Source organism: Canis lupus, chromosome 26 (assembly GCF_003254725.2).
Source record: "Canis lupus dingo isolate Sandy chromosome 26, ASM325472v2, whole genome shotgun sequence".
In the NCBI taxonomy this organism is placed as follows: domain Eukaryota; kingdom Metazoa; phylum Chordata; class Mammalia; order Carnivora; family Canidae; genus Canis; species Canis lupus.
This window is the reverse complement of record NC_064268.1, coordinates 10,295,267-10,797,870: the sequence shown is the minus strand read 5'-3', so window position 1 is coordinate 10,797,870 and position 502,604 is coordinate 10,295,267. Positions and strand designations below refer to the sequence as shown.

The 502,604-nt window shown below is 44.5% G+C and overlaps 6 protein-coding genes, 2 long non-coding RNA genes and 1 pseudogene across 21 annotated transcripts; 3 read left to right on the top strand and 6 right to left on the bottom strand.

The window, feature by feature from the left end:
• Positions 1-16,887: 16,887 nt before the first annotated feature.
• OAS2 (2'-5'-oligoadenylate synthetase 2) lies at positions 16,888-35,028 on the bottom strand. Of its 2 annotated transcripts, XM_049101690.1 has the most exons (12): positions 34,711-35,021; positions 32,824-33,094; positions 30,617-30,795; positions 29,010-29,245; positions 28,354-28,495; positions 25,108-25,281; positions 23,103-23,385; positions 21,733-21,920; positions 20,444-20,682; positions 19,221-19,367; positions 18,526-18,532; positions 17,956-18,045 (listed from the first exon to the last, which is right to left on the bottom strand). In XM_049101690.1, exons 1-12 carry the CDS (start codon positions 34,885-34,887, stop codon positions 17,956-17,958), a joined length of 2,133 nt encoding a protein of 710 aa, XP_048957647.1. In that variant the 5' UTR covers positions 34,888-35,021. The 2 variants fall into 2 exon arrangements, with proteins under 2 accessions (XP_048957646.1, XP_048957647.1); XM_049101689.1 differs by having other exon boundaries at positions 16,888-19,367; positions 34,711-35,028.
• A 5,067-nt stretch (positions 35,029-40,095) lies between these two features.
• On the bottom strand, positions 40,096-62,364 carry OAS3 (2'-5'-oligoadenylate synthetase 3). The gene is made up of 16 exons (XM_025474022.3): positions 61,988-62,364; positions 58,645-58,927; positions 56,637-56,812; positions 55,353-55,591; positions 53,782-53,935; positions 53,004-53,348; positions 51,654-51,936; positions 51,161-51,336; positions 50,165-50,415; positions 49,588-49,732; positions 48,691-48,864; positions 47,070-47,355; positions 45,627-45,802; positions 45,079-45,317; positions 44,177-44,324; positions 40,096-43,979 (listed from the first exon to the last, which is right to left on the bottom strand). The coding sequence occupies exons 1-16, from the start codon at positions 62,321-62,323 to the stop codon at positions 43,968-43,970; spliced, it is 3,423 nt and encodes a 1,140-aa protein (XP_025329807.2). The 5' UTR covers positions 62,324-62,364; the 3' UTR covers positions 40,096-43,967.
• A 7,638-nt stretch (positions 62,365-70,002) lies between these two features.
• OAS1 (2'-5'-oligoadenylate synthetase 1) lies at positions 70,003-81,334 on the bottom strand. The gene is made up of 6 exons (XM_025474021.3): positions 81,057-81,334; positions 78,744-79,032; positions 76,270-76,454; positions 72,604-72,836; positions 71,630-71,783; positions 70,003-70,512 (listed from the first exon to the last, which is right to left on the bottom strand). The coding sequence occupies exons 1-6, from the start codon at positions 81,234-81,236 to the stop codon at positions 70,354-70,356; spliced, it is 1,200 nt and encodes a 399-aa protein (XP_025329806.3). The 5' UTR covers positions 81,237-81,334; the 3' UTR covers positions 70,003-70,353.
• A 5,649-nt stretch (positions 81,335-86,983) lies between these two features.
• On the bottom strand, positions 86,984-351,923 carry RPH3A (rabphilin 3A). 7 transcript variants are annotated; one of them, XM_049101684.1, is made up of 21 exons: positions 351,900-351,923; positions 185,457-185,567; positions 151,978-152,066; positions 147,743-147,754; positions 138,938-139,084; positions 126,227-126,356; positions 124,888-124,974; positions 124,160-124,325; positions 120,774-120,926; positions 115,015-115,101; positions 113,284-113,346; positions 111,825-112,064; positions 109,886-109,965; positions 107,317-107,391; positions 105,748-105,857; positions 101,369-101,495; positions 98,273-98,329; positions 97,440-97,594; positions 93,717-93,798; positions 90,181-90,277; positions 86,984-89,157 (listed from the first exon to the last, which is right to left on the bottom strand). In XM_049101684.1, exons 3-21 carry the CDS (start codon positions 152,046-152,048, stop codon positions 89,027-89,029), a joined length of 2,070 nt encoding a protein of 689 aa, XP_048957641.1. In that variant the 5' UTR covers positions 152,049-152,066; positions 185,457-185,567; positions 351,900-351,923; the 3' UTR covers positions 86,984-89,026. The 7 variants fall into 7 exon arrangements, with proteins under 7 accessions (XP_048957641.1, XP_048957642.1, XP_025329798.3 ...); XM_049101685.1 differs by lacking the exon at positions 351,900-351,923 and adding an exon at positions 215,476-215,522; XM_025474013.3 differs by lacking the exon at positions 351,900-351,923 and adding an exon at positions 186,093-186,230.
• On the top strand, positions 337,546-338,534 carry LOC112676582 (heterogeneous nuclear ribonucleoprotein A1-like; annotated as a pseudogene).
• A 638-nt stretch (positions 351,924-352,561) lies between the features above and the next one.
• On the bottom strand, positions 352,562-364,245 carry LOC112676580 (uncharacterized). Of its 2 annotated transcripts, none has more exons than XR_003146598.3 (4): positions 362,918-364,245; positions 359,292-360,060; positions 357,634-357,768; positions 352,562-352,845 (listed from the first exon to the last, which is right to left on the bottom strand). It is a non-coding gene; the product is annotated as an uncharacterized LOC112676580 (long non-coding RNA). The 2 variants fall into 2 exon arrangements; XR_007406104.1 differs by having other exon boundaries at positions 359,292-359,443; positions 362,918-364,105.
• Positions 364,246-371,054: 6,809 nt separating this feature from the next.
• Positions 371,055-388,129, top strand: LOC118352412 (uncharacterized). The gene is made up of 3 exons (XR_004809502.2): positions 371,055-371,131; positions 373,060-373,173; positions 387,950-388,129. It is a non-coding gene; the product is annotated as an uncharacterized LOC118352412 (long non-coding RNA).
• Positions 388,130-393,904: 5,775 nt separating this feature from the next.
• PTPN11 (protein tyrosine phosphatase non-receptor type 11) lies at positions 393,905-476,920 on the bottom strand. Of its 3 annotated transcripts, none has more exons than XM_025474009.3 (16): positions 476,643-476,920; positions 458,497-458,619; positions 451,187-451,381; positions 448,623-448,815; positions 444,044-444,160; positions 442,905-443,018; positions 427,737-427,833; positions 424,506-424,585; positions 424,217-424,375; positions 419,525-419,656; positions 414,796-414,962; positions 413,778-413,845; positions 413,155-413,306; positions 400,854-400,966; positions 398,645-398,742; positions 393,905-397,941 (listed from the first exon to the last, which is right to left on the bottom strand). In XM_025474009.3, the coding sequence occupies exons 1-15, from the start codon at positions 476,654-476,656 to the stop codon at positions 398,673-398,675; spliced, it is 1,794 nt and encodes a 597-aa protein (XP_025329794.1). In that variant the 5' UTR covers positions 476,657-476,920; the 3' UTR covers positions 393,905-397,941; positions 398,645-398,672. The 3 variants fall into 3 exon arrangements, with proteins under 3 accessions (XP_025329794.1, XP_025329795.1, XP_048957637.1); XM_025474010.3 differs by having other exon boundaries at positions 414,796-414,950; positions 476,643-476,870; XM_049101680.1 differs by lacking the exon at positions 393,905-397,941 and having other exon boundaries at positions 398,642-398,742; positions 476,643-476,870.
• Positions 476,921-490,131: 13,211 nt separating this feature from the next.
• On the top strand, positions 490,132-495,651 carry RPL6 (ribosomal protein L6). 4 transcript variants are annotated; one of them, XM_025474007.3, is made up of 7 exons: positions 490,132-490,235; positions 491,260-491,496; positions 491,590-491,688; positions 492,934-493,077; positions 493,593-493,641; positions 494,239-494,423; positions 495,459-495,651. In XM_025474007.3, the coding sequence occupies exons 2-7, from the start codon at positions 491,260-491,262 to the stop codon at positions 495,609-495,611; spliced, it is 867 nt and encodes a 288-aa protein (XP_025329792.3). In that variant the 5' UTR covers positions 490,132-490,235; the 3' UTR covers positions 495,612-495,651. The 4 variants fall into 4 exon arrangements, with proteins under 4 accessions (XP_025329792.3, XP_025329793.3, XP_048957635.1 ...); XM_025474008.3 differs by having other exon boundaries at positions 490,204-490,416; XM_049101678.1 differs by having other exon boundaries at positions 490,222-490,411.
• Positions 495,652-502,604: the final 6,953 nt, after the last annotated feature.

Genomic DNA, 502,604 nt, shown 5'->3' with positions numbered 1-502,604 from the left:
GCTATGTGCTGAGACACAGGGATAAACTGAAACAGAATTGGTCCCTGCTGTCCTGCGTCCCAGAGTATGGTGTGAGAGTGAGACTTGAATCAAAGCATCACACCAAGTGTGATCACAGAATTTTAGAAGAGCCATGAAGGAGAAGTTCAGGGTATCGTGAGGGTCTCTAACAGGGTTCCTACCAGGTCTCAGGAGCCCAGGAGGGCTTCTTGGAGGGCGTGACATTTCAGTTACTCCCTGAAGGATTCATAGTTTTAACGTGGTTAAATGGGGTGGGAGGCAGAGCAGAGGGGACACAGAGGTGCAAAGGCCCAGAGGTGTGAAAGAGCTTAGTGTGGGTGGGTTGCAATGGTTTTATTAGAGCAGCAGGGGTGAGCAGGGGTTAAGATGAAGTGGTAGGGTTACTGCGGAAGGTGTTGTAAGTCCCAGCATGGTTTGGGGATTTTTATCTAAAGGCCCATAGGGAGTTACTGAAGGGGAAGCTCCATCCTCAGAAACTCTGATTTAGGTGGCCTGGGGGCCCAAGCATCAGTAGTTTTGGCCAATGGTCCTTTCTCTGGACTGGGGGGATTGAAACTGAGAGATGAATCAGCCTATCTCCAGGAAATTAGTACTAATAATCCAATAGTACCTAATATGAACCCTCAGGTCTTGTTTTGGCCATCCATTGGTCATTCAATCAGAAAATGTTTATTGATGGGGTACCTGGGTGGCTCAGTGGTTGAGTATCTGCCTCTGGCTCAGGGCATGATCCTAAGGTCCTGGGATTGAGTCCTTCATCAGGCTCCCCGCAGGGAACCTGCTTCTCCCTCTGCCTATGCCTCTGTATCTCTCTCTCTCTCTCTCTCTGCCATCATGAATAAATAAATAAAACTCTTTTTAAAAATGTTGTCTTGAGTACTTACTGTGTGCCAGACACTGTTTGAGGCACTGGGGATAGAATAGTGAGCAAAGAGACAAAAATCTCTGCCCTGCTGGCATGGGGGTAGAGGTGGAGATAGACAGTAAACCAATACACAAGTAAAATACATGGTGTATCATAAAATGTAAATGTGCTCTGGAGAAAAATAAAGCCCTCTCAACATTGCTGGTGGGGATGTGAAGGAGTGCAAGCATGTCGGGAAGCAGCCTGGTTTTATCTTTTAAAGCTGAGCATGTGCATACCATGATTATGACCCAGCATTCTACTCTGCAGTGTACACCCTGGGAAATTCTTGCCTGTCTACAAGAGGAGTCACATGGTAGGATGTTCATCAGGCCTCCGTTTCACAGTGGCCAAAATTGGAGAAACCGCCAAATGCCCATGTATGGGAGAGCAGATGAATAAATTCTCCCGGTGAAGTATTACATGGCAGTCAAAAAGAAAGGATGATAGCCACACATCACAATGTGGATGGATCTCTAAAACAGAATAGCCAATGAAAAATGTCCCATTGCAGAAATGTGGTTTCCTTTTTATTTTTATTTTTTTGTGGTTTCCTTTTTATAAAGTTAAAAGCAACCCAAATTGCATACACATAATACAGTAATAGATTATAAAAAAAAAAGAAACAAGGGAGGAATATATACAGGTGAGGATTATGATGGGGGGATGTGATGCCAGGATGGGGGAATGTATGGTTAGATGTAGGTTATTATCAAGTTCTAGTTTTTGGGTGGTGGTTTCCTGGGTGTTCGTTACATTGTTAAAAGGGATCATTAGGGATCCCTGGGTGGCGCAGCGGTTTAGCGCCTGCCTTTGGCCCAGGGCGCGATCCTGGAGACCCGGGATCGAGTCCCACATCGGGATCCCGGTGCATGGAGCCTGCTTCTCCCTCTGCCTGTGTCTCTGCCTCTCTCTCTCTCTCTCTCTCTCTCTCTCTCTGTGACTATCATAAATAAATAAAAATTAAAAAAAAGGGATCATTAAAAGCATATGAGAATGGGTTATGATGCAAAGATTATGATTAATTCATTTGTGTGTGTGTGTGTGTGTGTGTGTGTGTGAACCACGGTTAGAGGAAAAAGCAGGAAAAGCAGGCAAGCTGGGGAGGGAGCTAAAGCATGCTGTGGTGGGGGTGGGTGGCAATTTTCAATCTGTTGGTTAAGGAAGGAGCCACTGAAGTGATGTCTGAGCCAAGACTTGAAGGATCGAGGTACAGAACCATGGGAAAGATCGAGGGAAGATGGTCCCAGGCAGAGGGCATAGCAAGTGCAAAGGCCCTGAGGTGGGAGGGGACTTGGTATGCCCTAGGAATGGCAGTGGAGTCCGTGGGCTGGAGGGAGTTGAGTGCAGGCATATGTCTTGGGGATGACCTGAGTGCAAGGGATGAGGAGGGCTGGGGGAGGGAGGGAGTGAGCGATGGAAAACAGGGAGGACTTTCCAGGATTCTCCAATGAGTCCAGATCCTGAGTCTGCTCTGCTCAGCTATCTGCTGCTCAATGTTTTCTTGGATTCCATGAGATTCAGTTTTGAGGTGACTTCACTGGGTTTCTGTTACTTGCAACCCAATGAATCCTACCTGGTTAAATCACTGATTCAATGTCCAGAAAATCAGGGCTTGAGTGTTTCCAAGAGAAGTTTCTTAACTGGGCAATGTTTGCTGTGCAGCAGAAACCCCCCAGGAGGCCGGAGGAGACCTGGGCCAGCATCAAATACAGGGTGCGGGAAGGAAGTTTGCTCATTTATGGAGTGTTTTCTAGGCATCGGGGATGTTATTGAGTTTTTCAACCCTCCCAAGTGTCACTACAGATTGTACAGATAAAGACACTGGGGCCCAGAGCGGGAATGACAGACATGATGAACTGCTGAGCTGGAAAAACCCAGGGCTGGGTGACCTTGAGCCTCTTGCTCCCGGGGTAAGAGGTCTCTGACCCATTTCCATTGTGGTGTCCTCTCATCTTTGGGTACCGTGGGGCAGGTGACTCCTGGTCACCTTTCCCTCTTCCTCAGCCCCTGGGCAGTCCGGAGGCCTGGGGGCAGCCAGGCAGGGCCGGGGCACTTCATCCAGGAGTCTCTGTGTCTCCCACCCAGAGGGCAGGGACCCCGAGAAAGAACCGGGCCAGAGTCAAGGGTGAGGGGTTTGTGGCCGGAGCATGGTGCAGCTCCGAGGCTCGTCCAACCACGCGAGGGAGTGGGGAAGAAAGAGCTCTAAGTTTTCTGCAGGACGCTGGTGGTTTTTTGCCTCCTCTAGAAGCCGCCAGCTCCTTCCGTGGGGAGGAAGGGGAGGCGGTGAGTGAACCGGGCATGGGTACACAACGCCCTCTGGTGGCCCATCTTGGGGCCGTGGCTCTAACGCTGGAAGGGTTTCCAGGTAATTAATTTTTTAATCCATCTTTTATTTATTTATGTTTTTGGTGGTAAAAAATGCATACCATAAAATTTATGACCTTAAGTATTATTTTTAAAGACATTTATTTATTCATGAGAGACACACGGAGAGAGGCAGAGACGTAGGCAGGGGGAGAAGCAGGTTCCCTGTGGGGAGCCCAATGTGGGACTCGATCCCAAAACCCCGGGATCACGCCCTGGGACCACGTCCTGAGCCGAAGGCGGATGCTCGACTGGATCACCCAGTTGTCCCCAGACTCTTAGTTATTTCTAAGTGTACAGCTCAGTAGTGTTTTGGTATATTCACTTTGTTGTGTAGCCAACCTCCAGAACTTTTTCATCTTGCAAAAGTGAAACTGCACCCATTAAACACCACCCCCACCATTTACCCCTCTCCCCCTTCCCCGGCACACACACACACACACACACACACACACACACACACACGTCAACTCCCATTCTACTTCCTGTCTTTGTGATTTTTGACTACTCTAAATACTGCATATAAGTGGAATTACACAGTATTTGTCCTTTTGTGACTGGCTTTTTATCACTGAGCACAGTGTCCTCAAGGTTCATCCACGTGGCAGCAGGTGTCAGCGCTCCCTTCCTTAAGGCTGAAGAAGATCCGGGAAGATAACGTTGCCTGCGTGCACCACATTTTGTTTATCCATCTGTCGGTGGATGGGTGAACACCGGGGTCCCTTCTGCCTTTCAGCCGTTGTGAGAAACCCTGCTCTCAAGGTGGGTGTGCAAAAGGCTCTTTGAAACCCTGCTCTCAAGTCTTTCCAACATAGACCCAGAAGTGGAGCTGCTGGATCATTTATTTATGCTGTGACTGAAGTGTGCCCGCCCTCTCCAGCTCATGTGCTGAGGCTCTAAACCCAGTGAGAATGCATTTGGGGACATGGCGGACCTAAAAAAGGAGGGAATTAAGGTTATATGAGGTCGTAGGGGTGGGACCCTAATCAGATAGGACCAGTGGCCCTATGCAAAGAGGAAGACACAGAGCAAGAGCTCTGTGTCCCTGTTTTCATGTGAGGGAAAGAACATGCGAGCACACGGCGAGAAGGTGGCTGCCTGCAAAGCCAGGGAGAGACCCCTCAGCAGACCCTGACCACGCTGGCACGCTGATCTCAGACTTCTAGCCTCTAGCATGGTGAAAAAATAAATGTCTATTGTTTGAACCACCCAGTCGGTGGTATTTTGCTATGGAAACCCAAACTGACTAATAGAATATGGAGATTCTATCTTTAATTTTTTTCTGGGAATTGCCATGCTGTTTCCCATAGCAGCTGTACCATTTGACATTCACACCACTGGTGCACAAAGGTTCCTATTTCTCTGCATCCTCACCAATGATCCTTGGTATTTTGTTTTGTTGTAATGGTAGCCATCCTCTGGGGTGGTGCAGGTAATTTTGCAGGTGAACGTGTTAGCACTGACCACCTTTGCACATGAGGACACGGATGTTGGGAGGGACAAGTCACTAACTTAGTGTCATCAGCCAGCATATGCTAGGCACAGCAAAAGCTAAACTTGGGTCTGTGTGACTCCGTGGCTCAGGATCATGACTATCGGTGATGATGACAGCTTGTGGTTACAGAGCATCATCCCTGTGCCAGGCACTGCCTGTACCTTCACAAACACTCCTGTGAGAGGTGTGCAATTATTATCCTCATTTTTCAGGTAAGGAAACTGAGGCACAGAAAACTCAAGTGCCAACCCTAAGGTCACATGGCCACTAAACAGTATAGTCTGGATTTGAATGTAGCGTCCTATTCTGCTGTGATAGGAGCACACATAGCTTCAAGCAAATCTCGCCTACAAAAATCCAAATTCTCCCAAAGTAAACATGATGCTATAAAAGCATCACCATCATAACGCCACTGGTGTGTATGTGATGCTGTACAGTTTGGAAGAGACTTTCATGGCTCAGTGGAATCAACCATAGCTTCAAGGAGGTACTGGTTTTTTCAAAAAATATTTTATTTATTTATGAGAGAGAGTGTGGGAGCACATGAGCGGGGGTGGAGGGCAGAGGGAGAGGGAGAAGTAGGCTCCTCACTGAGCAGGGAGCCTGAGGCAGGGCTCCAACCCAGAGCCTCAGGATCATGACCTGAGCTGAAGGCAGATACTTAACTGACTGAGCCACCTGGGCGCCCCAGGAGGCACTGGTTTTGTATATGGGAGGGACTGTCACTGACCCGAGCTGGCTTCTGGGCATCTAGTTGCTGGTACTCTGACCCCAGGTTCCCAGGGAAAGCCCAGGCATTACTTACATGGAATAAACCAAGTTTGAACCTGGCTCCCTCCCCACCTTCTTTTTGGTTTAAATTTTTATTTTAAATTCAGCTTGGGGTGGCTCAGTGGCTTAGCGCCGCCTTCAGCCCAGGGCCTGATCCTGGAGACCCAGAATCGAGTCCCACGTTGGGCTCCCTGCATGGAGCCTGCTTCTCCCTCTGCCTGTGTCTCTGCCTCTCTCTCTCTCTCATGAATAAATGAATAAAATCTTTAAAAAAATAAATTTGAGACATATAGAGAAGTTGGAAAGAATGCAATAAATTCTTGTATACCCTTCACACAGATTCTGTAAATGTTAACAATTTTACCATATTTGCTTTCTCTCCCTCTCTCCCCTCCTCTCCCCTTTAACTGATTGGATGAGGCCCGCCCTCATTATGGAGGGTAATCTGCTTAATCAGTACCGATTTCAATGCTAATCACATCTAAAAACACCTTCGCAGCAACATCTAGACTGGTGGGTGACCAAACATCCTGGCATCATAGCCTAGCTAAACAAACACATAAAATTAACTACTCCAGCTAGGGAGGCTCTGTCATCCTTCAGCTTTTCCTTCCTAGACGTGTTGATACTTCAGCCTTAGCATAGTCACCTTAAGTCACAAGATGGCTGCTGAAGCTCCAGAAATCACAACCTCAGACAACAGTGTACAGAGCAAGAGGGGAGAAAGAAGATAAAAATAGTCTTTTCTTTGCTCATCTCTCTTACCAGGAAGACAGTCTTCCAGAATCCCTTGGCAGATTTCCCTTTATGTTTAATTGGCCAGACCTGGCTCACATGCCCACCTCTAGATCAATCACTTGCAAGAGGGCACAGGATGCCAGGATGGCTTAGACCAATCAAGGCTCATCCCTTGGGACTGGGTGGATGGTTTTAGGAGCAAGGAAGAAGGGTGGAGTGATCACTGATGGACAACCAATGGTGTTGGCATGTACTTGGGGGGTGGACACATGATGAATGAATTTTAGCAGAGACAAGAGTCCCACCAAGGAAGACAAGCATGTAGAGAGCAGACTGAGCTCCTCAGCGGGGTTAGTTTTCTTGGCTTGCCCAGTGTGCTTGGTAGTTAACAGGCTATCTGAGGGACTCTACTTGGTCGGGGAGACAGGGCAGCCCACCTGCAGAAAAGAAGGTGGCCACTGCCCACTGTTGTCCTCTCTGCTATGACAATCTGATTCTGTCCCATGTTCTTCCATCCTGGGCTCTGGCCAACCCACTGACCCCTGGCCAGCCACCAGCTATTCATCTAGAAGCTGAATCTGCAGGGCGAGAATATGGAAGACATATCCGGAGATTTCCCCAGCACGGAAGAGGGGGTGGAAGGAGAGAGGAGGAGGAGCTTTTGACCCAAAGCTAATAGCCAGAAAGAGAGGTGGTTAAGGATACAGTGAAATTGACTGAAAGATCCAATCTTTATTTATAGGACACTTTCCAAGCCTTTTAAAAAAATATATTTTATTTATTTATTCATGAGAGACACACAAGGAGAGGCAGAGACACAGGCAGAGGGAGAAGCAGGCTCCATGCAGGGAGCCCGATGTGGGACTCGATCCCAGGATCCCAGGATCACACCCTGAGCTGAAGGCAGATGCTCAACCACTGAGACACCCAGATGTCCCCCAGGCCTTTTTATATATATTATCTTGTTTAAATCTCCCCACAGGCGGGGGACACTGAGATCATTCTTATTGTACAGATGAGACACCAGAGGCCCACAGAGTCAAAAGGCCGTGGTCAAGGTCACTGTATGAGCTTCCTGTGGCTGCTGTAACAAATGACCATAAACTGAGTGGCTTCAAACAACATAGACTTATAATTTCACAGCTCTGGAGGTCAGACGTCCTAAAATCCAGGTCTGGCAGCCTTGCATTAATTCTGGAGGCTTCAAGGGACCATCTGTCTTCTAACCTTTCCAGCTTCAGAAAGCCACCTGCATTCTGTGGCTTGTGGCCCCTTGCTCCATCTTCAGAGCCAGCAAGCGGCAGGGCATCTTTCAATCTCCCTCTCTGTTTCTCTTGTCACATGGACTTTCTTCACTCCTATCTGACATCTTCCTCTTCTAAGGACCTTCATGGTGACATTGGGCCACCTGGATAGTCCAGCCTTACGTCTCCTCTCAGGAGCCCTAACCTTAGGGTCCTTTGTACTATGAGGTCACTGAGGGCGGGCAGCCCTCCTCTGTGTACAGCATGCATCCTCAGGCTGAGCATGGTGGGGATGAGACCAGGTGGCTCTCAACTCTGAAGTAACACATCAGGTTCTCTCCAGCTTGTTGGCTGGCATAGCCCAGGATGGGGTGGTCAGTGTTGGGTGGGGGGAGATGGTGCCTAGGGAGGGACAGGGGAGGTACTTGATGCAGCCAGAGGGGACGGGAGGCTTCTGGGAGGAGGTGACCACCAACCTGAGACTTGCACAAGAACTTGTCCATGCTGATCCTGGGTGTGGCCACCGGAAAACCATAGGGGGGCCTCAAGCTTCAACATCCGGTGGGGGGATTGGAATCTGGGGTTAGTCTGGAGAAAGAAGGATGGAGCAGAAGTGGGGTGATTCGGAGGATTTGGTGGACCTGGAGACCCTGCAAACTGGCCTCTGACCCCTTGAATTTGGATGGGGTCCAAGGAATTGGAGTACAATGTGGCATTTCCTTCTGCTACAAACACGGGCAACAAAGCACATTGGTGCAGGCAGCGGGTAAGTCTGTGGCATCAGCAGAGATCACAGATCCTCTAATATCACATTTCACTTGTTGGAGCTGTCTCCAAAGATACCGCTTTTATTCATCACTATTTTCAAATTGTAAGAGTAATTGGACTGGAATCTTCATTTTAACTAACCCCTGAGGCTGGGCTCATCGGTGGCGGTCCCTGGGAGCTGCAGCTGGGGCGTCTGCCAGGCTCTCGGTAGGGGCGGCCGGGGGGGGGACTGGTGACCCCCATGGGTGAGGGTCCGTCCCTGGGGCCTGGGTCATGACAGCCGAGAGGGGGTCACCTGGCCCACATTGAGTGGGGGCTGCAGCCTGACCTTGAAGCTTAGACGGGAAGTAGGCTTATTACTCAAGGAGAATCTTTTGTTTTTGATTACCTGTGGCCACTGGAACCTTTTCTCTGTGCAAGCTGAGATCCACGATGGTTCACTGGCCCCCAAAGCTGGCTTTTTAAGAGTTCATGGAGCTAAGGGTTTAAAAGCTTTAAATCTGGACACAGAGAAGTGCAGGGTAAAATCCCACCAGCCCACTCACTAGCTGCAGGCCGTTGGGCCAGGGAAGTGGCTTCACTGGGCCTCAGTTTCCTTATTTGTAAAATGGGAATCATAGTATACACTCTGGAAGGCAGTTTTGAGGATTTAGGGTGACGAGGCACTTATCTCATTTCTTGGCCCAAGGGAAGCAAGTGCTCAGGACATGGTGGCAGGTGCTTATCATGTTCTTCCTCCTGGGCCAGACAGAGCCAGCAGCAGGGTCCCTTCCTTTTCTGCCCTCTTGGCTCAGACTTTTTACTGCAGCAACAGAAGCATCCATTCTCCAAGGCTTCTAAATCAAGCTGAGCAGTGAAGCATGCTTTGCCCATTAGCAGGGACATTTTGACTCAGAGCGGCTTTGAAATAGCAGGGCCGGGCAGTGCCCCTAGAATAAGGCTTGCTAATGGAGTTTCTGCCTTGGCAGTGGGCCCGTCTGGGCTGTTTATTGCAGGAGACTTGGAAGTTGTGAGCAGGGAGGGGGAAGAAGGACACGGAGCCTCTGTTGCTTTCAGGAGCCCTACAAAGGCAGAAGGAAGATGCATGGCTTCTTGGCACCCAGCTGAGAATGAGTGCGGAGTCTCCTCCTGCGGGGTCCCAGGTGTGAACATGAGACCTGGCAGGGCCCTCTAGCAAGAGAGCTGTTCTGAGCCCCAGTTTCCCCCTCCATCAGATGGAATGAAAGTATCTATAACTCATAGGCAAAAATCAAATGAGATGAAGGAAGAGCCCCGTGCCAGGCACCATACAGAACACGATGATGTTCAGCAGCTTCTGTTCGTTCCTTCCTGGACTGGATGCACAGAGCTGAGCCCAGCTTGGCCAAGGCCAAGCGAAGAGTGGTCTGAAGGTGGGGTACAGTGTATTAAGCCTGTTCAGTCTGCCTTGGGACCACCCACCTCCCACTTCTCTCTTCTGTACTTTCATCCAGCACCCCTAGATTTCCAGCTACTCCTCAGCACCTGCTAGTTCTCAGCTACCGACAAGGCCAGCTGCATGGGCTCTTCACTCAGAAGCGTACTCGGTTTGATGCTCTGATGTGATAGTCTTGAAACTCTTAGTGTGTTTTGAACAAGGGGTCTTGCATTTTCATTTTGCGCTGGTCTCTGCAGATGATGGGTCCTGTCTGGTCCTGTCTGCCACTAACAATGCTAATAAGGTGACAATTCCTATGAGTCCAGGGTATCTGCAGCTTTCCATGTACTTATGATCTCATGGAAGCCAAGGCCTCAAGATGTGAGAGCACTCACCAGTGAACTGACTCTTATGAAATTTGTCTGTATTAATTTTTTCCAAGATTTTATTTATTTATTCATGAGAGACACACAGAGAAAGGCAGAGACATAGGCAGAGGGAGAAGCAGGCTCCCTGCAAGAAGCCCGATGTGGGACTTGATTCCAGGACCCCAGGATCATGACCTGAGCTGAGGGCAGATGCTCAACCACTGAGCCACCCAGTGTCCCAGAAATTCATCTGAATTCAAATAGTTTCCCAGCCCCAACACTTAGATGGACACTTGTGTTCAGTCTCACATGTCTCTAAGTGAGAAATATTCTTATTGGGGATAAAAGAGAAGAAGAGTCGATCTTACCTCTCTTTAAGAGTTAATAATGAATTGGAATACAGTGTGAGGTGTGTTAAATGTCATTTAAGCTTGTTTTAATCCTCATTTTTCAAGATCACTTTACAATCAAGCCTGTCCTCTTATCCCCACATTTATTACGACAGTTTGGGTTCTGGTTTTAAGAGGGTTCGTTGAAATGGTCTTCTCTCAGTTGTGTTTGCGTCTATTTATTATTTTCTTATTGTGGTAAAATATCCACGAACTGAGATTTGCCATTTCAGCCGCTGTCAGGTATATAATTACTCGTAATGATATAACCGATGCTCTGCGACCATCACCGCTATTTCCAAAACTTTTTCATCACCCCAGACATAAACCTTTTCCACATCAAGCAATAAGTCTCTGCTATTCTTTTCTCCTAGCTCCCGATAACCTCTTATCTACTTCTTGTCTCTGGGCCTACCTATTCTAGGTATTTCGTACACATGAAATCATTTAATAATTGGCGTTTTGTGTCTGGCCCCTTTGACTTTGCAGAATGTTTTCAAGGTCTATCTGTCGATGTAGCATGGGTCAGGGCTTCATTCCTTTTATGGCTGACGACGCTTCATCGTACGGATGGACCATGGTTTGCTCGTGCATCTGTCTGTTGCTGAGCAAATGGGTTGTTTCTACCTTTGGGCTGTTGAGAATCATCCTGCTGGGACTGTTTCTGTACAAGTCTGTTTGAGTTCCTGTGGTCCGTTCCTTCAGGTGTATACCTAGGGGTGGAATTGCTGGGTCTGTGAGTAACTTTTTGGAGAATTGCCAAGCTGTTTCCACAACAGCCGTACCCCAGTTATAGTGTGTGAAGGTTCCAGCTTCTTCACACCCTCTCCAATTCTTGGTCTTCTCCATCTTTTAATGATAGACAGCCTACTGGGTGCCAAGTGGTAGCCCGTTAGGATTCCGATTTGCATTTTCCCTAATGATGTGGAGCATCTTTTATGTATTTTTTAGCCATTTGTATATCTTCGAGTCCTTGGCCCATTTTAAAATCAGATTTTTGTCTTTTTTTTGTTGTGGAGTAGTTGTTTTTATATATTCTGGATATTAAAGCCTCATCAGACAGGATTTACAAATGTTTTCTCTCATTCTGTGGGTGGTCTTTTCACTCCCTCATTGTGTCCTTTGATGCACAGAAGTTTTTAATCTTAATCAAGTCTGATTTATGTATTTTTTCTTTGTTTGCCTATGTTTGGGTGTCACACTTAAAAAAAACATTGCTAAATATGAGATCATGCATGTTTTCTTCTGACAGCTTTATAGTTTTAGCTCCTAGATTTTGGGCCTTGGATCAAAGCTGAGTTAACTTTTGCATACGGTATATGGTATAAGGTAAGGGCCCCAGTTCATTCTTGACATGCATGCATCCGGTTTTCCCAGCACCGTGTGTCAGAGACCAAATTCTCCTCCATAGAATGACCTTGGCATCTCTGTTGAAACCCATGGATCTTTGACATGAGGGGTTCTTTCTGGGCTCTCAATTCTATTCTGTTGATCTATATGTCTATGCTTTTTTTTTTTTTTTTTAAGATTTTATTTACTTATTCATGAGAGACAGAGAGGCAGAGACACAGGCAGAGGGAGGAGAAGCAGGCCCCATGCAGGGAGCCCCAAGTGGGACTCCATCCAGGGAATCTGGGAATCCAGGATCACACCCTGAGCCAAAGGCAGACCCTCAATCACTGAGCCACCCAGGCATCTCTGTATGTCTATTCTTATGCAGATATCACACTGTTCTGGTTACTGTAACTTTGTGTCAAGTTTTGAAATCTGGAAATGTAAGTTCTCCAACTTTGTTCTTATTTTTAAAGATTACTTTGGCTAGTCTCAGTCCCTTGAAATTCCCTATGAAGATTAGGATGAGTTTTTCCCATTTCTGTAGAAAATACCATGAGAATTTTTAAGAGACATAGCTTTTTTTTTTTTTTTTTAAATTTTTATTTATTTATGATAGTCACACAGAGAGAGAGAGAGGCAGAGACATAGGCAGAGGGAGAAGCAGGCTCCATGCACCGGGAGCCTGACGTGGGATTCGATCCCAGGTCTCCAGGATCGCGCCCTGGGCCAAAGGCAGGCGCCAAACCGCTGCGCCACCCAGGGATCCCAAGAGACATAGCTTTAAATCTGTGTATTGCCTTGGGTAGTATTGTCATCTGAACAAGACTAAGCCTCCCAATCCATGAACACTGTTCCATTAATATTTTAGGATCTCCTGCATTAACCTTTTATTTTTAAAAATTTTTTAAAAAAACGTTATTTATTTATTCACGAGAGACACAGAGAGAGGCAGAGGGAGAATCAGGCTCCCTGCAGGGAGCCCAATGCAGGGACCCAATCCCAGGACCCTGAGATCATGACCTGAGCCAAAGGCAGATGCTCAACCCCTGAGCTACCCAGGCATCCTGCATTAACCCTTTATTTATTTATATTTTTTAAAGACTTTATTTATTTATTCATGAGAGACACACAGAGAGGCAGAGACACAGGCAGAGGGAGTAGCAGGCTCCATGCAGGGAGCCCAACCCAGGACCTGATCCCGGGTCTCCAGGATCATACCCCGGGCTGAAGGCAGCGCTACACCGCTGAGCCAGCCACCTGGGCTGCCCTGCATTAACCTTTTAATAGGGGCTTCTAAAAAGTAGGAAAGCCAGTCAAACTCAAAGAGTTGAACGTCTCTTGGTCACATTCCAGGTCAAGGGGAAAGACTTGCCAGTTTGTTTTAAGGTTTTATTTATTATTTAATTTATTTAGAGTGCAAGTGAGGGGAGGGGCAGAGGCCGACTCCAACCCAAGTGCTGACACTGGGCTCCATCCCACAACCCTGACATCACGTCTCAAGCCAAGATCAAGAGTCAGACGCCCAACCGCCCAACCGACTGAGCCACCCTGGCACCCTGAAGGACCCATTTCTGGCTTGAATATATTCAAGCATAGAATGATTTCGGAAATTCCTCAACAGATTTGAATTAATCTCAGTAGAGTCGATCCAGTCAGTGTTCCTAGGCCTGTTTTAAAAGCCATTGGTCACCTTCCCCTTCTCTGCTCCTAGTGAGTGGTTAGTGGACAGTTTGTGGAAATCACAGCTTGCTTAAAGAGGCCTTATTGTCTGGATCCTGGTTCCAAGTGAACCTCACTCCCCTAACTCTTTGCAGTGGCCTTAAGCCTAATGCCCTTCTGGGACTTTCCCCCCCCCGCTTCCTGCTCCCGTGGATGGAATTCTCGCGAAGACCACAAGATGACAGCAAAGAGCAAAGGCTGTGGGAGTGGACCGGGAGACCCCGGAGAAGGGGAAGGAAGGAGAAACAGCCGCGAGGGTGTGAGCCCAGGGCCACAGCGCTGCACGATGGCACCCCCGGAATCGCACACCTGGCAGGCCTGCGAACGGACCAGGAGTGTGAAACTGCCCGGTGCAAGGGAGTTGACACGCTCCAGGTGAGATCACGCGGACAATCGTTAGAAAATCAGTATTTTCCTTCCGAGGTGGGAATGGCCAGAGTGAGGAGAAATCAGGGGTAGCAAGGCACTCTCCCTCCCCCCTCTTCCCTCTCTCTCCCCACTCCCTGGTGTGGCCTTGAGGCCAGAGGAGGAAACCACTGGTGTCTCCCTGCAGACTGACTTCCTTGGCTCAGGCTGGGCAGCAGGGGTCCTGCAGCGGAGGAGGCTGACTCCCCAGGGGCCTGGGCCCCGCTGCCTGCTTACCTGCACCCCACCACACGCCCCTGGGAGGGCTGCTGCCAAAACAAATTCCTGCACATTCAGTGGCTGAAAACAATGCAAGTTCAGTATCTCACAGTTCTGGAGGTCAGAGGGCCACCAGCCTGCCGATGCTACACACTGGGCACCCTGAGGCCATATCAAGGGGTTGCCCACGCGGTGCTCCTAACGGCAGGACAGTCCTCTTCCAGGCTCTCTCGGGTTGTTGACGGAGCCCCTTTGCACGGGACTGTAGGCCTTCCTGCTCCATCAACTGGAGCCCGTCCCTCAGAACACAAGCGGTTCTCCCTTGCAAGTCCCAGGCTGGGCTGCCAGCGAAGAGGAAGAGAAGAGAACGGCCTCAGATTCAGCTCATCTCTGAGGAACTCCAGAGATGCGCGTGCCGGGCACGTGGGTGCTCAGATGGCACCCTCTCTGTTGGCTTGGGTTACTGAGTCCTCACGTTCGCTCCCTGTGCATCCCACTAGGCCTACACTCCACTCCGGGCAGCCCCAGGAAGGACAGAGTGAGTTTTCTTCATCTATTTCTTTGTGTGAGATTCATCCCAGGCACTAATGTCAAGAAACAGAACCAGGGTGGTAACATATTACGTGCTCTCACTTGAGCAAACTTAGCTGGAGAAGCCTCAGTTCAGAGCAGCTGGAAGGCTCCAGCAGACGGGCTCGGATAATCCTCTTATCCGCAAATCCTCCCCATTGGTGGCCTCGTTTATGGTCTGTCACTCAAGCTCCTCCCAAACTCTTTCTGGGCCGTTGGCCACTTGCCATGGGTAGCCCTGCTTCTAATCATTGCTTACTTCCTTTGGGCTGAGTGGGGGCCTTGCTGCCAGGGTAACAGAATGGACGATGGGCCTGGGACCTTGACCTTGAACTCTGCCTAACTGGATTCTTGCTACGTTCTTGGCTCATTTCCCTTTCACACACATTTCTCTCTTGCTTTTTTTACTCAGATGTTATTCCCCGTGAAGTGTATCCGGACACATTTTCTCTGGGGTTTGCTAACGCAATTCCTTTTGCTCTTATGGCCATTTTTTCCCCTTTTGACTTGACAAAAACTCTTAATGGATGGTGCTGGGTGCTCCCTACTGCCTCCCACCGGCAGGCACCCATGTCCCTCTCCTGATGCTTTGATGGACCATGGGGTTGGGAGGTGATGGTCTGCCACCTTCCATTCTAGAGCTCCCCCTCTATGTATCTTATACTGGTCCCATTCATCCGTGTCTCTGCCTTATCATTCATTTCAGTGAAGGTTGCAAAATGGTGACGTTTCTAATTTTCACCCTTTCAACAAATATTAAGTAGAATTCTTTTGTAAAAAACTGTTTTGGACGCACCTGGGTGGCTCAGTGGTCGAGCATCTGCCTTCGGCTCAGGTCGTGATCCTGGAGTCCCGGGATCGAGTCCCACATCGGGCTCTCTGAATGGAGCCTGCTTCTCTCTCTGCCTCTCTCTCTGCCTCTCTGTGTCTCTCATGAATAAATAAAATCTTTTTTTAAAAAACCCTTGTTTTTTCTTATTAGTTATAGCTGTCTGTTTATCCTGAAATATAGTTTGTACAAGAAATGCTAGGCTTAACTATATTCTATTCATCGCTGTTGTGTTGCCGATTTTCTGAAAAAAGGGTTGGTGCTCTCATTCCTTCCAGTGATGACCACTGACCACATGTTTCTTGATCACTATGAACGCTCTCTTGTCTTTGCTCTTAATGAACTTAAATGTCGGGATCCCTGGGTGGTGCAGCGGTTTAGCGCCTGCCTTTGGCCCAGGGCGCGATCCTGGAGACCTGGGATCGAATCCCGCGTTGGGCTCCCAGTGCATGGAGCCTGTTTCTCCCTCTGCCTATGTCTCTGCCTCTCTCTCTCTCTCTCTGTGTGTGTGACTATCATAAATAAATTTTAAAAAAATGAACTTAAATGTCTGCCAAATGCTGAAAAGACATTAGCAGGATGTTTCCCTCCTTCCTTTGGGATACTCTGAGTCACTTACTTTATTCATTGTTATAGGTCTTAATCCACTACATCTGTACCACTGACCATACAGTTGTACACAGTTCTTCATTTTTATTTAAGGGATTCAGATGGTGTACCTCTAGTGTATCATAAACCCCTGAGGATGAAGCAGTGTCTTATGGTCTCCTGTCTATGTCTCTAGTGCAAGCTGGGGCATCTAGAAGGGTCTGGTCACTAGTTGTCGACTGAGTGGATGTGAATGCAGAGCAGTCATTCTTCCTTCAAGGGCTCTTTCCTTTGCCCATGTTCTGGACAAGAGCTGTGGTACATACCAACACCAGCTCACTGGCACCACACCAGCTAGGGGTCCTACAGTTCAATTCTACTGACATTACCTGGAGCCAGTGCAGACCTCACATGTTAAAGGGTGAGCTCCCAGCAAGACTGTCTCCTCCTCAGATGCTAGCTGTGAGTGGGGTCCTCAGACTACTTGTACTGCCCCCTACCAATGTGGCTACAAATTCAGGGGTTTCCATGATCCCCCGTTTAGGTTCAATAACCTGCTAGAATAACTCACAGAACTCATGAAAATACCATACTTACAATCACCATCTTATTATAAAGGATACAGATGAACAGGCAGCTGAAGAGATACACAGAAGGGCTGAAAGAGTCCCGAGTGCAGAAGCGCCTCCTTCCCCATGGAGTTAGGATGCATCATCTTCACAATGCACTGCTATGTTCACCAACCAGGAAGCTTTCCAAGCTTTATTGTCCACAGAAATTTATTGGGGTTTCATTACAAAGGCATGATTAATTAAATCATTGGCCATGAGCTTGAACTCAATCTCCAGCCCTCTCTCCTCTTGGGAGGTTAGGGGGGATGGGGCTGAAAGTTTCAATCCTCTCATCACATGCCTGGCATTGCTGGCATGACCAATCTCTCCTTTGAAACGCTGCCCAAAACTCGTTAGCATAAACTCAGGGATGGTTGGAAGGGGCTCCCTATGAATGCAAAAGACTCTCCTATCGGGAAATTCCAAGTGGTTCTAAAGCTCTGTGCCAGGAGCTGGGGACAAATGACTAGATACATTATTATATGACAGTTGGTATAGTGGTATATGGGGTAGCATTAAAACTATAAGTGGATATTTGAGGTTAAAATGCTTAGACATTCAAGTATCTGTGAAACTAAAACCAGAGCATAAAGTCTTGAGATTTGGCAAGAAGACACTCATGGTTGGGGGCAGGGGGATCGGTAGACTCAGAAGGAAAGACAATAGGTTATTATGTATGTAAGGTGACAGTTATAATCCAAGCCTTTGGAGAGTTTAAAGGGCTAAGAAGACTGTTGGCTTGCCACTGGCTGGGAGACTTTCAATTCAGCAGGTGCAGACAGGGTTTTGTGTGCAGAGGGAAACAGACAGGAGGCAGGCAAGGTGGAGGAGCATAAGAGCAAGATCATGGAATTATAAGAACCAAGGAGCAGGTAAAGGGCATCCCTTTGGGAATACGGAGAGCTCCCTCTGCTAAGGCTTGAAGGAAAAGGAAGGAGCTAATTGGAAAACACACAGTAGTTGACAGCAATATGGTGCCCAAGAAGCTGGATGAAAGCAGATATTTTTGGTAAGGTGGGTCACTTGCAGGGTGAGTGTTCAGCAGGGTGACACGAGAAAGTACGTGATGGTCTTGACTTCAAGAGGGGTCGAAGAAGCGAGGGAAGGAGTAGTGGAGATTGTCAAGGGAAGAGTGGAACTGGTGGTGCTTCTTATACAGCGAATTGATTCTTTAAAAAGCAGCTGCCAGATGACCTCTAGAAGTCTCTTCTAACATGATCATTCCAGGATTCTATGACTGTTGAGTGAGAACATCTCATTGACAATAGGATACATCCCAATTCCACAACTTCCTGGTGTCTGCACTGTCTAGAGAGAAAGAAATAGATGTGCGAGAATAATAACTGCCTAAGCAGTTTAAAACACTGGTTAAAAGAGCCAGAAAAAAAAAGAAAGAAGTGTATCTGAGAGGGTTAGTGTTACCAGAGACAATTTTTGGGATACTGGTTATAGTGCAGATCTTGACAACTAAAGCCAACTCCAGAGTTGAGTGGTTCTTCTAAAGCTGGGTTCTCACCTGGGGGCAATTTTGCTCTCCATGGGACAAGAGGCAATGTCTTGAGACATTTTTAATCGTCACAACTGGGTGGCATCTAGAGGTTAGATTTGGGATGCTGTTCAACACCCTACAATGTACAGGTTAGCATCCCCCCCTCCCCGCCCCAACAGAATTATCTGGTCCAAATGTCAGTAGTTGCTGAGGCTGAGAAAACCTGCTTTGAAAGAACCCCGAGAAAGAGTCTGGTGGCAGGTGTCTTGGTAGGAGGTGGAGCTTTGGACCGGTGTGACGGACACTCTTGGTCAGCTGACCCAACCTCTATTCGCAATGAAGGACCACCCCCCTCCCCAGTTTTTGGAGTCACTGTTATGGGGAGCCACATGACCATTCTAGGCAATGAAATGCAAGAGAATTTGCTGGATGAGGCTTCTAATAAGATACCCCGGGTAAGTATCATCCCCTTTGCTGTTCTTCCTGCCTGGACCGAAGCCTGCCACCTGGAAGTGCAGAACCAACAAAACTAAAATCAACAAATGAAGAAGGTGGAGCCAGAAAGAGCTAGTGATGCCCCAGGGGACATTTGGCAATGTCTGCAGGCATTTTTGGTGGTCCCAATGGTGGATACTCTAGTGGATAGACACAAGGGATGCTGCTCAGCATCCTATACTGCCCAGGACAGCCCTCGGCCCAAAGAGCTCTCCAACCCCTAGATGCCAAGTGTGCCACAGTGGAAAAATCCTGCTTGTAGAGAAAGCACAGTGGAGCTGTTGCCTGAGTCCTAGATCACCTGCCTTAGGATTTCTTGCAATGGGAATTAAAAAAAAAAAAAAAAAACACCTGTTTTGTTTTATTCTCAGCTCCTGAGTTGGGCTGTTATTTGAGACTGAATGAATTCCAAGTTGCTACAGCAGGAGAAGCTCTTGATTTTAGCTTGTCACAGGGTAATCTCCAGGGGAAACTTTCTTTAGATTATTCTTACTGGCACTTCCAGGATTGCACGGGATATCCAGTTCCATCTTTGAAACAGAAGGAGGACAACCATTCGGTAGCGTCTTTTGCTAGGAGATGCCAACACCATCGGTCCCCTCCACCCACGTCACCAGTAGGTTCAGCTGGATCCAAGATCACGGGCCTAAAGGAGTCAGAAGCATTACATGCTTTTTAAAACCAGTGGCCTCAGAATCGGGGGCCCAGTCTACTCTTAGCCCTAAGACAATGTGTCCTATGTTTTAGATGCCGGTGATTCAAATGTACTGATACAGCTCAAAGTGATTTTCTCGAATTCAATTATATTTGTCAATAGTATTTCGAAAGCTGTTAATTATCATACACAGGACAGCATAATATAAAGCTCTCCTTCCTGTTAGGTCAGCTGAACGATGCTGCAGAATTTAATCAACTGTAAGGTCACGTGGGTCACGCCCATGGTAGCCAGCCCATGGTAGCTTGTTCTGGCTTTCTTCTCCCCTATTCTTTCTCAAATCTTTTTTTCTTTCCTCTCTTTCCTTTTGTTTCCTTTGGTTTTTGTGCTTTGCCGGGAGCACTGAATAGACATAGTAAGATTCCCTGCTGTTCTTGAAGGATAGCATTTTTGTGGGTGCGGGATGCAGGTCTGAAAGGGTAGATAAAATCTGATCTAATAAAACTCCCATAGGATGAATTAACCTTGAAGGAATGGTAGCATTATTTCTCAGGGACATACTTCTGACCCCTACACCTCTAAGATCTGCTAACCAATCTATGCTTTTCCCTCCAACCTAGGAAGATGGAAGCGACCACCCAGGGACCTGTACCTTGATCCTTCCTTCTCTCTTCCTCCTGGATTACATTCTCTCCCACCCTACCCCTGGCTCAGGATTTCCTCTTCAGAGACTATGGGAGGTTCTGGTGGTTGGCACCCTTCCATCCTTACCCACTGCCCTCCTCAGTTTCACGTGGGGAGTAAAGAATCACGACCCCATAGGGGAGAACCCAGGTCATTGGAATAGCGCTGGAGGGAATCAGGTTAAGAAAAGGAGGCAGGGGGCGCCTCGGTGGCTCAGGTGGCTTCCTTCAGCTCAGGTCATGATCTCAGGGTCCTGGAATCAAGTCCCACATCGGGCTCCCTACTTAGCAGGGAGTCTGCTTCTCCTTCCCCTCCACCTCTCTCAAATAATTAAATAAAATCTTAAAAAAAAAAAAAAAAGGAGAGGGCAGGGTTTAGGGCACCTGGTTTTCTGGATCTGGGTCAGTAGGAAGTTCCTCACAGTCTCATCCTCAAAGTTGTAATTGACTGTCCAGAAGACACAGAGCTGCTGATATTTTGTGACCAACTCAAGGACCGTCCGGAAACCTTCTGCAGTGTCGAAATTCTCTGCCCCACTCCCCTGCTCCCAGGCGTAGATGGTGAGCAGCTCCAAGGCGTACTTTGGGGGCAGAGACCCCTTTTTCTTCAGTTTCCTTTCACACTGAGGGAAGAAGGGAACGTCAGACAATACTAGTGAAAGCAGGGAGGTGCAGTGAGATTAAAGAGCCCTGCAGAGAGGCCATACATTCATGGCCTCTGGGGCCACAGCAGGGCAACTGAGTCACGGGACACAGTGCTGATGGGACTGGTCTGTGGGAAGTCTGAGCAGGGCAGCCTGATAGGTGCTCGCTTAGCAGCATGCAGATTTCTGGGTCGGGCTTCGGCCACATATGATTCCCTAGAGTTATAATATAATACAGTGACCACTTACAAAACACCTACTGTGTGTTGACTGTGGAGACAGACATTTTACGTGGCATTTATAATCCTAATTCTTAACCCCAGCAAGCAGGCATAAATCAACGTTTCTGACGAAGACAGGAGCCGTGGGGTGGGGAAGTGACTCGCTCAAGGTCACACTGTAGCCCCAAGCCCTCTGAGCACCCTGGGGCTGGGGGGTACCTACAGCCATCTCTCTGAGTTTCTGGGATGGAAACCACAGAGCTCAAGGAGCTGTACCCAAGAAGGAGACATCTCAGCAAAGAGCTGATGCTGTGCTAGACGTCGGCCGTCATGGAAATACTCAGAAGCTCCCCTGCATGCAAGAAAGTGATGGAAGCGAAGGGAGGCTAACCATTATAGAAAATGACCCTGCCTGTAGCTTCACCTTGTCTTCAAGGATGGCACCTGCATGTACTACATGTGGGGGCCGAGCAAGAGGTAAGCCATGCTGGTGACCTGTGGGCATGTGATCCTAATCTCCCCCACCCTTTGTAGGAAGAATAACTGGGATTCCTAGGTGTCAGAGCAAAGACAAAATAAACCATACATGGCAGCTTTGATGGTAGGGGGTGCTCTGTACACCACCCAGCTTAATGGGGTTGGTGATAACTCCACAGCGATGTGCAGGATTAGTGGACAGATTCATGAAAGTGGGTCAGCCCCCAGCATTTAAGAGTGTGGGTAAAGGAAGGACTTGGTGAGTCCCGGGTGAATGGTCACAGCACAGGATAAAAACAATTCTAGATACCTGCAACAAGAGCGATCATACCTGTTTGTACCAGTGCTTCACCAGACGAATTAAATCCTTCACTTTGGTGGGCCGGGAGGCCACAAAGCTGCATTGCAGCTCCGTGAAACAGGTGGAAAACTCTCCTCCCTCAGCATTTGAGGATTTATACAGATTGATGAGCTCAGTGTAGATCTTGGGGCTGGGTGGGGAGCCAGAATTCACCTGACCTAGTATGGGGGAGACATTTAGTTTATGCTTTAATTATGTATAAAAGTAACCATTTTCAAACATTTTTGACCACTAATTCTGGGAAATGACTTTGAATTCTATTAGTATATTTGGATTTTTGCTGTCTAAGATACTGGAAGCATCACCAGAGTGATGAGATATTTTTAAAAACTATGTGGTCTATAGGAATATTGGTGCTATTATTAAGGTTAATTATCTAGATTTGTACAGGCCGGTACTATAGCCACCAAACAATGTGGTTATTTGCATTCAAATTAACTGAGGGAAATTAAATTAAAAATTTAGTTCTGCAGTCCCACTAGCCACATTTCAAGCTCTCAGTAGATATAGAACATTTCCATTATCACAGAAAGACTTTTTAGACAGCACTGATTGGGAGTTTGCTAACTATGGCCAATAGGCCAAGGTGGCCCACTTCTTGTTTTTGTAAATAAAGTTTTATTGGAACACTGCCATGCTCCTTTGTTCATGTATTGTCTATGGCTGCTTTCAGGGTACAATGGCAGAGTTGAGTGGGTGTAACAGGTACTACACAGTCCTCAAAGCTGAAAATACTTGCTACTTTACCTTTAAAAAAAATAGCCAAAAAAAAAAAATAGCCAACTCCTAATCTATACTGTTATTTCCTCTCTAGAGACACTAATAACCATTCAGAGGGAAGGTATCACAGTCTTCTTGATTCTGATTTGAAAAATGCCTAAAATAGCCTTGGTTCCTTTTGCTACAACATTATGGATCTGTCATTCATGAACTGAATTTCCAAAGCAGATTGAAGGCCCCAGATTTCCTGTCTTTGCCCTAGAATTCTTCCCAGGCTGTTCTTTAATTTCACTAATACTTGTGGCATTTTATCTATAAATGTGTACAGAATTCCTGTGTACCCCATTCTTTAATAGGTATTGTGAGCGATATCACAGGAAGATAAGAATATAAGGAATATAAGGAATGTGGTCCTGGCCATCCTCTGGATACTTAGGTAAGAGAGGACATGTGAACACGTCTACAGGTCTAAAGGACTGCTGCCATTACTCGTGCCACCTGCTGGGGGCACTAGATCTACAAGCCATTACTAGGTCATGTGGCTTTCCTTCCACCTGCCTTGCCCCATCAAGGCAGAACCATGTCTTCCTCCTCCAGGAGCTAAGGTCTGGGGTTCTCACCGAGCACATTAAATGCAGGCAACACATCAAAGTTCACACTTTCGTTGAGCACTTTGGATTTCAAAGAGAAGCTCAGCACCCTGGGAGCCTTCCATTTTGAAATCTCAAACTTCACTGCAAACTCTTTCTCCTGCTGACAGGCTACTAGCTGTTTATGGATTTCCTTGATGATACGGCATCTCTCGTTTTTTTGGGAGGTGTAACTTTTAAGCGAGTCTGGGAACACGACGAGGTCGGCATCGGAGCCAGTCTTCAGAGCTGTGCCTTTGCCGGTCGACCCTCCCTGGTGAAGAAAGACAAGCTGAGATCCAGCATTTTCTAGATCCTGAGCCCCTTACCTCCAAGGGCTGGCAGAAGTGGGCTAATTAATGATGTTGCCAAGGGTCGTTCCAGGTTAGGGTCCAGTTAGGGCTGAATCCAAAGCAGAGCGTTCAACTTTTCAAACAAGTAGTTTGGTTTGAGAAAGGTTTTCTCATGCCCCTTGATGAGCTTATTGACATACAAACAACTGAGAGGGCTAGTTATAAATTACCCACATCTCCAGTCAACTTCCTAAAGATTCCTCCCTAACAGCATTTAGCTTTGTATGAATTCCTGTGACCTGAGAGAAATCAAACTGGATGCGATCATTGCATTAGAAGTTCCTCATCTGTTCCCTGATTTTTTAAAAAAGATTTTATTTATTTATTCATGAGAGACACAGAAAGAGAGAGAGGAGAGAGAGAGAAAAAGACAGAGAGAGAGAGAGGCAGAGACACAGGCAGAGGGAGAAGCAGGCTCCATGCAGGGAGCCCGATGTGGGACTCGATCCCGGGACTCCAGGATCATGCCCTGAGCCAAAGACAGACACTCAAGCCACTGAGCCACCCAGGTGCCCCTGTCCCCTGATTCATGTTTCCTCTTGCAAGCTGGGGGTCACGGGATGAATATTCATAATTTAGGTGGGGCTCTGCAAACTTTCTGTAAGGAGTCAGATAGTAAATGTGGGCTATATGTGTCCCTGCCACATAGGCTTCTTCACTTCCTCCTCCCTTCCTCATTCTCTTCCTCCTTACCTTTCTGCTCTAACAACTCTGTTAGGCACAACTCCTTAGCTGACAGGCTTCTTTGAGGGCAAACTGGGGAGAAGCCAGCTGCCCCACAGAGAACAATCCCAGTGCCTGATGCGGGGCACACCCCTTAGACTTGCTGCCCTCGTTCCTTCAAAAAGCTCACTCGATTTTTATAGAGAACACATCTGTTTTACCCATGGTCAGGAAATGCCTGGCAGCAGGTTAGAGGCGAGGGGAGGGTGTTATGTTCCCTGTATACAGATGCTCAAACCCGCTTCATTCATGCAGCTGCTTTGTGAGTGTTGACCTTTGCTGGCCAACAGATGTAGGAAGTGTGTCACCCCATGGATAAGAATCACCGTATCTGATGAATCTCTAGTTCAGTTGATGAGACTTATCATGCTGTGGTCATTAAAACATGAAAGAGGTCATTTTTTTGGCTCAGTACACACTGAGCTTGGAACTGGTAGTGGTTTGAATGGTAGCACCTCCAATAGATCTGCCGGGAACTCAAGAACCTAACTTAGCTCAACAAAGGGTCTTTGTAGATGTAATTGAGTGAGGGGTCTGGGGACCCTAAATCCAATGGCAAATGTCCTTAGAAGACAAAAGAAAGAAGAGGAGACCTGCAGGGGAGAGGTGATGGGGAGACAGAGGCAGAGACGGGAGAGCTGTAGGTCCAGGCCAAGGCCACTAAGGGCCACAGCAGCCCCAGGAAGCTCATACAGGGCCACAGGTATGTTGTCAATGAAGGAAGCAGTGAGCAAGCACCTCTCCCCGCCCCGTGGAGAGCTGGGGTTCTGGGTGCCCATCTCACCTGCTCCCCCCCCTCACTCCCTCATCCCTCGCCCTCTGCTCTACATCCGGGGGCAGAGCCAGGCACTGCAGAGGAGCTCCTGGGACCCCTTTGCTCCCTGCCCGTAAGACCCTGTAGGAGAAAGGCCAGTGCTCACCTTGACGGTCTTCTGAACCTTTGTAGCTGAATGTTGGAAGCAATTTTTTTGAAGGAATTTACAGATGAAGTCAACAGCTACCGCGATTTGGCCTAGGAAGTTTTTGTTGGGCTGTAGAAAGTCCTTGATAAACTTATCTAGAAGATGGCCCGGGGTTGCGTACAGCGGCGCTGGCTGGGAAGGCAGAAGAACACTCAGCACTGGCACCACACACCGTGAGAACATACCGGAGAGGTAGGGTAGTGCCCAAGACCCTCCCCCCCCAAAACGAATCTTGTGAACTGTTCCTTCCTCCCCCCAGGAGAGATCTGACCCCCCCACCACCACCCCCGACTGGAAGCTGTTCTGGGTGTGGCACTGCCTTCTGTGGCCCGTCCCTTTTAACCTCAGAGGCTCCCTTTGTCTCCCATTGGCGGCAGGGACTGCTGCAATGATCACACGCGCATGCCCTCTCAGGCTTTATCAGCTTCTGTTGCACACACATGCCTGAGGAGATTGTTTTCCTAGGGCTGCCCTAACAACACCCTTCCCCCACCCCGGGGTCGGGGGCTTCCAAGAGCAGAAATGTATTCTCTCACCGTTCTAGAGACTAGAGGTCTGTGCTCAAAGCGTCAGCAGGGCCAGGCGCTCTCTGGAGGCTCTAGGGGAGGAGCCTTCCTTGGCCCTTCCAGCCTCCGGAGGCTCCAGCAATTCCTAGTCCTCTTGGGCTTGGAGACACGTCACTCTGGTCACTGACTGTCGTTACACAGTCTATTCTCCCCACTGTGTGTGTCTGCGTGCTTTCTTATGAGGACACCAGCCACTGGAGTCAGCTCCTGCTAATCCAGGATGACCTCATCTTAACTAATGACACCTGCAAAGACCCGACTTCTAAAAGAGGTCACATTCTGAGGATCCAGGTGAACATGAGGGAGGCCGGAGCATCAGGGTTATGTAGAGAGATTGAGGGCTAGAAGCGTTAAAGCAAATTAGATTTGTGTTATTTTCAGCCTTGAAATTTGTGGTTTTCTTTCCTTTTCCTTTTCTTTCTTTCTTTCTTTCCCTCCTTCCCTTCCTCTTTTCCTCCTACTTTCCCCCCTTCCTTCCTTCCTTCTTTCCCTCCTTCCTTCCTCCCTTCCTTCCAGTGCTAAGAGGAAATAAACATGATGTTCTGTATAAACACTGTCCTTTTGCTGGTGAGGACAGACAAGATGAGCAGGGGCAGGGTGGTCAGCTTGAAAGTTGAGGTCAACCTTGGCTGCCTCCAGATATTCTTAGGGAAACTCACAGTTGCTTGAAGCAAATTCATGGCCAGTACTGTCCTTTGCACAGGGCTGAGTATGGGGGAGGGGGGCGCGTGTTCACGTATATGTGCCCTCCAGCGTCCAGATGCCCTGATGCAGCAGTTTATGGGCCTGAATCCCCTCTGATAGCTCTCTCTCTTGAGAGGAATGGCCTCCTAGTTCTGGAAACAGAGGCCGATTGGGTAGAAAACAAGAAGAGCAAAACCTAGCATCAAAAGTTGGCTTAGATGCATGAGAACTAAATGCAGTGTGGGCTCCTAGGCTGGGGAAAGCTGGCTATCGAAAACATTCTTTGGGGATGCCTGTGTGGCTCAATGGTTGAGCACCTGCCTTTGGCTCAGGTTGTGATCCCAGGGTCCCGGGATCGAGTCCCACATCGGGCTCCCTATAGGGAGTCTGCTTCTCCCTCTGCCTATGTCTCTGCCTATCTCTCATGAATAAATAAATACAATCCTAAAAAAATTATTCAGATAATTGGCAAGATCTGGAAATGGACTATAGCTGGGTGGTAATAATATATTCATCTTAATTTCTGGAATTCGATCATTACGTGTGGTTAGCTAAGAGAACGTCCTTATCTGGCAGCCGACTCCAAAGGCTCAGTATAAACAAGATACACAACATTGATGATGATGATGATAATGATAAGTGTGTGCGCTCACACACACATATAGAACACAGCTAAAGTGGTCAAAGGTTAAACATTTGGGCATCCAGGCAGATATAGGGGCTCACTGAACAAGTTTTACAATTTTTCTATATGTTTGAAAGGTTTCAGGATAAAGTTGGGGGGAGGGTAGAAATATTTTTTAAAAATCTGCTTTAGGAAACCTGGAAAATTGAGGTCAGGGAGCAAAGACCAGAGTCCAGTGAAAGTCAGGACAAGGAGTGTCCAGAAGGACACCACGTTCCTTCTGGATCCAGGCGGGAGCTCCCCATCCAAAAGGTCCTTCCCATCCACGGTCCCAGGCATTTGGGAAACTCATTTACATCTCCCGTCTTTGCTCAGTTGGCCCTCAATGTGCTATGCCCAACAGAATGTAGATCCAAGCCTACCACACCTTGGATGTAAATTAGTCCCATGTCTGTTAAAGGTGGAATTTGGTTGATCTATGTGGCCTCAAAAGACACCTTTGTCCTACTGCCACCTCATGACCCCCAGAAAATGGAACGGATTCAGTGGCCTAGACTGATAATGTCCTCGTTGGATCGTCCTTCTCCAATAAGCTCTGGGAGCGCAGGGGCATTCTGTGGGGGTAGATTTGCTTCCCCTGTTTGGGCAGAGGGCGGCTGCCCTGCACTCACTGGCACTCTGCTCAGTGTGTCCGTCACCGCCAATCCACCTGCTTTCTCTCCTGCAGCAGTTAATTGAAATCTGCTGGTGCCCTTCTCTCTTTGTTCAGTTTTGCTCTTTACCATCATTTAAACAGAAAAAGGTGGCCCATCATGGTGTGTTATCAATGGAATTATGTCCTGCTAAAAGATATGTTGAAGTCCCAACCTCTGATACCTGTGATTGTGACCTTATTTGGACTTAGGGTCTCATATGAGGTAATCGAAGTGAAGATGAGGTAAGCACTAGCTGGGTTAAGCACTAATCCAATAGGACTGGTGTCCTTATAGGAAGAGGAGGGAGACACAGACATGCAAGGAAGGCATTGCGAAGACACAGCACAGGAGTCCATGTGGCAACAGAGGCAGAGATGAGGGAGGGACGTGGCCACAAGCCAAGAGCACCAGCAAGCACCAGAAGCAAGGAAGGATTCTTCCTGGAGCCTCCAGAGGAGCACAGGCTTGCCTACACTTTGACCTTGGACTTCTGTCAGCCACCAGTGTATGACACTTTGTCACAGCAACCCTAGGAAATCTACACATGGTGCTCTTGGGTAAGACTGCAGTCTGGGTGTCAGGACACCCCCCTCCCCCCAGCATGACATGAGCTGTACTTGTAAAGCTCTCTTACCAGAACATTCCATGAGGGTCCAGGTGACTCATTCGGGCTGAGAGCAGACAACCAGCTCTGAGCTTCTTGCTTTAGCAGTTGCCAAGATGCGTTATCTTTGCTCACATTATTGGTTGGGTCAGTTGGATCCAAGATTACTGGCCTGCAAATTCCATTAGATTAAAAAATCAGTAGAGCTGCATGTGGAAGAAGAAATCCATGTTGGGGAAAGAGGACTGGAGGAGGAGGGTGTCTGGTAATCTGGACTCGAGAGCCCGCGTTTCCTTTCGGTTGCTCAGGTGCTTTGTCTGAGATGTCTAGACCCTCTGCTCCTGCCCTCTCTGCTTTGTCTGAGATGTCTAGACCCTCTGCTCCTGCCCTCTCTGCTTTGCAGTTATGTTAATAACATAATAAAATGGCTAGCCCCTTCCTTCTACAAGAGGAAGCACCTGGCCAGTGTTTTGGGGACAAAATATGGTGATGGTCTGAAATGTGAAAAGCATTGGTCAGGCTCTCCTCTTTCAGACACACCCCATTTTGCTTGCCTCGCCACCGCTGCTGGCATTTTTTTGGTGCATCCCTGGCTGGGGAGGATGGGACTGAGCCCTCATTCTAAGGGGTACAGCCTGGCTTGCAGACAAACAGATAAAGAGAGAGGGTGGAGAGAAGCTTGGTACCTCGACGACCGGAGCTGGCTCAGCAGAATATTCCGGACAGTCTCATTCTCAAAGTTGTAGTTGACTATCCAATAGACACACAGCTGCTCCTGCTGTCTGATTAGCCCCAGGACAGTTCTGATGCCTTCGGCGATGTCAAAGTTTTCTGCTCCGCACCCCTGTTCCCAGGCATAGACTGTCAGGAGCTCTAGGGCATACATGGTCAGCAGAGGTGAACCTTTCAGCTTTTCCTGGCACTGTGGGAGAAGAGACAGGCTGTGGCTGATCTGGGGACCCAGTTCCCCCTGTGCCAGGGGCCTGAAATCAAGGAATCAGAAGTCTATAGGAAGTCACCATCTCCCACCAGTGACTAAAATGAAGCCATGCCTAAAATTCGATGGATTTTAGTATCAAGTGTTGGCAAGGATGTGGAGCACCTGAAACTGTCTTATGTTGCTGATGGGAGGGTCATTAGGTACAACTATTTGAGAAAACTAATGTTGGCAGTACTTCCTAAAGTTAAATATATGTATTATTATATATATTTAATATACTATATATATTATGTGATGACATATAATGCTTTATGTACTATATAATATCGTATATAGTCTGCATATGAATTTATTATGTACACATTTTTGCATACATAATATCACAATATATGTAACTATATATACACACATATCCTATTCCTTATAACCCAGGACTCCCACTCCTGCATATTTACCCAAGAGAAGTGAGTGCTTAAATTCACAAAAAGACAAGTAGGGGAATATCCATAGTAACCTAATTTGTAATAGCCCCAGTTTGGAAATGATCCAAATGTCCATTAGCAGAATGGATAACTGTGTGGTATATCAAGACAACAGAATCCTACAGAACAACAAAACACCACAACTACGTTCAAAAAGAGAGATCTCTTAGATGTCACTTTGAGCAAAAGATGCAGCATACGTATGGTACCATTCCATTGATTTCAAGTTCAGAAACGAGCAGAACTGATTTGTGGTGACAGACATTAGGACATTGGTCATTTAGGGGGAGTATTAACAGGGAAGGGGCTTGAAGCAGCTGCCAGATGCAGGAAAGGTGCCCTATTTTGATCTGGATGTTGCTAAAAAGGATATAAAAGTGCATGGACCTGGGGGGACCTGGGTGGCTCAGTTGGTTAAGCATCTGATGCTCATTTTTAAAAATTTTTAAAAAAGATTTTATTTATTTATTCATGAGAGTCACACAGAGAGAGGCAGAGACACAGGCAGAGGGAGAAGCAGGCTCCCTGCAAGGAGTCCAATGTGGAACTGGATCCCAGGACCCCAGGATCACACCTGAACCAAAGGCAGACACTCAACCACTGAATCACCCAGGTGCCCCAGCATGTGACTCTTGATTTGAGCTCAAGTCATGATCTCAGGGTCCTGGGATGGAGCTCTGTGCTCAGTGGGGAGTCTGCTTGAGAGTCTCTCTCTCTCCCTCTACCCCTCTCCCCACCTTTCTCAATAAATAAAATCTTCACAAAAAATGCATTGATCTCTGTACTTAAGAGTGTTTTACTTTGCTGGATATGGATGATCTCGGTTAAAAGGAATTGGACGACAGCACTAGATCCGTCATTTGAAAATTACCTGTTGGTACCAATACTTCACCAAGAGGATCAAATCCTTCAGTTTCCTGGGATATTTGTGAAAAAACTTCTGCTGTAGTTCTGTGAAGCAGATGGAAAACTCGCCGGGGTGGGCTTTTGTCATGTCCAAGGCTCTTTTGAGCTCTCGATAGATCTGGGAGCTGGGCTTCTCGCTTAAGCCTGGTGCGAAAGAGAGATGTAGAATCTGTGGTGTGTGGGTGGCCTGCTCTCAGTGAGCCAACTGTGCTGTGGCCTGACAGCACACCTGGGCTACTTCATCTGCAAGAGAACCGGTGCGTTCACCTAAAAGGTGAGGGGTGGCTTGCCTCGCTTGATAATAAAATGACTATCGTGAAAATGGCACGGTGGTGGCCCACGACAAGATCAGCAGAAAGTGAAGGATGGAAAACACAATTATAAATGAGGAAGGGGCGGGGCGCCTGGGTGGCTCAGTGGTTGAGTGTCTACCTTTGGCTCAGGACATGATCCTGGGGTCCTGGGATCAAGTCCCACATCAGGCTCCCTGCAGGGGGCCTCCTCCCTCTGCGTGTGTCTCAGCCTCTCTCTCTCTGTGTCTTTCATGAATAAATAAGTAAAATCTTTAAAAAAATAAATAAATAAACAAATGAGGAAGGGGAAGTTCCAAATTAGTAGGGAAAGAGGGCTTCTTTAACAAAGGGTATTGGGACAGCTGGCATATACCTGGAAGGAAATAGGGTTTATACACTGCATAGAATATATTCTGCTATTGAGCCCAGCTGGTGAATGTTGTTCCAGAGAGTCAAGGGTACAGGGACTCTGAGGGGGCGGTAAGGTGAAGGTAAGGTAAAGGCAGGGTGCTGGAGGCCAGCAGGTGGTCACAGGCCCCCCCAGAACTGGACCCTGCAATGCCAGGTAGTGGTTTTCAAACTGGCGGGCCAGTCAGAATCCTGCTGCACTGCTAATGTGGAGCATGGGCTCAGGAGCCTCTCAAGGCCACCCTAGCTCTGCAGGAGGTCTGATACCCAAGTGGAGGGGGCTCAGGCCCCTCTTTTTTAGAGGTAATGCTGATACCCATATTAGTTTGAGAACCACTGGTGAGGGAGTGAAGAAGCAGATGCCAGGGAGGGGAGGGATGTCAATAGGTCACAGAATTTCACCAGGATTCCCACTCTTGCTAGCTGAGCTCCACTGTTTACAAGCACATTTTAAAAACACATAAACGACCACCGAAGCCAGTCGCCAGCTTGTTCCTTTCATTCACTCGGACAGATACTTAAGAATTCCCCCCAGTAGGTTGCTTTTCTCAGAAAGCAATCCTCATTGCGTCCTTGCCCAGGGGGCTCTCGGTTAGGAATGCGCGGTTCTCGCGCCATCTGGTGGCAACTTCTGGCTACCACGTGCGAGAAAGAGCGGGTTTCTCGTTTTCACACCATCCTTGCATGTTGGGGTGAACCCAGCAGAGGGCGCTCTGGCCCAGTCTCCAGCCACCATTCTCTCGAACAAGAGAGAAAATAGGATTTCCTAAGAATTCTGAGTCACATGGGATCTCTTCACTTTGACCCAGCCCTTGTTTGAGGTAGTTCTTATCATCCTTAAGGTCCTGTAAAGCAGCCATTTCGAGGCTGATCTTAGAGTTGGCCAAAGCGGCTAAGCGGTGGGACCAGGACAGGAACTGAGGGCTGCCCACCTTCCAAACTGGGGCACTTTTCTCTAAGTTGGTTGTCTGCCTGTGCATGTGAGTCACTGAGCTGTGTGTGTGTTATCTTAAAGGCGTCCTGCCTTGGGGTTTAGAAGATCTGGGCTTTTATTCTAGGTCTTTTATTTTATTTTTAAAGATTTTATTTATTTATTCATGAGACACAGGGAGAGAGGCAGAGACACAGGCAGAGGGAGAAGCAGGCTCCCTGCGGGAGCCCCATGCGGAACTCCATCCCGGGACCCTGGGATCACACCCTGAGCCGAAGGCAGATGCTCAACCAATGGCCTCCCAGGCATCCCTTATTCTAGGGCTTTTAGAACTGGGTGTGTGAAGAGAGTACGCCTAGCGCAGGAGGGACCTCCTCTCTTGAAGGTATGTGGTCCCTGGCTTTGGGCCATACCAGTGGTGTCTGAACCATCCCCGGCCTAGAGGGCCCACATAGCTGTCTGCTGCCCCTTTCTTTGGCTTTGCTGTCTCGACACACCTCTCCAGACCAGTGCCCTGCACACACCCAGGAGCAAACTCACCCAGAGCATTGTAGGCAGGCAGCACCTTAAAAGTGATGCTCTGCCATTTTGTGGACAGCTGGAAGATGAGCCCATCTCTGAACCTCTGGACCTCCATTTTGGCCGGCAGCTTCATGGCGAGCTGACAGGCTTTCAGAAGCTGCCAGATCTTGTTGAGGATTTTATCTTGGCTTCTTTTCTGATCTTGGAACTGCTCAAGGTCACTGACAAAGATGACAATCATCCCATCTGAGTTGCCCCTCAACACTGTTTTCCTGCCATAGGAGCCACCCTGCCAGTGACAGAGATGCAGATGTGAGACTCTGGAGCCTTTGGGGGTCCCCCAATGCCCCAGCAAGCAGTAGTATTTCTCAAATCAAGCAAAAGCCACAAATGTCACCATAGTCTTTAAAAACTGAGTGGCAGGAAGCCATTTGTCCATCCGAAGACCTGAATCAGGATGCCCACTGTAGCACTTTTCATACAAGCCTCTGACTGGAGGCAGCTCAAATGGCCCTCAGCAGTGGCATGGACAAACGCGGTGTACTCGCACACTGAATACTATCCAGCGTCGAAAGGATAAAGGAATGCTGGCACGCAACAACGTAAACTTCACAGACAGGATGGGGTCAAAGAAACCACACAATAAAGTCACCCCGTGCACGATTTCATTTATATCCGGTGATCAACCTGTCTGGTTTTCCCAGGACAGTCCCAGTTTTAGCACCGAAAGGCCCACGTCTGAGAAAAGCCCTCGGTCTCTGGCAGACCAGGATGGTTGGTCACCCTACAATGACGCAAAGTTAAAAAAAAAAAAGAGGCACAAGGAATCTATGGTGTCAGAGGTCAGGAGAGTTGTTAGGAGGGTTGGTGGGGAGGAACTGGATTGTGGATCGAGAGGCTCTTGGGCGCCAGGAGGCTTTGTTTCTCAATTTGGGCGTAGGTTACACAGGTAGGTTGTTTGCGGCAATCCATCGGGCTGTACATTTAGATCCGTGCCCCTTTCCTAGGTTATATTTTCATTAGGAAAAAGCGAACAGTATCGAGAGGCACGATGGCGTAGTGGTTAAGGGCACATCCTCCCAAGCAGACAATCTGGGCTGAAATTCGAGCTCTGCCTCCAGCTACTAAGTAACTTCCTCCTGCTTCAGGTCCCTCATCTGGGCCAAGGCCCAGGGACACCAAGTGTCCAGGTGTTTCTACTGCTAGGGCTGCTGGGCATGCAGGAGGCGGAGGCCAGGAGGCCTTGGGAGTGCAGGTAAGTAGGGCTCCAGGGCTAGCGAGTGAGTTGAGAGGGGCAGGGGTGCCTCTGACTGCTCCCACCCTAGGATCCTGGCATCTTCCCAGCACCATTTCTTCCCCGAAGGCCCGAAATCTTCAGCCCTGGGATTCCTGCTCCTAGCAGCAAACATTTCTACCTCACGAGAGCCACCCCCTCTTGCCATGGAGAAATCACAGAGCGACCTTTGGGTGGTTTTACTGGATCACCCAGCCTCGGTTTACTCCTCTATAATACGAGGCAGATGGAAACAATAACGGTGAAGAACCGCAGCTCGCTTATTGAGCGCTAACTATGTACCAGGCCCTGTACTAAGAACATTGTATGCTTAAGCCTCATTACAGTTCGAGAGGACTATTACTCCTCTCCCATTTTACAGATTCAGAGACTGAAGCACAGGGGGTTAAAGCAACCTGCCCGGGGGGGTGCACAGCAGTAAAGGCAGAGCTGCTCCTAAACCCCTCCATCGCTTCCGTCGAGGGGGGTTCAAGATGAAGTCTGGTGCACCCAAGGCCTGTCACCCGGAAGGTGCTAGGGACCCTGTCACTCCCCTTCTGGTGGCCATGGAAACTCCTGGCTCCTGGAAGCCCTGATCCCACCCCCCACCCCCACCCCAGCCTTCCACTCACTTGAACCACACTTAGTACGGTGGGGATCTGCTCCGTTTCCTGCAGAGCGGCACAGATGGTGTCCACGGCGTCATCTATCTGTTTCTGGCATTCTCCGTAGGGCCTCAGGGAGTTCTGGATCAATTCGTCCAGCCTCTCTGGCTGCACAGAGTACAGATGCGACCCCCAGATTCCCATTGCTCCTGCCAGAGGCTGTGGTGGCAGCTAACTGAAGAGAGGGAGAGGAGAGGGAGCCACTCCCTTGCCTGGAGCCAGGAAATCAAAACTCATTCAAGAGCCAGGAAACTGCAAATCACAGGGAGAGAGCCTAGAAACCGAAACCCAGAGTGCTCCCGGCTGACTTCCTCAATCTAGATTTCTGCCCACCCCCGCACGGTGGACAGCAGCCTGTCGGCTCCTCCCAGGGCGTCCTTGTGCTCAACCGGATCCTGCAGCTGCCTTAAGGATGCCTGGATAAATGCCAGTGTGTCCTTGAGCACATCGCCAGCTCTATTTGTGCCTCGACTTCCCCATCTGTGAAATGGCATAACAATGGTACTTCTCTCACAGAGTTCCTGTTCGAACGGGGAGGGGGGGAGGAGGATGCTCAGCAAATGCTACCTAAGAAGTTGTTAAGCAAATAATCTTTTTACAGGGGACAGGGGTCATCTTTGGAAGCTCTTTCCCTTTTCCCCCTTGTTAAAAAACAAAATTCAGTGGCGTACATCTGAAGATCTAATTGGCTTTTTTGAATGATTCATAAGTCCGGCAGCATCCCACCTAGCAAGTAGAAAGAGCTCCAAAAGTTGTACTCAGTGGAAGGTTTTTATAGGAAGGAGGGCGGGGCAAGAAGCTATGAAGGGGAAAAGAAAGGACGGGTTCAGGCCAGGACATCTTTTTTGGGCCAAAGGACTGGACAGGCAGGGTTTTTAACCTGCAGATGACATCACTAGTGCTGATGGGGAAATCTCAGGCTGACTCTTCAAAGGTCCCATTCCAGGCATAGGTTAAAATTGTAATTAAGTCTCGGTTTGCTGTCACTGGGTGGAGGTGAGGGGGCAAATGATTCCATGTGGGGCTTGGTTTTTCCTTTTTCACACCCTTGTCTCTGGGGCCAGGGAAGTCAGAGTCTATGGGGCAGTGAGGGGAAAGGGACCCAGAGAGGGGATTGATTTGCTTGGGGACACACGGAAAGGCAAAGATTAAGCCAGGTTCAGGTTTCAGTTCTGCTGCTGGGTGATGTGGGACACAAAGGCAGAGACGAAATTTAATTTAATTTAATTTTAATAAATTTGTTTTAAAAAAGGAAATAAAGTGAGATAACCTTAGAACCCACAGCCCATTGATAAATCCGTGAGGCAGGCTGAGTATAACATTCTCCAGGAAATCCCCAACTGTCTTAAAGTTAACGCTGCCTCTGGCTCCCTAGAAGGAAAAAAACGACCTCAGCCTGACAATAGCCAGGCCTCCAGGATCCTGGGAGTCTTCTTCAGCATACGGAATCCTTTTGGAACGTCCCTTCTCTTTACTTCCCCAACCCCAAAGTATATGGTCAGTTGCCCCTCACAACCCTGGGGCAGCAGCTCTTTCTGCCCAGGGGTCCTGTCCCTGTGCTTTAATAAGACCACCTTTCTGACCAAAGATATCTCAAGAATTCTTTCTTGGCCACCAGCTCTGGACCCCACCAAACACACTAACATTCCAAAACTATATCACTGGGCACGTATAGATCCTAGAGTGGTCCGCAGGAGGGACCTTCTTGCACCCAGTTCCTCAGCCTGCATGTGGATGCTTACGAAGCCCCAGCAGGCACCTACGTGGCCCAGCAAGGATGGGACACAAGCCTAGGAGTGCATAGGCCAGAGGGGAAACAGATGTGCAACTCCATTCAGAACTATATGAAAGTGAAACCCCCTCAGGGCTCCCATCAGCTGCCTCTAACTCTATCCAGCAATAATAAATAATACAGAAGGCAGAAAAAAATCCCTGAAATGTGGGAAGAACAGAGCTCTTCTCCACTGTGATGACTAATTTTGTATGTCAACTTGGCTGGGCCATGGTACCCAGATATTTGGTCGAACATTATTCTAGATCTTTTTGTGAAGGTTTTTTTTTTTTTTTTTCCAGTTGAGATTAACATTTCAATCAGTAGACTTTGAATAAAGCAGAATGCTCTTCATAACTTGGGTGGGCCTCGTAATCAGTTGAAGGCCTTAATAGAAAAAAGACCGACCTCTCCTGAGGAAGAAGAAAATCCACCAGCAGATGGCCTTCAGACTCAAGCTGCAACATCAACTTCTTTCTGCGTCTCCAGCCTCCCCCCTACAAAATTGGGACTTTCTAGCTTCCACAACAGTAAAAGCCAGTTCCTGAAGTGGATCTATACATCCCATTGCTTCTGTTTCTCTGGAGAATCTTAGCTACCACACCCACCTGATAAGGGTCTTTCCTTGTCCTTATGACTGTTCCTGCCACATCTAGAGGTAGGCTGGTCAGGGGGTCAGTAGGCTCCTTTTCTAGGTGAGAATATGAAGGCTCCAAGAGGTGGAAGGTCACACAGCTCATAGGTTGTCTGGCTAGCTTCTAACTCTGCATGACCTAATTCCAAAGTCCATGCTTTATTATTATTTTTAACACATTTTATTTTGAAATAATTTGAAACCCTGAGAAAATGTGGGAGATCAATACAAAGAAATCCCTTATGCCCTTCCCCTCAAATATTTTGCCACACTGGTTCCTCATTTATCTATATGGACATCTAATCGGTATTATTACGGTATTGCTGTTGTTTGAGCGCATGTTGCAGACATTATGCCCTTTTAGTTGAGTTTTTTTTTTTTTTTTAGTTGACTTTATAGGGACAACTGGGTGGCTCAGTGGTTTAGCGTCTGCCTTTGGCTCAAGTTGTAATCCTGGGGTCCTGGGATCAAGTCCCACATCAGGCTCCCTGCAGGGAGCCTGCTTCTCCCTCTGCCTATGTCTCTGCCTCTTTCTGTGTCTCTCATTAATAAATAAATAAAATCTTTTAAAAAATAGGCTTTATATTTTGAAGTAAAATTAAGCAGAAGGCCCAGAGATTTCCCAGAGATCCCCTGCCCTCCCATGCGCAGCCTCCCCCACTATCCACATCCCCCCGGCCCCAAGACTGGAACGTTTGTTAGAACTGATGAATCTTTGACATGTCAAAATCACCAGACCTCTTTCCTCTTAGATACTTCGATAGGTATCCCCTAAGCACATGGATAGCTTGTTGCATAAACACAGAACGGTGATGGTGATGTGGTTTAGGATTTTAACATTGATATAATGTTATCATTTCTTATAGCACATATAAGGAATAGATTCTTAAATTTTTAAAAAAGATTTTATTTATTCATTCATGAGAGACACACAGAGAGAGGCAGAGACATAGACAGAAGGAGAAACAGGCTCCCTGCAGGACTCGATCCCAGGACCCTGGGATCATGACCTGTGCCAAAGGCAGCTACTCAACCACTGAGCCACCCAGGCGTCCTTTATATTAAAATTTTAATAGTTCTCCTAAGTTGATCTTTATAGCCTCCCCCCCACACCCCCCACTCTAGGATCAGATGTTTTCTGGAGTTGTCATGGATCACAGATGGGCTCCCTGGGAAGCACTGAGGAAGGTATGATGTCAATTTGGAGGGAAGTTCCCTGAGTCCTAATTATTGGTCCTTGAAGTATATCTATGGTTCAGATTGAGCACTTCCCTGGTTCGTGGTCCATTTTCGTCTGCTCCTAGGGACACCCTATTTTATCACCAGCTCCTTAACTCTCTGGGGCTCAGAGCCTTCCAGCTACCCCTTGACCCTTCCCCTCACAGTAGAATTGTGTCCACCTAATGGGAGAACGTTGTCTTGTGGCTGCTGTTATTTCAAGGTCCACCATCCCCAGCGCTAGTAGGGGGACCATGATGATGTCTGCTATGGAGGAGGCACCTTGAACTTCTTAGAAATGCTGGGGCGCATACTGGCCTATTCCTCATGGCCTCCATAAAGTTGTCTTCTCTGCTCTTCCATGAGAGATCATTTGATGGGTCTTTTGGCCTTAGGTGGCCTATTACCCCCCCAGGTCCATCTCTCTGACCTTCGAGAAAGACCCCATCTTCCCCCATCCTTCAGACAGTATTGTCATTCGGATCTCACTCAGTGTGGCACTTAAACTTCTTCATTTTTCTAGAAGCTTTGCCAGCGTCAAGCTTGCATCTTCTACTGGGCTCCTGGCCAGCCTATGAAGTCCTGAATTCCAGGAGGGATTTCCAAATCAATAAACTCTTCTTCAACAGCCCCTTGGGATCCCTGTGTGGCTCAGCGGTTTGGCGCCTGCCTTTGGCCCAGGGCGCGATCCTGGAGACCCAGGATCGAATCCCACATCGGGCTCCCGGTGCATGGAGCCTGCTTCTCCCTCTGCCTATGTCTCTACCTCTCTCTCTCTCTCTCTGTGACTATCATAAATAAATTAAAAAAAAAATTAAAAAGAAAACAACAGCCCCTTGATCAAGTAACCTTGGGTCCATTCCCACTCATAGCCACCTGACTTGTTGCTACACATTGGCTGGCTCTTCCACTATTTGGGGGTACAGGTCCATCCCTCCCTCATTAGGCCTAGAATCCTCAGCTGGCTTATTTTGGGACTTAGCCCTCGTTCTAGGCCTACCATGCAGAAGGGGGAGTGGGTGCAGGCCATGGGAGCCAGGGGGTAATTTATGGAAGAGAGGCCACTGCAGCGTCTCCTTGTAAAGGGTAGGGGAGATGCAAGCTTTTAATAGGAAAGGTCTCTGGGCCATTTCTGCAGCTCTAATGGTTCAGAAGAATCTGAGGACTCAAGATCTTCAGGGGCTTCACCCTTACGTCTCCAGGCGGTATGTCAGAGTCCCATTCTTTCCCAAGTAGAGTCCTGATCTTAGTTAGCAGAACTGATTGAGAGTATGTAACTCTTTTACACCAACAAGGGTGGCTATCATCAAAATGATAGACAATAACAAGTGTTGGGCAGGATGCGGAGAACCCCCATTCACAGCTGGAGGGTGTGTCAATGGCACAGCTGCTGTGGAATATGGGGAGGTGGGCCCTCATGGTTAAACACACGTAAGCCAGTAATTTCATGATTCCAGCAATTCTCTTGGGCATATATATACACCCAAGAGAAATGAAAATCCATGTTTACATAAAATCATATACAAACATTCATAGCATTTTTCATAATGGCCAAAAAGTGGAGACAGTCCAAACATTCATCAAAGGATGAATGGACAAATGTGGTCTCTTCATACCATGGAATATTGTCCAGTAATAACAAGGAAAGAGCACTGACATATAAGTTACAACACGGATGGACTTCGAAAATGTGATGCTAAGTGAAAGAAGCCAGACACAGAAGGACAAATATTGTGTGATTCCATTTATATGAAGTGTTGATAATAGAGACAGAAACCAGATGAGTGATGGCCAGGGATTGGGGGCAAAGGGTGATGGCAATGCAGTGACTACTAATGGGTTTCAGGTTTCTCTTGGGGCTGATGAAAATGTTCTGGAAGTAGTATAATGGATCCCCCTTGTAACGTGGCTTGCCTTGTGAATATCCTAAATATAAACTTTGTGACTATCTCCAAACCAGCTGAATTGTACACTTTAAAAGTTGAAATTCACAGTATGTGAATTATATCTCAATGACAATTTTTTTAAAAATTAAAAGTTAAATTGAACAAAAAACAAAAAACACTTTCTTGGAGTTCTACATTGCACACTGTGCGTTTCTGGACTGGGTCCTCATTTCCTTCTGGCTTCTGGCTTCTGGCAATGGAGCCTCTGTGTGTGCTACCAAGGAGGCCTTCTGGCTCTCTGTTTAGCATTCAATTGCTGATTGATCACATTTACCTTTTCATATTTTTTTCCCCTAAGGCTGTGGCTTCCTACTAAGGTTTTTGTTGTTGTTTTTTAAATATTTTATTTATTTATTCTTGAGAGACAGAGAGAGAGAGAGAGAGAGGCAGAGACACAGACAGAGGGAGAAGCAGGCTCCATGCCGGGAGCCCGATGCGGAACTCGATCCGGGGACCCCAGGATCGGGCCCTGGGCCAAAGGCAGGTGTTAAACCGCTGAGACACCCAGGGATCCTCGTTTTTTATTATTTTATTTTTTATTTTTTTAAAGATTTTATTTATTTATTCACAAGAGACACACAGAGAGAGGTAGTGACATCGGCAGAGGGAGAAGCAGGCTCCATGCAGGGAGCCCGATGTAGGACTCGATCCCAGGACCTCGGGATCACGACCTGAGCCAAAGGCTGATGCTCAACCACTGAGGCACCCAGGTGCACCTCCCCACCCCCGTAAATTTTAATAGTGGCTAGGGCTACTCCCTTTTTTCCTGCATTTTTCTGAACTTTTCTTGCATGCATATGTTTCCATAAGAACTTCAGTATCAGTTTGTCTACTTCCAGAGAAAAGCGCACAAGGGCATTTTTGTGGATATCTTTAGGATCATTAAATGTGTAAATCAAGTTAAGATTGACGTTGAAGGGTGTGGCTATATCAGGAAGCCCTCAAAAGTTACAGTGGGGTTACCATGTCAATACCAGGGTGGCCAATTGTCAAAAATCAAGGAGCTAAGAGTAAAATAAATCCCTGCTCAGATCAGCCCAGCCCAAGTGACTGGTCCTCCTTACCTTCTACCTACCGGATCTACCCCATTTCCCACCATCTCGCAATTAGGGTAACCTAATTCAAGAATCATTTTGAGGGGGAAGCCTAGAGTCCCTGTCATGAAGTGGAAGTTACTCAGACCAGCCACCAGTTCCTCCCAGGAAGACAACCAGCAGCTTGTGAGGCCAAGGCCAGGTCCCCACCTGCTGCTGGACACTTGGTGGGGTAGGTCTCTGCTGCCTGCAAGTGTCTGCCCTGAGCTCTTGGAACTGGCCAACCCTAAAGGGCTAACTTGGGGTCCTGAGAATCCCATCCCCTGATATGCAGGCAGGCAGTGAGGTAGTCTAAGAAGACTCTATTAACACCATGTGTCCTCAGCATCAGTTCAGCTGCCAGAGCGGGCAGGATAGGGATGGAGGCACACAGGTGGTGCAGGTGGTAGGGGACCCTCCTAGCCCTAGTCCCAGGGGAAGCAGAGGAACTGCTCTCTAGCACTGTCTCTCTCCAAGCACAGAGCTAGTGGGGGGAAGGCCCTTCCTCGCCCCCACCCCCATCCTGCATCCCTGCAGTGGCTTGTGTACCCCAGTTCCTATGTGGAAACCCTAACCCTACTGTGATGGTATGAGGACCTGTGGTCTTTGGGAGGCGATTAGGTCTTGAGGGTGGAGCCCTCAGGAATGGGATTAGTGCCCTTACAAGAGGAGGAGGGAGGGGTGGCTAGCTCTCTGCCAAGTGAGGACACAAGGAATGTACAAGCTGGAAGGCTCTCAGCAGAACCTGACTGTGCTGACTTCCGGCCCCCAGAACTGCCAGGAATAATTTCTGTTGTTGATAAACTACCTGTTCTGACGTTCTTGTGATAGCAGCCCCAAGGGACTCAGCACCCGACAGGCAGTGCCCAGCAACAGGCCACGGAGCATCAGACTCTCTGAGACATGCAGGGGGCAGTAGGGGCAGGGGGTGGGGAGATGCATAATGGCTCCTGCTGGCCTGCCTCCTCCTGGTCCTCCCTCTGGGATGGGCCACCCCTTCACCCACCCAGATGACAGACGCTCACAGTGCAACTGCTACGGATGCTGTCCCAGACTCTGGTTGTCGGCGCTAGGCATCTGTTCCTCCCTGCGCTACGAAGGGTGGGAGACTCAACATTCGCTCCTGCGGGCCCTGCAACCAGAGTTCTGGCTGTAATTCAGATTGTGCTAAAGAAGGGGGACCGAGGCATCGTCCTGCTGAGCTGATGGCGAGCAAGCCCAGACAACCAACATTCTGGGTCTGGCCCCCGCTCTGTGGCTGTGAGGCTGTGGCACAGTGACAGTGCCATTGGCAGCAACAGCTTCCTGACCGGTGATTCAGCCATGGTACTCTAATCTGAAACCCACAGCCCGGTCACAGCCCCTGCCTTCAGCTCCTCCAGACCATCCAGGGATTTAGATCGAGTCCCTTTCTGCTTATGATTCTTGGACTATTCCATTTTCTGTGCTGAGCCCTGACTAAGAGGGACACTGGAGTGCCCCTCGCATGCACCTGGTGCATTTGCTCTGGAAGGCAGAGAGAAGCAGGTTGTGCACTGCTGTTTGGGCTTTGGCATCTTTAGGCTCTGGGGATGGAGAATCCCATTGGCAATGTTCTAGCAGGTCAAGAGAGAAGACAGGAGCCCAGGAAAAATTCAGGAAGGCAAATAGGGCATGGCCCTTAAGATACACATCTGGGGAAGAAAATAAGGCTCTAGCCATAAGGTGCTCAGTCAGGTGTCCCATGAGGAATTGCATAGTACACATGCCCCCACTCCCTGTCTGTGACAGACAAAACTAGCCAATCTGGGCATGCTCTCCTGCCAGTGGCTGAGCTCAGAGAGCTCCTCAGTAGTTTAGGCATACACTGTAGTCCTGCATCCAGGCCAGACACTGCTAATCAATCACAGCACTCATGCCATCCCTTTTCTTTACTGCATCCATGGCAGACATCACTAATTGATCGGATCACTCTTCCCAGGCATGGAGCCATTCTTCAGAATCCTCTGGAACACAGGACTCCAGGCAGCCACTATCAACTGACTGTGGCTGACAAATGGCATGAATACTGTTTTCTCTGTGAAAAGTTGTTGGATTGGAGAAGAAGGAGAGGCCACTGGGAGGACAAGGATGAGTTTCAACAGGAGATGTGAGCTGGTTTGGATGGGCAGAGAAGTCAGGAAGGTGGAGGACATTCTCAGCAGGGGTAGAACACAGTGTAGGATGCAACAGTAACTGAGAGCACTGTCATGGCAGGAGGCTGGCAACTCAGGCTGCGGCCAACCCACAGATCCTGGACTCTGATGCATGGCACAAGAGGCAGGGGAGTCTGTGAGGTGGCCAGTGCCCATCTGATGCAAGCGGGTGTTCAATGCGGCTCAGCCGGGCTGGGTATACAGAGCAGGAGAGTGCGGGGTGGGGAGGCAGGGATGTCAGATGGGAGGTTGGACAGAGGAGTGGAGTCACTGGATCAATCTCTCTCTCACATACACGTACACATGCGTGTGTGCGCAGACACACACACTAGTAGATAACCCTGAGTCTCCTCACACCAGGGCTGGTGTCCTTCTGCCCATCTGGTACAAACATAGACTCGCTGGCCTTCACACAGCAGCCTGGGGGAAGGTTATAGAAGAAGTTGGTTAGGCCTAACCTTCCTGGCGAAGCTGAGACCACAGGGACATCCAGGACATGGGGCATAGGCACACATATGGGGCCATGGCTGGGCCTGCCCCTCTGGCTGGAGTCACGCCCCTCTCCTGAGCACACTGTCCCCAACGAAGTGTGCCCCTGCTGCACATAGTTCTCTCACCTTCACTGGCCATGGTTGGATGGGGGTGCCATCCCTGTCTGTGCAGCACAGGGCAGACATGCAGGCTGTAGCTTCTGTGGCCAACAGGTCCCAGCGAGCATTATGGCCGAGGTTGCCTGTCGGGTCAGCTGGATCCAGGATGATGGGCCTGCAATTCCCATTAGGGTCAGTTTTATCCTAGTAACATCTGGGTATCCTCCTGAGGGACTGGTTGGACTGTTCTCCCTCACCCAATACTCTGCCCAGGCCACTTCTCCCTTCTGCATCCAGGGTAGACATTACTAATCAATCACCATGTTCATCTGGGCCACACCCCTTCAGCAGGTAGCAGGCGTTGGTAACCAGTCTGGGTACTGGTCCTACCATTCTCCCTTCCTAGACCTGTGGGAGATGTCACCATCTCAGAGTTTTTTTCAACATATCATGCTAAGTTGCCGTTTTCTGTGGGCTGGAGATGCACCATGAGTTTGTGAAAGCACCTCTGCTCTCTCTGCAGAGGCAGGCAAAATCCCAAAGAATAAGACATGCTTACATTACCTAGTGGGCTCAAAGGTAGGGTTGCCAGGTTTAACAAATAGAGAGGATGCCCAGTTAAATTTGAGCTTTGGATCAACATAAGTATATCCCTAATACCACGTGGGACACACTTATACTAAAAAGTCATTCACCGTTTGTCTGAATTTCAAACTTGAACGGAGTCTTGCATTTCATCTGGCAACCCTACTTCTAGAGCGGGGCCAGGAAACAGACTGCCTGTCCCTTATGTGCTAAGGATATCCCTGTTAGAAAGGAGCTCAGTTCTGGGAAGAGGATTTTGCTGTCTCCCCTGGAAGGCCCCCGGATGTGGGGAGAGCCAGTGACCCTGTATCTGAGACTCTGTGATGGGGAGGGTGGGCCAGAACCTGGGCTGGCGAAGCTGCCGGCTCAGGAAGTCTCTGACAGTCTGGTCCTCGTTATCGTAGTTGACAGTCCAGTAGACACGGAGCTGACGGTACTGGCTGACCAGCTCCAGGACGGTGCGGAAGCCCTGGGCCATGTTGAACTGGGCGCTCTGCCCACCCTGCTCCCAGGCGTACACCGTCAGGAGTTCCAGCCCATGCTGGGGGGGCAGGGAGCCTCTCCCCCTGGGCATCTTGTTGCACTGGGGAATAGGGGAAAGAGGATGCGTCCGTTCACACTGGCAGTGAAGCAGTACAGGAGGGACCCTTCCAGAGCTGGCAAGCACACCCCAAAATTTCACTGAGCACCTCCACATGTCAGATGCCTGGCCGGGCATTATCCCTTCAAAATCCTGTAACTTGGGATTTTGACGCCAGCCCAATTTTACAGAAAAGCAAACTCAGGTCCCAGAGCTACGAAATATCCCTCCTTCTGCTCCACCAGCCCCCCGCCCCCTCTCCCTCCCCCTCCTCAATGTTCCCCAGTAGGGTGGTCCGTCCTTGTGCCAAACCTGCCGGTACCAGTGCTTCACCAGTCGGATCAGACTCTTCAACTTGGTGGGGCGAGAGATGATGAAGTCTCGCTGCAGCTCAGTGAAGCAGGTGGAATACTCGCCCGCATTGTTGTAGCTGTAGATGAGGTCCACGTAGACTTGAGACGGGGGCCTGTAGCTGGAGACCACCTGGCCTGGAGATAGGGAGGAGGCCACCATAGGTTCATTTCCCAGAGTCCCGCTGGGGCCAACTGAGAAAGGACTTCCAGAATCTTCACTTTCCCCATGGGTGGGCTAGGGCCCACTTGGGCAAAGGTAAGTCACAGGGGATTTTAGTTGGAGCCCACACATGGCATGGCCCAACATTAAGTCCCTGGCAAGAATCTTCTTTTTCTTCCTGCCCCCTTTCAACCCTTCTGTCTATCTATCACGAAGAAAGTCTCAGCTGGGAGCTAACACATCTTTAATGGCTCTCAGCTCTTGAATGCTTGCTCATCCCTCTCTAACAAAGGGAGAGCCTCGGTCTCAGGGCCTCCGGTGGGTAAAAGGACTGTACGTGGTGAGCTGATGTCACCCTCTGGTTTCATTGCACTTAAAGGTATTCCTTGACATTCAAACTCTTGCTTTCTGAAGAACTGTGTAGATTCAGATACATTTCCGGGTGAGTCCCTTCCTTGTAACTTGTTTCCAAACCTTAGGAACCAAAAACATTCAGATACAGGGGATGTCCTTACTCTGCAAACTCTCCAGTGCAAACTCAGAACTGAATAGATACAAAGAGGTCTGTTTTGTCCAGGGATTCTTCCGTGGTGCCTGGAAGAATGCCAGGCACATACTCCGTGCATTTATTGAACTCTTGGATCCTACAGGTCTGTGGCAAGTGCAGAAGGCAGCAAGTAGCACACGAATACTTGAAGCTGGGGATATGCTGAGACACTCCAATACCCACATCATCAGGGGAAGACACTGGTGTTCAAGGTAGGGAAGTCCCTTACTCAAGGACGTTTGTCACGCTGGTGCAATTGCTGAGACAAGGACCCAGCCCAGAGCCACTGTTAGACCACATAACACTGTAGTATGAATTAGGAAAAAGGCATCTTGGGCAGCCCCAGTGGCGCAGCGGTTTAGCGCTGCCTGCAGCCTGGGGTGCGATCCTGGAGACTCGGGATCGAGTCCCATGTTAGGCTTCTTGTATGGAGCCTGCTTCTCTCTCTGCCTGTGTTTCTGCCTCTCTCTCTGTATGTGTCTCTATGAATAAATAAACAAAATCTTTAAAAAAAATAGAAAAAGGCATCCTTTTCTCCAGACACCTTGCAGGAAACTGGTGACAAGCGTACATGTGTACAATGCCTACACTGTGAACAGGTGTGGTCTGGTTGTGCACTGTGAGACCTCAAATACCGTCCCTGGCAGCCCTGCCTCTGCTTTTCCCCTTCTCAGGACTATGCCTGGGTACCTCACCTAAGGCGTTAAAGGCCGGCAGCACGTCAAAGTCCACACTCTGATCCAGCATCGTCTGGGACTTCAGGGAGAAGCTCAATACGCGGGAGTTCTCCCTCTTGGGGATCTCGAATTTCACCTCCAATTGCATCTTCTGCTGACATGCCTCCAGCTGGGCTCGGATCTCTGAGATGATCTCAGCCCGCCTGTTCCCTTGCTCAGCGAACTGGCTGAAGCAGCTGAGGAACACCACTAGATCTGCATCCGAGCGGCCTCGCAGAGCTGTGCCTTTGGCTAAAGAGCCACCCTGGAGAGGACACAGAGGTGGCTTGACCCCTGCAGGACTCCTGCTATAGCCTGTGGGTCGGGAACTTGCTGTGTAACCTTGGGCAAGTCACTTAACCTCTCTCCTTTACCTCTTTAATATGGGGTTAATATACAAGATGATTACGAGAAAAAGAAATGTTCAGGACAAAAGTTAAAACCCTTCAACAAAGGCAAACTTTCTCATTCCATCAGGTTTGGGGTCTAGGAGAGACTTGAGAGATTTTTTTTTTTTCTTTTTGGCCTGTAGTTCTCCAGCCCGTCTACACCAGGAGAGTTTTTTTTTTTTTTTTAAATGACTGATATCTGGCTCCTATGCCCCTGAGACTGATTTAATTGGCCTGGGAGGCAGACTCGGTATCAGTAAAATTTTAAAAATTCTCCTTGTGATTGATTCTAAGTGAAGTCACAGTTGATAACCAGTGAACCAGGTTATCATCTTTGTGTTATGAATGAGGAAGGTAAGAATCAGAGAGGGGAAGGTATTTGCCTGAGGTCACACAGCAAATCATCAGGCCTGGGACTTTTCATTGGCTGACTCTATGCTGATGATTTTCTAGAGCTGACCTGAGTCTCACTTGTGACTTCAGTTGTGGACTGAGGTTGTATCCAATGCAGCAGATAATGTGGCTTTTTATACACTTTCAGCATCTCTTCTCTACGTTCTGGGATCTGCATCCTGATTTTCTTTGGGGGAATCGCCCTCCCCCACACTCCTGTCCATGTGGAGCTGACTCCACCATAGGAGCCAGGCTTGGCCAGTCAGAGCATGATGTCTCTCTAGCCCCAGTAATTATTGGGATGGGTAGATAACCTGAGTCAGGACAATGAGACTCAATTCCAAGCCTTCCATTTGATCTTTAAGAAAACAGAATTCCCCTTTCTGGAAGCTTAGAGATGCTAAGGATCATCATATGGAAAGGGCCTACCCAAAACAAGATGGCAGAGCCAAGAGCTGAGATGAAAAGCTGAGTCCCGGTGACCTTGCATGGGCTCCTAGATCTAGCCGTACCTGATGGGAGATCAACTCCAGGGCTTTCCGTTTGCATCAGCCAATATATTTCTTTTGTTCCTCCTCTTGAATTGGTAGTCACAAGCAACCAAAACATTTGTTGAACACATCTGGGTCCTTTATCTGCCATCCACCCACAACCACATTCTGGTTTCTCTTCTATACTTGGCCTTGTGCTGATCGTTATAAGGACTACAGAAGTGGGTCAGGCCTGGCCCTGGTGATCAGCGGAGAAGCGGCCCTGGTGACCCCGGGAAAGATCAGCAGCCTGCCCTACCACTCGTCCACAGCTCTCTGGGGACTTACCTTGACCACTTTGAGCACTTTGATGGCAGAATTCTGGAAGCAGTTTTCCTTCAGGAATGAGCAGATGGTATCAACAGCCTTGTTCACTTGAGCCAAGAACTGACGGTTGGGCTGGAGAAAGTCACTGATGAACTTGTCAAGGTCCCCAGCTGGGGTTTGGTAAAGGAGAGCAGGCTACAGAAAGAATATAGGTATTGAGACAGGACTCCCAATGAATGCCCCGGCCCTGACTCTTGACATTCTATGTGGATGAGACCTTCACTATCTATCTCCCATATCCCTCTTCTTCCTCAGCTGGTTGGCAGGTCTTTGTGGTAGCATCAGAAGGACCTGAGTTCAAGTCCTGGTTCCACCACCGACACACAGCCTTGGTCGCCCCATATGGGCAAGAACTAGGCTCATGCCTCACTGGATTGTCTGGAGTATTAAGCACTGGTTATGAGCTCCTGCTGAAAAATAGTAAATGCGATAAAATCACGTCCCTTTGGGAACTGGCTATCATCGTCAGCGGGGTTCCCTGGAAGTAGAGCTTGTGATGGGGTTTCCTGTGCCTGGTTTAACTGGGGGCAGTGCTTGCAGGAGAAGGGGAGTGAGGGAAGTAGGAGAGGGCTGGAGAAGGAGCTAAGTAAGGTTCCAGCTAGAGGAAGCTTTTTCCTAATCCTGTGGGGACACTGGACTAAGAATTGCATCATAGAGCTGGTCTTGCCGTAGAACAGAGGAGGGCCTTTTGTACCCATGTTAATCAAGTCCTGGCTGGGACTGAACAATCTGCATGTTTCAGCTGTAAGCCGCCAGCAGCAAACACTCTGAGCAGCTGGGGATGTGTGCACCAGTGGGGAAAGGGGACCTGGGAGGGGGTGTCGACAGCATCCGCCACCCTAGGGATTCCTCTCTTACCATCACATCCCATGGCTGCACAGATGTGCCTTCCGTACTCCTCAAGCAGGCCTGAGTCTCCAGAACTGCTGCTTCTTGGGCCAACAGCTCCCAGCTGCCCTGGCCCACATTCCAGGTGGGGTCACCAGGATCCAGGATCAGGGGTCTGGGGGCAGAGTGGATGGGCAGGCACAGGGGGAAAGATGGGAATCAATGAAGGAGCAGGGAGTGGTGGTGAGAGGGACTAGGAAAGGGTGTGGGAGCTGGAGAGAAGGAAAAGAGTGTCAGGACCTTAGGTTTGGCCCAATCTCCCGCAAGCACAGGAGGGTTCCTGCCTGGCTGCTCCAGTCAGGAAGGTATTAGGCTCCTTAATCTAAGAAATGATATTTTATTGTGTTAATGAAACTGACCCTGGCTCCTTTTGGGGCTTCTGGTGTCCCTGCTTCCTCAGTAAAGAGTCCAGAAGGAAGCAGAGTGGGGAGTGGGCCTGGGGCACCCAGATCCCACCCTGGCCCCCTTTTGGATACAATGACTCCCCAGCAACAGCGAGAGAGGAGAAGGATGATGCAGGAAAGGCAATGGGGAAGTGGATCTGCACCTTGGTTTCTGAAGCTGGCCAAGAAGATGTGTTCTGATCGCTGGGTCCTCGAAGCTATAGTTGACTGTCCAGTAGACACAGAGCTGCTGGTGCTGCTGGACAAGCTCTAGAACAGTCTTTAAGCCTTGCGCCATTTTGAAAGAATCCTCCCCACAGCCTTGCTCCCAGGCGAAGATGGTCAGGAGCTCCAGGGCATAGACCGGAGGCAGAGAGGCACAGGCTGGCTGCTGTCCTTTGTTCTGAGCTGCGACCTATGTCACCCAAAAGCCAACCAAAGAGTAAGTGGATATGAGCACCTACTATGTGCTAAGCATGGCCCTATGTACTTGGAGAGGGAGGGGGAATATAAAAAAAATAAAAACACGGAAAAAATAGAACGCTTCTTATTTTACAGGTGGATAAACAGAGGCCTGGGGTGGGGATAGGGACTTGTTCAAGGTCACACAATGACCCGAGACCAGACTTGATCTTTGCATGGAGTCTCTCTTCCTAGGGTGTACAAGAATGGGGGCTCCAACATATTTAGCTTGGTATGCCAACATCTGTCACAATAGTGACGTTAGCAGCAGTGGTGCTCAGGAGATGTTTGTTGAATGAATACATGATTGTCAGCGCATTCAGAGAAGTGTTTAGCGGCGGATGCCCAGAGTTTATTCAGTACAATTTCCGCAGAGGACGGTAATGGTGGAACAGCATAAGCTAGGGCTTGGGGGTGGGCAAGAACAGGGAAAGCATCAGCAGTGTGAGGAAGGGGGAGAAACTGATGAGCTAGAGAAATGAGCACTTGGGGGCCTGATGGAGGAGAGACCCTCTCTCAGCAAGGGCTTCTGGCCAGGGGAAGAAGTGGAGGATGGAGGAGGTGGTCCTTCTACCTGGGATGGCCAATAAGAAGTGAAGGAAGGGAGCTGTCTGCCTAGGGGAGGAGCTGATTGGCTGAAGCAGTTGCCATGACAGCGGTTGCTTCTCGAGAGGAGCAAGGATACCTGGAGGCCTCACCTGGCGGTACCAGTGCTTCACCAGCAGGATCAGGCTCTTCAGTTTTGCCGGACGAACGTTCACGAAGTTCCTCCGCAGCTCTGCGAAGCAGGCTGCGTGCTCGCCCCCCTGGCAGCCGCTCTGGAGGAGGGTCGAGTAGACCTGGGGCGCAGGTTTGGCACCAGCACAGAGCTGCCCTGTGGACATTTGAAATGTGCTGAGGGCACGGCTCTAACGACAACAGCGGCATGTCCTAACCCGGCTACTCACCAGCCTTTATTAATATCTGAACGTTAATCACATAGCAGTGCAATCAGTGATGCACAATCTACAACATAGAATAGAACTTTTTTTTTTTTTTTTAGCACCAAATATGTGCTGGGTGCTTTTCAGTAATTTTCACTAATCCAGCCAATGACTCTGCAAGGTGAGTGATCCTGACCCCTAGACAAGCTACGTAGCATAGTGGGCAAGAGAATTCATCCCCAAGGCACAGGCTGGAGGCGCCCCTCACCCACGGCATCAAAGGCAGGCACCAGGCACACATCCATCCAGCTTTCTAGGGCCGTAGACACCAGCCGGAACTGCAAAGCCTCGGGCACGGTCTGCTCAGGAAACTCCAGGCTCAGGCCGGGGACTGGGTCCTGCCACCAGGATTCCAGCTGTGCCTGCATCTCCTGAAGGATCTCTGGGCGGCGGGCCCTTTGGTCCCTGTAGTCCTCGAAGCAGTTGAGGAAAATGACCAGTTCGGCATCACAGCCACCCCTCAGGTCTGTGCCCCGGCCAAAGGAGCCCCCCTGCAGAGGAAGGAACATCTCAGACCCATGACTGTCCCTGAGCTCAGGAGTCAGACTCTGACCCCAACTCTCCACCCCATCTGCAGCCCCGACAGTACTCTCACTGATGTGGGGCCCGGGGCCACCACAACAGAGGCAGGCTGCACAAGGGTTGTGACCTCTGATTCTTAGAAGCCTGGCAGGGTCTGACTATATTTGTCTGCCCCTGCCCTCTGACCCTCAGGAGTCAGACCAACTTGCAGCAACAGATAACGGGAATGCGGTGGCATGGGGTGCAAGGATGAAAGATTTTGGCCAATCACCTGCAGCATCTATTGACTGCACATCTGGACCACAGGTGGCAAATTGAGGTCCCAGGGTCAAATGAGGCCTGCAGATGTGCTTTGTTGGCCTATTTTAATCAACCAGCCAACCAATCCATTCATTCATCTGTTCAAGACATATTTATTGAGCACTCACATGTACCAAGATATGGGAGTACATCCAAGTTCCCTGTTCTCCTGGAACTTATATTCTAGCAGGGGGAGAGAAAGGAAGGACAGTCAGCAAACAAAAGCCTCCGGAAAGTGCTAAGTGCTGTGTGGAGACAAATAAAATAGTGAGGGGACTGGAGATGGAAGGGAGGTTGCAGCTGTAAATTGAGCAGTCAGACCTCAGTGGGAAGGGGACTGGGATCCCAGACTCGAAGGAGGGGGAGGGAGCCAAGTGCATGGAGGGAGGGGGAAAAGAACATTCCAGAAATAGAAACCAGGCAGTATGGACTGTGCCCAGTGAGTTCAAGAAGCAGCCAGGAGGCCAGTATGGGGTAAGCAAAGGTCAGAGACCAGGACCAGATCCTACCAGCCTTGAAGCCATTGTGCTCTGTGAAACCGCAGAGGATTTTGAACAGAGGAGGGACGTGGTCTGATTACGGTAATAGTGGTTTCAAAAACTATCATTAAAATTTTGTTTAAAAGCTAGCACTTGGATATATACCTGCCAGCCCTCAGCTGCGTCGCTCTGGCTCCTTCCCTTCCTTACTGTGGTACCCAGGACATTTCCATCGGTGTCCCCATCCACCAACTCACCTTGCTGACCCTCGAGGCCTTGTAGACACACTTCTCTCGGAGGCAACCCAAGATGACATTGATGGCCTTGCCGACCTGCTTCTGGAACTGGGGGTTTGGTTTCAAGTGGTCCTGGATGAAGCGGTCCAGGTCCTTGGTGGCGATCTGAGACAGATCCACAGCCCTCCCCAGCGTAGAAGGGGTGATGCTGTCTGGCCCTGGGGGTCGGGGAGCTGGCCATGAGGGCTGCCTGCTTCCTGCCCTTGGGGGCACAGCATTGAGACTGCTGCTGTTCCCAGGGGTCCTCTGGGCATCGTCTCGCTGGATGGGGTGGTCTAAACCTGAGCACCCAGCACGTGGAAGGCCCTGGAGGTGTGTTGAAAGAGTTGTCTTTGCAGGCATAGAAGTTTCTCCATCCATTCTCTTGCCAGCCCCCTCCCAACATAGTCAGGGTGACTGAGATTCAGAGGTGGGAGTGGGGGAGGGGGTGCACTGCTGGCCCATACGGTGCCTTTGTAAAGATTAGAAAAAAGTGCCCTTACAGACAGGATAAATTCTTAAAAGGAGCCCTGTGCTGGGCAGACACTGTGGTAGGCAGACACTGACCCCATGCATGCACTCAAAGATGTTCCTCCAAGCAGGCTCAGCTTGGTGATCAGATTGAGTGCCTGTGGCCTCCACTCTGAACTCTGTCCCACACCCCACGGCCCCAGCGCCCAGTAGATGCTCAGGGAACACTGAGCATGTGAATTAGGTGTGGCTTTACACCTGATGAGGATCCCAGGAGCCCCTCACTCACGGTCCCCTCCCAGGGCTGCACAGTGTCCCCTGCCGTCTGCAGAAAGCACGGGTGCTCATAGCAGGACTCTGCCTCTCTGGCCAGTATATCCCAGTGCCACGTGGCTCCATTCCCAACATCCCACGTGGGGTCAGCCGGGTCCAGGATCACAGGCCTGCAAATCCAGAGGGACAGGAAGATTCTGTTTAGTAAGATGGTCAAGATCAGGGGCTCTGAGGTCAAGCAGAACTGGTTCCAATCCCAGCTCTTCTACTTTCAGTGTGACCTGGGGTAGATGGCTTACCTCCTCTGAACCTGTTTCCTTATCTGCAAAATGGGGATAACCACAGTGCCTGCTCTGGTGGGTTGTTGTAGAGATTAAATTGGAGCAAAAGTCCTTCCTCAACTCTGGCAGCACATGAGAATCATAAAATACGAGGATCCATCCCCAGGGACTCAGAGTTACCACCATGATGTAGCCATTTTATTCCTACACGTGTATCCAATGGTGCCCATACACAGAAGTGCATGTACGAGGCCCTTCTAGACTGTTCCTAACAGTCTTCCTGTAATAGCCCCAGGGCAGAAACAACCAAATATCCATCATCAGCAGAATGGAAAGCATATTGTGATAAATTCACGTAATTGAATACTATTTGGCAACACAAAACAATCAACAATAATAAGCAAGTACACAAAACTATACGGAAGAATTTCAAAAGCATGATATTGAGAAAGAGATGCCAGACACAAAAGCATATGTCGTATGATTCCATTTCAAGATTTCAAAACAGATAGGACTGGAATGGTAAGAGTCAGAGTGGGGTCACCTCTGGGAAGTTACTGACCTGGAGAAATAAAAGGGAAGCTTGTTCTCCCTTGATCTGATGGTGGTTTCACGGGCTTGTTCACTTTATAGAAAGTCACCAAAATGTGCACCTAAGGAGCACCTGGGTGGCTTAGTGGTTGAGTGTCTGCCTTTGGCTCAGGTCGTGATCCTGGGGTCCTGGGATCGAGTCCCGCATCAGGCTCCCTGCATGGGGCCTGCTTCTTCCTTGCCTGTGTCTCTGCCTCTCTCTCTCTCTCTCTCATTCTGTATCTCTCACGAATAAGTAAATAAAATCTTTAAAAAAACAGAAACCAAAAAACAAAATGTGCACCTTGGATGTGTATACTATGTGTCGCTAAAATCCTCACGCATAAAATATGTTCACACAAGAAAAAGCTTTTTTAAAAACTGCCCTGGGCAGCCCGGGTGGCTCAGCGGTTTAGCGCCTGCCTTCAGCCCGGGGCGTGATCCTGGAGACCCGGGATCGAGTCCCACGTCAGGCTCCCTGCATGGAGCCTGCTTTTCCCTCTGCCTGTGTCTCTACCTCTCTGTGTGTCTGTCATGAATAAATAAATAAAGTCTTTAAAAAAACCCAAAATTGCCCCAAGTGATTTTAATTTCCCTCTGGGGCTAAATCCAGTTAGGGAGTGCATGTACAGTGCCTGGCTTTGGCCCTCAGGAAATGAGACCTATTTTATCACGTTAATTATCTCCCGTGGCCCTAGCCCAGGAAAGTGGGTCCGTGGGGCATATGGGGAGGTACCTGGGTTTTTTCAGCTGGGAACTCAAGAAGCTCCTGACTGTAGGGTTCTCGAAGCCATAGTTGAGCGTCCAGAAAACACACAGCTGCCGATACTCCTGGATCAGGCCTAGGACGGTCCGGAGGCCCTGGGCCAGGCTGAAGGCATCCTTCCCACAGCCCTGCTCCCAGGCGAAGATGGTCAGCAGCTCCAGGGCATAGGCTGGAGGCAGCATCTCCCTCTTCGCTTCCTCCTGGCATACCTGTAAGACGGTGAAGGGGAGGGGAAAAAAGAGCTCTCGGCAGAACTTTGCTGGATCTTTCAGGCTCTGGGGGGCAGACCCCACACGCTGAAGCCTGGGATGAGATGCTATGTTCTAGGAGCAACATGATATTTCCCATCTGCCTTCGACTTGGAGCTTCAGCAAAGTCATGGGCTCATGTGAGATTCAAGCCCTTAGGACTGGGGAGCAGTCAGAGAGAGGCCAGTGGCTAATGTGAGACTGTCACTGATCCCTCAAAAGAAACCATGGCAGACTTTGCCCAGGGTCACACAGCAAGTCAGTGGCTGAGCAAGAACTGGAATCCAGGACCTCCACAGACCAGACTTGCTTTATGATGAGTGGTCCAAGAAGAGGACTAAGCCATGTGCCCTAAGATTTTGTGGGCTTGTCCCCTCATCTCCAGGCACAGGCTGGGCACCCCTTCCTCAAAGCATAAGAGTCTATCAACAAACATGCATATTTTGGAGGGAGGTTGTTATTCCAGAGGCTGGAATGGGAGATGTACAAACTCCACATTACTTCACACCATACATAAAATATTCCAGATAGTTTCAAAGCCCTAAAACCACATAAGAAGAAAATCTTAATACCTTTTGAGAGGAACCACAGAAGAATAATTTTAGAAAGTCAGGATAGGCAAAGTCTTATTACACAAGACATATGAGGTACAAATCATGTTTTTCTTAAGGAAAACATGAACACACCTGATTACATTAAAATTCAAACATTTTTCTGTGGTGAGAGACCTATGAACAAAATGAAAGTACAAGCCATGGACAGGGATAGTAGATTTACATTATAGTAACTCAATAAGAATTAGCACCCAGAATATATAAAGAGCTCCAACAAACCAACAATAAGAAGACAGCTAAAGTGGTGGAAAATAATAAATGATATGAACAGGCAGTTCCCACAAAGAGAAACATGAATGGCTGCAAAACATAAGAAAATATTCTCACTGCCATGAAATCACAAATTTAAACAGTCATATGCCTGCATCAAGGACCCTCAGGGGAGGCCTCACCTGACGGTACCAGTGCTTCACCAGCAAGATCAGGCTCTTCAGTTTTGCCGGACGAACGTTCACAAAGTTCCTCCGCAGCTCTGCAAAGCAGGCTGCGTGCTCGCCCCCCTGGCAACCACTGTGGAGGAGAGTCGAGTAGACCTGGGGCGCAGGTTTGGCACCAGCACAGAGCTGCCCTGTGGGTGGGAAATGATGTGAATCAGAAAAGGTTCTGAGGCACAGGATGGAGAAACTGGGGGGAATTTGGTGGCAGGGGGTGGAAGGAGCAGAGATTCACTAGCATGGGGGTTGGAGGATAAAGAAGAGGGCCTGGAGCTTCTCATGTGGCAGAGAGGAAAGCTCCAGGCCAGAAGGAAGGGTCCCTTCCTTCCAAACCCAGGGCCAGGCTGAAGAAGATCAGCCATATCCCAAGGTGGTTAAATAGGAATGATGCTTCCAGCTGAGTCAGGAGTACTTATAACCTGGCAGTTCTTCCCACCCCGAGGCTCCCTCAGGCACTATTAAAACACCACCGTACATACCTTTAATTAATTGGTGCCAGAGGGAAATAGCTGGAGAAATAGAAGGCAAGAGGTTCTGATGCCTTAGCAGGGATTGCTAATTTTTTTTAGTGCTTTGGACATGCCAGGCAGGCGCTCTGCTGAAAGTTTCATGTGAGCCCCCCATATTTCCACCAAAACCCTATCGGGAAGTATTCTTCACCTCATTTTACAGCCCAGGACCCTGAAGCTCAGAGAAATTCAGTACTCTCCCCAAGGTTATATAGCTGGCAAGTGATGGAGACAGGATTGGCACTTAAAGCTGGCTGACTTTACAGTATGTGCCTTTTCTCCACCACTTCCTGTGGGCCTAGCCTGGGAAATGTGAACACTCTCCATAATTTCCCAGATTCCTATCATCGCTTCCATGCTGTGTGACTTTGGGTGAGTTACTGTCTGTCTCTGTGCCTCAGTGTCCTTATTAATAAAAAGGAAGATAAGACAGTACAGACCTCATAGGTTTATTTTGAGAATTAATGAGATAAGGTATGTCAGGGGTTTGGAATAGCTAAGCATTTAATAAGTAGTAGCTATTATGATTAATATATGTGTACCCAGAGGGTGGGTGTAGTAGGTGTGGGATTGTGTGGCTGTCTGCCAGGACATCATAATCTGGATAAATTCGACAGCTATCCCCCAGGGCATCATGGTCAATAAGAATAATAAGAATGGTGGAAAATAATAATGATAATAATAATAATAATAATAAGACCTCTGGGGGGCTCAGTGGTTGAGCATCTGCCTTCACTCAGGGCGTGATCCCGGGGTCCTGGGATCAAGTCCTGCATTGGGCTCCCTGCATGGAGCCTGCTTCTCCCTCTACCTGTGTCTCTGCCTCTCTCTCTGTGCCTCTCATGAATAAATAAATAAAATCTTAACAAAAAATAATAAGAAGAAAATAACAACAAGCACTCATATAGTCACAGCATGTGCCAGGCACTGTTCTAAGTTCATCACATGCATTGATGCATACAGTCTCTGTAAGATGCATTACTAGGGTTCCATTATTATTAACCTCATTTTACATATGTGGGCACAGGGGCACATTATTATATTAAATCAAGCATGGACATAATATGAAGGGGAATCACATTAATGCTTTTAAGATAAAAATATAAGATTTTGCAGAATTCTGGCCTTGTCCACAGTCCCCTGCTCCCAGGCACCTGCCCGTTTGCCTTCTCCTTTGGGGTATTTATAGAAGGGCTGAGCAGCATTGATCTAGGCAGTCGCTGAAGGAAAGTCTCCCCAGTTGCTTGAGCGAGGGCCAAGCACCTGGACACCAGGACTACGGATCCATGAGGAACTGGGCCTTCTTGGCCCATTCTCAGTATGTTTAGTGAGGAAACTGGAGCCCAGAGAGGGTCGCCCAGGCCACATAGAAGGTTGGGGCAGGGTCCGAACAGCAAGCCCTGTCTTACTCCTAATGATCTTGCCCCCAAGCCTGGAAGGGGCCAGGGACCCCTCACCCAGAGCGTCAAAGGCCGGCACCAAGCTAACATCCATCCAGTTTTCAAGGTCCGTGGATGCCAGGCGGAACTGTAGGACCCCGGGCCTGTCCTGCCAAAGAGTCTCAAAGTTCAGACCGGGGATGGGTTTCTGCCACCAAGATTGCAGCAGGTCCCACAGATCTTTGAGGATCTCTGCCCTATCGACGCTGTGGTCCTTGTAGCTCTTGAAGCAGTCGAGGAAGATGACAATTTCAGAATCACAGCCACCCCTCAGGGCTGTGCCCCGGCCGGCAGAGCCTCCCTACAAAGAAAAAAAAATAACTCAGAATTCTGCATTCTTCCATTCTAGGGACCACACGGGCCGGCAGGCAACCTAAGTGAAGCAAGGGGGTTGTGTGGGGAGACTGTGGGCACACAGCTCCTGGCATTTGAAGTCATGCAGAAATACAGGTCAAGGAGTGCCTGGGTGGCACAGTCGGTTAAGCATCTGCCTTCGGCTCAGGGTCCTGGGATTGAGTCCCACATCAAGCTCCCTGCTCAGTGGGGAGTCTGCTTGTTCCTCTCCCTCTGCCCCTGCTCATGCTCACTCTCTCTCGAATGAATGAATGAATGAATGAATGAATGAATTCAGGTCAAGCACAGCCAGCTCTGAGTTTTAAAGAAAAGCAATTTTCTTTTTTTAAAAGATTTTATTTATTTATTCACAAGAGACCCAGAGAGAGAGGCAGAGACACACACAGAGGGAAAAGCAGGTTCCAAGCAGGAAGCCCGATGTGGGACTCGATCCTGGGACTCCAGGATCACGCCTTGAGCCAAAGGCAGATAGATGCTCAACAGCTGAGCCACCCAGGTGTCCCGAAAAGCAATTTTCAATTGTAAACTCATGGTTTCTAAATGTTGGCAACCTACTTCAGAACATTTTTGTTAATTTAAAAATTTTCAATTTTTTAAAAATTAAAACTGTTGGTGAAACAAATTCTGGTCTGCAGAACACATGTTTGTGACCTTTGCCTATGATACGATCCACTGAATTTGCGGCACCTCTCTGAAGGGTATTTCTTTCTGCAAAGCCGTCAGCAGGGATTTGGGAAGGAAACTCACAGGCTCAGAGTCTCTCCTCTGTGTCTGCAGCTCTGTCAAATGCCTGACAACCTGTAATCTCACTTCCAGGCAATACCGCTGAAGTGGTTACTTGTGGTTGCATGAGACCGTGAGGCTCAGGGCGGAGAAGTGAGTAACACAGCCCGGAAAAGACAAGAAGCAAGATTAGCCCTCCAGGGGCATCTCCCCGACCAAGCTGGGATGGCTAATTATCCCAGTGGTATCCCAGTTTGCTTGCTGCCAGCTCCTCACATCGGGGGCTGCCAACCAAGGGGGAACAGGGCAGAGCACAGAAGATTGTAGACTGAGCACTTCCTGCATATTTTGCACATGATCATCTCAGTGAAGCTCCCTAACACGCCTGGGAGAAAGGTTGTGGTTTGCTCTCACTTTACAGAGGAGGAAATGGGGAAACGAAAGTGGGGAGGTTGCTTAGCAACACCCCACCTGGAGAGGCAGCAGGGTGCTTTGAAGGTCAGAAGGTCAACTCAGGAGATCCAGCTCCAAGCCCACCTTCTTCCGGCAACCCCTCCCCATAGATTAAAATACTTTTTATTATGAACATTTCTACACTTACATGGAAGAAGAAAGGGTTGGTTTTTTTTTTTTTTTTTTTTTTTAGATTTTATTTATTTATTCATGAGAGACAGAAAGAGAGAGAGGCAGATACACAGGCAGAGGGAGAAGCAGGCTCCATGTAGGGAGCCCGCAGCAGGACTCGATCCCGGGTCCCCAGGATCAGGCCCTGAGCTGAAGGCAGCTATAAACTGCTGAGCCACCCGGGCTGCCCGAAGAAAGGGTTTTAAAGAAGTCTTTGACATATTTGCTCCTTTTATTTGACCCCTGTTTCCTTTTTATGTGATTTTAAGAGAAATTCCAGCCCCTGTGTCATTTCATCCACATACACTTTCATGGGCATCTAGAAAGTGGTGATCCCCAATGGGGGGGGGGTGACATTTGTCCCAGGGGATGTTTTGCAATGCTGAGAGACGTTTTTGGTGGTCATATAGGGAGCAGGGGAGCTCCTTCATGTTGGCACCCCCCTGGGGGGGGCAGTTCTTCTGAGGTCTATCACCCCTTCTTTGCATTCTGGTCGACCCAGAAGTCCCAGGCTCATCTCACACATCGCACATCGTAGTCCAGCCCTGGAATCAGCCATTCTTCCACGGAGTCCTCTCTTCAGGGAGCAGCTTCTCAAGGCTGGAAAGGTAGCCCATAGCTGTACCCACTTCACCACTGCCTCCTTGAAAGCCTGGAGTGATCAGAAGGCTGGAAGCTAAATGCAACCACGAGAGCTGTTCCAGGTTTTCCAGGGAAGCCGAGGAAGCCAGAGGTTTAGAGATTCTTAAATTCTTGCTCCGAAGAAATTTTTCCTGTCTACCTCCAAGGCAGAAATGTACCTCCACACTGCATAGGCTGCGTGTCTCTTCTCCGTCCCTTTCCCCTTTCGTACCTCCCAAGCTACGACTCCACTGTCAGAAAGCACTAGCTGCTCTGGGGGCATCCCCTGCTCTGTATTCATCCCTCCCCTGACAAGCTCCAGGTCCCCTCTACCCCAGCCAGCTTCCCTCATGCACCCCTGGGGCCCCTGAATTTGCACTGAGGATATAGCAGCTGACGCCTCCCTCCCTGAGTCTGTGGGCATCCTGTGGTCCCCGCGGCAGTGTGGCATTTAAGTGACAAAAATTGGCCTTGGGTAGTGGCTCACCCACACCCAGTCCCGGTTTCCCAAGTCATGATACAGGGATAATAATCGTACCTCACTAAGTGTCAGCATTACGCCAGGTGACTCATTTAACGAGACTGTGTTTATTGTTATTGGGTAGTTTCTCAGTCAATAGGCTATTAGGGCTATTAAAGAATACTCATGTTTCTGCATCCTGAGGGTCAGCCGCGGTGTGAGGACTGGCGTCTGTTTGGACCGGGTAGATAGATGACAGAGCCAACGAGCGAACCCAAGAGAGGCAGCCCGGAGGAGCAAGGATGCAAGAGTCAGGCTACCTGGCTTTGAAACCTGGCTGGACCTCTTACGAGCTTGGACACCTGATTTTGTCTCTGTGCCTCAGTTTCCCCCGTGTTAGGTGGGGTTCATGTCCCCACCCGGCCGGGCTGGTGCTGTCTAAATATGCCAAAGACAGGAGTGGAAAGAGCTGATCGGAACCGTCGGGGTCCGCGTCGCCCACGGTCCCGCGCCAGCCTCATCTGAGGGTCGCTCCTGTTTATAGGCGACCCCCCCCCCCCCCGCCCCCAAGGCGCCTACCTTGGCGGTTTTCAGCACCCTCCAGGGCTGGGCGGCGGCGCGGTCGCCGCGCTCACGCAGGGTGGTGGCCAGGGCGCCCAGGGCGCGCCAGGCGGCCCGCTGGAACTCGGCAGACGGCTGCAGGCGGCGGGCCACCAGGCTGGCCAGCGCCGCGGCGGGGGTGCGGTACACGTCCATGGCCTGCTCCGCGCGCCGGGACGCTCCGCCCAGGCTGTGCGCCGAGGCCGGGAGCCCGCCGCGCTGCTGCCCAGCCTCCTCCGCTGCTGCCCAGCCTCCTCCGCTGCTCCTCCTCCCTCCTCCCCAGGCCTTCCGTTCCTCTCCCGCTTTCAGTTTCATTTCTTTCCAGCAGCTCTGGGCTCCGGCGCCGATTTCCCACTCTCGGTTTCCTTTTCTCCACCTCCCCGCTTCCAGCACTGGGTCCGCCTACCCTGCACCCACCCGCCCAGCCACCCCGGCCAGCTGCCGGGAACGGCAACACACCTGAACAAAACGCCCTAACAGTAGCAGAGTGCTAGCAGGGGCACCGAGTCGTGAACCCTGGGCATTGCAAGAGACGTGCAGGATTGACGGAGGACATGGTCACACCTGTAACCCAGCAGCCTGGAGGGGGTTCAACCCGAGGCTGGCTCTCTGGCTGAAGGAGGCATTGAAGAACCACCAGTGACAAAGAACATTTGCAGAACACTTGTACCTCATTGCTTTACATACATCCTCGCATCCAGTCCTCCCAACAACCAGGATGTAAGTGCTATTATTATCAAGCCCACTTGAGAGATGAGGAAGTTAAGGTACAGAGAATGGAGGCACCTTGACCAAGGTCACATGCGTAGACTGGATCCCAACCCAGTGCAAGTCTCAGTTCTCGTGCTCTGTTCTTACAGGAGCCAAGTCCTCCTAAATAATACAGGCATTCAATGCAATTCCAAAATGTTTAGAATTCCAGTTTTTAAAACGTCAAGATTATCCTTCTGAAATCTGTAAGAATTAAGAATTATGTTCAAGAGGAGAAATGAGGAAGGAAGGTCAGTGTAGGATGGCACCTCACATGATATTACATCTTAAGACATTGTGAAACTTCAAGAGTTAAGTCCCTTTGGGACTGGCACAAAACTAGGCGGATAGTCCACTGCGGGGTGGAGACTTGAATCCACCAGGTTGCTCACTGATGTTTCTATCTTCACGCCTGTCTTCTCCCTTTCTGATGGTTTCACTGTTGCTCCTGTACCCAGTGGACTAGAACCTGAGCTCTTTCCCAGACCTGGCCCATGCCACAATCCATCCACTCCTCCCTATGTCACTCAAAATTCATTAGTCTTCTGTCCCATCCACTCAGGGATGTACCCTGACTTGGAGTGTATCTCCAGTAGCAACGAATGTTAACAAGGAATTCCTAAAGTCTGCCTTAACCTACAGGAAATAGATGGGGGTGGAGGGTGAACTTCAGAGTTCAGAGTGAATCAGAGGAAGAGGTGCAGACTACCAATGTGTGCATCCTGTTTATATTTTAGGTAGTGAGTGCCACATTATTGGGAGGTATTCAAGTGTAGGAAAAGGATTGTTTTGTAGGTTCAATGTTGTGGAGGGAATTCAAGCCAGGTACCCTCAGCCATAAAGCCGTAGTTTCATCCTCTTCCATCAGTTGGTCATTTCCTGATTCACAGGTCATTTAAGAAATCCTCCATTGGAGGGGCACCCGGGTGGTTCAGTGGTCGAGTGTCTGTCTTTGGCTCAGGGCGTGATCCTGGGGTCCTGGGATCGAGTCTCGCATCACGCTCTCTTCAAGGGGCCTACTTTTCCCTCTGCCTATGTCTCTGCCTCTCTCTCTCTCTGTGTCAATCATGAATAAATAAATAAAATCTTAAAAAAAGGAAAAAAGAAATCCTCCATTGGAGATGGTATTCTGAACACACTCTCGAGATCCTACCAAAATGACAGCAAAGATGTGTTAAAAGTATCATGCGACTAACTCAACAGGTTGGAAATCAAGAAAATCGGCGTCAAGGGACCAGCACATTTGAGGAATGTTGAGAAGGGAGAAAGCAGAGAGTCAAGATTCCACGAAGATGTGGGGCTGATTATATACACAAGCCTTCAACTACTGCCCTAGACTCTAGAAATCATAGGGAAGAGATGAAAAAATCTACTAATGCTGCTGGATCCTAAGTCGAGGCACCACTGGTGAACTGGAGACAATGAGACCGTGACATAGGTGCAGGATGGGATGAAGGAGGACAATTTTTGGCCTGAAACACCATAATGAAGAAAGTACTTCTTCAGGGTGGGAAGGGCTCTGAGGATTTCGAGGGTGGGGCCCTGGCATTTCACAGACAAAGGGGTGTGCAGGGAGGGCATCTGGGAGCTCTCACTCAGGGCTTCAAAGGTGGCATTACTTTAAAATTCCCCTTTTCTTGGGGCACCTGGGTGGCTCAATTGGTTAAGTGTCCACCTTCGGCTCAGGTCATGATCCCAGAGTCCTGGGATGGAGCCACACATCGGGCTCCCTACTCAGAGAATCTGCTTCTTTCTCTACTTCTGCCCATCCCCTTGTTTGTGCACTCGTGCTTTCTCTCTCTCTCTCTCTCTCTCTCTCTCTCGATCACTCTCTCTAAAATAAGTGAATAAAATCTTAAAAAAAATTCTCCTTCTCTTGAGCTGGGAGGACCTCAGCATCAATCCTGGACCTCCAGGTTCTCATCACCCGTTTTCTCTCTTTGACGGCCTTCTAGCTGTGCCCTCATTTTTTTGGCTGAAAGCCCTTCTCAGTTTCATTTCTTCACCAGGAAGTTACCTAAAATGGGGCAAGACCTCTGAGGATGCAGAACGGGTGACTCAGGAGCCGTGGTTTTCATATGATCATTTCCGTCTTCCCTTACATATCTGCTCCTCTGTTTCCAAATCTATGAATCTGTGCCAGAACCAGCAATTCCACATTACCAGCACCTAGAGATTTCTATAAGCCCCCCGGGGCCTGCTGGCTTTGCATAAGGTACCAGAGTTTAGCAGGAGAGAAATCCTTATCCAAAACATTTTTTATTTTTTGCAAGAAAAATTGCTTCAATGTTTCTTGTGGTCATACAAGTAATACAAGTTTATTGCACAAAATTGATAAAGTCAGGGGCACCTGGGTGGCTCAGTCAGGTCCTCATCCAAAGGTCCTGGCCCCCCCCAACCCCCCCACCCCGGTCTTCCTGCTCAGCTGAGTGAGAGTCTGATTCTCTTTCTCTCTCTGCCCCTTCCCTGGTTGTGCTCTCTCTCTCTTTCTCGCTCTGCCCTTCCTCCTGCTTGTTCTCTCTCTCTCTCTCTCTCTCTGAAATAAAAAATAAAAATCTTTAAGAAGACATTTAGGTCTTCCATGAACCAAATGCTACAAAATACAATTAAAGAAAACATACTGAGTACAATAACATAGAAACAAATATGTAAGAATAACATGACCCAGGAAATAAGAGATCTATGCAGTGAAAAATTATAATAGTTACAGTGTCATTAAAAAAAATTAAAAGTAGTGAAAAGAAACTCCAAATTCACGGATGGAGGTTCTCACTAGAACATTGATGTTGTTCTTCCTAAACTAATTTATGTAATTCCAATCTAATGCCTCCCCATAATTTGGGTGGAACTTCATTCATTGAGTGTAAAATTAACATAAAAATAAAGAGGGCCTAGAGAAGCCAGGGCTTTTCCCCCCTCTAATGCAAGATTTATTTGTTATTATTTTTTAATAGACAATAATTTCCAGGAGGCTCTCAGGTAGATTTACACAAGTTAATTGCTTTCACTGTTGGAAGCAGAATAATTAGGATATATATATTTGGTTAGAAAAAGGGAAAAAAGGTATTGAACTTAGATTCCAACTACTGATTCCAATTTGGATTACTTTTTAATTACAGTGTATTTAACATACAGTGTTATATTAATTTCAGGGGTACCATATAGTGATTCAATAATACTGTATAATTATATTATAATATTAATTATAATATTATATATTATACTCAGCACTCATCCTGATAGGTGTACTCTTGATTCTCTTTGCCTATTTCACCCAACCCCCCACAGCCATCCTGTCTGGTGACCTCCTGTTTGTTCTTTTAAGAGTCTGTTTTTTGGTTTGTCTCTTTTTTCCTTTGTTTGTTTTGCTTCTTAATTTCCATATAGGAGTGAAATCATATGGTATTTCTCTTTCTCTGACTGACTTATTTCACTTAGCATTATATCCTCTAGATCCAACCATGTTGTGGCAAATGGCAAGATTTCATTTTTTTATGGCTGGGTAATATTCCATTGTATATATAGACCACACCTTCTTTATCCATTCATCAGTCAATGGACACTTGCACTGCTTCCATAATTTAGCTATTGTAAATAGTGCTGCAATACACACAGAGATGCATGTATCTTTCCGAATTTAGTGTTTTTGTATTCTTTGGGTAAATACCCAGTAGTGGAATTGCTGGAGTGGTAATTTTATCTTTAATTTTTTTGAGGAACATCCATACTATTTTCCACAGTGAGAAGCCAGGGGTTTTGATAAAAAGAGAACAGAGTTTTCTACAAGATACTAATAATTATAACAAGGCTATAATCATTAATACAAGGTAGCAGTATCTCAAGGATACAAAAATAGACCAATGGAACAGAATAGAGACTCACACATAGATGAGCTAGGGGTGTATATCGGAGGTGACCTCGTGGGGCTGTGGGGAAAGGGTTGTCTCTCCAATAAAAGGGATAATTGGGCATCCAGATGGAAGGACTAGAACTTAGTCCTATCTCATACCATTTAAAAATAAATGCCTTTTGTTGCTTGTGTTTTGGTATCATATCTATGAAACCATTGCCAAATCCAATGTCATGAAGACTTTCCCCTATGCTTTCTTCCAGGAGTTTTGCAGCCTGGGGTCTTTTAAGTCTTTAGTCCATTTTGAGTTGCTTTTTGTGTGTATGGTGTAAGATAAGAGTCTAATTTCATTCTTTTGCATGTGAGCATTCAAATTTTCCATTGCTATTTATTGAAAAGCTATCCCTTCCCCCCTGTGTACTCCTGGCAACTTGCTGAAGATCAGTTGACTGTGTATGTGAAGCACAGGCAACGCAAGCAAAAATAGGCAAGTGGGACTCCATCACACTGAAAAGCTTCCACAAAGAAAGTGAAGCAATCAGTGGAATAATAAGGCAACCTATGGAAAAGGAGAAAATATTTGCAAACCATAAATCATAAGGACGTAATTTGCAAAATAATGAGGTGCTTATTGCTTTTGTCAATAGCAAAAAGACTAATGTAACCTAATTTAAAACTGGCCTAGGGACTCCAACGACATTTCTCCAAAGAAGACACACAAATAGCCAACAAGAGTATGAAATGATGCTCACCCTCACTAACCATCAGGGAACCGCAAATCAAAACCATAAGCTATCACTTCACACCTATTAGAATGGCTATTACCAAGAAAACAAAAGACACAGGTGTTGGTGAGGATGTGGGGAAACTGGAACCCATGTGCACCGTTGGTGGGAATGCAAGATGGTACAGCCATTACAGAAAAGTATGGGAGGTTCCCCCCAAATAAAAACAGTACTATTGTATGATTGACGTGGCTTTTCAATTAAACTACTGATGACTGTAACATTGCTTATAATCATGAAACACTCTCAGAAGACAACACAAGTGGATTATCCTCTTTATTTATTATGGTGTAATGATGTAGCTGTTATATGTGATATCAAAATTTCCTAGTCAGCCTAGAGTGATAACTAGATAAAGGTGACAAAGCAGGTAACAAAACTCGTTCAACTGAGTTGAATCCCATTTTATTTATTTATTCATTCATTCACTCATTTTAAGATATTTTATTTATTTATTCATGAGAGACACACAGAGAGAGGCAGAGACAGAAGCAAGCTCCCTGAGGGAAGCTGGATGTGAGACTTGATCCCCCACCCCAGAATCACACCCTGAGCCTCCGAAGACAGACGCTTAACCACTGAGCCACCCAGGCGTCCCAAATCCCATTTTTATAAAAACACCATAAACACGAGGAGACAGGGAGAGTCTGAGAAAAGGCTGAAGAGAGGCCCCAAATTTTAACAGGTTGGAGGGAGGGACTGTGGAACGTTTATTTTTATTTATTTATTTTTTTAAATGATGTCTTATAACCAAGTAATGTCTAGAAGGAAGAAGTTCAAACTCCCAGATCCCCAGGCACAGTAAGCAGTGCCCACCACACGGGGAAGCACCAGGGTCGTTCATGAGGCAGAGAACGAAGGGAGAACATGGAAGAGCCTTTGTCATAGTTTCGGCAGGCAAGTCAAGGCAGACAGGCTTTGGATAGGCTGGTTTGAATGATTTTGGTGGCATCTGGAGGATAGGGGCCATCCCGAGTTGTCTGGTACCTGGCCTGGGGCAAGTTGACAGGTGGATGGTGGTCCAGGGTTTGAGTGTGGAAGCCCACAGAGGAGGTGGTTCAGAGTCTGGGCTCTGGGTTGGTTGGTTTGCATATGAAAGGTGAGCTCACCGCTGAGTTGTTGGCTATCTCTAGGGATTAGCTACCCTGGGAGGGGCAGTGTCTCCAGGATCTGCAAGACCCCAGAAGTCAAAATATCAGAAAATATAGAAAAAGAAAGGTTTGACTAGTTCAGAAGCACCAGTAGGAATGAGGTTGGAGCAGAGGGTGGCGAGGCGGAGTGGGGTGAGGGTAGCGGGGAGACATAGTGAGATGGTAGCTTCTTCTCGGTGCCCACCGTGTAGTCAAGGACACTGGCTGAGAAGAGCATGAGATTCAGAGCAAGGACTAGGGTTCAAGTTCAGACTCTGTCTCTCACTTGCCTGGTGACCCTGGGCAAGTTCCCTGACCTCAGTCTATTATTATGGCAACAGCAATAAAACCCATCTCACAGGGATGCTGCAGACTTAAAAGGAGGAAATTGGGACACAGACAAGATCAAGACTTGGTCAGCCACTCGAGGTGACCGGCAACTCAGGCAACAAAAGCACGCTTGTGACTTCTTCTGTGAGCACTTCTGCCCGGGATGGGGGTGGGGATTAATATTTCAGAGCCTTGTAAATGAAAAGCTGTTTCTTGGTACCAAGGATGAGACAGAGTGACAACATCTATGGGTCTAGCATATTCTTTAATCCAGTGATTCACCTTCTGGGGCAGAGCTGTGGAATGTATGGAAATAGAATGTGTATCACATGTGTAATTTTACATTTCTAGGAGCCGCATGAAAAAGTGAAAAGAAACAGAGAAGTCCTTTTGATATGACTCAGTATCTCAATGAATTTTGTCATTTCAACATGCAATCAATATAAAAAATTACCAGTTATCAAGAATGTGACATTCTTGGGGAACCTGGGTGGCTCAGTTGGTGAAGCCTCTGCCTTCAGCTCAGGTCATGATCCCAGGGTCCTGGGATTTAGCCCCTCATCAGACTTACTGATCAGCGAGAAGTCTGCTTCTCTCACTCCCTCTGCCACTGCCCCCTGCTTGTGTTTGCTCTCTCTCTCAAATAAATGAATAAATAATCTTTTTTTTTTTAAGTGACATTCTTCCTCTTTCTGGTGTGTGTGGTAAGTCTCTGAAACTTCATTTGTGTTTTACATCCCACCAGGCACATTTCAATTTGGACCAGCTGCATTTCCAATGCTCAGGAAACCACGTGTGACTCGAGGCTACGGCATCAGATGGGGCAGTTCTGAAAGTTTTCATATATATATAATCAGAAATGTAGACAGAGGAGGAATCAAAGATGCTGGTCTTAGGATTATTTGTAATTGAAATTTAGGAGGATCCAAAACGAGTCAATATTAAAAGTCAGTCCACACAAATGTCAATCCAGGAGGCAGGGATTTTTGTCTGTTTCCTTGGCTGCTGTGTTCCCAGCGCCCAGAACAATGCCTGGAACACAGTAGGTACTCAGTATATATTTCTAGTTGAATCTATTCGTGTACACACACGTAACACGTGGATATACTTCTTGGCTATGTGACTTGCAGGTAATAAACTCCCATCACATGGTATTTGCTATTCTTTTTATTGTTGTTGATGATTGTTGGGACTATAACCCTCCCATTAGGAACACAGAAGAAGGTTAAGGCTCTCTGATTGTGTCTCCGTGATTATTGTCAGAGAACAGGCTGGAGCAGGGTAGGGCTACAGGGAAACGTTATCTCTGAGAGGAGAAAGAGCATAGACTAGGGGAAGAGGGGGCAGGGGACCTGCATTCTGGCCTGAGGTCTGGCATCAGCTAGCCCTTGGGGTCAGAGCAGTCTTCTGCCCCTTGGATCAAGGGAACCCTCCCGAACACCAAACGAAGGGGCTGGCCTGGATGATTCCAGAGCTCTTTCCCCTAAAGGGCACAGGCATTCAGAGGATGGTACACATCCAGTTTTCTTCCTGCTGGGGAATGGACTGTGTCATGCCTGTGTTGGGGCTCCCAGAGGATACAGGGCGCCATCCATAATCATGGTATGAATATGTCCTGTGTTCACACGTTATCCAATTGTCCTCATAGTCTTCTTCGAGCTGAAAAGGTAAAGCACATGATCACATCAGAGAATCGATCCTTCCACCTTGGCACTGGGTCTCAGTGAGCATATATAGCAGATACCGTGTGGCATGCTACCTGGATCCCCCTTGAGGAAGGACGAATAAGTCTCAGCTGCTGGGGAGATGGTCAGCAGGTAGATGTCAGAGGTCAGCCTTTAGAGGCAGCTCGACTACAGAAAGCCTCACGTTCAAGACTATACCTTTTTCTGAGTTGCCCACATTTGGTGACTGATCCATGTGGCGAGTCTAAAGGCCTGACCACACCAGATTGCAGCAGGGCAACTCTGAAGGCCATTGGAGCTCCAGAGGGGTGGGCTAAGACTGTCACTGCTGCACCCCACTGCCCCAAGTGTGGCACAGGAAAAGTTGAGCGTTGTCATTAGAGTCCATCGACTTTGGATCCCAGCTCTACCACTACCTAGCTAAGTGTCATTGAGCAGGTGACTTCATCTCTCTGAGCCTCCTTTGCTCCTCTGTAAGATGGGAGTAGCTAACACACTTCAAAGGGTATGGTGATGATTTAATAAGATAATGTAGCATTTAGGACAGAACCTGAGTCCAAAGCAAATATTCAATACATGGTGGCTGTTATTGTTCATTATTATTATTCATAAAGGAATGAGCCCACCAGGCTGTGGAAACAACTGCCTCTGGCCAGGGTAATGTAAACTAAAGAATGAACTCCGGAGAAGGGGTATGCAAATCCTAGGAACTCTCTGAATGTGTCCCAGATGACTGAAATTATGAAACATATCCTGAAACTCAATGAATATGTAACTTCTGGCAAGGAGCAATTTTTTTTGGATAGAATGTTTCTTTGGAAAAACAGAGGTCACTTGACCTCTCTAAGCCTGTTTCCTCACCTGTGACACGGGGAGGGGAGAACGGGCCTGTCTCAAAGGACATGATGTGAGGATGGAGACAAGACAAAACATGCAAAATGCTCCACACAGGACTTAGAACATAATAGGAGGTCAGCACACCTTAGATAATGACCACAATTTTTGCTGTTATGTTAGAATGCATTAGTCTCACATGCCCCACGCTGTGTAGAGGGGTTAGGGGATTACATCAAGGAGGAAGCAGGTTTTACCAGCACGTCCCAGGAGCCCACTGGAGACCCATCCCGTTTCTTAAAGCATGGGTAACTCAGCCAGACTCTGGCCTCCTGTGCCAGCCGCTGCCAGCCATATGTGTCTCTACCAGCCACGTTTCCCGTCGGGTCAGCAGGGTCCAGAATCACAGGCCTGGAGAGTAACAGTCAGAAAGGGACAGGTGAGGAACTAGGGCTGTGTTGGGGAATCCACATGCTCCCAGCAGTGCCAAACAGGAGCCTGGCACAGGCTGGGACTTAGGACAGGAACAGGGTGCTGTTCCCTGGGGCGTGTCCTGAGTGCCCTGCCCCGTGGTGGGTGGTGGGTGGTGGGCACGAGGAGAAAAAGCCTTGCATTTGGGTCTGACAGAGCTGTGTTCAAATTTTACCTCTGCCCTTTATTAGTGGTTTGACCTTGGGCAGGTCACTTGACCTCACTAAGTCTGTTTCCTCACCTGTGATATGGGTAGAGTAAACAGGTCTGTCTCAAAGGACATGATGTAAGGATGGAGACAAGACAAAACATGCGAAATGCTTTACACAGAACTTGGAACATAATGAGAGGTCAGTACACGTCGGCTATAATGACCATAATTTTTGCTATTGTATTAGAATGCATCAGTCTTACAGCAAACTCTTAATTCCTGGGAGCAATTATGATTATTGCTCTAGCTGTTGTCATTTTAGTTCAAATTTTGGCTATTTCACTCATTTTCTGTTACTGTTAAGACAAGCTCCTTATCCCTCAGAACCTCAGTTTACCCATCTGTACGGTGGCTATGGCATGCCTACCTCACAGGGTTCGAGGTTATTGTTTAAATCAGATGGGAGTAGTAAAATGCTCAACACAATGGCTAACCATAGAAGGTGACCAGCAAATGAAGAGTCTTCCCACTTCCTTCATTTCCAAGGTACCATAGCTATATCCAGGGGCTCATTTACGTGGCGAGTTAACTCATGCGGAGATAGAGTACCTGGGTTTTGCAAGCTGCCTCATCAGGTATTGTTTGATAATCGGGGTTTCAAAGTTGTAATACTTTGTCCAGTGGATGCAAAGCTGCTGGTAGTTCAGGACTAATTTCAAGACGGTCTGAAATCCCTGAGCTGTGATGAATTCTGTTTGGTGGTTTCCACGCTCCCAGGCATAGACTGTCAGGAGCTCCAGGGCATACTGTGGTGGCAGGGGCTTCCCAAGCTTCTGCTTACACTGAGAGTAGGAAAAATAATCAGAAACATGCAATTGTCCAGCTAGGTTGTAAAGCACATTTCCTAAAGGCCAAATCCAGCCTGCCATCTGCTTTTGTAAATAAAATTTCCCTGGAGCAAAGCTACATCCATTCATTCACATGTAGTCTATGGCTGCTTTCATGCTATGGAGTTGTGTAGTTGTGACAGAGATCATGTGGCCCACAAGGTCTAAAGTATTTCCTACCTAGGACATTATGGAAACATTTTACTGACTCCTGGTTAAGAGCTTGGGCTCTAGATTCTGAGTGATGTGGGTTTGAGTCCTAACTCCACCAGTGTCCATTCTGGAAAGACAACTTAGACTCTTAGAGCCTCATTTTTACTTACCTGCCAGGTGAGTGGTCATAATAGCACCAAGCTCATAAGGATACTGTGAAAATTAATCAAGAGGAAGAACTCATAGTGTTCCTAAGAGCCAAACGAAATTCCCTTTGGAGTAAGATATAAAACCCAAAGCTTCAAATGATTTCACAAATAGTTTTCAAATACCATGACCAGGACATAAATAACTAGGCACACAAGGAAACAAGATACCAAGAGTAATAACCAGCAGAAAAAGTGAAAATAGTAATATCCACAAAAGTTTAAATATTGAAGGATCAGTAAGAGACTTCAAAATAACTGGAAACATTATGTTTACAGAAATAAAAGAAGAGCTTGACCTAGAGGAAATTAGAAGCCATGCAAAGTAATTTAGCATATTTGAAAAATAATAAAATAGAAATTGTAGAACAAAAAATTACAATAACTATAATTAATAACTGCAAATTAAACGCTGTTAAGGGAAAGCTAGTGAATTGGAAACTGTTAGAATAAACTATTCATAATAAAGCACGGAGAGACAGAAAGATGGAAAATATGGAAGAGAATGTAAAGATAATGGAAGATAGACTGAGGTCTAACATGCATTTAATTGGAGTTTCAGGAGGCAAGGAAAAGAGAGAGACAATGTTTTAGGAAAATGGCTGAGAGTTTCCCAAACTGATGAGAGACATCCATTCACAGATTCAGGAAGGACCCAGTGAACTTCAAGTAGGACAAGTTAAAAAAAGGAATCATCATTAAGAACCTCAGATTGAGGGGCACCTGGGTGGCTCAGTTGGTTGAGCATCAGCCTTCAGTTTGGGTCGTGGTCCCAGGGTCCTGGGATTGAACCCTGAGTTGGACTCCCTGCTCTATGGGGAGCCTGCTTCTCCCTCTCTGCCATTCCTCTCACTTGTGCTCTCTGGCTCTCTCTCTCCCTCTCTGTGTCAAATAAATAAAATCTTTTAAAAAAGACACCTCAGACTGAAATGAAACAAAATCAAAGAGAAAAATATAAATGCAGCCAGAGGAATAAGATTACCTACAAAGGAGCCACAGTTAGCCTGACAAATGACTTTTCACTAGTGACCCCAGAAGATGGAGTAATATATTCCATGTGCTGAAATGGCCGCCAATCGGGCAAAAATGCCTATTAACAATGAAGGTAAAATCAAGACATTTTCAGGCAAACAAAAACTAAGAGTTCATTATCAGAAGACTCTCACCAAAATAAATCTTCTGGGACATACTTCTCAAAGAAGGAATGTGATCTCAGGAGGAAGATTAGAGACGTAGGAAGGAGTGAATGGTGAAGAACATGGCAAATATGCAGATAGATAAAATGATTTCATTTTATCCCACTGGTATGGGAAATAATAGTAATGTTTTGTACACTTGAAAATATAGGGACTTGAAAGACACAGCAAAGTGGCATGTAAGTTGGACGTAGTGTTTGTTGGTGATGGTGAGTGGAGTTAAAGTATGGTGAGATTCCTGTATTGTTTTATGGGAAAGAAGAGAGAGGGAGAGGGGAAGGGGAGGAGGGGCGGGGGGGGGTTTGTTAGGAGGGCCAGAGACAATTCCTTGTCATGCTGGACTATCTTCCTCATTGTAAAACAACTAGTATTCCTGGCTTCTTTCCACTAATTGTCAGTAGCATCCTTGCCCTTGATCACCATGGTTACCAAAAATGTCCTCATGAATTTTCAATGTCCTTGGGAACAGTGTTCATTTGTCAAGGACCACTTTTTGTAAGTTCTAAAATGCTCAGGCTCCATGATCAAATTTCCTCAAACAGCAAACTAAGATGTCTAGCAAACAACGGATTGTCTTGCTTTGCCTTAAAGATTATTTTTAAAGCAGGAAGATTATTCTTAATTACTTTTTTCCATTCGTTAAGTCATCCAAAAACATACATGTATATTATAAAATGGATATTATATGTTAGGCAAACTCTTAAGTCAGAAAACCCAAAGTCAAGTTTTTGTTCTGCTGCTTATTAGCTGAAAGAGCCATCTCACTCTTACTCTCTTTCTGTAATATAGGTTTGATGATACCTCCCTTACTCAGCTCACAGAATCACCACAAATATTAAATAAGATATAGGATATTAGGAAGTAAGCAGAAATGCATATCAAGAACTGCAAAAGGTGAAATATTATGAGCCTGGCACAAGCTAAGCACATAACACATGTCTACTTTATTACATGTGCTCCAGGAGTAGTTCAAAGAAAGCACATTTATTAGGACCAGCTATGCTGGGCACCACATTTTGTGGTTTACTCCTGCTATGCCATGTTACTCTTTGCAAATGAGAAAACAGGGAGCAGAGGGAGGTTTGAGGTCAGACAGCCAGGAAGTGCACAGAAGTGTATGTGTGCACACTTAATGCGCATTTATGTGTGGCATTCATTAATTTACTCAGCGATTACTTATTGAGCATCTATTATGCGCCAGGCATTGTTCTAGGTTCTGGAGATACAGCAGTGAATAAAACATACAAGTCCCTTCCTTCATGCACATTTTTAGGGAGGAGATAGACAATCCCACAGGCTTGAGTAGAGCTTCCCTCTTGGAGGAACTTCAAGGAAGGCAGCATGGACTGAAGGGCTGAGAGAGGGTTTTCAGAGATGTCAAGGGCAGACCCTGGGAAACTTGTATGATGACTGGGTCCAGGGTGAGAGTGACGGAGGTGGTGACAATTGGATATATTTTAGATACGGGATCAACATCACTTGTCAAGTGGTTGAATAGAGCTGTGTGTGCAAAACAGGCCAGAGTAACTGGAAGCATGGAGTTGTCATTTCCGGAGATGAGAGGGACCAGGAGGAATGAGACACCTTGGGTCCACTGGCACCTGTCCCAGGCCCTTGGCCTCCCCTTCTTTTCCTCCTGCTCCTGCCCCTCCCGCTGCTCCTCCTTCTCTACTCCACACACAACCCTTCCCCTCCCTTTCCTCTCCCCCTCCCCATCTCCTCCTTCTCCCCTTTGCATACCTTGCTCTTCGACTTCCCGCCCTCCCACCCTCTATTCTCTACACTCCCTCCTCTCCCTCCTCCTTCTCTGCTCCCCAGGCGGGAAGAACGTACCTTTTGGTACCAGTGCTTGACGAGGCGAATGAGACTCTTCACCTTGGTTGGACGCTGCCTCAGGAAGTCTCGCTGCAGCTCCGTGAAGCAGGTGGAGAACTCGCCTTCTGTCCCCCGGTTCTCACACTCTTGGATTAGCTTGATGTAGACTTCAGGGTTGGGTCTGTGGTTATTGGTCCACTGACCTGTTAGGGACAAATCCGTAACTTTAAGATGTCGCCCTTCTCTGAGGTTCCTCCAGTGGTGCTGGGGAGACAAGCTTGCTGGCCGTGGGAGCTCAGCAGAAGGGGCCACAGGCCCAGAGCCAGGTGCCCCGAAGTCCATTGCAGCCTTTCCTTCTCCTAGCTTTCCTGCTGTCACCCCGTCCAGGTTGCCATCACTGCTCTCTCCCACCAGGCCTAGATAGCAGCCTCCTCAACGGTTGCCCCACAGCCCATTCTCGACCCAGCACCCAGAGAGGCCTTTCAAAACCTGATCACCCTGCTTCTGGCTTCCCACAACATCTGAAATAAAATCCAGAGTTCCCACAGTGGCCTGTGAAATTTGATGTGATCTGTCTCCTGCCGCCTCTCCCATCTCGCCTCCTACCTTGCTCCCTGGCCTTTTTTCTCTTCTTAAATATGTCAAGTTCATACCTGTCTCAGGGTCTTAGCACTTGCTATTTCCTCTTCCTGGAATACCCAGATCTTCCCATGGCTGGCTCCTTCTCTTCCTTTGGGCCTCTGCTCAGATGTCACCTGCTCAGGGGGCCCTGTCTCATCACTCTGTCTGAAGAAGCCCTCCATCCTCCATCACTCCCCATTGTATCACCCTGTTAGATTTTTGTCACATCAGGTAGCAATCCATTTATCTTGTTTCTGTACTCATTGTCAGGCTCCGGGGCAGAGGTGCCTTGCTTGGGTCATTCATGGCCATAGAGGAGTGCCTGGTACACAGTAGATGGCTCAGTGGATCACCTGTGCTTATTATTGTTGATTGAATGTCTCCATCCTCTGGTTTCACCTCTCTTCCTGTTTTTTTTTTTTTTAAGATTTTATTTATTTATTCATGAAAGACAGAGAGAGAGAGAGGCAGAGACACAGGCAGAGGGAGAAGCAGGCTCCATGCACCGGGAGCCCGATGTGGGATTCGATCCCGGGTCTCCAGGATCACGCCCTGGGCCAAAAGCAGGCGCCAAACCACTGCGCCACCCAGGGATCCCTTCACCTCTCTTCCTATCTATTTTCCCTACTATGCTTGGGCCATCTTCCTAAAACATAAATATGACCATGCTACTTCCTTGCTTAAAACCTTTCCACAGCCCTCCATTGTGTTCAGGAGAAGTCCATGACCAAGGTTACAGACTTCTGCAGAATCAGCTCTCCTGGCTCACTTTCTGCTTACTCCCTCTTCATCCCCCCTACCCTCTTCCTCTGGCTCCACCTTCATCCCCTCATCATCAGCCTCTTGCAGGTCCAGCACATCCTGATCTTTTCTTATCTCTGGCCTCTGCTTGTGCTGTTCCCTCTGCCTGGCATGTCCTTCCACCCCTTCTCTCTCCCCGTCTTATTTTTTTGTAGCCAATGAAAGTAATGCCAGCACCCAACACTGGACATGGCAACAAGAAAGGATTCCCAAACTTTCTCATTTCTTGGTGCTTTGGATTTTCGGTATTATCTTACAGGTCCCCTAGGCAATCCCCCCCCAACCCCCCCCCCCCACAAAACCTCAAAACAACATCAACAACAAACAACACCAAAAAACCAGTTCGGTATATGTAGTTCAGTTTGTACAACTGAATAGCAGTAGTTTGTGTGGTGTCCAACAGATGTCATGGTGTTTCCCTCAAAAATTTAATATCTAAACTATTTCATGTGCCCCTGTGAGTTATTTCACTGTGGCATCCTGGGGTGCCCCGGTGCATAGTTGGGGAACTCACATTTTTGAACACCTACTATGTGCCAGGCCCTGTACAAGAGCTTCATGTAGATGATCATTTAATACTTTGGAGAATGATCCAGGCATGGTTTAACCAGTTTTCCTAATGTGGACATCAAGCCTCTGAGAGGTGATGCTTCTCATCCAAATGTTTCTTCAGATTATCTATAGATTCCAACCCTCAGCATAAATTTAGTGAAGTCTCCTCATGTTTGGGGTGAAAGATGTAATTCACATATTGACTCTATGCCAGATCTCCACTGCTTCATTTTTGGAAAGATGAAATCCCCACCCTTTGCCACAGTAGAACCAGCAAACCCAACAGGTGTTGCATAAGAAATGTCTTGCCTCCAAATCGTGCCAATTTGCTGTTTCATGATGCTCCTGTGGCCAGTTGTGACCTCATTCATTCTAAGATCTCCTCCCCACTTTGAAGGCATGCTTCATCTTAGTTAAGACTCTCCAACTACGGGAAATTCATGCTCAGAAACATGAAAAAAGAAAGAAACCCCAACACAGGACAAGGCCTGAAAGCCCTTGTGTCTGTGAATGCTCACCCAGGACGTCAAAGGCAGGCAGCACATCAAACTCCACCCCCTCACCAAGCTGGGGGGACTTGAGGACAAAGCTGAGGGCGCGGGGCTTCTCCCACTGCAGACTCTGGACCTCAAAGTACACTTCAAATGTTTCTTCTCTTTGACAGGCTTCCAGCTGCCTCTTAATTTCCCAAATGAACTGTCCTCGTTTCTCGAGCTGCTCCTGAAAACTCTTGAGATTGTTAAGAAAGACCACAAGGTCGGCATCTGATCGGCCTCTGAGGGTCGTGCCTTTGCCTGAAGAGCCACCCTAAAACAGATGAGCAAAATGAGAACTGACAGTCATTGAGAAGAGCCTCCCTAAATAAAATGATGAGGATGATCACTAACATTCTTGAACCTTACTTGGCCTCTGTGCTGAGGGCATCACCGGTCTAACTTCCGTAATGCTCATAGGATCCTATGACCCCCATACTCTTGTTATCAGCTCCCACTTTACAGATGTTATCAGCCCTAAGTGCTCAGAGAGGTGATACAGCCGCCCTGCCACACAGTGGGAACTGCAGTTTGAACCCTGGCTGACTGGTTCTAGGCTCTGCGCTCTTTACTCTTATATATGATTATACACCATAGACTGGCCCATGCTGGGCGGTTTACATGCTGGTCATATAATCTGTACATCTCTATCAGGCACTGGGAATTATTGGGGAGGAAAAAGAAGCACAGAGAAGTGAAATGACTTGGTCAAAGTTTCACAGCCAGCTGGTGCTATTTGCTTTCCAAAGTAATACCATTAACCAGCCCATGATACCTTAGAAATGGTGAGTCCCCATTGTGGATGGGGGAAAAAGGGATCCCTCATGCACTGTTGATGGGAATGGAAATTGGTGCAGCCACTGTGAAAGACAGTATGGAGCATCCTCAAAAAATTAAAAATAGAGCTACTGTATGATCCAGTCATTCCACTATTGGGTATTTACCCAAAGAAAATGAAAACACTAATTTGAAAAGATACAGGCAATCCTGTGTTTATTACAGTATTATTTGCAATAGCCAAGATATGGAAGCAGCCCAAGTGTCCATCCACAGATGAATGGATAAAGATGTGCTGTGCACACACACACACACACACACACACACACCATATGATATTATTCAGCCATAAGAAAAATGAAATCTTGCCATTTGCAACAACATGGATGGATCCAGAAGATATAAAGCTAAGTGAAATAAGTCAGACAGAGACAAATACCGTATTATTTCACTCATACATGGAATCTAAAAAATAAAAAAAAACCCAAAACAACAGACTCAAATAGAGAGAAAAAACAACGGTTGCTAGAGGGGATTTGGGTACAGGGATGAGTTACATAAAAAAAGGGATTAAGAAGTTCAAATTTCCAGTTTTAAAATAAGTCACAGGGATGAAAAGTATAGCACAGGGAATATAGTCAATAATACTGTAATAACGCTGTGTGGGGACAGGTGATGATAATATTTATCATGAAGAGCACTGAGTAATGTGCAGAATTGTCGAATCGATACATTGTATACCTCAAACTAATATCACACTAAGAAAAAGGAATGCTAGTTTATCAAGGGAGTTGAAAAGCCCAGTAGCGGGCAGCCCGGGTGGCTCAGCGGTTTAGCGCCACCTTTGGCCCAGGGCATGATCCTGGAGACCTGGGATCGAGTCCCATGTCAGACTCCCTGCATGGAGCCTGCTTCTCTCTCTGTCTCATAAATAAACAAATAAAATCTTAAAAGAAAGAAAAGCCCAGCAGCATGGAGACAGCTGGCACCAGACGCCCTTTCAGCAATGTCTGGCTCTGTTTTTGTGGTGTATATATTTTATGGGAGGTGGCACAGACAGCTTTCCAGCTACACAAAATCATTGGAATGATGTTTAGCTGTTGTTGGCTGGAGAGTGGCTCTGGAAGCCTTTATGTCAGAAAAACACAAAAACATGCCCCCAGAACATAAAGTCTTAATGGCTCATAATTCTGCAGAAGCTGTTTGAGTCCCCAGCCTGGCCATTCATTGGCAAATTGTTTACTACGAGAGCCGGCCTCTGTTTTTCTACCTCTGAAATGGACGTGGCCGAGGATGGTGGCTCATAAACTTCAGCCAGGGCACTGATTTAAAAGTTGCAGATCGAGAGCCTCCCCTCAAAATCTTTTCTAACAAAGCTCTGGTTATATTTTCTTGGTATGGATGTGTCAGAAACCACCAGCCCCAAAAAGCTTACTTAACCTTTTGCTCCCTCTCTCTGTCTCTGTGGGAACTCTTGCCCATCCATCCACCCCCTCCCCCGCCAGGGAGGCTTGGGCTCACCTTGACAACTTTAGACACCCGCACAGGGTGGGCTGCACCTTGGAAACATCTCTCTTTCAGGAAAGTGGAGATGATGTGAATGGCTTCTTTGACCTGCCTGCGGAACTGTGTGTCTGGCAGGAGATAGTTTTCGATGAACCTGTCCAGATCCTTGGCGGGGGTGTCTTTGAGCTCGGGCATGCTTCTCAGGACAGGGGCAGGAGAGCCGGTGGCTGCAGAACTGGCAGCTTGGAACAGCTGTCTGGTCTGTCTTCCTGTCTTGAGTCAGTTAGTTTCGTTTCCCTGGAAGGGAGGAGCTTAGCATGGCTAACATTCCTCTGAGCCTGAAACTGCCTCTGCCCTGCCAGCTCTGTCCAGAACTTACTATCTATCCTCTTGCCCTTTATGTAGCAGCCTAGGACATCAGACTTGTTTCCACTGGACTCTGAAACTGTTGCTTTTTTTTTTTTTTTTAAGATTTTATTTATTTATTTGAGAGTGAGACCTAGTGGGTACAAACTGGGCTGGGAGAGGCAGAGAGAGAGAGAGAAGGAGAAGGAGAGGGAGAGGGAGAGAGAGACTCCCTGCTGAGCAGGGAGCCCAGGGGTGGATCCCAGGACCCAGTGATCAGGACCTGATCGGATGGCAGATGCTTAACCCCCCCGAGGCACCCAGGTGCCCCTGAAACTATTGATTTTTTAACCAGTGTTAGTATCTCACCCAGAAGAAATTGTCATTAAAAACTCATTTGGGGATCCCTGGGTGGCGCAGCGGTTTGGCGCCTGCCTTTGGCCCAGGGCGCGATCCTGGAGACCCGGGATCGGATCCCACGTCGGGCTCCCGGTGCATGGAGCCTGCTTCTCCCTCTGCCTGTGTCTCTGCCTCTCTCTCTCTCTCTCTCTCTGTGACTATCATGAATAAATAAATAAAATCTTTAAAAAAAAAAAATAAAAATAAAAAAAACTCATTTGAAATTTCCTGCTTTGTTTTTTTGTTGTTGTTGTTGTTCCTGACAAAATTGTTTTATAGTCTCCTATGATCTTATGCACACTGTAAAATGGAAAAGAAGTCAGAAAAATCAGGAAGCAGAAAGACAGCCTGAAAAAAAAAAAAAAAAGAAAGAAAGACAGCCTGTAATCCTAAAACCCAAAGATGCCCACTATAAACACTTTGGTATAGATCTTTTCAGATATTTTTCTAGGTTAATACACACACACGCACATGTGCAAAGTTCTGTCTTTTTTTAAAACGGAAGTAACATCATGCTATATAGATTTTTCCTTTTGACTAATAGGCTTTATTTCATACAGCAGTTTTAGGTTTACAGAAAAAGTGAACAGAAAGAACAGAGCTCCTGTAACAGCACCCCAACCGCTCTGACGGGCTAACTTGCTTCAAGCCTCTGCCCTCCTTGCTTGCGGACCTAAGTCCCTAGGTCTGTAGCAGAACCGACTTGCCCTGAGAGTTGCACACCACTGGTCTCCAGGAGTGAAAGAACAAACTTTCCCAGAAGATAAGGCTTGACCACATTCAAAAACAGCTGCTACGATGCCAGCAAGCCTGTTCAGGGTCCTGCCGACGGACGACTAACCACCTGCTTCTCCCACCCACAGCCCGTCTCCTGTTCCCTGCACGTATTCCCCTTTAAAGCCCTCCAGCTCCTCCTAGACAGAGAGGATGGTCTTTGGGACATCGGTCCACCATCTTCGCAGGTTGCCGGCTCCGAATAAAGCAACCCTTCCTTTTCCCACCATCTGGGTCTCTCGAGTATTGATTTTTTTTTTATTTATTTTTATTTTTTTATTTATTTATGATAGGCACACAGTGAGAGAGAGAGGCAGAGACACAGGCAGAGGGAGAAGCAGGCTCCATGCACTGGGAGCCCGACGTGGGACTCGATCCCGGGTCTCCAGGATCACGCCCCGGGCCAAAGCCAGGCGCTAAACCGCTGCGCCACCCAGGGATCCCTCGAGTATTGATTTTTGAGCAACGAGCAGAGGAACCTGAGTTTGGAACCAGGTCTCTGCCTGGTGACACTCCCAGCTGTACTTCCCACCTCTGCTTCCACACCTACCTTATTATTAATGGTGGTGTGATACATTTGTTACAATTGATGAATTGGTATTGATATGTTATTATTGACTCATGTCCACAGCCTACCTTATGGTTCTCTCTGTGTTTGTGCATTCTGCATAATGTCATACCTTCACCCTTATGAAATCATGCAGAACAGTTTCTCAAAAATACCATTCCCATATATTCATCCCTTCCTATCTAGATCTTCCTTCTTTTCTAACTAATGCACTCAATGCTGTACATTTCCTTCTGAGCGCAGCTTTCACTGCACTCCACACATCTTAACTGGTTGTTTTTTCATCTTCATTTAGCACAGAATATTTTGTGTCATTTTAAAAAAGATTTTATTTATTCACGAAAGATGCAGAGAGAGGCAGAGACATAGGCAGAGGGAGAAGCAGGCTCCCTGCAGGGAACCCGATGTGGAACTTGATCACAGCAGGACCCCAGAATCATGACCTGAACCTAAGGCAGGCGCTCAAACACTCTGCCACCCATGTGCCTCTATTTCATTTTTTAAAAAGATTTTATTTGTGTATTTATTGGGTTGGATGAGGAGCAGAGGAAGGGGGAGAGAATCTCAAGCAGACTCCTGACTCACCACAGAACCCGACAAAGGGCTTAAACCCAGGATCTTGATATCATGACCTGAGCAGAGACCAAGAGTTGGAGGCCCAACAGACTGAGTCACCCAGGCAACCCTGGCACAGACTAAAGTTTCTTTTGAGACTTCTTTGACCCGTGTGTCAGAAGTGTTGAGTCTCCAAACACTTTGGAAGTTTCCAGATATATTGCTTTTATTGATTTCTCATTTAACTCCACCATGGTAGAAAACATACTCTGTGTGACATTTGTTCTTTGGAATTTGCTGAGGGTGTTTAATGGCCTCAGATATGGTATATCTCGGTGAATGTTCCAGGGGAGCTTGAGAAGAGTTTGTGTTCTGTTTTTGTTGGACGGTGCAGTCTAGAAATGCCAATTAGCTGTCTTTCTTAATCATTCTTCTTTTAACCAGCTCAGCAATTCATTGCCACTCCCCACTCCTTCTGTGTAGCGTGTTGACCTATGCCGAAGGCAAAGGTAACCATGAAGGGGCTGGGCTTCCCTCTACATTGACACTCATTTTCGTTACCAGTCAGATTGTATTTCAGAGATTTTGTCTGCTTTCAAATGCTTTTTTGGCAATTGTGTTTGTTAACGAAGTATATACTATGTACCTGTATAAAACCTCCAAACACGAGAGACTCCCATTTCTGGGACTAACACTTCATCCTGGTTTTTGAAACAGGAGCTACTGAACTATTAAACAGAGACTGAACACAGAGCTGCTGTATCTGCATTCGGGATAAAAACTGGACACTCTGCAGGAGATATGTTCCTGGTAACTGACATAATGTACTCAGAAAACCAACGGATAGTACCGTGCAATTGCATCTTCCAATCAAAATTTCTGGAAAACTGCTCATGTACATTTCATTAATAGTTGCGCAATTTGCAAATAAAGACTCCTGGGTCTCAATCCTGAGTGGGAGGCGTCTGGGTTGCTACCCAAATCTGTGCTCCTCAGATTGCGATTTGAAGACCCCGAATAAATCCCTGTGTTCTCTTTTGTTGCTTACCCTTCTCTTGGGGACAACACTGTTGACTATATAGTAACAGATCCAACATGAGGACGAAAGAGATCTGTCCTTAGAAAACCTACACTGAATTCTTTGGAAAGATGAAGTCAAGTGTCATGACACATTGCATCGAATTGGGTAACAGTAACACAACCGTAAAAGATTGAGGAAGCAATTGGAAAAATCCAGAATTACGCCCAAGTGCATTTGCAGGTGGCTTTAAGTCATTGTGCCCTTTAAAGAAACAGGAACAAGAAAATTCTTGTGTTGTATGCAAAAGAGACAATGCAGGACTCTGAGGCAGGGGGCCTGCCCTCAGCAAAAAGGCCTAGGTCTTTGCCGAGCAACTGGGAAATTAAGGCACATTTGTGGGTCCCAGCAACCAAGTTAGAGAATCATGATACTCTGATGTCCTACCTACAGAGTTGCAGACATAGTGACTTGCTCAGGGTCACGGTCACACAGAAAGTTTGGGCCAGGGCCAAGCTAGCTGTAACTGTCCCACGCATGATGCATGTAACTGTCATGTTCCCATGGTGCTTCCGTGTATTAAGCCAATGCCCCTAACAAACCTGATTCAGCTGAGGGGGGGACATAGCTTTTTAATCCACTTGGCCACCTACCTAGCTTGCACTGATTTTACAAGGCACCACTGGCCCCTTGACACTCCCCTTTCCCAGGCCCACTTTCATCAGCCTGATGGGAGACCAGACGTTGGCAAATTGGTCTCACCTCTTTGATCGGGTTCTTGTTGATCCCATTTTCCAGATGAGGAAACTGAGTCTCAGAGAAGTTAGGTTGCACATCTAGAAAGTGCCGGTCAGGATCTGAATACTGGACTGAGCTGATTACAAAACTGGCGTGCTGTTTTATTATCAGGAGCTTTGGATCACACCATATTGCTGCTTGCATGGTGTTTGATTTCAATGAGCGAGGAAAAGATCATTTGCCAAGTCAGGTGTACCCATATTTATGAAAACTCTCCTCGTGTATATTCATCTTGGCTTCTTTGGCGTGTCTACATTTCTGGGGAAGGAGATCAACCATTTTAGAGATGGAAATTAGCTTTCTTTTCAACTGCCCATGACAGGCCAGTGGTGGCTGCCTACAATGCTGTGTAGAGAAGGGTTCAGAGGCTGCTAGCAGGCTTTTGGGGGAAGATGCCATGTTGATTAGCAATGTCTGCTATGAGTCCAGGGAGAGATTAGTGATGTCTGCCATGAGCACAGGGCCACCAGTGTCTCCTGCTACTCCTGGGGGGACTGCATTGCCGTTCTAACTGGTACCTCTTTCCACCTGCTGGCAGTTGGCTAAATTGTAGGAAAAACAGATAGACTTTAGGGCAGTGGTCAGCAAAGTCCTGGTGGAGGTGGGAAGCACAAGGTATTCACCTAGGACGTATGTTCAAATATATTTACCCTGTCCCCAGGGAACAGTAGAGTCTGGGGGCAGGGTGGCAGGGAGAGCATGGGTAGTTTGAAAAGAAAATCTCCCCAGGTGACTCTGATATGCTTATTTCTTTCCCAGGATTGAGAATCACCCTTTTGAGGATGAGGAAAAGATCCTGTCTCTAACTTGGCCTGGAAGAGAAGTTTCTGGTGGACAGAACTGATGGCTCCTTCTGGGAAGTAACCAGCATTTCTGACCAATTGCTTAAACTCTTTTAGGATAGATGTTGGTGAGATGAAGAGGACTTCTGGGAAGTTAGTTGCCTCCTCAGCTCACTTTCAGGACTGTTGAGGGGCATCTATGAAGGCTCCTTGCAGGATGAAAGGTGCTGGAACACAAGGGAGGCATTTGGTGATATCATTAATCAGTGCATTAAGGACATCATACCAGGAGTCCAGTGAAAGAGTTCTTTTCCTGGCATTGCTGCCATGAGCCATTGGCTATATCATTCCCTTCCCTGGGCTTTGGGTTATTCCTCTGTCAGATAAGTGAGTTGATTGAACTAGGTTCTGGCTCAACCCTGTCATCTCTTTGAGCCTTGACAGTGTCTAATTCCACACCACCTGGAACTTTCCACAAGGTTAGGGTAGAAAGGAGGAGAGGATGCTGGCCCACTGTTGGATGGGCACAAGCAAAAAGCATTCTTCTAAGAGGGTGTGGAGTCAGCCCACAGGGCCAGAGACCACATCTGCTATATCCCCAAGGGCTGGACCACAGCAGACACTGACTCTCCAAATAGCATCATGTATCCTGATGGGGCAAAAGCACTTCCAGAAACAAGAAAGGAAAAACTCAGGCCACCAGTTTTTCCTGGATATTCCTACTTTATTTTTTGGCTACATCATCACAAAGAAAGGCTGTGGGTGGTTCTGCATGCACTGGAGAGCATGTGTGGATTCTAGGCAGGGAAGTGGTTACATTTATCAGGGGACACTGTGAGCTTGCTGCATGCTGATTCCAGCGCCAATACCAGCGTCAGGCTTGAGCAACGCAGCCAGCATGCTTTCTCCTAGGGGCAAACCATGGGAAGGAGGTGGGCTGAGAGTGGGCACCACGGGGACTGATGGAGGGACATGGTCAGGGGGCAAGAGGGCAGTCAGGAAGCCACTGGCCATCTTGGGGAAGGAGAAGAGCTTGGTGTTTAGAAGGTGGTTATTCAAGGCAAGAAATCAGAGCCTTCTGATGAATTGTGCAGGGAGCTGAGGGTGGAGACATCAAATGGGAGAGGTTAAAAGGTGCATCTGGAGAAAGTGAAGAGCTTTAGTGTCCATCTGATGCCGTTTATAGACAAGGGTGGGTTGTCAAACGGAGGGAGGTGATTTTCACGAGGGAAGATGATGGAAACTGGGAAAAGACAAGCCTTTCTCATGGGACAGTGCAGATTACCTGACCCCAGCCTCACATTTATAACATTCGTGCTCAGCCTTTCCTCCTTTGTATTATTATTTTTTAATTTTTTAAGAAGAAAGGCTGAATGGTTCCTGATGGAACAGTGGCCTTTGGCATCAGGATCTGTCAGTTTCTGAAGCTTCAGATTTATGATGGTATTTTATTTTCCAGACAAACTTGGTGAAGAGGGTGCAAGAGATAAACTGGGCCAGAGCCACAGACAGAGAGATTCAAGGCGATTCTAAGTGAGAGACAGGTCTCCAGAGAGTCAGAGAAGCAGAGTTGAAGAGTGCCAGGGACGCGGATAGTGTGCTGCTCATTTAACTAAGAGCAGAGGGAGGGGAAAGGCTGGGGCATTGGAGAGAGCCCCCCGACCCCAACCGAGAGCTCTGGTTTCTAAATACTGTTTGCACCTACTCGGGGAGCCCAGGGGCTAAGGAAGTCATCTATGAGGTGTCTATGCAGCTCACAGGAGGCTGCCTTGAGCTGGGGCAGTGCCAGCAGCTGGCCCAGCCCCAGGACACCTGGCTCTGCCAACAAGAGAAGTGGGTGGTTCTAAGAAGTGCGGGCCTAACTGGAAGTCAGGGTCGTGCCAGTTCAAGTTTGCTGGCCAAGCTGGTGAGGGCGTGACGCTAGGTTAACGTATTTTTTGCTGTTGCTATTTTGCCCTCTTAGAAAGAGGGAAAGGAGAAAAGAGGGAATGGACAGGGAGAGAGGAGTGTGAGGAGCTGAGAAAGAGTGTTTGGCGGGGTGTAGGGTTAGGGAGGGGGAGGGAGGGACGAGGGACAAGGTGGGTGCTAGAGAAAGGGTGTTGGGTTTTGCTAGGAAGCAAATAGGTGGCATCCTGAATGCATTTGAAGCCAGGAGGGTGTGTTCCTAGTCACCAGGGAGTTTAAACATGGTGGTCTGTTTTCCTGGCAATCAGGGGGTTTGGTGTGGAGGGGCAGTGGGGGCCTGGATGCTCTATTTCTGCCCTGTTGCTGGCCCTCACAGCCTTGTTCCGGTCTGCTGACAGCTGAGGATATACACAGACATGACACAGGAAATGCAAATTGTGTGTGTGTGTGTGTGTGTGTGTGTGTGTGTGTGTTCAAGGCCAGGAGGGTCTAAAAACAGTCCTAAATGATGAAGAAAGAACCTTTGCAGTTTACCCAGACAGAGAGATTGTTAAATTCCAGCCTCTTGTGAAAATCTCTGCATCCCTCTCCCTACTGCTCCATCCTAGAGGGACCAGAGAGGGGCTGCATTCAGGGCCCGCGCCACAGCATCACAGACAGTGGAGAAAGGTCTTTGGCAGCAGTGCCCAAGGTCAGGGGGCACCTCAAAGGCAGGCACAGGGAGGGAGAGGGTGGGGGAGGCAAAGAGAAAAGAGACCAGAGTGTGAAGGGCAGGTGGGTCAGGCTGGCGGGTAACCTGGGACAAGGGTAGGGCATGGAGCTGGGGACCTGGGGGCCCATCCTAATCACTCGACACATGGTTCTCGTTCTGTAGCTGGTGCCAGCGCTCAATCTTCTTGTCCTTGTTTTTCAGACACTCGTACCAGTGTTTTAAGCGTTCTCCCTTGGCTGAGATCCCCAGCTGGCAGCCTCCTGGAGGACAAGATGGGGAGAGAGAAGAGGTGGTCAGAGTAGAGGGACACATGGCACTCTCATCCTGGACCCAAATGTCTAGTCGAGGAAAAACTGCCACCAAGCAGTGACCCCTCCAACAACCTGGCACCCTTCTTTATGGGGGGCTGTTGTTATGCTGTTGTTATTACCACTGGCCTTCTCTACCTGCACACTAGCCACTCAAGAACTGCCATGGCTCCCTACTGCAGCCTCAAGTTGTAGCTTCACTGTCTCATTTTTTAAAGACCTTCTGTAAGTCACCACCCCATTCTCCAAAACTTGTCTGCCACTACTTCTGGGTACTCAATATTTCCAAAGAGTCAGCTTTGCCACCCACCCTGTCCAGTCCTGTGTCCACACCTTTGATTATGCTGTGTCCCTTGCCTGGAGTACCCTCCCCACCCCATCTTTTTTTCTTAAAGATTTTATTTATCCATTCATGAGAGACAGAGAGAGAGAGAGAGAGAGAGGCAGAGACACAGGCAGAGGGAGAAGCAGGCTCCATGCAGGGAGCCCGATGCAGGACTCGATCCCAGGACCCGGGGATCACAGCCTGAGCCGAAGGCAAACACTCAACCACTGAGCCACCCAGGCCTCCCTCCCCCACCCCATCTTTAATGTCTATTCTTCCTCGTCATCTGAAGGCAAGCTGGGAAAATTAGAACCTTTTTCAGGACTTAACAAATCGATTAAGGAGACTTCCTTTTCACCCTGTTTTCTGAGGCCACAGACCCTTCTGTCCTCTGGGATTTGATTATCCACTGGATATGATTTGTTAGCAAATAATCAACCATGACCCAATCCCTCAGCTGTGTAAGCCCTTTCCTATAAAAGCATCCCCAAATTGGACCCAAATCACCCAAATTTGTCCCGATGTGGTATTTAGACGATGTGGCCACCAAAAGACAAGAAGTGCCTTGAACCCTCCAAGAGAAGCCTAGATTCTTAAGGCTCTTCTTTCCTGGGAGGATGGGCTTCTCTCTGGGAGCCAGCAGTACTCACCAATGTAATCATTGGATTTGCCGATGTCATAGTCCCAGACCGAGATGTCCAGGGACTTTTTCGCCAGGTCACTATGTTTGATGTCATAGAAAAACTCCTGAATGCAGCAGAGAAAGATAGGTGAGTGGGAGGGTCCTGAGACTTCAGCATCAGAAGCTAAGAGGCTGAGCCCTAGGGGTTCAGGGACCAAAGGGAGGTCCTTAGACTGGACATTTAGGAGCAGGGGAACCCTTCTGCCCTAGCCTGACAATCCCCTTTCAACAAACATTCTGTATAACAAAGTCTCTCAAGCTCCATAATTCACGTTTCAGTGATTTTCTGAAATTGGGAAGGCTGATGGGGTTTTTCTAAGAAAGCTGCTCCTGGTCAGGTTTCCTTGAAGGCAAATGGCTATGAACTCAGTCCTTCTATTCTGGTAGCTTCTGGAGTGGGTTCTCCTCTCTCCATTATTTACAGATGAAGGGTAGTCAAGGGCCCTGAGACTGACATGAGGGGTATAGGTGCTTAGGTTTCCAGACAATCTGACTTTTTATGTGACTTTTCTGCCTAACTAGAAAATTCATTCATGTTCATCATTAAAATAAACAAGGAAACTAAAATAAAATCAAATAAAACCCAACCCTCAAAATTTGTCACCTAACCATCCCGGAATAGCCACTGCCAACATTCCCTATGAGTGACCAAATTAATGTACATTTTCAAAAAGTTAATATGAATATTAATTAGACTATTATATGAAACATTTGAATATTATAAAAATATAATATGAATATACTGCACTGTGGCCTTCTTTTCCCATTTTATAACATATAGTAAGAACCAACTTAGCGTGTTAGCAAATATTTTTCTGGCTTCATTTAATGGTTGTGTCCCTTAATCTAATGCCCAACGGTTGAATATTTAGGTTGTTTCCAACTTTCCACTACCATTAATGATATGATAAAAGGCGCACACTTTTGCAATTCAGGTATTGTGTAAATCCATGATAATTTATTTAGGATAAATTTTTGAGTCATATATCTCTGAGTTTGTAAAATTTTAAGGTAGAGAGCAGTAGATGTATACCATGATGCCATTTGTCACCAGCAAGAAAGCCAGCTATATACTTTGTTTTGTATTCTTATAAATCCTGGAAGAGGATAATATACTTGCTTCAAAAGAAGAGAAGTGGTGATAGAGGCTGGGAAAGGAGGAGAATTTTTTTTTAATTTTTATTTATTTATGATAGTCACAGAGAGAGAGAGAGGCAGAGACACAGGCAGAGGGAGAAGCAGGCTCCATGCACCAGGAGCCTGATGTGGGATTCGATCCCGGGTCTCCAGGATCGCGCCCTGGGCCAAAGGCAGGCACCAAACCGCTGCGCCACCCAGGGATCCCGAAAGGAGGAGAATTTTAACTGGATACCCTTTGGTATTTTGGAATCTTCAGATATGTGACTATATTACCTATTCCTCAAATAAATGGCACTTAAATTTTAAAATGTTAAGGCTTTTGGGGCAATTTGACAAACATCCCTTAGGCAGTTGGACCAGTTCTCTCTCTTACCCATAGCGTGTATAATTCCCCACAGGCTCACCAACACTGGGTACCAACATTTTACAGTATTTTTGTGCCAGTTTGTGACAAAACCTGGTGTCTGGCCTTGTCTCTGTTGCTAATGGGGCTTATTGGCTATTTGGATTTCTTCTTCAGTGACTCATTCAGACTCCAGGAGAGGGTAGGGCTGGACAGCAGTCATTGGCTCCTTACTCAAAATTCAGGAGTCAGAGTCAGGAAATTAGGGGTCAACTGAAAGAGGGTCCTGAGAGGAGGATGTGCTGAACTACTGGCCCATGATACTCTGAGCTCTGTTTACACAGAACCTTCTCCATGCCTGCTCATATGGGCACATGCATTTCAAAAGCAAAACAACGAAAAGCACATTGTATTGTAGTTCTCTGCCCACTTTCCAATGTTTGGTAAAAACCAATGCTAGCTGACTCTAAGCTGACATCAGATCATTGCATTCAATAGATATTTCTGGACCCCTAGTATCTGACAGGCTTGTCAACAAATAACTGAAATCCAGGGTGACAGCATGAGATGCAGGGACACAGAAAGTCTGGAAGCCCAGAGGAAAGCATATTTGACTCTTAAGGTATGACTAGGAGTCTGCCGGAGAGGAAGAGAGATGGAAGTCCAGGAAAAGGGAGCAGCCAGTGCAAAGGCTAAGAGATGTGCCAAGGAACCACATGATGTTAGTGTGACTTGAGGAGGGGAGTATAAGATGTGGCAGGGGTGGGATGTGAGTTTGAAAGGGCTTGACTGTCACACTAAGAAGTTAAGGTATCACTGCTGGGCTAAGCAATGGGGATGAAAATTTCAGATTCATTCTTTAGAAAGCTCATGCTTATGTGAGGATGGGCCAAACACAAGGATGTGAGTCAGGAGTCTTCTGCAATAGTCCACACATGAGATGCCAGACAAGAAACAGTGAGACAATAGGAAGGGGCACATTCAATGGGTATGTAGATAGTGGCCTTAGCAGGACTTGATGCTCAAGATGGACATGGGGAGTGAGCGAGAGAGAAGGCAGTGCCAATTGGGTGGATGGTAAAAGGCATCACTACCCCTATTTATTCTTTAAATTTCAAGACCACAAACTATTAGTTGGAGATGGTTTCATTCAATTTGTCTCCAAATGCAGCTTCCTCCTATGACATTCCTAATCTATAGCCTTTGTGTTTGGCTTCATTCCCCCTGGATACAAGGAACTCATCATCTATCTTTAGATAATTTAAGTGGATCTATGAGACAAAGCTTTTTTTTTTTAATATTTTATTTATTCAAGAGACAGAGAGCACAAGTAAGGGCAGAGGGAGAGGGAGAAGTAGGCTTCCCACCAAGCAGGGAGGCCGATGTGGGGCTTGGTCCCAGGACCCTGGGATCATGACCCAAGATGAAGGCAGACACTGACTGAGCCACCCAGGCACCCTAGAAAGAGCTTTTTTTCTTTTTTTTTTAAAGATTTTATTTATTCATTTTAGAGAGACAGAGGGCATGAGCTGGGACAGGCAGAGCGGGGAGGGAAAGGGAGAAAGAACCCAAAGCAGACTCTGCACTTAGCAAGGAGCCGATATAGGACTCAGTCCCACAACCACAAGATCATGACCTGAGCTGAAACCTGTGTCACCTGGGTGCCCTGAGAAAAAGCTTTTTTTTTTTTTTTTTTTTTAAAAAAAAAAAACCATAGGTCAAATGTTGTGGGTTCTTTTTTTTTTTTTTTTTTTAAGATTTTATTTATTCATGAGAGACACAGAGAGAGGCAGAGACATAGGCAGAAGGAGAAACGGGCTCTCTGTGGGGAGCCTGATACAGGACTCTATCCCAGGACCCCAGGATCATGACCTGAGCCAAAGGCAGACGCTCAACCACTGAGCCATCCAGGTGCCTGAGAAAGCTTTTTTGATGTGCTTTATAACTTTCTAGTAGGGAGCTTGTTCCTTTCTCACACACAGGAAATATCTCAGAGCATGACAAAAATGGGGCAGCCTTACCTCATTAAATTCGGGATTCAAGGTTTTCTTCTTTATTTGGGTCTTATGTTTGGCTTTCTTTCCCATGTCTGGTTTCAGCCAGCTGAAAGGAGACAAGAGATGCTATTGTGGAGGAAGTGTAATAAATAAGAGCAGCCTCTTGAGCCCAAAGGCTCCTTCCCATGTCAGGAGAATAACTGAACAAATCAGAAACTGAATCAACATTAACAATGGCCAATGTGTATCTACCGGGCACTGCAATAAGCACCTTGGGGATATTTCTTTCTCAACAAACCCCAGTGGTAGAGCTACAACCACTCATTTTATGTGCAAGGAAATTGAGCATCCAGAGAAGTTGAGACATGTGCCTCAGGTCACACAGCTGGGGACTCAAACCAGTGGTTGCCTCGAGTTGGTGCTCTTAGCCAATACTTTGTCCCATTGGATCTGATTGAAAGCCTAGATGGTGGTGCCTAGAGTTGCACAATTACCCCTTAGGCTGCCCCAAGTCCTGATGAGACTGTGACTGTACAGACAGAAAGGAGAAGATGCAAAAAATCTGTTTACAATCAAGCCTCCTCAAACTATTCAGTGGCTTCCCTTTGATCTCAGGAAAAAGTTCAAAATCCTTGATGTGGCTTTTAAGGCTCTGCATATTGGGTCCTTGCTCCAGCCCAGCCTAGTCTTATGCTATGCTCTTCACCCCACTCCCATTCACTATCCTTTCCACCTCAGGGCCTTTGCACATACCATTTCCTCTGGCTGGAAGGCTCTTCCCCAGTGAAGGCACAGTGCCTGGCACATGGTAGGTGCTTGATCAATATTTTCTGAGCAAATAAATAAAATGGGCCCAAGCCTCCTAAGAGTTGAGACATAAGGATTCTGATTAAAGCTGCCACTAGCTGGGAAACTTTGAATGTAAATGTAGCTTCGGCATGCCTCAGTTTCCCAATCTGTAAAGAGGGCAAACATTTTTTTCCCCTCACTTACAGAACTGCTTTTGAGTATAACTTATTTTATTTACTTATTTTTATTGAAGCATAGTGGACACACAATACTACATTAGTTTCAGGTATACAACACAGTGATTTGACAACTCTGTTCTTATACTGTGCTCGCCACAAGGGTAGACACCATTATCATGCAGCACTATTGCAATACCATTGACTATATTCTCTATGCTGTGCCTTCATCCCTGTGATTCATTCATTCCATGGCTGGAAGCCTGTACCTCACAATGCCTTGAGGACAGTTTTATTATTTTATTTTAATTTATTTATTTGAGAGAGAGAGAGAGAGAGAAAGCACAAGCAGGGGGAGCAGCAGAGAAAGAGGGAGAAGCAGACACCCTGCTGAGCAAGGAGCCCTATGCAGGGCTCTATCCCAGAACCCTGGGATCATGACCTGAGCCCAAGGCAGACACTTAACCAACTGAGCCACCCAGGTGCCCCTTGAGGACAATTTTAAAGAAGAAACCAAAGGGGAGAATGAAAATTATGAAGTGCTCAGCAAAGATAAAGGGCAATTTTGATTTTAAAAATCTTTATTTGATCATAAACAGATTAACGGCCTTCTGTTAGCTTTTCCCACAATGACCACCAGGGCAGCTGTTTTCCTGGTGACCACAGGATTGCTACTTCCTCTGCAGGGACGGGTGGATGGGAGAAGGGGTGGTAGGGAGAATTATTTGAGAAAAACAGTCTGCATGTGGCTGGGATGAAATAGAGTGAGGACAGCCACCTATGAGCTAATTTTCTTTTTTGGATCACATGAGAAAACAAAGTGCAGTTACCCCTAGAAATCAAATTCATCCCTGACTCATGCATTCTTTTGTTCACTAAATCCTCATTCAAAGAAAATCGGAACCAAGTCCACCCTGGCCTGATCTTTAGCCATGACCTTAAGGGGAGCACTGCATTCTATTATGAGAGGTAGACAGTGGAAGGGAAGGTCTCCCAGGCTGGAAGGAACATCAATAAACACTCTTTGCCATGAGTAGGAATAGCAGTGGTAGTGATTTATAACCATAATGGCAGATACTTATTGAGCACTTACTATGTACCAGACCCAATGACAATGCTTCTCTCAGATCTCCAGCTCTAGGGGCAAAATGGACTGGGTACTGGGTTCCAAACTCATCACTATGTTCTCACTGTGGCTGCGCTGGCCCCTGGCTGCTCCCAGCCAGTACCTGGGCTGGCAGGGGCAGGAGGCAGCCCCGCTGCCAGAAGATGCAGGGCTCCTCCAATGAGTGACTTGGCACTCAAACATTCCCCATCACCTGAGCTGAAACTTCCCCAGAACCGTACTGCAATCTAAGACTTTTCCTGCTTAGCCATCCTCCCAGCCCTCTCCTCCCTATCTGCTTTCCCTCTGGTCCTCCTCTGGCTCCCTCTTAGCTTTTCTTCACAGGCATTTCCCCCAATAAATCTCTTGCACATCTCATTTAGCCTTGGTGTCCGCCTCTTAACCTAATGACCAAGATTATTCTTCCCATTTTACAAATGAGGCCATCAAGGCCCAGAGATATGAAGGCACCAGCCAAAGGTCACACAGGTAGAGAGTACTGAAGGCTGTTGGCTCTAAGATTCAAACCCAGGCAGTCTGGACCCAGAGCCCAGGCTTTCAACTATATCCACAGAAACACACAGATAGCTGCCACAGGCAATGGAGAATTCCATTGAGAGTAGCCAAATATTTCTGTACCAGGCACATTTCTAATTGCTTTCTATATGAGATCTTATTTGAGCCTTATGTCTCGTGCCCATTCTTGGAAATAATTAGAAACCGTCTCCATTATGCCAATGAAGAATCTGAGGTTTGGAGCGATTATGAAAACTTGCTTATAGTTATATGGCTAGCGGCTGGCAGCGATGGGAGTGGAACCCCACGTTTGATTCAGTGGTGGCCGTGAGAATGTGCTGGGCAGACCTCAAGCTAGAGCATACCTGGCTGAGGCTCTGGCAGCTGCACTTGGAAACCCAACCCTGTTCGTGCCAAGGCCCTGCTCCCTGCTGAGGAGTGAAGGTGGCAGGAATATTACAGTGGTCCCGCTCTTAGGAGACAGGGGACTTATCTGAGGGCTGGGTTTGGCCTTGAGGACTCTGATGGCCTTGCCGCACTTGCATCCGGGGTGCTTCCACTGGCCCTTGTCTCTCCCCTCTGCTCACGTGAGTCAGACTCACATGGCGGTGTAACAGCTCTCTCAGCTCCCTCACTCAGGCATTTCCACTAGTGAAGCCCTTGTCTGTTGAATCCCATTGTGGCATCATTCCAGAGGCTCTGGACTCACACAAATAACATGTCTCTCTGACTCCCCATGGTGGAGATTATGGGAATAGCCCAACGTCTAAGGCCTTTTTCTTTGAGCATTTCCAGACTGCATCTGGAAAAAGCTGGATTGCTTCTTTGGTGGTGGGGCTCTGGACTCCTGGAGAGACATGCTGCTGATTCTAGGGGGCTCCAAATGGGGTAACTGCAATCTCATCGACTGCCTCTCTCCCACCAGAGGAGACAGAGCCCACAAAACTCCTCCTATGGGTGAGTGACACACCAGTCTGACTATCTGAGACTCCAGACTCCTACTCTAGCCAGTTCTGGGCATCATCTCACTGTATGACCTTGGGCAGGCTCATTTCCCTCTCTGGGCCTCAATGTTCAATGATCTTGGGGAAGGGCTCTGGTTCTCCCTTTGCAAGGATCTAGGGCTCCCTCTGGGGTCCATTCACATTCCCAATGACTCACAGCTTGACGAACGGATCTGAGTAGCCATTGGCGTCCATGGCGGCCAGGTGCACACAGCGTATAATGCCCACGATGAGGCCTCCCTGCTGTGTGCTGTACATAAGGGACACCAGGATCTTGCCGCGTTCCTCTATGTCACCAATACGTTCCACCTGCTGCAGTAGGAGAAGAGGGCATGTGGGCCCAGGAAGGGGAGGAGGCCATGCAGCTGGATGGATGGCGAGCATTAGGGAGGAGCCTGTGGACAGTAGGAGGAGCTGGCCTGCCACAGAGTGCTCAGCACCACGAACAGCAGTCTCAGGGAGCCGCAAGTGGTGACAGCAACACTGGTGGAAGGCCAAGGCACATGAGGGTGGGGGGCTTTACTCCCACTTAGACATAGAGTCCTGAGTTCCAGTGTGACTCTGAGCTCATATTTGCCTGAGTCAACCAGTCTTCTCACAATTACAGTCCCTAGGGTTGCACGAGGGCCCTAGACAAACAGCACAAACAAGTAGCCCAACCCCAGCCTCTGGCAGCCTGCCCTATGTCACCCCAGAGGGAGGGAGGGTGGCATCGCTCTGGTCCTGACGAACTGCCAGCAGAGCTTCTGCCAACAAGATGCGGGAACTCAAGGGTGTGAGAGGGTGGCCTTTCCCCACTACGGGGGCTCCAGGTGGGAAGAGCATCCACTTGATCTCATGTTCTAATGCCTTGGGCAAGGGTACCTCTCTCATGGTAAACTGAGGACAGGCAACTGGTTTTAGGAGAAAGAATAAGAAAGGGGTCAGGAGGGGGAAAAAAGTGTGATGGTGGACCCCAACCGTAGCTTCAATACCCTACTCAGTGCTCACCTCCTCCTCATAAAGGGCCATGCCTCGGGCTGACCCGGTGGTTCCAGCACGCTTCATCTTAGAGGAAGGAAACAGAAAGGAAGGATAACATGAGTTTATGAGGCTCATCTCCCTACATAAGAAGGACCAGAAAACCCTCACCCTTCCATTAACATCCAGAGCCATGAGGGTGGATTCTCCAAGCTTCTCGGCCCTCCAGCTTTTCCCCTTTTAGGTAAAGTTTATATAACTTTGACCATTTGACAGACCATGTTAATGCACACCAGCCTATGACCTAGGATGTATTACTAACCCATTTTACAGATGAGGAGACTGAGGATCAGAGTGGGTAAGCCACTTGCCCAAGGTCACACAGCCAACAAGTGGCAGAGTGCCTTATACATAAAATGGATAAGATTTCATCTGTTTTGGTAGAAGTGGCCCAGGGATCTTGGGTCTGAGCCACAAGCTACTTCTTCCCCTATGGCTCCTAAGGTCCTTTTGGAGGATTCTAGGGCTCTGGGGGAAACACTATGTGAAAAGCAGTGACTAAATCCAACCTCCCCACTTTAGGGATGAGGACAACTGAGATCCAGAATAAGAGGACATAGCACTTATGAGACCCCTGCCCTTGGTGGGCAGAGTTGGTGATGGGAAGGTTAAGGGCAAAGAGCAAAAGAGATGAGCAGCAGGGTCTCATGGCTGCTCCGGGTCTCTGCCTGCCCTGCCACCTTCGTGCCTTTGGGGCTGGCTGCACCCCCATAGCAAGATGGGCAGACTCAGGAGCTGACAACCGAGATGGGGGCCCGGCCACTGTCCTGACCAACTTGACTCATGGACTGAGGGATGGAAGGGGGTGCTTGAAGAAACAACTGTTACAGGCAAAGGCCCAGAGGAAATGCTTCACTCTTGATGATTTATTTGGAGCCTGGGGTATGGTGTAAATAGCTCTTTGTAATTTGCTTTGTAGTGTCTTGTTCTTTTGCTTGTGCTACACAAATACGGTGTGGCATACAGATATTCTATCCCTGGGCTGGCCATCTGGTGGGAGGATGCTGCAGGATTTCCCCTCCTGCCCCCCCGACAGTGTCCCCATGGGGAGCTGGCCCGCTGCCCAGGGGGAGCAGGAGCCCTGGTGGTTGCAAGGGAGCTGGGCTCTGGCTGGTGCTGGAGAGCACAGCCACTGACTTGTGGTATGACCTTGCCAGCTTACTGGCCTCTCTGGGCCCAAGCTGGCCTGTATGTAAAAGGGGCAGATTGGATTATCCCTAAAAATACAGATTGGTGGGTCCCACCCTATCTCACTAAGTCAGGATCTCCAGGGAGATCCCCACAAATCTTAGTTTGTAAAGCTCTCGTTTAAAAATCTCCAGTTGAGAACTGTGTCGGCAGCCACCACGGCTCGCTGACACCAGCACCAGCACCGTCTCCAGCCACGGAGAAGGAGGGGAATTAAGGAGGTCTCTGGGCCGTGGCACGTACTGCCCACAAATCGGCCAGTGGTAAAGCACAGAGGAAGCAACTGGCTACAAAAGCCACTCACAAGACCTCACCCTCTACAGAAGGGATGAAGAAACCTCATGGTTACAGGCCTGGCACCGTGGCCCTCCGTGAAATTAGACATTATCAGAAATCCACTGAACTTCTGATTCACAAACTTCCTTTCCAGCGTCTGGTGTGGGAAATTGTGCAGGACCTCAAAAGAGATCTGTGCTTCCAGAGTGTGGCTATGGGTGCTTTGCAGGAAGCAAGGGAGCCTACCTGCTGGATCTTTCTAAAGACACCAGTCTGTGGGCTCTCCATGCCAAACGTGTAACCACTGTGCCAAAAGACATCCAGCTGGCACGCCACCACATGAAGAACACGCTTAAGATTCCACTATGATGGAAAACACCTCATTCTTTAAAAAAAATTTTTTTTCTTCCTGTTATCAGTAGTTCAGAACGTTAGATGTTTTTTCTTCCATGTGTGTGAATTTTTAACAAATGTGGGGACCTAAAGCATGAATGCAAGTCAGTTCCAGTAAATACCTTTTAGTAGGTTCAACTTTATAATGGTGATAAATAAATCTGTTATATTTTTCTAGACAATGCCAGCATTTGGAATTTTATTTTATTTTATTATTTTAAACAAGTAGATTTCTTATTGATGGCAGCTAATTGGTGTTTGTGATATTTATATCATACAGTAGATTCCAGCGACTAGACATTCACTGTACTTTTCTGAGTTGTCCTACATGCAAATACATGTTTTTAATGTTGTCTGTCTCTTGTGCTGTTCCTGCGAGTCTGCTATTAAAATACATTAAACTATAAAAAAATCAAAATACAAATCTCCAGTTGATTTTGAGGTACAGCCCAATTGGAGAGCTTTGGTTTGGTTCCTGTTCTTTCCCAAAAGGCGAGCACCCCACCTAGCAGTTACAGCTTCAGTGCTTTATCTGTACTCCCACATTAATCCTTAGAAGACTCTAAGAAGTTGGTGTCTACATTATTCCATCTGACAGGCGAGAGAACTAAGGCCTTGAGAGGTTAAATAATTTGGCTCAGATTATAAGTGGCAGGGCCTGAGACTCAGATCCAGGGAGTCTGGCTCCCTGTAGACCTGCATGGTGCTTTATGAATTCACGACGGACAAAAGTGAGCAAGGCAGAACTATTTTCTCTGATAACAACAGTTAATTTATGAGTCCTTATTATACACTAGGTTCTGTTCTGATTATATCTTTCATACGACCCTCCTCTGGCACAAATCCTGTTATAACACCCATTTTGTAGACAAGAAAAACCGAAGCTCAGAAGAGTTCAGACCCTTGGCCAAGACCAGGGAGCAGGAAAGTGGTAGAGCCAGGCTTTGAATCCAGGCAGGCCACACTGCCACACCACATGGCCATTCCCAGTTTCACCCAGGAGGACTCTGACGTCAGAGAAGTGATGCTGGCACAGGGTTAGTAAAAAGGCAGGGCTGGGATGCAACCCCCGTGTTCTGACCTGAACTCTCCCTCCCACCTCTACTGTCAGGCCCCCTGCCGATCTATCACCCCCTTCACAGGCCCAGAGGAAGGCCCCAGCCCCCCAACCCTTCTTCCCCATCACACCCTCTGGGTAAAGGCACTCACTGGGATCACTCGCTCCAGACAGATATTGAAGTTCTTTTTCTGGTTGGGCTTCAGTTTCTTGAGTGAAAATCTGGTCTCACCGATAAACTCGTTATGGCCAAATTTGTCCTCATCACAGACAGAGATCCTGCGATCAACATAAGGGGTGGGGAGAGAATGAAGAGCTTATATTGAGCAACTACTGTATACCAAGGGCTATGATTGATACTGGCAGGGCATGCTTAATGTGCATAGGAATATTTCAGTTTCAAGCACTACACTACTACTACAACAAACAAGTACTCTGTTTCTTCTTTATTACAGTGTAACTTATAAGCAGCAATGTGCCCAAATCTTAAATTTATAGCCTGCTGAGTTTTTGCATATCCATACACCGATGTAACCACCATCCAGATCAGGATGTAGAACATTCTGGCTCCTGGAAGACCCTCCTGGTCTAGTCATGACCTCCCTTAAAGATAACCACTATCTTGGCCTCTGGCAAGATTCATATTATCTTGTTTTGGACCCTCATATAAATAAAATGAGGTAGTATGTCTTCTTTTATGCTTGGTTTCTTCTGTTCAGCATTACGTCAGTGAGCTTCATCCATGTCTATAGTAATTTGTCCTTTTCACTGCTGTATAGTATTCCGTTGTGTAACTATACCATAATACTTCTGCTACTTATGGGCATTTAGTTTTGGCTTATTTCTAGCTTTGAACTATTAGAAATAAAGCTGCCACAGAACATCCACATCTGAATCTTTTTGTATGTACATGGATATATTTCTATGTGTATCTTCCTAGGGATGGAAATGCTGAGTCACAGCTACACAGAAGTTTAGCTTCAGTAGAAACTTCTAAACAGTTTTCCAGAGTGGTTCTACCAATTAGACCCCACCAACAGCTCAAGCATTTTTGCTAACTTTGACTTTGTCAGTCTTTAATTTTAGTCTTTCTGAGTGAGCAATAGTATCTCACTGTAGTTTTAATTTATAGTTCCCCGGTGATTAAGGAATACTTTATGGCCATTCGAGCATCCTCTTTTGCAAAGTTAGGCCAGGAGCTTAGTTAACCTCTCCTTCTTTAATTTGTCCTCCATGCAAACATCTGGGTTTCTTACTTTAAAGAGGAGACTGGAGCCCAGAGAGGCTGAATACTTTTTCCCTGGTAAGGAGCAGAATCAGGATTTGAATTCAGGTCTCTGTGAATCCTCAAACACTATATTGCCCTTTGTTATCTACTCTGCACAGCACTGAGTAGAAGAGAGGCACACAGAGAAAGGGCAGGTCATGGAAAGGTCCCTCAGGAAGCCAAAAGGACTAGTCACAACATAATTCAGTCTGACATACACCAAAGGGAAGGAAGGATGTGTCCTCCTGGCAGTCTAGAGGACAGGCAGGGACTTAATGTTATCTTCCCCCTTGACCATCAACATTTATTGAACAATGTTTGAAGTGTTGGAGGGCGAGAAAGTTGTCTCTACTTGGCTGGTGAGCACGTAGCCAATCCCCTCCCTCTGCAGGGCAATCAGTGTGCCTCCAAAGACTTCATAAACATCATTTTTGAACCAACAATGCCAGTTCTAGGAATTTATCTCAAAGACATAAGAAGTGTAAAAATATTTAACAAAGATGATTATCCTCTTTATGTTTCTAGTTGTGAAAAAGCAGAAATAATGTATGTATTCTATAAGGGGGAATTACTTAAGAAAATCATGAAATAACCATAAAAATGTAACTGTATATATGGAAAATAGTGTTGTGATTAGTCAACAGGGAAAGGCAGAACCAAAATGCAACACCACTATATACCTGCCAGAAAAGCCAAAATGAAAAAGTATTGATGAGGTTGTGGAGGAACTGGGACTCTTGTACATTGCTGGGAGGAGTGTCAAGTGCTATAATTGCTATGGAAAATTGTCAGTTTCTATTAAAGCTGAACATATATATATACACTATGATTCAACCTTTACACTCCTAGAAAGAAAATCATGCATAATACAATATCACTAGAATGTTCCTAGCAGTACTATTATAATAGCCTCCAAATGAAAACCAACCAAATGTCCATTAACAGTAGAATGAATAAATAAAAGTGTGGTATAATTGCACAATCGGATACTACAGAGTGATAAGATGGGGTGTCTCAATGGCTCAGTTTGTTGAATGTCCAATTCTTGATGGATCAGGTCATGATCTTGAGGTCATGGGATCAAGCCCCTCATTGGGTTCTGTGCTCAGCAAGGAGTTTGCTTGGGATTCTTTCCCTCCCTTATCCTTTGTCCCTCTCACCCCAGTGTGCTCTCTCTCTCTCTCTCTCTCAAATAAATGAATAAATCCTAAAAAAAATAGAGTGACAAGAATCAACAATCTACAGCTACACACAACTTGGGCAAGTATCAAATACAATATTAAGTGAAAGAAGACAGACACAAAAGAGTCATGCTCTACCATTCCATTTATGTAACGAACAAAACCAGACTGAGTTCATTTGTCCTTTAGAAGTTAGATAGTGAACACCCCGAGGGGAAGGTCCTCACTAGAGGGATGGCACCGGGGCAGGGTGTCTGTAGACTGGGAATGTTCTGTTCTCAGATCCCAGTATGTTCACTTTGCAAAAACTCATCAATCTGTAGAGTTTTTATGTGTGTATTTTTCTAAATGGATGTTACCCTGCAATAAAAATGTTTACTTAGAATTATGGTGTAGTGGGTGGGAATGTACATGGAGAAGCCAATTTAAAAAGCAGTTTGTATGACTTGTAAAAAAACAAACATGTACTATCATCCAACAAATGTTACCCTTTAGCTTCTATCCTAAGGAAACACTAGTATATACACATGGATGCTTGTTGCAACTTTGTAAAACAGAGAAGCTGGAAAAAAACTAAATGTCCTTCCACTGGGCACTGCCTGAATCAACTGATAAATATTTACATAAAGTTTAAAAACACGCCTGGGGTTCCCGGGTGGCTCAGTTCGTCAAGTGTCCCAACTCCTGATTTCAGCTCAGGTCCTGATCTCTGGGTTGTGAGATCAAGCCCTATGTCAGGCACCCTACTCAGAGAGGGGTCTGCTTGAGATTCTCCTTCTCCCTCTGTCCCTCCCCACCACTCTTTCTCTCTTTCAAATAAATGAATAATCCTTAAAAATTTTAAAACCATGCCAGACAATACCATCATTGTTTATTGATACATAATCATGTAGCTGAAACACCCTTGGGAATGACTCCCATAAGTTTCAGTATGGTGTTTAGCCCAGAAGAGGAAGGGAGAAAAGGGGGGAGGGGGCATTCAAGAGAGGCTTCAGTTCTGCATCTGAAATGCTTTCTTTCTTGAAAATAACAATTTAAAAAGCCAAAGTACATAGAGAAAAATATTAAGATTCTCTGAAAGACTGAGTATTGAGTTTGTGGATCTTTGTTTTATTATGTTTACACTTTTATATTTGTAATATTTCATTATAAAACATTTTTAAAATCTGGGATAAACCTTTCTGCGTGATACTCTGAAGCAGTCAAATATTAGGCAGATATAAATATCTTCCCATGGTTACAACTCCAAGAGATATCATTAAGAGAAAAGTTCCAAAAAAAAAAAAAAAAAGAGAAAAGTTCCAGATCTATACAGTGTGATACTTTTTGCATTGTAAACAGTAATAGGAATATGCACACACTCAAAGTAGTAGGAATATGCCTGTAGTCACTCGCTCACCCCAGACTGGTGGAGGAGACTAACGTTTATCTTTTTTAATTTTTTAAAAAATATTTTATTTATTTGGGAGGAGAGCAGAAGAGAGAGAGAGAGAGAGCTGGGGGAGGGGTGGAGGGAGAGAGAGAAGCAAACTCTGCATTGATCAGGGAGTCCGATGCTGGGCTGGATGCCAGGACCCTGAGATCATGACCTGGGCCAAAGGCAGACACTCCACAGCCTGAGCCACTCAGGCACCCCTGTGGAAAACATTTAAAAGAAGCTTTGCCTTTTCTATTATTTTTTACAAGAAAAATGTATTTACTTATTACATAATTAAAAATGAAGTTTAACAAAACACTATAGGAGAATATAAAATGGCATCAATATATTGTTAAGGGAGGCTGATTAATTATTAGAATGGTCCATTTTTAGAAATGCTTAATTTTATAAGAATCTTTTGCACACCTATGTAAATGCACACACACAAATACATACAGATGCAACCTGAACGTCCAGACACCAAGATGTTAAGATTTTTGTGTATCTGTATGTTCAAAAGTTTCTACTGGAAACATACACAATTTTTGTAGAAGAAAGAAAGAAAGAAAAAACTATGCAGGTATGTTTTAAAGAGCGGCCTCTGGCAGCTGCACATCTCAATCTGCCCAGCTTTGGCCTCCTCTCTGCCCCCCGCCCAGCAAGTACCTGAGGGTCTTCCTCTGCATGTCCTCATCTGTGATGCCATGATAGACAAGGGTCTCATTCCAGACAGGGTTCCGGGTGTTCCGCAGGGTTTTTGTACGAAGCTTGTTGGACTAGAGCCCAGAGAGATGCACAGACAGCTGCCTTGGTAGAGAGCCAGCCCTGCAGCCCCATCCATCCTTTGGGTTGACTTGGGGCGGTGGGTGGGTGATGTAATAGTCTACTCCTCTCACAAGTGTCCGGGGGCTCAGTTGCTCCCCAATGTATGCTTTCTGTTAGTGGAGGGTCCCCAATGCTGGCTATGACCATCATCATTGCTGGACACTGGGCCACCCCTCCCTCCATGTGCTGAGCCCTCTCTTTGAACTTTATATTAAAAAGCAGAGACATCCTCCTTTGATGAAAAAAAAAAGTACAATTTATAGGCTAGAAAGGCAGAAATAAAGAGTCACCCACTTATAGGCAGTGAAGAAACAGTTTCTGGGAGGTATTGAAATAGTTTCTTGTGTTACGAAATAGCATCCTTCATGCCTGAAAGTCCTCAGGGGACGAGGCTTTCATTTTACTCTAAGAAAGACAGCTAAAAATACACTATATCCAGAAGAAGTGGCCTGGTGACAAATCTAATTCGTACTAACATGTAAATGGCTCACTGGACACTTCGGCAAAGAAAGCTTGGATTCAGAAGTGAGCAAAGTAGAGAGTCTTGAGGAAAAGCAAAGTCAGTGGGGAGTTAGAATGAATAGTGGCCAAACACTTCACAGTTTGGCCATGGCCAGGTGAGGGACTCTCCTTTCTTGATCCAAACAAAGAGTGAGAGACTGTGTGTGTGAACGCACGCATGTGTGTACTCTTTGTGTTATGGGGCATTTCATACTTGCAGAGATTTTTAACAGCCATTTCTCCAAGATCATGCAACCAAGTGTACAGCTGCCCTTGTTTTTTAGGACATGTATGTCCAATGAACACAACAAAGCAGAAAATAAAATCCAGGAAAGTCCCCCTTCATCTCTAGCCCTGGGCTCTGAGTGGGTCAAACCAAAGAGAGGAGAATTAGTTCCATCGTCCTTCCCCAGAGCAAGGTAGTGACATGCAGGTGAGCGAGCTGGAAGGAGAGGGAATGGTGGGTGGGACAGTGGTGTATTTTCACTCGGTAACAGAACATTTTCTTAAGTGCTTAGCACTACAGCCTGGAGAGAGTTATTCATTTCTATTGAGAGATGAGAAAGATTTGGGACATAAAGTGAGTGGGGGAGGGGGGCCATGGTCAACACTGGGTAGCCCCTGCAGCTATCTGAGCAGACGGATGGCATAATAGGGGTTCCTGCCTCTCTCCTGGCCTTCAGCAGCTCCCTGAATCCCATATTTCTGGGTTGGAGAAATGGGCAGAGCTGCCCCTTGAGGGAGAGTGACTCTCCGCTACCCCTCACCCCTTGCAAGGATTTTGCCACTCAGGAAGGAGGGGAATTTGGGGCCAGATAAGGGGGCTATTTTAGGCTCTGAGCTGGGAACCTTGGGTGCCTGCCAGGGCCCATGTGTCCAGCCTGCCGAGAGGCCCAGGCCATATGGTACCTTGCTAGCTCCTGGCAGGAGATGCAGCTTAACGTAGGGATCAGCCAAGCCATTGGAGTCCATGGGCTTCAGTCCCTGCAAGAGAAAAGGCAACAGCCTGAGGGCCTTGGGAGGGCCTGGCGCTCAACTGTCAGAGGCAATAGGCACAGCCCCTGACATCTGTCCTGCCCGTCGGTCCACCCGTGTGCTTCCTCTTCTGAAGACAGAGAAGGGAAATGGAGTATTTTGGAAAAAATGCTGGAATCAGGCAGACAGGGTTTGGAGCCTGGCCATGTCACTTGCCAGCTGTGTGACTTTAGGCAAGTTCCTTAACCTCTCTGAGACTCATTTTCCTCATCTGTCAAACAGGATAATAGTATTTGCTTCATGGAGTGGTAAGACTAAACATGGTTATACCCATAAAGTGCTGGGTACAGAACCTGGCACACAGTGATTGCTGCGTCAAGGCTGGACTGTTATTCCAAGCATGGAAAGAGATGTTCCAGAACAAGAAGGATGAGAGAGAGAGAGAGAGAAGGAGAAGCTGGGGAAAGGGGAAAGTTCTGGCCCTGGCCCCTGCACTCATTTCTGAGACTTCAGTTTTTCCATCCATAAAATGGGGATCACAATGTCTACCCACTGCCACCTCTCCCAGAGCCTGAATGAAGCTCAAGTGAGACACTGTGGGGGGAAGGGAGTTTGTCTGGGATAGGAATTCAATTAATATGTTTATATGAGCAAATTCCTGGGGCCCAAACATACTCTGTCCCTCTACCTATCCCAGGGCTGGACAGGTGTCCTGCCTCTAGGCTCCCACTGTTCCTTCTCACAGCACTAATCCCACATTATGGGCAACAGGGAAAGGGTGCTGCAGAGTGGGGCCCAAGGGGGAAAGCTGGCAGAGTAGCCTCGTGGGTAAAAGCCCAGGCTCTTGAGCTGGGCTACTACACTGGTTCAAATCCCTAGCCCTGCCACTTCCTAGCTACTGTCATCTGGGCGAGTCACTTAACCTCTCTGTAAGATGGGAATGACGACAGAACCTGCGAAGATTAAGTAAATCATCCGTGGAAAGCCCCAGAAGGTGTATACCACCAGGGAACACGCAGCCACTGCTTCTGGGCCATGTCCCCGACGTGAGCCCAGGAGGGCAGGGCCAGTCCTCGCTCACTCCGGGCTCACCAGTGTTCAGGCAGTGCCCCGCACAAAGCAGATCTTCAGTGAACCTCTCTGGAATGACTATTGGGATTGCCAGGTTGTGAATGGGCAGACACTATTGCTTTTGAAATCTGAATGAGAACGTCTTTGTTTGGGGTCTGCTCATGCCAGCTAAACAAAGTTACTGCCACAGCCGAACATCTTACACACTCGTCTCATCTCCGTCACCTGCTCAGCCCAAGGGTGCATGCGAGTTTTCTGTAGTCCTGTCTCAAGGGGGTGTAATGGAGTGGCTCTCCCCCATTTCGGAGCTGAGGGAGGGGATGGATGGATGGGCACGGAGTGGGACCTTTCCATCTGGATGCAAATCCAGCGCTATCCCTACCAGCCGTGTGGCCTCTGGCTTTCCCCGAGACTCAGTTTCCCATTTTGTACAACAGGGCCGATAAATGATCCCTACCTACGAGGTTCCCAGGAAGATGGATGAAGGTCATGAATGTGCTCCCCTCACCGTGCTGCTGCAGCACGTAGGCCCTTGCTACAGTGACTAACACAAAACAGGTGCTCAGTAAAACCTGCCGAAGACGGGCCTGGGGTGTGTCTAATCTAGGAGTTGTGCTAAGCACTAGCCTCACTTATCATCCAAACTGGGAATTTTTAATTATTCCGGCCAGCTTATGGGCATGGCTAGGGACTGTCCTGGGCAAATGGGAATGTGTGGCTGCCTTACATGTCATACCCAGTCGTCCCTCTGGGAGAGGCACATTATCATCCTGGATTTACAAATGGCACATTGAGGCTTGGCGAGGTTAAGTAACTTTCCCCAAATCACACAGCTGGGGAGCAAGGGAGCTAGGATTTGAACCCAGGAAGCCCGCTTCCTGGGCCTTGCTCATGCTTCCACATGGGCTGGGTGTGTGGCGGGGGAATCTCCAGTTAGTTTCTGGGATCGCCCGGCATCATCCAGCTCTCCTCTGGCTCTGGAGCTGAGCTGGCTCCACCCGCCCCCCCAGCCCCACAGCAGGGAGATGTCCTTGTCTCTGTGGTAATGGGCTCCCCCCTTCCCACTGCCGCTCCAGCTTGACAGTCCCATGAGCAGAAGGAGCTATTCGGTGGGCATGTCAACCGTCAAGTCAGGCTGTCATCGCTGCCCGGACAGCACCCTCCAGGGGCTGTGGTTGGGGCTGGGCAGACTTCTGCTCTGCCCTTGGAGCGCGACTGCTTCCACTCCCAGGAGGCAGCTACAGCTCAGTGAAAATCCCTTGGGATCACCCCTCAAGGAAGTCCTCCAAAGGAAGGGTCCATGGCTAATTCCTGCCCCTTTCTCATTACCGTCACTGTCACAGATTGACAGGCCTGTAACCCACATCATCCCCAAGCAGCCTAGAAACGCCAGAGCATCCCAAGTGGTCCCCAGCCCTGGCTCCTGGCTTACCTTGGCTTTTATGATGGTGCAGTTCAGGGAGCTGTTGTCCTGGTCGTAGAGAAGACTGAACTCCAGGGCACCCAGGGTGGCTGGAGGGGGCAGAGGCAGGAACCAAGGGAACATTCGTGCAGTCATTCAACAAACATCTCCTGAGCACTTACCATGTGCCCAGTCTGGTCTGGGCATTGAGCCTACAGAGGGGAAGCCTCGGTCCCTGCTCTGGACACCCCATCCTGGTGGACCCTCCTCTACTTCGGAGCCCTCAGCACACCTGTGATCAGTCAATCATGTATGTAATTGCTTAGTTAATGACTTCTGACCGGCTAGACGGAGAGCCCCATGAGGGCAAGGGCTGTGACTATCTCATTCACTGTTGTGTCCTCACTGGGCATAGCGCTGGGCACATGGTGCTCACTTATTTGCTAAAGGAATAACAGCATTTGCTCTTGCCTCTGCCTGGCATTCTCTCCCCCTCTAGATCCTCACATGGCTGGTGGCTTCCCATTATTCACATCTCAGCTTAAATATCACCTCCTCAGAGAAGCCCTCCCTGCTCATCACTCCTAAAGCAGCCACGATCATGCTCATTGCCCAATTTTATTTCCTCCTTGTTGTGCTATCTCCATTTGAAGTGAACTCATTGGTAGATTAACTATTTCTATCCACTAGAGTGTTAGTTCCACTAGCTCACTCATTTTGGCTGTTTTTCTTTTTCTGCTTGTTTTGTTTTTTTTGCCATGGTGTCCCTAGTATCTGGGACTTTGGGGGGTACATAGTATGTGCTTAATAAAATACTTGTCAACTATAGAGTTGAGTGAATAGTACATAGTTGAATACAGTGATAGGTTTGTTATAAATCACCGGGGGCAGACGTAATAGGAACAGATACAAGCTGGGAGGGATCATCTAGGCTTGGCAGGTCAGTGAGGGGACATTTACACAGGAGGAAGGAGCAGTGGATGCTGCTCAGGAGTACCAGTGTGCAGAAGGGCAGAAAGGTGGGCACAAAGTAAGTACTCAGCAGGTATTGGTCATTAGTACCTCTGATGTGCATAGTACATCATCATAATCCCTCTTGTGGTGTTTAGCACCACATAATAATAACGATTGCAGGTTTATGAAGCACTTTCCCAGGAGGTATTCCGTGTACCCTCCCCTCAGCTGTGTGTGGGAGGCAGTATTCGCTTCCCATTTTACACCGAGGAGAGGTGACATGATGGGCCAAAGCCGGGCCACTGATTTTAACTATGGGTTCACTTCCCCTGTATGTGTCCCGTCTGTCCACCTGACCAGGAGCTCCTGGAATGCCCCCAGCCCCACAACACATATTGGATCCATCCGTGTCTCCCTCCAGTTCACAAAGGCGACCCCAGCTCTCCCCTACTGCTCAGACACACCCAGGATAAGTGTCAGTGGTGTGTGTGTGTGTGTGTGTGTGTGTGTGTGTTCTTAGGACTTTGGGTCTGAGTGGGCAAAGCCCAGAACAGGCACTTTACAAGTCACTGAAGGGATGGATGCAGGAGGAAATGTCTAGGAATTTTAAAATTATGGTTAAGAAATTATTTTTAGAAGAGTTTGGAGGCTATTAAAATACATATGTATATATACATAGAAGTGAAATGCTGGGTCATGTGGTACTCGTTTGCCTTGTTGAGGAACCACCAAACTGAACATCTGAACATTGCAAATGCAGTTGAATCGTACTCTTCAAAATGATTTAGATGGTAACTTTGACGTTACGTATTTTTTTTATCACCATAAAACACACAGCACCTATTCTTTAGAAAGCTGATGTTATTTTGTGAATTTAGTAACACAAATTGGTATCTTTATAACTTGCTAATACGTTTATTAGGCTTGGCATATTGGGGGGAGCTGTTCCTCTCTCCCCGGGGATGACACCCTGGAGTGATTCTCCCCAGACCCTCTTCCTGTCAGTGCCACCTACTTGCTTCATCCGAATCGTAGCTGTTGGCTTCGTCATCCTCCTCCTCTGGGGGTGGGGGCTGGCGGGCAGGGGCCACGGCAGGCTGGGGAGCAGCAGCAGACGCTTGGGAATAAGGGCCCGGTGGGGGACCTGCTCGGTCCTCCCTGGCTCCGGGTGCTGAGTAGCCCCCAACTCCCCCTGTTCTCTCCTCCCGGAGTGGGGCAGTGGCCCCGGCATAGCCAGGGTCTCCAGGAGCCACCTCTGTAGGGGAGAAGGGGAGAGGGCAGGAAAGAGGCAGCTGAATCTCTGTGTCATGACAGCAGTGACTGCTGCAGCATGACCATTAGTGATGACCACCTACTGTATACCCAGTGCTCAAAAAGCCTTGTACCACACCCACCCGAGCCCAGCCACGGAGGATCACCACAACCAGCTGATGGGGAGAAAGAGGCACACCATGTTATTCACTGGTTCTCAGAATGCTGCCTTTGTCAAAATCACCCTAGGGAAGCTTGCAAAAATGCAGGTTCTCAGGCCCCGCCCGGACTCAGCAGGCAGTGCCACGGTGCCTTGGAGTCCATGTCTTATAACAAGTCCCAGGAGCTGATTCAGATGCAGGTGAAACACACCTCATGGGGGTACTGATCAGTGGTGTGGGCTCTGCAGCCAGACAGCCTGGGTTTGAATCTCTGCTATGTGACCTGGGACAAGCTACTTAATGGCTTTAAGCCTCAGTTTCTTCATCTGTAAAATGGGAATTATAATACCTGAGGGCACTCAAAGGGCAGTAGCTATTATCTCTTTAAAATTATCTAATACGTGTATAGAAGTGAGCTAGAAAGTAATGAATAAGCTGTAGCTCTAGTAACTGATGACGATGCATGTACTTCATATGGAAGAATCACTGTCCCTTAATATGATCTTTTTTCTTTTAAAGATTTTATAATCTATTCATGAGAGACACAGAGACACAGGCAGAGGGAGAAGCAGGGACTCGATCCCAGGACCCTGGGATCACGCCCTGAGCCGAAGGCAGATGCTCAACTACTGAGCCACCCAGCTGTCCCCACTTAGTGTGATCTTAATCTATCCCAGGCCATGTGCTAAGGTTTTTTATGCCTTACTTTGTGTAATCCTCCCATCGATTCTTGAGGTTATTCCCATTTCAGAGATAAGGAAACAGAGGCTCAGGGAAGTTAAGTGACTTGATAGCTGGGAAGTGATCCAACAGCTGGGAAGTGAAAGAGCCAGGATTTGAATCCAGGCCATCTGTGTTCTTAACTACCATCTGTGTTGTCTGTTTCTATCTATCTAGTCTTAGGACTATCTAGAGTTTTGGAATTAGGGAGGCCCCTTTGGGCTCATCAGATGGGTCTCTGGGTACAGAAGGGGCAAAGCTCTGGCAGCCCCTTCTCTCTCCCACCCAGGAAGTGGGAAAGGGGTACTCACTGGACAGATACGGGAAGAAGGAAACACTTGCCTGGTCTCTGATCTGGAAAGCGTCCTGCTGGCCCTGGGCTGGGTTTGCTGCCTCCTGGAGACCCTGAATGGGGAAAAGAGAGACAGATGGAGCAGAGAAGGTGGCATCACTTGGGTGTTCTTCCCTAACCCCCCACCCCCGATTTCAGGGGTGTAGACACAGGCCTGGGGGCAGCAGGTGATGGGCAGAGCTAGCCAGGGCTGCAGGTATGGCCCCACTGCGGGCTTCTGGGGTCAGAAAGACCCAGGTTCAAACTTCTGTGCTTCCTTCCTGGGTCTCAGTTTCCTCCTCTCTGACAGGGGGATGCTGTACCTACCCCCTAGGCTGTTACGAAGTTGATGAACAAATGGAGTAAGAATTGTTTGTGAGGTGATAGGCAAGTTTATGCCTTGAGTCCACCATGGCTATGGGGTCATTACTGGTTCAGTGGATTCTTTACACTACATTTCCCAAAGCACAGGATGCAGGGGAGAGCCACAGGGAGGGAGCATGAAATAACATTCAACCACACAATGAGAAAGTGACTTCAGTTCCCACTGCCTGTCCTAGTGCCTGCTCCATCATGGGACCATCTCATTCAAGTGCTACTTCCCTCTAACTCCTCTCTAACTTTTGTAAATTTCCCTTTTGAGCAGAAAAGAACAAGCCGGGGGCTCAGCACCTTCAGCAGGCCAGTATACTGAGAATCTCACTGCACTGCTTTATTTCACTACAGTAATTTTTATAATTATCCACTGCAATGGGTTGAATTGTATTCTCCAGAGGATGCTGAAGTTCTAATCCCCTCCACCTGTGCCTATGAATATGGCCTTATTTGGAAAGAGCATTTTTGCAGATGATCAAGGAAAGATGAGATCATCAGAGTGGGCCCTAATGCCATACGACTATGTCCTTATAAAAAAGGAGGAATTTGGACCCGGAGAGAGACATACGTAGAAGGAAGACAATGTGAAGACACAGGGGGAATGTCACCGACCGGCCAAGGAAGGTGTGGGCCACGAGGAGCTGGGAGAGAGGCATGGAGCAGAGTCTCTCCCTGCCAGCACCTTGATTTTAGACATTTGGCCTCCAGAACTGTGAGACTATAAATATCCATTCTTTTAGGCCACTCGGTGTTTGGTACTTTGTTACGGCAGCCCTAGTAAACTCTTGGTGTCTTTAGGGTATGGAATACTGGTTTCTCATTTATGCCATTATTACAGGTTTCTCCCTCAAATAACAAAATTCTAACTTCCGAGTGGCATTATTTCTATTGTTTTGTGCAATCCATATTTGCACAGGTTTTTCCATATTACTCATCTCTTTGGTCACCATTTCTCCCTGGCTCTTGCACTGCTGCTCTGGAAGCATCTGTCCCCCACACTTCCTTGAGAGAGAGTCTGTGATAGCAAGTTTTCTTGGCTGCATTTTTTCAAGTGAATCCATTTGAAGAAACATGTTAAGGAGTAAGAGCGCAGGTGGCAGGTGCATGAGGTAAGGTCTGTGAGAGGGAGTGACAGTGCCTGAGGTGGGACAATGATGAACGAAGAAGCCCTGGCAATGAGGGTCAGCTGCTCCTGTCTCACCCTTGTCTGGCTTCCCCACCTGCCCAGAGGATGCTTCATTCTCAGATCTTTGAAGTGCCGAGAGTTTGGTGGTGGCTATGGCTTTGCAGAAAGCCCGGGTGGGCTCTGCAGACAAGGACAGGAGACATTGGGGCCACAGCTGAGTGACAGTCAGGGCTGCAGGTACCTGGCTGCCCGGGCTGAGGAGGTGCTGGGCTCTGCATGGAAGCAGGTGCAGGTCTGGAGGCCTGCACAGAGTTGGCCCGTCGCAAACCTGAAGGGGAAAGGAAAGGAGACAGTTGTCATGTTCCATGCTTGCACACATGTGCATGCATGCACACGCACATACACATGCACATGCACACGCAGAATGGAAGCAGGACGAAGCCTGCAGCTGCTCAGTGGGCACGAGGTAATGCCTTCTGGGTTTGAACTAAATGCAGGCCCCCGACACTCTCAGCTCCTCCAGAACCCCTCCTCTCCTTGGTGCCTTCTCTCTGTGCAACATTCAGATGCCCTGAGCAGGTCAGAGTGGCAACTCGTGGCAACACAGGTGTCGAAAAGTGAAGGTTTTGTGATGTTGCCTCCACCTGTGTGACCTTGCACAAGTCCTCTGTGAGCATCAATCTCCTCATCTGGGAAATGGGGATAAAAGTACCTACTTCCCAGGGTTGAGGTGGAGATGCTATTATACAATACAGGAAAAGGGCACAGAACAGTGCCTGGCATGGAGTAAATGCTAAATATTATTATTGAATCTGGTCTCTGTCTTCACATGGACCTAGCTCTGTGTTCGGCTTCTTGTATAAGCTGTGTGACTTTGGGCTAGTCATTCACCCTCTCTGAACCTCAGATGTCTCAAGGAGGCAACAACTCTCTCTACTGGGTAATAATGAGTTAACAGCTATTTAATGCTTACCATGTGCCACCTTTCAGGGACTCTACATATAAGAATTTATTTAATCTCTATACCTCATGAAATGGGTGCTGGATTATCTCCATTTTCCAAACGGGGAAGCTGAGCACAAAGGGCTAAGTAGCTCACTTAATATCTCCTGACTGGTTAGCGGCAGAGCCAGGGTTTGAATTCAGGGATTTGGTCTCCAGAGTCTGCCTGAGACCATTAGGTGCTACTGTCTCCTGCACAGCTTCTGGGGAATCAAATGGGATAATATACACAGCAATTCCTGGCATATAGATGGTATGGCATTCCTGGAAGAAAGCCCCATCCTCTCTCATGTCACTGGGCTGGATCCCACCTTTCCTGAATTTAGCTCTTTGTCACTGCAGAGATGCTTGAATGTTAATGACAGAAGGTGCTTTGCCATTTCTGGTTGGGGGTTTACCAAACCTTTGTCTTGTCCCAGGGTCCTGTGGTAGCACTGTGATTTGTTCATTTGGGTCATTGTTCATTCATTCATTCATTCGTTCACTCACTCATTCAACAAGTGTTCATTGAATAACTACCAAGTGCCAATCCCTAGGCAAAGATGGACAAAATCCATCTTAATTCCTCCAAGAGTTCATGGCCCCCACAGAGGAAGGAGACAAACACTGAAATAATGAGCTTATAAAATAGGAGTAATAGCCAAAATCCACTGAGTGCTTCAAATGTACCAGGCCGTGAGCATCACGTCATGGAACCTTTACAACGTGATGTCATGTGTGGTATTATGGTCCCCATTTTGCAGTTGAGAAAATGGAAGTTAAGTGTGCCCGAGGTCACATAGCTCAGAAGCAGCTAGGACCTCCGACCAAGTTTATGACTCCAGAATCCCTGTCCTTAGTTATTATGTTATACTTGGCCCAGGAGGTAAGAAGTGAACAATCGTGCACACTGGGCCCTCAAGGCATGCCAGGCTCTGTCCCAAGATCTTTACAAGTACCACTGTGAGGTTTCAGTTACTTAATCCTTAGAGCAACCCCATGAGATAAGACCAATTACTGTCATTCTTCCGATTTTATAATAAATGAAAGCCTGGTCTTGATCTGTAATGGGAATGCACAGTTGGTAGGTGGTAAAGCTGAGATCTGACCCCACACAGCCTATCCTGGCATTTGTGCCCTTGACACGGAACTGAAATGGCCATATAGGCAAATAAGTAACATCATGGGGGATGGAGGGAAGAGGGGGCCTTTGGCTGGGGGGGAGGGGACAGCTCCATGGCACAGGTGGCCTTTGGACTTGGTGTTTGGGCGTGTCAACATGAAAGGGATATTGATGCCCAGATGACCTCTGTACCCTAAAGAAAAGTTGGGATGATTTTGGCTTATTCCACAGTACTAACTCCAGGTCCCAGATCTGCAGAGAAGGAGGGCACAGGGAGGTACTGGGATTACTGAATGGGAAGTGCAGAGCTGACTTGATTCTTGTAAAAGATCTGGGGCCTGAGTTGCAAGTCATCCTCTGCGCTCCTGATGGAATTCCCTCTGGGGCTCAGTCTGGCTCATCACTGAGGGCTGCCAGCATGACTGAGCCTTTTATTACACTGCAAGGGCATCTGGGCTCCAGGAAGGGTTGCAATCATCCCTTCTGCAGATGTCACAGAAAAGGTGGCATGGACATGTCTGTGTTTTGGAGCACCAGACCCCTCTGAATAACCCCAGTGCCACCACATAGGATTTGAATTGCCATACCTGTGCGATGTGTGAATGATATAAAAATACAAGATGCGGGAGCTCCCTCTGCTCAATATCTTTCTGTGGCTCCCTAGCACCCTCAGGCAAACATTTAAACTCACTTATCTAACTTTTCAGGCTTTTGAGCAATGGTTCTCAAACTCTGGCATTCACTGAAATCACTTGAGGAATTTGCTTATAAGAAGTGCAGAGTCTGGGTCCTCCTGATCCCAGAAATTCTGGTTTAGGAGGTCTGGAACGGGCAGAGGAACCAATTATTTTTTAACATTTTATTTATTCATTCATGAGAGACACAGAAAGAGGGGTCAGAGACATAGGCAGAGGGAGAAGCAGGCTCCTTGTGGGGAGCCTGATGCAGGACTCAATCCCAGGACCCCGGGATCATGAACTGAGCGGAAGGCAGACGCCAACCACGGAGTTACCCAGGTGTCCCGGAAGCAGTGCTTTTAACAAGCACCTAAGGTACATGGATCTGCTGACTCCCTGCTTTCACTGCTCTCTCAGGGAAAGAGATTCTGGCTTTAATATGTTTTAGATGGTGACAAGCACTAATTAGAGCTGTGTATCAATACTCTGGGAACTCAGAGGAGCGGGCAATTAACTCAGCTCCAGGTGGAGCATGTGGATGCTAGAAGCTTCATAGGTGGTGGTAACATTTACACTGACTCTTGAGGGACAGGGGTCAAATCTGGCTCAAGAATGTTGCCTTTTCTCTCAAGAGGCAAAATAATACAGAGGCTTGGGACTCCTGGGTGGTTCAGTGATTGAGCATCTGCCTTTGGCTCAGGGCTTGATCCCAGATTCCCAAGATCGAGTCCCTCATCGGGCTCCTTGCCTGGAGCCTCCTTCTTCTCTCTCTGCCTGTGTCTCTGCCTCTTTCTGTGTTTCTCATGAGTAAATAAATAAAATCTTTGAAATAATAATAATATTCCAGAGGCTAAAAGCACAGGCTTCATATGCAAAAGCTAACTAAAAATGGATCAAAGTGGGGCACCTGGGTGGCTTAGATAGTTGAGAATCTGATCTTGGTTTCGGCTCAGGTCATGATTTCAGGGTCGTGAGACTGAGATTCTCTCTCTTCCTGTCCTTCTGCCCCTCCCCCACTGCTCTCGCGCTCTCTCTCTCTCTCTCTCTCTCTCTCTCTCAAATAAATAATTAAGTCTTTGGAGTGATTGCTTAGGACACCCAAAGCAAAGAAGACAGAAGAAAAGCAGAAAAATAGGACTTGTCAAAATCAAAAACTTTTGTGCATCAAAGGACACTATCAACAGAGTGAGATGACAGCCCACAGAATGGGAGAAAACATTGACAAATCATAGCTCTGACAAGGGATTAATATCCAGAATATCTAAAGAACTCCTGTAACTCAACAACAATAAAACAGACATCTCAATTAAAAAAAATGGGTGAAGGATGTGAACAGACATTTCTCCAAAGAAAATACACGAATAGCCAATGAGCACAGGAAAAGATGATCAACATTACTAACCATCAGGAAAATGAAAATAAAAAATATGAGATACCACTTTACATGCATTAGGATGGATGGACACACACACACTATACAAATGTTGGCGAACACGTGGGGAAACTGGAACCCTTGTGTATTTCTGGTGAGAATGTAAAATGATGAAGCTGCTATAGAACACAGTATGGTGGTTCCTAAAAAACTTAAGCACAGAATTACCATATGATCCAGCTAGTCCACTTATAGGTATATCCCCCCCAAAATGAAGAGCAGGGACTCAAATAGATATTTGCACACCAATGTTCATTATTCACAATAGCCAAAAGGTGGAAACAACCCAAGTGCGCGTCAACAGATGAATGGATAAACAAAATGTCTGTCCATGCAAGGGGATATTATCCAGCCTTTAAAAGGAATTCAGATTCTGATATAAGCCACAACATGAATGAACCTTGAACACAAAATGCTAAGTGGAAGAAGCCAGTTACAAAAGGCCACAAATTGTATAATTCCATTTATATGAGATGTCAGGAATAAGCAAATCAATGGTGGTTAATGGTTACCAGGGGCTACAGGGATGGGGGAAAGAGGGAATGTGGAATTATTGTTTAATGGGCACAAAGTTTCGGTTTGGGATGAAATGGTTCTGGAGATGGTTAGTGGCGATGATTGCATGACAGTGTGAATACACTTAATGCCACTGAACTGTATACCTAAAAATAGTTAAATTGGTAAATTTAATATTAAGTATATTTCGCCACCATTAAAAAAGATGTTTTAAAAAGCACTGTCAATAAAAACTTCACCTCTAGAAGAGAAACACAAGAAGAACAAGGTTTGATGCTAGACAGACTGGATTTTTTTTTTTTGACAGACTGTATTTAATTTGCATTTGAACCAGTTATCAGCTGTGTGACCTAGGGCAAGTGGCATCACTTTTCTGAGCTCAATTTCTCCATCTGTAAAATGGGAATAGTAAATTTTCGTAACAGGGGTTGGGGATGTGACAAGGATTAAATGAGACGATCTACGTGAAGAGCCTGGGTCAGTATCTGGCACATAGCAGGTACTTAACAAATGTTCCATGATGCTGTAGATTTGAGAAATTCTTCTTTATGAATCTGAATCATAGGTTCCTTAGAAGGTGTACAGGGTGGGTTGAGCACAGGGTATGTGTCCAGGTCTCTTGCCAAGGAAAAAAGGGACCGAGGGCCTAAGCTACAGATCCGCTATTGAGGAAGAGAAGCCAGAGGTCAACATGGGACCTGAATATCCAGCCCGTCTAACTTTGGACCTAGTCTTACCCCTTGCTACAAAGGAAATGAAGCAGCTGTGAGGGCTCACACATGGCACTTTGTGAGTTAGGAAGTTAGGGAGCTCAATCTCTTCCCATCCAGGAGACCTCTTTTCCGAAGTCCAGGAATCAAGGCTTCCCACCAGTGGGCACTCTTGGCAAATAAACCCCCTGCGAGGGCAGCCACGGGACCTGCAGTGAGCTGAGAGCACCTGTGAGGGACATTCTGGCCATGCTGACCCACCCCATCCTCACGGACAGCAGAGGCCACTGATCACAGCAACCAAGAACTTGGGTGGCTGTGTGAGAGGGAAGCATCCCTACTTTGTTCAAAGGCATGTTGCATTTTCCTCAGGGCCTAGAGTCAGAATTGCTTCTGATTTGTCTTTCCTGTACCATAGACTACAGCGTCTAGAACAGAGCGTGGCACATAGTGGATGCTCAATAAATACTGAATTAATACATGGATTAAGTCATTGTCGCCCCCATCCCTTTTGATTCTCCTCATCCGGGAAGCCTGCCTGGATCTGCCCATGTCTCCTACCTGCCAGGTTCCGGCTGGAGTCACCCGCAGCTCCACCGTGGCCATGGTCCCAGCTCTCTGAGTCCCGGCTGGCTGAGCTCATTCGTGCCTCGGAGGCCCTGCGCACAGGAGGCCCATAGCTTCCTCGCCCGGGAGCAGCGGCCAGTTCAGGACCTGGAGGTAAACGCACACGTTAAGTGAAGAAAGGGAAACAGGAGATGGGACAGAAGGGCTCCTGTCCCAAAGTAGAAGGCTGAGTGCACAGAACCCACCTGTCTTCTGATCCGGGCCCCTCCCGTCTTCAGCTCCCATTTATTATTTCCATTATTTCCTGTGCATGCACAAGCACATGTGAGCACACACAAACTTTAAGAAGTAAACTGGGATCATTAGCTAATGATCATGCAAACTGTCCTGGAATGTGCTCTGTTTACTTGATTTGATTTTCCCCAGGACTCACCAGGTATGCTCCAACCTCAGGTCCTTTTGCACAGGATGTTCCCAAATGTTCCATGAGCCTTCTCTACCCCTCACCCCAAACAACAGCTCCTCAGACTGTCCTTCTGTGGCCATTCCATCCAACATGGAGCCTCCTGCACATCTATCCCCTTCATTTTTCCTCCGGATGCCATCACTACCTGGTATTACATTGTATTTGTACAATACTGTTTGTTGAGTATCTGTCCCCCACCCCCCCAGGACAATTTTAGTTGCATGAGGGTAAGGATTTTGTCTGTTCCATTTAACACTGTATTCCTAGGGGCAGAGAACAGAGCTTGGAACTCACTGGGTGTCCGGTAAAGGTCAGTTAAAAAAATACTGAACGTTTCTATCATGGGCATAATTCCAAATCTATAATAGACATTTACATCATTCAATTTTAAAAGATGCCTAATATAGCATGGTATGGCTATATCAAAATCCCATAATCAATCCCATAATCGATCTTATAAACAACCCCATTAATGAACATTTAGAGTTTGGCTACCATAAATAGTGATACGATAAAAATACTTACACATGTATCTGTTTATATTGGTTCTTGTGTTGCTCTTAGATATATTCCCAGAGAGGGATTGCCAGATCAAATGGTATATACCCTTCAAATTTTAATAAATTGTGCTACAACCACTTCCAAAAGGCTAGAGATGATTAATAGTCCTACCAACAGTTTGTAAAGTATCCATTTCCCCCACATTCACCAGCACTGATGTTATTACCAGCTATATTTTAGGTGTCACTATGCAATGCTGGTGATGTTACTTCTTTCTAGTGATGCAAACAGGTGTTCATCAACCATAGTTTGGGAGTTATTTGCTTTGTCCAGAGTTTATCTGATAAGTGAATTCATACTATTTATGTGTATGTCTGTGTCTCTAATGTTATATAGTATTGGCCGATATTTACTAAGTGCTACATTCTGCAAAGCACCCCCCTATGTAGTATCTTCTTTAATCTTCAAAATAGCCCAGTGAGTTGCCAACCCCATTTCACAGATGAGGAAAGAGTCTCAGGGGGCTAGTCGACTTGACCAAGCTCATGAGGTTAGGAAGCAGCAGAATTGGAACTGAGATTCGGGTTCTCCTGGTCTCAGATGTCCCAGATCTTGACGATTAGCCTAGGCAGTCTTCTCAGCCTACAGGGAGTAATGCTTAGCCAGGAAGAAGGTTGCTCTGGGATTAAAACTGGGGGCTCCTCAGGGATGCAATGTAAATTAAGAATTTGGTAACTCTCTGCAAGGAATAGACATTGCTTGTGCCATGTCAGGAAGAAAGCACTTATTGGATGCCTTCTAAGTGCAGGCACCATAGTGCACTCCTTGAGAAGTCGTCCTACGGGAGACATAGTTGGACATTTCAACTTCTGAGACCGTCAACTATAACTTAGCTTCCAGAAGTACTGCCTGCACTCAACCCCAGAACTGTCAATTAGACCAGATTTTATCACTTAGTGTTAACTGAAATCATTATCAGGGCCTTGATGGTCAGTCCTATCTGTCTCGCTTAATTAAAGTATATTTGTATTGTAGTTGCTTTTTTCCTTCTTTTTACTTTTTTGCCTCTCCCTTTTATCATCATTTTACTAATTAATAATAATGCTTGGATAATAGTGATAATATCTATAGCCATGGTAATTTACTAATTTCCTTTCTACTCATCTTTCACTTTTAATTAGTGCAATTTCAGATACGCTGATGGTTGATAGAAGTATCAGGAACAAGGAAGGCCTTCCCAGCAAGTCCCCCTCGGGCTCCAGTGTGTATTTTGGTGATTGGAGTCTCTCAGTTTCCAATTTTAATCTCCATCTCTGTTGTACCTCTAAATACTCCCATCAGGGATGACAACAAAAGCTCATTTGGCAGCCTGGCATTGCTGGGGAGTTCCCTGTGCTACCCTCTCTTTTTAAAGAGGTTTTATTTTAATTCCACTATTATACAATAGTGTGACTGTATCACATGATATGACATATTAGTTCCAGGCATACAATGTAATGATTCAACACTTCCATACAACACCCAGTGCTCATCATGACAAGTGCTCTCCTTTATCCTCATCACCTAGTTCACGCATCTCCCCCGTCCCTTCCCCTCTGGTGACCGTCAGTTTGTTCTCTAGAGCTAAAAGACTGTATCTTGGTTTCTCTCTCTCTCTCCTTCTGCTTATTTGTTTTGCTTCTTAAATTCTACATATGAGCAAAATCATACGGTATTTGTCTTTCTCTGACTGACTTATTTCACTTAGCATTATATCCTCTAGCTCTATCCATGTCGTTGCAAATGGCAAGATTTCATTCTTTTTTATGGCTGAATAATATTCCATTATATCTATATCTATCATGTCTTCTTTATTCATTCATTAATTGGTGGACCCAGGCTGCTTCCATATCTTCGCTACTGTAAATAATGCTGCTATAAACATAGGGGTGCATGTATCCCTTTGTTTTTTTTTTTTTTTTAAATTTTTATTTATTTATGATAGTCACACAGAGAGAGAGAGAGGCAGAGACACAGGCAGAGGGAGAAGCAGGCTCCATGCACCGGGAGCCTGACGTGGGATTCGATCCCGGGTCTCCAGGATCGCGCCCTGGGCCAAAGGCAGGCGCTAAACCGCTGCGCCACCCAGGGTTCCCCGCATGTATCCCTTTGAATTAATGTTTTTGTAGTCTGGGTAAATGCCAGTAGTGTGATTGCTAGATTGTAGGGTAGCTCTATTTTTAACTTTTTGAGGAAGCCCCATACTGTTTTCCTGTGCTATAAGGGTTCACGGTGAGCCGTGCAGAGGATATAGGGGTTCTAAACCCAAGACCAGCTGGGTGGAAACACAGACATGATGTTAGGACATCCTCCAGGTAGACCAGTTAGCCAAGATCTATCCTTGGTCCTAAAAGGGGAAGCTGTTTTGTCCTACCTCGGGTTGGAGCCCGGGTGGCATGCTTGGGCTCAGGCGTGACCTGCTCAGGAGCAGCAGGCTCACTGGCGGGCTGCTGGGGCTTGGCCTTCCTTATAGGCATAGGCTGTGGGAGGACCTGTTTGGGGAAACCCTTGAAGAACCATGCTCCAGAACGCTTCCACACCTGGGGTAAGAGAGGGAAAGGATGAAGACATGGCAGCCAAGCACTGTTAGTCCTGCCTTCATGAGTGCCAGCTTTTAACTTTGCTCGCTGCCCTCAGCACACTGACATGGTACATAGCCTGTCACAAATCGTATTTGATTCACACAACATCCGCAAACACCCAGGAGAAAGGGCCTGAGTATACCCATTTTCTTGATGGACGAAGTTGAATATCAGAAAGGTGATGAACTGGTATAGGGTTACACAGTGAAGAGAGTGGAAGGATAATAACTGGACTCCATGTCTTCCACCTCTTAAATGTGGTGTGCTCTCTACTTTTAGGAAGAGAAAAGTCACAGAAGTGGGAGAAAAGAAAAGAAATTCATTCAAATGCTCATGGACTGTTCTGCCAGAGTTTACCACTGGGCTGGCTCCTTTTGACTAATCCCTTATGACATATACCTAAGTAGGTTTCCCAGCCCTGAAGTGCCACCCTGTTTCCCTGGTTACAGTGAGGAAGGGAGGATTGCACAAGCAAGGAAGGGAGCTCTAAAAGTCAGACAGGAAGGACCAACCCACTCACCTCTCTCTGCTCGATGCAGATTTTGCAGAGCCACACGGGATGCGGGCGGTTATTGGAGGTCTCCACGCCACACTTAGTGCAGACATTCTGGGGACAGAATATAGCCCAGGGCACACTCAGATATGCCAGGTTTTGAGCTGCTAGTGAGCGGGGCGAAGGGGCTGGGAAGTGTGGCAACTGAGCCCCATTCTCTCTTGGTGGATGTAAAGAGCTTGAACTCTCCTCTCTCCTCCCTCCCATGACTAAGGCCAGTTAGGATTAAAGTTCCAATCTGAGTCTTATTTCCAATAACAAGAACTGTGTCACTCCCTGGCCTTGGAGGAGTGAATTCTCTGGAGTTCTCCAAGAATCCCCGTGGGGTCTGAGTGTTCAGTATCCATACAGGGGAGATTGCTGACATTAATTTTCAAGAGGAAAGGCCATATGTTTATTTGTTTGTTAATTTATTTCTTCTTTCTTTTCTGCATGAATCATGACATAACCTAGACTATGGCTGCAGGTTCAACTTTCCAAAGAGATGGCAGTCACCCGTGTAAAAGCCATGACTGTGTGATGGAACGTTATTGGCTGAGTTTCCTGGCAGTCAGGACAAAAAGGAAAACCCAACAGGTCAGGAAATTGTTACTATCTGCTTTGACTGCAGCAGGTAAGTGTTTTGGCCTTGATAAACTTTCCCTGCTATTGCATTCTAAGTGCTAAGTGGGACCCCAGGCAGGAAGTGCCAAGTTACTTTATGGATGTCCCCGGCCCAGGGGTTCCCCTGACTTCCTTTCCTGGGAATCGGGCAGACCCAAGCATAGTTGCATCTGTGTCCTGGAATCATCAAGTGCTGACAGCTTGAGGGAAGGGTACAGGGTGGAGGGAGCACAGGGAGACTCCCCTTCAAGAATGAATGCTTTCAAGAAACCCAGCAGCTCTAACTAGACTGGAGAGGGGCTTCCTAAGCCAGGTAAAAGGACACTTGGCAAACTTGCCATGATGTAGACACCTGCCCAGCATGCTCTTTAGCCTGACACATAAACTTGCTAAGCCACAACCAGGATACTTGCAGGCTGGAACACAGCTCAAGTCCTACTTAGGCACCCAAGCTCACCCAGGATGGAGCTGCGCTCCAAGGGGACAGGAGGGGAAGAACTTCTTCCAGGAGAGGAACTAGAATCAGGGTTGCCTAGAAGATAGTTGGGCATGGGAGCACCCCCACAGGAATCATATGCTGGCAACTACCTTCAGGACCCAAGCTCCACCCCCAAGACCCAGGGCCCCCCGGAGTGGCTCGAACCCAGGCGTAGTTCTGTGCATGAGATGAGTGGGGAAGCAGGGAAGAGGAGGGTGATGGTACCTTCTTACAGTCCTCACACACCACACAGGCAGAGCCCAGCATCCCCAGCTGTTCTCCACATAGGATGCAGCGGTTCACCCCATCCCCGGCCACGTTCTTCCTCATGTTCTCCAGACGGTCCACCAGGCGCCTGGAAGCAGAGACAGGAATGAGGACCTGACAGGACCAGTGGCCATGAGCATCTCCCAGAGTATCAGGTTGATGGTCTTACTCTTCTCTGAGCTGTGGGCTCCTGAGTATCTGATGATGACTGTTGGACCCTTTCCCAGAAAAAGGTAGGTGCACATGAAATCCTGATAGATTTCCAGACCATGCCCCAAATCTCCCATATCTTCTATTGACTGCTGATTAAGCACCTCATCTAGACTTTCTACCTCATGTCATCTCCTCCAGGGAAACTGCCTTCTGAGCTCCAGATTTGTTGATCTAATTGTCTACAAGATGTCTTCACTTGGGTGTCTTCACTTGTCACTCAAGGTTTACTTGCAGCTGCTCTTTATCTTGGCCATTCTCCAGCCCTGTCCCTAGCACACCTGCTTCCATTCTCAGGATGGAGCTGGACGCTGCCTGCCCCTCCATGGGCTGGCTTCCATCAGCGGGCACCCTGGGCATGGGAACTGCTGGGATGTGATTTGGGCATCACAGGCTCTAGAAGGCCCCTGGCAGCCCTGCCTGGCAGCCACCTGATGCTGACTCTCCCCACAGGCCCTCCTCACTCCTGCCATCCCCTCAATGTGCTCTGACTCGCAATGTTATAAATAGCAGCTTCTCCCTTTGTGCTTCATTCAGCAGAGAGCCGCTCTGCCCCGGGAAGAGCCAAGAGCAGCCTGCAGGCTCCAGAGCCTCTGCTGTGACCCAGATCGGACAGAGCTGCTTTGGGAGGCAGGACGCACAGAGCCAGAGTGGTACTCTTTCTTTCCTCCTCCTCCTCCTCCTCCTCTTCCCTCCCCCGCTGTCTCTATGTTCTTCCTAGAAATTGTTCTTATAGGATGATGGGTGGGAGCGGGCACCGGGCACAAGCCCCACTCCATGGTCTCAGAACACAGCCTAGAGTAACAGTAGCTGGAGTTTACTGAGCACTTACTATGTGCCAGGTGGAGAGACAAGCACTCCACATGGATTTTCTTAATGAATGCTTCCAGCAGTACAATAAGCTGGGCACTATTCTTGTCCCCGTTTTCCAAGTGGGGAAACTGAGGCACAGACAGGTTAAGTGATTTACTCAAGTCACAAAGCTGGGAGGTGGAGAGAGCTGGGATCCAGACCCAGGCAGTCTGTCCTGAGTTCCTGTTCTTAACCACAACACAACCATGCTGCTTTGCGCCAAGCAGAGCCACAAGGATCTTCCTGAACTGTCTGATCTCCACTCTGCTCCATCCCCCTCCAGTTCCCAGACCAAGGGAGACCCTCAGTCATTGGTAAATACCAAGTTACACACACCCAGCTAACCCAGCTGCTTCTGTCTGCCTGCCCCTCGCTCCCCTGAGCATTTTGCCCCATCATTTTGTTTCCCTGAAAAGCTCTCAAAGCAAGTTTGAAAAATCTGCAGTTTGGCCCAGGATTTTGCCTCTCTGGGCTTCAATTTCCACATCTGTAAAACAGAAGGTGTTGGGCTGAATGAGTGGTTGTCAAACTGTGCTTTATGGCACCCCGGGGTTCCTTAGAGCCCGTTTAGGGGCCACGCCCTAACCCAGTGGGAGGCTGGGGTGATTCCACAGCATGTCTGCATTTATCTCTTTTGTTTGCTTAGGCTGTTCAATTAGATTTCCTTTGGAAAGCTATGGTTTAAGGAAACGGCCTGAAGCTGTCTAGAGCAGATAAACTTCAGGAGGACTTTCAATGCTGTAGAATTATAAAATATGATGAGACAATGAGGTGAGCCGATGGAGGTGGAGGATGGTAAATGCATGGTGATGTTTTTCTTGTACACACTTTTCTCTTTTACCATTTCTTCCCCCCTTCATCCACTGCCCTAGTCAGGATATGGTTAGATTTTGTTTTTCTCACTCTGTCAGTACAGGTCCGCAAGCACAGAGAGGGTAAGAGGCTTGCCTGGGGTTGCTCAGCGAGGGCGAGAATCTAGTTCTCTGTGTCAGTAAATCATCTTTGCTCTCCATGAAGCCCTCCTGGCTTCTCGCCTCAGGTCAAGCCTCAGGAAGACAGCACAAGACAGATGACCTAGTTCTCAACTGCGGTGTTGTTTGCTCTGGAAACTTAGAGGCTTTCCTGCCTCCTCTTGGAAAATCAGGGCCACAGATTCACTCACCGCTTGCAAAACCCACACTCGAGCCTCCACGCACATGCCAGTTCCTTCCACCACTCACTCCTAAATGCCTAAAGGCCCCATTAACAGGCCTTGTATGGAGAATGTCTCATTAGCTTCTATCTGTGCAGCAAATGGCATGAAAAACAGCAGATTTAAGATCATCATTCAGCTGTCCAAGCTCAGGGACCCTTGTTATGCATGAATTTGGTAGAGGCCAATAAGGAGAGAAGGATGTAGGGTGGCAGGAGCATACCTTCCTTTTCTGCTCCAAGATCGGATGAGCGGGCGGGGGTGGGGGTGTTCCTGCAGTCTGGTGTTTGGACAACCTCTCTGTGGCCCCAACACAGACACCTCCAACAGCCAAAGATCATACATTTAGAAATGAAACTTTGCAGGAAGCTAAGTCAAAATTATATCATGGAGGACCGTGGGTCACAGATGGGTCTTTACCTTAGTGATAAAACATTTCCATTTCTTTATCCCCAAAGGAAAGTTTATCCTTTCCAGTCTTGGCAGGAGGACCCTATATGCATCCTGAAGGATGCCTGCAACCCTCAATGAGTGTCAGTCACCCAGGGAGCATTCGAAAAGAATATGGGAATGCCTGGGTGGCTCAGTGGTCGAGCGTCTGCCTTCTGCTCAGGTTGTGATCCTGGGGTTCTGGGACTGAGTCTTGTATCAGGCTCCCCACAGGGAGCCTGCTTCTCCCTCTGCCTATGTCTCTGCCTCTCTCTGTGTGTCTCTCATGAATAAATAAATCGAATCTAAACCTCATCAGCTGTGGATCTGCTGAAGCCCCGTGAGCAGTACTGTGGCATGCAGCCCTGTGGAGAGCCGCCACATGGGGGGATGTCCTCAAAATTCAGGGTGTCTCTAGATCATCTGGGGAGAGTGTTCAGCATGCAGACAATGGTTCTGTGGGATTGCAGTGGGGCCTGGGAATCTGAATTTTGAAGCGGCTCCCTGTCTGCTCCTGATCCTGGAGAATTTCTGGCCATACTATGGGAAGCCCTGTAGAAAGGAAGGGAGCAGTAGGACAAACCACATGGGAAGATGCCCTCATTATGTGAAAGGGGGAAAGAGACCCCCCAGGACCCAGGATGTAGAGTTGTAGTTAGGGTATGAATCTGGGTTTGGAACACGCACATCCCAATCTCTTCGTGGTGTTCGCTGGACAAAAAAATAAATTAGAAAGGAAACGCACCCAAATATTCAGTGATAGTCACTGGGAGGTGAGGTTATGAGTAACTTTTATTTCCTTTTTTGTTTTTAATTTCCTTCTTTAAAACCTCTGCCTCCCTGCCTCAAGCACCCGATTAGCCAACCTCCACTATGTTTCCTTAACCTTCCATAATGAACACGTGGTGTCTTCATATTAAAAGAGAATGTGTGGAACCCCTGGGTGGTTCAATGGCTGAGCATGTGCCTTTGGCTCAAGTTGTGATCCTGGGATCCTGGGATAGAGTCCCACATCAGGCTCCCCGTAGGGAGCCTGCTTCTCATTGTGCCTATGTCTCTGCTTCTCTGTGTCTCTCATGAATAAATAAATAAATAAAATATTTTAAAAAGAGAAGAGAATGTGCATATTTGAAGATAGTGAACAGGTAAGGCAGGGTTAAAAGCCGTGTGTTCGAATCCTACCTTCTCCAGTCAATGACCTTGAAAAGCCTGTGTTCTCTGGGGGCCCTTTCCCAGATTTACTGTGGGGTTAGATGAGATGCAACTCAAGTTTCGTCCCCCGGGCAGATGGTCAGGGAGTATCAGAGCCTGAGGCTGAAACATCAAGACTTCCCCTGGTGTTTTGAAATAGAAGATCCTCGGTGCCTAAGAGAAGGACCTCTCTGTGTTGGCAGCCTGGTTTGTTTGCCTGTCTGATGCCTCCACATTAAGTGCCCAATTAGCTGGACACCATTTGTGCCTGTCATTTCTCTAGTTATGTCTTTACAGGCCCAATTAACTTTATGACTACCACTCGTGCCTTGCATCCAGGAAACACCATCCATCACCAGGCGCTTAAGGGAGCTGCTGTTTACTCTGTGATGTCTCCCACTTCCCAGGATGCTCCCAGAGGCACCAGAAAGGGTACATCTCCTTCTCTGGGCACCAGTGGACAACCCCTGGAGGCAGCGGGAAGTGGATTCCCAACTTAGTCTGACTTTGCTACCCAAATGGAGGCAGATGGGCTACTCATTCACTCAAATATTTACAGAGCACTTCCCTGTGCCAAGTAGACAACCAGGACACAACAGGGAGCAAAACAGGTGAGTCCCTGCCTGCGTGGAGCTGGCATTGTAGAGAGGGCTCAGGCATCGCTGACTTCATCACACAGATCATCATAATCGTGCTCATTGTAAGTTCTCTGAAGGACAAGCCAAACTTTGGTCTCAGCAGGATTCAAATCACCTTCTCTAGGTGCTCATGCTCAACCCCCGGAAAATGCATATTCCCTACACACAGGTACACACGCACACATGCATGCACATATGCACACACACATGAATGCACACACTTTCAGAATTTAGAAATAGGCAGTGATGCAAGGGGTGGAGTGCCAGTTCTGGGGTGAGCTTGCCTGGGTCCATATTTGGCTTTGCCATTTCCTAGTTCTGTGACCCCAGGAAAGTTACTTAACCTTTCTGAGCCTCTCTGTTTTTCATCTGTAAACTAGGGAAAACAAAGTCCTTACCTCCTAGGGTTGTTGCAAAAATAGGAGTGTTTGTAAAATGTCCAGAACATGATAACCACTCAGTAAATGGTTGTTGTTAATTATTTCTTCTGGAAATCTGTGGCTTTTATAACTCGCTCTACTCACTACTCTACTTTTTCTATGTAATCAGGATGCTATAATCTGCCCATGAAATCCATCTTTTGAAAAGCTTTTGAAGGAGCTGTGGTGGCTAGAAACGGACATGGCACATGTCCACACAGGTGAACGTGTATGTCCACAGGCATGCCTCTAGGGCCCCATGTCCGTGTGCACCCGAGAGCACACTCATGCACACTCACACACACTCCTGAACACTCACACACACTCATGCATGATCATACCTCCACGCAGAATGCGCCTTCACACGTACAGCTGTAACTCCACCACCCTCGCAGAAGCCCAGCCCCATTTGGCTGCCTTCTCCAGACAAGGACAGGAACCAAGTCGAGGACGGACACTGCCTGTTTGTAAAGCTCAGACTCCCTCAGAGAGCGCAAACTGGCCTCAGAAACATTCAGGCAACCACTTCGGAGCTTTCAACGGCGTACTGCTGCAGCGTCTCGATGCATGTTGCGGAGAAGGCTAATGGATGTACAATTACGCCAGGAAGGAGGCTTAATGTGGCATGCTGCAGAGCCAAGGCGCCCTGCCCGTGAGGCATGATGGCTTTGTGGGTGATTCCTTGATGGGCGAGGGGAAAGGCGAAAAGCCGGGGATGCATCACTGATGGGGATGTGGGGACGGGGCTGGAGCTGCTGCCTTTAGAGCAGCGGGGGCTTCTGAGGACACACAATTCATAAAAACAGCTTGAAGTGGGAGCATCCATGTCATGTTGTCTCTCTGACTCTCCCTCTGTTCTCTCTCTCTCTCTCTCTCACACACACACACCATCAATTCCAGAATTGTGCTGCTTTTCCCCCTCACCCCAATTGCCCAATGGGGAGATATTACCGTGAAGTTTATTAAACTTGGTGTTTTCTTAAGTCAAGATCAGATCACCTGCTGTGAACGGGGACGTGGCTGCTCTGACGGAGGCTGGCCTGAGCCTCCATGGCCAAGGTCTCTCAGCAGCCTGTCCTTAAATGACTGAGCTGCTCTATCACGAAGCCGTTCGGCTGGCATGCGGGGTGTGAGCATCTCAGACTCATTAATTCTCACTGTTGTTTATTGCTGTCGACACCTGGAGAGCCTTAGATCCTAATTTCTCTCCTTGATGGATTGGTGAATGGGATTCCCGCCCAGGCCTCAGCTTTTTGGCTGGGGTGGGAGGGTGGTGTGCTCACCTCGGCTCAGAGCTGGAGACAGGGAGCCTAGAGAGAAAGACTGCTGGAGGGCTTGGCTGAGTTAGGGTAGTCAATGCCAGGCAAGGTGCTGGGTCATTACAAACCCAGTAATAGTCACAGTTACCAGGTTCTGTGCTAAGTACTCCACATGTCCTATTTTCTTTTCTTTTTTAATAAAAGATTTATTTATTTGAGGGGGAGAGGGACGGTAGGACAGGGAGAGAAAGTCCCAAGCAAACTCCTCACCGAACCCAGAGGCCGATGTGGGGCTTGATCCCACGACCCCAAGATCATGACCCAAGCCAAAACCAAGAGTCAGACGCCCAACCAACTGTGCCACCCAGGCACCCCACATGCATTGTTTTCCTTAGGCCAGCTATAACCTGTGAGAGCAGCTCCTTGGTTTACCCCCATTTTACAGGTGGTGATTGTCAATAAATACTTGCTTTTCTATAGAACAACGGAGTAAGAGAGTAAGACTTTAGCCCTGGAGTGGGCCTGTCTGGGTTCATAAGCCCAGTTTTATCACTTATTAACTGTGTGACCCTGGGGAAGTTGCTCGACCTCTCTATGCCTCAGTTTCCTCATCTGTAAAATGGGAATGATAATGATGTGGCCTCATGCATGGGGCTGTTATGCAAATTACATAAAGGAATTTACATAAAGCTTTGAGCACAGTGCTGGCATGTGGTACTTTGTAGGAGTGAGCTATTATTTTGTTTCTCTAGAAGCTGAGCATGGTGGCAGGAAATTTCTCAAGTTTCTTTCTTCTTCCTTTTGTGAATCACCTGACAAAAGGGCTAGAGCAGCTGTTCTCAGAGGGAGCATGTGGCAATAGCTAGAGACATCTGGGGTTGTCCTAGCTGGGTGGGGAGTTACTACAGACCTCTAGTGGGTGGAGGTCAGGAATGTGGCTAAAATAATCTACAAAGCACAAGGCAGTACACAGCACAAAGAATTATCTGTCCCCAAATGTATGTAGTATGAAGGTTGAAAAACCCTGGGGTGGAGGGACTTGGAGACCCCAGGGTCCAAGTCCCCATTTTACAGATAAGGTCCAGGAGGCAGTGAGGTCAAATTGATTCAATGAGGGGCTTGGGGTTTAGGATTGTTCAGTATGAACTATTCATCTAACATGCATTCATCATTCTCTGTTTTATGCCAGACACTGGGCTTTTTAAGAAATTAGGACGACTTGCATATTCATCTTGTACAAACAGGTTGCATAATGTATTAATGTGATAGGACATTAGATATCATTGATCCAATACTTGGGGACACAGATACTACTACTCAGTGATTCTTAACATAGAAGGTTTCAGAGGCTCCCTCTGTCCAAAGTCTGATGAAATCCATTAATATTTCTTCTCAAAAAATACAAACACATGCGTATATGCCTCCAAACCCCTGAATTCTCTTTATAAAACATTTAGGACTCCAGGTTAAAAAAAAAAAAAAAAAAAAAGGAAATGGGGCATGGTCTTCCTTTTGAAAGAAGAGAATATGACCTGGCTTACTGTCAGCCTGTCAACCTAGGAAAAACGTCTACCTGATTCAGGGTAGAAGTTACGTGTATTATTACTCACTTCTCCCTCTGTCCACATTTTGGAAAAATTCTGTGCCAAAAATATAGGAGATCATGGTATTGAGATGGGAAGGTTATAGAATCCAGCAGATTCTGTCAACAACAGGTCTCCCTGTGTCTTTCTGCCTTCCCCCTCCATCACAGCGTCTGGACACCAAGGTTAAGGACAAATCCTAATTACTTTTTGGGGCCCATCTGTTTAGGGAAATTGACCTCAAATGGAAGCCACCCGACTGCCTGTCCCTTGGCAAGCAGGATATGTGAGCCAATGCCTTTGAGAGGCTCTGGACAGAAAGAAATACAATAATGATGCGGAGGGACCTACCCCTGGGTCAAAATAAAACAAAAACCACAAGCTGATTTTCCTAGGCAAATGTTTGACTCCAGCACCAATATGCTCAAAAGTCCGGTGGACACCTTATGAGTGTGTCCAACTCACAGAGGTCTGTCCTTGTCACACTCAGCAGCCATGTTGGTACAGCCTGGCACCCCTGGCCACAGCTGACTAGATGAGAGGTGGGTCCTCAGTGTGAGCTGGGCCAGTTGGAGTTCCTTCCCTAGGAATCTGAAATTAGGACTAAGAAGGAAACCAAGGAGGTACAACATGGATACAGTGTCTAACATGTTGGATGAGATGAAAAACTTTCATGAGGCCAGGCTGTGTTCTTGGCCTTGGACCCTGTGAGATATCTTTACACCCTTATACTAAACTCGCCTTTTTTGCATACAGTGGTAGAGTCTCCAAAGATGCCCAACATTAATGCCTTCCTTCTCTGGGGGCCTAGATCATTCTTCCATAAGGAAAAGGGACCTATTTTCCCTCTCAAATAGATGGTAGAGAGGTGATGCCCTACCAGTTCCAGACCCAGCTGCTAAGAATCCTGGCAACTTCCCATCCTTGTTCTCTTGGAACCTAGCTGCCATGTATAGTTTAGGCCAGATTATTGGAAAGGGCGAGATCCCACAGAGAAAATGGGCCACAAAGAAAGCACTAAAGTGCAGACGTGGGAGCAGAGCTTTCATGGCTCTTCCAGTGCAGTCCAGCCAGCTAAGTGACCCAAGTACAGGCCACAATGGAGCAGAAAACCCACCCAGCAGAGCCCTGCCCAAATTCTCCACCCACAGGATTGTGAAAAATCATAATGGTTGATGCTTTGAGTCACAACGTTTTGGGTGGTTGTTACACAGCAATCGATAACTCAAGCAATCTCCCTGGAGTTCATTTCCTTTCCTGCAAAGAGCAGTCAGGGCATATAAAACAAACTCTGCTATCCCACTTAGCACTTCAATAAGGAATGTGGGGGCAAAATGCAGCTGTTTCATGAGTTTCCCTTCTGGCTGTCATCTCTCCCTCCCTAGGGATGCTGAAGAGAGCAGAGTTGAGTTGTGGGATGAGTGGTGAGGCACCCCCAGGGCAGAAGCAAAGAAGCAGCAGAAAGAGAAGCAGCTGTACTCTGCTGCTTGCCTGGGGGGCTCCCTGAGGTGGCCAGCTCTGGCCAAACTGCCCCAGGGAGGCAGTGCCTCCTGGGAGGCCTGCAGGTGATTCTTCCCTGGATCTCTCAGAGCCACAGGAGTATGCACACCTGGACTGGCAGATTTGGAGGTACAAATAGGTGAACAAGAACTCACTAAGACATCACTAAGCCAGCACACAGAAGGTTCGAACTTCCCAACCCACAGTGTCTCCCTCCACACCCAAGCTTTTGAAATTTCCATGTTCTTCAGAGTCTGAGAATGTGGGGCCAGGCCTTCAGGAAAGACACCTAAGAATTAAAAGCAAAATTCTGAAAGTCAGCCAGACAGGAATGTATATCTTGGCTCCATATCACCTTGAGTAAGTGACCTTGGACAAATCACCTCTCTAAGCCTGTTTCCTCATCTGGGATAAAGGACAATAATAGCACATACTTGACAAGGTTGAGAGGAGCAGTTAGCGAGTTAATCCACAGGAAGTTTTAGATTCAGGGCTTGGCACATAGTAAATCCTCAGTAAACAGTACCTAGTATGATGATGATCTTTTATTATGTTTGTTAATGATGATTTCACACTGCTCCCAGATGGCTTTCACTTAGTTAATAGGAAAAAGATTCCATATCACAGAGCTGGTGTGAACCTGGAAGGGTTCTCACATACATCTTCAATTTTAACAGTTGGACGGAGCTCAGTAGGTCTGAGAGGGCCAGCCAACAGCATGGGATAGGGTCTTCCCTCCATGAGACACACTCAGCTATTACAGAGCCTAAGCAGGAAGGATCCTGAGAATCAGCCTGACCTGCCTCATTAAACGGATAGGGGAGCTGGGGTCCCAAAGGCTCATTAACTGAGAGCCCTAGGTTCTGAAGTGGGAGCCCCAATAACACCCCGTTTTCAGCCTTGACACGTGTCTGACGTGTCATTTTGCTTTCATCTGACTCCGCTCTGATCCTTTCCCAGGGAAGCATGGTTAGAACAGGAATGAGGGTAGGGTTGAGATAGTAAGACACCAATAACATCGGGTTTGCCACCAGCAAGCACCGGCTGCTGGAATAGTGCAGGGAAAGAACCACAGCCAGAACCCCATGGGACTGTCCTCCCCCACTCTGGCAGAAAGCATACCATCTCAGCAAAGGAACACTGTCATCAGGGCTTGGCCCAAGCCTCCCTGGAAGCCTCTCAAATCCCCTTTGGGGAAGCCAGGGCTGCTGGAATTCCAGGGCTTGCCCAACAGGAGTCTTGGGGCATTGTTCTAGAACAGAGGCCTTGGCCAGTGTCAAAAACTGAGCTTCTTTAGCAAATTTATCTTTAAATGATTGCCACCATTTATGGAGCGTGTGCTTTGTGCCAGGCACTACGATAATCCTTTGCACACTAATTAAACACTCATCAAGAATTATGTGCTAATGTTGTCCCCATTTTACAGATGAGGAAACTGAGGCACAGAGAGGTTCATGTGGTTTGTCTAAGGTCACACAGAGGGGAAGTAGTCGAGCTGGAATTTGAACCCAGGCATCTCTGACTCTGGGGTCCCAGTAACTAACCACTGTGCTATTCTTACCACATCATCAGGCTAGCTGGGGCCATATGATAAGACATGGAGGGCAAGGCAGGGAACCCAACTATTCTGTTCTAGAATGCTCAAGCTAGAATCAGCTCAGTCCACAGAGACCTCTGTAACTTTACCCCCAGAGGCAGCCCACCTGCCATGTACAGTCAGCAGCCTTGGCCATGGCTGATTGGATGAGAGACAGCCCCTGACATAAGCCATACTTATTGTGTACCAGGCTCTGAGAATTCACTAGTGAACAAAACAGGCAAAAAAAAATAATCTCTCTCAAAAAAAAATCTCGACTCTCAGTAATCTTACAATCTAACAGGGAGATATATAATAGCTAGACGAATTAGGTAAACTATAAAATGCTATCTGGTGGTAAATGCTATGACAGGAAAAGGGTGAGAGGAGTTTTGCTTTTAAGCATTTACCCTTCTTACCCATATTCCTCACTTCAAAAGGCTGAGGCCCATTGCTGGGTGAAGTGAACACACACATATACTCCTGCCTGGACAACCCCCCACCCTTGATATATCTTTTAAGAAGCAAAACAAGAATTCAGCCCTATAAGCAGGCCCCTTTAGCAATCTTGAGTAAGCAGAGTAAGCAGACAGAGGGTGGAGCATGAAGCTGACACCAGCGGTTTGTCATCTGTTAGCAGCACGCCCCATCCCACCCTGAGTAAAATTATCAGCGGAGGCCAACCAAAGCCACCAACTTCCCCTTACCATCCAAGAACCTTGAGAACACCTCACCGAGTATGTGGGTGGGGAGATAAATGGGCACCCGGGTACCTATATCAGTTGTAAGCAATTGGCAAAGGCTGCCACTGGCAGAAGGGCCTGGAGGTGGTGGCTGCAGAGGAGGAGGTCCATTTGAGGTCCTGGTCTTGGAGGACCCTCCAGTGGCCTGGCATCCTGACAGCCAGTTTTTCATCTATGCCAAGAGGCCCCAGATACACATACCCACGGCCACAGTCCCCCACACTTCCCCCACTCCTTTGCAGGACCCCCCCACATACAGCTCATTCCCTCTCTAGCTGGGACCCTCACTCATTGACTTTGTCACTCTCTGACACACATGTCACCCAGCCTCTCATACATGTGTAAAAAAATCTCTGCCCTCCAAACGCTATTTTTTCTCTTCTCTTTACCATTAATGAAACATGAAGTGTCACCGGGGTCTAGGCTGGGGAGTGTACATGCATCTTTTCACCTATTGCTTGCAACAGTCCTTTGAGATAAGACTGTCACGTCCTCTGCTCAACAAAGCGAGTGAACAGGGGGCTCAGAGAGACGAAGCATCATGCCCAGGACCCAGAGCAGGCAAGCAGGGAGCTGGGATGAAGCCCCAGTTCCTCGAGTCCAGACCCACCAGGTTAACCTCTGCTGCCTCCCTCTCATGCTGTCTCCCTCTTTCAGGATCCATTCCTGCCATTCTCTTATATAAACTCATTTCAAATGTGCTACTTGACATACTGTCCCTAGACACTCTCCTCCTTACCTTTTCCTCAGCTGTACATTCTGTTGTTCTGCAGTGCTTCTAGAACATATTTCTATGTTAGCCCAGATGCCCTGTGCTCACAACCATGGGCCCCCAGGCTCCAATGACAACCTCCCACCACTCTCTGTAAGGCACTCCCAACTCCCTGTGAAGCCCCCACCCTGGCCAGTCCCCAACCCATTCTCTCTCCTCCTCCCTGAGGTCTCCCACCTTGTGCCACAAGGACTCCAGTTCTGCCAGGTGAGTGGCAACCCCACCCCGAGGTAGTCCACTCCACCCCATTATAGCCTGCTGGCCCGCAGGCCTTGAGGGCTTTCCAGGTGGATGGGAAGCCTCACCCAATTCGCTCCTGCTCCATCTCTTCCATTTTCTCAGCTCGAGCAATCACTCGGTTGATGATTTCCTTCTCCTCATCTGTCAGCTCTTCCTGTTTCCTCTGTCTGTCGGGCTGACTGCTGGGATGGACAGACCAGCCTGCCTGGAGCCTGAAAGGTAATACAAGGAGGCGTGAGGCTGCTAAGAAGCCCAGAAGGAAGCAGAAAGTGGTGCTTAGGCTCTGGTCCTGGGGGCTGGTAAACCTCAGTTCAAATCCCTGCTGGGAAACTCACCAGCTGGGAGACGAGCCTCAGTTTGCTCATCTGTGCAATGGGACACACTTTCCTCCTTCGAAGGATTCTGATTAGTTTATTTCTACTAAGTGCTTAGCACAAGGTAGACACTCAGTGAGTAGCATTTGCAGGAAGCTTGTGAGAACCCAGAGAGTAAGGGTGTTCTCAGAAAAAGAATCTAGAACAGGAGACTCTACAGCCAGAGCGGAAACAATTCTGGGAGGGTGGTTGGAAGCCCTGGGTCCCAGACTGACCCAGCTCCTGCCTGGCACAGATGCTTTGTTTGGGCCATAAATGATTTCTTTCATAATTTGGAACTAATTGCCAACTGGGTTTACAAAAAGCTCTTAATTTCACCTAAACATCCAGATCTCCAGCCTCAAAAGCTCTCATAGCATTTTGTGTTCCACCCTGTGCTTTTCTTTTCTTTTCTTTTCTTTTCTTTTCTTTTCTTTTCTTTTCTTTTTTAAAGCAAACACTGACATAGCACCTACTGCTCCCATGACCTCATGTAATCCTCACATGGTGCCTACAAGACAGAGATTGTTATGGCCTGCTTAATGGTGAGGAGACTCAGATATGGAGAAAGGAGTCCACTTGCCCAAAGTGACATGTTTGGGAAGTGGCAGATGTGGAATTCAGAGCTGGGCAGGCTGCACACTTAATCTTCACAATATGGAGGGAACTAACGTCATCTCCCACTGCCCAGGGCATGCCCACAGAGCCCTGGTGGCGGCACAGCAGATCAAAGGCTTCCGGGTGGAGAGCCGACACTGGTCTATGGCAAATTATCATCATCTCTGCTAATAAGCTGCTCCATGCCCCTTGGCAGGGAGGTACCCCCCTGAGTGGAACACAAGGTTAAACACCACTAGAAATTCTTGTCCCTGTTGGGGAAAAAAATTCGTAAGTAGGAATCCTCCAGAGCCAGCACCCCATTAGCTGCCAGCCTCTATTATTTCCACTGCTCTAATCACATCAGCAGGCATGAAATTGCCTTTTGACACTAGAAGTTGGAAATTAAAAGCCTCATCTTCCTCCCTCCCCCTGCTTCTCTTGCATCCTCCCACCCTTAGCTGGTTTGCTCTGAAGAGCAGAGAAGAAAGAGTCCGAAAGCAAAGACAAGCAGATTCTGGGGACAAGCCTTGCTCTGACAAAGGGAAGGAAGGTGGGGCCTGGGGAAATTCTCATGGAAACACACCTTGTCTTGCAGTGGGGACCTCTGGGGATGAGCAACTGCTAAACTCGCTTGGATAACTCTGCTCAAAACCTTCTGATGGTTTCTCACTGATTTAGAACAACATCCAGAACTACATAGGGTAGTGGGTGCATGACACTGTGAATCTGATAAATGCCATTGAATTGTACACTTTAAAATGGTTAATGTTATGCTACTGTGTGGATTTTACCCTAACAAGATAAAACCTGATTTAAAAGATTTTGCCCATCTGAAAAATCCTACCCAATGTGTCCTTAACCTCTCCATACTTATGGCTCTCCCTTATCCCTACAATCAGCTGCACTGGCCTCTCTGCTCAGTCCAGAATGCTGAAACCTTGTTCTTGCCTCAGGGCCCTTGCACTTGCTGTTCCCCCCTACCAGGAACATTTATTTCCCCAGATCTTTCCATGGCCAGCTCCTTCTCATCTTTCAGGCCTTGGCTCAAACAGCGGCTCCTCAAAGAGGCCTTCCTCCATCTCCCACTGCCCAGACTGACTTTCCTCATGGCACCCATCACTAATTGAAATTACCTTTGGAAAAATGTCTGTTGTTTATCTGTTTATCGCATCTCCCCCCATTGACCACAATGTTGGTTCCAGGAGGGCAGGGGCCTTGTTGGGTCTAGGCCATGACAGTGTCAGTTGTATTTAGAATAGTGTCTGAGAGTAAGCAAACACAGAATGTTTTTGAATAAGACAGGGTCCCCTTTGGCCCAAAGGGACTGTTAAATGTCTCATTGTAAGTGTGACCCATAGGGAGAGAGACCCAAGCAACCTGGTCAGTCTAGGGGACCAAGGACAACCCCCCGGGGAAGCGACATCCATCTTAAAACCCTGACAAGGATCTTCTGTGATGCCGGCAATGCTTATATTTGAGACCATTTATTTGCACAGGCACCTTCTCAGACTGCAGGAAGGGTATTAGCCATGGTGGAGTGATTGAAAAATTTGCAAAAGCAAGGCATTTCTGTGTTATCTTAAAGAGGGCCCCCCAAAATTATATAACCTATGGGCCTGCAGCAGAGCTAGAGCCCCTGCAGAGATCCCAGAGGTAAGCTGAAATCCGTGAGGGGACAGCAGAGGAAGAGACCAGGTCTGGAGGAGGGAATAAATCGTCTTTCAGGAGGGACTAAAAGGCCTGGAGTTGCAAATGCAGGTAGAATGCTGGAGGAATGTGGAAGTCAATGTGGTAGCCAGCCTGCAAGACGGTTCCCCAGGACCCCTGCCTCCTGGTAGTCCCACTGACTAGCGGCTGGTCCTGTGTGACTAGTGAAATACAATGGAAGTGGCAGTGTGTGGCTTCCAAGGCTGGGTCATAAAAGACACTGCTGCTTCCGCCTTGTCTTGGGTCATTCGCCCTGGGGGAAGTCAGGTGCCGTGTCACGAGGACGTGCAAACATCCCCAGTGGAGAAGCCCACATGCAGGGGAATGGAGGCCCTGCAGTCACAGCCAGCACCAACTAGATTGCTACGTGGTGATCCTCCAGCCCCTGGCGAGTTCTGGGATGCTTGCAGCCCAGCTGGCACATGATTACAGCTGCATGAGCAACCCTGTGCCAGAAGCAGCTAGCTCTGACACCCTCAAATTCCCACCAACAGAAACTGTGAGATGTGATAAGTGATCTCTGTTGTCTTAAGCCACTCAGTTTGAGGTGATTTGCTCTGCAGCATAAGCTGTCTGGAAAAATGCAGCTGAAGGATAGAAATAGCAGCATGAAGGTCCATCTACAGCATCAGGATATGTTTTCTATTGCTGCATAATGAGTTTTTACAAATTCATGGACTTAAACAACACACATGTATTATCTCATGGTTTCCACATCTGTCCAGGCATGGCTGAACTGGGTCCTGTGCTTGGCGTCTCACAAGGCTGCAATCAGATGTTGGCTGGGCTGTGTTCTCATCTGGAGGCTTGACTGGGGAAAATTCTGCTTCTGGGCAAATTTGGGTTGTTGGCAGAATTCATTTCCTTGCATCTGCATAACCGAGGGCCTGGCCTTTTGTTAGCTGTTGTCAGAGGCCACCCCCAGGGTCCTGGAGGCAATCTGCAATTCCTAACTAGGTGGGCTTCTCCAATGTCATCCTGTGGGCTACTTGCTTCCTCAAGTATACCAGGTGACTTTAGCTCCTGTCAACTGTGAGAGTCTTATATAACATAATGTAATCATGAGAGTGATACCCTGTCCCTTTGCTGTGTTCTATAGGTTAGGAATAGGTCCCAGCTTTTCTAATACCAAGATGAGGGGACTATACAAAGTCATAGATACCAGGAAGTAGAGACCATTGTCTGTCTGCCTTGCTTGAATGCTCCCCACAGTGGAGACCTCACTCTCTTATATGGAGCCTGTGATGTTCTGTCAAAAAGATCTTCCTAAGATGTGCTAACATTACTTAGCCTGATATCTCTTCTCATTATTTTTAAAGGATACACTGGACTCCAGCATAATGAAGATGACCCATCCTTCCCAAAGAGCCTTAGTCACAACCTAATTCAGCCACTTCCCCAGGTCCCTCTGGCTTTCCATGGAAATGGATGTCTCAACTTCCCCCATTCTTACCTCCTTGGTCCCCACTTTTCTTCTTCTCTTCTGGTTCCTCTCTGCTTATTTCCTGCCTTTACAAAGCAACTCAGTGATCAAAGCAGAGCACAGGTGAGATACTGGGCTGTGTGCCCGGTAAGGACCCCTTCAAGGACATGTTCCTGCAGCTCACAATCTGGTCACAGACAGGGTCAGCCATGGGCTGGACATGAAACCAATAGCTCTTTCCCCAACACAAACTCGTTGGGATCCATGGGCATAGGAAACGGGTGCTGCTGAACATACATGGCTCCAGAAACATAAGTGGAGATGGAGGCCTCTGAGAGGGCCCACCTGAGATAATTGCCTCCATCTGCAGACAAGCAGAAGGTCTGCTGGAGGCTGCAAGCATCTCTCCAAGCCCTTCCCCCATTCTTAGCTCCAAAACATGCAGTTGACAAACAGCTCATCCAGTGTTTGAAAATGTCACCGATTGGTCTCAGTGGGGACTCGCAAGCCTCCTGTGGATTTTCATGCTTTAATTCCAAAAGCAAACAGAGGGAAATGAGGTGGTGTTTCAAACCAAAGCCTTTGCTCTCAAGGGAGAGATTGGGCCTGTCTGGGCCTCCTCATGATATGCTGGGGAATACTGTGAGCCTGGGACCCTCGAGAATGCTCCTGTGATAGGACAGTGGCTCCCTTGCCAAGGGCCTCTGAGTATAGGATTCCAGCTCTGCATCTTTAAGACCAGAGTCCAATGTTAGGAACTGATCAAAGACCAAAGCTGGAGAGCAAAGTACTGCTTCTTTGAAAAAACTACTCACAGCATTGTATCCAAGCCAGAAAAGATCCAGAGGGCCACTGCATGCCAATGGAAGCCCTCTTTGACCTAGCAGAGTTTAAGATCGAAATCCTGGGTCTGTTGCATATAAATAGGGTGCATACTAGGGCTCTGCACTGCTCTGAATATCAGCTTCTAGATCTATTAAATGGGAATGGTTTCATTTCTGTTTCCTGCTGGGACCCTCAGAGGCTACTCTGGACCTTCAAAGGCTGCATGAAGAGAGACCCTTGGTTTACTGGCTGAGATAAGAGTGAAGAACTTAGCCGGTCTCCACTTTTATCCACAGGCTTAAGACAACACTTCCTGGAGAAACATTGCAGGATGTCTGCCTTCTGTTACCCCAAAACTGTTCTTGGCAGTTCCCTGGAGGAGTCTTAAGGGCTGCAGGGGAGTGGGGGAAAGAGGGCCAGAGTAGGCAGTCAACCAGGCCTTCCATCCTCACTCAGCTGGGTTCTCAACACTAGCAAAACAGAAATATCAGTCAAAAAAACCAAAGAAAACTTTTTAAAGAATTTAATATTTCATAAAAGCACAAAATATGGTTTACTGCATTGATGACCTCCATACTTCACTCTCCCAAGTATCCATGCTCTTTGCCATGTGAATTTGGAATCCCCCTCACCAAAGAGTCAGTCTATTTCCCTAGCTGTGAATCCTTCCCAGACCTATGACTTGCTCCAGCCAATAAGATGCAGGGGAGTGATGATGTGCCACTCCTGAGGCTGAATTTGCAAAAAGACTTGTGTGTTTCTGCTTCCTCTCTTAGCCTTCCACCATAAGCATGACAACAAGCCCAGGACAGTGTGCTGAAGGATGAGAAGCATGTGGAGCAGAGCAGAGTCATTCCAGCCATGGCCATCCTAGATCAGCGAACCCTTTGATGCATAAGACCCATGCAAGACCAGCAGGGCCACCAGCCAAGCCCAGAATCCTGAGAACAAATAACTGTCATTCTATGTCACTGAGTTTTAAGATGGTTTGTCACACAGCAAAAGCTAACTGATACATTATCTGCTATGGCAACCACACAAAAAAGGTGAAACCTGTTAGAGTCTCTGCATTTATTTTACAGTTTGGTGTTATTTGAAATGACCAGTTGCATAAACTTCACTATAATATGTTGAATGCTTTCAGCCACTAACAGTCTTTATCCAGCTCTCCTCTTATCTGTCTTACATATTTAGCTTCTGAATTAAACTTACTCAAAGAAAGAATTTTGCCCCTAACAAAAAGTTTAAAGATCACTGCAGCAGACCTGCTCATTTTCTAGATGACGGATGCTCCGAAGAGAGAAGGGAATTGCTGAGAAACATGCGTGAGTCAGAGACTCAAGAAACTGGCATCCTGCCCATGCTTCATTGGCCACCTAAATATACCTGCTCAGGTGCGTCTGGAGAGGGTCAGAAGGATCCCTCCCACCACAGCCAGGATCCATGGCTCCGGTGCAGAAGGAGATCCGTCCTGACTCCTGGTGGAAGTCCCTCACAGGTGTCGCTCCCTAAAACACTGGAAAGGCCAGACTCCCACCTCCTTTTGGCCTCCCACCTTGATTCTTCATTTCATGCACACAATAGTCACATAATAAATACCCACCAGATGTCTCTATTAATAAATTATAATTCCCAAAAGGAGTGGGATGATGGAAGTGCTGTCGGGGCACGAAGGCTCTGAAGCATTAAATAGCAGCAGTGTGCAGAAAATTAATCCTTTTTCTTTCCTTTCTTCTTCTCCACCCCCCTTTTCCCCCAGGATGCCAACATAGGCAGGTGTCAGCAGGAAGTCTCTTTACAGCTCAGTGAATGAGGTTTTAATGAATCTGGGAGGGAAGGATGGGGAAGGAGGGGCTGCTACACCACACAATAGTTTGCATATGCTTTGCTGGCATAAAGGCTCTTTTGGATGAAATTTACCCCTACCCAACTAAAGGCGGTGCAAGAGGGATGCTGTGGCCCCTGTGCCCTCTTAGAACGCTAAGTGGATCTCAGGCTCTTGCTAATCATTTAAGTCAGGCTGAGTTCTTCTCAGGTCTCCTAAATTTGCACACTACCTCTCATATTTGGACTTTGCACATGCTGTTCCCTACTTGGAACTCCTGTCTCTTCTCCATCTTGCTACTCTGTCACCTGGTCCCAGTTTACATGTCACTTATTCCAGGAACTCTCCCATCATGACCGCCAAGTCTGGGCTAGGTGCTTCTCCTTGTGTTCCCATGGCCCACTGTGATTCTGCTATCACAGTGACTTGCACACTTGTGTATTTGTTGCTGGCCGGCTGTTTATTTGTTTTTAGACTCCACTAGATACATACACTCTGGCTATTCCTGTATTCCTGGTGCTTGGCACAGTGTTTGATATGTGGTTGGCCCTTGGTGAGTATGTGTCAATGAAGGAAAGAAGGGGGGGAGGGAAGGGGTGAAGGAAGAAGGGAAAGAGAATGAACATATACCCTACCTTTTGACTTCCAGCACTCAGGGAGCCTCCAAGAGCCTTGGTACCCTCTGGAGTCACAAACTTACCTTGTAATGTTCATATTTATGATCTGGCAATGTCTCAGCATCTCTCCCTGGATGTCTGACTAATATACTCATGATATTCATAAAAAGCTGATCTTGTCTGGCCAGAGTCTTACCAGCCAACAACAGAGATTGTAGAACATTCAAATGGTCTTTAGTCATCAGCTTGTTCAAAGCCTCCATTTGACAGATAGGGAGGGCAGGTCAGAGTCAGGGAAAGAATCACCCCAGATCACCTAGATAAGTGTTAATCAGTGTTAAGAAAACCTTTAAGGATTCTGGGCCTGATGATGTGGTCACCTGGGTTCAAAAAAGCTGAAATTATGCAAGTAATATATATATATATTAAAAATGTATATTATACACACATGTTACATATATAATATATGCAGGCATTAATATATATTACAATACAGGGTATATATAATGTATATATACAACATGTATGTGTGTGTATGCAAACACACAATGTATATATACACAAAGGTAAGGCAAGGTTGTAAGTCACATATGCCTCTGACTTTGCTTGGTGATTTACAGTTTACAAAGCTTTCCTGTGCATCTCATACGATCCTACCACCACCTGAAGAGGGAGGAAGGGCAGGGTAGTAATACCACTTTACAAAGGAAGGAGCCAGGATTCAAGGCAATGAAGGGCATGGCTCTGGGCCACACTGAAAGAGTACCAGCGCAGGACCCAGACCTGGGTTTTCTGATGCCAGACCTGGTGCTTTACTGCTGGCTCTGTGATAACTTCCCCATCTTAGGAAGGGTAAAAATGGCTTTCCAGAGCTTCTCAGTGTGCACACACAACCAAAGCCGGACCTGCTCTGCAGCTTGACTGTTCATTTATTGGTACAGCATCCAATCTGTCATGCATATTGAAGAAATGAATCCAATTTTTTTTTTATGAATCCAATTTAAAACACAAATGTTGTAAGCAGAGACAGGACCTCTGCGTCAAAGGCACTTCACTGGGAAACCAGAATGACCTCCCATAAGGTGACAGAGATCATATGTGTGGCACATAACTTCCCACAGACTCTGTTCCATTTCTTGTCACCTTTTATTAATGATAGCAGTTATGTGAGCTAACATTGTCTTTAGCTGAGAACATCGTTCCAAGGTAAATGCTGCAGAAGTGGGCACAGAGTGGTCAATAAATTTGCTGGGATCCCACAAATTACGAGGATGAAATTGAGGGCTCTCCTAAGTAATGCTTTTCCATCCTTTACCAAGATCATTCTTCGAAATATTATATATTTTCTTTTCTCAAGAAACTTTTCTTTTGGTTTTGGGCATTTTTTTTTTTTTTTTTTTTAGAAATGTAAAACTTGCTAGTTCCTTTGTTTAACCAGCTCTCTTTAGAGCCAAAGCTAATTTGATCAGAAAAGTGATAAAATTCAGTTTGTAAAAAAATCAAAGTATCAAAATACTCACTGTTCTTTATCACTGAAGGAAGGCAAAGAAAGGAGAGAGAGAGAAAAAAAATGAATAAAGTTAGGAAAGACATCTCTTAACAATGCCAACACTGTCTGGATGCAACAACCATAGAGTGTAAATTGCAATGACTTACTTCTGGTTTGGTTCCCCCAACACCTCCCCGCCCCCCGCCCCAGTCATTATTATCTTATTTCAGCACATCTGAAAAAGGCTGCTGCAATGTAGGGCTGTAAACTCCTCAGCTCTGATTAAAATGACCAGTCAGTTCAGCTGATTATTTAACTGAGCTGATCGTTTATATATCTGAATAATGGATTTTGGGTACTGAAGAGAAATCACCTAATGATAGCTTGACCAACATCATCCTGGGGAATAAGGAAGACATGGAGGGGAGGGCCATGAACCCCAAACAGTCAGCAGGTCATTCATTTGCAGCGCCCCAGTTTGGGAAAGCAAGTTCTCCAACTCTAGAAAGGAGACCAGCATCTCCATTTATTAGGTGAGCAATCATAGATGTGTCATGGCCTCCTTTTGTGCCTCAGTGTCTGCTCCCGACCCCTGGTACTCTGTGGCTTGCAGACTTGAAAGCTATAGAGAAATAGCAACTTTCAGGCAACAGCATTTCTCCCCACCTATTCCCAACACGGGGAGCTGAGCAACTGCCTTACCTAAGCAAGAAGCAGATGCGTTCCCATCTTTTAAACACAATCACAATTGTGTTTTCAAACACTGTCATTAGATTCAAGGAGGCTGAGAGAGGAAGGTATTTGAAAATCACAAAAGCATTTGAAAATCACAAAAATGGTAAATGTCTCTGGCTGGCCAGCAGTTAATTAAGACTAGATTTCTTAATTTACTGGAGAAAGACATTAGAAGCATCTGCATTAGCTGTAGCAGACTAGCTAGCATGTGTGATGACTATAATTCACCCATTAGCATTTATTTGAAAAATAATTTTAATATCTCAAGGAAACACAGGAGCAAACAAGGCAGCCGGATGCACGCAGAATACAAGATGTTTCATAGGAGCCCAGGAACACTTTAATGAAACCGCGTCCAGACTGTTTGAATAATTCTAATTTAATTGTAGGGCAAATTGTTTGGCTTCATATTGACTAAAGTAAACTCTGATGGATGGAATTTTTAATTAACTGACATTTCTTAAATAAAATAAATATTTTATCCCCATCCACCCTTCAGGCAACTGTTTATCTTACAGAGAAACAATTTTGGGTTGATGGAATACTCTCTGCAAAGTAAGTTTGGCTCCAAGAGTACACCATGGGAAGGGCTTGGCAGCCTAGAAGTTTCCTCCTGACAAGGAAGCCAACAGAGTTCCATGGTGCCTTCCAAACTGTAAAATCATAGAACTGGAGGTTTTCGATGGAAGTAAACAGACAGGGGCTTTTGCTTCAGAGAATATGGGTGGACTAAATATTCAGAAAGACCCTTTACCAGTATATAACTAAGTCCTAGGTAAATTAGAGCAGACCCTTAAGAAAAAAGATTTATTTAATTATTAGAGAGAGAGAGCATGAACAGGAGGGGCAGAGGGAGAAAGATTCCCAAGCAGACTCTGCACTGAGCATGGAGCCAGACTCGGGGTTGGATCTCAGGACCCTGAGTTCACAACATGAGTCGAAACCAAGAGACTGATGCCCAACTGACTGCACCACTCAGGCGCCCCAGGGCAAAACCTTTTTAAATGCAGTTCTGAGATTGCTAGAAAGTGAGGGAATTCTCCAACACTGCCTTTCCTTGCCAAACAACTGAATGAAACAGACTTTTTCAAAATAAAGACTTTTCCTCTTCAAAAGATTCTGTTAAGAAAAAGAAAAGGCGCATCATAGACCAAGAGAAAAGATGTGCAAAATGTGTATCCTAAAAAAGGATGTTCATCTATAACATATGAAAGAAAAACTTGTACAATTTAACAAGAAAGGAATGACCTGATTTTAAAATGGACAAAAGGTTTGAACAGATATTTCAACAAAGAGGTGACATGAATGGCAAATGTTATATAAGATGTTCAGCGTTATTAGTAGGCAAATGCAAATGAAAGCCACAGAGAAATGCCACTTGCCCACCCACCAGAATGGTTAATGCTGGAAAGACTGATCATATCAAGTGCTGGGGAGGAGGCAGAGAAGCTGGAACTTTCATATACCTTCTGGTGGGAATCTAAAATGGCACCACCAACTTGGAAAACAGTCTGGCTGCTTTGTGAGAAGTCCAGCATATACCTATCATGCAAGTATGACAGTCTGCTTCCAAGTAACTACCCAAGAGAGGGGTGCCTGGGTGGTTCAGTCAGCTGAGCACCTGCATTAAGCTCAGGTCATGATCCTAATAGGGTCCTGGGATCGAGTCCCATTGAGGGCTCCCTGCTCAGTGGGGAGTCTGCTTCTCACTCTCCCTCTGCTCCTCCCCACTGCTCATGCTCTCTCTCGTCTCTCAAATAAATCAATAAAATTCTTTTTCTAAAAAAATTAATTACTCAGGAGAAAGGAAAGCATCTCTATAGGAGGTTTTATTAGTACTGGCCCCAAACTGGAAACAGCCCAGAGTCCATCAGTAGACAAACAGATAAACGGACTGTAGTATATCCATGCAATGAAAGAGAATTCAGCAATACAAAGAAATTAACAATTGCTATGCAAAACAGTATGGATGTTTTGGAACAGTAAGGATGGGTCATGAAATAAACTATGCTGAGAAAAAGAAAAGAGACATCTCTTCCCCCAAAAAGAGCTTGCACTATAAGATTCCATTTGTATGAAATTCTGGAAAGTGCAAACTAATGTATAGTTACCAAAAGACCAGCAATTACCTAGATATGGGCGGGGGAGGAGGTGGAGGAAGAGGCACGAGGGAGCTTTTGGGATGGGTGGATTTGTTCTTCATCTTGACTGCTGAGACAGCTTCATGGGTATACACATGTGTTTTTACAATTATCAAATTGTACTTAAAGTTGTACTGTTCAAGGTACATATTTATGCCTTTGTAAGGCAATTTTTTGAAAAGGAAAAAGAAGACCCAGCAAACAGAATCCTGGACAGTGAACTGTGAGCAGTAAGTCCAAGGCAAATACCAGCACTGTGTTCCAGAGTCTGATCTGAAGCTCAATCTGAGACCCCAACATTGAGCCAGGACCCTCTGAAGGAGCTAATGTCACTCTGGGTGAGTGGCACTCCTGACTCCTGGCAGGAGCAAGAGTGCCAATCCCTCTGAAGAAAAATATCCCTGACATAGATTCCCAGGATTCTCACAGATGGAGTTCGCAATAAAATCATCAAGCGTTCGAAGAAACAAGCCATTTTGAGTGAAAATCTACAGGAATGATAAACAGCAGACTTAGATTGCCAGCACTACAGGCAATGGCGTCTGGTAAACTTTTAACAATTGATGATTTATCAATGGGAAAAAGCCCCACTGAATGTAAAAGTAGGAAGCAGCAGTGTATCATTATATACACAGTATAATATACATAACACGGAGAACACCAAAACGTTGTAAAATAATTAAGCGATTAATTTTGAGTACTTATATCCTTTATGTTTAATATAATTTAATGGCAGAATTACAAACTCAATTTTTCAGAATGGCTGTGTTTAATAACCGGCCTGCAAAATGCCTGAAAATGTATCAGCTCTCATGAGCTAGAATGGTACAGATCCAATGTGTCACTGATTCGGGTATGATAATCACTGGATTATTCTGTAATGTGAAGTTACGTTTATGTCACACTGCCCAATTGTTAAATAACCAGGCCGAAAACAAATAGTAAGAAAACACTTCTGCAAGTCAGAGTCAGCTGATGGCCTGCCAGTTTGTACCCTGTGACCTAGTCCAACTTTCCTTATTTGATTGATAAGAAAACTGAGGCCCAGAGAGGGGCAAAGACTCACCTGTGATCACACAGTAAATGAGCTCAGATCTAGAAGCAGAGCCAAGCCTGATTCTAACCAGCAGGTCAGTGCTCTTACCATTACACCATGACACCCCTCTAATATGGACATGCAGCTCAGAATTTCATCTTATTATTTCAACCTTCAGAGCAGCAAAGTCAGCAAAGTTTCTGTGACGATACCCCCACCAGGGCGGTTTTTTTCCCCACTCCCAGGAAGGAAATTCTATTTTTTTCTTGGCTACTCTTTTCTTCCTTCAAGTTTAGAACCATAGGGACTTTCTGACTCCACATAAGCCACTCCCAGGAAGATGCAGCTACTTACTTTGACTGAAGAGGTCGGTCACTGGGACACATCCAACGGTTAGAGTTGTTGCTAAATACAGTGTCAGTCATGGCTGAAATTCAGTGCTCCTGGAAAATAGGAACCCAGAGAGGACATCACTCAGTTAGTTACCCAGCTGCTCTTTATTTCTCAAGTCCCTACTCTATGCCAAGCACTCTAGGGGATGCAGAGAAGAAAGGGAACTACACCCAGCTTCTCTACTTCCTAGATGGGGAAAACTCAGGCCCCCAGATGGAAATTCCTACTGAACATCACAGCTTCCCTGGTGGCAGAAAGGGATCAGAATGGAGAGCCTTCTTCCTTAACTGCACATTCTTCTCATTTACTAACCCAAGGAGATGTGTCTAGCAAGGGAAGGGTCATCAGAGTTCTTAATTCCTGTCCAAGGTCTTCCTACTGGGGGATGTCATTGGATTTATTTCCTAGTCCACTTGGCTTGGTGAACTTTGGGATCCGAAACCCTGGAGTCAATCCTGGCCTTATTTTTTTTAATACTTTTTAACGCCCAAGTCATCAGAAAATCATGTTGGGTTGATCTTCATAAAAGACCCAGAATCTGTCTACTACTCTCTGCCTGGCTCACTGCGATGCTGATCCAAACCACTACTATCTGCTCCTGCTCCTCTTCACGGATCCTGCTGCTTCTACCCTTGGCCATCTTCAGTCCATGCTCCACACAGCAGCCAGGATCTTCACAAACATAACTCACAGCTTATAAAAACAGCACCTCAACAGTTAAACACAGAACTACCGGGTAACCCAGCAATTCCACACCTATCTACCCACCCAAGAGAAATGAAAGCATGTGTCCACACAAAAATTTGTATGCAAATGCTCATAGCATTTCATAATATTCATAATATCCAAAAGATAAAAACGACTCAATATTCACCAACTGATGAATGGACAAACAAGATGCAGTGTATCTATGCAATGGAAAGTCATATAGCCATAAAAAGGAAATGAAGCATTGACAGCTGCCACCCAGAGGAACCTCTGAAACATGATGCCAAGTGAAAGAAGCCAGTCACAAAAGGTCACATAGTACATGATTTCCTTTATAAGAAATGTCCAGAATAGGCAAGTCCATATTTTGATTGCCAGCGGCTGGGGGAGGGGAAGGGAGCTGGAGGTGATGGCTATGGGGTATGGGTTTCTTTTGGGGGGGAATGGGAATGTTCCAAAATTCATTGTGATGATGGTTGCACAATTGTATGAAGATACTTAAAAGCCACTAAACTGTCTGCTTTAAAAGGGTGAATTATAGGATATATGAACTCTATCTTAGTGAAGTTGGGGGAAGGGAGATGGTACCACCACTTTGGAAAACTGGCAGCCCATTAAAGCTATAAACATTCATCTACCCTACAGTTCACGAATTCTACTCTTAGGTATATACCCAAGAGGAGAATGACCACGTTCTAAAACACGTACAAAAATGTTCATAACTTTTTTATTCATAACAGCTAAAAACTAGAAACCATCCAAATGTCCATCAGTAGGAGAGAAGCTAGATAAATGTGGTCTGTACACACAGTGGAATACTGGTCCACGATAAAAGACAAACTTCTGGTGTATCTAACAGTGGGGATAAATCTCGCAGACATTATGCTTTATGAAAGAAGCCAGCAGCAAAAGAGGACACTCTATTTAATGGTGTTTACATGAAAATTAAGAACAGACAAAGCTATTTGAAGGTTGTAGAAATCGGAGCAAATCCACCGCTAACTTTGGGGAGGGTATTGTCTGGGAAGAGGCAGGAGGGGGCATCTGTAGGGTAATAATGTTCTGTATCTTGATCTGGGTGACACATACATCTGCAAAAGCCATGTGTACACTTTCTGTCCCTTCCCTCACCCCTAATAAGGTAAATCAGCCCCTGTCACTCTGATTTCCTTTTCTTCATAGCTCACATCCCTCCCCAAATGTATTATATGTCTTGTTTGTTTGCTTAGAGTCTGCGTCTCTCATCTCTAAACGTGAGCTCCTAGCAGAACGCATTCTGTTCTGTTCTCTCTTAATCTCCCACACCTCACACAGCACCTGGCACATAGAAGGCATTTCATAAATATTTGTTGAATGCATGCATGAGTCTCCCTCAGCACTAAGGCAGTCAGCTGAACTGAGCCCAGCTTCTGGCTCTGCGAAGCTCTCCGCCTTGCCCCTCCTGCAAAGAGTATAGGGGGAGAGACCAGGGAGACTACATTTAGTTAATTACAAAAACCCCAAAAGCTTCAGAAGGTGGATCACTGCATCCAGAGGGTCCTGACTTCCCTGAAGGTTTTAGTACAACCTGGCCTTGTTTTCTGGGATGCTGAATAGTTAGTTGGAGAAGCCGGGAGGTGAACAGGGACAGTACTCTCCCTCCTATCGTGCAGTTGGAGGGGCTTTGAGGGGCTGAGGGCTGCACACGTGGGAGGGGAATTTCTTATAGAAAAGCCATTTCACCTGCTCCCCTGTGGTTGATGTAATCTTCCCAGAGTCATACAATCATTTCACTGTTTCTGCTTGGAAAATAGAAAGAAAGGAGGGACTCCTATGGGCGCTGAGAGCCTCGGGCCCAGGTAGTCCCAGGTAATGGGCTTCCTCGGCTGCCCCTGGACTGGACTCAGAGCTTTCATTTGGATACCCTGCCTCCTGCTTTGCAGCAGAGATAAAGCTTCCCTCGGAGAGGGGGGGTGGTCCCAGGAAGCAAGGAGGGCTGGGGCAAGGGTTATACAGTCCCCTCCCATGAACTCTGATCTCCAAATTCTGCTGCCCTCAAGGTGGAAGCTGGCTGCCCACCCTCTCCAGCATCCAGTCGTGCACACCAGGAGTTCATTTCCTATTAAAATTCTGCCTGCAAAGAGCAAGAGCGCTGGCTGACAGCCTTGTGGAAAGCACCCAGCTCCACCCTCCAAGCCAGAAGCCACCCTGGACAGTACGGGTTATTTCAGCTTGGCCGTCCAGGGTTCTCAAGGCACTTCACATCTCAGGTGCCAGTCCAGTGGGTGCCCCGGTCAACTGGGCCTGGGCCAGAAGAGTGAATACCTGAGTCACTGAGGCATTGAACACCAGCGGAGTGAGCCCAGAGAAGGGAGGTCATGTGTCCACAGGCAGGCCCTCACTGAGGGGTAGGGAAGGGGGCAGGAAGAGGGGAGGGCTAGCAGGTACCACTGATGTCCTTTACAGGAGGGGCGCATGCTAGCATGCTCCAGAGCTCTCCATGGGATGGAGCTGAGGCCACATCCCCCACTGCCCTATACTGCTTCCCTGTCCTAGAAATCCCATCACAGGTTCTGCTTCTAGAGAACTTGACTTCATGTGAGAGAAGAAGGGAGACTTTTGGGACAGTGACGTTCTGATCCCTGAGTTCATCACCCTGGGCAAGCCACTTAATCACCTTCCTATCTGATAGGAGATGATCCTAAGAAGTTCTCCTACCTGCCCATAGATGATGCTCCATTAAGTCCAGCCAAGATGTCAGGTTTGAGTTAATAGAAGGGGAGAAAATCCAATGGTAAGCCTCTGACATTTTCAGATGCCCCCTGTGCCTCCTACTGTGTGCTACAGAGAAGCCATTGCCACAGTGGACAGGAGGCCTGCAGCCCCACACAGGAGCAGCAGAGGGAAACCCACCATTGATACCAGGAGCAAAGTAGAGATGCATGTGTCAGATAATTTATACAGGATTACGTCCTAGGACCCACAGAACCTTGGTGTCACCACGCTGGTGAGTTTAAGTACCTACCACGGTCCCTGACATGCTGTGAGCACTTGCAGAATGGGAACTGGGAACTCCTCTTTCCTACTTCCCCTAGACTATATAGTTTATCCAACAATGATGAGTAACATTTATTGAGTGTCAACTGTGTGCAAAATTCCATGCCTTCACCATTTGCTTTAATGGTAAGTGATAATATCCTCATTTTACAGGTAAGAAACTGAGGCTCAGACTGATGAAGCCACTTGCTTAATAAATTACACAGCTACCAACAAAGCAGAGCCAGGATTTGAACTCTCTCCAAAGCCCATGTGCTAATCACTACTCTGCTCATACCTACAGAACATTCCCCCTTGGTTTTAGATTGTTCAATCCTGATGAGTGTTTGGTAACCATCAGCCCCTGACTGTATTCCCACCTCTCAGCCTCAGAAACAAACAGAGACGTGCCCACCCAGCCCCCGGCCCTGGAGATGCTGAGAAAATCACACATTTCAGCTCAGTCAGGCCAAAGTCATGGCTCAGATCCAGGCCTTCAGCTTCAAGTTCAGAAAGGGTAAAATCACTGCCTCACCAGAAGCCAGAGGCTCCCGCTCTTTTTCCTGGACACAGATGGCCTCCCAGTCCTGGAGCAAGTTCCAAGGAACAATCTGCTTTCCATCACAAAAGCAACAACAGCAAAAAAAAAAAAAAAAAAAAAAAAAAGCAACAACAGCAATAATTGACAGTTCCCATGTCAAGGGCTTGCTACATGCTAAGTGCCTCTCAAGTTTTATCTTGTTCAGTTGTCATGACAGCCTTCGACATAGATGTTCTTATCCCCATTTTACAGATGAGAAACTGAATCATGGAGAGTTAAAGTGGGCTTCCCAAGGTCCTGCTTAAAGCATTTCTATTTAGTAATCTGAATGCCTGACACTAAGTGCTGGTTTGAGGGCGGTGCACCTATGGATGGGGGAGTACTACACAGCTGGAAAGAATAAAGAGATTATTTATGACAGATGCGGATGCATCACTAAGATGAACTGCCTGGTATGAAGACCAAGAGGCAGGATGACGTTCCAGAACAACACCACTTTTTGCACAAGGGAAGACAGGATACATGCACAAAGTATCTCTGTAGAGAACTAGCATGAAGCAGAGAACATTGCTTGCCTCTGGGGAGAGGAAGTGAGTAGATGAAGCTGAGCTGGGAAGGAGAATTTTCATAATATACCCCTTCAGACTTGCAACCATGTTAGCGATCTAAAAAGAAATGAACATTTAGATTTTTTTAAATGTAATTTTAAAATAATAAAGTGCTCCAGTGGCTGCCCATTATAAGACCTAATGCCTCCTCCATGACTTCAAAGAACTGGTAGGCCCCTCCGCCTGCTACCTTCCTTGTATCTCTGACCACACTCCCCTCACACTGGCTCTTCCAGCTACCAGGCCCTTGCCTCTGCTGTTCTCTCTGCCTTGGTGGCATCTTCCTCATACTCTCATGCAGCCGATTCTTTCTCATACTCTGCTGTCTCTGCTCACGTATCACGTCCTCCAGGAAGCCTTCCCTGACTCTGCTAAGTCACCTCCTCTTAGCCCATTGCTTACTCTCACTGAATATTTCCCTTAAAATACTTGTTGTGATTTGCAATTATTATTTTTCTTCTTTATTTACTGCGTATCTACCTATTCTGTAAGCTCCATGACAGCAGGGCTGGGTCCAGATTTGTTCAATAGCTGTACATCCAGTGCATGCAGGGCCAGCTTCATGTGTCTACAACCTAGGCAGTCGCCCAGGGCTCTGTGCACGGAAGGGCCCCGAACCTACCTTAAAGCTCTGCTGTTATCATCTTTAGATTTGTAATAAGATTTGAACAGAGGGCCTTGTGTTTTCACTCTGTAGCCAGTCCTGAGTACGGTATACAGTAGATGCTCAGTAAATCTTCACCGAAGCTCGGTGAGTGCAGTGGGCACTCAATAAATCTGCATGTAAGTGGCAGAGCCAGGCCCATTCCAGATCTGCCCCCCTGCACAGCATGGTGTTAGGCAACATGCCACGTCGCATCTAAAACTACCATGAACACTCCGTCCCAAGCCTGAAAAAGCCAGATTCCAGAACCTTGCCTTTCTCCCTCTTTGCATTTTGTTCTGCCTGCTTCTCCTTGGCACTGTTTGCTCAGGAACTTCAACCACCAGAACCTCCTGGTCTTCTGTCGCTTTCTGATGAGCTGAAAAACCAACCTTGAAAGCCCATTTAGCTTCAGAGCTGCAGCAGGTGTCTGTGACAGGCCGGCAGGAAGGGGCACGGGGCACCTGAGGGCATTGCAGGGAACTGGCGGAGCTGCCACTGCCTGCGCAGAATTGCAGAGTTCGACGCCATGCTCGGCCTCCCAGCCCCACAGTCTTGGAATTCACCCAGATGCTTCACAGCAGAACCTGCAGCCACCAGCTTGGATGGCGCCCAGTCACTTCCATCTCTCTGTGTCTTTTTCCTGTCCCTCTCCTCTTCCCCTGAGGAAGCATATCACTGCTCAATTAGAAATCTGGAAAAACTCACTCAGATTATCTGATGGTGTGGGAAATGCAACTTGTATCAAGGACCTCAAACAGGGAGAGTCTGGGGGTGGGTGGGACATTCCAGGACATTCCAGGTCCCAGCTGAAAAATATCTTTTGTTTGGCCCATGCAGTGTTTTGTTCTGTTTTGTTTTTTAAGTAAAATCATGCCAATATTCTAAAAGCACAGGATTTAATTAAAAGTACAGATTGCCAGCTTCTGTTGAGAAATAGGAAGAATAAAAAAATATTTATAGAACATCTATTACTATGTGTGAAACCCTGTTCTAGGCATTGGGGATCCAAAATCAAAGCAAACAAACAAGAAGGAGGAAAAATCACTGTCCTTGTGGAGCCTACGTTTTAGTGGGAAAGACAGATAATAACCAAACAGTAAGTCAAATGTAAAAGGCATCAGCTGGTGATGAGCATTTTGGAGACAAAATAAAGACCAAGAAGGGGGACTGATAATTGAGTGGGAAGTTTGGGTTTAAATAGGAATTCAGAGAGGACTCACTGAGAGATTATATTTGAGCAAAGATTTGAGCAAAGGGGGTAATGGACTTAGCCACGTGGATTATCTGAGGCAGAGCATTCCAAGCAGAAAAGAAAGTAAGTGCAAAAGCCCTGGGGTAGGCATGTGCTGCTAAGTTAAAGAAATGGCAAGGAGGACAGTGGTTGGATGAGAGTGAGCAAAAGGGAGATGGGTAGGAGCTGAGATCAGAGCAGTAGTGGGCGGAGGAAAAGGGGGCACATCAGATCATGAGGACCATTTGAGCTTCCACTCTGAATGATATGGAAGCCATGGAAAAGCTTTGAGAAGTGAGCTGAATACATTCTATTCCATCTCAACCACACATACAGCTTTGATTTGCTGAGTTCTTGGGGTTCCAACACACCCTAGCCAAGGCAAGGACAAGGGCCAGCAAAGGTAAAGATGACAGTCTCTTGCCTTGCCAACCACACACGATGGAGCTGAGTGCCGCTCCACTTGCCCACCTGCCTTGCCATTCCAGGCTCCTGTCTCAGAGCCACAGTGTCCCCTATATGGCCAACTACAGCCAGCTTCATCGAGAGGATGCAGGCTGCTGTTGGCTTCTCTTCGTTTCTGGAGCCAGCTGGGACATCTCCAGCCTTCCCAGAACCTGGCTAAGGCTGAAATGGCAAGGCCTTGGCTCCTTCCATGCTGAACTGCTTGGTGCCTGAGACAAGGAGAGAGACAGGCCTGGGAGACACTGGAGATAAAGGCTCCTCTATGCTCCTGGTCTTGAAACAAAGCAAACTCACTGTCACCTCCACATGGTTCTCCCACAGCCACACAGCAGTAACCAATGATCCCTGCCATGAGCCTTTAAAGAGTCCCACGGGACAGTCCTCATTTTATAGGGTTTTCAGGCAGGCACAGAGCCTACCCCCTGCTATTCTTTAAGTAACTTTGGCAGGTGGCAGAGACCACACTGTAAGGGTCACAGTCATCCTAACTGTTGCATTTGCCCCATCATAAACCACTCACTTTCAGCCAACATACAAGCTGGCCACAGATGTGAACAAACCCACATAAGATCAACCTAGACCAAAGAACCACCCAGCTGAACTCAACCCAATCACTGACCTAAACACTCGTGAAATAAATTAGTGGTTGTTGTTCTGAGGCCCTAATCTGTGGAGTGCTTTGTTATGCAGCAAAAGCTGACCGATAGAGCAGCCCATTGTGATAGAACAATAGCTGGCCCTGGATTCTGGGATGCTACCCTAGTTCCCCTGATCATTTTATTTTTCTGTGGGACTCTGGCAAGTTATTCTGGGCCTCAGTATTTGCATCTGTAAAATGAGGGCATAAAAATGTCCATCTCTGTTATATTTACCTTGCAGAGTTGTTAGGATGCGCCAATGAGTTAACACATGTGCAGGGACCTTGTAATTTAAACTCCTTTTCAAGTATTAGGCAAGGAGGTCATTGCTAATATTATTTGAGGGTGCAGCTGTGGAGGAGAACAAAGGTCTAAATTCCAGTGTTTGTTTAGGCTTGAGTGACACATTTCAGTGGATTATGTGAGGTAGAGATTTCTTGGTTTTGCCTGTTGGCATTTATCTCTCTTTCTAGGTGGGGAACAGCATCCCAATTTTCCCTCGGAAAACTTTCCCTCTTTCAGCATCAATCTGTACAGCTTAGAAGGAGCTCATTCATTCTGGTCCCTATAAGTGGACCAACTTTCCTTGTCCAGCCAATCAGTGCATTATAGCCCATGAGCTATATAGCAATTAGTCTGGGGATAGCCACATGATCCAATCTGGACAGATGAAGGCCTGTCCTAAAACTTTTGCTGGAACTCTATGGAAAGAAGGATTCTTGGGGCATCTGGGTGGCTCTGTGGTTGAGTGTCTGCCTTCAGCTCAGGTCATGATCCTGGGGTCCTGGGATCAAGTCCTACATCAGGCTCCCCCTGCAGGGAGCCTGCTTCTCCCTCTGCCTTTGTCTCTGCCTCTCTCTTTGTGTCTCTCATGAATGAATAAATAAAATCTTAGGAAAAAAAGAGAGAAGAAAGAAAGAGAGAGAGAAAGAAGGAAGGAAGGAAGGAAGGAAGGAAGGAAGGAAGGAAGGAAGAAAGAAAGAAAGAAAGAAAGAAAGAAAGAAAGAAAGAAAGAAAGAATTCTCTTTTCACTGGGATTGCTTAGCTGGTAGAACAGAATCCTGGAGTTATTAATCACTTTTGCCACCACATGAGAAAGGCCTGCCAAAGAATAAAAGTGGAGCTGAGAGATGGAAAGAGACTGAATCCTGATGATGCACTAGAATGCTGGATCCAGCCATGCCTGAATCTATCATGGACTTTTTGGCAACCATGAGCCAAAATGTTCCTCCTGTTTTTCTTCCTCAAGTCCATTTGAATTGAATTTTTGTCGTTGCAATCCTCCTGAGCTCTACATGTCTTAATAGACCAGCTACATTAGAGCAACCAGGGATCTCAAAGGCAGCCCGAATTGGCTGAGGCCTGGGGTGAAATATACCAGCTTTCAACAACCCCCTGGAACCCCCCCCACCACCACCACCCCGCATCAGAGGCACTGCCACCCAAGCTCAGGCTTTGCAGGAGGACGGGAAACATTTGCAAAGCTTCCTCACCAAGGCCTGCTGAGACCCTGCACTGACAATTAAAATTCAGTGACAATAAACAGCACTAATTAAAAGCAAAACTAAGTACTTAATAAGACAAATGAGGTGGCAGTATTAAAAGTCAGGATGAGAGAGCTGGCATTAATTAAAAACAAAGACTAATCTCTTCCCTCCTCTGAAAAAGCTGTGTCTGTGTGTGTCTAGAAAATGCTCAGATTTGTTAATGTAGTAAATGCCATGGGAAGAGGAAGATTCTGGTATTGGTTCTGCCTGGGGGTCAGGGTGGCAAGGGTCTTCCTAGCACAGGGGACATTTGGGCCAGGCCTTAGAGGATGAGCAGGAGCAGTAGGACAAAAGTGAAGGAAAGGATGGGGATGAGAGTGAGCAAAGACAGAGGCTTCAGTGGACACAGTATATTTCAGGAATGGAGAAATTCCTGGGAATGGAGCCTGGGGTGATTGGAGGGCCAGGGAGGAGGGGGAAATGGGACTTAAGAGAGAGAGCAGTCCGTGATTAACCCCATTACCTAAAGCAGTCTCCACCCAGACAGCCCTGCTTGTGTTTAGGGATCCAGAGGCTAAGACCACATCCTCTTCCAGACAGTTCAGCAGGGTGACCTAGGGTATGGGTGTGGGGACCAAGCCCATCCAGCCACTTACCAGCCTGACCAGCGTATTTGCCTCCCTGACCCTCAGTTTCCTTGTCTGTAGAATTAAATCTCAAATTATAATTATTGTGAGGATTAAATGAGATGGTGTATGGGAAGCCCCCAGTTCAAGTCTGGCACAAAACACCCACTCGTCAAGTAGGAGCTATCATGAATTTACATTATTAGTATTATTAATAATGACCTCAGCCACATTTTCCTAAAGAGACAGGAGCCAGCTCTAGCACTAGAAGGAAATGTCCCAGCCTTTTTGAAGCCAGAGTAAGTACATGAAGCATGACGATGATGACTAATGGAAATAACAGTGTGTGATATTATCATATGATGATAACAGTTTAACTGTACTAAGCAAGGGTTGTTTGTTGAGTCCAATGGTTGTTGCTAGTGCTGTTGACTAACCCTGTGACCGGATTACCCTTGCCTCTCCCTGGGAAGCTGGGAGTGGCCACATGACCTGCTTTGGCCAGTAACCATTCCCAGGTGGAAACGAAACCATTGCATTCTTCACCACATTCCCCTTTCTCTATCTTGACAATCAAGGATGTATGAGGATGGAGTCACCCTCAGCCGATGTTTCTGTGGGAGGACAAATGCAGAGAAGATACCCCCTACTAACCCACCACATCCGAGTGAGAAATAAATCTCTGTTGCTCCAGCCACTGAAACTTTGGCGCTTATTTGTTACTGCAGCAACAACCTAACCCACCCTGTCTGTGTGCCCTACAGGCCAGGACTACGCTAAGTATTTCATGTGCAGATCTCATCTGAGCCTCAGAACAATCCAGAAAACACTATCTTTTACTACCCAGTTTTACAGATCAGGAAACTGAAGCCCAGAGAAGTCAAGTCCTTTGCCCAAGGATACACAGTCAGGGAGTCACAGCAGGATGCACATCCACACACGGAAGGCAGGGGAGAGCATCCAGAATTGATCTTCCTGGGAGATGTCTCTTGCTGGACTGCGGCCCCCAAGCCTTTCCTTCCTCCCCTGGGTTATGAATATCTCCATGCCCTGAGTCTACAAATCCAAATACTGAACTGTAAAATGCAGACACTTACAGAATGCTCTCCAGGGCTCCCTGCACAGTCCAGCCAATTACCAGATTCCTTGATAAAGCAGAAACTTGCCTTTGTTGTGTTGTTAACCAAGCTTATCTCTGCTCCAGCTAGGCTGTGGTGTGCAAGGAAAAGAGGAAAAGCTCAGGACTGATTTTTGTGTTTGCGCATGCATGCCCAGACACACGGGACCCCAAACAGGAAAATGTGATGATGAGCCAGGTCTGTGTATTAAAACAAGTCATTTAGCTTAATGGCCCCTGGCTGCCACTCAGGCCCAAGATGCAATGAAACTCATTCTGATTAAAACCCAGCTGGAACGGACTTATCTGCAGCCCTAAATCTCATCATGCCACGGAGACCTGTGCCATCCTGACCCCTCCTCTACCTCCAGGACAAAATAGAGGAGAGAAGGGCATTTATCCCTTAAAAAAATGACAGCAGGCCTCATCCTCACAGCTGAAGAGCATTTTCACAACTCATGGACGAGAGACATAGCATTTCCATCTTACAGATGAGGAAATGGAGGCCCCAGTGTGTCAAGGTCACACTGGTAGCAAGTGGAATATCAAGGACACAGACCTGGGTCCTCTATAATTGAGCCTTCTAACCACCCTGCTCTATTGACTATTGATGCAAATAATATAATATTTGGCTAAGCATAATATTAATTTGCTGTTTTCAAATGGCAAATATGGTTGCATAGTGGCAGCACTGTACGGTCTAACCCAATAATAAAAATAGCTTTGCTGGATATTTTCTATTCACCCTCCACCCGGCTCTGTGCGCTGGGAGAATGTCCTGTGTGGTATTGGTGGCTCTCCTGCCCTCTGGCTCTTGGATTTTTCTAATGGGAGGCACCAGCAGATGACTGGAGGAAGGGAAGAGAGAGGCTGGGACATTTAATCCCCCTGGACCCCTCATTCTGGCCACCATGGCTGTTGGGGGTCACAGTACCTATCAGGAGAACCCCTCCATACAACTCTTTCGCTTCTGAGTCCATAGGTGTTCCCTTCCTGCCCCTCCAGGCCTAGAGATGGTGATGGCTCCCTCTGTTGGGTGCTGGGCCATTGAGCATCCAAGACCTGCTAGATTGACTATAAATGTCTCTTCAGTTAAACTCTCCTCATTTATTCCTCTGGGCGTGCATCCAGTTTCTGGGTGCCTGCCACATGCCAGGCACTGTTCGAGGTACTTAGCTCACCTAATCTTCACAATGACCTGATGAACGATAATTACTCCTCTTTATAGATGAGGCATCCAGAGTACAGAGAAGTCAGGTAACTTCTCTCAGGTCACACAGCTAATAAATGATAGGGACACATTTAGAATCCCAGCAGTGTGGCTCCAGAGCCTGTGCTTATGACGAGTTCACTCTCCTGCCTTGAGGCTCTGTCCTTAGCAAAGATGGGATGGCACAGAAATTAAGAGCACCAGCCTTCATGGGCAATTTACAAAAAAAAATTGAGGCAGGCTCTGACATTACTCCTATTCCTGAGGCTCATAGTGGTATGCTAATTTACCCAAGGTCACCAGCCAGGAATGGTGGAGCCAGCCAGCTTAGAGACCCCAGTGTGTCTCCCTTCAAATGCCAACACTCTTAACCACTACTCTGGACCATCACTCTTATAACACAGCCACCTGGACAGACCTGCCACCAACAGGAGTGAGGTACAGTGAGGGAGACTGGCTTAGGTAAAGAATGGCTTTCTCATCCTCAGAAGTATCAAAAGGAGGGTGTGCTACTTTGAGGGGTGAGGAGCTCCCATTGCTGGAAGTAATCCAACACAGACAGCAAAACTACTTGTTGTGGCTGCTGTAAAGAGGGTGATGTGCTTTTCTGAAATGGCCTCCCCTTTCTGCATTTGGAAAGCAGCAGCTCAAGCTCACGGAATCCTCCCAGTCCAGTCATATGTGGGCAAAACTCCTTGCATTGACTCCCTGACTTGGCCTGACTCTCTTATCAAGCAGGCAGGGCCAGTGTCTTAAGACAGAAAGATTAAGTACTCTGACCTTGGGTGCTCCCTGCCCCAGGAAAATGCATACTTTCACTTCATCCTTGTGAAGCAGAGGCAATTAGGGCCCAGGAAAGGCTCTACTTATTTTCTTGCCTTGGCATAACACACACACACACGCATATACACGTCACCCTCATTTCACCATGGTACAAATTTAATGACAGAATTTTCCTTTGAGAGCTCAGGCTTTGGAGTCACATGGACCTGGGTCCAACCCTCCCCCCCGCCCCCCCACTCCAATGCTAAACCCAAGCTGGGTGAGTCTGGCAAACTTTAATAGTTTTCTTAGAGGCTCAATCTCCTCATTTGTAAAATGGGTGCTGTGACAGCCCCTACTTCCTAGGGCTGGTGAGAGTGGGAGTGGAAAACAGAATGGTAAAGACAACTGCTCCCAGTGCTGGCACAGGTGTTACCTAGGTGTTCTTCCAGAACCCCCTCCACCCAAAAAATAATGGGTTAGAATCTCCAGCCAGGAGGATACCTCTTGCCTTGCATACACAGTGTGGCCATGGCCCCTTCCCTGGGGTGTGGATGCTAAGAAATCTGAGACCACTTCAAAAAGAACAAAAAGCTTCTCTTCGTTGCCATGAATAATAGATCTTGAAGACTTGCCTCCCTCCATCCTCTATCCTGCCCAGGGCCTCCTGGCGCTCCAGGTGGGAGAAAGTAACAGAAAAAGGAATTTTGGTTGGTGTTGGCTGAAGAACCTGAATGAACCAGAAAGTTCCTGTCTCTCTCCCTGTGTCCCCATAGAAGCAGCCATCAGAATATCAAGTATGGATGGAGCCCTCTGTGATTTACAAAGCCCTTGGTCTTCATAGTTGCCTGGGCAGGTGGGCACTAGGCCCTCATCCCTGGAGGCCGAGGAGTGCAGAGGTTGAGAGGGGCCAAGCTGCCAGTGCTCAAAACCTAGCTCTGTGTCTTCCTATCTGTGTGTGAGGACAGTCACTTAACCTCTCTGTGCCTCACTTCCCTCATACGAAAGCCAGAGATGACAGTAACAGTGAGAACAGTATTTCCCTCAGGACATCAAAGGATTAAATGAGTTAATACTTTTTAAAGAGATTGGACCAGTGCCTGGCACATGGTTGGCATGAAATAAAGAGGAACAAGTCACCCTGGTCACATCTCTGGGGTATAAAGGCTGGTAGTGACACCTGTAATAGCATTATTGTCTATCAGGTGCCAGAGGCTGCACTATGTGCTTTACACACATGGGCTCACATAATGCTTGCAAAGAGACACCACTGAGTCCCTCTCACAAACAGAAAAATTAAGGTTTGTAGGGGTTAACTAGCTTTCCCCAAGATTGAATCAGAGCTAATAAGTAACAGGGCTGGGAGTCAGGCACAGTTCAACTTCACTCATCTACCATCCTCTTCCTCCTGCCATTCCCCTTCATTGAGCCCCCAAATCAACAGAGAGTATTCATTCTGTTCCAGCACAGCCATATCTAACTTAATCCTCATCTCAGTCTTTAGCTCCATTTTGTACTAGGAAACTGAGGCAAGGAGAGGTTAGGTATTGACCCAAAGTCTCCAGCTAAAGAGATGGCAGAGTGAGTATCCAAACCTCAGATGTCAGAGTCCATTTTTATATGCACCACACACGTGCATGTGCACATACACACAATACCTTCAGATACATCAGACAAGTCACTGTCCATCCTTTGACTTGAAGATCTTCTGAAGAGACATTACATTAAAACTATATCTGGGGCGCCTGGGTGGCTCAGTTGGTTAAGTCATGGGTCAGATCGTATCTCGTGATCTCAGGGTCTGGGGATTGAGCCCCATGTTGGGCTCCTTGCTCAGCGGGGAGCCGGCTTCTCCCTCTCCCTCCACCCCTCCGCCTGCTCGTTCTCTCTCTCTCTCTCTCTCTCTCCCTCTCAAATAAATAAAATCTTTTAAAAAACTACATTTGAAGCTGATCTAGTTTCTCTTCTTTTCAAAGCTACTCACTCTAGTAGGTGAAGCATTTTATTGCATTAGGGTCTGACATGGACACACAGACCCTCTCAACATCCAGATTTCCAGGGACTTACATGAGCTCTCAAAAGTGTATGAAGCCAACAGCAAAAATGTGGAACACAGGCCATGGTCCAGTTTGTCCTGGGGCAGCAAGGGAAATGGTTAAATTGATGGCCCTCAACGATCATGCCTTCCACCTTACGTAGTTCCTTCAACACTCAGTCTGGACTTAGCTTTCTTTGGTCAATGGGAAATCAATAAATATGACACAAGCAGAGTTGAGGTCCTCATTAGAATGCCATGGACTAAGATATGGAAAGGTTGGCTCCCTAAAAGAAAATTGGAGTGTTGGAATCAGGAAGAGGAGGAACACATGTCTGCTCCTCATCCCACCTCCCTCGCGCCCCACCCTCGTGGAACTGTCAGTCTTGTGGAGAATGATTTCTGTGAACTGTGGGAAGCTAAGCCATGAGTTTCTGGGTTCTAAGTACATTCTGGGGTTCTCCCAGGTGGAGAAAGCCCACCTGAGGGAGAGGTCAACCCAGAAGAAAGCAGAGCTAGATGATTGGAACTCAATCCAAATGCTATTTTTGAGCTACTGGATCCAGTAAAGCCTCAGCTGTGTTGTGGACTCTTCTATTACATTAGCCAATCAATGTCCCTTGTATCACTTGAACTAGCCTGAGTGAGGCTAGTTGTGAGGTGAGAAAACACTCTCATGACTCTTAGATGGGCACCAATCCCATTACGAGGGGCCCAGTCTCATGAATGCAGTTAGCTCTCATCACCTCGCACAGTGAGGTTTACAATTGATGAAATCCTGATTGATACAATTTACAATTTTACAATTGAGTGAGGTTTACAATTAATGTAATTCTGATTGATACACACATACACACACACACTCAGAATCGATTCCTGTGACTTGCAGATTCTGTACTTGTGAATTTGCCTACTCACTAAAATTTATTTGTAACCCCCAAAGCAATATTTGTAGCACTTTCATGGTCATTTACACACACACACACACACACACACACACACACACAGAAGCCAGAAAAAAACTGAGTTGCCCAACATGCAAAAGCCCAACCAGCTAAAGTCTAACTGGTGACTCTGCCTTCAGCTCTCATACTGTACACAAGTCTATTTTTCAAGGTCTTGTTTAGTGCCACGTTGTTTGCATCTTCACTGGTGATTTCACTGTTTAATATGTCCCCTATAGCACAGAGCTGGGGTGCTGTCTGGTGTTCCTGAGTGCAAGAAGGCTGCGATGTGCCTTATAGAGAAAACATGCTTGTAAGATAAGTTCATGTGCCATGAATTACAGTCCTGTTGGCCCTGAGTTCAATGCTAATGTATCAACAATACTATATACTGGTATGGAGTGGATGTTTGTGTCCTCCTCTCAAGACCCAAGTGTTGAGAACTACCCCCATAATGTAATGGTATTAGCAGGTGTGGCCTGTGCAAGGTGATGAGAGCTAACTGCATTCATGAGACTGGGACCCTTGTGATGGGATTGGTGTCCATCTAAGAGTCATGAGAGTGCTTTCTTACCTCTCAGCCCCCTGCCATGTAAACACACAACAAGAAGTCAGCAGTGCACAGGCCAGAAGAGGATCCTCACCAGAACCCAACACTGCTGGCACCCTGACTTCAGGCTTCCAGCCTCCAGAGTGGTGAAAAATAAATTTCTGTTCTTTATAACCCATCCAGTTTAAGGTAGTTTGTTACAGTAGCCTGAACAAAGACGCGTTTGAGTAAGATGTCTTTAAACAGAAACACATAAAATAAAGGATATGCGTGGATCGGTTGGTGAAGTGTGATGAGAGGCTTACGGGGACCTAACCCCCTATTTCCCTCAGGAGCAATGATTCAGTATTTGCTAATTCAGTGATCATGGTGACTTTGTAGAATGTAACTACTCCAAATAATGTGAATCCACTTTCTCTCTCTCTCATATGAATATGTATGTGTGTGTGTGTGTGTGTGTATACATTAGTACATTATATGCATAATGTGTAACAATATGTCATATATCTTCTGAATATGTGGATGTTTATATATATAATATACTAGACTAATCAGCAAGTGCTTCTACATTTCCACTTTTCCTTCTATGATAGGGACTATCAAGTGGGGCAAACACTTAGTAGTTTGATCTGTTTTCTGTTTTATTTTTTTAGAATGTGGTTGAGGCAAGGGGTAGATAACGAGATAATTGATGTAAAGAGCCAATTTGGGAGGAAAAGTGCCAAGGACCTACAAAGTACTGTCATTATGGCTTGTCTCCTGGCCAACTTCTCCCATGAGACGCCCAAGGTGCATTTCAAACCCCGTTCATCCAACCATTCACCTTTCTGGAGCAGAACGAGGTGAACTGGTAGAATGGAAACCAGCCAGTGGTGAACACATTGGTTTGGGGATTCGCCAGGGATGGAAAACTTACAGGAATTGTCTAGCACATTCTGTCTAGCACTGTCTAGCTTTTCTGGAGTCTGATCGGATAATGAACGAGGGCTGGGAGCAAATGGGTTTCTAAGTGTCTTTGCAACCTCTAGTGTCCACGGCACACACTCTGAGGCAAAAAGTTTGCAAGCGAGCTGGGGGCAGTTGCCAGTGGGTTCCTCTCCAACCAGGCTGCCAGCTCAGTTTCTACAATAAACCGGGTCACTGATGAGGGCTGATTTGAGGGAGTACGAAGATCCTCGTCTTTCAAAGTGGAGGACAAGTGAAGAGTGTGTCCCGTTGGCCCTGATTTTTAGCTCTTTTTGAGAAAAGAAACTTGAGGAAAGAAAGGGATGCATGAAGGTCCTTTCTATCTGAAAGATGAGTGGAGGCCTTGCAGCTATCTGTTTTTGGTCTGGTTTGAGTGAACAGACTTTCGTATGAAAATCAAGAAAGGAAACAAAAGTGTCCCCTAACAAGCCTTCATGGGACCTAGGGACACAGAAGTCCTGAGCAGAAGACCAAGCTCCTGGAAAGCCAACTGATCCTGGGAAAACTGAAGCCAGGGTCTGAATCTAGAGGCATGAGGTGGAGGTGACACTCAGCCCCTCCAACAGCCACTTCACCTGGTGCTTCTGGAGACATCCTCAGAACCTCTCCTCAATCATTACCCTTCCTAGGAAACCAACCTGTGTTCGGCTAAGGGACCCATAAGACAGGGAGTGGCTAAACCCAGACACTTCACTGGCACCGTCCTGGCTCAGTCCCTTGCTAGCCTGGAACCCTGGGCATGTTCCCTGGCCTCTCTGTACCTCATTTCCCGTATCTGGAAAATGGGGATTACAAATGTTCCTTCTTCTCAGAGCTGATTGATGAAATGAGGCATGCCAAGTCCCCAGCACGGTGCTGGCCCATACTAAATGCTTGGTAACTGGTAGCTCTCATTTCAGAAAAAGAAAAAAAAAGTCAACTCTAGCATGAAGTCCTGGTTGCCAGGCACAGCCTGTAAGGTCTGAACTTAATACTCTTCTCTTCTGGTTTCTTCCACCTTCAGCGCCTCATGTCAACTCCCAGATGTTCATCTTCAAACTGATGAGCTTTGGTGCTCTTTAAAATACCCAGGTGGTGAGCTTCCTGGGGCCCAGCTCCCCAGGATGATGAGCAAGGATGCCGGATTAGCCAGATGGAAGTGGGTAAGAACTGCGAAAGGCACTCTGACACATCCTGGGAGACCCTCGTCAGCTCTGCCATTTGCACAGCACTTTGACCCCTACAAAGATTTCACACACATGAGAGCATCCCCCTCAAGCTTCATAACTGCTTTGCAAGTCACATAAGGTGGGAAGATATGGCCCCACTTTACGGGTGCCAGACTAGTACGGGTAAGGGGACTTGTCAAAGGCACAATGGTGGTAAACAGGCGGGCTGCCTTAGAAAATCCCTGGCTGCACCCTAGAATCAGGGATTGGGGGGCAGTGGAAAATGCTAATTCCTGCATATGGGAATTAAAATAAAATATGACATAAAACTATATACAAATTAAAAACGAACAAAAATGTTAATTCCAGGATCCCGACCAAACCACCAAAAGAGGAAACTCGTGGTGGGTACTGGCATTATACTTTTTGAAAATCCTCCTGGTGATTATAATGTGCAGCCAGGACAGGGACCCACCAGCTTGGAACCACATGCCCCTCTCCACACCCTCTTCGGGTCCCTGTCCCTCCTGGGGACACCTTAAACATGGTGGCGCCTCAGTCCCCTGGAGGACTCCTGAAAACAGACTGATGCCTGCTTGCCAGCCCCAGGAGCTTCTGTTTTAGGAGGTCTGTGACAGAGCCCAAGAGTTTGCATTTCTAATAAGTTCTGGGCGACGCTGATGCTGCTGGTCTGGGGACTGCACTCTGCAAACCACCACTTTACACAACGCTAGAAAAAAGCGGACCCGTGAAACTGAAGTTTCCTGGCTCACTGTCTCCTTTCTGCGGGTAATGCTCTCACCCTGAGTGGGAGCAAATAAATCTGGGGTGTGCTGGTCAATGTCACCAGAAATCTGGGAAGGCCTAGGGAGGCTGAGGGCTTTGGGGCTTCTCCTCCTCTTGTTTCTCTCCTTTTAAAAGCAATCCTGAAGAGACGGTTCCTGAGCATTAGCTGTTTGTTCCCCTGCACGCGGCCCAAACCCTTTGCCTGCAATGCAGGTCTTCTTAAATATTGAATAAGTCTGTTTCCACCAGCTGCCATGGCCAGGGCCGAGGGAATGCGGATATTGACAAAGTCTTAATGTGATTAATCAGGTTAAAAAGATCAGGGTGCTGAGCTGGTTTCATAAAAGACCTTCACTTTTTTATCACCAAAACCTCTGGTGCCTCAACACCTTCCCCATCCCTCTCCCACCCCTTCCAGGGCTTGGGGATTTATTTTATTTTATATTTTATTAAAAAAAATTAAAATAAATAAAAAATATATATATTTTATATTTTATTTTATTTTATTTATTTATTTTCTGCCTCTGCTCTTGCTGTTCAGTGAACCATTAGGTGAATTAGAATAGCCTGGGTAGTGGATCAGGTTTTGAACAAGAGCAAAAAAGCATCAGATGGACACAGTCAGCGTTCAGTCATCCAGCAAATACTTACTGAGTACCTACTGTGTGCCGGATGCTGTGGGATACAGTGCGCTGAGTGGACAGCGGTAACTAAAACAGCCAAATATTCCTGTTCTGTTGGAGCTGGGGAGATAGACCATGCACCAAAGAAATAAGTAATATAGTAAGATAGTGTGTCACATGGTGCTAAATGCTAAGGAGAAATATGGAGCAGCAGACAAGGAGGAGGTAGGAGTCTGGCACGAGGTTGCAATTTTAACTAAGACAATCAGAAAAGGCCTCTCTGAGAAGGTGATGTTGGAGGAAAGGCCTACAGAAGGTGAGGCAGTGGACAGAGGAGAGGGTAGAAAGGATTAACGAGGCCCCTTCTACAATGTTGAGCTCCGAGATTTCATTATCCTCATCATGATCATCACCATAAAGATGGTAATAACTAATGTTTATTGAGCATATCTCATGTGCCATGTGTGTTCCAAACAAAGACTGTATATATTGGCTCATTAAATCTCCCCCCAAAATCCAATGAGGTCAATGTTATCACTATCCCCATTTTCCAAATGAGGAAACGGACATGTAGGGTGGTTTAATAACTTGCTCAAAGTCACACAGCAGCAGAGCTGGATTTAAACCCAGGTGGACTGACAATTATCCCTACCCCATCTCTCTCCAGATTTTCAGGGAGGAGCCCCACTCTGTGATTCACCGCAAAACAAATTCTCTCCCTGGTTGGGATTGCACTGCCCTCTCCGCCTTCAGAGAGGGGGGCGTGGTTCAGTGCTGTAAAGAGGGTGGGGCACAGGGTGCTCGGCCAATACACAAAGCTGTCTGTGTGTCAGTGTAGAGTATTCATCAAATTTCTCCAAGACCTCCTCTGGATGCAAATCCTGTGCTGCAGCTAAGGAGGCTTTTACAAAACAGATCAGATCAGGTCATCTGCTTGTAAAAACAGAATTTTTCTCAGAACTGCTCTCAGAATAAAGACAAGATGCCACACCATGGCCCTGCAGTTACCACCAACTCATCTCACACTGGGCTCCCCCCTCCTCAACCTTGCTCAACTGGCCTTCATTCAGATCCTTGAAGCCTTTCACATGCTGTTCTTGCTGCCATAATTGTCCTTTTTTCTTTGCTTTACTCAGTGAACGCCTATTCATCCTTCAGCTCTCTGGTCAAATGTCACTGCCTCAGGGGAGCCCTCCCAGATTAGGTCAGATTTCCTTGTGATGCTCCCTCATAGACCTCTTTGGAACTCTTGTCTCAGTTTTTAATTATATATATAATATCCACATGCATGATTACTGATATAGGTTTACCTCCTCCAGAGAGAGGACCAAATCGAAATTATTTTCTACTATATCCCAGCACTGAGCACCGTGCCTGGCAAATGTTATAAATGACCAAACAGAAGGTAAGGTTCCTCCCAACCAAATATTCTTCAGAAAGCAGAAATTCCTCTTCTATCCAAATTGTTTTTCACACTGTCAAGCACCTATCATTCTCTCTCTCAATTTATTTTACATAACAAAATAGTTCAAGTAAGTTCTCAACTACTCAACCACCAGTCAAATCCAAAAGGTGAAGGGTAGTTACAGTAGATAAATTTTGTTAAAATCATAAAACTTTCCTTACTTTTCTGGTTTAATTATTTTTTCAATACATATCAGCAGCAGAAAAAAGTTTTTATTGATTGATTGTTTTATATAATATGTGATTTTAAGTATGTGTGTAATACAATTAATGAAGCAAATATTATAAATGGACATTCGATCATTTCATCTACATCCCTAGTAGTTTTTTGCTTTCTTTCTTCCAGTTCCTAATAGATTATTACTTATGTCTGGCAAAACATTTTGTGGGAATCACTAAGTGCTGGAGGTACTGGTGGCTCTAGCTGCTGGCACCCATTGGGAAGGATCCTGAAGCCACTGAATTAACCATCTGCTTTTCTCCAGTCTCTGTGACTGTCATTTGTCACTTTTTAAAAAAAGATTTTATTTATTTATTTATTTATTTATTTATTTATTTATTTATTCATGAGAGAGAGAGAGAGAAAGAGGCAGAGACAGAGTGAGAAGCACGCTCCCCGCAGAGCAGGGGACTCCTGATGTGGGACTCGATCCCAGGACCTTGGGATCACCACTTGAGCCTAAGGCAGATGTTCAACTGGCTGAGCCACCCAGGTGCCCCATTTTGTCACTTTCTGTCAGATTTGTGCTCTGTCATTGGCCTGGTGGACCCGCTATGCTTTGGAGCTCTGTGATTTGGCCACTGTCTCCCCAAGGGGACTAAACCTTTCTCTGGAAAATCGGTTTACCTCCCAAGGAGCTTACCTCTTTCATCTGTAAATGGAATCCATAAGTGCAACCCTCCTTTTTGGGAGGTTACTTAAAAAAAAAAAAAAACAAACACTGACTCTAGAAGTAACTTTTTTAAAAAAAAAGAGTTCTGTGTAATAGTAAGCAGCTGGCGTTTATGCAGTTGCGTATACACATTCTGGGCACTGTTCTGGGCACTTCGGATATGTATTACCTCAAAGGGTCCTCACAGCACCCCTGTGAGGAAGGCGCCATTATTCCCATCTCACAGGGGAGGAAACGGAGTCCAGAGAGGCCAAGTAACTTGCCCAAGGTCACAGGCTGGCAAGTTGCACAGCCCGAATTGCAATGTGGAGGCAGTGCCTATGCTTCTAATCGCTGATCAGTGCCCTCCTGTCCTTCATCGGAATAACATTCATGCTTAAGATCTCAAATCCAAGCCAGGAGGAACTGAAGACTACAGAATCCATTGCTGCAGAGCTTCATATTAAAGAAAGAAATTCTAAGCTGCTCAATCTTCATGACAACTCCTAACAATAAGTGGTGACTGGTTATCTCATTTTACAGAACAGAAGAATGAGGCCCTGGGAGGTTCCTTTCTTCGCTATGAAAATTCTGTATTTGACTTTGGTGTCCAAAAGATCTGGGTTCGAGTCCTGAATCTACCCTTGACCGGCAGTGTGAATTTGGGGAACTGAGACCTCTCTGTCCTCTCTAGCTTCAGAAGTCTGGTCTGCAAAATGGGCATGAAAGCAACGCCTCCTTCACATGCCCTGCAAGGATTAGAAGAGATCACTTATATACGTGCAAAGCACAAGGTCGAGCCCCCTGTCACTGCTCTGTGACTTTGTGGACAAGAGCCAATTCATTTGCTTCCTGTATGAAGGTGCAGCTCTGGAGCACCACCCCTGGGTGGCACAGCCAGAATTTGAACCCAGCTGGATACTCTTAGTTCACTGGTCTTTTTAGCAAGAGGATGGTGAAATGCTACAAGCAGGCAGGGACACCCCCCTGCATCAGAGATCCCCCTGCAGTAGAGACTTAGGCCACTCTACAGTCTGTGTCAACCAGAAATCTCAGACCTGTGGTGCCTCCCCAGGATGAAGACTCCCATCCCACACCTGCTGCCATGACAACCAGAGGGAAAATTTTCCAGAGCAGGATTCTGTTCAGTCCCAGGGCCTATGTGTGTGTGTGTGGGGGGGGGGTCCTTTGGTCTTCTGGCCACTTGAAGACTTCACTACCAACTTCTATGGTATTTTACCCTCTGAGTGTGTTCAGGACCAACACGAGGCTGTCTGCTACCACCAGTCGATTTCCAGAAGCCATGTCAGTGTTAGAGGAGAAACCCCAGTCTTGGAGGCTACACAGAGGCAGTTGATGTGGCTGACTCTGGAATGGGACCAGGGGCTCTCCACATAGATGGAGAAATAACTACTCAACAGGGTGGCCTCAGCCAGGACTCTGCTCCCCAACACACATCCACACAGGGGAGATCCAGCAGAACATGGAGGGGAATAAATATCTACTTATCCACTCCCTCAGCAGGGTGCCAACTAAAAAAAGTTTCATCACACAAAGCAATGGCATGCATCCTCTCGCTTTACTTCCAACGACCTTATCCAATGAATACTATCATTCTCCCCATTTTACAGAGGAAGAAACTAAAGCTCAGAGGGGCAAAGTCACTTTGTCAAAGGTCACACAGCCAGTGGGTATTACAATCTGATCCAAACGCACATCTGCCTGGCTCCAAACCCTACCGATTTGACCACTGCCTCCCTCTCCATACCCATGGGGCATCATGAGTGGGTGCTCAGTGTTTGTTGAGCAAACAATCAAAGGATAAACAGTGAAGCATTTTGCCGCACCTCCCCAGTGACTATTAAATCTCTATTAAAATAAGTCTCTGTGTCCTGAAACCCCAGCTGGTTAGTGCAGGAAAGTCCCAGATATATTCCAGGGACCTGGAAGGAGGCTAACATAAGAGAATGGGTAAAATGTGTGGGTGTTAATGCCTGGGAATATAGCAACAATCAGAAGCAAAAGATTAGATGCATGTTTTGCAATATGGAAGGATCTTAAAAACACGGTGCTGAGTGAAAAAACAAGTGAGCAACAAGGAGGTTTATATATACCATTCATATAAGTTAGAAGTACATATTTTGAAGGTGCATTTACAAACAAAAGAGATGTCCGTTCAATGGGATAGACGGGTTGCCTGCGAGGAGAGAGGAATGGCCTATGAGGATAAGGTGATTAAATAATGAAAATTTGAGAAGGAAATCTTTAGGGTTCAAGGGTGGTCTTGTCCTAGGAAATGAGGAAAAAACTTCATTGTCAGCACCTGTGCCAGAACAAAAATTTATTTACGAAGCAGATGAGTTCTCAGTGGAAAACTGAGAGGCTACAAATGAGGCCAGCTTTCCTCACACTATAATCCCAGGAGCAAAGCCCCCTCCTGGCCACCAGCATGGGAGCGCTATTTATTTCTCCCTGGGGATTCATCTCCAAAGAGGCACGTGTTGTTCAGAAGAGGTCATGCACCCAGACCCCTCTGGAGATAAGACACAGAGAATTCATATGCCTGTCCCAGCCAGATAAACCCTCCCAAGGAGGGCAGGGGTGGGGGGCAGAAAAAAACAAATCTAAAGAAATGGCAGCAGGTCTCTTTCTGAGAGGCAAAGGAAGTGTGTTATTGGTCTGCACCTTACATGTCCCCTCTAGGGGTGGGGACATCTTGCTTTTGGCTTCTGGGACGTGCCAATGCTGATGACTTCCTCTGGCCAGGGCTAGCCAGCTTGGGTGAACAACATGGAGGTCTCTGACAATCAGAGAGAATGCTTCAAATGCCAGGAACTCGTGTCTTCCATCCTGCCTAGCAGCCCTTCCCACAAGCCCCCCAACTCCAGACCTTTGGGGGAAATACTTGGCCATGTCCCTGCCTGACATGGCAGCAGCAGAAGCCACTTCCAGTATGTTGCTTAGCACTGGCAGATTAATCCAGCCACTGCTCATGAAAGAAAAAATCCTGAGCTGCTGCCTTTCCCTCTGGGGAGAGAGGGATGGTGCATTTTAGCAAGCATAGAAGGAGCATTTGCAATCTCCCTAAAAGGCACCCCCCTCACTTGGCATATGCCGTTGCTCTTGCTTCTTAAGCCACTGGTCCCTGGTTGCAGTCAAGGTCCCTCTCCACATCCCCAGATTCAGATCTGCTGCATTAATGACAATAACAGGTCCTGTCTCCCTGGGAGTGGGCCCTGACTCCTCCCACACCCCCACATCCGATCCCTCCATAAGACCTATCTGTGATCCTGCAAAGTCCACAAAAATCTGACCACCTTCTTCCTTGCCACCACCTGGCCCCATCACTAGTCCCCCAATCTCTGGTTTCCCAGCTTCCACCATTGCCGCCTGCAGTCCTTTCTCCACTAACCAAAGTGATCATGACCAAGACTGTAAATTAGATCATTTCACTTTCCTGATGAGAACCCTCCCCTGGCATAAAATCAAATCCAGACTCCTTGTCTGCACTGGAGTCCTGCATGACTTGGCCCTTAGCCCTCAGCCCCCAGCCCACCTCGCTCCCCTCACCTTCCCCTCCTGCCACTTACACTGGTCTTCTTGCTATTCCTTCAAGACACCACAGTTGTCTCTGCCTCTGTACTTCTGTTCTCTCAGCCTGGATTGTTTTGGTTCTTTCTAGAATCTCAACTTTCAATCCAAACATTGCCATCCCTGAAAGTTTCCCCTGGTTACCCTTTTTTTTAAATCTATATGTAACTAAATTAGCTCTCTTCCCCCTACCTACCACTTGTCTTCTTCTATCATGTCCTATGGTTTCCTAAAATCATTTTATTGATGTGTTTATTTATTCACTGCCTTTGTAAGCTCTAGGAGGGTAGAGAACTCTGTCTCGTTCACCACTGAATCTCCAATGACTACAGCAGTGCCTGGCACATGGTAGTGAATGATAAATATTTGGGAATGAATTGGCCAAAAGCAGTGCTTCTCAAAGTGGGGTCCCTGGAGCGGGCAGCAATTACATCGTTGGAAATGATATGTGGTTCTAAGTTCCACTAGAATCAGAAAGTCTGACTTAACCACCCTTCAGAGAATTCTGACAAAGGCTCAAGTGTGAGGATGTCTGGCACAGAACCATCTGCAATCTTTGACTGGATCCCCTCTTGTGACAAATGAACAAATAACTAGCTGGGTGGTCAGCCTTGCCGGGGGAACGGGGTAGGGAGGGAGGAGGGAGTCAACCCCCTGCCCTTGACTGACCACTGGCCTCTGCAGACCCAGGCAGTCTCTACTCTCCAGTCATGCGGAGGATGCTGTGGGGTGCAGGGTGGGTGCTTCAGAGACCACTGTGTCCCTCCCCCTGAGTAGGAGAGTAGGTAACTCCCCCAGAAAGCCACGTCTCTGGTCTTGGGAGAACTCTTCAAAATTCCAAGCATTTGACATAGAGCTAAGATGACCTCAACTCACCCTGGTTTGCCCAAATCTTTTCTAGTTTGAGCACACGGAGAGCCCAGCATGCCAAGAATCCTCTGTCCTAGGCAAACTGGGACTGTTGATCACCCTACTTGGGGTCTCGGGGGCTCACAAGTGCTTTCCCTTCACAAGCCACACAGTGTATCGACATAGATAAGAGAAAGATGGGATGGGGCAGGGCAGGAGTAAGGAGAGGAAGACAGCAAGAGAGTGAGAAAAAAAGAGGGGCAGAGATGGGCAGGGACACAGGAGAGAGGAGACAGAGGATTTTAGAAGGGTAGCAGAAATGGACAAGGGGACAGAGGTGGTGAAAAGAGGAAAGAGATCCAGAGAGAAAAAAATTTGGGGACACAGTGGCGCTAGAGTGACAAAGGAAAAAGCTGACAGGTAGAGGGGGATGGGCACAAGTGGAAGGCTGAGGGCCAGAATGGACCACACAGATGCTTTTTTGGCAGCATCTCGCATGGAAGGCCTCCCGATAAACTTTGAGAAATCATTTCTCCTCCCAGCAGCCCCAGAACGCCACCCCGCCGTCAGCGGCTGGCACTGGAACCCGCTTACATAATCTGTTCTCTACTGAGAGCTGCTTCCATTCACAAGTCGTTGCTTGTCATTGTGTAGGTGCATTAAAGAGGGAAAAAAGGAAAGAAAGGAAGAAAAACAGAAAGAAAAAGGCAACTGAATGAACTCACTCAGATTATATTGAGAGATGAGGAGACTTTCCCCCCTCTCTTCTCTAAATAAACCCTTCCCAAACCACACATCATTGTGATGCTGTCAGATGGTTTTCCTCTTGTTGATTAATTGCAAAGGGGTGGGCAAAACCCCCAGCTTCCTGAGGCATGTTATCTTGCTCACTAACTGGATTACTAAGCCAGAGTCTGACACGGCTCCATTACAATGAGATATAAGCGTGCGTTATGTCATTAAAACTAATGACAGCAAGACAATTACTTCGAGGAAACCACGGTGACATTGCATACGGCAGCACAGTGCCTTGGTGGAGCTGCAGCCCACATTTCCCTGGCCCCAAAGGAAAGCAAATCGGGCTGAGAACCAGCTCCGTTCTCTCAAATCCCAAAGGCCTGGCCAGGCTAGAGAGCAGACTGATCACCGCTGCCTCGCCACTGAGCCATCCAAAAACCTAAGTCCCTAGATCCTGCCTGAGAAAGAAGTGACCCCCATCCCTGGGTGCTCAGAAGTTGCAGGGAATGGGGTCAACACTGCTAGATCAAGCTCGTGCTCCTGTGGGAAACAGGGATTCGGTGGCAGAGAGTAAGTGGTTGGGTGCTAGGGAGGCAACAGTCCTGGATCTTACCCTGCTCAGCCCCTTGGGAAATGGTGAGCAGCAGTGGAGAGAACCCTGGGAGAAAGTCCACGGGTTGCAACACACCTAGACCTGTTATAACTAACCCCTATAAAGTATTCTGCATTTCAAAAACACTCCTTTGTCTATAGCAGTGGAGGCTTGTGCAAACACTGTCTCAAGGCCCTGCACTCAGAGCTTCTGATGGAGTGGGTCGAAGGCACACCCCTGGAATCTGTCTTGGATTCTCTTAGACATCGAGAGCTTTCTACCCCCAGCAGAAGGTAAATCCAGAAACATGTGCCTTTGCTGTCTTTTGTCCCTTCTTTTACCTGCAAGTTCAGTGTGTGCAGACTCCATCCCCACTCCAAAAAAGCTCTCCCCTCACTTTCTGGAAGGGATTTTCCAACTCCCCCTCAGTAAAGTGTAAATGACTAATAAGGCTAGATGTGTTATCCCATCCCAAGCATCTGCTCTTTGGCCAAGAGCAAAGCCTTAAGACAAACAAAACAAACGAAGCTTTAACAATGGACTTTCAGATGTCACTGAACTGAGTGAAAACACCCTAAAGAGGGTGGCCCAGGAAACCCTCCCTCTGTACCACCCCCCAAAGGCTTACATATTGTAGGCAGCCATTTCCTTAATCTAAGTCCCACAAAAGATTGTGTCTTTGTCACCAGTTTATTCCCAATACCCACCATGGTGCCAGGCATACTGTAAGTATTCAATAAATGTATGGTATACAAGTTAAGTGTCAGAGATGCTCTCTGGTAGGAGGAGAGAGAGGCCTTGCCTTTGCCTGTTGTAGATACGAGATGAAAGCCAAGTCCTTCTAAACTCTGCACCAATGACTCATCATAATCAACAAACACTGAGTGCCTACTGTATGCAGACCTCTGGCTGGACCATAGGTCAAAGGCACTTCCTCAAATTGGCCTGTCCACTAGTCAACCAACTGAGGTTTCCTTCATTTATTCATGCATGCAGCCATGCAAGTCACTGCTGAACAACAGCTGTGTGCTAACCTTGACTTTAAAAATTGGGATGCACAGCCTTGGCCCTTATGGATCTGGCCTGTGGCATCTCCGGAGCCCTATGCAGAAGCTCCATGGCAGGGAAGTGAGGGAAAGCTCAGGTCTCCTAGGAAAAATTCACAGGTTCTGAGCTGGTGATTTGCAATGATTCAGCAAAAACCTCCCAAGGATTTGGAGGAACAAAAGACAGAGTAGTCAGTAGGGCTTCTCCTCCCAGATCCCTTCCTCCAGGGCCTGACCACCACATTCACAAGGCCTGCTTCCTCAGGTCTTCACAGGCTTTAAGGAAAGGAGGTCATTATGCCCATTTCACAGATGGAGAAATTGAGGTCCCAGGGACCTCACTAGCAACTGCACAAACATCACATAAGGAATAAGTGGGACCAGAAGTCTTCTGTCTCCAAGCTCTGTCTTCTCTCTCCTGGGCCCTAAAGCTACACAACTGGCCCACAGGATTCACCTTCCTCTACCTCTCCTTAATCTTGTTTCAGTCAGGGTGACTGCACTGTTACCTCACCATCACCAACATCAACCCCATTGCTAACATATGTTGCTTACTCCTCCTGGGCTCAGTACTATGTACTTTGCAAACATTAACTCAAATTTTTTATAATCCCTTTAGTATTTTTGCTTTACAAATGGAAAATTGAGCCTCAGAGAAGTGAAATGACCCAACTGGAGGGACCTAAACCCAAGAGAGCTATTTTCAGAGTCCATACGATTAGCCACCATGCCATACTACCTTAATATACTTCACTGAGGAAATTGAGGCTCAGAGAGGTTAAGAGTCTTGCCTGACATCACACAGCAAGGAAGGGCTGGAGTAGAACTTGAACTCAGGTCTGGCTTCTCCCAGAGTCCCACACTGCAGTCCCTCAAATGGCTGGTTAAGGAGGCAGAGAGGGGTGAGAACAGGAAGGAGAGGGGCCTATTTCTATGGTGCCTCCTTCACAGTCCCAGCACAAAAGGATCTCCATCCTGGGTGGCAGCTGAATAATTTAAGCTTGTCAGCTCCAGCCTACCACTACTGGGTCCTGGATTTATTTTTATCCCAGGTTACAGCCACAGCACTTAACAGAAATCTACCACACTGTTTGCTTCTCATGGTCTTCATATCAAAGCCTGATTCATCTGCCTTTACGACTAGCTCCCCACTCAAAGGGGATAAAGAACAGAAGATAGGACCATATGTTGTGGTGGTCTTTATCAGAAAGTCACAAATCCTCTATGATCCTTAGGGTGGCAGGGTGGGGGTAAATAAAGAGTAAATACCACATCCTACAAATAAGTGCTCAGAGCACCCTGACAAGAACTCACAGTCTTGGACAGGCAGCTAGGATGTATACAAGCTGTAGGAAAGGAGGAGACGCAGAGCAAGCTGGTGAGAGTCTTCCTAGGGCACCTTTTAGAATTGCAAAACCTCTGGCTGCTGCCTCTCGCCCACCAGTGAGAAAGGAAATGTCCGTATTTGTCTCCACAGCTAGGCTTCCCAATCACCAGCACAGGCTGGAGAGACATCACAGAATGTCCTCCCTCCGAATCCAGCTGGGTGGGGTGAGTGGGGGCTGCCTGAGCCAGGAGTAAAGGGATGATGCCTTGTCTCCATGACAGCAGATGTGCATCTTGCTCTGCCATGATTTACTGTGTGGTCTTAGACAAGTTGCCTTCCCTCTCTTGCTCCCCACCACCCCAGCCCCAACCCTGCTGCTGCCCGAAGGAGTCAGATTTGATCAGAGTTTCTAAACTTGAAGGGCTCAGATGAGCATTAGGGAGGGTCCACTTGTCCCCAGGTGGTGTGTGTGTGTGTGTGTGTGTGTGTGTATGTGTGTGTGTGAATATGCATCTTTTCAGAGTGGAGGCTCTCAAAGGGGTCCTTGCTGCCACCCCTGGGATAAGTCTCTATAGAGCTTTCAAATGCTACAACATCTGTATGTCTATGTATCTGAGGCCATAAATAAAGCAGACCCCTCTCCAGCTGAGCACAAGATTCTAGGAACTCAGCAAAGTTCTCACAAGAAACCCCCAATCCCAACCCACCCCAAACAGGCCTCCTTGACACATGTGATAAATTCCCAAACACAGTACAAACCAGTCCTAGAAGTATGCCTGTACATACACTCCTCACATAGTCCCAGATCCACAGAGCTAGAAGGGGCCCTGGAGTCACCTAGACCATGTGCCTTATTGCACATTCAGGGAAACTAAAGCCCAGAAAGGGGAGGCAGAGCTGGGGATGGAACCCAGGTCTCCTGGTCCAAGTCTAAGTCTCTTTCCAGAAGCTTCTGTTTCCCTCTCCCTGGTGCACCACAATGCACCATTTCAAATGTGATGGGGGAGGAGGGAGGGCAGCCTTTTGGATCTTAGCCACCCCCAAGGAAGTAAGGCTGAGAAGCAGCAAGGAGATGTTTTCAAAGCACCCACATGTTAACAACCCAGTCCCAGCTACCTCCGCTGGGCTAACATGCATGCTCTGCACAGTTAAGCCAGTTGTTAAAACACTGAAATACTGCTGAACCAGATGGTGATGTTGCACTGAGGCTCCCGTGGCTCCCCTGACACTCTCCTAGTTCCTCTCCAAACTTCCCCCATAATCCAGCAATTAAAGAGTTAACACTTAGCACAATAGGGAACTCCTAAGAGCCCTCCACTCCAGGGCCCCAGCCATTGTCCAGTTTGACCAGTGAATGCCAAAGTTCGAAATTTTAAATTTCACCAGCAGCCAGATCTCATGGCTCCTTATCTGAACCAAATTTCTGCATGTCAATCATTCATACTTGAGGCTTCCCAGGGAGGAAATTAAGGCAACTTCCTCCTCAAGGTCACCCAGTGAGAAAAGTGTGGGGTTTTGAGGACACGTCTTTGACACTAATCATCATGCAGCCCACCTCCTTTGCCTCATATGGTCTACCTGAGCAGGCACATGCCCTGGGATTTCGGCATCCCCGCTTGGCTCTGGGACTGGAGAAAATGACTGAGTGGGCCCTGCTTATGTTTCAGGCTTGCCAGTCTCTGGGCTGATGTTTTATTCCTCCCACCATCAAGAACAAGAACCTACAGAGAAATCCTTGGGAGTGCAGAAGACTGAAGTGGCCCCTGAGATAATAGTGAGGATGCTAAAAATAAGGACATTTATTTCTAGAAAGGTAGATGTAATCAAAGCAGAAAGCAAAGAGAAATCTCCTTTTTTATGGGTCACAGATTAGCAGCAAAGGTGTTTTAAAATTAAATGTGAGCTTTTGGATTCAGCTACAAGAAATCTCAACTTTCCACTCACTAACAGGTTGGTGCAGGCTTATCCCATCAGGATCTCATATAAAGAAACTAGAGTGGGGTTTGGTCTGCCCTGGAACTGATCCAAAGCCAGAAACAGGAGTCTTTCCCTAGAATCAGAACAAACCCTGTTCCCTTCTTTGCCTACTCTGAGACAGGCTTAGGATGGAGTCCTCCAGGCTGGTGCCATGATGCACCCCCATACAATCACTTACAGGTTACACCACCTGTGAAAATAAAACATCGTCTGCTCCAGAGGCTGTTGGCTGCTCCCCTATGTCCTGCCTGACCACTCATTCCCAGCAAAATGTGGTCCTTCCATGGTTCCCAGCTCTCCCATCTCAGGAAGCTCAGAACAGCCAAGCTTGCAAAAATCACTACAATTGAATTACTCAGCTGTACTAGAAGATGGTACAGTCCTAGCCCTCTCCTATGCAAGCCTCACCTGGTGTGCCTAGGTGACCCTCAACAAGGATTAACCTTTCGGCCTCAGGTGATGCTCTCCCATCCAGGGCAAAGGTGCCCACCCACGGATCAGAACACCAGAGACCCCTCCATGCAGGCTGGCCAGCCTACGAAGGGTTAATCCACTCGGAGAACTGCTGGCTACTTTCAACAGCTTCTGCTGCAAGGGAGAGGGTAAATTGGGCAGAAGCCACAATTTTGATCGCATTGCCTAAAACAGGAGCATATTTTACCCCTTCCCTGGGCACTGAGCCGAAATCTCATTTAGCTTTGGGGTGCCATTTAGGCGATCAAACACTGCAGAATGTGGGCAAATAAATGTGGTCGCTCTTCAACCTCCCTCCCTCCCCTACCTACCTTTCATCCCAAGCAGCTCATGTGCACACCTCATCCCAACTGGGATTCCAATACCCTTAGCCCATTTACACAATTGAGAAGAATAGCACTTACCTCCACACCAGAGGATTGCAGAGGGAATGGGTGAGCCAACTCCTCCCTTCCCTGCTGGGGTGGGAAGATACTAACTCCCGATGACTTGGTTTGAAAGCTCAGTAGAGGTGCCTGAAAGAAAATTGTTCATTTGATTCCCCTACTCTTCCCAAAATAAAATCAAAGCACTAGCACGCGCGCGCGTGCACACACACACACTCACACACACACACACACCAACTACCCCTAAATCATGCAGGATCAAGACGAAAAGAAATATCACGGTCAGAAGAAGAGAAAACTCAGACCAGTCAGTGGACAGGCTTCCTCAGACTGCCCTCCACATGGATGAAGGTTTTTGCTCTGAGTCTTCTCCCCCCACCCCTCTTCCTCTCTCTTTCTTTCTCTTTCTCTCTGTCGTCCGTCGGCGTAGGCAACTCCGGGCTGCTGGCAGTAGACAAATCAATTGCTTCCCCAGTGCCTGAATCAGTGGCAGCTGCCACCACTGCTGCAAAACCCTGTGTGAGCAAGGGAGGGGGCAGCAGCTTCCCGGCGCAGGGGGAACCAAGCTGGCCTCCCACCCGTGATTTATGTGTGAGATGCCTGGAGAAAGAGAGGCGGGGGGGGAGGGGGGTCAGGAGGAGAGGTTGGGCGCACCAGAGATCCCCGCTAGTCGAAACGGCAATCAGGAGATTGGCGATCAGCACCGCGGACAGCGCTAAGATGCGGCGGCGGAGGGATGGGCGGGAAGCGCAACCTCCAGGCAGCGAAGTTAAGTTATTGGATGGTTAGAGCAGAGAAGGGGGAGTAGTGGGAGGGGGGAAACGGGACTTCTCGACATCACACAGTGAAGTCAGTGACAGCCTACCTACCACACACTTGTTCTAATATTGTCGCTCACTCTCAGAGCCAGGAGCTGTAAGTTCACAGCCCCTTTCCTACACACGCCCCCAGACCTTCACTGTTCCTCTCTGCTGAGAAGAGTCTGACCCCAGTGTGGGGGCCTCCAAGTAGTTTCTACCCCCAAAACTCAGTCTAGCTGACTTGGCTTCACCTGCATTGCTTCAGATTTCTGACCCGTATCTTGAGTGCCTCAGAATTCAGAGCATGAAAAGCTTAACAAATGTAAATTTCTAAAGGGCTTAGTTGAATAAGCATTTGACAGATTTCTGGGAGCTAGTTTTGGCCCCCATACAACCTTGGAAAAGTCATTTTAATGTCGCCAAGTCCCAAATGTAAAGAGGATATGACTACCCAATTTTCCTAAACATAAAAAGCAACAATGAGGACACCAAAGTTGTGAGCTGCTAAGGATACCATGATCCATAACCTCCTACAATTCAAATGTTTTGACAGAGGGAGAAAGGAATAGACAGCCAATCCAGGATGGTATGTGTCAAGCCTCACTTTTTAGCATGTGGTGTGAGAGAGATGAAGTTGGGAGAGTATGGGAGGTCTAAATTGTCTGACAACTGAGCTTTGACCAAAGACCCATCCTCAAAAGATCTGAAGTGAAATCACTATTTGAACAAGAAAATAAAATCATTAAAAGGAGAAATATACAAAGAGAAATTGATTCCCATAGCTTCCACTGTTCCAGATCTCAAGGGTCCTATTCTTGCTTACCATGGGAAAAGGAAAGGAAACTTTAAGCAAGCCAAGATCTGTTTAGAATGAGCACTGGGTGTTATGCTATATGTTGGCAAATTGAACTCCAATAAAAAAAAAAAAAAAAAGATCTGTTTAGACCTGGAAAGTTGAAGGAGAACTCTCTCTACTGGGGACCCTCCTCTAAACTTTCCTACTCAGATGGCCCAGGGTGAGATACTACATTTGTCACTTAATTCTCTCCTTGAAAAGTAAGACTTAACATATCAGAGTGTTAGTGATCATTTAGAGCTTCACTGTATAGATGTTCACGATCATCATGATCATGATCATGGTGATGATGGTAATGATTATGGTGGAGGTGGTGGTAATGGCAGCTATCGTTTATTGGAAACTGATTCTGCACCAGCTATTCTCCTATAAACTTTATATGTATCAGCTCCTTCAATCCTTGCCATGACCCTTTGAGGAGACTACTATTACTCCCATTTTACAGATAAGGAAACTGAGCTTCAAGAAGGGAGGAGGAGAGTGAGGGGTGGGTGATGTTGGATTATCGGACTGAGACAGTTCGATCCCCTCACTTTACCCATGGAGAAAGTGAAGACCAGAGAGGAGCAGTGAGTTGCTCATAGCCAAAGAGCCAGAAAGTGGCATAGTTGAGTCTGGAACTTAGGCCTTTCAGGTACCAGGGCCATGCTCTAGCACCAAGGACAGTGCCTGGCACAGACTAGGCCCTCCATAAACATCTTGAAGAGTGATTCAATAAGACAGGGATTAAAGTCACACAGGATTCTGGTGGTAGAATCAGGAACCAATATTTCCCAGGTCTTTTAATTCCTAGTCCCAAGGAACATCTACCCCACCTCACAGCCTCTGGGATTAGGCACATGTTCTGAAAGGGTCTGTCTCTAATTCAGATCTCCTTAGGAAATGAAAATAGCTACCACCTGCAAATGCCTACACACCTACTGTGTGTTAGCTAAGCACTTGACACTCTCTCCAGTTTACACAAGTACCTGAGGTGGGTGCTTTTATTGTCCCATTTTCGGATGAGAAGACTGAGCCTCCAGCATGTGAAATGACACCCCAAAGTTCACAGTTAGATAGTACCAGAGGCAGGGCTGCAGGGATGTCTGATCCGAGGCCTGTGTTTTGGCCACCCTGTTAGTTTTCTTCCTCAAACTAAGCCCCTAGAGGCCCCTGGTAGAGTGAAAAGGAGGCCTGAGTGCCCCCCACACACATCCTGTTTCAACTAGAGCAGCTGTGCTTTTAAGTGTTTTGCATACTGGGCATCTGCCCAAGCCTTCATTGAAACAGGGCTTTGCAGCAAAATTTAAAAATGATAATATGGTTGAAACCAGAGCTCTGCACCTTCCCTGGTGACCATGCCATCTAGGAACTAGCCCCACCTTCTCTGGAGATTTTGCCTCACCCGCTGCACTGCCCTGGTCACTATCTCTAAGCCCTGGCTCTGTCCTGGCAGCTCCTGGAGAGTTCTTAGTTCAAAGAACCGACTGCTGCTGTAAGCTCTGACAGCTCTGCAGGAAGGAGATACCTCGAAACCAGACACCTCAAGGCTCAACCCAGCCAGACTCTGATCCTCTCAAGGATGGAGCACTGCGGTGGGATTTCTCAAGGCTCTGGATTCAGCAAGCTGCCCTGTCCTGTCTGCTCTGCCCTGTCCCAGAGGCAGCCCACTAAGTCTCTCAGTCACCACAGGGAGGACAGCCGATGCTGGTGATGGTAATAACCACAAAAGCCACCCACTATGTTCTGAGTGACTCCTGTGCACTTTATTATTATTTCATCCTCACAACAATCCTATGTGTTCAGATGGTAATAGTTATATTCCCATTTTACAAATGAGAACACTGAGACTCAAATGCCTAAAGCAACTAGCCTGAGGCCATTTCATTAGTAAGTGGTAGAACTGGGATTTGGACTGAGGTCCTCTGAGTTTGTAACTATTATGCTATATGGCATCCCTAATTATAATGGTCTCTCCCATTTATTTTTGGTGTTTATTATTTACCTAGTGACATGCTTTATCACTTCAGTGATATTCATGACTTGACTTAGCATAGTGAAGTATTACCTATCTTAAAGATGAGGAAATTAGGCACAGAGAGGTCAGGTGACTTGCCCAAGGTAACACAGCTACAAAGAAGAGGAAGCTCAGGGTGTGAATCTAAATACTTTTAAGACCCAGCATGATGTACCATCCCTGAGGGAGATGGGTATGGAGATGGCACAGAAAGAATGTTATTTCACTTGGCAAATGGAGCAGAATAATGCCCCCAAAGATGTCCACAACCTAATCCTCAGAATTGGTCAATATGTTGCCTTAAATGGCAAATGGTACCTTATAGATATGATGAAGTTAAGGATCTTGAGATGGAGAGATTATCCTGAGTTATCTGGGTAGGCACAATGTAATCATAAATCCTCACAAGGGGAAAAGGGAGGAGAAGGGTGAGGGGTGTAGTGGTATTGGATTATAGGACTGAGATAGAGATGAAGATACTATAGTGCTGGCCCTGACGATGGACGAAGGGGCCACAAGCCAAGGAATGAGGGTGGCCTCTCCAAGCTGGAAAACACAAGGAAATAGATCTTCTCCTAGGGCCTCCAAAAGGAGCATAGCCATGCCAACACTTTGATTTTAGGGCCTCCAGAGCTATAAATCTGTGTTGTGCTAAGCCATTCAGTTTATGTTATGTGTTATAGCAGCCACAGGAAAACAACAGGGCATGTCTACCAAAGGAACCCACAATAAGAAGCCCACAGCAAATCAGTCTTAGCAATCACAACTGAGCTTCTTCTGGACTGGAGGACCTGGTGCTTCCATCAGACCTAAGTTGCTCTAAACTATACAGTATGTATGTGCATGTACACATGCATCTGTACACATGTGCACACAGACGGAGGCCCTACAACAGAAAGGACTCAAGCTCAAAGCTTCAGCCAGACAACTAGGCTCATTGGCTGGATGGCACTGCAGGGGCACACAGTACTTCCTTCATTCTCTCCTTCTCTTTGACAGCCTCCAGGGAAATGCTATCATCAGGAACACAAAAGGGAAGAAATGTCACAGGGCAGCTTTCCAGGAACACAGCTCATCACTGGGAGTCAGTCAAAGACAAAACAAGTAAATAGAGCAGAAAGACAGGAGAGCAAGAAAAGAGAATTGCTGGGTCCCTGAGACTGGCCTATGTTCCCTGACAGATCCCTTCCCACTGAGGGATGCCTCAGCGGCATAGTCAGTTAAGCATCTGCTTTCCACTCAGGTCATGATCTTGGGGTTCTGGGATTGAGCCTCATGTCTGGCTCCCTGCTCAGTGAGGAGTCTACTTCTCCCTCTCCTTCTTCCCCACCATCCCCTCCCTGCTCATGCTTTGTCTTTCAAATAAATAAATAAAATCTTTTAAAAAATCCCTTACCACTGAGAAAGAGGAAAGTCTTGGGGAAGCCCATTAGCCCCCTAGGAGAAAATAGGGTAATTATAGAGAAGACACTGCAGGACTTGGTGAGACAAGTTTTTATGACAAGTCAACAAGTATTATTTATTAATCAGTCAGTTCAGTGTTACCAGGGAAGGCATTGTCAGAGGAAATAAGCCTGGGCTTGCCTTCCTGCACTCTGGGCTTGATGCTTGGCTTCCACTCACTAGCTGTGGGACTTTGGGCATGTCATCTGCATGCTCTGTGCCTCAGTTTCCTTGACTATAAAATGGAACCACAATACCTTCCCCCACCTACCCACCTGTGTGGCAAAGACATTTCATTGAGCTAATGGACACGACCAAGTTTCCCTGTCTTCCTCACAGAGTCTAGATAAGCAATCTAGCTCCAAACTACCAGAGGTGGTAGAAGAAGAACACTGGCAGAAACAGGGTGATGAAATTATCAAAAGGCCATATTTTAAGGTAAGATTACCTAGGTTCCAAACTGGCTCTACTACATACACACTGTGGCCCAGAGGACATTGCTAAAGGTCTCTGTGCTTCAGTGACCCTATCTATAAAGAAAAGGATAATAACTGTACCTCCTCACGTGGTTGTCATTAAGATCACACAAGCAAATATATGTAAAAGCACTGAGAATGGTGCCTGGGGTATAGGAGGCCCTATGGGTATCATCTTCATTTATTACTTTTGCTACTGTGACTATAATTATTATCAATGAGATGCATTTTCCAAAGAGTGATACACATTGGCCTGAAATACAAAAGAAGATGTGAGGTGGTCTGTGGATACAAATTTTTAAGGTTTGAATGTTACATATTTCTTTTCCAGTGCATTAGATATATATTGTATTTCCATTTCCAGTAGCGACATAATGTTTTCTTATATACAAATGTACTTAAGTTGATATAGAGCAAAAAGAGGTTTGCTTTTCTCTTTATTTCCGGTACCTCAATGGCATTATCTGCCCGGAGGTCAAGTCCTCTAGGTATGCTGGGTTCACCTAACTCCCCTCCTCAAAGTAACTGCATCTCTCAGGGGGCTGTTTCAGTTAATTCCAGAAAATCCAGAAGCAAAGTCTTTTTTATTTCTTTTAAGATTTTATTTATTTATTCATGAGAGGCACAGAGAGACAGGCAGAGACATAGGCAGAGGGAGAAGCAGGCTCCCTGTGGGGAGCCTGATGTGGGACTTGATCCCAGGACCCCGGGATTACAACCTGAGCCGAAGGCAGACGCTCAACCACTCAACCATCCAGGTGTCCCCAGAAGCAAAGTCTTATGGCAAGAAAATGAAGGAAGAATGCAGGATCTTCCCTCTCTCGGGTCCCCTCCAGAATCTGCTTCTGGTCTATAAAGAATAAATAACTAGCAGTGATTGAAGAGTGACCATATGTGGGTCCCTCATCTGAGCTCCTACAATATTGCTAACCCTCTCCCTGGGCCCCGCCTGCATGACCAGCTCTCCCGTTGCACTGGATATTCCAAGAACATAGTGTAGTGTCTGACTTCTCAGGCCCCAGAACAAACTTGACATCTGGTCAATGCTGAATAAGTGAATTATTATTAGAATGTTTGATGCCTGTATCCTTTATCTTACTGTAATCTCAGGCAGGGGGAAATCTGACCACCCGCAATTGCATATTTAGTTTAAATAGGGCAAGGAGGCTCACATCTTCAAAATGAACAATTTTAGGAAGACCTGGGCCAGGTCATCAGCCTAGATGAACAATGCCAGAGTTGCTAGCCACAGGGTGAGGGCTGAGCAAGATGGGAGAAGCCAGAAAACCTGCCCGAGAAGTAAGATGTGAGCTGGTTGGATTTAGGGCAAGTGGGAAAAGAGTAGAGTGAGGAAGAACTGCTTGAGAAAAAAAGCTCAGGCGACTGGATGCCCATCAAGGCATAAAGGATGAGGGGGCTGACATTTGACAGAAGAATCTACAATTCCAAAAGTAGCTTTAAGCTATGATGGAAAAGGAATGAATCCAGAATAAAGAGATGCCAGGCCCCTGCCTGGAGGAGAGAAGGAAGTCGGGAGAGGCAGAAATGTTTCCTATCGGGTCTTTCAAAAGCACTCCTCCAAAAATACCCACTGGCTTTCCTTGAAATGAACAAACCAGATTCCTCAACTCTGCCAGCATCTGTCAACAAGTCTTGGTTATTAGCTAGTGTTGGGGAGGGAGCAGAGGGAAAGCTGGCTCCTTATTTAGTGGCTTAGCTATTGATCAAGCTCCTAGCAGAATGGTTGAAAGGGAGTTAGCTTTGAGTCTCACCTTTTCTACTCACTAGCTGTGTGACCTTGGGCAAGTCACTTCACCTCTCTGAGTCTTAGCATCCTTCTCTGTAAAATGGGATGAGAGTAATATCTACATCGTTAGTTTATGGGATCTTATGAAATGAGCAGGACTCCACCCCTCCATACTACTGGCCAACGGGAGAGATAGACAAGAGACCTCCAAACAACAAAACAGAGCGGCAGTGGCCACAAGAGAGCCATGAGAAGTGTAATGTGGAGAAGACACATATTTCTGTGATGCATGGCGGCAGAGGAAGGAGGAACAAAGGTATCTCTGTAGGAGACCTGGGAAGTGGGTGGGTGGTGGGTGGCAGAGGGTGCGCCACGTGCCCAACCTCTCAGAGCCCCAAGCATCTCTCCCTCCCTACTCCGGTCCTTGCTCCAACATCTGGGGGAACAACTTCCCTCCAAGGAGATTTCTCAACATCACACTTATGTAATCCTAACATGATACGACAGATACCCAGCAGGCTTGAAAAAGGAGAGGCTAGCTCTCCCCATGAATCCCATTTGGCTAAGCAGGCAAGGCAGTGATGAGTGGTGCAGAGATGGAGAGGGACTGGCTTGCACGGCAGCGACTAGCAGTCAGATTAGCTGGCAGGGTGATACAGCGCTGTGTCCAAAACCTTAACAGTTATACACATTTACCATCTGACCCATTAGACTCTTCAAGAAATTAACCTAAGGACATAATTAGATGTATACACAGAAATTAGCATCACAGCCTTGCTTGCAATAATGACAGATTGGAAACAATCTGAATGTCCAGCAATAGGAGGGTTATTTGAATAAACTGTGGTATAGTCTATACCAGCAGAAGTGAAGCAGCGCCACACCTGGTCTGGTATACCTTGACATAACCCTGAAAAGATGTAATCTGCATACTTAAAAAAAAAAAAAAACTACAAGCCTGCAGCCTGGGTAGCTCAGCGGTTTAGCGCCACCTTCAGCCCAGGGCGTGATCCTGGAGACCAGGGATCAAATCCCACATCATGGCTCCTTGCATGGAGCCTCCTTCTCCCTCTACCTGCGTCTCTGCCTCTCTCTCTCTGTGTCTCTCAAGGATAAATAAATAAAATATTATTTTTAAAAAACCTACAAGATTGTATATATAGTTTGATCCCATTAATAAACAGGGTCCCGGGGAAGACAGAAATGCAGGCACTCTATCCCTCCGTCAAAGTCCTAACCAAAGTAAATAAAATTCATTTATTTACTCAACAAACATAAGCTGAGGACGGACTTACATGCCAGATGCTAGAGATACGGAGGACGCAAAAGTGACATCATCCCTTTTTTTGCCCAGCTTTGAGATCCGAAGTTCACTTCTTTCAGGGAGACTTCCCTGATTACACCAGCCCAGACTGAGGTTCCTCTTTTTTGATCCTTGGCAGTGCCCTGAGAATTTATGAAGGATGATAATAGCAATTTCCTAAGACCTCAGCTAATTTCCTTACATGTAGGATATTGCCAAATACATATAGTGTTTCTGGAGAGTAAATCCTAGGATTGATCTCCACGTCCCAGATGAGAAGACTGAGGTTCAGACAGAATAAAATATTTGTTCAGACTCATACACTACACGTAGCCAAGTGAGGATTCAGGCTGCCCTGTCCAACGTTAGATCCCATATCTCCTCGAATACCGTGTTTGTGCCAAACACAGAAGAACTTGCTGGGGCCCAGCACAGGGCACCTGTCTGCACTCCCAAGACCCTTTCCCCAACTCTTCCCAACACGGCTGGACCCTCCTCTTCTCTGCCTCCAGTGCACATAATTCAGACACTGTAACAGCCTGTCTCCTTCCACCGTGTTCCCCAGTGTGGGGGAGGGAGGCATCTGACCACCTTAAATTGCAGGTTTAGGTTTCATAAATGGCTCATGTAAGTAGTGAATGGGATTCTCTAAGGAGCCTATGCCTTCCAGATGCGGCTGTCTGTGAGCAAGGTTAGAAGGACCTAGACTAGACCATTGTCCCAGAAGATGAGTGTCAGAGTTGCTGGCTACATCCAGATATCAGTTCCTGAGGATAGGGGACCACATATGTCTCTTATGTCCTCAACACAGGGTCTGGCACAGGATAAACACCAAATAAATAGTGGATGAATGTATGATTGAATGCATGAATGACAAAGGGCACCATTTTTGCCAGCCATTTTTTTCCTGGATAAAAGGTTCTTCCTCTGGGTTGGGTGCCTATAGTTAGTTCACTGAGCCTTGCACCATCATCACCACACCCAGAAAACTGCAAAGAAACGGAGCAGAAAGAAATTCAGGCCACCCATTCAGCCATGACCCCTCTCATGACCCCAACCACATGGAAGACAAGGCTTGGAGAAAAGATGAGGAGTGATGGCTGCAGGGGAGGTCAGCTGCATATCCCCTGCCTGGGCTGATGCTTCTAAAGCTGCAGCCACATGGAACATTCCTGCTCACTCAGACAGCAAAACCAGGAACCTCACACCAGCCCTTTCTAGCACAGGAAGCAAAGAGAGAAAAAGCCTCAGGGGACATGAGTCTGGCTGTGTTTAAAAATGCCTACTGGTTTTTCAGGGAAACCAGATAAGTTCCAGAGGGTACTTTTCATAAGCATTTATATGTCATTCTCAAGTCAGCCTTGAGGGGCATCAAAACAAGATTATGTCTCCTCATGGACCTATGCCGATATTCCCATAATTCATTGCAGGAAAAGGGAGCAGAGGTTCTGAGCCTCTCCATCCTCACCTGTAAAAAGAGAGTAAAGGGAGGGGGGGATGTTTGTAAGGATCAAAGGGCACTGAACACATGAAAGGACCCAGCACAGAACTCAGCAACTGAAAACGTTCAGCAAATGCCTGCTTGGTCTGAAGGCAACAAAAATCACCATAAAAATGGCAACAATATCTGAAAGAAATACCTCTTTCCAGTCTAGCAAGATTACATCTATCAGCCTGGCATCTCAAAAGAATGGATGCAGGACAGGTAAGTTTTGAAGGAAGAAGGGGAAAACTAGGGATCATGAGGTGTTTTCCCAGACATCAGGCCACGGTGGGCCCCAAGAAGAGAGATATTACAGGGGCGCTGGACTCACAGAGGGAGAAAAGGGAGTATAGACAAGGAATAAAAGAAAGGAAGGAAGGTTTTGCTGATTACACTGATGACCTCAGGGCACAGTGGGAAAACATGAGGTGTGGCATCAGGAGTCCTGGGTCATAATCAGCACACATTTGGTTGCAAGAAACAAACCGCCACAGAGATGGATCTCATGGAGTCTGGGATCAGCCTCCCTGCCACCATCATCTCCTGCCTGGACAATAGTGCCTCCCTGCAATGCATCTGCTGCACATGCCCAGCGATAGAGCCTCAAAATCAAACCAGGACATGCCATTCCTTCTCTTGAAACCCCCTCTGGTCTCTCCCCATTGCACTTAAAGAAAAGGTTTCCCTGGCCCCCCTCTCTCACCCCATGCTGCTTTTCCCTGCCTCCTACCACTTTCCCCTCTCTCACTATGCTCCAGCCTCAAGCCTTTGCTCTGTTCATCAAGCACGTAAGCTTATTCTCACCTCAGGGTCTTTGCACCAGCCGTTCCTTCTGCCTGGACTGCACTTCCTTCAGTTCTTTGCACAGTGGGCTCACTTGTCCTTCAGGTCCTAGCTTAGGTGCCTCCTCAGAGAGGTCTTCTCTGATCACCTCATTGCCAATTTTAAATTTTAAATTTCTGCATAGGACTTATTAACACCTGATGTTTTTTTTTTTTAAGAGGGAGCTTTTTTAAATTTTTAAAAAGATTTTATTTGTTTACTCATTAAAGAGAGAGAGAGAGAGAGGCAGAGACACAGGCAGAGGGAGAAGCAGGCTCCATGCAGGGAGCCTGATGTGGGACTCGATCCCAGGACTCCAGGATCATGCCCTGGGCAGAAGGCAGGCGCTAAACTGCTGAGCCACCTGGGATCCCTCTGATGATTTATTATTAATTCAAATAGAGTCTGTTTCTCTTACTACAATATAAGTTCCATGAGAACAGACACCTAATCATCTGTCACAGTTATATCCCAGTACCTAGAATAGTGTCTAATATACGATAGGTGTTCAACAAAAATTTGTTGGATGAATGGATGGCTGTGTGGGTACATGGAGGGTGGATGGAAGGATGGATGGATGGACAGATGTATCCAAAAACAAGACATGAAATGTAGCCAGATCTCATATGATGTGGAAGAGGTCCATCATACACCAAGTTTTCTCCCAGTCTCCAAGTAGCTCCAGGGTATTTCTTTGCTCTGCTTACCTATCTCTTGTCTCTCTTTTTATTTTTATTTTTATTTTTTTAAAGATTTATTTATTTATTCATTCAGAGAGAGCGAGAGAGAGGCAGAGACACAGGCAGAGGGAGAAGCAGGCTCCACGCAGGAAGCCCGATGTGGGACTCGATCCAGGGTCTCTAGGATCACACCCCGGGCTGCAGGTGGCACTAAACAGCTGTGCCACCGGGGCTGCCCTTGTCTCTTTTTAAATACATTTTTTTATTTTGTAATGACTTCAGGTTTATAGAAAAGCTGTGAGCCTCCATATGCCCTTTGTTCATCTTCTCTCCTAATGTTTTTTTTTTTTCAAAGATTTTATTTATTTATTCATGAGAGACCCACAGAAAGAGGCAGAGACACAGGCAGAGGGAGAAGCAGGCTCCCAGGTCTCCAGGATCACGCCCTGGGCTGAAGGTGGCGCTAAACCGCTGAGCCACCGGGGCTGCCCTCCCCTAATGTTAACATCATGTATTACCATGGTATCTTTGTCAAAACCAAGAAATTAGCATTGGTACAATACTGTTAACTGACTTCCATTGATTTCACTAATATCCATTTTGGTTGTTCTAGGCTCTGACATTGCCTTTAGCTGTCATGTCTCTTGGTGTCCTCCAATCTGTGACAGTTTCTCAGTCTTTCCTTAGTCCATGACTTTGACAATTTTGAGGAGTACTGGTCAGGTATTTTGTGGAATGTCCTGCCTTCCCACGGGCTTGTCTGATGATTCTCAGGATTAGATTGGAGCTATGGATTTGGGAGAAGACTCCCACAGAGGTGAAAGCCCTTCTCATCACCTCATATCAGGGGGTCCATGATGTTGACATAACTATGTCTCTTTTCCAGCCACTTTCCTTGGACTTGCATATGATCTGATTCTTCTTGGTTACCATTTCTGTGCCTCTACTATCTGAACACAGGCTCTGTGGCTTTGATCCGTTGGTTTAGTAGTCTCCATGGAGCAGGGTACAGGGCAGGGTCTCATAAGACAGAGAACCAGAGGGGCAGCAGGCTTTTTTATGAGGGTGTGTCCATTTCCTGGGGCTGCCATGATAAATTACCAGCAACTGGATTGCTAGAACAACAGATTTATTCCCTCACAGTTCTGGAGACTATAAGTCCGAAATCAAGATGTCTCAAGAGGGCCAGTCTCTCTCTTAAAGGCTGTAGGAAGGAATCTGTTCCATGCCTTGCTCCTAGCTTCTGGTGGTTGGCAACAGACCTCAGCATCCCTTGGCTCATGGCCGTACCACTCCAGTCTCTGCCCCATCATCATATGGCTTGGTCCCCCAATCTCTTCTGTGTCTGTGTCTTCATTTCTTATTCTCATAAGGACACCAGTCATATCTAAGCACACCACCCTAATCCAGTATGACCCCATCTTAACCTAACTAATTCCATCTGTAAAGATCCTCTTTCTAAATAAGTTTCCATTCTGAGGTTCCAGGTGGACATAAATTTTGAGGGATGCTAGTCAACCCTGTGCAGAGGGGGTATGACAGGTAGGGAGGTAACAGTCAGGCTCTGAGTCCAAACTCTTCCCTGATTAGTGAAGCAATCTTGGACAAATCATAAGCACTCATCCTGCCTTGCCTTCCCCGTCCTGACTTGCCTTCCCCATCTATAGAATGGGAGAAGGTGATAATAATATTGTTTGCATAATAGGGATCAACTAAGTTGAGAACTATTACAGCATCTTTTAATCTATGGTGTACTTCATAACTCTGAGTTATTATCAGTGGGCAGCCATGAGAATGCCTTGCAGACCTCCAGCTACAAGAAGCTTAATTAACCAAGGGGCCCAGCTGCTACACTCTCAAATCCATCAGTGCAAATGAGGCCACACTTCCCATGGGCTGCTCCCAGCCAATGACTGAGCGCAGCAGGATACTAAAACAGGCCTGATCCAGGGAGACAGGCCCTTCTCTGGCAGTGGCTGGAGGACTCATGACACTTTGTGGAGGCTTCTTTAGACTATAGGGGAGTCTAAGATGCCCCCACCCATCCTTCCCTCCTTCTTCCCTTCATTCAGGGGTCTTATGGCTCTCCATGCCTTCCTGGCATTCTTCCTATTTTCTCCCACGGGTGTTTCCCCTAATTAAATTCTTGCACACTTAATCCTGTCTTGGTGTCTGCCTATTGGGAGGACTCAGACCAGAACATTATCCCAGAAACCATCTATTACTTTTGCTCAATCAGCACACATCTCCTTGTTTTTGATTATCCTTTGAGTAAAACACACCTTCATGTCCAAGCCTGATCATTGGATTGGCCACAATGCCAATGTTTGGGACACAGAAGGGCATGTGACCTGATGCAAGCCAATGGATTCCTATCTGAAACTTTGCTACTGTTTTTAGAAAGGAGATATTTCTTTTACTGCTGCTAAGCTGATAGAATGTAAGCCTGGTGCTGCTGAAGAGGATCTTTGCTGCCCTCAGGCCTGAGACTGAAATCTATGCAAAAGAGAAAGGGATGTGAGAAACTGATACCATTATTTTAGCATCTGGATCCAGCCATGCCTGAAGCTCTAACACTTGTCCATAATGTATGTCAATACATTCCTTTTTTTTCCCCTTCAGCCTATTAAAGTGTTCCAACTTAAACAAAAAAAAGTCTATAATTTTCCTGACACAATTCTTCAAAGTGAGGACCAGAGATTGTGGCTTCTGGAGAAGAACTACAAAGTCAAGTAAACATCAAGGATTGACAAAATGGATTCTTTTAATTCAATGTGTGAACTACTTTCAGAGTGTCAGAAGGATTAAAGAGAAAAAAGAAATAACCAAAGAAGCATCAGTGGGAGCCAGTTTGGCTTTAGGCTGCTTTTTAAAGAAAGCCTCTCCACAATTAGGATTTCCAAATATAATCCCTCTCTCGTTCGACAGAACCCAGTACCTAGACAGCTACTTCTAAAAATAAGAGAAATAAAATCTGTTTTGTGATGAATCATAAACACATTTCATCTCTGGTTCTTCTCCTGTTTTGGTATGAAATTCAGAAGAAGGTGTTTCCCTTCTTTTAAAAAATTAAAATTTGTGAGGATTTCTATCAATAAATTAGTTCTCCTCTTCTCTCTAAATGGATTATTTTGGCAAATTCTCCCATTTGGACAGCAGACTGATATCAGGCCCATAATATCAACTACTGTTGAGGTTTATCCTACATAGTGAAAAACATCTTGGCCACTCTTTGCTTGGCAACAGATAAGAAACCCAACAAAGCCAAGACTCAATAATTCTTCTTCTCTTAGCTAAACATAAGAGCACCCAGCCTGCTGAGGTGCAATGAACAGGATTATAGAGTTTAGCAAAACTGTGGACTGTGCGACATTTCTAACTCAAGGCTCAATCTCTCTCCTTTGGAAATAAAAATATAATAAACCATTAATGTTTAACTGGAGGCATCATTAATTAACATAAGGAGCCCTGACTTCACTATGCAATTAATTCCCCTTTCTTGAGTAATGCAAATGGCAAATGGAAGGTCTGTCTTCTATCAGGACCCTTCTGCCCCTCTTTCAGATGTATCTCCATTCCTGGCACGGTTTTGATGGCAAAAAGCAAAGGCACCTACATGTTCTTTAAATAAATCTCTGCCCTGGCTGCTTTGACAGCTAATGGCCAAAGGATGCTAACACACAGTGGCATCTGTGTTTGCAAAATCAAGGAAGTTTTCCATCAACCAACTTGCTCCTTTATTAAGGGGAAAAGAAATCCGCATGCAGCAGCAAAGCTTACTAGGAGATTTGAACCTCTGAACTGCACTGAGCAGAAGCCCAGGGATGAGGAAGACTCAAATCAATAATAATAAGAACAACAGCCTTAATGATCACAGCAATAGCAGCGGCGATAATGGCTATTATTTGCTGAGCACCTTATGCAAGTCTGGTTCAAAATCACTGCTTTATATGATGATCTCACTGAATTCTTTTTTTTTTTAAGATTTTATTTATTCATGAGAGACACAGAGAAAGAGAGAGAGAGAGGCAGAGACACAGGCAGAGGGAGAAGCAGTCTCCATGCAGGGAGCCCGTTGCAGGATTCAATCCCAGGAAGCCCTATGTGGGATTCGATCCCGGGACTCCAGGATCACGCCCTGGGCTGAAGGCAGGCGCTAAACTATCGAGCCACCCAGGGATCCCGATCTCACTGAATTCTTACAGTTAACTCTAAGAAGTAGGTGCTAATATTATCTCTGCATAACAACATGATTGTGGTAGATTGGTTGCAAAAATGACCCTAATTCTTCCTTTTCCTGTACCCACAGCCTTTGCAATGTGACTTTACATAGCAATGTGATTTTGCAGTTCTGTCCTTCAAGACATGAAGTCAATTTCTCTGCCCCTCGAATCAGGTTGGCCTGTGTCTTGCTTTGACCAACAGAATGCCAAGATTCTGGACTTCAAGAGGGCCTTGCAACTTTTATCTCCTCTCTTGAACTTCTGTTCAGTAATAAGTCCAAACTAGCCTGCTGGAAGATAAGAGGCCCCCGAGCCACCCGAGACAGAACTGAGCCCAGACAAGGCTACCCTTGCCCAGCCAGCTCCCACAGACTCACAGCCCATAAGCAAGCTCAGAAAAATTAACCATGCTCTGTCCACTATGTCATTTCTACCCAGGCAACGCACAGACTAGTGAACAATAATAAATGTTTATTATTATGTGCCACCGAGGTTTTGTGGTTGTTTCTTATGTATCATTATTGTCAAAATAGACTGATACAACGAGGAACCTAAGACAGAGAGAGATTAAAGTGACTTCCTAGCAAATTTTTTAGCTCATAGTAGGCGTTAAACAAATATTAGCTAAGTGAGTAAATGAATGAAAAAAATGAGTTGGAAACAAAATCTAGGTCTGTCTGACATGACAACCTGAGCATTTGACTAATAGGCTATACCAGAATGTACATTTCTATCCTGAGTTTATTCTCTTTCAAAATTACCCAGCATAGTACCAGTCTCAGCAAATGCACCTGGGTGGCTCAGTCAATTAAGTGCCTGACTCTTGATTTTGGCTCAGGTCATGATCTCAGGGCTGTGGGACCGCACCACATATGGGGCTCTGTGCTCAGTGTAGAGTCCGCTTGTCCTTCTTCCTCTGCTCCTCCTCCTCCTCTCTCTCTCTCTCTCTCAAATAAATAAATAAATAACATCTTTAAAAATAATAAAAATTTAATGTCCATTTCATTTCTTTTCTCTGCTGCTCTTGATTACTCCACAACCAATTTAACTCAATCCCTACCTTATTATAAAGTCCATAGAGAAAAGAGGAAATTCAGAACCTGAAAAAAGATATATTTAACACAATTACAATCTGCCCTTGGAAAAGGAATAGGTTTCACTTCAACTTTTCTCTGTTGTTATGTGTTCTATATAGCTGGGATCTGCCCATACCCCACCTTTGATCCCTACCTTTTAATTCACAAGTTTAGACCATGTATATTTATTATGATTACTGATACATTTGAATTTCCCTCTACCATCTTATTTCATGCTCTTTGTTTACCCTGCTTTTTGCATGGCTCTCTAATGCCTTCCCTGGTATTCTATTTCTCCCATTGCTAGCAGAAACATTTGTTAGAAGGTGGGGGTAAAGATTAAAAAAGTATCTTTCAAACTGAGAAGGCCCTTTGAGACCAGAAAATGAAAGAAGTGACTCCATACAGTGTACAAAAGTTTTATTCAAAGTAACTTACTGACATGTCAGGACATAGGGTGGAAAAGGAACCACCAGCCGCACAGTCATTCTCTGCAAAATCCAGACCTTAGTCCACAGATTTTATAGAGTAAGGGGACATGCAAAAAGATGTTGTAGTGAGATCAAAGGGCTTGCATGCATCTCAAAGGGCTTATATGCACCTGACTTACATTAACCCTTGATTAGGTCTTGTGGCACCACTGTGCATCAGGAAAGGGAAAGGATGTTATCTCCAACAGATTCATGTGAGGCCAAAACAAGTTTCCCCCAATTCCAGCCTCCGTGGGTATTTCTAATCTCCAAGGAACCCAGAACACAAAGCCCGGAGGGAGGTCATAGAGCAAACATGAAAAAAGATGGAGGGCCAAAGATAGAATCTGTATTGTCAGCGCTTGTACAACATTGTATTTTCTTCCCATTCTTTCAGTGGTTACCTTCTATTTTTTTACATGCATATGTGATTTCATCTAAAATGAATCTACTTCTCTACCCTCCTCCAAGAAAATGCCTTAGAATAGTTTAATTCTAACCCCTCCCAACTGTCTTACACATCTAGCATTGTTTTTTTCTCTACCTTTCAAAGTAATCACCCTGGCACACTGTATAAATAGATATTTATCACTTACTTATTATTACATTTTAAACATATACTATGTTCCTTATACAACTGTGTTTTCACTCTACCAACTCAAACCTTGCAAGGTAAGCAGTGGAAATATTATGATCAGGAGACAAGACTGAGAAGCTCAGTGTCTTAGAAGGGTAACAAACCAGAGAGGGAGTCCTAGAGGGAGAAGCCAGTTCTCCAGACTCTCATCTCGGTGCTCTCAGAAGTGTCCAGGACATTGCCAGCTAAATAAGGCTTAGTGTTCCCTCTTCATAAATATTTTGTTCACATTTCATCATCATAACACTTTGTATGTCAGTGACAGTCTGAGAACTTGTCTCTCATGCCTGAGAAAGTTCTTTGTTCATTCCAAACTCTGTCCTGATTAGAAGTTTTTAATACAAAATATCTTTATCTATATCTATATATCTGTCTCTACATCTCTATCTCTATCTATCTATCTATCTATCTATCTATCTATCTATCTATCTATCTATCTATCATCTATCTATCATCATCTATCATCTATCTATCTACCAAGATAGAGATATATATTTTTTCACAGCCTGTCATTTTCCTTTGTCAGGCATGCTTTGTATATCTCAATATCCCTTCCCCACTCTATGCCTTTCAAAGCATATTTTTTTCCTTGATTTTCCTTTCTAGCAGCCTCAGCCATCCCCCTACCCCACCTTTCCTTTCACTGTGACCTAGTGGTGATGTGGACAACAAAATGGACATCCATCCACTGATGCCAGGAAATGAAGGAAGATTCTGTGGAATGCTGAATACCAACTTCAATTTTTTTGAAAAATACACCCCTATCTACCTGCTGTAAAGAGCTTTAATCTTTCTCTTCAGGGGATTAAAACATTTCAAGGTAGCGAATGAAAACTCATTTAATCTCTCTGTTCAAATATGTTCCATCAGCCTATAGATTATTAAAAAAAAGATGACAGTGCCAAATGTGAGAAAAAATAAATAAACTCAATTTGTGCTAGCAATCAAATTTCAAAGCTGGGGTCAGGTCTCATAATGGAAAAGAAAAGGGAGATCTTTTTCACACCAGGGAACCAATTCCACTGTCATTATATTTTACTTCCTTTTGCTTCTGCAAAGCCCCATCCCTCAACAAAAGGTCTTATTCATTTTCTCCTCCCTCTAAATCTCTGTACAAAGCTAGGAAAATAATGTCCTAAATGACAGTAAGAGCTAACAATGATTGAGCACTTACCATGTGTCACCCACTAATCTAAGTAGTTGACATGTTATATAACAGATTCAATGCCCACATAAGTCCCCACATAAGTAGGGGGCACCACTAGTATTCCTACTTCACAAATAAGGAAACTGAGGCACAGAGACGCGATACACCTAAGGGCTGGAAGAGGCGGGATTTAAACCCAAGGACTGTAGCTCTGGCACTCACACTCTTAACTACTTCACTCCACGGCCTCTCGAAGGCATATAATTACTGTCCCTTGAGATAAATCACAGTCCCAGTCATCTTGTATTATTCATCCTTGTCTACCCTGCTCAGTAGGCCCTGGGCACATAGGAGCTGATGTGTAGACCCTGCATCACTGGCTCCCTTGCCCACTGGGTTTACCAATGGACACTCTGACAGAAGATCAGAGCATGAGGGGAGAGAGAGGTTGTGGTCTTTATTCCCATGCCCCCTCCCTGCAGGGTCACCAAAGGTTGGTCACTCTCTTGGCCAAATGCCACACAGCTCCATCAGGCGGTTGTCTCCACAACTTTCTCTCTCAAAATCTGCATAACTTCTCTCTCTCCTCGCCCCTTAATACCCAGAGGTGGCAACATTCTCCTGCTGGTTCAAGTCCCCAGTCTGATGCCCTATCTGACAGATTCCCTAAACCCCACGTACATCTTTGAAAATAGCCCTTTCATACTCTGCAGATTTTCTGGGTTGAGTGTTCCTCTGTCCCTGCCAGGCCCCTGGTGGATTTGCCTGCCTAGGACAATTCATCAGAATCTCCTCAGACTATCACTTCGCAGATGGCAAAGAGCCTGTCACCACAGGGAGAAGGATTATTTAGTACCCTCAGAAAATGGTCACTGGTCCATCAGTGCCTCTTCTGAGACTAAATGAAAACACATATAAATCATTTCTTCTAGAAATATCTGTGGAGTGCCTTCTAGATATTAGACACTACCCTGGGGACACACAAGTGGATGGGACAACCAGGTCACATACAGAGAATACATGAGAACTAGAATGTCACTGCGGCTGTGGATAGCGATAGGAGGGAAGGGCTTCCGAGATCGGGAGGCCTCCTGAGATGTGCCATACTAAAACCTTAAGGATGAGAGGACATGGCCATGCAGTGGGGGGCAGAGTAGGGGTATGAATGTGGTGTCCAGTGTTCCAGAGGAAATCGTGCTTCAGAAGGCTCAGAGGCGGGAAGGACAAGTGGGCATTTAGATTGCAGGTGGTACAGCTGTGGAAGCAAGAGGGGAGCGAGCCTCAGAAAATCAGGGAAGAGGAATTTTCCCTTTTGCAATGACTAGGAGAACACTCCTGGTGTTCGGTGTCAGGCTAAGGATTCTGAATGCCCTGGATGTGCAGGACAGCCCCTTACCATGAGGACTACTGAGTGCCCTGAGTGTGAGCAGGTCCCCTTTGTGAAGTCAGCAGCTGTACCAGCTTCCCAAGCCCTCCATGAAGTCTGTCTATACCAGCTAACATCTGACAGGAAATGAGGCAGGACTGGAAGCTGGGATGCAGAGAGCTAAAGAGGGTTTGCATCACATTTTTCTGAGAGGACAGCACCAGAGATGGAGGGAAAGGGTAACTGCCAGCAAGAGAGGATGGGGATGGGTGGGGGCTTCCTTTATTTAGAGTCAAAGAAGATCATTCTAGAAAGTACTGCCATCACCACAGAGCAGTGTTTTTCAGACTTTAACCTAAGACCCACAGTAAGAACTACATTTTATATCACAATCCAATTCTACACACATGCACACAGACATGTGACTGAAGCAAAAGTTCCACAAAACAACATGCAGGCTTACCATGGGTGATGTTCTCTGATAGATTTTGATCCATGCTGATTTCTACCCATGAAACTGACTTGATAACTCATTATAGATCTCACTTCTTGGTGTGAAAAACAACACTAAAGACATAACTAGAAGACAGTATTGTTTTTTACTATTATATTTGTTTTTACTCTTTTTCTTTATTTTCATGGAAGTATAGTTGACATACAGTGTTACATTAGCCTCAGGTAATGCAACACTGCGATTCGACAACTCTGTACGTCATACTGTGCTCACCACAAGTGTAGCCACTGTTTGTCACCATGCAATGCTATTACAATACCACTGACGATATTCCCTGTGCTATGCCTTTCATCCCCGTGACTTTCTCATTCCATCACTGGAAGCCCATGCCTCCCACTCCCCTTTACCCATTTTGCCCATTCTGCTACTCCCTCCCCTCTGACAACTACAGGTTTGTTCTCTGTAATTATGAGAGTATTTTAAAGATTAAAAAAATGTGATAACACATTATGTTGATGAGCATGTGGGGAAATGAGCACTCTCATATACTATTAGTGGGAGCAAGAATTAATGCAAATCCATTAGTGGGCCATTTGGCCCTCCTTATCAATATTTTAGATGCATATGCCTTTGACTCAGCAATTCCACTTCCAGGAACTTCTTACATATTTATTCACACATATGCCCAAAGATGGATGCAGGGGAATATTCACTGTGGCATTGTTTGTCGTGACATCAGGCTGCAAACAATATAAATGCTCAATAGGACACTGATAAAATGAATTATGAGATATCCTTACAGAAGTCTAAACAACCATGAAAATAAATAAGGCAGGTTATTATGAATTAAAATGGAAGAAGGTCCGACATGTATGATATAGCTGACAAAGCAAGGGCAATATGCTGATAATTGTTAAGCTGAATGATGAGTACAGAGGGATTTACTATACTCCTCTACTTCTGTATATGTATGAATTTTCACATAGTTTAAAAAGTAAGAAGACAAGTGTCCAAACTATGTGCGGTATGCTGCCATTTGTGTTTAAGCCAATTTGCTTTAACAGACAAGGGGATCTGTAAGGGCCTGAAAGTAGCAAATATCTCTGGCAAGAGACCTAGGGAACAGGTGTGGGAGGGAGATTTTTAACTTTATACCCCTTTCTACTCTTTTAACTTGTAACCACATGCACCTTTTATCTATATGTATGTGTGTGTAATTAAAAACAAGAAAGAAAGTAAAACTGATTTATCAACCTCAAAAAGGATAAACACCACTTACCTAAAATCAAAAGACTCAGAATTACACCTGAAAACCAAACAAACTAATTCATGATAAGGAACGTACTCCCACCCTTGACCCTCGACTAACCCCCATGACATCACAACCTTTGGAGTTTCCCTGAGCAAACAAGTCAAAAATGGAACTGTGTCCAGTTACATTTTTCTGCCAAATTGTTGTTTCCTTGAATTGATGTGAACAAAGATTAGGCCACATGGGACCCCAATTATACCTAGGTTATACTGGAAATAATTTCAAGTTTAACTTGTTCGGTTCCCTCACTTTAAGAATGGTAGACTATGACATGGCCCCTTCATTTCTCTATGTCTACTGGGAGAAGAGGCCTGAAATGAGGATATTCATTACAGCATGGTTTATAACAGGGAAAAGCTGAAAATAGTTTAAATATTCATCAGTAAGAAAACGACTAAGTAATGACACATTTGTATTATAGAATACTATTATCAACTGGATGTTTGTGCCTTCTCCTATACCCCTCTACATCTGCCAAATTCACAGGTTGGAGCCCTGACACCCAAAGTGATGGCATTATGAGGAGGGCTTTGGGAGATAAGTAGTTTAAACGAGGTCATGAGGGTGGGACCCCCAAGATGAAATTAATGGCCTTGTAAGAGTTTTATCTTTCTTTCTCTCTCTCTTTTTCTTCCATTTGAGGACACAGAGAGAAGCCAGAAAGAGGCCCTCACCCAGAACCAAATCAGCCAGGATCTTGATCTTGGTCTTCCTAGTCTCCAGAATAATGAAATAGAAATGTCTGTTGTTTAAGCCCCCTTCCCCAGTCAATAGTATTTTGTTATGGCAGCTCAAGCTGACTCAGAGAAATAGCACAAACTATTTAAAAATATAAGAAACATATATGTACTTACACATTAAAATTCCTAACATGTTAGGTGGAAAAAGCAAGTTGTGGTTATGATGTTATAGTATTACACAATTATGTAAAATGCACATTCATACAATAATATATATATATTTATACACAAATGCACAGATAATTATCTGGAAATATGAACATCTAACAAATGACGGGATACCCAGAAGCACAGAAGAATCATGGTCAAAGGGGATATTAGCTTTGTTTGTAAACTTATATTTTTTTATAAAAAGCTATTTCTGTATTACTTGTGTAATTAAAAGCAGTTTGAGGACATACCCGCTCCCAACTGTTCAGAGAGAACAGCCTAACTTCAGGCTATATAATCAGTCAACTTCAGGGCTGCTTCTAGAATCTGAGTTCTAAAATCTGCCTTGCAACCCAAGAGTTCTTCCCACTACCACTCAGTTCTCCACTAACACTCAGTTCTTCCCACTACCACGCAGTGTAATTTTGAAACGAGCAAAAATTACACTCTGCTCAGGGGAGAAAAGGGCAGGACTCGCATCCCACCAGACACCAATGAGGAGATAATGTTTTCATGCACTAAACGTAACATGGTTAGATCTCAACAAGGTTAGCTAAGACAATTAATTTCAAAGCCTTACAACTGACAGCAATACACAAATTAGCTTCCACATCAGCTTTAGGAAACTAATTTCATTACAATGAAGAATTCAGAAGGGAGCTCTGATGCCTTTTTAAAAAGTGAGATGAAACTTCAAAGTGAGATGAAACTGTTTTCTAGAGCAACTTCATAATTATACCACAAGGACGATGTTTACCTCAAAACCCAACACCCAATAGGGATAAGATGGAAGGAAGAAAGAAGCCTCAAAGAGATGTCAGGTTGAAATCTGCAAGAGACTTTCATGAAAGGAAAATAAAAAAGATTAAGGGTCTCAAAAAGTTTATTATAAATTATAGCAAGAGCTAACATTTATTTATTCAACCAAAAAGTACTGAGTACCAACTGTGCCAGGCAGTGTTCTAGGCACTGGAAATAAACAGTGAATAAGATGCATAAAAATTCTGCCTTTGTGGAACAGATATCCTGGCAATAAACATAAGTGCTACAATAATCTGGGCAGGTGAACAAGGAGTATCAGGTAGGAGGTTTTGATGTGAAATACATAGAGGAGTCAGGGATGGTCTCAGAAAGTGACATTTGAGCAAACACCTGAAGGAGGCAAAACAGTAAGCCCAGCAGATATCTAAGAGAAGTTTGTTCCAGGCAGAGGGAGTGGCAAGTGCAAAGGTTCTGAGGTAGGGACATGCCTGGCATATGTTTAGGGAGTAGCAAAAGGCTAATAATGGCTGAAGCAGAGAGAGCAAGGGAAAAATCCCAGAAGATATGAGAGAGGAAGCCAGGAGCCAGATGGTGTAGGGCACTGTAGGCCATTGTAATGACCTGGGCTTTTACCAAGAGAATGGGAGCCACAGAAGAGTTCAGAGAGCAGGAGTGACATGAACACACACAGCACTGGATACTCTGGTGGAGATCAAGGGAAGAGGTGGAAAGACCAGTTAGGAAGTCACTGAAACAATCCAGGGGAAAGATGATGGTTCACTGAGTATTTACTGTGAGCTGGAGACTTTACATACCATATTTTCCAGTTTTATTTATCTTAACTGAGATATAATCCACATACCACAAAATTCACCATTGTCAAATATACAGTTTGATTGTTTTTAACATATTTACAAGGTTGTGCCATCAACAACACTCTCTAATTCCCAAGCATTTTCATCACCCCAGAAAGAAACCCTGTACCCATTAGCAGTCACTCCCCATTCTCTCTCCCTCCCACCTCTGGCAACCACTATCTATTTTCTGTTCCTATGGATTTGCTTATTTTGGACATGCCATATAAATGGGATTAGACAATATCTGATCTTTCATCTCTGGCTTCTTTCACTGAGCATCATGTTTTCAAGGCTCCTCCATGCATTCCTTTTTAAGGCTGAAGTAAATGTTACAATATCTTATTAAATCCCCACAAAAGCCCTATAAAGAAAATACCATCATTATCATGCCCAGGTTTCTGACAGGGAAACTGCAGTTCAGAGAGGTCAAGTAAGTTGCCCAAGAATAGCCAGGAGAGGGGAAGACCGGAGACTGAACTCAGAAGTCTGGCTCCAAGTCTCGCCAATTTGACTACTTTGTTAATCACCTTACTGAATGAATGATGGACTTTAGTCAGGCCCTTCATTGGACTGGGGAAACAGAGGCCCTGATTTCATAGAGTTTGGGCGAAGCCATCACCGAAATTCAGATGTCACAACCTCCTTTTCAGCTGGGGTCCACTTTAGCATGTCCTTGTGGCACCACTGGGGCCTTCTCATTCTGGCTGGAGTCAGATAAAATAGAGTGAGTTCCCCTGGTGAAGGTGAGACCTTGAAGGTGGGGATGAAGGGAGGGAGGGGAATACAACAGTGTCGCCTTCCCCAACTGCCAAATTCACAAACATCAGTGCGGCTCAACAAGCAATTACTGAGCCCTGACCATGTGCAAGAATCTATGTGAACAGAGGCATCACCAAGATGTGGTCCCTGCCCTTAAAAAGTTCCCAGGGCAGGGGATCCCTGGGTCGCTTAGCGGTTTGGCGCCTGCCTTTGGCCCCGGGAGCGATCCTGGAATCCCGGGATTGAATCCTGCGTTGGGTTCCCGGCATGGAGCCTGCTTCTCTCTCTGTCCCCCCACCCCCTCTCTCTCATAAATAAATAAGTAAATCTTTAAAAAAAAAAAAAAAAAAAGCTCCCAGGGCAGTTGGGGAAACTGCTATCCCAGTATTACATCAAAGAAGAGGCTATGGTATTCCTATCTTTACCATCTCGGCATTACTAGGAAGCTGGCACAGTGCTGGGTAGAAAGCTTTCCTCCAACAGACATTTGCTGAGGAGCATCTATATACTCCAGATGTTACCCATTCCTCTTGGCTCTTTCTTATTAACCCTGCTCCACCTACAGCCTTCCCTCTCAATCCTAACCCTTCCCAGTTTCCCCAAGGAACACTTCTTAATAAAGACTTTCACATCAATCTTTGTCTCAGGTCTGCTTCTGGGCACTACCCAAGCCAGGAGGTGAGCTAGAAAGTCATGTAACAATCACTAACACTAAAGTTTACTGAGTACTTACTACGTGCCAGGCAGGTATTATAAGCACTTCACCTGTATTAACTCATTTACTCCACAACACCACTAAGAGGCAGATGCTATTATTATACTCCACTTGCAGATGAGGAAAATGGGTTGCAGGGACTTGTGGCTGCCCAGTCAGTAGTGGCAGAGCTAAGACTTAAAACCAGGCAATCTTTCCAAGGCTGGGCTCTTGACCATTCTATGATCTGCTGCCTTTTGGGTAGGCTTGGGAAACACAGCTGGCATTTGGGGAGGCTAAGTGCCAGGGGTAAGGTGGCATCTGTGTATACAGAGAAAAAGAAACAGAAAGGCATGGAGGGAAGAGCAAGAGGCACATGCACGGGGAGGCATCTGAGAAGACATCAGAGGTCTTCCATTGCAATGAAGCCCAGCCATAGTTCTTGCCAATGAGTTCCAAAAGATTGCCTGTAAAGGACATGCAGCCATGTGGGGCAGTGGGGGGCAGAGGGGACAGGGGGGATGCTCTCCAGGTGAAGAGAGGTTGGGAATAAATGCCCCAAGTTCTCTCTTCCACCCTCCTCCAATAGCCAGTCTCCCAATGGCTGCCCCTAGGCAAAACCTAGGGACCCCAAGAAATGCAGCCCAAAGGCCCTCCCATCCCCCCTCCCCATGTTAACAGAACAGGGAGGGGAAAGCAATGGATCTGAGGGCTGAGGGACTTTGGTCTGCTCTGGCTTCATCAATTCATTCATTTACTCACTCAGTGAACATTTCTTAAATGCCCACTAAGCCAGGTGTCCAGAACCTACAACACTAATAGTACCCAGCCCCTCCCCTGAGAGAGAGTTATTTGTAATTGTATTAACTGTGGGCTGATAGTGGAGATGACATATGACTCAACCTGGAAGTAGCCGCGGGTCTGGAGTCACTTCACTAAGATGACTTCACGCTTCATCTCAAAGGATAAGAAGGGTCTGCCATGTGGGGGAGACATCTGTTGTTTTCACCTGCTCTATCCGACATTCCCCAGGGGAATGACCTTTAATCCAGCTCAGTCCCTCTGGTTGCCCATGGGATGAGCACATGACCCAAGTCTAGCCAATCAGCACATTCCATTTTCCTGGCCACAACAATTAGGCAGGGTGTGGGCACATGACCAGACCCATCCAATGCGAGGCAACTCTGGACCCTCCCAGGATCCTTCGTGGGAAGTTGTTCACTTTCTCCTGATGTTGCTTAGAATACCTGGAGGGTGAGCCTGGGCTGTGGGTGGACACCTTGCCACTAGCAAGCATGAACGTACTGAAGAATGAAGCCAACACCAAGGAAAAGTGATCTGAGAGAAATAGAAAGTCCTGATGGTATCATTTGAGTTCTGGGATCCAGCCATTCCTAAGGCCATCAATTATTCAGTTATTTCAACAAATACAAGTTTTTTCTTTGCTTCAGCCTCTTTATGTTGGGTTTCTGTTGCTTGCAATTAAAAAGGCCTTGACTGATAAGATGGGGAAAGGCAGAGGAAGTAGGGCTTGCCAGGAGAACAGACTCAAGGAACCACAGACAGTTGGATGTGCCTAGAGGGTAGAAATTTGTAAAAAGAATGGGGCAGAAGGTGAATCTGGGAAAGTGGATGTGGACCTAGAAAGCCTTGAACCCTCAGCAAAGGACCCTAAACTTCCTTCACAGATTCCAGAGCTTCTACAACTTTCTACTCTTCCCTCAAATAATCAGCAAGAGTTCCTAGCACCTCAGGATTGTGGCCTGTCTGGGGCAAGTACAGAAGAGGTGGTTCCTTCCCTCAGGGGCTTCCCATCCAGCTGAGGGAAGAGGAAGCAAAACAGGGAAAACTATAACCAATAATAATAATAGTGAATATTTATTATTAATGATGTGCCAGATATGGCACTGTGTTTACATAGATTTTTTTCATGGAATCCACATACCACTCTATGAAGTCAGTGTTATGAATGTCCCCCATATTTTATTGATAATGAAACTAAGGCTCTGACAGGTGGAATCACTTGCCTAAGGTCACACAGTTTGGAAGCGGCAAAGCTAGAACTTGAATTCAAGCAGTGTGACTGCTGAGTCCACATACTTGAAACATTTTGCTGAGCAGTCAATTGGTTCACAGGTGGAATGAGAAAAGTAAACAGGAAAGGAAGTCAGAAGGTCAAGATGGAGTCTATAACCAAGCTGTAAATGGCTCTGCCCCAGGTCTCATTTTGGAAGACAGCCCCACGGAGGGCATGGCTGTGGGTCACAGGTGTGCATGGCAAACAGCCTTTTTACTCACGTCCTTGTGGGCTTGGGGGCTGCCTGGCTCTGCTGAGGAACACAAGACAAGTAGAACCCTTGTCAAAGGACACGGAACTTGAAATGCAGGGAGAAGGAGCAGCAGGCTGCCACTGACCCCATCTTTCACAAAATGCCCTGTCTTTCCTGGATGACACCACTTTTTCCATGTCTGTGACTGCCTCCTGGAAGGTACCACAACTTGACATCCCACTGCAGATTCTCCACACCAGAGAAGCCTGCAGAGGCATATTTGCTTTTTATTCTGGAGAAGGTAGATGGGAGTAGATTCTGAAGTCCACTCATTGCCTACTCACCTCATTCTCTCATATTCGGAATGTGCATGCACGTGCTAGTATGTGCACGCAAACACACACACACACACACACACACACACTAACCCTCTATTGATGAATAGAGGAAATGGCCATACTCCCAAGGCCCCTGAAATCCTGCCTCTTGTGGTAAGCCTTCCTCAAACACCCCTCTCTTGTCTCAGAGTTCCAAGAACCTGACTCACATGGAGAAAACCGGGCTCAGAGAGATTACATGGCACATAAGTGTCAAAGCCACAACCTGATTCCCACTGTGACCTTGGGCAAGCTGACTAGCCTCTCTGAGCCTCTGTGTCACTGTTTGTGAAATGGGATTAATAGCTATCCTGCAGGGTATAGGGGAGAGATAAATACAGCAATATGTAGGAATCCCATGTCATGGCACCTAGCATGTAGTAAGCATTCAACAACATAATAGCAAATTAAATTAGATTACATTAGATTACAGCACTGGGTGTTATACTATATGTTGGCAAATTGAATTCCAATAAAAAATATACAGGGATCCCTGGGTGGCGCAGCGGTTTGGCGCCTGCCTTTGGCCCAGGGCGCGATCCTGGAGACCCAGGATCGAATCCCACATCAGGCTCCCGGTGCATGGAGCCTGCTTCTCCCTCTGCCTATGTCTCTGCCTCTCTCTCTCTCTCTCTCTCTCTCTCTCTCTGTGACTATCATAAAAAAAATATATATATATATATATATATATATATATATATACAAAAAAAATTTAAAAATCTAGAAACTGGGATGCCTGGGTGGCTCAGTGGTTTAGTGCCTGCCTTTGGCTCAGGGTGTGATCCTGGAGTCCCAGGATCAAGTCCCACATCAGACTCCCTGCGTGGAACCTGCTTCTCCCTCTGCCTGTGTCTCTGCCTCTCTCTTTGTGTGTCTCTCATGAATAAATAAATAAAATCTAGAAGCTAATGGGGGGGGGGCTCAAGATACTGTGTTTCATCTCATTAAATGTAGCATTTCAGCTTAGCCTCCATAGGATAACTGACCCAGGCTGCAGTGGCTGCTGTCCCATGAACGTCCATGCTGCCTGGACTTGAGCCTCCCGGTCCAGCCCAACATGACTCAGCACCTGGAAACATGTGCTTCTTTAAATAGATCCTGCTCTCAGCTGATTCTCAAGGCTGATCAATGACTTACCTGTCATTGGTGGGAGGTATCCTGGGGCTTGCTGAGAGTCTGCTGGTGTGGAGCAGAGGGACATAAGGGACACTGGAGGAAGGTCACTGGTGACTATGACCCTGCTAGAGAATTAAGAGAATGGCCAGATGAGACAGCACCCAGAAACAGGGAGGTTGTCTGCACCCATCCCACCAAACTGGTCCATAGGGTTTAGTGTCATGCCCCAAAGCCCCTGCAACATTATGGAGGGGTCAGGAGACCTAAGTTTAAATCTCAGCTCTGCCACCAAAAGCTTCCTGACCTTGGACAAGTCCTTTGCTTTCCTATCTTCTCATCCATCAAGCCATAGCTCATTTGTATGAGCCATACTACAAATGCACAACAGGAGGCAGAAGACAATCCAACTGCTCCCAGTGGAGGATCAGCCAAATGACTTATAGTCCATCCATACCATGCAACAAGTACTGGTCAAACGAGAGATGTTACTGACGTGGGCTGAGATGAAACCACCTCCGAGCCACTGTGGGACAGTGAGCTGCCATCAGAGGGCTTTGTGTCATGTCCTGCATAGATATGTACACTAGAATATTCATAGAATAACTCTAAAAGGAAAGAGACACACACAGACACACACATTCTGGTAAATGGAAAAGACTTACATTTTGTAAAAAAAAAAAAAAAAAAAAAACTTAAGGAGACATAAGTCTTTATCTTTTACTTTTTGCTTTTTTTAAAAAAAATTCTCACTACTGCATTTTTCCAAAATAATTTCCAAGTTAGCAACAAGAATCTCACATTCATGCTCACTGGAAAACAGGGTGAGCTCTAGATAAACGAGGTCACCAAGGCCCCAAGCCTGTTTCCAGTGGCCACAAGTTCAATGGCTTTTGGCAAGCCTCCAGCTCCTCTGAGGCTTGGTTCCTGCTGTTTGTCAGCAGTATTTTTGCCCATGACTAGTAGAGAATATCAAATATGGAAGAACTTGGAAAGCACATCTGTTAAGTATATATGCTTGCTAATAACTTCTTACTTCCATGAAACAGAAGAGTGAGTCTATAAAGGGTCAGCTAGATACATTTATGAGACTTCCTCTCTTAAGGCATTTTTTCAAATGCATTCCAGCATTTTGTGTGACTCAAATCCCACAAGCACTGGTTTGGGGTGGAGCAGAATGGGGTTAAGGGCCCACCTCCATCATCCACTAACATAAACATCCAAAGTCTCAGTCCCTTTATTGGTAAAAAGGACAGCGATTATACTTCACAGGGATATTGTGGAAATTAAGTGACAGAGCATGTGTGAAACTTTTAGCATAGAGTTAGCACCTACTATGTGCTCAACGAGTAACAAAATCTTTCTCTTAAGCTTTTCTTGTAGTTATACCAGCAGCCATTTTGCTTTTAGGATCTAGATGCTCTGTATACAGTTTAGAAAAACCACGACCTCTGGATGGAAATGACTGTATCTTCTGTCTTAGCTGGAGATCCTTAGAAGGCAGAGCATGAGGCAAAGGTGTACGTGTACTGGGAAGTGCGACCCCAGGGAAAGAAGCAACACAAGTAAATGGAGTGTATTATGAAGCTGGCAACAGGTTGGTTGCTCAGAAGTCTTCAGAGAGGCTGTACCTCTGAATCATCCATCTGGAGCCAGAAATAATATATCCACCAGCTCTCATGGGATGTCAACTCCCCCCACACCTTGATTTCACAGAGGTGAGTATCACCTGGACTTCACAATGCCTCATGCCTCAGTGGATATAAGAAATATAAGGAACCAGAGCAGCTGCCACAGCAGGAATGACAATAGCAAGGATGGTGCAACAACTAATGTCTCTCAGACCATGAGAATATTATGAAGTGCTGCTAAGCCCACTCTGGCCAGAAAGGAAGGCAGGTGCACAGGTCCTAGAAGGGACTACTACACCTTCTGCACAGATTTGCCTCCTTACATAGCTAGGATGTCCATCTGCCACCTGCTAACCTGCTTGTTTAATGTCTAAAGCACATGGATCCACCCCTGACCACCCATTTCAGAGAACAAGTAAGGTCTTCTGGGCCCCAGGGAGCATCCCATCCCAGCCTGGTCCACTCCCACAGAATGTCCTGCTAAGGATGGCCAGAGCCCTCTGGACATTCTCAGCTCTTTGCTCCAGAAGGCTGCTTACTTTGACCTTGACCCCGACCTTGTTACTTCAGCCTCTTGCAGAGCTGTCCATCAGGAGTGGCATTTAAATGTGAGATCCTGGGCTTTTTATCAAAGGACACGATGAACAACCACACCATGCCAAATCTATTCTTGCTTCTGCTGGGTTTCATTTGAGATGTAGAACCATGGTATTCAGTGCTCTCTTTCTAAATTCCTTTTATTTTATTCATTCATTTATTCAGCAAATATGTATTGAGGGAATTGGTAAGAAAAAAGTCAGTCTAATAGAAAAATGGTTAAAAGTTAATGAATACACAGTTCATAGAAAATAAAACACAAATGACTCTCAAGCATTTGAAAAGATGCTCCATTTCACTCAAAAAAGAGAAATGTTTATTAAAGCTATACTGAGAGACCATTTTCCCCATCAGATTGGCAAAAATCCAAAAGGTTAATAACACATTTTGTTGGCAAGGTTGTGGAGGAATAGGTATTCTCAAGCATTTCTGGTAGGAGTGTTCCTATGGTGCATAATTGGATGATATCTATCAAAATTATGAAAGCAGATATTCTTTGACACAGCAATTTCCCTTCTGGGAATTTATCCTACAGAGATGTTTGGACTTGTGCAAATTGATGTACATACAATGTTATTCACTGCAGACTTCTAAGAGCAAAATATTGGGAATAATCTAGATGCTTTAAATAAATAATAATCTAAGCAATGACATTCTATGTAGATTTTTTTAAAGAATGAGATGTCTCTCTATTCACTGATATAGAAAGATCTCTATGATAGAATGGCAAATAATAAGGCACAGAGGAGCATGGATATGGCATGCCCGCATTAGGCTAATGCTGCCTAACAAACTACCTCAAAAGTTTAAAAAGTAATTGTTCACTCTCATGCTCTCAGACTTGGGGTTCTGTTGATCTCAACTGGGCTCAGCAGGGTGACTCTGCATTAGGCTGCAAGGTCCAGAGCTTGCGGACTCTATTCCACATTCTTCATTCAAGAGCCAGGCTGAAAGGGACAATAGTTAAACCTCGGCACACTCCTCTCATGGTGAATCATGGAGCACAAGAGAGGAAGGGTAATGACACAAAAAACCTTTTGAGACTCTTATGTCTTGTCAACTAACATCCCACTGTCCAAAACAAATTATATCACCAAGTCCAAAATCAAGGGGTGAAGAAGAACATTCTATCCACCATGAGGTCATGGCAAGAGTATGGATATGTAATACCACCAGAGAACTGTAGAGAATGGGACCAATAATTAAACTAACATTGCATAAACACACACATGCAAACACCCAATTTTACTTATTTTTATCTAAAGGTATCCTGGAAAAAAACTGTAACAATGGTAATCTATACTGGAGGACCGGTGGAAAGTGAGAGCTTGTAGACAGAGGATAGGTAAGGAAGAAGACATTCCACTGCATACCTTTTGACATTTTTAAAATCAGGTGAATGGTTTACCTGTACAAAAAAAAATATTTTAAAATGTACATGGAGCATCTACTAGGTGCCCGGCACTGGGAGAGGCACTGGTGACAGAGCTATAAACAAGACAGACCTGATTTCCACCTCCAGGTAGCTAATCCTTGGGTGCAGTTGTCTCTACTCTGGCTGCCACCAGAGCCACCTGGGAAACTTTTTAAAATGCTGATGTCCAGCTCCACTCCCAGAGATTCAGACTGTAATCAGTTTGGTGTACAAACTTTTACATACTTTTAAAAGGTCCCAAGGATTTTGGTGGGAAGCCAGGGTTAAAAATAACTAGATTAGCAAATGGATAAAAGATTAAAATAATCAAATAATTAGTTGGTTGTACTAGGCACATTAACTAGTTATTGGAGATTTCTTATATTTTCTCTTCTTGGAAAGCAAAACTCTTCTTAGCAATTGAATTCTTCTCTCTCTCTTATTAAAAGTGTAAGACTCTATATATCTTCCTTTTCACTTTGGCAGCCAGGAAGCTCAGTGTCAAAGCTGAAGCTCAAATGGAGCAACTTCCTAAAGCCATAATGCCTACACATGTGTAGTCTTTTTCTAAACTGAATTTCTGCCTTTACTTATTTTTTTTTGGTGACCTTGAATCTCGATTTCTATTTTGCCATTAGTTCATGGTTTGTATTCTTACAAGGTGTCTCAAATCTTTTATAATGCAGAGGAACTAAATTATCATCATCAACAATAACAACAATATAATACCTTCTGTTTATTTACTTGGCACTTATTATGCTCCAAACACTGAGATTGGCACTTGAAATATTTATCTCCAATCATTTTTAAAACTCACAGAAGAAAAAAAAACTCACAGAAGAGGTATCATTAAGCTCATTTTACAGATGATAAACTGAGACTTAGAGAGATTAATTGCTTGTCTGGAGTCACAAAGTAGTAAACATCAGGGCTGGTATATTATTTTCCTATTGCTGCCAACAAGTTACCACAAATTTAGTGAATTAAGACAACAGAAATTTATCTTACTGTCCTGAAGTTCAGGTGTTCAAATAGGTGATCAGGGCTGTGTTTATTCTGTAGGTTCTAGGATAGAATCTTCTTGCCTCTTCCAGCTTCTAGAGACTGCCTGCCTTCTTGGGCTCAGGTCTCCACTCCTGCCTCCGTTCCCATAGTCACATCTACTACTAACTTTGACCTTCCTGCCTCCCTTGTGATTACATCCCACCTTCATCCCCAGAAAAACCCATGTTATCTTCCCACCTCAAAATCCTTAGCTTAATGGCATCTGCAAAGTCCCTTTTGCCATGTAAGTTATATATTCCCAGGTTTCAGGAATGTTTGAGGACCATTACTTAATTAACCATCTCTTGGATTCTAACCCAGGCTTCTCTAACCCCTAATCATGTGCTTTCTACAATACTTTGCTGCATCCACAAAATCCAGGCTTTATTTCTGTGAAATCATTATTCCCAGGGCTTCTGTGGGTCTTCAAAGAGAGAGGAACATACTTCTCCACAGATTGGACAAGACACAGAAAAAATATACAATCTACCAAAGATAAATTTCCCCATTCCAATTGGAGTTGTAGGGCTATTCATAAGATAGGGCAGCAAAGGATCCATCCCCTGCTATTCTCTGCTGTTAGCTAAGTGAGGCTTCAAGATGTAGTGAAAAGTGGCTTTTCTGCATTATTCATTTGCTTCCTTTGTTGCCTCCTCCACTAGAATGTCAGCCACAGGAGAGTGGGGCCATCTCCATCACACTCACCATAGTATCCAGAGCCCAAAAAGCATAGCACAGAGTTAGTGTTCCATTGATAAATGCAAGCCCCAGAGCTACTCTGCTTCAGGGGGTAGGATTTCACCAGGGGTACCTGAAAGATGGGGGAGGAAACTGAGTAGGGCTTTGTCCCCAATTCCTCACCTTTGAGTGGGGTTAACGTGAAAGCTGAGGTCCCTGGTCAGGACCATAAATGAGAGGAAACATGAGCAAGATGGTGTTTGCCTTGCTGCGCCCTTCTGAGAGCAGAGATTACATCTCTTGAACATTCTACATGAAGCATTCTCAATCGATCGTGCATAGACATCAATAACAATCCACCTATAAAAAATTCCCCCACAAGGACACAAAGATAGATGTACAAGGATATTCACTGCATTGTTTGTAGCAGCAAAAGAATTGGACACAACCCAAATGTCCATCAATAGGGGTTTGGGGAAATAAATGATCATATAGTCACATTGACAGAATGCTATGCAGCCATTGAAAGAATGGGATAGATGGGGTCGGGGGAGGGTTGTCCAAGATGTAGTGCTCAGTGAGAAAAGGCAAGTTGCAGGAAAGTGTATAATGTATGGTTCTATGTTAAATATATATAAATATATATACTTCTTAAACTGTGCACTTTAAGATCTGCACATTTTACTATATGTAAATTATAACTCAATAAAGAAAAACCATTATATGTATACATTCTAGTTCTTTGGTCTTTAAGAAGCAAACTTTTTCAAATTATTTCTGAAATTAGGACTTGCCTTCTCATATATGTAGCATTTTATGTTTTGCTATTATTAAGTCGAAAGGGTGGCTTACCACTGGAGGTAGCTCACAAAAGAAGAAATGCAAGAGATATATTTAGCATTTACACAGAAAGTAAACATAGTAGATAAGCATATGCATAGAAAAGCTAAAAATGTACACATTTGGAATTCAGGAGTGAAATAATTGGGAATGGAAGTTGCAAGACCTTTGTACTAGGGGCACATATTACTTTAGTCATGAGAAACAAATTAAGGTTAAGGAAAACCCTTTCTGTGACCGGGAAATAGTGCAAACCTGTGGATTTGAGAAAATGGAGGGCATCAAAGGGGCATTTGACAATGTAACAGACCAAGAGAATTGAACCTCACTCGTGTTTTCAAAATAGAAAGAACTTTGTTATTGTTTTCTGATTATAAAAGTAATTTGTGCTCATTGCATAAACACTCAAAGACCAGGGAAAGGAGGCATTGAAAATTACCCATAAGCCCACACTGTACCACCAAAGAGAGCAAAGCCTAACGCTGGGGTGCACTTACTTACAAGAGGAACACCAACCTTTATATACTGCTTTAAAACTCGATTTTTGTCCCACCTAATATGTAAATAATATCTTCATTTAATATGTAAAGAAAATCTTTGCATGTTGTAATACTACAATATGTATCATCTTAATAACCCAATGTATTATGTATGTTATGTAGTTGTACCATTATTGGCATAACAGAGACTCTATCATTGAATATTACATTGTTTCCAATTTTTACCGATTGAAATAATGATGCAGGGACGCCTGGGCAGTTCAGTGGTTGATCACCTGCTCTGGGCTCAGGTTGTGATCCCAGGGTCCTGGGATTGAGTCCCGCATCAGGCTCCCCACAAGGAGCCTACCTCTTTCTCTGCCTATGTCTCTGCCTCTCTCTGTGTGTCTCTCATGAATAAATAAACAAAATCTTAAAAAAAGAAAGAATGATACAAAGAAAATTCTCATACATATATCTTTAGGCACTTATCTGATTGTTTACTGAGAATAAATTCCTAGAAGTCCTATTTGCTGAGTCAGTAAGTTTATACATACTGAAGGCATCTGATTGCTGTGACCACAAACTTTCTCATAACACGAATAATCATTAGCATCAGCAATTGTTGAGCATGAAGTTCATGCCAGGACTTGCATTCCTTTACCTTCTGAACAGTCCTACAAGGCTGGTGTTTTTATTGTACCTCATTCTATAGATGGAAAAACTGAGGCTCAGAGAGGTATATAACCTCTCAATATCACACAGCTAAAAACTGGCAGAGCCAGGAATAGAACCCAGATATGTCCACCTCCAAAGGCCAAGCTCACAGTCAGAGCACTGTGCTGCCTGCTAATCTCATGGCTTCCAGAACAGTCATATTATTTCATTATCCAACCTATAGTGCATGAGAAAGCTCATGTCCTCACTTTTGCCCCTTTCACTAAGTATTATCATTTGAATCATGTAAGGAGTGTGTAGTTGCAAACACCAAAAGCCTCAGTTCAAAATGGCTTAAATAATAAAGTGATTAATTGGCTCAAATAACCAGAAGTCTTAAGGGAGGTTAAGTGTCAAGGATGCCTTGATTGAGCAGCACAGTAGTGAGACCAATGTTCAGGTCTTGTTTTTTCTCCTTGTCTTTTGTGGTGCTGGCTTCATCCTCCATCTGACTCTCCTCCATGGTCTCAAGATGGTCCCTGACAACTCCTCATTCTGTGTGCCTTCTTCTCCAAGTCCAGACAGGAGGAGAGAAGGTTGACTTTGTAAGCCCTCTCAGGAGAGTGGGAGATCTTTCTAAGGATCCCTCAGCTTGCCAGTGGCCTGAATTGCCCCATGTGCTCATCCTGAACCAGTACTGTAGGTAGGATTATGATGACAAGTTTAAGCCTGGGCTGCATATGCCCTTTCCTAGATCTTGTAATGAAAGTAAATTTAGCTTCCTCTGAGGCTATAATAGAAAAAGCGTGGAGTGAAATTCATGACACTTCTCAAGAGAAGAAAGGTCGGATATTGGGGATTGGAACAAACACACTTGTACCCCACCCTTCCACTCATGGACCTTACCAATGTAGGGGACCCTACGTATCATTCTACCCTGTTCATGGCAGGGAGAAGCATCAGGGAATTAACATCCCCAGGGAGCAATCTTTGACCAATGAGAGAGCAGGTGTACAGTCTTTAGCCATATCAACTTGAATGTGCCCTATCTTGTCTGATCTCAGAAGCTAAGCAGGATCGGGCCTGGTTATACTTGGATGGGAGAGAGTAGGTGTATAAATACCCCAGCTCCCTCAATCCTTAGGTGGATCAACTGAGGAGCATGTCCTGCAGTAGCCCCCAGAATTCTCCAGTAATAACTAGCTCACCCTTCTTCCTCTTCCCTTCTCATGTGTCCAGTCCCCTGCTAGTGTTTCCTAGGACCACCTCCCAATAAATCACTTACACTTGACTCCCTGACCTGGAGTCTACATCTTGGGGACAGAAACTAAACAGTAACATGGTACAAAGTCCACTACATTTTGTTTCTAGTCTTTGTCTGTTGTGGGAACATTCTAAAAAGATAAAATTTCAGCGTTGTAAGGTTAAGGATAGACATTCACGTGGTGGTTCTCCAATCTGCCAAAAGGACAATATCTGCCTCTAAGCTACCTCCTTCACCTTCAGTGCAAAGGAGAAAGGAGCCCATCTTCCTTCAGAAGCCACTTTGCATGCACAGCTACGTCAACAATGACCAGACAAGAATGCAGTATTAAGCATCCCACTGTGAGTCTGTCCTGCAGATACAGACATCTGGACTCCATGGTGAGATCCCTTTAGGAAAAAGAGAGAGAACTCTAAAAACTGACTCAGCCTTTCATAAATTGGTGTTTTTAATATTCCCCTTCCTGGGGGCATTTGCTATAAACAAACTATTGGTCTGGTTGAGAGATAAAAAAGAAGCCCTTCCTCAAAAGATGTCACACATTAATTTTTAAGCTCACTCCTGAGAGATGCAATCTCTCCTTTAGTGCCAGTTAATGGAATTTGTATGACAATAATTTATTTACTGAAGTAATTAATTGCCATATAGCTTTGCATGGCTGGATGCAGCATTGGCAAGTGGCTGATTTCTATCAGGAAAAGGCATGTGAGCAGCTTCATTTCACAGACGAGCTATAAACTAAGCAGATTTCTAACTCAGAAATATCCATTTTCAAAGGGAAAAATCCTCTGGACTCTGAAATGGGGACTGATTCCCTGAGTCTAAGACTAGGAAGGGAACTGAAAGCACATTGTGTTCAACTGCCCCCTTTTACAGAGGAGTAAGCAGAAGCCAGGAAAAAGAAATGCTCCATCTCTAAGATTTCCAATTGAGTCAGTGCACAGTGCCCAGGCAGCCTGATTCCCAGCTCAGTACTTGTCCCACTAAGCTCTCTGCCTACACCCTAGGGTGCTGATGAAACAGACAGAATGTGTTCCCAGGAGGAGAGACTGGGAGCCTATTGAAACAACTGATTTGAAGGCAGAGACAGGAATAATGCCTGGCCCAGAGTGCTCTGAGAGCACATCACTCTCTCTCCCAAAGAAGACTGAATATGGGATAAATGGAAATTCTTGAGATAAGCCACAGGAGGTTACTTAGACCAAAGGAATTTAATGCAAATGCCTTTGAGCTCTATGGAGGCAACAAATGGGTGAAGGACGGCATAAGCAAACACAAGGGAATGGTGAAGACTGGAACAGATATGACAACACATGCCCATCTCAAGGATCTCAGTGCTAACAGACCATTTCCATCTTTTAAGAGAGACAAAAAGTTCAAAATGTTACCAAAAAAAAAAAGTTACAAGATATCTCCTGCCTTTTAAATCTTGGCAATTTATGTCATTTTAAAAAGAGAAAGGGATACCGAGGTGGCTCAGTGGTTGAGCGTCTACCTTTGGCTCAGGTCATGATGTCAGGGTCCCCTGTGGGGAGCCTGCTTCTCCCTCTGCCTATGTCTCTGCCTCTCTTTCTGTGTCTTTCATGAATAAATAAAATCTTTTAAAAAATAATAAAAAATAAATAAAAAGAGAAAGATTGAAGGTCCCATAAACCAAAAAAAAAAAAAAAAAATGCCATCTCCCAAGATATAAGTTTGTAAACACTGGTATAGAGTATCAACAACTGGTGGCAGATCTGGCCATTCATTCAAACATTCATTCATTTGTTCAGGGTTGAGCGCCATGGTCCCTAAATCTTTCTATACATTAGAATCACCTAGGAAGCTTAAAAATCTCAATGCCCAGGTTACATGCTATACCAATTACACCAGGATGTTCAAGGGTGGGAGCCAGGCATCAGGATGTTTTAAATACCCCCAGATGATTCCAACACACAGCCAAGTTTGGGAACTGCTAGTCTACAATGAGCCAGGCAGTGAGTTAGCTGCCAGGGACACAAGAATGACCAGGACAAACATATTCCTCACCTTCCCAGGGCCTAAACCCAAGTAAGGGATTCAAACAGGTAAGTATATGTAGCCCGGGCTGCCAGTTGTCACCAAACCTGATCTCCCCACCTTCCAGGGCACATGTGGGACTAAACTTCCCAGCCTCCTTTGCAGTTAGATGTAGCCACAGGTCTGAATTCTGGCCAACAGAATGTGAGTAGAAGCCACAGTAACTGATGCCCACCTATTGACCCAGCCATCTCCTCTGAATTATTGTTAAGATCTTGTTACAGCAGCCTAAGCAATATGCTAAGCAATTAAAATGTAGAGAAAAACTGACAACCATAGTACCAGATGCTGTGAGACACAGATCCAGATTGGGAGCATCAGGGAAGGCCTCCGATTAATTCCTTTACTCATTCATTCAACAAATATTTACCAAGCACCTGCTATGTACCAGGCACTATTCTAGATGCAATTAATGAAATCAGCAAATAATTTATTGTCATATAAACCCCATTACGCGTTGTGAGAGACACAGCAGTGAAGGAAAGACTCAAAAATCTCTGTCCTCAAACAAACAAACAAAAAAAAATCTCTGTCCTCATGGAGTTTAGGTCCCTCAGAGTATGAGGTGACATGGATACTCACACCTGGAAGATGGATAAGGCAGGCAGAAATCTGTGGGGGGTGGGGCGCACAGATGCAGTGCTCCTGGAAACGAGAAGGACCTAGGGGTGGGAGAAAGAGGCATTTTGGGGGAGCATGGAGTATTTGGGCTTGGCTGGGAGAGGGATGAGACAGAAACAAAGACAGACTGAGTCTTAGAGACATCCGGGGAGACAGAGAAACTGGCAGAAAGAGAGATGGAGAGAGAGCAAGGCAGAGCAACTGTCAGACACCCAAACGGACAAAGACAGAACCAGAGAAAGAGTGGACTGGAAAGATCTGACAGGGACAATGAGACAGGGACAATGAGACAGGGACAATGAGACAGCTACCACAGAGCCACCTCCCCCTGACCCCCACCTTCATGGCCTTATTTCTTGCACAGGAGACAGATGTCTGCATTTTACTTAAGTTTCCTTTGCTTTGTTGAGAAGATAAATATTTGATCTCCCACAATGCCCAGCGGTTTCTCCTACACAAGAAGGGCGTATTTAATTAGCCTGAGAGCAAGCCCCATGCTTGGCTCCGGCAGAGCCAGCTGTGAGGATTGTCATCTGCCACCTAAGGCTTGGGTTGGGTGATGGAGGGCAGAAGTGGGCGTCAGGAGACCCTCCTTGACTCTGGATAGCTGTGAGGTCTGAGCCTCAGTTTCTCTGCTTATAAAATGAATAGGTGCTTTCCCACTGTGGCATTCTGTGGCAGCATGATCAAGGTTTGTGATCAGGTATTTCAATGTGAAATTGCTTAACAGATGTCTCCCTAGGAGAGCTTGAGGGCAGGCTGTGTCTGTCTTGTTCATGGATAAACACATAGTAGGTGTTCGAGAGTATTGATCTGTTTAAAGTACGGGAGGGAGGGAAGGAGGAAAGACTGGAGGGAAAAAGATGTTGAACATGCCATGAGTCCTGTGCAAGGGAGAACAGGCTAAAAGGGGATGAAACTCACCTGGATTAAATCTTCAGGAAAAGAAAGCCAACAGGATGGGCTCACTGGGTTTCCCCAGGAAACTTATAAACGTTAATGCCTCTTATAGAGGCATCCACAGTTCCACAACCACAAAGGGAAGGAGATTGACATATAGAGGTGGCCAGCACAAGGGAACCACAGTGTATACTGAGCAACAAGTAACAGAGCTGTATGAGGATCTCAGCTCCCCGAGGCTCTGCAGCCCAAGCTTCCTTGGGGCTTGGTGATGGTTCAAAAAAATCCCTAATCATCCATTCCTCTCCCTCCTCCTTAGGGCAGGAGTCTGGGAATGTGCTCCTTTCTGGCTAAAACTGAGTATTTCCAGATAGTGGAGGCCTCCAGATTTTCAAAGGGTAGAAGAGGTGCTGAATTCACACTGGTACAAATGAGGAAGAGACAGATCACTTGGCAAAATAATTAGTGGGAGATCCAAATGCATAAAGGCTCTGATGATCCATGAACACAAGTCAGTATACATAAATACGAATAAATGAGTAAAATGGGGGGAAAGGGAAGGTCCTTCTTATAGGAGGATGCCAACAAAGAAATGTTTTTTAAAAAAAGAGTTAGAAATGCTTCAGTAGATACTAAAACTAATGGGGGAAATTTTGATGAGTACCAAGATATTTACATAGTCTCCAAGTCTCCTCCCCAGAGCTTATTTACTGAAGAAGAAGGAATAGTAACCTGACAGTGGAAAAACCTGTCAACCATGCTAACCAAGCCATCTAAGTGAATCTCACCATGAACAGGACAAACCAACAGCATGCACACACCTCCTGATGTGATGCATTGTTTAAAAAAATGCAGCTTCATCTCTGCATTGTTCCTGCCAAAAATGCACAACCTGAATCTAATCATGGTCATCGGGGAAGCTGAATTGAGAGGCATTCTACAAAATAACAGGCTTGAACATTTTAAAGATGTATAGGTCAAGGAACAGAGAAGGGCTGAGGAGATGTTCCAGAATAAAGGAGACTAAGGAAACACTGTGACTGAATATAATGCAGAGTCTTGGATTGGATTCTGGATCAAGAATAAAAGGATATTACTGGGACAATCTACAAAATTTTACAACAGACTGTGGATTAGGTAATAACGTTATAGAGAGATGTTACATTTCCTGATTTTCAAAACTGAATTGTGGTTATATAAGAGAATGTCCTTTTCCCTGAAATATAGACAGGAGGTATTTAGAGGTTAAGAGAACTAGAAGGATCTGAACATCAAAACAGAGTCAGGGCTGGTTTCTGGAGTCTGGGGACTTGAGTTCAAATCCCAGCTCTATTGTCTCCTGGATGTGTGACCTTGGGCAAGCCATCTGATGCTCTGAGCCTCAGTTTCCTCATCTGTAAAATGGGGCAACCAATGGTGCCCTTCTTCGTGGGATTATTGAGAAGATTTGACAAGAAAGCCCTCTACAAAGTCCAAGAACAGCTCTGGTGCATACAGATGTTGGATGAATGCTAGAGGCAGCTGTAAAGCTACAAGTCTCAGAGCTGATTGAAAGTCTTCAAAGTCTTCCAGTCCAACTTCCCTCTCAAATATGAGAAAGTCTCCAAAGTCTTCCAGTCCAACTTCCCTCTCAAATATGAGAAAGTCTCCAAAGTCTTCCAGTCCAACTTCCCTCTCAAATATGAGAGGTGTATGTAAGTCTCAACTCTCTTGCACCATACACAAAGATAAACTCAAAATGGATGAAAGATCTTAATGTGAGACAAGATTCCATCAAAATCCTAGAGGAGAACACAGGCAACACCCTTTTTGAACTTGGCCACAGTAACTTCTTACAAGATCCATCCATGAAGGCAAGAGAAACAAAAGCAAAAATGAACTATTGTGACTTCATCAAGATAAGAAGCTTTTGCAAAGCAAAAGATACCTGTCAACAAAACTCAAAGACAACCTACAGAATGGGAGAAGATATTTGCAAATGACGTATCAGATAAAGGGCTAGTTTCCAAGATCGATAAAGAACTTATTAAACTCAACAGCAAAGAAACAAACAATCCAATGGGCAAAATGGGCAAAAGACATGAACAGAAATCTCACAGAGGAAGACATAGACATGGCCAACATGCACATGAGGAAATGCTCCGCATCACTTGCCATCAGGAAAATACAAATCAAATATACCAGTGAGAATGGGAAAAATTAACAAAGCAGGAAACCACAAATGTTGGAGAGGATGCGGAGAAAGGGGAACCCTCCTGCACTGTTGGTGGGAATGTGAACTGGTGCAGCCACTCTGGAAAACTGTGTGGAGGTTCCTCAAAGAGTTAAAAATAGACCTGCCCTACGACCCAGCAATTGCACTGCTGGGGATTTACCCCAAAGATACAGATGCAATGAAACACTGGGACACCTGCACCCCGATGTTTCTAGCAGCAATGTCCACAATAGCCAAACTGTGGAAGGAGCCTTGGCGTCCATCGAAAGATGACTGGATAAAGAAGCTGTGGTCTATGTATACAATGGAGTATTACTCAGCCATTAGAAACGACAAATACCCACCATTTGCTTCGACGTGGATGGACCTGTAGGGTATTATGCTTAGTGAAATAAGTCAATCGGAGAAGGACAAACATTATATGGTCTCATTCATTTGGGGAATATAAAAAATAGTGAAAGGGAATAAAGGGGAAAGGAGAAAAAATGAGTGGGAAATATCAGAAAGGGAGACAGAACATGAAAGACTCCTAACTCTGGGAAACGAACTAGGGGTGGTGGAAGGGGAGGTGGGCAGGGGGTGGAGGTTACTGGGTGACGGGCACCGAGGTGGGCACTTGATGGGATGAGCACTGGGTGTTATTCTATATGTTGGCAAATTGAACACCAATAAAAAATAAATTTGTCAAATATGGGTCTCCCCAGGAAATGCCCTCCACACAAAGAAGCAGGATTTTAAATACCACTGAGACAGTCAGGGCTCTAAGCAGTCCCAGTCTAACTGCTTTGTTTCACAAATGGGGGAATCTGAAGGCCAGAATCTTCAAGGTCAGGTATCTCACCACATTCAGGCTGACTCACCAAAATTTTAATTAACACCTACTATGTGGCCAGGCCAGTGCTAGCCACCACAGGAGTTTCAAAGATAATCAGGCTCAAACACTAAAAGTGTGGAAGTGTAGATGTGTAATTATTATAAAGTGCTGACAAAACCGAGCCAGAAGAAAATCCTGTCTACGTCTCCTTATGAAACCTCACCAGTCCCCAAATATGCATCTTTAAAATGCCAATCTCTTGGTCTTTATTCAAAGCCTTATAATAATACTGGAATGTCAAACCCTTCCTCATTTTTCTCTCCAAATCTTGTCATGCTCTTATTTAGCACCTTCAGTGGCTCCCTATTGCCCTTGGGATAAACCCCACACTCCTTTTCAGGGTACACTTCAGCCCAGCTACTCAGAACAGCCCTGTGAGTAGATTGACAGTTAAGCCAGGAAATTTTTTGAGTACCTACTGTGTATGAGTCTCTGTGACGGTACCAGGAGGGTACAAAATTTGGTTTGCTGCCTCTACTGTCGGCAGCTTACACTGTAACTAAGAAGCAGACATGCCTTAAAATATAGTCAGCAACATCATGGAGACAATCTGCAGCAAGTGTTTCTGCAGGTGTGATCCACCGAGAAAGCTCTGCATCTCAATCATGACACTAATATCACACAAGGATGCCTGACACACAGCAGCATGTCTGTGGTCAATACTCACAGCAAACAGGCTTGGTCTGGGCCGTCTGAGGGAAGCCAGCATAAACGGCAGGGCCTGGTGTTTCATACTGTGCTGCACAGAATACCATCACCCCCAAATACGTCCACAGCCTAATACCGAGAACCCTACATGGCCAAAGGTTGAGATGTGGTCTGCAAGACCTCAAGATGGAAGAGTTCTCCTGGATTATCAGCATGAGCCATAGATACAATCCAGGGGTGCTTATAAGGGGGAGCCAGAGGAAGCTTTGACTTCAGAAGAAGAATCAGGAATGAGAAGACAGAAGCAGGAGGTCAGAGTGATATGCGAGCTGTGGACTAGGAGGCAAGGAATATGGGGAGAAGCTGGAAAAGACAAGGAAGTGAATTCTCCCCCTGGAACTTCTGCCAACACCTTGATTATACCCCCATTTTGGACTTCTGACCTCCATGACTACGAAATAACAAATCTGCATTGTTTCAAACCACTAAGTTTACGGCAATCTGTTAGAGCAGCCATGGAAACTAACACGCAGGCATTGTGCCCCCCTCCAGCTCCTTGGTCCCCATGGCCCCCTGATGCCAGAAGTAGCATTTACTCCCTGACTTTCTTCTTAAGACCTGGAGGGACAATGACCCCACTGATAAGAGCCCAGCTACAACACTATTTTCTGTTGGTTTCCTCAAACTGCTCACAGTTTTGGAAACAGCCCTGTATTAAAACAGCCCCTCAAATGACCCAGTCTGAAAATGCCAACTGTTTCCTGCCAGGACCCTAACTGACAGACTCCCATTAATCCCCCTGCCTGAGGAAGTCCAAAATTTTACCCCTAGACTTCTGCATATTCCAGCACCTTCCAGGATAGTCCTGGACCCTTGATTTCTGCATATCCCAGAAATTAATGCCCTCGTGGTCCTTTCAACATCCTCAAACCTGGTGCCACAGGAGCTTCCTCAGATACAGGAGCTTTATATACAGTACTGGCAGCCTGGTGACCTCTTCAAACCTCCCAGAGAATTGACCAATAGCAAGATTTTGTTATTTAATCTTTACCTGAATATTCCACAGGGGGCCCAAAGAAGAGGTGTACATCACAGCAACATGAACAATGATTGGTGGCCATGTGGACATCACCAATCCTAAAAGATTTATTGGGCTTTCATTTGGGTCTTCAATTGCCTCATGCCTCTCCCCAACTTGCTCAGGCATCTCTTCTCTGCCCCCAATCTCTTCCCCCCTCCACCCTCTTCAAAGCTTTGGAGGGAGTCCTAGGATGTGCAGGCAGAAAGCTCATCATCCCCTCCCCAAACACTCATCAAAACAATCTCTATGCCTATGAGGAATTCCAGTGGGGGAAAGAATGTTTCTTACCCTAAGTGCCAAAGTAGCATGAATTTGGAATTTGGAGGTTGAAAAGCAAACCAACATGAGAGAAGGTGGGAAGACAGACATCAAGAAGCCAGGAACCCTAGCAACATGGCAGCTGGTGGGAGTCCAAGAAGGAAGACATTTGATGAGAAAGTCCCTATAATGGGAATGGCTAAGGAAATTTACAATGTTGAACATTAAATTTTAACCTGTTTCTTTGTCTGTCTTGAGTTGTAATCCAGCTCAGCCATCCCCAAAACTTCAGTGGAAGTCTGTTACACACAACTCACCTGTTTTGATAATTCTTTGAGGCATTGAAGAGAGGTACTGGGTTCAAAGCAAGGCAAAGAGAAGACAACAGCTTCAGGAAGCAAGATGGCACATGAAGCCACCTCAAATTCCAAACAAGAAGTGACCAAGAGTACAGGAGCCCTCTGAGAATTCTCAGATATATCCAATAAGGTACTGGGCTTCCCACAATACATAGGATGGGAGCTTGGACTATTTTGATTTTGATTTTAAAGGGATAAGGGGTCCAGAAAGTGTGCAGGAACAGGACACATCACACACTAGTGACACTTTCAGACTTTGAACCTGACCGCTAATGGTCAAGGCCTCACAATCATAATGCAAAAAGAGATATCCCTGGATCTCTGCTGAACTGCAGTATTAATTACATGTCTGCAAGACAGTCAGAGAGAAGGCTAAAATTAGCCAACGATCTGATATGTTGACACTTGGCATCAGTAACTGAAGCTTCTATGAAAGACAGATTTATAAAATGAGCTTATATTTCATGATAACACACAAGCTTTCAAGAACCCAAAAAGATTCTGAAAGTTCAGGATTTTCTCTGCATCCACCTGGCTGTGCATGACGGTAAGGAGAGATGCTGGCTTAAGTACTCCTTGAGGTAGAAGAGAGAAAGAAGAGAGAGGGGCAGAAAGCCCATGTCTTAGTCACTTGCATGTGTTTTTCTGGTGATGCTCATTAATATGCATACCCGGAACCAATGATTTTTAGAAAAATAAAGCAAAGTATAGTGCTGTGGCTAACTACAGAATTAGTGAATTGCTTAAATTGCTGAAAGTTATGCCTAGGGCACTTGGGTGGCTCAGTCAGTTAAGCATCTGCCTTCGGCTCAGGTCATGATCTCAGGGTCCTGGGATCAAGCCCTGTGTCAAGCTCCCTGCTCAATGGGGAGCCTGCTTCTCTCTCTCCCTCTTCCCCTCCCTGCTCATGCTCTCACTCTCTCTCTCAAATAAATAAACAAAATCTTTTAAAAATAAGAAGGAAGGAAGGAAGGAAGGAAGGAAGGAAGGAAGGAAGGAAGGAAGGAAGGAAGGAAGGAAGGAAGGAAGCCATGCCTAGGGTCTCTGATCTAGGAAAACCAGTCTTATATACCAGAAACTGAGCCAAGGGTTTAACAAAATTAGCTCATTTAATCCTCACAAACAGGTGGTAGGTAACATTATTTTACAGACAGGGAAACCAAGGCTCAGAGAAGTGAAGTCACTTAGTTGGTGTCTCAGTCAGGAACTAATCAAAGAGTTGGAAACCATTTCAAGTACTTAGAACACAGAGAATTTAATGCAGGGAACTCCTTACATGGGAGCAGGGATTGAAAGACTGCCTGGAGATTAGCTGTAGCAGATGCTGTACCCCTAGGCTGGTGGGATGGAGGAAGGAGGCAGTGTCCCAGAACCCTGGGGCCAGGGTCACCTATTGGAAGCTGGAAACCTGAAGGAATTAGCAAAGTTGCCAGAAGCAGAGGGGTGGGGGGAGAAATACCCTGGTTTCTCCTCTCCTTCCACCTTCAGGCATAATGTCCGTGCCTCCAGTGGGTCAGACCCAGCAGGAACCCAGCTGACATGGAAATCTGAGAAATGCAGCCTATAGGGATGAGCCCCCAGGACCAGGACAGCTAATGAGTACTTTAATCAGAATTTGAACCCACATCTGATCCCAGCCCAGTAAGCCGCAGCTCCCTTCATGCAAGAACACAGTGGCCAAATTCAAATTTCTTCAGAGTGGCACCCGTAGTCCCTTGTGGAAATAGAGAATGCTCAGATGACCCTCCCAGATTCTGGACCTGGGATGCAAGCCCTGTAGATGCAGGGGGATCACTCAGAGGCAGGAGTTCCAACTCTAGCTCATGTGATTGCTCTCTGTATGATGTTAAACTAACAACTTCACCTCACTGAGCTTCAGGTAACTCCTCTGGAAAATGAACGATAGGAATACTCACCTCACAACGTTGATTTAAAATTTACAGGGCACCTGGTTCACCAGAGGTGCTCAAAAATTGAGTTAATTCCTACCACCACCATCAATATTAAGTAACCTGTTCACAGAATTACCATTTCACTTACAGGCTGGGTGCTCTCGTGAGAGCAGACAGGGCTGGCGGAGAAGAAAAGTGAGATTCTCAGTCACGTCTTACAGAACTGTCCTGGGCTTTCTCTCAGAGCCTCCTCTGCTGTCAAGCAAACTTATTCAAGTTCGCGAACAGCTCCGGGGAAAGAGTACCTAGGGATGCCTCGAATTATTTATTCTGGTTTCTTGTCTTCAATGAGTGCAGTTACCTCACGCTGTGACCCTACATTGCTTTCCTTAGAAAATGATTCGTTATGGAAGAAAGAGATAACCAAATACCTAAGCCAACAAGCCCAACTCGCAGAATCTGCAGATCTAGTAGAGCTTTGGATTCAGAAGACATCGGGGACCGCTAGGACTATGCAGTGTTCGAGAGGGGTAGGTACAGGATCAGCACAAAATTCGCTGAACTGCTTTGCTGTCTGTGGTGGGAAGGGTTTCATTAGTTGGGCATAAGACCAGCCGTGAGTCATGCACTCATTCTGATCGGGCTGGAGGCAGTGCCGCTCCCCAAACGATGCCTCCATTCATCTTTTGGGGGGACCCCAGTTGCACCCCTCTCCACCCATGAAGCTGAGATGGCGGAAGGGTGGAATCATCTATGACAGCCAAGGGCTACTCATAGTGCGGTCCAAAAAAATGCCTACTCTCTGCACCGGGGGGAATAGTGTCCCTCTCTGCCAAAATGTATGTCCGCTCAGAACTTCAGAATGTGACCTTATGCAGACACAGAGCCTTTGCCTATGTAATTGGTTAAGATGGGTTCAAATTGATTAGAGTGGCCCCAAGTCTAATAACTGGAGTCCTTATAAGAAGAAAAGTAGAAATGTCACTAAGATGCCAATACAGGTTGTTTCTGACTTTGCTCCTCCTCACAAGAAGAACGACTGACAACTCTTCACAGACACCACTGAGAAAATCCCAGAACACAGGAGTGAGGCTGATGAGGCCCCTGGACCACAGACACCAAGCTGGACCACAGGACGGTGATAGAAGTTAACTAAGTTTATTGTGATGATCATTTCACAATATATACAAGTCAGGTCGTTCTGCTGTGTGCTTTAACCTTACCCTGTGCTCGATGTTAATTCCAGCTCAATAAAACTGAAGGAAAAAAATAAGGAATTGGAGGGATGTGTCTACAAGGCAAGGGATGACAAGAATTGCTAGCAACCACCAGGAGCTGAAGAGACAAGGAAGGATTCCAACCAGAGTCACTGTGGGAGCACAGCACTGCTGACACTTTGGTTTCAGACTATTGGCCTCCAAACAAGTGAAGGAATACATTTCCATTGTTTTATGCCCCTCAGTTTGGGTAACTTGTTCCATCAGCCTCAGAAAACTAACATACTCTCAATTTCTATACTTATGTCATCATAGACCAGTAAGTTTAACAGACCAGCATTGGTCCACCGAACACACTTCGAGTAGCACTGGTCAAAGGCACTATGACTGAGGATTTAGCCCCATCTTTCTCCAGTAGTTAGGCTCCTCAAGGGAGCTTGTCATGTTGGCTTCCCTAAGACCTGGCACTGACATTTTGGAGGTTTGGGGTGACAATATCCCAGATACAATAGCAGGTAGAAGGGCGGTAGTAAATTCAACCCCGAGATCTAAGGAAACTATTCTTCATGTCATTGACCTAGTGATCTAGTGTGTATCTTCTCCCTTCCCCCCAAAACTTACTACTTAATGAAGATTCCTAGAGATAATTAAGGCAGAAGTTTCATATTGTATGCACATAATGATCTACTGGCAGTAGCTGCCTGGAGAATAATTCCATGGCTCAGAAGAAAAAGTACTGCATAATTAGTCATGTCTGCTGGGGATTGAATTTGGGAGTAATAGCATCCCTATACCAACCAAACATTCTCAAAACATTCCAGCTTCCCTTAGGGGAAAATCTATTTTGGAGACATAATTTAAGAATACACCTACTGAGGGGCGCCTGTGTGGCTCAGTTGGTTGAGTGTCTGACTCTTGATTTCAGCTCAGGTCATGATCTCAGAGTCGTGAGAACAAGCTCCACACTGAACATGGAGCCTGCTTAAAATTCTCTCTCTCCCTCTATACATCCCCACCTCGAGTGTGCTCACCCTCTCTCTCTCTAAAAAAAGAGAAAAAAATGCACTTACTGAAACCATAAAACTCCTAGAAGAAAACAGAGGGTAAGCTCCTTAACTGGTGTTGGATGTGATTTTTTGGATTTGATGTGAAAAGCAAAAGTAACAAAAGCAAAAATAAACAAGTGGGACTACATCAAACTAAAAAGCTTCTGCACAGGAAATAAAACCATCAACAAAATGAAAAGGCAATGTATGGAATGGGAAAAGTATTTGCAAATCATATATCTCATAAGGGGTTAATATGCAAAATATACAAGGAACTCAGTAACAGAAATACAACCAATCCAGTTTTAAAATGGGCAGAGAAACTGAATAGACATTTTTCCAAAGAGGACATACAGATGACCAACAGGTACATGAAAAGATGCGCAACATCACTCATCATCAGGAAAATGTGACTCAGGGGGCACCTGGGTGGCTCAGTTAGTTAAGCATCTGCCTTTGGCTCAGGTTATGATCTCAGGGTCCTGAGAGAGAGCCTTGCATCAGGCTTTCTGCTCAGCAAGGAGTCTGCTTCTCCCCCTCCCCCAGCCCTGTTTATGCTCTCTCTCTCTTTCATAAATAAATAAATAAATAAATAAATAAATAATAATAAAATCTTTTTTTAAAAAAGGAGAAAATGTGAATGACTCGGAGGAATTACAATGAGATATCACCTCACAACTGATACAATGGCTACCATCAAAAAGGCAAGAGATGACAAGTATTGGTAAAGGTGTGGAGAAAAGGTATCCCTCTTGCACTGTTGGTGGGAATATAAATTGGTGCAGCCACTATGGAAAACAGTATGGAGGTTCCTCAAAAAATTGAAAATTGATTGCCATACAATCTGGTGATCTCACCTCTGGGTATATATCCAAAGGAAATGAAAACAGGATATCAAAGAGATGTCTGCATTCCCATGTTCACTGTAACATTATTCACAACAGCCAAGATATGGAAGCAACCTAAGTATCCATCAACAAATGAAAGGATAGAGATGTGAGATGTGCGTGTGTACACATACAGTGCAATACTACTTGGCCATAAGAGAGAAGTCCTATCATTTCATTTACAACAATATGGACGGACTTTGAGAGCGTTATACTAAAGGAAGTAAGTCAGGCAGAGAAAGACAAACGCCATATTACCTCACTTATATGTGGAATATTTATTTTTAATTTTTCACTTAATATATGTGGAATCTTAAAAAAAAAAAAAGCCAACTTCTTGAAAACAGAGAATAGAAAAGGAGTTTCCAGGGACCAGGAGATAGGTACAAACTTTTAGCTATAAGATGAATAAAGGGGATGCCTGGGTGACTCAGTGGTTGAGCATCTGCCTTTGGCTCAGGGCATGATCCCAGGGTCCTGGGATGGAGTTTCACATCGGGCTCCCTGCAGGGGGTCTGCTTCTCCCTCTGTCTCTCTCTGTGTGTCTCATGAATAAATAAATAAAATCTTTTTAAAAAAAAAAGATGAATAAGGTCTGAGAATCTAGTGTAAAATGTGGTGACTACAGCTGATAACATGATATTATATAATTGAAATTTGCTAAGAGAGTACAACTTAAATGTTCTCACACACAAAAGGTGTGAGGTGATGGATGTGTTCATTAACTAGATGGAGGGAATCCTTTTGCAATGTATCCATATACCCAATCGTCACAATGCACACTTTAAATATTTTAACATTTTATTCATCAATTATATACCTTAATAAAGCTGAAAAAAAGAATACCTCTGAGAGTTATAATAATAATGATGGTGATAGACTTACAGAATCTTACTATGTGTCTTTTACATGTTAATCAATTTCACCCTCATGTAACACTCTGAAGCAGACATTATTATCATCCCCCTTTTACAGATGAGAAAACTGAGGCTGAATAAGGACTGGTCTCAAAATTCCAACCCAGGCCAGGCCCAAGTCCGGCCCAGAGATTTTGCCCTTAACCACTATGTCTGTGGATATCTTGGCATCATATCTATTTACAACTCACTTTATAAAGAAGTACTTCCTTTTAAATAGCCTAAAGATGTGTCCAGCCTCAAGGTGGATCCCCCATCGTGTCCGCCTTATCCATGCCATTGGTGACCTTGAATTTCTCTGAAACAGAGTGCCCTGGAGAGTAAGAAAAGTAACAAGAACAACAATAGCTAATATATGTTAAACACCTACTATGCATCAGACCCTATTCTCAGAGCTTTAAATCTTAAGTTATTCAATCTGTACAAGCCCATGAGGTGGTCACTGTTATTACCCCAAGGGTAATTAATTGCCCTTAGTTTTATAGAGAAACACATTTCCAGACAGCTGCTTTCCCCAAAACCCATGTCACAGCTCTTCGTGTGCTCAACAAATATTTATGGAGCACCTACTACGTGCCAAGCCCAACACAAGTTGCTGAGGCCACCAAGGTGAATGAGACAGAGTCCCAGCCTGAAGGAGCTTTCAGTATAGTGAGGGGACAGATGGAGAAGCAAACAATTAGAGTACAGTGAGATAAGATACCTGGATAAGATGCCAGATAAACATAGAAGCAGCAGCTAACACTGGCTAAGCAGTATTCTCAAACAGGGGTGATTTTGCCCCCCAGAAGACATTGGGCAATGTCTGGAGGTATTTTTAATTGTCACACTGGAAGAGTTAGATGCTACATGCTATTTGCTAGCATCTAATGGGTATTAGCCAGGGATGCTGCTCAATATCCTACACTGACCAGAACAGTCTCCACATTCAAGAAATGAGCAGTCCAAAATGTCCCAAGGTTGGATGCCTGAGTGGCTTAGTCATGTGACTGAGCATGTGACTCTCGATCTTGGGGTTGTGAGTTTGAGCCCTGTGTTGGGTATAGAGATTACTTTAAAAAATAAATATATAAGGGGTGCCCAGGTGGCTCAGTTGGTTAAGCATCCAACTCTTGGTTTCAGCTCAGGTCATGATCTCAGGGTCATGAGATCAAGCCCCAAGTCAGACTGCTGCTCAGTCTGTGAGATTCTCTGCCTCTCCCTCTGCCCTTCCCCTTTTTATTTATGCACACAGACGTGTGCATGAATAAATAAATCATTAAATAAAATTGTTTAAAAATAAAATAATTAATTTTAAAAATTAAAAAAACAGAATGTGCCTAGGTTGGGAAAATCTAGACTAAAGGAGTCAAAGTCAAGGTGAATTTGAGTTGGGTTTTGAGGGATATGTAGGGGTTTCTTAGGTAGAGAAGATTGGAAAAAGCAGCCCAAGCAGAGGGAATCACTATGCAAAAGCAAAGAGGCAAGTAAAGAGCAAAACATGTTCAGAGAATAGAACAGCTCAGTATGAGTAATGAAATAGGTAGGGCTGGATCTCAGTGTGCTCACCCTAACCAATGGGGAGTTATTTAAAGCCATATTTGAGCAAGGTGGACAACAGGCAGGTCAGAACTGAGAGATAATCCTGCACGAAGAACAAGAGGAGGATGGGCAAGAGCCGGGACAGGAGGCCATGGAGTCAGGCTGGTTCTCCACACCATACCTGCCCTCGCTTCTAGTTAATCCTCAGTTCTGAGTGCCTGTTCTCCGGCAAGCCTGACTGCAAAGTGTCCTTCTCCATCCCAGACTCTGCCCGGCACAGATTCAAAAAGCAATTAGCCTCTGCTGACATGGTAGCGACAAAGACCTGTCTTCCCTGTGAAATTCTGATTCTGACAGAAAGAACACGTAGATTTCCAAATCCCTGCCCGGGGGCATTTCTAGCCATTTTTATCTAGAACAGAAATTTTCCTGCTCAGTTAAACTAGAGAAGTAAGACAACAATCTAACTGGAGTTCTCTTTAGAGCTAACACACACACACACGCAGAGAAGGTTATGTCTCCAACACCTCTGCATATCTTTTTCTCTTCATTTCTGTTGACTTGGTCTGTATGTGGTGTTAGGGTCCCAGTGGAACTTGCTAGCCTTACAGCTTCCCAGGGATCACTGTGATCCTCCCTCTCGCAAACCAGGCCATTTGCCGTTTTTGCCATCAGCCCAGATAATCAATACTGCGCTCTCAGATCTAGTTTCCTCCAGAGGAGATTTCCTGAGCCTTTTATCTCTGTTCTGTGATAGCCAGGGCTGCAAGTGGCAGCGCAGAGCTTCCAGCTCCAGAGCTTGGACTCATTCACTGGATGACTTGGGCAAACGAACTCCCACGGTGGGTCTCATCTTCCTTGTCCATATATATAATGGGAACTAAAAAGTCTCTAATTTAAAGAGTCGTGTCAAGATTCATGGAGAGCATGCATGCAGGTTGCTTAGTGCTATAGTTGACATGCAATACACACTCAGTAGATCAATATCACTGTTACAAGTGCCACGTCATGCAGCATGGCTTTCCACACTCACCGATTCCTTGTTACAGATTCTGAACCCCTGAAAGAAAAAGTTGGAAAAGGGGGGAAAAGTGCCCAAGTCCTTCTATGCATCGGCTATAGAAGGACGTGCATATGTGTCCTCCCTCCATCCTCACATGGCAGCCCTAGAGATGTGCTGTTGAGACCTACAGGAAGGAATTTCCTTCAACTCAGAACTCTCAGAATCTGCTACCACATTCAAGCCATGGCCACCATCCTCCCAGGCAGCCCCCCAGCCAATGACTGAGCAAGGCGGGGGTGCCCACGGCCTGGCCATTGCTGTCCTACACGGGATTCCTCCAATGGGCAATCTTTCCTTCACACCCCCCCACTGGGTTAACCAGCACTTGATCCTGTCTGCCTCCTGGCCCAAAGACTCTCCCTGGCTGGTCCTGCTTTCTTCCCCTTGATCTTTCACAGATCAACTCCTTGTAAACCTCTTGCACTCATAAGTCTATCAGTGTCTGCTTGGAGGATGCAATTGACATACCTTACAACAACCCTCGATGCTGTGTGTGTGTGTGTGTGTGTGTGTGTGTGTGTATTCCAAGCTGGTACCATGGAGTCATTCTGGTCTACCCATTGTATGAATGAACCTTGTAGATCATAAGATGCTGATGTAAAATGGGAGATCCATGAAAGCAAAGGTGCTGGGCACACTGCAGGAACAGCTCAATACGTATTTGTTAAATGAATGTCTACACTGATGTCTGTAATGCAGGATAGTACTCTGCATGGGTGAAAGACATTCAGAAAGTCAAATTTCCTTTTAGTCTAGACCCAGCATCTGCTGAGGGGCATGGTGGATGCAGGGATGAGCAACCCAGATCTCCCTCTAAGTAAAGACATGCCTCCCAAGCTAGAGTCACTCGCCCAAGGTCATCCACAGGCCAGGGATTGATAGATGTGGAGTACACAGATTCGGTCATCTTGACCATTCCAGCTGCAAAGCTCCCTTGTGAGCTCAGCTAAAGCGACCACTGGGCCTTCACTACAGCTTCAACTCCTCCCTCTGTTCTCCTGCTCCCCTTCTCTCCCTTCCCCTGGTATTGATCCCAAGAGCTCTCCTTAATAAACATTCTATGTGCCATCTCCATCTCAGAGCCTGTTTCCTCCCGGGATCCTGGACAAGGGTTAACTATACTAAGGCCATTCATATGCATAAATGCAATTCATTCTCTCTACCACCCTAGGGCTAGGAATCATTCATCCCATATTGCAGATGAGAAATCTGAGACTCAAAGTGATCACATGGGAGCTAGGGAGCAAAGAGCAAGAGTACAAGCCACCCAAGTCTGAGATTTTAATTCTCTGGAAGTGAATGCTGCCACTCTTCACCTGCACACTCTACCTTTCATAAATAGTCAAGGCAGTCAAAGCCATCTGACCCCCCCACACACCTAGCCCATCCCTTGAACATTACCCTGAGGAGCCCTCATGAAACCCACCATGAGCCAAAATGCCAACCAGGTAATGTTAAAGCTCATTTTGAAAGGAGTCGTTGCTGAGTTGATAAAGAGTTTAAAAGGATGTTTAATCAAACCTATTTATCTGATGGAAGCCTGAACCTGAGAAATATGCTTGAGACTTTCCACAGCCTGCTGGAAGGCTGTCAAAACAATCAAGCAAACACACAAAATATGTAGCTTCTTTATGGATTTTTTTTTCACTGTCTCACTGGGCAAGAGAAAGGGAGAAGAAAAGAAAGTGCAAGGACTGCACCAATTTGATTGAGATATTTGTTGTCTTTGAGACCAAAAGAAAAACTCTCTCCATAATTAAATGTCATTTTTCTAAAAGATTTAATTAGAAAGCCTTCAAGGGAGAAAGCCCCCAAACAGCTATGTCATCATACTACCATCTGAGACTGCTATATTAGAAGGGGGGTGGGTGGGTGGGTAGAAAGCAGGAGGCCGTGAAGGGACTTCAATATAGCAAAGATGAGGAGCAAGGAGGGTGAGACATTTTCTCCTGACTCACCATTTGTCATGACGTCTCTAAAATGCGTCCACAGGTGATTAGGCATTTCCTCTATATTTAGTAGGAATACAGAGCTGGACATTTATTAAAGCACAGATGCTGCATAATAGGTCATATATTTCATACTTGATTGGCACTTTTTAGCATGCAGTGGGGGATGGATGTAGTGTCTGTTACTGACTCTCTGCCTAGCATTAAATCTTCAACAAGACAGTGATAGAAACCCAACTACATGTATTTATCGACATATTTCTCTCTCCTCAAAATTTCTTCTCTCTCTCTCTCTCTCTCTCTCTCTCTCCCATACACACAGGTACCATAAAATGGAATAAACTCCAGAACCTAGAACTTCCCGTCCCCCCAAAATGAAAAACACTTCATTATTGTCCTAGCCTTGATGGTTAGCATTTCAAAGTACAGCCAGCTCCAACAGGGAACTCTTACAGGGGATTCCAGACAGGCAGGATCACTCTGGAACACTGCTCAACTACTTTCTTGTAGGAAATTGCAGAGGGTTCCATAGTTATGCTGCTGCAGCCCTGCCTGGTCAGCTGGGAGTTGCAGCAGCCTATAGGAGCTGGTCAAATGTGCTGATCAGAACCTCCCCACCCCATGCCCAGTAAACCAGCACTTGAACAAACATGTCTCATTTCCCGCTATGTTCTTCCTCCATGTAGGAAGCCCTTTTCACGGCTTTTACCTCCTTGAGTGGCATGGGGAAGGAAATGGCCAGGAATTCAGCTTCTACCAACACTAGTTAACTCTGACCTCCACATATCAAGGGCCATGCCAGGGGTTTCTGGGGTTGCAGATATGAAAATTGAGCCCCATGCCACAAATTGGGATCTCCAAGAGCAGGCACTAAAATGGAGTTTGGGGATGCAAAATATTCACCTGGGATCAATGCTTGCCAGAGGAAGAGGGAGGAAGCAGGATGGGGCAGAGAGATGTCAGCCAGCCACCTGGGAGCTCAGGAGCAAATGTCCATGGCAGTTGTCCAACATGAGGCTGAAAATGACCAGACCTTTACACCCCTACTTGGCTTCTCAGGAAAAGGCAAGACCTCAGGCAAGGTAGCTGTCTGCAGCTGAGGCTGACCCTAACAGGCTGATGGCTGGAGTTCACCTGGGCCCTGCTCCTTGCAGCTGCACAGGAAGTCAGGCAGTGCATCCCCGAGTCTGCCTCCCCCAGTACATTAGCTTCCTAGGGCTGCTATCTATCCACTATACCCCAGACGTAGGGCTTAAGCCATGGCAATGTACTCTCTCACAGTTCTGGAGGTCAGATGCCCAAGATCAGGTGTCAGCAGGGTTCATTCCTTCTCAGGACTGTGAGAATCTGTTCCAGGCCTCTCTCACCCAACTTCCGGTGGTTTGCTGGAATCTTTGATATTCCTTGGCTCCTGCTGCATCACCATGATCTCTGCCTATGCGTTCACATGGGGGTCTGCCTATGTGTCTGTGTTCACATTTCTCCTCTATATAAGGACATCAGACACACTGCATATAAGGGGCCTACCTACTCCAGGGTGACCTCATCTTAACTAATTATGTCTGCAATGATCTTACTTCCAAATAAGGTCACATTCTGAGGTACTGGGGGTTAAAATAGGAATTTGGCAGAGGAGAGTACAATGCAACCCATAACACATAAAAAGCATAAATAACATGCCAGTGCCCACAAAGGATATGAGTAGCAGAGCTGCCATTGAAAGCAAGATCTTTCTATTTTTATGACAGTGCCATGGGCAAGGTCATACTAGATTACACAGCCCACTGGATTACACGCTATGGCAGGAGTTGAGCATTTCACTACCCTCCATTTTGGTAATGCAACTAATCAGTACTCAGGATTTAGTGGGTTCCTCGGCGCCACCTAAGGTGGCTGGTGAGTTCTTTCAAAGTTAAATACTGGGAACAGTCTAAGAGTTAATAGCTACTTAGAAGACATTGGGTCTTGAGTTTTATGGGTTTCAGGACATTTTTGATTCCCTACTAAGAGCTTTGATTGCTAGAAAAAAAATGCATTTATGAATTCATATGAATGATACGATAGATGAATTTGCACACAAAAAATTTTTTGCATATAAGCTCAGGGCATTCAGACTGCCCATATATGATCACCAGCTTTATATTACTCCTGCTAGAATGGCAAACTGGGGGAAAAATAGAAGCTTAAAAGGCTGTTTAAGAAGCCATGAATATATGAGAGGGAAGTTAAAAACTGGGATTTGCCTGCTTCACCCCACAGTCTGGGGAGAGGGGTTTTCATGAGTCTTGTGACTTGGGAATAGATGGAAGCCTTATTCCCATGATCTGCCACTTCCAACCTTATACTACCACCAGAAAAGGAAAATTGCTTCTCCAAGAGAGGGAAATCCACACACAGCACCCCAACCTCAAGGGACTCTTACTTGCATTTAAAAGTAAACCTGCAAAAAATAAATAAATAAAAGTAAACCCACAAAAAATAAAATAAGAAAAATAAAAGTAAACCCACATCGAGGTTTCCCCCTTCAAGGATGAGCTGACAGGAGAAAAATGGGTACTTTGGTTTTCTTCTTCTTCAGTTTTTGTTTGTTGGACTATCAGACTAAGATCTGGAAAAATTATTGTAGGAGAACAAGATAAACAATTCAAGATAAACTATTGTAGGAGAACAAATCATCTTCCCAAGGGTTAGTATCCAACATACATAAAGAACTTATAAAATTCAACACCAAAAAACAAATCATCCAATTAAAAATGGGCCAAAGACATGAATAGACATTTCTCCAAAGAAGACATCCAGATGGCCACACATGAAAAGAAACTCATCATCACTCATCATCAGGGAACTACAAATCAAAACCACAATAAGCTATCACCTCATACTTGTCAGAATGGCTAAAATCAACAGTGCAAGATATAAAAGGTGACTGAGAGGATGCGGAAAAAAAGGAAACCTTGTGCACTGTTGGTGGAAATGCAAACTGATACAACCACTCTGCAGAACAGTATGGAGGTTCCTCAAAAAGTCAAAAATAGAACTACCCTATGAACTACCCTATGATCACACTACTGGGTATATTTACCCAAAGAATACAAAAACACTAATTCAAAGGGATACATGCACCCCTATGCCTATAGCAGCATTATTTACAATAGCCAAGATATGGAAGCAGCCCAAGTGTCCATCAATTGATGAATGGATAAAGAAGATGTGAGATATATATATATATACACACACACAATGAAATCTTGCCATTTACAGTGAGATGGATGAATCTAGAGAGTATAATGCTAAGCAAAATAGTCTTAAAATAAATCATAATACCACATGACTTCACTCATATATGGATTTAAGAAATAAAACAAACGAGCAAAGAGAAAAAAAGAGAAATCAAGAAACAGACTTTTAATTATAGAAAACAAGCTGATAGTTACCAGAGCGGAGTGGGTGGGGGGATAAGTGAAATGTGTGATGGGGGTTAAGGAATGCACTGGTGGTGATGAGCACAAGGTGATATATGAAGTGTTGAATCACTGTATTATACCCCTGAAACTAATATAACACTGTATGTTAACTGACAATAATTAAAATAAAAACTTTCTTAAAGGTTTTAAAAATTATGCAGCATATACAAATCCAGGAAAAAGTAAATACTTTATGATTCTAATAATACTAATAATATAAAATTCTAGGGATCCCTGGGTGGCGCAGCAGTTTGGTGCCTGCCTTTGGCCCAGGGCGTGATCCTGGAGACCAGGGATGGAATCCCACGTTGGGCTCCCGGTGCGTGGAGCCTGCTTCTCCCTCTACCTGTGTCTCTGCCTCCCTCTCTCTCTGTGACTAGCATAAATAAATAAATAAATAAATAAATAAATAAATAATTTTTTAAAAAATAAAATAAAATAAAATTCTAGAAAATGTAGTCTACCATAAAGGAAACTAAATCCAAGTTTGCCCAGAAAGCCAGAGAGGGCAGGGAGAGAGATTAATAAAAAGTATGAGTTAAAAGGAAGACAGAAAAGAAAGAAAGAAACAAATAAACAAAACAAACCATCATCCCAGGAGAAAAGTTAGTGGTTTCTGAAACAAGCCTTGCTCAAATTGGCTCCAGAAAAGCATAAAATTTGCTGTTTCATTTAATATACTGCTGTGGTCTTCAGGTAAGGTTTGATCTAGGAACCGAAACCACATCATCCACTCTTTTCTTTCTAATCTTTAGACTCCAACTTTGCTACTTGGCTTCATTCTTTGACTCCATGCAACACTTAAACTTTTTAGGGTCACATCACTCTGAGTTCAGGTCCATGGCAAAGGAACATCTATAGTTCTCTCTTTTGGTTCAGCAAAAATCTCACTGCAGTAGTCATGTAAGAAATGCCTTTATATTTTAGAGATTCAAACAAAAGTATTCAGGAGTAAAATAACAAAAATCTGGGATTAGCTTTAAGAACCTCAGCAAATGGGACACCTGGGTGACTCCACGGATTAAGCATCAAACTCATTATTTCAGCTCAGGTGATGATCTCAGGGTCGTGAGATCAAATCCCACATTGGGTATCCTATTATTTCTACTTTGTATTTATTTACAAATTTTTGTATAAAGATGTATATATCAAGAGTCATTGCATCTCAGAAGCTCTGATTTTGTCATATGTTCATTCCATAACCAATCGCTGTGACCCGTGGAATGCAAACTTCTGACTGGTCACACTTAAGCCAATTTCCCACCCCTGAGCCAAGGATGGAGCCAATGTCACCTGAAGCATCCTCAAGAAAAAAAAAAAAAAGAATTTTTATTAGAGGAAGGGACAAAACAACAAGGGTCTTACTTTCTCAACCAACATTGGCTATGGACAGGTCTCTTTACCACCCAGTGTCATAAAGCCCCTTTCTTTTCCTCTATCTTCCTATCACTTTCTTAAGAAGCCAGGAAAAGTGGTACAATGAGGTCATGGAGTCCCTTGAAAGTTGAAGATATGACTATTCATCAAGACATACTTATCACTTCCCTAGTATGTGGCAGGCACTGTGCCAGGCAGTGGGACACATCAATGAACAATAACACAGTTGGTACTTTAAACAAGTACTTAATATCTCTGAGCCTTGGTTTCCTCATCTGTAAAATGGGACCAGCAATATAAATATAAACCAATATAGATATATTGATATGTATATGTGTAGATAGATGAGATAAAGTTATAGATATAGGGTTATCAGACAAGAGAGATTACATGTGAAAGATTTTAGCAAATAGTAATCACTATTTGTCCTTCTCTGTCTCCCCTCCCTCCTCATTGATTCTTTTTTTTCTTAAGATTGGTTTATTTATTATTTGGAGAGAGAGAGAGAGAGATAGCCCATGGAGGGCGGAGCACAGGGAGAGAGAGAGAGAGAATCTCAAGCAGACTCCTCACTGAGCTCGGAGCCCAAGGCAAGGCTTGATCTCACGACCCCAAGATCACAATCAGAGCCAAAACCAAGAGTCTAATGCTTAACCAAATGTACCACTCAGGCATCCCCCTCATTGATTCTTATAGTCCCTCTCATGGTATCTAATCAGTGCACCTTCTTGACACTTCTTTATTACTTAAATGATAACTTTTTAATTTTTAATTTGTTTTATATCTTATTTATTTTAGACTTATTTACTATTATTTATTAACCTTTAAGTCTATATCAGTTAAGTTTAGATTTAACTGCATGTTAACAGAGACAAAAAAATAATTAAGGCTCAAACAAGATAGAAGTTATTCATCTTTTATATAAAATGACAGTATAGGTCAAGAGTCCAGGGCTGTTGTGACAGCCCTACAAAGTCACCAACAACCCAAGCTCCTATTTTTTTTCCTCTGCCACCTTTAGCATGTAGCTTTCCTCTTTAAGTTTGCTTCACGGTCACGAAATGTCTGCTGGAGCTCCATCCATAACATCCACATTCCGGGCAGGAAGAATTTATAAGAAAAGGAAATGGCCAAAGGGCTCCTATCTCTCAAAATGGCTCAGCCTCCTTTAAAGAATTTTCCCAGAAGTGTCACTTGATACTTCCACTTACATTTACTGGCCACTGCTGTCCACAAGTGAAGTTGAGGAGTATAATTTTTCAGCTGGGTGTACTGATGCCCAAACACTATAGGGGTATATTACTGATTACAAAGTGGAAAATAGATATGGAATGCAGACCACTAGCAGAATATTCCTCAGTATTTCTTAGAAAGTGCCAGAAGCCATATTTTCACTTTATTAAACCATTTATTTACATAGTCTTTTCATAGCCTGCATTCTTTATTCCTGAGTGAGAATTTCTTTTGAGTCTAGGCACATTTAGTCCCAGATCTACCTACAGAACCTGATCAGGACACTATCTCTGAAGAGCTATTCATTCTTTTTCAAAGGAGACGATTTCAATGACCAATTTTTACATCTCTCAGACACAAAAGGAAGCAGGAGAGCTTGCCAGAAAAATCTAAGCCTAATGAACAAAAGTTCTCCCAATCAGCCTAAAATCCATTTCCAGGGTGAGGAGTCTTCTCATCTGTAAATGAGGAGGAGTGGAATGGAAGATTTCTCTGGCCCCTTCCAGCCCTGTCATTCTCAGCACTTTCAGATAGTCATCAAATCACCACAGGTGCAGACAGATTTGATATCAAACCACCTGGAGAAAAAAAAGAGTCACTATTTTTAAAAATCCATTTCAACTCTACTTAATAAGCAGGTTTTTTTCCCTTTTGTTAATGGAACTTGGAAATGCATGAAAATTGGAGACCTAAACTCTTGGATAAGAAATATTAAAAGCTCCACTTCCCAGCTGCCTTATCGTCTTCATTTCACTGGGTCATATGTAACTTAGGATTACAACATCTAATGTGGCCATATCTTGAATGCAATTACCGTTGCTATGGTGGGTTCCATAAGTATGCATTACTAAGACTAACAGCTCTTGCCAGTGACTTGGAATATCTAAATAGACTACCACTAGAAAAAAAAATTCATTATCTAATTTTATTATTCATTTATACTGCAAAAGCTATTTAAACACAGCAGGCTACCATCATTTTTTTATAAAAGGATATTATTTTGCTTACAATTGTTAGCCCAACAAATTTAAAATATTTAACTTGAACAAATACATTAATGTTTTTTAATATATTCCTTGGAGTCACAATCTGGCCTCCCATCTGTTTGCTTCCCTGAAATATTGCTATCCTGAGCTGTTGTTTGTTTTCTTGCTGATCCATTTAAAGCTTAGCACTCTTCCTATTCCAAGGGTCGGATCTGTTACCATCATCCATTGTGGCCCAGGTGAGGAACATTTAGAGATTCATGGACTCCTTTAGGTCACTGAAGTTCCAGGAAGAGCAATGAAGCAGCAATTTTCATGGTGTGCTAATGTCAAGTGTAGATGTCTAGTTCATATCCACATCCCTGGAGGAATTTATTGTACAATTTAGAGTTTTTGCTTTCAGCTACAATTTATTGAGCACTTGCCAATAAGCCAAAAACTCTGATAAGTGGCTTATGTGTATCAGTTCACTTAATCCTCATGACACCAAGGTATGGATACTTTTTTATATTCATTTGTCAGATGGATGAGAAACCAGAGCTCAACGAGGCTGTTAATATTCAAGTCATAGTAGTCAGTGGTGGAGCAGGGGTTTAAATCCATGTCTGCCTGACCCCGTATCTCCAGCCCTACACACTGTGATAGAGTGAACTGTTGCTCCCACTCCTCATCCCTTCCTGAACCCATGCCCTTTGACACGTAACTTCGCAGTTCTTTTCACAAAAGAGAATGTACTTTCCTGCCACATGACTTTGGGCTAAGCCATGTCGCTTGATTTGGCCAATGTGATATTTGCAGATATTATACAAGCATAGGTTTGAAATGTGTTGCACAGTTGGGCTTGCCCTCTTGAAATTCTGGCATGTTCGAGAAAAGAATGTATCTCAGTTGGCCTGCCAGTCCCAAAAAGAGAATAAAAGACACACGGAACAGCCAACCTGCAAATTTTTGAGCAGAAGTTATATGTTTGTTGTATGCCACTTAGATTTTGAGCATGTTTGTTATATAGCAATAGCTAACTGATGAAAACTATAGTTTACTATGTCTGGAGGATCATAAATCTTCATCACAAATGGGAGGAAAATTTTGTTCTTTTAATTCGGTGGTAGTCACTGATACTTAGAGAACAAAGAAAATATATAGCCACCAATATATGGAAGATACCACCTGCCCACCACAATCTGACGGTCTATGATGTGTTGGAGCCATGTCATTCATAATTATGTTCAGATGCCTGGGCATTATTAGCTTTCATGAAACCTTTGAGTCTGACACTGAGTTTTGGAGGATTTAATCAATTCTCCAGAAATCTCCAAAGACAGACAGACAGACAGACAGACACACACACACACACACACACACACACACACTTCTCCATATCATTCAGGGAGACAGTTGCCAGTCTTATGCTTCAATTTGCTTTTCTGTCACTGCATAGAGATTCAAGAAACATTTCGAGCACAGAATGAGCCTGAAATATGTGTGAAGATAGTAATTCTGACATTTCTTTTCTTCGGAGAGTCTTTGAATGCACTGAGAAGGAAGAAAGGGAAAGCCCTCCAGGCTCAAAGAGAATAGGACAGAAAGCAGGTGATTCATGGGAAGAAACTAATGAAAAAATGAAGAAAAATATGAGAGTGGTCAGATTCAGCAAATAAGATGCCAAAACATTCCAAATTCCACAGGCTCCAGGGAAAGGCTCAATTCAAGTTACAGAGGTAGAGGCTGCAGTTTCCATGGAGTGCTGAAGCAGTGTCGACCATGGCTCCTATCAGTATGACAAGATGGGTCATCCCCTGATCAAACAGAAGAACTCAGACTGGTCAGCCACTCTCATCTTCTCTGTTATACCATCCTATCCAATAGTCATCATAGTACCAATCAACTGCCATAATGTATTACACGCCATGCAGACCAGTTGATCCCAAAGCAGCTGCTAGCCTCTGCTTACCTCAGACTGACCACTCTTTTCTTAGTAAAGTCCTTTATCACACAAAGTCATCCCATGATCCCTACACAATGTTACTAAACACCATGTCCTGAGTTTAATCCCCAAAGGAATGGGTTTACTTTATTATAATCCAAAGACCTCAACCAGCCTGCTCCCAGCCATCTAAGCAGGAAATCCCCTATCCTAGAAACAAGAAGGACTGGATATAAGGACACAGAGTATGTTTCTTAACCTTAACACTCCTGACACTTGGGGATAATAATTCTTCATGGTTGGGGGGGGAATGCCTTGTGCATTATAGGATATTTAATAGCGTCCCTTTGCCCACCAGATGCCTGGAACACTCTTCCAGTTGTGACAGCCAAAAATGACATTGTTAAATGACCTCACCTGGAAGACGAGATCACCTCCAGGTGAGAACCACAAGGACAGAGAATTATAAATGTGTCTCTATCCTGGGAAACCATCTCCACGAAGAAGCCCTACCAACATCAAGCAGAATCATAAATTCTGTAAAAATAAAATCAAACACCTTTAGAAGATTCTTATTTCAAGGAGAGCAAATACACAGTAGAAATCTGCAAATCACCTGGCTTATGCCCATGGCAGACGCCACCAATCAACTGCTGCCCTCTTTCCGTCTAAGCCTGAAGGGACCTCTACCTTTCCCTGTGCAGCTCTGCAGGCAGCCACTGCCAACTGTCAGGACTGGTTGCAGGAGAATCACAGTGCTATTGTCCCATTGCTTTCTTGCCACCCCTGCATTGAATCACACTATTAAAGAAGGGTCTCCACCCTCAGTCTTCACCAACATAGCCAACAGATGCAGCTCCCTCCCCTCAGCATTGCACAATGGCAGTAATTCTCATCTAAAGGAGGAGACACACACACTCCCCTATGGAAAAGTCCACATCCTGGGAAAGGAGGGTGTGTGCATGTGTAATGAACCCCACCCCCACTGTAGTTGTGATAGTCTCGGCACCCTCTCCTTTATTCCCCAGTTGGGAATCACTGCTATAGACTGTAGACAGGATTCCTTGGGAAGAAAAACTTTCTTTCTTTTTCTACATTTGTCCTCTAAGAAAACACACAAATGCTACTTATACATGGAGCCCTTGAAATATTCAATTTTCTTTAATAATCCAAATATGGATTTAAATATGTTTTTAACCTAATGCAATTTTAGTTATGACTTTTTAGTTTGAATAGGTCAACGTATACAGTTGGCTAATTGAAGGCAGATCTTTGTCAAGCTCTGGGCTAGAATAAATTTATTTCTCATGACACTCCTTCCTGGGAAAAACTAAGAGCTGTATTTGCCTAGCACCGTTAAAATGAAAAAAGAATCACTTTCTCCTGTGACCTGTGTAGATAGTGCAGTAGGGTAGGCTCAATTGATAGTGAGAATCCAAGCTGTTGCAAAATTATGTAGAATGATTTTTGCCTGAAGGAGAAAGTTCAAGTTTAAAAGCAGAGCCAAAATGCCTTCTAAATGTATAGCATTTCTACACAACTATTAGAGTGACTAAGACAACAACAAAATGACAATCCCAAGTGCTAGCAAGGATATAGAGTACCTGGAGCTTTCACACATGGCTGTGAGAAATGCAAAATGGTACAGCCATCCTGGAAAACAGTTTGAAAAATTATTTAAAGTTAAGCATACAACTACCATTCAAACCAGTGAGCCCACTCATAGGTATATATCTGAATAAAATGAAAACCTACATTTCCCCAAAACCCATACAAAAATGTTTATGAGGACTTTATTCATAATTGTCAAAAAATGGAAAAAAACTAAAATGTTCCTGCATTGGAGAATGGAGAAAGAAACTGAAATTCATCCACAGAATGCAACACCACTAAGCAATAAAACAGAATGACCCATTGGTATGCACAACAGCATACATGAATCTCAAATGCATGATGCTAATAAAAGGGTGCCAGATTCAAAAGGAGATATGCAATATATGTATTGCATTTTGCCATTTACTTGACAAAACCACAGGGATAAAGAGCAGATCCGAGGTTTAAAAAAGCTGAGGGTTGGGGGGAGGATTTCGACCACAAAGGAGCATCATGAGGGAACTTGGGGAGGGAGTGGTGGCTCTGTATCTTGATTGAGGTAGTGATTCCCTGACTGTGCATTTGTCAAAACTCACAGAACTGTATACCATAAAAAGTGAATTTTACTGGAAATAAATTTTAAAATTAATAAAAAGAGGGGTGCGTGGGTGGCTCAGTCAGTTAAGTGTCTATCCCTTGATTTCGGATCAGGTCATGATCTCAGGGTTGTGATATTGAGCCCAACATTGGGCTCCATGCTGGGCATGGAAACTGCTTAAGATTCTCTCTCTCCCTTTTCCTCTCCCTACTCTCCAAAAATCAGTCAATCAATAAATACATACATACATACATAGGAAACAAATTGAGAGTAGCCTCTCAACTGATTGCACCATCTACAAATCCAGAATGTTTTAGGACACATCTCTGTGCCTCATCTGGAAAACAAGTTTACTTCACAGGCTCTTAAAAGGACTAAATGGGATCAGGAATGCAAAGTGCCTCAATAATTGGTGTTTATTTTTATTCATTTAACCAACCCTTAACCTGGGAAAGGTTCTAGTTATTAGGTTTACTTGCCTGTCTGGTTCACTGGGTTATAGACTTCTACTGGGCAAGGAACATACCCAAAGCATATCTGTGCACACCACAGTACCTATTCTCATGCTTCACATGGGGAAAGTGATCAATAATTTTTTGCCAAATGGAAATGTTGCAGACAGAGCCTAATAACTGTCCCCCAGCATTCACTCTTCTCAGTTTCATCATAGTTTTAGTTGAAAATTTGGCTACTGAGCTAGAGACTATGTTTCCCAGACTCATTGCTAACAATGGGCATGTGGCTTGCTGTGGCCAATGAGATATAAGTGAAAGTGAGATGACCCCTTCCGATCTGCACCCTTAAAAGGATGAGTGTGCTGCTGGCTGAAGAGCCAGGACTAGAGCCATTGTCTTGGACCCAGAAACAGAAATGGCATAGGAGGATGGCAGAAGTGTCTATTCTCTGTTTTGGCAGATTACTGCATGAGTGAGAAATGAATTTATATCTTCTTAAGGCTACTGTTAAAGCAGGCCAATGAGTACCCTAACTCATACAAATGGATATCCACTGTCTGCTATACTGTACCCTCACTTAGCCATTCAAGGATGTTTAATTGTTGACAGCTGCTATGGGGGTTCCAAGAGGTCTATGACTGGTCCCTGCCCATTGTGACCTCACAGTGTACTTAGGAAGGAAAAAAAACCTACAGCCAAAAAGAAGTTTGAAAACAATACACAGATTAAGTCTTGAAATAATGCAAGTGACGTCATAAAGCCTTCATTGATTCCCCCATTATTTGAATACTTTCTAGGTGCCAGGCACCATTTTAGATCCTGGGAACATAATAATGGAAATAAAGTCAGAGCTCTTGCTCTTTTAGTACTGACATTTATGTGAGGAAAGGGCAGGAGACAAGATAATAAGCAAGTGCATCAATAAGAAAATGTTCAAGCAGCAATGTGTGGGTGGATGAAAATAAAACAATATATTCCCACAGAGAGGGACTTGGGGGCTAATATATATATGAAGTGGTCAGAGAAGGTTGCCCCAGGAGGTGGCACTTAAATTGAGACCCCAATGATGGGAAGGAGCTAACCATGTGAAAATCTGGGAACAGTGTTCCAGATAGAGGGAAGAGCTGATTCAAGGGCCCTGGGGCAGGAGCAAACCTGATATACTTGAAATCCATAAAGAAAGCCAGTGTGGTATAAGCATATTGAGAGAGGGAGAGACAATGTTAACATAAATATTTATTGAATAGTACAAACACTAAAAATATGATTAAAGAGAAATCAGTGTGGATTAGACTTACCAGAGAAGGCTCCCCAGAGGAGGTAAAACTGGACAGAGAGGAGGGAAGAGGATTTGGATCAGCCAAGAAGACAAGGGAAGTCATTTTGGAAAAAGTATAAGGAAGATGAACAAGGTATGAAAGCAGGGGGACCCTGGGTGGCTTGGCAGTTTAGCGCCTGCCTTCGGCCTGGGGCGGGATCCCAGAATCCCGGGATCAGGTCCCACATCGGGCTCCCTGCATGGGGCCTGCTTCTCCCTCTGCCTGTGTCTCTGCCTCTCTCCCTCTCTCTCTCTCTCTCTCTCTCATAAATAGATAAAATCTTTAAAAAAAAATGAAAGCAGATGGCAGATATGCAGCATGCATTCCTCCTCTTGCCATTTCTTTACCCACAGCAGACATCACTAATCAACCACAGCACTCTGCCTATAGAACCTGAGTATGCCCTTAAATCCTCACCCATCACTGCATCCATTCCAACCAATCCAAGCAGCATATGAGGCAAGAACTGAGTTCACCCTGAATGGATTTAAAGGCTCCCTTTACTGCCCAAGAAAGGCAAAAGGAGAAAGTCCCACACCTAAAAATGACATAATTGGACTTTCATACTTTCTTATAAGCAACTCAGTCCAGAGCCTTTTATTCAGCAACATGCAAATGCAGCTATCCCCCTCTTGTTCTCCCATTGACAATATGATGATGATTGTGCAGGCTGAGTCTGTCCAGTTGGAGAGAAGCTTATCTCCCTCCCCATAGCCCTTATGGCTCCTCACATCTTATAGGGTCAGCTCTTTGCCTCATGGGTCATTTTATTTATTTTAAGATTTTATTTATTTATTCATAAGACACACAGAGAGAGGCAGAAACACACAAGCAGCCTCCCTGCGGGGGGCCCAATGCAGGACTCAATCCCAGGACCCCAGGATCATGACCTTAGACAAAGACTCAACCACTAAACCACCCAGGCACCCATGGATCATGTTCTAAATGATGTTCTCTAACATTTCAGGTCCTGACTTGAGATGCACCACTGTGATTATGTGATCCAGTTCCAGGCACAGGTGCCCTTCAGGGGTCTGAGTGCTTAAGGGGGCTGCTGGTGCTGAGTCTACCATATGGGGGTACACCCTGGCAGAGGGGCACACTGGACCGGAATCTTAATGTCGGTGACATTGGTTGGGCATTTACCAGTTGCCAGAACCTGTGCCAAATACTTCCCATGCCAACCTCCCTTAATCCTCACATTAACCCCATGAAGATGCTCTTACCATCCCCATTTTACAGATGAGGAAACAGGCACACAGAGATTGAATCCAGAACTTGGCAACTGAATCCAGCTGTCCTGCTTCACTAATTCAATTCTCTTATTTCAATTTCTCGATTTTTTTCAATTTCTCTTATTTCTCATCCACACTTCCTACCCCATCCTATAATGCAATTTCATTCAAAACAAAGGGCAAAACTGATTTTAACTCAGAGCTACTTTCTGCCATCACTTGAGTTCTTTCAAATCGGGTGCCTCTCCTCTTTAATTTATTCATGTGACAAATATTTATTAAACATCTACCATATGCTAGGCACTGCCAGCTGGTGGAACTCTTCTGACTTTGTACCAGGAAATTCTTTCACTCTTACAAAAGCACGATTCTCTCTCTTTTTTTTTTTAAGATTTTATTATTTATTTATTAATTCAGGAGAGACACAGAGGGAGGGAGAGGCAGAGACACAGGCAGAGGGAGAAGCAGGCTCCATGCAGGGAGCCCGACGTGGGACTCCATTCCTGGTCTCCAGGATCACAGCCTGGACTGAAGGCGGCACTAAACCGCTGAGCCACTGGGGCTGCCCCAAAAGCATAAACGGTTACACGGCTCCATTATTTATTGTTGGGCTGCAATTTTTTCTGCAAATCTTATGGAATCTTTCTCAACACAAATATTTTCCAAAAATTTAGGCTAAAATAACCTTGGGTTGATGGCTGGGGAAAAGACTGTAAAAACAAAATATGCTTCCTTCTCCATGCACTGTTGGTTTTACTGCAAATCCTCTCAGCTACTTGATTTTTGAAAATAACATTACACCAGGGCCACACAGATCAACACAAATGGATCTCAACCATGATGTTGAGTAACAAAAGCTGGTCACAGAAGGATCTGCATACTTTGTTGTCATTTCAATAAAGCGATGTGCAAAATAATACAATATGTTTTGTTGTGGGATACATACATAAGAGATAAAAAAATAAACTGGTGTATGGGGATTATAAGCACCAAATTCAAGATGTGGGTTACCTCTGGTGGAAACATGAGGGGAAAATGATTAGGGTGGAGACTCCAGTTGTTTTGGTAGTATGCTATTTCTTCAACTGAATGGTAAGTACATGGGTGTCCATTATATTATTCCTTATTCCTGTCTGTATATCCAAATATTTTACACATTTAAAATGATAGCTCTGGGGATCCCTGGGTGGCGCAGCGGTTTGGCGCCTGCCTTTGGCCCAGGGCGCGATCCTGGAGACCCGGGATCGAATCCCTGTCGGGCTCCCGGTGCATGGAGCCTGCTTCTCCCTCTGCCTGCGCCTCTGCCTCTCTCTCTCTCCTCTCTGTGCATTCTCATAAATAAATAAAATCTTTAAAAAAATATATCACCATTAAAATTAAAATAAATTAAAATAAAATAAATTAAAATAAAATAAAATAAAATAAAATGATAGCTCTGGGGGCCCCTTTGTAGCTCAGTCAGTTAAATATCCAACTCTTGATTTTGGCTCAGGTCATGATCTCAGGGTCATGAGATTGAACTCCCTGTCGGGCTCCATGCTGGGTGTAGAGCTTGCTTAAAAGTCTCTCTCTCCCTCTCACGCTACCCTTCCCCTACCCCATGTGTGCATGCACATGCGCTCAAGCTCTCTCTCTCAAAAAAAAAAAAAATCATAGATCCAAAATAGACAGCTAGATAAGTTACATGGTTTCTATTAGGTTGACCCATAAGAAACTGGTGCCCTAAGGCCATTTTTTAGCTACAAGGCAATTTAGGGCAACTTCATATGTTCATCACACAATGCAGATCTGCAATGCACCAATTCATCCAAAATCAGCCTTTCTAATAAATCTCAGTTAAGAATACAAAATGGTGATCTGGGTGATGTGTGTGTGTGCGCACACATGTTCCTAAACTCCAGTTAGGAACTGGAGTTTTCAGGGAACCGAACTAAAATCAATCTAAGAGCTAAAATGTGCAGAGAATGGGAAGGAGATCTTGCAGCAAAGAGCAGACCGATGCAGCATTCTCGCCAGTGATCAGTGTGCATTGTCACTCCTCTTGCTTGCATTGGTCAACAGAACCCACCCAGTGAAGGGCCTTGAATCAATGTCATTTGTCATTTCTCAACATCCTGAAATCCAGTGAGGCAAATCCTTGGCCATTAAAACCATGAGGAAGGCTTTATTAGAAATATAAAACAGGTCACTCATTTCTAAGGTGCTTGAGTAGACTGTCATTATCTTATACTCCCCTCAAAAAAAAATCTATTTATATCAGGTAATGGAACTTATTTCAGGAACAGAAGAATAATGAGAAACCTACATTGAGTGGCTATCATTTTGCCCACTTTCTCAATCCTTTCCAACTGAGAGCTGTCCCCAAAGAGATGTGCTCCTTTTTTTTCCCTCAAAGCTTTAGAGAAAAAAAAAAGAAAGGAAGGAAAAAAAAAAAAACTTTTAGCAGAGAGCAGGAGGGAGACCCCAGATTGCAGCACAAATGATCAAAGTGAACAAACTATGCTTATATAGGGCAATTTGGATTTTAAAACTTGAGTGCACGTAAGAAACACTCCAGGAGCTTATTAGAAATGCAAATTCCTGCCCCCCCCCACCTGTTCCTACCCAGGTCCTGATTCAAAAGGTCCAGCTGAGAGCCCCAGAACTATGCGTTTGTAACATGCATCCAAGGTGATTCAGATGCAGGGTGTTTACAGATCTCACTAGAAGAGAAAGAGGGTAGGAGAGTCTGGCCATCCTAAAACTGAGCTGAATTCTCCCAAACTCTGTTCTGGACTAATGCATTCCATTTGCAAGCCTACAGAATTATTTTATTCATGTATTCATTCACTTATTTCATTCAATTATTTGTTCAACAAATATATATTAAGCACCTACTATGTGCCAGGCGCTATGTTATAGTAAGACACCCATGTTCATGATAAAAAGAAGAGAGAGGGGAAAACAAAGCATAAAAAAAAAGAAAGAAAGAAAAATACAAATTAGCAGAAAAGGCAGGGGAGGATTTTTTTTAATTTTTTAAAATCACCAGGCAACCTACAGTGGAGACACAGTACATAATTTATAATGACTATTTTACATATCTTTCTGCTGAATGTACCTAGATCTTTTTTATTTTCTCTTCCGGATGATAAGCTCCAGGCAAAACCATCCCATTTGTTATCTACAGCTGGAGATTCTGTACACTGGGGAAATTGTCGCTTCTAGCGTTGGGGGCCTTAAGGATATGTCACAGCACCGCAAACATGATTGGGCCCGAAACAGAACTGCAGAGGCCAGGCGCTGAGGTCTCAGAACATGTAATGACCGCCTGGGGACTTCACGGGGCACAGGGAGCAGCCTCCTGATTCCCCTTGTTCTGTGAGCTTAGAACTGCCCCTCCCAGGCCACTTGGCTTTATCTCAGATACACATTCCATCCTAAGATGACCCGAGGTCCCATGAATGACGAGGTTCAGGGGACATGGAGCTGGGGATGTCCCAAACTGGAACAAGATGGTCACCCCCCCTTCCTCCCCTCCCAAGGTGCCAATTAAAGGATGAGAAAGACAACCAGCCATGAACACAGGGACATTGTAGGTGCTTAATAAATATCTGTGGAATGGGGTGCCTCGGTGGCTCAGCCAGTTAAGCATCTGCCTTCAGCTCAGTTTATGATCCCAGAGTCCAGGATCGAGTCCCACATCTCGCTCCCTGCTCAGCGGGGAGTCTGCATCTCCCTCTGTGCCTCTCTTGCTCATGTTCTATCTCTCTAGTGCATTCTTTCTCCCTCTCAAATGAAGAAAATCTTTACCAAAAAAAAAAGTCTGTGGACTGAGTGAACAGTGCCTAGCCCAGCACCTGACATACAGTATAGCTAACTACTTTATCATAATGATGATTACTACTGAAACTAATGATTAAGCACCTACTCAGCACTCTTCTTAAATACCTAGTGTGGTGGACATTTTCCTAGGTGTGTTTTAAAATTTTTAAATAAAAAATCTCTGATGTCATGTTTGCCACACACACCTGTCAAAGTGGGCTGCAGTTTAAGAGATGAGGAGTTTGGTTGGTTTTTGTTTTCTGAGTTTGTTTGGGGAGGGGTGAGTTGCCATAAAATTAAAGGAAACTGGCGAAAACCTCATAGAATCGCTGTTTATTTTAATTCTCTGTATTATGTATAACCCGACTCCAGTAAATGACGGTGACCATCAAAGCTGATAGAGCTTTTGTTTATTTTCCTACCTATATAGTTCTTTATAAGCCCAGGTCTGGGAGGGAAAGACAACAAAAAACAAAGGGAAACAAATGTGTCTGTGGGACTCCTGACTGTCCCTTCTGCCTGGCATGTTTAGGTAATTCTGTTTCTACATGAAGGTCTTATTCCCTGGACTGCTTAATAATTCCTTGAGGTCACAAAAATCCGATATTTAGCAGCTCATCTACCAACAAAGCCTTTTGGGTACAAAGCAGCCTCCCAGAGCCCATGGGCCCCGACCCTGCTGGTCACTACAGAAAGCCATCCCATGATGCCCCCTGAAAAGCACATGGCCCCACAACCACACTGCTTTGCCTCCCTCCACCACCCTCCCTCCCACTGGGCCTAACACTGTGCTTACTGGTTGGATAGACCCCTTACACACACCCCTTTGTATCTAATTAGTGACCAACCAGCTACCTTTGAAGCCAGTTCCAGGGCTGGCGCCACATCTCTTCTCAATAGTCTCAGAGAATTAGCTACCCACTGGATAACTCCATGAGGTTTCATGTCCCTTTTATCTTCCTGGCCCTGGAAGACTGTACTGTGAACACCTCAACTGCCGCTGGGAGAGGAAAGTAAATGAAATTAAGATCAGCTACACTTCCTGGGTATATAAAACCTCTCTTGGGGTGCCTGGGGTGGCTCAGTTAGTTGAGCATCTGACTTTGGCTTAGGTCATGATCTCAGGGTCATGGGATCAAGCCCTGCATTGGGCTCCCTGCTCAGTGGGGAGTCTGCTTCTCCCTAACCCTCGGTGGTATGCAGATATCCCCAAAGACCTGGTCACATTTTGGGATTGCAAGTACCCAGGGATATGACCAAGGTGAATATCATAATTGCTACAATTTATATGCCAGGAACAGAGCTAAGCAATATACATATATCCTCATTTATCTTGACAACCACTCTATTAGTGGTTAAAAACACAAGCTTTGATGTCAGATCTAGGTTAAGATCCCAATTCATGGCCTATTGGGTGTCCTTGGACAAGTGATACAATCTTCCTAGGCTCCAATTTTCTCACCTGTAAAGTGGGGGTAAAAATACTTACCTAAGAGGATTGGTGTGGGGAGTCAATAGTAGAATGGATCTAAATCAATTATCACAGTCAATGTTTAGGTAATGGTATTCATGATAATGATTAAGAAGAAAAACAAAGAGGATAAATCAATTCAGAGAGGTTATATAACTTATCTAAGGCCATACAGCTAATCTGAGACAAACATGGGATGGATTCAAAGCCAGGTTTAGCTGATTTCCAAACAATTTTTAGCACCACAAGATTCTCTTCAAACATCTCACAACTCTGAACATTTGTATCCCACCTCCTATACAGCCCTACTCTGAAAGAAGCTTAAAGGAACTGTTGGGGTTCCTCAAAGAACACTGTTTGAAGACCATTGCTGCTTTTAAAAATTAATAACTAATCTAATTTAATGTCACTTCCAATATATCACAACAGACATTGTGTGACCTATTGCCATAACAATGCCTTGTAACAAACCATCAACAAATAACATTCGTTGTTCATACACTTGGAGTCAGCAGGGCTGGTAGATCCAAGGTACGTTCAACACCACCTGTCTCTCATCTTTCTCGAACCAATAACCAGCCCAAGCATGTTCCCAAGGCTATGGCAGCGGCACAAGAGAACACGAGGGAACACACAGGTCTCTCAGAGGCACAGGCTCAGAACTGGCACATTAATGTTCCTGCCTTGTTCTAGTGGCTAAAGTGGGTCACACAATCATGCGCAGAGTCAGAACACAAAACTATAAAAATAGATGGGAAAGGGAGTTAGTACCTTTGGACTCACCAGGTCCTTGGATGTGCTAAGAAGCATGTTCAAATCTCCAGGGGATGACATGTGCCACACTAGATTGCCAGAATGTTTTTTTCAGACCCCTCGCAGAAAGTCTGGCAAAGGCCCCCATGAGCAATGCACAGCTACTCTCCAATGCAAGCCATAGTCATCTCCTTAATAGATTCAAGCACAAGGGAAATAGAGTGAAGGTTGGTGACCTGCTCCCTGCCAGCTGTGTGATCTTGGTCAAGTCACTTAATCTCTCTGAGCTTCAAAGTCTTCATTATGAAACGGACACTATATCTGCCGTCATCTCTCTGGTGGTGATCAAATTAGGCCATCTAGGCAAAAAATGCTTTGTGAAGGCTATAATTATTTCTGAGCTCCTGGGCAAATCTTTCAAGGGGCTTCTCTCAGCCCAGCTCCTACTACCAAACGTAGCCCAGAGTTAACTCACAGAGAACTTATTCTAAGTCTAAAAGTCTGGCCATTTTCTTTGACCTTGACATAGGGTGGGAAGGAGAAGCTGTTTCTCTCATTGTCTGACCAAAGATGTGGGGAGTGGGAATGTGGGGGACAGTTCCTGGAATATTCTGAAACCTAAGAGTCTTGGCATGGCTTCTGTCTGTAAAAAAGGAAAGGGAAATAAACACAAGAAATGCTGAAATTGAGCCAACTCGTCTGCATCCAATGGCAACTTTTGTCCTCCAAACTTTTCCAGACGCACAAGCAGCTTAGTTGGTATTCAAGTGGTGGCTGTGATTGCTGAAAACAATCACACCTCAAGACTCCACCTCAAGTGGAGGTCCCTAACTCCTTTCTGCTTTGTTCTTAATCCCAGAACTAAGAGAGTGGAGGGAGGGGAAGCTGATTTCTGGTTAACAGCATACAGTACTTTCTGCAGAGCAGATTAGATGACATCACCCCAAAATGAGTGTCTAGGTGGACACTGTCAAAGTAGGAAATGTGAAGATGGGTTCTTGCACTTTGATTCTTTCTGCTTCTAACACCACTTCGACTCTTTGGTGTAGTTCATTATTGTTTCTTTGTCCACTCTAGCCACTGGTCCATTGGTCCTCGGGATTGGGGCAGCCATTAGGACTCATTCAGATAGACCAAGACATCTTACCCTCTCTGTCACTCCTTAGCCCCAAGCTGTCATCAACCCATTATGCTTTTGGAAAGCATCTTCCCACGCTCTGCTAAAATACCTCCCATGACAGAGAACTCACTAAATCTCAAGGCTGAGCAGTCTATTTAGGGGATCTTCAGACCACACCTTTGTTAGGTTCCAAATCCCTCTTCCCATAACTCCTTCAGCCCTGATTCTGCTCACGGAGGCCCCACAAACTGCATTCCCCCTCTCTCCTATGGTTTTCCTTTGGGTATATAAAGGTAACTATTGCCTCTCCTTGCTGAGAAATTTCAAGCCATTGACCTTTTGTGGCTCTTCACCCTCTACCTGGCCCCCATCGCCATCCACCATTACACTCTTTCCTTATACTTAAAGAGTACAATTGCCTCTCCTTCGGTTCAAAGCTAACCTTTCTACCTGTGTCCTCGAGTCACCTCCTCCTGCCCTCTCCGTCACCTTGGTGATTTAATTGGACTTGCGAATCAATTAAAAATTAAAAACGAGGAAAGCTTCACAGCCAAGTTTATAGCTCGGGGGACCGAATCAATGGTGAAGCTGTCAGTGACAGTGGAGAAGAGAAGAGCAAGTTGGGAAAGAGCTGATGAGGTCAGGGTAAGGCCAGACTAAGTTTGAGGCACCTGGTACCTTCTAGGTGGCAATGTGAAGCAGGGGGCTGGTCATAAGATACAGAAGCTTGGGAGAGATGCTTGGGAATGGGAATTAGGGAATCATCAGTGCAGAGAGGTGCTTAGAACAGGAGGAGGGATAAGAATGCTCGAAAGGGGTATAAAGAATGAGAACATCAAAGAGCCAAAGACAGCGTTTTGGGGGAACCTCAAGTTCTAAGGAGTAAGTACAGGATGATACAGAGATGAGAAAGGTACAAATACAACCAAAAGAATTCAGTAAAATGAAAGCCAAAGGAGTAGAGAGCAGAGAAGGAGGGTGACCAACCATGTCAAATGTGATGTGAGGACCATCCAAAGAGCACATGGAAAATATCCAACTGTTAGAAGATCGGGGTGATTTTGGATAATGTGATTGCTATGGAGGGATAAAGACAGAAGCCAAACTGCAGGGGGTGAGACAAGGTTGAAGGGAGAATTGGATTTCCCTTCGGAGTTTCTAACAGTAGTTTCTGATTCAGGAGTTGCATTTGTTTACTCAGGCTGCTGTACAAAGAAGCACAAACTCAATAGTTTAAAACAAGAGAAGTGCATCAACGTGCTGATGAGGTTGCTTCCTTCTAGAGGCTCTTAGGAAGAACCCATCCCATGCTTCTTTGCTACTTCTGTTGGCTGTTGGCAATCCTTGGCATCCCTTGGCTTGTAGACACATTATTCCAACCTCTGCCTCTGTCTTCATATGGCTGTCCCCTCGTGTCCCCTTGTGTGTAGGATTTGAATCTCTCAGTCTTTTGAGAGAACACAAGTTATTGAGCATAGAGCCCACCCCAAATCCAGAATGAGCTCATCTCAATATTCTTAATGACATCTGCAAAGATCCTACTTCCAAGTAAGTTCACTTTCACAGGTATGAGAGGTAAGTTCCTCAATATGTCTTTTTGGGGGCTCCTATTCAACCTATCACAAGGGTCCAAGTGTGGTAAATGGCTATATGGGTACAAGAGAAGTTTGATGAAAACTCCCTCCTCCTGTGCCAATCTATGATGCCTAGAAAATAAATCATCATATTAATATCTCAGTAAAGATTTATTTGTTTAGGCAAATGGTAATGTGAAAAGCCTCAACCAGGGTAATATTCATTCAACAAACATTTATCAAACTTTTTCTATGTACCAGGTATATTCCTAAAATCCTCTGACCCAGTCCCATCATTCTTCTCCCCAAAGGTAAGCACTAAAATAATTTGGATACTGAATGAGATAAAGACAAGGATTGAGAAAGATTGGGGATGGGGAGGGAACAAAAAGAGATCAGATGTTTATTTAAAAGGAAGAAATTAATCCACCCTTTAAAAAGGAAAAAGAGCCTAAAATTATCTAGAGCTGCAAATATTTTCAATAGGAAATCTTCTCTTCTGCCAGAGTTTTACTTGAGCCCAGCGCATTCCCATTTGGTTGTCTTCTCTGTATGTGGAGGGAACACGGTCCTTGGAATCAGTTCTCACAGGCTAGCAACTAAAACCCTAAGCATCAGTGAGACTCACCCAAGATCACATCTTCATGTTACGCTTACTAATATGTGGTCTCTCTGAGCCTCTACTTGCTTATCTAGAAAAAAGGCATGAGAATAGTATGTATCTCACAGTACATTCTGCACTTTGCCTGCCCAGAGCAAATCCATCATGGATATGGGCAATCAATGGATGTCTTTGGTCTGGTTTCTTAAACTCTAGGACCCCATAAAATGGGGATACCTTCCACCTGCCTCCCAAGATTATTCAGAAATGAAACAAGAGAATAAATATCAAAGACAGAGGCAAAAAACAAAGTCCAACCCGTGACTGGCAGTAGGAATCAGAACCTGGTTAACAATCTACATTTGTTCCTTTCACTCAAAATTTATTTTCCTGTGAGCTATAGCACTTGCCCCTTTCTAGATCAACTTTGGAGACTGGCCTACAGTATGCCAGGTAGGCAATAGCCTCGATTTTTTAAAAATAAGAATGAATTTATTTACTCTAGAATGAACAAACTCCATTTTTCCCTTCCAAAATGGTTACCCTTTTTTAAGAAAAATGAATCTCAAAATGAAGGTGCAAATGGAGTTCCCAAAATGGAAGTGTGTTGGGCAAGCCACATGGTCCCAGGGATTTTGTTTAGGATGTCCACCAGAAGCAATACCAGTCATCTTAGGAACTTGTAGCCCCAATCCTTTCTATGGGTTAGGTTTGCTAAATTTAGTAAATTAAAACAAAAGATGCCCTGCTAAAATTGAATTTCAGATAAACAATGAGTAGGCTTTCTTGTATAACTATAATTATAACCCATGCAATATTCGACTTACACCAAACTAAAAAATTCCTCATTGCTTATCTGAAATTCAGTGTAATGAAGCATCCTGTATTTGGATACTTTTCTTCATGCAATCCTCACTCACACCTTTAACCAAAGCCATATGGGTCAGCGACTACATCTCATTTCACAAATGAGATGATAAAGGCTGAGAAAGATCAAGAAATGTGTTTTTAAAAGCTAAAGTAATTATCTAGGAATTTCAAGCAAAAAAGAATGAATAAAAGGGGAGGAGGATCCAGGAGTGAGAGTAGCTTGTCCTAGAGATACTGAGTGTGGGAGAGAGGACATTTCTCCCAACTCCTCACAAGGAGAGGTTACTGATCTGGGGACTCTTCAGAGCCTGGGATGTTTCGTGGGCCACTTTCACTAGTAAATTGCAACACTGTGCATTCCTAGGTCACTCTCTTGTGGTGTGGCTCGCTCTCTCTATACTCCCCAACCCCCATCTCTTCCTTTCTCTTGCTGTTGCATGATCATCTCAGCTTGTGCTAAAACTGCTTACTTGGAGAAAGAAGAGGTCCCACTGGGAGCTTAGTAAAATGAAAGCCAAAGGAGTAGAGAGCAGAGAAGGTGCTAAGACATTTGCCTCAAAAACTTACATGATGGGGATGGGGCACTTGCTGGCTGATAACCAAATGGAACTTTGATTTCCTATTTGTCACTGTCCCTTGTGTGTGTAAAACCACTAGTTAGGAGACAGAGTACCTGGGCTAAGCAGGATTCAGGCACCCCCCGGATCCTCCCACCAAATCCTGCCAAATGCTCAAGATCCAACAATCATGTGTCAGGCAATGTGGGAAGGAAGGAGCCATGGATGAGCATGGCCAGTGAAGAAGAGACACTTAACAGTCTCTGAACCAAGGCAATGGCCCTGCAAAGAGGGGCCAAGGTGCTAATAAGCTAGCTTGTTGACCAACTGAGGAAATGCCTTCAGCTTCAAGAGGAATTCTCCCATAAGAGCATGTGGAGTAGATGGGATACCAGTTAGGAGGCCATTGCAGGGTCTCCTAGCCTTCAACCAGTGAATAATAATTGGGCATCTTCTAACTATTGCCAGCTACTATTCTAGATGCTGGGGATACAGGAGAAAACAAGAAAGAGCTGGACCCTACTTTCCTGGGGCCTATATTCTGGTGGGGAGACAGATGATTAGCAAATAAACAATAAGTAAGCACAATTTTTTTTCAGTTGGCAATGAGCGCTTTGAAAAAAATAAAAGTAGGGGCACCTGGGTAGCTCAGTGGTTGAGCGTCTGCCTTTGGCTCAGGGCATGATCCCGGGGTCCTGGAATCCTGCATCGGGCTCCCCTCAGGGAGTCTGCTTCTCCCTCTGCCTATGTCTCTGCCTCTCTCTGTGTCTCTCATGAATAAATAAACAAAATTAAAAAAAAATAAAGTAAATCATGGAATAGTGGAGACCGGAGGATGAGGGGATGTCTTTGGCTTTAACAGAGACCCGAAAGGTCAGAAGGGGTCAGCTATGCAAAGATCTGCAGGTAGAGTATTCCAAGCAGAGGAAAGAGTAAAAAAAAAAAAAAAAAAGCAGGGTGGGGGTGGGGACTTGAAAAGAGAACAGATAGGCATGTGGCTGGAGCAGAGCGAGTGAAGAGGAGAAGAGAAGGTGTTGAGGTCAGATTGGTGACAAATGCAAACTTATTCCAAGTGCAAGAGTGAGCCTTTAGCTGAGGGCAAATAAGGGTGGCAGGGAGGAAAGGTTCCAAAGCCACTTCGACACTGGGGCAGACAGGGCATTATGACCTGTGGGAGGTGAAGAACCCAAGAGGAATGTTGGTCTAGTTGGGTTTGATTCCAGGATATTGATTACCCCATGTTTACCATGGGCAGGGGAGCTATGTCATAAGAGGTGTGTTCTCATGTCTTCCACTTCCATGCACAGACCCTCATCTGTCCTGCCATTCACTGGTCCCACATGGTCAGAGAGGTATAAGATTCCAAGATGCATGCTGGGTTTAGGAAAGGACAAAGATCCCTGGTAAGCCTGGTAATACGCTGTGGATCCGGCTGATCTTACCAAAGAGCCTATCCAATCAGCCCAAGCCAAGCTGATAATAAAATGGCACCTCATCCCTTCTCCCTTTCTGTTTCATGTGTACTCATCGCCATCAGAGACCTTGGGAGAAAAGGGGTGGCTGATCCCAGGCTGAATTCTGGCATCGAATCCACCATCTAAAGCTTCCCAAAACTCACAATGGTCTCTAATGTGAATAAAAGAAATTCTGAAGGATATATTTCAAACTATTTTTTAAAAAACACTTGTTTCCTTGGAGTTGAGATTACGGATGGTTTAATTTCTTTTTTATGCTTAACCATATTTTGCAACTCTGCTAAAACATTTGTTACCTGAATGGCAAAAATAAATAAATCAGAAGGATGATGGGTCTGTACAATTAGATGAGACAATCCCCCAGCCTTATAAGTGCTCCTCAGAATTTGGGAAGAAAACTAAAATATTCTAAAGGAAAATGTTCCCTCCTCATGTTTCAGAAAGGCATAATCTCCTTTTTTACAAAATGCATGGTACCTACTAGTTAAGATCTGAGTTTCTCCAGGATGTAATATTCACAGAACATAACCTTATCCCCAAAAAACCTGACCTTTGAGCTTTGTATTTTATTACCTTATTTGCTTTTACAGCCTCTGTTGTAAAGATGTTTATTTTCAGCAACACGAATGATCGATTCTCTTCCTCATCTCTCCCTGCCTGCCTTCTCCCAGTCCCCAAGTGCCTTTGAAAGGCCCAGGACAAAAACCAGCATTCGGTAGATGGTAGATGTGCTTCCCTGTGATTGCACTGTCTGTGCTCATGTTCAAAGCACCATTTTGTTTTCTCATCTTTGTCCTGACCGATTTCAAATGATGGTTAAAAAAAAAAGAAGAAGAAGCAGAACCTGATAACAATTGTCTGACCAAAATTAATGCAAGTTTTCATCTTGCAACTGGAAATTATCATATATTGAATTTCTCACCGAAAAGCCAAAACTCATAGCCTACAAACCAGCAGTCTGGGTTGTTAAATTTGGCTGTCATGTATGTTTTATTTTGCTCCTAACATATATAGCCTGCATAGTGCTTTCAATTGGACATTGTTAACAATATTTACAAATCCGGAGATTTTACTCCACAGTCTGGATTCCCAGGTTCTCTTGAAAAATCTGAGGATATAGGGGCACCTGGGTGGTTTAGTTGGTTAAGCAACTGCTTTCAGCTCAGATCATGATCTCAGGGTCCTGAGATCGAGCCCCACATTGGGCTCTCTGCTCAGGGGGGAGTCTGCTTCTCGCTCTCACTCTGCCTCTCTCCATTGCTTGTGCTCTCTCTCTCAAATAAATAAATAAAATCTTTTTTAAAACCCCCCCCCAAAAAAAAAAACAGGGCACCTAGGGTGGCTCAGTGGTTGAGCGTCTGCCTTTGGCTCAGGGTGTGATCCTAGGGTCCTGGGATCAAGTCCCGCATCAGGCTCCCCACAGGGAGCCTGCTTCTTCCTCTGCCTATGTCTCTGCTTCTCTCTCTGTCTCTCATGAATAAATGAATAAAATCTTAAAAGAAAAAAAGCCCTGAGGATGTAACAATCCTGTGGGTTCATACAGCCACCTGACAACCCCAGCTTGGAGCTAAGTAACAGGGCATGGGCTCTCCTATTTACCAAACTCTCCACCACTCTGTATGGTCTCCCAATCCCATGACCAAGTTTCAATTGTCATTTATCTTCTTACACCTGGATCGCTTTACTTGTTTAGGTTACCTGCCAGACCACTGTAGATATCTGAATTTGCAACTTGTCATCTGAGTCAAATAGAGCCAATTCAGAGATGTTTCATTGTTTCCTTCATATTCAAAATTGTATCTGCGCTTCAAATTGCATGAAGATAAAACCATTGTGTAGAGGGAATGATAGAGAATGAGACAAAATATAAAAAGACTAGCTGGAGGCCCCGGAATAGACACATCATCTCTTTATGACTCAGCTTCTCCACTTGTAAATTTTCATTTAACAAACGTTTAGTGAGCATTCCCTACTTTCAAAGCACTGTGCTGGGAATGGAGGAGGAGCTGGCTTACATATTGGACCAACTTTGGAGCATGCCTGCAGTTTTTTGACATGCCTCCAGGGCTGTGGATGGGGGGCTGTAGCAAGGATTAGAGATGATAGAGTTTTCTGGAAGATGAAAAGTAGACAGAAGAAACTGATAAGTAGTCAGATGAAGCCAGTTTTCAGTAGTCATAGAAGGAGTGAACTAAGGAATTAATAGCAAGCTGGCACGCACAAAACCCCAGAAAGGCTTGGAACTATGAAAAGCAAGACATAAGCCTAGAAAAAGAGGGATTCAGTGGATATCTGATTCCCCTGCCCACACTCACTCCCCCACCTAGACTCATCGAGCATGGACAGGAGATTATCAGAGAAAACAGTGGCCCTCTGAGAAAATCTTCCATGTTCTACATTTGGGGACAGCTGACTCTCCATTCAAATACCCCATTCAATTACAAAATCTGCCAGTCGACCACAACTCAGATCCCAAATTGTCTCTCTCTCACTCTCTCTCTTTTCTAAGTATGAGGAAGTAGCCAAAAATCACCAGACATCTGAGAAAACCCTCCAATGCAAAAGAGACTGGTTCAACATAAGACACAGCAAATTCTGGCATAGACAAGTATGTCCCAGAGAATGGCCATTCCATGGTGGTCAGCAATCAGCTCAAAGGTTAGGAAGAGCTGGTGGATATGTTCTAGATCTGCTCTGAGAAACACCAGACAAGGCTAAAGGATTCTTCAAAGTACACTGACTTCAGACAATTAATAAGGTAGTGACTCATTCAATAATAATGTATACAGAAAAGGTGTGATCTCATTGTCATCACACATCTGTGAGGCTGGGGGCATGGCAGGTCACACTTTATAACATACTTTTTAAAGTAATGAAATAATATTTTTTTCTGGAAGGAAAAAATTAGAATGCTCATAAGTGAAGACAGACTCTTTATCCATAATATTTTAATTGTTTATCTATAATGTTGTCATCTATCACAATAGAATATCAATAAACGATTTATGTTGTGTTTCCAGACTTGGAAGCCACCCTACAGAGCCAAATAGATCATCACAAACAGAAGGGTCAGTCTGGAAAAGCGCGGAAAAAAAAAAAAAGTCCAAGATCACAGGATAGAAAGCAGAGACACTAAGATTCAGAATAGAGGGGAGGATACTTCTTGCTGGATTAGAGGATATTAGATAGATGCTTGTTATAGGCTACATGCACCTCAGCCAAGGAGATAAAAGAATTTCTAAAGGGACTGCCTGTCCAATATCTCTTCTCCCCTTTTGCCTTAGTTGTAGACTCTGATTTTCTTCTAGAAGTCAGTGTATCTGGCTAAACTAAAATAACATGTTTCCCAGCCTCCCTTGGAGCCAAGAATGGCCAATGGAAGCAGAAGTTGTGGGAAGCACTTCCTGAAAATCTCCTAAAGAGGGAGGCAGACACTTTTTCCACTCCATGCCTTTCCTTCTTCTCTGTCCCTGGTATGCTAACAAGATGCCGGAGCTCAAATTGCCACCTTCTTGAATGATGAGGCAAATGTGAGACCCAAAGCCACATGCTATGAGCATTATTAGAGAGGAAAACTACTTGAAGAAGTTTGGGTTACCAAATTTGTGTTGCTGACTCAGCTCTGTTGTTGTTGTTGTTGTTTGTGAGAGGGAGAATAAACCTCTTGTATCAGGTGGGATAAGTTGGGTTATGATAAAGATTCCCCAAAATCTCAGTGGCTTAAAACAACTGGGTTTATTTCTCACTCATGCTGTCTATATCTATGTCTCCCTACTCCGGGAGCCAGGGTGATGAAGCAGCCACCATCTGAAGCATTGCCAGTCACCATGTAAGAGGGGAGGAGAAAACACAGGCAAATCACACATTGACTCTTAGAGCATTCACACATATCCTTTCTAATTACATTTCACTGGCCAGAGAAAGTCACATGGGCATGCCCAACTGCCAAGTGGGTAGGGAAGAATGATTCCACCATGGGTTTTGAAGGCAGAGAGCCAAGAATATGTGGTGAATGATACTACATAACTAGCACACCTCTTTCCAGTGTTAGCTACTAGTTTGGGTTTTCTAGAACATGAAGCTAAACCTGATTCTGGTACTGGGACCAAGTTGTCCCTAAAAGTTCCATCCCCATATGGGCCAATGAGCTTCACACCACCCACCTGAGAGAAAGAAGCAGGAAGTAGGAACTCCTGTCACCTTCCTTGCTTTCCAGCAGGGGGAAAACAGTGACAGGGGTTTACTGAGCCCAACAATCACCCCCACTGGTGCTCCTAGAGGCACAAGGGCACATGGCTGCTCAGAGACAGAGTGAAAATAGAACACACATTGACTGACTTGGTGACCAGCTAGCCCCCTAGACCTGAACTTTACTGCTTACCCGCTTATTCTCACTAACCTCTGTCTTACATTCTTCCTTAAGCTCTTCTTTCCGGCTTATTTTTAACCCAAATGAAGCCTGAAACCACCTCTCAGGTAGTGATGACTATCATAAGACATCCCTCTGGCTCAAAATACCCAGACCAGTTGAGCTAACCCCTGACTTGTGCCTGTACAGATAGACCACAGAGCGGCCACCCCGCCCCATGACTGGCAATCACCTTTACCTCATTATAATACTAAAACCTCCACCCAATGTTATGTTATGAGCCTCAGCCTCATTTACATAACATATAATGTATGTATAGGCATGCACAACCTTTATGCCCGCCTGTACATATAATGACAAGGTTTCCCTAAATATTCATCCTAACCCTAAACAAAAGGTACCCATTCACACTCTCTTGGAGAGTCACAGCTTTGGAAGCTATTTCCCACACTCTCCTTATTTGCTGCAAATAAAGTTTACTTTGTATGACAAGACCTAGTATATCTGTGACTCACCAAGGTGCAAACTCGCATTGGTTCGGTTACAACTTGACTTAACCTCAGTGACTTAGAGCTACCTGCTAAATCCCTCAGATGTCCAGATCCAAGCCCAGGTCTGCACCGGAACCTGCCATCCTTCCCTACCAGCCAGGACATCCTTCCTGTCCTCGTGGAGACAGGTTTTTCTCATGATCCTTCCCAGATTTGCCTTCTGACCCATGATGCTGCACCAGAAAGTCTAAAGGGTCCTCTTTGTAAGTTTTGCCTTTATAAATAAAATCTTCTCTTTACTTTCATTTCCAACCAGAGGCCACCTCCTAGCTTCCTCACCCAAAGCACTCCATTTCTCTTATTTGCCCTGATGGTATGGTGTTTGTTAGTGATAGTAGCTACATGGGGTTCAAATAAGGGCTCTTCTGAGTATTTTGCCAGTCAAAACAGTGCTGAGCAGGACACTAAAACGGGAGTCATAAAGAAAAATATTTCTAGATTAAACACAAGATTTTTTTCAGTACAGTTTAGACACCAAAAAAGTAAAAGATGGGGTGCATGGGTGGCTGTCAGTTAAGTGTCTGCCTTCGGCTCAGGTTATGATCCCCTGGTCCTTTGATAGAGCCCGATGGGGAGCTCACCAGGGAGTCTGCTTCTCCCTCTCCGTTGCCCCTGCTCATGCTCTCTCTTGCTAACTCTCTCTCTCAAATAAATAAACAAAATCTTCAAAGAAAAAAAAAAAGTAAAAGACAAACACCAAATTGTAAGAAAATATCTGAAAAAAAAAGAAGAGGAAATCTGCAACATACAGGTTAAAAATGGGTTGATATCCATAATCTATAAAGAACTGAATATCAATGAGAAAAAAAAAAAACTAATGAGGCAATAGAAAGTGGAGAAAGGAGGGCAGCCTGGATGGCTCAGTGGTTTAGTGCCGCCTTCAGCCCAAGGCGTAATCCTGGAGACTCGGGACTGAGTCCCACGTCAGGCTCCCTGCATGGAGCCTGCTCCTCCCTCTGCCTGTGTCTCTGCCTCTGTGTGTGTGCGTGTGTGTGTGTGTGTGTGTGTGTGTGTCTCATGAATAAATAAATAAAATCTTTAAAAAAGAAAAAGTAGAGAAAGGAACACAAACTTAGGAATAGGGGCTCAATTTCCCTAATAACCAAGTAAATATGGATTTTTTTCATCAGATTAGCAAGAGAAGGATCTTCTGCAGAATTGATGGTGGTCATTAGAAATAGACATGCTCATATGAGAGTCTAAATTAGAACAATATTTTGGGAAAGCAATATGTATTGTCTATTAAAGTTTTAACATCAAGTTGTATAGATCGAATACCCACAGCTTTCTGCATGCCAATCACACCTCAATAAAGGGATTAAATTTAAAAATAAATAAACAACGTGCCTACTTCCTAGGGTGGCTGGGACATGGTAAGTTCTCAAGGAATACCCACAGAGCAAATCAATGAGCCACCCCTGGCGCTGCTGTTAATAGCAGAGGAGCATTTTTTCCCAATGGCCTAAAACTCTGCAGGAGGAAATTTTCCACCCTGCAGCCACAGTGATCTTTCTGGAACTAAAGCCCACCTCTCCAGCCTCACTTCACACTGCTCTCCCCTCCATTCACATCCCTGCATCTGAGAAGCACTTTTTCCCCATTCCTTGATGTCCTGCCCTCAAGTCTGCACTTTCTGTGGCCTCCACCTGGAGCACCCTTCCCCCCCGCCTGTCCAATACCTGGTTTCCCCTGTCCTGCTCATCTTGGCTGAGATGTCCCATCCCAGGCTTCCCTGACAGTGCACTCCAAAGCTGGCTGCTCACTGTCAGTATCTATCAGATGCTTTGCTTCCTTCCCGACACTTGGCACACTCAGCATTACATATGTGTTCATGATATGGGTTCTGTCCATCTCTCCATCATCATTGGACTGCGGGCTTCACAAGGGTGTGAACACGTCTGTTTTGCTCTCACCCTCGAATGCCGAGCACCCAGTACAGCAGGACCTTATTAAGCATTTGATAAGAGAAGGAGTGCCAGGCTCACTAAAGTACGTTCCCAAACTACTATGGCTTTCCACTAAGAGAGAGAGAGTGGGACCTGTCACACTGGGACGAGCGTGCTCCAGTCCACAGGAAACCCAGCCTTCTCTGCAGAAATTAAGTTGGCATTCTTACGTTTGCAAAAAAGAGAAAAAAAGGAAGCAGAGTGGCTTGCAGCCCTAAAGTGGAGTTGGGGCAGAGTAGAAGACTATGAGAGCTCCAGGACCTTGCAGCGTGGACCGCTGACCACAGGCTGCAGGGCCCTATCTCATCTGTCACAAAGAACTGCCATCCTTTATCTTCCAGTCTCTTTCCCTGAGCAGACTTCCAGGGATGAAGGACAAAGATGCTGTGAATATGCCGTGTCCGTCCCCTCCCCCCATCTCTTCAGTCTGAACACTCTCCTGACACAGAGTCAGCACCCAATCACTGTTTGTTGAAAGGCTGCTAAATCCTGCATCTTCTCTCTTCCCTGCTTCTAGCCTGTTCTGCAAAACAGGTGAAAACCACTGGCTATGTCCAGACCCTTATAGATTTTAACAGGAGATAAGTCCAAACAGGAAGGAATAAAGGTGCTCTTCCTGACAGAAAACCCTCCGTGGCATTGACTTTGTTGTTGCAGACTGCATTTATTTTGTTATCTCTGCATTAAAGGCAGGGAGATCTTAGATAACCAGGGCAGATCAAGTCAAAAATATCCTTTCTTCTTGCCCTCATAGCCACACTTGTATTTCCAATTTCTGGTTCTTGGTTTTGAATTTTAAGAAAAACCCAATAATAGACTTGATCACCTGGACAGAAAAACTTATCCTTCAGTTTCTTTACTTAAAAACAATAATAATGGTTGTCTGGATGGTTACTTTGTGATATGCCAGGCCCTGTGTTATGCACCTTGCAAGCTCCACATGCCATTGAAGCCAGGAATCATGAGGTAGGGATTGTTTTTATTCCCATTTCACAGAAGAGGTTTGGAGGGGCGAGCAGGCTGAGCAAGGTCCCTCAGGGAGAAAATGGTGGGCCCAGGCCTATGTAATGCCAATGCCCAAGCTCAACGCTGGGTCTCATTATGCTCATTTTGTTTTCATTCTGACCTTTGACAAGAGCTGGGTCAGATCCCTCCTTCACTGTGAACAAGGCCTGTCCCACAAAGGGGTTTGTGTCAGTCAGCCTCTGGAAACCACAGGGTTATTCTGCTAGACATAATTCTGTTTCCAGTTGCCTGACTTTGTGGGATCTTCACCAGAGTGGAACCATCTTTTTATGAGCCCATAATGAAGTCCCATCACAGAAAACCAGATCCCACTGCAGCTAGCAGTAATTGCTGAACTACAGAACCCCATGCAAGAGGAATCCAAACCTTGCAGGCTGGCTGGGACACATTCTACTCTTAGCAGGGCTGAGAAGTTACCGCTACCTGCTCCTCTTGTTCCTCCTCTTCCTCCCTCCCTAATACTGTCATTTCATTTCCAGCTGCCCCCTTTCTGTCCACCCCAGTCTCTTAGAACAGCTCACGGCAACACCAGGATGTCTCTCCTGATATTTGCACAGAGCAGTTCATTTTTCCCAGCCATTATTAACACTCCAGCAGTGTGTTCTAAGAAAGAGACAGGGCTGGCACTGTCCAAGCCATTAGAGCACCTGAATAATTTACTACTCCCAGAAAAAGAGCCCTTCCCCTGCACAATTTCCTCCCACACCTTCAGATTTCCTCTAAAGAGCTCCTGTCAGGGACAGGAAGGAATGAAGTGGCATTTGAAAGGAAGACCCTGGCTGGTTCTTATTGGTATCTAAAGTTATTCCAGAATCCAATTTTGAAATCAAATAAATTCACATCAAAATTACAGTTTAATTTATGAGTTTAACTCTGCTGGAGAGAGAAGCAAGGGAGTGACTTGGTGAGAAAGCCCAAGGCAGCTTTAATGAATGGATGCAACTGAACGCTCTTCATCAATACTTCCAAAGTATTGATGGCTCTTCAGGAAATGCCAGAAATGAACATGCAGCCTGGATGATGTTCTGACGCAAGGTGGCAGGAAAGTGAGTTTGATTTATGAACATTCTGTTGGAATCCGTGCTAGCCTTGAACCTATTTGCCCTCAGAACCATCTTTTCCCCCACTCTGCTGTGTCACATGGACTACATTTCCCAGACTCCCTTGCTAACTGACTTCAGGTTGGTTCAGCCAATGAGAGACCCTGGTAGAGATCAGAGGATGGGAGGAAGGGAAAAGCTAGTGTATCTCTCCCTTCCTTTCTGCCTCAAGTGGCTTCTTAAGAAGTAGTTGCATCTCCTCTGTGGCTTCAGCACTGGCTAGGCAGGCCTGTCCTGGCCCAGCTGTCACCACGGGATCTCAGATCTTGGACTCTATTTAAACACTCATTCTGTCCCTCTGGTCTAGGGATGACAGCAAGCTTTTCTGCATGGCTACTCTGGTTTCCTCACTATACCTGTTTAACCAATTCTTGCACTTAATTATCTCTTAAATACTCAGAGCGGTTTCTATTTTTCTAATAGGAGCTAAACTGATGCAATCACTGATACTGACCAATATAATAATACAAGATTTAGGAATGCAATTTTGCACAGAAAGCAATAAATACATATGCCAGTAATTCAACCCTATAGATACACAAAGAGCTGAAAATCAAGGCCTCCCAGAGATCAAGGACTCATGCACACACATATACACACACTTTTCAACCAAACTTTTCCATTCTTTGGAGTAATACAGTGAAAATAAAAAGAATGAGTTTTTGAATCAAGCCAACTTGGGTTGACCTGACTTCACAGGTCATGTAAGCCCCTTGAGCCTCAGTTCTCTCACCTATAAGATGGAGACAATAATACGTATGTTTTAAAAGGCTGTCTTGAAAATTTAGAGAGCACAGTTCCCGGCATGGTGTTAACTGTTATGCAAATGTTGGATCTTTTGACCTGAGAAAATTTTACAGTCACAGCAAATACATCCTGGAGGTAGCAAGCTACCTCTGATACTTGCTCTAACATTTCTGGTCCTTTGAGAACCTTCAAGGACAGGAAACGGTGCCCTCAGCCCCTTGGAACAACCATGTTGCCTCTTGAGAAAATTCTAGAGATGAGTCATCAGGGGGAAAAAGTTATTTCCTTTAACAGGGAAGTAGCAAGTTCTGCTGCCAAATAATAAAACTTTTGACACACGGAACCTGCCCAGTGTGGTTTTAGCTTTGATAGAGATGAAAGAAAGAGATTCAGCCAAGACACTTCTGCAATGCCATCCTGTTGGAGTTATGGAGAGATTGCCACTATTTTTACAAGTTTGGAAGCTACCCCCATGGGACCTTACTGCTCAGAATTCTTTTTTTTTTTTTAAAGCAGATGCCTTTTTTAAATTTTTATTTATTTATGATAGTCACAGAGAGAGAGAGAGAGAGAGAGGCAGAGACATAGGCAGAGGGAGAAGCAGGCTCCATGCACCGGGAGCCCGACATGGGATTCGATCCCGTATCTCCAGGATCGCATCCTGGGCCAAAGGCAGGCGCCAAACCGCTGCGCCACCCAGGGATCCCCCTGCTCAGAATTCTTTAGCCTCTGGTTGCTGTGACAAAACTGAAAAGCCAGCCCTGACTTTCTCTGTGATGTTTAAAATAAACCAAGGAAGGAAAGCCTCTGAGTGAGAATGTTGATTAGGTCTTGATTTTTTTTTTCCAAATAAACCCCTGCTTATAACCTTCTATTGCCCATCGGATAAGGGATTATCCTGCTGCTTTTGTGCCTCTTTTGCAGGAGCTTCTTATAGAAACACTTGGATAGCTGATCCTCAGAAGTATGGGATGAAACTCTTATTCTGATATCTTGAAGGATTCCTAGACAGGGTCAGAGATAACAAATCTATATCCTCTCTACTTACAGGTGTTCACAGGAAGGTAGCCTGGGAGGGCTGGTATAACTCAGGATACTTAAAAGAGAGGGACAGAGAGGGAGAGGGGGGGGTGGGGAGAGAGAGAGAGAGAGAGAGAGAAAGAGAGAGAGAGAGAAATAGATTGATTCTTCTTGGTTCTATTTTTCTGGAGAACTCTAATACAAAGCCCTAGTCTGTTGACCTCCGAAGACTGGGCCATTATAATCTTTGCCATTCTTTAATTTGTAGAATTGTGAGGTGCCTCTAATTCCCATGCTGGTCTTTAGCTCATCAACTGATACTTCTTCATAAAGCTCTAGTCTGCCTGGGGAAAATACAAAAGGGAACACAGACTGTGTTCCTCAATATCCATTCTTCCCTTCTTCCTTTAGTAAGAGGAAGAATTTTAGTAAGTGGAATTTTAAAGAAGGAATTTAGTAAGAGGAATTTTAACTAGGTATATAGCCACCCAAACTAAAGACTATCCTTCCCTTATAACTAGCTGTGGCCATGAGAATAAGTCTGAGTTAATAAGATGTGAGCAGAAGTGATATGCGCAACTTTTGTGTAGTACATTTAAAGGGAAGAGACATGTCTCCATTTCCCCTTTCCTCCTTACCACTGGAATGTAGATGTAATGGCAGGAACTAGAGCAGCCATTTTAGACAATGGAATGATAACCATGAGTTTGAGGGTAGCAGAGCTTAAAAAAAAGAGTGCCTGCCTAGAACTCTATTGATTGGGAAACAACCACATCAATCCTAGACTGTATTCCCAGACATTTACTGAATAAAGAAATAAACAATTATTTCATTTTTAGGTCTCTCTATTACAGAAGCCAAAGCTGTATCTTAACTAATATAGAGTCCAAGAAAGTATTGGCTCCTGCCAAACGCTTCAATCTCCACTTTTCAAAGTCAGACACAACCACCCACTACCTTTTTAATCTAGTAATCATAAAAATAAATGACTCATGGCTGGTGGCTCAGAAATTAGAACAATGTCTTAATGCCAAGATTTTTTTTAAAAACCAAACGTCTACATCTCCCCTAGTGGTTGATTAATTGCATTCATGGTCCCAATTCATGACTTCCCAGTATCCCTCAAGAGGTGGAGTCTGCTTTCTCAGCCCTTAAATCTAGGCTGGCTTTGTTTTGGCCATTAACATGAGCAGAAGTGATGATGTGCTAATTCTAAGCCTATGCTTCAAAAGACTTTGTGTTCCTCTGCTCTGTCATAGGACCTGTCAGCCTGAGAACAAGGCTGAAATAGAGGTTTAGACATTAGGTAAAGCAGATACCATTCATTCCACCGAAGACCATCCTCTTCACTTCCCTTCCAGCTGATGATGGACAGATGAGAACCCAATCAGGATCAGCCAAGCCCTGCCCAGACCAGAAGAGTCACCCATTTAGTCCAGCTTAAACTGCCAATCCACAAAATCATGAGCTAAATAAAAAGTTGTTCTTTTAAGCCACTAAATTTGGAGGTGGTTGACTACGCAGTAATAGCTATTATTCACACGGCTTTTATTCTATGTGCTGTTCAAGAGCTCAGAAGCAAAGAGTCAGAAGGTTTTGGCTACCTGCAGATGGATGAGTAAACAGATACCACCTTTTGAAAAGACTCTTGGTAATATCTAACAATATTTTAAATGCATACACCCTTTAATCCAGCAATCCCATTTCTGGAAATAGATCCTACAGAAACAGTTGTGCATATACTGAAATATATACATATATATACCAAAAATTAACATTAAAGCATTGTTTATAGTAACAAAACATGGGAAGTAATCCAAATGTCCATCAGTTAGAGACAAATAAGTAAAAAAAATTGTGTAAATAAATGAGTAAATAAATTGTGCTGTAGCCATACAGTACAACCATGAAAAAGAATGAAGTAGGCCTTTATGAGCTGACATGGAAAACTGTACAAGATAGATTAGTGAAGAAAAAAAGCAGTATAAAAATATGATTAAAATTATCTCATTTATATAAATTATGGATATTGAACATATGTGTATACATTCAAAAAAATAGGTTTATGTTTATAGAAATACTTTAAAAATCTGGAAGTAGACCAAGCAAACTTTTAATAGTGATTGGCTTTGTGGAGTTTAAGTGGATTAGGGGATGGGGTGTCACTTGTTACTCTATTTCTTTTTTTTTTTTAATTTTATTTATTTATGATAGTCACACAGAGAGAGAGAGAGAGAGAGGCAGAGACATAGGCAGAGGGAGAAGCAGGCTCCATGCAGGGAGCCCGACGTGGGATTCGATCCGGGTCTCCAGGATCGCGCCCTGGGCCAAAGGCAGGTGCTAAACCGCTGCGCCACCCAGGGATCCTGTTACTCTATTTCTTTGTGATTTAGATTTATTTATAAGAATGGGTATTAACTTTGTAATTTAAAAAATAATCACTGGGAAAACTTTTAAGCATCAATGGCCACAATGAACTAGTGGCAATGGATTTGTAAGAGCTTTTCACCAACATTTTTTTAACCACAAGCTAGCTTTGTTCTTAACTATTATTTTCAGGGCCACTGCTAGTTCATATAGCCTTCTGTGCAAATTTAGAAAAGGAGTCCTTTCTCCGATTCCATACAGTTGATAAGCAGAGTTTGGGCTGGACTTAAACCCCCATTCACCTCTCCCCTGAGTAGTAAGCATCCTGCACAACCATACTTAGCAACACTGGTTCTCGATGATGCATTGCTGTCTTTGGCGGATTTGGATGAAGTAGGGGATTTGAAATAGAGAGTAGAAGAAAATTTCTTACTCCTTTTTCATTGCTCATGATGCTATTGAGAAGACAAATGTCTGCATATGAATCCATGTTGGTATTTTGTTCTGAACCCAAGAGAATAAAAGCCATAAGGATTTCTGAGAGGGTGAAGCAAGGATGATTCCTTCCTCCACCAAGCTCCATGACATCCATCTCTTAGCACTCTAGCCAGTACTTTGACCAGAAAGAATCTTGCATTTGATGGGGGGTGGGGGGACTGACTCTGATTCTCCCAAGACTCAACTATGAAGAGAGAAACTAGAGCAGCCTGATTTTCACACCCTTAGGTGCCTGACTAGACTGTAGCAGTGAAAGATGAAAGGCTTGGGGTAGCCCATACCATGAGTAGGAGTCAAAACTGGGAGGCATGAGCTGGTTTCAAAGGTAGGGAGAGTTGTTGGCTATGAAAGCTAAAGACTGTCCAGGGAAGAAAATTCAGAATATGGTCACCAATACAGTGGATAAAACAGAACTGTGAGAGGCAAGGCTTTCAAACATATCCTCCACTGTCCCTGAACCATTAAAATGCCCCGGCACCACACAGCAGAGAAAAAAAGACATAAGCTATTAAGTTTTGTTTCTGTCTAAAACAGTGGCAAGATAATTTCCTTCCAGTGACCTACATTGTGACTGCAGCCAAGGCTGAATCTGCAGAACCTGACTCCCAGCTCAGGTAAATGCAAACCACTGGAGTCGTCTGATATATCAGTGCTTGTTCCATGTGAGTAGCAAGGGGGCTGGTTTGCCAGTCTTGAACCTGATGCTTTTGACTCTAGGTTCGCTTACAGTCAGCTGACTAGAACATGGTTTTGTGCCTTTGCAGTTATTGTGACTATACAAAGGCTGCAAATAGTATAGTAGCAATAACATAGTAGCTTCCAGGAAATCTGATGTTTTTAAAATCTGCATTTATAAAAAACAGTTAAGGGTGATCATTTGCATTATAAGATGATGATGCTTCTTTTTCAAATGAATTCACAACTGGGTTCCAATAAATAAGTGTAATCTCCTTATGCAATTAAGCTTTTGTTTATAGACCATAAACTCAGAGGATGAAAGAAATTTAAAGAAAGACTACTAATAGCCAAAAATAAGTAAACATTTAAATGCAGACAAATACTATGGGGTGCCTGGGTGGCTCAATCTCAGTTAAGCATCTACCTCCAGCTCAGACTATGATCTCAGGGTCCTGGGATTGAGCCCCTGAGCCCCTGTGTTGGGCTCCCTGCTCAGTGGGAGTCTGCTTCTTCCTCTCCCTCTACCCCTTCCCTCCCCATTGCTCGTGCTCTCTCTCTCTCTTGCTCTCTCTCTCTCAAATAAAGAAATAAAATCTTTTTAAAAATAAAATAAATGCAGGCAAATAGTAATAATGCTATTAATAACAAAAACTTATAGAATATCTAACTTCATGCCAGGCACTATTCCAAGCCCTTTATGTGTATTTATTCATTTAATCTTTACAACAGGGCAGCCCAGGTGGCGCAGCGGTTTAGCGCCGCCTGCAGCTCAGGGCGTGATCCTGGAGACCCTGGATCGAGTCCCACATCAGGCTCTCTGCATGGAGCCTGCTTCTCCCTCTGCCTGTGTCTCTGCCTCTCTCTCTGTGTCTCTATGAATAAATAAATAAAAATAAAATTTAAAATAATAATAATAATAATAATAATAATCTTTATAACATTTAACCTCTGAGATGGGGATAATTATTACCCCATTTTACAGATAAGGAAGCTGAGGCACAGGATGTTAAGTGATTTGTCCAATTGTAATAAATAGAGCAGCCAGGATTCAAAACTGCATGTACTGAATCTGATAAGTCAGTGGGATATTATGGCCTTCAGACTCAGGAGGTTCAAGAATTCAGATAGGATTGAATAGGATGAGCACTTTCATTGCACATTCCCTGTGGATACAAGTCATAAGGAGCCATATCCCCATTTTGCACAAGTGGAAACATTTGTTCCTGGATTTTAAGGAAGGCCATCCTAGTTTGGACTCCTTCAAAAACAAAACCTGAGGTGAAGGGTTGGATGCAGAATTTATTTGGGTGGTGAACCCAGGAAGAGGAATGAGGGAGTAAAACAGTGATATAATGAAGGAAGAAAAACTTGCACTTGGGTGGCTCAGTCAGTTAAACGTCTGCTTTCAGCTCAGGTTGTAATCCCAGAGTCCTGGGATCCGGCCCCACATCGGGAGAAGCATGCTCTCCCTCTCCCTCTGCCCCTCCCTCCTGCTCATTCTCTCTCTCTCTCTCTCTCTCTCTCTCAAGCTCCCTATCTCTCTCAAATAAAGTTTTTTTTAAAGCTATTAAAAGTATGTTAATGAACTGGTTATCTCTGTGTATAACTAGGGTTCAACTTTGCTGGATAGCCTCTAATGAACTATGAAGAATGTGCTTCAAATGGATAAATTCTGGGGAATTTATCCACCGGCTCTTGTCTCCTGCTGACTGACGGTTACACCTGGGAGTGTTAAACTCCCGGTCCCTCCAGTCTGTGCATAGGCTCAGCAGCCTTCAGCACTATGGAAAAGAGCTCTGAGGCAGAAAAGCATAGAAATGCTGCAGAATATGGTGGGGTTGTAATGCTCCCGGGGCTGTGGAGCTGTCCGTCCTTGCGGTGCTGAAATCAGGTAGGCAGAGGGGGTATAGTGCAGAGCATGAATCTCCTCTCCTACAGTGACCAGTGGGCAACCTATCTTGCTGCCATTGCTCCAAAACTGAACGTTTCCCTCCTCTGCTGTAGGTCTCCTGAACAAAACGAGTTTTTAGGGATGGACATGTGACCCAAGCTTAGTAATCAGAGGCCTCCTTTGAGCTTTTCTTCCTTGTGATGAAGATAAGAAAAATTCACTAAAACCCAAACCCTTGGTGAGCCAATCCAGCAGCACTACTTGCATAACTCCTCCAGACCTCTGATTAACTATACAAGGAAGCAGATTTTTTTCCAACTATTACATCCAGGAGACATGTTCCCATATTCTGCATCCACTTCCACATACCTGGGCATCCACTCCACATACCACAACTATAGACATTTCCTTACTGGCTTCCCTGTATCTAGTCTGGCCCAATCTTCAACCTACTACCAAAGGCTACTTTCTAGAGAGAGAATATGATCACCTGTCTCCTGTGTAAATCTCCCAAATAGATCCCTACTGCCTTACATGACATAATCTGAACTCCTTGTCATAACTTACATGGTCCTGCCTTCTCCCTTCCTGGTCTGATCTCTTCCTTTTCTTTTTTTTTAAGTTTTATTTATTTATTCATGAGAGACACTAAGGGAGAGAGGGAGAGAGGCAGAGACACAGGCAGAGGGAGAAGCAGGCTCCATGCAGGGAGTCTGATGTGGGACTCGATCCCGGATCCCGAGATTATGCCCTGAGCCAAAGGCAGACAGTCAACCACTGAGCCACCCAGGCATCCCAGACCTCTGCCCTTTCTTATTTCCAACCTCACTTCCTCACAATTTCTCCATATGTACTCTATACTTATATCTGTAAGCCACTTAAACTCCCAGCATTTCTCTTATACTTCTGTCTTTGCACTTGCTGTTCCCTCCACATGAAGTGTTTTGATCTTTCCATGCAAATTTTTCAAGACTCAACCCAAAAATTATTCCCTTCAGGAACTGCTGGTTTGGGCTTCTCAGAACATGCCCCACAAACTTCTTTCCCCATCTCCAGCTAATAAGTCAACCAGAATCTTCCAACCTTCTAAACAAAATGAATTCTAGGGATGGACAAATGACTCAAAATTTGCAGAGGCCTTCCTTGGGATTTTCTGTTAGAACTAGTGAAGAAGACAACCTCTTTCTTTGGGTTATGATGTTAGACAGATGTGACTTTACAGCTGTTGGAAGCCATGTTTCAAGCCACATGGGAGCACTGAGCCTTTATTATGAAACTGTGAGGCCAATACACTGGGGTTATTGGTCTGGACTCATGGTTTCAAGTGACAGAAATCCAATTCGAATATATTTAAGCAAATAAATAAGGGTTTTTGAGTTCACGTTATTGAGAAATAATATTCAACTCAGCTCAAGAATGGCTGAATTCAGAAACTTAATCAATAATCATTCTCTTTCTCTCTCCCCCCTCCCCCCCAATTGCTTAGCCATTATTGTCTGTGCTTGGCTTCACTCTACATGATGGCGACCTCCACCCCCACATTCATTCTACTAGCTTAGCAATAGTGGAAAGCATATTTCTCTCTTTTATCCTCATTTTATCAATCCTAAAAAAAAGTCTTTGATTGGTCAGCTTGATCATGTGCCCATCACTGTAGCTGGGGATTCAGAAAGAATGGGTTATCATGATTTACAACCCTCAGGACAATGGAGCAGGAGTTGGCAGGGACTATGGCCCATAGCTCAAATCTGGCCTGCATCCTGTTTTTATAAACAAAGTTCTATTAGAATACAGTCACGCTCATTCATTGGCATATTGTCTATAGTTGCTTTCATGCTATGATGGCAGAGCTCAGCAGTTGTGAAAGGAACTGTGTGGCCTGCAAAACCTAAAATAATTACTCTCTGGTCCTTTACAGAAAATGTTTGCTAATCCCTGCCATATACAATGGGAGAGGAGTGAGTTCCCCCTCTTGCTTAGAGCAAAATCCAGTACTTCTTATTGGTTGTGTAACCTTAGGCATACACCACCTCTCTGACCTGACAGCTTCTTATCAATATGTTGGAAATAGCAATACTTCTTCACAGAGGATAGGTGGATGGATGAATGGATGCATGCATGCATGCATGCATGCATGGATCCTTTGCATTCAGGCAAAGAATCTCATACTAAAACTTCTTTGTCTAGCATTAGATTCCTTTGGAATCATATTTAATTGGGGAAATGGTTAATCTGGAATAAGTTGAATAGGAGACAAGCCAGGAAAATACTTCTTTACAAAAAATAGAGAGCTTAATACAGAGCTACAACACAATAAGAATTCAATAGATGAGAAAAAAAGTTAGTAGAAACCCCAAGAAAGCAAAGCTTCCCTGCTGAATGAAAGAAAGCAAAGTAAATAACTTTGTAAAGGTACAGACTGACTTTCAGCACTTTGTCCTCCCTCCTCCCTACTGAGATCCTAATGCAATTATGTCTCAATCAGAAGAATGCAATTTTGTCCCCATTGTGAAGAGAGAAGATGGTCCCTGCTTTGATGTCCCAACACCTCATGATATTTGGATATAGCTGCAGAAAGCTACTAACCCAGAATGCAATGGGTTACTTATTTTAGTGGGGGAGGGGGAGTTTGTTCAAAGCTGCTGTGGAAACAAAGTGTTTTCATTTTAATCAGAAATACTTCCAGAATAAAAAAAAAAAAAAAAGAAATACTTCCAGAATAACTCTTTCCTAATTGCTCACAGAAGGTAGCATATCCACTTTTTAAAATCTTTTTATTTAAATTCAATTTAGTTAACATATAGTGTTTTATTAGTTTCAGAGGTAGAATTTAGTGATTCATCAGTTGCTTATAACACCCAGTTATTACAAGTTTTACATTACATGCTCCTTATTCCCATCACCCAATTACCACCCCCCACCTCCCCTCCAGCAATCCTCAGTTTTTTTCCTATAGTTAAGAGTGCCTTATGGATGGGTACCTGGGTGGCTTAGTCAGTGAAGCATCTGCCTTCAACTCAGGTCATGATCCCAGAGTCCCAGGATTGAGCCCCACATCAGGTTCCCTGCTCAGTGGTGAGTCTGCTTCTCCTTCTGCCCCTCACCCCCTCATGCACTCTCTCTCTCACTGCTCTCTCTCTCAAATAAATAAATAAAATCTTTATAAAAAGAGAGAGAGAGAAAGAAAGAGTCTCTTATGGCTTGCCCCCCTCTCTGTTTTCATCTTATTTTCTTTTTCCTTCCCTTCCTCTATGCTCATCTGTTTTATTTCTTAAATTCCATGAGTGAAGTCATATGGTATTTGTCTTTCTCTGACTGATCTATTTCACTTAGCATAATACCCTCTAGTTCCATCTATGTCATTGAAAATGGCAAGACTTCATTCTTTTTGATGACTAATATTCCATTATATATATATATATATGTGTGTGTGTGTATATATATATATATATATATATATATATACACACCACATCTTTTTTTTTTTTTTTTTTTTTTACACACCACATCTTCTTTATCCATTCATCTGTTGATGGACATCTGGGCTTTTTCCATGTTTGCTATTGTTGATAATCCTGCTGTAATCGTTGGGATGTGCATGTCCCTTTGAATCACTATTTTCGTAACCTTTGGATAAATACCTAGTAGTGCAATTGCTGGGCCATAGGGGCACATCTACTTTTAATGGAGCATTCTGAAGACTGAACAGGAGACAAAACTTTAAATGTCACATCTGCTTCCTGCGAAGAACCTCTTACTCTTTCTGGGACTCAGTTACCTCATCTGTAAAACGGGAAGACAACTCTGCACTTCTGTGATGATCCTCCCCATAGGCATAGGCCAAACTGTGTCTCTAATTAATATTTCCCCCTTTTGAAAGAAACACACTATTTTCTGAGACCTAAACAGGAATCCCAGAAGCACATTTACCACCACTTACAAAGGACAAGGCTCTCTGCTAGGTGCCCCCAACACATTGCCTAGCAAAATCCACCCACCCACCTGAGAAAGCAGGTGCTGTAATTTTCCTCTTTTTCAGATGCAGGAACTAACAGAGGCTTACAAGCTTACAGAGCTGCTCTGCCTTCCCCAAAGCCATCCATCAAGTCGGTGATAGACCCAAGATTTGAACTTAGGTCTGTCTGACTTGAAATCTCTCATTCCTAACCATGTTATACCAAAGAAAACTCAAGCACCCAAAGGCTAGAAAAGCAATTTACAGTCAAATGATTTCACGGGGAAAAAATTTGGTACTGTACCCCCAATTTCTCTATAAGCGTGTGATTATTTCAAAACCTTTTTCTAAATATGTAACAAAGAATATTTATCTACTGTATAAGATGCGAGTGCTAAGAACAGCGTTTGGCATAAAGTAAGTTCCCAATAAGGATTAGCTGTTCTCCTTATTGAAGCATCTTCTTCTTCCTCCTCAGAACCTGAGTGGAGAGACTATGAGGCACCAGCAGGTAAGGATCAACTAATCTGACCATCGAGGCACCACCCCTACAGTAACATAATCTATTAACAAATTGATCTTGCCTCAGTATACCAAATACTTAACAGCCACTCATGCAGCAAAACATTTGTTTTCTTTAGAGCATTTTACTGACAAACAAGTCACACAATCCATCAGCAAATTCTCAGACACCAGCACACATTCAGAATCCAAACACTTCACATCACCTCCACAACTAACGCCTGGGAGCACATGCTCATCTTCCTGTACCTGGATCCTCCTAACTACCTCCTAAACTGATCTCTCTGACTTTACATAGGTATGCCTTGCAGTCTACTCTCAACACAGCAGGTGGTATAATCCTGCTTTTTTTTAATTCTTTTTTTAAGATTTTATTTATTTATTTATTCATGAGAGACACAGAGAGAAAGGCAGAGACACAGGCAGAGAGAGGAGAAGCAGGCTCCATGCAGGGAACCGAATGTGGGACTCGATCCCGGGACTCCAGGATCACACCCTGGGCCAAAGGCAAACACTCAACTGAGCCACCCAGGCGTCCCATAATCCTGCTTTAAAAAAGAAAAGAAGAAAAAGAAGAAGAAGAAGAAAGAAGAAGAAAGAAGAAGAAGAAGAAGAAGAAGAAGAAGAGAAGAAGAAGAAGAAGAAGAAGAAGAAGAAGAAGAAGAAGAAAAGAAGAAGAAGAAAAGAAAGGGAAAATAAATAAATAAATAAATAAATAAGAAAAAAGAAAAGAAAAGAAAAGAAAAGAAAAGAAAAGAAAAGAAAAGAAAAGAAAAGAAAAGAAAAGAAAAGAAAAGAAAAGAAAGAAAAGAAAAGAAAAGAAAATCAGATCACATTACCCCTTTGGTCAAAATTTTCCGGAGATGCCCTACTTCAGCTCAGACAGGAAGTCAATGACTTTACAGTGGTCTACAAAGCCCTATGCAGTCTGCCCCCATAATCTCACCAGCTTCACCTCCTCCCACTCTTCCTCTTGCTCCCTTTGCCCCAGCCACGCTGTTCCCTGAGCACACCAGGGAGGCTCATATGTCAGGGCCTCTGTACTGGCTATTCCCTCTGCCTGAAATGCTATTCCCCTTATCCACACAACCATTTCCCTCTCCTCCTTCAGGTCTTTGCTCAAAAGCCACCTTCTAGGCATCTGATGCCCCAATTTAAAACTGCAACACCCTTGTCCAAGCACCTTCTTTCCCATATTTTCTTTTTCCATAACAATCTTTGCCTTCTAAAATCTCTGTACTATTTATTCATTTTATACTGTTTATAATTATCATAATATTAGTTCCTTAAGGGCAGAGGTATTGGCTGCCTGTTTTCCCCAAATATCCCAGAACCTAAAACTATGCCTGAAATATGGCAAAAGTAATCAACATTTTGTGCCTTGAAAATGAATGAGGGATCCCTGGGTGGCTCAGCGGTTTAGTGCCTGCCTTTGGCCCAGGGTATGATCCTGGAGTCCCGGGATCGAGACTCACGTCGGGCTCCCTGCATGGAGCCTGCTTCTCCCTCTGTCTGTGTCTCTACCTCTCTCTCTCTCTCTCTGTCTTTCATTTAAAAAAAATGAGTGAATGAATGAGTGAATGAACAAATAGTTCTTTAAATGAGGCAGAAGACGGAAAGGAGAACAAACGTGCATGGAAATCACACCAGATGATGCAGGCTCTCCAAGGCCAGAGCTTCATGTTCTCTCTCAGGTCCCTCACCAGCCTTCCTACCCACCTACCCATTCTGACCTTGTAGTTATGGACACAAATACAAGGAGTGACTGGTTTTTAAAGTGAAAGTTCCAGTTTGGTTGTTTCTCAAAAAGAATTATCATATGATCCAGTAATTCCACTTCCTGGTATGTACCCAAAAGAATTGGAAGCAGGAACTCAAAGAGAGATTTGCACACCCATGTTAATGACAGCATTATTCACAATAGCCAAATGGCGGGAAACAATCCAAGTGTCATCGATAGATGGATGGATAAACAAAATGTGATTTACCCATACGATGAAATATTATTTCAGCCTTTAAAGAGGAATAAAATTCTGATGGTACAACATGGATGTACCTCAAAAAACATTACGCTAAGTAAAATAAGCCAAACACAGGACAAATATTGTATGATTCCACTTATTTGAAGTACCTGAAATAGTCCAGTCCATAGAGGCAGAAAACAGATTCCTGGTTCCCAGGAGCTCGGGAAGAGGAGAATGAGGAATTATGGTTTACTAGGGACAGAGTTTCTGTTTGAGATGATGGGAAAGTTCTGGAAGTGAATAGTAGTGATGATTGTACAATACGTGAAGATACTTAATGCCACTCAACTGTATACTTACAAATGTTTAAAACGGTAAATTGTATATTATGAATATTTTACTACAATAAAAAATAAAGGTCCATGTATTCTATTGCACTCAATGTCCCTGGTATCAAAGGAAGGTGGATCTATAGCACTAACATACAAAAATACCAAGATAAAAAAATACTAAGATATAATTTTTTTAAAAAGTTAAGTGGTTTTATAATATGAACCAATTTGTATTTTTAAAAATGAAAGATGAGGGACACACCTAAGTGGTTCACTTGGTTAAGCATCTGCCTTCAGCTCAGATCATGATCCCGGGGTCCTGGGATTGAGCTCTGAGTCAGGGTTCCTGCTCAGGAAGGAGTCTGCCTCTTGCTTTCCCTCTGCCCCTCCCCACACCTCATGTTCTCACTGTCTCTCAAATAAATAAATAAAACTTTTATAAATAAGTAAATATGTAGAAATGAAAGATGAACATATATTCATTAAGTCATTCAATCCATTCATTGAATGATTTTATTATTTATCATATATATATATATAGAGAGAGAGAGAGAGAAAGAGAGAGAGAGAGAGAGAATCTTCAGATCTTGAGCACCTTCTGTGTGCCAGACACTGTAGCACACACCAACATATAGCACTGAGAAAAAGACAAAACTCCCAGGTCCCATGTAGCAGCATTCTTGTCAACAGTGTTACCTCTAGGGGTGAGGAAAGAGGTTTTCTTCCTCTTTGTCTTTCTGTACTATTTGAATTCTCTTACCATGAATATGTGTTACTATTTTAATTTAATTTAATTTATCTTTGTAAAAAGATATGTATAAAAGGGGATGAGCAAGCTCCACTTCTGGACCCCCAAATCATTCCTCACTGTGCAAATATTTCTTCTTGGCCTCCTCCTACCCAATCTGATAAGAAAATCTTTGTTCAACAAAAGGAAGATTTCTAGAAAATTCTAAACCTTCATGAACTTTCATTCATGGAATGCAGACAAGATATCTGACCTCATGGAGCTTATAATCCAATGAAACATCACTCGAAGAACTGGTGCCCAGTTGCTATAAGAACTTGTATCAGTGAATGCAGTCTTTATTACACATGGGGAAACTGAGGCCCACAGATATGGTGTGACCACCTCAGGTCACAGAATTGGTTAGTAGATCCATTTTTTCACCCCATCACTCCTACAGCCTGCTTCACCTTAGAGCCAGTATTAACACAAGTCAGAAAGTCTTACCAAGGCAGTGGATGGAGACCATTGTTTACATAATTTAAAATGGAAACTGCCAGGAGCACCAAATAGCAAATCTCATTACTCTCAGAGATGAATTCGCAGAACTTGCCAACTCTAAAGGAGAATAAAATGGAATGTGGCACTTTCTGAAGGCTACCAAGAGATCTGATATACTCCACATTAAAGAACCACCCAACTATACATCATTGGTTTTAAATTTCTTTGAACAATCAACCACCCTGAATTTTGAATCAGGAATTTCATATCTGAGAATGTCAACTAAGAAAACAACCCTAAGTATAAGGAGGGGGAAAAAACACTGTGCATATTATGCATATACAGAAAAATGAAAACCAACCTAAATGTCCATTAACTGAGGAATGGGTTAGCATGTTGCACTCAGTAGAACATTATTCAGCCATAACAAATTGTGTTTATGATACATTTATATTATGAGAAATATTTATGTCATCGAGTGAAGCAAAAAAAAAAAATAGCAAATAGAATTGCACACATACACTGTAGTGACTGCAGTTGTAATGGATTAAAAACTAAGCACATAAAAATACCAGCGGGAAATACACTAGACATTAAGGATGGTTGTCTCCATCTGTCTCCATCTGGATTTTCCAAATTGCCTACAATGATCATAGACATATTCTTTTCAACATAAAAGAAACTAAATTTCTTTTTTAATATGTTGTATAATATTGCAAAAATATATAGCCTAGGCTTCCCCCCACAAAATGAGTCTTATATTCTGAAGACTGATAGCCATAATAATCACAATGACAGGTCACATTTATGAAGCATTTGCTATTGTGCCAGGCACTCCTCTAAGCACTTGACTTTTATGAACCCACTTAAATCTTTGCTCACTCACTCGGCTCCACCTGAACTACTCTCCTTGCTGTTCTTCAAACTCTGATGCCACAGGGCCTTTGCACTTCCAGTTCCTTCTGCCTGGAATGCTCTTCTCCAAGACATACATCCACATGGATCACTTTCCCAGGTCTCTGCTCAAATGTTGCCTACCACCTGACCTAGCACGGTATACTCTCTTCTTCTCTAGCCCTATAACTCCACTTTATTTTTCTGCATGGCACTTATCCCATCTGTCATATTATGTAGTTTACTTGTTCACTGCCTGTCAGTCATCCCTCACCCGTTAGAACATCTCTCTGGAAAATGAGTGAAAATATCAGTGAGGATGACAGAACATGAGAGACTCCTAACTCTGGGAAACGAACAAGGGGTAGTGGAAAGGGAGGTGGGCAGGGGAATGGGGTGACTGGGTGAAGGGCACTGAGGGGGACACTTGATGGGATGAGCACTGGGTGTTATGCTATATGTTGGCAAAATGAACTCCAATAAAATAAAATAAGATAAAATAAAAAATAAAATATCTCTCTGGATTTATTCACTGCTATCCCCAGCACAGAGAATAACACACCTATCACATAGTAGATGCTTAATAAAAAGTGAATAAAAGTAGCAATCCTATGAGGTATTATCCCCATTTTACAGATTACAAAACTGAGACACAAATTCTAAACTACTTGCTCAAGGTCATAGAACCAGTAAGTGGCAGAGCAATGGTTCAGATATAGACAGTGTGGCCCCAGAACCTACATTCTTGAGGTAGAATTATAAACACTTAAGAGTACTGATGAAATAGAACAGATTTTAAAGAGATACCACCAGGAAAGACAGGCCAACAGAAGCATAACTTTCATTCATTAAGCATAAAATTTAGGTCTTTGAGCCAGAAAAAAAAAAAAACTGGTTTGTGCAAAATGTAATATACCAAGGCTCCTTGATTCTTGGCATATTCTGGGCTCAGGAAGAATCAAAGCTCATGTCTGGCTAAATCCACATTTCAGAACACTGCTGTGGCCCAAATGAATCAGTAGTTCCCAAAATTATGGGAAGCATACCATGCAGTGTTAGCAAAGAGCCCATTTACAAAGTGATGTCCACATTGATGATCAGGACCGCCCTGTGCAAGCTGGAAACTGTCGCCAGCCATCAGCAACCAGGGGGGGACAGAGACTGCATCTGTCTTGTTCACAGCTGAGTCCTGGGCCCCTCCTGGGGCATCCAGCAGGCAATCAGCCAACAATGAATATCAAAAGTAGAATGAATATTAGAGATGAGGAAATGGGAGGCTCAGAGAAGACACTATTTTTCCCAAGTCACTCACCACTAATAGGCAGCCAGTTCCTTTGACTCCAACTCCCCAAGGAGTGTTGTTTCTCCTGCAGGACAAGGACAATTCAAACTGTCAGACCTCACTGCACACTTGAAGATTTTAAGGTGGTGAAGCGGGAAGCTCCCTGAACCTGTTTGATGCCGCTGCTGCGATGGCCACAGAGGGCAGAGCTCAGATAGCCCAGTGGCTACGAGGACTGCGATTGACTGCCAGCTTCCAGCTGCTGCACCTTCCAGAGACGCCAAAGACCGACTTTCCCAGGGCTGCTCCCACCCAATGACTGTGCATGGCATGAGTGGCAGAGCTGGCCACTGGTACCAGACACAAGATTCCTTGAGGGACAGTCCTCACTCTGGGGCTCTCCGTTGGCCTGGCCCAGACCTCCCAGCTGTACTGGGATCTCAGGCTCTCCCCCGCCCAGCCCTCTTTCCTGTCCCTCCTTTTCCACAGCTGTCAGACCCCTCATCGCACTCTATTCCTGCTCCCTCTCCTTGTCATCCTTCACAGACACTCACCCCCATAATTCTCACCTAACATCTGAACTGGCACAGATGGATTCTCATATGGAAACCTGATTTATCCAACAGGCTTTCAAAGGATTCTGGGTGATCGTGGAAGGGTGAGCAGTGTCTCCCCCCACAAAGATGTCTATGCATCAATCTGTGAGACTTATGGATATGTTACCTTATACAGCAAAAGGACTTTGCAGATTATGATTAAGGTAGAGATCTGAGAGCGGAAAGAAAATCTACCTGGGTGTTCTAGGTGAACCCAGTGTAATTACAAAGGCCCTTCTAAGAGGGAAGCAGGAGGTCGGAAAGAGAGATGCTACACTGCTGGCTTTAGAGATGGAGGGAGGGACCACAAATAGTCTCTAGTACCTGGACAAGGCACATGATAGATTTTCCCACGAAGCCTGCAGCAGGAACCAGCCCTGCTGACACCCTGATCTGAGCCCTTAATTTTAGTCTTCAGTAAGACTCATTTCAAACTTCTGATCTCCAGAACTGTTAAGAGAATAAATTTGTGTTTTAAGCTACTACATTTTGTTAGAGCAACTTTTGTAAACTAATACAGCAATGAAGTAAAAGGGGGAGTAGCTGGATCGTCACATTGACACAATTTTAACCCAAGCTCATCAATCTTACAATGCTTTATCCTGAAGACATCATAACTAGGCCATCTTTCAATGGCACTGCTGCCAGAAACAGCAAACAGAAATCTATCTCAGATGTTAACAAGTACCATTGGCAGGGTGGATGACACAGCTCAAATGTACTTTGCCTCGGGTTCTTTGAGGTATTTGGGCCCCCAGAGAGGGACACATCTGCTTAAATTCCCAATGTCAAGGTCAGAGGCCAGTCCAGGTTTCAAATCCCAGCTCTGCCACTGTTTATCAGCTGTGGGACCTTGAGCAAGTCACCTATCAGCCTGAGCCACCATTTCTTTCCCAGAATAACGGAACTGGTCACGCCTGACCCTGGGGGTTCTCTAGAGGCATGAGGTCACAGAGGGGCTAATAGAGTGCCCGGCCCAAGAAGGGCTCAGGAAAAGCCTGCTGATGATGATTAGTGATAGGATAGCCCTCCTCAAAGGAGAAAACAGGCTTCTGGGATCAGTATTTTTAGAACTTTAATTCACCCAATGCACAAATATTCCTTGAGAGTCAGCTATGTGTGTAGTCACCCAGGTGTTGTCCTAGAGCAGGAGACAGCAAACTTATGGAAAGGACAAGATGATAAATATTTTAGGCTTTACAGGATATACAGTCTCTGTCACCACTACTCAACTCTGCCATTGTAGAGAGAAAGCAGCCGTGGACATATATGAATGAGCATGCCTGTGTTCTAATAAAACTTTATTTATAGAGCCAGGTGGCTGGACCACAAGCCATAGTCTGTTGATGTCTGTCCTAGATAGTAGATATACATCAGGGAATAAAACAGACGTGGCTCTTACCCTCATGAAATTTCCCACCTGCATTTAATACTTTTCTTAAATAAATTTTTTAAAAAGCAGTTGCATCTTCTCCTTCTCTGTATCACTGAGGCAGTATAGGATAGAGCACAAGCTTTGGAACCAGACCTCCTGGGTTCCAGTCCTCCTCCACCAGCTTGCTGTGTGGCTTTGAGCCAGTTATTTAACCTCTCTGTGTGTGCTTGAGTTTCTTCATCAAATGAAGTGAGAATAATACTTACTCATGGGAGTGTTGTGGGAATTAAATAAGGCAGTTATTAATCACCCAGCAAGGACAATCAGTGGCTTTATTATTATGATTGCTAGTGGCAATTGAGCACTAAATATACACAGGTGCCATGGGAATGATTAGTCAGTGACCTTGTACCTACTTTCTGAGGTGGGATAATTATGTCCATTTTAAAGGTGAGGAAACAAAGGCCCAAAGAGGTGACTTGAAAGGTCACACAGCTGGTAAACTACCCAATTTCACTCCACTTCTCTCTTACTCCAGAGTTGGGAGTCCTCGGTCACTATGCTCAGAAGCCTCACATGCTTGACTCGTGTGTTCTCTGATTTTCAGGGGAAATAGAAAGGAATTTTGTTTTGGATCCTTTTAACTCCAAAGCATCAAATAAAAAATAAATTTCATTGTGAAACCCTGGGGAGGTCCCCAGGTATGCTGGCTCCCTGCACCTGTTGAAAAATCTCATCCATCAGGTTAGGGAGACAGGCAGGGGGAATTCATACTTCCTTCATACCCTCCCTTCTCGTTACCCCCAAGACATTCTGTCCAGGCACAAAGCATGTGAAATCCAGCCCCTGACATTTCCATGAGTCTTGGCCATGCCCTTATCACTTTGGCGAGAGTAGGCTCTTTTTATTCTTCTCGGCTAAATGTCTCAGCTAGGCTTCTGAGAGAACTGTATGAGATCTCAGCCCCTCCCTCTCCTGCTCCTGCATTCACTCATCCCTCCAGCAGGCATTTGCTGATCACCTACTGTGTGCCCAGAGTCATGCTGAGCACTAGGGACATGTAGTGCCCAAGACAGAGCACAGCCTCTGTCCTGATGGAGCACCCTCTCCTGAGAGGAAGCCCCACCTGTATGATGACATCACAGCGCAGGAGCCTCGACAGGAAATGACAGGTAACAGGGTGAGGGCAGGTATGCAGTTGTGGTTTAATGAGTCTAGAGCCTCAGTTCCACTGGGAACATACTTGACACGACTGAACTGTGCACTGAAAGAGGGTTGAAATGGTCAATTTTATGCGTTTTTATGGTAATTTTTTAAAACTGTCTGCCCTTCAGCTGTTGGCTAACCTTCCTCCCTTCCATCTCCTTTCAAAGTGTCTATACCCCTTGACAGTGAATTATACTCGTTTAGCTACTCTAATCATGAAATGTTCCAAATACATGAATTTGCCAGATATCTGAAGTGCATCCTTACATGGGGAAGGAATCTAGCATGTGCTGGGAGCCCACTGTGTGCCCCTGAAGAGAAGGGTTCACATTTGATACTCATAACAACTCAGCCACATAGATATTTTTCTTCCCATTTTATAGGTGAGGTAACTGAGGCTCAAAGAGCCTGAGGACATTATTTGAGAATTCATAGCTAAAAAGAGACAGCCCATGATCTGGACCTACATCTGTCCAGTCACAGTGCCTGTGACTCTCTACGCACACTGTAATTACAGTAACATTCTTTTTAAATAAAATTATCTCCCCAGAAATCTTTCTTGAACAGAACACATATTTTCTGGTGAATATAAATTAGCCTCAGGATTGCCACTGTTGGGCTATGCCAGCATTTACCAAAGCATGTGTCATACCTTAATTTCCAGAATGTTAATACATATGACATGAAAAAAAAAAAAGTCACATGCACAAATGTGTTTGGGAAACACCGGGTTAACAAAGACCGACGTGCTTCTTATGGCAGGACTTCTCAGAGCCTTTAAAGAGGCAAGTTTACATTATGAAGCCGCAGAGGGATCCTAAACAATGCAGTATTTCCAAGACCTGACCTCAGAATCCTTTTCGACACAACCACCTTGATGTCCATGCTGGGAAATTGGTCAATTCTTTTCCAACTTTCATGGGCATGAGGATCACAGGGATGCTTGTTAAAATGCAGATTTGTGAGCCTTACCACTGAAGATTGATCTGGAAATTCTGACAATCTGGGTAGAGTCTAGAGTCTGAGCCACGTCTAACGCTGCTGGTCTGCAGACAGTTCTGTGAAGAGCCCTCGCTAGAGGCTGGTGTTCTGGTTAGTTTCAGAGCTGCTCTAGCAATGGACTTGCTCAGAACAAGAGAAGACAAAGGATGAATAAGAAATCAGAAGGCTGGGGTGCCTGGGTGGCTCAGTTAGTTAAGAATCTGCCTTTGGCTCAGGTCATGATCCCCGGGGTCCTCGGATCCTGGGATCAAGCCCCGCATTGGGCTCCCTGCTCAGCGGGCAGCTTGCATCTCCCTCTCCCGCAGCTGCTTCCCCTACTTGTGCTCTCTCTCTGTTTCTCTCTCTCACTCTCTCAAATAAAATCTTTTTTAAAAAAAGGAATCAGAAGGCTAGTCAAGGCAAGCCTCAAACATGCATGAATGAATGAGTGAGTGAATGAGTGAGTGAATGAGTGAGTGAGCGAATGAAACAAGTTAGCTGTCAACTGAACAAAGACCCAGGATGATCCAGAAATTCCGTGTCTTAACAAGAAAGAGTGAATCAAAAGGAAAGCATATCCATCAGCAAGAACTCTTGGCAACTGAGAGAAGTCCAAGTGATTTTTATATTTTAATGCTTTTGGTATACTGATAAATAATGAAGAAAGGCCAAAACAGAGGAATAGAAATTGTGGTATAGTTTAGATGCTGATACTTAATAAATTGGTGATTTCTAGCCATACATGTGACTGCATGTTAACCTAATCTGGAGAGAACATCAGAAGTCTGAATTTGAATACTTTCATCAAAGTTAGGTCAGACCTGCCTCCCTTTGTTGCAAGCCCTGGTCTCTTGGACATGCAGAAGAGAACTTATCCACCAGTGCTAGAAGTGTAACTCACTAAATTCCAGGCTATTGTTACAATCATCATCCTCCTTAACTGTGTAGCAAATGCAAATGTTTACCTTCCCAACATTCTTTTCTCCCTTCCTCCTTTCCATCAAAACTCCAGTTTTGTCCAGGGATGGATACACCTGTTATAGTTATCTTTTCCTGTGTAATAAGCCACTCCAAAACTTAGTGGTTTAAAATGACAACAACCAATAAAATAGTATCAAATAAAATAAAATGACAAAAACCATTTATTTTGCTCAGAAATCTGCTGCTTGAACAAATATCAGTAAAGGTAGCTCATCCCTGCTTCGTACAACGTGGGGAACTTGACCAGAACTGCAGGATCCGATTACGAGATGGCTCACTTATTAGCTGACAAGTTGGGTAGAGTTCAGCCATGACTGCGGGCTGGGAGCCTTGGTTCCTCTACATGGGACTCCCCATTAGCTGTTTGGGCTCCTCACAGCATGGCAGCTGGGTTCTAAGAGCAAGCATCCCAAGAAAACAAGATGGCACCTCTATTGGGTTTTATAACCCTCTTCAGAAGTCACATGGTTTCACACCACCATAGTCACAAGCTTGCTCAGACTCAAAGGACATGGACACCATCACTTAATGAAAAGAGTATCTAGATCCCATTATAAGATAGCATATAAGATGGAAGATGTTATTGTAACACTTAGATAATGCAATCTGCCGTAAGATTCTTGGTGACCCTCTCCATGGTCATCATTCTGGTTCCATTCCTTTTGACTGACTTAGGCATGCGAGGCAGTTTTAACCAATGAATTACGAGTTGGCTAACATCTTCAGAAAAAGGTATTTTTGCTCTTAAAAAGACATACACAAAAGGAAATGGAATTTCTTTCAAAACAGGACATTAAATTGCACCTGAAAATGACATCCAGAACTGAGAAAGCAATCTTATGGCCATTAGGGCTGTGGACATTAAGGTGGCAGAAGAGAAATAAGAGAAGTACATTGGTCCTTGGCGAAGTTATCAAGGTACTGAATTAATCCTGGAGTCACTGTGACTTGAAATAATAAATTTTCCTTATCGCTTAAGCCAGTTAAATAGAATTTTTGTCACAATAAAAACATCCTTGTTAATTTAAATAGCTACCATTTACTGAGCATTTACTCTGTACTCGCAGCGCATAGTACCACAGCCCTGCCACTGAGCCAAGTGTGGGACATTTGTTATCAGATTTAATCCTCACAGCAACCCATGAGGCAGGCACTGTTAATAGCCTAATTTCATAGAGAGGAAACTGAAAATCAGACAGTATGAACATTGCCAAGGTCCCAGAGCGAAGGGCAGAGCTCGGATTTGAACCTGGGGTAGAAGCACTTGTAATTCATCTCTCTTCTATAAAGACTGTCCACTGGCTCTCTGCCCCCATCCCCCTCCATTCAAAACTCCACTCCTATTTACAAGTTGATTCAAACAGCAGCTGTTGCGGCCATGAATCAGATCTACTAGAAGCAATTGCAATCTTCAAACAATTCTATGAACATACTTAAGAGTCATACTATGAAATCCAAACCAGATGTGATTTACCCCCAACGATGCTGATTCAAGTTCCAGCTGGAGTGGAAAGATGAGATTTGCCGAGGAGAGCTCGCTCTGCTTTGAAACATCCTACACCTGCCTCCTCAAAAGCAAGATTCCAATTTAGCTTGAGTACTGCTTACAGAATGGGGAGGGGGGGTAACAATCATAAACACAGATTAAGTGTTTTGCTCAAGTGTTTAAAGCACACCTTTCAGAGAACGACAAGGCTTCCTTCCATAAAATGCCTGGATAATCTATACCCAGAGAATCTAGAAAAAGCCACAGAGATAATATCATTTGACAAAAACAAAGAAACCAACAAGTGTTTAATGAAACTAAGTGTACCAACTTTAAACAAGGCAGAAACAAACACATATTGATGTTGGAAAATATGACCCTTCATTGTGGTGTCAAGGGAATCAAAGGTGACATTAAAATGAATAATGCCTGGTGGTTTGATCTAGTAAATATCAGTGCAAACTCTGGATTTTAAAGCTTCCTTTCTGCAATTCTTTCAGTATCCCCTTGTTTGACGTATCAGTCAGAAGCCTTTATATTATATCTGAACAAAACCTAACTTTAGAAGTGTCCTTAAAATGAGACCCTATTGTTTCGGGTAAATAAAATGACTAGGAACTTCAGGTACAGCTGGATCCAGGCACTCAAGTGATATGATCAAGGCTTGGTCTCTCCCCAGGTCATGATTCTGCTTTTCTCTGTGTCGAATGAATGAAGGCAGCTGTACTCTTAACACATCTCAAGCCATACAAGAGTCCACTTATCAGGATCCCTGGGTGGCGCAGCGGTTTGGCGCCTGCCTTTGGCCCAGGGCGCGATCCTGGAGACCCGGGATCGCGTCCCACGTCGGGCTCCCAGGGCATGGAGCCTGCTTCTCCCTCTGCCTGTGTCTCTGCCTCTCTCTCTCTGTATGACTATCATAAATAAATAAAAAGAGTCCACTTATCTTTCTTCTAACAATATAGTCACAGATCTCCAAAATTTCTAGCACTTGTCTGAGGTTAAAAGTCAAACCTCGACATTCAACCACACTTAATATCCCTTTCTGATCCAAGTCACTTAGAGCATCCCATTCCAAGAAACAGCTAGAATCCTGGGATATACTCACCGAAGTAAAGTAAGCAAACAAGCAGTAATTTTACTGTGCAGCTTTGAATTTAATAGAGTTGAGATGCAGGCTGGCTGCAAGAGGCAAAAATTAAATGGTGACCTTTTCAAAATTTGCTTTCTCTGATGCAAATGTTAGCCCATGGCTGCAACCAGACATTTATCATGTCTGATTAGTTGATTTATAGTCAGCCCATTCTAAACACACAGAAAACAGAAACATTGCCTAATGTAACTGCATCCAGACCCCTTTCGTAGCCAAACTCCTGAATGTTTGACTGTTCAATGTGACCCAGCCACCTGGCAGTGCCCCAGACGCACAAATGTCCCATTAAGAATGACTGCATTTACACCAGAGTTATTTGTTTACACATCAATACTGAGGAACTAGGAGGAAGGAGGGTGCTTCTGCGGAGGGAGGGGGATACTGGCAAAGGAAAGGAAAGGAAAAATCTCGAGCGTTGAGAGGGAGACATCAGAGACTAAAGGATTCCCACTTGTCATGTTTGTCATTCTTCACACTCCTCCACTCCATGTCCTTCTGAGAATTTCTGATTGAGATTAAATTTCATGGCCACAATCCCCTACCTCCGCAAAGCTTACACAGACTCAGATTTCTCTGACAGTTGAGTCCATCAAAATTTAGTGAACTAAGCATCTATTGCTCCAAACTGGGATGCTCTTCGGTTCAAAAAATATTTATTGGGCATCAAGTGTCCCAGGATAACCGTCCTGAGAAGAGAGAAGAGAAGGAAGGAGAGACGGAGGAGACAGGAAAAGAGGGGGAAGGTGGTAGAGGGAAGAGAAAGGAAGAGGAGGGACAGTTAACAAGTATCTGTGTGTTGTGTAATGAGGCTGGGTGGTGCAGTGGTTAAGGTCACAGCCTTCAGCCAGAGCCTGATCTTGAACCCTGGCTCCACTGTTTCCCAGCTGTGTGACTCCTGATGAGTTACCAAACCCCTCTGAGCTTCCACTTTCTTCTTTGTAAAATGGAAATAAACCTAATCCTGCAGTACAAACATCACTGCAATATGTGCAGATCAGGTTATGGGGCTGGAGCTTAACCTCGGGCACAGCCCTACAGGGTCCTCCAGGCACTTCCAGCTACCAATATCTGCATCTTTGTGGGGCTTTCTACAGAACCAGAGATCTCTCTGGCTGTGTAAGCAGAGCCAGAAGGGCAAACCTTCTGGCCCCACCCCCACCCAGGAGGTAGCCTTTACTTTTATTCCTTGGCCCAGTCTGGAAGCGGGCTTAATGCTCCTCGTTTTTCCACCTTCCCTCCCTTTACCATTCCCACTCTTCTTGTACTTCCCAAAGAAACCACTTGCACAGGAATCCTTGCCTTCGGATCAGTTTCTGAATAGAGGCTCAGAGAGGTTGAGGCAATTGTCCAAGGATACACAGCTTTTAAATAAGGACAGTTTGCACTAGACCTATCTCATTCCCTAAAGGCTATGATCACTTACCACCTAGTCTCCCTAAAACTAATGATATTTCAGTGCTGAGGGAGGGTGGCTCTAATCAAGAGTTTTTCTAGGAACACCTGGGTAGCTCAGCAGTTGAACGTCTGCCTTTGGATCAGGGCATGATTCCGGAGTCCTGGGATAAAGTCCCACAACGGGCTCCCTGCGAGGAGCCTGCTTCTCCCTCTGCCTGTATCTCTGCCTCTCTCTTGTGTGTCTCTCATGAATAAATAAATAAAATCTTTTTTTTTTAAAAGATAGTTTTTCTAGGTATCCACATTAAATGGAAAACACAGCCAAACTTGGCCATCTCCTCCTCTTCCTTGTTCCACTGATGACAAGTTGCATTTCCTCTAACATCTCAAGTCTCCTTGTCTCAACATAGGGCAACACGGCAATACTCTGCATTCCCCATCTCAGGGTACTTGAATAGATGGTTAAAGCAGCATTTCCAGAGACTTGTTCCCAAAAGCAATGTGCCTACAAGATGTGGTTGATATTTAAAAAAATAAGAGTCCTGGGGTGGGTAAAATAAGTTGAGACAGTTCTGGATTTGCCCCCTCTTGGGGCCTTATAACACCATGATGACATTAAAGGGTCTAAGAAGTCCTGCAATAAACAATTCTGTTTAACTGAGTGCTTTCTAGATATTTGTTTCTTAGGGTTTGTTTTTTTTTTAATGTAAAACCCTTTCTGGGTTATCAGAAACTAATGTTCTGTGGAACACATTTGGCAAATACTAGCTAAGGGATTGACAGAGATAGAAGCCTTCATCCTGCTTGTGATATAGGAGTTAATTAACTTGGACGGTTACCTAATTAGCATGTGTGGATCTGGCCATGGGGATACAATGTGCATAAGTAGTACATTTGGTACCGATAAGCCAACACCAACTAGATCCATCCAGGAAATATTATGATGCCAACTGGCAGGTACTTACTATCTATATCACGACATGCCAAGAAACCAATGGAGGTAGGAGAGTCTTTCTGGGAAAAGAACCATCACAAACTCTGTCTCCGGCCTCATTTCATCAGTGTCCATGCTGTTGATCATGGGTTGTGTGACACAGTGACAAGCCATAGGTGACTATAGAAGAAAATGGAAAAGCTAATGTAATATGAAAAAGGGACTGGCTCCAGGAACTATGGGAGAATTGATTTATTCAACACTCAGAAAATACCTATTCATGTCTAGATTTTACCCCAAAATATTAAGGGAGGAAGGAAGTAGACAGGGGCATAGATTGAACAACACTGGTCCTCAGTTGATAGTTGTTGAAGCCAGGTGACAGGTACATCCAGGCTCATTATACTATTCTGTCTACTTCTGCGCATGTTTGACTTGCCCATAAAAAAAGTACAAAGTATGTATTTGTCGGAGCAGAGCACTGGAGAAAAATTAGAGCAGTGTTAGAGACCCACGAGCCCCAGCTGAGACTTTCTCCATAGCCTCATTGGGAGGATTGAATGTGATTTGAAAAGAGAACACATTCTTCTCTCTGTGCTGCATGAGGTTATGTAATGCTGTGCCCTGAATCATCTCAAGTTCCACTGGGAATCATCTTATATGCCGGAGGACGACACCCTGCATCAGGGGAGATCTTCAACAAATTCATCGTATGAGTTACAAAGCAAACAGAGACTGACACAGATGTCATCCACTCAAACCCGTGGCCCATTTATTTCTTAAATTGGCATTAAACATGAACATCACTGCCAGCCCCAAGAATCTTGTCTTCTGGGCAGAGAGTGCTTACTTTCTGTTGGACTCAGAAGGTGGAGATCACCTTACAGCAGAAAATCAAGCAGTAGAGAAGCGTAATGTGAGTCTGGAGGAAGGCATCAACAGAGATTTCAGATAAGTCGTTGTGGGTCACCTGGCTGAACAAAGATCTGGACGGACCCCACCCCAGGGTTTGAGACATTCATAAATTCTCAACTTCAAGAAATATGTCATCTCCAAGCTCAAAATTGTAAGCATTTGAAAAATGCTTTTTCATTGAAAAACAGGGTTCCTTATGAAAACAAAGGTAACATGACTAACGATTACTAATTTAAAGGACGATTCATAAAGATCAAGTTTTTAAATATAAGCTCCTTTGAATGCCCTAAGGGCCCAAACGATCCAGCCCTGTCTTTCTCTCAGACTTCGCCTCTGCCCTCCCCACTTATCCCCTCTGCCCTAGCCACACTGGCCCACACCCATAGGACGCTGTCCTGCACACAGTAGGGTTCTGAACACCATCCCTGGCCTCTACCTGCTAGATGCCACTGGCACCACTCCCCTCAATTAGAACAATCAAAACCATCTCCAGCCATTGCCAAATGTTCCCTGGCAGGGGGTGAACACCAGTCTTACAACCTCTGTCGTATCTTTTGTGTGTGTGGATATACAAGCTGATAAGCCACTCCAGGAGAGGCATTCTGAACATTCACTGCCCTCCAAGGAGGGTGAGTTCCATCACTTGGAGGGCCTCTTTTGGTTTATTCACTCTGCTGGATTTGAGGCATGCAAGCTTGCACCCAGGCTGGGGCAGACTGGCACTGCTTGCCATAAGAAAGGGTGAGGAATTGGATTGGGAATTTCAAGAAAGAGTAGAGGGAGTCAAAAGGCTAGACTAGACCCCTTACCCCAATGGAAAGAAAACCCAATGCCAGGTAGACCCAAAGAACAAAAATGTCCGGGATCCCTGGGTGGCTCAGCGGTTTAGCGCCTGCCTTCAGCTCAGGGCATGATCCTGGAGTCCCAGGATCGAGTCCCGTGTCAGGCTTCCTGGATGGAGCCTGCTTCTCCCTCTGTGTCTCTGCCTCTCTCTCTGTGTGTGTGTGTCTCTCATGAATAAATAAAAATAAATAAATAAATAAATAAATAAATAAATAAGAACATAAATGTCCAATGATATTTTTTTTCTAGTTGTCAATATTGGTTTGTGTGATGCAAGCCCACCTCTATCTCACTATGAAATCTCCAGCAAAGTTCACACTGCTCAATAATGCTTTCATGTAACGGGCTTCTCTTGAGGACCCTGAAGAGATAGAGTTTTGTGTCCAGGTCACCACAGGTTAAACACAAAACAACATGAGCAGAGGCAGAAGCCAGAGGACAAGGGGACCATGGCCCTCTGAGTTCCCCTCTGAGCACCTGTAAAAACTCTACAGACAGGGGCAGGTCAGGGATAATGCAGCCCCCACAGCGCTCTGTTTCCTTCACATGGAATATCCTCCCACTGCGCCACACCTGTCCACCCTGCCAGTTCATCAGGCCCACCAGGTGCCAGCTCGGCCATCACTTCCCACCCCAGGTCCTGAGCCCACCATGTTATAATAACCTGCTGAGGGATCCCTGGGTGGCGCAGCGGTTTGGCGCCTGACTTTGGCCCAGGGCACGATCCTGGAGACCCTGATCGAATCCCACATCAGGCTCCCGGTGCATGGAGCCTGCTTCTCCCTCTGCCTGTGTCTCTGCCTCTCTCTCTCTCTCTGTGTGTGACTATCATAAATAAATAAAAATTTAAAAAATAATAATAACCTGCTGAATGTCCATCTCCCCTCCCCCACCAGACTGAGAGATACAACAACAAGGACTGTCTGTTCACCCCAATATCTCCATTGCCTACCTGGCCCAGAGGGAGCCATCAACAACTATTTGTTGGACAGCTGCATGCCCAGTTGGCCAGAAGAGAAGGTACAGACAGGAAGTAGATGCTACTGTTGCCCTACCCAGAACCTCTGCCAAATGGGTGCACCATCCCCCAACTGTTATGGGTGTTGGCTGCTAAGCACTCACAGTTGCATCCTTCCCCAAAGAATTGTTCTCCAAATGGGAGCCACCTCTCCCAGGAGAATACACCATAACCCACCCCTGGAGCAGCCCACAGCTAATCTCCAGCTGACATTGTGGTACAGAAAGCTGGCCCCTGTGTCTCAAGATGCACCAACTCCAAGGTGTCATTTATACTCCAGAGTCCCCCACCCCCCACCCCCAGGATCGGGCTAAAGATCTCTCCTCCTGGGCTTTTTTCCTGCCTTTTCTCATTCCCTTTCTTCTGAGAACGCTCCCCTCAAAAAACTATTTGAACAAGAATTCCCACCTCCGAGAATCCTAAAATGGGAATAAGTCATTGTGACATCAGAGAGGAGATCATCAGAGAAACCCAGATCTTTCTGTACCTCTTCTTAGCTCCACGACTTTGGGCAAATTACAATACATCTCTAAGCTCAGTCTGCTCATCTGTAATACGGGGGATAGTCATGACACCTACTTCAGAGGGTTGTTGTAATGAGCCAGTGATTTAATGTATATATAAAGCTCTACCACAGTGCCCAGCACATGGTAAGCCTTTGAGAGATAGCATCTGTTATTATTACCATCATTTTTATTATTACTCTCCACCCAACTGAGAGTCAAATGTAAAGTGTATTCTCCAACTGCACCACAACAAACAAGCAAAATCAGGTTAAGAAAAAAAAAAAAGCCACATCAGTAGCTAATTGTTCAAAAGGGAGAAATTAAGCTCAAGAAAGTGAGCTTTTCCTTGTTGTGGTAAAATTAAACTCAACACAGAAAAACAGGTTAATTTCTTGGGAAAGTAATAATCTCATCACTGGGAAACATCCTATATGAGCTCTGTGAGCCTGAGACCTTCAGAGAAGTGTTTATCAACGAGGATTTTAACACCCTGGCCTTTTCATCTAGAGTCAATCGATAAGCATCTCCAGGCCCCTCTTACGTTGTGATTAGCTGTTTTTCATTATTTATGATTTGCTACATACGGATGAGATAAGGTTTTCACAGATTCCCTACATGCCAGGAATTAACAGCATAGAGAATTATGAAAGTACGAGGCATTGGGCCAAACCTTGAATAAATGACACACTGCTTCTCTCTGGGACCCATGCCCACTGCCACACCCTGGTCTAAGCCACCATCAGGAGCCTTTTCCCTTGTCTCCCTACTTCCTTTCTCACCCCAGTACTGTACATTCCCCTCTCAGAAGCCCGGGGATCCTGTTCAGATATAAAGTTTGATCATGTCACTACTCTCCTCTAAAGCCTCCCGTGGCTCCCATCTTAATCAGAATGACAGTCAAAGTCCTACAGTGGCCCCAAGGCTCTATCCAATCTGTTCCATATCACCTCACTGGCTTTACCTCTTACTACTCTCCACTTTGCTTGCTCTACCTCCAACCAGACTGCCTTCTTTGCCTTTGGGTAAACATTTCAGATATACTTCAACCTCAGGGCCTTTCACTTGCTGTTCCTGTTGCGTGAGGTACTCTTCCCTAGTTATTGATATGCCTCATCTTCTCACTTCTTCAGATCTCTGCTCATATATCACCTTGTCAGTGAAGACTTCCCTGACTTCTCTTAGTGGAAGACACACCCACCCTCTCCCACACTCCCTATTTCTTTCTCAGTTTTATCTTTTTTTCCCTAGCATTTAATGTCTATTTGCCCCACCAGGTCACACCATGTGAGCAGGAATCTCTATGTTGTTCCTTGCTATAACCTCAGCACCTAGGAGAGTGTCTGGCACAAAAAATAAATAGTGGACTAAATGTAATATGTAATATAAATATAAGTAGTATTAACATCATATATAATCATATGTAAGTGCATATATAGTATATTTATATTATAATTATAACACAATGAAAAATAATACATGTATTTATAATTATCAATTGCAAATATAAACATTATTTATAGGATACATAATATATTCATATATATTCACATATAATACATGTGTCTTAATTTAGCCTGCTATAGCAAAAATATCAGAGGCTGGGTGGCTTAAATAACAAACAACTATTTCTCACAGTTCTTGTGGCTTAGGAGTTAAGGATCACGGCAGATTCCATATCTGGTGAGGACTCACTTCCTGGTTCATAGATGGCCATCTTCTCCCTCTGTCCTCACATGGCAGTAGGGGTAAGGAAGCTCTCTGAGGTCTCTTTTTTTTTTTTTTTCCTAAAGATTTTATTTATTTATTTACTTAGTTGGTTAGTTATAAACTATTATTCTATCTATCTATTTACTTGAGAGAGAGAGAGAGCAGGGTAGGAAGAGAGGGAGAGAAGAATCTCAAACAGACTTCCCACTGAGTGAGGAGCCCAATGTGGGACTTGATCGCACAACCATGAGATCATGACCTGAGCTGAAATCAAGAGTCTGACACTTAACCAACTGAGCCACCCAGGCGCCTTTCTGGGGTCTCTTTTTTAAGAACTCTAATCCCATTCCTGAGGGCTCCACCTTATGACCTCATCACCTCCCAAAGGCCCCCACCTCTTAATATCATCACCTTAGGGGTTCAACATATGAATTTGGGGGCATACAAACATCCAGCCCATAACAATATGTAACACATAATAATGCATGCAATACATAATAATATGTAAAATATATTACCTAAAAACTAAATCAATTAAAAATTTAAAAATTTTAATAGTAAACCATATTACCTGTAATTATAATAGGTGATATATTATAACTATATTATAATTATAAAAAATATATAGGTGCATAATACAAATAGTACTATTGAAAGGGAGCTGCTCAATAAATATTCACTGAAGGAATCAACTAATTAATTGTTAACATTCATGCCCAGAACAACTCTTCAGAGCACTGAACTCCCTTCCCACCAATCCCACTAACTTCCCACAAGGCCCCCACACCCCTCCTCCTGCCCCCTCCAGGTCTATGATAGGGCTGGCCTCCTTGCCCTGAAAGTTTTCTCTACCCACAAGTCCAAATCCTAGTCTAACTATCCCTCTAGCCCCAGTTCAAGTACACAAGTCACCTCAGGGACTTTTCTCATTATCCCAGCCTCTGGGACAATTCTCTTTACTAACTGAGGATGGCACTAGCCCTCTCTGCTGGGCAAGCTGATATGTGATCATGTTCAATTTAACACTTCATCACTTATTTGATCATTCTTTGTGTATTAATCCTGTCTGCCTCTACCCAGGAGAACTTAATAAATGTGTGGTTTTGTTCTGAGATCAGAGACCAAGCTACAAGAATTGTCCCTCATATTTTCTTATAGCGCCCAGACCCAGAGTAATAATTCAATGAACATATTTTGAAATTTCAAATGCCCTAGGGTAGAATATTTGCTATCCAGCAAATATTCACTCCCTCCCTTTCCTTACCTCCATTGAAGGAGTGTGTCCCAGCCCCTTAGATGTGGACTTGACTACGGACCTGCTTTGGCCAGTGGAATATAAACAGAAATGACAAGCGGATATGGACTTTTATAGCATCACTGTGGCTGCTGTGTTGAGAACGGGCTGATGGAGGGCAAGTAGGTTGACCTGGATGATAGCAGTGCATGTGGTAAAAAGTGATCAGACCCTAGAAATGGCTTAAATGGGGAGCAGACAGGATTGGCTGGTGGATTACACGTGGGACGTAGAGAGGAAGAGAGGAATCAAGGTGATGCCAGGTTTGGAGCCAGAGCAACTGGAAGGATGGAGTTGCCATCTGATAGCGGAGGCTGTGGAAAGAGCAAGGGTTTGTTTGGAGACTGATTTTGAATGAATTTGATTTGTGGTCCCTATTGAACCCCCCTAGAGGAGAGGATGAGGAGAAGCTGGACTCACAAGTCTAGAATTGATGAGAACCATCAGGCTGGAGACCAGACATCTAGAAGTTACATCCTGAATGGTACTTTAGGTCAGATTTAGGTGGAGAAAAGAAGAGGTCCAAGGAAGGCCTGAATCCTGGGATGCCACACTGTTTAGAGGTCGAGGAACCAGCTAAGGAGACTGAGGAGTAGCCAGGGAGGTAGAAGGAAAACCAAGAGAATGTGCTGTCCTGGAAGCCAAGTGAAAACGCAGGACATGTAATGGGTATTTGTAATTCGCCTCCTCAGCACCCAACCCTCTTCTTTCAGAAATTGCCTCCAATTCTCACTTGGAGATCTACTCCTTCTCTACCAAGACCACCTGATCTGGGTGGGGCTCTACTCCCAGCTCCCAAGCATAGAGCATCATGACCTAGCCGGTCAGTAAAAATGCTGAGTTTCACTAGCCAGGAATTGGCTTAGTGATGAGCATGTGATTTCAGTCAAATGAATCAGGGTGAATCTCAGGACTTCTGCAGAAACAATTAGGAAACTATTTTCAGCAGGAGTTGAGCCTTGTAGGGCAGCAACCACCTTACCACCATGAGAGCAGCTTATCTGTGAATGAAGCCCACACAAAGAAAATAGAGTCTGGAGGTAGAAAAAGTAGATCCTGGTGACTTCACTTGAACCTGGATCAAGCTACACCTGAAGCCTAGACTTCTGACTTGTGTAAGCTTTTTAGCCTATGCCAATTTGGGTTGGATTGTTTTTTAACTTGGATAAAATAGTTCTAATTCAGCAAGGGAATGGATAAAAACCATTAGGATGTGTCCATCTGATACAATATTATTATATCACTAAAAAGAATTTGGTAAATCTGTACCTGTTCACCTGGAAATATGTCCATGAACATTAGTAAGCAAAAAAAAAAAAAAAAGCAAAAAGAAAATCATACTTCATTCCCACAATGATGGCTATAATCAAAAAGATGATTAACAATAATGGTTGACAAGGATGTGGAGAAACTGGAACCCTTATACATTGCTGATGGGAATTTAAAATGGTGCAGCCTTTGAAAAATAATTTAGTAATTCCTCAGACTGTTAAAGATAGAAATCACTCTAAGATCCAGCAATTCCATGCCTAGGTATATGCCCAAGGGACTTGAAAACATACATTCACACAACATCTTGTACACAAATGTTCACTAATATTGTTAGCAGTATTATTCATAAACGCCAAAAAATGGAAACAACCCAAATGTTCACCAACTGATAAACAAATAAATCGAATGTGGTCTATTCAAACAATGGAATATCACTATTCAGGCATAAAAAGGTAGGAAGCACTCACACATGCTACAGCATGAATGAGCCTTGAAGACATGATGCTCAGTGAAAGAAGCCAGACACAAAAGATCACATATTGTATGATTCCATTTTTGTGAGATGTCCAAAAGACGCAAATCTATAGAAACAGAAAATAAATCGGGATGACCAGGGCCTGGGGAAGGGTGACGGGAAAGAGGGAGTAACTGTCAATGGGTGTGGGTTTCTTTCAGCGGGGATGAAAATGTTCTAAATTTAGATTGTGTTGATTTAGATTAAGGTTGCATAATGCTACCACTATACTACAAATATTGAATTGTACCCTTTAAATGGGTAAATTGTATGGTGTATAGATTATGGTTTTTGTTTATTTATTTAAGAGATAGTGAGAGGGAGAGCACGAGCAGGGTGGGAGAGGGAGAAGCAGGCTCCCTACTGAGCTAGGAGCCCAATGTGGGGCTCGATTCCAGGACCCTAAGATCATGATCTAAGCCAAAGGCAGATGCCTAACCAGCTGAGCCACCCAGGCACCCTAAAACTGTTTTTTAAAAAGCAAATTTTGGACCAATGTGTGTAGTATGATCCTACCTTGCTAATAAATAAATATGATAAAAAGCAAGACAATTGCATGTGTGAGTTTCTATGTTACAAGATGAAAGGCATTTAATTCCACAGATTCCTCTTGAGATGAGCTATGGATTTGCAAGGAAGAAACATTTCAACAAGAAACTTGGGGAAGGTAGGAACCCAAGACATGCCCAAAGAACAAGATGTGGTCCGTGTGGTAGAAGAAAGGAGACTTGGGAATTTAGGAAGGAGGTGGAGGAGGAGGCAACACTGAGCACTGCTAGAAGGAAAAGACAAGGAAGCAGCAGCCCCAGCAGTGACAGGGCCAAGGGCAGCACTTGACGCTGGCTGGGGTATGCCTTGGAGGGATACCAGAACATGCCACCCCAAAATATGTCTCTTCCTATTATTTTGAGCTAAAGGCCATTGAAAACCAGCAGACACAGGAAAGGCTCTAAAACCAGGGCACACATTTTCTTTTTGTAAAGGAAATTTCCATGTATAGGGATGTCTCCCTCTCCTTAACTCTGGTCAGTGGTGAAGGCACCCTTAAATCAGCATAACAACCCTTTTTAATTCCTACTTATTGATCATACTTTTCCTGTTCACCTTCCCAAACTTGCATCCCCTTGCATCAATAAGCCCCAGGACAAGTCCCTTTTCCTTAAGCCAAAGATAGTATATCAGACCAAGCTCTAACTGGGTGTGGCCATGTGTTACGTATGCAACGCACATGTTAATAAACTTCTGATTGTTTTTCTCTTGTTAATCTGTCTCTTGTTTCAGAGCCCCAGCTAAGAACCCAGAAGGGTAGAAGGAAAAAGGTTCATGACATCCCCTGATCCCTTGTAATGTTATCTCTTCCTCTGCCTCCTCTAAGTAGGTCCCGTTAACTCACGGGCTTTTGTACATATGGACAGATTCTTCTGCAAGAATTCAAAGATAGGGATGCCTGGGTGGATCATTGGTTGAGCGTCAGCCTTCGGCTCAGGGTGTGATCTCGGGGTCCTGAAACTGAGTCCCACATTAGGCTCCCTGGGAGGAGCCTGCTTCTCCCTCTGCCTATGTCTCTGCCTCTCTCTGTGTCTCACATGAATAAATAAATAAAATCTTAAAAAAAAAAAAAAGAACTCAAAGATTAGTTGGTGAAATGTCTGCCTTTGGCTCAGGTCATGATCCTGGGGTCCTGAGATGGAGACCCACATCAGGCTCCTTGCTCAGTGGGGAACCTGCTTCTCCCTCTGCCTGCTGCTCCCCCTGCTTGTGCTGGCTCTCAATCTCTCTCTCTCTCTCTGTTTCTCTCTGTGTTTTTCTCTGTCTCTCTCTCTCTCTCTCTGACAAAATCTAAGAAAGAAAGAAAGAAAGAGAGAGAGAGAGAAAGAAAGAAAGAAAGAGAAAGAAAGAGAGAGAGAAGAAAGAAAGAAAGAAAGAAAGAAAGAAAGAAAGAAAGAAAGAAAGAAAGAAAGAAAGAAAGAAAGAAAGAAAGAAAGAAAGAATAGAAAAACTCGGGAAGGATAAAGTCTACACCAGTAATAGTGATTACTTCTGTTGGTAGGATGGACAGTGAAGAACCAGAGGACTTTGATTTTGTTTCTTTTACATGCTCCTGTCCTGTTTGAACTTTTCACAACAAACACAAACTATTCTGTCCTTCTGAAAAGGTAAAAAAGACAACTCAAACACCACCTCCTCCAGGAAGCCTCCGAGGCAGACATACTTGGGCTCCTCAGCATTGCAATTACACTGTTCCTTCTGCTATTTCAGTGCTTGCCACGTGAGGAGAACTGACTGTCCTGGGTGCCCTGGAGGACAGAGGTTGTTCATTTTGTCTCTCTGATCCTGAGCCTATGAAGGTAACTTAGTAATACTCTCCTAGGAATGAATGAATGGGCACTGAGTGAGTGAATGAATGAGCTCAGCTATGCCCACAAGCAACACTAGATCCCACCAGCCTTTGCCCAAGCTCGTCCTACTGAGACAGCTAAATGATGAGTGGCCATTGGGGATGCTGGGCACCCCCCTGCAGGTGCCTGAGATTAATTACACACTGCCAATACCTTCCCCGGTGTGGATTTGCAAGTCTTAATTACATGCAGGGAAGCAGCAGGAGCCCTCACTCCCCAACCTAGACTCCAGAGTCTCTTGGTGTTATTCTTTGCCCCCTTTCTCTTTTCTTTCCAAGAGCTCCAGCTCCCGAAGGAAAGCTAGGGACAAAGATGGGGTAGAAATGTGCTTCAAACAGGGAGGGAGAGTGGGCTCAGCTGCAGAAGGCATCTCCACTTGGCTTCAGACTTCAGGCTCACAAGGGGAAAAATGGTTCCCTGTATTCTTAGGAAATGGCTCAAGCCAGAGGTGATGGTGAGGGGCTGGGTTCTTGCCCAGAGTCACATCTGCATTATAAACACCTCTGCAAGCACACCCCCCACACCCCCCACCTCTCCCCCACACCCCACACCCCACACCCCGCCAGGAAGATGGTATGTTTTTGACAGTCTGTTCTCCTAGCTGAGCTGCCAGGGACTGGAGCTACTTTGTCTCCACCAGCCTCCTGAATTTTAGCTACTGGATCACCATCTGACTGCTTGTTTCAAGGCATCTGACTGATGATGCTCCCTATGCATCACTCTAGGTGAACAATTAAGAGACCAAGTGGGAAAGTAAAAGAGAATGTTACATGAGATCAGTAGAAAACCATTCCCAGGTTCAAATGCCAGTTTCACCACTTACTGGCTGTGTGGCCTCGAACAAATGATTGACTTCTCTGAGCTTCAGTGCCACTGTTTTTTTTTTTTTAATCCTCACACTGCCTGGTAGCCAGAAACCTTTACCCTCCCAAGCTTCCATCTTGGAATTAAGGTATCGTCATCATTGAGAATCCTCTTCTAAGATGCAAAAGCCCTTAAAAGGTCCCCAACTCAGCCTTGAACATTTGAGAATGGATTCACGCATCAGAGAGAAACAACCGGTAGGGCCCTGATAACCAGAGACAACAGACAGGTAAGTTTTGACTGGCAGGGAAAAAAAGAGGAAGAAGCCCAAAGAAGTTGCTCCCAGAGGAAAGGAGAGTAGAGTCATGACAGAGAGGGTCCTGGGGACAGTACCCAGGACATCTCAGTTTCCCCCATGTCAAACAACAGATAATATAGAGTAAACTTTAAATACTCACAAATTTCCAGGTATCAATGCTAAGGGCATCACAGATTCTCTCTTCATGTTTACAAAACCCCATCCTTAGATAATAAAACTGAGGCCCGGTGAGGTTAAGTCACTTACTCTAGGTCATACCACCAGAACATAAATGGGGGAGCCAGCTAGAAATTCCAGAGCCTTTAGCTGGCAACAATGGATAAGTCACAGTTCTTCAGAGGCAGAGTCGGAGAATATGGGACATGACAAAAGCAGGGAGCAAGTATGAAAAGAAATCACAGAAAGACCAGCCCCAGCCACTCCTCAATTGCTCTAGGATCTGCCACTCTCTGCCGCTGAGACCTCTACTAGAGACACAGCATCCCAGCAGGAGTGGGTCCCCGAGAAGGACACCCTTCCCTCCTTTGCTCCCTCTGGTTCCAGGTGGCCTGGTGCTCCCCAAACTGTTACCATGGAGACTCCTTCTCCAGTGACCAGAGCAGGGAGCTGGGGCTGGTGGCAGGAGGCTGAGGGCAAGGCCTGGCACCAGGTCTGGGGAGCAAGCGCTGGAGGCCCTGGGGATGTGGTGCCAGGGTTTGCCAGATGGCTGGGGGCAGGGGGCCAGCCCATCTCCATAAGGCAGGTCCCCAGTGATGGCAGGGTCTGCCAGACTCTCCTCAAAGCTACAAAAAAAACAAAAACAAAAACACAACAACAACAGAAAGCACAGAAACACACATTCTTCCATCTTTAATCATGCCTTAGCTTTTTGTGCAGCTGCTACGTGCACCAGACGCTATGCAGGATGGAATAATAGGGAACCCACAGATCCTCTGAAACCCATCCATGATTCCCCACTATAGAATAAGTTCCCCCAAATAAAGTAGTATAAGAACCCCCCAATACAGAGGATATGAATTTGCACAATGAAATTTGCTCCCGGGTTGGCTTTTATTTGGGGGTTCTTTGATTGTCACACACTAATTTTCATATTAGCACTAGTAATATTACTTATCAGCGGGTGGCAGTGGTGGTAATAGTTGACATTCAATCCACATATACTCTGCGCCAGCATGAAGGACCCGATACACATCAACTCCTTTCACCTTCACTCCCGGGCGATGATGGGAGGTGGGAGGGGGAAGCACTATTATTATTTTCCCATTTCACAGATAATGAGTTGAAGATCAAAGAGGTTCATTCTTTAGCCCAAAGACACACATCTAGTGTATTTATTTCCCATTGCCACTGTAACAAACCACAATCATCATGGGAGCTGATAACAACACTAAGGGAACTATCTTCCCTTATAGTTCTGGAGTCATAAGTCCAAAATCAGTCTCCTGGGGCTCTCATGTCAAGGAGTCAGGAAGGCTGGTTCCTTCTAGAGGCCCTGACAGGAGGATGCTTTTCTTTGTCTTCTTCAGCTTCTAGTGGTTTCCTGCCTTCCTGGGCTCAGGGCCCCTTCTTTCTTCAAAGCACATCTGTCCAATCTCTGCTCCTGTTGTCACTATAGACTAGAATCTGTGTTCCTCATCCCCCAAAGCTCATGTATGAAAACATGATCCCCAGTATTTCAAGGCAGGGCCTTTGTATGGCTAACTCCTGAGTGGGATTAGTGCCTTATAAAAGAGACCCCAGAGAGTCTCTCTCCCCTTCCACCACGGGAGGACACACACAGCAGATGGGGGTTTATGAACCAGAAAGCAGGACCCCACCAGTCGCCAAATCTGTGGGCCCCTTGATCTTGGACTTCCAGCCTCTAGAACTGTGAGAAATAACTATGTGTTCTTTATAGGCTCCCCCATCTGTGGTATCAGTCACAGCAGGACGGGATGGACATAGTCAATGTGCTCCTTTTCACCCTGACCCTCCTGCCTCCCTCTTACAAGGATCCTTGTGATGGCAGTGGGCCCACCAGATAACCCAAGAGGACCTCCCTGTCTCAAGATCATTAACTATATCTGCAAAGTCCCTTTTGCCATATCGGGTAACATTCATGAGTTTCAGAGATGAGGACATGGACGTATTTGGAGGCCACTGTTCAGCCTACCGCAGCTGGTGTGACAGAGCCAGGTTTCGAACCCCCAGGACTGACTGCAGTGTCCATTCTGTGAACGACCAGGCCAGCAAGAGTATCTCTGACTCCTCATGCCCTGGTTGGGGAATGCCCAGTCTCTTCAACAGGCACACTTCGGGATTCTCATATAGCCTAGGCCCTAAACGTTTAAAACTAGGTATGGAGCCCACAGTCAAAGATAAGCGCCCCATGGAGCATCCATTTAGCAGAACACAGAAGACCACGGGAGACAGTCCTGCACTTCACTCTCCACATTGACCTCTATCAGCTCTGTGACCTTGGGCATGCACTCTACCCTCTCTGAGTCTCAGTTTTCTCCATCTGCAAAGTGGGCATATTTAGTCCCCACCTCACAGGGCTACTGCACAGGTTTGATGAAGTTATGGACAGAGAGGCCTCCACAGACTCAGCAGAGTTGGTGCTCAAGAGAGAGAGATCACTGTTAAAAAGGTAGAACTCTGTCACCAGCCAGCTCTTCCTGATAACCTTGTTTATAAGCCAGAAGGTCTCCTTGGCTTTCACCTTGAAGATCTTAGAAGTTCCAAAGAAAAACTCTCTCCTAAGGGGGCAGCCCCGGTGGCCTAGTGGTTTAGTGCCACCTTTGGCTAGGGGTGTGGTCCTGGAGACCTGGGATCGAGTCCCACGTTGGGCTCCCTGCGTGGAGCCTGCTTCTCCCTCTGCCTGTGTCTCTGCCTCTCTCTCTCTCTGTCCGTCATAAATAAATAAAAAAGCTTAAAAAAAAAAAAAAAACTCTCTCCTAGGGCTGGACTCCTCCCAGGACACACACTGGGCCCAGACCCTCCTCAGGGAGCCCCAAGGACAGACAAGAGAATCCCACTCGCAGGTGAAAAGTTTACCAGAACAAATACGAAGTGCTAACAACTTCCTGAGAGGCAAACAATGACAGAACTGCCACCCTCATTCCCAGCCCCATCAGAGGGGTGCAAACACAGCAACAGCCTTTCCAAAGCCAGATATGTGGTGTGGAAAATAAAACGAGAAGCACATGCACTCGTTTCAGCCCTGACAAAGCACTAAAGGCTGTCATTAAAAGGCCCCCGGAGTATTTCCAAATGAATAGCCCACCCCCCAGGAAAAAATATTTTGACAGGCGGGGCTGAATTATTCAGTAGACATTGCTCCTTATTTAAAGCAGAGCGTGGGTTGGCAAGAGGTTGTTTTGTTTCCACTTTATTTCTTCACTGGAGTTTTTACAGTCCGGATTTCATTATAGTTCCAAGAATGCCACACTGCAGATCCGGGGAAATGTGGGAGCGACAGCTAGGATGCTGGCGGATGCACCTATATTTGACAAATGCTTCAGCCACTAGCCCATATGCACATCCATTTAAATTAAGGAGTAGGAGGGATAGTTACCCTACTGCAGGCTGCTAATTTCATTGAGAGGACTCTAATTATTTTTCCTTTTTCTTCTTCCTGGGCAGAACAATGCCAGTTATATAAGAGTATTTCTAGTTGCTGGAATTAAACATTAAGTAAGAAATGATGACAATGATTTCTCTCCAAGATGCTCTGGATGGGATGAGTAAGGATCTCGTCAAGGCTAAAACATTTCCAGAAGAGTGGCAGAAACAACTTTCCAGAGCAGAATTTTTACCTTTCCTGGAGTAGTAAAAAGATTGTTCAGCTGACTGTATCTGATTGTGGTCATGGTTACATGACTGCATTCATTCGTCTAAACTCAAATGGGACCGTGAGGCAGCTCTATCATATTAAAATGAAATGATATATGATAAATAAAACTGATTGACAATCTAAAAGGTGAGAAAAAAAGAATGCATAGGATCTACCTAAATTGGTCCCGGAAGTATCTCTGCTTCCTGAAAAGTTCAATTCTCTAGGTGTGCCTTGAGCCAGTATTTACTGAGCACTTGTTATGTTCAAGGCACTGGAAGAGTAGCAATGAATGAAATGACAAAATCCTTGTCCTCGAGTCGCTGACATTCATCTGGGGAGAGGCAAACTGTAAACAAGAAAGAGTATCCATACATCATAAGACAATCTCAGACAAGTCTAAGTGTTATGAAGATAATAAAATAATGGAATGCCGAGGATGGATGAGGAGCTACTTCAGGTAGGTCAGGGAAAGCGTCTCAAAGGAAGAACCATTTGAAGTGAAATGAGAAGGATGAGAAGGGCCAGCGAGAAGTAACAGCAAGTGTAAAGGCCCTGTGGTAGAAACAGAGATTGCTATCGTATGGCTGGAGCCAAATGAGCCAGGGTAGGTGATGATGAAGAAGGGGAGTGGAAGAAAAGGAGATGGGAGAGGTGGGCTGGGTCCGATCATTCATACCTTATAGGCTGTACAGAGAGCCTGAGTTGTATTCCAAATGCAATGGGAAACCATTGGTAAGTTTCAAACTAGCTTGCAAAAATGCAAGCAACATTTACTCTAGTGGATCAAGGGACATTCTGGAAAGTATGTTAGCCAGTCATTCTGTCACCACAGACACCAGGACCATGTGTCAGACTTGTCCCGGTGAATGATTTTCCAGAAAGTACAGATGAATCTGCTTCCCATTACTGGGATACTTCTGAACAACAGGATGCAAATAGAAGGCTGGTTTGGGGGTCATGATCTGCAATTTATTCAAAATGTATCACCAGGCACCTATTCTAAGCACTGTGGATATAGCAGTGCAGAAAGCAACCTAGTCCATACTCACATAGAGCTCTGTCATCAATGTCAGAAGGTGGCAGGGGAGAGGAAGTCTTAGAGATGTGAGGGCACCAATGAGGAACACCTAATGCAGATGTGAGGAAGTCTGGGGAGGCTTCTCAGAAGAAATAAATTGAAGGACACACAGAAGGTGAAAGGGGATTCTAGATAGAATATCATGTGCAAAGGCCCAGAGGTCCCAGGGGAAACTGAAGAGACATCATTACAACTTGACTGGAAACAGGGAATGTGAGGGTAGGGCATTAGCAGGGCCTTGTAAGTTCCATTGAAGGACTTGGAATTTATCCCAAGGGTTGTAGAGAGCCATGGAAAAGATATAAGCTGCAGGAGAAGGAGCAAACAATCGGATGTGCATATTAGAAAGATCAAGTTGCCTACAGGTGAAGAAGAGACTGGCAGTGGGTGGGGTGAAGAAGACAGGAGCTGGGAACTCCAGTGAGGAGGCGGTGTGGTCATTCAGGTGAGACTAGAGGAGCCCCACCTAGAGAAGAAGCACAGCGGATGAGAGAGGACAATGGATCCTGAGCCATGGATGAGGCAGATTCAACAGGACCCATTACTGATGGGTTGCTAGGATGGGGAGAGGAGTCAAGGATACACTGTGAATTTCTAAGTTACAGATTAATTGTATACTGGTCCACTGAATAAGAAACCATCTTTAAAGGGTTGGGGGAAATGATGCCCATGAAACACCCAGACACACATTGTCCAGTACAGTAGCTACAAGCCACCTGTGGCTAGTATGACCAAAGACGTGAATTTTTCATTTTATTTCCTTTTATTTTTTTCTTAAGATTTTATTTATTTATTCATGAGAGACACAGAGAGAGAGAAGCAGAGACACAGGCAGACAGAGAAGCAGGCTCCATGTAGGGAGCCCGATGTGGAACTCGATCCCGGGACTCCAGGATCACGTCCTGGGCAGAAGGCAGGCGCTCAACCGCTGAGCCACCCAGGGATCCCCTTTATTTCCTTTTAATTGCAAAAGTGAGATTCAATTTGGCTACTGGAAAAATTTTAAGTATGTCCAAGACTCAGTTATATGGATCTACTTTGCCGGTTGTAAATTTTATGAAATCTAAATCCAGATCAAATATTTCTGATGAAAATTTAGCATCCAAATTGAAATGCACCATAAGTGTAAAATACATACTAGATTTCAAAGATTTAGTACAAAAAAAAAAAAAAAAAAGAACCATGCCTCTGTTTCAGGTCTCTCTTCAAAGCATACTGGATGTTCAATACAGAGGCTCAGGCCCTTGGGAATTATGAACTACTTGCTTTCCACCAGCCGATTTGCATTTGCCAAGTCTTAAGTCCTAGCATCTTAGATGCCCATTTCCCCAAATATCCTAATGAATTAAGATCTCATTTGAAAGCAGAAGTCCTTAATTAATGAAACAAATCATTAACCCCGAGAACAAAGTGTTTCCCAAAGCACAATACATGAATTTGCTAACTTAATGCAATTAATATTTACTAACTACCACGAGCAGGACACTAGTTAAGACTGTGTAGTCATTAACTGTTGCTATGTAACCAACCACCCCAAACCTCAGCCAACAGCCATTTACTTCTCATGCATACGCAGGTCAGCTAATTAAGTTTAGACTCAGCTGGGGCGGCTCTGTTGCACGGGTGGGTCTCTCTGCCCCTTTGGACCAGTTAGGTGCCCTGATGTTCCCCTTTTACTTTGTGCCAAAGTAAGACACATGACTGAACCCAAAGGCCAGGGGTGAGGAAATACAGGGTGTCCCAAAAGTTTTAGTGCAGCTTTAAGTTTTGTTTTGTTTTGTTTTGTTTTTTGAGTGCACCTAGAAGTTTTTAAAGCTTTGAAAGGATATGTGCTACAAACTTATAAAATACATCATTTGAAATTTTATTTAACTTTTCTTTTATGCTTACTTAATGCTGTAACTTTGAGTACAAAACTCATGGTTTTTTGTTTAAATCCCTCTGATTGAAGATGACAAATGTGAACCCAAACAAGTCACTGCAAAGTCATATGAGCAAGGGCTTGGCTCTAAGAAAAAAGCAGAATTCAAGGCCATGATGCAGCTACAAAGAACAGTGTGCAAGAAGCTTGCATTCTGATGGGAATGTCAGGTGGCGGAGGGTGGACACTGATTATGGTATGTGTGACAAAGAAACACAAGTGAACATATATAAAAAATGTTATTTTGGACTCCATTCTGAAAATAAACATGTGCCAGACAGCATGCTGTTTCATACATACCATTTCGCTCACTTCCCACAGCAACAAAATGAAATAGACAGATGTTAAATATGAAGATCAGAGAGGGTGAGAGGCTTTGCCAAGGTCACACAGTAAGTAACCAAATCCAGATTCAGTCCCAGATCCAATTACAAAGCTTATGCTCTAAACCTCTTGACTAGATACTGAGTTCCCAAAATTAAATGTAACAGAAATTCAGAGGAGAGAAAAGGAATTGAAAGTTTTCATGAAAGAGAAACCCTTTTTCTCTGGGTCCCAGAGGTTTGAGTTTGTGAAAAAGAAAGCCACAGGTCCATCACTTAGGCCAAGTCATCAAACTGGAGCTTAATACCTAACTTAATTGCATTTTCAACCTCCCCCAGAAATGTAGTCCTAACTATACTTTCTGGTCGGCACCAATAAGGTAACCTGTCACACGGGTCCTCTCTGTCCTTGAAAGAAAGATGAAGTCATCCACCTACTTTTGTCTCCAAATGAAGATGAACTCTCCTGAAATACTCCTTTTTTCTGTTCACAACTTCCTTGTCTCACCTTTAAAAAATGCTTCCCTCTCAGGGACGCCTGGGTGGCTCAGTGGTTAAGCATCTGCCTTTAGCTCAGGGAGTGATCCCAGAGTCCCAGGATCAAGTCCCACATAGGGCTCTTTGCATGGAGCCTGCTTCTCCTCCCTCATCCTATGTCTCTTCCTCTCTCTCTCCCTCTCTCTCTATGTTTCTCATGAATAAATAGATAAAATCTTAAAAAAAAAAAAACCTTCCCTTTCTGCAGCCCTTTGGAGTTTCCCCGTACTTGCCCATTGAATAATTAAATGATTACTAATCATTTAATAGTGATTTAATAAGAGCAATTAGACAAGTTTGATGCTGATAGGTAAAAAGAAAGAAAGAAAGAAAGAAAGAAAGAAAGAAAGAAAGAAAGAAAGAAAGAAGAAAGAAAGAAGAAAGAAAGAAAGAAAGAAAGAAAGAAAGAAAGAAAGAAAGAAAGAAAGAAAGAAAGAAAGAAAGAAAGAAAGAAAGGGAAGGATAGGCAGAGAGGCACAGAAAATGGAGGGAACAGAGTGAATCAGCATGTAGAGGCAAAGTTTAAAGTCCCAGGGCACGCACAGGGAGAACCAAACCACCTGCTTTGGCTTCCCGAGAAAGCTGAGATCAGATTCTGGGCCGAGGACTCTGTATTCAATGCGACAGAGGCAATAGGGAGGCATTGAAGATCTTATAGCAAGAAAGCAAGCTCAAAGCAAACTGTCTTTCTAGTTAGCCATAAAATGAACAGCGCACTAGGCAAAAAACAGTGCATTTCAGAGCCCAGGCCAGAATCACAGCTAGGCATTTGGGGGGGGGGGGGGGGGTAGGTGAAATCAGAGAGAGAAGCCAAGAGCAAAACTGTTCTCTGGTGTTTCTGAGTTTCACCAAGAGCCACTTGAAGGGGTCCTTTGTTGATCAAGCACTGGGAGGACAGGAAAAGCATTCCCTCAGAGGGTGCCATGCTTGAGACCCTCTAATGCAGGTAAATGCAACTGAGTGCTTCTCTCTCAGCTCTGCCATTTGGTTTGTCTTCAAATTACCATAAAACTGCATTACCCAGTTCCCTGAGCCAATGGGAAGAGAAGGAAATCACTGGTTGCTTTTTACTATGCCCTGTTAGAGTACAAAGGGGAAAAGGGGGGTAATTATGTACATCAGGACATGGCTCAATCCCTGAATTAAAAAAAAAAAAATCTGAGCAATTCCTCTGGCTTCTATTAATTCTGTGCCACTATTATCTAAAATTAGGACAACAAGCAAAGGCAAGCAGGATATACTGAATAGATTTTTTACATAAATAGTATGGGTGTCTGCATAGGCAATCCAAGGGTGGTAGATTGTTTGAGCTGAAAGGAACCTCAGAAATGATGCAATCAAACCCCCTCGTTTTATAAGGAAAGTAGCCACAAAGCCAAGCAACTTCTCCACGTCGCACAGCAAGCCAGGATCCTGGTATGTGGGGAAATGGCTTCTATAAGGGCAGATGTGTTTAGAAAAGTCTGATGCCTCTGAGTGTTGAATGTCTGCCACTCACTAAGCTAAGCATGTTTTATGTATTATCTTACCTAATCTGTGTAACAGTCCAATCAGGTGGGTACTTTTTATTCCCATTATACAGATGAGAAAACCAAGATTCAAAGCAGTAAAGCTGACTGTGCAAGGACCCATTGCCAGTACATGCTGAAGCTAGGATTTGAGTGCATGCATATTAGAATATTAACTCTGAAGAAGACCAGCATATGCTACCCCCAAATATCCCACTCTGTCATCAAGATTATGTGGAGCTGAAAGCAACTGAGAAAACAAGACAAAGGAAGAGCCCTCCCCCTTTCTGCCTCAAAGCAGGTAAAGGTGACATAAGTTTCAACTTGTTAAAAGTGTCCCCCTCCCATACCAGGAAAAGGAGATCACCAGAGATGACTTGAGTGTGCCTAACAAACCATACCAATCAACCTTTATCAATTAGACATTACCTGATCACCTTCCCACAATTTACCACCCCAATCATTTCTCTTTGTCTAGTCACTTCTCCCCAGTTTATCACCCTTTGTTAAAACAAGTCACCAATCTAATCTCTTCTTTGGGTTTTCACTTCCTTTCTATGAAACCCTGTGCACATAAAAATACTAATATGAATAAAATTTGTATGCCTTTTCTCCTGTGCATTTGTCTTTTGTCAGTTTAATTCACAGTCCTCAGGGATAGAATCTAAGAGCGTGGATGAAAAGATTTTTCTCCCCTATAACTCCAAGACCACAAGCTCTCAATAGGAGGCAGAAGAGTAGCCAATGGAGGAGAAGGAGCCAGTGCTATACAAATACTCAAAGAAGGAAGATACATAAATAAGTGATAGCTCAGCACCTAGCTCATCCAGGAGATTAGTTCACTTGCCCCCACTTTAATAACAAGGTTTTAGGGAAAATCAGGTGATATGCTGCATATAAATTAGCTTTAAAAAATGAAGAATTATACAATGGATAAATAAATAGACACTTATTATTATTTCATCCAAAAATTACCCAACAACCTCAAAAACCTGAGAGAGCATGAGGAATCAGAAAGAGAATAAGAAAGCTCTTTGAGCACTCCAAAATGTTATAAATGCTACCCGTTAAAGGAGAAACTGCAAATTCACTCAGAGCCTACTGACTCTTGGTTTACACACAATTCACACTAAAAGTTACAGGGAGAAATCACAGTATAGTGAAAAGAGAAGCATGTGGAGCCCCCTAGGCTCACAGTTGAACCTGATCTCCACCACTTATAAGCTGTATCACCTTTAGCAGGTCATCACACTTCTCTGAGTGTGCTGGCTTTAAAATATGTTCACTGATTCACCAATAATCCCCTTTACAAGAGGTGAAGCTATTTCCTCCCCACCCCACCCTTGCCCAACAAATGGAATAAAGCAGAATTGACATTGTACAGCTTCGGAGACCAGGTCATAAAAGGCCTTATGGCTTCTGTCTTGTCTCTCCTGGACCACTCAGGGGGAGGCCAGCTGCCATCGTGTGAGGTCACACAGCTCTATGGAAAGGTTCATGAAGAAAAGAACTGAGGCCTCCAGCCAACAAGCATGTGAGTGTACCATCGTGAAAGTGAAATCTCCAGCCAAGGTCAAGCCTTCAGATGACTGCAGCCCCTGCCCCATTCTGACTTCAAACTCATGATAAATCCTCAGCCAGGGCAGCCCCGGTGGTGCAGCGATTTGGCGCCGCCTGCAGCCTGGGGTGTGATCCTGGACACCCGGGATCGAGTCCCACATCGGGCTCCCTGCATGGAGCCTGCTTCTCCCTCTGCCTATGTCTCTGCCTCTCTCTCTCTCTGTGTCTATGAATAAATAAATAAATTTTTTTTTTTTTAATCCTCAGCCAGAACCACCCAGCCAAGCTGCTCCTGAAAGAATGACCCTCAGAAACTATGAACGATCATTAACATTTGCTGGTTCAGGCTGCTACATTTTGGTTAATCTGCTAGGCTGCAATAGATAACTAATACACCAAGCCACAGTTTCTCCATCTGTAAAATGGGAATAATAACAGAGAATAGGGAAAATAAATAAGAATCTGTTAGGTGTCCTGGAGATGCCTGGCATCTGATAGTCAAATATATGTTAGTTTCCTTTCCCTCTTTCCCCTTAATTACAGGTGAGAGCATACCTGCAGAATGTGTGGACAGCTGACTTTTACAATATGGAAAAAAAGTTAAATTGTTTCTGTGTCCTTTTTTAGAAAGTAAAACAGAGCAGCCCGGGTGGTTGAGCGGTTTAGCGCCACCTACAGCCCAGGGTGTGATCCTGGAGACCCAGGATTGAGTCCCACGTTGGGCTCCCTGCATGGAGCCTGCTTCTGTCTCTGCCTGTGTCTCTGCCTCTCTCTCTCTCATGAATAAATAAATAAATAAAATCTTAAAAAAAAAAAAAAAGGAAAACAATTTAAACGGGGTGATTCTTGGAATGACTCCCATTAAAATCACCCTTAGTAAAATAGAAGTGTTGTTTTTTTTTAAAGATTTTATTTATTTATTCATGAGAGACACAGAGAGAGAGAGAGAGAGGCAGAGGGAGAAGCAGGCTCCATGCAGGGAACCCGACGTGGGACTCGATCCTGGGTCTCCAGGATCAGGCCCTGGACCAAAGGCAGGTGCTAAACCACCGAACCACCCAGGCTGCCCAGTAAAATAGAAGTTTTATCAACACACTAACAAAGAGTGAAGCACACAATCCCTAACTTGGAACAGATCAAGGTTCCAGGTTATCAGCTGTGGCACATTACCTGCTGTGGACCCTTGGGAAAATTAAAATTACTTAACCTCTCTGAACTTCATGTTCTGCATATAAATATAGATTATCTCCAGGGGATATGTTTCAGTCACCTGGAAAATATACTTATTTAGAATTCCTCCTATCTTGACCCTATTCCCAGATAAAAAAAAAAAGTCAGCTGTTGCAAGAAGACCAGAGCTGATTGCCTGGCAAATGTGGCTCCTGTCTTCCACAAACCAACACACACACTACTAGGCAGCATGCTGGAGGGAGTGGGGGGAGGACTATGTAATATCCCCTTTTCCCTTAAAAAAAATCCTTTTGCTACTCATTTTAATCAAACTTCACTTTTATAAATATCTTGGGATTGGAGTAGGGGAACCCCATCATATACCTGTTGACTCCTGTAAGCCCTGCCCCTAGTAAGGCTGGCCCCATTTCTGTGGTAATGAGAATGCCTCTCTCCTCCTGCCCCCTCCAACCTAATGGAATAAAAGAGCCAGTTGGATGCCGAGGAGTGTTTGGAGGTGGGTGGGTCATGAAGCCAGGCAGGTAAAAGGTAATTTAAAAACTGGTGGAGGAGTGCCTGGGTGGCTCAGTTGGTTGGATGTCTGCCTTCCGCTCAGGTCATGATCTCAGGGTCCTGGGATCAAGTTGCATGTTGGCTCCCTGGTGAGCAGGGAGCCTGCTTCTTTCTCTCTCTTTGCCCTTCCCCCCATTTATGTTTCTCTCTCGCTTACTTTCTCTTAAGTAAATAAAGAAAATATTTTTTAAAAAATAATAAAACACTGGTGGAGAAAGAAGAGCTCCTTTATGCAAATTGAGACACTGGCCAACTAGAAACTCTGTTTTGAGCCAGATGGGCTGGGGTCTTTGTTAACAAGGCACAATAGAAGAAATGGAGGTGGTTGCAGAGAAAGTGTGGGCTCAGGAAGGTTAAAGAACCTGGTTTGGGACAAGGAAGCTCAAGAATACAGAGGGAGCCCCCCAAGTCCCCTACCCATGGCCAGCGTACAATTTTAAAAATTATTATTACCTACTTGAAGCATATTTTGAAAGGCATAAAGAATAAACGCCCCCAGATTAAGAAATAAACATTCCCAAAATATCTAAAGACTCTCATGTGCCCCTCCACAACCGTACCACCACTGTCTCCACAGAAGGAGTGCAATGTACAAACACTCTGAATTTGTTGTTTGCAGTCCCAGGCATGTCTTTGTACTTCTACTTCCTACTTGTGTAATATGTATCCCTAATATGATATAATTGCTTTGCATATTTTTTAAAGATTTATTTGAGAAAGAGAGCATGTGTGCACAAGCAGGGAGAAAGGCAGAGGGAGAGGGAAAAAGAATTTCCAGCAGACTCCCCACTGAGCACAGAGCTTGATGTGGGGCTCAATCCCACGACCTTGACCCCAAGATCATGACCTGAGCCAAAATCAAGAGTCAGGTGCTTAACTCATTGAGCCACCCAGGCACCCTGCTTTGCATATTTTTAAACTTTATGTAAATAATGTACTGTGTGCATTTTTGTGCAACTTTCTTTTATTGCTCTTGACGTTGTTTTTTAGAGGACTCACCCCTGTTGATTCAGAGCTCTAGCTCATTCATTTTCAGTGGTATGAATCTAATGTATATACCCACTTTCCTGTTGATAAGGAGCTAATTTACATCCCCAACCCCAAATATACTGTGAAAAAGATTATAAAGGGATATGGAATGAAATACTGAAGGCGCCTGTTTTTAGAGTTCTGCTGTATGAAATGAGCCAAATATTTTTCATACTTACTTCAAAGGGTTGCCATAAGGATTAAGGAACACAATGATAATAATGTTAACATTTATCAAGTGCTTATGGCCTGCCCAGCTTCAGGCTTAGAACTTTGCATTTATTGTGCATTTAATCTGCAAGCAACCCTGTTGACAGGGCAGCTAATCTTGTCCCATTTTATAGATGAGGAAACCAAGGCTCAGAAGACACACTGCTTGAAGGAGGCAAGAATGTGACTCAGAGTCCCTGAGAACACCCTAAACTAGAAAAGGACTTAGAGTAGAGCCTGGCACAGAGGGAGCACTAAATAAATGGTAGTTGTTGCTATCAGTAATAATGAACCATTTTGAAGCCAGGCAGGATTATCAGAGCTGGCATTAATTCTTCAGCTCACCTGGGGAGAGGGACTTGCAGTATACTCTGTATTTAAATTAAGAGGAAAAAAACAGATGATTGAGTGAATCAACCTTTCCCAAAATCTGATTCTAATTATACCCCCAGGGAGTGCCCTAAATGCTCAAACACTGGAAATTTTGCACCACTGTGATTCAGAATATGTGTTATGCAATCTTGCCCAGACTGAGGGTTCAGGGTTCAGAAAGAGTGCACTTATTGGAGTATATATGCCATACCAGTGTTGGGAAGAAAGAATTTTCTATGCACTTCAAGGTCCTTCCAGCTGGACTAAGAATCAAATTGACGTGAGGTAGATTAACAGGAGAAAATCAAATTTAATAGCATACATTCAAGGAATCCACACAGACATGGAAATTCCAAAGATAGTGAGGCAACATGATGCTTCGTGAGCTAAGGAGAGGAGTAGGAATCTGAAGATACAAAGGGGAAATGGACCATTAGAAGGAAGGTGAAAGGAGATAAAGCTTGGCCTATTATGCAGATAAGTGTCTGAGATAAGAGGAATCTCTGTAAATAGCTCTCTTCCTGGTGCAAGCAGGCAGTTGAGAGAAAGGTAAAGAGATTTTTCTGAATCTTGTGGGTTTTGATTGCTTTTAACTCAAAATAATGTTCATGCAAAGGGGCTCATCTTGGGGCAGCCTGTCATTAGTCCCTACACCAGGCACTACATATGGTCCTGAATCTTCCATGCACATTAACTCACTCAGTCCTTACAGCAATCCAGGAGGCAGGTACTGTTGTCATCCCATGGTGCACACCAGAGGCTGATGCTCAGAGGGTTCAAGCCATTTACCTAAAGTCACTGGGATAGTTGGTGGCTGTGACATAATAAGACATAGATATTTGGTCTTGGGCCCCAGTTCCTGACACTGAACTCTTAAAACCCTTCGGATTTCCTGAGTGATGGGGATGCTAGGAGTATCTTTTGTTATATTTGGGCTTTGTCTCCTGTTCCTGACACAGGAGCTTCTAAGACCCTTGAAATCTTTACAATGATGAATGTCTTTTTGTACGTAAATGAGATGACTGGGAGCTGGTCACTCGAAAGACCTTGGCATGATTAGAGGGATGGAACTTTCAGCCCTTGACTCCCTTCCCAACCTCTAGGGAGATGAGGGTGCTAGGACTGAGTTAACTGCAATGGCCAATGATTTCATCAATTGTGTCTATTTAATGGACTCTCCATAAAAACCTTCAACAGCAGGGTTTAGAGAGCTTCTAGGTTGGTGAACACATCCATTTGCCAGGAGGGTAGAACACCCCAACTCCACAGAGACAAAAGCTCCTGCACTTAGATATCTCACCATATGTGCCTCTTCAACTGGCTGTCATCCATAGCTTTTATAATATCCTTTATAATAAACCAGTAAACATAAGTAAAGCATCTCCTGCATTCTGTGAACCATTAGAGCAAATTATCAAGCCCAGAGGAGGCTGTTGTGGGAACTACAGTCAGTTGGTCAGAAGCACAGGTCACAACATGGAATTTGCAATTAGCATCTGAATCAAAGGCAAAGCAGTCAGTGGGACTGAGCCCTTAACCTATGGGGTCTGTTAACTAGTGTCAGAATTGAATTGTAGGAGCCCAGATGGTATCCAGGGAGCTGGAGAACCGCTTGATGTAAGGATGTAATGTAAGATGTAATCCACACATCTGGTGTCAGAAGTGTGAGTAAAGGGAACAAGTTTTCCCTTTTAATGGCAGACAGGGTGTGCCTGACTGTTGGCCACTCTGCAGGGGGCAGGAACAGGGCAGGTAAATCCCAAATCTCCCCAACTCCTAGGAAAGTTTGGAAACGCTGCATTTAAATTTTCAAAACATACCAGAAGGAGGCAGGGAAGGATGACGGGACATTACTAATAGTTTTCTTTATACTTGATTGTATTTATTATGCATTTCCAACAAGAATAAATTTACTTTTGCAATTAAAACCTTTAAGTTCGGGACCCCTGGGTGGCGAAGCGGTTTGGCGCCTGCCTTTGGCCCAGGGTGTGATCCTGGAGACCCGGTATCGAATCCCATGTCGGGCTCCTGGTGCATGGAGCCTGCTTCTCCCTCTGCCTATGTCTCTGCCTCTCTCTCTCTCTCTCTCTCTCTCTCTCTCTCTCTGTGACTATCATAAATAAATAAAAATTTAAAAAAAGATTTTATTTATAAAAAAATAAAAAATAAAAAAATAAAATAAAATAAAACCTTTAAGTTCTAAAAAATACCCAAAAAACCAGGTGAGCAGGTTGCCATGATATCCCAAGCTCTAAATAGTCCATTCATTTGTAAATCAAATTCCTACAAACCAAATTTTGATCAGCAAGCTGTACACAGGGAAGGGTCACATTTAAACCCTGTACAGCTTGACAATACATGCCCTCACCTCAAATATAAAAATATTAAAACGTACTATGTAAAATATAATATATAAAGAACCATAAGGCAGCCCGGTGGCTCAGCCGTTTAGTGCTGCCTTCAGCCCAGGGTGTGATCCTGGAGACGGAGGTCCCTCCATGGAGCCTGCTTCTCCCTCTGCCTGTGTCTCTGCCTCTCTCTCTTTCTCTCTCTCTCTCTCTCATGAATAAATAAATAAAATCTTTTTTAAAAAAAAGAAAAAGAGGGATCCCTGGGTGGCGCAGCGGTTTGGCGCCTGCCTTTGGCCCAGGGCGCGATCCTGGAGACCCGGGATCGAGTCCCACGTCGGGCTCCCGGTGCATGGAGCCTGCTTCTCCCTCTGCCTGTGTCTCTGCCTCTCTCTCTCTCTCTCTGTGACTATCATAAATAAATAAAAATTTAAAAAAAAAAAAAAGAAAAGAAAAAGAAAGAACCATAAGTTGAGTTGCCATTGACTGGCTGACATAATCACTGTCATAATCACTGACTGTTATAATGTGCACAGTGCTTCATGAAATGAAACATGAATCAATCTCAATTACATAAAGTCAAACTCACAGAAAAAGAGAGTAGATAGGTGATTTCCAGGGGGAAATGAAAAGATATTAGTCAAAGGATATAAAGTTTCAGTTAGAAAAATGAGTAAATTCTGAAGATGTAATGTACAGGAGGGTGATTATAGCTAATAATACTGTACTGTATACTTGAAATCTGCTAAGAGAGTAAATCTAAACTGTTCTCACCACATGCTCACACACACACACACACACACACACACACACACACAAATGGTACCTATATGAGGTCACAGATGTGTTAATTAACTTGGTTTTGGTAATCATGTCACAATGTATACACATATTAAATCATTACATTGTACACCTTTTGAAAAATTCATGCTGAACAACCTAAATATATATAATTTTAACTTGTCAATCATACCTCCATAAAGCTAAAAAAAATAAAATTTAAAAATATTTTAATTGGGGCAGCCCCAGTGGCGCAGCAGTTTAGCACCCCTGCAGCCCAGGGCGTGATCCTGGAGACCTGGGATCAAGTCCCACATCGGGCTCCTGCATGGAGCCTGCTTCTCCCTCCTCCTGTGTCTCTGCCTCTCTCTCTCTCTATGTCTATAATAAATAAATAAATAAATAAATAAATAAATAAATAAATAAATCTATCTTTTAAAAAATATTTTAACTGCATGGTTTTCTTTTCATATTTCAGAAGCCATAATTCTCTTTTAGGTACAGATATTCCCATTGACCCTTGTAAGGTTATAAGCGCCCACCACTAGACCTCATGGCAACTGCTGGATAAGTAGCTCTCATCTGGGCCACAGGAATAGAAAGTCCACTTTGTCTTGCTACCAGGACCCTATGACTCCCTTTTGTATTCCTCCATGACAGCCCTGCTAATGTGTCAAAGCCAATGCAGCAGGCAATGTGAAAGAGCTGACAGCCGAACAACAAGAAGACAAATGATGAATGGCTGCCCTCTGGAACAAAGAGGTTAATTACTGGCATCTAAAATATCTGAGGGGAAGACGTTACACACCCACATTACCAATTAACCTCACCCCTAAGAAGTCACTATCAGTGCAATTAATAGAAAATGCCTGTCATCCTAATTACAAAGTCTACACAAGAGGCTAGCGTTAGGTATGGAGATTTCTTTCATAACCTCCTTCTGGTTAGTTTTGAATTTTTTTGGCACCTTTGCATTTAGTTACACTCGGCTCCTTTCCAAGGGTTTGGTTTCCCTTAAAATAGTTACTGGTGCCTGCTGTTCTGTACGTAACATTTATTGAGCATTAACTACATGCAAAGCACCATGCCAAGCACTTCCTATGCATTGTCCCCCTCCTCCTGCCCACTTCACTTATTCATGGCCCCTCCCTGGTGCAACTTTTCACTTTTCAGCTTTCAAACTTGGTCTAAGAAATTCCATTTTGCCAAGTACTCCCACAAAGGGGCCATCTCTCTTGACTCCTACCAGCTTACCTCACAAGAGAGCAATGCATAAATCAGACTGCCAATTTATTGACTACTGGTGAGAACCAGAAGAGCTCAGGGGAATAAATTTATCATCTCTACCAAGCACATTTCTGCTTGTTACAAATTACACAAGAAGTCATACTGTACATTACTGCTATCCCTTCCACCATCCCTGAATTGGTAACTTATATAAGTACCTGTGATTCTTTGCCAGGACTTTGTCTGGTTGCCAGATCAGGTTAATCCAGAATACAGAGCAGGTCAGAAGCAGGTCTTCTTCCTCCAGGAGAAGCCTCAACCAATGGCTAGTGTGAGTGAGGGATAAGTGCTTCCTCAACCACACAACTTTGTATACCATGAGCAACTTGGAAGCATGTGTTTCACAGCCTCCCAGGGTCCCAAGCAAAACTGAGCCTAGCTGGCCCTCAGCAAAACATTACAGCTTACTGCTCTTCTCTCTCTCACTTATCCCTCGATGAGTGCTTCATGGAATCACCAGCCAGATGAAGTCCTTAGACCCTTGTCTCTGGTCCTCTTCTGGGGGGACCCAGCTGAAGACAGACATTATAGGTTGTCCTGAAATCAAAGAGTCAGTTGGGTGATCATAATATTGAGCCCCTCGATTCTAGGAACTTATCTGATGCACGGGCAGGTTCTCTTGCTTGTAGGTCTAGGAACTCTCTTTTTTAAACAATTCTGGTCACACACGCTGATCAGTCTGGCCTCCCTGGACTTGCTTCTACAGATTCTCAATTAACACCATCTCTCTGCAGAGGTCAACCCAATTGATCAGACTTTTGTGCTTTTAATTACAATTTCAATCCAGGTACCTTCCTGACACAGGTGGGAGGGAGTCCTGGGGCTCTACCAATTCATCAATCACACACATACTCCCCACCAGGCTAGGGAAGGAGGAATCATTTGTTTTTTCTCTTCTTTTAATAGATTTTTAATTACACAAGGAAGACATTAAAACATTCCCTTTTGGGTTTCTGCCCCTGGACGCCGCCGAGTAAACATCGTTAAAGTCTCCCCTCCCACCGCCGTCATGTCTAAGTCAGAGTCTCCCAAAGAGCCCGAGCAGCTGTGGAAGCTCTTCATCGGAGGTTTGGGCTTCCAAACAACCGATGAGAGTCTGAGGAGCCATTTTGAGCAATGGGGGGTGCTTCCGGACTGTGTGGTAATGAGAGACCCCAACACCAAGCACTCCAGAGGCCTTGGGTTCGTCACATACACCACCCAGGAGGAGGTGGACGCGGCCAGGAACACTGGGCCGCACAAGGTGGACGGAAGAGTCATGGAACCAAAGAGGGCTGTCTCCCTAGAAGATTCTCAAAGACCCGGTGCCCACTTAACTGTGAAAAAGATTTTTGTTGGTGGCATTAAAGAAGACACTGAAGAACATCATCTAAGAGATTATTTTGAACAGTATGGGAAAATTGAAGTGATTGAGATCATGACTGACCGAGGCAGTGGCAAAAAGAGAGGTTTTGCTTTTGTGACCTTTGACGACCATGACTCTGTAGACAAGATTGTCATTCAAAAATACCATCCTGTGAATGGCCACAACTGTGAAGTAAGGAAAGCCCTATGGAAGTAAGAGATGGCTAGTGCTTCGTCCAGCCAAAGAGGCCGAAGTGGTTCTGGAAACTTTGGTGGTGGTCGTGGAGGTGGTTTTGGTGGGAATGACAACTTTGGTCATGGAGGGAACTTCAGTGGTCAAGGTGGCTTCGGTGGCAGTCGAGGTGGTGGTGGATACGGTGGCAGTGGGGATGGCTACAACGGACTCAGTAATGATGGAAGCAACTTTGGAGGTGGCAGAAGCTATAACGATTTTGGCAATTACAACAATCAATCCTCAAATTTTGGACCCATGAAAGGAGGAAATTTTGGAGGCAGAAGCTCTGGCCCCTATGGTGGTGGAGGCCAATACTTTGCCAAACCACGAAACCAAGGTGGCTATGGCGGTTCCAGCAGCAGCAGCAGCTATGGCAGTGGCAGAAGGTTTTAATTACTGCCAGGAAACAAAGCTTAGCAGGAGAGGAGAGCCAGAGAAGTGACAGGAAGCTACAGGTTACAACAGATTTGTGAACTCAGCCAAGCACAGTGGTGGCAGGGCCTAGCTGCTACAAAGAAGATGTGTTTTAGACAATACTCATGTGTATGGGCAAAAAACTCGAGACTGTATTTGTGACTAATTGTATAACAGGTTATTTTAGTTTCTGTTCTGTGGAAAGTGTAAACCATTCCAACAAAGGATTTTAATGTAGATTTTTTTTTTGCACCCATGCTGTTGATTGCTAAATGTAATAGTCTGATCATGACGCTGAATAAATGTGTCTTTAAAAAAAAAAAAAAACATTCCCTTTTGGGGCATCTGGGGTGGTACAGTGGCTGAGCATCTGCCTTTGGCTTGGATCATGATCCTGGAGTCCTGGAATTGTGTTCCACATTGGGCTTCCCGCAGGGAGCCTGCTTCTCCCTCTGCCCGTGTCTCTGCTTCTCTCTGTGTGTCTCTTATGAATAAATAAACAAAATATTTTTTAAAACATTCCCTTTTATATAAGAATTAAAACATGAAACATGACAGATAAGGCTAACATCCCTCTTGAACACAACCTTTCCCCAAGAATCCAAGTCCCTCTCCCCCCACAGAAGTTACTATTATGTTCAGTTTCAGGCTTTTTCCTTTGAATTTACACAGATAGAAAAATTACACAGAAAGAAAATTACAGAAGAAGTTTGGGTAGGGGGAGGTTAACATAAATGGCATCCTACCACATACATGCTACCCTACGTTAGCAACAAACAAGAGAAAAAGGAAATTTAAAAGGCAATATCATTGGGGTCCCTGGCTGGCTCAGCTGGTAGAGCATGCAGCTCTTGATCTTAGAGTCATGAGTTCAAGCCCCAAATTGAGTGTGGGGTCTACTTTAAAATAAATAATAAATAATAAAACAAAATGTCATTTATCATACAATCAAAAAATATTTTACATCTGGGGACAAATTTAACAAAAGATAAGTAAGATTTCTACGCTAAGAACTACAAACACTGTGGACAAAGGTTAAAGAATATCACACACAGGTGGCCTGGTTGGCTCAGTAGGTTAAGCATCTGCTTTTGGCTCAGGTGATGATCCCTGGGTCCTGGGATGGAGCCCTGCATTGGGCTCCCTGTTCATCAGGGAGTCTGCTTCTCCTTTTCCCACCCCTCCCCACCTTGTGCTCTCTCTCTCTCTCTCTCTCTCAAATAAATAAATAAAATATATTCACATAAATGGAGGATTTCCCACGTCAATAGATTCCTGAGATTTTAGTTATCCCCAAAATGATCTATGGATTCACTGGAATCCCAATCAAAATCTGCTAAAATCAACCTTTTTTTTTTTAAGATTTTTATTTATTTATTCATAGAGCCAGAGAGAGAGGCAGAGACACAGGCAGAGGGAGAAGCAGGCATCATACAGAGAGCCCGACGTGGGACTCAATCCAGGGTCTCCAGGATCACGCCCTGGGCTGCAGGCGGTGCTAAACCGCTGCGCCACTGGGGCTGCCCAAAATCAATCTTTTTTAATTGAAATATATAAGCTGATTCTAAAACTTATATGGAAATGCAAAGAACCTAACAAAAATCAAGCAATATAGATGAAAGACAAGGAGGAAGAGAAAACAATTACACCACCAGATTTCAAGTCTTCCTTAGAGCTATAATTGTTAAGATTTTGTGGTGTTGGCCTTGGCCCATGATAGATGAATGGCACAAGATACAGTCCTGGAGCTGAACCACACATAGACAGTCATTTTATTTATAATAAAGGCATTGCTGTTGTACAAAAGGATCGTTTGAACAAATGATGCTGAATCAATTGGACAGTCATACAGACAAAAAAAGAAACACCATGATTCCTCCCTACCTCACATCACATCAAAAATTAATTCTAAAAAGAACATAGACATACTTAACATCGTCTTCATCTTGTTTTTCTCACTCAATGACATGTTTGGAGGGAATCTACCCTTCTCTGTACACAACCACCCTACTTAATTTTTTTAATGACTGTCAGGTAGCCCATGCCAGGATGTACCATGGTTTATTGAGCTGCTCCTCTCACACAGGTGTATATACTTTCTCCAGTAGCATCAGAGAAGTGCAATTTCTGGGTCATTTCCTTCAGATCAATTAGTATCTCCATTATATTTGGTTTCTCCAAATTCGCTCTGTTAACATTAGGATTTTATGGTTTTCCCATGGAGAATGGAATCAATGCTCTACCTAAAGTTGGTTTGGATGTCAAGATTGATGATACCACACATGCACGAGAAGGGTATGTAAAGATTTGTTACTTATATAATGAAATTTTCTGGGGATAATAGGGCAGGCACTCAAGCTGATCTGGAATGTCTTGACCAAAGAGAGGGATGAGATTTTCATTTTGTTGTGGTTAGGGAATGGCATCAAAGCATGAAGCACATGGGATTTCTTACTGGCTTGCCCAGATATGGGGCAAAGGGAAAAGAGGAAGGAAGGGACAGAGCTTGAGAGTAATCAAACATCAAAATAGGGTCACAGTTTATTAAAAATTGGTTTATGCTAGCTTGGGTAAGTACCTTGTTACATGAAACACATACCCTCTAGATCAATAAACAGTCACTAACCAATTTATCATAGACTGGGTTAAGCTGATCATGTCAGGTTTGGGTAGGTCATGCTCCTCAGTTTCCCCACCTGAAAAACTGTTAAAGAAAGCCACAAAGTGCAGATATATCTAAGTTGCTCACTAGTTTTTTATTGAGCACTTACTATACGCTAGGTACTATTCTGAGAGCTTTTCCATTAAATAACTCTTTGCCATATAACAATCTATGAACTATTATTATCCCTATCTTACAGGCAAGGAAATTGAAGCACAGAGAGGTGAAGTGATTTGACAAAATTACAAAGTCAATAAGTGGCAAAAATGGAACTCAAAGCCAGTCTGTCCAGATTCAGAACCCAAGCTCTTAATCATTATACTAGGCTGTGGACTCCTTTAAGACAGTGGTCCCACTATTCTATACAATTCTAGGATCAAATAGAAGAGGGTGAGTGATACCCTCTGGAGCTGTGGAACAAGTTGGGTCTTGTGTGTACCTAACATAGTGCCTGGCATACAATAAACACTTGTTAATTAACTAATATATTTACATGTAATAATTACAACACAGTATTATATTATCCATGAGGATACAAGAACAAATACAATAGAATCAACTGAAGAGCTCCAGCTCACACATTGAGCATTATTTCAACATCCCACATTAATAGCAACACAGGAGAAACCTCATGAACTGAGACTCCAGGAGGGTAGGAACTCAGTTGGTTTTGTTCCTGTTGGACCGAGTACCCTCAGCACAGGGCCTAGCATACAGTATTCACTCCAAAATACTTTTGAAGAATATATGGGTATTTGGACAGAAAATCCCTAGATGAATAAACGGATGCATGCATGCATTCAAGGAGGGATGGGATATTTGGATAGATGGTAGGATATGTGGATGGATGAGTGACCATACAAGTGGATGGATGAATAACGACCAGATAAATGGAAGGATAGGTGGGGCAATAGATGGGTGGAATTAGCAGTTAAAATCATGGACTGTTGGGGATCCCTGGGGGGGCTCAGCGGTTTGACATCTGCCTTTGGCCCAGGGTGTGATTCTGGAGTCCCAGGATCGAGTCCCACATCAGGCTTCCTGCATGGAGCCTGCTTCTCCTCTGTCTCTGTCTCTGTCTCTGTCTCTCTCTCTCTCTCTCATGTGTGTGTGTGTGTGTGTGTGTGTGTGTGTGTCTCATGAATAAATAAAATCTTTTAAAAAATCATGGACTGTTTGGGGTTTTTTTAAGATTTTATTTTTTAAGTAATCACTACACCCAACATGGGGCTCAAACTCACAACCCCAAGCTCAAGAGTTGCACACTCCACCAACTGAGCCAGCCAGGTGCCTCTCTCATGGACTATTTAGTTAGACTGCTGGGTTCAAATCCCAGCTCTGTCAGCTATTCCAGGAATAGGAATGAAATTAAAAGGATGAGAAAGTAGCCCAAAATGAGACCCTGAGAAGGAATAAGAGGGTAATTTGAGAATGAAACATTTGTGGAACACCAGAGCCAAATACCTTCTTTATATAAAGGGGAGCACTAGATTTCCTGGAAGTAAAATCACTTGCCCAAGAAGACCCAATTGATTAATGGTGGTACCAGAACAACAGTCTATGTTTTCTGACTCCTTTTTATTCATTGAACAAACATCTATTTAGTACCTCCAGTTTGCCAGGCATACACTATGTCCTGGAGATACAGCACTGAGCAAAACAGACAGAGGACCTACGCTCAGAGCAGAGCACTGAGAGTCTAGTGGGAAGCAATAGTATTCTATAGGGAAGTTCCAGGAGCTAGGAGAACATATAACAGTGAGAAGTAGACTAGCCTGCTGATCAGGGAAGGCATTCAAGCTAAAACCTAAAGACAATTGAAAAGATGGATAGGGGACATTCTGACAAAACCATGTATTAAACAGCTTTAGGACCCTGGGCAACCTGCCTAATCTGTGTGGACCTCTTTTTCCTCATCTTTAAATGTGGATCAAAACTGACAAAAATAGATAGTACTTGATAAATGTTAGTTCTCTTTTTCTTCTCCAGGAGGGTGTCTTTCTAGTCTAACATGCCATCCCAGAAGGAAAGACCTGGGTATACATACAGTCTAAAAACAAACACTGTATTTGTTTCTTTATCCATCCTATAATTGAACACTGGCTGTCTGTCGAAAGCTTTTGTAGACATGAATGTGTAGTCCCTACTCATCAAGTCTAAGAGGATCTATCAGTCAGTTTAAGCTAGGCTATGCTGCAGTAACAAATACACCGAAATCCCAGTGCCTTAACACAAGAGTGTACTCTTCACCACATAGAGTCCAAGTAACTACGAAATCCAGGCTAAAATAATAGTCTGATTTCACATTTTGATCATGACACCATGACGAACACATTCCACGCAGCATAGAAAGACACACAGAGGGCTTACATCCTTTCCTGCACTTAAACCTAAAGGTCACACATACCCCTCTGTTCATAGCTCATGGACCAGCACTGATTACATGGCCCTGCTTCACTGCAAGGCAGGTGGGAATGCAGCAGAGTATATGGAATATTTGATGAGCATTACTATCTCTGCCACTGTGGAGACACACACAAATAAGCACACAAATAAGAATGTAATTACAATTGCAATATGTGCCAAAAAGGGGTCTGATTGCAGATGGCCTGGCTAAGGCTCCTGAATTAAGGCTTCAGAAAACAGCAGACACACACATTAAACTATAGATAAAAAGAAATAAATGATGGTCTATCGTAGACCCGAATTCTCAAAACCAGGTTAGGAGTTTTTGCCGAGTTATCCGGCCCTGCATCCTGGCAGCATCCAAATAATGATTTCATTTCTCCAAGCACAAACCACCAAAAACAATGCGGAACACAGAAATTCAGCCCCACAATTCCCAGAGCACCTGTAAAAACAGCCTGACTTGGCACAATGCCCAGCATGTATTTACTGGGTCCTGTTCAGCGAGTGAAAAGTTCAGCACATCACAGCCTGTGCCTAACTGGTACCATGCTTCAGCTCAAACATAATCAATTCACCATAGAGCTCAAATTCAAATGCCCACAGGGGAGGTGGTCTCAGGGGGTTGGGGAAAGCACAGGTGGTCTCAGGGGGTTGGGGAAAGCAAAGAGACCATGCCCACCAGAAGGGGCAATTGCCCCTCAACACCACCTGCCTATTGCTACTCAGGATAATTTTTACATTTCTAAAAGAAGCTGGAAATCTGGATTTTTGTGTGAGATATTAGATTTTTTTTAATGTGAGAATAAAATAAAATTAATTATTAAAAACCGTCTTTAGGTTGAACAAAATGTATCTGCTGTCCAGATTCAGCCAGTGGGCCTATATGGAAAGGAGTCTCTATGAAGCTGGACCTCAGTTCTCTATTCAAGCTCTAAAACAATACAGAGGAGCTTTAGATAAATCTTAGTCTCCCCAGGTAAAGTAGCCATAAAAGAGAAAAGCTGCCAAAATGTTTAGCAACCATGGAATGGTAATGTAAATCCAGGTGCTGAGTGAAATACTCTGTACCCACTAAAAATGTTCATAAATACAGAAGGACAGAGGGACATGCTCAAGGAGAAAATTCTAACTGAAGAGGATACCCAAGTGCTACACATAATACAAACAACCCGTATATTGAAATTATGTACCAAAAAAAACTAAAAGGAAATGCATTAAATTGTTCACAGTGCTCTTTTGGGTGGTAGGATTGGAGGTAATTCCCATTTGTTCATTTTTTTATTATTGTTTAATGAATTTTTCCTCTTCATAACAAGGGCAAAAATGCATATTAAAAATTAAACATTTGTTGGCATGTGTGACAAAGAATTTTAGACCTGGAAAAAATACTCATGGTCATCTGCTCCAAAAACTTCTCATTCAACACAAGAGGACACTGAAGCCCAGAGAAGCTGAATAAATTTCCCAAGGTCACATAGCTGGTGAGCAGCAAGGCTGGGATTGAACTCAGGTATCTTGAATGTCAGTTCAGTTTCAAGCACAGCAGGCTACTGACCCAGGCATAATACAGGCGGGAGGGATACGACACAGGAATGGAAAGGAGAGAAAGGGAGGAAAAAAAGGAAGGGAGGGAAGGAGGCAGGAAAATCATAAAACTCTTCCCAAGCCATGTATAGTTGGCGTTTTTTCCCAAACATTTTATCTGCAGGTCTGTTCATTTCCATTACAGCCCATAATCTTAATTTTGTCAAGACGCTACAAAACATTTCCTCTTGCTAATGTTCCCCAAGGTAAGAAAACTTAACCAAAGAACAATTTTTGCACTTCTAATTTAATTACTACTGTTCTCCTCTATTAGGGTGCTCACCAAGAACTTGGTTTGGAATGTTCCCCCTCAAAACCAGTGTGAAATGTAATGGCCACAGATTTAAGAAAAATTAATTTTAAATGTCAGTGGAACTCCTGTGGGAGAACATGCCTCTATAATTTGCCTTCCCAATCCATTAGCGCTTTGACAGTGTAGGAATTTAATATTTTAGTCACATCTTACACCTCGTGAACCAATTTGCACAAATTTTCTCATAAAAAGGCTGTCTTGACTAAACTATATCAAAGTGCAGAGCACCAAACTCCTCCCACTGCCTTCCTACACAAAACAAAAATGATGTTAGCTAAGTCCTTGGTCACAGATGATCTCATTGAGAGGGCTAGGCTATTTCCATAAAATCACAGAATGTTAATGAAGAGGGGGCGCCCGAAGTGGGGGAGCCTCAGTCAGTTCAGTATCCTACTCTTGGTTCCAGCTCAGGTCATGATCTCAGAGTCCTGGGATTAAGCCCCACATCAGCCTCCCTGCTCGCTCAGCAGGCAATCTGCTTCTCCCTCTGACCTCCCCTCCCCCTTGTGGTCTTTCTCTCTCTCTCTCTCTCTCAAATAAATAAACAAAATCTTTTTTTTTAACAAAATCTTTTTTAAAGAGAGAAAGAATTTAATGTTACATCCAGAGAGAAATGGAAGGATACGCAAAGAGAAGCAAAGACTAGAGATTGAGACACAGAAGCAAAGAGACATAAAGCAAGGCGAAGAGATAAAAATAAAAATAAATAATAATAATAATAATAATAATAGAGATAGAGGCAGAGACAGATACAGGAAGACAAACTGGCAGAGACAGTGAAGCACAGAGAGGAAGAGGCAGAGGGAAGAAGGAGAAAAGAGAGGTAACTAGTCTTCTTTTTTTTTTAAGATTTTATTTATTTAATAATAAGGGAGAAGCAGGCTCCATGCAGGGAGGCTGACATGGGACTTGATCCCCGGTCCCCAGGATCACTTCCTGAGCTGTAGGCGGCGCTAAACCGCTGAACCACCCGGGCTGCTCAGGTAACTAGTCTTCTTGCAGCTTTTTTTTTTTTCTTGCAGCTTTAATGCCACATTATATCATCATCATCATTGTTAGCAAACCATAAACAACCTGTCACCTGGGTTCAGGGCATCCACAAGGTCAGGGGCAAGGTCAAAATAAAGTGGGTTTTTAGAATTTCAGGCAAGACAGAAAGAGAATGACCAACACAATTCTCTGGCCAAAGGCTAGACTCCCAAGATTCTGAGCCTTGGATGTGGCAGCAGAGTCTTGAGGTGCATTGTAGGCATGCCTGCCCCCGAAGCATCCACTCTCTGCCTCCTGCCCAGACAATCCTAATAAGGGAGGGACAGAGAGAGTCCACAGAGCTCTAAAGCACCTCATGTAATCAGGGCTAATGGCTGCAGACCAGGAAAACGCCACGCTCAGGGTGACTTTCAAAACACACGTGTTCTCTCTCCGCTGTGATCTGAAGACATCAGACTGATGGTCAGCTCAAACCAAAGCATTGTTTGTCCCCCAGACTTTGCTAGCCTTCAGAACCTCAGGATTCAGCCTAGATTTGCCCCCATCAGCTGATATTTATACAATAAACAAAAAAATAATAATAATAAAAATTAAAAAAAACAATAAACAAAAAACGACATAGTGATAATATCAATGAGCATTTTTTTTACCACTAATTGTGGGACAGGCACTTAGCAAAACTTTACAAGAATTATGTCATTTCAAGATCATCACCAAATCCTCTACTGCCTAGGAACAGCATTTTTTTACATAAGAAAACTGAGACTCAGAAGTCAGGTGTCTTGTGTGAGGGCAAATAGGTAATGAGTTGGGGAGAGAAGATTTGAACCCATAGCCCAGGTCTTAACCACAATGCCTCTCTTCCAAGTCTCTACTAGGAAGGTTCATTTATTTAGAAATTATAGTTCCAAGTAGCCGGGGAAATGGTTTCTCATATCCACCATACAGACTCCCCTCCATGGAGTTTTGCATATGCTATTCCCTCTACCTGAAATGCTTTTCCTTTCCTCCCTTCCCTCTCTCCCAAGGCTTTTACATCTGCTCACTTTTTAGATCTCAGCTCAATCAACTTTCTTCAGGGAAGCCTTCTCTGATTTCCTCAACCATGTCAAATTCCCCCTCATGTAATGTGCCTTTCCTGGGTTCACTTACTGCAGGTGCCATTTTACATTTAATTGTGTGATTCTTTGATTAATCATAGATCAGCCCCTCTGCTAGTGAAGAATTCCATAAAGGAGAGACTGAATCTGGTTTTGCTCATCCCTCTATTGCAGCATGGGGCCCTAGCCCATAGTGATGTTTTCTGTATTTGTGTTTAATTAACTGATTGATTAATGAGTGAGAGAGTGAATGAAATAACTACAACTACAGGCCAAAATCAAGAATAGAAATATGAAGATGGGAAAATGCCCTAAGAATCAGCTAAAGGAGTTGAAAATAGTTGTGTCTACAGAGGGACTAGCAGAGTAAGTGGAAACTAGTACTTTGTTATAAATATGTTATCATCTGACTTTTCAACGGTGTACTTGCATTACTTTGATAGACTAATTTTTTAATGAGATAGTAAAAACTGAAAGTAACTCCTTTACCGGATTTTTTTTTTTTTTTTTTTGATATAAGAAGATGAAAGGGGAGATTTGGAAGGAGTTTTCCAAATGCAAAGAGAATGGGGGATGGGTGGAATGTCAGTGAGGAAGCATCTTGGAGAGCAATGAAGTTCAAAGGATCTGGGTGCCCACAGCTACTTCTGAGAAAAGTAACCCCTGGTTTACTGTCTTCTGAAAGTAATGGGGGGCTGGAGCCCACGTCTTGCGTATATCCAGCCCTGCAACTACTGGCAACACCTGATTGGATGCAGAATCAAAGCCCCAGCTAAATGCAACCAATCACAACATGAGAGGGAGACCATGACTGAAACTCTATCCAATAGAAGTGCTGCACACGTGATCGTGGCAAATCTAGCCCAATAGGTCCTCTCTTGGTAAGTATAACCTGCAGAGCAGGTTTGGGTTCTGACCAACAGGCACACAGTAGGATTGATGGAGGCCCTCTATGAAATTGTACACAAAATAAATTTCCCAGGTTCTATAGCTTTGATCAGATTATCAAGGTAAGTCTGTGATGAGCAAAGGTTACAAACTAGCAGATAAGACAGGTAAATTTTTTTATATTTTTAAATATTGGAAGATTTCACATAAAATTTAGATTTCCAACTTCTGTTCCAAAAAATACAGTAATACTGAGCCTACAATTACTGAGAGCTGAGTTGCAGCTGCTCCCTGTAGATGGGCCATGTGTTTTCCAGTTCATCATATCCCTACCATGCTCCTATTTTCCTGGCTCAGCCCACTTCACTTGTTGCCATGTCATGCCTGGAACCTATGAACAGTTGAGTTTGCAACTCTTAGCTGTCAACAAGTGGTCAGTTCAGACTAAAATGTGAGTGGTCTATATGTTTGCCTTTTTTTTTTTTTTCCTTTTTTCTTTTTAATAAGAGCTTAACTCATTAAGATATCTAATGACAGAATTTATAGGAGAAATAATTCTGAGTCCCTCTCAGGTTATGTTTATGCTCCCTGCTGTCTCTCCCATTCAGGCTGGACTAAAAGAACAGAAATCCAGTTCCAAGCATTGTACCCCTAAAAGACTTCTAATCTTCTGTAGACCTTCCTAGATATCTGTGTTCTATTTTTTTTATTGTTTTGGTTTGGTTGGGTTTTGTTTGATTTGTGGTTGTTTTGTTTTGTTTTGTTTGGGAAGATGGGGCGGGCTGCTTCTGGGGGCGGTGGTTTTTTTTTTTTTTTTTTTTTTTTTTTTTTGGTGGTTTGAGGAGCTTTTTTATTACATTTTGTTTTTGCTTTTTTAAGGCTCTTATTAGCTGCTGGAAATTAGTTTTGCCTCTCAAAAGAATCTTGGCCCCTATCAAAATGGGGATTCAGCAGCTCCCTTTGATTGACGTTTACTATTGAAAGCTTCTGTTTTTTTCCTGACTCTGAGGTAACCATCATAGGCAGGCACTATGGCTGGGGTCACACTGAGAAAACCCTGTTACCTTTGCATAATAAAATGCTGCGCGGTTTGAAATTGTCTCATGCTGGGCCCATTTTCCTAGCTGCTTGGCACCTGCAAAGGGACAAAATGACTTTGAACCAAGGGGTGGCAGTGAGAGAAACAAAGGCATCCAACATCGGAGTCTGTGTTGTTCTTCATACTACAGGCGCTTGACAACAGTAACTTCCACAGTAACTCAGAGGGGGAGAGAGATTTCTTGCCTGAGGCTGGTGTCTCAGAGACTGAATCTCTACTGAGTCAATTACATTTGATTCAGTACTTCCTGAGCATCATTACGTGAAATGCAGTACATCTGCTGTGTGAGGGCACAAAGATGAGGAAGATAGAGCCATAGCTTTCAAAGAACTTGAAATCTAGTAGGGGCAATCAGACAAAATCACTAAGAATGACAACAAATATGGTTTCCAACTAAGTAAGGGACATCTGGTCCTTCCATGCCAACAATTTATTTCCTTCTTTTCTTTTTTAAATAAACCACCATGCTTCCAATCTCAGCCTTTTTGGTCCAGGTGAGTCAGCCCCCATTGCCCTTACTGCCTCCTGAAAGAGAAGGACCAAGTTCCAAGTACATTACCTAAGCCCCTGGATCCAGCCATACCTGAAATCCTCCCTTAGTCTTTCTAAGCCTTGAAAAAATACGTATTTATTGATTTATCCTAAACTGGTTTAAATTATCTCTTTTCATTGAAAGAGTCCTGATTAATAAAAACATATACAAATGCTATTATCTAACTCATTTCATCTTCAAAACAATTCTATAAGATAAAGAAGAGATAACAGTTCAGGCAGGGTGCTAGTGTGAACACCGTCAATTTTACTGTGTAATATAGCCAGGCCTTCCTAAAGAATATTCTTCCCTCTGTGAAATTATCTGGGACCAGATCTGAGTCTTAGGATATTAAGGTAAGAACTCCAAGTACATCAAAAAGAGAGAGAGAGAGAGAGAGAGTGTGTGTGTGTGTGTGTGTGTGTGTGTGTGTGTGACCCTGGAGGCAGGAAGACCAATCAGGAAAGAGGATGGGAGTGCCTGGGTGGCTCAGTTAAGTGTCTGCCTTCTGTTCAGGTCATGATCCTGGGGTCCGGGAGTCCTGGGATCCAGCTCTATGTCCTGCTCCTGGTTGGCGAGGAGCCTGCTTCTTCCTCTACCTGCTGCTCCCTCTGCTTGTGTGCTCACTGTCAAATAAATAAATAAAATCTTAAAAAAAAAAAAAAAAAAAGGAGGGACACCTGGATGGCTCAGCAGTTAAGCATCTGCCTTCGGCTCAGGGTATGAACCTGGAGTCCCGGGATGGAGTCCCACATCAGGCACCCTGCATGGAGCTTGCTTCTCCCTCTGCCTATGTCTCTGCCTCTCTCTCTGTATCTCTCAGGAATAAATAAAGTCTTTAAAAAAAAAAAAAAAAAAGGAGAGAGGATGATAAAACTTGTTCAGGCAAAAGGGCCTAGAACAGGGTTTCCTGTACACATGCTAACAAACCTTAGCATGTGTATGGATCAGCTGGGGATCTCATTAAAATCCAGAGTTTAATTCAGTAGATCTGGGGTGGGGCCTGAGATTCAGCATTTTCTAATCAACTCCCAAGTGGTGCTGATGCTGCCCGTCCAGGACCACACTTCCAATAGGCCCGGCTTAGACCAGGGCCCTGAGTAGCCGGAGGTAGCCATTGAACATGTTTTATTTGACTCACACAGTATTGTAAAAATTAACATTTTTTATTATACTTATTTCCCTATTTTCATGTGCGTTCAAAACTTTTCATTATTTAAAAAAAAAAAAGTGTTTTTAAGTAAACTGCCAAAATCTAAAGGTGATTTTACATAGATATAAATGTCTCACTTCCTGGCTCCCCAAGAATTTGGCCGCTCTGGCCGCACTGGGCGCACAGTCCTGCCTAGCAACCATGAGTGTCCCTGGTGGGTCCCCAGCTGGCCCCAGGTCCCTGCTCTCGGCGGCGCACAGCACGGTGGTCCGGCAGCCCCTGGGACCGCCGCCGAGCGCACATCCAGCGCCCTGTGGCCACCCCAGCGAGGTGCTAACCCCCTGGCAGCCCGGGGAGGAGGGACGCTGCTGCGGTCAGGGACAGGCCGCCGCCCCAGGGCCGCGAGCACCGGCGACCACCTGTTTTCCGCGCGCAGACGAGCCCCCGGCACGCGCTCGCAGGGCCCCGCCCCCGAGCCCAGGGCGTCCGCGGGTCGCGCGCCTCCCCGGGCCGTCCGGTTCCGTGGTCGCCCCACCCCCACGTCTAGCGTACCCCCAGCACCGGCCCCCAGTCCTGCGTCGCCCTCCCCGCCCCGGAGGCCCCCCCGCCCCCCGAGCCCCCTTACCCCGCGGCGCTGCGGCTCGGGGAGGCGAGACCCGCGCGCACCTGGCCCGCCCCGCGGCGCCTGTGGCCGGCTGTCCCTCCGCCGCCGCGTCCAGCGGTGTCGCCTCTGCGACCGCCGCCACCACCGCGGCAAAGCCACCTGCGCGTGACCCTCGATCACCAAGTCCTCCCCCCCCACACACACACACACACGCACACGTGCGCGCGCGCTCTGCCCTTAGAGGTGGGAGCTTGGCCCTGGGGGCAGTCACAGGGGGGCCCGAGCCAAGCCCCGGGGTTAGGAAGACCACGGCCCCCTCTCCCTCGAACGCCAAGAAAAGTTAGTTGTCTCTGCCGCTGGGTTTCTGGGCGGCAGGACCCCCTCGCACGTTCCTCCCTCCCCGTGCAGTCAGTCACTCCTTTTGCTAATCCCCAAATGCACAGTGGCCCCCCGCCAGGAGGATGCACACTGGCTGTCCGTCCCCCGACCAGGAACCCTTCGCCTGTCCTAAGAAAACCACAAGGCGTGGGGAGTCAACCTTCGTCTCTAAGTCCCTGAAGGAACTACGCCCTCCTACCAGCAGTTTTCAATCCGTGACTTAACTGGTGCTGAAAATGGACTTGCCGCCGCCGGTTTATTTAACCCCTTTGTGACCCGAATGAAATAGCGTCATGGTTGGGGTATCACATGAACTGTTTTATTTAGGTACAGCGCCTAGAACAGTGTCTGGCACCCATTAGGAACTGGGTAGTGTTAGCCGCTGGCGCTGTCTGCTTGCATTCCGCACGACAGCCCTGCACCAAAGCTCAAATGGAACACAAGATCTTCCCAGCGTGGAAACCAGCTCATTCCCTTCCTCTTTAAGACAAGTGATGTAAACCAGAGAATGGTGGCCAAGTGTGTCCTGCAGAATCTGTTCTGTTTGATTTCGTGGCTGTCTTGGGAAAATGTGAGTTGACGGTCAACACTTAAAAATGGAGAGATCACATAAGCAAGGGGATTTTCAGTAACTCTTTGAAACAATACAAAGTTGGAGCCAAACCTAGCCCACCTTCCTGGAGGCAGGAGCTCACTTGTGGGCTCTTCAAAGAGGTGTTTCCTCTGATTAGTTGGTTTCCTCTAGACCCACCCGCTCCTTTACAAGATTTTCCGCCCCGTAAGGCCTTTCAAGTTTGGCCTAAGGCCTACTGCTGAGTTTTGTCCAGTTTCCCCCGAAGAAATAGCTTTCATTATCCCCATTTTATAGAAAAAGAAACTGAGGTTCAGAGAGGTCTAGTAAGGGGCACTTGAATGGCTCAGTGGGTGAAGCATCTGCCTTAAGGCTCAGGTCATGATCCCAGGGTCCTGGGATAGAGCCTCACACCAGGCTCCCTGCTCAACAGGGAAGCCTGCTTCTCCCTCTCCCTCTGCTGTTCCCTCTGCTTGTGTGCTCTCCCTATCTTAACTGAATAAAATCTTTAAAAAAAAAAAAAGGCGGGGGGGGGGGGGGGAGGAAGATCTAGGAAATTATCCAAGGTCACACAGCTAATACACAGCAAAAACTGAAGTTGGGGAAACCTGGGTGGCTCAGTGACTGAGTGTCTGCCTTTGGCTCAGGGCATGATCCTGGGGTCCTGGGACCGAGTCCTGCAACGGGCTCCTTGCAGGGAGCCTGCTTCTCCCTCTGCCTGTGTCTCTGCCCCTCTCTCTGTCTCTCATGAATAAATAAAATCTTAAAAAAAAAAAAAAAAAAAACTAAGTTGGGACCCTTTATGCCCGGAGGGTCTGAGCATGAGCAGGGGAAGCATAAAGGGGAAAAGTGGTTTACACCAAGTCATCTTTTTGGAAGGAGCATTTTTATTAATAGCACACTCTGAATGCCAATTTTTTAGGATTGTTTAACAAGAATTTCAATTTTTAGCTTCATCTACGTTGGCAATGTCCTCTCCCACACTCACTCCACCTCCTTATTTTTCTCATTTAAGGCACTCTGAAAAATTCTAGGGGCTTAGCTGAAATCGAAAATGTTTCTTATTTCCTCCGTTTCAAGTTACTGGCAACCGTAGGTGTTCTTTCCTTTCCATTTCTTCTTTTTAGCTTCTTTATTTATATTTTACTCTTTGTAGTTTGTAAATTTCCTCCAACCAGCTGCTTGCAAAATCAAAATGTCTTTACCACTAAGTTTCCAGGGAGGGGTTTTTTTTGGCCCAATAAACATACATATGAGAAAAAAACATTTGTGGACACACACACCTATATGTACACGCCCTAAAAGATTCTTGGTATCTCTCCAGGTCTCACTGTCCCAAAATGTTTTCATATATCTTAAAACCAAATGCCAGAGTCACTCACTCCATAACTGTACCCTGCACATGCAAGTTTTAGAACAGTTTGGTTGCAACTATTAGCCAGAAATATGACCTTACATTATTGTCAATGTATAAATGTTGACAACTCATTCAAAAGAATTTTAGAGCACTTGGGTGGCTCAGTTGGTTAAGTGTCTGCCTTTAGCAAGGGTATGATCCTGGGGTCCTGGGATAGAGCCCCACACCAGGCTCCCTGCTCAGCAGGGAACCTATTTCTCCCTCTCCCTCTGCCTGCCACTCCCCCTGCTTGTGTGCTTGCTTGTGCTCTCTGTCTCTAATAAATAAATAAAATCTTAAAAAAAAAAAAAAAAAGAATTTTAAACACAGTGAAGACATTGCCCATCACCACCACTACCACCAAAAAAAAGAGATGGATATCCAGGAAGGGGGCAACAAGTTCATGACCTGTTCCCAACTTTCAGGGTGACTGGTATGTCTAGTTTTGCAGTCAGCGGGGAAAGCTCTCTGCCTTGATACTTTTCTCTATCTTCCTTGGTCCCTTGGGCCCCTGGACCCCTTTGATCCTTTCCACGTTGATAGTGTGGGTTGTCCACCATTCTATTCCATATAATTACTCTGCAGGGTGGGAGGGCTGGGTGGACAAAAGGAGGGGGGCCATTCAGAGATAATGAATGGGAGAAGAAGGAGGAGGAAGAGCTCGTCACTGTGGTCTAACCTCAACCTCAGTCATCATTCTGATGTTACTCAAAGTGTGGTCCCTAGGCCAGCAGCATTGGCAGCAACTGGGAACTTGTTAGAAATGCAGATTCTTAGGCCCCACCCTAGACCTCCCTATCAGATCCTCTGGAGCAGGGCTCCGAGGGAATCTATGGGTTAGTCCTCTAGGGAACTCTCATGAGTACTAAAGTTTGGGGTTAATCTCTGTCTGGGTGCTTTTATGTTAAAGTAATCTCTCTCCACCTTAATGTTATTTTATCAAAGCCGCCCCCCCTTCTACCCTGTTATCCTGGCCAGACCCCAGACAGAAAGGGAGACTAGGAATGCCTCCCACCACACTGAGAATTTTGAATAACTTCATTCCTCGCCTTTGGAATATGATCCTTAATTCAGTAATAAGCGAATAACCCAATAAAATGGGGGCAAAATATCTAAACAGTTCACAAAAGAAGGTATATAAATGGCCAATAAGCACCTGAAAAGGTGTGCAAAGGCATTAATCATCAGGGAAATGCAAATTAAAACGTCAAGGAGATACCACTACATGCCTCCCACAATGGCTAAAATTAGTAAGAACACAGACAATATTGAGTGTGAGGACGTGGAGCAACTAGAAGTTTCATGCATTGTTGGTGGAAATGCAAAACAGTACAACTTTGGAAAAGAATTTGGCAATATTTTTAAAGCTGGATATACACTTATCACACAACCCAGCAATTCCACTCCCAGGCATTTACCCAAGAGAAATGAAAACATATGCCCATACAGAGACTTGGACACAGCAGCTTTATTCATTAAAGCCCCAACCTGGGGATGCCTGGGTGGCTCAGTGGTTGAGTGTCTGCCTTTGGCTCAGGGCGTGATCCAGGGGCCCTACGATCAAGTCCCCCATCGGGCTCCTTGCATGGAGCCTGCTTCTCCCTCTGCCTAGGTCTCTGCCTCCGTCTCTGCGTCTCTTATGAATAAATAAATTAAATATTTAAAAATAAGTAAATAAAGCCCCAACCTGGAAGTGACCCAAATGTCCACTGATGTGTGCACAGAGAAAGAAATGGTGGCCTTTTCACAGAAGGGAATACTATTTAGCAACAGAAAGAAATGTGCTCCTGACACACGGAATAACATGGATAAATATCAAAAACATCATGCTGAGCAAAAGAAGCCAGACAGAAGAAGTATTACGCATGGTATTATTCCATTTATATGGAACTCTAGGGATCAACAGTGATACAAAGTAGATCAGTCAATGGCTGTCCGGGAGGGGATGGCGATTAATGGCAAAAAGATAGGAGGAAAGTTTCTGAGGTGATGGAAATGTTCCGCATCTTTACTGGAGTGGTGGTTACACAGGTATATAAATCTGTCAAACCTCATCCAACCATCCACTTAAAATGGGTGCACTGTTGCCCATGAATCATGCTGCCATTGAGATGACTGTTCTAGCACGATTGCCCATAAATGACTCTTCGATAAACATGATTATTTTTAAGTGCCTGGCCTGGCCTAGCTGTGCCCAGGAGGCGATCGCTAACACCAAAGGGACAGAGATGTCTCTGGCATTCTGACTCCCTTGGTGCTGAGCCTGGGCTGTCTGTTCCTGCTGCAGCTTAGAGGCAGGTCAGCAGTGCAGAGGTTTTCCCCACATCAAATAACTTCAAAAGTCCCGTAATAGGCAATCGAGCGCCTCCAGCTCAATGCAATTACCGAGCGCTCCTCATTCTGCCCTTTGAACCAGCAGACAACCCCGGGAGGGAAAATCTGTAGAGAACTCAGGGGCCACTTTTGGGGCTCTCTGGGGACCCTCACCAGCCACCTGCAGGCTCCTGTGAGCCAGCCTCCAACACTGCCTTCCTAATTGGAGTCTGGATCACTAAGGCCACATTCCCTGGTTCCAGAGCCTTTTTGAAGGCAGAAGAAAGCCAAGCCACTGACATTTCCAGAGAGCCGGATCTGTGTCTGAGGGCAAAGTAGAGCCACCGGGTCCCTCACCGCTAGGAGGCGCCACCCCTGGAGGATGACTACTGTGGGAATGGCAACCCTGGACCTGGGCAGCACAGCAGCCCCACATGAAGCCTGGAACTATCTCCACTGCAAAGGTCTCTGGCATTAGCTAGAATAATCCCGATGAGGAATCAGTTTTGTTTGTATGGATGTGTATTTGCCCGAGCTACTCAAAAGTTGATGGATAACTGAGTGTTTATAGTCCCTTTGACAAACCTTACTCATCCCAGTCCTAGGAAAGGAGCAGGCCTGTGAGTTCCTCAGAGAATCAGTCGGCGCCTTCTGAATTCTCCACAGATCCCTGAGGCTCTAACAATACTATAGACTAAGCAGCTTCAACAACAAACATTACTGCTCACAGTCTGGGAGCTGGAAGTCTGAGATGGGGTGCCGGCTTGGCAAAGTCCCTCATGAGTGCTTTCTTGCTGGTTATGTCCTCACAGGGCTTTCCTTGGTGTGTGCACACCGAGAGCTCTTGTGTCCCTTCCTCTTTTTATAAGGAGTTGGAGGGCCCCACTCTCATAACCCAGTCTCACCTAATCACCTCCCAAAGGCTCCACCTCCAGATACCATCACATTAGGGTTAGGATTCCATCAGAGGAATTTTAGGACACAACATCCAATCCATAGGCAGCACCTGCCTCTGACCCACTCTGCCTCCATGATGTAAAATGGTACAACTTTGGAAATCAGTTTGCAGACCCCTAAAAAGTTAAAGGTACACTTACCATGTGACTCAGCAGCCCTACTCCTAGACATGTACAGAAAAGGCAGCACTGGGTTTGAATCCAGACCTGTTCATTTCCAGTCATGTGACCTAGAGCAAATGATTCAGCCACCCCGGGTGTCAGCGTTCTACTCATCTGTGAAATGGGGATAATAGTAATGCTTTATTCATTCATTTAATCAATATGTATTGAGCACCTCTGTAAACTCAGCCGTGGGTAGGCAGTGGTGGATGAGACAGATAGGGGACGCCTGGGTGGCTCAGCAGTTGAGCGTCTGATCCTGAGGTCCAAGATCGAGTCCCACATGGGGCTCCCCGCAGGGAGCCTGCTTCTCCCTCTGCCTGTGTCTCTGCCTCTCTCTCTCCCTCTCTCTCTCTATCATGAATAATAAAGTCTTTGTGCTCGCTTCGGCAATTTGATAAGACAGGGCTATCTTCAAAAAAGGTTTACAGTTTAGGAAGGAGCGTAAACATTAAACAAATAAGGAGACAAGTTTATCATTACAAATGGTGATACAGGCTAGAAAGGAAAAGAACAGGGAGCTGACAGAGAGGTTAACATGGGGTGCTGAATTTAATTTATTTTATTTTATTTTTAAGCAATCACTATTCCCAAGGTGAGACCCAAACCCACAACCCTGAGATCAAGAGTCACCCACTCTGCTGAATAAGCCAGGAAGGCACCCCTGAGATGCTGAATTTAAATGAGTGAGAGGGACCCCTGGGTGGCTTAGTGGTTGAGCCTCTGCCTTCAGCTCAGGCCGTGATCCCGGGGTCCTGGAATCCAGTCCAGCTTCAGGCCCCTTGTGGGGAGCCTGCTTCTCAATCTGTTTGTGTCTCTGCCTCTGTGTGTCTCTCATGAATAAATAAATAAAATATTTGAAAAAAAATGAGGAGTGAGAGAAGGCTTTTCTGGGGAGATGGCCCAAAAAAAAAAGCATAGGGACAGGGGAGTCGGGTGGGAGGATGGGGTGACTGGGTGACAGGCACTGAGGAGGGCACTTGACAGGATGAGCAGTGGGTGTTATACATGTTGGCAAGTCGAACTTCAATAAAATATACATATACATGTATTATATATATAGAAAGCATAGGGACAGAAGTGCCTGGGAAAAGGCCCTGAGGTCACAGAACCTCCGCATCTGCAGAAAAGTGCAGCTAGAGTAAAGAAGGAGGCGCTGGGGGACTAGGTTACACCTGCACTATAGCCCAGATGGAGCATTTGGACATTATCTCACGAGCAGTGGAGAGCATCCAAATCTGGCTTTGTGGGTTCATAAACTGTCCCTGCCTCTGGGCACATGGAGGGCACGGACAGGCGAAAGGAAGAGGCAGACCCTCCAGAGCCAGAGGCTGTGTGCACAAGCAGGGGACTATCCAGGCGTGTCCGGGTAGCTGCAGAAGAAGGGGGACTTCACACAGCAGCCGGAACCTCCAAAGTTTGTCCAGAGGTCTTACCGGGTACATTGCTTGGTCTTAAGAAGTCACCTTACCCTCTCAATGCGTTGTCCTGGTAAATGGCTCCCACCCCAAAATGGTGGGTGGAACGCATATTGCCAGGGCAGGGAGGGGTGAGGGGCCTGTGAGCTCCCCAGATCCCCAGCTCCCAGGTCAAGCTGGAGTCACATCCCCCCTCTGACCTCCACCAACACTGCCCACCTCGTGACTGTGACCGTGACCGTTCCCCATCCGCTGCCTTTCTCACAGGGTGTCTGGAGCAGTCAGCAAGAGAATTTGCTAGCATGGAGGTGGCTCGTTGGCGGCTATCTGGCCACATAGGGGCCAGATCCCACAGCAATCCATACAGGCACCTAGAAAACACAGATCATGATAATGATTTCCAAAATAAGTAACCATTCTTTTCAGGGAGAGCCCCATGATCTGAGCCACTGGTTGATTAAGGCCCCTAGGCTGGGGTCAGATCGCTCTGGGGATTATAAGTGTCCTGGTGTGATTTAATAAAGATGATTATGTTAGCAGTCTCCTTGGATATAAACACACAACATTCTATTCAGATAATGGCACCAGTGCCTCCTTGCAAGGCATTGAGAATGTCCAAGGCTGTCCTAGTTCAGAGGACAACCTTTCTCATTGAAGACGTTTTCATGTTGGCGAGGACAGGATTTGTTGGCTCTCCCTGAAGTCTTGTAGGTCAATTTTAGTAAGGGCTTCTAGGTTTGTTATAATGTCCTCCAGGCCAGTGGAGGGCACAAAGACAGGCTTGGTGACACATAGTGTCCAGATGACCTTAGCACCACGTTGCTCTCTTAGGGCCGCGTCTTTGGAAACGGCCCCCACTGTGGACATGGTGGGCAGAGGGTACATTCCAAGGACAGGGGAGGCAGTGAGCAGCCTCTGGTTGCCCAGGTCCAACTGGAGGATCAAGCGGCAGTCACGTCCTCTTGAAGACCCCCTCCAACGGCAGACCCTGAGACAAAGATGTGAGAGCAAGTGATGTATTTGGTGGAAGTGGACTCTGGTAGAGGAGAGGATAAGGCAAAGGAAGCAAATATAGAGCATAACACTAAGCAGATTACCACTGGGGCAACAGGACCCAAATCTACACTCAACATAACCCCCTGCCCAGGGGCAAGATATTTATCCAGCAGCTACCACCCATCATCGGTTGAGGCTGGCTCGAGGAGGAGGGAGCAGTGCTAATTCCTGGCACTTGTAGCCTGCCTATAAATAGCCAGATAAACTCTCAGCTGAGCCTTAGGGGTTACTGTTGGGAGCCATCAGCTCTGCAAGCCCAGACATGGGGTGTGTCAAGGGGATATAAGCAGGGTGCTCACTACATCTGCTACAGGGAGTCAGTGAAGGATTTTAAGAAGAGATTTTCAAAGCTCACTCTGGTAGAGAATAAGCTATAGGCAACAGGAATGGCAGTAAAAGTCCAGCTTGGAGCCTGCTGGCAGGAGTGCAGGAGGGGACAGTCATAGTTTGGACCAGGATGGTGGCAGTGGGGGTGGACAGAAGTGGGAAGGTTGGAGATATATTTGGAAGTAGGAACTGCAGGACTTGGCAACAGGGCGGATGCGGGAATAAGGGCAAGAGGACCATCAAGGGAGGCGCCTACGTTTCTACCTCTGTGAGTGAGGTGAACAAAGAGGCTGTTCCCTGAGGGGGAAGACTGAGGAAGGGGATGCTGGTGTCATTGAGGAATTCAAGGAAATTAAATGAGCTCTTTTAGGAGAATGCCCCTCATCCAGGGCCTTCCCCACGTTAGGCACTCAGTGTGGTTCTGTTTTTCCTTCCATTCCCACGGTCTGGGAAGGTGAGATTCAAGCCTCTGGGACTCATGACAAATGATGAGTTTGCAACATTTCATCTCTGGGAAATAACACAGTGGAAACAAGCCTCACAACCCACCTGGACAGGTTCCTGGGACTCCATGTGGCATCCCCACCCAGTACTGCAGGCAAATTCCAGAAATTACCTTTGGTCCTGCTAAACTAGGGGCAAATCATTCCCTGGCTTGCAGTGACTGTGGCATAAGCTGAGCATTAGAACAACATAGTCCTGGTCTGCTGGTGGTATGTTTTTAATTTAGTGGATTTCAGTGGCTCAGTTTTCCTCTTAACATGTGGCTTAAAAATAAAAACAGGACAGCAAATGTTTGAGATTTGTCCCAGAAGATTTTAATTAGTCACTCATGTATTCAACAAACATTAGCATCTCGTGTTTTGAGGCAACCAATAGAAGAAAGAGGGAAGCTTTATTAAGGAGATAAATCACCCAGGCAGAGGTGAATGGTTCACTAAGAAAGAAACCACAGTGAGAGAAGAAGGGGTGATTATGTCCACAGGCGGCTTTACAGGAAATATGGGACCGTAGAATGACCTAGTAGGCCTGGAGACAGAGACGTGCAGAATCACCTGAACAGCAGCAAAAATTGGTACCACCACTTTAGAAAACAGTTTAGCAATGTCTTCTAGAACTAAACACGCATAGACACTGTAATCCAGCAATTCCATTCTGATGGAAATGCACCCATCTGCCCACTGAGAGACATGTGCTAGAATGTTCCAGGTGGTATTATCCCTAATAGCAAAAAAAAAAAAAAAAAATTAAAACAAAAGAAAGAAACCGAACCCCAATGCCCACCAACAGTAAAATGGATGAATACGTTATGGTATATTCACATGTGGAGTATCATGTCCTGCACAGCAAGGCGAATAAGTGGTTTACAATGTGCAATAACGTGGGTGATTCATGCACAAAGCCGCAATTCTAATAATAATACATTAATATTATTAATATTATTATTATTGCATTTGGATCTGCTCTTCAGTAATTCTTTCCTTCAGGAAATATTGAGCAGTTGCTACGAGAACATACACTGTTCTAGGTACTAGAGGTATAGATAGTAAGCAGGACCATCAAATCCCCTTGCTGTCATGGAGTTCACATTCTAGTAGGGGCGAACAAACAGCAAACAAGTAGTATATATATCCAGAGTCTCTGAGAATGTTTTAGTTTGGGTTTTGGCTTTTTAATGGAAGTAAACAACTTAATGACCAAGATTGAACTAAATGAATATTACGCCTTAAACCCGGAGTGAATGGGCCCTTATGGGGAGGGGTGGCCCTTGAACAGACATCAAGGGACCAATGAAACTCCTAGAATTACATGCAAAATGTTATATGTCTGGGGATTTTTCTGGGGAGATAGTCCAAGGCATTCTCAGATTCTTAAAAACATCATTGACCAACAAAGAGTTCAGAATCCCACCATTCTCTCTAATTTCACTTAAGGTACATGCAAACATTTTCAGGGCACATGCCGACAATCACCGGGATCAACAGTATTCTGCTTGATTTGCTTCACATTATTTCTCTGAAGTAGTAAATGCACAGCCATGTCCTGCTTGTCATCTGTAAATGCTACAAAAAATTGCACTGTGCCACATTCTGTTCACCCAACCACTCTCTTAACATCAGGCACACGGTCATTTCTCTACCCTGGCCATTCCATGAATGTTGCTGTAAATACCTTTGTACAGATTTGTTTGTTGCTTCTAAGGGGGTTTCTTGGAGGGTATTTGAAAACTGCAAGAAGTGGGTCAAATGAGACCCATGCCTTAATACTCCTAGGTTGCTACTCATCACATTTTGAATGCAGCAAGAAGGGCTATTAAAAATCACCTGCAGGATAAGACAAAAGGGATCGTTTTTGCTTTAATTCATCATTGATCTTCCTCTTTCCCACTGTAATAATAGTCATCTATTCTTGGTAAAATAGGAGAGTGAAACATAGTACTTATTACAATAATGGAAAAATACCTATTTTCTGGCAAGACATTTCATGCTTCTATGCCCTTGGAAGTTCCACTCAAATCTTTTCCTATCATTCACCATAACCAATGTGTCAGTTTCAGGGTAAACAGGCAAGATGGGGATGGGGGGTTGGGGGGGTGAAGGGTGGAATGTTGCCATGGTAACAAAGGATTTCAGTGATGAGTATCCATGGTGATTGTTGCTAAATTCTGAGAGGTTTTAAATGCTTTTTTAAAAATACATAACAACTGTGCAGCTGCTGAGGATGTTCTGAGGGGAAGAGAGGAATGAGTTGTTTGCACTTTTATGGATACGCTTGGCGTGGTTTGGCAGGAAGGAGATAAGGCAGTTTAAGGACAGGCGTGCTCTACGTGTGATACTATTTAGCAGTTATCGAGGACTGCTATCCCTCTCATACAGAATCCTCCCACACATCTGGGTACCATTTGTACCTCGATGGCCTCCTTGACAGGGTAACACCTGAGATAAACTCAGGCAGAGACCAGCCCCCACCCTGCTCCTTCCCTGGGCACCCTGCTCCCACCACTGCCTTGGACTAGAAACACGTAGATCTCTGAGCAGAACTGAGAGTTCCCAAGGGGCAAACCTCTTTGGAAGCTTAAAATAGGTACCGGGGAGTGCAAAGCAAAGACTATTTCTTGTTTCACTCACATGGATGTGAGTATGGGTTGAAGAAATGGAACTAGAACTCAGATCTTCTAATTCCTAATCCAGAGTTCACTTATTCTCCTTTTTTATTAGAATGAACTTTGACTATGAACAGCAGAGACCCAATGTAATAGAAACTGTAAACAATAGAAGTTCATTTTTCTTTAAAAAAAATCTGAGGTTCAAGAGTCGAGGCTTCCTCTATTTTGTTGCTTCCCTGTATGAAGACTCCATTCTTAGGGTCACCTCACTATCCGCCATGGCTGCCTGATTCCAGCCATCACATCCAAATTCCAATCAACAGGAAAGAGAAAAAGGTGAAGAAATAAAGGCAAAGGACCCAAACAGCTGCCTCTTAAAGAATGTTCCTGAAAGCTACCATTTGACACTTCCTTTTTTTATCTACTGCAGGGCCTCCTCTAGTGAGAAAGGAGGGTGGGCACAAGAAAAGAAGGTCTCACAGTCCAGGTTCATCTAAAGTGAGGACCTGTAGTAGTTCTTGAGAGATAATTTTAGACCACATTAATCACCTTGGGAGAAATTGATCCCCTTTCCATTCCCTTTCAAACCTAATAAACGACAAGGGGAAAGTCTCAGGCTGGTGGTACAGATACTGAACACTTGCTGTTGTCTCTTTTCAACAGAGAGCCAGTCTCAGCCCAAAGCTCTAAGGGTAGCTAAATATTAAACTTGGTGTGCAGAGCAGATACTAACTTTTGTTTTATGTGAGTTGCTGTCTTAACCAATCACAGTTGCCTTCCTAGAACTTAATATCATTGTTTTGTTTGCCTTGTATTAATGTTCATGTACTTTCTATTTGGGTGAGGAATAAGATTTTCCATTTACATCTGTGATTTTTTTTCCTTTTAAATAAAAGGCTTCACATTTTATAAGTGAACTAATTTAAGGGAGAAAACCTTTACATAAACAACAGTACAGGTAGCACATGGATGTGTTAAAAGCATGATTGAAAAATGAGACACACAGATTTGGTAGACAATTCCAGCTGAGCCTGGAAGAGGTCTCTGTTCTAATCCTAGTCCTGCTGCTGACTTGCTGTGTGACCTTAGACAAATCCTTCACCTCTCTGGGCCTCTGTGTTTACACCTGTAAAATGAACAAAACTAGACCCAATAGTTGCTAAGATCTCTGCCCTAAAGGAATTCTGGTGTCCAAATACAACTCCCAAGAACCCCAGCTATCATAACACTCCTCCAGAGATACCAGCTTTGCCTTGGTGAGCATTTGAGTGTACATAAACAGCAAACACTTGGCTTAGCGATGGAGATTAATCTGTATTCAGAGCATTGCAAATAAATAAATATTTTTAAGCCAGTGGAGAGCTATCTCCCAAACATACAAAATTAGACTTAATTATTTTTAAAACAATACATCTCTTAATTTGCAAATGAGCAGAACAGAATGCTAAGCAGGGTCTTATTTTGGATGCTAACTACAGTTGCTTTTTCAATTGAAGATTTTCATACTCTCTCTTCACACTTCCCCTCAACTGTTTATTAATAACTCTGCCTTTTCCTTGGTTTTAAATTATCCCTAAATATTAAACCCGGTGTGCAGAGCAGATGCTAACTTTGTTTTACATGAGTGGCTTGTCATATTATAATCCAAAACAAAAGACCCATTTCCCATTTTCTCAAGAAATGGTCTCCTTGAAAGCTCTGGACTTCCAACCAGAGGGAGAAACAGGCCCACTGTCCCTAAGACGTGTCAATACCTGAGTGCCCAGGCGTATCAAAAAACATTTGAAAATTACAAAGAGATTACAAAGAGTCCCTACAAAGGGACTACTTTATGCCTGCATATTGGAGAAAATGGAAACGTCTGACTATAGCAAGTGTTGGCAAGGATTGGCATTTCTATAGACAAGAAGCCAATCCAGCAAAGTGGTATGTGTGGTGGATAGAACAATAACTATGGAGTCACTCACTCAACAAATATTTATTGAGCGCATACTATGTGCCAAGCACTGTTCTTAATGCTAGGAATGCAGGAGAGCATGACAGACAAAACACCTTATTTTCATGAAGCTGACATTCTCATGGAGAAGGGTGGATAACCAACAAAAGAAGTAAGTGATACAGTATGTTAAATACTGAGAAGTCCGAGGGAGAAGAATAAAGAAAGAGGAGGGAATCAGGGTGGCAGGAAAGAACTATTATTTTTTTTTTAAAGTTGTCAGAGATGGATCAGGGAGGTGACTTCTGAGCAAGGTCTTGAAACAGGTCTATGTGGCTGTCTAATGAAGAGTTTCCTAGGCAAAGGGAACAGCCAATGCAAAGGCCCTGAGGTAGAAGCATTCCTGGTATGATTAAGGAAGAGCAAGGAGGTCTGTGTGACTGAATTGAGGAGGGCAAAAGGACAAATGACAAGAGATCAGGACAAAGAAGGAACATATGGGGCTTACAAACCATTATAAGCCAGGGCGAGGCTGCAGGGAGTAAGATGGGAGCCACAGAAGAGTTTTAAGCAGAGGAGGGACTTAGCATCTCAGGGACTGCTGGGCTGAGAACAGACCATAGGGTGGAGGCGGTGGGGGGACATAATCAGGGAGGCCAGGGCAGAGACTGCCATGACAGTCCGGGTGAGATGTGACAGTGGCTGGACACAGTGATGGCAGTGGGGGTGGGGAAAAGTATGAAGGTTCAGATGTATTTTGAAAGAAGAAACAGGATCCCTGGGTGGCGCAGCAGTTGAGCGCCTGCCTTTGGCCCAGGGCCTGATCCTGGAGACCTGGGATCGAGTCCCACATCAGGCTCCCTGCATGGAGCCTGCTTCTCCCTCTGCCTGTGTCTCTGCCTCTATCTCTCTCCCTCTCTATGTCTATCATGAATAAATAAATAAAACCTTTAAAAAGAAAGAAGAAACATGTTATATGAAGTCCAGGTGAAGCTGAGTTTAATCCAAGTTCACCCACTTTCTTAAGCATATCACTTACCCTCTCTGAGCCTCGGCTCCTTATTATAAAATGGTCTGGTGAGAAGTCCGTGAGCTGGTGCTTTGCAAATCAAAGCTATTTTACCATCATTTGCTCCAGCCAGCGTCCATCCTCTGGCGACCACGGAGGCCCGGAGGGTCACAGAGCTGTGTTCTGATATGGAAAAAGGAAGCGGGGTTAACTAGAGTGGATCCTGAGATGTTGGCGTCACCAGCAGCCCAGGAGCACGATGGGTCACAGGCATAAGGGGGGACTGACCAGCACATGACCCGGGCTTGGTCAGACGCCAGAACCCTCTTCCTCCGTCTGCCCCTGATGGCCTTTCTGCACACTGAAGATGTGGGGAGAACAAAATAATTATGCCCTGCCTTTCCTGGTATCTTTCTGCTGGGGACCCAAAGTGCTTTTCCTCCTGTGGAGGCTCCCGGCTGCTGAGCCTTGCAGGGAGGTCACAGACAGGGACAGACACAGGACTAGCAGAGTCTCTCTGCTACCTTCAGAGCCCCTGGGAGGAATATGAGCTAATTCAGAAGAATGTCCATCCTGTTCTAAAAGGATGGATAGGGGATCCCTGGGTGGCGCAGCGGTTTGGCGCCTGCCTTTGGCCCAGGGCGCAATCCTGGAGACCCGGGATCGAATCCCACATCGGGCTCCCGGTGCATGGAGCCTGCTTCTCCCTCTGCCTGTGTCTCTGCCTCTCTCTCTCTCTCTCTCTCTCTATCATAAATAAATTAAAAAAATAAAAAAAAAATAAAACATAAAAAAAATAAAAATTAAAAAAAAATAAAAGGATGGATAGATAGGCCCTTTGGGGGGCACTTCTTTTAGAAATGGTAAAATTCAACACAGAAAAATGAAGCTATGAAACCTTCAAATGTTTGTGGAAGCAGTCTTATGTAATTCATACTGATTACCAACAAAATCAGCTAATCCAGTTCTGCCGTAATCAAGCTGGAAATCAGCCTAACATCATTAAGTCAATCAACAAACACTGTCATTTCACATGTCACTCAGGCATGCTTTTCCTGATCTCTCACCTAAAATAACATCCCAGTGTCTGGCACATAGTAGGCCCTCAATAAGTATTGAATGAGTGAATGAATGAATCAAGGAACAAGGGAACAGCTCTTTGAGGTAGGCAGAACTGGCCTATCTTTGCATTTGAGTAAACTGAAACTCTGCCCACATTGAAGCAAATAGTTCAAAGGAGGGGGAGAAAGGGACTAATGGGGGTGCCTACCATGTGCCAGGGCCTGTGCCAGGTGTACTGTACGGGCTCCCACCTGAATCCTTTAACAATTGTGATAAGGGCATGATTATCCCCCCCTCCCCACCTCACAGATGGCCAGCAAAGTTCGAGAAAGGGAGGCAGAAAAATGCTTCCCCACCACCACCCCCACTGCTTCCCTGGCGTCTTCATCCGGATCCCTGGAACCTGGGACTAAGCTACCTTACACGACGAGAGGGAATTAAAGGTACCAAGCAGCTGACCTTAAAATAAAGAGATTGTCCCGGCCCGTCACAGGGTCCTTTACATGTGGAAGAAGGAAGGAGATCAGCGTGACAGGTGAAATGTGAGAAAGACTCACCTGGCAATTGCTGTTTTGGAGAATGGAGGAAGTTGCCACAAGCCGAGGGATGCGACTGTCCTCCAGGATGCTGGAAAGCGCAAGGAGGAGCGTTCTCCCGAGGGCTCCCGAAAGGCACGCAGAGCTACTGACACCTTCATTTCAGTCCATTCGGACATCTGCCCCCCAGCTGTGAGATAATGAATTTGTGTTTTTAAGCCACTACAAGGACACTAGGGATGGGCGTCTGCCTTTGGCTCAGGGCGTGATCCCAGGATCCAGATCGAGTCCTTCATCAGGCTCCCTGTGAGGAGCCTGCTTCTCCCTCTACCTGAGTCTCTGCCTCTCTCTCTCCATGTCTCTCACGAATAAATAAATCTTTAATTAAAAAAAGAAAGAAAAAAAAAGAAAGAAAAGAAAGAAAGAAGGAAAGAAGAAAGAAGGAAAGAAAGAAAGAAAGAAAGAAAGAAAGAGAAAGAAAGAAAGAAAGAAAGAAAGAAAGAAAGAAAGAAAGAAAGAAAGAAAGAAAAAAAGAAAAAAAGAAAAAAAGAAAAAACAAGAACTTTAAGCCACTACACATATGGCCATTTGTTACAGCTTGGGTGGTAAACCGAGAGGTACCTCATGACCACCCCAGAGTAAGTGTTTGCGATAGATGCCTAGGTCACTGCTGCCCTCAAGGGGACTTGCACGGCTCCCAGACTGACCGTCCTGTCCCTGTGTCGTGCCCAAGATTGCGAATCCGAGAAACCACCAAGGAGCCGACACCGATGCAAACACACAAGGGTTTATCTACAAGCTCGAGCTTGGGTCCAAGTGTACCCGACACAGCAGAGCAGGGACTTGGACCCCGAGGTGGGTTCCAGCTTAGTTTTAAGGGCTGGTCTAGGGACCCCTGGGTGGCGCAGTGGTTTGGCGCCTGCCTTTGGCCCAGGGCGCGATCCTGGAGACCCGGAATCGAATCCCATGTCGGGCTCCTGGTGCATGGAGCCTGCTTCTCCCTCTGCCTGTGTCTCTGCCTCTCTCTCTCTCTCTCTCTCTCTCTCTGTGTGACTATCATAAATAAATTTAAAAATTTAAAATTAAAAAAAAAAAAAAAAGGGCTGGTCTAGGGGACCTCCAGAAGGGGCGGAGGAATTTCTGTTTACATTCTGATATGGGGCTTTCAAGGGCATTGAGCTCTGTTCTTATTCTAATAGGGGCTTCCTGCCCTTGGCCTGGGCTCTGTTTTTATTCTAATATGGGGCTTTCTAGGATTTTAAGCGGTAAGCTGTTTTCTTCCCGTAACTGTAGTAAGGTAAAGTTCAACTCTTATTCACAGGGGCCTGGGATGGGTGTACTTGTGCTAACGCTGAACTTAAAGCGGAATGGCCTTAATTTTCTCGGCCTCCACACCTGGCTGAGTGGGCAGCAGGGCTATGACCTCTCTCCAGCCATGGTTGATTGGACCAGAGAGGGACAACCAAGCCCAAACAGGTGAGAGACTCCGCCCAGAATTTGAAATGGACACAGATGCTTCAAATTAGTTTCTGTTTGGAGCAGCCTCAATGCCAAATCTAGTTTGTGAATGGGTTTTGTTTTTTAAGATTTTATTTATTGATTTGAGATAGAGCAGGAATAAGGAGAGGGGGACAGAGGGAGCCTGATGTGGGGCTCGATCCCAGGACCCCAGGATCATGACCTGAGCCGAAGGCCAACACTTAACCTACTGACCCACCCAGGTGCCTGAGAACAGGGTTTATTAGACCTGCACTATGCTATAAAATATTTTTTTCTTTAGTTACCCATATGTTTTGATCTTAAAATTTTTTACTTGCAAAATCTGGATGACCTGCTACTCAAAATCCAGAGTCCCTGGCAACCCCAACCCACAGCCCTGCACAGCAGTAACTGGCCAGAGTGGTGTTCAGTTCCTGTCCTTAGGAATCTCACACTCCTCTTTGCCACACGTCACCCCACTCTCCATTTCCTTCCCAACACCAAGAGCAGGCACCCATCAATATCTACCATCCTGCCTGGACTGTTTGCCTCACAAATAGAGAGATGTTTCTCCAGACTCACACTTGTCAGCCCCTCCGCACCTGCTCTCCCTACTCCCCATCCTGGCCAAAGCATGATGACCCTGTGGACAGCCCAGTGGGTTCCCAGGCCCTCTGGAGTCCAGCTGGATTCGACCACTGGGAGGTGCCAGTAAGAGATCGGGAGGCAAGAAGGGTGTGCTGTTGGATTATTTTACTGACTCCCTTCATATGGGGTCAGGAACGGCTGACTGCAACCCTCCACTGAAGGCCACAACCCGTGCCCATAACTCCAAGGCATCTGAGATTCTAAACTCAAACCTAGAACTCCCGGTCCTTTAGGTATTTGCACCAAAGTAGGAGGACAGATGATGTTTGATTTAAGTTTATTTGCATGTGGGGATCCCTGGGTGGCGCAGAGGTTTGGCGCTTGCCTTTGGCCCAGGGCGCGATCCTGGAGACCCGGGATCGAGTCCCATGTCGGGCTCCCGGGGCATGGAGCCTGCTTCTCCCTCTGCCTGTGTCTGTGCCTCTCTCTCTCTCTCTCTCTCTGTGTGACTATCATAAAAAAAAAATAAAAAATAAATAAATAAAAAAATAAAAAAAAAGTTTATCTGCATGATTTGTAATTTTCAAATATGTAAACAAACGGCATATGGGCCTCCCTTTGCACTCTTGCCTCGAGGGCCACATGTGTTAGGTGTGGATCTGCAAGGTGCCCCTATCTCCCCAGGCCAAAATGTGGGCATGAACCCCAGCTGGCCTGATTGGATGCCCCCTCCCCACATGCCAAGCCTTCTAGGGATGCCTTTGACTTAACGGGGCCTGAGCTGATTTCTGTTGCTTACAATCAAAAAACCCTGACAGACACACAGGTCTGCCCAGCACCCCTCCTCCCCCTGTCTCTTGTCCTTCCTGTTAGACAAGGAAGTAAATACATACCAGGCTCGCACAGAAGACACAGAGGATTTACAGAGGGAGGAAGGAGAGAGCAGGAGAGCATCCTCAGGTACATCTCACAAGAGGAATCCAGAGAGAGAACTGGACCCACTGCTTCCCAATGTCCTCCTCCCTCCCTCCCCTAGGACCAACTCTTAGGTCCCATCCCCCATTCCCTCTTCCCCCTACCTTAACTGACTCAGGGAAATTGTGCATGAAAATCGCTGAGTTGCATTAAAAGGTTGTGCCTTCAGCTCCAACCTCTACCCTCAAATATATCAAACAAAACAACAAAAAAAACTTTTTAAAATTTTCACTAGAAAATCCTCAAAGCCTGTGCACTTGATTCGCCGTCTTTTGTAAATATTTCTCATTCCCTAAAAGTGATCTCGCTGAATGGATTAATACTAATCTGGAGAGAGGACTGAGGAAATTTACATCATTTAAATGAGAGCCTCTATTATGCAAAATTATTATTCAAACTATGCAAACATTGGGCTGGACTGGCTGCTTGACTGGTGGCAAACCACCATGTGGGGTGGCCCAGGAGGTGGGCAGAGAGAGAATCTGGACACAAAGCAGAATGGCTAGAGGGCACTGGAACCCGGGGATAGTCTCTGGCAGGTTGGGTCCTGGAACATTGTTTGCCCGTGCATCCATCTCTCGCTTAAAATATGCAAAAGAATGAGTCATTCCCCTCGAAAATCATAGGAAATGAACCCCTCGGATGTTGTGGCTATAGATCAAAACTACTTGTAACAGCAGCTCCAGATATTCCTGAAGACTGAGAAGGATGGAATTCCCTCCCAGCAGCATGTCTTGTAAAGATGAGACAAACCGCCCCTCCCCCCAAAAATAGCTTTCAGGGTAAATGGGGAAAGAACAGAACATTTGATAGAAAAGAGACCACCATTATTACCATGGATGCTGATACCACTAATAAGAACTCCATTCCTTTGCCATGGCTTTTTGTTGTTGTTGTTTTGTTTTTGTTTTTGTTTTTTAAGGAAATCCGATTGGGATGTTCACTTGCCTAAAGCCTTTTAGTGGCTTTCCATTCCAGACATCACACTGAAGTCTATGTCTCCATCATGACTGGACCCCTTTCTCATCCCCCGAGTCTTCCTAGGCTATTGGTCTCCTCCCTCACCCTCTGCTATCATGCCATTAACTCCTACAATATGCACGACTCCTTCTACCCTAGGACCTTAGTCTGTGCTGCTTCCTCTGCCAGAAATGCTCTTCTCCCTGCTTTCTGACTGGCTACCTCTTTCTCTCACTTCAGGCTTTATCCTAAATGTCCCCCCTCATACGGGCCCCTTCCCTGACCTCCAACCCAATGTTCCTTAAATATTCTCTAATTATTCACTGCTAGACACACATAGCTGCTCTTCCTAGCCCCTACCATTCTTTCTTTCATGAAATGCAATTATATACTTATTTGTGTCTTTGCTTATTTTCTTGTTTACTCTCCGCCACCACCACCAAGTTATTATAAACTCCTGCCTGGCAGGAACTGTGTCTTTCTTGTTCAGGGCCAAATTCCCAACACTTTGCACCATGCCTGGTACCTAGTAAAGAGGGATCAAGACCTGAGCCAAAGGCAGACGCTCAATCACTGAGCCACCCAGGTGTCTCAGAACACAGATCTTCTGACCAATTCAGAATCTGGGGCCCCTTCTGCAGGCCACACTGCCAGGTCTCTGACTATCACTTCATGAGTTCAAATTCCTCTGAAATCTGGTGAACCTTTTCTTCAGCCAGAGTACAGATCATATGTAGAAATAAGAGTGGAAATGTTTTAAAGGATGAAGTGTTTTCAAAGGCCCTCAGTAATTAAGAAGTATTCATTCATTCATTTATTCAAGATTTGATTGATTCTCTGTTCTGTGCCAGCACTGTTTCCATGAATTTGGACCTGAACAAGCTGCCTCAGTGATCCTGATGTGCATCCAACTGTGGAAACCACTGATCCAATGCCACCCCTTCCTTTGACAGAATGTGAAACCGAGGCCCAAAGAACAGTCATTCACCCAAGGAGGAGAAGAAGGCTGTGTGCCCCAGGCCTTTCCCAAGTACGATTGCATGTGATCCACACAACCACAGTGAAAGGTAGGCATGATCCCCATCTTACAGATAGGAGTGAAGAGACATGGTCAAGGTCCCAGGGTCAGTCTGTCAGGAGGAAATGTGATGACCAGACACTGTCCTAGGTTGAAGTTCCCAGAAATCCTACTCTGAGACACAGTCTAGCATACTGGCTACTTATGAAGGAGGATCCTTGGGATCAATCCCTGTGGGAGGAAGCAGGAGTGGGCCGAGGGGAAGCCGAGGCACAACCACATCCTCAGCCTACCCTAGAGGGAGTCAGGGAACTAATGTGGTGATGTTCCCAGTGGGTCCAGATGGCTGGGCCTTCATGTTCCTTCTTGATGGGTCTTAAACTGTAGGCTGGCCTGGAAGGGGACACGAGCCAGGTGGCTCTGCAGCCGAGGGATCCTTGAAGGCATGAACAGAGAGGCCTTCCAACCCCCAGCATCTAGGGCCATGTGTCCTCTGCTGAAGTGAGATCAGCATGACACTTGGAACTGAGGTTTGATGCATGTCTCATAGATGGAAAGCAGGAGAGTTAGGATCTGAACCCAGGTCTATCCTAGGCCAACATTCCCCACCCCCTGCACTTTTTTTTTTTTTTTTAACCACTAGTCCACACTGCCAAAGCCAAAGCCAAAGAAGTTCAAAACTACTTGGACAGAGGGAATAAAAGAGAGAAGATTCCAAGATTTTATCAATCCAAGGTTTAACAACCTAGGAGCCTTGAACACATGACATCTTCCCTGACAAATAAGAAAGTTGGAAAAAAAAAAAAAAAAAGAAAGTTGGGGGATCCCTGGGTGGCGCAGCGGTTTGGCGCCTGCCTTTGGCCCAGGGCGCGATCCTGGAGACCCGGGATCGAATCCCACCTCGGGCTCCCTGCATGGAGCCTGCTTCTCCCTCTGCCTATGTCTCTGCCTCTCTCTCTCTGTGTGTGACTATCATGAATAAATAAATAAAATCTTTAAAAAAAAAAAAAGAAAGTTGGGATTTGGAGCCAAAGGAGGGGGAGGGATGACGGGTTAAGATCTGACCAAGCTGCTTGTGGAAGAGGTGGCTGGAATGAAAATTTGCTTTCAGGGGCAGATAATGAAACCATCATGTTTTGACCTCTCTGAGATGGCAAAGGGCAAGGAAGACAACCCAGCATTTGTCTGGAGCATTGCATGATGGGAAGTGCCATTAACACCTGGAAAAGATGAAATGCAGCTGGGGAGATTAAAAAACAACACCACAGGGATCCCTGGGTGGCGCAGCGGTTTGGCGCCTGCCTTTGGCCCAGGGCGCGATCCTGGAGACCCGGGATCGAGTCCCACGTCGGGCTCCCGGTGCATGGAGCCTGCTTCTCCCTCTGCCTGTGTCTCTGCCTCTCTCTCTCTCTGTGTGTGACTATCATAAATAAATAAAAATTTAAAAAAAAAAAAAACAACACCACATGTCCTTCCAGGGACTGTGAGGACTTGTCCCAAGAGGCAGGGAGCGATGGAAGACAGTTTCACAGATGATGAGTTCCAGCCCCAGCTCAGCATTGACAAACATGCTGTGTGTCCTTGAGCAAACCACTTGCCCTCTCTGGGCCTCAATGAGAGCAAATTAACAGCGAGTACAGTGAGTTCTGCCTTACGGAAGCCAAACATATTATACAGCAAAATCAGATGGCTTTGCCTCCTGACGATGTCTTAGATTGTATTCTTTGTCCCAGCCACACTAAACCTCTAGGAAGACCATTATTTCCACAAAGAAAAATGTTCATTCTTCATCTGCTTCTAAGACAAAGCCCTCTCAACTTTTGTTCTTCCTCTTTTGAAAGGGCCTTGAGTAAAATATACATTTCACTTTCCTCTCTACTGTAACAGCAGCTATATACTGATGCACACCACCTGGGGCCATTTGATCTCTACCTCATGGAGGCATACCCAGTGGTCTAGGAGGAGCTCCCAAGGCAGGAGAGGAAGGAGAGGCGGGCTGTTTCCCTCCTGGCCTCCTCTGCTGTGATAACCACCACACACTTCATGACTTATCAGGAGCTCCCGTCAGCAGCCCCTCCACCACAGCGCCACCAGTCTCTGGGTGCCCCCCACCCCCTTCCCTCCCTCTGCCCCAGCGGTGGTAACAGCTCCTTGCTCTGCTAGCTCCTCAGTTCTTCGATATACCCTTGAGATCCCTTCTTTGCACCTACCTCATTATCAACAGTCTTTGTACCAAACTCTCCCCAACTGCTCAGTTAAAGTGTGCTGTCTCTTTCCCACGGGAACCTAGCTGACATGGATGAAAAAAATAAACGAATGAGTAAATGAATAAATGGGTGGCTGGAAATGGTAACATGTGACAAGTGTGCTAATTACTGGCTAATATACCATCACTTCACAGTATATACATATGTCAAATCATCACAGTGCACATGTTAAATATGGATAATTTTTTAAAGGTTTTTTTTTTTAATTTATTCATGAGAGACACACAGAGAGAGGCAGAGACACAGGCAGAGGGAGAAGCAGGCTCCTTGCAAGGAGCCCAATATGGGACTCGATCCCAGGACCCCAGGATCATGCCCTGAGTGGTAGGCAGACGCTCAACCACTGAGCCGCCCAGGTGCCCAAATATGGACAATTTTTATTTGTCAGGTATGCCTCAATAAAGCAGGGGGCTAGGGGTTGGGGGGTAAGTGGCCGAGCGGGTGGATAAAGGGGAGAAATAGCAGATCAGGTAAGGATTGTGTTAAGGTTAGGTTAGGAGTTAAGGGTAAGGTAAGCAAGAGGGTAGGGGTCAGGGTTAGGCTAGGAGTCCCCGTGCGGATCTGAGGCAGGGTTTGTTTGCAAAGCAGAGGGAGGTGGGAGGACTTGGAAGGCGAGGTGACCTGCCCACAGTCCCCGAGGCTGCAGGAAGTCTCCTCCCCTCGTCTGCGCCGCCCAAGGGGACGTGAGGTGACTGTGCTGTACCAAATGCCCATTAATTACACTGGCCAAAGGTCGGCCAGCACGCCCACACTCGTGCATGGACAGTACATTAAAACCACCTTCAAAAAAAATAAAAATAAAAATAAAACCACCTTCAAGAGGCAGCTGGCACCTCAACAAAAGGACACTGGTCCTCAGCCTGGAGCAAGGTCAGATGGAAGGAGTCCGGCATGCCTGGCACCCTCAAGGGAGTCACCCAGCTCCGTGGCCATGTGAGGAAGACATTTCTCATCTTAGACAAGCAATTCTGGAAGCTACCAGTGCTGTGGCTTAGAATAGACTCAGGAGCCCCCATCTGGCTTCTTCTTGTGCCTAATGCAGGCATTTTCCTCACGTACAGAATTTCAGATTTCTACAGTATCCAGCATTTCCCACAGTTCGGTGACTCAAAGCTGAAGTCACAATTGGTCACAATTTTGTCATATCCCCATCGTGCATGCTTTTATTATTTATTTAATGTTTTCTTTGAGATTGACACTCATCCAGCACTCCCCTTTTTCTTGAATACATTTTTTAAAATATTTATTTGAAAGAGAGAGAGAGCATGAGCAGGGAGAGGGACACAGAGGGAGAAGCAGACTCTCTGCTGAGCAGGGAGCCCAACAGAGGGTTTGATCCCAGGACCCTGAGATCATGACCTGAGCCAAAGGCAGATGCTTAACCACCTGAACCACCCAGGTGCCCCTTGAATATGTTTTAAAAGGAAATATTATTTCATGCCTCAGCAAAGCAGAAGGGTTCCAGAACTCTGGAAGCAGACTTTCTGCTTTTCAAATCCTGCCTTTGGTCCCTACTAGCTGTGTGACCTTGGGCAAGTACTACTTTCACCATTCTGTGATTTGGTTTTTTCATCCATAAAGTGGAAATAATAATAGTATCTTTTAAGAGAATGAAATGAATGCAAAACCTTTAGAAAATTGCCCAGAATAAGCACGGTTTAAGTGGTGGTGGCTGCTCTTTTTTTTTTTTTTTAAGATTTATTTATTTATTCATGAGAAACACAGAGAGAGAGAGAGAGAGAGAGAGAGAGAGGCAGAGACACAGGCAGAGGGAGAAGCAGGCTCCATGCAGGGAGCCCGATGCAGAACTCGATCCCAGGTCCCCAGGATCACACCCTGGGCTGTAGGCGGCGCTAAACCGCTGCGCCACTGGGGCTGCCCGGTGGTGGCTGCTCTTGTTGGAAATGGAAAACTAGAAAGAAGGCTACATAGAAAGAAGGTAAAGGGAAAACATAAATTCAAAATAAAAAAAATTATGAAATTCTCTTTGTTGGAAAGAGAAATTAGCAAGCACCAGGCATGAAAGCCATAGTGGCACAAAGCTGAATTTTTCTTCATGGGGTAATCCATCAGAGACTGAAAGAGATCTGAACAAAGTAGATCACCTTAACCAAGTGATTTAAAGCCCTGTCCTTGTATCAACTACCATCATCCTTTGTATAAAAAAACAAACAAACAAACAAAAACAATCATCCTTTGTACTCTACCCTGCATTCCACTCTGGTTTCCCCCTCCAATTACAGGGGCAAACAGGTCCAGGAGATGGAAGAGACCTGCCCCAGGACACAAGCAAATTCATACTGTAGTGTAAGCGCCAACAGCAGCTGTTCTTGGTGTCACCAAGTGTTTGACTTCAGCTTGCGTTGCAGAGACATCCACTTCCAGAGGCATCCATTTCAGAGAAGCATCCAGGGCTATCTTGATAAACACACGGTCAGCCACCCCGACTAAATAAAGAGCCAGCCTTCCCCCACTGAGATGCCTCTGTTTTAGAGATTTTGGTTGATTTCCATAATTGCCCATTTGGGCCACTTTTTTTTTTTTTTTTCCTCTTTGGGCACTTTGCATTCCCACTCTTATATTTCAAATTCATCAGTAAAGAGAGAGCCCAAGAAACCCTAGGACCCATTCTCAAGGACCCACTCTCGAACCCCAAAAAGCAGAATCAATCTCTCTCTCTCTCTCTCTCTCTCTCATTCCTCAAACCTCTCCCTTTACCTACCCTCTCCCTTGCTTTGTGGTGCCTAGCTCACCTTGTGTGCTCTGGGGGTTATAAGTAATAAGCTGCTTTCCTTTAAAGTTTCCTAATGGTTACTGCTGATGGGCATCTTGCAATCATAATAAGAACCACCAGGATAGGGCTCCTGGGTGGCTCAGTGGTTAAGCCTCTGCCTTCGGCCCAGGGCGTGATCCTGGGGTCCTGGGATGGAGTTCCGCATCGGGCTCCCTGCAGGGAGCCTGCTTCTCCTTCTGCCTATGTCTCCACCTCTCTCTGTGTGTCTCTCATGAACAAATAAATAAAATCTTTAAAAAACAAAAAAACAACACCAAGGTAGGTCCAGTCATAACCTTGGTTTGGAAAAGGGAAGTGTCTGTAGGAAGCTCCCCCGGGGTATTCCTTGCAATAACATTACTATGAAAAGGCTGAGAGCAGCACCACACAAATAAATACAGGTGTCATTGTCAGATGCTTTGGACACGGACTCCTGGAATCTCTCTTCAACATGAATAACTGAGAACCTCAGTCTAGCTCTGTTAAATGGGTTTATATCTTCAGGCATCGGCCATAAAAAGCCCTTACGTGTAAAGAAAGGCTTATATGAAAATTCCAGAAAAATGTGAGAAGCAGTCAATGGCCATTACACAAAATGACTTGCAGAAGTCTCTGAGTATTTTCATCTTCACCAAACTGCCTTTATGAAAAAGAGCCATAAAAGGAAAGACTTCAGCAACCTCCCAGAGGTTATGAACACTGGTATATTGCAATCAGTGTTGCTCTAAGGCTCAGGAAACTCGATTTTCTTTGCCACTAAAATTGCCTGCGATATTCTCCTTCAGTTTTCAAAATTAATTTAAATGTGCATTCCTCTAGACAAAGAAAAAGTAACAAATAAAAAAATTAAAATGCCAGGCTGGAGGTAGTAAAACCAGGAGATAGGGGTCGCTATGAGAGGGCAAGCCAATTATTTTCCCTATTTCAGGGTCTGGGTTCCTGGTGTTAAGAAACATGGAACTGAAGCTAATGGTCTCTGAGCACCAGTCATTTTGCTTCCCACATACATAGGCATGCACGTGCATGCACACATATGCACCATACATACACGTGCACATGCATGTACACACATACACATATGCACACACACGCATGCAACACACCTACGCAAGTGCAGGTGCGCACTCACACACACAAGGGATAACGCGACAAACTATCTACTCCTCCTTCCCACTCGGCCCTCCTCCACATAATTCTTAGTCCCAGGTAGGCCGGCGCAGGAACCCACACTCCAGACTTGAGGTCTCCAAGCTCCTTATCTCCTTCGTCACACACATCCAAGTATCATGCCAAATCTTGCTCTCATTTTGTTATTTTCTTTTGTTTATTTATACAATGCTTATTATTGTCCAGAAAAAAAATGGATTCAGAGGACAGGAAGCATTATCGCCTAAAATTCTTACAACCTCAGGCACCTGGGTGGCTCAGTCCGTTAAACCCCTGACTTCAGTTGGGAGAATAATCTCAAGGTCCTGGGATCAAGCCCCAGTCCAGCTCCCTGCCAGGTGGGGAGTCTGCTCGTCCTTCTGCCCCTTCCCCCACTCATTCTGTCTGTCTCTCACATAAGTAAAATCTTTTGTAAAAAGATAGAGTGCATGCACAGAGGGAGAGGGAGAAGCAAACTCCCTGCTGAGCAGAGAGCCCCACAAGGGGCTCAAAGAAATAAATCCTGTGACTCAGTAACTGGCAACTTTTATTTTGCAGCCCAGCACCTATTTCTTCTTTTGGAAACACCCTTCCCTGGCTCTCAATCCAAGAGGCTTGGGAAAAGCCCAGGCTCACCCCCTGCCAAGGAGCGGTCACCTGGCCCAGGCCTGACCAATGACCAATTCCATCCGCTGGCCATAAGGATTGGCTCAGCAATGCACATATGACCTATAGTGCTCTAATTAAAACCAATCCCTTAATTTTTATAAGAACTGTTAGGAAAGAGGTACTCTCTCTTCATAGGAGCTGCCTAGGGGGCAGGAGTTAAGCCTGGAGATATACTGGTAGCCATCTTGTCACCATGAAGAAAGAAACAGCCTAAATAAAGCCAACACCGACTCAAGAGATAAATCTTTAGTAACTTTTTTAGAGCTTCTGGATGTAGCCATACCCAAAATTAGATCCATCTTTAGTGAGCATACAACACAAGTAGTTGCCTTAGGGTAGCCCTGGTGGTTTAGCGCCGCCTGCAGCCCAGGGCGTGATCCTGGAGACCCTGGATCGAGTCCCACATCGGGCTCTCTGCATGGAGCCTGCTTCTCCCTCTGCCTGTGTCTCTACCTCTCTCTCTCTCTCTCTCTCTCTCTCTCTCTCTCTCTGTCTCTATGAGTAAATAAATAAAATCTTTAAAAAAAAAACAAGTAGTTGCCTTAGTAGGAGAACAAAGAAAGAATGTTTCAGGTACAAGAACAGTGAGGCTGATGCAAAGGCTCTGAGGCAGAAGCATTTTTGTCAGAAAGAAAGCCATTGTAGCTAGGGTTCAGAGACAGGCACCAGTGGAGGAAAATGAGATCTGAGAGAAGGATAAGGACCAGACCATCCAGGGTAGATATAATTCTAAGGATTTTTATCCAAGGAACGATAGGCAAAATTTTAAGGAGAGGGTTGGTAATTTGAAGTTTGTAAAGAGCACGGGAGGCTGCCTTAAGGAGAATGGACTGGGATAAGGAAGCAAGCAGGGTAGATGTTGGAGGGAGCATTAGGGGACTATTGTAATCAGGTTAGAGAAATGGTGGCCTGGAACATAGTGGCACGTGTCCACATTGCTGCTCTTGGGAAAACCATATGGAGGAGGGGAGGCTGGCCACGTCCCATCTTTGTAACTACACAATTTGAAAACTAATGCATTGGGTGACGGGCACTGGGGGTTATTCTGTATGTTGGTAAATTGAACACCAATTAAAAAAAAAAAAAAGAAAAAAGAAAACTGATGCAACCACCAAGGAAGATTTGTCGCACCCAGCAGCCCGCCTGAACCACCGAATCGTGGAGAGTTAACACAACCAATAAATCTACAGTTGCTGCGTGACAGCGCTGCTTTGCATACATACAGCCACAAAGCAAGGAGCCGTGAGCTGTGTTTCTCCGTTGAATGCAGTCACTCTTAAGCTCCTAAGAACCTGGAAGCTGTCAGACCCCTTGTACCTGTTTGTCCTTTCCCGCTTACACCCTCCAATGGATCTTCCCTTGAATGGCATTCCTTTTGAGTTAACAAATGGCAGGTGTTAATTGTGAAGCAAAAAGACTCCTTTACAGGAGAGAAATCAGATCTATCACCTTAACCGCGTGAACTAGGTTAACATCATCATTGCTAGGATATTGCACCTCCCTCTAGGACCCACTGGGAACACAACATCACCCACAAGGCATTTTTGCCAAAAACGTTTAACCTGAAACTAATCATAAGAAGCAATCAAACAAATCCAAGTTGGAAGACTTTGTACAGAACAAATGGCCTATGGTTTTCAAATATCAGTGCCAGGAAAGAAAAAAAAAAAAAAGCAAGGAGACGATTCTAAATTCCAAGAGACTGAATAGAAAGAACAACTAAGTGCCAAGCACGATCTTTGGTTGGATCCTGATTCGGAAGGAAAAAAAAAAAAAGTCTGTAAAACACATTTTGTGGACAAATGGGGAAATTAAAATAATGACTGCATGGTAGACGATAGTATTGCATCAATGTTCAACTTCCTGAGTGTGAACATCATGTCATGGTTATAAGAAAGGATGTCCATGACCTTAGGATTTGCACACTGCAGTGTTGTTTTTTTTTTTTTTTTAATTTTTAAAATTTTATTTAAATTCAGTTTGCCGGGCAGCCCCGGGTGGCTCAGCGGTTTAGTACCTCCTCCTTCAGTCCAGGACCTGATCCTGAAGACCCAGGATCCAGTCCCATGTCGGGCTCCCTGCATGGAGCCTGCTTCTCCCTCTGCCTATGTCTCTGCCTCTCTCTCTTTCTCTCTGTGTGTGTCTCTCATGAATAAATGAATAAAATCTTTTAAAAAATAAAAATAAATAAATTCAGTTTGCCAACATACAGTATAACACTCAGTGCTTATCACATCCCATGCCCTCCTCAATGCCCGTCACCCAGTCACCCCATCCCCCTGCCCACCTCCCCTTCTGCAACCCTTTGTTTGTTTCCCAGAGTCAGGAGGCTCTTATGGTTTGTCTTCCTCTCTAATTTTTCCCCACTCAGTTTCCCCTCCTTTCCTTATGGTCCATTGCACTATTTCTTATATTCCATATATGAGTGAGACCATATGATAATTGTCTTACTCCAACTGACATTGGAGTAATAATACCCTCCAATTCTATCCATATAGAGGTAAATGGTAGGTATTCATCCTTTCTGATGGCTGAGTAATATTCCATTGTATACATACCATATCTTCTTTATCCCTTCATTTGTTGAAGGACATCTTTGCTCCTTCCACAGTTTGGCTATTGTGGACATTGCTGCTATAAACATTGGCGTGCACGTGCCCTGTCATTTCACTACATCTGTATCTTTGGGTGCACACTGTGGTAATGAAGGTTAAGTGCCATGCTGTCTGCACCTGGTTCTTAGATAAACAATGATAGGTGATATATATAAATGTAGAAAGAGATACATAGTATAAACATGACATAATGTCAAAAATGGCTCCATCAGGGTGACAAGTATCTGACTGTTTATTGTGCTGATCTATTATTCTTGCACATCTTTTGCAAGTTTGAATGATTTCAAATTAAGAATTGTGAGGGAAAGTCGGTAACTGTTTTATATCCACGCACGTGTGTGTGCAAATACAGAGACATACAAGCCAATGGCCTGCTGTCACTATGGTAAAGAACCATCTCCCAGTGGGGAACATTGGGATAACCAAGCATCCTGGTTTGCCTAGGACAGACATTATTAATATCACCCTCTAAAAAAGTGCTCACCTTACTTATGTCAAGGGCAGTTGCCAAAAATGGGAGAGAAAATGTCACCATCATCTGACATCTGCTATATCGTCTTCTAGTCATTCACTCCCCGAACATGTACTGAGTCCCTAATGGTGTGCCAGCAGCTAAGTATACAATGCTGAGTAAAATCAACCAGGTTCCTGCCCTCATGGAACTGACCATCTAAAGTCATGCTTGGCCAACTATAACCCACTGGCCAGATCCAACCTGGTTTTTCATAACACATGAAAATAAATAAAAAATAAAATTTAAATGGTTGGAAAAAAATCAGAAGGAAAATGTAATCCCATGACATGTGAAAATTAAATGAAATTCAAACTTCAGCATCTATCAAAGTTTTATTGGCACACTGCGCTAGTCATTCCTGCATTATCTCTGGCCGATGTCTTGTTCCAACCACAGAACTGAATGGTCATTAACAGGCATCGTGTGGCCCACAAAGCGTAAGAGATTTACTATCTGGGCCTCTACCGAAAAGGTTTGCCAACCCCCAGTGGAAAGCCATGTTTCTGGTGTAGTGCCCAGGGTTACTGGAAGATGAAATAAGATAATGCAAGAATAACAGTACCGCCGGTGCCTCGCACATAACAAAGCATTCAATCAATGTGCATTGGCTATCTGCGTCAATTTGCTGATCTGTAAAATGAAAGCAAAAAGAACACCTCTCTGGTGTGGTGGTTGTGTGAATTGTAATAAGAAAATGCGTGTCAAAAAAAAAAAAAAAAGAAAATCCGTGTCAAAAAAAAAAAAGAAAAGAAAACACGTGTCAAGCACTTGGCACAATACCTGCGTATAGTAATCACTCAATAAACAGTAACTACTGGCTGTGAATGCATCTGGCTGCAGCAATGCCCCTTCTATTGACAGGATGATTGGTTTTTTGTTTTTTAATTTTTTTATTTATTTATGAGAGTCACACAGAGAGAGAGAGAGAGAGAGAGAGAGAGGCAGAGACACACGCAGAGGGAGAAGCAGGCTCCATGCCCCGGGAGCCCGACGTGGGACTCGATCCCGGGTCTCCAGGATGGTGCCCTGGGCCAAAGGCAGGCGCCAAACCGCTGCGCCACCCAGGGATCCCGACAGGATGATTGTTACATTTATTACCTCGGTTAATCTGTTTAACGTTTCATATGGAAGTATCTCAAATGTTCAACAGAATAAATGTAACATAAAATCCTATATGATCTTCTATAGTAGGTAATAAAAATTAATAACCTTGCTTGCTTATTGGTTTGTATGGTTCACCTCCCCCCCAATGTGATCCACTCCTCTCCTCTGCTGTATCAGACATCAGCAGATGGGAAACACCCCACTGAGTCCATCCATTCTTCTGCAGAGGTGGCCATTTGGGGCATCTTCCATCGCTTTGCTCCTACAAACAAATGGCTATTCTTGTGAATGCCTGCTAACTCATGGTTCTGCACAGTTGCACAGGCAGTATATTACAACCTTTCTCAGCCCCTTTCTCAGTGAGGCTCTGAAATCTTACGTTACTTGCTGAAGTCACACAGGCAAGACTCATGACTGGGTCTTTATTCTCTGCCTTCCCCAAACTCACCTCTTTCAAATCACCCCCACCTCAAATTGAAGCAATTGGTCACTTTTCCAAAGCAGAGGATGCAATCAACCCATTTCTGTTCCCAAGATTAAAAGCCACTAGCAAAAAACAAAACCATGTTGGAACTTCCAAGGTGTGTTTGAATTAAGTTTTGCATTTCTGTGCCACGGAGGAAGGCTAGTTGAGGATTTGCAATACTAATTGACTGTAAAAGAGCAAAAGATTTTTACTCAACAATTACTTTTTTGAAGGGCTGTGTAAACCCTAATGGAATCCATGAATTTTATTCATATCTTTCCTGCTATGTGCCATCAACTGGTAAATTTGTATAACACAGAAACAGGCTATGGCAGGGGCCTGCAAGACATTCCCAAGCCCTACAGGAAGAACATAGATGTTTATTGAGCATGTACTAACTATGTCCTAGAGACAGCACCTACTGCCATAAACTTCTCAATAGTCCTTCACACTAGATACCATGATTTACATTTTCCTAAAGAGACATCAGGATCAAAGCCTTAACTGACTTGTCCAATATCACACAGCTAGTAAGTGGCAAAGCTAGGAAATAAACTCAAGCCTGTGCTGTCCTAAAGCCCTGATTCTCCAAAGAAATCCATACACCGAGGACAGAAATGTCCCATCTCCACTTGGACCCTAAAATTCAAATGTATTTATTCTAACTTACCCTTATCAGAAACCTGATGGTTTAACCTAAAATCTAAAGATGAGAATTATATGGTCCCAAGCAAGGATTTAGTCCATTTTCAAATGCAGAAAAGGTATTAAACAGGATAAATCAGTTCACAATAGGGCAGGACTAGAGGATCATTCATGTGGCTGAAACTCAGGGATATTTTTCTGTCCATAACTCAAAACTTTGTTAGGTATTTTCTTTTCTTTTTTACTTGAGAAAGAGAGAGAGAATGAGCGAGGAGGAGGGGCAGAGGGAGAGGGAGAAAGGGAGCCTGACATGGGGCTCCATCCCAGGACCCTGAGATCATGACCTGAGCTGAAGACAGACACCTAACCAACTGAGCCACACAGGAACCCCTATTAGGCAATTTCTAAAGACTTCATACAATGTAACACTTGGGGTAATCAACCCTTTAGAAAGACGGAAAATGATTTTAATGAAAAAAAAAAAACATGGTAATATGGAAAGCAACAAACATGTATGAATGAAAATGAAAAAAATTGCTTTTACAAGTCTAGAAATCTATCAGGACCCAGACATCTGTCACCTCCTGAACAGACTTTAATTTTAGAGTTTGCTTCCTTTAAAAAATTTCCCCCTTCTCTTCCCATAGTTAGATGGATTTCACATATGTTTGGGATTTCACAAACTCGATCTTGGTAGGTGTGATATCTAAGAATATCTGAAGCTGTTTCCAAGTGTGGGATGACGCTTGTCTTGTTCTTTGAAATCCAACCTTTGGATTTTTCTTACTCTTTGTGGCTACTCTTGTGACGTCAGGTGATTCTGAAATCCATGTCTGCAGACACGAACTGACCCAAGCCTGAGTATCATTTCCAGTGGCCTTTATCTCCTCCCAGACATCCTCCAGTGCATCATGTTACAACCTATAAATGTGTTTCTACATCCTCTGGTGATCTTGTAAAAATGCAGATTCTGATGCAATAGGGCTGAACACAAGACAGGGTGACATAACAGAGAGTGCCTTAAGGTGGTTCATAAGGGTATCTTCAGGAAGATGACATTTGAACTGAAATATATATGACAAGAAGCCAGCCATGTGAAGACCTGGAGGGAGAGCATTTCAGCAAAGACCCGACCCTGGAGAGGGTCAGCATGTGCAAATATCCCGTAGCTGGAATCCACTTGCCAGATGCTATGAATGTATAGCTGTAGGGAGATCCCAGCATGGACAGAGGCCAGGAAATCACACAGAGCTTCTCAACCAGGGGTGGTACTAACCCCCTCCAGGAGAATTTGGTGATGTACGGGGTTTTGTGGTTGCCATATGGACTATGGGCACCATTGGCATTTACCAGTTTGGGATCAGGGATACAAAATACTCTAAAATATGAAGGACAGTGCTATGCAGTGAAGTTCTCTCCACTCCAGAAGTCCAGTAAGGAATTGGGATTGGATTCTGAGCAGGACAGGAAACCACCAGAGACCAGAAGACTATTGGAATCTGATGTATGTGTTTAAAAGACCCCTTTGTGGGGAGAAAGGCAATAGTGGAGCATGATTGGAAATGGAGAGGCCACTTAAGATCTTTCTGGGTTCCAGGAACACTGTTGCCCTGCATCCTTGACCTGCATAAGCGGCCGTGGCTAGATTAGGGTGGCAGTAGTAGAGATAGGGAGAAGACACGATGGGGTATACGTTTTGGAAGGACCAAACCAGCTCGTGGGGTGGAGAAGCCAAGGGTGGAAAGTGAAGCACAAGGAGTCGTGGGCAAGCCCCATGTTTCTGGCCTCAGCAACTGGCTGGCAGTAATGCCATCTCCTCCGCTGGTGAAGTAGGTGCAAAGAATGGCCACCCAATCTTGAGCGCCCCCAGCACTGGGAGTGACTGCTCACAGCTCACAGCAACCCCAGCAGGCCGGGTTGAAGCTTCCTCCATTCGAAACCATGTTTGTCCATCCATCCATCTGTCTCACAGCACTTAGCTTTTTCCCTGCCCTCTCCTGCCTCTCTTGAGGGCTTTCCTTCTGCAGATCACTTCCACGGGAACCTCCGTCACAGGCTCCACTTCTAGAGAACCTGTCCTCCCTGTAATCTTATGGGAAAAGTCTCTCTATAATCTTATTATTTAAATGAAACCTTTTTATTTAGAAAAATTATGTCTATGCTTTGGAATAGGAAGGCTGGGGAGATAGCCACAGGGAACAGGGTTTCTTTGGGGGATGATGAAAATGTTCTAACGTTCACAGTGGGTAGAGTTGTACATATCTGTGAATATACTGAAAAACCAAATGGTACATTTTAAATTGGTGAATTGTATGGAATGTGAATTATATCTCCATAAATCTGTTTAAAAAAATAGTTGTCCATCTTCTATCCCAAACAAAAAATGAAAAAGCCCAGCCTCCTTGATCATGGCCCCCACTTGGGTTTTCAGTTGTTATCTCCTTCCTGCCTTCAGGTTCCCTCTGCTCCAGCCAGAGCCAACTGCTTCCAGCCTGATCCCCCAAACCATGTGCTTTTCTGCCCTCCAGGGATGCTCTCCTGGGTCCCCCACTCTTCCCCTGCCCAGGTCCCCAGCCATGTGTGATGTCCTCCCTTAGGGCTCCTGTCCTCTCCCGGGGTTCTGCAGGGCTCAGCGTGGTGATGAGGAAGCACGGGGACTTTGGAGAAGTCGGTTAATGTCCTGGATCCTGAGTTTACTCACCTATAATATCGAGATCGGCCGTTCATCCTACGACTGAGCATCAGGTGCCATGCACTGGATACACACAGCAGTGAGCAAAATAGACTGGAGATGGTACCGACCTTACAGGTAAAAAATAATCTGTCCAAACCTTCCAATAGTGGCTGACACATAACTGTCACTTAGTAAATGAGTGGGAGCGTGGTCATTTCCTTCTACTCCTTTAGTCTTTTTTTTAAGATTTTATTTATTTATTCATGAGAGACACAGAGAGACAGGCAGGGACATAGGCAGAAGGAAAAGCAGACTCCCTGCAGGGGAGACCAATGCTGGACTCGATCCCAAGCCCCTGGGATCACGACATGATCCAAAAGCAGACGCTCAATCACTGAGCCACCCAGGAGCCCCTGCCCCTTTAGTCTTGAGCCAGGCCTCACCCAAAGCTGTTTTATTTTTCATCTTGTATTTAGCCTGTGTGTCTCCTTCCCCTAAATGGGCCATAAAGTCCTTTAAGCCATGCATTAAGACAGACACCTGTTTTGTATTCCCCCCAGCACTAGCCTGATGCCTGACTCATTGTACTTATCAATAAGTGGTTGAATGGATGCATGCTTGCATGCATATTGTTGGGCACTTTTGAATATGAAAGAAAATCTGAGTCATTCTCAATCCAGTTGCTGGGATAATTAAGACGGGTCTCATGTGGTGGCTGATATATAGAACTCCAGCATCCCGAGAGTGCTGAGAACGTGTTTCCTGGACTGGTCTCTTAATTCCCCTCTGAGAATTATAATCACAGCAAGACCAAAACCACAACTCCCAGCCCAGACAGGCGTATCCCACATGCACCTACAGAAGAGTATTTCACAGAAATTGATCCTGGTGACTCAGTAATGCCAGCCACCTCAATCAGTTGCAGATAATTAAATATCTTTATTCCCTTGGGGGTGGGGAGAAAATAAAATAAATTTAAAAATATATATTTAGGGCTCCTGGTGGTTCAGTCAGTTAAACATCTGCCTTTGGCTCAGGTCATGATCCCCAGGTCCTGAGATGGAGCACCAAGTCAGGCTTTCTGCTCAGCAAGGAGTCTGCTTCTCTCTCTCTCTCTCTCTCTCTCTCTCTCTCTCTCTCTCTCTCCCCTTCTGCCCTTCCCCACCATTCATTCTCTCTCTCTCTCAAATAAAATCTTGAAATATATATATATATGTATATATGTATATATATACATATCTTTATTTCTAAATGCAAAACAAGACAAGACAGATCCAGAACTCAACAGAAAAAAAAAAAGTCAAATGACCTGAAGAGTTCACAGAAAGGCATACAAAAGCACTTGAAAAAAAAATGCTCAGCCTCATTCTTGTGACAAATGCAAACTTACTTACATCGAACTATGATTTTTTACCCATCGGGTGGACAGGAGTGCAGGTTCGAAAACACGTCAATCTGACAAAGGTGTGAGGAAACAGACTGCTAGAGATAAAGTGGGTTCAGACTCACTGAGGGACAATTCAGCATTACCCACCCTAGTAAGAAGTGTAAGACCCCCTGGAACCAGCACTTTTATGGCGGGACATGTATTCAAAGTTGCTCATGGTCCTGGGGATATGATGGGAAACTGTCCATGGGAGAAAGATGTGGAGAGATTTTTCCCTGTGTGCTCTACTGAACCTTTTACATTTTGTTCTAAGTGGATGTATTACCTATTCAAAAAATACACAAAATTCCAAAATTCAGAAGAGACTTAAGCCTCGGGGAGGGGGATAACTTTATTTGTTTTTAAAGATTTATTTATTTATTTTATGATAGACATAGAGAGAGAGAGAGGCAGAGACACAGGAGGAGGGAGAAGCACGCTCCATGCAGGGAGCCCAATGCGGGACTTAATCCCCGGACTCCAGGATCACGCCCTGGGCCAAAGGCAGGCGCCAAACCGCTGAGCCACCCAGGGATCCCCCGAGGGGGATAACTTTAAAAACAGCTGTAGGGCAGCCCAGGTGGCTTAGCGGTTTAGCGTACACTGTCAGTCCGGGGTGTCATCCTGGAGACCTGGGATCAGGTCCCGCATCGGGCTTCCTGCATGGAGCCTACTTCTCCCTCTGCCTGTGCCTCTGCCTCTCTCTCTCTCCCCCTCTGTGTCTCTCATGAATAAATAAATAAAATCTTTAAAAAAAAAGAGACCCCTGGGTGGCTCAGCGGTTGAGCATCTGCCTTTGGCTCAGGGCGTGATCCTGGAGTCCTGGGATCAAGTCCCACATCAGGATCCCTGCGAGGAGCCTGCTTCTCCCTCTGTGTCTCTGCCTCTCTCTCTGTGTCTCTCAGGAATAAATAAATAAAATCTTAGGGAAAAAAAAAAGTTGTATTGGTGAATGGGTGCAGAGTTTTGGTTGGGATGATGAAATGGTTCTGGAGATGGACGGTGGTCATAGTCATACAATAGTGTGAATGCACTTGATGCTACTGCACTGTCCACTTAAAAATGGTTAAAACGGTCAATTTTATGCTTTGTGTATTTTACTATAATAGAAATAGTTTGAAAACAAAACAAGCACACAAGACTGAACCATGAGGCCACATTCAAATGCCATCATTTGGAAGACTCAGCCACACTGAGAAAACTCAGGAGCTTAGACCGCTTGAATTCTCTATGAATAGTCCTGCTTGAATATAATGTTATCATTCTCTCTTTTTTAAAAAAGATTTATTTACTTATCTATTTATTCATTTATTTAATTTATCAGAGAAAGAACACAAGCAGGAGAGGCAGAGGGAGGAGAATCTCAAGCAGACTCCACACTGAGGGTGGAGCTAGACACAGGGCTGGATCTCACAATCCTGAGAACACAACCTGAACTGAACCCAAGAGTCGGATGCTTAATTGCCTGCATCACCCTAGGCATCCCATAATGTTATCATTCTTGATAAAGGAACTTTATCCATTGTAAAACTAAATTGCAATTTTTTTTCGTTTTTTATTTATTTAAGTAATCTCCACACCCAACACGGGCTTGAACTCATGACCCCGAGATCAAGATTCACCTGCTCCTTGGACTGAGCCAGCCAGGCGCCCCAACTAAACCGTAATTTAACTTTTCTTTGTGAGTTTCTATGAAAACGCAATGTGGGGAAAAAAATCCTTTGCTCCTACTACATGAATTTGATTTTTCCCTTTAAAAAAAATGTGATCTTAAGAAAAATAAAAATAAAAATAAAAAATAAATAAAAATAAAATAAAATAATGTGATCTTGGGGCACCTGGGTGCCTCAGTGGTTGTGCGTTATCTGCCTCTGGCTCAGGTTGTGATCCCAGGGCCCGGGGGTTGAGTTCCTCATCAGGCTGCCCACAGGGAGCCTGCTTCTCTCCCTCTGCCTGTGTCTCTCCTGAATAAATAAATAAAATCTTTTTTTAAAAAATACGTGATCTTGGTGATGATTACATTCAGAATGAAATGGTTCATTCCAAACCATAATGTACACTCTAAATTATACTAGGAAGTCTTAGCAAAACTGACCTATATTACCCAAAATGTTAATTTATTTTATTTTTTTAAAAAGATTTTATTTATTTATTCATAGTGACGCAGGCAGAGACACAGGCAGAGGGAGAAGCAGGCTCCATGCAGGAAGCCCGATGTGGGACTCGATCCCGGGTCTCCAGGATCACACCCCGGGCTGCAGGCAGCACTAAACCGCTGCGCCACCGGGGCTGCCCCCAAAATATTAATTTAGACATCAATAACTGAAGTAAAAACTGCAATGGATAGATACACAGAGAATGGAAACACTAAAATATGTAAATATGTACTGTTTTGTTGCAAAAATGTGCCCAAAAAGTGCTAGAAAGGCCATCCATATGAATCATGATAAAGAGAATTATTCTCCTTTGTTCAGTGATAGAGATGCAAGAATTGAACAGAGAAACAGCTATTTGTCTTCCAGTTCATTTTTAGAAAGAGATCTAGACATATAGACACACACACAGAGGTTCCTCACTGGTCAAGAATAAGCTCAAGTGACCCCCAGCACTGAATTCTAATTCCTCTCTAATTCACTCCTCTATGTAACTTTCACTTTACAGTAATACTCTGAATACTGTCTACTCCAGTCCAATTATAATTATCTGCCTCCCTGGGTACACCTAGCTCCTGGAAAGCAAGAACTATTTTGTTCATCCATTCCTCAGTGCCTAGTCCCTGGGTGGAAAGGGGGTGGGATTTCATCTTTGCTAAATGGAAGAGAATCTGAACCCGAAATCCCTGCCAGTGCAGTAGAACAGCTGTCTTATAAGGTAGAGAGGACTTCAAGATTGAATATCACCCCAACTCCTTTGTCCATACACTGCCACCAGATTTTACAGTGCAGTATCACTTTCTTACAAAAAAGTATTTAGTAGCGATTTTTAAATTCAAATTCAATTAGCCAACATAGAGTATACAGTTCCTTTCAGATGTATAGTACTGATATTTTTCATCATGTTACTTCAGGATTTAAATCGTCTGACCTCAAATGACAAGAATATCAGCTCATTGGTAACTGCTGTTATTGATAAAACAGCAAATCTCTATTTCTGGCTCATTATCATTCTGCAAATTCAGTTATTTGGAAGCTTAGCTAGTTCCCGGGGGGGAAAACAGCACTTGCAGTGAAACCATTCACTCGAGATCATGACAATCCCTTTTTGTGGTGTCTCACGGAGCCAAAGCAAATGGCTAGCTGCAAAGGATACACATGTAATGTGATCCAACAGTGAGTAGGAACTCTCTTCAGAAGCTTTTCACTGACAAGATGACCGTATCAGCCCACAACTGATTTGTCATGAGACATCCTGCTTTGCATCTTTTTATTAATTTTTTAAATTTAAATTCAATTTGTCAACATATAACACCCAGTGCTCATCCCATCAAGTGCCCTCCTCATTGCCTGTCACCCAGTTATCCCATCTCCTTGGATGGGAGACCTGCTTTGTCTCTAATCTGCACGTTTTCTTTTCTTTTTTCTTTTTTTTTTTCTTTATGATAGTCACAGAGAGAGAGAGAGAGGCAGAGACACAGGCAGAGAGAGAAGCAGGCTCCACGCACCGGGAGCCCGACGTGGGATTCGATCCCAGGTCTCCAGGATCGCGCCCTGGGCCAAAGGCAGGCACCAAACTGCTGCGCCACCCAGGGATCCCTAATCTGCACGTTTTCTTGGGGATTTTTCTTGTGAGTAGGAATTATAGAACTAGAAGTCTCTTTCTTTCGTGCCTTCTAATTTAACTCAGGATCTCAGGAAGGATGATGGGGAATGAGGTGTCTCCAGGCCGAAAGCGCATGCAGTACCACCTCTGAGACCCCAGAGGATAACCACCAGGGTAGCACAGAGGCCCTCCTTCTATGGGAAGTCAGGTTCCCCTGGAATAGACACCCAGAGCCCCTCCTCATAATCCTCATCTCGGTCTTTCCTGCTGTGTCTTGGCCACCTGTTTCCAAGCAGTGCTGTGTCCCAGTTAGAATTTCTGCCTTCTGACTCCTGTGAGGCCCAGCTCACCCTAGGACATCAATGTGGCAAGGGTGGCCCCCTATCTGTCTCAGTCACTGCTTGGCCCGAGTCTAGCACATGGGTGGTGTCTGGCATTCGGTTTGTATGTTTCCTGATCACTTCCTGTATGTTTTACAGACATATTTCCTATTCGTCACTTACTCATAAATTCTTGGAAGTGGAATTCCCTGCCTGTCTCCTGAAGCTATTCATAAAGTGGGTGCTCAATAAATGCTTGAGGAACTGACTCGTGTATTCTGTATTCTGACTTAACTTCCAGATAAGAGCCACTAAATGTCAGCATTTGGCCAGTATAAGAGGCTGAGTGACCTATAATCTCAGTTTTTCCTGGACATTTCCAATGAAGTAGATGACATACCATAATATAAGAAAATGGTTTTATTCCTAATTTTTAGTTCCCATACAGTTTACAAATACACGTCTACTCTGATAATACGGCTTTGCAACTAGCAACGCAGTTGAACTAACACCCATAAATACAGGTGGGGAGACAACATCCACTAATGCTTCTCTACATAAACTATTCTTTTCATGTAATTTTTTTAAAAAACAATTGCAAACAGACTACATAATACGTGGGCAAAAAGGCAATTAAGTGAATCTTTTGAAACACTAAATGTATAATAAACAGTGCATATTATCAACATTTACATGATTCACATCAAAATGATGACATCCTAAAATGTATTCCTTTTAAAGGATAGATTTATCAATAAAATATTACATATCTTTTAATACTCTGGTACAATACTTCATATACTGCAGGAAAATTAAATGTAGGTCTAGTCATCAGCTTAATAAAGGATCCTTTTCCATTAGCTTTTATTAATAAAAGAATCACAATTATGTCATAAATAAACAGGCAAATTATTAATTACATGATTTGAGGTTTAGGATGAAAACTTGTAGAAATTAGTTTGATATACAGTAAAGTTATATAACACACTAAAATCAACTGTTTAATATTTTTGCCTTGTGTGAACTGCCCATAGTGAAAAAAAGAACAAACTTTTTAATGATGGAAGATACAATAAACTGTATTTTGGAACTTATCTTTCAAGAGGAAGAGGGAGAAAGGTTTCCACAACATTAAGGGCTAATACAGATCCTAATAAAGGCATCTCGAAATCAGGGAGGCCATGTGCTTGCTATAGAAAACTTTTTCCCCCCAACAACAGAAAACAGAAACTGCACTGGGTGTGTCCTTATGTCTACGGCCTAAATTCCCCTTATGGACTAATAAGCTACAACAAAATACTTCACAATTGCATACCTTTCCACATTTCCCTGAACTAGAAATAACCCAGGATGTTATATTAGTTCTTAAGAGCCCCAGTAAAAACAAAACAAAACAAAAAAAAAACTAAAAATAATCTTGATAATCTTTGCTGTTCCAAAACAACAAGGCTCCGTAAAGAATGTACAAACACCAAGTAAATCATACATCAATTTGCTCATCCCCATTTAGCCACATCTGAAAAGTCACTGATTCAATGGGAGAGAGGACCATAATTTTCAGGAGGGTCACATACTGGAGGTGAGGTGTCTTTTTATTTTTTTTTAACCAAAGGGGGTAAAAAAAACTATTAAGACTCTGAAATTTGGCTTTAAAAAAAAGAAAAAAAAACAATAAAACAAAAAAACCCCAATACCATGTGCCAGATAATTTCTTCACCCCAAATATAAAACCCTATGCTTATAATTTTTAAAATACTCGACCAGCTATGGGATATTGTGCAAATTTAATGTCTACCAGCAGCCCAGAAGCAGACTGTATCCCTGTATCTATCATACCTACTTGCCAGGTTACCCGATTCAACCTATTCAAGTACTGACTGCTCTGGCCCCACGCACTCTGACCTCCTCACAAACCACCTCTTTGGAACTTTCATTTCCACAATTTTTTAACACCTGCACCTCCAGCTCCCCACATCTTCATGGCCTCTCTTCCTAATTTCATCTCATGGAGAATAACCTCATCTGAGAACCTGCAATCACCTTTCACCAAAAACATGACAAACCTTAGCAACCCAGGGACTCCCACAATGTTATCTTGGCATGAATTCACATAACATGATAGTTTGCTGGCTTCATGGAGGGAAATCTAAATGAAATCAATGTCCTGTAACAAACAAAGCTAGCCAAGATCAGGTATTTCTGTTTCAAGCGCAAAACAACTTGATCTTAAGCTACCGGCAGAGACGTTAATGTAGCAGATATATTTGTACAATCAAACCCTTGTGTGCTGGTGAAAGACTTTGCCCCCCAAGTCCAGAGTCTAAACTATACCACAAAAAATCAAGGCAAACAAGAACAATTCAATGTGACAATGAATGAAAAAGAATAGGATTCAAGATCCTTGCTGCAAATACTGAACTGGAATCTCTTTCTTTCCAGGCTTGACAAGAAGACAGTAGTCATTGACCTTCCTCTCAGAAAGTAATTACCTCTGGGCCATACCTGTGTTCTAAAGCAATTCTAGGTTCAATGGAGGGGGAGCAAGGGGGACCAATGTGCATTTTGTCTGTGAAAATGGCAGCGAAGGCAGTCTTCAAACTACCTCAAGGTTTCATGGGAGGTAAAGACCTCAGTACTACCAGGACTGGATCGGGAGCCAAATCAAGAAGGATCTGCCATCAGGAGACCATAAGCTAACAGCAAAGCTGCCATGCATTTTATGATCTTTACAATGTCAACCAATGATACTTTAACTGAAACACACTCAGTGAAGGATGATCCAACACATGGGGCAAAGAGGATGTCTTTGGAGAAGGCACTTCAGGTAGAACGGTAGCAAATCTTACGGCTTGATTAAAACAAAAATGAACTGCTGCTAATTCAATCTGATTAGCGGCCTTGTTTGGACTGCCCCTTCTTCTCCGCAGCCTGAAACCACTGGCAAGGAGAAAGCACCACATTCACCTCCTCCTGTGGGTCAACAGCAACAGGTGGTTCTGCTTTCAGATGCTCTGCTCCTGAAACACATCCATCCTTATGAGACCACTTTCCCTAAGGGATGGTTCAGAAAATATGCTCAGAGCCAGCAGAAGTGGTTCAGGGAGCTTCTAGAAGGCCCTCTCTGTTTGACTTCCAGCTTACACCAGCTCTTGAAAGCAGCTTCAATTTCCCAACATCACTAGCAGCTTCTACTTTTGCTAACTATTGCTGTTTTCCTGTGGCACTGATTCTGACAGTCTACTACTCTGCCCCCCACCCCCATCCCCTGTGGTGAATCATACCTCCACTTGGCACCCTTGTGCCATCTCCTCTTCCTGAATCTGGGCTGGGCCTGTGAGGCTTTAATCAATAGAGGATAGTAGAAGTTCTGGGTTTAAGTCTCAAGAAGGCCTGGCCATGCCTGCTTTATACCCTGCAGGCTCTGAGCTGCCATGTAAGCAGTCCAGCTACCGTGCTCTCGTGGCCACTGGAGCCACATGGAGAAGGAGAGGCCCATGGAACTGCAGAGAAAAGCCCAACCATCCCAGTGTCTTTGGCCAACCTGCTGACCAAATGGGTGACACCAGCGAGAGGACAGAAACAGCTCACCTGAGCCCAGCCCAGACTGAGGAATAGTGAGGAGGGGAAAAAAAAGGACAAGCCACTGCGTTTTGGGGTGGTTTGTCACCAACAATCGGTAATCACGACTCTAGTTGGTTCTCCACAGATGCATTTCTTTTTTCTAAATACAAGACAATTACTCAAATGAAAAGAAAACATGACAAACATTTTCCCACCACATCCTCCTCAGCCAACAGGCTGAAGGTAACTGGTCATCTGCTAAGAAGAAAACACGCCTATTCTCCCAAGTTTCCATGACTCTTTTTTTTCCCACGATTTTTTAATGGCAATGCAAAGGTAGACAGTCGACTTCTCATGGTCTGGAGCACTGGCTTAATTATCACTTAGCCAAAAAATGAGGCCATCAAATGAATTATCCACTACTGGATAAACAATGATAAATGAAACTGTTCTCACTCCCACAGGATGTTGTCACCTTTTCCAGAACATTTTCCTCTTAAAAGTGCCGTTATCCCTCACAAAGAGAAAAATAATTGAATTTTTAAGGTTATAAAAGGAAAAGAAAATGCCAATATATGTAGAATTTGAATCACCATCATCTGTAAAATATAGAGCACAATTAACTGCTTCCTCAATTTAAAATAAAATTCTATAAAATATAACACTGTCTACATTGTAGAGATGATTTCTTCTTATCTGAGGAAATGAGTAATTGGTAATCAGGTATTGTTGAGTTAGAATAAAGTGGTCTTTAAATGGTTTCAAATTTTGCTTCTCCAAAGGTCCACAACACAAGCTTTCCAAATTCAAATTCATTCTCACATATTCTTTCTTGCATCTGTTCTTGATCTTTTTAGGGAGAGGGTAAAGGTCCATATCTAGGGAAGAAATAAGTTAGAATTTTTAAGGAGTACACATCTCAAAGTTTCTCAAGGCACTAAACCATTTTCAAGTAGACTAAAAGCTTCTAAATATACCACCCATTAAAATGGGAATTGCAACATGCAATATTCAAACTGTAAGTTTCCAACATATATCACAACCCGAGTCACTGTCTACAAAGGTGACTGACAGGGAAGAGACGTACCAGGGAGAAGAGTTCCCAGCCACAGAGCTGGAAGGGGTGTGGAAGGTGAGGGGGTGGAGGCCCATGAGGCCAGAGCCTTGTGTCACACAGCCAATCAGAGGGCCCAGGGGGATGAGAATTTGGGCATCCTGACTCCAACCCTCTGGGGCTGTGTATCCCTCTGCTTCCTGGGTCCCCATAGATCACCTCTCAGCACAGACTGGGGTACCCAACTCTAATACAAATTTAAGGAACAGTGATGCCCGCTCTTCATCACCCATATCAACCATCTCTCCACAGTAAGGGCCAGCTTTGCCCCTCACAGAATGAATTCTGTATTTGGTTTCAATCCTTAATGAACTTGAAGATAAATCTAACTTAGAAAAAGTTTAGGAAGAGAAAAAAAAGGAGGCTGGTTTGTAAAACTTAGTTATGGTACACTTCACTAGAACACTCACAAATTATGTGCCACGAATGATGTAACAACCAGTGAGTGCATCCATTTAAATACCTACATCTGTGCTGAAGTCTTGGTGGGTGTTCTCATCTGAAACTTTTCTGCTGCTGCATCAGACCCACATTTTCATAGACTCTAGCATTATCTTCTCTCATTCTGAAAAGGAAAAAGAAGGAAGGAAGGAAGGAAGGAAGGAAGGAAGGAAGGAAGGAAGGAAGGAAGGAAGGAAGGAAGGAGGAGGAGGGAGGGAGGGAGGGAGGGAGGGAGGGAGGGAGGGAGGAAGGAAGGAGGAAGGAAGGAAGGAAGGAAGGAAGGAAGGAAGGAAGGAAAGAAAGAATAAATACATGAATAAAAACACAGACTATGCTGACCAAGCTTGCACAGTATTTATAAAGTACACACTCCATTCTTGGGGGGCTCGATATGATGCAGACACAGCCTGTAAGAACTAAAGTTCTGGGACGAGCTGTAAAACATAAGCGTACAGCAGTATCAACCTAATAAAAGTGGAATAAGAGCCTTAAGTCCCTGAGCTCTCTGGGGTTGGAGGAAAGCGAGCTGTTTTTTTCTGGTGGGCAGAGCCAAGGAGGCCTAGACAATGAGGACTTTGAGTAAGACCCTGAAGCAGGGTGAGATGTGAGCATGTAGAAAGGCTAGGTATTCATTCCAAGTGAGCAAGAGGTCCAGGAAAGGAAAGTGCAGGAGCAATGAGGCAGGGCCTAAAGGCCCATTTGGCCCTGAATTCAGCTACATGAAGGGCAACAATGAGTGTGAAGCTCCATGGTGCTTTAGGGCCCTGAGACAAAGGGCCAGTGAATGCATCAGAGGCCAGACTCCATTCTGATGAGCAGGGAGTGGAGATCAGAGCAGTCTAGGGGGACAGGGTACCCAGCAGCCATCACTGCCAACCCAATAGGGACAAGATAAAATGGGCAGAAAGGCCTCAGGGTCTGGGGTATCCTGGGTGACACCCTGCACAGGGTATAGGCCGCCACCAAGAAGGGAGTCGTCAGATATTCAATATTCGGGGAAAGCCCTGATATGCAGCTGCCATGGCAAATTACTGCAGATAGCAATTTAAAATATCAACTTTACCCATTAGTCCACTGGGAAAGGAAAAAGCAAGCAGGAGGAAAAAGCAACTTGGTGGAAAGAATACTTTTGCTGTATAATTTCATTTCAACATTAACTAGAAACCAAATGTAAATATAAGTGCCATATTTGTTATCTAAAACGTTTATATAGAGTATTAAAGTCAGCAGGGGTTTAAAAATCCACATCAGAAGCAAACAGAGATAAGACTCATGGGGGAAAATAAAAAAGTAAATGTTATACCAAAGACTACTTTAGAATTTATAGAAAAGCAACAATTTACAACTGCTGTTCACATAATCAATTTAACAAATGTTTTCCTAATGCATGTTTTAGCTTAAACAAGGGGATGGCAAAGTTCTTCTATAAAGGATCAGAAGGTAAATAATTTAAAATTTTTATTTTTTTTATTTATTTATGATAGTCACAGAGAGAGAGAGGGGCGCAGAGACACAGGCAGAGGGAGAAGCAGGCTCCATGCACCGGGAGCCTGATGTGGGATTCGATCCCGGGTCTCCAGGATCGCGCCGTGGGCCAAAGGCAGGCGCCAAACCGCCGCGCCACCCAGGGATCCCCAGAAGGTAAATAATTTAATCTCTGCAGGCCACACTCAGTCTCTGGTACATAATATTCTTTGTGCTGGTGTTTTTTAAAAAATATATAGCCCCATAAAAATCATTCATGAGCTGTACAAAAACAGGCCATGGCCGGAATTTGGCCTGGAGGCTGTAGTTTGCAGACTCTTGGTTTAAAGGACCAATAGATTTCTGTTGTGTGTTGACTGGAAAATCAGCAGATCCTGACAGTGTTGAGACATTAGTGGTCAATTGATCTATTTTTACTTAGCAAGGAATCTTACACATCAAAAGGCCAAAAATACCTACCTTTGTTGTGTATCATTAATAACAGATGTTATCCCCACTGCATAAAAAGAAAAATTAGATTCTTCATAGAGAACCACTACTTGATATACTTATAACCTCACATAATCATAGCTAGTGTACCAATTAGCCTTCGGTTGAGGTAAATTAAAATTTAGTTTAGAAAGCCATTGACTCGTTTGTTAATCAGCTGGGCAACAATAATGACAGCTTGTGCTGCCAAGACCTGTTGTTTTTTAAGCTTTTCTATAGGACCGTGTTCAGGTAGAAAGAATTTCCTTCATTACTACTTACTCTGCACAAGATGGTGTTGGGGTACAAGGCGGGAGGGGACTCTGATCTCCACTTGTCTGGTCCGTTAGAGAATACTTAATATTTGTATATTCATGCCCTTTCCTCTTGCTTTTCTGAAAGGTGAAGATTGATATATGAGGAATTGGATTTTTTTAAGGGAAAAAGAAGCAAAGAAGGCATTTCACCAAAGAGCGACGGACACATAGGCAGACAGAAAGGTTGGACCCTAAATAATACGTTGATCAAATGTTAGGGAATTCACCTCCTCAATGTAAAAGTGAAAAGTACTTTTGAACCATGCAATTCAAAAGCAGAGTCATGCACTAACAACTTACTGTATTAAACCAAATGTATCTATTTCTGAGCTAAAAGAGAATTCTCACTTTCTTTGCTACATTAACATCTAATCATTTCATAATTCACTTGCAACACATTTAATGATTCTCAGATAAACAGTTGGGAAAAGAGCTCCAGAAATAAATTCACTCCAAGTAAAAATAGCACACAGGTACAAAAGATGGTAGTACTCTTAACAGAAACAGTAATATGCTTTATTATATCTTCCCTGCCTCCCACCTCCACCCCAGAAAAGACCCTAGCACCTTTATAACTTCATTTTTGGCTCTAATGATACTTTTTTGGGGGAAAAAAAACTTGGCAAAGAAAACCAGAAGAATAATCTCCTCTTAGATGCAGAGTGAACTAACTATATATTTAGTAGGAGTCCCGGTTATATGATTTATCACTCTTCACTCCTAATTTCACCCAAAAATAACCAATTCTGAAAATCTAACCCACCAATCATCATTATATAATGTTGCGTTCATTCTAGGATTATTCCAGAAAACTACCAAATATGAGAAAGGGTATCCACATACCCTTTTTTGAAACACTGACGTACAGCAGTGACTTCCATTCATGGCTGGTGAGAGGGTAAAATTAGTGCACTACTGGTCAGAACTCACAGTACTAACCAGTCAGTATCTAGTAATAATAAAACTATATTCTACAACCTTGAACATTTGCTTCTTGAGAAACTCATACACAGGAGCCTAAAAGAGCTGTAAAAGGATGTCTGATGACATGTTATTCTTAATAGTGTTTATACCCAGGGAAGGAATCAATGTGATGTATTCATATCATGAAGTAATATGCAATAGTGAGGAGGAACAACATGAGAGACTGTGTCTCCAAAAAGGCTTCATAATCAATGTTAAGTGGAAAAACACAAATTATAGAATAAAACAGTATGATACAGGCTGAACATTCTAAACACATACAATAATGTTATCTATTATGTGTAGATTATTGGTTTTTTAAAAAAGATTTTATTTATTTATTCATGAGAGACATAGAAAGAGGCAGAGACATAGGCAGAGGGAGAAGCAGGCTCCATGCAGGGAGCCAGATGTGGGACTTGATCCCAGGACTCCAGGGTCACACCCTGAGCCGAAGGCAGATGCTCAACCACTGAGCCACCCAGGCGTCCCAATTTTTGGTATGTTTATTTTAAAATATAAAAAAGAGTGCAAGCAGGGGCACCTGAGTAGCTCAGGCTCGCTTGAGCCTCTGACTTTGGCTCATGATCCTAGCCAGAATCCTGGGGTGAATCAGGCTCCTCATTCAGCAGGAATTCTGCCTCTCCCTCTCTCTCTGCCCCTCCCCCTGCTCATACTCTGTCTTAAATAAACGAATAAAATCTTAAAAAAAAAAAAAAAAGATTGCAAGCCAAGCAATTGCCCTGGGGCTCCAAGGGTAGAAATAAGGGTTGTACCTGGGGCTGACAGCTGTAACTGCCACATTCGATTGCTGTTATAAAAGGAAAAAGAGGGGTACCTGGCTGGCTCTCTTGGAAAGTTGTGTGCCTCTTGATCTTGGGTGCAGAGATTAGTTTAATTAATTTTATTTTTTTATTTTTATTTTTATTTTATTTTTATTTATTTATGATAGTCACAGAGAGAGAGAGAGAGGGGCGCAGAGACACAGGCAGAGGGAGAAGCAGGCTCCATGCACCGGGAGCCCGATGTGGGATTCGATCCCGGGTCTCCAGGATTGCGCCCTGGGCCAAAGGCAGGCGCCAAACCGCTGTGCCACCCAAGGATCCCAAGTTTAATTAATCTTAAAAAGGGGAAAAAACTTGGAAGAAATGTAACAAAATAAAATGATCGACAACAGGTATAGTACTAGTAGTATTTTACATTTTTTTCAAATGAAACCTTAAATAAATTTAAATCCACTGAAGTTTCTCCTTCCTCTCCTTACTCAAAACTCACCCCAAAACAACAGCGAATAAAAAGTAGAAAATCTTATTTCACATACAACAAGAGTTGTTACGACTCCAACCTATAGATTATAAAGCACCTGCTACCATATGTGAACATGAGAACAAAATATTAAGGATGCTGGACAGCCTAAAAGATTCATTGTCTGACTCTTCACAGAAAAAGCTTGACATTAACAGCTGCTTGCTGTCTGCTTCCTTGTGCTGTCTGTAACCATGTAGAAAAGGAAACATCCGAAAGGACAATTGGGGGACAAGATACAGAGTGCCTGGGTCCCCAGATGACCCCATGGAGCGGAGCTGCCCACTTTCTCCCCAAATTGCCTGCCAACTTGGATTTTTATGTTAGAAGAGAAATGAGCTTCTATTTTGCTGAAGCCACTATTATTTCAACTCTGTTAAAGCAGCCCAGCCAATTTGTTAACTAAGTAGCCATCACAGAACTTAGAGTCTAGGAAAGAAGTTGCAAAAATGAAATCCAAAGAGAAACTGTTTTGTTTACTCTACAGAATATTTTAACGTTCTGAACAACTGTTCTTAAAAATCTAATGGCCTTGAAAAGCAGCCACAGGTTTTTAGCACTGAAATACTTACACAAGAAACAATTTCTTAAAAGATAGGATTTAAAATGAAATATTAAGTGGAAGACCTGGCTAAGAACATCACTTATTTTAAAACTTATTCTGGATAGCTGGGCATCCAACTCTTGGTTTCAGTTCAGGTCTTGATCTTAGGGTTTTGAGTTCAAGCCCTGTGTTGGGATCCACACTGGGTATGGAGCCTACTTAAAATAACTTAAAATTAACTCTTTTTTAAAATAAAAATTTGAAATATACAACCAGTAAGTTGAAGCATAAGCTTGCTTTCTACTCAACACTTTTTAAAAAATTGTTGTTAAAAGAAAAAGAACAGATAACATGAGATACAGGCTCTTGACAAAATTTTGAGTATACACTACAATACTGTCAAGTATATGGTATCATTGTGCAGATCTCTAGAACTTTTTCACCTTACATAACTGAAACTCTAGATCCACTGAACAGCAACCCTCATTTTTCCTTCCCTATTACTTTCTTGGAAAAAAAAAAAAAATCAGTATTTCTACATAAAGCAATTACAAAAGAATTTTCTAATGGGAACAATTAATACAAATGGGACAGGAATTATTTCAATGAACTAAATGGCTCAAGAAAAAGCATAAAAATGTTGGAGCCTCTTAGCTTATTTAGAAAGAACAATAAGTAAAACCGATCTACAAATTAGAGGAGTTTATTTCTCAGTACTATGACAGCCCAGGCTGTCCTTATAGAACAAGAAAAAATCTCAGGGGATAGGGGTTGTTTTCATAGGGAGGGGTGAGGGGAGTTTTGTTACAGAGCCCTAAAAAATGGTCTGAAATTGATCTATCCTCCTGAATTCAAGGACAAAGCAGAGTTACCAAACCTTTTGTAATATTTATAATAAATCTTAGAGCCTTGCCAACAGTCAAGGTTGAGAGGAGGGTCCAACCATAAGTCTCTAAAATCATCTGGCATTAAATATCTTGCCATATGAAGTAACTCCAGTCCATTTCTAAACTTTAAATTATAAAAAAGCCTGGGGTGCGTGGCTTTTTTCAGTTAGTAGAGCATGCAACTCTTGATCTCGGGGTCATGAGTTTGAGTCCCATGCTGGGCATAGAGATTACTTCAAAAAAAAAATTAAGACTAAAAAAATAAAGCATATATTAATCAGAAAAAAAAAAAAAGATAGAAAAGCCCAAAAGCCAAGAGTAGGAAGAAAGGGTCAAATGAAAATGCTCTTGGGGCACCTTGGTGGCTCACTCATTTAAGCGTCCCAACTTGATTTCGGCTTAGATTACAATCTGAGGGTCATGAGATCGTGACATCAGGCTCTGTGCTGGGTGTGAAGCCCAATTAAGATCCTCTCTCTCCTCTCCCTCTGCACCCCCACGAAAAAAGAAAAGAAAAGGGGAGGGGAGGGGAAGGAAGGGGAGGGAAGTGAAGGGAAAGGAAAGGAAAGGAAATGAGAAGAAAATGCTCTTATCTAGGTTCCGGAGCAACAATACTACTTGGGCAGGATACTCTGGGTTCAGACATCAGGATTACAAACACCTTGATTCCCCCCTACATCTCATCACAAAATGAGATGATTACTAGTTCTGCTTCTCGCTGTGCTCACCATTAGCCCTCTCGTCCTGTCCAAACTGCTATCAATCCTTACCTACGCTGGTCACCTCTGCTTGACCCCAGAGCCCACTCACTCCTCACCCTCTTTTCAAAGTGAGGATCTTTTTATGTCACTCTCCTGCTTCAGAATCCTCAGTGATATCCCATTTCCCTTGGGATAAAGCCTAAAATCGTTAATATGGACTGCAAGCCATACCCCCTGAAAATCAGGTTTCTGCTTACTTTCCCAATCCCACCTATGACACCCCCTGCCCCTCTCAACAACTTCTAGTCCAACCACACAGATTTCTTTCCATATCAGGAATATCATCACTTATACCCCCAGCACAGTGCCTGGCACCCAGTATAACCTACTTTAATTAATGTGGGAATGAATGAACAAATGTAAAAGGGCCTTTTGATTGGACCAAGGAACTTAGGAAGATATGTGAAAAGCACAAGTCCAGGGAAATGAATAAAAGTTTTGGAACAAATGTAGACAAGGGCCTCATAGTAACTCAAATTTTGTATATGGTGGAATTTGAGTTCCATTAAGGCAATAGCTATGTCTGTCTTCTTCTATTACATCCTTAGCATCTATTCAGTGTCTGGAACACAAAAGGCACCCAAATATTTATTTTTTTTTATTTATTTTTTTTTTAAATTTATATGAGAGAGAGAGAGAGAGAGAGAGAGAGAGAACACACAAGTAGGGGTAAGAGCAGAGGAGAGAGAGGTAGACTCCCTGTTGAGCGTGGAGCCCAACCCCAGGACTCTGAGATCAAGACCTGAGATGAAGTCAAATGTTTAATCGACTGAGCCATTCAGGTGCTCCCAAATATTTCTTACAGGAATAGCACCAAGGGCACTTGGGTGGCCCAGTAGGTTAAGAGTCTCCCTTCAGCTTGGGTTGTGATCTCGGGATTCTGGGATTGACTCTTGCATTGGGCTGCCTGCTTCACAGAAAGCCTGTTTCTCCCTCTGCCTCTGCCTCTCTCTCTCTCTCGTCTCTTACAAATAAATAAATAAAATCTTTAAAAATAAATTTGTATTTTTTATTTATCTATTCATGAAAGACACAGAGAGGCAGAGACATAGGCAGAGGGAGAGGCAGGCTCCCCACAGGGCGCCCAATGCGGGACTCAATCCCAGGACCCCGGGATCATGCCCTGAGCCCCCTGATTACAGAATTTTTTTTTTTTTTTGATTACAGAATTTTTAAAGATAACTTCTGTCCTACAATGATTCACTCAGAGTATACCACCTAAAGCCTTTACACGGCAGTTCAAGGACGCTTGCTGTGGAATGTGGAATTATTTCCTTCAAACAAGAGTTGCCCACATGGTAAATTGGATTCTCACAGGGACACAGGTCTCTCTGAAACCATTTCACATGTATACTAGGGGTAAACAAATGAGTAAATAAATTGTAGATCATGGGAGCCAGGTTTCTCCCAGTCAGAGAAGTTACAAATTAGCAATGGGAAGGCTAGACTGAGCCTTGTGGTACTGAGTGAGAGCGGAGACATCAACAGGAACTGAGGTTTAGCTTATATAGATACACATTATTGATGCATGTGGACACGCATTAGTACACAGACATCATTTCCTAACACTGTCCACTGAGGGGACCCAGAAGCAGTAATACCCAGTAGCAACAAGCATACCCAACACACAAAACTTTAATTTTAAATACTTGTCTTTAATAAACAGAACCAGGGCTCCATAGAAAAATGACCAATGCAAAGGCTGGGACAGGGAAGATATAAGATGAGCCTGGAGCATCTTGCATGCCAGTAAGTAAGCAAGTGCACAGGAGCAAAAGTCTACAGACATGCAAAAGGGACACAGGAGGCAACCTGAAAAAGCTCCCAATGGCCAAAGCTGCAACAATTTGAGCAACAAATAGCATAATATTGGATTATTACCCCAAGTATAAAATAAATATACATGAATCTATTTAGATATAAAGAAATAACTAGATAAATAAGGGCACCTGGGTGGCTCAGTCAATTAAGGGTCCAACTCTTGATTTTGGCTCAGGTCATGATCTCGGGGTCATGAGATCAAGCCCCATGTCACATTCTGTGCGGGGCAAGGAGCCTGCTTAAGATTCTTTCTCTCCCTCGGCCTCGCCCCCACCCCTCACACCCCACATACACACATATACAAACATGGACTGTCTCTCAAAAAGAAAAAAGAAAAAACTGAATAAACAAACAGAGAGAAGAGACAAATCTTCCTTACAAAGGAATTCTAAATAAGTTACATAGCAACTACTCATTCCAGAAGATGGAGCTTAATTCCCCTTCCTTTGAGTATGATCTATACTAAATGACTTACTTCAAAGAACAAAGTAAGGACAGGGAGTCTTTACAGTAAGAGAAATCTGGCACCTTAGCCAGGTGATGCAAGTTTAATATCCCTAGGCCATGTTGTTGTTATCAGGTGCCCCTTGAGTGATGAGAGGGGTACCTCACAAATCACCTTGCTGGTACTCTACCCAAAAATCCACTACCCCAGTCAAACAAGAAATAATCAAATAAACCCAAACTGAGGAACACTCTACAAGATATCTGACTAGCACTCTACAAGTGTCATAGTTCATGAAAAACAAGCAAAGACTAAGAAACTATTACAGACCAGAAGGGACACTAAACTCAATGTGGGATCCTGGATAGGATCCTAGAACAAAAAAGGATATTTACGGGGAAACTGGTGAAATCTGAATAAATTCTAGAGTGTAGTCACCAGCAATTTATTGGGATTATTTAGTTTTGATAAAGGTATTACGGTTATGCAAGATGTTAACATTACGGGAAACTGGATGAAGCACCCAAAGGAACTCTTAACATTATCTTTGCAACTTTTCTAGAAGTCTAAATATTATTCCAAAATAAAGTTTATTTTTAAAAAGCTACTGGAGAAGAAGTGTGCGTATATATATCTATTTCTCACATAATATATAAACCTCATATAAATATGAGGTTATACAGCAAGAGCTCAACAATTGAACAATTAAAGCAGTAATTAATTGGCTATTTAGCAATACAAATAATCCTATACCAGTACAAATAAACACAGCCAGTACCCAGCTCTTGGCTTCAAAATAGCACTCTACAATAAAGAGGCTCCTGTAAAATCAGGGCTCCTATGAAAAATAGCTGGGAAAGTACAAGATGAGACTTCATATTCTGGTGTCCAAAAGTGTAAGGCAGTAAGAAACTAAACAAACAATTACAGGGGAGGGGGTGCATGCAAGAAGTAGTTTGGCAAACTAAGAAACAGACTCTTAACTACAGAGAATACACTAATGGTCACAGGGAGGGTGAACTAGGTAATGGGGATGGAGGAGTGCACTTGTCGTAATGAGTACCAGGTGTTGTATGTAAGTGCTGAATCAGTAAATTCTACACCTGAAACTAATATTACAGTGTATGTTAACTAACTGGAATTTAAATAAAAACTTAATTAAAAAAAATTTTTTAAAAAGTGTAATGAAGTACTCAAAAATGAGAACTATCAAAAGGACAAGAACCATTTTGAACAGGTTCCCACTAGCCAAATTTGGGACAATTTAAGGAACAAAATAAATACTAGAAATGGATTCTCACCCATTCTGACATGAATGAATGAATGAAAAGAGAAAGCTCTTCCTTAGAGTAGGCGCCACACTAATGAATGAAAAGGGAATTAGGAAGTAGGAAATCACCACTGGGCAGATGTTGCAGTAGTCATTTTTCCAGGCAAGAATAGTGAATACATGCAAAATCAGTACACAAAACGTATTATGGAAAATAGGTTATTTATATAGTCTCAAACATCTTCCTATAAGATATTAATTTAAAAAGGGGAAATTGTTACTGTACAGTGGAGAAATGTGACAGACAACACCTTAATTAAGCAGTCAAAGAGAACGCTGCCAGGTATGAAATGCATCAACAGAAGTGCCCCTGACGTGAGGTACCAGGATGCAACATGACTTCCGTGATAGCCCTGTCAAAAACGCATGACCTGATTCTTTTTTTTTTTTTTAAAGATTTTATTTATTTATTCATAGAGACACACACAGAGAGAGGCAGAGACACAGGCAGAGGGAGAAGCAGGCTCCTTGCCGGGAACCCGACATGGGACTCGATCCAGGGTCTCCAGGATCACACCTTGGGCGGAAGGCAGCACTAAACCGCTGCACCACCAGGGCTGCCCGCACGACCTGATTCTAATCAAGAGAGCACATCACACAAATCCACACTAGGGGCATTCTATCAAATAACTGGCCTGAACTCTTCAAAAATGGCAAGGTCACAGAAGATAAAGACTGAGGGACGCCTGGGTGGCTCAGCGGTTGAGCGTCTGCCTTTGGCTCAGGGTGTGATCCCAGTCCAGGGATCCTGTCTCGCATTGGGCTCCCTGTGAGGAGCCTGCTTCTCCCTCTGCCTGTCTCTGCCTCTCTCTCTCTTTCATGAATAAAGAAGTAAAAAATCTTTAAAAACAAACAAACAAAAAACGATAAAGATTGAGAAACTGTTCCAGACGAAAGTAAAGATACATGACAGCCAAATGTACCAGGGGGCCCTGGACCACTGAAAGATAGAAGGAGGACAAACTGGTAAAATTTGAATATGGTCTATATTGATAAGTGCCATATCAATGTTAATTCCCTGGTTCTATCATTTTACTATGGTTAAATAAGAGAATGTCTGTATTTTTAGGACATACACATTTTGACATACATAGGTCAAAAATATTAAGAAGCAAAGGGGCACAGATATTTGCAACTTATGAACACTTCATTTTTAAAATTACATAAATGTATATAAAGAGAGAAAATACAAATGAATGATAAAGTATGTTAACGTTAACAAGGTGAAGGGAATTACGTACACTGGGTTTGCAAATTAAAAAAAAAATTAATGCTATAACTGGAAGTTAACAAACAAATCTACCTTCAAGCAAATGGCAGAGTGTGGGAAGAATCTTTTATAAAAACTTGAGAATTTTCTCAAACTCGCCTCATTTGCACCCTCCCCTGGTCGCCCACCTATTTCTGCTTCGCCTCCTCCCAGCACCAGCACTACTTCCTGCTTCCTTCCCCAGGCTCAACACCCCTGACTCACTGTCTTTTTTCATTTACCCTCTTTCAAAAATTCCTTCATTCCCAAAGGTCTTTAACTCTTCAGAATTGTAGAAATGATGGTATTTAAAAGAATAACCAATGATCCTAAATGAGTTTCATTCTTTGGCTTAGTTTAAAACTCAGGTGGCTTCACTAGTTCTTAAGGCTACCACTTAAGCTTTCTACCAGAAGAAGGTACTTCTTAATTCTACCACAAAATCAGGTAGTAAGTTCATACATGGAATTAAATGGAACTACACGTTATAGGATCTCATTTTTAAAAATGAATAAGCCAACCCATCTTTTTTTTTTTTTTTTTTTTAATTTATGATAGTCACAGAGAGAGAGAGAGAGAGAGAGAGAGAGGCAGAGACACAGGCAGAGGGAGAAGCAGGCTCCATGCACCGGGAGCCCGATGGGGGACTCGATCCCGGGTCTCCAGGATAGCGCCCTGGGCCAAAGGCAGGTGCCAAACCGCTGCACCACCCAGGGATCCCCCAACCCATCTTTTTAAACTCTGAAGGCTCAGATCCCAAAGAGCAGTTAATGTGCTAATAAGGACAATACTGGCACATATTGGCACCAAAAAGTACTGGCTGAACGAATGAATGCATGCATTCATTTGAAGCACTCTTCAAATAGGATTATCAGTGACATCCAGTTTCGATATTCTATAAGACTTAAATTATCAAGGAATATGTTCTGCTTTTTTCTACCCCCTCCTGACCCTGGGGTGATAAAGCTTTTTTTTTTAAGATTTTACTGATTTAGGGTAGCTCTCTCTGAATGAATAAATAAGTAAATCTTTAAAAAAAAAAAAAGATTTTACTGATTTATTCATAGAGACACAGAGAGAGAGAGAGAGAGAGAGAGAGAGAGAGAGAGAGACAGGCAGAGGGAGAAGCAGGCTCCATGCAGAGAGCCCGACGTGGGACTCGATCCACGGTCTCCAGGATCACACCCTGGGCTGCAGGCGGCGCTAAACCGCTGCGCCACCAGGGCTGCCCGATAAAGCTATCTTTAAAGGAGTTCTTAAATCCAAATTACATCTTGAGATTTAGGGTCAGAGAGACTATATACGGTAATTCAGAAGATCTCAAGTGCTGTAAGGCTGGGGAAGTCCCTATTAAAGTTGCCAAAACAAGGATAAATACCAAAACTTCTGAATGAAATAAAGAGAGCTTTTCCCCTAGCTTTTCCAAACAAGATTATATGCTTCAAGATATTCCTGAATTTGTACCAATAGTGTGCTACATTCTCTTTGTATTTATTAGGAGGTCTTTCTATATGGGCAACTTCATGTTTTATTCCTGGCCCAAATTCAGTATAATTGGAAGACAAATAGAAAATAGCCTATAGCAACCATCTAAATATTTTGTAACAATTACGATAACACCAAATCAGATTTAAAGCACTGAAGGTCAAAACTGGTACCATGTTGATTATTTGACCTTATATTTCTATACGTACACCGTTGCTGAAGATGTTTTTGTACAACGAAAACAATCTAGTGTTTTGAATTTTTTTTTAAAGATTGTATTTATTCATTCATGAGAGACATAGAGAGAGAGAGGACAGGCAGAGGGAGAAGCAGGCTCCATGCAGGGAGTCCGACGCAGAACTCGATCCTGGGTCTCCAGGATCATGCCCCAGGCTGAAGGCGGCACTAAACCGCTGAGCTACACAGGCTGCCCCTAGTGTTTTGGATTTTAAGATCTTATTTATTTGAGAGAGAGAATGCAAACGAGCAGAGAGAGGAGCAGAGGGAGACTCTGCACTGAACACGGAGCCCAGTGCCAGGCTCAATCTCACAACCCTGAGATCATGACCTGGGCTGAAATCGAGAGTCAGACACTTAACCGACTGAGCCACCCAGGCACCCCATAATCTAGTCTTTTTATGTGAACTGAGAACCTACTAAGCTGACAGATATCTTACTTTGGCTAATGAAGCTTTTGATAATGTGGCTGCTATTCTGCTAGGCTAGAAGTCTCTCAATTCGCTGGCAGGTGCCATTCTGAGAAGCCGGGTTCTCTGGAAGGCAATACACAGGGTAAAGTAGGCAGATATCACTGCTGTTTAGACATTCCCCTGTCTGCAGCAGAGCAGTTGGGGGTGGGGGGGTGGGGGGGAGATGCCCAGATCCCCAAAGGAGCAGTCTCCTCATTTCCCTCATCTCAGCGTATTCTTAATTAACTCAGCTTTGTGTCTGTTATGAATAGCTTCAAATGGAAATGCTCCAACTCCACATTCTTCTTCATTATGCATGGCTTATTAAAATTGAAATTTCACTGTTTCCAACTCAACCAAGTTTATGGTTCAAACTGCTATGTGCTATGAAGAGTGAAGCATTTGTTTAAGAGATGGGATCAGGATAAAGATGGCCTGGATCTAAACAGGAACAGGCTGGAAACTTCAAGGCTTTCATTTCCAAACTTGCCATGTGAGAATCCTGGGATGTTGTCTGGGAAAATCCTAACCTTTCCACGTGGCAGTTCCCCAATCTGCCAGGCCAGGATGATAGCAGCTATCTCCAAGCTACCCTCTGCTGAAATACCAGAGTTGTGAAGTAGGGAATAGTTTCCAGAGAGGCCCTTCCTGGTTGGGAATGAGTTTCTCATTCCTGAACAGTAACAGCTATCTCTTAGAGGCCCATCCTGCTCAAAAGCAGAGTGTATCAGAGCTGCCCAGAAAAGAAAGTACAAATATGCACACCAGCCCCCTCCAGGATTGGTACCTGCTCTTCCTCAATCCTGCGCTGTAGTGTTTCAATGTAATGCTGGACAGCCATATAAATGAATCGGTACTGTGCTTCTGTCTGGACCATCCCTGACCTCTGAGACCGCACCATCTGAATGGTTTTGGGAACATCAATGTCGCAGTCAACACCTGCAAAGCAAGCACCATGAAGCATTAGGAGAAACTGTGGGGCCAGGATGAAGTGGTTTAATGCACAACTTTTAGCAGACTCAGAGATATAGTAAATGTAGTCTTTAATGTTCTAACTGAACATGTTTCAAGGGCTACACTGCCTTCTGACTAATATAAATGATTCCAGAAAATGATCTGAATAAGTATCGGAGGTCAGGACTCTCCATCAGCACCACCCCAGAGACCACCACTGCATATTCAACAAAAGACCACAGCAGCGGGACCACGGCTCCTGGGCTTCATTTTATGTCAAAGGCTCAAATAGAATCACTTTTGTTCTCCTATAAACAACTGAAAGTCAAAGTCTTCAGCCCAGATTTTTAAAAATGTTTTAACATTCAAATTCTCTCCTCCAGGCTATTTTCACTAGCACTTTCCTTCCATAAACTAAAAAAGAACTTACAACTTCTTGCCCTCCAGATGACCCACCTTTCTCTCTGATGATGTCAATAAGGATATCAATCACAATGAACGTCCCTGTCCGGCCAATCCCAGCACTGTGGACAGAAGGACAAAGAGCAATGACGCTGGAGCCATTCATAGGGGTTTTGGACTCAAACCCACACTATTAATATGAACAGAAACAATGTCTGCTCTTGAGAGTATTTATAAGACTGCCTGTTTGTATTTGAGAATAGATTAGCTAAGGGCTTTGGGGTTAGTCCAATCCACACGTGGAGCCCAGCTTCTCTAGGACTTCCCAAGGCAAATCCCATACCTCTTTGACCTTCAGTTTCCTCATCTGTGAAATGCAGATAATGGCACATACTTTACAGGGTTGTTGTGTGGATCAAATGTTAGTAATGTATGGAAAACACTGAGCACAGAGGCCGGAGTGGAGCACATGCTCAATAAACAGTAGCTTTTAAAAAAGTGAAAAAGTTTCATACACAGCTACTTGCCCAATGTATGGATGAGATTTGGTAAACTAAACTTCCCCCGGTATAATCATGAAGCCCAGACTTGGGTGCCAGGAGGCTGTAAACCGTGGTGAGATGCCACGGGCAGGGCTTCCAGAGGTCTGGGGAGGGAGTGGTCCAAATCTTTTGAAGTGAACAAGTGTCTTATCAGGGGGAAAAATGCATCTTATTCCTGCAGCAGAAGAGAATAGGATCACAATCAAAGTGATTAATTCTAAACTACCATATTAAAAAAAAATCACATATACACACAAGCAAACATCACTAGACTAGGTAAAGGCTGCCTGAGGATAAGGAGTAAGTCCACCACCCTCTGCCCGGCCACCACCAATACCTGGCAGTACTGTAGGACCTATGAGAAAAATACTCTATGGTCAAAGTGTCCCTTCATGCAGTTTATGCATGTCTGAAACCGAGATGAAATTCTTCTCACAGTGAAAGGGCTGGGGGTGGGGAGGTAAAGACAAGCCCTGGGCATTAAGAGATGGGACAGGCTGCGGCCTGGAGAGGTGGCAGGGGCCGGTCACCTGCAGTGAACCACCACAGGCCCTGCATCCGTAATGCTCTCCTGCTTATGATGGACCTCCTCCAAGAAGTCCAGCACGCCCCCAGGGTCACTGGGCACTCCGTGGTCCGGCCAGGTCCGAAAGTGGTATTGCCACACGGTTCTCTCTGTATTCCCCTGGAGTAGAGCCAAGAAAAACCAGAAAAGAATTAAATAAATCAAGGGGTTGAGGAATCGCCCATTTCTGATCTTCCCTGGACCCAATGTGAGCCAATGGAGCAGACCAGCACCGAATCTCCCCACGTTCCATTTAAAGGTCAGACAAGCTTCCAAATCATGTCTCCTTTCGGATCTGGCTGAGCAATCCTGAAGGCAACTGTTTGCCTCTGTCATAAGAACCAAAATGTCGGGATCCCTGGGTGGTGCAGTGGTTTAGTGCCTGCCTTTGGCCCAGGGCGTGATCCTGGAGACCCGGGATCGAATCCCACGTCGGGCTCCTGGTGCATGGAGCTTGCTTCTCCCTCTGCCTATGTCTCTACCTCTCTCTCTCTGTGTGACTATCATAAAAAAATAAAAGCCATCTGTATAAATGGTATATAAACTTTAAAAAAAAAAAAAAAAAAAAAAAAAAGAACCAAAATGTCGGCACCAGGAGCCCGACGTGGGATTCGGTCCTACAGCGATCAGTTCCTTGGGAGGCTACAACCTGAATCAGCTTTCTGAATCTTCGGTGGCAGGCAATGTCCATCTTCCTTGTCTGCGTGTAGCTCAATTCAGGAGGCAACTGAAGCCTCTGGGACTTGGGGCTTTCTTCCCAGCAGATAAGAAAACAGCTACCCTGTCAAGAGTATTCCTCTTTGTCTTTTTATACCCAGCCCTCATCCCCTCTCCCCAAACACCCACTTTTATTACAACATCATAGCAGTTAAACCTTCTGTTTAGTGCAAAGTAGGTAAGTAGACAGGCTTTGTGGTCAGAAGGCTGGGTTTAAGCCCAAATTCCAGCATTCATAATCACCGTCATCTCCAGGCATCTCTAAGCCTCAATTTCTTCATTTGCAAATAGGAATAATCATCTCTCTCACAATACAGTGAGAGGGATTAAACAAGACCAATTAAACACACAGCCGCTACTTGGCAGCAATAAAAGAATCGGCCACCGGTGCTCTTCTGAGGAGAGGGATCAGTAACCAAGGTCAAGACTACAGAAAACCATCTGGGTCTACCCACATGAGGTCACTGTAGCAGTGCTGCTGATTGCTCCATCTGCATCTTATGTATCTGAAGGAAATCCAAGCTAGTGACGTTATTAAAGGAGATTTTGAAAAGAAAGAAAAATGAAGCCAGTGTCTACCACCGGTGACCTTCAGGACATCCAAGGAATCTAAACCACAATTAAGATCTTTTCTTGAATTATGTGCATTTAATTTATCGATGTCACAATAAAAAATTTTCTTGACATTACCAGTTAGCTAAATCTCGGGGACTACCCCGTAAGGACACTCAAGGAAGGAGACCCAGCTGCCCTGAACATCCTGCTCCCGTCCTTGGTATATCTCTGTCCCAAGAGATCTCTGACCCAGCTCCTCCCTGCTAAGAAACTTAAATGAGATCATGTCACAGCACTTTAGAAAAAAATGTGTTCTATAAAAAGCAGGTAAAAAATGTGTTTCTATAAAAAGCACGTGACCAGCAATTCTGGAGAAATGATCTGTCCTGTGTCGGCACCTGAATCCACGGGTATAAGACACAAACCCAAATGTCAATATTTCCTGTACCTGCTGCTCAAAAATCTCTGTTAACAAGAAGATGGATACTTTATCACTAAAACTGAAGAAATATCAATCTGCTACTCAGAAACACCTGATAATAAGAAGATGGGTGGTTTAGCCTAAATCTGAACAAACCTATCTGGAATCTCTGGCCAGTGTACTCTAAATCTTTTCCATTTCAGCTTGACAGCTATGCTTTTCCAGCTTCTCAATCTCTGCAGCAGAGTAACCCTCCGCCTCATCCCACCATCAGCAGAATCACACTCCTGCTAATGTCAAAAGTCCCAGCATCCCACTCTGGACCACAGCCACCCAGGTTTCCAGCTACCTTTGGTCCCCTGACCATCACCTTATGGAGCTCAGCAGACCACTGAGCCCTCTTCTATTCTCCACCTGCCTTCTTCTAACCTGCTGCCCCACATCAGGCTTAGATTCTACATACTATTCTTTTTTGTTATTTTAAAGTAGATTCTACACCCAGTAGAATGGTCCAGGTAAAAGGTGGTGTGGTGGTGGCAGGGTGGTACTTTGGTACTTTCCATCTTTACTTTGGAGCCCAACATGTGGCTTGAACTCAAAACCATGAGATTAAGAGTTGGACGCTCAACCAACTGAGCCACCCAGGTGCCTCCAGAGTACTATTGTGACAATCACCCTCCACTGTACAGCTCTGCTCCCTCCACTCTCTCTCCATCCACAGCACCCCTGGGAAAAGCCCCAGGCCTGGACAAAACCAACCACCCACCTTCACCATTTTATACCCGAGGAACAGTGTCCTTGGAGAAAAATCACACCAGGGAATTGGTGTCACTAAACGTTCATATTCACCTATTCAAATGGGCACTCAGTGCTGCCTGAAAATTCACTGGATTCCTCATCATTTCTACACATTATTATTTGGTATTTTTCCCACTTTCCCCAGATAATTCATCTCTGATTTCCTTCTAATTCCAGTTGATGGCCTTGCTATAGACAATAGCAAGAAAATACATGTCAGCTCCTCTACCTGCATCTGTGGTCACCTCTTCCTCTTCCCGTTCTGCTGACAGAAGAACTAGCCCTCCATTCATCAAAACCCAGCCAATCTGGGGCACCTGGGTGGCTCAGTGGTTGAACACCTGCCGTTGGCTCACAGTGTGATCCCATGGTCCCACAGGGAGCCTGTTTTCCCTCTGCCTATGTCTCTACCTTTCTCTCTCGATCTCTCATGAATAAATAAAATGCTTAAAAAAAAAAAAACCATCCACCCATGATGCTCTGGATCCTACTTCCCCTCGCCATCCAACCTCCATTCCTGCCTCCCTGGCATCTTTACTTTGACATCTCAAAGACATCTCACACTCTACCTGTCCAGGAGGTTGTTCGCCCTTCCCTCTCCGCTCAAATCCACTGCCAACCCCTCACTCAAGCTAGAAAGCTGGTGATCATCCTTAACCCACCCTTGCCCCTCACCCCCCATCCACACTGTCACCAAACTCCTTCACATCCACTCCTCAGTTACCTGTAGGCAGTCCTCTTCTGTCTACCACCCTGCCACCACCACACCACCTTTTACCTGGACCATTCAAGCCCTGCCATCCTGTATATCTTCTGCCCTCACCACAGTGCCATTGTCCCCTCACACTGTGTTGGTTCTTCCTCCCCCTCCTCCTCCAGCAGCCCAACCATTCCCACACCCTGCAGGTGCCACCTCAAGGCAGCCATCACCTCCATTGCTCCTCTTCCATTTATTCTGGCATTTTGCATAATATTTGTTTCTGGAGGCAGGAACAAGAAGGCAAAAAAGAACAAGTGCCAGAGTCCCTGGGATCTGACCTCTGAAGAGGAGGCCACCAGACCCAGACCACCGCAGAAGCCTCCCAACAAGCCTGCTGGCCAGTTGGGTCACCTGGCCCGAACCTCCCTACCCAAAGCTGTCAGACACTTTCCCAACACAAGGCTTTGTGTGTGCATTCACTTGGCAAAAGCATCACCACCATAGGTTCCGAGCTAACTAATACACGGAATTCACATTTCTTAATGTAAGAATTAAGACTCTTTCCCAACTTGGACCCCACCTCTCTGGAGTTTATTCCCTCAATTCTCCACTTGCCTTCATTCCCCATAAATCCCATTTCCAACTTCAGTTGGCACTTCAGTGCCAGGGCTTACAGTGACACCTCCTCCATCTGGGAGGTCTCTCTATCATCTTCTCCAGTGGAAATCTTACCCAGAAAAGCCCAGCGTCTTCTGAAACAGTCTCCCTGACATCCCAGTCAGAAGAAAGCCCAACCTTTACAATCCCACACCACTTCAGATTTGTCACAGCCTGTGTCTGCTCTGAAGCACAGCTGTGTATGTGGCTTCCCACTGCTACATGATTTCAATTCCTTAAGGACAAAGACTTCATTCATCTGTGTCCCCAAAAGACCTTGAAAAAGTAAGTCCTCTCTAACCATGAAATTAAAATGAATTCAAATCTAACCCTGGTTTATAAAGTTAGTCACCCCAGTGACAAACTTAAACTATAAGCAATTGAGATCTGATGCCATAGAATCTGATCACGAAACAGGTCTCAGAGGCTTTGCACTTGCTGTTCCCACTGCTTGGAACACTCTTCTCCGGACTCTCTGGATGCCTGGCTCCTCCACCTCTGGCTCAAGTGATACAACCTCCGAGAGGCCCTCTCTGATTACTCCATCTCAATTACCCAGTCACTTCTAACATAACTTCCTGTAGCCTCCGTAGACTGAGCACAATCAAGCAAGCTGGTTGCTTGCTTTTTAACCTTCTAACCCCCTAGGTTCTGTGAGGGCTGGGATTGTACCTATCTTGTTTGCAATGTACATACCTGGTACATAGAAGGCGCCTAATAAATGGCTACTACATCAATGAGTGAATGAGAGCATGAATGCATGCACACGTGAATAACTGCATGACCCTGGAGTACTGCATATGAAAACTGCTTACCAAAGTCTGTAAAATACGACAATATACTTACTTGTCCAACCTTTGAAAGTTTAAGCTCTCTTAATGTATAGTCATGAGCAGCACTTTCTTTGACGTTCCTAACACGCATGACCCCATATTCTTTCAGAGCATACTCGTCAGGCCAGTATTTGACACATTTACTCTGAAAGGGATCAGAGAAAAGACAGTTAACCTCTGTGAACTCTGAAATTAAAGCCTAAACCAGTGGAAAATAAATATTCAGGAAAAAAAATATTCGAGTCTTAATGACCAGTATTAGGAAAAGGATCCATCTAGCATCTGTTGGATTTTCAAAGGAAAGGAAAAATAAGTTCAAATAAGAAAAGCAGGTACTGGGATGCATGGGTGGCTCCGTGATTGAGCATCTACCTTTGGCTCAGATCATGATCCCGGGATCCTGGGATCAAGTCCCGCATCCCCACAGTGAGCCTGCTTCTCCCTCTGCCTATGTCTCTGCCTCTCTCTGTATGTCTCTTGTGAATAAATAAAATCTTTAAAAAGAAGAAAAAGAAAAGCAGGTACTTGCAAAGCCAGGAGAAGGAGAAGACAGAACAGACTTTGCAGAGCTGTGTGATCTAAGACGCATGTCAAAGGACAGTCAAGGATTCTTCATTTATCTCTAAGGAACCAAAGATGCAGAGTGAGGGACTAGCCAGTTTGAGGGTTCTATCTAGCAATCACTGAATTCTGGATTCCAGAGATCTGCCAGTCACTCTCCAGGGAAGGCAAGCAAGCAAGCTACCCTCTGGAGGTGGATGGGTTGCCCAAAGAGCCAGACTGTCTGGCTCATTTCCGCACTTGTGTAGGAGGACTCCATACCTTATCTAACTCAAGTGTGAAAAACTCCAGCACAGCAAGGCAGCTGATGGGGTTTTGAACCAGCTGCTTCTTCTATATCCAGATCCATTTGCTACCTCCTATACACATCACCTTCGCTTCACTGGGTGCCTAGGAACACCAAGCCTACAGTAGCTGCTGGCTTCAGAGCAGACAGATTGAAATATATGGCACCAAGTAAATTATTCTTGTTGCCAAAGAGGATGATATTTAGCTCAATGAGAGATGAGTCTGTATATATATTTGGTGACATGCCCTGGGCAGATAACTATTTTTGTGTTTTTTTTGTTTTTTTTTTTTTTAATAGGAGCAGACTTTCTACAATCACCAATACACCAGTATCAGCAAGAGAAATTTACCTTTTATATTAGGAAGACAAAGAAATTCAGTTATAAAACTATAAATAAGAGAGCAGCTGCAGGCATCCCCATAGTCAACGATTAATTGAAAGGAAAAAAAAAAATGGCAGAAGGAAATTTGAACAGAAGCATTAGCAGATAGTGCAACTTTTTTGCCTGGCAATGGTTTACATGGTCTTTTATTTATTATTATCCTGAATTCAGCTATCCCTGCAGTATTTTGTAGATACAAATACCTCTTTGATAGATTTGATACAATTTTTATTATCCCCAGATAAGCACTTTTAATATTAATTGTACTCAATGCTGTTGCTGGCCAATCAACTCTGTGACTTGGTTGCTCAAGAGATTCAATAGAGAACAGAAAATTAAATCACAACTCTGAAAACATTTCAGCTGACTTTAAACATCACCAGGCTACCTACCACAGCCCTCCTCCCAGATTTCCAAACTCTTACACAGACTTTGGCAAACATATTCTAAAATGTGAGAGCTAATACATCAGCTTTTAAACTAAAGCCTTTCAAAAAAAAATAAAAAATAAACTAAAGCCCAGGAATCGAGGGGAATCTAGAGTAGTCTGAGGCCGAGAGAGCAGGTTATCAGAACCGGCTGTGGACAGAATGCATCTATCATTCTATCCTCTCCACTGGACTGAAGAGCATAATCGGGAAGCAGGTCCAGATTTGAAATGGAGATGAAGAAGGGGCAGACTGATTGGCCCAATGTCTGTCTGTTCTAGAAGCTTCCAACGGCTCTTCTGAAAGGGACCAAAACTAATACCTCTGAAGTGACATAAGAACCCTCTCTTAAAAAAAAAAAAAAAAAAAAAGAACCCTCTCTTCATGTCCCCAGATCCCATGAGGAGAGGTCGTCTCCTATGAATCAGACACCAGGCAGGACAGATGGCTCGGTTTTCTCTTCTATACTCAGGGCAAGTGACACTCATCTGAAGCAGAAACTAGCAAGACCTGTCCATTAAACACCTAATGTGGGATGCCTGGGTGGCTCAGCAGTTGAGCATCTGCCTTTGGCTCGGGGTATGATCCCGGGGTCCTGGGATCAAGTCCCACAATGGGCTCCTTGCAAGGAGTCTGCTTCACCCTCTGCCTGTATCTCTGCCTCTCTCTGTGTCTCTCATGAATAAATAAATAAAATCTTAAAAAAAAAAACACCACCACCACCTAATATTACTGCAGGTGGCTGCTAGAGGAAGCCTTTGTTTCACAATAACCAGATCTGGCCTCAAAGGTTTTCAGAAGCATAACGACTAGTTAGCACAATGATGAAAATCTTACAAAACCATGCTGCCCTTCAAAATTGACAGGAAAATTACATTGGGAGAGCTAAAATGCAAAATCACCCATCTGTCTTAGGTTTAACTCACAGGTATGATTGTTAAATTCCATGCAAACTTTATGTAAGCCAATTAAACTATAACTACAAAAGAACGTTACTGAAACACAAAAACACAGAACTTTCCCATATTAAAAACCCACATGGATGGACTCACATTGGGATAGCACACAGAACTGTCACTCAATGAAATCTGTCTGCTTCACTGTGGATGTGGGATGTTACAACTTTTTAAAGACCTGAAGTGTCATGAGGAGTGCTAGGAGATGATTACTTGACAGAGCAGCTGGGGAGGTGGGGGTGGTGCATGCTGGGACAACCACTCTGAGAGCAGTTTGGCACAATCTCTTTAAATTTACAACATGCAAGCCCGATGACCTAGCATTCCTTTTTTTTTTTTTTTTTTCAGATTTTATTTTTTTTATTTATTCATGAGAGACACAGACAGAGGCAGAGATATAGGCAGTGGGAGAAGCAGGCTCCATTCAGGGAGCCCAATGTGGGACTCGATCCCGGGACTCCAGGATCATGCCCTGGGCCAAAGGCAGGCGCTAAACCACTGAGCCACTCGGGCTGCCCTAGCATTCCTTTTTGTGACATCTAACCTAGAGAGACACTTGCCACACACACACAAGCAAGAATAAGATTATTCCCTTGAGCACTGTTTGTTAAGAGCAAAAACTGAAACATTTCAATGCCCAATACATAATGGTGAGATTTATGTAAATTATGGATCTTACTATGGACCATCATGCAATTACTAAAAAGAAGGAAATAGGTCACTATGTACTAACAGTAGATGTTAGAAGATTCATTTGGGTGGGGCCCAAGATCCACAACAAAGTTAAGATTTGAAAACACTTTTACATGTAGTAGTTTTCAGAAAATATTACTGTATACTCACACAGGCACACACACACATACATACATACATATACATAATTGCAGGTATGTAATGCCTATAATAATGTCTCTCCTACATGTATGTATGAGAAAGCCAGGAAGACAGCAAGGAAGAACACACACACACTGGTAACGGGGATTTCAAATGGGTGGACAAGAGATAGTGACAAACACAATTTTAACCATGACCATAATGAGTTTGGATATTTATATGAATATGCTGTTTAAATAATTCAAATTAATGTTAAAATGTTTACACATCATAGTAAGTATAATTTATATGACCAGTGAAACCGCTATTTGTTAGTAGTCTAATCCTCTGAAGGTACTAGACTGGCCTTCTCAACACTCCCTTGTGGACCTCTGCTCCTGGATACAATATAGTAAGAGGGACTGGATTCACCTTCCCACCTTAAACAAGTAAAATACAGGCAGAATGAAGAGATATATATAACAGAATTAGTAACAAGGACATTAAAACAGTTATTACAAATATACTCCATTTGTCCAAAAAGTATAAGCTAAAAAGAAAGACAGAAGACATTAAAAAAAAAAAAAAAACAGTAAAACTTCTAGAGATGAAAAAAGACAACATCTGCTATAGAAAACACACTGAATAGTATTAATAGCAGGTGACATACTGCAAAACAAAAGATTAACTTAAAGACATACAGCAAAAGAAACTATCCAAAATGAAACAAGGTGAGAGCACCTGGGTGGCTCAGCAGACTTAAGCATCTGCTTTCCACCTGGGTTCATGATGTGAGGGTCCTGGGATCAAGCCCCACATCTGGATCTCTGCTCAGCGGGGAGTCTGCTTCTACCTCTGTGTGCACACATGCTCTCTAAATCTTTATGGTGTATGTACTACAAACATCCTTTAAAAAAAAAAATGAAACAAGGGGAAAAAGACAACTGCACAAAATGAGCAAAGCCTCAGTAAGCCACAGGACAACATCAAGCAGCCTAATATATGTGTAATTGGTGTTCCATGTTTGAAGAAATAATAAGCATTTCCAAAGTTAGAGAAAACTATAAATCCACAGATCCATGAAGCTCAGTGAACACCAAGCAGAAGGAACTTTTATGAAAACTACACTAAGGCTTGTCACAATCAAATTTCTTCTACTCTCTTTTCTCCAGAGGGTCAGTTTAGAGTAAGCTTAATTTGTTTACTCAACTCTTAACAGGTTCAATCTGACATGTCTGATATTTAAAAAATATTTTTAGAAGAGCACAGAGTATACCTTTCCTCTCTCCACTTCTTTCGTTGTCATGACAATCACTCGGGAGTTCTCTTGAAATACCATCCGCCAAAAGTCATTCACGGTGTTTTGCAGACAGCCTTGTGTGGCAATGTAACTCTTTTTGGGCTTTGAATTGTTGCATTTGGTTTCAAACTCAGGCTAGAAATTTATTAAGAAAATCCTTCAAACATTTGAACGTTGCTTTCAGGTTACAAGAAATACAAAAAACAAAATAGAAAAAATGGGTAGCAATATATGGTCAGAAAACACTGTGGAAAGCAAAGATTACCATGATAATATTTGCATTGATGTAATCTGAAACAGGCTCATTAGGATCACCATCATGCAGGACAACCCTGGTATGATCAACTGGAAGAAAAAGAGACCACAGTCATACTTCTTCAGGATAAATCATTTCAGATCAGTTAATCTTCAACCCAATCCAAGTTTTATTCTTTTAGTGATAAAACCACATAAAAAATTAAATCTTAATGAGCACAACAATGATCTGAATACCACATGATGTCTCATAATACCATATTAAAAAAAAATAAAGTAGCAACAGCAACTCCCTGGTCTTGATGATATACTATAGACACACAGGATATTATCACTGGGAGAAGCTGGATAAAGGGTACATGGGAACCCTCTGTATATTTTTATAACTTCTAATGAGTCTAAAAGTATCTCAAAACAAAAGTTTTCTTTTTTTTTTTTTAAGAAGAGTAAAGTACAGATAAATGACATAATGTCTGAGATTTGCTTCACATAATTTGGGGAGAGAGATCCCCCCATAATAAAAATGGTGGCTTTTTTTTTTTTTTTAGTGAAGCAGAATGAAATCTAATCTAAGAGATAAAATTTTTTAAAAGATTTTATTAATGTATTTGACAGAAAGAATGCATGAGCGCACAAGCAGGGGGAGCAGCAGGAGAGGGAGAAGCAGGCTCCCCATCAAGCAGGGAGCCTGATGTTGGGACTCAATCCCATGACCTGGGATCATGACCTGAGCCAAAGGCAGACGCTTAACAGACTAAGCCACCTATGCGCCCCAGAAGATAAGATTTTGATGGTATCAACCGACTAAATTCTGTACAAAAGTACATTACTAAAAAAACCCAAAAAAAACAAAAAAACAAAAAAAAAAACCACATTACTGGTATAAAAATCTGAGTGCTCTACTAAGCAACTTATTTTATAATGGGAGGGGTGCCTAGGTGGCTCAGTCGGTTAAGTGTCCAACTCTCAACTTCAGCTCAGGTCATAATCTCTGGCTGAGATCATGTGATATTGAGCCCCATGTCAGGCTCCATACTGGGTGTGGAGTTTGCTTAAGATTCTCTCTCTCCTTCTCCCTGAACACTTCCTACCCTCTCTTAAAAAAAAAATTATTTTACAACAGGAATTAGTAATAAAGCTGTATGCCTTGGACTCCTCAAGTCTAAAGAAAGAAGGTATTAACCAAGAGGAAGCATCTGACTGGGATCTTTAGGAGAGGAAAAGGCAAGGATACTCTCTTCAGATACTACATACTATTGTTCCCATCACCTTTTCCTACATCTCTGAATCTTATTAATGAGTTCCACCAGGTCCTCTGAGCAGAAAAGAAAACTTACAACGGAAACAGGATGAGGCTTCCCCAAGGTCATCAGGACCATAGTGTGACTGAGATAGATTCTCTGCAAATTCGTATTGTCTATTCTCCCTATTTTAATGCATCCACTTTCTCCCATCCTCACCTACATATATCTCAAATAACTGTATCGATGTGATGTGCATATGTACCATATAAGTGTATATATGTACACAGAAAGAGAAAGACCATGCTACACACACACACACACACACACACACACACACACACACACACCCCAAGTCTGATACCTGACAAAATGACTTGGACCTGATGAGACATTTGAGCAATGCTCACCAAATTTGTGCATACATCCCAATAAAGAACTTAATTGTGAAGTTTTTGAACTCTGAAATATATACACATATATATACAAACAAGCCCTATTTTTAAGTTGGTAAATACATTATGCACGCACTGCTATCAATCTGTATGTCAGATTTAAATTTTCTTTGTTTATTTTTTTAGATAAAGGATATAAATCAAGAGAAGTTCTTTTTTTTTTAAAGATTATTTTTATTTATTTATGATAGACAGAGAGAGAGAGAGAGAGAGAAAGAGAGAGAGAGAGAGGCAGAGACACAGGCAGAGGGAGAAGCAGGCTCCATGCCGGGAGCCCGACATGGGACTCGATCCCGGGACTCCAGGATCACGCCCTGGGCCAAAGGCAGGCGCGAAACTGCTGAGCCACCCAGGGATCCCTTCAAGAGAAGTTCTAAATGTTCCTTCCCTTCTCCCCAGTGGACTGCCTTGCACAGGCCACTCTGGAGATCCCTCAGAGAGCATGGTGCTAAGAGCAGTGGCTATGGGGGCTCCTATGTCAGTTCTCCAAGTTGCAATCTTGCTAAAATGGTCTATAAAAACCGGAAGAATAAGAACACCTGCTTTATGTGCATGTGGTAAGAAGTAAGTGAGACAAATGCAGAGTCTGGCAGAGTCAGCCCTCAGGGGAGGTAGGCTATGACAACTGTTTAGTGCCATCTCTGGGATCTTAACCTAAGACCTTCATCCTTCCAGGCCTCTTGTTCCCTGTGGCTCAGCTTGGGTTCTACCAGGCAGCATTTGGGTATAAAATGCCTTATGGATACCTCGGGGTCCTTTTCAGAGCAAAGTGTAAGTATGTACTTGTTATCTCCTATAACTCGAGTTCAGGAGCTCAGGGAGCAGACAGCAGTTGAAGAGTCTTCAGGAGGAAGCTGCCTGTTCCCCAGAAGAGGGAATGGAGTCCCAGAAGGTGTGTCTTCCCCAAGACCCACAAACGGAGTCCTGAAGTACAAGGACACAAGCCTGGTACCTCTGAGGGTCTTGGTGTGGCCTGATCCTGGGAGATGGCAAGCCTTGAGATTTTCACTCTTAGGCAGACAAAAATAATTAACAGCAAGAAATAACATGGGCAGCCTGGGTGGCTCAGCGGTTTAGTGCTGCCTTCAGCCCAGGGCGTGATCCTGGAGACCCAGGATCGAGTCCCACGTCAGGCTCCCTGCATGGAGCCTGCTTCTCCCTCTGCCTGTGTCTCTGTGTCTCTTTCTCTCTGTGTCTCTCATGAATAAATAAATAAAATCTTGAAAGAAAGAAGAAAAGAAAGAAAGGAAGGAAGGAAGGAAGGAAGGAAGGAAGGAAGGAAGGAAGGAAGGAAGGAAGGAAGGAAGAAAGAAAGAACACACTCAAGACCACCTGGTGGCAATTTTACCCAGGACCAGCATCACAAGAACTAGGTGAATTATCAACCATCCCCACCACATTTTCTGATTTTGGAAACCACTCACAATTCAAAGAGGCTAAGGCCTCAGATCTTCTGAGAAGGCATGTGGCACCCAGGAAGTTACAGGGACATAGGAATCAAACTCTCCAAGAGTGACTATTATTGAACAGAATATTAATACTTACAAGGCAGGATGTTTTTATATCTATTTTTGTTCTTATTTTCTTGCCTCTGACCCTCTTTTCGGCTATAAAGAAGTTTGCACTCCTGTTGTTGTAGTGTCTGGAGAGGGAAAAAAGAAATATTATTGCACATCAAAAGCTTAAAAAAAAAAAAAAAAGCCTGGCTCAGCATTTCTGCTTTGAGAAATTTATCCTAGGAAAGGTTCAGGGTTGCAGCAGCTATAGGGAAGCTCATCTTAACACTGTATCAATAGTGCCAAAAACAATTTCTAATAAAAAAGAACTGCCTATATAACACTACCATGAATTCATACAAACAAATATTCTGCAGTCACTTAAAAAGACGTTCTAAGAAAATTTTTAATGCCATGGAAAAAATTATCAGAGTGTTAAGTGAAAAGAAGGTCAGATTTCCAAAACAGTATTATTACATAAGTCATATGTTTGCATTTGCCTATGTATATAAGAAATGGCAGGAGAATATATACCAAAAAAGTAATGGGGATTTCTTTTTCTGGATAGTGGGATTATGAAGGCCTTATCTTCATTTTTTTTTTTTTTTGCCTAAATTTTTTACAATGAAAAAAATATTCATTAGTAGAGAAACTGTTTAAAATAATAATTATTAAGAATGAAAATCGGGGCACCTGGCTGGCTCAGTTAAGAGAGTGTTCAACTCTTGATCCCAGGGCTATAGGTTTGAGACCCACATTGGGTGTAGAGATTACTAAAAACAAATAAACTTAAAAAAAAAAAAAGAACAAAAGCCAGTGAGCATTGTAACAGCTGTGATTACACTCTTGACTTTATGGTCTGCTGCCTACTTTTACCACTGTTTAATTCAAAGCAAGCCACACATCAGCTCTCAAAGTTGGATACTATAGAAGTGGTACTGGGTACCACTGGATCATGGGCATACAAGCTTTGCTCCTCCACACCAGAAACCCACATTAGTGTGCTAGGCAGCCAGCCTGCATCTACTGCGTCTACACAAACACCTGCTTCCTATGTTTTCCCCAGCCAGACAATGAGGAAGAGAATGTCAGGCTCTTGGAGCAAGCGGCCAGGAGGGACACTTCTGCAGGGGAAGGAGGTAGGAACTCAATCAGGGAGAGGCTACCTGAGGCAGCCACAGCAGGACTAGCCCAAGTGGAAGAGAAGACATAGGGAAGCAGAGAAGGACCAGCTGCAAAAACAGATGAAGTGGGCAGGCCAGGTTGAAGCATGTACAATGGGTAGGTTTTATTTTCAAAATTATAAAAAGTACCTTTTTTTTTAAGATTTATTTATCTGAGAAAGAGCATGAGCAAGGGGACAGGTAAAGAGAGAGGGAGAAGCAGGTTCCCCACTGAGTAGGGAGCCTGAAATGCAACTCAATCCCAGGACCCTGGGATCATAACCCAAGCCGAAAATAGATGCTTAACTAACTAAGCCACCCAGACATACTCAAATGTACCTCTTTAAGGGACCATTAGTTTCCAAAAAGTCTAATTTGTAAGCAGAAATCACAAGTGGGCAAATCAAGAAAGTGGAAGGCAAATTAAAAAGAAAATATAGATGTGCTATATATGCACATTATAAATTTCAAAATGGCTAGCTCATGAAGGTTTCCACCAGGAGCAAGAATCAATTCAGTGTTTTATAACAAGCAGCCCACTGTATTTCCATTTCATTTATCTGAATTTCACAGACAGGTATGAAAGTCAGGATTTTAAACTGTTATTTGACTCTCTGTTTGAAAATGCAGTATTTGGCCTTGACACACAGCTCATAACAAAAGTAGTTAGCTAGCTAGAACCTGGGCAGGAATAAAATATAATGTACACAGAACTCTGACAATGAGACGGCCATTCCAATTTTTAAAATGAGCTCAGATTAAGTAATTAAAGCCATTTGCCTTTTTAAAGATTTTATTTATTTATTTAACAGAGAGAGAGAGAGAGAACAAGCAGCTGGGGATGAGCAAAGGGAGAGGGAGAAGCAGGCTCCCTTGATCCCAGGACCCTGAGATCAAGACCTGAGTGGAAGGCAGATGCTCAACCAACTGAGCCACCCAGGCGCCCCAGCCACTTGCCTTCTGAAAACTGGCATTTCTTCTGAATTGTAAGCCACTCTTACAGAGCGATATTGCCATGTTAGGAAGGTTCAATCGTGATTTTCAGACACAAAGGTGAGGTTCAAAAAGAAGCTCAAACACTGCAAACTGACTCAACCAATTAAAAGCCAAACAAGTGAAGAGAAACATCAACAAAAGCTACAGAGGGAGTGGAAGGGGCTAGGAAATAATTAGCTGCTTGATTCAAAACCAACCTGACAGTGAAGCACTCAAGCGCTCACTTAAGAACCAAATGTCGGGGATCCCTGGGTGGCGCAGCAGTTTGGCGCCTGCCTTTGGCCCAGGGCGCGATCCTGGAGAGCCGGGATCGAATCCCACGTCGGGCTCCCGGTGCATGGAGCCTGCTTCTCCTTCTGCCTATGTCTCTGCCTCTCTCTCTCTCTCTGACTATCATAAATAAATAAAAAAAAAAAAAAAAAAAAAAAAAAAAAAAAAAAAGAACCAAATGTCGTGTGACGCTTCACTGGTGGAGGCGCAGATCCAAGCTAGCTCTATAAAAGGCAAATTTCACCCAGGCCCTCCCTGTTCAATCTCTTTCAATGTTTCCCCCTGCCTGAGACCAAGTCTAAGTTTTTCAGGACAACTCATATGCCTTCTCTTCTCTGAGCTAATGGAGCCCCGCCTCTAACCTCAGCTTCTACTTCGCCAAGTGACGATCCTGTCTGTGCCTCAGCTTCCTCAAGTGTAAAGTGGGGATAATCCTAATTACCAACCCCACAGGGTTGGTGTGAGAGTTGAGATAGAAAACTGTGGAAAGTACAAAAACATGGCATGTTGGCTAGACCATCTACTCAGGTTGACCAGGGGCTACCCTCATCCTGCATCAAGTTACCAATTGCCTCTTTCATGTGGATTTGGGGTCTGAACAGCACACAGGCTGAGACAGGCCTTTGGGCCCCCATGTCTTCCAGAAAGAACAAGCCCAGAGCACCTGCGTCCCAGGCACAGTCGGTGCTAACTGGCAGTGGCCAGCAGCTGTCACAGATTAATAATGACTAACTATGTGTCTTACTGCCAGCTCCTTCCTCAGTGCCCATGAATCCATTCTCATCTGTGCCTGGGGCCCAAGTTGTCTGAATACATTTCATTTTCCACAGAGGAAGGCTGCCATCCATCTAGAGGGAGGCTGAAAATAAAAAGAACTCAGAAGGGTGACTTGCCATGCTCTACCCACAGAGGCTCCCCAACGGAACCCAAGATGATCAGCTACCACCTGTCATGGGGTGTTTCCTCCCCAACACCAGGCTGATGGCTGGAAGAAGCAGAAGAATATCCAACAAGCCTGCCCCTGCAGGTTATTACAACACTTTGCTGGTTTATCTTCCACAACCTCTCTCTCACCAGCAGTCCCTGGGGCACAAAAAAGCTGCAAATGACCTGTCAAGCTAAATGTCACTTGTGTCTCCATCCCCAGTCTCCACTCGGTGGTGGCAGGGATGCTAATGATAATGACAAGCAGAAAAAGGAACAATGTAAAGCTGCAAGGACAGAGGCTGCAAGATACCTGTTGGCCCAAGTAATACAAACAAAGAATTTGGATTAAATGATGAACCTTAAAATATGCCAGAGGCTAGTTACAGTCTCCTGATTGCATGAGTCAAAACAGATCTAGAGCCAAAGGGATTATATTAAATTTTAAGCCTTAAAAAGTCTCAAGAGCGAGCCAATCCCCTGATCCACATTGTACATTTTGAAGTGCCCAGGAGCTGGGTTGCCTGGCTGGGTCAGTCAGTGGAGCATGCGACTCTTGATCTCAGGGTTGTGAGTTTCAGTCCCACATTGGGTGCAGAGATTACTTAAAAATAAAATCTTCAAAAAAAAAAAAAAAAGTGCCCAGGAGCATGACTAATGGTGTATGGGACAAGTGTCCATTGAGCAGAACCATCCCCTGATGTTTATGGCCAATGAACACCCGTTTCCCACTCCCCGGAGCCCCTGCAGCCTAAATGCCAAGAGCAGCACCCCACCCCCAGTCACTATAATGACCAAGAGACCCCAACAGGACTTCCAAAGCCCTGATTGAAAACCACTGGACCTGACTCCTGACCAAAACGTCATCAATCCAAATGGAGGAAAAGGATCAAAGAGAGACAGACAGCAGCTGTTAAACAAACTGGCAGATAGGACACTTGGGTGGCTCAGTGGTTGAGCATCTGCCTTCGGCCTAGAGCATGATCCTGGAGTCCTGGAATTGAGTCCCACATCAGGCTCCCTGTGGGGAGTCTGTTTCTCTCTGCCTGTGTCTCTGTGTCTCTCATGAATAAATAAAATCTCTAAAAATAAAAATAAATAAAAATAAAATAAAAAAACTACAAGGGTGTATGTATTAGATGAGGTGGGGGAGGGGTGGTGATAAAGGAAAGAAGATTAATAAAATGTTAGTGAGTTTCAAAGTTGGGAAAAAGAAGGTCCATCACACTGTTTTCTCTACTTTGGAGTATTTGAAAGCTTCCATAATAAACGAAGGGGTTTTTTACAGGCAAATTAATAATAAAAATGTAAAAGCTCCCACTCGCTCTCCCTTCCCCGCCCCTTGGCCATGGCCTCCTGAAGGACAGAAAGGGAGCCGAGAAAGGCTGGCAGGCAGATGGTCTCCCTGGCTCTGATGCCATGAATAATTATTAAGACAGTGGTAACCACCTGGGCAGGATCCAAAAGCAAGCGTTCTACCCAGTCTGAATGAACTTCTGTTTTCCTTTGGCATCTGTCCTCTATGCAGAGGAACACTGCAATTTCTCATCAGGTCCTCTTTACTGCAAAGCCTATGGTGTCACCAGGCACCACAGGCAGGTGAAAGCCCCCACCCCCACCCCCATCATCATGCTGCACAGCCTGTCACCATTTCTATGCGATGGATTTGGGGCAGCTTGTCCTGAACGAGTCCACAGCATTGCCCAGGAATGAAGGGGCAGCTGTAGACCTGCATCACCAGAGAAAGTCCCAAATGATGGATAAGCACTTAGGAAGCTGACGGACAAAACCAACCCAAGATCTGGTCCTCTCCCGGCTGCCTGTTGTAAACCCAGACACCCCCTTCCTCTAAGAAGGTGGAGAATCAGTAGAAAAATGAATTAAAAGGCACAGTCCCTAGAGGAGAACAGTTTCTGACACAATTTGCTCACAAATTGAGCAAACAGTATAAAACAAATCTATAATTAAGTGTGGAATTAATTATGTGGTGTGGAATTTAGGGAGTGATATCCACGAAAACTCACTGAAGCAGGTTTCTGGGAAGAGCTGAGGCCTGACGCAGGTGAAGCATTTAAACAGGTCCAAGGAAGAAAGACACCTCACCAAGTTAGGGAAGGCAAGCAAACATGGCTAAGAGGCTAGAGTTAATAAGAGGTAAAGAAGACTGGCAGATAAGTCTAGAAGCTGTATACTAGGAAGTGGGGCAATGGGGTTAGATGCAGAGGGTCAGAAAAACAATGGTGGGCCTTAAAAACTGGGCAGAAGAATCTTTAACAGCTGAGTGAAAAGAAGCATGATGTAGCAGACTCGGAGTCAAGTCTACCTGATCACACCACAGAGCCAACCATTGCCCCACCCCCAGCCCCACCCCTGGGGACAAGTTTCTCACTTCTTTCCAGTTTCTTCATCAAAATGCAAAGGGTATGTCTCAGGTGGGAAATAGGGAGCCACTGATGGTTTCTGAGCACAAGAGGGACAGGAGAAATACTGAGTGCAGATTCGTACAAAGGGTGGAGGGTGATACACAGAGGGGAAAAGAACAGCTTGTGTCTTCTGGGGTGATGAAAGCCTGTACCTCTGGCATCAGATGAGACTCTATCTCCACCACTGCCTACCTGGGCAGTCCCAAGCAGGTGCCTTAATCTCTCAGAACACATGGATGCAATGGAGATGACTTCCCTAGCCCAATATGCAGCACCAAGTAGACAATAAATGAAAGTTTTCTTCTGTTCTCTAAGAGCAGAAAGACATCAGAAAAGGAGAATCGATAGCATTTGGTGAATGGCAAGGTACAGTAGAAAGGGGATAAAGAGGAGGTAGGAGAGGTTCTGAAGACTCCAGCCTGTGGGGCCAATGTATAAACAGCATGAGCGCCAGAGACAGTGAAGTAAAAGGGGGCATTTGGTTTGAAGGGGGAAATAATAGGCTCCTATTCATATCTTCAAATATGAAGAGACAGGACAGCCAAGAAATGTGGAAAACATAATTTAAAAGGCAAAACCAGAGCTCAGAAGCAAGATAAACTTAGGGGTTAGCCAGAAAAGGATGAGAATGGATGTACTACCCAACGAAAAGCAAATTTTCAAGCCAAATGAACCATGTCCATGTCTTAGGGAACGGCCATAGTCAGCCAGTCCAGACCATGTCTTAGGGAACTGTCAAGTAGCTGGTCAAAAGAAGGGAAGGTAGAGAGCAACCAGAGGCACAGGGAGCGGGAAAGGGCCAAAACCAAGCCTATGCTGCCACAGGTCAGAGAAAGCAAGAGAAGGAAATTGTTGGAATGAGGAGCTGACAGTGGTCTCAAAAGCAGCACACAAGGGAAAAGGGGCTAAAGCAAAGACTATTGGTGTCACAATAAGAAAGCTGCTGGGATCTTCCACCAGTGCTCTCTTGGTATGTGGGAAGAAGTCCCATCCCAAGGTTAAACAGAGCAGGAGCTCAGAAGAAACAGAGGCCACAGCCATGGCCCGCTCAATGAGGAAGACAGAGGAGAATGGCAGACGCAGAAAGCAGCAAGGTCATTTAAGGGTGACAGGGAAGCCTGAGGCAGAGAGGAGGTATCTGTTCAAGGGCCTGAAAGCACCTTCAGTTCTTATTCTCTGTGAAGACACCGAGCTGCTCCAGCAAAAGGAAACAACTCTAAAGAGAAAAACCTGACACCAGAGGGGCAAAGAACAGAACAGAGAGAAATGCTGGAAGAGAAAGTCCAAAGGAAACAAAAGAATTTCCCCAGAATGGAGCATTAAGCTTGCAGAATAAAACCTCTAACCACTGTAGAGCTCTGCCCACAGGAAGGCACCAGAGCTTCTGTTAAGCAACTGGGAGCTCAGGCCTATGTGGAAAATCCTAGTTCCAGCTCAGGCCTGCTGTCCCAGAGCATTCTGAAGCACAAGGCCAGAGCCCTGGTTGGGGGCTCAACCACCAAGAGGAAGATGTCAGCTAGAGATCACCAGCAAGAATTATTATTCTAGACACAGCTTTGGGGTGCAGTTAAAGTCTTGTTTCCATAAAACTAACCGTCTCAAAGTAGAATTTATAGCTCCCTTGAGCAGGACGTAATCACTTTAAAGAAATCAAACCGGACTGTGGGTTTGAAGACAGGCATTAGCTCCTCCTAGAGACACGTCGGTTGGCAGAGCTGCTGGCAGAATCCAGGACATCTGTGTAGCTGTCAGGGAAATGACTGCAGCGCCCATGCAAGCTGAAAACAGCTTCAGACCACGACAGAGAGACGCTTGCGTAACAGAAGGAGGATGGGCTTGAAAAACAAAAATCAAATTACTAAGGAAAACAAGTTTAAAGCACTGGGAAAAAATAACCCCAGTTAATATGATGTGTAGGGTTTGTATGAGTGTGTGTTGTGGGTTTGTTGTTTTTTTTTTTTAAGTCAGAACAGGAGGTTCAAAGCTAAAATTTTTCTGAAATTCATTAACTACCATGCTGAATTAGATTCTCTTGGGCAAGTATGTAGAAGGGTCTTGAAGACTAAAATGTGCATTTACAACCCTCAAGCAGGGTCTCCACATGAAAAGTACACAGGAGTAAAGAGGAATATCTCAAAGCAAAGCCTGGAATATTCCTCCATACTTTGTAAGCATCAGAAAGCTGTTCCCCATTGAATACATACAGTCTGAATCCAATACCTCTCTCTCTCTCTCTCTCTCTCTCTCTCTCTCTCTACTAAAAAGAACTTATATTCAACACCCAATGCAAATACATCCTTTGTGTCTACTGTGAGCCAGGCTCTCCTGTAGTCTCTCCTGGGAGATACAGGAAACAACACAGGACTATTTGTTCTTCTGGGGCCCACAGACTGCTTTGGGTTCTTTTCAGAGATAATATGCACATGGCAGACTTATAATAGCAGAATCAAAGTATATCTCTTTATTTGTTCACCATTAGTTTAATTCGAGCAAAATCTCTCATTATTCCAACAGACTTAATGTCTTCTGCTTCTGTGAATTCATGGTACGAGAGACAAGCATGAAAACAATAGCCACATGGAGTGCCTGAAAACTCCAAGGAGAGCAAGGATTATAAAGTAAAGGGCTGCTACCTAGGTGCACCTGTAATAAGAACCAATCCATGGGATGCCTGGGTGGTCAGCAGTTGAGCCTCTGCCTTCGGCCCAGGGTGTGATCCTAGTCCAGAATCAAGTCCCATATCGGGCTCCCTGCATGGAGCCTGCTTCTCCCTCTGCCTGTGTCTCTGACTCTCTCTCTCTCTGTCTCTCATGAATAAATAAATAAAATCTAAAAAAAAAAAAAAAAAAAAAACAATCCAGGTACGCAGACAGGGATCAGGGAAGGTTTCCCTGAGAAAATGACCCTGAAGCTGGGAACTGAGGAGTGTTAATAAGGTGAAGTGACAAAGGAACATTATCCTAGTATAATCCCACCCATAACATCATATGAACAATCATATTCCCATCAGATGTCTATCAGGCAGTTAGACGTCCAACTTTAACATTGTTCTTTCTGCCTTGAATGTTCTTTCTGAAGTTATCTCCATGGCTTGCTCTCTTATCTCCTTCGAAGTTCTGTTCAAATATCACTATATCAGAGAGACAGACTTGTGTAAAATGGTAATGCTCCCATTAGCACACCCTTCCTATCTGGCCCTATTTTATTGTCTCCACAGCATATATCACCTATATATCACCATCTCACATAACATTCACTTATTTGTTTACTCTCTGTCTCTTCCAGTTGACTATAAAGCTCCAGAAGGATAATAACTTCAATTTGCTTCCTGGTACATCCCCAGGCCCTAGAAGAGAACCCAGCATACAGTCTGTGCTTAATAACTATTTGGTGAATGAATGAATGAATCACGCCACTACCAATGTCTACTGTTGGGGGAAATATTTGGGGGACATCTGTCTAACTCCCTAGAACACTCATCTCTAACAACTGTTATTCCTTACAGACTTAGTTGTTCTAAGTGATCATGTCCTGGGTACCACTCCTTGGACCAGATATGGATGGCAACTGAGCCAATGAGAATCCTAGACTTTGGTACAAAGACTAAAGTTGCTGGTTTCAACCTGTAAGGGACCAGAAGTACGGTTTGTAAGTCAAGAAGCTGAGGAATCTATGGAAGGAAACAAAGGATGAAGCAGGTATCTAGAGAGTAGGGATACTGGATACAGAGAGGGCAGCCAGATGGAGCAGGAGGGTGAAAGAAGGAGTGGCAGCTGAAATACTGTCAGCAGCAAGACTTCCACCCTGCACTTGGGTCTTGCAGTCAGATGGAATATCCAGGTTCAGCCCAGTGTACCCTGGCAGCTCAGGCCCAGCGGACTCCAAAGGGAAGAACGGGTGGAGAGAAAGTACACATACCCTATAAACGTGGCCATACAATACAGATCTCACCAAGATGCACAAAGGCTGAGTTCTGGTTTCAGGTAAAGCACATTGCAGGCACAAAATTCTAAGATCATAACCTGCCTTTTCATTTATGTAGTGAGTGCCTCGTTTTAGCAGAACTTTGCTCCATTACAACAAATCTAGAACTATTAGCTGCCTCTTCACATTCATAAGCAGAGAGATGTAGGAGATACAAGATGTGTACACAGAGCAAAAATGGGCAGTCTCTAGGAACAAAATCAGACTTGGGGTTACAACGTTTCGTCCAAACCCTAGAAGAAGATCAACAACCTGAATTTATTAATTTTTTTTTAGATTTTATTTATTAATTTATTCATGAGAGACACACAGAGAGAGGTAGAGACACAGTCAGAGGGAGAAGCAGGCTTCCCACAGGGAGCCCCATGCGGGACTCAATCCCAGAACTCCAGGATCATGCCCTGAGCTGAAGTCAGACGCTAGACCACTGAGTGACCCAGGTATCCCCTGAATTTCTTTTAGAAGCAAAGAAGAAAAGACCTAACCCAAAGAGCTTCATAAGAAGCTTGTATTTACATCCTTTGTATTTAAGGATGTATAAAATGCAGAAATAATCTCTAAGTGTCCTCTGGGGTAACATATCTGAAAGGACACACAGAGTTTTACAGATAACAGAGTTGGCCATAGAAACAAACAAAACACAGCTGTCAGAGTTAAATTACAAGAGGCATTGCAATTTAGAGTTCTGGTTCACTTTTAAAGAGCATGAGAACACACAGTAAGAAGAAACTGATCCCAAATGTATCACCTCCCAGGAAACAACTGAAATAATTGCTAAAATAATAATGCCTTGCTGTTGGGATCAAACTTCAGTTTCACAGGATTTAAAATATGAGTCTCTGCTTCCAAATATCTCATTTTTTCTGTAATGGTTTGATTCTGTTCTTAGCCATCCTCCCTTCACCCCAACGTTAAAGGGCATTTTTTAAGAATTAACTGGATTTGAGGGACGCCGAGACCGGTCAGTGGTTGAGCATCTGCCTTCGGCTCAGGGCATGATCCTGGTCCGGAGGTCAAGTCCCGCATGGGGCTCCCTGCAAGGAGCCTGCTTTTCTCTCTGTCTGTGTGTCTCTACCTCTTTTTCTGTGTCTCTCCATTAATAAATAAATCTTTTTTTAATTAATTAACTAATTAATTAACTGGATTTGAGAAGCAGGTACCTAAGAGACCCAGAAAGCAGACCATCAGCTATTATCTACCTTTGGTTATCAGATTTAACATTAATACTCTGATGTAGTGAATGATGCTTTATCACATCAGACTGATCTCTACAGAGAAGACATGATCTTGTTTTTTCCACTTCCCCGAAAAGCCAACTCAATCCCCCTCACCTTTTTTGTTAATAATGTATAAAAGATGACCTGAATTTGAAATGTCACAGAGTGAAACCACTAGGCCAGCAATTCAACCTTCTTTTTCCAAGGCCAGAAAAGTAAGGCTAGGAGTTCAAAGCTCATATCTTGACCCCACCAACAAGATCTCGAAAAACTCCTGCCACCACAAGCTCTCTGGGAAGGTCTGACTTTTTCCCTAAGCATTGCCTAAGTGAACTTAGTATTCAATAATCCACCACTACGACAGACACCCACTTCACTGTTGTCATTTTTTTTGAAAGTTCATAGTCACTATAAAGGAAGTGTGTGTATGAATGATCACCTGAGCTACCATTTTACAACAATGTGTCAGATGAACATGGATCTAGACTGAAAATAGCTCACTACGTCTTATTTTTACCAAGAAAGTTCAACATCTTTTAATTTTCTTTTTAAAAATTGTATTTATTTGACAGAGAGAGAGAGAGAGAGAAATCACGAGCAGGGGCAGAGGGAGAGCGAGAAACAGGCTCCTCGCTGTGCAGGGAGCTCGCCTCGGGACTCGATCCTGGGACTCCAGGATCATGCCCTGGGCCAAAGGCAGGCACTCAACTGCTGAGCTACCCAGGTGTCCTGAATAAATAAAATCTTTAAAAAAATAACAATATTTAATAATAATAATAATAATAATAATAAAAAGATGAGTGACAACTATTGTGTTTTTTAACATGCAACATTAAAAATGTTACTATTAGGGTGCCTGGGTGGCTCATTAGGTTAAGCTCCGCCTTCTGCTTAAGCCATGATCCTAAGGTCCTGAGCCCCATGTTGGGCTCCCTGCTCAAGGGGAGCCTGCTTCTCCTCTTTGTTGTTGCTGTTGTTGGAGAAAGCAGGGCTTTTGTCCTGAAAGTTCCTTATGGTTTGGATTTTGCTGAGTTGTGATTACTAAAAACAGTTTAATATTTTTTTCCAAAAAAAATATTTTTTTTTCTACCCCCAAAGGTGATGATATTAAGAGGCAGGGTATCCTTCTAAAAGAAAGAGACCCCAGGGGCACCTGGGTGGCTCAGTCAGGTGAGCGTCTGATTCTTGACTTCAGCTCCGATCATGATCTCAGGGTCATAGTATCAAGCCCTGTGTCAGGCTCCATGCTCAGTGTGGAGCCTGCTTGGGATTCTCTCTCCTCCCCCACTGCCCCTCCCTACTGCCCTCCCTACCCCTGCTCACATGCATGTACACACACTCTTTCTCTAAAAAAGAGAGAGAGAGAGAGACCCCACAGAGCTCCCTCATCCCTTCTGCTATCTAAGCATACAAGAGTCTACAACCCAGAAGAGGGCCCTCACCTGACCATGCTAGCACCCTGATCTCAGACTTCCAGAACTATGAAAAATACATTTCTGTCTATAAACTATCCAGCCTGTGGTATTTTGCTACTGAAGACCGAGTGGACTACGATGAGGGAGAGGAAGAAGAAAGGGGGGAGGAAAGGATGGAAGGGAGCCAAAATATTAAGAGACATAAGACTTTTAAAAGAGAGGTATGTGTGAAGCATATCTAAATCATAATCCAACAAATTTTTTTAAATTTTTATTTATTTATGATAGTCACACAGAGAGAGAGAGAGAGAGGCAGAGACATAGGCAGAGGGAGAAGCAGGCTCCATGCACCGGGAGCCCGAAGTGGGATTCGATCCCGGGTCTCCAGGATCACACCCCGGGCCAAAGGCAGGTGCCAAACCGCTGCGCCACCCAGGGATCCCCCAACAAATTTTTTAATTATAAAACAAGTGGCATAATTTAGTTATATCTGATGAACTTGTGTTCTTTTCTTCTAGATGTGGAAGAGTATTTTGATTAATTTTTTAAGAATTCCATAAATACTGAAATATTTACAAGTAAAATAATAATTGGCAAAGTTGATAATGACATATGGAGGTTCTTTATACAAATCTATATAACACATTCAAAGTTTTTTCTTTTTTTTTTCAAAGTTTTTTCTTAATCAAGTAGAAAAAGGCACTCTCCACACAAACTGCATGTTTGTGCACACATGTACACATGTCAATCAGGAAAATGTGAACAGTGAATGACACCCATTTAACATTGTTATTATTAATAGTTTTACATGTGAGAATGATATTCTGGTTTAAATCTTTTGAAATGAAATAGTTATACATGAAAAAACACCTGGGATTTGCTTCAAGATAAGACAAGGCTAAAAAAAAAAAAAAAAAAAGATAAGACAAGGCTGGGGGCACCTTGGTGGCTCAAGCAGCTGAGCATTCAGCCTCTGGTTTTGGCTCAGGTCATGATCTCAGGGTTGTGGAATCCAGCCCTGGGTCAGACTCCATGCTCAGCATGGAATCTACTTGAGATTCTCTCTCTCCTTTTACATCTCCTCCCCACTCTCACTCACTCACTCTCTCTAAAAATGAATATATAAAATCTTAAAAAAAAAAAAAGATAAGCCAAGGCTAGGGGAATCACTGAGGAGTAGCTAAAAAAGACTGGCCCTATATCAACAATTGTTAACGTTTGGTGATAGACACATTGCTGCGATTATGCTCTTCTCTCTGCTTTTGTATATATTTGACATTTTACATAATAAAAAGTTTTGAAAAATAGGTTCTTCATTCAAATTTTAATGCAAGGGCAGCCCCAGTGGCGCAGCGGTTTAGCGCCGCCTGCAGCCCAGGGCGTGATCCTGGAGACCCGGGATCGAGTCCCACGTCAGGCTCTCTGTGTGGTGCCTGCTTCTCCCTCTGCCTGTGTCTCTGCCTCTCTCTCTCTCTGTCTCTATGAATAAATAAAATAAAATCTTTAAAAAAAAAAACAAAACAAATTTTAATGCAAGGTTTGTAAAATGTCTATTTCATGAGGCTTTATACATGAAATGAATGAAATAAAGTGAAAGTAATTAAATGAATAGAAATGCTGCCCTTTATTTTTTCTGCTGGTGGGACAGAATCAAGGGAGCAGTGAGCTTGAGGTTTAAAAATTCTGACTCATTATGTTGATCATCACTGTCTTCCCTCTCTCAACTAGAAGCTCCTTAAAGACAGAAACCCTGTCCATCCTGTTCACCATCATGTCCTCAGCGATTAACGTAATACCTCGTATGAACGAATAAACCTGAGCTCAGGTTCTTGTGGAGCGAGGACTATAACTGTTCTATTCTGCACTCAACCTAAGTGCTATAGCACAATCAATATTTGTGGTATAGAGATTGGAGGATTTACTCAACCTCCCCAAGACTCAGGCTGCCCCCCTCCATAAAATGGAAATAACGTTTATCTCAACAAGTTTATTGGAACTACTGTGGTTTCAAGGAATTCATGTGGCCATTCATTCATTTCACAAATATTTATGAATTCTAAAGTCCTACAGAAAGTATGGAATAGTCAATCATTCCCATAAACAGAACAGTAATAAAACAATACAACGTTACCTTAATGTAAATATCCATCCATGGCTCCATTCATGGAGTTTCTACTGTGTACTAGGCACTGTGCCACATGCTAGGGGTAACTATTAAGGTAAGTATGGTACAATTCTTGTTTTTGAGGAGGTTTCCAATCAAATGGATAAGAAGAGAGAACGACATTACAATATGAACTGGTAAGTAACATACCAGAGGGAAACAGGAACACAGCACATTCCCTCTGGAGACATTCTCCTACCCAAGTTGGTTTCAGGAAAGAAATCAGTTCACTTAACTTCCCAAAGTTATAAATGTCAATTCCCAAATTAAAACCACCATGAGGTATTTCATTTTTATTTATTCACTGCAAGAAGGCTATAGATTCTTTCTAAAGAAGCCAGCCAATGCTGGAAATCTTCCAAAGGAATTAGATCCTTTTGTTTTTCTGTTTTTTTGCCAGCAGTCCAAACCAAAAGAGCCAAATGGAGCTATTGGCTCATCCATTTAATATTAACTGCCAACTCCCTTCTCCCAGAACACAATGCCCTTCTATTTCAAAGAAGCCCCCTCAGCAACTTGTGCCATGTCAATCAATGGCTGAATTAAGAAAGAATACAGATTCAAGTCTTTTATCCAATTCCAAATACAGGGCCAACTTTTCTCTCATTAAAAATAGTATTTTTAATAACGCAAGTTAAAAAGATTTTTTTTAATAACTTACCTCAAATTCTTCCCAAAAGCCTTGTTTGACTTTATCTGTGGTCTCAGCTAATTTGCTTAGTTCTCGAACCCGGCTTTCTATTTCAGCTGCATTGATACGTGTTGTGTTGAGGGGCTAATCAAATTCAGCAGTTGGTGTGAAATGAAGAAAGTATTACCAAAAAAAAAAAAAAGGTGTTAATGCAAAAAAAAAAAATTTCCATGTTTATATTCATAAGGCAAGAGTAAGAAATTCAAAGGACATGGTAATTCACAATCAAAGTTTTCAAATACACTTTCACTTTCTTTTCTATTTTGTGAGGAAATCTTTCTTCAATCTCCACACATACTTTACTCCAGTAACATAAATTCAAACCTATTTTTCTTTATAAATAGACCACAACATTACTTAGAGAGATGATATAATCTGCCACTAGGTAAACTCTGAAATAGCAATAGCTCCAAAGTGAGTAAGGTAACCCAAAGTAACCAAAGGTAAATCTAGAATAAAAACTTGTTAAAAGCTTGCTTTAAAAACTCTAGGAGAAAAAAAATAATAAAAAATAAAAAAACTCTAGGAGGGGAACACCTGGGTGGCTTAGTGGTTGAGCATCTACCTTTGGTTCAGGTCGTGATCCCTGGTCCAGGATCAAGTCCCACATTGGGTTCCCTGCATGGAGCCTGCATCTCCCACTGCCTGTCTCTGCCTTTCTCTCTCTCTCTCTCTCTCTCTCTCTCTCTCTGCATCTCCCTCTGCCTGTCTCTGCCTTTCTCTCTCTCGAGATCTCTCTCTCTCTCTCTCTCTCTGCATCTCCCTCTGCCTGTCTCTGCCTTTCTCTCTCTCGAGATCTCTCTCTCTCTCTCTCTCTTTCTCTCTGTGTGTCTCTCATGAATAAATAAATAAAATCTTAAAAAAAAAAGACAAAACCTCTAGGAGGCCTTTTAGAGATACACATGGAGACAATCCTGGAAATGATGCAAGATCTGGAATTTGTTTCCAAACACTGAAGGAGGAGGACAGTGAATGTAGTAACAATGAAACAAGACTTGGTAAATTGATCAGTGTGTGTGTAAGTTCATGACACTATTCTACTACTCTATATTTGAAATATTCCATCAGGAGTTTTTTAACTCTATAAGGAGGTAAGAGTTTTAGCTCACCTGCTTAAGTTGTAGTACTGTGCCCAAAGTTTCCACCATGGGATTCTTCTTATAATGCTCCACAAGATCTGTCAAAGAGTCAAACCGTTCTCCTCCACCAACATCATATTTCAGTTCCTTTCAAGACCAAAAAAACAAACAAACAAAAAGTCCTGCTTATTATCTTTATGTTAAATTACTGTTTTTCCCAACTGAAGTATACAGACTGACTCTCACCCAAAGATCAAACAGCTATAGTAATACAAAGAAAAGGAAACGAGGACAATGGAAGGGCAAAGGCTGACCCAATGTGAAAGAGCTGACTGTGAGGTGTGAGATGCTCTAAGTATCTCTCAGCAACTCGAGTACAAAAAATTGTCCCCTTCATAAGTTAACTAAGTAGTTAAAGAAATGAAAAACAGTATTCTTTACTATTTACTTACATTCTAGGCTAAGCAACTATAAGGCAGGCTGCTGAAGAGAAGATAAGTAAACACTTCTCTCTGAAGCACAACAAATTCCAAGGCTGGGTAGGCAGCACTGAAGGCAAAATATACATGTCTCTACTTTCCTCTTGTAATGAAAATTTAAAAGGGAAATTATAAACAGAGACTAGGTAACTTTTTTCTAATAAGAAGATCAAAATAGGCTATTTAAAGGAAACAACAGGAAAGGATGTTATTATTATTACTAAGAAAATAGAATACCCTAGAAATGATATATGAAGATATTCAGGTACAATCTTTTATTTAAAAATAAAACTGATCGGGATCCCTGGGTGGCTCAGTGGTTTAGCACCTGTCTTTGGTCCAGGGCGCGATCCTGGAGTCCTGGGATTGAGTTCCGCGTCAGGATCCCAGCATAGAGCCTGCTTCTTCCTCTGCCTGTGTCTCTGCCTCTCTCTCTCTCTCTCTTTATCATGAATAAATAAATAAAATCTTTAAAAAAATAAAAATAAAACTGTGATGGGAGTGTGGGGAAGAAGTATTTTCAGAATGACAAAGGACTTCTGAAAATCCATTCTTCCATAAAAGCAACAAAAACACTAATAAAAACTGTCATCAGAGGTGCCTGGATGGCTTAGTCGGTTAAGCATCTACCTTCGGCTCAGGTCATGAGCCCTGCAAGAGAGCTTCTCTCTCTACCCCTCCCTCCTCTTTGTGATCTGTCTCTCTCTCATGCTTTCCCTCTCTCAAATAAATAAAATCTAAAAAAAAAAAAAAAAAAAAAAAGCTCTCATAATATTTCTCAGAACCCTGGAAATTAACCAAGAACTGCAACAGTCCAAGAAACATTTATTCAAGAAAAATGACTAAGGAGCAAACCGTAGCATTTTAACTTGCCCTATATTCCCATGTATCTCTCTTCAGCTCTTCTATAGCCTTGAAAACAAACAGCCTCATAACCACAGTAGCTATGAAAGCCAGCAACCTAGCACAGCTACAGAGGACAGAATGAATTTAGAGCTCTCTCATGGGACCTATCCCCAGAGAATAATCCCTCCAGGCAAACCTTGTTTCACTGTACTTTGCTTTATTGCGCTTTGCTGATATATATTTTTTACAAATTAAAGGTTTGTGGTAACCCTCCATCAAGCAAGTCTATTGGTACCATCTTTCCAACAGTATTTGCTCACTTTGTGTCTCTGTGTCATATTTTGGTAATTCTTTCAGTATTTCAAACTTTTTCATTATTATTATATTTGTTATGGTGATCCATAATCAGTGATTATAACTCACTGAAAGCTCATATGATGGTTAGCACTTTTTAGCAATCAAGTATTTTTTAATGTTGTCCCCCAAAAAAAGTATATTGTCTATTTTTTCAGACATAATGCTACTGCACACTTAATAAACTACAGTATAGTATAGCATAAACGTAACTTTTATATGCACTAGGAAACCAAAAAATTCATTTGACTTGCTTTATTGCCATATTAATTTTACTGTAGTAGTCTAGAATTAAATCCATAATATCTCTGAGATACACCTGTATTTGGCCTGGTTAGCAGCTCCCTGAAAAAGTCCTGTTTTCAGAGCCTGTGTTTATTTGACCTGACTTAGAGCTCACTTAGTCCTGTCTTCAGGGGATCTGCTAAAAATAATCAACAGCAACTGTTTAGTATCACAGTAGCCTGCAGTGGGGAATACCAGTTAAGGCAAATAAGAGACTGACCAAAAGGAAAGAAGGAAAATCTAGGCAATGTCTACAGAGGGCTTGGAAAACTTCTAACATAGAGAGGCAAACCAAAACACAGATTGTTAATTATAGAGAACTATTGGTTACTAGAGGGGAGGCAGGTGGGAGGATGGGGGAAATAGGTAATGGGAATTAAGGAGTGTACTTATTGTGAGAAGTACCAGCCTTTGTACGGAAATGCTGAATCACTATATTGTACACCTGAAACTATTATACTGTATGTTAACTAACTGGAATTTAAATTAAAAGTAAAAGAAAAAAAAAAACTCTAACATATTCTCAAGAAGCTAGAAGGCTATGTGTATGTGCAAGGCCATGTGAAGTCCAGGGAAGATCCAAGAAAACCCTAATCTTCACCTCTAGCTCATCCTGAAGTTCTGTGCAAACAGAAAGTGAAGGCTAAGACAGTGTTATAATCTGCCAGAGCAATGAAACCGTGCCCCAATACACACACACACGCACACACACAGCCCCCTTGGCAAAGGCTGGGAGACCTAATGATTAAGGAAATCTTAAGGAAATCTCAGTCCAATCATTAACAGACCACTAAGCTAACCAAGCAAAGACTTCAGTGGCTACTCATGGCAAAGAATAAAGGAAAGTCACGAAACACAGAAAGAGCAACAATAACTACAGCAACAATAAAAAGTAGCAAAAACAAACCCTGGAAAAGATGTCATCTAATTTCCAGAATCACCATATTACTTAAAATGTCTTGTTTCCAACAAAAAAATTAGGAAACATGCAAAGCAACAGGAAAGTATGGACCAAACATGGGGGGTCGGGGGGAGTACTCAATAAACACTATCCTTGAGAAAGCCCAGATAAAGAATTGAAATCAACTAGTATAAATATTTTAAAAGAACTAAAGGAAACTGTACTTTATAAATTAAAATATGAGGATGTTGTCTCACCAAATAGAGGGTATCATAAACATCTATACACAAATGTTTATGTGTACATAAACAGCACTATTCATAATAGCCAAAATGCCCATCAATTCTTTTAATGAATGAACAAAATGTACTCCAGCCACACAATGGAATATTTGACAATAAAGAGTTTGTTGGCATACACCACAATATGGATAAACCTTGTATGTAAAGTAAAAGAAACCAATGTAAAAGCCACATTTTATAATTCCATCTATATGAAACATCCAAAACAGGCAAATCCATAAAAATAAAAAAAAGATTAGTGGATATCAAGAGCTGGAAGGAGGAGAAATAATGAGGTAATGAACACAGGGTTTCTTTTTGGGGTGATGAAAATGTTCTGGAATTAGGGTCAGTGGTTGCATAATATGTGCATATACCAAAAATCACGAAACTGTCCAATTTATTTTTTTTGAAACTGTCCAATTTAAAAGGGCGAATTGTACAGTATGGAATCGTACCTCAATAAAGCTGGGTTCTTAAAATATATATGTGATTTAAAAACAATCAATAAGTCAATAAGTGAATTGACTTATATTTTTAGGAAACTATGTCAAAACAAAGTTTGACATAGACATAGTTGACGAAGAATCAACCTCCTTAATCCTATTACCACATTAAAAACAATAAATAGGGAAGCCCGGGTGGCTCAGCGGTTTAGCACCGCCTTCAGCCCAGGCTGTGATCCTGGAGTCCAAGGATCGAGTCCCACGTAGGGCTCCCTGCATGGAGCCTGCTTCTCCCTCTGCCTGTGTCTCTGTCTCTCTCTCTGTGTCTCTCATGAATAAATAAATAAAATCTTAAAAAAAAAAAAAAAACAATAAATAGTGAGTTCAGGGGCACCTGGCTGTTTCAGTCAGTGGAGCTTCACCTCAGGGTTGTAAGTCTGAGCCCCATGTTATGTGTAAAGATTACTTAAAAATAAAATCAAGAAAGAAGGGAGAGAGGGAGGGAGAAAGAAAAGGAGGGAGAAAAGAAGGAAGGAAGGACAGGAGGAAGGAGGGAAGGAAGAAAGGAAGGGGGAAGGAGGAAAGGAAGGAAAGAGAGGGAGGGAAGAGAGAGAGAGAAAGAGAGAAAGAAAGAAGGAGTTCAATTTTCCCAGCGTTAATGCAAGAACTCTGGACTATGAATGCAGTCATATGCCACACTGGGAGAATCGGAGAAGCTGAGGCCATCACTTCCGAAACATGGCGAATGAGGCTGACTCCAGCAAAAACAGATTAGCCAGTACGGGGCAAAAGGTGATACACTGAGGCATGACTTAATCTGCCAGCGAGAGACTGGAAATAATTTAATAAAGTTCTGAAACAATGAAACAATTATAATAAATAATGTTCTAAAAGCATATACACCTATGATTGGAGGAGCCAGGAGATTCTGACCAGAAGTGATGTCCGTCTTCCTCCAGCAGAAGAATCACCCAAAGACGACATTCTGCCAGACGGGTAGTTCAAGTGGGATCTTACCTGACAACGGATCATGACATGGGTCACTTTAGACTTGCCATCATTGCTCTCCCCTTTGTCATCACCAGTGCGGACAGAGAGAACAAAATCTCCAGGGTGGCTCTGGCTCTCTCGTACCAGGAAGCTACCGTGTTTTCCTTTCTCAGTTAGTAATTTCTCTGCTTCTTTCCCAGACAGGTGTCCATGAAACCACCTAAAATGAAATGTTGATTTTAAATGAAAAATCAATGGAGTTCTGCCACAGGTTCATAGTATTCTTTCACAAAACTACTATATAGAGCCATCTCTCCTGAACACAGTTAAAAAACAGACTCATTCCTCTAAGAGACTGGCCAATCCCACATGAGACAACATGCTTTCCAAACAGGCAGGAAAAAAATGAGAAAGATGTTAAGAATAATCATTAAACTTTTTAAATGGGCCCACAGTCATTTGTAAACAAATGCCCTCACTCTTTCCTATTTTCTTTTGAATCTCCCATCTTTTAAAAATGCACTTTGCCATTTCTCCATGCCCTACCGTAAAAGGACTATTGAATCACAGTCATTTAAAGAAATTAAAATACTGGCGCCTGGGTGGCTCAGTCAGTTAAACATCTGCCTTAAGCTTGAGTCATGATCTGGGGGTCTTGAGATCAAGCCCCACATCTGGCTCCCTACTCAGGAGAGGGTCTGCTTATTCCTCTGCCCCTTACCCCCCACTCCCTGCTCGTGCCTTCTCTCAAGTAAGTAAATAAAATCAGAAAGGAAGAAAGGAAGAAAGGAAGAAAGAAAGAAAGAAAGGGAGGGAGGGAGGGAGGGAGGGAGGAGAAAGAAAAGAAAAGAGAAAAGAAAAGAAAAGAAAAGAAAAGAAAAGAAAAGAAAAGAGAAAAGAAAAGAAAAGAAAAGAAAAGAAAAAAGAAAAGAGAAAGAAATTAAAATAAGGTGGTCATGGTAGAAACAAAAAAATCGGGCAGCCCGGGTGGCTCAGTGGTTTAGCACTGCCTTGGGCCCAGGGCCTGATCCTGGAGACCCGGGATCGAGTCCCACGTTGGATTCCCTGCATGGAGCCTGCTTCTCCCTCTGCCTGTGTCTCTGCCTCTCTCTCTCTGTGTCTCATGAATAAATAAATAAAATCTTAAAAAAAAGAAAAAGAAAAAAAATCATTTGAATGTTTGTCCTTGCTTTGGTATGTGAACATTACATTAAAAAATTTTCATTATAAATTAATTTAAGCACTCCAAATTCCTTAATATTTCCAACCAATACTTCAACAGCTTCCAAGTTTGCTGTCAGTATCTTTAGACTGTATGCTGGGTTATCATTTCTAAAGCATATAATATTTATGGAAAAGCTGAAGGATTTTGCTAAAAAAATGAATTCCCATGCCGCCCAACCAGAAATAGCAATATACTACATTTGAAAGGAGCCCAGCAATCTGCATTTTTACCCAGTACTCGAGAGTCCTGATGCGGGTCACGAGAGGACAGATTTTGAGATATCACTCTAGGATACTATAAAAAAACATTTTAACAGGGCATCTGGCTGGCTCAGTCAGAAGAGCCTGTGACTCGTGACCTTGGGGTCATGAATTCAAGCCCCATGTTGGGGATAGAGATTAAATAAATAAACAAACAAACTTTTTAAAAAACCTTCACATAGTTATATTAATAATGTGGCTTTTTCCCTCAGGATCTTGATAAGAAAGCAAGCACTAACTATCATGGCAGATAGTGCTAGTGTAGTGGCTCATCACTAGAGGAATATACAGTGAATTGTTTTTCATCCACCCTCAAATGAACAGAGTAAAATTCAGAAATAAACTGAGTTGGCAAACAGCCTTTTGCTTGAAGTTATAGTATAGCTAGAGAAATTATCTGCCTGTAACAGCACTGACATGAAGATGCAAGTTGAAGAGACCTACCTGAAGATACAAAATATACAAACCTAATTAAGTAGACCCTGAGTTTGTACTGAGTCAGAGAGGAGAGTGGGAATGTAGAAAACCAATAAAATCAATAAAAATAAGTCAAGTCTCAGCTTTCATCAGCTTAGTTCCAAATCAAGCGAAAGATGATCTCAGAAATAACGTAATTCCCTCTAAGCAAGGTCATTCTCCCACATTTGTGGATATAACAGAACAGAACTGATGAAAAATCTGACCCTCTGCAAGCTCTGACTTTCAGCTTCTGAGCTTAAACTGACATCTGTTGGTGGCATGGCTGAATAGCTGATGGGGAGCTGCTACAGGGAACTGCTGCTGTTTGGGCGCCTCCATTAGCACTTATTTTCCTCTCCTAATTCTTAAAGATTATGGGCTCGAATTCAATAATCTTAAAATTACTGCATGTACCAAGTATATACAGGAATAGTCTGTGACCCCTGCAAAATTAAGCATAAGGAATGTTAATCGAAACTTTCACCAGAAAAAAGGCACTCTGAAAATAATTTCATCCTATGATTCTTGCTTCAGTAAAACTTACTTAGTTGCAAAGATTACAACTTGAGAAACAGGTAAAGCCAAAGCCCCGTAATGCATTCGTAGAACACCTATGGCATGGAAGAGGTGCATTAAACATCACTGACCTTTCAGAGGTAGGATCTGCACAGTTCAGAGGATATTTAAGCTCAATAACATCTCCATTCTTCTCTTTTAATTGTCCGTGATGTTCCATATAATACTGGACCAACTCAGCCAACGTGGCAAACTTTTCCCCTCCATACAAGTCATAGTAATCACCAGTGTTCTGAATCTTGATGTGGGTGACAGCGCCATTTCTTCTAAAAGAGTCCATTAGGGGGAAAACAAAAACTAATAAAGAGCTACACTAGTAAAAATGGATCTCACATTTTATATCAGATTTCACCTAAACATTGAAACATACCCAAGGAGCCAGTTTACAAGTCAACCATTTCAACACAAAGGCTTTGTTGCCTGGCTCCTTTCCCTTGTACAACTTCTATTTTGGAAGTCTGACCGAAATGCATATATTAAGTGGCAATAATTTTTCTCATCAGTAATTAATCGAGACACATAAAGTTAGGGATGCCTGGGTGGCTCAGCGGTTGGGTGTCTGCCTTCGGCTCAGGGCATGATCCTGGAGACCCAGGATGGAGTCCCACATCAGGCTCCCCTCAGGGAGCCTCCTTCTCCCTCTGCCTGTGTCTCTGCCCCTCTCTCTGTGTCTCTCATGAATAAGTAAATAAAATCTTAAAAAAAAAAAAAAAAGACACATAAAGTTAAACATCTATTTTCTAATCCAGTAAAACCACTCATAAGTATTTTGCACCCCCCCCCCCAAAAAATGAAACTGTATAGCTACCCAAGGACTTGTAGAAGAATATTATTGCAGCTTTATTTGAGATAGAAAAATCCTGGCAACTCAAACATTTATCACCAAAATGGACAAATAAATAGTTACATATTCAGACCACAGAACACTGCACAGCAATTAAAAAAAAAACACACTGATACATACAATTACATGGATAATCTCAAAAACTTTACGTTAAGAGAAAGAAACCAGGGGTGCCTGGCTGGCTCAGGAAGGGGAGCATATGACTCTTGGTCTTGGGGTTGTGAGTTTCAAGGCCCACGCTGGGTATAGAGATTACTTAAAAATAAAACCTTTAAAAAAGAGAGAGAGGGCAGCCCGGGTGGCTCAGTGGTTTAGCTGCTGCCTTCAGCCCAGAGCCTGATCCTGGAGACCTGGGATTGAGTCCCACATCGGGGTCCCTGCATGGAGCCTACTTCTCCTTCTGCCTGTGTCTCTGCCCCCCTCTCACTGTCTCTCATGAATAAATTAAAAGAAAAAATAATAAATAAAAATAAAAGAGAAGAGAGAGAGAAGCCAGACACAAATGAATATATACTGTATGACTTCAATTGTCAATGAAATTGTAGAATAAGCAAAACTAGTCTACAGGGTTTGAAATGAGAACAGTGGTAGCTACGCAGAAGGAAGGAGATTAGAAATGGACACAGAGGAATCTTCTAGAGTGATAAAAATATTGTGACTGTACTGTTGGTTACATATATAGTTGTCAAAATTCATGTCATGGTGCACTTATGATACTATATATAATTGTACCTTAAATAATCACTTTAAGAACAATTGAGGGATCCCTGGGTGGCGCAGTGGTTAAGCACCTGCCTTTGGCCCAGGGCACGGTCCTGGAGACCCGGGATCGAATCCCACGTCAGGCTCCCGGTGCATGGAGCCTGCTTCTCCTTCTGCCTGTGTCTCTGCCTCTCTCTCTCTCTCTCTGTGCACTATCATAAATAAATTAAAAAAAAAAAAGAACACAATTGACAGTTTCCAGCATAAAATGGCTAAAATGCTATCCTACTGAGTTGACAAAACATTGACCAAAAGTTTCTAAAACTTGGTATTTTAGTTAGCTGAAGCAGTCTGTGACTTCCATTCAGTTTTCTGAGCAAATGAGTACATCACAAGGACACCCATTATTACCTTGGGGGGTAAACCCCCCACCCCCACCCCACAAAGGACCAGGCACTTCTAAAATGATAACGACTGACCTTAGTCTGACCCTGTAGCATTATTGATGAAGCTTCTGGAAAATATAAACACATTTCTACCAAAGGAAAAAAAACACGGGAACTAAAGAATATAAGAAAAACCATCCCATAATGTTACTGACAATACTCACTTCTAATTTTTGGTGACAACATTTTCCAGTAAGTGAAAAGAGTCCTTCGGGTCACCCTCCTCCCAACTGTATCTAATTCTACTTTAACACTTGAGCTTCCCATTTCTAGCCTTTACTTAATGACATAACACAAAAAAAGATATTTCAGGGGATGCCTGTGTGGCTCAGTGGTTGAGCATCTGCCTCTGGCTCAGGTAGTGATCCCAGGGTCCAGAGATCGAGGCCCCCACATCAGGCTCCCCACAGGTAGCCTGCTTCTCCCTCTGCCTATGTCTCTGCCTCTCTCTCTGTGTCTCTCATGAGTAAATAAGTAAAATCTTCAAAAAAAACAAAAAAAAAAGATATTTCAGGTATGAGCTACATTAATACACAGACACAGAGATGGATTTCAAAAATATAATACTACATGAAAGAAACACAATGTAGAATGATATGCTCAGCATGTATCATTTATGAAAATATAAGCACACAGACAAGTAATACTATATATTATTCAAGATACAGATCTACATACACACATATATGTTATATATCTTTTTTAAAGATTTTATTTATTTATTCATGAGAGACAGAGAGAGAGAGAGAGAGAGAGAGAGGCAGAGACACAGCCAGAGGGAGAAGCAGGCTCCACGCAGGGAGCCCGACATGGGACTCGATCCCGGGTCTCCAGGGTCAGGCCCTGGGCCGAAGGCGGCGCTAAACCGCTGAGCCACCTGGGCTGCCCTATACATTATATTTTATTACCATAAAGATATTATTTCCATGTAATGTTACTATATTACAAATATACACATATATACTATTTTTTAATGGATTAGAAGTACAACAAGCTCATGAAAGTAGCTGCCAATAGGACAAAAGGAAGAATAGGACCAAGAATGGTGAATAAAGGGAAATTTTGTTTTATTTTATATTCTATTTTGAAGGAAAAAATGACTGGCAGGAAAAACAACATGGATAATTTGCATAATTTTATTTTTCTGCGTTTCCTTTTCCTCAAAATTAAAAAGGGAGAGTGAGAGGACAAGGGGGAAAGGAAAAGGGATCTTCCTTGACAAACTGAATGAATATAAGGCAACATGATGATCAATTTTTAAGCATGGGCACATAACACAAAGGTTAGACTGCACAGAACCAGAACACATCATACATGCTTGCATACATGCACACACAGAGGAATGTGCACATATATGACAGTGTCTGTATGATATATGAAGAAAAATAAAAAATGAAACTTGGCAGGGCTGCACAGTCATTAAAAGCAGTGGTTCTAAGAGTTCACAAAAAAGATAGTAAAAATGGTCATTAAACATATTAAAGGATGTTAAATTTCAATCCTGAGAGAAATAAAAATTAAAAAATAAAAATTCACAGAGATACTATTTCTCACCTATTAAGTTAATAAAAAAGAAAAGTTTGACCACACTCAAATGGTGAAGCTGTGGAAAAATAGGCCCCTCATATATTATTGGTGGAAGTACAAAATGACACAATCGCTACGGAAAAGAATTTGAAAAAACTATGCTATCATAGCATTTACTCTCTGCCCCAATCACCTCACTCTCAGGAATTCACCCTGAAAACAGATTTTCAAAAGCACAAAACATATGCAAAATGTGATCACATTCACTGGAGCCTTATCTATCACTGTTAAATAACTATTAGAAAAAACTGACTTAAAAAAAAAAAAAGAAAGAAAGAAAGAAAAAACTGACTTCTCATCTATAGGTATCCCTAGGGAAATTGTAGAAAGGTATATGCTATTCAGTTGACTACAAAAATGAGAAAGATCATTAAAAGATTTCTATAAGTGAAAAAAGTAAACTATAAAGATAGTATTCGGGGATCCCTGGGTGGTTCAGCAGTTAGGCGCCTGCCTCGGCCCAGGATGTGATCCTGGAGACCCAGGATCAAGTCCCATGTCGGGCTCCCTGTGTGGAGCCTGCTTCTCCCTCTGCCTATGTCTCTGCCTCTCTCTCTCTCTCTGTGTGTGTGTGTGTGTGTGTGTCTCTATGAATAAATAAAATCTTTATTAAAAAAGTGAAAATAAAAAATAATGATGAGGCCAGAGAATTACAGTACACTGGATAAAAAAAGAAAAAGGGATGCCTGGGTGGCTCAGCGGTTGAGCATCTGCCTTCGGCTCAGGGCATGATCCCAGGGTCCAGGATAGAATCCCACATCAGGCTCCTTACAGGGAGCCTGCTTCTCCCTCTGCCTATGTCTCTGCCTCTTTCTCTCTCTGTGTCTCTCATGAATAAATAAAATATGTAAAAAAAAAAAAAAGAAGAAAAAGTATCATTATAAATCCATAGTGATTCTCCAAAATATAAAGGGGGAGGGAAGGTTGGAGCATTTATTTATAGAAGAATGACAACTAATAAATGTAGAAATAACAGAATTAGAGGGGTGCTTGGGTGGCTCAGTCAGTTAAGTGTCTGCTTTTGGGGGTCCTGAGATCATCCTGCATTGGCTCTTGTTCACCAGGGAGTCTGCTTCTCCCTCTGTCTCTCTGCACTTGCCCCCCACCGCTCATGCGCTCTCTCTCAAATAAAAAAAAAAAAGAAAATCTTTAATTTTTTTTATATTTTTTTAAGATTTTATTTATTTATTCATGAGAGACCCAGAGAGAGAGAGGCAGAGACACAGGCAGAGGGAGAAGCAGGCTCCACACAGGGAGCCCGATGTGGGACTTGATCCCAGGATTCCAGGATCACGCCCTGGGCTGAAGGCAGGTGCTAAACCGCTGAGCTACCCAGGTGTCCCAAATAAAATCTTTAAAAAAAAAAAGAACAGAATTACAAAAATAAGTTTCAGGCACCAATATGATTTATTCAGACAAATTTCATCAACATATGGTAAAAACATGAAATAAAAAAATGTTGGGGAAAAAGATACAAACTATCATCCCTCAGATCACTTATTAATCACTAAAAGAACAAAGCATCTTTGTAATAAAAAAATCTGGCAAACACCAGAATCAAGTGATTAAACTGAGTATCACCAAAAGATGGGGCAAATAGACATCCTGTGCTTCCTCCTGTCAAATAATGGGATGGATCCAGCATCACCTCTGGAGTGTGCTTGCCAAAATGTTTTATCTCTGTAAAAATGAGAAAACAATCAGTGAATTGAGATTGGAGGACAACCTTAGAAGCGACCGGCCAAAAAGCCAAAAGATGGAGATTAAAAAAAAAGGTGAGAGAGACCAGAAACATAAAAATTAAATGCAATAAATGATCCTTGACTAGATCCTCCTGACTCTAGTCTCAGGGTGGGGGAGGGTGGAAAGTGAGGAGACTTTCAACTGCTTCAAAAGCCATTACTAAAATAAGGGAAATCCAAATACACATGATATATTATATATTAGACAATATTATTAAAGCAAGGTTAAAATGTATTACCTATAACGATTTTGTAGTTATACAGGAGAATGCCTTTATTTGATATACACTAAAGTATTTAAAGATAAAACCAGGGGCAACTGGCTGGCTCAGCTGGAAGAGCATGTGACTCGATCTTGGGGTTGTGAGTTCAAGCCCCACAGTGGGTGTAGAGATTACTTAAAAATAAAATCTGTAAAAAAATGTTTTAAATAAAATAAAGGTAAAATAAATATCCTGATTATCTGCAATTTATTTTCAAAAAGTTCAGGGGGAAAAAAGTACATACACATACTCAGAAAGGGCAAGCATGACAAAATGCTGACAGGTGAAAACAATGTGGGTGTTCACTATATTCATCTTTCAAGTTTTCTATAGGTCAGAAATTTTTCAAAACAAAAAGTGGAGGACAAAGGGGAAAAAATCCCACCAATTCCCTAGTCCTGGTTCTGTCACTGACTAGCTGTGAGACCAGCTAACTAACTTAACCTCTGTGCCTCAGCTTACTCACCTGGAAAATGAAGATAATTATGAAGATAATTATTCCTCAGTTGTTGGGAAAATTAAATACAATGATATGTGTAGAGTGCTTGACACAACAGCCTGGTGCATATGTCAAGTCCTCAGTCATGTTTGCTATCATCATGATCATGATCATGATCACTATATATTCTCTTCCAAACTCTTACAGCTCAAATATCACACAACTTTAAGTTAGAAGCCTATGGTGAGACAAGCCCTGAGGACTGAAAAACCCATTCCTTATATTAAAACACAAGTCAACATTAAGGACAGGAGATCCTCAAAAAACTAATCTAAGCCAGAAAGAGATTTCTCAAGTCCCAAAGGTATCCTAAATAAACCTACAACAGTTTATCCAACCCTCTATTGTGGGACACTGAGTTGTTTTTAGTTTGTTTTAAATCTTTTTGAAGAGGAGGGACATCTGGGTGGCTCAGTGGTTGAACATCTGCTTTCAGCTCAGGGCATGATCCCAGACTCCCGGGATCAAGTCCCACATCAGGCTCCCCATAGGGAGTCTGCTTCTCCCTCTCTTGTCTCTGCCTCTCTCTCTGTCTCTCACGAATAAATAAATAAAATCTTTAAAAAAAATTAATAAGTAGATCTGTGTGTACCAGCAGAGAACTCCAAAACTTTAAACAGGAAGTTGCAGAATAATAGATGTATTATAAAGGCCATGCATGTGAATGCTAAAAACACACAAACCAACTCTATGTTGTTCACAATAATACCAAGGCAGGACAAGTATAAAAGCATATTCAGGAAGGATATATGCTAACCTCTGGCTGGTGGCTTCCTTTGGGGAAAGAGGGAGGGGAATGGGACTGGGCAGGGGAACCAATGGCACCACAACTTCCTCAGTGATGTTAATTTCTTGAAAAAGAAAAGGGAGCTGAAGAAACTCTTCAAAAGCATTTTTCCCATTAAGAAATCAACAGAAGGAAAAGGAAAAATGCAGGCAACCAGGTTCAGGATGAATGGCACCAGGATCAAGCAGTGTGTGGCTTAAGGACTTGTGACACTTTGGCCACCTCACCCACAGGGGTCTCTCGGGGAAAGAAGAAATGCCCATCATGATGCCCCTCCTGCCGCATTCCCACGCACCCACTCTCAGTAGGCTACACCTGAGCCCCCACAAGAGGGCTTGAGTCACATCTGACTCATAGGCTGGGCCTTACCACAGGCCCACAAGCAGGCCTTCAAACTCTCAGTGAGGGTAGGAAGTTGACGGGGGGGGGGGGGGGGGGGGGGGGTGGCATGGGAAGGGGACATTTCCCACCTGAAAAACCCTTACAGGGTTCTCTTTTTTTTCCAACTTACCTGACGGAAAGGGTGAAGTCTCCAGGATTACTTTTACTGGGCCTCGCCAAAAAACTGCCATCAACTCCTCTTGTCAACAGCAGGTTTTCTGCCTCCACGCCAGTGATGTTTGGGTGAAACCATCTTGAGAGAAAAATGGAGAGAGGAATGAAAACCAAAAGACTCTGTCAGCACTACTTTCCACACTATCACAGCTAAAATGCCTATGAGTAGAGTAGCTAATAAAAATACAAAACAAGACCTTCCCTTCCTCTTCCCCCTCTTCTCCTTGGTCACTGCCCCCTCCTTGACTTCCTCTTGATAGGAGCCTGGGATCCTGCTAGCATAGTCAGTAGGGCCAGGGGCACAGTCCGTGGGACTGGGGCCAAGAGTGTGCGCCTCAAGCCAAGCCCAAAGCCCAGAAAGATAGTCCATGTGATCAGGAGATTGAACACATGGAGTAGAATTAAACAAGTAAAGAAAGAAACTAGTGAATAAATAGACATATTAGGGATAATGAGAGCCAGGTTTCTCACTATTGGAGAGGGGATACAAATATGGAAAGGGAGAAAACCTTTATAAGCCCTGGGGTGTTAGATTAGAATTGGAGAGGGATGCCTGGGTGGCTCAGCGGTTGAGCGCCTCCCTTCGGCCCAGGGCATGATTCTGGAGTCCCAGGATCGAGTCCCACATCGAGCTTCCAGCATGGAGTCAGCTTCTCTCTGCCTGTGTCACTGCCTCTCTCTGTGTGTATCTCTCATGAATAAATAAATAAAATCTTAAAAAAAAAAAAAAAGAATTGGAGGTAATGTAAACTCTAGTTCTTAATATACATATAAAGATGTAGAAATATAGATGTACATCTATGTTTGTGCATGTCTGTGTGCATATGTGCAGGCTCATATACAGACTTATCTTCCTAGCTCTCTCTTCTAAAAGGACTCTGAAGCAATGACATCCCAGTAGCCATCAGCATAACCAGCACTATTAGTATGGTTTCTAAAAACCATTCTCCAACAAAAGGAACTAGGTTCCTTGGAGAAAAAGCTGATTCCAGGTCTGTGGCACTAAAGGTAAGATGATCTTGGAACACCTCACTGTGCCACAGGACCCAGCTCCAAAGAGGACAGGTCAAAAGAATAGAGGAGCCAGCCTAAGAGTCTCCTGCCTGCCAAATTAGAGACAATTTGTACCTCAAAATAAACAATGATATTGATAGATAGTAGACCATTGAATAAAATAGGAAACCAAGAGTCCATGCAGATATTAATTTTATTTTCAACTAATTAAGCTTCCTCAAAAAATTAAGCACAGAATAACCATGTGATACAGAAATTCCACTTCTGGGTATATACCCCAAAAGAAGTAAAAGCAGGGACTCAGATAGTTGTATACCCATGTTCATAGTAGCATTACTCACAACAGCCAAATGGTGGAAGCAACCCAAGTATTCATCAGTGAATGAATGAATAAACAAAGTATCATTATATGTACCAATGGAATGTTACTCAGCCTTAAAAGGTTAAAAATTCTGTCACATGCTACAACACAGATGAACATTTAAGATATTATGCTGAGTGAAATACACCAGTCACAAAAGAACAAATACTATATGGTTCTACCTCTATAGAAGGTAGCCAGAGCAGCCAAATTCATAGACAGAAAACAATGGTGGTTGCCAGGAACTTGGGGGAGGAGGGAATGGAGAGTTATTATTTGACGGGTACAGAGTTTCAGTTGGGAAGATGAAAACGTTCTGGAGATGAACTGGGGTGATGGTTGTACCACAATGTGAATGTTCTTAATGCCACTTAGAGGGCAGCCCCAGTGGCAAAGCAGTTTAGCACCGCCTGCAGCCCAGGGTGTGATCCTGGAGACCCAGGATCGAGTCCCACGTCAGGCTCCCTCTGCCTGTGTCTCTGCCCTTCTCTCTCTCTCTCTCTCTCTCTCTCTGTCGCTCATAAATAAATAAATAAAATTTTAAAAATAAATAAATAAAATAAATCTTTTTAAAAATGCCACTTAGAAATGGTTAAAATGAAAAAAAAAGAAATGGTTAAAATGATAAATTTTATGTTGCATATATTTAATCACAATTTTAAAAAAATACTTGGGGACAAAGGGAAAGCTCTTTGCAGTAGAATCACTGCAGGAAGGACAGTATTTATAGCAACTCAAAGTACCCCCAACAAAATGCTTATTAATTACTTGTTAATTAACAAATAAAAAACACTCATGAACCTCACAGTGGAGAACTTGACAGATACTACCTTAACCAACTGAGAAAAGTTAACATCATCAGTAATGGATTAAACTGGCATCATATGCCTCCTGACGTCACTGAGAACAAGTGCCATTTCTGTGATATTCCTGTCAAAAATACATCACCTAATCTAATTAGGAGGAACATTAGACAAACTCCAAATGAGTGACATTCTATAAACTAACTGGCACATACTCTTCAAAAATGTCAAAACTGTGAAAGAGGGGGGCGTCCAAAGAACTTTCCAGATTTCAGGCGAGTCACAGGACACAAGTAATACACTGCATGGTTCTTTCTGGATCATATCATTGACCAGAAGGAGGTAAGAATTTGATGCTAATCCCATTGTAATGTAAATTTCCTGATTTTGACAAGAGTACTGTAATTATGTCTCTGTCTTTGTTTTTAGGAAATAGGCACAGAAGTATTTTAGAGTAACAAGACATCATGTCTGGAACTTACTCTCAAACGGTTCAGAATGAAGTTATACATACAGCATGTATATATATATACAGGGGGGAGGCAAATGTGGTACAATGTTAGCTGCTAAATCTGGGTAAAAAGTAAACAGAAGTTGTAGTATTCATACAACATTTGTGTAAATCTGGAGAGAGGAAAATCAAGGGTTAGATTTGGTACGTGTTAAGTTTGAGATGCTTAGTTGTCCAAGTGTTGTTGCACACAAGGTACTAAATGTTAGATATTATTATTGACAACTGTAATAAACATAAGGTTGCTCAGATAAATAATCAGAAAAAGCAAGAATGCAGACATGGTCTATTAACATTCCTGTTGTTTACATTAACTGAAACTCATTTTGTTTTATATTTTTCCTATACCATCTCACTAGTGTTTTATGGGGAATCTAACCATTACTCTGATTGGCCTATGGAAAAAAATCACAGGGTTGAGATCAAAAGGAAAAAATATTAGTTTGCTTTTTTCTCCCTCTGAGAGCTTGTCAAAAGACTAAACCAGAATTTCACCCAAGGAGAATTCAACCTCAATTTACATACCTATCTTTCCAGCATCCCATACTTCTGCATTCAGTCCAATTACTTATCTATCCAATTTTTATTTATTTATTCATGACAGGCACACAGGGAGAGGCAGAGACATAGGGAGAGGGAGAAGCAGGCTCTCTGCCATAAGCCCAATGCGGGACCAGATCCCCAGAACCCAGGATCACACCTTGAGCCAAAGGCAGCTGCTCAACCACTGAGCCACCCAGGTGTCCCTAATCAATTTTTTTTTTAAATCTTGCCCCGTTTCTTTGCTCTCTGGTTCCCACCTGAGTCCACCTGTTTCCATAGCCCTATGGAAACAAAAAGAACTATCAGAGGCTTCCAGATATATTTATAAACTTTTCAAAACATATCTTAGAAATCCTACATTAACCCTCAATTTGTCTACCTACATAAACTAATTAAAATGTCAAATTCCTTTTGCTTTTGGCTGCAAAACAATTATATTACTTGGTGTGGTACTCTGAAACAGAGTGGCATATATATACTGCCTTCTACCAAAAAAGAAAAAGAAATGGGAAAGCCAATTGTTATATGATAAATACAGATTTGGAAATAATTTTTTTCAGAATATTGGGTTTATGGTTAAAAAAAAAAAAAAAAAAAAAAAAAGGAAACTGCCTGGGTGAAAAAGCTGGGAACCACTGGCACATGGTGACAAAGCCTTATGGGTAGGAATATGGCCTGCAGTGAGATGGCTCTGGTTCACATCCCAGCTTTGTGTGACTGTGGCTAATGATTTCATCTCACTGTTAACTCATCTGTAAAATGGCACAGTAACATATATATGTGTGCAAATACACTACTGCCTCCACAAACACACACACATGGAATTCTCTTGATCTACACCTCAATTTTTTTCACTTACAATTTGAAGATCCTTCTATAGCTGTACATTCTTTTTAATGACTGCACAATATTCCATCATGAATACATGCCCAAGAATTTAATCCCTGTTATAGGACATTTATATTATGCCTAGCTTTTGTTACTACAAATAATACAGCAGAGGGGGAAAAAAAAAATACAGCAGAGGGGGACCCGGGTGGCTCAGTTGGTTACACATCCAACTTTTGCTTTCCGCTTAGGTTATGATCTCAGGGTTGTAAGACAGCCCCACCTTGGGCTGCATACTCAGTGAGGAGCCCTGCTTGAGATTCTCCCTCTCCTCTGCTCCCCTCCTCACTCGCACACACGCACTCTCTCAAATAAATAAATCTTTAAAAAAACAAAACAAGGGCATCCCCGGTGGCACAGCGGTTTAGCGCCGCCTGCAGCCCCGGGCGTGATCCTGGAGACCCTGGATCGAGTCCCGCAACGGGCTCTATGTATGATGCCTGCTTCTCCCTCTGCCTGTGTCTCTGCCTCTCTCTCTCTCTCTCTCTGGCTCTATGAATAAATAAATAAAATCTAAAAAAAAAAAAAAAATGCAGCAGAACATATCCTTTACAATTATCATTAGACACTTTTTCAAGCACACCCATAAATTAAATTTTCAGAAAACTGCTTTGACAAGAGTTTGTCTTTCACTTTGACAAATCTCCCCAGCTGCACTCAAAAGAAGGTATCAGTTTTGACCCCCATGAAATGAGTGTGAAAGCCCCTGTTTTCTCTCACTTTTACCAATACTACATATATTACCGAATTTTTTCATCTTTGTTGATCTGATTCATGGAAAAAGTACCATTCTAGTTTGCATTTCCTTGTAACACTAAGCACTTTTTGATGTTTTCAAAGCCCCTTTTTTCCTCCTTTTCTGTGAGTTGTCAGTTTGTCATTGCTCATTTTCTCCTGCATTTCTTTTTCTTACTGACTTACAGGAGCTCTTGTTATAACCAGAAAAAAAGATCCTTCATTATATGTGTAGCAAATATTTGTCTTAGCTTTTTGTACCTCTCACTCTGTTTGTGGTATTCTTTTTCCATAGAAATTCATCTTGGCATGGTTAAACTTATGAGATTTTTCTTTATGATTTCTGGGCTTCTCACTAGGCTTTAAAAAACTTCACTTACAGCACTGTTGTAAGATAGAAATAAATTAATACACATAAAATGCTTAGCACAGAACCAGTCCTTTGAGTTTCATCTTTGGAACCAGGAATTTCCTTTTTAGAAAAATAAAATAATTAAAAATAAATAAATAAAAAATAAAATTAAATAATAATAATAATAATAAATAATAATAATTACAATAAAGGCATAGATTTTTACAGGAGCCTGCGAGGTGTGCCCCAAGCTAATTCTCTCTCTCTCTTTTTTAAGATTTATTTATCTATGAGAGAAAGACAGAGAGAATATATTCACACTCAGTGGAAGGAACACTGGGAGAGAAGAGAGAGCATCTTAAGCAGACTCCTCACCGAGCACAGAGCCATGACCCCAAGATCATGATCTGAGTCAAAATTAAGAGTCAGATGCTTAAATGACTGAGCCACCCAGGCACCCCCAACCTGACTCTCTTATTCTGGTGACTTCTCTGTTTTCCTCAAATATGCCCCATGTGGCCTTTGCATGTGTTTTTCTCTGGTCAGATGTTCCCATCCCATCTTTTCACAGCACACTGAGTATCCCTTGGGTGATATCATGAAATCTAATCACATATTCCTCCAATCACCAAGTTAAAGACGGGACTGGCAGTTCACAAGGGAGAGAACCCGTCTGCTGCTGTACCAATGTGTGTCATACTCCACACAAAGGGGCTAACACATGATTCCCTTCGTACTTGTGGCTAAAAGGGAAGGACGAAAGCAGCCATGGGGGGAAGGAGGGATGCCTGTCACTGCTCTCCCACACCCACAGTTCCCCATAGACATAGGTCACTGATGGTGTCACAAGAGGCTATCGGAAGAGACACAAGTGTCAGCTGGCAAAGGCCCCCTAACTAAGTTAATACCACTGGGGAAAGAACTCTCTTAGTCTACTCCTCTTCATCTGTTACCACATTGGCACCTTTACAGTAATTTACCCAGCTTTGATCTGTGCCCCAGGTACCCCATCAGTGTATATTTTCTAAGAATAAAGCTATCTTTTAAATGTTTTAACTGTAGTAATTTTACCATCTCTAATAATCCTTTGTCAAGCCTGTTGTATTCTACTGTGCCAGTTGGCCCAATCATGTCCTTTATAGGATTTTTTTTTCTCTTCTAGTACAGGATCTAGTTGTATTTAGTTGTTAGATCTCTTAAATCCAGAATATTTCTAAGGCTTTTGTCATTTATGGTAAGTGATTTTTGGGAAAAATACACCCCCCTTCCCCTTTCAAAATTAAGATTTCTCATTTTGGATTTGTCTAATTCATCAGTATTAGATTTCAACCTGAGTGCTATGTAGGTGATATTGTGTCCTACTTTAGGTATTATATCTGGAGGCACACAATGTCCATTAATGACGTTAATCATCATCAGTGACTGCCTGGTGCAGAATTTGTCCACTTTCTCTTTTGTATAATATTTTCTTTTCTGGGGATGCCTGGGTGGCTCAGTGGTTGAGCATCTGCCTTCAGCTCAGGTTGTTGATTCTGGGGTTCTGGGATCAAGTTCCACATTGAGCTTCCCATTGAGCCTACTTCTCCCTGCCTATGTCTCTGCCCCTCTCTCTGTGTCTCTCATGAATAAATAAGTAAATAATTTAAAAAAAAGAAAAGAAAATATACACTGAAATATTTAAGGGCAAAAGGCTATGATCTACGTAACTTACACTCAAATGTTTGGGGGGAAAATTATAAAATATTATATATGTGTACTTACACACACACACACAGAATATAAAACAAATGGGGAAAAAAATAGGGATCCCTGGGTGGCTCAGTGGTTTAGCGCCTGCCTTTGGCCCAAGGCGTGATCCTGGAGTCCCGGGATCGAGTCCTGCATCAGGCTTCCGGCATGGAGCCTCCTTCTCCCTCCTCCTGTGTCTCTGCCTCTCTCTCTCTCTCTCTCTCTCTCTGTCTATCATAAATAAATAAATCTTTAAAAAAATGGGAAAAAATAATAAAATAAAACAAATGGGATGCAAAGTTAACAGTAGTGAGTCTGGCTAAATGGTATTCCATCCACTTGCATATTCTTTGCAATATTCTTATTCTTGTAACTTTTCTTGAAGATTGAAACAAATCCCAAGTAAAAGATAAAAATTATTTTAAAATTTTCTGAAAATTTTGCTAAAGTCACCAGCATGACTCACATCATCAGTTAAGTTATCCATCCTTACTCCTGAAGCTGGCTATATAAGGTACGAAAAAGGGATGACAGGGAAAAGAAACTAAGTAAAACAAAGATGAGAACTTACTTGGAGAGAGAATATGGGGACAGAAAGACAACATATTTATAGTTTCACTACCAATATTATATATTTGAATGAGAAGTTACAAATTATGAAATAAAAAAGATCTCTCCATGTTTATTGCAAATGCCTTTTTTCAGCAATTGTGAACCAGCTCTGATACCAAGGACAAAATAATGTAGTATTGGCTATCATATATCATGGCTGATTAAAATTACCGCAACATTTACTGAATGTGGGATCCCTGGGTGGCGCAGCGGTTTAGCGCCTGCCTTTGGCCCAGGGCGCGATCCTGGAGACCCGGGATCGAATCCCACATCGGGCTCCCGGTGCATGGAGCCTGCTTCTCCCTCTGCCTGTGTCTCTGCCTCTCTCTCTCTCTGTGTGTGACTATCATAAATAAAAAAAAAAAAAATTAAAAAAAAAAAAACATTTACTGAATGCCATGTGCCAATGTAATCATTACATTCTGCTATTTATTTCTAAAAGTTTCTAAAGCAGGATCTAAACCCACACTTTGTCTTACTGTGACCATTATCCTATTGCAACCACATGTTCTCACCTTTGCATGTTTCACAGAAATAATGCTTACATAGATTATCCTGCTGATGCTGAGGGTGCAAAAGACAATATAAAAGTGACTTCCATTATTGAAGGTGAAGCCTGGTAAACACCACCCTACCCGTCAGGTAGATTGGCAACAGGAGATAGGCCAGTGGTGGGCTCTTTACCCCTTTATTAAATAAACTCTATTATCTCCTTTACAACTTACCATTATACCTATCATGTTATTAAGAATGAACAGAGGAGGGTGATGTTTACAGGGGAAACAGTAACGAGCATTTAGCACAAAGGCCGGACAGAGCAAGAGCTTAATAAACATTGGCTATCACCTTTGTTATCATCATTATTACTGGTGGAAGACAGCAAGAAAGATTCTTCTCATGCATAATTATGTCAGTATCACATAGGTCATTTTGACATATGTATCATTTATGTTACACTGCCTTTTAATAAACTTAACTTCAGGGTTCAGGGGCTGTCTCTATATTATTTCAAAGAGCATATAATTAGAAATTAGAAGTTCTAGTCCATAATCTATCTACTTGAGCTTTGATTTACTTTAAACTCTTCTTCCTTAGCTATTTTTTCCAAAAAGCACTGGTAAGCACTGAAAACTTTTTCCACTTATATTTAATATTTGTCTTCAAACACTGACAATTCGTGATATGCAGCATGCTTATCACTAATAAGAAGTCAGAATTCACTCAGTCCCTTAGATCTTAGTGAAGGTAAAGACAAAGAGTAGAACTAGTAGAAATAATATTATGGGGCTAGCCTCAAGGATTATGAACAATTGTAATATTAGGCATTGAGGCTACACATCTCAAAGCCTGGCCCCATCTCCTACCTGGTGTGAATGTAAACAGTAGAGGAAAGAAAGAAGAAAAAGAAAGAAAGAAAGAAAGAAAGAAAGAAAGAAAGAAAGAAAGAAAGAAAGAAAGAAAGAAAGAAAGAAAGAAAGAAGAGAAGAAGAGAGAGAGAGAGAGAGGGGGAGGGAGGGAGGGAGGAGGAGGGAGGGAGGGAGGGAGGGAGGGAGGGAGGAAGGGGAAGAGAAGAGAAGAGAAGAGAAGAGAAGAGAAGAGAAGAGAAGAGAAGAGAAGAAAAGAAAAGAAAGAAAGAAATGTTAAATACATTTATATTACCTAAAAAGATGGGTAAAGGCAAATTAGTAGAACTCCATTTTAGTATATCAACAAAGTGATTAATACCATGGATCCAGACAAGATGAGAAGAAACAGATAAATTCCCAGTCCTCCCATGTATATAGTAGGTATTTGATAAATGGCTGTTGGCTGAATGAATTTGGGAGAAGGATAAAGAAACAGGTAGGATAAAATATAAGAGGGAAGTAGAGAAAAAGTCACACGGTGGGGGGAGAAAAAGTCTTCCCTTTTTGCTAATTCTAATACCTGCAAACCTGCTGGCCCCTGACAACTTCTAACTGACCATCCTCTGGCATTATCATTTAGTAAGGATCTTGGGTTATACATGGTCCAGGCAGGTACCACCCATCTCTTCGAAAGAGCTGAAAGCGTGTGTGCATATGCACACATACATACACATCACTACCACCACTTGTGAGAAAGAGCCACAAATCAATGCCTAAAACACATGAGCCCGAATGAGTCTGAAGAAACAAAAGACAGAATCTCAGCCTGCAGGAGAGTTTACAAACCCATATAATTTGCTGGGAAATCACACCAGAAATCTAGACACCACCCACCACCCCACCACCCACCCCTCCCCGTCAGTGAACACAGATTCTGCAAAGGCTTAGCTCTCCCAAGCTAGGAACTTATTTATGTCAAGTGAATCTTTAAAAAAAAAAAAAAAAAAAAATGCTGATGAACCAAAAAGAAAATACAATGATGCTGAATATTTTGTTTTATCTACTGCACCCTCTTCCCCCAGGGGTGTGGGGAAACAGTCAAGCAGGCTTATAATTTCAGGAACTTATTCTTATTCAAGGCTGCCATGCTAAGAAGAGAATTTAAACTAGGAATCCAAAGTCTAATTTCAGTTTCTCAACTAAATATAAAATGACATTGGGTATATCTTTCTTACCAGCTGCTCAAAAAAAAAAAAAAAAAAAAAAACATTATCTTTGTCCTTGGGGAGAAAGTTTACAGTTTGGTACTTTCTGCAGATTATAGGAATATTCATCTTTTCTAATTAAATTTTAATATCCTATAGGAAAAGGATAAGTTATGAAGAAAGGAAAAAAAGTTATGAAGAAAGGGTAGTCAATAGGGGCAAGCAGTCTAAGTAATGGGAACTAGAAAAAAGTTGTGAAGGAAGTTTGTTGTGTTGTTGTTTTTTTTTTTTTTTTTTTGTGAAGGAAGTTTTTTAAAGGTAGTAGATAGCTCTGTCTTTGTATCTTCTCAGAGTTTCAGTGGTCAGCATCATGGCTCTGATGACAAGACAATGAAAGCAAACTGCCTCCAAAAGTCTTTGCACAAACAGCTTCTACCCTAATTCAAAGCCTCTCTCTCACTTGTCTGCTCACCCTGAGTCCACTCATGTCCCCTACAATCCTTCCTTCACAGTAGCCAGAAGGATATTTTTAAACTGACCACCTCCTGCCACTCCCCTGATCACAACTTTCTATGGCTTTATGCTGCTCTTAAAATACAATCCAAACTTCTCTCCATGCTCCACATGACCAGTGAAGACCTTACAAGTTCCTGTGTGGTCCAGTCTCCACCTACCTCCCCAGTGTCCCCAATGTGCTCCCTTCAGCTCTTAAAGTGCTGAAAGAACTTCCGCACATCAGCACTTCCACACTTGCTCTTTTCCTAACACCTGAATACTCGGCGCCTAGCACAGCACCTGGCACACAGTAATTCCACAATAAATAGTTCTTGAGTGAGTGGATCAATGTTTCGTTAGAATGGCTCCATGGGATGATAAAGACTTGGATCTAGAATCCATTACCTTTATAAGAAACATACTGTATGGAAAAAAAAAGAAAAAAGAAACATAGTGTATGTCTGTATAACATATATGTGTATAGACAGACATATATAGCGCATATATATGTATATATCATGGGTATGCATGTACATGTGTTCTAAACAGAATATTCTATACTGATAAATTTCTTTTTTTTTTTAGATTTTATGTATTTATTCATGAGAGACAGAGAGAGGCAGAGACATAGACAGAGGGAGAAGCAGGCTCCCTGCAGGGAGCCCGATGTGGGACTCAATCCCGGGACTCCAGGATCACAGACCTGACCCAAAGGCAGACACTCAACCACTGAGCTACCCAGGCATCTCTATACTGATAAATTTCTATTTCAATTTGGTACTACTTTTATCAAATGCATCTGATGCTGGCACACAAGTCTTTCTCCCTCTCTGAATTCAGTGTTCTTGCAACCATAAATAGTATCCACATATCAGTGTTGTCAAGACCACAGGACATGTAAGTCTGCAAAATGCATACAACCCTCCAAAACTCAGTGATGAATGAACTGCCATCTAGGGAGTTTGAATTTCAGTTAAGGGTCTCAAAGCCTTGGCTGCAGTCCACAGCTCCCATAGAGCATGAGCATTCACCTTGCCTTATAGGTAAGGCAGTGTCCCACCTTGCCTTAGAAACGTCAATGCTGGAAGGCCAGTGCTGTTTCCCAAAGAGAAGGAAGAATAAGTATCCTATTGTTCTGTAGCTGCCTAACAAAGTACACTGAGGCCCACTAGTAACAATCACAAAAAAGAGTTGGCTCTGCTTTTTCAGGATCTTGTGTGCCTCCAACAGTCTCTGTGCTGACCATGTGCAAGAAGGGTAAGTAATCTTAGCAGTGTCCCCGCTTTGAGCAGCTCTGGCCAAAACTCTGAGCTTATATCGGGACACAACATTAATAAAGACATCTCAGTCGCAACTGGAAAGGCACAGGACTGCTATTTTTCAGCAAGGCAAGTTTATTTACTCCCACAGGAGATAAACCAGCATGGCCACCAGGGAGAGCCTGGGACAAAATGTACTTGACCTGCGACAGATAAACCAAAAGCCTGGAGTCTGAGAACAAGCTAAATCTTCTCCTCCTCTCAGTTCAAGTCACCATACATCATCTTTCAGAAGAACAAAGCAAATGTAAAGGACCTGCCATATGCTGAAAGAAGGCCTGGAGAATACAGGCAGTTTTGTCAGCTGAGCAAGGCAGAGTGGGGCACGCAAGCAACCTCAAAATCTATAAACGGTACTACCACCGCTAAATCACCCGGGGCGGGGGGGTGGGGGGGGTGGAAGAAAGTCTATCACTGTTCACTGCCTTCATTTCCCTACTTATGACTTTAAGAATTATCAGCATACTGAATATACTTACATTTTAATTACTAAATGCATACAAAATCTAAATCCTAAACACACGGAAAAAAATTATTTTGATAATTAAGCAAAACAAAATTGAGAATACTGGTCACTCAGGAGTCAACTCCTATCCTCACCTCCTCAGAGAGATCATTATTAAACTTGTCAAACTGGGATCCCTGGGTGGCGCAGTGGTTTGGCGCCTGCCTTTGGCCCAGGGCGCGATCCTGGAGACCCGGGATCGAATCCCACGTCAGGCTCCCAGTGCATGGAGCCTGCTTCTCCCTCTGCCTGTGTCTCTGCCTCTCTCTCTCTCTCTCTCTCTCTGCGTGACTATCATAAAAAATTAAAAAAAAAAAATAAATAAACTTGTCAAACTAACATTATCCACACTTGCTTTGTTTTTTTCTCCCAGCAGCTATTACTACCTGAAATTGCAATCTTCATTCATGTTTTTCTCTTCTTTCTCTCTCAACCAAAAGAATAATATCTTTGCCAATCTTACTGCTTTATCCTGCCTGGTTCAAGAACTATTTGATTGAATACAGAAGTTAAAAAAAAAAAAAAAAAACTGAAAGAGAAGAACAAAGCTGGAAGACTAACCACTGATCTCAAGCCTTATAATAAAACAATAATCAAGACCATATGTTATTGGCATATGGACAGATAAATAGATCAATAAAACAGAATGAAGTCCAGAAACAGACCCACATATAAATGGACAACAGATTTTCTACAAAGGTGCAAATTCAAAAGAGGCAGTCTTTTCAACAAACAGTGCCAAAACTGGATATCTATATGCAAAACCATATATATGTATATGTGCACATACATATATATCTCCACACCTCACCACATACAAAAATGAACTCAAAATGTATCATAAACCTAAAGCCTTTGAGAAAACATTTGAGGCCTTGGGTTAAGCAAAGATTCCTTAGCATGATCCATTAAAAACAAAAACAAAAACCACTGACGGGTGCCCAGCTGGCTCAGTCAGCAGAGCCTATGGCTCTTGATCTCTGGGTTGTAAGTTCAAGCCTCATATTGGGTGTAGAGATTACTTAAAAATAAAATCTTTAAAATTTTTTTTTCTAAACTTTTTTTATGTCTTTTTTTTTATTTTATTTATTTATGATAGTCACAGAGAGAGAGAGAGAGAGAGGCAGAGACATAGGCAGAGGGAGAAGCAGGCTCCATGCACCGGGAGCCCGACGTGGGATTCGATCCTGGGTCTCCAGGATCACGCCCTGAGCCAAAGGCAGGAGCTAAACCACTGCGCCACCCAGGGATCCCTAAAATCTTAAAAATTAAACAAAAATAAAAATTGATAAACTGGGCTTCATCAAAATTAAAAACCTCTGTTCTTCAAAAGACACTGTTAAAATGATGAAAAGACAATGGGACTCAGTCGGTAGAGCATCTGACTCTTGGTTTCAGCTCAGGTTCATGATCACAGGGTCCTGGGATCGAGCCCCATGTCAGGGGCTCTTTCCTCATAGAGGTCTGGAGAATCTGCTTGAGGATTCTGTTCCTCTCCCTCTGCCCTTCTCCCCACTTATGCTCACTCTCTCGTTCACTCTCTCAAATAAGTAAATAAATCTTTAAAAAAAAGAGAGAGAGAGACACCTCAGTAGCTCAGTAAGTTAAGTATCTGCCTTTGGCTCAGGTCATGACCTCAGGGTCCTGGGATGGAGCCTCAAGTCTGGCTCCATGCTCAGAGAGGAGTCTGCTTGAGATTCTCTCTCTCCCTTTCCCCCAGCTTGTGCTCTCAACTAAATAAATAAATAAATAATAATAAATAAATAAATAAATAAATAAATAAATAAATCCTTTAAAAAGAAAAGGATAAAAAGACAAGCCACAGATCAAGAGAAAATATTTACAATTCTGATAAAGGACTTATATCCAGAATAAAGAATTTTTTAATCTTAACTAAAAAAACTAAAGGAAAATATTTTATCAAATAGACGTGTCACCAAAGAAAATATACAGATGGCAAATAAGCATAAGAAAAGATGATCAAGGGGATCCCTGGGTGGCTCAGCAGTTTGGTGCCTGCCTTCCAGCCACGGCATGATCCTGGAGTCCCAGGATCAAGTCCCACATAGGGCAACCTGCAGGGAGCCTGCTTCTTCCTCTGCCTGTGTCTCTGGCGCTTTCTCTTTCTCTCTCTGTCTCTCTCTCTCTCTCAATCTGTGACTCTCATGAATAAATAAATAAAATCTTTAAAAAAAAAAAGAAGAAAAGATGATCAATATCATCAGTCACCAAAGAAAATACGAATTAAAACTACAATGAGGGGATTCCTGGGTGGCTCAGCAGTTTGGCACCTGCCTTTGGCCCAGGGTGTGATCCTGGAGTCCTGGGATCAAGTCCCACATCAAGCTCCCTGCATGGAGCCTGCTTCTCCTTCTGCTTCTCTCTCTCTCTCATGAATAAATAAAATCTTAAAAAAACAAAACAAAAAAAAACTACAATGAGGGGCACCTAGCTGGCTCACTCGGCTAAGTATCTGCCTTCAGCTCAGGTCATCATCTCAGGGTCCTAAGATCCAGCTCCCTACTCAATGAGGAGTCTGCTTCTCCCTCTGCTCCTCTTCTCATCACTCATGCTTGCTTGCTTGCTTGCTTTCTCTCTCTCAAATAAATGAAATAAAAAATCTTAAGGAAAAAAAAAAAAAAAACCCTATGAGGTACCGTGACACACCCACTAAAATGGCTACAATTTAAAAACTGACCATACCAAGTGTTGCCAAGATGTGGAGTAACTATAACTCACATGCTACTGGTGGGAATGTAAATGGTATAACCACTTTGGAAAACAGTTTGGCAATTTCTGAAAAAGTTAAATGTACATTGACTGTATGATCCAGCCATTCCCCCCAAAAGGTATTTTAGTAAATACTTCTTGTGCACAAACATTCACAGCAGCTTTGTGATAGCCAAACTCCACAACATCCCAAATGTCCATCAACAGGTGGACAGATAAACAAACGGTAGTTTGTAGTACAGCCATACGATGGAGTATTACCAAGCAATAAAAAAAAAAAAAAATGAACTTTTTTTTTTAAGATTTTATTTATTTATTCATGAGAGACACACAGAGGGAGAGACGGAGACCCAGGCAGAGGGAGAGGCAGACTCCATGCAGGGAGCCCAACATGGGACTCGACCCTGGGTCTCCAGGATCACACCCTGGGCCGAAGGCGGCGCTAAACCGCTGAGCCACCCCGGCTGCCCAAAGAAATGAACTTTTTGATATGCACTACAACATGATGAATCTCAACATAATTATGCTGAGCATAAGAAACCAAACATAAAATTCCATTTATATATAAAATTTCTAGGAATTGCAAATTAATGTGTAGTGACAGAAAGCAGAGCAGTGGTCATCTGACAAGGAAAGGATTAAAAAGGACATAAGGAAGTATCATAAGGGATGATGGATATGTTCATTATCTTGACTATGATAGACGGTTTCGTGAGGATTATGCATGTGTCAGAAAAACAAATTGCACACTGAAATATATGCAATCTATTGTGTGTCATTTCTACCTCAATAAAGCTGGTCAAAAATAAAACAGACCTGCAATCTGAAAATAGAATAAAGAATTCCCAATTATAAGCATTATGTTTACAAGCTGACTTTTAAGGTGGCACACATTTCCTTTCAATAATATAGGAGGGCCAAAGAAAAGGAATGATCTTTGCCACTTACAGCTTTGGCTATACCCCTAGTTCTCCACTTCTACACTAACAAGCTGGACAATGTAGGGTCTATTACTACCCGGCCCCTTCCCCACCCCCAACCCCCAGTCTTTTTGTCTCCTAAAGAAGCAGATCCTTACTTGTCTGGAAGAGCAGACACAAGTAACAAAAGGTTCAATGACTATTTGACAGATTAGAGAATAGACAACTGTTTTATTTAAAAGCTCCCTAAAACATTAGAACATTTGAGGCTATACACTGTCCTGTTGAAATAAAGTTATATATTACCCAGATCTGTAAGCACTTGCCAACAGACCTGTCCAAATCGCTCAATTTCCTAAGAGTTCTTGGTTTTCTTTTCTCTCCCCCTTTTCATTCCACGAATGAGTAACGTGCAGGTGTATTTTGAAAAGGCATTCCTAATATTTTAAAAATTCTCTCATTCAAATAACCCCAACAGCTTGAAATCGTTTTTCAAATGTCTATGACAGTGACCATAACAAGACAATAAAGGAAAAGGCCAAACAATGGATCTTATGTGTGAATCGTATAAAGAGTGGCAATACAAAATAACAAGATCAAAAAAAAAAACAAAACAAAAACAAAATAACAAGATCATTATCTGAAAACAATAGGTCACACTACAGTTCAACAACAAAATAAGGCTTACAAACGATTAACAACAGTTATAAAATAATAATAATAGCAACATGGTGATTAAAAGGGGAGGGGGGGAGATCCTGGCTCCACCACTAATTGGTTGAGTGGCTTCGAGCTAGCTGCCTAACTTCTGAAAATCAGTTTACTCATCTTTATTTTTTTTTTTAGAGTTTCTCAGCCTTTCTTTGTTTTTTAAGACATTGGCATTTTTTAATTTTTATTTATTTATGATAGTCACAGAGAGAGAGAGAGAGAGAGAGAGGCAGAGACACAGGCAGAGGGAGAAGCAGGCTCCATGCACCGGGAGCCCGACGTGGGACTCGATCCCGGGTCTCCAGGATCGCGCCCTGGGCCAAAGGCAGGCGCTAAACCGCTGCGCCACCCAGGGATCCCAGTTTACTCATCTTTAGAACCAGGATAATAGTAATAATAATAAGAGGAATAATTTCTCTTCTCTTAAGGTTATAGGGAGGATTAAAGATGTTTGGCTTACAGTAAGAGCTAAATAAACGTTAGCTATTAGAAGTGTCATTACCACCCCGAACTTCCAAAGGATCTCATCAATTCACTAATCCTCCTTCTGATTCTTGGGTGCAAATCCTGACATTTACTAGCATGTAACTTCTGAGCCTCAGTTTCCACATCCGTAAAACGGAAGCAATTAATGGTACCTGACTTTCCAAGCTGTGGTTAAGGATCAACTAACTAGAGATACAGCTCCCTTCCCTCCCATCTCCCAAAGCGAAGACCGCGGAGGAAGGAAATACTTCTAATAGCAGCAGATACAGTCAGTTTTTCCATTTCTGGCACGTGAGGGGTGGGGGGGGAGGTGCAAAGAGCCACAGAAAGGGGTCAAGTTCCTGAGTGAAGCCCCCAAAGGCAAGCGAGAGACCGAGTGACCCAGAGCGGCTCGACCGTCGGGGACCCGGCCTGCGAAACTCCCTCCTCTCCCCTCCCGCGTCCCGGGGCGAGGAGCCTCCCCCAGCGAGCGGGGTTATTTCGGAATCACCATGAGGCAATTCTCATGAGGCAATGGGTCAGGAATGCGGCGCCGAGCCGGGCCGCTGGCGTCCGCGGTTCCCCGGGCGGCTCTACCTGCCCCGGTCCCGACGGGCATCCCCAGGGCTGCGAGAGCCGGAACTCGGGGAGGCAGGAAATGAATGGGGACCCGAGAGGTGGGGGCGCGGCGGTGCCGGGCCCCCGACCCCGGGAGGGCGAGAAGTTGGGAGGGAGCCGGCCCCCGCGACCCCCGGGACGTCGCCCGAAGCCCGGCCGGGGCGCCCCCTCCCGGGCGGGGCTAATCGAAGGCGGCGGGGGCCGGGGCCGAGGCCCGGGCCGGGCCCTCGGGGCTCCTCACCTCCGCGATGTCATGTTCCTCCCGCCCTCCGGCTCCGCGACGGACCCGCTCCTTGCTCAGGCTGCTCTGGGCCCGGTCACATCGGGCTGGCCCGAGGGAGGCCCGCTCGGGACCGGACGCGGGGGTAGAGCCAGCCGGCCGCGCGCAGACCCCCCTCCAGGCCTGGGGATCCCGCAGACTGTGCAGCCGCCCCCCAAGCCCGGTTCGCTCCTCCTCCTCCCCCGCCTATCCCCGCCGGCGCCGCCGTGACGTCACCCCGCGCGACGCCCGCCGCCACTTCCTGCTCTCCGTGGGCCTGGGACTGAGCGGCGGCGGGCAGTGGCAGCGCGGCGGCCCCGCGGAGTCTCCGCCGCGACGCAGCCGGCCGAGCACCCTCCCCCGCCCGTGCGCCTGGGCTGCGGGGCGCGCGGCGCCCTCCCAAGCGTGCGCACGTGCGCGAGCCCCTCGCGGCCGCTCCACCCTGTCAATTTCCATCCCCGCCCCGATTGCCAAATCGAATTTCATTCATTTCATTCCACAAATCGCCGCTCCGCTCGCTGCTCGGCTGTCTAACCTCACAGTGGCCGAGCCTCTGAGCTTCAGGGTTCGCCATTTCTTCGTTTCTGGAAGACGAAGAGAGGAGCTGTATTCTTTCCGTGGGATTATTGGGAAGACTAAATATGCAAAATGCTTAGAGCTAGGCCTGCCCTATTGAATAAGTGCTTTGCGATTGTTACCTGGATTACCATTATAATTAAACATCTGTTGAAGGTTTTCTCTCTTTTAGGCACTGTTTTAAACGATGGGGATACCAAAAAAAAAAAAAGAAAAGAAAAGAACCCCACACAACTATGGGAGTACTGTAGTGAACTGAAAAAACAGAAATCCCTGCTAAAATACTGAAGACAATACTGTACTTCCATCTTCCTTTCTTGTCGTTTCTCCACACCCCTCCATATTATTACTTTTTTAATTTATCTGAGAGAGAGAGCACAAGGAGGAGGGGAAGAAGGAGAGAGAGAATCTCAAGCCGACTCCAGTACTGACTGAGTGGTGGGCTCTGGGAGGGGCTCCACCCTGGCTCAACCTCCAGACCCCGAGATCTGGACGTGAGCCCAAACCGAGAGTCTGCAGCTTAACCCACTGTGCCATCCAGTCGCTGCTATATTATTGCCTTCGTAGTGTAAGAATTCACTGAGGAGGACAATTGGAGTATAGATCTGATCCTGGAGCAGTCGGTGGTGGTAACTGGTGAATAGCATTTCAGGCCTAGGGAGAGGCAAGTGCAAAAGCCCTAAGGCAGGAGGCTGCCTCCTGTATCCCAAAAATTATGAAGAGGTCTCTGGCTGGAGCACAGGTGGAGGTGGAAGGGGTGAAGGAAGAGCAGTAGGAGATGAAGTGAGAACACCATAGAGATGATCTAAGGCCTTTTTTTTTTTTTCTGAGAGAGGGGGGGGGGGAGGGAGAAGGAGACTCCCTGCTGAGCAGGGAGCCCTATATGGGGCTGGATCCCAGGACCTGAGGATCATGACCTGAGCCAAAGGCAGATGCTTAACTGACTGAGCCACCCAGGTACTCCCAATTTTTTTTAAGATTGTATTATTTTATCTATTTGAGAGAGAGCATGCTTGAGAATAGGGTAGGGAGGGGATAAAGGGAGAGGGAGAGGCAGACTCCCTGTTGCAAAGGGAGCCTGATCCAAGGTTCTATCTCAGGACCCTGAGATCATGGCCTGAGCCACCCAGGCACCATGAGATGATCTAAGGTCATATATATATAGACTATTTAAATGAATGATAAAATGGAGAGCCATTGAAAGATTTTTAGCAGAAAAGGAATATAATCCATGTTTTAAAATGTAAAGTAATAAAGTAAGGGTACTCTGTGAGAGATCAAGAGGACAAGTCTGGAAACAGACTAGTTCAGAATACTACAATGCTGTAATATTCCAGACTAGAGATGATGGTGGTTCAGACCAGAATGAGAAGGTAGAGCCTTTACCTAATGAATGTCCTTGTAACTCATTAAAGGCCACAGATCTAGTAAGTGACAGTCAGAATTGAACCCATGTCTATGTAGCTCCAAAATCATGTTTTTCCTCCCAGTGCTCCCACCTCATTCCTGTAAGAGAACCCTCATATATTGTGCTCACTGCTTCAGCCTTGGTGATTAAAAAAAAGGCGGGGGGGGGGCATCTGGGTGGCTCAACGGTTGAGTGTCTGCCTTCAGCTCAGGGCATGAACCCAGGGTCCCAGGATCAAGTCCTGCATAGGGCTCCCCAAGAGAAGCCTTCCTCTCCCTCTGCCTATGTCTCTGCCTCTCTCTGTGTGTGTCTCTCATGAATAATAAAATCTTTTTTAAAAAATCCTTACAGGGAAGCCCAGGTGGCTCAGCAGTTTAACGCTGCCTTCGACCCAGGGCCTGATCCTGGAGACCCAGGATCGAGTCCCGCGTCAGGCTCCCTGCATGGAGCCTGCTTCTCCCTCTGCCTGTGTCTCTGCCTCTCTCTCTCTCTCTCTCTCTCTCTCTGTGTGTGTGTGTGTGTGTGTCTCTCTCTCTCTCTGTCTCTCATGAATAAATAAAATCCTTAAAAAAATAAAAATCCTCACAAAATTTGTCTTTAATATATGTCATTTTATTTTTTTTTATTTTTTTTTATTTATTTCTGATAGACACACACAGAGAGAGAGGCAGAGACATAGGCAGAGGGAGAAGCAGAGGGAGAAGCAGGCTCCATGCACCGGGGGCCTGATGTGGGATTCGATCCCGGGTCTCCAGGATCGCGCCCTGGGCCAAAGGCAGGCGCCAAACTGCTGCACCACCCAGGGATCCCTAATATATGTCATTTTAATTTATGTAATAGGCATTCAACAAGCAGTTGTCCACTCTGTTTCTTTCCAGACCCCCTCAATTCTGGCCGTCTAGGCCAAGTGTTAGGGACTCAAACAACATCTAACTGATCTTAGGCCTGCAGGCTTGCCCTTTCCAACCCATTCTTCACATAATAGCCAGAATAATCTAAAATGCAAAACTAGTCACTCCCTACATTGAATACTTCAATGGCTACTCATTGCTTTGAGGATGAAATTAACAAAAAATTTTAACCACCTAGTCTGGGGACTCCTGGGTAGCTCAGCAGTTTAGCACCTGCCTTTGGCCCAGGGTGTGATCCCAGAGTCCCTAGATCAAGTCCCACATCAGGCTCCCTGCATGGAGCCTGCTTCTCCCTCTGCCTGTGTCTCTGCCTCTCTCTGTGTGTCTCTCATGAATAAATAAATAACATTTTAAAAAAACTACCTAATCTGGCCCCCACTTACTTCACCAGCCCCTCTTCTTGCCACTCTATTACCCAGCTATGCTCAGTGACCTTCAGTTCCCCCTCAATATATCATGCTCTTGCACAGTCCGGGCACTCTACACAATCTGTGCCCTCTCTCTCTAGAGGGTTCTTTCTGACTTCCCACGTCATGAACTCTAGTTAATGCCTGAAATCTCAAACTAGAGGTCATCTCCTCTGGGATAGGAAGACTTACCAGATTCTCCTGGTCCAGGTTAGATGGTCCCCAAGACACCTATCCTAGCTTAGAACTAAACACATAGTCTACTCTAAGACACATTATCATAAGTTCTTGATCTGCAAAGCTCAGCCTGTCTGCCTGGGTGTCCATAGGGAAGTCACTTGACTTCTCTTGTGTTTCAGTTTCCTTCTCTGTAAAATGGAGGGATCACCATACTATTACATAGGGTAGGTGGTAAAACATGAAAGATTTGTTGTTTATGAAGTACTTAGTGCTGGGCAAGTAAAGACTTGCTAAATGCCAGTTATTATTTGTTTCTTTTCCAAACTAAACTGTAAACTCTTTGAATGCAGAAACCATTGCTTCCCCAATCTTTCCTATATCTGTACATTCTGCTGTTGGAATGATCTTTTTGAGAGTACAAATCTAATCATACCATTCTCCTGTTCTATGGGGGAGTTCAAAACCTTTAGCAATAAATGAAAACCTCCCATTAGCACATCAGGCCCTTCTAAATATGAACAATGCCTACCTGTTCAGCTTCATTTACTCCCACTCACTCACATAACCTGGCAGTTTCCAAAGGCCTCCCTGTCTCCCTAAATTTAGTTCCTTCTTTCTGGGACACCCTTTAAACCCATCTCCATCTGGAAAACTAAGCATCAGGCAAGATTCAGCTCTAACTCAATCAGTTCCTCCAGGAATCATTCTCTGCACACACCCCTGAACAACTTCCTGAGAATAAAATAGAGACCCTCCCTCCCTATGCTTTGGGGGTTGCCTATTCATCCCTCCATAGGCCCCTAACACAGTTTAACATCATTGTTGGTTGATTCTTCTGTCTCTTCCCTTACAAGTTTCTTTTAGAATAAACTCACTATCTTCCTCACCTTTATTTTACATTATTTTTAAAGTAGGCTCCACACCCAATGTGTGGCTTGAACTCACGACCCTGAGATCAAGAGTCACATGTTCCACTGACTGAGCTAGCCAGGTGCCTCTTTCTTCATCTTTATATGCCCAGAGCCTAGTAGAGTATCTGGTTTAGAATAGGCTTAAGAAATGTTCATTTAGGGATCCCTGGGTGGTGCAGTGGTTTAGCGCCTGCCTTTGGCCCAGGGCACGATCCTGGAGACCCGGGATCGAATCCCACGTCAGGCTCCCAGTGCATGGAGCCTGCTTCTCCTCTGCCTATGTCTCTGCCTCTCTCTGTCTCTCTGTGTGTGTGACTATCATAAATAAATAAAAATAAAAAATATATATATATAAAAAAAAAGAAATGTTCACTTAGAAAAAATATCCATTTAGAAATAGTTAATTTTTGGGCAGCCCCAGTGGCGCAGCGGTTTAGCGCCGCCTGCAGCCTAGGGTGTGATCCTGGAGACCCTGGATCGAGTCCCATGTCGGCCTCTCTGCATGGAGCCTGCTTCTCCCTCTGCCTGTGTCTCTGCCTCTCTTTCTCTCTCTGTGTCTCTATGAATAAATAAATAAATAAATAAATAAATAATCTTAAAAAAAAAGAAATAGTTTATTTTTTTTTATTTTTATTTATTTATGATAGTCACAGAGAGAGAGAGAGAGAGGCAGAGACACAGGCAGAGGGAGAAGCAGGCTCCATGCACCGGGAGCCCGATGTGGGATTCGATCCCGGGTCTCCAGGATCGTGCCCTGGGCCAAAGGCAGGCGCCAAACCGCTGCACCACCCAGGGATCCCAAAATAGTTTATTTTTTAAGATGTTATTTATTTATTCATAAGGGGCACAGAGAGAGGCAGAGACATAGGGCAGAGGGAGAAGCAGACTCTCCGCGGGGAGCCTGATGTGGGACTCCATCCCAGGACCTCAGGATCACACCCTGAGCCGAAGGCAGATGCTCAACCGCTGAGCCACCCAGGTTCCCCCACATTATGTATATTAACTGTGTGGGTAGGAGCAAACATGAGCCTGGAGTCAGATGGGCTTCTGAAGCCAGCAGGCGATGTATGTCCTCTTACATTCAGTAGAAAGGATAGCCTTTGAGACCCTTGACCAAGGAAAGGTCCAGCTACTGACACTCTGGGAACAGATGGACTATGGACTCCAATTTGTCTCTTCCAGTAAATTCTTCAGCATCTCTCCAATCGTACTCTCCTGGCCAGCTTCTACACCAAGTAGGATGCTGCTTACTTCCTCATTAACACAGCCTCATTGCTCAGTATACTGCTGCCTAAGTTACTCCAATTCCCTGCAGTTCATCTCTTTGGCATCAACAAATACTGAGGGATGAGGATGGGGATAACACCAGACCAAAGGGATGTAACATCCTTTCTTTCTCCCCATTGTCCTCTATATCTTGAAAGCCTGAGAACTATCTAAACTTTCCCAAACTCCTAAGAAGAGAACAGATTGAAAAATGGGGCTCTCTGGGTCCAGCCCTGCTAAGAGGATTTATCTGAATCAGTAAAGGTGGAAAGATCAGGCCAAATCATTCTCCCTCACAGCAGGAAGCCATGTTTAAGCAGCTTGTTTGATTGTTTTTCCAGATCTTCCACCCACACCAGCTTCCAGCTCTGTTTTGCTGTGTATTTCCCTTTTAATAAAGATAATTTTGGGATGCTTGGTGGTTCAGTGGTTGAGCATCTGCCTTCCGCTCAGGGCGTGATCCTGGAGTTCCAGGATCAAGATCAAGTCTCCCATCAGACCCCCTGCAGGGAACCTACTTCTCCTTCTGCCTATGTCTCTGCCTCTCTCTGTGTGTCTCTCATGAATAAATAAATCTTTTTTAAAAAAGATAATTTTGGGGCACCTGGGTAGCTCAGCTGGTTAAGTGTTTACCTTCAGCTCATGTTATAATCCTGGGGTCCTGGAATCCAGACCCACATCGGGCTTCCTGCTCAGCAGAGAATCTGCTTCTCCCTCTCTCCCTCTGCCCCTTTCTACTGCTTGTCCGCTCATGCTCTCTCTCTCTCTCAAATAAATAAATAAAAATTTTTAAATATTTTTTTCAAAAAAGTGAGTGTATACATATGCATATATAATCACAAAGATGTATATATCTTTGTGACTTAATTTTTTCCTCTTAATATATCACAAATATCCCTAGACCAGCATTATTGTCCAATACAACTATAATGTGAGCCATATATGTAATATTAAAAGTTATAGTATTCACACTTAAAAAAGTAAAAAGTGGTGAAATCAATGCAAATATATTTAATCCAATATATCAAGATATTATTATTCAAACTATAATCAATACATACAAAAATTAATGAGATATATATTTCTTAAGATTTTATTTATTTATTCATGAGCGACACAGAGAGAGGCAGAGACATAGGCAGAGGGAGAAGCAGGCTCCCCCTGGGGAGCCTGATGCAGGACTTGAGATCACTATTTATTATTTTAGAGAGAGAGGAAGACAGTGCTCAAGCAGGGGAAAGGGCAGAGAGGGAAGGAGAGGGACAAGCAGACTCTGTGCTGAGCAGGAAGCCCCAAGTGGAGCTCCAGGCAGGGCTCCATCTCATGACCCTGAGATCATTACCAGGGCCAAGATTAAGAGTCACACCCTCGGGATCCCTGGGTGGCGCAGCGGTTTGGCGCCTGCCTTTGGCCGAGGGCGCGATCCCCAAGACCCGGGATTGAATCCCACACTGGGCTCCCGGTGCATGGAGCCTGCTTCTCCCTCTGCCTGTGTCTCTGCCTCTCTCTCTCTCTCTCTCTCTCTCTCTGTGACTATCATAAATAAAAATTAAAAAAAAAAAAAGAGTCACACCCTCAACTGCCTGAGCCACTCAGATCCCACTGAAGGAGGCATTTAATATGAAAGAACTGAAGCTCATTTACAATAAGTGAGTTATCCAATGTCACACAGACACATTGAATCCTACCTCTTGGTGCCACAGAAAGACAGAAAATCAGCAGGCAGTTGTACTACACAGACGGTACTGACCTTATAACCTGGAGTTCACTTGATATATGATCTGATGATAAGCTTCTGCATGTGATGTTCATAAAATGCGGATGATATTGACAACATTGATAATACCTCCCTAAGTTAAGGTCAACATAGTGATTCACTCAGTTACTCAATTTCCTCTTAAAAATGTTCATGGAGGGGGGCACCTGGGTGGCTCAGTGGTTGAGCATCTGCCTTTGGCTCAGGTCATGATCCCGGGATCTGGGGATCGAGTTCCACATCCAGACTCCCCGCGGGGATCCTGCTTCTTCCTCTGCCTATGTCTCTGCCTCTCTCTCTATGTCTCTCATGAATAAACAAATATTTTTAAAAATAAAAATAAAAAATAAATAAATAAATAAATAAATAAAATCTTTATAGGAAAAAAATCCTACTTCACAGAGAGGTTGCCCTGAGGCTTAAAATGATTTAGTGTCTGCAAAACTGTCTGCTTTGGGGGCACCTGTGTGATTCAGTCAGTTAAGCATCTGCCTTCGGCTCAGGTCATGATCCCAGAATCTTGGGATCAAGCACCACATCAGGCTCCCTGCTCAACCCGGAGTCTGCTTCTCCCTTTCCCACTGCTCTTCCCTGCCCCCTCCCGCCTTGTGCGTGGTCACACTCTCTCTCTCAAATAAATAAATATAATCTTAGAAAAGGGGTGGGGGCAGCCCGGGTGGCTCAGCGGCTTAGCGCCTGCCTTCAGCCCAGGCGTGATCCTAGAGACCCGGAATGAGTCCCACCTCGGGGTCCCTGCATGGAGCCTGCTTCTCCCTCTGCCTGTGTCTCTGTCTCTCTCTCTGTCTCTCAAGAATAAATAAATAAAATCTTTAAAAAAAAAAGAAAGGAAAAATTTGCTTTGTACTTAATGAAGCACTGTGCAAAAAAAATTTTTTTTGTTAAAGATGTTTATTTAGGGACGCCTGGGTGGCTCAGGAGTTGAGCGACTGCCTTTGGCTCAGGGCGTGATCCAGGGATCTGGGATGGAGTTTCACATTGGGCTTCCTGCAGGGAGCCTGCTTCTCCCTCTGCCTGTGTCTCTGCCTCTCTCTCTGTGTCTCTCATGAATAAATAAACATCTTTTTTTTTTATTTTTTTTATTGGTGTTCAATTTACCAACATACAGAATAACCCCCAGGGCCTGTCACCCATCACTCCCACCCCCCGCCCTCCTTCCCTTCTACCACCCCTAGTTCGTTTCCCAGAGTTAGGAGTCTTTACATTCTGTCTCCCTTTCTGATATTTCCCACACATTTCTTCTCCCTTCCCTTATATTCCCTTTCACTATTATTTATATTCCCCAAATGAATGAGAACATATAATGTTTGTCCTTCTCGGACTGACTTACTTCACTCAGCATAATACCCTCCAGTTCCATCCACATTGAAGCAAATGGTGGGTACTTGTCGTTTCTAATGGCTGAGGAATATTCCATTGTACACATAAACCACATCTTCTTTATCCATTCATCTTTCAATGGACACCGAGGCTCCTTCCACAGTTTGGCTATTGTGGACATTGCTGCTATAAACATCGGGGTGCCGGTGTCCCGGCGTTTCATTGCATCTGTATCTTTGGGGTAAATCCCCAGCAGTGCAATTGCTGGGTCGTAGGGCAGGTCTATTTTTAACTCTTTGAGGAACCCCCACAGTTTTCCAGAGTGGCTGCACCAGTTCACATTCCCACCAACAGTGTAAGAGGGTTCCCTTTTCTCCGCATCCTCTCCAACATTTGTGGTTTCCTGCCTTGTTAATGTTCCGCATTCTCACTGGTGTGAGGTGGGATCTCATTGTGGTTTTGATTTGTATTTCCCTGATGGCAAGTGATGCAGAGCATTTACTCATGTGCATGTTGGCCATGCCTATGTCTTCCTCTGTGAGATTTCTCTTCGTGTCTTTTGCCCATTTCATGATTGGATTGTTTGTTTCTTTGGTGTAATAAATAAACATCTTTAAAAAAATAAAAAAGATGTTTATTGGGCAGCCCAGATGGCTCAGAGGTTTAGTGCCGCCTTTAGCCCAGGGCGTGATCCTGGAGACCTGGGATGGAGTCCCATGTCAGGTTCCCTGCAGAGAGCCCGCTTCTCCCTCTGCCTGTGTCTCTGCCTCTCTCTTTGTCTCTCATAAATAAATAAATGAAGTCATTTAAAAAAATAAAAAAAATTTAAAAAGATGTTTGTTTGTTTGTTTGTTTGTTTATTTGAAAGAGAAAGAGCCAGCATGCACAAGCTGGGGAAGAGACAGAGGAAGAGGGAGAAGCAGACCCCCCCCCCAACCCCTCAATTATAAGGGAACCCAACATAGGGCTCAATCCCAGGACCTGAACCAAAGGCAGATACTTACCCGACTAAGCCATCTAGGCACCCCCAAGCACTGCACAAATTTAAAAGTATTTTAAATATGACAAAAAGAGGTGCTTGATAATAACATTTACTTTATAACTAATATATTGACAATATTTTGTCCAAGGAATGAACAGTAAATTTTGCAGTACCACAACAAAACACAAGAGGGGGTTCATTTATTTTATTTTTAAAGATTTTATTTATTTATTCATGAGAGACACAGAGAAAGAGAAAATGCCCCTAGCATTTTATTTATTTATTCATAAAAGACACAGAGACACAGGCAGAGAGAGACACAGGCAGAGGGAGAAGCTGGCTTCATGCATGGAGCCGGATATAGGACTTGATCCTGGGTCTCCAGGATCACACCCTGGACCAAAGGCAGGGGCCAAACCGCTGAGCCACCCAGGGATCCATGTTTTTTATTTTAATGGCAGGTCATTTAACAAATATTTTGATGCATGTACTATGTGAAAGTTTCTAAGTTGTTGGGTTTTTTTGTTTTGTTTTTTGTTTTTTGGGGTTTTTTTAGGGGCTTAAGTGAACAGCTCTGCACTTCATTCATTCCAATTCCTTTTCTTTCTTTCTTTCTTTTTCCCCAATACACTTTCTGAAGTACCTGTTTTTAGGAGGTGTTTTGCTCAGGAAGCTGAATAAATAAAGGTGCTGACATTTCCATTCTTAAAAAAGAGCAGTGCCCAAGCTTTTCCTTGGGAATCTTACAGGTCCAGACAGTGAATAATCCTACACTGGCATAAAATGCAGCTTATTAGACTCACACTCATCCTTAATTTGTATGGAAGGAAGACAGACTCGTTTAGAACCCGCATGTTTCAGCAGGTATAGCCAGTCTGTATTCACTGTAGTCTGAAGGTTTCCACTGAAATCTCTGAGGCTTTCAGAGATATCTGATCACTCTATTTGTATCTTCAGTCAACCAGAATGGGAAAAAGACTACATGATTCCCAGGGAACACAGCCACAAAGCAGGTGACTTAGATCTGAAGAAAAGGTGAAAAGCTCTCCACCAGCAACAAGCAAATGAAAGAGAATAGAAAATTCAAGCCAAAAAGGTGTCACATATGTGTTTATGTTGTCTTAAGGGCTTGGATGCAGTGTTTTGTTTATTTTGCAAAGGTAGTAAGTATTCATAATTCTAATATGAGCAAAGAACTTTTATTCATCTTCATTAGTCATCTTTCTTTTTTAACATTTTATTTATTCATTTGACAGAGAGAAAGAGAACACAAGCAGGGAGGAAGGGCAGAGGGAAAGGGAGAAGCAGGCTCCCCACCGAGCAAGAAGTCCTATGCAGGGCTCAATCCCAGGACCCTGGAATCATGGCCTGAGCCAAAGGCCTAACCTAATGAGCCACCCAGGTGCCCCTAGTCATTTCTTTAATCTTTACAGATGGATAATTAAAAGTACAATCTCTAAAATTAAATCCATGTTATGAATAAGTTATTTGACCTCTCTGAGCCCCAGAGTCCTCATAATAGAACCCTTCATAGGCTGTAGAGAGGATTAAATGAAATAAAGCAAGGCACATAACACAGTTCTAACTACATAACATACAATATTTTTCTTATTCTCTTAGCTGCATAAACATTAGCATAATACTTGCCATATAGTAGAATCTCCAATAAGTATGATGTTGGTGGGGCAGCCCGGGTGGCTCAGCGGTTTAGAACTGCCTTAAGCCCAGGATGTGATCCTGGAGAACTGGGAGTGAGTCTGGCATCAGGCTCTCTGCATGGAGCCTGTTTCTCCCTCTGCCTGTGTCTCTGCCTCTCTCTCTCTGTCTCTCGTAAATAAATAAATAAAATCTAAAAAAGGAAAAAAAAAAAAAAACTATGATGTTGGTGTTGATGACAGTGGTGTCATGCAGGGGGGCAGGTGATGGTAACATGAGCTAACATTTATCTAGCATTTACCATGCATCAAATAGTTCTTTATGATTTTGTGTACAATAATTTATTTAATCTTTCCAACAACCCTGTGAGGCAGGTAATATTGTTTTTTCTTTTTTAAGATTTTATTTATTTGAGAGAGAGAGGGTACACACACATGACAAGGGGGAGGGGCAGCAGAAGAGTGAGATGCAGACTCCCACTGAGCAGGAAGCCCTACCTGGGGCTTGATCCTAGGATCCTGAGATAATGACCTGAGCCAAAGGCAGATGCTTAACCCAATGAGCCACTCAAGTGCCCTGGCAGGTAATACTGTTATCCTCATTTTAGAAATAAAGAATCTGGGGGTACCCAGGTGGCTCAGTCTGTTAAGCATCTGACTCTTGATTTCAACTCAGGTTATGACCTCCAGGTTGTGGGATAGAGCCCTGAGTGGGTCTTCCTGCTCAGTGGGGAGTCTGCTTCTCCCTCTCCCTCTGCCCCCAACTCTGCTCATGGACACGCTCTATCACTCTAAAATAAATAAGTAAATAAAAATAAAATATTTTTTTAAAATTTTTTATTTATTTATGATAGTCACAGAGAGAGAGAGAGAGAGGCAGAGACACAACACAGGCAGAGGGAGGAGCAGGCTCCATGCCGGGAGCCTGACGCAGGACTCGATCCCGGGTCTCCAGGATCGTGCCCTGGGCCAAAGGCAGGCGCCAAACCGCTGCGCCACCCAGGGATCCCTTAAAAAAAGAAATGAAGGAGCACGACACCTGAAACTAATGCAACATGTGTGTCAATTATACTTTGATAAATAAAATGAAGTAAAACAAAACTTCCAAAAGAAGTACAAAGTAGACAGAAATGCTTGTAGAAGGGATGAACAACTGTACTCCAACATGCTTTCATGCTTCTTGCTTTTTTTCTTCCAATAATCACTTTCACCTGCCAAATTTGTTTATATTCTTCCAAATCCAACATGAAACTCAACTCTTTTTTTTTTTAATTTTATTTATTTATGATAGTCACAGAGAGAGAGAGAGAGGCAGAGACATAGGCAGAGGGAGAAGCAGGCTCCATGCACCGGGAGCCTGATGTGGGATTCGATCCCAGGTCTCCAGGATCGTGCCCTGGGCCAAAGGCAGGCGCTAAACCGCTGCGCCACCCAGGGATCCCGAAACTCAACTCTTTTGTAAAAGTTTCCTAAATCTCCCAGAATAAATATCCTATAATTATTCATTTTTTCTGTTTGTTTTTCCTTTGAATGTGTGTTCTTCGAGAATGGGAATATATTTTATTCATATTATTTTTTAATTTTTAAAAAATATTTTATTTTGAGTAATCTCTACGCTAATGTGGGGCTCGACCTCATCAATCCCAAGATCAAGAATTACATGCTCTAGCAATTGATTCAGCCAGGCACTCCTATTTTATTTATGTTAGATTCTAGCTTCTCTCTCTGCCGTTGAGCATAATCTATAGTCTGAAGAGGGGATATTGGCCCTAAGTCAACTGCGGAGAAAATGTCCATGGAAGGTCCCCAACGAGCCTTTCATAGGAATGATTTCACTTTATTTGGAGATTTGGTTTTTCATCTAAGTATCCTTTCTTATATTGAAAATGATAGTCCTTTCTAATGTCCTTAGTAAGCAAAATAAAAAAGTTGTAATTTATGTCAGCTTCCAAAAGTGTTTTGAGAATTTGATTGGTCTATAAAATGAAACATTTTCAAAGTGTTCTTCGCTTTTGCCTCTTATAAAAAGAAATAACACACACACACAAAGAAATAACACTGTCAAAGGAGAGAAAACTACATTTCCCATAATGCCACAGATCAGGAAGGACGTGATACTCAGCATCTCCCGTGATGCCTTATAGACCGGAAGCGGGGACCTTAGTTCTCTTTTCCATCTTGCAAGGTAAGAATGGCGGGTCCTCTCTGCAAGACTCGATTTCGGAATCCCCAATCCTTCGCCATCCGAACCAGGAGGGTTTCAAGTGGACACCTACAGGGGTCGGACATGGTCGGGGCCAACTGAGAGGCCTCCCAGACGGTTCATTTATGTCGCCTGGGTTTGCTCATGGCGCGAAGAGGGTGAGGTGAGGTGCCGGAGAGGCTCCGAAACTCCGGCTGCTTGTCACCCTCCTGGGTTGGGGATACAGGGCCCTTTTGGGGACCCGTAGCTGAGGAGTGGGGCCTCAGGGACCAGAGTGAGGGCGCGCGCTCCGGAATCCCGGGTTCGGGTACCAAAACACAGCTCTGAACTTGCCTGAGCCACGTTGGGCTTTGGGGCTGAGGCCAAATACTACTTTTCCATCTAACCACGTCCGCGACCGGAAGTCGCCTCTTGTGTTTGCGCTTTTTAGTCCGCCCTGAGTTTGGGCTGGGTGTTTGTGTGTTCTCGTCTCCTAAGCCGAGTTTCTTGAATGAGACAGCAGTCTGAAAAGCGCAAAAGCCCTGGAAACCAACGGTTTCCGGGTCCGGCCTCACTGCTTCATACCTGTGGCGACTTGTTAGATTTCTAAATCACAAACCAGCAACAGTGAACGAGTGGAATAGGGACTTTTGACCACTAATTTTTTTTTTTAAGTTTTATTTATTCATGAGAGACACAGAAGGAGAGAGAGGCAGAGGCACCAAGGCAGGCTCCACGCAGGAAGCCTGACGTGGGACTCGATCCCGGGTCTCCAGGCTCATGCCCTGGGCCGAAGGCAGGCGTTAAACCGCTGAGCCACCCAGGGATCCCATTGACCACTAAATACTTAGCAAATGTAAGAGCTCTTCAAATGTTTACATATATGAGGGCTGTTGCGATGTGTGTGGCTTTGGAAGGCCTAGATCTTACAGGGGAGAGAGGGTGAAGCCTTATCATGTACTGTTTACATAATGTTTTGTCATGGGATAATTGTTGCAATGCATTTCTCTTTAACATATCCTGGTAGATGGCGGGCGAAAAAGCCGAGAAGCCGGATACTAAGGAGAAGAAACCTGAAGCCAAGAAGGTTAATGCTGGTGGCAAGGCAAAGAAGGGTAACCTAAAGGCTAAAACGCCAAAGAAGGGGAAGCCCCACTGCAGCCGAAACCCTGTCCTAGTCAGAGGAATTGGCAGATATTCCCGATCGGCTATGTATTCCAGAAAAGCCATGTACAAGAGGAAGTATTCGGCAGCTAAATCCAGGGTAAGGGTTGAAGGAGATGACTGAGCATGACTTACATCTTCACTTTAAAAATTTTTGTCTGCCTCTGACTTTGAAGCATTTGTGTCGTGATAGGTTGAAAAGAAAAAGAAGGAGAAGGTTCTTGCTACCGTTACAAAACCAGTTGGTGGTGACAAGAATGGTGGTACCCGAGTGGTTAAACTTCGCAAAATGGTAAGTAAGGTTTGGAAGAGACTGTAAACGGGAAGCCTAGTGGAAGCTTGAATACCAGGAGTGGTTTGTTTTTGTTTTAAGGTTTTATTTATTTATTCATGAGAGAGATAGAGAAAGGCAGAGGGAGAAGCAGGCTCCATGCAGGGAGCCCGACGCAGAGGGATCGGTACCCCAGGATCACGCCCTGGGCCAAAGGTGGTACTAAACTGCTGAGCTGAGCCACCCGGGCTTCCCCCAGGAGGGGATTTTTGTGTGGGTTTTAGAAGTTTGTGTTGGGCAGAGGATTACTTAATGGAGGATTCTGAGTTTACACCAGGCTTCTTAAACATTTGTTGTTTGATCTTAAGTAGAATTACTTTTCTGTGTTTTTATTTCCTCGCCTGTAAAGAATAAAGGTTTACTTCAGAGTGTTGCGAGAATTAAGTGGGGCATGTAGCCTAGTATGCTGCCAGGCCTGTGGAGCAGTTATATACCAGAGCACTGTTGTTTGGCTCCTCTTTACACCCACAAGCCGCAACATTTTCTCAATGTTTGTAATTTCCATTTGGGGAATATTCCCAGTTGGATTATGGTCATCACAGTTGAAAATTACTATCCCAGAGGGAAAATGGTGCTTCGATTCCTTGTCATAGTTTTTGTGGGCTGGTTTTTCTGTTAGGTACTAATGTTTGTGATAAAAGCAGGAGGTCATCGTGAGTTACTTGTCATACATGTAATAGTCCGTGTGGGGTCTTGTTTTGTTTTCCTTTGTGCATTACGTGGTAGTTGATGCACATTAATGTGAAGAATGTGAACACAATTTGAATGGAAAAACAAGCCATGCCTCCTCTGTAACTTCCAAAATGTGTGTCAGAAGTGTTTCTGGAGAAGTACAGATTAGGTTAAGTTCCGGGAGCCCAGAAAAGCTTGAGAATCACTGCTACGCCACAGTGTGTAACGATAGGACACAGAGCTTGCTGTATAATTCCAAAGTTTGGTTTAATCCCAAGCCTACAAAGGTAATTTGCTTAATGCTTTCTGTCTTTGTTCCTTTAGTTAAATGGATTCTTTCCTGTGTTTTGCCTAGGAAAGGATAAGCAGCATTGATCTTTTCTGAATTTACTGTCTACTTAGCAGTGGAAGTGAAATTGTGTAAATCATTTCAAATAGGTGAAGAGGGGTATAACCAGTGTTAAGACTGACACAACCAGCAATACTAATCTGATTAGCCTGTTTAAATAAGTTGGACCTGTGGATTCCCTGCAGCCTAGGTATTATCCTACTGAAGATGTGCCTCGCAAGCTGTTGAGCCATGGCAAAAAACCTTTCAGTCAGCATGTGAGAAAGTTGCGAGCTAGCATCACTCCGGGGACCATTTTGATCATCCTCACTGGGCGCCACAGAGGCAAGGTGAGCAGAGCTTCTCAGCTCAGGTGCTTAATCCTAATGTGTTCACGCTCTGGGTAGAGTTTCTTTATTTGCCTATGGTACCTGTAGTTTGAGGTGGGAGGGCATAACAATACCAGCAGCCCAGTCACTACTGTAATGTGGTTTAGTCCATAATATCCAATAAATTACCATTTCCCACTGTTGATAGTACTTATTACAGTTGATTCATATGCCCCTATACCCAAAAGGGTTTATATATTTACTTCCTCAGGATAATTTTGCAGGGATAGAATTACTGAGTTGTTAGGTTACCTTTTTTTAAATTTTTTATTGTTAGAAGTTAATAGCTGCTCATTATAAACTAGCACACAAAAGTATCGCTCATATCCAAGGGTCACCCCTGTTGGTTTCGTATAGTTCATTCCAGAATTGCTAAGCAGATACATATTTTGGAATTTCCTCTACCAAATTTAAAGCCTGTGATTTGATGAATTTAGAAGTCTGTTTTTAATCACAGAAATGTCTTTAATTTACAGAGGGTAGTTTTCCTGAAGCAACTGAGCAGTGGCTCGCTACTTGTGACTGGTAAGAAAATCACCAGGATATTATATTCTCAGAAACTTGATATTTTCAAATGTATTTTTGCTCCCACCTACATGGAAGTTCCAGTGTTGTGAGATTACGTACCCCATTTCATTGTCTTGCATACACCTGAATTCTAAAGAAGCAGGTATTTAAGTTTTGTGTGGCAACATACCACTAAGTAACTGCCACCTAAAGTGAGAATCGTTGGCTATTAACCCCAAGGAATGATCCTGCATAAGAGTTGTACTTGATCTGCCACTTGAAACCAAAGGACAGTTGCCAAACAGATAAAAAGTGTACTGTTCACTCTGGAGAGCAGTGCTTGGTTTAAATTTGTCAGGGACCTGTGTTTTTGGCCAACGTGTATGAGTGACAGTGCTGTTTCCCAGCTTGGACACTTAAGGTTTGAGGCGGGGGAGCTATGGACAAACGTCTTGAAAAAGTCTGAATGCTGGCAGTAGAAAGAGCAGCTTGAGATTTCTTCAGATGCTGAGAAAAAGAAAATTCATCTCATTGGATTTCTTTAAATCCAAAGTCCATTCTTAAATCTTTGCTTTCTCTTTCCCTCAGTATGTTAATTTTTTTTTTCTCCCCTAGGACCTCTGGCCCTCAACCGAGTTCCTCTGCGTAGAACACACCAGAAATTTGTCATTGCCACTTCCACCAAAATTGATATAAGCAGTGTGAAAATCCCCAAACATCTCACTGATGCTTATTTCAAGAAGAAGAAGCTGCGTAAACCCAGACACCAGGAAGGGGAGATTTTTGACACAGAGAAGGAGGTAAGCTGCTCTTTCTGTCTTCGCCTGTGATAGTTCCAGCTTCCCTGGGTGGGAGTGAAAACAAAGTTAAGAATTGACAAAGAGAAGTAAATAAAGAATATCTGGGGAATAATCTTGTTCAAGGTGGTGCTGCATTCAGTGGTTTGTGGTGGTGGTTGTTTTTTTTTTTTTTTTTTTTTTTTTAAGATTTTGTTTACTCATGAGGCAGGCAGAGACCTAGGCAGAGGGATAAGCAGACTCCCTGTGGGGAGCCTGATGTGGGACTCAATCCTGGAACCCAGGATCACATCCTGAGCTAAAGGCAGATGCTCAACCACTGAGCCACCCAGGTTCCTCAACACTCAGTGATTTTTTTTTTTTTTTTTTTTTTTTTTTTTTTTTTTTTTTAGATTTTTATTTATTCATGAGGGGGGTAGGCAGAGGGAGAAGCAGGCTCCATGCAGGGAGCCTGACCTGGGATTCGATCCCCAGTCTCCAGAATCATGCCCTGGGCTGAAGGTGGCACTACACCACTGAGCCACCAGGGCTGCCGCATTCATTGATTCTTAATGGGAATTGAGAACTCAGCTTTTGAGAGTTTAGTAGAGCTCTGTGAATTAACTGCTGCTGTTCTTTTAGGAGTTGACCCTTATTTATCCTTTTTTGGGGGGTGGAGGAGGGGGTGCAGAGAGAATCTCAGGCAGGCTCCATGCCCAGTGCAGAGCCTCACACAGGGCTTAATCTGAACAACCCTGGTGGGATCATAACCTGGGATGAAATCAAGAGTCACATGCTTTACTGACTGACTGACCCAGGTGCCCCCACCCTTGCTGATCTTTGTTGTGTATTGAAGTGGAGAAAAGAAAGAGAGCTACTATTTTTATTATATTAAAAACAAGATTATACTTCACAGCCTTCTAAGGAAAGGATGGTCAAAGTTGCTTTCTAAATCTCCCTGGGATTGAGTACTTGTGAGATAGGATTCCTGGGTTAGCTAGAGTCTGGTACTTGTGCCCTACTTTTAAATTCTTTTCTTTCTTTTTTTCTTCCACCTAGAAATACGAGATTACAGAGCAGCGCAAGGTTGATCAGAAAGCTGTGGACTCGCAAATTCTGCCAAAAATCAAAGCTGTTCCTCAGCTTCAGGGCTACCTCCGCTCTGTGTTTTCTCTCACAAATGGAGTTTACCCTCACAAATTGGTGTTCTAAATTTCTTACAAAGAACCTAATTAAACAACTGATCCATTTCTTTTGTGTCTTTTTTTATTTTTACCTGCCTGGAAGTGTGGTTTGACTCGGCCAGCTTGTGGGATCTTAGCCTCTGCTAAGAGGAGTGGGAGCTGAATGGGTGGTACCAGCTGTAGTGGAACCTTCTCTTTGTTGGCTCTGGACTAGCATTTAGCTCCCTTAGTCTCTGGCTTGTCACCCAGCACCACCCTGCATTTTTTCCCAGGTCATTGTTGAACCAGATAATACTGGACTATGAGGACAGGAAACCGCCCTGCTCTTTAGGCCACAGACTTCCATTTCTCCCCCATTGGCCCAACTCTAAGTCCTTCCCCCATAATCATTGCCATTAGTCTTGTGTATCTAGTTTTTTTGAAGTGTACACAGCAAATGAGTATGAGTCACCATTTTTTTTTTTTTGACCCTAAAACCTTGTATACTGTATATACTGTTACACAGATAACAATGTGTTCTGGTCCTTCCATGAAGTCCATCTTCATTGATGTATAGGCTAGTGTGCCATTATATGGTATTTGGGTTTACATGATTTGTAAGTATATACAAAGTAGTAAATAAGCTCAAGTGTGCACACAGATGAGTATCAGGTAAGAATTATTTTTGGCTGAGTATGTTTCTGCAATTTAATTTTAGTAGATTGTGCCAAACTGCCTTCTGTGGGGTTTGAGCCAGTTTATGCTCTTGTACAAGAGTCGTTTCTCTAAAGCTCCCTTAAACATTGGGTTACCAAATTTGCAAATTTGAAAAAAAAATCTGCAAATTTGGGTTATTGGCAGTAGATAAATGAAAGATGGCCCCTGTGGACTTTTTGAAGCTGCTTTTATTGGCAATTCACATTAGGCGAGATTCATAATTAAGAGTGTAGTTCTGTGACATCTGTGTGATTTCGTTTTTTTTTTTTTTTTTTTTTTTAAGATTTTATTTATTTATTCATGAGAGGCAGAGAAACAGGCAGAGGGAGAAGCAGGCTCCATACAGGGAGCCTGACCTGGGACTTGATCCAGGGTCCCCAGGATCACGCCTCGGGCCAAAGGCGACGCTAAACCACTGAGCCACCTGGGCTGCCCTGTGTGATTTAGTTAAATGTTATCCCCACCTTAAAAGTTTCTTCAGGCTTATGGAATCAGCTCCCACTCCTGGCAATTCCTGATTAAATTTCTGTTTATGGTTTTGCTTTTTCTGAACGTTCTAGACAGTATGCTACTGAGCATAATATTACTGGATGTGCTCAAATTCACAGTTCTTGTCAGTTGTTGGTCCATTAAGTCCTTGTATCACTATTCTAAAATTCACACATTGAAAGACATTTGGGTTGTTCACAATTACTGGAGGTGATGAATAAAGCCACTATCAACATTCGTGCAGGTTTTTGTGTGCGTGTGTTTTCATTTCTGTTGGGTAAAAAAATGTAAGCTTGCTGGATTGTATGGTGAAAGCATAAACTTGCCAGACTTTTCCATTTTGCATCCAACTCATAATGTGTGACCGTTCCAGTTATTTCACTTTTTTTCTCTGCACTTGGTATTTTTTATTTTTCTTAACTGGGATATAATTGACAGGTGTCAGTTGGTGTACAATTCAGGGGTACAGTAATGACTTCTGTTAAGTCTAGTTCATGCCCATCACCATGTGTGCTTAGGAACTCATGAGAACTAACAAAATCTAGCAACTTTCAAATCTATGATACAGTATAAACAGCCCCCATCCTCATCCCCATGAGCCACTAGGTACATTATAGCATGTGCTCTGATAAACTTTTGAAACCAAACTTACTTCTGGCTATGGTCCCTCCTTAGTGGCTCTTTATCACTCAGGTTCAGTTCCAAAATCATCTTGGCCACAAGGCCCTGTGGCCGTTTCTTCAACCTACTCTTCCTCTTTGCTCTTTCAGACACCAGTTAGGTAGTAGATACTCCAGGTTACCCCACTTCTGTCTGACCTGGCTGCCCTACAACCCTCTCAGGTTCAGTAATTTACTGTGATGACTGAACAGAACTCAAAACACCTTACTGTATTTATCACTAAAAATGATGCAACCCAGAACAGCCAAATGGGAGGGATCTATTGCACAAGGTAAGGGTAGTGGGGGAAGCAGGGATTTTGCATATCCTCTACAGGCACAGTCCTGTCCCAGTGTCTCCATGTGTTCAGCAACCCAGAAGACCCATCAAACCTTGTTGCTCAAGGGTTTTGTTTTCCAAGAGTTTTTACAGAGCTTAATCTCCAGCTTCTCCACTCCAATCCAAGGCCCACCATCCCACTTTGCCTTAAGTCTGGGGAGGGCTGAAAGTTCCAACTCTATAAAATCAGTTGGACACTGGTGACCAGCCCCATCTTGAGCCTGGGATCCTAGCCTAAGTCACTTCATTAGCATAAATTCAGTTATGTTCTAAAGGAGCTTCTTAGCAAAAAATACCCCTATCACTTAGGTAGTTCCATGGGTTTTAGGAGCTCTGTGCCAGGAACCAGGGACAAAGACCGAATATATTTTTATGTTCTAGCACATTCCCCATCTCAAGATCTTTTTTTTTTTTTAAGATTTTTATTTATTCATGGGGGGTGAGGGGCGCAGAGGGAGAAGCAGGCTCCATGCAGGGAGCCTGACCTGGGATTTGATTCCCGGTCTCCAGGATCACACCCAGGGCTGCAGGCGGCGCTAAACCGCTAAGCCACCTGGGCTGCCCCCATCTCAAGATCTTTAGCTTAATCACACCAAGTCCCTTTTGCCATATGAAGTAACATGTACAGGGGGCTGGAGATTAGGGCATGGACATAATTTGGGGCCATTATTCAGCCTGTGGCACCTCCCAAGCTGTAGTGACCAGAGTCTAGAGCCTGATTCCCAACTTTAGAGGCTCTAATAAGTGTTAAACACAACTTAGTGCTATTTTACCATGTGCAGTTAACAACAACAAAAAAGACTGTCAAAGTACAAAATAATGTGAGGAAAGGCAACAATGTTCTGAATTTCCCTATAATAGAAGCATAAAATTGGGATTTCTTTGGGGAAAACGTGGGATATTCCATTCAAAAGATATGCATCAAGTGCAAGTCAATTGGAAACAGTGTAGAGGTTAATGTTAGAGCTTTTTTTTTCTTTAAGATTTTATTTATTCATGAGAGACACAGAAAGAGAGAGGCAGAGACACAGGCAGAGGGAGAAGGGAGGCTCCATGCAAGGAGCCTGATGTGGGACTCAATCCTGGCACTCCAGGATCATGTCCTGGGCTAAAAGCAGGCGCTCAACACTGAGCCACCCAAGGATCCCCTATTTTAGAGCTTTGAGAATTGAAAGGACTTGGATTTGAAATCCTGGCTTTGCTTATTCATTTAACTTTCAGGTAATCAATATAATAATAGGAAAGGCTATGATCCTGAGTATGTGCTAAGCAGTTAAAGCGTAAAATTTTTTTCTGTATAATTGTTTTGTTGTGATAAAACATAACAAAATGTACTGTTTTAAACATTTTTAATTGTGCAATTCCTGTTGTGGAACCATTACCACCATTCATTTCCCCAACTTTTTTGTCATTCCAACCTGAAACCCTGTACCCATTAACCACTGACTTCCCATTTTGTGTCTGGCTTATTTCACTTTGCATGATGTCTTCAAGGTTCATCCATGCTATAGCATGGGTCAGTACTTCATTCCTTCTTATGGCTGAATCATATTACATTGGGCAGGTATATTACATTGTGTTAACTGATTCACCCATGGACGCACATTCAGTTTGTTTCTCCCTTTTGGCAACTATAAATAAAGTTACCACAAACATTGATATACAGATATTTATTCAAGTCCCTGCTTTCAATATGTTTAGTATATATTAGAAGTGGAATTACTTGGGGGCAGCTGGCTAGCTGTCTGCAGAGCATGCAACTCTTGATCTCTGGGTTCTGAGTTCAAGCCCCACATTGGGTATAGAGATTATTTAATATTTTTTTAAAGAGTATGTTAAAAAAAAGTGGAATTGCTTAATTATATGGTAGTTATATATTTAGTTTCTTGAAGAACCGCCATATTTCTTTCTACATTAAGATATATACTTTTAACTCTCTTTAATACTACCACCATAGGAGAAGGTTCTTGTATTTTCATTATCATTCCCATTTTACAGATGGAAAGACTAAGGCACAAAGAGATTAAGTAACTCCCCCAAATGGGATTGGAATCTGGATTGTCTGGCCCTTGGATCCATGTTCTTAACCATGTCCTCTGTCACCTCTCAAGTTATTAAACAGAGCTTTGGTTCAATTAATCTCCCTACCTATAGACTTCCCTACAAAGGATGACCTGGTATAAATGCATTTAGTGATTCTTCAACTCTGTATTAAGTACTGACTATGTGGTAAGCATTGTACTAGACATAATGTATCTTACAGTCTAGCAAGGGAGACAGGCACCTACCTTTTTATTACTAATTATTCACTTGTAGTTAAGGACTACCAAAAGAGTCAGCCTTGTGATGTTTGTGGGGCCAGGGGCATTCTGTGTGAGGTAGCTGAGACCTGAAGGATAAATAGGAGTTTGCCAAGCTACACAGGTAGGGGAGTGCTTCTGGGCTGGCTAACAGCAAGTGTAAAGGCCAAGAGGTAGGAACAATCACACAGTTGGTAAAGAAATTGAAAGAAGCCAGGGTGACTTTCTTGGATCACCACGATACTGGTCCGCGATGAGGTGAAGAAGCAGCTGAGGGGTCGGAGCATAGAGAGTATGTAGCACATGCAGATCGTAAAACCACATTGTGGATGAATGTGTGAAGTTGTTTGTACAGCATCTTCAGATTCCCTAAGCACTAAAAGCCTTCACTAAGCAACTACTTTATTTTAAGCACCGTGCCAGGCATTAGGGATTTAAGAGATTAACCATAAAAACAAAACCAAAAACCCTCAGTAATGTCGGTGGCTGACAATAAAAAGCAAGTATTTCACCCATCCCGGGTCTGTGGGTAGGCTGTGAATTGGCTTTAAGTCAGAGTAGGGATCTGTGGGGCTCCGCTCCAGGCTGTGGGCTGGTGGCTCAGGTCTGCCACACGTCTCATTTGGGGAACCCACAACTCCCAAAGCACGTACGTGCTTCTCTAGACAGATGCCAAACTGCAGAGATTTAACCTACGCTCGCATCACAGCTGCTAAAACTCCATTGGCCAAAGAATGTCACGTGCCCAAGCCCATCCTTAATGGGGCGGGGAAATCTGCTTCACCGGCTCCGGTGGGAAGTCTAGGGAAGTCCTTTTGTTGGTAACAAAGTACCACTAACTGGGCTGTTGGTAACAAAAGACCTCTGAGTGGTTTGAAACAACAGAAATCCAATCCCACAGTTCAGGAGGCTAGAAGTCCAAATTCAGTGTGTCAGCAGGGTTGATTCCTTCTGGAGGAATTCTTCCTAAGGGAAGAATCTTTGCATGTCTCACTCCTGAATTACGGCGGTTGGGACGCTTGGGTGGCTCAGCGGTTGACTGACTGTCTGCCTTCGGCTCAGGGCGTGATCCCAGGGTCTGGGGATTCGGTCCTGCATAGGGTTCCCTGCGTGGAGCCTTCTTCTCCCTCTGCCTCTGTCTCTGCCTCTCTCTGCCTCTCATTAATGAATGAATGAATGAATCAATCAATCAATCAATCAATCAATAAATGAATTCTGGCGTTTGCTGGTAATCCTTGGTGTTCCTTGGCTTGTGGATGCATCACTCCAATCTGCCTCTGTTGTCACATGGTCTTTTTCCATCTTTATTTTTCCTGTGTATCTGTTTCCAAATGTCCCCCTCCCCGCCCCCCCTTTTTAAAAATAATTTTCTTTATATAAGCCTTGAGCTTTTCTTGTTATTATTTTTATTTTTTTATGATAGTCACACAGAGAGAGAGAGAGAGGCAGAGACACAGGCAGAGGGAGAAGCAGGCTCCATGCAGGGAGCCCGATGTGGGACTCGATCCTGGGTCTCCAGGATCACACCCCAGGCTGCAGGCGGCGCCAAACCGCTGCGCCACGGGGGCTGCCCGCCCTTTTTTTAAAAAAGATTTTATGTATTTATTCATAAGAGGCACAGAGAGAGAAGCAGAGACATAGGCAGAGGGAGAAGCAGGCTCCCTGTGGGAGCCGGATACAGGACTTGATCCCAGGACCCCAGGATCACAATCTGAGCCAAAGGCAGATGCTCAACCACTGAGCCACACAGGTGCCCCCCCCCCCCCCCCCCCCCCCCCCCCCCGCCAATGTCCCTCTTCTTATAAGGATACCAGTCCGGATTAGGGCACCCCCCCTCCCTGACCCTGCTCAATCTAGTATAACATCATTTTGACTTGATTACATCTGCAAAGGCCCTTTTTTCAGATAAGGTCACATTCACAAGTTCTGAATGGACATGAATTTGGGGAGAACACTAACCCAGTGCAGTCACATCACAAAGGGAATGGCTGTATAATTTTAATAAAGGGATAAAGGGAAGAATTGAGAAGACCCTTTAATCTCTTTTCTTTTTTAAGGATTTTATTTATTCACGAGAGAAACAGAGAGAGAAGCAGGCTCCATGCAGAGAGCCCAAGTGGGAGTTGATCCCAGGTCTCCAGGATCACACCCTTCGCTGAAGGTGGTGCTAAACCGCTGAGCCATCCAGGCTGCCCCAAGAGAGGACCCTTTTCAATCTACCACAGAAGTACAGCAAAAGCCCAGAGAAGGGAATGATGATTACTAGTCTTCAGTGGTAGGAAGGGGATGAAGACTGTAAGAAGTGACACTTTAACCCAACAGGAACCTGATCCTGAGAATTTTGTGGGGCACCAAAGTCAAGGAAGATAAGGATGTTTGAGCCAGAGAGGAACTTGAGAAGCATATTTTCATTTTTGAAAGATTCTATATGGACACAGGTATGTTTTTTTAGGATTTTATTTATTAATGAGAGACACACACACACAGAGAGAGAGAGAGAGAGAGAGAGAGGCAGAGACATAGGCAGAGGGAAAAGT

What these genes read in the sequence shown, in the direction of transcription:
- OAS2 (XM_049101690.1), bottom strand. Translation starts at nt 34,887, where the DNA reads ATGGGAATCTGGGGGTCGCATCTGTACTCTGTGCAGCCAGAGAGGCTG. An exon ending in AGCCAGCTCCGGTCGTCGAG is followed by an intron (nt 28,496 to 29,009) that starts GTACCAAGCTTC and finishes TGGAATTTGCAG; the next exon opens with GCCAGTAATCTTGGATCCAA. An exon ending in GCCTGCATTTAATGTGCTCG is followed by an intron (nt 21,921 to 23,102) that starts GTGAGAACCCCA and finishes CCCCCATACTAG; the next exon opens with GTCAGGTGAATTCTGGCTCC.
- OAS3 (XM_025474022.3), bottom strand. Translation starts at nt 62,323, where the DNA reads ATGAAACTGAAAGCGGGAGAGGAACGGAAGGCCTGGGGAGGAGGGAGG. An exon ending in TCCCAGCTGAAAAAACCCAG is followed by an intron (nt 53,936 to 55,352) that starts GTACCTCCCCAT and finishes CTGGATTTGCAG; the next exon opens with GCCTGTGATCCTGGACCCGG. An exon ending in GCCTGCCTTTGATGCCGTGG is followed by an intron (nt 51,337 to 51,653) that starts GTGAGGGGCGCC and finishes AAATGTCCACAG; the next exon opens with GGCAGCTCTGTGCTGGTGCC.
- OAS1 (XM_025474021.3), bottom strand. Translation starts at nt 81,236, where the DNA reads ATGCCCGAGCTCAAAGACACCCCCGCCAAGGATCTGGACAGGTTCATC. An exon ending in GGGTGTCTAAAGTTGTCAAG is followed by an intron (nt 79,033 to 81,056) that starts GTGAGCCCAAGC and finishes CATCTGTTTTAG; the next exon opens with GGTGGCTCTTCAGGCAAAGG. An exon ending in TCAAGCACTGGTACCAAAAG is followed by an intron (nt 72,837 to 76,269) that starts GTACGTTCTTCC and finishes TCCTACTCTCAG; the next exon opens with TGTAAGCAGAAGCTTGGGAA.
- RPH3A (XM_049101684.1), bottom strand. Translation starts at nt 152,048, where the DNA reads ATGACTGACACTGTATTTAGCAACAACTCTAACCGTTGGATGTGTCCC. An exon ending in TCTGCATCGAGCAGAGAGAG is followed by an intron (nt 124,326 to 124,887) that starts GTGAGTGGGTTG and finishes CTCTTACCCCAG; the next exon opens with GTGTGGAAGCGTTCTGGAGC. An exon ending in GCACCATCATAAAAGCCAAG is followed by an intron (nt 107,392 to 109,885) that starts GTAAGCCAGGAG and finishes TTTCTCTTGCAG; the next exon opens with GGACTGAAGCCCATGGACTC.
- PTPN11 (XM_025474009.3), bottom strand. An exon ending in GACTTCACCCTTTCCGTCAG is followed by an intron (nt 451,382 to 458,496) that starts GTAAGTTGGAAA and finishes GGACTCTTTTAG; the next exon opens with AAGAAATGGCGCTGTCACCC. An exon ending in TCAATGCAAATATTATCATG is followed by an intron (nt 424,376 to 424,505) that starts GTAATCTTTGCT and finishes ATAAATTTCTAG; the next exon opens with CCTGAGTTTGAAACCAAATG.
- RPL6 (XM_049101678.1), top strand. Translation starts at nt 490,379, where the DNA reads ATGTCGCCTGGGTTTGCTCATGGCGCGAAGAGG. An exon ending in TTGCTCATGGCGCGAAGAGG is followed by an intron (nt 490,412 to 491,259) that starts GTGAGGTGAGGT and finishes ATATCCTGGTAG; the next exon opens with ATGGCGGGCGAAAAAGCCGA. An exon ending in TTTTTGACACAGAGAAGGAG is followed by an intron (nt 494,424 to 495,458) that starts GTAAGCTGCTCT and finishes TCTTCCACCTAG; the next exon opens with AAATACGAGATTACAGAGCA.